This window comes from Chrysoperla carnea, chromosome 2 (assembly GCF_905475395.1).
Source record: "Chrysoperla carnea chromosome 2, inChrCarn1.1, whole genome shotgun sequence".
Taxonomy (NCBI): domain Eukaryota; kingdom Metazoa; phylum Arthropoda; class Insecta; order Neuroptera; family Chrysopidae; genus Chrysoperla; species Chrysoperla carnea.
The window spans coordinates 78,042,373-78,524,931 of NC_058338.1; the positions used below are offsets into that span (position 1 = coordinate 78,042,373).

Sequence of the window (482,559 nt, forward strand, 5' to 3'; positions counted from 1 at the left end):
CCCTATAATAAAAGTCTATCGATGAAGACCTTTGAGTTCTTTAGTATCAAGTTTTTTTTCTTAAAATCTGTAAAATCGCCTTAGTTGTTGTTCGGAGAAATTCTCCGACTGGAGCTTTCGTTGTAAAATAAAAAGGTAGACAGATATTTTCACCAGAATACATCGTTCCCAACATGCTCTTTTTTGAACTTGTTCTAATGTTCAAATTGAACAAATTGATTTTAAAAACAAAAATTAACTAAGTCTGTCTATAATTACTAGATATGCCGTCACTCTGAAAGTTTTCCGACAAGATAAGGAATAAGATAATATCTAGAGAGCAGATTGACCAATTGTGAGCTCTTTCCCTTTCGTATTCTCTTTGTATCCTTTTCATAATCTTTGACTATTGAGAGTTCCAAGGCTAGCTGTTCATTTTTATACCATGTATATTTATTAAATACTAGGTTGATATCCGCCCGCTTCATTGGGCTTAAAAGTAAAAACCACCGCTTTAAAGCCTCCACTTCTCTTGATTTCACTTATCCCCCTTCCATAACACTTGAAGGGATTATTTTACGCGGCTAGGAGATATGCACATTTTTCAATTTTTAAAATTGTAAAATAGTCATAATTCATTGAGTATATCAGAAAGGTGGTCATGAATTGTGACATTTACTGCTTTAAATTTTTACAGAAATCTTTAAATCGTTCAAAATGATTATCCTTCTGCTCCATCTGTAATCGTCATTTTGAACCATAAATTAAAGGTTTCTGTAAAAATTTAAAATGGTAAATGTCAGATTAAATTTAATTAAAATTTTTGTCAATATTTTTATAATTTATAGCTCATGTGTTATTCAAATGTATGGGCTATATTGCTGTACAGTTTCATTAAAAACCATTCGCTAGTTTTTGCGTGAAAGCATAACAAACAAACAAACATCCTTACTTTCACATTTATAATATAATATATAGGGATAGGGATAAGGATATCAAGGTTGTCTGTTTGTCCATCTGTCTGTCCGTCTGTTAACACGATAACTCAATAGAAAAGGAGATATCCAGCTGAAATTTTTATAGCGTGCTCAGGACGTAAAAATTAAGGACGGCAAATTAAAAACTTGCCCGATAGGTTGAGGTACAAACAAATTCTCTATGAAATGCTAAAATGACACGACTACTTAGACAATTAATTTTATGTTTGTTTCAAAACTTCTACGCGGTACCCCTTTGTAACCTCACTCATGGATAATCTGCTTCTGCATAGCCTAATAAATTACAAAAATTTTTGTTGTTCATTTTGAATATTGTTTTCTGTAATACATCGATATTTTAGTTAATCCTAATTTTCCTATTTTAATCATAATATGTTATTATATTTAGAGAATTAAAAATTTCACTCAAGTTTAATGTGAAAGTTAAACAATAATTACACATATAAATTGTTTTCTTTCCATAAAAATACAAATTTGTCTTTATTCCATAAAGATATAAATATTTTCTTTAACAATCATTGATAAATTATCGGTAATTGTTATTGTAAATTGTAAACAGTTTTATTTTGTATGGCATTTGTTTGTTTTTTTTTGTCATTACAAAACAAGAATAAAGTGTCCTACATTTTTTAAATTTATCTCATTAATACATTCATTAATAAAATTTCAAGATTTCACTGCATCTGTTAATTACTACTCAAATTTAATTGACAGTTGAGTTGAAAATAAAAATCGTCAACTCAAATTAAAAATTTTATCCATGAGTCGTAAGATTTTATCATAAAAATGCCACAAAAATAGATTTCAATTCAAATTAGTTCATTGTTCTGGGTTCTAATGCATTTATTATGCAAAATTTTATACTGTTCATGCAAATTCCTCTTTGTAATTAATTAAATTGAAATAAATAAACAATGCAGTGAAGTTAATAATCGTATATCAAAGTTGTGTTGTCAAAACACATTTTAGAAAAATTTATCTAATATTTATTAAATTTTCATTTATTACCGGTTGTGTTTTCCAATCATAAAAAAATCTTTCGTGAACATTTAAAACTTAACTTTTCTTTTTATACCATGTATATGAAATATATCAAGGTATACTAAGTTTAGTCCCAAGTTTGTAACGCTTAAAAATATTGATACTAAGAACAAAATTTTGGTATAGGTGTTCATAAAATCATCTAATTAGTCCATTTCCGGTTGTCTGTCTGTCTGTCGTCTGTCATCACGATAACTCAAAAACGAAAAAAAATATCAAGTTGGAATTTTTAAAGTGAGTTCACAAATGAGCAACATAAGTCAATTGGGTCTTGGGTTCGTAGGACCCATCTTGAAAACCATTAGAGATAGAACAAAAGTTTAAAAGTAAAAAATGTTCCTTATAAAAAATAAACAACTTTTGTTTGAAACATTTTTGTTAACATCAATTAGATACAAATTTTATAGTATGTATATTTTATAGTATATGGGAATAACAGTTATGAATATGTGGCTACTAAAAATGGATATCTTTCTCACCTTAAAAACGATTGCGTCATCAACACTGTCTATCCATGATATTTAAATAATTAACTCATTCACTTGTTTGTTTTCACTTGTTAATAGCATAAGTAATGTTATATTATATTGGCTGTCCACGGGAGACACACTGAAACCATAGGGCCCATTGTGATGCCATATTTGCGTTTGATCACCTTTTCCGCTAATAATTTCATTTATCAGCTCCTCAATTATTTTAAGAGGCTGATTACACCTTCTTCATGCATATACCATGCACTACACCAGCCCATTACAAACATTAATTAAATTAATTCTTTTATTGTGACGGCGGGAATCGAACCCGCTATCCTAGGCATTTTGGTTGTTTTATTTGTACATCACAGTTGCTCGTCATATTTAAAGAACTTATATAATTAGCTAAGGGGTAGCCCTTACAGACTCAACTACTTTCTTTACAACAACACAATTTTTTCATCGTTTTTTCTAAACCCTAAAAATTACTTAAGCATTATGAAGCTGATATCTCAAGAGAGTCAATATTTGAGCTTAATCAATGCACAATTTTTTAAGTTTTTGAAGCACATCCCTTTCGTCCCTATTTCAACTCCTTACTCTGCTATATGCATGTTACATTACACATAAAAATCTTCCTCTTGAATCACTCTATCTATTAAAAAATCGCATCGAAATCTGTTGCGTATTTTTAAAGATCTAAGCATACATAGGGATTAGGAACAAACAGACGGAAGCGACTTTGTTTTATGCTATGTATTGATTATCAGTTATCTATGCTATGAATTATCTATTTTATGATATGTATTAGGGTATGAATTTCGATATCTACAATCCTGTCATAAATGATATCTACACCCTCTCGAAATTTCAAACTTCCATCATTAGTGATTTAGGTTGGACGATGATATATGAATCCGGACATTACTTTTTTCCCCTTCTGAAAGGGTTCTGATTTAAAATAATATTAGGAAAGAAAACGTCACAATCGGTGCTGTTCTTGAAGGCTTACACGCAAAAAAAATTGATTGATGCGATTATTAGTTCAGAACTACGAAAAATATGCAATATATCCAGCTAATGATGCATAACACATACTGTGTTATAAAATCTTTTATAATATATAAAATAATTATTTATAATGTATATAAAATGCAACCTCACGACTTAACTGTTCAGTCATGTGCATAAATTATAAAATTTTTCAAAATAAGTATACGAGTATTATAGGTATATCAAATTTTAAATACTAAATATGAAACATAAGAGTTATCTGCTTCATACCAGCTAAAATATATATCATTTTTATGTTAAATAATTTAATATAAAAATAGGAAGTGTCTAGTCACACGCTACAGTTAACGATCATTATTTTTCATGCATATTATACGCGAATCAATTGGCTATCAGAGTTATTTGATCACGTTTTACAACACAAATCTTCTAGATTGAATTTTGAATGGAGGATTGAAACTTCAATTCGGTTTTGCATGAACGTATTCCCCTTCGTGTTCCATACATGTAATTGTTATTTCACAAAATTGTTTCAAGTACACTTATAAATATCTCGGGAGTGAATTCTTGAACCGTTTCCCTTTTTATCTATTCAAAATGGTTTACATTTCTAAACGACCATTAATATGCCTGTCGTACTTTCTCAATTTGTGGGCATCCTGTACATTCAATGTCAAAAGTGCATAGCTGAATGTTGAGATTTTTTTAAAGCAGAGATTTTTATCAGGAATAATTTTTTTTTCGAAAAGCTTATAATAAAAATGTTTTCCATATGTAGCCAACTAAAGTAACACTCTGTATAAAGGATGTACCATTTTATTCTATTATGGCTAATAGCTCGTTTTGTATTTAACCAATCTAAAAATAACTTGCAGAGTTATTTAAAATAAAAAAATAAGAGTCTAAATGTCCGAGCGGTCTAAGGCGTTAGACTGTTTGTCTATTTAGGCTTAGGTTGCGGGTTCAAATCCAGACAGCGGCAGTGTGAACAATTATAATTAATGGAGGTGCAGAATTAATTTCTCACTTTGTCGTCGCTTGGATAAGAACGAAGTAACCGAATCCACCCACATCAAAATGTAATTGTAAATATGTATGAAGTTAAATAAATAAAGATTACCAAATATTGATGTGGGTGGCCTCTGTTATAGGCGTATATGTCAGAGAAACAGAGGTTAAACCCCATTATTATAAATTATTATAATAAAAAAATACTAACAAAAGTTGCAAAGTTTTGATGTTCTAACATCAGATTGGACCTATTTCTCCGGGTTGCTTTAATAGTCAATTTAAGAAGAAAAATATGCTAGCTTTAGAAAAATGTTTTAGACAAAAGTTATCAATGACAATGAAGGTCATTCGTCTGTAATAATAACTGTCTGTATTCAAGGTAATTTGAAGATCAAATTTAAAGTGTTACTCTATTAAAGCAACCCGAAGAACTATAGGTCCAATCTGACGTCAGAACATGATAGTCCCTCATTAAACTCTGAATCTTATGTTTAAGTTATTTTTTTATTTTGGGTCACTATACAAAACGACCAATTAGCCGTAAGAAATTAAAACGGTTCACTCTGTATATACATGAACATACTTTTTCAGTTAAACAGAGCAACATCATAATACTATTTTGAATCTAACTTGATATTGGACCTTATTAACTCATATATCGCTTATAGCGGCCAATTGTCATTGGAATTACTAATACGGTAGTTGCCTAATGTCGAATTTGCCATATTACGCATAAAACTGTAAAACTAAACTTGACATCATGACAAAATTTAAAAGTGAAATTGAAATTGATTAAAAATCGAAAGAAGTTATAAACATTCAAAAATTGATTGCCCATCTCCTTTTAGCAAAACAAAGTTTTATATGTATTTATATGGTGTTATCGGACAATAACGTCATTAACCTATATCTTCCTCTTTGCTTAATTAGGAATTTTGAACGTTCATATTTTGCGTACTTCTAAAGATTTTCAAAAACCAACTTCACTTTTATGCCCGTGCAGTGAGAATTCTTCACCTGAAGTCATAAAAAAATTTAATTGGAGAGCCTAAACCAACATGTGTACCATATGCACATACTTTCACTTTAATGTAAAAACGTACATACGTGTTATAATGAGTACCAAAATTTTTGATCCCTTCAATATCTTTTTAAGTGATTTTGACTGTATTATATATAAAAACAATTGTTATATTTATTCTTGTTGAAAAGTTTTCATTTCAAACGTACTTGTATAATAAGTTCATGTACAAAATATAATTATCGACATTTCTGCTTGAATTGCTTAGGTCAATACAATTTTTTTTTATGATGATAGCACCAACAATTTATAATTTAAAAGTTTTAACGTTAAACAGTGTTACATATGTTTACAGAGACAATCAACATCTTTATAAATGTGCTTTTTTTCAATTATTGACTAGAAATAACTCATGAAATGTTCATTTTTGTTGAGAATCTCTGAAAAATACAATCGTTCAATAACTTGCAACTTTAAACTACATAATATGGTCGTAACGCAGCTCGTAGCTGGAATAAATGTTTCGAAAAAAATTTTGGGATTGTCTCAATTTTTTCTGTTTGGCGATTGAGCGCACAATTTCTAAGATATTAATTAACATTGTAACAAAGTTGGGTGAACAAAAATCATGGAACTCGCGTTATCGTCACCGCCACTGTCATTGTGTGTGTTTGTAATTTAACTCCTCCTGAACGGATGGGCCGATTTTTATGAAATTTTCGTGTGTGTTCAAGTAAATGGATGCGAAAATGGTTTAGTTAATTCGGTCCACTACAAAGTGTTTTTGAGGGATTTGCACCAAAACCCATGAGATAAATGGTGAAAACGCATAAAAATTATATATTATATTACATCTTACAATTCAAATATATTTATTTGCGCTCCCATCATATTATCTAGAATTGTGAACAGCTATTTGAATAGTATTGAGGTATTTTTTATTATTATTCAGTTAGTGTGAATAGGTATTTATTAGCTATTTGACGAAGGCCAGTCATAGGTCGAAGCCAAGCCGAGGGCCAGTCAAAGGCCAGATATTTTTTTAAGTTTTCACTTCCGTCGACATCCATGACTATTTTTTTTTCTGTTTGGCGATTGAACGCTCAATTTCTAAAATAATGACTAAAATTGTAACGAGGCTTGATATCTGTTCTTCAGTCGATATTCATGTCCTCTTATTAATTAAGGTATTTGAGATTCAAAAAAACATAATTGTTCACCATAATTGACACTCAGATGAGTATTTTTCGAACTATTTCGAGCTATTTAAAGTATCTTAAGCGATATGTGAAACACTATGCACCCGATCGTTAAATTAGCCCGATTTTTAAACTTTTTGGGTCAAAATTACCCCATATACCAAATTTTATCAAATTTCGAAACAAATATTTTTCCATTTTCCCAAACTCTCCTAAAAATTACAAACAATCAAGGATTTTTTTTGTCTTCGATTTGAATAAAAATCATTTTGGGTGTTATTTTGATCCAATAATTACAATATAAAGGGTCTTTTTGGTAATTGGGCGAATTTTTTTTAAATACCGACTAAAATAGCATACGAATTGAATTAGGACGTTCCCAAAAATCATATTATAATTATATATGTATTCTCATTAAAGCCTTTTATAAGCAGATAAATTTTTTATGATCCTTCACGGTGTTAAAATAATTTAGAGCTGTTTTCTTTTTAAACATATAAATCCTATATTGAAGTGTTTTTAAAGGTATGTAATCAGGTTAATTTTCTTAATAATTTGGAAAACTAATATTCATTAGTTAAAAGCATGGCAAATACTTTCCTATAAACAAAATTATGATAACCAGCACTCATTTTTCCATAAAACACATTCAAAGTTATGAAATGAATGCCATTTGTGTTAAGAAAATTAGTATTTCTTCTATAAGTGATTTTCGCTAAATCTTTAGGCATCAATATTTAAAAAAATCAAGGTATATATCGAAAAATTTTACTCTTTATTTTCGTTTAATTTTCCCAAGTTCTAATTAAATTCACCCTCATTTTCATATACTAATTTTTTTTTTGGGGGAACGTCCTTAATGTCTCCCTATAAATACCTTGCAAATAATATACAAATAAAATAAAAATCCGTGAAACCAACCATCTGATTGGATTGGAGGTTTGCGTGTATAATCATTGTTGAATGTGATAAAGATGCCGATTATAAAAATACCATACATTGTTTTAAAACACAATAATTTTTTTATTTTCAAGTTGACTATTGTAATTAAAATTTATAGGATATAGAATTTGTCAAATGGGTTTGCATTATAGAAATTTTTTACTCATTTTGTGCAAATCTCAATACTATTCATTTATTAAACAAAATTTTTATACCGAGAGATTAAAATGGTCGATCATTTCTAATTAGGATCAACATGACATTTAGAAACTTTAAATAACAAATTTTTCTTGTTTAACTGTCATTTGCAATTATTGTTATGTCAATATTTTGTAGATCCTATTTATTTATTTTTTGAGCCCATATTTTTATATCCTGTATATATATGAAATATAAATCAAGGTATACTAATTTTAGTACCAAGTTTTTAATGCTTAGTTATATAGATAGTCTCATTTCTGTTTGTCCGTCCGACTGTCATCATAATAGCTCAAAAATGAAAGAGATAGAGTTGGTTTATTTTAAGTTGAACTTTACAGACAAAGAGAATAAATAATAATACATTTATACATGAGTTATATTATTTATTCTCTTTATTTGTAAGGTCCAACATAAAATAAACCAACTATATCAAGCTTAAGGTAGTACCAGCATGAAATCACTTTTCGACAGATTTGGCCGAATTTTTTGTCTCGGGTTTATAATAGCTTTATTTATGAATTCCTAAAATTTCATAATTTTTGACCGTTTAGATCGCGAGATAATTAAAGACAAAGTTCGCGATTTTGAGGGTCATGTCCCTCTTAAATCATGTAAAATGTCCGGTCTCTCCAACTATTTTTTATGATATTATTATATATTGAAGAAAAAGTAGAAAAAAATGTTTATACAATACAATTCTAAAAAAAAAATTTAGAAATTAATTTTCACTTTCGAGATATTAATTTTGACGTAAATTGATCGAAATTGGGACGTTGGCATAATTATTTCCCATTTTAAACGGTCAAAATTTCTGAAACTTTGGGAATTAATAGTAAGCATTATTAAATTCTTAAATTTAATTTTTCGTTAAATTCTGTCGAAAAAAAAATTGTACCATTGCTTTAACATAGAAACTGCAAATACCATGCTGGAACATCGTTAAACTAAAAGTGGATACTAATAGCTGATTTAGAACGTAAAAAGTGAGGTTGAATTCGTAAATGAGCAATATAGGTCAATTGGGTCCTATAGATCCATCTTGTAAATCTATAGAGATAGAACAAAAGTTTAAAAGAAAAAATGCTTCTTATAAAATAAACAACTTTTGTTTGAAACATTTTTTTCATAAACATAATTGTTTACCCGTGAGGGCGCAAATTAGGACAAAATTTGATGCCTATTTTCTCCAAAACTGTAAAAGATAGGGAGTTGAAAATTTGCAGGTAGCTTCAGCTATTAATCTTGTGAAAAATTCTCAAAAAAGAAAATAAATTCTAGAAAATACTTTCGAAAAGTTTTCACTGACATTCAACACTATTTTATATTTTATAAATGGTATTTCAATGGTATTACGAAAATTTGAATTGTAAAATAATATTAAAATTTTGTCTTCGTCTTCAAAGAAAGTACCCCTACACGTTTCGTATGGATTTTTGCTTGCCGATTAATTTTTCGGAAACTTGGAGAAAATCCTTATCAAAAGTGTTCATTACATCACAAAACTAATAGGGTGACGTTTCAGTATAAAATTATTCAGAAACGATTATTTATCGGTCTTTCTGCCCGTTGACACCAACCCTGGATTTATACTAGGGGCACTCGGAGCTTTCATACAAACTGTTGCGCAGAACGTTTCTCTTCAGTTTGGAAAGAGTTAAAAATTATAGTTTAACGACTGAGAAAAGACTAATAAACCTATTTAAAATAAATTTTCTGCTATGAATGAGCCGTTTTATTTATTTAAAAATAATTGAGACTTTTGATTAAAGAGTTTAGAACAATATTTTCCCAAAGTTTCTAATAACACTTTTCACTACTTTTTATCTCTATATATTATAAATAAGAAAGTAAGGATGTTTGTTTGTTTGTTACGCTTTCATGCTAAAACTAGCGAATGATTTTTAATGAAACTGTACAGCAATATAGCTCTTACTTCAGAATAACACATGAGCTATAATTTATTAAGATATATTTTTAAAAAAAATAAAATTTAATCTGACATTTACTATTTTAAATTTTTACAGAAATCTGTAATATATAGTTAAAAATGATGATTATATATGGAGTGGATCTATAATCATCATTTTGAACCATAAATTAAAGTATTCTGTAAAAAATTTAAAATAGTAAATGTCAAACCATTTTTGACCCACTTTTCTGACATACTCAATGAATTATGATCATTTTAAATTTAACAAAATTGAAAACTGTGCACATCAAAAGAGGTGGAGGCTTTAAAGCGGTGTTTTTTACTTTTAAGCCCAGTGAAACGGGCGGGTATCAAGCTAGTAATTTTCATACTTTTAAATTTCTTAACAACCTATTGTCTCTGAATCACCCTATACATTGTACAAAAATTAAAATTTTTATGAAAACGAATATTTACCTTTTAAATTAAAAAAAAGAATAAGAAAAAAGCTGTTACTCCGTTTTCACATTTCTCCCTTAAATTACATACAAAAAAAAAACCTTTTCGGTAAATATGAAAGAATATTTTTATATATACCTTTATACAATTTTTTCTGTTTTGATTAGTCAAGTACATTGCATACTTTTATATATATAAAAATAAAAACATACTCAAAATGATTTGAAAGTCTAGTCATTATAATTTTTTAACCAGAATTTATTATATGCTTTAAAACAAACAAGCAGCGCACAGCAGACACATATTTTTTAAATAAAGGCCACCATGTAAGAAAAACACCAAAACTAAAATACTTGAATATTTGCGATATTTTTATTCAAAGGTATCTAATTATAATTATGGTCCACATTTTTATCACGTATAAAAAAAATTAATATTTAATAATTTACACAATAGATTTAGTTCTAACGATAATTAAATACATACTTTTGTCAATAGTTATTATTAAAAATATTCTATGGTTTTATGGTTCTCAATACCGAATTGTTTATCAATGGGATAACTTTTAAAGAATCTAGTTTATACATTCATTAAATAAAAAACTAAGGAATTGCACTACCACGCTATGTGCATTCTCCGACCACAAATAAAGAAAGATTATTAGGTATTAATTATACAGGATGTCTTGCATGTGACTGGCTGCGCAAATTTTAAAAGCGTTAAAGTATACACAACGTAGGAATAGAACTCTTCTTGAGATTAACAGTCATGACTTTGAAAACCATAAATATTAAAAGGGCTGAGTGCAAGAAATGCTAGAACGTAAGATAGTGGGTATTTCATTTTCACGCTTTTGACTGCAAAAAAGAAAAATTTTCCCAAGGTTCGAAAAATGCGAAACCTTTTTTCCATGTACAATGTCTAATCTAATCTGGCCATTCGTATAACTTCTTCACTCCTCGTAGTTCTTGTATACTCCACGAAATCCACTTCCATACCTTCGATTAGTAGAACCCTTCTAAAACGCAGAAGATTGTGAGATTTTCAGAAAATAAAATTGTTATTTCGGTTTTTCGTTTTCCAGTGATAGATTATATCATGAAATTAATTCAATAATCCTGTGAGAACCGACAAAATTGTTATTGTTTCAATTTTTTTTTTGTTCACATTCTAGGCTAGATGTTTCGTCTTAGAAATCTAGAAATCTAAGTATTTTTTTTAAGTATTTCTACAATTGAAAATGATTTTTCTCTAAACTATAAATTCAAACGTCAACACATCAATGACGTCAACACATCGTTTGAGACCGTCAACACATCGTTTTAGCAACACCACCGCACGGAGAAATGATAAACTAACATACAGAATGATAAATAATTTGTCTCCCAACTGCTTTCACTATATTATAACGTAATTTTCCATAGAACAAACTGAAAAATGTAAATTTAGCGTGATTCCGATTGGCTCACAGCCTCAACGGGTGTAAATACGTCACTACCGTTTTTTTAATTCAATAATATAACTCTAACACTATAATTTGTGGTAAACAAAAATTAATGCAACTTCTCTATTCCCCAAGCTTGTAGCAATAAAAACATCTCGTTAAATCGAAAACTCGTTAACTCGAAGTCCTTCCCTTCCCTTCGAAATTCGATACATATTATAGTGTAGTATATAATCGTCGATAATACATTCCAATCTCGCCAGCTAGATACTACCTTCAATCTCTTAGGAAACCCAATCTTAATAAACTTTCCATTCAACAATTTTGTGCGTTAATTTTCTCTGAAACATAAATTTCCATCGCTTTTTGATTTCTAAATGCTAATAATTAATATTTCTTTTCTTTTACAGTACACCAACATATGATTACGCTCCGAATCCAGATAAACAATGGATCTTACAAGTAACACAAAAAATGCAACCGATACATAAAAAGTTTACGGATTTACTAATGACCAAACGTTTACAAACATTACAATCTGTAGATCATGCTGTTCAGCGTGTTTACAACGAACTAAAAATACTTGGTGAATTAGATAATACATACATTATTTATACATCCGATCATGGTTATCATTTAGGACAATTTGGATTAATTAAGGGTAAATCATTCCCATTCGAGTTTGATGTACGAGTACCATTTTTAGTACGTGGTCCTGGTATCGAATCTGGTACTGTGTAAGTAATTTATATTATATTTAAATTTTATTTCATGAAATAAATTTTACTTTTGTACATTTTTTTCCAGAATTGACGATATAGTTCTAAACATTGATCTAGCGCCAACATTTTTGGATATTGCTGGTGTTGATACACCGAATCATATGGATGGCAAATCAATCATGAAATTATTGGATGATCCAAAAGATATACCAAAACATCGAAGAGTACGTGGAAAGTGGCCAGATACATTTTTAATTGAAAGGTAAATTTTACAAAACCCAATCAACTTGTAATAGACCGAGTTTAGGAGGGAAATAGGGGAAAGTGCTATAAAGTGATCCAGCAGGATAAAATAATCCCTGTTTTATGTTGTTTTATGTGAACCATAACCAAATTAATCGTTGAACAAGAATTTAAAGCTATGTATAATCTATTTGGAGTTTCGTACCAAAAATATTAATTTTACTGCTTTTTGTTTGTGTTAGTTTTGGCCGGCTAGTTTTTTTACTCTTAGCTTCTGTTCACTTTGAATAATATTATAACACATTTTGATAAGCGTTATGAATTTTTAGATCAATTTTTATGATGATATTCAAAAGTGTCATTACGGATAAAATGATCCCCTTTATATAGGTTTAAATGATCCCTACTTTTTGTGTAAAATTATAACAGATAAAATTTTGTGTGTAAAAAGAAAAGAAAAATCTTTCGACGTTATGCATATCTCGAATTGTTTGGCTATAAGTTACCAATACCTCATAAGCAACTCAATTTTGGCAAAAATTTCTCTGAGAACTTTTTAACTTCTTACATGAGTAACAAAGATTATGTATAAAAATCAGTGGGGATAAATGCGGCAATTTTCAACCTGGTAAGATGGATTATTTGGTTCCTGTCGATCTCAAGTACCAGGCAACAGGTCGTAAATGATCAATTTGTTTTCAAATGAAGTTTTTATTGATTTTTAGTTCTGGGCGACGTGAAACACCAGAACAAATCGCTGAAGCAAAAGCACGTGCTAGAAATCGATATTCAATGGCTTTAAATTCGAATACTACAACAACTACGTCCACGACAGAAACAACATCCGAAGCAATACTTACATCAACTGCTTCATCAATAACTACTAGTCATGATATTGATCCAGACGATTTGGATTCAGCAGAAAGTGATACTGAAAATGATGATGAAGATGATGAGTTGGGTGATGATGATGAATTTATTGAAAAGGATGAAAAAGAGGAAGATATTGAGAAGGATGAAGAACAGAATGTACTCGAAGAAGAGGAACCAAAAAGTAACGATCAAAATATTTTACGTAAGTACAAATTAACGCATTTATTTTTAACCAGCTGATTCCTGCGGCTTCATGAAACAAAAAGTTTTTTTTTTGTGTATACGAGTCGATGGATACCTAAAATTGAAAATCAAAAACCAACTACGAAATATTAACTTTCGAGTTTGATCATTCCTCAATATTGATTATATGTTTTTATCAGGGCCAGAAATTCAATTGGATAATCGAGTATTACCTGTTGTACCACCAAATCGAATGCAACACACATCGAAATTTGAACGAATTGCAATGGAGTGTCAACAACCTGAAATGTTAGCACCCTGCCAAGTTGGACAAAAATGGCGATGTGTACAAGAATCAGGTCGTTGGCGCAAACACAAATGTAAATATCAATTACCGCCAAAGAGTCATCGAACATCAACGCAACCATTAAAGAAGTGTGCCTGCTTTACACCAGCCGGCGTTGTCTACACACGTTTAGAAGAGGATCCACACTTATTAAATGGGCAACTTATGAATAGGTGAGTTTTCTTCTAACTTTTCTTCTAAATTATCTTGTTTTTTGATGCAAAACTTATTTTTCAGACGAAGTTTACCATTTGACACCTGGATTCAACGGAATAAACGATCAAATCATGGTGGTCTTGAAAATATTTTGCAAATGTATCCCAGTGTTGCGCACATAACTTCCAAAATGGATCATCATTCATTAATACGAGCAAAACGTGATACTGAATCGCGTGTTGCATCAATTATGCAAGATTTACAACAATATGGCTTCCCACCATCTACAAATTTAAATATAACATTCTCAGATGTTTTTAAACCCAGTTTATATACAAATACAATCCCTGAAGGGAACCCTAGTTGTATGGTCTTGCCAAATGGAAATGTTAATTGTTCAAATGTCATTTATCATGATCCAAAAACATGGCGACGATCCCGAAATTCAATCGATGCACAAATACATAAACTACGAATGCAATTAGATGATTTAAAAGAAATACGGCGGCATTTAAAAGAGAAACGCCCGTTAATTCAAGAAGAACATTTAGTTAAAAATACTACTCATAGAAAAATAACGCCTGTTCGCTTCCACAAACCAGAAAATTTGGAAACAACTACAGTATTTGAACGAATAACGAGCACAATGTCCCCGTCAACTCAACGAACTGTGATTACATCGACCGCGAAAATATTGAATCGGCCTATAATTGAATTTAAAAATGATACGATTACAGATAATGCTAAAAATCAAACTTCAAAAACTAACCGACATCATCGCCATCAACATAATTCAAATAAACATCCACGACCTGCTACTATTCCATCTACGAGTACATCGAAAGAAATAGATACGACGTCAACTGAACGAACAACTTCTCCAAAATCATCGTTGCATGGTGATTTCAATAAGGTAATAGGGTATTCTACTATGTTTGAAACTTCAAATGTTTATTTTCCTAATAAAAAGCCACAAAAAAATATATTTCGGCAAAATAAACACACTTTCTTTCCATAAAATTAAATTAAATTTTAAACCTTTTTTATTCTCGCAAAAACGCTGTCAGTGATTTTGGTGACGTAATATTGGTAAAACAACAGTCGTGTATGTAATTATTACATGTATAAAGTTGATGGTAACATAACCAACAATTACTATGAAAGTCATTACAAATTAGCAATTAATGCATATTATTTTTGCCTATAGGATGTCACATCATGATATACAGATTCAAAATTACGACTTTTAATTTTAATATAATATAACAATAATGTGCTTTTATGACTCAAAATCAGAATATTTAACTATATTTCTACATAAATTTTAAGTTTTATCAAATTTCATAATTTGTTTTTCATTTTACCGTAACTACCCTATCGAATAATAACTTTGTCTACGAATTAATAAATATTATGATTAATTGTTTGATTTCTTTAGAAACCGTTTAACAATTTGGGACCAGCAAGAATTGATGTACCAATGTTTGGTCCAGCCGAAGTACCAAATATTCCACAACGACATAGTCAATCATACAACGAAAGTCGACGTTTACCACCGTTACTGATATCCGAAAACGAAGATCAACATACATGTTACTGTGAACCAGACATTCCTTCAAAGATAGATGAAAAGAAAGCTGCGAAAGAAGCAAAACGAAAATTAAAAGAAGAAAGAATACGCAAAAAAGAACGCAAAGCTAGACGAAAATTAAAATTAGAAAAAGAATGTCTATCAGAGCGTATGAATTGTTTTAGTCATGATAAAGAACATTGGAAAACAGCGCCATTATGGACTGACGGTCCGTTTTGTTTCTGCATGAATGCAAATAATAATACGTATTCGTGTGTGCGCACAATCAATGCTACACATAACTTTTTATATTGTGAATTTGTAACCGGCCTAGCAACCTTTTATAATTTAAGATTAGGTATGGAAAACAAAAATTTTGTCTCGTGAATTAAAATTAATCTAAAATTTTGTTTTATTTAGACCCGTTTCAACAATGGAATCGATTAGATACTTTATCACCATCAGAAAAATCCTTTTTACATGATCAATTAGAAGCGTTAAAACGATGTCAAGGTAAATCGTGTATTATCGGACCAGTAGATGTACGAAATAGTATATCGTCGTCAATTGTATTACAACAATCTCTACGAAATAAAAATCGACGGAAATTCGCTCATCAATGTAAGTTTACCTCATTTGTTTTAAAACGCGCGGCTATAGTTTCCAATTTTTTTTTATATACAGTACACCCGCAGTAATCCGGCCCCTGTCTAATCCGGCACACCTTGTAGTCCGACATAACTATAACGGTAATTACAATGCAGATTTCTTATAAATACATGAATTCTTCATGGCTGAAATTAGAAAATCTTAATCACTTTGATATGTAATTTGTCGGATTACAAGGCATTCTTTTTCAAAAAGTTCCGGATTACAAGGAGATTTGTGGCAGTACTCTATAGTCCGACAAATTCGATAATTCGACATTACCTTGCAAAACGTTTGTCGGATTATCGCGGGTCCACTGTATTAATATAAAAAATTTACAGTACTAAAAGAAAATTTTGATTAAAAATTCAATTTTCTTGACTATCCTAACGAATGAACGAACAATGTTAAAGAATTGGTTGATTTTTCAACCTCAAATTTAATCCTCTTCAAATAAATAGATCTGATAAATAAGAAATTTAGATCTTTTTAAATTAATTATATTCGCCAGTCCTTGAAACATTTAACATTATTTGAACAAACAAACTACACGAACGTGTTTGCATGGATTTTTAGAAACAACTTTAGGTCATATTAACAATCTTTGGTCATCAAAACATAATCCACTAAATTTGCATGAAATATAAAACATAATATTCATAATGGCTGTTTCATTTGAATTAATTAAAAATACGTTATTTTCATCCTACCTTTTGTAAAGTTTAGATCAAGAACTAATATATTAAGGATGTAAAACTAGCGTGGAGAGGGTAGCAGGTCACTTGGCGAGTCGTTCGTTGCGTACTTTGTACTGCACATCAGGCTGTCTTTTGTTTTAAATGAATTGGATAATTTCAATTATTTTAATCACTTAGACAGCCTAATAAGCAGTACAAAGTACCCAACCGTCGATGAGTATACCCCACCCAGATAGCTGCCTTAAATTTTTGCCACGGGCGCCTAAAGCTTGGCATAGGAGGTTTCATTTTTTTAATATATATGTTCTTGGTTTAAGGTCTTTTACTACAGACTGAGTTATCATTTGAATATTATTATCACTGTTAATAACATTATTTAAGGAATAAACAAATTTATCATTTTATTTACTAACTAAAATCATTATTTCAAATCATGTATAGCTGATGCTACACTGGCACTACCATTGGTTGCTCAACATAAAGCTTATTTGGCCAATCAAGATTATACTCCAAAGCATAAAAAAAGGAGAATAATATCAAAGTAAGTATCCATTTTTTTCCTCATTTTTAACATTAAATTAATCAAAATTCATTAAATTAAGGTAGCATAGCAGTATTTTCAATATCAATAATATAAAATATCAAATAAGAAGGAACTGGACGACATATATTCATTTTGTTTAATATACAAAGCTGTTTTCGAGAATTTTAATTCATTGCGCTTAATTAGTCCGCCATTGTTGCCTAAATTTATTTTCCCCTAAATATATCTCCCTAAATTTGAATATGGACGGGAAAACAACCGTCAAATTAAAAAAATCAAGATGTTTTTACTATAGGTGAACTGTGCCAATTTTGCATAAACAATTACCATTTCCAATAAAATGAAACAAATACAATCTTTAGAGTCCGTGTATTTTTGTACAATTATACTAGTTATATCTCTTATACGGTACGGTAAAAAAAATCTAACTTTTTTCTTTTAATCAAGGGAACTGTGATCTTTTGAATAAATTTAAAAAAAAAGTAAACTGTAACCCTCGATACTGCTGTACTATCTTAATCCATTTACTTTCAATTACTTTTAGCTGCAGGCTTAAATTTTAATATGTGCTCTATAAATTATCTTAATCCTGCGTTCGCTAATTCTACAAATTAAGAGAATAGTATATTACAAATCTAGGGAGCAAAAGTAAAGAATGTCTCAGATTAAATGCCCGAGACTAAATCGAGAGTGGCAAACAAGAGATGAGACATTCTTTAATTGATCCTTTGGTGTGTGAACTATTTTTCTGCTCGGCTAAGGCGGAAAGCGGCAAGTTCATTTAACACAGCGTTACGAAAGTTGGCATTTTCCACCCGGAAGCGAAAAAAAAAAATGAAATTGTAATGTTAAACTAATATGAGTTCGGCTCTTAAATATTATGTTATGTAAATTCTTCTTCATTTTTCTAAATAAGAACAAAAGAAAATAATTATTATGTTTAAATAATTTTCAGGCCGTGGCGGCGGCGCAAATTCATGTGGAGACAACAAGAACGAAGGCGTGATAAACAGACAATCGTACGCACAGAACAACAACAACAACAGCAAGAGAAATCGGGAACAAATAATCCATCAAATTAGAAAACAGACTGAACGCCGTAAAATTAATAATATAAATAATTATGAATAAATAATATTTAGAATGAAAATAGAAATTTTTGATTGATATTATATATTAACTATGTATAACATTTAAAAAACAAAAAATCAATCAACTTAGATCAGTAAATATAATTTGTGCTTTAAAGCTCGTGCTATAATATATATTATAAATAAGTAATTAACTTCGTTTAATTTTTTTTGTTTTGAAAACAGAAGAAATGTTTTTTTTTACACACAGTGATAAATTATATGATTATTATTTTTTAAGTATAGTTTTAAGTTTAATCGAAAATTAAAGAATTGCGCGAATTTCTGTAACGTTTTATCGTTGTCCCACATCGCACACAAAGGTATTTGAGAGATCGGTATGAAGACGACTTAAGTATTTTAACGGATTTCATAATTTATTTTTATGAATATCTGTTGTGATATTAAATAAGACAGAATACGAATATTTGGATATGTGTCAATATTTGGATTCATACTTATACATTTAAAAAGTTATCTTTTTACCATTAATTTATATTTAATATAAATGTAAAAAATATTTAAAACGAATATCGGAGTAATATTGGAAATAAAGAGCAGTCGGGTCAATGCCAAATCGGTTGAATACGTTTGGCACGTGCCTGCTTTGCCTTATGGATAATCCACCTCTGAATCGATTGTATTATTGTGTTTTTAGTTTTAAATTTGCTATAAATAAATTGTTTGTCTTTGTGAATTGTTGACGTATAAATTTTACGATGATTTATGGGCATAAGTTCTTATCAACGATTTCTCTGGAATGCTTTGAAGAAATCGTAAACTAATGTTTTTGATAAAAGTAAATCGCTATAAGCTTTTTTTTAAGCAATCAAGTTTTGAGGTGTAGTGATTTAACTAATTGCTCTAAAACAAAATGGTTGACAATAACAGCGCTAGCAAGACATATTTTGTACAAAACATTTTGTGGAATTCTCTGTCGATATTTGAAAGTATTTGAGAATTGAGTGTCGGAAACTTTCATTATCTCTGTGTGCAAACGGGGCATATTCTTTTTTTTGTAATTTTATTTATTTATACGAAAAAGGATATTTTATCTAATTGTAAAACAAGAACATAAATTAGAGAGTTAATTAATTTATGAATTGTTTTATTAATATTTTAATTATTTTTTTAAAAATTATATGTAAATAATATAATGGTCCATATTAGTTAATGGATGCAAGTATAATAAAGTCTTGTACAATATGACGCGACCTCCAATCGAATAATATATATATATTATAGATATATAGATTAGAATATTGCTGCTAATTTTTTATCCCATTTTATATTCATTATTTTTGTTTTTTTTACAGCTAAATTATTTATTTAAATGCTAAATTTTAATAAGAATCTATCATCACTAAATTTCCCTTAACTTAAGTGAGTATGCTCCGACATAAATTACATCATAAATGTCGCACTGATAAAAAAACAAATTGATCTCGTGTAATTTGATTTGCTTTTACGAAATTCAGTTAGTTCAAATAGTAACATAGAAAATTGGAATCTCTTTAGAGACCAAGACTAACCCGTGTACTCAAATCATGCAGGGGGAATGTTTCCAACTTTCATTTTAGGTCGACATAAAGTCAATAAAAACAACAAACTTGACGCCCAAACCCACGCACCCTAGATGCGCATAGGTCTGGACCTAGAAAATCAGTAGAAAGATATTCCATATGATACAAAATCAATCACTTTTTAATAACTTCTGAAGCTCCCTCACTTTCCAATAAAATGTTTTTTACAAAATTTGTTATAATTTATAATGAAAATGTCTATGGGCAAAATAACGATAAGGAGTATTAAGAAGTTAAGAATCTGATCTCTATAAAGACAGCCTCGTGATGGTATCGTCTGATACCTAGATATTTTTATTCTATTGATAACCTCACCAAGATAAGCAAAAGGTGTATATTAAAAAAAATGAAGAATCTCGTCTTAGTTAATCAACTCCGAGGTAAGTATCATAAGCTGTTCCTAATAAAAGAACTCCTATAGATTTGCCATGAAAATGAATCGGAAATCACTCAGAATTGATTGAAAATTAAATTTAATCCGATTTAATCTTATTCAAATCCATTCAAAATTCAGAGTAGGAAAAATATTTGCTTATCAACTAGAATTGATTTCTTGAACCGCATTCTGAGCAGGAATCTGATTTTTACTTACTTCTATTTTACTTGCAAATAAAAACCACTTTTTCTAACCTTTTTCTGAATTCGTGTTATGATACATATATTATATAGTGATGATAGAATCTTTATACCTCCTAAAGTAGGTAATTAATGGAATAAATACTACGACAATCTGGTTGTTTTCGCAACTTTTTGTAGAAAGAATAAAATTATAGGATCGAAAAACAATAGATTTTTTAATGTGCATTTAATATGGACTGAAATTAAACGAAGAGTATTGTTTATTAAAATTTTTAAATGGGCATACTATTTCTTATCTCTGCATTTTCTTTTACAGAAACTGAAAAGTTCATACATTTTTGTTCGAATTGAATGATCAATTTGTAATAACTATACTATCAACGAACAATGGCCAAAATTTAATTTGTGTGACTAAAAATGGTGTGTAATTATCAAAACTTTTTAATAACAATTATGTCATCTAAATAAAAAAATTTTTGTTTATTTGTAAAATGCTACTTAATTAAAATCTTTTTGTTCTTTAAATTAATAAATAAATTGGCTTACACAGTACAACTTTTTATAATAATTTCTTATTTCGCTAGTCATATATTTTATAAAACAAAATGTATGTAAATTCTAAATAAATAAATAGAAATCTTAATAATGTATTAAAATGCCCTCTGTGATTTTTTTATCCATAGCTTATTCCTTTTGTTGTATCTGGTTTTTTGTGGACAAAATCATCCTTCGCGGTTTAAGTAGGAGTGTTTCTCAGGCCTTAGGAGCTAAGCGAATATCCATAGCCCAACGAAGCGGACTCATAACGACTAGTTACTAATAAAAGAATAGGCTTTTGTCCTAAATTTGAAAAATTGGTTTATACGTTACATTAATCTCTGATTTACACCAAAAAGGTATTAGAAATTAAAAAAAAAAACACTATTTGCATTATGTATTTTACATTTTCAAAAACCAATTCAGAATTTACTTCGAAAACAATGTAGAGTCATGGCGTCTTGAATGACATCACAACTCGCCAAGCAATCATTTTTGTTTATGAAAGTTGTAACCATTTTTGAGTATGACAATAAATCAAGCAACTTGCTTTGTTCTATTAAAATATAAACAGCATAGGTCTTTTCATCATGTCATGAGCGCAAGTTCAGAGTTTTCAGACTGGCAGCAATAAGTCGGACTAAGAAAAAGATAAAATGAAAAGGTCTATTAATAATGCTGTCACGCGATTGAATGTCTAATTTTACTGGATTTATTTTCTAAAAATAATAACCTTTACTTTTTATTTAAAATAATTTTGTTTTTATTATCTACATATCATGATTAATCATTAGAAACTCTTATCCATCCGATTTATTCTTAGTGGACAAAAGCCTATTGGCTGGGAGCCACCAAACTTTAGACACACCTGGTTGAAAATTGAACGAAAGTTGTCGAATTAGAATAGAAGTGTTGTTTAACGAAATCACAATAAGTTGATATGCGAAGCGAATATGTACTAATAACACTATTCTGGCCAAATGTCATGTCAGTTTAATATGGAACCGAAAATATGGGAAATAAGAAATAAATTTTAATTCAGGAATTTTTTATGAAACTCAAAATATACTTTTCATTATAGACTAAATTAAAAATCGGTATCCAGAATCGAATCCAAACTATCGTTATCTTGAAAAGATTCAAAAACCGTTTTTCTGACTAATACATCAGTAGTTTTATGATCAGATTTAATTTGTTCATAATAAGATGTCCTGCTCGAATTTGACGGTTTTAAATATTGTAATGAATCTGCTGATTCAATTCCAGGTTTATTTTCTGTAACGATATTTTGAGTGAGAGTACTATCGGTTTTCTTGAACGATTCAAAAATAGTTTTTCTATATGATTGATCGATAGGATTGTGTAGAGATGTAATTTGTTTATTATAAGAAGTAATTTTCGTAGTTGACGGTTTAAAATTTTTTATCGAATGCTTCGATTGTATTGGAACCATATCTGTTTTATAGGCTTTTCGATTTCTAGTTTTATCTGAGTTAAAATACGAACTTATAGTTCTTTGATTTCGAATTCTATGGTCTGTTTCCTCGTGAGTTCGATTCCTAAACTCTGAACATGTCTCATTACAATCATTTGTATCCGAAAGTTTAAGTCTTTTAGACGAAGAGTAAATATTTTCATCTATGTTGTTATCATCGTTAGTTTCAGTCTCCTCATCTAAAAATTCAGCCCATTTACTTTGTTTAGGCTCATCGCTTGAGGGTAAAATTGTATCATTAACTTCTGTGATACTTGAACTTCCATCAAACTCTTCGTCAGTTACGATTATTTCGTCAATATTATCTGGGATTTCGTCTGCTCGCAATGCATTTAATTTTTGAACGTGTAGACGACAATCTTTTCCTGTCCCTTTACCATAAACCTGTGCAAAAGATACGTTTACCATTTTTAATTCGTTTTGTGAATACTTCGAACAGTTCTCTGAGCGGCGAAAAATTTAGAAGAGAGGTTCGATATAAGATGCATAGCGAATGTTTGCGTGTCTATTTTTTAACCGCAGTAATGATATTAAAAGATCATGATTTTAATAAGTCAGTCTTAAACTAAGCACATATAATATGATTCAACTTTTAGTCTTTAAAAAATGTTTACCTGTCGTACAGACTGCTTTTCTCCACAAATCTTACATTCCCATTTCGGAACTTTTTTCACAATATGTACCTAAATAATAATTTTAAATGTTTACCTAATCACAATATCATAATATTAAGAAATATAAATAAATAAAAACCTGAAAAGCTTCACATTTAAAACATCGAACAACGTGAAATTCTTGTGGCATTATGTAAAAAACATTAAAAAATATAATAGTACAATAAAGATTTATTTTAATTTGTTTTTACTTTTACGAAACAACTTTTGTTGAAAGTAAGGTTATTATCAAATAAAAATAAGTATTGAGTTGAGTAAACCTTAATTAAATTATTTAATAAATAAGTAAATGGCAATCTACATTAAAAAAAAAGACATCCTAAGTAATTAATTTATTAGTTTTAAAACTTGTTTTAAATATTTCTCAGCGCTTCGTTAAATAAAAATTTCAATGAAAAGGAAAGATTTACCAACCATATGTCAAATTATGAAAATATTTATTCAATCACTTCGCGCCAAAACATAACAAACCATAGCAAAAACCATAGACAAACATTAATGGGATTTACCGTAAGGGTTTTTCTTTGGGCAAAACTATGTTTCAGTGGCTTCAGCACAACTACAAGCCAATAATAAAAGTCTTATTGGAGTGCGGATTCCACAAAGATCAAATAGGACATTTCTCTTCTTGGAAGGAAAATATTTTTTATACAGGTAGTATAAACTGACTACTATAAATCAAGTGGATACGTTTCATGAATATCCTCTTCATGAAATTTACGTATTTTAAATATCAGCAATGTAATAAGTAAAAGATCTTCAGGCTTAGAACTGCAATGTAGCAAAAGTAGAACAAAATCCGCAATAGAATAGAAAAAACTAAAAACAAGAAAAGAAGTACCTACGCCAATGAGTAACTTTTTAATATAATTAAAAGCTTTTAATAGCGACCCGTCCGGGAATTAAATACCGATTAAGTATGAAATGTGTTAGTCCCCAAATAAAGCCAAAATACCTGCTTGAAAACAGAATACCTACACCTTGATAAACAATCACATTAATCGTAGAAATAGAATAATTATAAATAAATTTTACTTTATAGTTTTATAAATCATGACCATTCTTAAATATAAAAATGAATAGAATACTATAGAAGTTTTTATAAATAAAACTTGAATCAAAAGTAAAAAAATCAGGCGAAGGATACATTATTTGAATTCATACAAAAATAAATAAAATTATATATGATAAAAATCTATTGTTTTATTATAATAATTAATACAATTAAATGGTTTACATCGTGAGATTTTTTTGTATTTAAGTTATAATGTCAGTGACTTCTCCTTTATGTATGGGAGACTGCTTTACCTTCGGCAACAATTTATATTTATGTGTTTTTCGACTTTGGTCCAAACTAAAAGATTATAATTTACCATGGGACACACCACTCGTCAGCCTTTTCAAGTAGTACATTACATATCTAGGGATCAAAAGTAAAAAATGTCTCGGATCTCATGTTCGTTGTGACCCGGGGCGAAGCCGAGTGTGACAAACATGAGATCTGAGACATTCTTTATTTGCTACCATGGAGTGTATGCGGAAAGCGGAGAGCGGCAACTTTTAGTACAGCGGGACGAAAATTGACAATTTCCGCCCGAAATACGTACTTACTACTTCTGTCAGACTTTCGGCCTCCCAACAGAAAATAGTATACATCACACGGGCAGAAAGTTTGAGATTCCTGGACTTCGGCTCGGGCATCATGGGGCGCCGAATCTCAAATTTTCTGCCTTGACCAATGCACGTTAATCTTTGTGTAACATTAAGTACCTAGTTATATTCGTTGATCAGTAGTACAATATGTTGTTTTTAACCGACTTCAAACAAAAAAGGAGGTTCTCAATTCGACTGTATTTTTTTAAATGTTTGTTACCTCAGAACTTTCGACTGGGTAAACCGATTTTGATGATTCTTTATCTATTTGAAAGCTGGTGCTTTTCGTGTGGTCCCATTTCATTTTGGTCCAATTCCGAAAACGGCATCTATGAGAAAACCATAAAAGTCTTAAATTTGCATTAAGCATGCTCGACAAGAGGACGAATAACTCAATATCACGCCAAACGATTCTGATGATTCTTTTTTTAGTGACAAATTAGTTAGTGTACTTCAGATTCACTAAAAATCACAAACTAAAAAAACTTTTAACAAAAAATCCTCCAAAAATAACAATAATTTTAATTACATTATATTATCGTTATTTTTTTACTTTTTAGTGCATATTAATTTGTTTTGGAAAAGTTTTTCTTTTGAAGTCGGTTTTCTTTTTGTTAAAAGTTTTTTTTTTGTTCTAAGGTATATAACCGTGATTCAAGGTATATTATTTTCACTAAGACACAACGCTTTACCTAATTAATATCTTCGTTCAAACAAAATTATACAAAATATTTATAACCAAAAGAGTATATTATTTACAGATTCAAGTACGAGAAATAAAAATTACATTATTTTATTATGATAATAGGTACCCATATATTTATTTTTGGTATCCACACTTTCTTCATTCTTTTATATTATAATTATTACTATTGTTTTTACAGTTTTACAGTTCATCTTGCATAATATTTTTCATTTTTTTTTACGTAACTTGTTATTTACTTATACTGTCTATAAAGAGGATAGATTTAATGAAACATTGTTTGCACGTGTGAATTTGAATTTGGATTATGGAGAGTGCGCAATTTGTTGCAATTTTGTATTGCTGAGCTGCAGCTTCTGTCTTAGACAAGACACACTTAGGCCACGAGTTTCATTGTGATGACAAAAATTTGGCCTCTGACTTATCCCTATCCACAAAATTATGAACCATTTAAAGCTGTTTAAGAACAGCGCTTGGATGCCGAGCGTACATAAAAAACTAACACACTAAAGAATGGCTTACGTGGGTCAACCTTATAATAGTGAGAGAGCTAGTAAACATTTTAGTACATTCTTGATGGACTAAGGAAAATTTTGTAATTGTCCTTGAAGGACCTCTAAATAAGATAGTCGAAGTTTTATTTTTTAGGCATTTTGAAATTTTTATATCAATCGGGTCTAAATGTTAGCCAGACTGTTATAAATTCCCAAAGTGAAGGTGATTCAACGACGCATTTACTGACATATACAAATTCTAAGGCACTTCTAAACATGCTAGAAAGATGCGAGAAATTGCTTGGAACCTCCGAGACAATACGAAAAGCTAATTTTCTGGGGAGTTGCGATTTGGGTAATACAATTTTTAGAACTATTCTGTTAATTTGACTTTATTCCGAGTTGATTGGTGAAAATCCCACCCTTCTAGCATGTATACAACAGAATGGATTATCAAAATCCGGTAAATTTACCCCACTAATAAGTAAAAAAATACTATCTACTAAATGCAAAATTTAATATTAAAAGCGTGGGGTGTTATTGTATACACTTATGATCAGCCTACCAAACAGATATTGAGCACCCTACACTTTTACTCATTAAATTTTAAATGACACTTAAACTTACTTAAATTTTACTTATCTATATATTTTTTATTTACTTATCTACTGATTTTCATTAACTAATTAAAAAACAGATAAATAAGTAATTATGAATTACAGTTATAGGTATGTATTTTTTTATTAATCAATCATTAATTAATACATTATAACTGTCTTTGATCATAATACTATAAAAATTATTCTTAATAATAATACTTAATTTATGGAAATAATTTTTTATGAAATAATAATAATTGTTTTTAATACTTGATGATATTTATTTAACTACATATGAATAGAATCGAGGCTATATTTCATTTATTAATAAATAATTTTTTATAAAAAAAAATTATTTAATGGTTTTTTTTTACTACAGGTTTTTCTACACAATAACTTTGTACTAAAGAAATTTTCCATTAAATTACAATAAATTAAGCATTTATTATATGTTATCACAATCTAATTTCAGGAATTGTAAGCACTCCTCTAAGCATCAAACGGCTTTATTTTTTTTGAAATTTATAAATATTCATTAGTTTCTTTTATTATCTACGAGTAGTACTAATATTTTAATTATGTGGTCTAATACTTGGAGGGATATGTTTCCAATTTCATAAATAAGAACTTCTTTGACAATGTGTCGGCTCCAATCAAAACGTGAAAAAGTAAAATCACTAAGGTTTTCTTTTTAATGATTTGATGGCTACCTATGTGGAAGCGTCGGGGTAATATAAGATATGCATTTATATTGATTCTTTTACAATAAATTATTTATTTGCGGTTTGATAACTAAACAGATAATAAATGTCCTTATGTTTGCTTAGATCTATAAAACTACGCAACGGATTTTTCTAATAGATAGAGTGATTCAAGAGGAAGGTTTTTATGTATAATACATGCATATAGTAGAGTAAGGAGTTGAAATAGGGGTTGAAAGGGATGTGCTTCAAAAACTTAAAAAGTTGTGTTTCGATTAAGCTCAAATAACGACAAGATATACAATCAGCTTTAAGGATTGTTTTTATCTATTTTTAATCTTCGGGGGGTGGAAAGGTGGAGCGAGAAAGTGGGTATGAATAATCGAATATTTTAAAATATACCCAAGTGGGATATCAAATAAAAGAGCATGACGTGTACATTACAAAACTGTAATCCCTTCGCAAGGAAAGAAAGTGGGGATGTAGCCAAGCAAAACGGGTAGTTCACAGCTAGTACCTATATGTACAATTTTTAATAGATATAATGAATTTGAACGATTGTTGTTTTACGTCAAGTGTTTTCTCGATGTAGAAGAAAAGAATACACGAGTCCATATTTCCCATTTACATCCAGATATCTAAATTCAAAAGTATAAAAAATAAAACTCCAAAAATATTTAAAAATTATTCAAATAAATATCTAGTTTTTTTTTTCAAATATGATTAATAAAATTCTCTTCTTGATGCCATTCAAATAAACAAAATGTCGTGTTTTTGATAAATTAGTATTAATCATAAAACATACGGTGAGGTGAGATTTATAAGGCTGACATTTAAAGATCTAAAATAAACAAACGAGAAAGTGCAAATCAATGTACCATGACATTGCATGCTGTCCTTTTAATATTAATTATATTGGCAACAAACATACAAACTGTTCTAAGTTTTAACTTTTTAAGATAAATAGAAACTGGGATGATAATATCAATATTTTTTCTAAGCTAAGTCAAATAAGGCTCTCTAAGAGTCCGAGATCTGGGTGTTATCCTATGAATAAATTATATTTTTAAGATCTCAGCACCACGATAGTAAAAAAAAATGAACTTTTCATTAGGTCAACCAACTGATCATTTTCATTGAATAAAAAGATTATAGAACGATTATAGAATGCGTTGATATATTTATTTTATAGAAATTTTGTATTATTGTTTTTAAAGCGTTAGAACCTGTAAAATCGTGTTTGTTGTTTGGTGCAGTTCTCCGGCTCGAGCTACTCTTGTTAAATAAGAACGTAGATCAATACATTAATCACAAAAGCACTTTTTTTAAATCATAAGAATATATCGTTGCTAAATTGATCAAATAACTTAAAACGAAAATTTTCTGTTAATGTATCTCTGTGTCCCAAAAAAGTGCACGGATTACATACAGTATCATATGTAATCCGTGCATTTTTTGCGAAGTTCAAACACAAGTCTGTCTATTTTTACTAGATATACTGTCACTCTGCATGTTTCCCGGCCAGATAAGGAAAAAGTACCCAATATCTCCGGCAGATTCATCTACTGTGAGCTTTTTCTTCCGTATCCCGTTTGTGCCCTTCTATATTCTTTGCCTATTGAGAGTTCCAAGGTTTGCTGTTCATTTTTATTAATTTTTTTTTTTTAAGAAATTATATGAATTAGACTGTCATAAATTTGAATAACTGTACTGGCGTCTGTACTTTGCCTTAGCGATAATTCGCCTTTGACTGAACCCGAATAAAAGTATTTTTATTTGTGCAAGTTTGTAGCCGGGTACTAATTGAGATCTTTAATACTACAGACACTATAGTTATATACATAATCAACTAAAAACAGGAAAGTACACAATTAGTATGATAATTAGTCACTATCTGAATAAATTTTCATAAAAATAGAATCGTTAAAAACACACAATTGTTATCTGATATCTATCAGTGTGGTTTAACATAAGTAATTGATAATAATTTTTACTGTAGATAATTTTTGAGCAGATATTTTAAGCAGAAGGGGAGAGTGTGGCATCAGAGATCATTTATAATTTTGTGGTTTTTTAAGTATTATAATGGAAATAATTTTTGTTTATAGCACTGTTATACCTCTCAAGACTATGCATTTTTTATTTCAGGATTTAAATATTAAAAACTTATTGATAAAAATATCTATTCCATGTACAAGACTATATATAGTGTACAGTCGAGGGAAAAGCATCGTACAATGTATGTGATTGAAACATTGAACACATCTTACCCTTATTATTAATATTAAAATTTTTAGTATAGGAATATATTTTATGGCTTCTTTTGTTTCGTTTCATTTGCAGCAAAAATTGAAATAATATTCTTAAGAAAGTACGGAATAACTCCTGGAGGTACAGAGTAATCTGTTACAGAAACATTTTATTAAAATTACCTGACACGCATTGTATTCGCAATTTAATCGTTACATAAAATCTTGTACGTATTTTTATTATGTATCATTCATTTACCTCTATATACAAACTACAACATAGGTTTTCATGTTTAGAGTCTCGTCGAATTTTCAGTGCCGGATTTGAGTTACGCCATAGTAGGCACTTGAAAAATTGCCGATTTCCCCATTGTATGTATGGCTGGTTTTTATAACAAATTTCAAATAAGTATCGTTAACGTTGTTTATTATAATTTTTTTAGCCTATGTTCCCAGTGGTCCATTGTGGCCTTTGTCCATGATGGTTTTTTGTTTTTTAATAATGATAGACGTCCCAAACAAAAACTTGTTTGTTTTTTTTTAGTCATAGAAAACTTTATATGTTTTCCAGAATATAATGATAAAAATTGAAAATAAATCCATGTTTCTAGTTTAGTTTTGGAAAAAACGGTAGGCATCCCTTATTGGTGGATGTCCTCCACTGGTAGAAGTTCTGGAGGCTAAATCTGATGTTTTCCTCGGAATCCGATCTCTTCCTCCACATTCGACTGTGCATATACAGTTTGTAGTCTACACATGGAGGATATATGGTGTCTATTAAAAATCGTACAGTGACGAAAATGATAGATGATAAAATAGTATTTATTACTGTTGAATGTACGTATACACTATACAGTATATCAGTTACATATACAATGTAACTAACTAACTACATAGGGTTTTCCATTAATAAGTGTCATTTTTAAAGTTCACATCATTTTTATAATATAAAATGTAATATTATCGTTAGTTATATTTAATTAATCGATTATTAAGTATATTCATTCCATTTAATACAAAAAACGATGTAAGCCAAATGATACTCTAAGGTACTCCAACGTTACCTCTTTGTTGATGTAGACACGACTGTTTAGAAAACACCTACAAAAAGAAACCCAAAAGTGTGTTCTTGGTTGAAAGCACGCTACGATGAAAAATACTCCTTATAATCTTCCCGTAAAAGTCTATGCACTGTTCTTACATAATTGTTATACTTGTCTGTAGAACAAGTGAACAACTTGAGCTTTCAGCGTTGTTGAATGTTAGTTAACGGTTCTTATCGTAAATGGAATGTTTTAAACTAACATTTGACGTTTTAAACAATCAAAGGTATTCACAGCATTTTAATTTACAGAGTTGCAAACATAAGAAACAGCTTTAAAAAGAAATTATAAAATTAAAATAACATCTCTTAATGGAAAACCATATACTTACACGTATAAGTACATAACAACCATATCATTCCATCATGGGTAATATACTTTCTCATAGAGGTACTGTATGTATGTAGTACTTGCATATATGTATGAATCCAATATTAAATTCATAAAAACTTTCACTTTCGCAAATTAGTTTGTTAAGTTTTATATCTCTGTACACAAAAATAATTAAATTACATTATTGTTTTATTTGTAGGAAAAATGTTATAAATATTATTATTATTTGAATACCTGATGAATATTATGCTGTGTGTTGTTTGCTACTCAACTCGTACGATATAATAAATAATCATTTGTAATTGTTTTATGTTTGTAATTTTTAGTTTATAAATAGTAAAACCTATTAACACTCACTGTATAAATTACGATTTGTCGCCACCAAGTTAGCAACGATTAACATACACAATAATTATTATTAGCTAATTCATACTCATGAAGACTACTTGGTAGTCGAAATACGTGTTAAAACAATACAAAAGTTGATCAAGGAAATTGGGGGAAAAATCGAAATATCCAAGAGATTTCATTTATTATCTTTGATAATATTTATATACTAACTGTATACCTTTACGTATTTCCAGCATGGTATTTGCAGTTTCTATACTAAAACTATGGTAAAACCAACTTTTCGGCAGAATTTGATGCATCTTTTTTCACATCCGAAAAATAGGGCTTACTATTAAATTCCAAAGTTTCGGAAATTTTGACCGTTTAAAACATGACGGTAATTAATGCCTTAGTTCCCAATTTTGACAATTTACATCAAAATTAATATTTCGATAGCAAAACGATCTGTTAATTATCCTACATTTTTTTTCAATTTTATCGAGATAATTTTTTAATATAGTGAAAAATAGATGGGAGGACAGTGAGTTTGACATGATTTGATCCTCGAAGCTGATTATCTCGCGATCTAAACGACCAAAAATTTTGCAACTTCATGATCTCACAGCTAACATTATTCTGAGCCTGTGAAAAAAATAGGCTAAATCTGTCGACAAGTACTTTAATGCTGGAAATACCTTTTTTAATCATTAGTATTATATAATTGTTGATAACAGCTTGATAGCAGATCGTCATAAAAATGTTAAAACTGTGGATCACTTTTTTTAAATTGCCAAAATAATTTAAGAACTAGTAATGACTCTAATAAATATGTTCTTTTATTCGTTATAGCCCAAACTATATTTACCATTTCCTAGATTCCTTATAACGAAATACATCGTTAATGAAGTAAAAAGATAAAACATTACTTTTTCAATTCATTTTCTCTTCATTAACACAAATTTCCTTTTTTGACATCGAAAATTGATAGGCCAACTTTAACTACACAAATGTTTCGACCAGCTGATAATAATCGAGATTTGTCTCATTGTCTCACACCATAATCGAAACATTATGGAATTGAAACAACCTTCCTTGAACATTTTGATAGTTTATAGTCAATTTTCACTATATTTTATTTTATAATATAACCAAATAATGGCGTCACTGGTGTTGACAGACATTAATTATGGAATCGCATAATTATTGCATCTGTAAATAAATTCCATAGTACTTACCTACCTACACAATCACACAAAATTTAAATAAAGTGAAAAGTTTGTCTGATATGTTTACAGAAATAAATTTTTTATAGAGTTATACATTTATTTTATATATATATATATATATCAATAGATTTATGATTTTGACTTGAAGCCAGCTCCTCTACTTTCCTGGTAGTTAACGCATGTTTTAAGCGTTAAAACAAAATAATCCATTGAGAAAATTATTTGAAATCAGTCAAATTAAATACTTAGGTACTTATGGATATCAGTTCAAATCCATTAACATAGTTTAATGTTTAGCGTCTACTCCACCGTTGAAGTCTCCATATAAATACTATATATAATGAAAAAAAATGTGGTACGCAATTGTTATAAAATGTTTAAAATGATACCTTTTTTAATCTAGCTTTTTAAAACTTGTTAAAATGATTTATCTTGAATAAAGTTGAAATAAATAAAACAAATAAAAAATAGAACGGGAAGAGTTGTTCAAAAATAACTGGAACAGAGAATTTGCATTAATTTTTGCTCAAATACTTAAAGTCATTTAAAAAATTTATAGAATCAAAACGGTTGCACCTATTTAAGTGATTGAGGTATCAATCGATTCTAATTGACATCTCTAATCAAAAGAAAAACATACGATTTAAAAAAATCAAGATGGCGGCCGAATATTAAGATAAATGTGTAATTTTTCCATAAATTTTTTTCATTCTAGTGAAAATAACAACTAAATATCCTATGATATGGTCACATTTTTTTTTATTTAAATAAAACCTGATAATATTATCTTCAAAATAAAAAAATTGCTTGACAATCCGTCAAGTAGTTTTTGAACTATACGCATTAGAAAAGAAGCGCCTTGTCCCTTATCATTAAATGCAATTTCGTACCATTCAAATTTCATTCTAAGCCATGGACTACTTTTATTTTAATTCGCAGACACCCTTGAAAATAGCGTGTTGATCATAATAAAGCTATTTTTTAATGCAAATCAAGTCATACATTAATAATCTGCCCATATGGGGTTTTACCACTGGGCAGTGCATCGGCCAATATCGGTGGCCGAGCTTCCGAGCCTCGGCAAAATTCCGGCTGAGCACATTACCAGCTTATGGCCGATGTTCGGTTGTCCATTTACCGTATGATTACCAATCTACTGAATTAACCTAAATTGCCAGTTGTATTATTTTTGAAGCATTAAATACACTAGATAAAGATACCAAAGATATGCTATTTTAAAATAGCAAAATAAAAAACATAAATTTTGTTAAACAACTTAATTTTTTTACTCTTATCTAGGTCCTAGGAACTCCAGAAATATGTCATTCTTATTAGTCATTAGAAAAATATACAAATTTTGACGTTAGTGCACTTATTCCCTTTAACCTCACTTTTATGGTCCTTTTTTTAAACATATCTTCATATTTTCTTTTTGACATTTGAAAACTGACATTTGATGACATTTAAAAAAAAAAAAAACAATAAAGTAAGGTTAGGCATACGAACGGCAGCCGTGACTCGAGTATACTCTCTATAGAGAAAATTGTCTCTGGCGCCACGGTATTAGCCGAACTTCGGCAAATCAACGGTAACCGAGGATCGCCCAAGGTTCGGTCTTCGGCAAAATGCTCGGTCACCCCATATGGGTGATATGATATTTTGTGTTCATATTAAAATATCAGACATGGATATTGAAAATACTAAATTTCTTTCAATTTAAAAAACATAATATGATTATTTGAAATAGAAACTATCTCAGGATTATTGACAAAACATTTTTCTTATCAGTAAAGAGTGTTTTATTTATCTTAAAATGCAAAATATTTATTTGTATCTCACCAGGGGAAATTTTTTATAAACTTTGACGGCGGACGTATTTAAAATTAGTTTAACAAAAAATTAATAATTGTTTTTCAAATAAAATACTAATTATTTTAATCCAGGAAATCATTTTATTACCTACAAAGGAAATTTGTATTAATTTTTTTTAATGTCTTGCAAAATAGAAATTGTAATCCGTTCTTATAACTATGATTTGAAACATTTTTAAAATTCAGGAGCGTTGGTGGAAATTTAGACGACTATTTATTACCTACAAATTAACTTAATTAAATTAAAATTTTCTTAATTAAATTAAGATTCTTTTAAATGAAATGAAATATCATCTAAATTTTTGTGTGCTATTCTTCAGAAAATACTCTTTTGTTTTAATAAAAAGAAGACCTTGCCCCGAAAATTAAAATTTACCTTGATTGATGCACGAAAAAGTTGAAAAGTTAATGAGATTATTGTATTGACAAATAATAATCATTAACTTAATTTTATTCTTAAAATTCCGTACCAAAAATTTATTAAACTTGCTAGATGACAATAATAATAAGTGGCTCTTTTTTTAAACGTATTTTTGTTAGTGTTCCCGAAACATGTCTATTTAATTTAATGAAATAGAAAGCGACAGAAAATTACACAAATTTAGATATATTGTCTAGAACGTAACCAACTCCGTCATTCCAATTCTATGTGAGTAGCACAAATTGTATGTAACCTCTTCGTGTATTTATTCTATTTGTAGGTTTGTGTATATACAGAACACACAAAGTTTTGCCCTACTATATAATTCATACAAATTACAGATATTTTTATTAAGAAACTTACATATATTTACATTAGTTTTCATTTTGTGTGTACTTTATGTAAGTCAAAGACCTAGGCCAGATATCTAGAACAGTCGGATTCGAGTTCCGCCTTCTATGTAATTTTTTCGTTTCCTTTTATTTGTTCAAATCAAATTACGTAATTTCCGTATTCCATTGAAGTGTATAGTCTCACCTTTATATGTAAAGTGGTATAATGTGTTGAGATAGAAATAGCTATAAAAATTTTCTTTTATGAGGGACTTTGATTTCCCTCGTTGTCATAATTAATGTACAACTTTAGTTTCAGAATAAAAATAAATGTCTTTTTAACATTTTTTGACAATAAAAAAGACTTTCCGAAACCAATTATTTGCTTTTTGGGATACAAACATATTCCAAAATGAAAATCCTGAAGTCAAAGCAAAGAGCAAAAAATGCGAAGAAAATTTAGAACATTAAATCTTTTTTTTTTGAATGTGCGACTTCACCTTTCATCTCGAAAAGTGACGCTTGAACTAAAGATATTTTCGACTCTTGGTCTAATCAATGAATTACCCGCAGGCTATTCCAATAAATTTTACAAAAATAGCTTAAATTAACTTAGAATTTACTTAAGAAATCAAAGATCTGCTTGTCTTCAAAGTCAATAGGGAATATGGAATGAATGCAATACAATCATGAACAATAGAACACTTGATAAATTGACTGCTTTCATACCACATAGTCAGATTATCTGAATTAATCTCGCGTGTCTTTTGAAGTCAATGATACCCCAGTCAATGTTCCCAAATTTAGATATGTCCTCTGTCATTGAAAACTTTGCCCGTAGCAACAATATTACTTCCTCATTTACTCGTGGAATCAGAGTAATCAGTCGCTAAAAACGGTGGTGTTTCGGTTTACAATTGTCTTAAACTTGAGAATCTTATATCTGTATCAATGTCCTTAAAACATGTCTCAAGTTTTATATTTTTCTGATTTTCCAACTTTAGACTTCATTTACAGCTTTAATTAATTATCTAAATTTCGTTCCCAAGTTTTATACATATTCTCGTTTTCTACGCCTCGTCATATATTGCTTGTGATTATTTGATATCCAAGGTGATTACAATCCCTCAAATAATTAAAATTATCATCAAACCTATTTCAAGTCCATTTTTTATGTTAATTCCAGAAATATTTAATATATTCTTACTTATCTCTAGGTGTTTTGAAGCATATATAGCCATGGAAAGATAGAATTTGTACCTATACAGCTACATATAACCTAAAACTGAAGATACCCAAAATATCTTGACAATATATGTAAACCATTTTTATTTTCCTTCAGAAAAGATATCTACAAGTTACTCATCAATAAACCACGTTATTGTACAAAATAAATTAATTGGTATTTGGACGACTAAACACACAGTAATCGTGATAATATCAGAAGACGACCCAGGAGGGTCTATTTCAGTGCATCTTTTTTAATTGGGAGGTTGATTTAATTTAGTCAGTTTTAATTCTTCATGTAAGAGAGCTCAAAGCAATGCATTGAACATATTTAATTGTACAAAAGGTGACTATTTCCAACGCTTCCATCATAATTTTATATTTTATTTTATTTGAATTTCTAAAGAAGGGAATACAAATTTGATTATTCGGAAAAATATAAAATGGCTGACCAAAGAAGTCGTAAATGTTCTTATTTACAACGGGTTTCAATTAATTTGATAAAAATCAAAAAATACTTTTATTTTTTAATATGAATACAACGTCTTTTTGCTAAATATATGTACGTGAATAGATTTTGATTACTTAGCAGTTGATTCTTACCCTATAGTAAAAATACATACATACATGCATACATATATAAAAAAGTATCATACATTCGTATTTACAAAAAACCCTTTCTCTTAGGAGAACATGGAAATATACTTAAATAATACCTTCAATTAAGTAACTAAATAGGCGTGTAAAAAGCCGGCGTACATATCACTGTAATTTCAGTATGTATGTTTAATTTCATTGTGTTTACATCTTCTAATATATATTATTGAGGAATACTTATTTGTTTTTCTTTTTTAGGATTATTTAGACATCTATTTTTGGAAGCGTATTATATAAGGTTTTTCAGTTTAAAAATAAATTTTTGAGTGTTAATAAATTTCCTTTTTTTGAGTGCAATAGTTAAAAGTTTTTTGAATTTAATTGATTTTTTTTCAACGAAAGTAAAATGAAAAGTGTTCTTTGTTTAGTGCTATTCACCGTAGCGATTGGTAAGTTTAAGTGAAAATTTTTTGGTTTATATAAAAATAATTTTTCCCGTATATAAAATGCTTCATCCATCACTTGAATTCTCCAAAATTCTCCTTTTTCAAAGAAAAAAAAAAAAAATTTTTGTTTATTCTTTCAAGAAAAAAATTATTAATTTTTCGTTAGTCGATATTGAAAGGTCCAAAATACAGACCTATAGCTATACTGGAATAAAATTTTTATAGATTTTCATAGATTTATATAAAAAAAATTTAAATCAAAAAGATAGTTGCATATTTCATTTTAGTAATAAAAAAAATCTAGACTGTATTTCGAATTAAAGCAAACTGTTCGAATTATCAGTTTTCTTTAAATATATTTATTGTACAACCTTAAAATTTAAATAATGCACTTTGATCTCTCTATGACGATAGTTATCGTACAACCTTATGTGAAATTTCTTGCGTATTTTCCTTTTGCTTTGCCTACAATGGGTTTTATAACTTAAGCCTTGATGCTTTAAATTAAGTAATTTAAAATCCGTGGTTTCTTTAATAGTCCGTGGGACAGTAAGCGTGCATTTTAAAATGATACATACATTCTTGAAATTTCGTGAGTCGCTTCTTTTTGGCGAATCTACCAAACTTCTCTTTACGACTTTTTTCGCTTCGTTGTCAAATGAGCACGATGACGTCATATTTAAACTATCGATCTGAAAAAACGCAGTAATTAATTTGTCGGATATCATGCCCATTTGATAACTTTAATAACTATTAAGCAATAAAATATTTTGTTCGACAAAAATACTGCTACGCTGAGCTTCGTACGACCTCGAACATTCCTTAATGAAGTATTTTTGCCTTTCAATATATACGTAGTTCATTTTAGCTGAATTATTAAATAATTATTAATGTTATCGAGTGATCATAGTGTCCGACATATTCCCCGGTGCAATATTTCAGATCGAAAGCTTAAATATGACGACATCGTACTCATTTGAGAAAGCAGCGCTTTCGAAAAAAAGCCTTAAAGAGAAGTTTGATAGAATCGTCAAAAGGAAGCAACTCACAAAATTATGTATGTATCACGTATGTATATATCATTTTAAAAATCACCCTTACTGTCCCACGGACTATAAGACCAGTGTTTCTCAAAGTGGACTATATCGACCCCTTGTTGGCGCTAGAGACCTACTAGGGGTCGGTAAAGATAAATTTGTTAAATATGAATTAAGTTTGAGAATCTCTGATTAAGACGGTTTTTTTATGAGTTATAATAAATTAGCGATCTTTTTAAGATCAATATCTTATACAAAATTAATACGAGATAAATCGGTCCAGATTTTTAATCTGGGATAACAATTCTATTCGATCATACTATCTAGGTTTACGATCATGGCTTGGAATTTACTAGGTTACTGATGGAAAAAAATGTATTTTTGTATGTCGGAATTTAAATAAAAACCGTTAATTGTAACTACAAATTAAACAATTTATGATAAATTAGATTAAATGTTAGAATAAAAATTATAAAAATAAATTGTTATTTATTATATAATTAATATTTTATAATTTATTCATTTAGATCAGTTTTTATAGGAGGATCATAATATTACTTGAGAAAATTTAATATTTTAAAAATAACTTTCATTTTTGTTGTATAATAATAATACTTATACGTGCTTATTAATGGGCAGTGACCCAACCCTAAAGGCCATATTGTGGGATCAATATATACAAATATTTTTGTTTTAAACCAATGTTGTTAAAAGTCAAATTTATTTCAAAATTCTTATCACTTTTTACAAGCGTAAAATGAAAATAAAATTTATTTTTCATATTTATCTGTAATAATTGGAAAGAGGCAATTGCGTGAATTTTTAGATACTTATTGAAGTGGAAGACAAATACATATAGAAATTACATAAATTAAAGATATTCGATACCTGTAATAAAATTATTAATTATTAATAATAATAGCAATTTAACTAAAAATAATAATCAAATTAGAAAAATTAATAATTTATTTCCGTAATTCTTATTTATTTATAAATAGGTATATATAGATTAAAAATTTGCTTACTTTCGAATCTTTTTCTACATGAGGAGAAAGTTTGATTTATCAATGAACCTAGATTAGTTTAAAATAGGATTATTTTTATTATTTAACTTTTTTTCCCTTGATTATTGGACATATGTTGTACTAGTTCTTTTTATTACTAAGTCATTTAAATAGGACAATTAAAAAAGTATTTGCAAAAAGCGATATTCTGATGAAAAGTTATTGTTTTAATCCTGAAAATCGGTAGTTATAGTAATCTGTGCTTAGATCATTTGCAAATCTGTCTGCCAAATTTTTGGCGTACGATCATTGACAAAAATTCGAGTTTGGAGAGAAGGAAAACTAAAAGTTTTACAAAATCAATGTATCTACATACTACAGTGAAACTTGCTTATTTAGGACCCGGATGAGTGAGAAACCTCCATAACTTTAACTCAAACTAAGGTCCCAACACTTTCGCACTTTCGTTTTTTTGACTTTATTATCATAGTTAACTCTATAACTGTGACAGCGAGTGAATTTTATATGCATTAACATCTGTAACTGAGAACTGAGATAACATCATTTGGTTTGTTTACTTACTTATTCTTATTCTACCCGCAAATTACGATCTTAACTAATTTTGAGCCTCAATGACCTTCAGTTTTTGTTTTGCTTTACTATCATACGGATGTTTATTTTAAAAATGCCGAAACGGAGGTTCATATCGTTATCAGTTCGTGAACAACTGAATTTAATATCCGCTTATGAAAGTGAGAAGACACGCAATGAAGTCTGTGACGAATTTAATGTGCCAAAATCTCTTCGTTGAGTAATTCAGAATAAAGATAAAATTCAATCACAAATTTCCGAAGGACTAGGAAATCTAAAACGTGTACGCTTATCAAAATATCCTGAACTTCAACAGCGTTTGCTAACATGGGTCAATCAACTTCGTAACAAAAACGTTTCGGTAAGTGGACCGACAACTAAAAAAAAGCCACAAGATTGATAATACGTTATTTTATTTAATAATCGCACCTCTATAACTGAAATAACCTGTATTCTGATCTCTATTAATGGAAGGAACCCTTTGTAAATGAGACAGATATTTATTTATACCTGGATATCTGAGACATTGGGTAAGTGGAATACCTCTATAAGTGAGACATTTTTGTAGGACCCTTGATGCCTCACTTAACCAGGTTCGACTGAATATGAGCCCATAATAAATTATTCCCATATGATTCTTTTTACCGAACTATGTGAGTAGATAAGGTCAAAAATAAAGTAAAAAAAAACTGATTAATGCTGCTTTCTTCGAAATATTTCTTGCAGCTTTAATTGGTGAAAATATATTTAATTGCGCTTTTTTTTTGAAAGTTTAGGCATGTCAGTCATACAATGGATATTTTTCTTGCATTTTGTTGCTTCAGTTAATTTTGTATATTTATAAAAAGTGAAATTCTTTACATAAAATGGAAGGTCTTTGTGTCAAAACAGGAAATCTTCTTCAAGCATTATTCATGTGTTATTATTTATAGATATATCTATAACCATGATGGAAGTAACTAGAAAGGGTATGTCTCATAAATTATGTTGGGAATAAGTAATATTAATTAAAAAAAAAAACGTAACACACATATATACCCACGCTAAGATCCAATTGGTCACGATTTCCGTGATTTACTTATTTACCACAGTTTGTAAATTCGTAACACGGTACCGTTTTGTTTATGTATCGAGTAAATAATTTATAAACAAATAAAGGTTTTGTTTAACCAACAGATCATAGTTGTTGGTCAATTAAATTTATAGATGATAATTTACCGTTTTAGAAAATTAATATTAATTAATCAATAAATTACTTTCAAGGTTGAATTCATAAAACAGAATGTGTATTTATACCTCCTATGAAGTGCAAGTACAAATCTTGTTTTAGTTTTTTTACAATGATCTACACGCCTTTCAAATGATAGGATGTAGTCTAACTTTTAAATGGAAATTTTAAAACTTGACGAAGACATTAGATGATGAAGACAAATGAAATTTACTTAATTAAAAAAGATATTTTAGGAGTATGTTTTATTTGATTTTTCAACTATATTAAATTTTTTGAAGAAGATATCCATTATATAAAGCCTAAGCATTACCAAGCGAAATCGTATTGAACACAAAGAAAGATTATAAAATGGAAATAATTTAATAAATAATGCAGATGCACTATATTGTTAATGACGTAATCAAAATCCAAAAAATTAATTTTGCACCATTACATCCAAATTATATCCAATTTTGATAAATCAAGAATGAAATTCTACAAAATTTGGTTCATACTTTTCTAGCTTTTACAAGTTTTAAGAATGTGGGGTCCTGATCGTCATATTTATAATAAATATTAATGGTAGCATAAATCTAACATCATAGATAAAAAAATTGATCCAAAATTAGTGGGTTTAAAAAAAATTCCTCCCTTCCCTTTTTACTAAATAACGTCATCAAAATCCAAAAAAATTAATTTTACTCTATCATATCCAAATTTAATCCTATTTTGACAAATCAAGTGTGTAATTGAATTTAGTTTGGGTCGTAATTTTCAAATTTGTGATAAAATTTAACCTTATTTTTAAAGGTTTCTAGAATGTGGAGATCTGGTCCCGATATTTATAATAAAGGTTAATGGAACCGTAAATTTAACATCATAGATGAAAAAATTAACACAAAATTAGTGGGTTTCAAAAAAAATTCCATTCAAATTGTATAAAATTTGACTGTGTTTTGAAAAAAATCGATTTTTTTAACTTAATGACGTCATCAAAATCCAAAAAAATTAATTCTGATCTATCACATCCAAATTATATCCGATTTTGATAAATCAAATATGTAATCCTACTAAGTATGGGTCATACTTTTCAAAATCAAATTGAACCTAGCTTTACAGGTTTAAAGAATGTTTGGACCTGATTCTGGTATTTATAATAAGAGTTAATGGTGGGGTTTCCTAAATCAGTAAATAATGGAAATATTTCATAAAACGAAACAATCCTCTCAAAGTAACAGTTCTGTACCTAAAAGATACAATTAATTAAAACATGTATTTCCTCTAATAGTTGTATATAATACATTAATTAGTCTTCAAAGAGAAGGTAAATTCACTTTGATGAGTAATGACTGAATTTAGATAACTGATGAGAATTTTATTCATTCAAGGATATTTTACTGAAGTCCGGTTGTACGATTAGAATAAATAAATAAATAAATAAATAATGAAATTAATCTCAATAAAAAACATTCTCTTAATCTAACTGTATTTCGAAATTGTCTGTAAGTACAATTTACGTGGGAAAGCACGAACCTTGTAATCAATTGTCATTTTCGATTATATAAAATGAAAGTAATGTAATAAAATAAATCTTTGCTCTAGAAGCTGCAAAAATGTAAATTATGTTGATTATTTCATTTTACGCTTAATGTGCATTTTCTAATTATTAGAAAAGTAATTGTACGTCTTCGCTCGTGTGATTTACATTATTAATTTTTTTTAGATTTCTTTTAAATGAATTTTAATTTTATAAATCGGTTTATAACTCAAAAGATTGGTTGTGATTCCGATTGAAGCATCTGAAAATTATTAATCTAATATGTGCAATTCAAATAAATGCTCGCCGTTCCTTTATATATCAAGGTTATAACATACTCTAGCCATAAGGTTTGAGTATTTTTCTTGCGTGTTTTAAACCACCACTGATCTGTGAGAAAGACCACTCATATTAATGTCAAAGTTGATTTCATACTAAATCGATTTATATATATCATGGCTCTTAAAGACACACCTAAAACATTTATATATATTGTAATTAAACTGTTTTTGGAATAAATAATAATGTAAAGGGTTTTATGCATATCTAAACACTGAAAAAAAATTAAAATAATGATTGAAATAAAGTAAAAATACTTTCAAACAATTTCCTAATGATTGGAACAAGTACAGCCAAATATTTGTATTTACAATCAAATAGGATTGAATTTAAAATATGAATTAATTGATACAAAATCACCGAAGTTAAATAAACAAAATCATTACTTCTATGAAAGAGATTGATTTTAGTTTAAAATCATACATTAATTGTACTTAGTTGGAATATATAATCGTGTAAATAAAGCGAATCGATGAATTAAAAGAAAATTTCTTTGCATGTGCTTTAAATAGAAGATTTGGATATTACGATCAAATATCTATCATGTCTAGTCTATATGTGCTTGTGTCAACTACATGAAGATTGTTGTTACTAACATACACAAAGTTTGAAATAAACTTATTGATCATTTTTATAATATATACCGACTCTAAGAAATCTAATTTTTTTAATTTAAACTATTTTTTTTAAATTAATTAATTAATTTAAGACTATTTTTTTTAATTAAAAGGTTTATAACTGCTCTTGTAGTTCTTGTACAATCACATCAGTATTTTGTTATAATATTTATAATTAAAACTATGTTGCATATCAAAACAACAATATTTGAAATTTTCTAGACAGTTATTGCTTTCATATAAACAGCTCATGCGTTTGTATCAACTTCACCACTCAACCTCGTACGGTAGTTTTATCACATTCACCATATCTGATCTCGCGATCAGGTTGAGACTACCTCATATCGATTGGTATTAAGATTTTTTTTTCAGTGTAGTATTAGCTCTGCCCAATAGTTTTTTAAAGTATTATAATAATTATTTCAACATGATAATAATAAAACTAAATAATAATAGTAATGAAAGTGAATATTGAAATTCACTATGTAGAGTCTTTCAATAAGAGTCGTACTTAAAATTTGAATATAATACTTTAACGTATCAAAGTAAATATTATTCAAATAAGATATAAAGATAAGGTAGATCTTTTTTGCTTGTCTAAATTTGAATATCGAAGATTTGGACACGTAGTTTCAAGCCAAAAACTCTGTTAGGCGTCTAAGGAAAGTATACTCCTTACATAATACTTTTCGTTTTACTAAAGATTATTTAAGCAACAATTTTGAAATGTTAGAAAAATATCTATTAAAACTTTAGTTTAGCGTCTAGTCTCCTATTGGAGTCTCTATGTTAATAATGTATAGCAGATGTAATCATTTACTTTATGTTGAATGCTGTTTATGTTTTATGAACAAATGTAAATCTATTTTGTTTTGATTAGATCAGCAAGATGTATTATAACAGATTTACTAAGACATTTGTAAAGCATCTCGTTTGCCATTATAATATACGAAGTAAGAAGAGTTTTTATGAACGTTCTTATGTATTAGACAAAGAAACGCTTTTCAGACAATTTATTGTATGTGATGCCTTAATTTGGTTATCGTCTCTTATACAAATTAATATATAAAATATCGTTTATATGTCTATAAGCTCTCTAGAGGTCGCAATTTAAGTCCGATTTGAAAAAAATTTGGTATCAAGAAAGGTTTTGGTATTTGAAAGTTCAAGTTTATTTAAACAAAAAAGTACTTTCATGATTTGAAATGCAAAATTCGATTTTAAGAATGTGTTTTTTTATTAATCTCTAAAGAAGTTCGCTTAGCTAACGAAACTCCTGCGCTACGAATTTTTTTTTTTTATGAAAAGAAAATTTAATGTTTCCTGTTTTTTAATTATTTTTTAATATTTAAAACTGCGTTCGTTTAGTGCATAACAAATATGTACTATATTACATATTTTATGAAGACAACTTGTTTAAAATAAACAAATTGTTAATATTATTATTATTTACAAATAAATTATTTGAAACAGTAGCGTACTTATAAGAACACTAAAAACGGTTTAAATCTACTAAATCTTTTATTTTCTTGAGAGATCAGAAGAGGTTAATGGAAAATTGCGAAGAGATACATCTTGAGTCTATCGTATTTACGTTTTTACAAATGCCTGAAAAAAATTATTTTATCATCAATTTAGCATTACAATCTTTAAATAGAATTTAATATACATTTCATTTAATGACTTAGATACTAGGAAAGAAAATATTAAAGCACCCATGAAAGTAATAAATGATCCTAGAATAATATTGACCTTTCTGTGAAAGTCTCATCGAAATCGAATTAACCGTTTCCGAGATTAATGAAAATATATAGTGAAACAAGATTTTTATTTAAACCATCTTGTGGTTGAAATTATTTGTACCTTATTTTCAACTTTGATTATGAATTTTATTAAAACTTCATGAATGTAGACGAAAAATAAGAATACAATTTTTCGATATCTGCCTTATTTTTCGAAATATCGAAAGTTAAATAATTAACCAAATATTGTATTTTTATTTTTCACCTTATATTATTAAGTTATAACATAATTCACCATCAAAATTGAAAAAATATATTTTTTTAATTTGTGTACCCATTACCGTGCTCATACATCCTTAATTAGTCATAATAATTTAATATGGCTTTAGCTTTAATTTAAATAGTTTTTTATTTAATTTTCACTTACTAGTTTTGGAGAAATCTATGAAAACATATCATCCATCTACCGTTTCTCATAAGACCATGATAAATATTCCTACTTTTGAAGTGATTAATTTATTTGAATAATCAGGCAACTCCCCATAAAATTTTCAGAATGGATTTAGAATTAGTTCAACTTCATATAAAAAAAATCAAGCCTTTTATCCAAAATTGCCCTGGCGCTCGAACATCCTTAAAATGGATATTATGTAAGAATTACAAGATGCAAGACAGTTGGATAATAAATTATACATCAGCTCAATATTACGTATTTAAAAAAAAAAAAAACATAATATGTGTAACAAATTATTTAAAAGAAAAAAAAAAATGCAAATATAAAACCAAACCACAAAGAAATTATGAATGATGGTTTATTTTTAATTGTGAAGTAATTTTTTATTTTATTACCTACATTTTATTAAAACATATTTATCATAATCTGAACTCATAATAATAATAATAATTAAAACATTATTTTAATTATTCTACATTCATAAAAAAGGTGTTTTTAGGTGTGTGCAAAAAATAATTATTATTAATTCAAAAATTGCAGTTATTTTCTTGATGCAAGGGGCGATGAAGTTATTTTGATTGAATAGGGATTCAGGCAAAATTTTTTAAATCACTTCAGATGATGAATTTTCTTTTCACGAATAGAAAAGTGAAGTTGGTTTTTAAAAATCTTTACTAGTATGCAAGATATGAACGTTTAAAATTCATAATTAAAAAAAGAGGAAGATACCCACCAGTGACGTCATACGTGGGTATCGCCATTGAGACTACATATAAAACTTTGTTTTGTTAAAAGGAGATGGGAAATCTTTGAATGCAATCTTTGACTGCTTATAACTTCTTCGTTTTTTAATCAATTTTAATTTCACTTTCAAATTTTGTCATGGTATTAAGTCTAGTTTTACATTTTTATGGGTAATATAACCAATTCGACATCACTTGGTTATGTGGCAAATATAACCAATTCGATTATCCTCTATTGTTTATTATATATTTAATGGTGGATAAAATTTGATAGCAGTACTTAAAGAGTAGAAAATTATGGAAGTACTGGGTTCTATTTAACAATTATTAGCTATTAAAAATTATTATTGCGCTTTAAGTGATGCATGTTCGATTAGCGCCATTGATAAAACTGCAGGTTTATATTAAAGGTAGGGAGTCACAATCTTTGTTGTCAGAACACTCCTTACTAAAATGCAGAAAATTACCTTATCAAGTCTTTATTTCAACACTTTTTCCACTTCAAACTCTTGTGATTGTCGTTAAAACATGGCATAGCCGACAAAGTCTTTTTTTTTACTTTCGAAAAATAGATAACAGTCTTTTTCATATATGTTAGCCACACAGAAACATTGATACAGCCACACAAAAATCTCTGTGATTCGGAAATTCTTTTAATTTTAGTCAAAATTTATTTACTTTTCAGTCTCTCCTAGGGCAGAAATAGATTATTTTGGTTTGTCATTATTTTACAATCTAATTATTACTGAACATCTAAAAAAATCTCTACCAAAGTATTAAAGCAAAATTTTTTAACACAAAATTTAAAACATGTGTATCTCCGCGTAAAAACATCGATTTTGAAACCGGAGATACATCTTTTTGCAGAGATACATCTATTTGAAATTTGGGTAAAATAATGTGTTAAAAAATTTTCATTTAATACATTGGTTGAGTATATATATCACAAACTATTTTTAAAAAAATGTTTATTTCAAAACCACAAAAAAATTATGAAAATATAAAAGATGAATTATTTTTAATTGTGAAGTAATTTTTTTGTATTGTTTAATTATTTTATTAAAAGATTTGTAATTTGTATAAATTTGTAATCTTAATAAACATGTTAATTATTTTACATTAAAAAAATAATTTTTTTTTTAGGTATATGTAAAAATTATTTAATCAACAGTAGAGAAATTATACCATACGTAATATGATGTGTAATCAATTTTAAATTTTTCTTAAAGGGGATTGACATATATATTTCCATACAAATTATAGTAATTTATCTAAAAAAAAAAAACATCTTAAGGCTACAATTACTTCAATTTTAAATCATTTTAAGAAATTCTCATGACCTTCATGTTGAAAAGTTACTTTTAAGCTAAAATCAATACATTTGTTTTTATGATATTATTCCTAAAATTAAATTGTGAATATAATACGGAAAAAAATTAAAATTTTGTATTTTTTATGTAATTGTAGATATCTAATTCTGAAATAACCAGATTGCTCCAGTATTGCGAAAACTAAAAAAACTCCAAAGAAATTTTTAAAGTTAACCATTATTGTATTGTCGCTTATATAAATTTTTTTTTACCAATATAATATTGGGTTTAAATTATCATTGCGCATGACAAACGCAGCTAGGTACGATTTAACGTTTCAAGTTTCATGATAACAGTCAGTATCTATCATTTCAAATAATTGGTTCGAAATCAGATTAACTTAACTCCGACCCTAATCAGGATATATCTGAGTGTAATAACTAACAATCCGGCTCAAACAGAATACTAACTTTCACATCACAGCTGATTTAATAAATCGAATACATTATTCGATATTTATGAAATAGAATTTTCGACTACCTGACAATATTTTAAACCAACCTAAAATCCCTTCACCCAAGTTTTCGATTATATATTGTATATGTCACTAGCGGTGAACTTACCGCTTCTCTGGGCAACTTCAATTTTAAATACAAAGATTATTGTGTTATAACCTTCACTTCATATGCTGTCACTTATCCTCCTTTTGTTCACAATTTCGTTTAACCTCTAAAATTATCAGTGTTTCTCTACTATATGATGCATGTATTACACATAAAACCTTCCTCTTGAATCACTTTATCTAATAGGAAAAACCGCATATAAATCCGTTGGCCAATTTTAAAGACCTAAGAATAGGGGCCCTGAAACTATAATCTCAGCCCCCTCCCCTCTATCGAATTTTGTGCTGTACTCTCTAGTTTTTATCGGGAAGCAATTTATTGAGCACTAACCGTATGCTTTATTCGTTTTTATACCAAGTACATTCACATTCTTTCAAATCCTTTGAATCCTTTTGGGCAAATTCTCCTTTGCTTACCTGTTAAATCCACCACTGTGGAAAATATACATACATGCAGGTATTTTCAAATCACAATAACAAAACATAAATAAAATTATACAGAATTAGAAAAAGATTGCCATGATCTAGTTAAAATTTTTTAAATACATGTAGCTATCAATGTTTTAAAAGTTATGCGTAAATTAATTATATTATTGCATTTGCACAAGAATTTTTAGCAAAAAACAAATTGTTTACTACTAAAATGTCCAATTAGACTGTCTTTTAATTTGTAAGTGTTCAAATTTTTTATATATAAATATATATAGACGGTTGTTACCATTGATGGTACGACCCTGAGGGCTTCGTGAACTTTCTCTTAAAATATACTCAACACTCAATTCCGTATTTTTTTTTATTCAATTTATCAAGAGAGTAAGTCATATATATATGGGAGCATATATATTTTTACAATTGCGTTCACAGAGAAATTTTAAATGCGTGTGCCAAAACGACAAAGTAAAGGGTCAGGTTTGAACGTCTAGCTCGTGTGCTTTCTCTAAACCGCCTATCATTTCAGGCAGCACAAGATGATAAATCGTCTTTTCCTTTTCATTTTAAATCTTGCAATAATTGCCATTTGCGATTTTTCTGCAGTTACTTCAGCGACATTGCATACAATAACTTTCCTTTGTTTATGGTTAAATTTCTCATGCGTTAATAGCAGCAACTTTGTAGATTTTTAAACTATCTTTGGCCACAATAACAAAGCTACGTAGGAATATTCAGAACTCTGTCATATCTTGAAAATACAGAAAACCGTTCGGTTGTCTTTCATAAAGCACTTAATTAGCAATTTATTTTGTTTGGTTATGTGATTGCTTACGAGCATTTTAAGACTTTATTGCATATTGTTTAATTTTCTCTCAAATCAGGTATCCCGAATTTTTTTACCCGCTTATTTATTATCGCTTTCATCTTAATTTCTTGCAAGCACTTAATTCGCACTTAATTATCACTCTTGGTTTATACCTGCTCAAGCATTCGTCCTAGTTTTAGAAAGACCTGATTTTTAAATCCTTCCTTTTGAGAAATTCGAATTTCTTGTTTATTAATTAGTCAATTTCATGATCCTGACCGTTTACCATTTACTAAGACCTAATTTGGTTCATTAACATTAATTATTTCATTATTATTTTCATTGCGTTGCTAGCCTCACATAATGCTGGCGTAACAGACCTTATCCACATAATTTCTCACGCTTAGTATATGTTTGTTCCTGCTCCAAATTTGCACCTGTTCGCAAAGTTTCCGAATTATTGAAGACTTTATTATTACTTAATCTACGCTTGGACCTTCTTCTGCTTGAATTATACTCTTTTGAGTGCAGACAAGTTTACCTTTTTATAAGCAGATGCTTTTTGTGCAATATTTTGAATCTCCTTTTAAAGTAAAAGTTCGCATATTCTGGCTTTGTTATTTTTTTGAATTCTTTAAGATTATGGGTCCTTGTTATTTATATTCGAACCTTTATATGCATTGCTATTTAAAACCATCAACGTATCCCATAGTCCATATAACTACACTTTCTATTTCATGTAATATATTGAATAGTTGATTTTCAAATACGAGATCTAAACTTGGAGTTAATTCAATTTGTGCTGACATAATATTTATAATATTAATTTAGCATATAATAATATATAAAAAAATCTATTTCTTTAATTTAATGTTGTTTCTAAGCTCCAATTCCGGATTTAGCAAATGAAAACTAACAATTGACTGAGTTAATTGTGGAAATACCATGTATAGACAGTGTTAATTACCCAATATTTTGTTTTTTACGTCATGTAAGTAATTAAAGATAGTCACCCTTACACACAAAGTTATAAGAGTATCTATCCTCTCAATTGAATGAAGCAAGTGTATTAACAAATTACTCTACATGTCCTGTAACTCATTTTCTTTTTCGATTTATCTAATCGAATGTCATGTAATAGTTTCCTAAATCCTGTAATAAAATCCTGTATTGATGCTAGCCTTACACAGCAACTGTTAATCTAAGAATATCAATATAAAGGAACTCATATCAACCTAAAAGAAGAAATTTTACAAAAAAAAAACCTAATCGTTAGCTCCAACTTTTATTATTACTACTAGAATGCAACTCTCCCCTATCCCATCCTTGTTCAATGAACTTTTCTAAAATTCAACCAATTCAATGTTTGCAGAGAATTAACGACAAGTTTGCTAATAATCTAAATTTATTTTTACAGTGAATGGCCAAAAATTAAAAGGCGATCAAGAAGATCCTTGTAAAACCAAAGCACGTGTAGTACCAGATGCACAATATTGTGACAAATATTGGGAATGTGTTAATGGCCAACCAGAATTATTTGACTGTCCCAATGGTCTTGTGTTTGCTGGTAAACATCGTGGCGTAACTGAAGGCTGTGATTACCCATGGCGATCAAATTATTGTGAAAATAAACAACAAATAAGTAAGTTTTATTAAACATAAATGATAAACTACAGAAATATAACATCAGAATCGAGAGTTCAATAAATTTAGAATGAAGAATAAACTTCCTAATAATAATCGACAATTTTAATCTTGCTTTGGGAGATTCTTCGTGCAAATTTTCCATAGACAAAATCGAGCGTCTTGAGTCACAAACTCTGCATTAAGCAGGATTTATACTCGAAAACAAAATAGCTTTGCTAAACTGTAATATATATTTTTTTACTAGATCCACCACTTGGAACCGAACATTGTGATTGGTTATATGGAATATTCGGACATGAAACATCATGTACAAGATATTGGACATGTTGGAATGGTACTGCAACAGAACAATTATGTATTGGAGGTTTACTCTATAACGAAAAAGCCCATTCCTGTGATTGGCCCGAAAATGTTGATGGATGCCAAAAACATCGTAAGTGTCATCGTTATTTTGTATTTGTATTCTACAATTGAAACAAACAACTGACAAAATGTCATCATCATCAAACGGCTTCTTCTCGAATATTTTCTTCCTGATTTTCATTGATTATAGATGATTTATTAAAATATACGTTCACCCTCTCTGATTTTCGGTCAAATGTTATGCAACTATGTTTATCAATAATCTGAAACTATGTTTTTTAACAGATGAATATAATAGGCAAAAATTACCAAAAATTTGGATTATTTAGATATAAGCGGTCAAAATTTAAATACACTGCTTCAGGAGGGTTAATAATATGTCTAGCATATTATTAACCCCAGGAAAAATTCTAAAAAAAAAACTTTTATTAGATTTTTAAAAATGTGTACAAGTTGTCGTATGCTTGAAACTCGAAAAAAGTTTTATCAATGAAAATGCTTCAAGCAAAAAATGTTGGGTGTGTAGACGCACATCTTACGCAATCATTAAACGTGATCTAGGTTTTTAAGCTCATTGAAAAGCACATTCTACTCCATAACTGATTCAAATTAGAAAGTTATTATTGATTAAAAAAGTAACATTTTTTATTCGAAACATTTTTCCGCAAACCGTACAGTTTAAGCAAAAACGAAGTTTTACTCAAAATTGTTATTTCGTATAATTGTTTCTGCGAAATCCAAACACTCTTCGAAAAAAAATTCCCAATAAATCCATTAAAAGTGGTTTGTTTTTTTATAAAGACCATTTTTGTTCCAATTTTTGTTATCAATTACTATCTAAACTATTTGGCTTACAAAATAAATGTTTTTGTATTTATAAAGAACAACTTTGTAATTTAAAGCGTTCATATAATATTTATCAGTTATGAATCAGAGTGAGGTGTTAATTGAACCTAAAAACTTCCAATTCTTCCAAATTTTGATTCGATTGTCTTTGTTTAAATTTTAAACATTCATATCTCAGCTTTGGGGATTTATGCCTGTATTAACTTTTTATGGATCAGCTATGGATCTTGAAACAACTGATATTCTCAACCTAGTACCCTTTATTTTCAAATTATGCCAAATAATTGTTTCCAAGAGTTTTATGCTTAATTATTTTTTAATCTTTTACAGCCCTCTGTAATGAAGATGCTAATGGCAATGTTGCACTTGGTAAATCATGCAATCGATATTGGCAATGCCAAGGTGGTTATCCACGATTACAAAGATGTCCAGCCATGTTAGTATTCGATCGACGATCATTACGTTGTGTTGTTCCTCCAACTGAAGACTGTGATATTCCAACAACACCACTCCCATTAGATGATGGTGGTAGAGAAGATGGCGAAAATAATGTGCCACAACAACGAGGTGGTAACAATATCAATAGCCGACCACAACCAGAATTTAATAATTTACCAGCTGGTGCAATACCAATACCTGCTAAATTTAATGTTAGGTCTAGAAATTAAAAACACAAAATAATTATAAATGTTATATAATTTATTTTTATTATTTTTTTAATTTAAAAGAAAATAGGGTATTTGTCACTCACCATAACAATAAATAATAACATTAAGAGACTAGTTACTCTGTCAAAATTTTAAAACCTGGGTATGATTCGAGACAGTAACTTAAGGTAGTTCGAGCACCAAGGCAATCCAGATTTATGGTTGAAATTATTTGTACCTTATTTTTAACTTTGATGATGAATTTCGTTATAACTTCATGAATGTAGACGAAAAATAAGAATACATTTTTTCGCTATGTGCCTTGGTTTTTGAAATATCGAAAGCTAAATAATTAAACAAAATTTTCTGTAGATATGTTGAAAATTACTCCAGATATGGAAAAATTGTATTCTTACTTTTTTTCTTCTATTCGTCTTACATTTTCAAGTTATTGCATAATTCACATTCAAAATTCAGATTAAGGAACATTAAATAAACCATTCAATTTTTGCTAAAAGCTGACGCAATGTGTTAAATATCATTCGAAATGAATATCTTAGGTGTCAAATATCATTCGAAAATAATGAGTAACTTTCACGTAAATGTTTCTATTTGTTAATTAACAATAAACTATTAAATAAATGAAACAACAAATGTAAAAATTAATAAATAGGCAACTTGTATTATACAGATGTAACAGTTTTTCGATTATTAGACACACACTCACATATACGTAAATACAAGTTGCCTAATTACTAATTTTTTTAGTCAAATTTTACATGGACCGTTTCATTTAATTAACAATTTATTATTTATTAACAAATAGAAACATTTGGGCAACTAAAATATATCTTATGAATGGTATTTGACACATAAGAAACATATTTTACCAGATTTTAGTAAAAAATGAGCTATTTGTTTCATTTTTCTTAATTAGCCGAACTTATGTGTACTATGTCTTCAATGTCTACTAAAAATATTGCGCTTCTTATTCTAACAAACTACTGGGATTGGATACCAGAACGGAAAAGTTATTTTCTCAACAAAAAAAAAAAAAACCATTTTACTACCTTTATATAGAAAATAAAATGATAAACTTCATACAAAAAAAATTAAAAAAATTATTGCCAAAGTTCAAAATCACTTTCCTGTGATAGCGCTTCGTCTCTATAACCCCTTTATGATTTGTATGATCTTTTTTCGAATATTTAAGCTATGACCTAAATAAAATGTCTCCTTCAGAAATAAAAATATTAAAGAGGCAGATACCCTATTGTTAAAACAATATTGATATTATCGCAATTTCTTAAGAGATCGTAGTTTATATTGTTGCCTAGACAGTGGGCGAGAAAATAGTCGTATCTCACTTTCGAACTGTTGCCATGTCATGTTTAAATTTTGTTAAATATTACACGTCATGATCATTAGTATTGCACTGAGAACCGCAGTTTATTTTATCAAGGAATTTAGACGTCGCTAATAGACAAGTAAGACGTCACTAATAGTCAGGTTTATCGGATATTGCAATAATGTAATGGAATATTATATTATTTGTAAACAGTATAAATTACAATTTAATTATCAAATTTAAATAATATTAATATTGTTTTTAAATTTTAACCATATTAATTATCAATTAATAATTAATGTAATAATTATTTACAATCTAGTTTTAATCACATAAATTTTCCTGTTATATTTGGAAAGAAAAAAAATGCAAAAATCAAATAATGTAAATACATTACTGTTACCTTTTTAATGTTTTACCAGAAAAACTGTGAATGTATAGAATTTGACGAAATGTTTAACGTTGATATCATTAATGATTTTATATACAAAAAAATTATGTTTAAATTTTAAAATAAAAAATCTTTATGTTATATTTTGTTGTTAATTTTTTCTTCCTCGCTAGGTTTTATATCCAAAACGACACAGGACTGTATCTCCCTTTGTTTGTTTGCTTTTATTTTAGCAGGAATTAAAATATTACTCCAAAAAACGGAAATATCACTATTTTAATCTTTGTAATTCGATTTAGGCTCGTGCACTCAATTTTTTAAGTTTCGTCTAGTTTCTACCAAGACTACTGTAACGATTTTGATCAAAACGAATTGATCAAATAAACAATTTTCTGATGTGTTTCATAGCTCTAAAAAAGCTGAAACTCAGTATCCCTAAAATGCACAGCTTTTGAATAAAGTGTAGTAAACTGCAGAAAAACGCTGAAAACATTATTTAAATCTCGATTTTTCCAAAAATATGGAAGATTGGGAACAATCAAAATATACATATTGGTAGGAAATTTTATGCTTAACAACTTTTAATGGAATTATGTTTTCCATAAAATGCACAGTTTTAAAGAAAATTAAAAAAAAAAAAATTAAAAAACATTGGAAATTGTACATTGATGTAGATTTTTCAGAAAATTTGAAAGAAAAGGAAAAGGAAGGAATGTGCAACTCAATCTGTAATTTTAACTTTGACACGATAACTTTAGACTCAACTATTTTTACTCCTAAATGAATAGATTTTGAGTAAATTACAAAAGAATTCTGGATAAAAATGGAAAATCGTCTATTTTTCCGAAATCATCTTTGTTTTCTGCACTTATGATAATTTTTATTCTACAGGTAAAAAGATAAAATTTGGCGTAGGTGGGTGGCACTGCTGCCGCCAAAACTCCAGTAAATCTTATGAAATTTAGTCTTATTTGATGGGAGATATTTTTTTCTTTCAATAATGGTGTAAAAAATTATCTGGAAGCACTGGTATTTGTTGCGAAAGCTAATACCTTCCTCTCAAAAGCTTTATTTGTTCAGAAACGACAGAGATAAAAATTGTAAAATTGTAGTAATGAATAGTTTACGTTTAAAATGACATATTTTCTTTTGTGATTATGGCCTATGCAACTGTATTGGTTTCCTTCTAGTCTACTCATACTTTAAACAGAATAATGATGGCTTTCGATAATGCCAATGCAGACTTTTAAAACAAAAACAGGTTGTACTAGCTTAAGCATAAAAAATTTTATGAATTCTTATAAAAACGGTTTTAGATCGAAAAATAGTTTTCAAATATATAATAAACGTTGGAAACGTTTTAATTTTTATTATAATAAAGTTCAAAGTCAATACAATTCATAAAGGATTTCTTCTTGGAGGTATTTCATTTGAAGATTCTAGAGTTGAATAAAAAACAGAAATCAATTTATTTACAGTGTTTATTTTTTGAAAAATGTTTTCTTTATTTACAAAAAAATTAAGAATTAATTAAAAACTGATCATAATTTTGAAATTATCCCTAAAAAGTAATGTATTGGAAAATTATTGGAAAGGATTTGAAAAATTGAATATTTTTATCTATCTACATTCATTTACAAATAGACTAAAGCTCGAATTTCTTCGAAAAACGTTGGCGTTTCTATCTGTCGTGTTATAACGGTGACTATTTGAATATAAACAATATTTTGTTAGTGTGATATCGCTATTTACGCCCATATTTAATTAATAGCATCGCCGCTCTCCGAGAAATCAAAAGCTTTAATGATTAAGTATACATAGCCTTAATTTGATGAAAACGATAATACTTCAATGATAAATAACATTTCCAAAACTTAATTTCCTATATTTTTTGAAAAAGTGGATTTAAAAAATGTGAAATGGGAAATTACGTTTGTGAAATTTGATTTTCATGTAATATACTTAATATAAACAGCTAATTTAATTATAAATCCTTTCGTATTTCTTTCTTGGTAATAACAAACCTCCCTAACTAAAATGAAATTTTGAATATGATCATCGGAAAAAACAATAATTTAAATTTGAATAGTTTTTTTTGTTCTTTTCATTTAAAGATGGTTAAATGAGCCGGCACATTGTGGTGCATTTTCTGGATCTTCGCATGACAAAGTATGTGCGTCGAATTGTTTGCCTTCGCCGCATGTAATTAAACGTGGATATCCATTGACACAAGTAATTAAACGGCTGCAATCACCAGGTACTGGGAAACGTGGGTATGGCCAGAATTTTGCAGCTGGACTGTTAGCTGGTACTTTAGTTGGGCATTTGAAACCAACGACAGCTAAAAAAATAATTAAATTATGCATTTTCAGTATCGGTTAAAATTTTAATGTCCAACAGAAAAATTATTTCTTAACACTCCTTTCAAGGGTGGCCAATTTTTAAAGTGGACAATTAGGCCTATAAAGTTTTGTTCACATTGAGTTAGATTTTGAAGAAAATAAGTAAGTTTCAAGTTGGTTTGGGTATGCTACAAAAACTCAAAAAGTACCATATCGAATGAGCTTAAATTTTGGATATGGAGAGTTAAGGTAGGGATGAGCAATCAAATATTTTCAAATATACCCAAGAAGGGTATCAAATAAAAGGGAATGACGTATAACATTACAAAACTGTAACCCTTGACGTAAGGGGATATAGGAGTGAAAGTTTGGATGAACAACAGACCATTTTCAATCAAATGAAAGAGCATGACGAACACATTAAAAACTTTTATCGGGGGTTTAACAAATTTTTCAAAATTACTAGCTGTTGAATCGCGTAGCCTGGCAGGGTATAGCTAGTTGTTAATTAAGAAAAAAGCTTTCTTACCCTCAGGATTACATTGTTCCAATAATAAATCAGGCCAGTTACATCCATGGATTTTGTGATCATAAACTAAGCCTGGTTCACAAGCGTTGGGGATTGGTTCACCATATTGGCATTTAATGTAATTGGTTGAACATTGGGCACCGTCTGGATAAATACCGAATTGATATTCACAACCTGGAGTGCTGATTGGAGTATCTAGAAAAAAAAATTATTTTAATCTCTACATAGGTATACAAGAGGGAGTATCCGCAATATGAATCTAAAATTTTCAGCGTTTATGTTTTCAAAAATTAGTTACATCAAGAAGATTAGATTTGCTATTCAGATATTTGTAATTATCTTCCATCGCTCAAAATACAATCATTGGATAAACGGGGGGTTTCTGAGATATCGAGAAAATGACTCCGAAAAAAAAAGTGCTCGTTCCAGATTTTAGGGTATTTCTCAAAAAATCCCAATCGTTAATTAGACCCGAATACTTTTAACGTCGCCATTTCTAATAAACCAAGTTTCAAATTTCAAAAGATAATTTTTTTGTAATTTTCTTGATTTTTCTAAGGGTAACCCCTTAAAAAATTGGAAAAATAAGTTTTTTTCCGATATGAATAAAAATCATTGTCTAGGATAATTAAGATCCAAGGGCAAAAGACAGGTCCCTTAGACAATTGAACGAGTAGTTTCTGAGGTTTTGACTTAATTCGTATACAAAGGGTGGTATTCCGCAGTCATTTCGTCAAAACAAATAAAAACGTAAAAATTATAGTTTATTTGACAGTTAGATGAATATTTTTCCAGATATCTCTAGAATTTCTTCGAAATAAAAGTTTTTGTATAGATTTTTTGCGATATTTAAACAATGACTCACCTTATGGTTAATTAAGCCAATTTTTTATATTTTTTTGTCTCTAGGGAATGATCGAGGTAAAAATACAACAAATGGTTTTATAAAGAAAAATGCAAACATTATACTTACAGTCAGCTTTACGATTACCACAATCTACAGCCCAATTATAGTTGCAATGGTTGTGTACACCACCTTTACCATCAAATAATAAACCATTTTCACATTGTTCAACAGTTAATGTACCATTGGTACATAAAAAGAATGTATCACAAAGTTCTGGATGAGCATAAGCTTGTACACCGTATTGTTCTGGACATTGTGGTTGTGTTGGTAAACCATTTACTATGAACAAATACAAATCAAAAATAAATAACAAATTACAAATGTTGGTCGGTTTACTTACAGCTAGATTACAAACCGTTAAAGGAAGACTTGCAAGCTATTTTACGCAAACAAAGATTGATTAATTTCAATAGACAACTATTTAAAATAACAACTTTAGGGACTATGCCATACTTCTCCAACTCTTGATACATTTTTAGATACTAGTGTTCAAATTAATCATTTTTTGGTTGCGTAAGCTTGCCCAAAAAGAATTCCTTAGTTCTATCTTTTGTTGTTATAAAATTACAAGTGAAATTTACAAAATTTCCAATTACCTAATTTTAAACAGACCATTAGTTTGGATTTCGTGGAAAAAAGGTAGTATGCCTCAAAAAGAAAGAAAAGAAATTTTCCATTGGAACAAAAAATTAATAATTTAGGTGTTTTCCAGTTCTTTTCATTCGATATTTATTACAATTGTTATACTTTTTAATCGAAATGTTTAGAGTAGATACTAAAAAATGTGAAAAAAAAATGTTCGTTGTTATTACAACGCTTAAAAAAACATTACCACAATTGTATCACAATTTTACTAGCTTCATTATAAGATAAGAGTAGATTAGATACATATTTTTTAATAATCTAAAAAGTCTACGTAAGGTTATCTACTACCAATAAATAGCCCCTAAACTCTGACGTCAGAGAAACACACCTTTCACTAATTTTTTATTAAACATTTTTTTGTTTTTTTATATTTCCGTTATAAATAAAAAACAAAAAATATAAACATGAATAAATTTTATTAAATTCTAGAAATTTATAGAAATAACATAGGAACAAAAATAGCAAAAACAATTTCTATAAAAATTTTCACAAACTGTGGCAGAGACCTACCTACAAAATTCTACCTGCAACAGGACTTGGCATTCAAAAGAAATTGGGTTTTGATGTTACCTTTTTCTAGAAAAAGTATGTTATTTTGAAAGTTTAACACATCCTATGTACTCAGTACAATACAAATTATAAACAAAATAGGAAACTTTGAGTAACCAATTATATTACGATGTACGAATCAGGCCCCTTTTTTCCACTGGGCATTCTGGGTAAGTGCCCTGGGTACGATCATCGGTGGAGCCCCCGACCTACCCTCACTAAAGTTATTCTTTGCGGTTGTCGTTCCATCCTACGCATTAAGTACACAGTTCAATGACAAAATAATTGATTTCCAATGATATTCGAAGTTGCTAGCCCCAAAATTATGAAGTATTAGTATTATGTTTCTGTAAATTGAATTTAAAAGTTCAATGCTTCAAGAAAGATTGACCAGTTTGTCGCTAATATCCATAGAATGTGATGTGCTCAAAAATATAGACTTTGAACAACTGATTGACGATTTTATTTATCTGAAAACTAGAAGAGTACCGTTACAATAATCATAGAATTCAGCACTAACCTGTGAATGCTAAGAGTAACTTTTCCGAATAATATTATAATTATCAGTTCATTTATTGTGATTAAAAAATATAAAAAATTTTTGAAGACTTTTTAAATTTTGCTTATCTAATCAACACAGGGCCCTAATGTGCCCAAGGCCTCCAACAGATTTCACAGGTCCCTATGTACGATCGACTATTCTACTAAAAGTATATCTATAATTAAAATTAATCTATAAAGTAGATAAAATAATAATAATGGAACCTAAATTTCAAACAGCTGTATTCTCAGCGAAAATTATCGAATTTGAAACCTGTAATTTCTAGATTTTTATCACCTCTTGCCGCTTTTCACGGAGGGTTGAACGAATAAAAAATATTATCCCCAAATTTTTAATAAAGTTTAGAAGCGTACCAAAATTTTACAAATTATTTAAAATAAAATTGTTGAGACCACTCGAAAGTTTTTAAGCAATAGATTCAAAAAAATTTAGGTAGGTTATATTTTGTATTAAAATTTTGTTCCTTTAATATTTTAGTTGTGTATATAAATAAAACAATAAGTATATAAAAATAAATTGCAAATTGCAGAAAAATATAAAGAAATTTACTAACAAACAAAAAAATTATTTATACCTAAAGTAAAAAATTGCTCTATTAAAAAGTGAACGTATATTAATAATATTTAGTCAAGGATATAAAATATACCAATACAGTTGATAATAATAATTTTAAAACAGTATTCAAAAAATATTTATATTTTAAAGTAAAACTAAATAATATTTAAAAAAAATCAATTATTTTAGATAGTTGTTTCATAACATTTATATTAATATTTATAAATGTAATTAATTTAGGTTTAACAAAAAAAAAAAAAATTCTTTAAACATGTGTTAATTTTTATAATTTAACTATTTTTATTATTAATAAATATGCATGCAAAAAAAAACATGTTAATTAGAAATGTTAATTAAGTTTTTTTACCCCCAAAAATATATGTTGCCAAATTATTTCATAATAATTAATTAGAAGTTTAACCTTGTGACCTTGCATTATTCACCAAATAATTAAAAGTACATTTTTTAAATTGACTCGAAATTTAAAAATATGTTATCATAATTTCAATAATAATACAACTGGTGTGTTTGACCGAATTAAGGTTGTAAAGGACTCACGTTATCATGTGAAAGTTATCCGTGAAAAAAGTCTAATAACATTTAATAAGTCTTCTAGGAATTCCTATGATACCAGCTCCGGAATTAGTGAATTTGGAATGATAAGCGATTTTAAACTCTATTAAAGTACGCATGTTTTAATAATTTTAGTACCAATTGACATAAATCTTGTCTTTCTCTTTTTTTTTTTTGGAATGTTGCGAAAAACAAAATATTATGTCTTCGCATATTTTTTAGCATGTTTTGTCTAAATCAGAAATTGTAAACGAAGCCATTTATCTATTGTATAATTAATTTTTTCCGGATAAGTTTGTTAAATATAACTATTTTATGGATACTAAACTAAGCAACAGAGGCAAATGCTTGACTTATTGGATAGTCAATACTTTATAAAACTAAAATACCCAAAGCGAATCAGATTTTGCGCTTAGTCGGATCTTGTAAACATGTCAACTGAGTGTGCAATCAAGGGTTGCTTTTGCATCATATGAGATGAATTATTGCGTTCTTTATATGATTTTTAAATGGCATTGATATATTTTTTACATATTTCTGAACAGATTTACGGCTTAGAACTTCTACAATCAAATCCATCTTTTTACCATCAAATACGTTGATGAAAATTTGAAGGATTTGTAATTCCTCATAGAACCATCAACAAAATCGAGCGACTATTCTTATTGCACACTTCAATCCTAATATATTTTTCATGGCTCATAAAAATATAATCACAAAAATCTTCCCAGCAATTACCACTTTAAATTAGTTAGAGCTATAATTAATTAAAAAATGTTTTCAACAGGTTATTCCCCGCCAAAAAAGACGTTAAGTAAGAGTCGGTTGTTTACAAGTATCTGGTATATTATGCTTCTGGTAGATATGTCGTTTTGATAAGGTTTTCTATTTAAAAACTGCTTTATCCTAAAGGCTATTGCCTTTTTTCTAGATATTGTAAGATCTTCATATTGGCGGGAGCGCAGATAAATGTATTAGACATAATGTCTTTGTAACAAAATTGAGCTCTCTCGACAGAGTTTAGTTATATTATTTACATTTAAGCCATATCCTTTAATGGTATTGCCCCTAAAAAGTTTGTCTGATTGAGTTTGCCGATTTATGCATTAGATGAGTATGATTCTTACAAATACAGACTTTTACGTTTACGGAGGTGACTAACGTTACTTACTTTGACATTAAATCACATGACAATAAACATAAACAATTAAAATATAAATATTATGAATGGTACACCTGAGCGGGAATCGAACCCATGATACCTGGTTTTCCAGACCAACGCTGTAACCAACTGACCAACGCTCTAACTAATATTTTTAAATAATATTATGTTCAATTCTTCATCAACTTTACGTTGTTATTTTGGGAATTTTGTAAATTACACTTGTTTTTAAAAAGGCTAGTTTAAAATATCGATAAAAAATATTCACAACAATAAATATATACCAGAACAACTAATCCTTCAATGATCCTCTCCCCGCAGGGTTAACACTCCTTTGTATAAAAATAATCACAATTTGTTTTCACTGTTTGATATGAGATAAATATTTTAAAATTATACATACAAATAAAAACTTAAAATATAAAAACATTTTAGATTTTAACTTTCATTTTTTAAAGATAAAAAATATTTATTTAAAAGAACTAATGATGATATAAAAAACATACCAACAACAAGTACAACAACAATACTTGCTACAAAGCTTAACATATTGATAGTAACCATAATTATTTTATTATTTTCACTTTTTAATATATTTTCGTGGTGTGTTGTCGCTTGCCTTGACAACAACAAACAACTGAATAAGCCAACAAATGATCAATGATGTCTGTCACACAACGACTTACTACAGTCTTTACCAATATACAAGAAATACTAAAAATTTAATAATAATCTCTCCATACTATGTAGGATATATTTTTACCAATATATTTTATAAATAATTACTAATCATGTTTTAAAATTCAAGTAGCGGGAAGGGAGTAAGAATTATGGTTTTTTTAAAAACATACTTCAAACTTTTACCTCTTACTTTATAATATTTTGTCTATGGTTTTTTATACCCTGTTTATATGAAATATATATCAAGGTATATTAATTTTAGTCCCAAGTTTGTAACGCTTAGAAACATAGATGATACGAGCAAAATTTTTGTATAAGTGTTCAATAAATCACTCAGTTAGTCCTTTGATAAAATATTCCGGTTCATTCACTTTTATCTGTTTGTCCGTCCGTGAGCCTTTTCTGCTGAAATTTTTACACCGTACTCAGCACGTAAAAAGAGAAGTGGGCTTTGGTTCCGTGGGAACAATCTTGTAAACAAAAGACGATAGAAAAAGAATAAATTGTAACAGTTGATCGTTTTAAAAAAATAAACAATGAAAATTTTTTTCGTAAATATCATTGATTTTCCATGAAAGCGCAAATTAGTCAACAATTTTGGTGTCCATTTTCTCCAAAACTACAAAAGATTGGATGTTGAAGATTTGGAGGTAGCTTCAACTAGTAGTCTTGTAAAATATTATTTTTTTTAAAAATTCTAGAAAATAGTTTCGAAAACTTTTCTAAAACAATTGTGTTGATATTTTAAACTTGTCTATTTTAAAAATAATGCAAGCACGGACTTTCAACACTTTCTATACGAAGATTTGGAGGTAGCTTCAACTAGTAGTCTTGTAAAATATTATTTTTTTTTAAAATTCTAGAAAATAGTTTCGAAAACTTTTCTAAAACAATTGTGTTGATATTTTAAACTTGTCTATTTTAAAAATAATGCAAGCACGGACTTTCAACACTTTCTATACAGAGTATATCAACAATTAACTCAGTCAATTGATTAATTTCAAAGTCAAAATTTATTGTTCCTGTTATCAATATTATAAAAAACTGTTGTTTAAAAGTCTAAAGTTCTGTAGATGATAACTACGTCATTATTCTACCATAACTACGTATGGTAGAATCGATTGGGTGCAGAATTTTGTCGACTATTTATATCCTATTTTCTCAATCTATACGATTTCTTTTTCGATTTTATTTTAACAATTTATCAATGGAAGTGTTAAAATTTTCAATATCCCTGACATTTGAACGAACTTTTCAACTGTGTATTATCTCTTTATTGTTGGAGCGCATGCCTTACAATAATTCCGGTGACTAAATAATTATCAGAATCGTTCAAAAAAAGGAGAAAAAACTGTAAATGTTCGAAAGGCTGATCCAATTTTATCAAACGTAGATTATAATCATCTCTCACGAACTTTCACATTAAAAAAAACATATTTTTAGTTTTTAGTCCTGAAATGGGATAATAATTCTTTTCTTCTGGCGTAGTTAAATGGGGGGATGAAATTTGGTTTGTAGATTTTCAAATGTATGATTTTTGTCCTTAAATATTGTTTAAAGTGAGTATTCTCCTTGTTAGCAAAAGTATTCAGAAAAACCATTCTTTGCCAACAAAAAATTCTTTGTTTCTAACGCTTTCTATATTTTCTAACCAGTAGAAGATTAAAGATAGGATGTACTTTGTATTCCTGTCACTTAAGCTCTGGCATGGACAAAAACAGGTAATTTTTGTCTTTGTTGTGACGACATATTTTAAAATTATACATATAATACTTAATAACATTAACACTTGAAATTTATTATTAAATAATAACTAATAATAATTATTAATAACACGCATTACAAAGGAAATATTGGAATTTTTTAAATTCTACGCCATTTCTGTTACAATTTTTTCTTTTCATAATCGTCAACACATCAATGACTGCACCAACTTCTTTAAAATGATTATAAGTTCTGCAAAATTATTTGCGCACATTCTTGCCGCTTTAATATCATAAAAACCAAAGAGTTTTCAAAGAGTCCATTGAAAATATGATTTTCCAATTATGCAATAAACAAACTTTTGAGAGATTAATGTAGTTTTTTTGTAAAATAATTTTTAAAATTTATGTTCTCTTCTAAACTTTTTATAAAATTTAGGGATGTTTACATGTCACACCATTATTGTGGTTCCTAATTCGGTGATTTTTTTGGAAAGATGTGTTTAAAATTTTGGTAAAACTTAAAACACAATTTTTAAAATTTCCTTTTAATACTTTTGATGAGTATATTATACCTAAATAGTCAATTTATATTGAAAATGACGAAGATATTTAAATTATTGAACTTACAGTTCCTAATTATTACATGGACAAAGAAGTTTAAATTATCTACACTTTATTGTTTAAATATCTGATGAGAAAAACAATTTTATAAAGAATATATCATTAAATTTAGTTCTTGCAAGGCCACCATATTTTATTTTCCAGTCATCTAATCAATAAAAAAATTCTTATTTTAGAACCTGAAAAGATTCAAACTTCAAAATAATAAAATGTGCTAGCATTCATAAGTGTCACTTTCCAGATGTATTTACTACTAAAGTTTATTTTTCCAACAATTTCTTGAACGATTGAGCTATCAAAAAATGGTAAGAATTATTTTCGACTTCCCAAAGAACGATCCCAAAAAAAAATTAGTATATGAAAATATTTGACACTTACGTTTCAAATTTTGATATTGAATTCTGTTAGAGCTTGAGAAAATTAGACGAAAATTAAGAGTAGAATATTTCGATGTATACCATAGTTTTTTAAAATTGATGCCTAAAGATTTAGAGAAAATCATTTCTAGAAGAAATAATACACAAATGCCAACCATTTGATCACTTCAAATGTATTTTATGGAAAAACAAGTGTCTCTTATAGGAAAATATTTGTCATGCTTACAATTTCCAAACTAATCGTAAGAAAATTAGCCTTTTTACATAATAAAGCATACCTTTAAAAACACTTCAATATAGGATTTACATATTTAAAACAAAAACTTTACCTTTAACTCAAAACTTTAACTCAAATCTTTAATTTTAACCCCGTAAGCGGTATTAAAAAAATTACATGCTTTAAAGGGCTATAAATGAGAATGTATAAACCCAATTTAAAGATGACCCTAAGAAAACGTGACTTTTTGGGGCCGAACTTAAAATTATTTATGCTCTTAAAGTAAACGAATCCAGCCATGGGCTACTCTATAAAAAGGTAGAAAAACACAGCAAATTAAATAATTTAAATTTAACAAAAATCTAAGTTTGTCATTCAAATACATCTATTATCTACTTATATTTTTGTTACACAATAATCCTGTCTGTCATGTAAGAATTATGTTTTGAAAATCAATTAACTTTTTACTACAGAATATAAGTAGTAAGTTTATCAATTATTTCCTTATAAAATTTATTTCAATATTGCTATTTTTTGAATAGGCGCGTAGACATTTAGAAAAGTAAATTACCTTGAGTTGATAATTTTACTTCCATTTAAAATTTTGTTGATCAAAGCAGGTTCTAAGAAATCCGTTATAAATTAAAGGAAATGGAACGAAGTTGAATTTTAAAAGTACCCTTTACATGTTTCATAAAATTCATTTTTTTTTTTGGTTGATCAGTTCATCTGTCTAGATTTTCGATAATCGTTTGTTGGCTCGTAAAATTTTGTTTCGAAGCAAAATTCACAAACACTTGTGAATTATCATTCAATCTTTACCAACAAATTGCCTTATTTGTTGTAGTCATAACTCTGTCGAGTTTTTTTTTAATTAAATGGTAAACCGAATTTAATTACTGTTACTTAAACACTTACCGATATTTCATAGACAGTGAGTTATGGAAGTTTCATGATGTGACTCAAATAATTTTTTTTTTTATAAAACTATAAATTTCGTAGTTTTAAATTGTAGACTGAAACCATGCAATATAAAAATATTTTGTCTCATTCAAGGTGACAAACGAAACAATTAGACATAAAATTATTTCATACACTACAGGCTTGTGCTATTTTTAAAAGGCTCAAAGCGTTGAAACGATAAAATATAGTCTTATAATAAATTTCCCGTTACAATTGCTCAGTTATATAAATATTATTAAATTCCGAAGTAGTATTCATTTGCGTTTGTTTAAGAATTTCTGAAATAAATTTAAATATCGGGCGCGATATCTTCATAGATAGACAAATTTTGAATTCTCTGAAAAGTGACTATACAGTGTGTTCATTTCAAAAGTATCCACCCTTAATTACTCTTAACCTGATTTGATTATTTTTGTAAGTGAAAATGCGTCGACTTAGATATCGAGAGGGAAGTTCAAAAATGGTACCTAGACGGCTTAAGGTTTCATCCCTTAACCCCTAGCTACCATAACTTTGAAATTTCAAATGGCATCCCCGACCTTATGATACCTTATTTGAAAATGCATAAAATTCACTATTCAACCATAATAAAAAATTTAATCGATCGATTGGTTCTCAAGATAGACTACACAGAAGATGAAAACACATCGATTATGATATTAAGTCAAGGTCAGGGTTTCTTTTATAGCCATGTTTGATCCTAAGCGATAAGAGAAAGAATAACACCTTAATTAGAAAGTTGATGCTTATACAAAAAACTAACAATTTTTGCGGAAAACGTTAGCTTTCGAAGAAAATCCGTCTTAAAAACATGTCATTATTTGATTAAATTAAAATAAAATATGCTTAAAGTTTATCGATAATAATTGTAGATCAAAGTAATGGCACAGGCAAATGTTCTCTATTTCCCATTGCCAATTTTGGCTAAACCATTTTTTTGTACTTAGCGTGTTTTCTTTCGATTAAATGCTATAATGATTTTTAAGTTGCATTTCCTCCGAAAGAAAACGTATAAAAATGTATTGAACAAAAATTATTAGATTTCTTATGAGGATGAACATTCTATTTTAAAGTGTTATTCTATCTCTTACTTATGATCTAAATTTTCTATTAAAGAAACTCGAAGAACTAACTTTGTTTAAGTTATTTTTTGATTGGTTAGCTAAAAAACGAGATATTTAGGTTTGTAGATTAAAATGACCCACTCTGTATAGCATATATACATTGTATAAAACAAAATTCATATTTGTAATATACACAAAACAATCTATGTATTATTATAATTATTATGTATTTTTATAGGAAAGTAAATAATATAACAATGTATACAATACCGAATCAATCAATGTACCTATGTAAATGCATTTTTAGGGTAGGGCAGAGAAATATGTGATTTTGAAAACGCTGGAAAATTAAATCCTATTAATAATTAATATAAAAGTATTTACGTTGAAATTAAATTTTAAACCGTTTTTTAACTAAATTAATATAATTGTTATAAGTCGGATTTAATAACTTGTGACATTTTTGTGTGAGTCTTCTTAAAAATAATAATATCCAGAGAGAGAAAATGTATCAAGAAAACCGATCAACATTTTAAGTATGGAAAGAACGGAACTGAAAATATGTGATTCAAGTTCTGCGGAATGTAGTTAATAACATGATTTTTTGTGCGTACTAGAGTAATATTTTGAGCTCAGTTACTTCAAGTTATTTTACTAAAATGTATTTTTGTGTAATTTTTACAATTTAAGGATGTACGAATACCAAAGAAATTTTAAATAAAAAGCTTGATTTTTTTTAAATATAAATTTAGGCTACGTCTAAATCAATTCTGAAAATTTTAAGGAGGACTGCCCGATAATTTAATAAAATAAATGACTTCAATAGTAGAGACATTTAACATTGGTTTAATAGTAAAACTTAAAACTAGAAAATGATAAAAGATTTCTCCAAAATTAGTCGATGGAAAAAAAAAACTATTTAAATTAAAGCTTAAACCTTAATCAATTATTGAAAACAAAAATTTCCCATTGTGCCCGACAAATTAATGTATGAGCACGGTAGTGGAGACACAAATTTAAAAAATATAATTTTCCATTTTGATGGTGAATTATGTTAAAACTTATAATACGAAAAGTAAGAATACAATTTTTCGATACCTGGAGTATATTTCAAAATATCGAAAATTGAAAATTTTGTTTAATTATGTAGCTTTTAATATTTCGAACATTAAGGAAGATATCGAAAATTTTTATTGTTATTTTTCCTCTATATTCATGAAGTTATAACAAAATGCATCATCAAAGTTGAAATTATGGTACATAATAATTTCAACCACAAGTCTAAATTTGACGGGGCGCTCGTACTACCTTGAGTTACATATGGCGTTTTCAAAATCGCACACTTGTAAACTCCATCTTATATATAATGCAAGTACCTACAGTTGAGATATGACTATATATTGTAAAAATATTACATAAAATTATATATCAGTTTGTTGTGTTGTTGTTGCTTATGTGTTAACCTACTTTTACATGCTATATTATTGCAATTACTTTACTTATTACTTATATATTATTATTATTTATTTATTTTTATTCATACTTAATACTTACTGGAGCATTGAACTTTCTTTTTGAACATTTTAATATAATAGTATATACCTCTATCACCTAATCATTACGTTATTGATTGAACTTACAATTTTATTTTTATTTGGGTTCGTTGCATTACAGATATTATTTATTGAAAATCGTGATCGGGCAACGTTTTCCGAATTACAGAACTATTACTACAATATTCGAAATAAAACGGCATTATGGACAAACCTTTATGTAAAATTTACCAGCAAAGGACATTAATGGATTATATCTGGACTTGAAGCATGATCTTTCATTTAACTAGTACAAATTCTATATCTGTGGATCGCCAAATTCTATATCTGAAGATTGCTTATGATTCCTGATTAACATTATGCTTCATTTTTGCTATAGTATTTTTAATGACATACAGGGAGAAGCATTTTAATCAATTATGACTAATAGCTTTATGTTCTAAATAAGGTCATATTAGATGGTTCTTAATGTTTTGATTGCCCTTAATGATTTTTATTCGAATTATATTGACTTTGTAATCTTTCGCCACAGCTGGAAGAATTATGAATTAAATTATTTAAAACACTTATATATATAGGTACGGTACTAATTAAAACACTTATATGTATACTGTCTTAAACACTTATATGTACATATACTAATAAAGCCGACCGCTTTGCTGTAGTTTTGTCTGATTCATCTCTTACCATGACAACGATTACCATGACGAAAGTTAAATCATATTGGATTAAAAAACGACGATTTTTCTTTCCTCCCATTTTTCAGTTATTTTAAATTATTTCCCGTTTCAGCGAAAACTTTGGAATACAACTCAGCCCGTAATCTTGTTTTCGAGTTTTGCGGCCAGAAACATACGAAATCTAAATTTTAATATATGACAGGGGTCAATCAGCGGCTCGCGAGCCACATGCTGCTCTTAGCAAGATTATTTGTGGCTCTCGATAAATGTACCCTTTTCATTTTTGTGCTATTACATTAAAAAAAATTATTATCGTTCCGTATGTGTTTCAAAATGTTTTTTAAATTTCTAGTTGTTATTGTTTAAATAACACAGAACACGGCATAGAACGAAAATAAAAAAAATTAAATACGAGCAAGAAAATAGAAATAAATTTCGATTTTTATCCCAATTTCTTAGATCAATTTTTTGTATTTTATTCGTATTTCAACTACCAAGTAGTCATCATCAGTATGAATTAGCTAATCGTAATGACTCTTATCTGCAGTCCGTCATTAAATAAGCAACGAGTAGCATACACAAAAAGAGTCATTACGAGTAGCTAATTCATACTGTTGATGACTACTTGGTAGTCGAAATGCGTAATTATAAAATACAAAAGATTGATCTAGCAAATTAGAGCAAAAATCAAAATTTATTGGTTTTTCGAAATTGGTATCCTAGAGTTCTTTCAGTTTCAAAAAAGAGTAGGAGGATAATTTTTTTTTTGTCGACGGCGATTACTGAATTTTGAAAATTTGTACCAGAATCGAAGTATCCTGAATTGAAAAAAGTTGCTTGTCGAATAATTTCAATATTCGGATCATCGCACTTATGTGAATCATTTTATTCCAATTTAAAATTCGTGAAATCTAAACAAGAAATCAGTCTTAACTAGCCAGTATCTGAAAGAATTGCTAAGAAATACTGTCACTTATTATTCACCAAATTTTAAAGAATTATCAAGCGAAGTAAAATAAATGTGTTTAATTTTTTATATTTAAATTCAATATTCAACATATAGACGAATCATTTTAGATCAAAAAAGGCTTAAATGAAGAATTTTTATGTACCTCAACCTATCGGGCCAGTTTTTTTTTTTTTTTAAATGTTCAGGAAGATCCATATACAAAATCTAGATCTAACTTCTTGCCGCTAGAAAGTTTGGCCATTACTATGGGCCAAAAAGCCCATTATCATAATAGCTATTTTGAAAATTTCAAAACCTTGAAAATATGCAATAAAATGAACCAGAAACGTACATTGAGGGTTTTCGAGATCGCTGATCAATATTCTGAAGTCCAAATTGAATATTTACAGAAAATTGCAGTGTTAGGTCAACGAAGGGCGAAAACCCCATGAACGGGGCTAGTATATCCCCATTCTAACTTCGGAATGTGACCCCAAAAGTCCCCGAGTATACTTTTTTGGCCCGTTTTGTCGAATATTTACAGAATCCTGCTGTTTTTGACCAGCGTGGGCTGATAGCCCCAGAAGAGGAGAGTACATCTTCATTCTAACTTCGGAATCGTGATCAGTGACCCCAAAAATCCTTGAGTATACTTTTTTGATCCATTTTGTTGAATATTTACAGAATATTCAATTTTGGACCATCGAGGTAAATGACCCCATGAGGGGTAGATTATATCCAAATTCTGATTTCGGAATAGTGATCAGAGGCCCCCAAGCCCCCCGAGTACACGTTTCTGACCCATATTTTGAAGGTTTTAAAATTTTCAAAAATCACCTCATCAATGGATTCTAATGATTGGCCTATTTGGCCCATAGCAAAAACCAAAACTTTCTAGCGGCAAAAAGTAAGATGTAGATTCCGATATGTGGACTTTCCTGATCATTTTTCAAAAAAACTGGCTCGATAGGTTGAGGTACAAAAAAATTCTCTTTGAAATGCTAAAATGACACGACTAATATATTGTACTTTTATTTATATGTTTTCACTAAAAATAATTTCTGTAAACCAAATTTTTTTAATACCTTTTTTGCTTACCTTTATTACGTATTTAATTGTAGCTTGGGAAAAATTTCAAAATTTGAAAAATGGCCTTGGAAGGACTTTGGCCACCCTGGTATATGATATATAACGAAATTTTTGAGTATTTAACGACATTATACATACTACACGAAATTATCATTAGAATTATGATTCAATGCATATGGTGTCACCCGTTCGAGATATACAAACACTTTTTTTTATAAATGCAAGGACTTCAAATCAAGCCAAATATAAAATCAATCCATCGGCTTCATTTAAAATTTGCGGCCACAAACATACAGATGCTCAATTTTATATATAAAATTATAAAGATTTAAATTATAATATGTATTTTAATAGAATATCTTAGAACATCTTCAATGAAGTAGGACAAGTTAGATTTCTCTGCACTGTTAATATTTATCTTTAATTATGTTATTTATTATGACCTGTGTTACTTGTGCAAATATGAGGAAGTTCCTCTTCATTTGCTTTTTTATGTTTTTGTTTGTAAATCACCGTTATTATACACCTAAGTAACTATCGATAATAATTTTAATAATTATATTTAATCGTGAAAGTGTATATTTATGTAAAATTAGAATTATTAGTAAACTAACTATAATAATCATATGATACAGATTGGACAATAAAAGTTTTAGTCTTTTATTGACAGTATCACACTTCTAAAGAAAACTTTGACAGTAAAATTCTCAATGAGACCTTTCGGAAGTTTGATAAAGATAAGTTTGATAATATATAAAAGTTTTAACCGTGTCCAATGTCTCGAATTTATGCGATTAGTATGTCTTTTGCTTTTCGTGCATTTCGACGATTTGTGATTTGCTAAAAGAAAATCGTTGGCAAAACACAGTTGATGGAGTTTACTTGTTAATAAAAAAAACTTTTCAATTTTTTCGACTTATTTAAACTGCTTTTTCTCTTTCATTGCCCTAATCTGTATCTCTGTATTTGCCTTTATCTATTGCTGCCTTAGTTTCTTGTAGTAATTTTCTTTTAGTCTCATGAAACTCTTATACTTATTATTATTATTAATAATTACAAAAAAAGTTTTTTTTCTTTTCGTAAATAAGATAGATAAATAATAATACAATATTCAAAAACATGGAAAATATAAAATTAAAATAAGACACATAAATATTTAAGGTAGTACTATCGGTAATAGACTTTGAATGCAAAGTCTATTACCGATGGTACTATCTTAAGAAATAAAAAAAAAAAAAAAAAAAAACCAAACACAATTAGTCGACTAGGGCAGAGTATTGGCACTGGTGCAACATTTAAAAGGGTTTCAGCATAGTTTTCCTCATTAAAACTATCTGGACCCATCAGATACTTCTGCAGATAACTTTTATGAATGAAATCGTACACTGGGCATTCAATCAGTATGTAAAAATACTTAGTTTCTCTTAACTGTTTTAGTTTCTCGTAACAAGTTTCTCTGAGTCTCATGAAACTTCATATTCTTGATCATAGGTATTAACACTAAAATAATTAAAATACTTTTGATTTCAACGCCTTTTGACCTGATTTTCGAGATATTTTTTGTAAACCACCTTATATTGACGGTAAGCAAATACGTATGACTTTTTAATATTTAAATAGACCATAACACTGAAATAATTTATTGAATAATAGTTATATATTACAATTATTTGTGGAAAATATATTACCAAAGCTATAATTAAAAAGTTGAATGAAACAATGCACAAAGAACGACAAAATTTTTAGTATCATCTAATTTTTGCCTGAAATTCGAGCCAATAGTTACAGTACCTACATTCTATTATTTACATGATAAGGTTAGCTCAGTAAAATCACTCACACTTTTAAATTTTTGTGCAAACATCAAAGTTGTTCAATGATACGGTTTTTAAATTAATTACACCTTAAAGCCCAGAGATTGCACTTCGAATTTCCGACAAAAAAGTATTAATTTGTAGAAAAATATGAAAAATGAACAACTCTTTACTTATGGCATTTTGAATCACATTCATCAAACGCTTGAAATAAGCAATTCTGTTTGAAAATTACTACCTAAAAATTTGCATAGTATAAAAAATCAACTTTGAGTCGTTATTTTTTTTTAAATTGCTACTTGGTATTGTTAAAAGCTCATTCTCAACAAAAGCCTAACAAATTTTTTTTTAATTTTAATATTATATATGTATTATAGGTACATATGACAGATTCTACTTTCATGAAATTCTATCTTTATGAAGTCGACGCTCAGTTAACTCTTTGGTTGATAATAAAAATTAATTTGGATTGTTAGTAAAAATGACTAAATATTTCTATTTTAAACAATTATTTTCATATTGAAATATGAAACCAATTTTTTGTTTTAATTATTTAGAATTTCCAAGTAGTAGCCAATTTTTTTTTTTTATTTTTTTTTGTTCTACTATGAAATTATTCGTTACTACTACATTCTCAACAAATGCCTATAAAAATTATTTTTTATTATTTATAAAAGTCAATCCTACCACACATAAAGTACATGACAAATTTTATTTTATTTTATTTTATGAAATTCTATTTTTATGAAATCGACGCTCAGTTTGGTTAACTCCTTGGCTAATAATAAAATTTAAATTGGATTGTTAGTAAAAATGACTAAATATTTTTATTTTAAACATTTGGTTTCATATTTAGACCCATTATATTGCTATATTATGTAAAATGATTCGAAAAACACTTAAATTATGAGACCAATTTTTTGTTTTAATTATATTTAGCATTTTCAAATAATAGCCAATTTTTGTTGTTTGTTCTAATATGAAATTATTCAGCACTACTATCTAATTAAAAAATAAAAACATTTAAATTAATTAATAAAAATAATTTTTGTTTATTTTTATTATAAATACTACAATTACATATAGTTACAGATTTTTATGGCAAGTATATAATTCTTATGTTCAAAATGAAAATGATATGAATGATCTTACATATAATTCGCTTTAAAATTATTGAAAATTAATAAAGATAATTAAAAACTAACAGTAAGTAATTATTCTTTAAATATAGAAAGAACTTTTCATACATTTGAAACATAATAATTTTATGCAACAAAAGTCATATTAACAAGAGTTCTTTCAAAAAAATTTTAAAAGTAATTATACTTCTTGTTTAAAATTCAGATTCTATTGTTAAATGGAAATTTTAAAAACTATGAGGAACATTAACAAAAATAATTTTTTGAAAAAGGCATAATCTAAATAATTTGATTTAATAATTTTGAATTTTTCTCTTTCTTCTTCAAGCGCTGACTTTTCTTATTAATTCTTGCCAGTTTTATAGTAGTCTTCACTAAAATGAGAAAAAAAATATTTCAAAAATTTTAAAAATTTACAACTATTAATGTTAAATAAAGCTGTAAAAGCTTTCTTACATAAATTTACAAGCCTATTTGATGTCATTTAGATTATGGAGAAATTTTTAAAAGTCAAAATATTATTATAAATAGGCATTAAAAAAGCTCCATACACTTCAAACATTTCATCAAACAGGTTTGATTTTGGTAAACAATTTTATTTTTGATTGCTTAAATAAAAGCTGATAAAAAAAAGTAGAAAGGTTTACTGGTTTAATGGTAGTTTTTTGCAGTTTCCACATAAGTTATAAAACTCAAAAAGAAGTTTCATAAAAGAGTCAATCAAGTCCCTCAAAAAAGGCAACTGATTACGAAAAAGAAATTGTAGTATCTTACCATCCAGGAACATTTTCAGGATCATCACATTTGAAGGTCTCATCATTGTATACCGATCCTGGAGAGCATGATCCTTTTTGTGGCATTATTCCATTTCGGCAAATATAAAACTTTTGGCAATCTTCAGGATGTGGGTATGTTGGGTGTGGAATTTTAGCTCCATTTTGTCCTAATTGTTCATTTTCTGGACATTGGAAACCATCTTCTAATGAATCTGAAATATTGAAATTTTAATTTTATTGTGCTTAAATCATATATTTCTTGACTGATTTACATTTGGAGTCATAAAATCGATCTCAAATGCATTTTTATTCATGAAAAAATGATTTTTATGCTATTTTATGAAAACGCCGAAAAATTATGCTTAGTCTGGAGGAGAACATAATAAGATATAAAATTTATAGCATTAACATGAATTTTTTACTAAGGAATACATATTGATGTGTTTGAATTTTTTCATCAACCAAAAACTGTCATTAATAAAATTTTCGAAGTAAGATGAATCGAGATACGGTTTTTTGCATTGGGTTTTAGAAAGTATTTAAAAACTTTGTGACCATCACAGATTATCGGGAGATAATTTACTTCGTTTGTGAATTAAAAAAAGAATAAATATATAAGTCCCATTTTTATAAGATGCACATGTAACATAGTAAAGATAGATTAGAAAATGAATTTTTTTAAATTTTTTCAATATCTTTACGTTTCATTACTATTACAAGCCTTTTGTAAAATTAAAAAAAAAAAATTTCATAATACATATTATTGACGGGATAATAATTTTTTTTTCAATTGCCTAAAAAATGCATTAAAAATCCATTTTTTAATACACAAACGAGGGAAATTATCTCCCAATATTCACAAAGTTTATAAATACCTTCTAGAACCTAATGCAAAAAACCGCATCTCAATCAATCTTACTTCGGAAATTTTAGAGGTAAAATGCTTAATTTCCTCGTCTATAAATTAAAAGTACTCAAAACTTACCTCGTTTACTGTTTGTACACTGTCTTTTAGATTCTTGTGGCCATGCACATGTGCTAGCGGAATCATCGTAAATTAATCCAGGTGGACATGGTAATTCATGTGGAACTCCATCAACGCAATTGAAAAATTTATCACATACTTCTGGATTTGAATGTCTGTAATATCCATTTGCACGTGGACATCCTTTACTTGGTTTTGGTTCCTCTAAACAACAAAAATAATTCATATTATTCATTTCTTCTTAATACTATCCTTTAAGTATTTCTATTAAGAAGCCAAATTTTTACACTTGTTTCAAATTTTAATTTTTTTAGTTTACTTTGATTAAGTCAAAACCCCTCATGTATGATACTTTTAATAACTTTTGGAATCTTAACGCATTATAACACTTAGCATATGAGAGAGAGATTGTACAATTCAATAGATTAACGCGCATTAATCTATTTTCCTATAAAAAATAGAAAGATATGAAAAAATTACTGTAATGCCGATTAGATCGTATATCAGAGGACCGGGGCTTGAATCCCAGTTTCCGTGTAGTTTTTCCATATCTTTTTATTTTTTTAAATGACACTATCATTGTTCGTGTCTTTACATTATTCAGACAAATTCGAACCCAAAGAATGAAGAACAAGATCATTTAACGATTGGACGAGTATTTTTCTATATATCTTGAAATAAACTTTAAATGAATCAGATTTTTATATTTTTTGGATCAAAATTTACCCTATGAACCAAGTTTCATCACATTCAGATGAAAAAACAATCATAAAATCTATTTTTAACCCCCGATCCAAAAAAGGGGTGTTATAAGTTTGAAAGCTATGTGTATGTGTGTGTCTGTCTCTTTATCTGTGGCATTGTAGCATCTAAACGGATGAATCGATTTTGATTTTTTGTTTTGTTGGATTTGAAAGGTAATTTATTGGAGAGTATTCTTAGTCACATTTCTGCGCAGGTTTAAATTTCCTTTGTATACTTTTAAGTATAATTCTCTTTAGATATTAGACGAGTAGTTTCTGACTAGAATGGTATATGAATCTTGACTAGTATCGTACATAAAGGGCTATATTCCGGGATAATTTTTTTAATCAATACTCCTTAAACATGTTTAATTGTAAACACTACCAGATTTTCTTGGATTATTTAGGATAATTATTTAGGCCAAAATAAATAAACATCCAAGAAAAAAAGTTTTTGGTACAGAATTTTAACCACTCCAAAACTACTCACCCAAACGGTAAATAGACTAACTTTTATATTTTTTGGGTCCAAATTACCCAATGCTCTTCAAATTTGGAATTCTGAAATTTTTTGTGACTTTCCGGATTTTTTCAAAGGTAAATAATTTTTGTGGATAATGTTTGAAGAAAATTATAGAAAATCGAAAAACATTTTTTGGTTCTCATATAAATAAAAAAATATCAATTATTTAAATAAAATATAATATTGGTAGACAGTTGACTTATGACTAATCGACGGCGACGGGTGGATTTTGGAATGTTAAAAACATAAAAATTAGATTAGTAGGTCTCATCCTTGAATATATGTAAAATTAATTGATCAACTTATTATATTTTTGGATAAGATTATTATCTACCTTGAACACAATTGAAACCCGAGGGCTATACTAAATTATTGAACATATTAACACATAAATAATAGCCTTTAAAAATGATTTTTGGTGACACGAAACATAAATGGTAGTTTTCTGCTATGATTATAAAATGGAACCTGTTTCAATGCAATAACGATCAACATAAAATCTATAAATAAGTTTCTTTTTTTTTTTAAATAAAACATAAAATTTACATAAAATGCAGTGGAAATTTTTTGTCGGCGTAGTAAAATAATATACGATGCAATAAAAGATGACGCTTTAAAGGTCATAGCTTTAAACGATTCACATATTAATAGGTAAATTATATGTAACGGTACGAGATCTGGCTACGTTTCGAGAATTTATTTTAAGACGGCCAAATTTCAGATTTTTTTTTCCTTATTGAACTTAAGTTGGGATATAAAGCAAACGAATTTGTCTCTGGCAAACATTCTTTAATTATAAAACTAAACTAGCTCGACCCGTGAGGATTTCCGCAGTGACTAAAACAGGCTAGAGTAATAATATTTAAATGGGGGATTTACTTTTTTTACTTTATTTATAGGCAATTTTATTACAGATATGATAAACAAATTATATAATGAACAAAATTAAATCTTAATATTATTTGTTTAGCCTGTTTTTACGTCAGCGGTACAGTTTTAGATCGTGAGTCTATTTTTCGTCTTTAACCAGCACGATAAGCTTTAAAATGAAGGGTTAATCAACGAAATTGATAAAGGAATAAGGAAGTTATCGCGTGGATAGAAAACAGGCTAGAGTGATAATATATAAAGTCATATTAAAATTACGGGCCCACGTAAAAAGAATATGAAAAATGATTTTAAAATTAGTAATTTTTACATTTTTTTCGGGAATGCGTAGGTACCAGACTTACTTTATTTGTATCTAATTTTTATCCCTACCTACCTAATACCAAGGTAAGGTAAGATTTAGTTCAGCATTTTTATATTGACGCTCACCTCGTCTCATCCTCGGCCGAGGTAGAATGTTCATTACTCTCACCTCGCCTCGACCTCGGCCGAGGTAGAATGTTGACAAACTTCGCCTCGGCCGGGGTAAAATTTTTATCATCTTTGACTTAATTTTCATGAGAGTACATAATATGGCATAATATGGTAAAAAAACTTGTTAGAAAATAAATGTCTTTAAAACACGAAATATAAGTGGCTTATTCTCTAAATTTTTTTTTTGACTCCTGGAAAACAGTAAATTCAAAAAAAATATTTGGTAACAAAATAAAAGTACCAAGTACAGTCGTGAATACAACTGTGGTGTATAGATCAAACTCTCTCGCACCGAGGGAAGACGAGGCTGCCTCACGAGGCTACGAGGCATCATAGCCTCGGTGAAAGGTTTACTAAAGTAAAGTTTACTAAAGTAAACACAACGATTGAATCACAATTTACAATTATTTTAATTAAAAATGTAAACAATGAATTTTACAAAATTTAGACCAAAACTTACGTAATTCCGTCCGATCCCCACAATCTACATTAGCTGGTATATCGCAACGTTCATGGTTTGGATCTTTGTCAACAAATACTAAACCATCAGGACATAATTTCTCTTCTGCAACTCCTTTTGAACATTTATAATATAAATCACATTGTATTGAATCGGGGAAAAATCCTGGACCATCTGGGCATCTAAAATCTTGTCCCAGTGAACTGGAAACTGAAAAATTTAAATTCATGTTACTAAATTAATAACTTAATTTGTTTAACCTGGAAATACTTAAGGCACTCCCAAAATACAGATTATTACCAAAAAGAAAAATTAGAATCCTTATAATTTCACAATTTTAGTGAAAGTTCACAAATTTTTTTTAACAGAGATTAAAAATTTTTATTTGTGAATTAATTATTTAAATTTTGATAGCATCAATAATTTGATTTATGTAACTATTTAATTACTAAAAATAAAAAATAATCGTCTTTTGACTCATTTTAGCGGAAAAAAATTTTCGTGAACTTTTTATCTTTTTTATATTTACAAAACTCTCTCAGTTAAACCTTTTTTTTATACTTAATTCAAGATTTAATTTATAAAAGTAGAACTTTTTTATTTTTTAATCCATAGTAAAGTGGAGCAACAATATCGAAAATGTACGCTTTAATTTAACATTTTCTCTTCACGGCATGTTAAAATTCAAAGTTTTAGTTATTAAATACATAGAGTTTTTCGTTCATCATATTTATTTAAAAAAATTAATTTATACGTATAGGTTAGCAATTAATTAATAACACATTAAAAATTCAAATTTCTATCGAAAAATGCCTTTGTAATGTCCGATCGACCTTAAGAATAAAATATCGTACAAAAAAATTCTTAATTAATTTTTGAATCACCGAAACATTTCTCTTTATTTTTATGCAATTTAATTAACTTTTGCTCAAAATAATTTTTAAGTGTCTTTATAAATGCTTACATGGCTAACAAATTACTCAATTTTAGCCGCAGGTAGCGAAACGAATAGCAAAATATCTAATAATTAATATAAATTGTTATCCTATCTTGGAAAATTCAACTGTTGATCTTATGAAACAAAATTTATTTTTACGCAAACACTAGATAATTAGCTCTTTGTAATCCCTGTTTAATGATTTAAAAAAAAAAAAAAATTTTAAAACTAAAAATTTAGTTCGGTGAATGTTATATGTGTTGCAAATTAAAGAACGAAAAATCGTGGATAATTCCAAATATTTTACGACCTGTATTCGAAAACTTTCTTTGAATTGAATTTGAAATAATTTTTTTTGAAAATCTAATATTATAAACAATAAATATTTTCTATAATTATTTTATTAAATATTTCAATTATACATCCGCAGAAATTATGTCACTACAAAAGACATTAAGAAAGTGTATAATATGCAACAATCATATTTGTAGTATATTGGATATAAGAAAGTATGTGTGGGATGGTTAATGTATGCCATACCCTTATTTTATTTACAATAAAATTTTCAATTATGAGATTATTTAATTTCCCTTTTAAAATAAATTGATTTTAAAAATTACTTTTACTTTCAAAATAAATAAATAAAAATTCAACAACCATATGCTGCTTTAACGAAAACTGTTTTTAAAAATAAATTAATATATTTTTTAAATTAAATATAATGCTATTTTGAATGAAAACTTACCCAAAAATATGGAAAAACACAAACAAATTTTATAAATCATAATAAAAATATTTTTCGACACAAAATAAATTTTAATTTAAGGTAAAAGACTAAGTGAAATAACTTTTACCAAAGACGAGATAAATATGTAACAAAGTAAGAACTATGTCTCTTATGTTTACTTTATTATTATTAAAACTTTCGCATATAAATTTGTTTTTAAAACCACATTAACAACGCGACAAAAGTTCTCTCTGGTTTGACCAACACAGCAAATATATAAACACTCTATACACAAATATGCACTATTTTTAAAACCGGTCAAAGAATTATTACAAAAGAAACCATATTTTATTTTTATTTAACACACACACACCAAAAAAAAAAGTGAATTTTGTTTTTAGTCCAAAAAATTTTTTTTAATCATTTGAATGTCTGTGTTAAACGAACGCATCTACAAGTTGATAAAACAAAATGAAAATTTAACTGAACAGTTTTATTTATAATTTTTGTAATTAATTTCAATTTAAATATAATTATTATAATCTAAAACCCACCAAAAAAAATATTTATTTAGTCATAATTTCACGTTTTAAAACGTTTTTGAATTTTTGTTTTTTTTTTTTCGTTTTTAAAGTTTCTCTTTTTAATAATACTTTTTAACAATAAATAATTAATATACCTTGTATTTATAGACTAAAAAGTTAAATATTAATATTTATAGCGAGTGTCTTATATAAAAACACTTAAAAATTACTATTGCCTTAAAATACTGTCCAAAATTTCGACAAAAAAATTCTTAATTCTTATGAAACGAATAATAAGTAAAAAAGAAGTGAAATCAAACAAATGACTGAGTTAATTGTTGAAATGCCTTGTATAGAAGATGTTGAATATCAGTGCATGCATTATTTTAAATAAATAAGAAGACTTTAAAAAGCCCACACAATTGTGGTTTTCGAAATTTTCGAAAGTACTATCTAGAATTTTTTTCAAGAATATTTTACAAGACCAATAGTTAAAGCTACCTGCAAATTTTCAACTCCCTACCGTTTAAAGTTTTGGACAAAATGGACTCCAAAGTTTTGTTCTAATTTGTGCCCTCATAGATAAACAGTGATGTTTAAGAAAAAATGTTTCGAACAAAAATTGCTTATTTTTTTTATAAGAGACTTCTTTTACATTTATATTTCTAACGATTTACAATGTGAATCATACGGGCCCAATACCCAATTGATTTATGTGACTCTTTTACGAACTCAAACTCGCATTTTACGTCCTAAGCACACTATAGTTTATGCAAATGTCAAGTTAAATAAAATAAATAATTAAATAAATCAAAAATTCGACTGCGTTAAATAAAATCTGAAAAGAAAGAATAAAGTCCAGTAGTTTACAAAGCGACTCTAACATGGTCGGGTACCATTATTGGGAAGATTTGAGTCGGTCTAGATTTTAATGGACCCTGACTGTTAGAGTCGCTTTGTATACTGCTTTGTAAACTGCGATTAAACTACTGGACTTGTATATTTCTATTTTTTCTTTTCGGTAGTTTCTTAAATTACTGGACTTGTTTCTTAACTAACGCAGTCGGGTTTTTTATTTATTTAATTCTTAATTTTATTTTAGATTTTTTATTATTCCAGTACTAAAAAAACTCTCTTATTATATTAAAACTTTTAAACCAATTTAATATCCCTAATTTAATTTATGCATATACCTTATTTTTGTAATTTCCTTTATTTTGATATCGTAATCGATAGGTTTTGTTAATTTTTTTATTAACGTTTTACTATTTCGCTCCAAAAATCCGCCATTTTCTTGTGTTTTTTCGAAAACCTATTTAAGAACACTTGGGTCTTTGAGACAAATGTAATGATATCTTAAGTGTTGAAATCTATTGAGCCATTTCGACGATACGAGGTAATAAAGAAATTTAAAAGTAAATATACATACATACATACATACATACATGATACGCGCGAAAAACATAACCACTCATTGACAGTTAAATAAAAAGAAAAAGAACCGATATATAAATCTAAAAAATTACAAAACTGTAACATCACTCTACACAGGGTATGCACAAAACTATTATTAATTGTAAACCAATAAATGGGTATAATATTAACATGGAGACATCAATAGACGCATAGACGCAAAACCTAATTTAACATACACTATTATTAAATGCAAATAATACCATAACGATCGTATCACTTACCATTTTTATTTAGAATAAATAATAATTATAATATTACAAAAAATTATTTATTTATGATATTATAATTGTTTAATTTATTTAATAATTTGCAAAATAATTTAATTTTAAGTATTAAATAATTTACCTTTCAACAATGTTCAACATTTAAATTAAACAAATTTGAATAATTTAAAGGGACGAAAGAAATAGATAGTTCTAAATTCTAATCATACAAAAAATTGTTTATAGTACTGGGTGGTGCAAAATGAACGGTGAAGTTTAAATTTTTTTTTATTTCATGGTTTATGGAAGTCTTGGTTAGCAGTTTCAAAAAAAAAAACAGTACATTATTGTACAACGAATAAAAACTATTTTTATTTTATTTTGAAAATTAACAATATGTTTTAATTCATTTGAGACTTCGGTTATATGTACGTCGATATTCCAAAGTGTAGCATTGACCCTTCAGAGGAAACGTAATCTATCTGGTATAATCTGGGTCTCCTGAGAAAAAAATCTAATATTATCAAAAGGCAAACAAAGATTCTTTTTAAAAGTCCCATAGCTTTTATAATATACAGCTTTTTAAAACAGTTAAATTTATTAGCTGAACTTCTCTACTTGTCTACTCTTAGCTTTCTTCTCCAAATAAACATTAAACACACTGTGCATTTAAAGAGATAAATGTCTTTAACCGCCGCTGCTTGAATGTTGTATCAAGAGATTATATTGAAATTTAATGAAGTAATTATATTTTAAGGATTCCGCATCAACAAAATTTTAGTTAATCGACTTAAATCTATGATAGTCTTTTGAATTTTTTAAATTCTAACATGTTTCCAATCCATTATATACGTAAAGATAAAACGAAAGTTTGAAATTATTAGGAGTGTTTTCCTGATGTTTAAAACAAATTTTTGTCTTAATTACACAATTTTTTTCTTAAACAAGAGTCTTAGCCAAAATATAAGTTTCCTTTGCTAAGATCTAAGTCTAAAGATTCATACTTACATCCAGGTTGGCAAATACTTGGTTTCAAGCAACAGCAAAAACACACTCGCGATTGCAGGCATTTAAATCTTCTGGTCTCAATCAAACACTAAGTCAAATCTTAAATTTCGTTCGTTTCGAGAAGTCAAAAATAAGAGGTATGTAAGGCCCACTTTACTGATATAACCTTATACAGAAAGTTCTAGGTATGATGAGAACTTGATAGGCTCTTTATTTAAAGAATCAAAAATAACAATGCAGAAAAACTTTGAACGAAAAATTCGAACTGGATAAAATCTAAAAATTGAACCGTTTTATGTAATAAAACTTTTAGATCTCAATTGTTCGGGTTAAACATATACTCCACCATATTTTATAAACATTTAATTTACTAATATATACCTAGTCTGCTTTGTAAAACGACCTAATTTGTAAATAATAAGCGCGTATTACTTAATAAAAATTATTGTTTCAAGATAAAATTAATTAATTTTTAGCTACTTTGCTTTTGATAAGTAAATTTGTCTTTTATTTTTATGTTTGTAAATTTGAAATATGTATTTTATGCATTGTAATCTTACCTTTCTTGTTCATTCAAATGAAGTCGATTCTTTTTTTATTTGACTGCAAAAAAGTAATTTTTATTTTTGTCATATATCTGGAATTCTTGCTCATTTTCCTACCACTCAATTGGTGTAAATTGTTAAAACTACGTAAAATTAATTACGAATGATCTCATAAGTAATATATTAGTCCCGAAAACCGACGTAGACTTTTCTGTTTAAAAATGTCATTTCTTGTTTTTATTATTTAAATTAGACTATGGAATTACGGAACACCCCATATTTTTAAGTTAAGACAATAAAAATGAGTTCAATTTATAAACTATGGTTGTAGGTGTTACAACCATTTTGACAGCTTTCATGCCAATTCTCACCCATATAAATTCATTTAGTCTATTCAGCGCGGCATGACGCATAAAAATTGCCAAATCCCTTTGTATTATTTGAAATATTCTGTACTGGAGTAGAACTCATGTAGTCAATTTTATTTATAGAAATCAATGACTTTTTATAAGAACATAATAAATTGGTTAGTTTATTTATAAATAGTTGCACTACATCGCTTTTACGAATAGTCGCACTACAAGCATCCTAAAATGTAGTGTAAAGCTTGGCGTCTCTAAAAAACGATGATTTGAATCTAACGATTGTGTTTTTTTCGATACAAAACTGAACAGATGAATAATCAAACTATCAACTATCTTTTAAGTTTTAATTAAGGAGGTCGTTTTGCTGGTTAGAAGTAAATTTTGTATTTAAAAAAAAAATTAACATTGACGACAAAAGGACCTCATAAATTCAATAAAATAAGTATTTGACTTCTTAAAAAATTTTTTCCCAGTTTATTATTTATTTCTCAATAAATTTCACGGTAACATATATATTTTTGTGCAAAAGCAAAAACTTGAATATTTCGAAAAACTAAATTTCTGGTAGTATAATTCAAGAAAAGTTGATAGGGTGTTACTTTTTCGTACGACTGTTAACAAATGTTAACATTTTTGAATAATTTTTTCACAAAAATTTTATACGCTAAAGTATGACCGAAACTTCCCTATACGATAGATGAAGGCTTAAGCTATTAAAAAAAATTATTCTTCCTTGTAATCTAATATTTTTTAACTGACATGGGCGGCGAAACGACCTTTTTAAAACAGAGACATTAGAAAACTATCGTAATGTCATGGATCGGTTAGTATTAACAGTAATCAAACAAAATAAATTAGTATTAAAATTAGGAATTATCCTATTAATTACTCTATCCCAAGAGTCGCTGATCTATTACGACATCTAGTTCCACAGATTTCTTAAACGACTGTGATTTATTTTTTTTAATGATTAAAAGTTGATAGCCTCCAATCATTTTTAATTAGCATCAAAGCTCAGGTAAATTATTGTTTTGTTTTTAACTCTGAGTAAATATCAATTATACCTTTCGATTAACAAAATGACTAAAGTTTGGACAACTAGTTATAGTTTCGATAGGTTGACTCTAAGGAAAACACTTTAAAGATCACTGGTCTATTTTCCAAATCAGAGTTCTGAGATTCTTCTGGCTTATATATTGTATCTAGGAAAGGAATGATCTACAAAAACAAAAACCCTTTTTTTGGAAATAAAACAAACAAATTTAATGTATTATACGATTTTTATTTATCACAAATAAATGTGGATTTTTTATTTTTACAAAAAAAAAATTTTACTAACAAAAATATATTTCAAAAAAAATAATAAAGCACACTTTCAACAGTTCACTGACAAAAATCCCGATACGGGATTTTTTTTAAATATTCATTTAAAAAAATTTAATTCAATATTTAACTATTAAAATTAATTTTTTTTAATTCTCTCAATTTCAACACAAAATCCAATGACACAATTCAATGTTACATCATAAAAAATTGTCATTAGATATACCTAAATGGAGAAAGTCATACTTTTTTGAAAAGAAAGTAATAGTTTTATAATGAGTATATAATCATAATAGTTAAATATTGTTAAATGTTTTTGCCAAAAAAAAAATATATAAAAAAATAATAATAATTAATAATTGAAAAAAAAAACATATAATTTTGAATATAATTTAAAAACTGTTTAGTTTTTAGATGGAATTCTGTGCAAATTCAGTTGAGTAAAATTTTTTACACACTTATTTTCTTACACTACGTTTGGATTTTTTTCCTTTTGGTGCTGGTTCTTCTTCATCTTTGTACCAATCCTCACTGAAAAAATTAAAATTCTTTATTAGTAATAAAATTAATATATTTCAAACATAAAAACAATATCATAATTTATTGAATTTTCTGTTCAATTCTGGAAATTTTAGAGGGGGTTTCCCGATTATTTAAATAAATAAATGACCTCAAAAAAAGGCATGTTTAACATTGTTCTTATGGGAAAACGGTAGATGGATGATATGTTTTCATAAATTTCTCCAAAAATTTTAGGTAGAAATTAAGAGAAAAACTATTTAAATTAAAGTTAAAACCTTAATAAATTATTAAAAGAAAAAAAAAAAAAAACCTTTGTGTCTTGGAGGCACGAATTAAAAAAATTATTTTCAATTTTGGTGGTGAATTATGTTATAAACATGACAATATAAGACGAAAAGTATGAATAAAATTTTTCAATATCTAGAGTAATTTTCAAAATATCGAAAATTTGGTTTAATTATTTAGTTTTCGATATTTCCAAATGCAACAACAAGGCAGATATCGAAAAATTGTATTCTTATTTTTCGTCGACATTCATGAAGTTAAAATAAAATTCATGATCAAAGTTCAAAATAAGGATCAAATAATTTCAAGAATAAATCTAAAATGCCTTGGTGCTCGTACTACCTTAAAAACAATTTCGCTTTTGAAAGGCTGTTTTTATTAGTAGAATTCTTGAAAAATTAATTATAATTATAATATAACCTTATTTTATAACTAAAATCAAATACTACAAACTTAATGCCATCAGGTTTGTTTGAAACTAAAGGCCAATTTACAAGAAACGCCCTCTTTACTCATGGTAGTTTGATACAAAGGACTAATCAAATTTTAAATGCATCAACCTTGTTTTTTTTTTCTTTTTTTTAAATATATTTACATAATTTGGTTTCAACGATAAAATTATTTAAAAAAATTCCATAAACTTTGGGTACATGATTTGAATTTAAAATACGTTCACACCTCAAAATCATACTGAGCGAAGATTTATCGAAAAAAATATTAAAAACCTTAGGAATATTAATTAGGCAATTGTTTATTTAATTATACATTCAAAGTTTATTTTTATTATTAAAAATTCAAAACAATCTCTTAGAATTTAATCAAAGAAAGACAGGTCACGTGCTAGGGAAGAAAATCCATCAAAGGATGAAAAAGTGAAGATTAATACGAAAATTTAAATTAAGCCATTAAGAATTAACAAAATTAACGATTAAAGAGTTTATGGTGTATCGAGCCGACGATTTATTGTTAAAAATTTCCCAAATATTTAGTTACTTCTATAGAATATATAAAATGGGGGATAATCCTGATGTCGAATTAGCCATATTACCATAATAATGTAAAACTAGACTTGATACCATGACAAAATTTGAAAGAGAAACTAAAATTGATTAAAACTCGTAGAAGTTGTAAACAATCAAAGGTTTCCCATCTCCTTTTAGCAAAATAAAATTTTATATGTAATCTCTATGGCGATACCCACGTATGACGTCACTAGTGGGTATCTTCTTCGTTTAATTAAGAATTTTAAACGTTTATATCTTGCATACTAATAAAGATTTTTAAAAACCAACTTCATTTTTCTATTCGTGAAGCGAGAATTTTTCATCTAAAGTGATAAAAAAAAATTTATCCGATTGGCTTAAATTTAAAATAGCATCGAAATTCTCTTCTATTCGAGAATTACAGTAAAACATCTTAGTCTCTATTTGAACTTTCTTCAAATAAAACTCTAGAATATGTTCAGATGACCGGGCAATATTTCAGAGCGTGAATTTGATGTCTTAACGAAAAAATACATCGAAAAATAAAAATAAAAATATAAAATATATTTACCATCCAGGAACATTTTCGGGAGCATCACATTTTTGTTGTTCTTCATTGTATACTTCACCAGCTTGGCAACCAAGATCACGTGGTTCAACTCCATTCAAACATACATAAAATCTTTGACAATCTGTGGGGTGAGCGTATTTTGGATGGGCAACAACTTGTCCATTTGAAACTTGGTTATTTTTGGGGCATTCGAAACCATCTTTCAAGATATCTAAAATATTAAAAAGTTTGTTAATTGAGATAATATTGAACCGGAAATTGAAATTTAACTGGATCCACATAAAAATGAGAGTAGCCATGTTATGGTTAAGCTGCCAATGGCACTTGGTATTCCAGCGATCAAGCGATCGCAAGTCCGAAACACAATCGAGATTGCTAGCCCAGATCAGAAAAAGGACGACAATTTCCCACTGTTTGAAAATATTAATAAAAAATTTTTTAAATTGGAGTAATATCGAACTGGAAATTAAAATTTAGCTGACTGATCAGAAAACTGTTATTATAAGTCCGAATTTTTCGAAACAATCGGGACTTACTGGCCTAAACCATCTTCCTTGTAACTGTTAGACTTGCACTGTGTGATTATGGTCTGTTTCTAAGAGCTACTTACGATGATTATTCATTTTTTGTTTTGAAAAACACTAATAATAGGCTTTTGTCCACTAAGAATAAATCGGTTTCTAATGATTAATCATGATATGTAGAAAACAAAACACAAAATTAATTTTTATAAAATACAACGATTATTATTATTTTTAAAAGATAAATTCTTTAAAATTAAACATCTGGTCACGTAACAGCAAAAACCAATCAGAAGAACTTTTGATTACGTCACGCCATATGAAAGGCTATGTAAGCTTACAAATACAAAATCATGTAAACTTGCAAATACTTGTAAATTGCATACACAAAAATGATTGTATGTCACCGTTTGATGTCATTCAAGACGCCAAGATACACTACACTGTTTTAGAGTCCATTTGAATTGGTTTTTTAAAATGCAAAACACATAATGTGAATAGTATTTTTTTCTAATTTAGGACAAAAGCCAACTATTGCAAAATTTGGAACATTCTGGCACGTAAAAGTCTATGATTACTAAATTACTGTGATTATTAAATTACTGAGATTAGAATTTAGAATATGAATATATTTACTTGTTTGTCCACTGGTTCCACATCCTTGACGGGCAGCTGTATCTGGCCATACACAGGTACCACTGTATTCATCGAAATGTAAACCAGCTGTACATACAACTTCTGTTGCTTCACCTTCAATACAATTGTAGAAAATGTTACAAACTGATTCATCTGGATGGGCAAAGAAACCATTTCGTCGTGGACATAATGCATTTCCTTTTGGCGGTTCTGTAAAATAAAAACACAATTTTTGTAAAATTTAAAAAACAATAAAATTGGGTGCGTAATCATGATAGGACCACCGCTTCCAGCGGATAATTTGGCGTTAAAAAGTACTGATGTGAGTGCCAATATAAACCATATACGCAATTCATAGAATTATATGTCCATCCATATAACTATATTAATAAAATAGTATATCGTTACCATGGAAATGTCTATAATAAAACTCATGCACGGTGCGAATAAATTTTTGAAAGGTATTGTGACATGTTTTTGGTCTGAGCTACATCAGACTAGATTTTAACTATCCCTAAACATCAAACAAGCTGATTGAGTTTTGACATACTGAGCGAATTTTTTTAAAGATGGCCTTAAAGTTTTTCCAAAAATATAATACTTACGTAATTCAATACGATCTCCACAGTCTACATTGAAGGGTTGATCACATTTGTTGATTTTACGAATTAATTGATCAAATACTAAACCATCTGGGCAAATTTTTTCGGTTGCTCTTCCATCTACACATTCGTAATATTTATCACATTGTTTTGGATGTTCGTATTGTCCATCTTTTGCTGGACAATTGAATTGTTGTGCATCTGAAAAAGATAAAATAGATACTTAGTTTCAAAATTTTATGAAGCTATATAAAAAATTATTAAAAAAAAAAAAAAAAAACAGTCAATAAAGATTTTGATAGAAAGTTATGGTATTGTATTTCCCAAAAATAAGAAGTTATTCACGTTTTTTCTACTACAAAGTTCAAAATGGGGCAAAGTTCAAATTTCGACAATTCTATGAGAATGTAAATTTCAAAAAATTAATTATATCATATTTCATATGGACCAAAAAGTACTAGTTGCAAAAAAAAATGTTCTTAAATTTTAGCAAGTAAATAATTTTTTGGTCCAAGAAAATTTTTAAGCACTCAAATACTTATTTTTTTGAATTAAGTATTCAGATCGTTGACTTAAGAAATATTTTCTAACTACCAGTTACTCGGCCGCTTCGTTTAGCAATTTCTACTTTGAAAACAAAGACTGCGTTATAGCCTTTATGCTCTCGCTTATTCCTCCTTTTGTTCTCAGTTTCACCGGCTTTATCTTTTGGAGCAGGGTCCTAATTTTTAGCTCATATTATTATTTACTATAATGTAAATTTATATTGGTTAAATAATTTTAAAAATCAGCCCAGTAGTTTTTGATTTTATTCATACAAAAAAACAAAAAAAACAAAACACAAACAAAAAATCGAATATTTCCTCTTCCTTCTTTATAATAAATTAGTGTAAACAAGAACTCCAGGAATTTTTTTCCTGTGTATATATATATATCAATGAATTAACAACAGCAATCTAATTGCGTCAGTTTCCTGATATATTTTAGACAAAGTATTGCACGCTGCAAGTGTTGTTTGACCCAAATTCATCTATTTTGAGTACATATCAATAATTCTTGAATGACAAAAAATACTAACGGGTTTTTCCCCAAAACAAATACAAATAACTAACTGGAAGTGTCACCAAATTAAGGTGTAGACATTATGAAATGTAGACATAACAATAATAAAATTTGGAAATACATGGAAGTAATTTAAATAAGTATTAATTAATCAATTTAAAAAGTTCACACGTTTAATGTACTGTTAAGTATAACAAAACTGAATATGCAAATAAAATAATTAATTTTATTATATAACTTGATACGGTGCAATGTTTCAAAACAACAAAATGTAAAAAAAGACAATGCGTAAAATTTACTATGATTAAGTAATATCTATATGCCCTATTTTTAGTCTTTGGTTTTTGAGCACATAATGTAGCATATATAACGAATACCGGACAATGTAACGTAATTTTTTCAAGTACCTCCAGCCTATCAAAATATACCGTAATATGAGTTACAGGAAGTATTTATATAGTTTAATATTATAATTAATTCATATTATTAATTCATTTGACATTCATTCTTAGACATTTGACCTAAAAAATTAATATAATTCTGTTTTTTTCATACGCAACATTAAAATTTTGGAGGCTTTGAAATTAGCCTTATTTTATTCATAAGATAATAACCCTTTCATACAAAAAACATGGGAAGGGAGACGTTGCTCCATAGCATGGATATAGTAATTATAGTAATCGTTTAAAATTAATAAAATCTGCTAAGGAATTTTTTGCTGTCTCTTACTTTATTTTATTGATAGAAATTTGGTAAGGGAAACATTAAACGTCGATCTAGTATTTTTATATTAAATAAGAATAAAAAATTCATAGAATAATTCAATTTACTACTAAGGTGAGTGACATTTTCTTAAGGTCTGCAATTATCGCATCTAATAAAACTAATTATATTCATAATTTCCTGTTTTCAACTTCTACAAATATATACTATCTTATAACCAACCAGAACTAGATTTTACAAATTAGAGTCCATATGGGGTAATTTTACAGAAATGACGCAAAGAATATTTTATTACCACTTAGAGAAGCTATTTTCATCTATATTCTATCTATAGCCTATCATTTTGCTCTAAAAATCAGAAATCCTAGTTCGAAAACGCATTGTCGAATACATACATAATTTTTTGAATTCGAGAACTGTTAAATAGATTCAATAAAATCAAAAAAGCATAAAAAAAAAACAAATTATGCTTATCCATGTGTTCTGAAAGACACAGATAAAAAATATCAAAATTTCGGTATGAGTGCTTAGTAAAAATATTCCAATAAACAAATTTTACCACGAAAAACGAAAATTTCAAAGAAAAATGGTATAGAAACAACGAGATTCTCAAGTTAACGAGTGTCGTCATGTTGGATTTCGAATAAAGTCGAGACGTAATGAGAAAAACGATATTTTTATAATTTTTTTTTCAATTCTCTTTATTTAAGATTACTATACAAGATATTTGTCAATATTTAGTTCAGTATGTATCATATTAAAAATCATCAATTATAATCGAGAGACCATGATGTAAATAAATATCGTGTACATGATTAAAAAGTAAACAAAAACAAAAAGTAATAATAATAAATAAGTGAATAAACACATAAAAATAAAAATTCAATGAGTTTAAACTATTTAGTTTACGCTGCATGTATCACAACAGAAATGTAATTTTTAATGATGGTGCTAAAACACTCTTAACCAGATTTTCTTAATTCGCGGTAAGAATCGAAAACCTTAGATACACGATAAAATTTACGGAATTAAAAAAATTAAAAACTAGGATTCGTTTAAAAAAAAATAAAATCAATTACATATAAATATTATAAAATAATTCACCAGAATATTGGAATAGAATTAATTTAAAGTATCTATACCTAAAATAATTTATTTTTATAATGAGGAAATACTCGCTACTCTTTTCAATAAACAACAACTTAAATTTTACCTTTTTTAAATAAAAGTGAAAGGTATATCACCTTTATTTTATTAAAGAATTTAGTTTTTTTATAATATAATACTAAGAAATAATATTATGAGATGGTATTTAAAATTGTGTATAAAATCCACGCAGACAACAGATGAAATGAATATTATAATATCCTCTTCACAATTGGAGGTCAACAGGTCTTTCGTTTACCTAATTATTATTATGTAATAGCGAACTAAACTTTAATATTAAATAATACTACTTTTTAATTCTAATGCCGTTGCAAATACCGTGGGTATGAAAAAATTATAAATCTGTCTAGCTAACAATTTTGGATAAAAGGCTTGATTTTTTTAAATGAAGTTGGATTAAGTCTAATCAATTCTGAACATTTAAGGGGGTGTTGTCCGATTATATAAATAAATAAATGACTCCAAAAAAACGGTAGATGGATGATATGTTTTCATAGATTTATCCAGTAAGGATGTATGAGCACGATAATGGGGACACAAAATTACAAAAATATTTATTTTCAATTTTGATGGTGGATTATGTTATAACTTGACAATATAAGAACAAACAAAGTAAAAATTTTCGATATTTAGAGTAATTTTCAAAATATCGCAAATTGAAAATTTTGTTAAATTGTTTAGCTTTCGATATTTCGAAAATCAAGGCAGAAATCGACAATTTTATTCTCATTTTTCGTCTACATTCATAATTCAAGTTATAACAAAATCCTTCATCGAAATTGCAAATAAGGTACAAATAATTTCAACCACAAGTCTAAATTTGCCTTTGCGCTCATACTGCCTTAAAATGTATCAATTTTGTCGAATTCTGTTGTTCGACACCGCGATTAAATATTTTTAACCGTTTCTAAATCAAAAAAGCTTGGTAAGAGGCAGCAGATGAGTTATGCTTTTTTATTTTTCATCAGCGAAGTACAAAAAATTAATAGAAGTATAAAAACTATTAAATTTGCATTCAAATTTTTTAATTATTCACTATGAAAGAGGTTGTCAACAGTCCACGTGAGTGCATTTTTTAGACATGGGCAAGGGCGAATCTAGAGGAAGCAAGATCAAGATAGCTGCCCATTTCCAAATCTCAATTTACGGTTGATTTAACTGATTAAGTAAGTGTTAATGCCATAATATGTATATGGAATTTTTAGGCCAACAATTTCTAATTTATTCTCCTCTAGACCGAAAGAAAGTTTTGTCCGACGGACATGGGCTATATTCATTTAGGAGTTTGGGACACTTCTTGAAGAACTAATTTGATTAAAATCACCGTCACCAATAAGGTATTTATTTGAGGGCCTCAAACTCACACACAAAATTTCTGAGTCTACCTCTAATCTAAAACGCTCGACTTTAAACAATAAATATAATAGTTGTAAACATTATTTCTTTAAAAATTTATAAGTATGTTATAAATATTAAAAATTATAGAAAATTTTAAGGATGATAAATAATCTAGCAAGCTTAAAAGAAAGTGATGAAAGTGGTTTCATCACATACAGAAAAAAAATCCACTAAATTTTAATTGCTCGAATAAATAAATATGCACGCTTCAATTAATAAATACCTTACGATTTTTTCTCTCTTATTCAAAGTTTCACTTTTTTTAAAGTATATGAGAAAAAAAACTTGGTGAAATATCTGGTATATATGAAATTAAAATTAAGAGAAAAAAAACAGGTCTACACATACATTCATTACCCTGATTATTCTACATTGCCTTAAGGTCTTAAGTTCTTACTTTCTAAAAATCTTATTGAAAAAATAACAAAATCATATTGATTTCAAGTAATTAAAATTAATAATTAATTAAAGCAAGATATGTCGACGTGGAATTAGAATCTCTGGTTTTGTTAAGATATTCGATATAGTAAAAGAGTTTAAAGATTCATTGATGGTTTCTTTGAGATTGATACTTTCTTCATAGTATACAAAAAAAGAAGTTATTCTCCCATTTAGTTCAAGAAATATCGTTGGCAATACGATCATTACAAAAATAGACCGAATTTTCTCATATAATCGAATAAATATATAATTCCTATCAAAGATCGGACGGGGTAATAAACTATTTCGAGAAATTTTGAAAAAATCTAATATTAAAATAAATAAATTTTAACTACTTAACGTTAAAATTCGAAAATTAAAAGTTAAGCAGTAATGTAACAAAAATAAATAACTCATATCCAAAATTTTTCGAATTATATAAATAATGATTTTTATTTAACCTTCTGAATTAGTTAGTTTTAAAGAAAATTAATTAGTTTTGATTAAAAATTATTGTAATTATTGCATTTAGAAGAATATTTTAAGGCAATCATATAACCAGAGCTAAGTCAAGGCCTAACAGAAACTCCAACAAAAGGAAAAACTGTTTCGATATCTTCGTAGTTTCGACAACTGAATATCTTGACCGAATTTGAAACTAATAATAAATTGAGAACACAAGAAGTGTTGGAAAAAATCAGCGAACTTCTTTAGGGCGAATATAGCATTTGCCCTTTCGGTATATTCTAATTCGAAAATTTCATCGCAAAGTGAAATTTTGTAAGGTATGGCTCTAAATTAGTTTTGCTTAAGTAGATATCCTTTTTAATAAATAAGATATTGTCCTGATGGCAACTACTTTCACTTAAATTTTTAACTCCAACAGAAGGAAAAACTGTTTCGATATCTTCGTAGTTTTCGACAACTGGATATTTTAATCGAGTTTAAAACTAATGATATTTTGAAAACACAAGAAGGGTTGAAAAAAATCGGAGAACTTCCTAAGGGCGGATATAGCATTTGCCCTTTCGGTATATGCTAATTCAAAAATTTCAGCGCATGATGAAATTTTGGCAAGTATGGCCTTAATTAGTTTTTTTACTTAAGTATCCTTTATAATAATTAAGCTATTGTCCTAATAGCTACCACTTTCACTTAAATTATTTGAAAAATTAACTAAATATTAATATAATTACTTAATATAGATTAATATATTTTAAGATTTTCAGAATTAAAATAAAAGTTAACAAAATTTTTACTTACTTGCACAAACCAATCCAACAATTGTTAACACAAAAAGACTAGTATTCATTTTTAATTGTTTTACACCGTGTGTCGATGGTGTCAAGATGAAATAAAAATTAAATATGACGGTATTTAAAATAAAAACTATGTAGTTGTCGATGACTTCGACAACAAAAGGTGTGTATAGGTATATGAAGTGATGTTACCACCACTTTGAATTATTGTGAAATAGATATATTTTATATTTGACTTTATATATTTATAAGAGAAATAAGACTTGTTCTTATGTGTGTGTGTATGGGTTTATGTGTGGTTCACCATTCATACAAAAATGTTTCCCTTATTTATATGGTTCCGTAGGTAAACAAATAATACGCAATGCGTCTCATGAAATGAATTATCATATCTATGAATTGATTCCGAAGATCCCGACTTTTCCTTCCTTAGTCACTTGTTTTTAATTAAGCTAGACAATAAATTTTAGATTGAAAGAAAAATCGATTAATTACGACTGGAGACTAATACAGAAAAAATAAAATGAAAAATAAAATGAGTCTGTTTATTTGAATACTCAAAATAGAAATTGATCCTAATAGGGATATAAAATTTTATATGGCCGTAGGTGTTACATAATATAGAGAATTAAAAATTAGCTCATGTTTTTAGCTGAGTTTCTTATTGTAAGAACAAACATTTTTTGTTGGAAACATTTTTCCTAAAACTGAATAAACTCGATAGAAATTCAATCCTGAAACAACTGGACTGATGGACCATTTATGTCTAGAGAGATTTGTAATATATTGCTGGGGTAATTTAACAGGGAAGTTGCATGTTTTTTGATTCTAAGACCTTAGGTAACGCCACTGCACGGACAAATGATAAAATAACATGCTTAATGATAAGTGGATAATCTCCCAACTATATTATTACGTAATTTTTCATAGAAACAAGCCAAAAATCGTGAATTTATCCTCATTCTTATTGGCTTACAACCTCAACGGGTGTAAATACGCCATAGCCAATAACAAGTGGTTTTTTTTATTAAAAAATATAACTATTTCTTGTTAATAATTAATTAAATATATTTTAGATGAATTATTCTTTCATTAATATATGAATTTGTGGCAAAAAAAATAATGCAACCTCTCTGTTTGTACAGTTTTAAAAATTTTAAAATAAATGATTTACAGAATTTTTATGGTCCTTTATAGAGTGATAAATTTGGATTGGAAGTTGAATTGTAACACACATTTGCAAATATCATTTTTGTAATATTTTTGAGTGTGAAATTTTATCTTCTTGGCAATAGTGTAAGGATGATCAGTTCATGGAGAACTTGTTTCATAAAGAGCTGATTTTTAGCGATACCATTCCCTTACTTGAAGTCGCTGTTTCAATATCTCTGTCCATGAGGAAATGATATTTAATTCTGATTTCAAATACAATCTCGAAATCAAGAGACCTTTTTTTCTTTCAGAAACGAAATATAAGCAAATACCAAAATGCTACGTATAGATTAAAATACATAGAATTTTTGGGATGGCAAAACCCACACCAAAATTAAATCGTAATTACATTTTTGTTCGAAAAAAATTGGATCAGTATGTTTTGCAGAAAAGATTTTTGTGTTCTGGCAGGGCGGAAATTGTTTACCGTAATAAGTAACAACATGGAATGGAATAAATATGGAATAACGCTACTGGCAAAATATCAGTTCGTTTAATATATAAAAAACTTAACACCAAAATAACGCTGAAATATCTTTGATGCTTGGATCAATTTGAGAAGAAATTTTTTTTTTTTTTTGTTTGACGATACGAATCTTTGATTGTACAGTTTAAGCAAACCACTTAACATATTTTTTAAATAATTATAATGCTAAATATTCTGATTTATACCGTGTGTTAATTTATTCATGTGGAACACGTAAAAATATGCATCACATCGTATTGTATAATTAAAATAGTTTCCAAAAATTCATAAGTTTATTAAAAGTTAGTCAAGTATACGACTGATTAGTCACGACACTTATTAAAACCCAAATTTTAAATATATTTTATTCTAACCATAAAATGTTTGTATGTAGCCAAAATTTGGGTTAAAGTACATATAGAATTGATCAGTGGTACGAAATGTCGAGAAGAAATTATATCTTATATGAAACACTCCGGATAAAAAAAGGTATTTAGCGTCATCCAAAAAGTTATTAGATTAGGTATTAAATGAAGAAATTGTGTTCCTGGTTACGAATCCCAGTTAAGCAAACTAATAACTTTTTTTTTAATTTTTAGTTATTTTTTATAGTTTGTAAGACCTTTGCACCAAATTGTATAGTACTCATAGAGCTTCAATGTTAATTTTAATAAAAAAAATAGTTTAAAAAACACGCTTTTGTAACTAGCTGAACTGAAAAATAGAAATTAATTGCTATAAGTTCAAAAAAAAATTGAGTGATTGAGAAAAAAATCATTTTATTGTTAAAATGCGTGGTGTGCCAGATTTCAGTTATTGTAAATATTTTATTGCAATTATTGGTAAAAGTAAAGTCATTATAAAATATCTTAGCACCCCGCGCTTTTTTACGATAAAATGACTGTTTTCTTAATCACTCTATTTTTTATTTCTTACAGAAATTATTTTCTACCTTCTAGTTCAGCTAGCTAGAAAAGGTGTCTTTTAATTTTTTCTTATTATTATGGAATGTTTTCTGCGCTTCCACCATAGACAAATTTTACCTAAACAATCGTTAATTCTGAAGATCCTGATCAGGATAATCGGACAAACTTTAAATTAAATTATTGTATTGCCATCGATCGCTTTGTTAATTGTGCAAAGTTTCAATTTAATTCGACGTTTTGAAGGAGATGAAAATCACGTTCAAAGATTCCGTTACATAGATACATAGAAACATAAATACATACTAAGCTAATAAAAGCGTGTTAAACAATCATTAACATACTTAAATATTTTAAAGACAACTTAAATTAGTTTGCTAATTTTAAAGGTAGCTTTCTTCAGGGAAGAAACAATATTTTTTATTCAGGCAAGATCATGTGCGAGTCTTATCTTTATCATATTTTAAGTCCTCCTATAAGAATAAAAATTATGCCAAAATTAGAAAAGTAAAAAAGAAAAGCATATTTAAAGTGTCATATTTGAAAGTGAATCTAATATTGCATTTTTAAACAGATATATGTGAGAAATTTTTATAATTTTCTACTATACAAGAGAGTCAGATTTTATAAATTTTTCATATCTAACATGAGATTTTGCATGATAATAATAAGAAAAATTTGAAGCGATAAATACACTTTTTAAAATAACATCTTTACAATTTACCGACAGGCTCACGCATTTATTTATATAAGACATTGCATCACGCACAAGTAAAAGTTTTATTCGGTTTAATACTTCCCCAGAATTTACATTTTTTAAATTTGTTATACTTTTCAACAACAACAATAAATTTAATCAAAAATAATATAATCCGTTTCCTTAAAATTAAAGATTTCATAGCAATTGAATGCGTAAACTAAAAAATTCGGTTCACAATCGGAAATTCAGTTTGAAAGTTTTTAAGTCAATAAGTGATGGACTCCAAAGAACCAAGTTTCTATCAGACTTGTTTCCAATTTTGTCGTTAAAAGCCATTTTTGTAGTTGTTTAAATTTTTTGAAATTGTATATATACATCCATCAAGCTTAATGTTTTTAACCAAACCAGTCATATTGTGTGAAATAAAATTGTTTAAGATTTTTCGAACCTTGATCCCACAATAAAATTAAATTAAATATCATCAGTAGTAAAGAAAGAAGTCTTGCATTTTTGAAATTTTCTCGTGGAAAAAAAAATGTACACTATCACTTCAGCTAGAACTTTTACTTGAATTTTTTTTTTTTTGAAACTATGCTTTTTATCGTATTAATAATCGATTCAGATTGCCATGAATTTTAAGAAAATGCAAAAATATTTTTATAACTGTCAATTTGTATTTTTTGTTAAAATTTTATGTGTTCATCCTTTAAAAAAATTGAGTTGTGAAAGTTATCAGAAGTAAAAGAAAACAGAGATTTTTTGAAGTAAGTACAATGCAATTTTTATGTTATGTCAAAATAAGTATCCTAATCAAACCAATCGTAATGTACGCCAATATTGGGTCGGCTACTAAATCAGATGTACCTATGTCTTTTTTAAACTAACACTACAGTTATTTCATACAGTCAAAACTAAAAGTAGCTATAAAATTAAATTTTTTAAAGAATCAGACAAGTATTTTACTTCTAAAAATACCTTAAATTTTCATAAAAATATCTTGTAAATGAAAAAATGAGCGCTACATTTATAATGTAGCAAGGTACGGAAGGGATATAGTTCCTACCGGGTATCCTACGACAGCTCTCGATCTTTTTTATTTGATGCATAGTTTTTTTGTAATTTGCAAAAAAGTGATTAAAACTTCCACTTACCCCCCAAAAAAGGGGGTAAGCCCCTCCCCCTGAGAAAACGGTTTTTTGGTACGAAGTTTTTATGATCTTATAAACAACTGTGGAAAATTTCAAAGATTCAACACTTTTTTCTTTTGAGATATTTAGTTTCATTGTACTAACAGGGTACATTGTACTAAATGAGTCTAAATCTGAAATTAAAATGTGAAAATTACATTATGACGGTTTCTCAAGCATAGATTAAGAACATACCTACATAGATTCTATTTCTAAGTTTCCAAAATTGAAATCAGAAATCTTGACCAATTTTTGGAGGAAGAAATACTGTATTTTGCGAAATTATCTATAATATAAAAATTAATCGCTGAATGTGTTGCTAAGCGCAAATCTCGAGAGCAGCTGAACCGATTTCGCTAATTCTTTTTTTATAATATTCCTTGAAGTACGAGAATGGTTCTTACGGAGTGAAAAATTGAAAAAATTGCCTGAATAAGTCATAAAACAACACTTTTCTATATTGCAATACAGAAGATTCGTAATAATAATTAAAAGTCAATTTAATAAATTAAATTTGAACTTTAAAACCATACCATTAAGCTTAAGTGTTAGTAGAGGGGTTCCGAGAAAGCTGACCCAGTGTTCCGAATAGCAGAATAAGTATTAAAAAAAAAAAAAAAATATTTGACTGTTAGGCGGTACGAAGTTTGCCGGGTCAGCTAGTTTAAATATATAATTTCCACATTTTCGTTGGTAGATTTGTATTTTTCTATTTTTTAGAATAGTTTTACTAAATTTTCCATTAATTATCCAGTCATTTTGAATTTTTTTATTTTACTCTGCATTTTTGAATTTTGGGATCTTGTAAGCCTCTTAGTATTTTTTTTTTTGAAATTTTCCTTTCTTAGAAAGATGATTCCCACGACAAAGGAGTAAATTTATTCTGAACAAAATGAGTTACTTCGAAATTATTTTCTATTTCATTGAAAAAGCTTTCGAAGTATATATTTATTTCAATTGGTAAAGATATTACCGAATTATATATTAGAAAAATGTTACTTTATTTTGCCTTAATTCATATTTAATTTTTTTTTAAATATTACTCGATGATTAACCATAAATAGAAGACTATATGAATAAGCTCAAATAATCTTTTAAATATTTGGCCAATCTTGAGTTTTGTAAATAATCTTATTACAGTAACTTTATATACATTACAGTCTGTATCAAATCCGGTAGTTCTGACGCACTTTTTCGCAGACTTGTTTATGATGTTATTCCAATGAATAATTCAAGCTTGTGACCTAGAACATCGAACGTAACCTTATAAAACTCGAAAATTCCGTGAAAATTTTGAAATATGGCGATTATAACCCTAAAATACTAGTTACTTGATAAAACCGTTTCAGAACGTTTTAAAAGTAGACGAACGCATTTTTAATTTGCTGCAATATGCGACGAGAACGGACTCTGTAGACCCAATACTTTCCGAGATAAAGCCTTTCAAAATTTATCGACGTAACTAAATATATCAGAGCTAACGTCAAATCCGGTAGTTCTGATTTTTAGCAGACTTGTTTATGATGTTGTCCCAATGAATAATCCAAGTTTGTGACCTCGAGCGACGAACGCAGCTTTGTCAAAAATCAAAAAATTCGTGAAGATTTCAGTTTTTTTTACAGATTTTGGCGATTATAGCTCAGGAGGGGTAGTTTTTAAAGTACTTTTTCGAGAAGTTTTTAAAGTAGACTAAAGCTACAATATGAGACTAGAATCGTCACTAAAGACCCAATTGTTTCTGAGAAAAGCTGTTAAAAATTCATCATTTTTTCTAACTTCGCAATTTTGTGCAATATTTCAGACGTCACTCGAACTACTCCAGCCTGAGGCAGTCTTCCACTAACTTCCGACGTAATCTGCTAATGTTTTTCAGGGTCAAAATTCATTCAAAACGACATAATATTGCAAAAAATGGCGAAATAAGGGTTCAAAAATTACTGATTTATAAAGTTACGTCGATACATTTTGAAAAGCTTTATCTCGGAAAGTATTGAGTCTACAGAGTCCATTCTATTATCATATTGTTGCAAATTTAGTCTTCTTTAAAAAGATTTATCAAAAAACTACTCTTTAAGGGTTATATTTGCCAAAATCCAAAACTTTCACGGATTTTTTTATTTTAGATAAGGCTGCGTTCAGCGCTCGAGTTTACAAACTTGAGTTATTCAATGGACCAACATCATAAACAAGTCTGAAATACAATTACTGAATTTTCTGTTTCAGCATCTGAATTAGAAATTTAAAAAATTGTATTCCGGTTTTTATTTTTTACATCTTTTGAAGAATGGTTTGTATTAAATCTATCGAAAAAGAACTTTATGCCCTCAGAGTCTGCTTTTACGGTTTAATTGAAACTGTAAAATAAACTAAAAAAATAAAATGAAGGGCAGTAGCGGTTTAGATATAGAAATGTGATGGGTCTCGTCATGACTGTAGAAAATTATTTATATTTTAATATTCTTCAAATATTTCTATATGCTTGAAATAAATAGTTTATAGTTACGTTTAATTGTGACCTAAATTTTGTTCATATAATGGGTATATAATACAATTTATGTATAATATAATTTCATGCATAAATTTTATATTTATTTATAATAAACATGAATGAAATTAATTATTAATAATAATTCTTTAAAATTTTAAAGAAAAGAAAAATAAATCGTATAATACCCATTTATCTAAATAATTAATATTATATATAATGTACGTATTACCGCATGTAATAATATGCTGATATAATTAAAATCTGATAATCAAACGAAAGAATTTATTAAAGTTAAATTTCATTATAATCGAATTTATAATCAATTATATTATACAATGTTTGTTTCTGTTAGAACAGGACAGGAAAACCAATCATCTTTGAGTTTCACTTTGGTTTCTCTGACCTATTCCTTAACAGAGGCCATCCACCGCATTATTTGTTAATCTTTATTTATTTAACTACACATGTACAATTACATTTTATGTTGAGGGTGGAATCGGTTACTTCGTCCTTATCCAAGCGAAGACAATATGATCAATTCTGTACCCACATTCATTATAATTTGTTCACACTGCCGCTGCCTGGATTAGATCCCGCAACCTCTCAGTCAGTAGCCAAACGGTTAAAGACTAACGCCTTAGACCGCTCGATCACTGAGCCGGCTGGTATCTATGTAACCGATCGGTCGGATTGAATTGAAACAAGCAAGGAAAAAGTACACTAATTAGGCATCGGTGGTAATACAATAATTTAAATTTGTCGAATAATCAAGTCCCTACTCAAGATCATCACGATTAAAGATTAACTAAAAAATCTCTGATAGTGGAAGCGCAGATAACATTCAATAATATTAATAAATAATAGTTTAGTAAAAACAAAACGAAAACCGACTTCAAAAGAAAAACTGTTCCAAAACAAATTAAATTGCACCAAAAAGAAAAAAAATTACGATAATATAATATAGTTAAAATTATTGTTATTTTTGGTGTCGGTGTCAACCAAGGAAAGAACTCTGACAAAACAGTTTGCTACATTAGCTTGGCTGACACCGACTCCAAAAATAACAATAATTTTAACAATATTATCGTTATTTTTTTACTTTTTGTTCGGTTTTCTTTTTGTTAAAAGTTTTTTTTTATTTATTTTGTGATTTTTAGTGAATCTGAAGTACAATTAACTTATTTGCCACTAAAATAAATCATCGAAATCGGTTGGCGTGATATTGAGTTATTCGTCCTTTTGTCGTGCATACTTAATGCAAATTTAAGACTTTCATCGTTTTCTCATGAATTCCGTTGTCAGAACTGGACTAAAATGAAATGAAACCACACGGAAAGCAGTAAGCACCAGCTTTCAAATAGATTAATCATCAAAATCGGTTCACCCAGTCGAAAGTTCTGAGGAAACAAACATTAAAAAAAATTCAGTCGAATTGATAACCTCCTCCTTTTTTGTTTGAAGTCGATTAAAAAAACTATAACAACAAGCTTTTGTAACTAGCTTAACTAAAAAGTAAAAAATAATTTCAAGTTCAAAAAATTATAGTAAGTAATTTTAAAAAAATAATTTTATCGTAAAAAAACGAGTGCTTTTTAAGATATTTTATAATGACTTTACTTTTAACAATATCTTTCAATGAAATATTTACATCTATTGAAATCTAGCGCCTCAGGCTTTTTTACGACAAAGTAATGTTTTTCTTAATATCTCCATTTTTTTGTTTTTTAAACTGGAAATTAATAAGGTTGACATTTAATTATTTTAGTCGACAGTTTTTCTTCATTAAGGAAATGAGAAATGAAAAGCTCAACAAATTCCTTATATTTGAACTAAACCTTTGAAAATTAGTTAATATTATCTATTTATCATGTAAATGCTACTTATGCAATTCCACCTTATATTCAAAAGTTTGTACTGTTTTGAATTAGTAAGCCAAAAAAAATTTTTTCCAGCTGTACATAGTACGATATCTCAAAAAACGGTTCTCAATTTAGATTGAAGGTCTCAATTTAAAAACCAGTATTTATATCTTATAACTTTAGCAAAAAGATTGAGTATAATATTTAAGTAATATATAAGTAGATCGGACGAAAGATCTTGTTGCAACCATCGAAAAATTAATTAAGGAATCTCAAGGATAAACATAACAAAATTCTGGTATGAGTGGATCTCACTCTAAGATTAATCAATCAGTCAACAGATCTCACCCCTTATATTTTCATATTAAACTCCTTCTTTCAGAACCCAATCTATAAGAGTTCCTAATTACCATCTCTACTCGATTGTTACACTTAATACAGGTAACAAAAGGTAGTTAAAGGTAGTAGCCGTGTTATAGGCATAGTGTGAAAAAATTTTAAATTTTTGTATACTTATTAAAAATATTAATATTATGAATATTAGAATTTCATTTTCATGGAGAGCATTGAAAACGTTCTGTTTTTAACATGTTTTTTAACTTAAAAAGGTTAACTATTCTAGTTCTAACTCTGCAAAAAAAGGTTAACTGTTCATTGATAAATTTGTACTGAGTTAAAAGAAGAAAAAAAAAGTATTCACTTTTTCATTGTTTAGATAAAAAACGCAAAATTAAACTAATTTAAAAAAATGTACAAGCCGGCAGGTTGAGGTGAAACAATTGTAATATATGAGTATTGTGTGTGTGAATCCTCTGTGGGTACACTATTACACAAAAATTATGGCTCATTTGACTACAAGCTCATCTACTCTTACCACGCATATAATGTAAAACAAAAACAATATTTTAGCAAGACAACTACCTTAATATATAACACACCCAATCTGGAATGTATCTTACATATAATTTTACCTATATTTACTTTTAATAAATTTTTAAAGTGAACACTACTACTCTACTCTCATTGAATAATCATCATATAATAATGTAAAAGTTTTTGTTTTTTAATCATAAGGAGAAAGTAGTACTTTATTTATACTTACTTGGTATTTTTTTAAATATATTGTTTAGACTATAGATGTGTTATAGATCTAGAGCCAGGCATGGTATTCGTGGTCATCATCAAAAAGGCTAGAAATGACCACGCACAAACAACCACTCACAATTCAGCTGGGAATTACTCTTGGCAAAATCCATCACCCAAGAAAGTAGGGTCACTCTGAAAATTACAATTTTTAAGGTGCCGATCAACGGATATCTCACTTCGTTGTTTCGAATGTCGTACAAAATGATTTTTGACTATTTTTATTCTATTACCTTCTCAATAAATACAAATGAAAACTAACAATTGACTGAGTTAATGGTTGAAATCGAGTACCCCAATTGACTTATGTTGGTCATTTACGAACTCCAACTCACTTTTCACGTCCTGAACACACTATAAAAATTTCAACTTGATATTTCTTTTCTTTCTTGAGTTCGTGTTGACATACAGACGGACAGACAGACGGGCGGACAATCGGAAATGTACTAATTAGGTGATTCTATAAACACCTATACCAAAATTTTGTTCGAATCAATATTTTTAAGCATTACAAACTTGGAACTAAAATTAGTATACCTTGATTTATATTTCATATACACAGAGTATAAAAAGTTATCAAGGAATATTCATCAATTTTAAGCATGTCACGCAATTAACAATTTTCCAAGCTTTATAAAAAATAAATCCTCAATTATACAAATTTTTGTGGAGTAAAAATCAACCTCAAAAACAGCTTTTCTCAAAAGATTATCAAATACTACACCTGATACTAGACCTATATAAATATGTATAATATTGTAATAATTCATAACTACTTATATACATGTTTTAAACTTTACTGATTATGTATTTTATAATTTTACATATGTAACAACAAAATTATCTATGGTTCGATAACAATACAATTTTATTAATTATTACCTATATTATTTAATTTAATAAATTCCAAAAATATTTGTTAAGCAATGGACCCAAAATAATTTACTATTCATGTATAATTAAAAATTTACAAAATACGCTTAGGCAATGAATAAAATTATTAACGTAATTTAAATGGGCTTAGAGTCCGTAGAATCCTTGTTGTAAAATGTTAGAGATAGAACAGAAGTTTAAATGTACAGAATGTTCTTTAAATGTTCTTAAAAACATAGAACCCACGCTTTGAATTTTACATTAGAATAATAACTATTATCCTCTTTTAAGTGAAATAAGTCTATAAATAAGTGTGTTTCAGTTTTTATTTATCGTTGATACAATATTGAGGCTAGTAGAGTAATTCCTTTTCGTGTATTTCGACTTTAGTTGATTTTGCTAGTGCAATCCTTTTCATTTCGACCTAGGATTTGTATTCCTATCGTAAATTGGTCCTTGAAAAATGCATACTTTGCTATATTTCATCCAGAAGTTCTGTTTCAGAGCAATAAATTCAGGTATTTATCAATGAAGGAGAATTACAGGTAAACTGCAATAGCCTTGTGATTGAAATAGTCAGGCTCCTATGGATTGGCCATGCTTCTGATTGCGTTATCCTTGTTGTATTGATTTACCTTCATACTTGCTAACTACGAGCTGGCCATCGTTCTACAGGGCCTGGTGATTTTTTATGTCGACTAATTTTTCTAAAGATACTTTACCCAAAAATAAAACAATTATGGAATAAATTTTCCAGGACAAGTATCAATTTTATATGAATAAAATTTCGAGAATGAAATGACCCTGGTAAAATGTCCAAGAATTAAATTTATGGGGATGAATGAACATTTAACAACAACAACAACAATAAACCATACATTTTGCAAATTTAAAAGAAATCGTCTAATATTCAAATCAAAACGCAAATCTTAACAAGTGAAAAAAACAATTGACTGAGTTAATTGTTGAAATACCATGTTTAGAGTGTGTTAATTACTCTGTCATATTATACATACATACATATCACACATATATAACTAATATACCCATATAATACATACTATACAATTTGCGCATAATTTACGCTCTCACGGGTAAACAGTGATGTTTACAAAAAAATATTTCAAACAAAAGTTGTATATTTTTTTATAAGGAACATTTTTGATTCTTAAACTTTTGTTGTATCTCTAACGGTTTACAAAATGGGTTCTACGGATCTAAGATCCAATTGACCTATGTTGCTCATTTATGAACTCGACTTTTTACTCCAGCTATCCCGCTAAGCCCGCTATAAAAATTTCAGCTTAATATCGCTTTTCGTTTTTGAGTAATCGTGATGACAGACGGACAGACAACAAACGAAAGCAGGCAGGCAACTAGAAATAGACTAATTAAGTGATTTTATGAACACCCATACCAAAATTTAGTTGCATCAATATTTTTAAGCGTTACAAACTTGGGACTAAACTTAGTATACCTTGGTATATTTCATTAACATGGTATAACAACATGAACTTAACAACGGTTACACAATAATATAAAGAACATAAGAAAAATTGAACGCCATTAACCTTAAGAATGACAATATGAATATTACATGCAATATTCATAATGTTTTATTATTTTTACAAAACAAAGAAGATAATTATCATTTACTGCCTACAATAAATTAGCATTCGTATACAAATAGATACATATTTTATTACGCCCACTAGTATAGGTACTCCTCACTGTAACATTTTGATTTCATGGCATTATACTTTATATTAAAATTTTGACTTTAAAAAATTGTATGAATTTCTAAAAATTAATTTCATCTTTGGAAGATAAATTGTACCAATCAATAAAATATTATGTATAGGGATATCACTTCTAACCTACTTATAAAACAAGTGAAAACAAACCATTGACTGAGTTAATTGTTGAAATACCATGCTGTTGATTACTCTATCACATTACACATACATACATGTCACACATACGTAACTGATATCCCCATACTATACAATTTACGCATAATTTGCGCCCACACGGGTAAACAGTGATGTTTACGAAAATATGTTTCAAACAAAAGTTGTTTATTTTTTGATAAGGGAGATTTTTTACATTTAAACTTTTGTCCTATCTCTAACGGTTTACAAGATGGGTCCTACGGACCCATAAATCGAGACCCAACTATGTTGCTCATTTACGAACTCGACCTCACTTTTTACGTCCTGAGTACGCTTGATATCTTTTTTCGTTTTTGAGTTATCGTGTTTGCAGACAGACGGATAGACGGACAGACAACCGAAAATGGACTATTAGGTGTTTCATAAACATCTATACCAAAATTTTGTTCATAGCATTAATATTTTTAGGCGTTACAAACTTGGTACTAAACTTAGTATACCTTGCATTTTACATATATGCATGGTATAAAAAAGTAATTACAGCTCTCAACTAATCAGAAATATAAAAATTAAAATTTTAAAGCAAGTTTAATAGTTGAATTGTAAAACTGGATTTTTTCGAGTGAATTTTTTGTTTTGCAATGTTTCGGATCATAATCAGGTTTTGAAAAAAAATCGATTGCACTATCCGAAAGTACATAAAAACTCTTTAATTAAAAAAAAAAAGTTACAGTCCGATGTTTTGCCTGAACTGTGCTAGCTGTTGTAGATTTTCAGAAAAATTGAAGTTGTACCTAAAATTTATAAATCTTTTTTATGACCATAAGTTACATCTTTTTCCAGAATTTCAACTCAATTCCTTCATTTTTCGAAAAGTTATCACAGAAAGTTAAAAATATGAGGTCACAGCGATTTTGAGGGCATTTTACTATGTTCGGGGTTTGATAGCAGGCAAAGTCGATGCAGAAATTCTTAATAAACAATTCTTTTTTTTATTCGTCTCAATCGCATCAATAGAAGCAGAAATATTCAAGAAAACGCCACCAAAGAAAACAAGGTTGAGATAACCGCGTGCAGATGTTCGCGCGGATTGGTCCGGAACCGGAAAACTCCTTTTATATATTTTTAACAACAAAAGAAACCTATTAAAAAAAACAATTAACCATTTGCAAAAATTTATCGAATTCTTTATCCGGTAGATTTCTTCAACTATAACAAGCATTGATCGAAGTATGCTTACAGTTTTTGAATTAAGGAAATGTTGTAATTATGGGTTGTAGAATCAATGTCAGATAAGAGTAAACATTTTAACTCGAACAACTCCTAATGAAGGGCGTAAACTTGCCCAATATTCAGGGTTAACTAAAACAACCAGTTTTTAAAAACGTTTCTACCTCACCTTTTGCAAGGCAAACTCCATTTTTATCTCTAGATACAAAATTAAGTTATTTTAACACCATTCTTAATAAGTTATTGAAATTTCTTTTATGTTAGCTGCAACTATGCTTATAATAATCTTGAATGATCGATGTCCATCAGATATTAAACTGACGTGTGTAGATACACACAAAAAATCTAATCTTATCTCTACATGATAAAGTTCGCGGGAAAGTATTCATCTTCATGAATAAAGTCGTAAAACTACAAATTAAAAAAGTTAAAAAGGTCCATATATTCCAAAATAAATTGAGACTAAACTAATACAGACATTTTATTCTTGAAAGTTTTCGACTGAGCAGAAAAAGGACCATTATCGAAACATTACATAAACGTACGGGAAGTTTTTTTCCTAGCCACTCGGTGTAGAAACCTTTCCAAATCCACCCAATCAATTATTATTGTTATAAAATCATAAAATTATACGATATGTAAAAAATACGATTATTCTTATCTAATAATTTAAAGTAATTCATCAAAATCACATGAGAGTTAATATAAAATAAATAAGGTATAGTCATTTTAAACGTTTCAAAAAAAATCGGTTTACAGTTAAATCATAAACATTTCAAAAGGAATTCGTACCGCTGATAAATCAACGGGTTTTCTTCTTTACTTTCATTTATATGATATGAAATTGATGGTAATTCTTTATATAATTGTTTACTATATGTAATAATTTTATTTTGTAATTAATTTTTACCGTAATTACTTCCATATTACAGTACCTACTATTATGTGTGCATAATTACATGTGATAAAATCAAATTAAATAATCAAATAATAACATACTTAATATTCAAAGAAATTGTCACCAAAATTTTCAAATAATAATACATTTATATGATTATTTACCTAAATCCAAAGAAATAATTTTGGTCTATCACATCCGAATTATATCTAATTTTGATATAGCAAGTACCAAATTTAGGTCATACTTTACAAATTTGTCGTCCAACAATCCTACCTTTAGTACATTTCAAAAAGGTGGGGATCTGAGAGTGATAGAGAAAAAATATCAAAAAATATGAAAAGTTTGACTTAAAATTAGTTGAAATCAAAAAAATTCCATTCAAATTGGATTTGAGTTTGTTATCAAAAAAGTAGATTTTTTTTAACTTAATGACATCAGCAAAATTCAAAAAATTTAATTTTGTGGCCCTATTTAGCCCAACTAAATATGGGTCATACTTTTCAAATTTGACATATACCTTTAATAGGTTTCAAGAATATGGGGTCCAGATATCCGAACACGATATTTTGATCTGATTTTTTACAAGGAGACAGTTTAATATAACAAAAAAAACTCACAAACTCAAATAATAACAAATATGGGTTTTTAGCAAATTTCCGTAGGAAATGGAGCAAAGTACTAAATTTTGAAGTTTATGAAAAATATTTTTGTATTTTTTGATCAGTTTTAAGCAAAAAAGTACTTTTGTGATTTTTTCTCTAAACGCTTAGTTTTCGAAATAAAAATGCTTGAAAAGCTAAACATGCAATATTCAATTTTTAGCAAAATGTGTTATTTTTTCAATCCCTGAGATAATTCGCTTAGCTGCCGCAGGTCCTTCGCTACGAAATTATTTAAAACTATTACTTTGGGCTTGTTTCAGTTTAGTTTTGTTTTTCAGGTTCCATAAAATAAAAATCGGCTCAACCACCTAGTCGTGGAAGGCCAACAGATTGACAAGCACATTGACAGAGTTACTTACTTTCCCATTTATAATATAAGTATAACTAGACGTTATCTATTCGACTTACCTACCCACTTTGCTGAACAAATCCCTTTTATTTTCCTTGATTAAATTTTACAGTAATTTGCATATACGTATTCAAAAATACTCTTTGCGTACATGTAATTTTGATACGGTATCCTTAAAATTAGATAAATATGCATAATGAAATTAGAAAAATAATTTATCCTTGAATGTAACAGTAAAAGTTATAACAAATTATTAATAAAACACATTTGTTAATTTATTATAAAAATAATATTGTACAAAAAATTCTCTAAAATTATATATACACAACGATTTAACGGTATTTAATCGGATTGTGTTTTCTTCCTTAACCTTGGCTAAATATATTTAATATTTATTGATTTATAATTATAGTCCAATGATAACCGGCTTGGATGAATTAAAAATTTTTTTTTCATAAATGTTAAATTTTATATATTAAGAACATCTTTTTAATACTGAAAATCGTTTTTCCGGCCGGTTAACTGCCGAGTTATTGTTTTCTTTTTTTTAAATACACATTTGTTTCTACCTGTCATGTTTAAGTTTGTACGAGCGCCAGGGCTATTTTGGATAAAAGGCATAATTTTTTTTATATGAAGTTGGACTAAGTCTAAATCAATTCTGAAAATTTTAGAGGCGGTGGTCGGATTATTTAAATAAATAAAACTAGTGGGTGAAAATTAAAAAAATATTATTTAAATTAAAGTCAAAACCCTAATAAATTATTGAAAATTTAATCGTTGGGTCCGACTAATTAAGGTTGTATGAGCACGGTTAAAAAAAAAATATTTTCAATTTAATAACATGACAATATATAAGGTTAAAAGTAAGAATAAAATTTTTAGATATCTGGAATACTTTTCAAAATATCGAAAATTTTGCTTAATTATTTAGCTTTCGATATTTCGAAAACCAAGGCAGATGTCGAAAAATTCTATTCTTATTTTTCGTCTACATTCATGAAGTTATAACAAAATTCATCATGAAAGTTGAAAATAAGGTACAAATAATTTCAACCCTAAGTCTTAAATAGCCTTGGTGGACGTATTCCCTTAATCATTAGTTTTCAAATCATATAATTCTTGAATGGAATACGAGAAGGGAATACGATCGACATAAAATTCCTTTTTGTAACTATCAGTTTATTATGTCTACACTTCGTAATATAGTTGCGAAAAGAAAGGTTTGATTTTATGTTGAAAATTTCTACAGTCGCTTAAGGATCAGAAAACATTCATTTAAAAACCTGAGACAACAGTGACTCAGGTGGAGCCTCATGGAGACCTCATTGTCTGAACTCCACAAGGCAAACATTAAGCTGGTTTATACTGCACTACATCATTAATTCATTATTGTACAAAATATTCCTTAATAATATAAAATAAAGGTTAAATTTAAAAATAAATAATTCAAAATACCGGAATATTTTTCACTACTAATTAATTTTTTTTACTTGTTATATGACATTATTTTAAAGTGGGCATATATTACAAAAATTACAATCATGAGTATATAATTAATATATGGGTACTATGCCCATACATGTAAATATATAGGAATTCATTTAAATTCCATATTTTGAAAGATTATTATCTAAATACTTTTATCATAATCATAATTTTTATTAATAATGCCACCAACAAACTTACATGAGAAAGTTTTATTAATAAATAGAATAGGTAAAGTACTTACACTTTTAAATTGATTCCCCAAAACCATAGGTGTTGCAGTAAGATATTTTTAGAGATTAAATCCAAAAAAAACATCCCCGCAGGAACAATAAGCTCTGAAAGGAACCATTATTATTCAATAAAGTGTATTTGGCCGCTGTCCTGGTAAACAATTTCAATCCTTTTCCTATTTAAGGTTTTTCGATACCCAGTATACGTGTAAAAATGAAGTTGATAACAAAAACTTAAAGTTTTATTTATCGACTAGACTGACTAGAGTGATACCCACCCGCTTCGATGGGTTTAAAAGTAAAGATTGATAAATATTGCTCTCGCTTATCCCCTTTCTATAACACTCGAAATAATGGTAAGGATTGTTTTACACAGGTAAAATATATGTATGGTTTTCTATTTTTTTAAATGTATAATAATCGTAATTATTCATTGAGTATATCAGAAAAGGTGGCCGTGAAATATTTTATATTGACTATTTTTCAGAAATCTGTAATTTATGTTAATGTCAAATAAAATAAATTTTTAAATTTTTTTATTTTTTATTATTATATCTTTATAAATTATATCTCATGTGTTATTCTGAAGTATGAGCTATAATGCTGTACAGTTTCATTAAAAACCATTCGCTAGTTTTAGCGTGAAAGCGTAACAAACAAATAAACATGCTTACTTTCGCATTTATAATATATAGAGATAGAGATTAATTGACCTTTTATACGTCTTTTGTGAAAAATTAATATCGATTCTTTGTATGGTTTATGAGAAATTCACTATCAATCAATGTTTTTACCAAAAAAGAGCACTTATATCAAAAAGACGATAGTTAATTTCTCATAAACTATACAGAGAATAGATATGAAATTTTCACAAAAAAACGTATTAAAAGGTGATGAATTGATAAATAAAATTTTAAAATTTTGTTATTATTTCATTTCACCCTTTATGAAAAAAAATGCACGAACGTTACATGTGAATCACATATAAAATTATCAAAGGAAATTCAAAATTATGATTATATCTTGAGAACCATATCCCCTTCAAAGTATCCAAAGCTAAAAACAGAATTTTTAGTCAATGTTCATATGCTTGAACTCCAGCTTAAATTTAAAATTTTGATGCTGCAAATGGTATTAAAGCTTTTCCTTTGTAAAGAACAAAATATTTATATTCAAGCTTTAATTTAACTATAGTTTAAAAATTTAACAAAAAAAGATTAACAAAATTTACAAGTACATTTTTTGCATCATATAGAAATGACGCCTATGGAAAAAAAAACGCAATTTTGCAATGTAAGTATCTATGTGTAATTACTTTTTAAAACCCCAAAAATATATAAAACAATATATATATATATATAATATAATCTATTATGTGCAATAAATTTTTGTTTCCTGTTGCAAATTATAAATGCTCAAAAAGTTTTATTGTAAAATAACAAATATTGGCATATCCACAAGCAATTTAACAATTTTATTGAATATAACTTTAGTAAAGTAAACCTCCTCACCTCGATACGAAACTTGTTGACCTTCAAATGATAAGAGGGTGACGTGAGGGTCAACTTATTTGCATTAATTTATAATTACTGTTAATGATTTATCAGGATTCAAATTTTAGTATCTATCATATAAGTAAGTATATTGAATATTCTAAGAAATTGTGTTATATTGCTTTCTTATGATTTATGGAAATTTGTGGTAACAATAATTATTTTCTGGGAATTGTTAATAATTAACCTTGTAACAATTTTCTTTCACTATTAATCAAAACGGAAAATCGCCAGAGGAAATCGAATTCTTCTAATTCAAAAAAAGGTCCAAGCTTCTATTTCATACAAAATAAATTATAAAGTTGATACTTCACAAATTAAAAACAAAGCTTTATACTTTTTTTGAAAAAGTTAATGTAATATTTTTTTCTAAAAGAAATATTATTCTCTAATCTCTAATACAATCGGTTTTTACGTTTTACTAATTTATGAGAATATCAGTAATATGAACCAGGAAATTTTTTTTTAGTTTTCAACAAATTGAAATGAATAATATTTTCTGTGTAAGTTGATGAATTAAGATCTGGCACTAGTTGCGGATTTCTATAAGGCAAATTAGCCACGTGCTTACAGGCGCGAGGTTATAAAGAGGCACGCGCGGGGAAATTTTTAAACAAACATAAAACTAATTTTGTAAGTATGCAATGAATTATAGTCCCTTGATTTTGATTTGTACAGTAATTAAAGACATCTGGTAATTAAAGACAGACTTGTGGTTGAACTTCAAACGAAGTGAGAATCTTACAGTCATTTTATCAGCAAATTTTTGTTTCTAAGCAATTTGATCAATTTTAGGACTGAAGAAGTTCAAAATAGAGCCGGGATGTTGGTAACAACGTATTCTAGTGAATTTGAAAAGTGCTTCCTTGATAAATGTTTTCATTTAAGTTCTTATTTAGCAACGATAGTTCAAGCCTGGAAACTGCTCCGAGCAACCAACGCCATTTTACAGGTTCTAAGAAGTAACTTGAAACTGAAGAACTAAAAAAAGTCTTTATTGGGTAGATTTTAACTACGGGGTAAGCTAATTTTTAAAATTTCCTACGAGCTCAAAACTTCTTAATCCGCTTCTGACCACTGGTAGAAAAATAAAAAATACCGGTTCACTTTTTTCGCTGTTCAAAGTTCACTCCATTTTAAAAAGGATGAGTAATCATCCAGAAAATCTCGAATGAAAAGCGCTTGTTCAGATTATTGTATGTAGAAGCCTCAATTTTAGTCGTTTGGTAGTAAAATTTACACTGTAGATAAATAACACTATAGGAATCTAAAATATTCCATCGGAGCAAAAAGAGCGTAACCATATGGTTGCTGTTTTCCCACCCGGCTCCTCAATTATTATGTGACTTCTAAAATTGCATTTTATACTTCGTTGCAAAATGAATATAACGACCATTATAACGACCATTTTGCTTAGCGCGCTAATTTTAATAGGGTGCCTGAAAAATCTTAAAACTTTTAATTAAATTATTAATGGAATTTTTATCATTTTTTATTATTTTATTATAAAATGTAAAATAAATTACAAGTCTTTTTTTTAAAAAAACACAAAAATAAAATACATAATCATTTGTTATTTGATATAAATCAATGTTTGGCACTGACTGATAGGTTTTTCTTTTCTATGTTTAGGGTACAATATAAAAATATTACAAAATATAAAATTATATTTTTCTCCACATTTACGCCTCTTCTTCAGCATGTCGTTGAGATGGCCGGTGTGGCTTCTTTCTACGTGATGGTGCATTTCCACTTGGTCTGGCTGTGGTTGGTGGATTTTCCAATCGATCCAATTCTTCATCGGTCAATTGACCTTTGTACCAATCAGCACTATAAAATAATTACATTTTTTAAATTTAAATCCAGTATTCATAAGCAGATGGGATTAATGTTCTTAAATTTTTTGCTAAAATTTATTTGTTATAGACTTGGCTAGAGAAAACCCCTTTAAAAGCTTTTATTTTTCTTCACAAAATTTGACTTACTTCCCGGTTTCCGATTGAGATTTTGAAAGCATATGTAAATCGGATGACAATGCATATTTATAGTAAGCAGGACAATTTTTTCACCGCTTCCGCCGTATTTGATTTGTTTGTTTTTAATTAAAAATTTAAAAAAAAATACTTATTAAGGAATAAGTTTTTATTGTACTAAAAAGTAAAAAATAATTCTTCCTATAAATTATCATACTTGAGTATTTGTAAAAGCTAAATTCACGTACAATAAAAGCTTGTTTCTTTACAAGTATTTTTTAACTCTCGAACCAAAAAAGGGATGATACAAGTTTGGCCGTTATATGTGTCTGTCTGTCTGTGTGTCTATCGGTGGCATCATAGCGCCTTAACGGATGAACCGATTTGAATTTTTTTGTTTTGTTTGAAGTTAATTTAATGGAGACTGCTCTTAGCTATGTTTCAAGTGCGAGTTTAGGGTACCCGGAACGACTCAAAAATAGGCGATGATGATCAAAATCGGTTCAATTTGGAGAAGGTTCTAAGGAAAAAGGCAATTTAATAGAGAGTGGTCTTATACATGTTTCAAATGCGAGTTTAGGGTTCCGTACCCACTCGAAAAATTTTGAACTTTTGTAAATTTCTCTTGTTCTTTGTGAGATCTACCTAACTGGGATTTTATCTCTATGAAATTTCAATTTTAATATCTAGTAGGCATCTTAAATTTTTGGCGTTAATTCGATGGCTTTCTAACTTCAGCCCTAAAAAATATGGTTCGCTGAAAATATTAGCCCCGGAAAATGTAGTAGTGGTTTTTTTTGGAAAAATGGGAAAACTCACACGTAATCTGCTTAATATAACGGTTTGTAGGTAACAAAACTCTAGAAAATTCGAAATGAGTATATGAGTGGTATTCAATTTAAGTATACAATAATAATTTACTAACCATTCAGGTACTTTTCTGGCCCATTCACATCTTGATTGTCTTTCATCAAAAACTTGTCCAAGTTTACAACCATTGCGTCGTGGTGTATCACCATTAATACACACATAGAAGAATTGACAATCCTCTGGATCAGCATATCGTGGATGTGTTAATCCAAATGTTTCATTTACTTTTGGACATTGGAATTGGAATACATCACCAGATGAACAGCCCTTACGTTTTGCTTCATCGGGCCATGAACAGATACCAGCATTTTCATTGTAAACTAATCCATCAGGGCATGTAATCATATTGAATTTACCATCAACGCAGTAGTAGAATTTATCACAGACATTTGGTTCTTCATGTGAGAAGTAACCATTCTTTCTACGACAATGTAAACTTGGATCTGGTTTTTCTGGAATTTAAAAGATTCATTAAAATATTGAAAAAAAAATACGAACAAAGTGAATATTTTAGAGCCTAATCTGGAAACCTAACCGCCATATTATAACACTGCTGGGAAAACTGTCATAAATAGGAATAAATTATTTTGCATGATAAAGGTAGTACAAGCACCAAGGCAACTTTACTTTTAAGATATTTGTATCTTATTTTCAACTTTGATGACGAATTTTGTAACTTCATGTATGTAGAGAAAGCTAAATAAGTAAACAAAATTTTCGATATTTCGAAAATTACTCCAGATATCGAAAAATTTTATTCTTACTTTTTGTCTTTTATTGTCAACTTATAACATAATTCATCATCAAAATTGAAAATATTTGTTTTTTTAAATTTGTGTTCCAACTACCGTGCTCATAATTTTTTTTGTTTTGGATAGTTTATTAAGGTTTGAACTTACTTAGTTTTTTTTTATTTTCACCAACTAGTTTTAGAGAAATCTATGAAAACATATCATCCATCTATCTAGCTTGATTTTTTTAAATATGAATTTAAAATAAGTCTAAATCAATTCTGAAAATTTTAGGGGGGAGTTGCCCGATTATTTAAATAAATAAATGACTTCAGAAGTAGGAAAACATTATGAGAAAAGTACAATTCTAGCGATAGCCTGAGACGTATACTATCTACACAATTAAACGATAACTAAAAGATTTTTTATGCTAATGGAGGTTTAATCAAAATGCTCACTTATGCATGAACGAAAACTTTCTCTCTAACTGTCGGGTTGCGGGACGATATAATCTCAGTAATCGAACGTTTTTTATTTGAAAAATTTATCTGATCACCGTTCATATCGATTATTGATTATCGTTCAAATTAATAATAGCTCTTATATTATGTTCCAAAAATACACGTCTCATTCGTTTAAATGATTCTATCGAGTAAATTTGGTGGAAGCGCAAATAAATCTATAATATATACTAATAACTAATATATTGCATAATTTAATTGCGTTTCCACCATTTAATTGTACATGCATCAAAGATAAGAAATTTAATTATCTACAATAAAGTTTTTTAACTATTTTTGGTCTTAAGTCCACGGTTAGGGAGATATAGCCTAAAACGTTTTTCCTCAAAATGGAAACACTTCCGCCCTCCTTTTTTTGTAAGGATTTTGTGCATTTACATTCAGTATACGTGATACTGAACCAATTTAGTGCATTATGGACAAGAGTAACTAAGAGTATGTACAGTGTTGGATTTACCGGGAAGCAAAGGAAGCAATTTCTTGCAAAAAAAAAAAAAAAAAATAACATATGAAAAAAAGAAAAAATCCATGTCAACAATATATATATTGTACCAAATCATTTTCAAGGATGAACTGTTTTCAGCGTTTCCAAATGTTGAATGCCTCATCAGGCTATTCCTTACAATACCGATAGCTAATAGTACAGGGGCGAGATCGTTCAGCGCATTTAAACGCGTCAAAAATTATTTACGCTCATCGATGTGTCAATAAAAAGTTAGTGATTTAGGCTTACTGTTTATCGAAAAAGACAAGCTTGAAAAACTTGACTTTGATGATGTCATTCATCAATTTGGGACTGAGAAAAGTAGAAAAAAGTTGTAATTTAGATAGTAAATTACAACTGACGTTGCTTGGGGCCCCGTCAGAGGTAAATCCGGCACTGAGTATGTAATGATTTCATGATTTAAAAAAATGACACACATCAGGGAACAGAATAATTAAGTAATTTAAAATAATAAAACACACATTTTTGTTTACCTCATCGATATTCGACAGAAATGAACAACATATTAATAATAAGAAATTATTTATCTTAAAATATGGAGACTTGTAAATCGTCGGGAACGAAAAGTGAAGAATTGCAAACATTTTTCGATAGAAAACTTAGTATTTTTACATAATAAGTGCACGCAGAACAAATTAAGTAAGCCCTGCATCTTAGGAACATTTTTCGTTGTATTATTGGTTAAAAAAATCCGTATTTCTGTCCAAAAAAAATCAATTGATAAATTTTTTTTTGACTCGAGGTTTTTATTATAAGCCGAAGAAATGTTACTCGTCCAGCCAGAGACTATTTTATGAATATAAATCAAGAAAATACTTACGAAGTTTAGGTCTAGTAGAGCAATCTATATTGAATGGTAAATCACATTTTTCATATTCGGAACTAAAATCATTGAAAACCATACCATCTGGACAAAGTTTTTCTGTAATAACACCATCTCGGCAGTCATAATATCTACGGAAATAAACATTTTTGTTAAAATTTTATCAAAGCAAATTTTCTCTTTTCCTTCAAAGATCACATTTCTGCTAGCATTTTTGGTATAAAGTAAAATTATAGCAATATTTGTTTTTTAGGATTTTGTTAATGACTACAGCCAATAGGAGCATTCGTTTTCTAAGAATTGCTAGTTCAAGTGAAATTGTATTAACACCGAATTTAAAAAAATTTTACTAAATAATTCAATTATGTGTTAAAAACTGAATTTAGAAACATCTTGGAGATACAGACGACGAAGAACGAAGATAAATTCAAAATTGTCAGTTTCTGTAATTTTTGTTAGATCTTTTTCCACCTAAATTCAAAAGAATTTTATGAAGAAAAAGGAAGGTATAGGACCAGAAATATACTTGTAGCTTTTTGGATGCATTATATAAATTAAACTTTCTTAATTAAACCACTTTCTTTACTCACTTATCACATTGTTCAGCATCGGCAAAATATCCATTTGGTTCAGGGCATTGATCTGTTAATTCTTCATCACTATCTTCAACAATTTGAGATGGTTGCGATGCTTTTCGGCGTGCATTTTCTTTTGATTGATTCTTTCGATTTGATCCTTGTGGTACACTTAATGCTACACCTGTAAAATAAAAATTAGTTTATTAGTTATATTAAAAGTTATCAATATTACAACTTCGACTAGTTTTTATTCTTCCTCATCTCTGAAAGTTTATAAACAGCTTTGACTGTGATGTCACAATGTTGAATATTGGAAAAGTCATTTTCCCATGAGATAGTTGGTAATTTAGAGTCAAACTACGAGAACGGGCTCAAGTTAGGTTTTAGCAACCCTTGAATAAATAGAAGTATATTCTATGCACTATAGTAATGTATGCACGAACTCTCTAATAAAAAATATCCCACCAAATACAAATTTATATCATTTAGGTAGCCACATTATGAAATACAAAAAATACTCTGCGCAATAGAATTTCGATACTACCGCCGTAAAGAATATATATAAATTCCTTAGCTTAGTTGGAGACAATGATAGCAATTTTAGTGTATCATCGTCGTTTCAAATAGTGGATAAAAGAGTTTATGATAGATAACAGAAGTAGGTAACATAAAAGCTTGTGAACAAGCTAAGAAAGGTAAAAAGATATCGTTGATTTTTTCAAAAAAAAAATTTAATTTCCGAAATAAAAATCCTTAATGTTTATACTTAACATTAAGAGAGAAATAGAGTAATCTTTAAAACTAATGAAGAAATTGTTTTAGGACAAAAATTTTTACAAAACATGTCTGAAAATGTTCATTTTTATTTACCAAAATAAATACAAGCGCTTCTATACACATTTTTCAATGGCGTGAAATCATTATTTGATTGGCATGAAACTTTATAATTTTTTAAGACTTCTCTTAATCATTCCTTGGTGGAAAAAAATTTTTATAAAGAAAAGCGGTTTTCCAGATAAGAATGGTTAAAGGTTATAGGTACTCATATTCTATCTGCCCTGGTTACTTTTATTTTTCGAAAATCTTGTTAATTTTCACAATTTTTATTGTTCACACTTAGATCCTTTTTCGTATTCCACTATATCTGAATGTAAATAATGAAAATTGTGAAAATTAACAGGATTTTCGAAAAATAAAAGTACACACGGCAAATAGAATATGAGTAGGTACATATAACATATCCAAATGTCAAATCGATAGAGTAAACGGTATAATCGCAGTGCTTGAAATTGTAACTTTACCCATTCTTTTCTGGAAAACCGCTTTTCTTTATAAACATTTTTGTCCACCAACGAATGTTTAAGAGGAACCTTTAAAAAATTATAAAGTTGCACGCCAATCAAATAATGATTTCACGCCATTGAAAAAAGTGTAGAGAACCGTCTTAAGTTAATTTTATACGATTATTTTGCTTCTAACTTTCATTAAAAAGTTGAACTTTCAATCAGTGTTTTCTTTCAACATAATATCATTCCATAAATAGCCATTTTCTGATTATAAGATTACTAATTAATTTTTTTCTGTTAAACAATTTCCTATATGTTTATTAGTATTGAAATACAATTATATTTTTGTCACCTCAATAATAATTTCCTAATGAAACAACTTATTATTTATTAACCATATTTAATAATGTATATCACTGAAATCAATGTTACTTAGGCACAGTGGAGTATTTTAATAAAAAAAAGTATTTCAAGCATCAACAGTTGAAACATGAAACAAATCGAAAATTTAATACGTAATACTCTCATGGAGGCAGCGAAATAGATAACATACAATAGAGGAAGATGAGTAAATAAAAATTATCAGTTCAAGAAATTTCAGCAAATTTAGCATTAGCTACAAAAAAATATTAAATTTTAATATTGAATGAAATATAAAGCAGTATAAACTAAATCCAAAGCACATCTCGAATGGAAAGGTTTCAATTGGAGAAAGGAAAATTAAAAATATTAAAAAGCACGACTGCCATGGCAAAAATCAAAGTAAAAAGTATAAAACAAGTTTTATCCATTTATTTCTATATACAAAGCGAAAGGTCGCTCATTTACTCGACCATTTTCGAGTCGACATAACTGTAATACAACTTTTTTATTACATTTTAGTTCAGTTACACTCCCTTTTTTGTTTGGTAAGTCGTGTAAAAAGGAAAATGTTTTTAACTAATTTTTGTTCTTCTCCTACGCCATCAACAAGACCTGTTAAAAATCTACTTTCTTTAGACAATTTCAAAGCTATAATTCTATACTTATCAAAAGAAAACCGCCACTGATTAACAACAGTAATGATTATTGCTTATATTGAAATATCTTAAGTTAAAATTCTTTGTATAATTATTTTATATGACATTGAAACGAGTAACCACACCTAGTAATAGCCAATTACTATTTACAGTTATTAAGAGGTCTTTTAGGTGCATTTTCAAGGTCTAACGTCTTAAAATGCAGAGAGTACATTTCCCTCAAACATAATTACAAGAGTTTTGAATAAAACAATTATTAATCGTATATTCCTTCTGAATTATCCACTACTCAGATTCGAGCTCTGTTACTAAAATTAGGTGCTCTATAGCTTACACCGCAGCTCAACTGTTGCTTACATTGTATGTGATACTAGCAACGCAATGAAAATAATAATGAAATAATGAATGTTAAGGAAACACAATTAAGTACTTATTAAGTACTAAACATCAGGATCGATGAATTGCCTAGTTAATAAACGAAAGCATCGAATTTTGCAAAACAACGGGTTTAAAAATCAGGCCTATCTAAAACTAGAACGAATGCTTAATCAAGTATAAACTAAGCGTGCTAATTAAGTGCTAATTATGTGCTTGCAAGAAATTAAGATGAAAGCGATTATAAATAAGCAGTAATAATTCGGGAAACCTGATTTGAGAGGAAAAAATATATAATATACAATAAAGTCTTAAAATGCTCGTAAACTTTCACATAAACAATCAAAATAAAGTGCTATAATTAAGTGCTTTATGAAATACAGCCGAACAGTTTTCTATATTTTCTGTATTGCAAGTATTATGTACGAGTTGGTTAGGTTGAGTTTGTCGACTATTAGTGGAGTCAATGAATACATAAAACAGGCTTTCTTAGGAAGTCCTCAGGAACAGCTCCGATTTTGATGATTTTTTTTTCAGAACGATTCTTTTTGTATATTATTTAAAATCAGAAACATTTCAGATGGGAACGTAGTGAACTCAAAAATGTTGGTTTCAGTATTTAATTGATTTTAACTTTTGCTACGGAACCTTAATTTTTTTGAAAATAAAATACAGCCCATTTTACTTGCTGATAATGTAGCATTATATAGGTGAAAGAATTTTTAAAATCGGTTAAGAAATGAACTCAATATTTTATATATTTTCATACAAACTTTCATCCCCTATTTCACCCTTTTAGGGGATGAATTTCGAAAAATCCTTTTTTATGTGACATTTACAGTATAAAATCAATAACTTCTCGAAATTTCAAACTTCTATCATTAGCGATTTAGGCTGGGAGTCGATATATCAGTCACGACATTGGCTATTCCCCCTCCAGATTATTTCCCCCATCTGAAATGTTTCTGATTTTAAATAATATACAAAAAGAATCGTTCTGAAAAAAAAATCATCAAAATCGGAGCTGTTCCTGAGGACTTCCAAGTAAAAACACTCATTGACTCCACTATATAGAGAAGTTGGTTGGGTTCTGAAGGTTTTAGCCCTTGCGTTCAAAAATGGTTCCTTTTTGAACTATTTTTAACTTCTCCTCCCCCCCTCAATGTAGAATCGATTAAAATCTGTTTACATATTTAATGATTATTCAAGGAGTGTCTTCATATGGACGAAGCATTAATTACCTGACGAAACATGAATTCACTCTCTTCATGCATGTGAATGTCTTCAGTAGTGACAATTGTCGATACGTAACGAGTTTTTTTCTTCGCAACAAGTTTGTTTTGAGTCAAAGATTTTAATATTGTAGGTTTCAAGTATTTAACTTTCCCAACAATCAACTTATTACATCAATAAACCGCCAAAAACTGTCCAGGATGTAATATAAATGGATATATTATAATTATTATAAATCGATGATTTGTTATTAACACATTTCCGATAGTTTTGATATATAAATGTAAAATATCCAATAGGTATAATAAATCGCATTTGTTTACCATGTCTTGCTTGATTTATTAAGGCCCTCGCTCTCCCCAATAAAATCATTCACCTACTTCACAAAGCCTAGCTCTCTTGGTCTAATTACATGCGTTTTTTTTTTATATTGTCTGAACTGATCAATTTCGTTGAGAATTAATTAGAGCGAACCACAAAGTATAGTAAATAGAATAATGTAGGTATATGGTTTATAAACATCAAGAAATCATTATAAATGTATTTCTTTATTTGTTTTTGTTTTTGTTTTGTTTTTTTTTTTTCTGAGTAATTTATTGAAATATTAAATTACAATTAGAAATTATAAGATATTTTATTAAAAAGAAAGTAAGTAATTGATGAAAGTTATTGTATTATTTCGGACAATAAAGTACTTATATTGTTTTTAATGTAGCTTTAAGGATGTATGAGCACGATAGTGAAGGCACAAATTTTAAAAAATTGATATTTTCAATTTTGATTGTTAATTATGTTATAACTTGACGATATAAGACGAAAAGTAAGAATAAAATTTTTCGATATCTGGCATAATTTTCAAAATATCGAAAATGGAAAATTTTGTTTAATTATTTAGCTTTCGATATTTCGAAAACTAAGGTACATATCGAAAAATTTTATTCTTATTTTTCGTCGACATTTATGAAGTTAAAACAAAATTTATTATCAAAGTTGAAAATAAGATAAAAATAATTTAAACCCTAAATCTACCCTGCTCCTGTACATCCCTTGTATGGATGGACACTTGGTTTTTTCTTTTCTATGTTATTGCTAATACGTTTACTTTCTACTAAAAAGTTTTTTTTTTAATTTTTTTTCATTCGTTTCAAGTGAAAATTATCAAAAACTTTCAAAATATGTCGTTTATAAATCAATTATTGTTGCCATGCTCATATATCTTTAACGTTGTTAGATTATCGATTGTGTAATTTGGACCAACTCTCCAAATTTGATTGGAAGATTCTTGAAACCTTATTGTTTTCTCCTGACTTCCAAAACCAACATAAATCCTCCAGAGTTAATATTTTTCATATTCAGGTAAAGTCGCAGTAATCTACCTCTATGCACGCTGTAGAGGAACATGGGATAATGGGAGCGACCTCAAAATGGATTTCTCTAATACTCGTAATTGTGTACATGACGTTCGAGTATCTTCGTATATCAACAACACATAGTATAAAACAAAGTCGCTCCTTGCTCTCTGTCCCTATGTCCCTATGTATGCTTAAATCTTTAAAACTAGCTGATTGATTTCGATACGATTTTTTCTAAGAGATAGAGTCATTCAAGAGAAAGGTTTTTATGTATAATACATGCATAATATAGTAGAGGAACACTGATAATTTTAGAGGTTAATGTAATATCGATGAAATTGTGAACAAAAGGAGGGTAAGTGACTGCATATGAAGTGAAGGTTGTAACACAATAATCTTTGTATTTTGTCCAGCGAAACGGGTAGCTCACAGCTAGTGTTTGATAAAGCTGGCCTAGCGTGTATAGTCTTTTAGATTTCCCATTGGCTCCCATTTCCCGAAATGGTAGTTTTAATATTTTTTGAGATTTTCTGGTAACCAAATAAGTAGAGCTTACGTTCTTAATGAATAAAAAACTTAAATTATAGAAATTATGACTTTTATTAATAATATTCTTTAGTAAGCTCCCATTCCCCCCCCCCCCCCGTTCCCCTACATATGCTTTTGAAGACTCTCTCAAGTAAAAGCAATAAAAATGCTGTTTTTAACATATTTTAAAAACAAAAATGTTTTACAAAGTAAAATGTAAGGGTTTAAAAGAAGATGGGTATTTTCAGCCTTTTTTAACAGGCAAAAGCTTTCAGTTCGTGACATTTTTTTTAAATTTAGAATTAAATATATTAAATGTGAAAATTTGTTAGTAATTTAGGCTTAACAATGTTGTACAAACCAAAAAAAACCAGTCAATCTGCCTTTACGGACTACACTTAAAACAAATATAATATTTTATACGTAAGTAGTCGACCTTTACAAGCAACCATTCTTCTATCATCCAAAAAATCTAAAAATATGACTTTCACACTTTCAATTTTCATTATTTATAATGACAGAAAAAAATCAATAAAAAGTGTACATGTAATATTCATTTATTATGTAATACGTTAAAATTGTATTAAGAAATATTTTAAACATATTTTTAAAATGTCCAATTTCTTCACTTCCAGATAACTTTACTAAAATGGTAGTCATTTCAAGTCTTTTATATACTCCGAGTACAAAACCAATGTTAAAAAATTCTGATTATTGGTCTGATAGTGTTTTATTAGACGGTCTATATAATTCTAACTTGTCTTGGGCCCAATAATAAATGCCATGTTTTCCAATTTTATTCAACTTTCAAGTTGCACTATTTCACTACAATAAAATGGTTCCTTTACAAAAATATTACATAAATGTGATGCTTATTGCCTACATTCAACAATATTTCAAAAAAACATGGATAAATCAAAACACCCATTTTTTTTAAATATCGTGTAATATAGGCAATATTGCATGCATATTTGTAAGATTTTTGTGGGAAAATATATATGATGTCAAAATAGAGCATTTCTTTATTTGTTTAATTGGCAGATGTTAATAAATATCCCTGTCGTCTAATTTCATGGATTTCTAACAGACTTCATCTTATTTTTTGAGTTAAGAACCTCTTTTTAATCGACTCCATGTTCATTTTATTCAGTGGGAAAACAAAGACGTGGGCTCAAATATGTTGTATCTTAATTTTTTGAAAATTTTTTGGAAGTCTCACATAACTTAATGTTTAAAAGATTTAAATCCAGTTCCAGTGGATTATTTTTTTACGTTGAAAATAATAACTTCTTTTTTAAACAAATACATGTGGGGATATGGTGGTATGAAGCTATTCCCCGATCGCGCGATTGTCTCCGTTACGATTATAAAGAAAAAATATCTATTTGCCAAAATAAAATAATTCTTGACCTTTATTATTTGAAAATGTATTATCCTAATACGATTTCCTGCTGTATGGCATAAAAACATCTTCTAAGTGTTTAAACGTGACCACACAACATGCTTAACCTGTTCCACAACATTCTCCAACAAAATGTTAATTTACAACCAGATATCTAATGCCAGAATATTCAAACTATATGAATGTATTGTATAACAGGTGAAATTTACAAAATTTTAAAAATCCCTGACAAATATTTGGGGAATGGAACCCTAAATTCGCACCTGAGGCATATCTAAGAACACTCTCGATAAAATTTCCTTTCAAACGAAAAAAAAAAAAATAAAAATCGGTTTATCCGTGTAAGCGCTACGATGCCAAAACATTCAAGAAACGAAAACTTTCGTAAAAAATAATATTATTTTAGAAATGCAAAGGCAGAAGCCAGTGGAGTCTTAAATTATAAAGTAAAAGTTTACTTGAATTTACTTCTTATATATGAAAGTTAAACACAAAATGAAAGTGGCGAAGAAACTTGAAAAAACTTTAAAAAGTATAAGAATAGAAGATTCTCTAGAAAAATACTTAAACTAAAAGAAAAATTCAAATTAGAATATTAAATGCTCTTCCGAAGCTAGCAAACCAAACTACTGTTTGTATTGCTTCCACCTTTCCACTCTTGATCACTTTGTTTACATCGTCAGTAACAACCGATATTAATAAAAGCGCGATTTCATCAATAATAATAGTCCGTGGGACAGCACTCTTTTTGTTAAATGATCAATAAATACTTCAAACTTCGTGAGTGGTTTTTATAGCGAGTTTACCAAACTTTCTCTCTACAACTTTTTTTCGAAAGTGCAGCGTTTTCAAATAAGCACTGTAACGTCATATTTCAGCTATTGGCCTTGAAAAACGCCGCAGAGAATTTGTTGGAAACAATGACCAATTGCTAACATTAATAATTATTAAACAATTCAGCAAAAGTGATCTTTGTATGTATCGAAAAGCAAAAATACTTAAGTACGGCATGTTCGAGGTGATAGTTGGGTCCGACAACTTCCCCGATACCTTTTTTCTAATCACTTTCGAAAAAACTCGTAGAGAGAAAGTTTGGTAATCTCACCAAAAGGTAAGCCACTCACAAAGTTTAAAGCATGTATTAATAATTTAACAAAAACGACACTTTCCCGCGGACTATAATGTAACGGAAGTTTTAAACAATATTTTGTATAAAATAACAACAGATCTTCATTAATTTATTATAGAACCTCGCACTAATCTTCTAGCTATTAGGTCTCAGTCAAATTTATTCAGATTACGATATTTTATAGATTTTGGCTTTCCTGAACAAAAGACTCGATGATCCAAATTGATGGTACAGTCCATAACAAGGAAAATTATTTTTGAAAACACATATACCTTCAACGCAGTGAATATTGAAATTCCAATGTCCCCATAATCAAAAACTTTTGCATTGGATTCATTGCGACTTTTGGTCAGGATGCTAAGAGACCTACAAAATTTCGCATTATGAGCAAATTTGATCGAGACCCAATTCCCAAAAAATCAGTGTGAAGTCTTTTACTTAACCAAAATATAATCACGAAACCAATCTACTAAATCATTTTAAAAGATGCTTTGTTCACCTCAATAAGGTACTAAAATAATTAGGTACATTTACCTGTTTGTCGACGTGTAATAAAAGTTATGACAAAAGATCTTAATAAAATCATTAATTTTATTATTATAATTATATAAACAGTTAATTAATTGTTTCTATAATAAATTAATGACATTTGTAATTATAATTACTTACCAATAATTGCACATAATATTAACAATTTAAACGATACCATTGTTGTTAATATAAATACACTTAACAACAAATACACATTCAATACTAGAAATATTAATTGTATTTTTAAAATTAAATACTTGTAGAAGGTAAAATTATAAAAAAGGTGGTGGTACTCATTAAGTCCCCACACATTTTAAATGGTAAATCGATGGTAAATCTATACAGTCAGTCATTCATGAAAGAAGTTATTATACTTGTTCTTAAGGAGATGGCAATATTCAATTTTAGATATAGCACAACAAAATAAAATTAACAAGTGAAAACAAACAATTGATTGAGTTAATTGTTGAAATACCCTGTTGTTGTAGAAAATGTTGAACATCAGTACCTTCATGGTTTCTTTGTAAATTAGAAGGCCGCCAATTATTTTGTTTTCGAAAATTTTCAAAAGTAGTTACTAGAATTTTTTTTGTTCGTCGTTAATGTTTTATAAAATCACTATAGTTAAAGCTACCTGTAAAGTTTCAACTCTCTATCCTTTATAGGTTTGGAGAAAATGGATAGCAAAATTTTGTTCTAATTTGCGCCCTCACAGATAAACATTAGCGTATACAAAAAAATGTTTCAAACAAAAGTTGTTTTTTTTTTATAAGGAACACTATATTTTTTTTTCTCTAACGGTTTACCTTTGACCTTTGTTGCTCATTTACCAACTTAGCCTCATTTTTTACGTCCTGAACACGCTAAAATTTTAGCTGGATATCTCATTTCTTTTTTGACTTATCGTGTCCACAGACAGACGGACAGAAGGGCAGACGAACGGACAACCGGAAATGGACCAATTCGGTGATTTTATGAACACCTATATCAAAAATTTGTCCGTGGCATCAATATTTTTAAGCATTACAAACTTGGGACTAAACTTAATATATCTTGATATACTACATATATCATATATATACCTTGTATATTACATATATACAAGGTATCAAAATCATAGTACCTAATAAAGAAAAAAAAATTTTGCATCACTGTTTTTTACAAACTACAAAAAACTATGTATCGAATAAAAAAAAATCAAGACCTCTAGTTGAAGTTACCTGAAAATTTTCAACTCTCTATCTTTTATAGTTTTGAAGAAAATGGACACCAAATTTTTTCCTAAGCTGCACCCTCACTGCAATAAACATGTGACTTTTACGAACGAATGATTTTAACAAAAGTTGTTAATTTTTTATAAGGAATAGCTTTTACATTTAAACTTTTGTTTTATCTCTAACAGTTACAAGATGGATCCATTTTCATTTGATTGAATGAACAAAAAATACAACAATTTAAATTAGGCATATCTCGGTCAATTTTGAAGCTAGAAAGTCGAACAAAAAATGTGCACAATTTAACCAGCTAGAACTCTTATTTGAACTTTTTTTTTTTTTGATGCAAACTTTTTTGTTTATTTTTAAAAATAGTACAATATTAATTTATTTTATAAGATTTTTTAAGATCCAACGCTGGATTTATACTATGGGCAAGCGCCCAGAAAGGCGAAATTCGGAGGGTGAGAAAAAAATTTTCTCCGTGTTATCGAAAATGCTTTGAAAAGTGTAATCGTGTCGGAAACTTTTTCAAATTTCAAATTTCAATTATAAAATTTAATTTTCTTATTTTCCAAAAATTGAATAATTTTAAAAATTTAATTAATGAACTTTTTCAAAGCAATTAGTTATTAATTTTTTTTAATTAGAAAATGAAATATTTTTAAAACAAATAACTTGTATCTCTGTATCATGCTGCCACCTGCAATAGGATTTGCAAATTAGTTTACATTTTTGAATAGCGAAAAAGATGTTTAGAATGTGAAAAGATTCAAGAATAATTTTTGGTTATCACTGAATTTGTCAATTTGGATAATAAAGACATTCGTAGACGATCCGAACGTTTAAGAAATGTTTATTTGTCAGACCTTGAGATTGGATAACGAATTTGTTCATTTCACACGTATAGATCTTTTCATTTTAAGGATGTTCCAGCATGGTATTTGCAGTTTCTATGTTAAAGCAATGGTACAATTTTTTTTCGACAGAATTTAACTAAAAATTAAATTTAAGAATTTAATAATGCTTACTATTAATTCCCAAAGTTTCAGAAATTTTGACCGTTTAAAATGGGAAATAATTATGCCAACGTCCCAATTTCGATCAATTTACGTCAAAATTAATATCTCGAAAGTGAAAATTAATTTCTAAATTTTTTTTTTAGAATTGTATTGTATAAACATTTTTTTCTACTTTTTCTTCAATATATAATAATATTATAAAAAATAGTTGGAGAGACCGGACATTTTACATGCTTTAAATGGGACATGACCCTCAAAATCGCGAACTTTGTCTTTAAATATCTCGCGATCTAAACGGTCAAAAATTATGAAATTTTAGGAATTCATAAATAAAGCTATTATAAACCCGAGAAAAAAAATTCGGCCAAATCTGTCGAAAAGTGATTTCATGCTGGTACTACCTTAAGAAGTGATTACCTTTTGTTTCGGACAGTTTGTTAAAAAACTAATGTGATAAAATGAATAGTAAATATCTTGTATCTTTGTTCAGCTTATTACAGTCTGTCCGAAAAAATAACAGAACAGCAGAATTCACTTTCCGATCTATTGAAACTTCTTCATACGAAACGAACGAGCTTTACATTGAGTTTCCGAACGTGGAAATTGCATATCGAATATTGATCACATTAGATGAACATTCGGAACTGTAGCGCAGAAAATTCATTTTCATTCATTTCAAAGTCGAGTTAATAATTACTTACGTTCTTGAGAATAGATTTAGCCTAATTACAGCAAATTTTCTTCTATGAATGATTAATTATTTAAAAATTGTATATCGAAGCTTCAATAATGGGCGGTATTATTAACTTTGCCCAGGGACAACGGGACTCTGTTAAGATCTCAAATTGATAATTACTAACGATATATTTTAATTGAACGTATCCAAAATTGTAACAAAGAGTGCGATAAATTTATCGATTCAGTAAAAAAAATTTATCTGTTGGAAAAGTGGAGGGTTAAAAAATACATTTTCGGATATTTTTAGATAACATCTTTTAAACGAATGAATCCTTTTTTCAAAATGGCGGACGGGAGACAACGGCGCCAACCCCACAAACTTGGGGTTAAGGTTGTATTGACCCCCAGTACATGTCCCACAAATAAAATCGCGTCCTCTAGGAAATGTTCAGTTTGGCCCTAAAATTGTAACATTTCAATGGACTAGTATTTAGTAATTTTTGGCGTTTGTAACTGATTTCTACTTCCCAAGTTTTGATGGCATTTGAGTAGAGTTAAAACATACTAATACTAAGTTCTAATCGTGTCTTGTCAGAAAAAGTTCGTAACTTAATTAAGAGTAAGTTTAAGTAAGATTCAGAATCAGAAGATGATCTAGCTTTATCTTCCTTGCAGTCAAACCAAGCACAATTATGAAACGACATTTTTATATTTTTTATTTGATAATTAACAGTTTATTACGAATGACTGATGACTGATTTGATAATTAAAAGACTGATTATACTCTAGAGCTATTATTTGTAATGTTTATTGTTTTGTTACCTAAGTGTAGGTATGACCATTGACAGATAAGAATTTATAAAATTGTTTTTTGTTTTAGAGTTGATTTTTATTTATATAAATTTTATGATTTTTAATTGATTGATGAGAAGAATATTTTATGTTTTGGTTTCATTTGTCTGATTTGAAGTGCATAAGTAAATAAAACATTTAAAACATTTTAGTTTTTTTTAAATATCAAAATTTTGATATATATCGGATCTATATCAAAAATATCCGATATTTTGATATTTATAATAAATATCGGATATTTTCGAAACCTTTGAAAAATCAAAAAAAACGAATCAGCGCATTTTTATGTGAAATGATATTACTGTATTTAGTTTAGTCTATATACGGGAGTATCTTCATAGTCAAACAGGCTTCAACTTTATTTATAAATAGAGCTATTTTTTAGAGCAAATTTTTATCCCTGCCTCAAAAATCAGCTTTTGTTTGAAATAAATGTTTCCTAGATCCCAATTTTTGGGACCTTTGATTGGGAGTTAGATCAAAAAGTTGACACCAACAAAATTTCAAGTTATTGTCAAACAAAAATTGTTTTTAAACTTTACTTTTTATCGAAAAGAAGTTAGCTTTTCTCCTTAAAATTTATTTTCCATTCTATGCTATCAAGTTTGTTTTCTTTCCGTAAAATCAGGTGCCCTTGAAGTCCAAGAAAAAAATTTTCAAACAAAACTTTTTTATGCTGTTAAGAAACTCAAAAGATCATAAAGCTACCAAAAATAAGTAACTCCATTTAAAAAAGGACCACTACTCGAATATGAAAACGTCCCCATATAAACAATATAAAACTAATATTTTCGAGTTTTTTGATTTACCATTTCATTTTCGAAATATGAGAAAAACTCGTAGATAAAACATAATAAACCAAAATATTTGTATAGTTTATTGTCGGTAATGTTAAAGCTTTATCTTTTATAAGGTCTAAAGCTTATTAGCAGGTAATAATTCTTTAAGAGGTCACAAAATTTACGAAGACAAATACATCATTTCCATAATCAAGAATTTATTTTAAACTTTATCATACAAAATTTTGTTAAATTATCAAAAATTGGTACTCTGAAACCAGATTTTGAGAACGCTTCCAAAAAGATGTAAGTTACATAATTTTCACAGAATTTGTTAATTGTTTTCACCAGCTCTTCCAATTTCAAGTTTTTTAATTTATGTAAACTGACACTTCAAATTTCTATTGTTTCTTGGCTGCTCAAGCTTTCTCTAATTCAAAATTTTAATTTTATGTACTGCCAACAGAATGATTTCCCTCATGTCTAGTTTACAAATATCTTAAGAACATAGTGGATTCTGAAAAAAAAAAAACAAATTCCATTAAATCATTTTCGCAGCCGACTTTCGGCGACATATAAATTTTTTAGTTTCGGGGCCGTTTTGTGGAAAGTTTACGATTTTTATAGACAGATACACTTTGTTATTGTATTTGTTAAATTAGATTAGTTTCAGTAGCTCTCAACTTTATGATTTATCTCTCGACTTCTCGGAACATTGAAGTGGCAACTAATATAGGAAATTGGGAGGCAACAATTCGAAATTTAATTAACTATTGAACGTCAATAAATCCTTGACTATTTTATCAACCAAAGAAACGTCTAATTTTGAAGTCTTTTATAATTAATGTTGATTGTACAACTTACAACTCTGGCTCCTCAGCTACAACTCCATCATCCTAAGCATATTTCTACCATTCATATCCAATTCTTGTCATTTTCTTGCGTCGAGGACTCACGCTATTGGTTCGCAGAGCGAAGATACTTATTATTACAACCATAAATGTTTAATTACCAACAACTTGAATCACAGTATTAGAAATATATACAACAAATCCTAAATTCAGTTCCAACTGAAAGTCAAAAAACTTTTTACGATCATACTCCTTTCCACACCACCCAGTTGGGGTAGAGCACATTGGCGCGTTTTTTTTAAAAACGTGGTATCCCCTATAGGCCTAATCCACGCGTTTAAAATAACTCACGAAAAGAGTTTTATTTCAATAATAGATTTCATTGTAACGAGAAACTTTGCAATTGAAACGAAAAAGGGGCACGTTTTCAAAGCGACACGTGATCACGATCCCGCTTCAAATGGTGAATCTCGTCGTAATAAATTCTAAAATTAAAAACTACTGTTCGTCGTTATTCAAAACTAAAATGGATAAGTTCCCTGTCTATCCTAACGCAGTTCTGTGATAGGACAGATGGACTACTTTTCCACTCGAAATCAAAGAACTCGGTTACACTTGTGGTGTACACGAGTTCCTCGTTAGTTAACTCCAACTTTCACCACTGGTCGATTTCGCGGCCAGCAGTTCTGATGAAGCATTAGATGATTATATATTAATTAATAAAAATAAATAACTTAAATAATCCAAGTGGCTCCCGACAAAAAAAAAAATGTTTAAACGAATAATTTCGACTTACAAACAAATTAAAAATCATTACAAATTGAACATCATTGTACTTAAATTACAAATTTTTAAATGAAATTATTTTGTACATACTTAACTTTACATATAACGTTATTACTTAAAGAAACTTTATTCGAAATTTAGAATTATTCCTCAAATTTATGGAAATTTTTATTACACACACAAGCAACCAAAGGAAAGAAATTAATGAAGGATCCATAATTTCAACACCCATGTCGATAGTGTGTAATTTGTTTCACTTATTCGAGAATATTTTCAAATTTTACGATATAAGTTTTTAAAAAATATATACGTTTCAATATGTATATTTATTGTATGTAAATTTCGATTTATTAAAATAACGAATTCAAATACAACTAATTCAAAAAGCAATGACTTTAATTTATCTTAAATCAAAATATTGTTAAATCATTCTTTAAATTTCAAACTTAGAAATAGAAAATTCAATTTAAAAGTAAGTAATTAAAATTCTACTTACAAAAATTAAAACTGATTCTAAATAATTGGGAGCCACTTTTCAATTTACGTTAAGATGATGATGTTGATGTAGGCCTTTAGTTTTTGGTCCATTGGGAAAACCATCTGAAACAAATAGAAAATATAAGGATTTTATTAAAATATGTAAATAATTTTAAAACATTTTAACTTACGTTTCAAAAGTTGAAACAAATTTGCATATACAAAATAAAACAAATTATATACATCGGTTTTACATAATTTGCCTTAATTCACATATGCAAATTTAATTGTAATCTCATGGCATCCATTCATAATGGAGTCCGAAGAGATTATGATCGTTATGATCATATCAGCTGCGAAGCCGGCTTGTAAACAGGATATGCCATATTAATTTAAAATGTTTGCGCAGAAGCGGAAGCAGGTTCTAAACACAATTTCAAAATATCTTACAAATTTATATTCAACATTTTAAAAAATAAATATTTATAGTAACAAAAAAGCAAAAAAAATTAATAATTCTTATTTTTTTTAAACAGCTGTTATAAATTAAAATAATGTTTGTTTTCAATTAAAATTTATGAAAACTGATAATTCAAACAAATCAAATTTACAATGAAATAAATACTGATAAAACTGAAAACATCTGATTTTACTAGATTTGAATTTGTACCGCCAAATGGGCCTTTTTTTTATTTTGGTGGGTAAAATTTTTCATTGGCTATCAATAGTCATTCGAACTACCCTACCTACCTTTTATTGTTTTGGAGAAAATGGACACCAAAATTTTGTTCTGGTTTGCGCCCTGACGAATAAACAGTAACGTTTACGAAAAAATGTTTCAGCAAAAGTTATTTTTTTTTTAAGGAAGATTTTTTACATTTAATTTTTTGTCATATCTCTAACGGTTAAAAAGATGGATCCTACGGACCTAAGACTCAGATGACCTATGCTAGTCATTTGCGAACCTCACTTTTTACGTCCTGAGCACGTTTTAAAAATTCAGCTTTATTTCTCTTTTTGTTTTTGATTTATCGTAGCGACAGACATACAGACAGTCCACAGCACAGATTATAGTTTTTAATGTAAAATGAATTATAATCTGTGGTCCACAGGACACTTACAGGCGATTCAGTTGTCGGAAGCATTCATGGGCTATAAATTGGAATCTTGATGCGTCATGGAGTTGAAGAGCGAAGAGCGGCCTTCGTATTACAGTGCGTACAAGCAGGCGAATGTCCTCTATGCCTTTTGACAACTTTTGGCCAAAGCATTTTTCCGTAGTTAGCGCATTTTCTTTCGATTAAATGCAATAATGACAACATTTTTAAGTGGAATTTCATCCGAAAGCTAACGTTTTTCGAAAAAATTTTTAAACAAAAATTGTTAGTTTTTTTTATGATGATCAACTTTCTAATTTAAAGTGTTATTAGAATATCTTAGCGTTAAGGATCTAAATTGGCTATTAAAGAAACCCGAAAAACCAGATCCAATCTGATGTCAGAACATGATGCTCCTTATCAAACTCTGCAACGTTTGTTTAAGTTATTTTTTGATTGCTTACTTACAAAACAATATATGTACGTGAATAGATTAAAATAGTCCACAGAGTATAATAGCTCAATGAACATTTCTAAGCTTGAATATTATACGCGTACTGTATTTAGCCTCATAAAACCTACAGACTTAGAATTGATCACCGAAATCCCCGCACATAGCCAGTAACAAATATCAATGGACTCAAAATAATAAAACAAATAAATAATTCGCATAATGTGTATATTTCGTATTTTAATATAAAATAATTATCCTGATGCCTTTTTTAAAAAAATTTACAATTTTTATCAAAAATCAATAACGCACATAATTATTAAATGATATAAAAACTTTTTTTCTTTACATATTTTTAAACTCTCCAGAATTATTTAACATAAGTATATTTGGATTTTCTTTCTCAAAATTGGTTGGAGCACGTTCACGTTCCTCTTCACCCCATTCACCTAATGTTGTCATCACATCCGGTTGTTGTCGCCGTTCCTCTTCCTCTTTCTACGCAACAAATTAACAAACCAATTTGTGTTCACATCATAATTTTTAAAGTTTTGTCTTTTTTTTTTCGAAATAAAAATTTGATTAATTTGGATACAATTTGGGTACACATCAGTAACGTAATCTTATTTCAAATCGTTATAAATAGCTTCAAGTCGGTTTTTAATGTAAATTGTGTTTAAGAAACAATTTTAAGGTGGTTTGGCCATTAAGAATGTACGAGCACCAAGGCAATTTTAAATAAAAAGCTTGTTTTTTTTTTGTATGAATTTGGACTAAGTCTAAATCAATTCTGAAAATTTTAAGGTATGGGGGGGATCGGGGTTGCCCGATTATTTTAATTAATAAATGCTTTAAACAATAGGCATATTTAACATTGATGTTATGGGAAAACGCTAGGCGGATGATATATTTTCATAGATTCCTCCAAAACTAGTTGGTGGAAATTAAAAAAAACTACTTAAATTAAAGTTAATACCTTAACAAATTATTGAAAACAAAAAAAACTCATTGTGCTCGACTAATTAAAGAATAAAGGATGTATGAGCACGGTAGTGGGAACACAAATTTAAAAAAAATATATTTTTTCAATTTTGATGGTGAATTATGTTTATAACTTGACAATATAACACAAAAAGTAATAATAAAATTTTCATATCTAAAATATCGAAAATTGAAAATTTTGTTTAAATATTTCGTAAACCAAGGCAGATATCGGAAAAATTTTATTCTTATTTTTCGTCTACATTCATAAAGTTAAAACAAAATTCTTCATCTTGAAAACAAGGTACAAATAATTTCAACCCTAAATCTATAATTACCGTGGTGCTCGTACTACCTTACGTAATTTTTGGTTAAATAACAGTTGGCACAATTTATTCTTTTACTGCTAACAGTGTTTAAAAAAAAGACTTCAGACATCATTATTTGAAAGCTTAATTTTTATGGTACTTTTGCGTCGATAGTGTCAAAAAACTACCTTTCTAGCGTGTGATATAGAAGAGGGTATTTTCGAGGCAATTTTTCATAATCCAAGAGGCCCGGGTTCGTGTCCTAGTGCAAGTGTTTTTTTCAATTATTTTTAATTATAACTTAGCTATAAAAATACAACCGAACCACCTTAAAGAGAAATTGCTTTGAATCTAAAAGCTAAATAAAAAACTTTAATGGCATCGAAATATGTGATATTAATTTTACGAACCCAATTACTATCAGTAAAAGACATGTGAAATTCTACAATTTTTTCATCAACCATTCACTACATTACATTGATTACGTACGTACAGTGATTCAATTTGATTTTAGCTTTTGGTTTGGGTAAAAAATTAATATGAATTTTACAATAATTATATGCTGTGTATCAATTTTTAATATTCAAAAAAATATTATATTTTTATTTAAACCTCTGAATCTCTTTTAGCAAATTTTTCAAACATATTTGCGTATATTTTCTTTTCCTTTGATTTCTGTTCCAATATTTTCTTTTTTGAGATGTGTACTTGTGTAACGGCCGCTTTATTTGTTGGATCTAGGCTAAGTACTTCTTCAAAATCTTTTAATGCTAATTCAGCTTCACCAATCTCTAAATATGCTTGACCACGTCGAAAGTATGCTTTTACATTATTCGCATCTAATGCTAGAGCTGATTTACATGCATCACGTGCTTCAATATATTGTGCAAGTTTTAAATAACATAATGCTAAATTTAAATGCGCTGATAGTCTTAAGTCACGTGTTTCATTTGGTGGTATGTCATTGTCATCGGCTGGTTCATCCTCATTTGATGAATCTATAAAATGAAAATAACTGTTTAAATTTCTCAGTTACAACAAAATTGTAATAGGGGATCGGACTTAATTTTTTTTATCACTTCAGGTGATGAATTCTCATTGTACGTACAGAAAAGTGAAGTTATTTTAGGTTAAGTTAGAGTGGCTGTCCTGGGGTGGGACACACTTAGACCATATGATCCGTTGTGACACCGAAAAAGGGTTGGCCCATCCCCATCCACTACTTAATGAAGCATTTGGAGCTGTTTAAGAAGAGCAGTAGCGCTTTGATTTCGACGGACCTTTGTTTTGAAGTGAAGTTGGTTTTTAAAAATCTTTACTTGTACATGCAAGATATGAACGTTTAAAATTCCTAATTAAACAAAGAGGAATATACCCACTAGTAACGTCATATATGAGTATCGCCATAAAGATTACATATAAAACTGTGTTTTGTCAAAAGGAGATGGGCAACCTTGGAATGCAATTATAACTTCTGCGTTTTTTAATCAATTTTAATTTCACTTTCAAATTTTGCCATGATATCAAGTTTATTTTTACATTTTTATGGGTAATATGGCCAATTCGACATCAGGATTATCCGCTATTGTATTGGTATCATGAAATGGCCCGATAATTCCAAGATTAATTCAATTACCAAAATTATAGAAATTATCTATTTGTTACATATTTTGATACCATTTACTAAAGTAAATCGAACCCAATGCAGAATGTATAGATTCCAAGAGATTTAGGAAAAAATAGACCCGAAAAAAATTTCTGTAACAGTGTCCTATTTTTGAATGCAAGAGCTAACCAGCGAATGCAGATCCTAACCAACTCCTCTATAGTCGATAAACTCAACCCAGCCAACTCGTAATAAAAAAACCGATTTCAAGACATTGATAAATTAATTTCTATAGCAACATGGTGCATAATACTTCGAACTAAGTATAGGTTTCGATAATTCCACCTTGGATTGAGAGATACACGTATGGAAAATTATGAAACCTCTAATCCTGATATTTACACCTGTAGAAACCTTCAGGGGGTTGTAGTCTAAGGAAGTATAAGATCAATGACTCAGACTTTCCAATTAGTATAATACACAAAAACAATACCTTATTTATTTAAGTATGTATATAAATTACCTGGTCCTGGTTTTTCAATTGCATCGATAAAAGTAAGAATTTTCTTATACATTTTATTAGCCAATAAATATTTGCCCGCTTTAAAATATTGTGTACCCTTTTCTTTAAATAATTTTGCTTGTTCTAACCGTTCTTGTGAATCCATTGACCAGCATTCTTTGGACTAAAAACAAACAATGATTTAAAATATAAAATACAAATTTTTAGTCGTGGACTTGTGATATATTTTCAATACCTTCTCGAAATGATTAAGTGTGACTATATATTCTACGGTTGAATTTGGTGGAATATTGTATTCATCGTTATGAACGTTTTTAAATGCATATTTCGGTTTAATAATTAATTTTGATTGTTCACCTAACGTAAATTTTTCAAGTGCAATTTCAACTCCTTCAATTACTTTTGATTCACACCCTTCTCCCAAATTAAATTTCACATCACGATCTTCAAAAATTCTACCATCTAATGATCCAGTTAAGTGAACTGAAAATTAAAGAAATTTAAATATTTTCTAGATTTTATATCCAATATTTTAGCTATATTTGGGTTAGGTGATCAGACAAAAAGTGTTTTTCTTCCTTCCGGGCGGAAAGTGTCAACTTTCGTCCCACTGTGCTTAACGAAGTTACTGCTTTCCGTCTCCGTCGAGCAGAAAAAAACCTATATACACCACGGGAACAAGTAAATAGTGTTTTAGATTTCATGTTTATTGTCCACACTACGGGAGCAAGTAAAGAATGTATTACATTTCATGTTCATTGTCCCCCAAGGCGAAGTCTATACTATTTCAGAACTCCGAAAAATCAGACACGAACGAGAAAACTGGAAAAATCTATAAAATTTTGTTGGTAATTTGAAAGAAAATCTTGTTCTCAGGAAATTTAAAATACAAAAAAACCTAAAAAAGGCATTTCATTATTGAATAATTTCCAAAATTGTTTGATACTTTTCAGATTGCCCTAATTTCCATAACAATTTCCGATCAATTTTATTCCCGGAAAGTTCCTCATTTGTCCGCACTCCTAATAAATATAATCAAAATGTTTTTCAATGTATCCTTTTACAAGTTTAGAATGTGTCCGAAACCTTGGATCCATCAATCCTGAAGACAATCCTGTCTTTGACAGACAGAATCCTTTAGATTCATCTGCTTCAAATTGCACCCGGAAGCGTCTCGCCTTCGAGTGAAAGGTTGTTCTCAAGGAGGGCACAGAGCAATCGCTTGATCTATGAATCCACCAGCATGTATTTTAATGTATAAATGATAAAAAATTATCTAAAATTCATAATCTAAAATTATTTTTTATTATTAACGCAAGATAAGTGCCATCTTACCACAAACAGTAGTGATACATTTCCGGTAAAACCGCAATCGATAGTCAATTTTTTTTTTATTTGCTAAAAGAGCGTTTTTATCACGGATTTTTAACAACCATTACCCCAAATCGAATATGAAATGTTAACTAATGTTAATTATAATAAGTTAAATAACATGTTAATTATAATATTAACAAGTGAAAATAAACAATTAACTTAGTTAATTGTTGAAATACCTTATATAGACAGAGTTGAATATTAGTGCTTATATTATTTTTTTAAATTAGTTTAAAAAAACAAAGTCATGTAGGATAAAATAGCGGCTATTTTTCAACTGAAAATTTAAAAAAATTTCAATGAAAACTGCCCCGTTTACACCCTTACATTACCGGATGAGTTTATTATGAAATTAAAATCATTAAACTACTAACCACAAAATTTCAACTCAAAAAAGAAACTTAAGTTTTGCCCTAATTTGCACCGTCAGGTAAAATAAAGATATTTACGGGAAAATGTTTCAAGCAAAAATTGTTATTTAGTAAGAAACATTTTTTACATTTAAACTTTGGTTCTATCTCTAACAGTTTACGAGATGGGTCTTTGGACCCAAGGCCCAATTTAACTATGTTGCACATTTACGAACTCAAACTGACTTTTTATTTCCGGAGCACGACATAAAAATTTCAGCTTGATATCTCTTTTCGTTTTTGAATTGTGATGAAGGACGGACGGACAAACGGAATTGATAGTATAATTAATATACCTTGATATATATTTCATATTTACAGGGTATAAAAACATTGGAGTGTGTAAAATGGTTTCGATTCACGACTCACTTTTGTAAGTAAGCAAAATCTTGGTCTTAGAAAGAACCAATTATTTAAAAAAAATTTGATGAACATCGTGTGTCATAAACATCCCCGCGTCTTGAGAGCATTGTTTCAATTATCGTTATTTAATTTGTATCTCAAAATCTTCGCCAAACTTTCTATTTTAAGTATTTGAAACTCATTAACGATCAAAACAGGATCGAAAAAAAAATCGTGTATAAGTGAAAGGTAATTTCTTCTGTAAATGAAATCAATATATAACGATTCCCCCATTATAACAATTATTGTTGCTATGGAAGTTAGTTCTAATGTATAAAATGTTGTTTTCCAACAAACATAATGCAATAAATAAACTGATCTATACCATTAAATTGGAAAACTTACCATCAACTAGAGCTCCGTCATTTGGATGAGCGTATCCTTTGCCAGGCGTAAGAACTAATCTCTCAATACTAAAATCTTTTTCTGGACTTAAATCTTCGCCAATCCAACTAAATACTTCAACCTGTAAGAATAAATAATGTTAATTAGAAATAAGACTAAATTAATTTTAATATTCAATTCAATATTTGATTATACCTCAAATTCTAATGTGGCATTAGGAGGTATTTTTGGTGGACTGCCAGAAGCTCCATAAGCGTACTGCGGTGCACAAGTTAACAATGCAACTTCCCCTTTTTTCATGGAAGCAACACCAATATCCCATGCTTTTATCACGGTTCCTAAACGAAATGAATCAGTTAAAAAATTAGTTTTAAAAGCATATTTTAACTAATTACCTTTTCCCAAATCAAATTGGAAAGGTTCACCGCGTTCACGACTTGAATCAAATACAGTTCCATCAAGTAATTTTCCCACATAATGAACAGTAACTTTTGAGCCGGTTGGGGGATATTCATCACCGGTTCCTTCATGTAAAATCTTTTTCAAAACACCACCATCTTTCTTTGGTGTAATATCGATAACTTCAATATCGTTTTTTTCGTTAGTTCCCGTCATATTTTCAAGTTTTAGTTTGAATAATAATTAATTGAATTTATTATATTTATATCAAAATCTGAACCACTATTTTAATATTTATAAAACTATGTAAAACTTTGTATAAATGTGATTGATTATTTAAAGTTATTTGACTTAAATCTATTATGTGTACAATTTTCTAAAACAATTCTAGAAATTTCTTGTTACTATGACAAACAACATGTGTTATTGTTTCTTATTGAGCGTTTTCCGTATTAAACACGAACGCGATAAAAACACGATATTTATGAATTTATGACAATAAAAATCATAGACATACAAAGTTCTAGAGACGATATAGAAAATAGACCTGAAGAGACGATATAAGTTTGACCTTTACTCATCTGATTACCAGATGAGACATATTTTTTATGAAATATATTTTATTGATTATTCAACGCGCCTATGATAGCTTCCCTATCAAAGTGTTCATGGCAAGTCCATGCCATTATTTTCGTAATTTAATTATATTTCTTCTGATACCAATTTCGATTGGTTAACAGTCAATATAGGTAACTACAACGATCTGTTAACCAATCGAAGTTGGTATCAGGAGAAAGACAATTTAATTACGAATAAAGTCGTATTGGCTTACCTGCAAAAACCGTTTTTGCTCCGTTATGGAAAAAATTTTTGCCTGAATATTTAAATCGGTTGACAATTGTATTTTTATGGTGAGTATGACCTGATTTCCTCCTCGTTTCCACTATTCTTGATACGTTTTTAGTTTAAATTATAAATTTAAATAAAAAATACTTTAAATAATAGTTTTAATAAATCAAAAATTCAACTAAATTTGTAAGAATCAGTTGTCAAATCGCTGCGCCACGGATATCGCGTGTAATGGTCCAATTTTTTCTACTTTTAAGTACAATCAAAGCTTGTCTCTGGAATATATTTTTTATAGGTCTATGGACGAAATGGAATTTACTAGAATCGCCAACTTGTATATATTTATCTTAGATCATCTATTACTAGATAGGCCTATCGTGTACCAAGTATATGTACATTTTTGCTTCACAGAGAAGATTAACAAAGACGACAACACAATATTCAAACAGCTGACAGAGAAACACAATAACAGAGCATAATATTCAATAAGCATGATCGTATTGATTGAAGTCAGCTGCTTCAATAGTTACTGTTTGTTTAATAATTTTTGTATACAAGTTCTAAAAAACGGTTAGTTATTGTTTTATTTGCAAGGAATATTTTAAAGTAAACATGTATCACAGGTTTGTAAAGTTTAATTATTTAATAATGTTTATTAAATGGCAATTATTATGTTGTAAATACGCACCAGGATATTATCCCTATCCTTATCCCTATCCCTATATATTATAAATGTGAAGGTAAGCATGTTTGTCTGCTTGTTTGTTTGTTACGCTTTCACGCTAAAACTAGCGAATGGATTTTAATGAAACTGTACAGCAATATAGCTGATATATCAGAATAACACATGAGCTATAATTCATAAAGATACATATAAAAAAGATAAAAAAATTTAATTTAATTTGACATTTACCATTTTTAAATTTTTACAGAAATCTTTAATTTATGGTTCAAAATGATGATTATAGATGAAATAGATCTATGATTGTCATTTTGAAGCATAAATTAACGAATTATGTAAAAATTTAAAATACTAAATGGTAAACAAATCATGGCCAACTTTTCTGATATACTCAATGAATTATGACTATTTTACATTTAACAAAATGGAAAACTGTGTATATCAATAGAAGGTGGAGGCTATAAAGCGGTGGTTTGTACTTTTAAGCCCAGTGAAGCGGGCGGCTATCAATCTAGTATTGTATATAAAGATACGCGCTTTAATAATCATTTTCGTTATTTATTATCCTTCTCAAATATCTTTGTGAGGTGGTTCTCGCTGTGCCAAAGCCAGTTAGTATATTTTCAAAGATATTTATTAATATCAGCGATGTCAGCATTCAAGTAAGGATGGTTTGACTTACAATTAGTTTGACGTTTGATACATCTAGTTTGCTTATTGAGTTGTCTAATAGATGGCAAAATAGTCGGAGTTGATTTTCAATTGTTCAAATCCCTCTTGTTTGAAGATGGGTTAAGATGTCAATTTACATTAAAGAATTAAATAAACAAGAGCGAAAATTACAAAATGAAAGAAATATTTTGGTAGAACAACTTAAACTTATGAATGAACAACTTAATAATTTACAAGTAAGTTTTATTTACCAGAAAAAATTCCAATGACAACATCCTTGCCAGAATATTTACCCAACAAAGAATCAAGAATTAAGTAGAATAAAATTTACCCCAATTTATCCATCACATACCTACGCTATTATTAAAATTTAAATAAAATTTATTAACAAATTTTTATAATTATTTCAGGTAGAAAGAATGCAATTATTACAAAACTCAAATAAGAATAAAAAAGTTCCACAAAAGTCGAAGGTGGCCCTCATTAAATCTGATAATGATATCAATATGGATAATGAATCTGAAATAAATAACATACCAGTTTCTTTGAATGCTTCTGCTGTTTTAAATGACATGCTACATGGCCAATTTACTGACTACAAGAATGAAGATATGGAAAGAGAAGACGACTAAAGTCCTAATATATTTTATTAATTATTTTTTAAAACATAAATCGATTTACTAAACGTGACGCACTCTACTGTTCCTATGCCAAAAAAAAAATGAATTCGAGATGAAATTCAACTAATCAATAACTAAATACATCTTATTAATTATATGTTCTTAAAATCAAAGATATAGATTAAATAAAATGTTCAGAATAGTTAATGTTATCAACTTTTATTATATATTTTTTATACAATAAATTTTTGTAAAAAATAATAAATTCTTAATTTTTCAAAATCATTTCAATTAAAAACTGAAATTTTTTAAAAGCTGAATTTCTTTCAGTTTTATTCAAATAATGCCGATTTTACTTTACATGACAAGTTTGTAATGCTCAAAAATAGAGTTGAAAACGGTCACTTTAAATTGAATCGTTTTCTGGACTGTTGCCCGACACACAAAAAGGGCCCTGCAATTGAGGAATAGGAACAATAAGAATTTTATACATTTTCACTTTTTAATTCGTACAACGTAAATGTTATTCTTTCCCAATTTAACAATATAACTGGTTTTTCATTTTATACAATTGACTTTATTTAATTGGATAGTATCCGAGGAGTGTTGTATTTTGAGGTCGCTTTTATGGTTAGATTCGAATTTAGCGACCCCAAAAGCCCTTAGACTGGTTTTTTTTATTATAAATTATCTTTTATAATATTTTTCGGGAACTCTATGGCATAAAAGTCGAATTCCCGAAAAAGGGAGTAGGAAAGGGTCACAAACTAATTCAATGAGCTTTTTTTTAATGCCATTGCGAACAAAATGAGTCGTGTTAGATCAAAATCGGTTCATTATCCAAAAAGTTAGTTTTAATAAATACTAATTGAATTAATTAATTAATTGTATTATTTTTCATTAACTTTGAAAACAATAATAAAAGTAAAGCGAAGATAATTTGATGAAAAAAATTTTTACGAAAAACACATTAATTTTGGTTCAATATTTTCAATGAACTGTTTAAATTATTCATAGTAGAGAGCTTTAATTTGTGGTATTCAATTTTATATTAAATATATTATGTGATTAAATAAGTGTATTTTTAAATTTATTTAATCACATAATATATTTAATATAACTGTTTCAAATATTTAAGAAGCAGATAATTAATTATTGATTAATTTCAATCTATTATAATTTTATAAAATTTAAAAATTTATGTGACCTTTGTTTCCTGACTCTATTGTTTCTATTAAAATTTTTTCTTTAAACACTAATACAAATTTAAATAAATTTACATTTTCTTTCAAAATACTTTTATTATATAAATTAAATTAATATACAAAAATATATAAAATATACAATTGCAATTCACTTTGGAAACTTCGAGAAAGAAGATAAAAAAAGAGATTTGCAGTAATAATATACGGTAAGGCTATTCGGACACTATTTAACGTCAACGCTGTTTTCAGCGACTTTTCTTACAAAAGCATCTAGAATATCAGGTAAAAACACAATTAAATCAATTTTTATTTAGATTAAGAATCTGTTGTCGGAGCTGGCGAAAAAGTAATAGTTTTTCCATGTTATTACGTTCATTCACTAATCCACGGGTGGCCATGCCTTTAATGGATAAAAACTTATAATAGATAATATATATTCTGTTGATGTGAATCATCTACTCCAAATTATTATTCAAAAGAGAGTTTAACATAAATATTTATTATCATAATCTGGTAAATAATTTATTTTAATTTTGAAGGGTAATATTTTATTTGTTTCAGGGTGTTGCGGTCTTTTTCAGATTTTTATAATTTATTTATTTTTTAATTTTAAGAGGTTTAATGCTACTGAAGACGATTGCCAAAGCAATCGAAACTGGTCTAACTAATTAATAATAATTTTAATCTAGTTAAATATTTTTATTGTGGGTCCTGAAGGAGATATATTTTGACAAATTATTTTAACGTGAGACTCACGTTAAACACCCGATAGTGTCCGAATAATCTCAACCTATAATAATATAATTAATTAAACTTTAAATTATAATTCATCTACCGACTTAGTTGTTTTTTGTTTATTATGTAAACCGTCATATTTTTTTTGTTCGATTGTTACGTCTAAACATCTTTCTTGATTTATCAAATACTCTTTGGCTTCCCATGATTGAGCACCATCCGCAAACATAAATATTGCTCGATTATCATCAATAAGATATCTGCAAATTAAACATTAAAATTATGGTTATCTAGAAAATCAATTTTTAAACAAAGTGTTTGGGAAAATAAACTGTATAATTAGAAATTTCACTATCTTTTATATTATATACCTTTCGGCTTGAATGTGTGCATTCCTTAAGCTATTTTGCCATAGCCGTGTAATTTGATCAGTCTCTTCTCGGGTAGGATTTCCATTTACGCTTACAAAACTCATTAAAGTACGTCCTTTTTTGGATGCTTTTAACATATCCTCCGGATTTGTCATTTTGCTAAAGTCCACTTGGGGTGGTGGTCGTAAATGTTCTGGCAATTCATCCGGTTCAAGTGGTTCTTCATCTTCCTATAAGAATTAAATTAATAAACTTTGAGATTATACTAATATTATGGTATTTCATTACCTCCCATTGATCTAAAAGTCTTTCCATATCAGCATCCGAAAAATCTCGGATATCTTTTTTGGCCCATTCTGGTTTTTCGTTTTCGTTAAATTTTTTAGATAATGAATAACTTATAAGTACAGTAAATGTTAAGAGTAATATGATTTTATGCATGTTGTGTAACGAGATTCTATGTGTTAATTACGCTAAAAAAAATATTCCGAACTTATAGAAAAATCCCAGTAAAGGATTACTCAGAAATTTTTATAAAAATGGTTAGTTTCTAGTTTATTATGAGTTTATTGCACCGGTGTAAACATCGCAAATTATGTAAAGGTAGCTCCACACTCTAACTAATTGTTAGAGATATGTGGACGCATTTTTGTATGATTAATATTTATTATTATACTACTGTACACAAATTCAGGTCAATATAAAAAAATACATGAAACTTTCATAAATAGAGATCTCAAGTCAGACCTTTTCATTTAAAAAAATGATTCTCTTTTGTTTCGGACAGATGACATATGTCTTTTGTTTTTGTGATAAAACCGCTGTTTGATAATGGTATAAGATATTTTCTTTACTTGAATAATTTTTTGGCAACTGTCCGAAACAATAGCAAGTAGATGAAAAAGTCCATTTCGTTACCCATATCCGTATCGTAAATTTCAACTTAGACCTTTTTTTTTTGACACTCTTACTTCAATGTGAATTATACTTTAGAATCATAGATAAGTTTCAATCGAACACGAATTGTGAGTTGTCACCATAGATAATACAACTTGTTATTTGTCAATGAAATTTTGACACGTGCGATTTTTTATAGATTAGAACGATTGAAGGAACTTTTCTACAACAACAAAATGGTTCTTTTGGAAAATGATTCGGTAAAATCACAATATTATTAATATTAAGTTATTTCCAATTAAGTTGATTTTTAATTGTTTCTCTTAATTATTTGTTGCAGTTTTTGACGGAATTGACAAAGTTATTTCAAAAGTCCAGACAGAGTGGAACAGTTCTATTAACACTTAAGCGATGTAAGACATTCATACTTGCAACTTGAACCTTTGATATCCTTTTGAATTGCTAATTATATATACATTTAAGTTGAATTTAAATTTAGACTAGGTTAACTAATACCCAGGTTTGTAACGCTTAGAAATATTGATGTTACGAACATAATATTGGTATAGGTGTTCATAAAATCACCTATTGTGGTCTTGTATTTGTTTTCACTTATTTTTCAATAATTTCAATTTGACATTTACTATACTATTTACATGTGAATAATTGGAAGTTAATCATAATTTAATTAAAACGCATGATTTATTGAAAATTTTATAACAGCGCTACGGTCGATTTAGCTGTCGCATCCACCTGCTATGCTCCCTGGGATGCATGTTTTCTATTTTTATACCATGTATATGAAATATACATAGTATATTAACTTTAGTCCCAAGTTTGTAACGCTTAAAAATATTGATGCTACGAAAAAAAATTTGGTTTGGATATTTATAGAATCACCTAATTAGTCCATTTCCGTATGTCTGTCTGTCCGTCTGCATCACGATTACTCAAAAACGAAGTCAAGCAATATCAAGCTGAAATTTTTATAGCGTGCTTTGTACGTAAAAAATGAGGTCGAGTTCGTAAATGAGCAACATAGGTCAATTGGATCTTGACCTATGGGTCCGTAGGACCCATCTTGTATACCGTTAGAGATAGAACAAATGTTTAAATGTTCCTTATAAAAAATAAACAACTTTTGTTTGAAACATTTTCTTGTAAACATCACTGTTTACCCACGAGGGCGCTAATTAGGTGAAAATTTTGTAGTATGTATTATATGGAAATATCAGTTATGTGTGTGTGGCTATTTAAGAGTGGAAATCTTTCTTTCTTTATTTTATTTTCGTCTATACATGGTATTTCAACAATTATCTCAGTCAATTGTTTGTTTTCACTTGTATAATATATTTAGATTTAGTATTGACATTAAATTTTTCTTTTATAGATGATGGTCAGACTAGACCAGAACCCAGAGAAGGTAAACCACGGCTACCAGAACCTTCAGAATATTTATGTTTGTTACGAGCATCTAGTAGGAGTAAAAAAATTAGTACAGTGGTTCATCAACGAGATGTGAATAAATTTCAATTAGCGTACACCAACTTATTGAAAAATAATTTAGATGGCTTAAAGAAATTAAAAAAAGTAAAAAAATCTAGTAAAATAGCTACACAATAAATAAAGTTAATTAATTTTTTGATAGTCCATTCAATAAATTGTGTTCAATTTCAATTTAAAAAAATTTAATCATTTTTTGTGAACTGAAAAATGACTCGAACATTTTCGTTTATTACGTGGAATCGTTCTAAGAGACATTTTATCACGTTAAAATTTACTTTATTATAATACATATAAAGTCTGCAAATTAAAGGATGAATTATACCATTTGTGTGTGCAAAGGCTTGGTTATGAGCTGTAAGATAGGTTTATGGCATGTCAATAATTTACTCAGACCTATGCCACGGATCTAGTAATTATAGTAGGGGTGTAGTATAAAGTCCTACTTATGACGAGGGGGTGTATCACTCAGGGGGGAAGCAATGTGCCTACTTTTGATTGGCTGCGGCTCTCATTTGCGGGAAATTCAAATAGAACGATAATACTTCGTTTGTTTTAGATTTTAATATTTCTATATCCATGGTTTTGATTGCCTTAAGCAATATGCCTGCTTTTGATTGGTTTCAGCTGTTCGCAATTTCAATGGCGAGAAAATTTAAATGTGTAGCGAATTATGCGTGTGTTGTAGATTAGTCCGAGCAAAAAATCTTTCTATTTAAAGTAAAATCTTTTACTTTACCGAGCAAAAAAATGTATTTTTTTAAAATACAATTTAGAAATTAATTACAAATATAATATTTTTAACTAATTACCCTTGGATGAAGGAATATACCTTTAATATTCCTATGACCGACTAATTACCTAAAGAATATATCATAAATAATTCGTAAAATAATAAAAATAAAACTTCACTTATTTAAATTAAGATTAGGTTCACGGGTACATAATTCAATACATAAATAAATAATAATTTCCCCAAATAAATTTTTACATTAATGTCATATTTTAAAATTTCTATAATACGTTGAAATTTAGTGTTAATTAATCGACGTATTTTCGAGACATTCTTAAGCCTTCTTTTGAATTTCATTAGTTAACTTATAGTAGTCATACCACTAGGATTGAAGAGTGAATATTCACTAAATTGAATAGAAAATTGTTGCGTTTAGGTTACTTATATCGTTGAAAAAATTGTTTTAAAACAAGCATAAATACTTCACGTATTTATTTTTCTTTACAAATTTTACTTTTTTTTGAATATAATATTATTTATTTATGCTGTCCACACACGTCAAACATGTTTCCATGCTTACAACGAATCAAAAACACTTAAAGAAGGCTTTGAGCATATTTTCAGCATGCGCCTAGTTAACAACCAATAGAAAGTAGGCACAATGATACCCTGCCTCTTCCCCCTGAGTGAGACTCAACACACTCGGTTATACTCCATCCCTTTTAAAATATTCCTATATCCATGACCTATGCACATGTATGTACTCGCAACTTGTTCTGTTGGCAATTCTTTAGAAAAAAGCGGCATTCGATTGTCTCACCCATAATCGTTTTACATTGTATAATTTCAATTACAAGGGCCAAGTATTTAGTTCCTTCTCTCAGTTTTTTTGAGCAATACCTACCAAAAGTGTTCACTTTTTACTCTACTATAATAGACGTATTAAAAAAATATAGACCGATAATACAATAAATACACAGTTTAATAAAGCAACACATTTATGAGTTGATAAAATAATGCCGTAGCCTTTGGAAATAGAGTTAGTACATTGGTAACTTAACAAAGTATATTCGTATATGCTCGTGTATATAATAAAAGTCTCTTTGATTAATTAATCGTCAATACTAAGGGTTGGTGATAGACCACAAGCCCATGCTGAAATTTTTCGGGTGAAATGACCCACCAGGAATCATGTGAAAAAGATGCTACTATATGTAAAATTAAGTTTAAGGATCATGGCGTCAGTTTTGCGCGGTACAGGCGAGTACAGGTGAGAATATCAATGTCACACTTCTTGGTATCTCACCCCTACACCACAAAATATGTACGTCGTTGCTGGATGCTAACTCTGCCTAGGTATTCGAAGCGAATTGCATATAAATGCCGCACCCAACAAATACTACAAATGCTATGAAATCATAAATATCAATTTGCTCCTATTGTTAGCGCAGCCAAGAGACCAAGACCAAGCTGATTTTGTTGCAATTCCTACTGTAAAAATAGTCTATTATATTTTAGTTTTATAATAATTAAATAATTGTTTCGGAGTATTCATAAACAATGTTTCCTACAAATTTAATTTTGCATTTTGGTAGACTGGATACTTTAATATTATTAAAATTGGAGAATATCGGCCTTACTGTAATAAATTAACTGATATTTTATCTCCGAAAAATTAATCAATTAATCGATTTTTAAGCCATGTATTCTGATTTTTCTTTGAATATTCATATATTCAAAAAATATATTTAAAATTGTTGCGTATCATTAGAAAGTAGGATCGTCGTCATTTGAAAAAATTTCCAATGAAATAAAATTTTGCAATTTCGATTTTTGTACAATTTACAGAAATTTTAAATGAAAGTGGGTTTGATTTTTTAAAGAAATAAGTGCGAAAGCTTCTTATTTTAAAATTTCATACGTATACCTAGATTTTGCATTGACTTTTGTAAATTATATAAATAAGCTGATTTGTTATTTTTGTTCAATTCTAAAAGAATTTAAATTTATTTTGTATTAAAAAATTAGAGGTATGCGAGGTCAGTTTAGTAAGCTGGAGTAGTTATTGACTTGCACCAAGGGTAGAGTTCTTTAAAAACAATTTTGAGGGCAGCTTTGTTTATATGGAGCTGGTTTTATCTGTCTGATTTTAGTACTGGTTTTAAAAAATGACCTTGTTTATCGCGAATATTTGATGAAAACCTAACAGACTTGATCATTATCATTGTATTAGTTTTTATTTATAACATTTTTGTTTATAGTTTTCTATATTCTGTAATTTCGAAATAAGGATTAATAAATTTTACTTTTGAATAAAATATTGTTTTTGCTGCAATTAATTAACGTTTAAAGCTATAAACTTTGTACATAAGAGGTAATCTCAAAATTTGCTCAAGATATCGAGATGCGAAGTTTTTTGTATCATGATTTAATGATTGACGTAGGCTGTATTTGATGGCAGTAGGGTTGTAGAAAATCCTTAAAAATAAATTTGACCTTTCTACTTATTCATTACCAATTTGTGTAATATACAGTATCTGCTGTTAGATTTTATACATTCAATCGTCGGTTCTGATATTTGTTTACAAATGATCAATTTTGAGACCGATTTTAATTAAGTTGATTACAATAATTTGTTTTGCGTGTTCTTTATATTAAAAAATAAACAATTTTAATGATTTTTTTCAAGGACATTCATTTTTTATCCAAAAATTTCTCAATTAAACGTAGTTATATGTTGTATTATTATTATTATTATTATTTATTTTCACCATAAGATACAAACGTACATAGGTATAGTCAACATGAAAATTAAATAAATTAAATTAAACTATAAATAAATTAAATTAAACTGTATGGACACGACGTTACAATATGCTTCTTCAGCTCACGTTTAAATTTTGGCATGCTCTCTATGTTTTTTAACTCTCCGGGAAGATTATTGTACAATTCACTTCCAATAATTTCCGGAGAGTTTTTGAACTTTTGCAATCTGTAGTTTGCAATATGCAAATCATTATTATGACGAGTGTTATAATCATGTATTTCATTTCTAAGTGGTAGGTTTTGATAATTTTTTCTGATAAATATTAATAGCTCGTAGTAATAAATGCCATAAAATGTTAGCAAATTATTCCGCTTAAAATGATTAACACATGATTCTCGATAATCAAGATTAAACATGAGCCGAATAATTCTTTTTTGTAGTATAAATATTCGTGTACAATCTGAACATTGTCCCCATAATATTACACAATACTGCATGGCAGCATATACAAACGCATAATACACAGCCAATAAAGCTTCAGTGTTATGAGTTTGTTTTAATTTTTTGATATAAAAATAAGCCGTGCCTAACTTTTTACACACTGTATCCACATGTCGATTCCATTTCATACCTTCATCCAGAATTATACCTAAAAATTTCATTTCGCTTACTTGCGTAATCGGATATTTTATTGATGACGTAATAATTGATGCATCAATAACTTTATTTTTAAAAACTAAAAATGTTGTTTTAGTCATGTTTATAATTAAATGATTATTTTTGCACCAATCAGCAAATTGTTGTATTACAATATTCATTTCATTCATTAAACTATGTATATTATCTGAAGATAATATCACAGAGGTATCATCTGCATACATTAATAATTTACCATACTGTATAAAGGACGGAAGGTCATTTATGTAGGTCAAGAACAATAATGGTCCAAGATTTGAGCCCTGTGGAACTCCAATGTTGACACAGAGTGGGCTTGATTTTATACCTTCAACATCCATTATTATTTTTCTATTATCTAAATAGGACATAAACCAGGAAAGTGGAAGTCCTCTTATCCCAAGACTTTCTAATTTATTTAACAAAAACCTGTGATTTACCAAATGTATTGTATTGTACCAAATTGTATATAAAATACTACCAAAAAAAAAAATGAAAAAGAGGGTAGTTCTCGTTTGTTCGTAATTTGCTTGCTCGTTTGTCCAAAAAAAAAAGTTATGATTTCCAAAGTAGGTTTAAAGTTAGTTTATTAAAAAAATATGGTATTTTTAATGGTGTCTGCTAAGAAATGATATGATGGATCAATATCATTGGACGTCTTAAGCCTAGTATCATGTCACATATTTATTTAATGCTTAGTAATGATCTAACTGTAACAGCCGCCTAGTCTAGCTATTCGTTCAGGTAACACAACTATTGGCCTAAATGATATTCAGCCGTAATAATACAAGATTTAGTGAACTGGTTGGCTGATGCTTAGAACATTCGTCCGATAGGGTGACCATTTTGAGATGAAATATCTGACATTAGAAATTGTTTAATTTCGTAATTTAAAATTTCACATATATTGTTATTTGGTAATCATGTGATCAAATAGTTTAAGTCAATAAAAAAGTACACATGTAAGTACTTAAAATATTATTTGTTAACGCAATTTAAACTTTCATGACATTTTGATTCGCAAAAAATTTTGTTTTTAAAACAAGCACGTCTATTATTGCGGCAATGATTCACAGCAGGATTACAACTACATTTTCTGAACACTTGACTTGTCATAGTGTCTCTCAAAAAAATTGAACTCTTGTCATGAAATCCAGTTTTCAGTACCACACTAATTTCCAACTACACTCTTTTTATCACTACACTCTTTCATCGTACTAATTTTTGGATAAACGCAATCAAACTATGACAATCACCAACAATATTGTTGCTTGCCGTCGCCATTCGCCATATTGACAGTGTATAAGTTCTAGTGCCAGTTGGCAGAAAGTGTAACTGGTTGATTGAATGAGTGTGTTTCTTCCAGGCTGCTAATTGAACGGCGCTATTTAGTAAAAAAAGCTAGACTGTTAATTATACGGCTAATTAAGCTAGTTGGCTGCGGCATAACTATGACATCGATTATGTGTCATTCATATTAGAGGTACTTTCACAAGTTTAGCTTCTTTAAAGTTTAGCCCATTGCTATATTTTTACATCCGCATCACATAGAAATCAGATTTCTTTTAATGTGATATTGAAGTGGCATCGAGTATGTCCTTATCCCGATATATTTCGTTTATTATGATATTATAGTATCGTTTGTATCGAGTAAATGCTTATCTCTGTACTCGGTATGGTATTTATATTAGTACAAGATCCGAATTAGGGTCGACCTTCACCCATCTGTTTACCGAATGAAAGTTATTTTTTATGAAATGTAAAATATTAACAAATATTCCTGTAACGGGTTGCCTTAAAAAATATGGTCCAGACCATTTTTAATATAAATATCAAAACTTGGAAAGCTTGTAAACATTATTTTTGACCAATATTTTGTGGTCAATCATATGCCACCGTAATTGTAACAAAATTATCTTTATTTAGATATGCGAGTCAATGAATTAACAGATGCACGTAATTACTATTTTCAACTTGTATAAATGCGATAATAGTGAACGAAAAAAGGCAGAAAACATAGCTGCCGCGTATTCTTTATGGCTTTTACTTTCGAGTAGATCAAAATTCGTAAGATATGCAAGTCAGTGAAAAATTTCTCAAAATTTTACTCTTGATATTTTCACTAAAAGTAGTCTGGACCACATTTTTTTAGGCAACCCATTGCAGGGATATTTGTTAACATTTTATATTTCATAAAAAATAACTTTCATCCGGTAAACAGATGGGTGAAGGTCGATCCTAATTGGGATCTTAGACTATATGTATACCTCATAAATTAAGAATAAAACACTCATCGGTGTGCAGCTCTGAATGTAGCCATTGAAATTTAAAAAAAATAGAATTTTAATTTTTTTTTAAATATCTAATGTTAAGTGCCCAAACATACTCTACTTGCATACTGTAATCTAATTTGATTTTGTGATATCCACAACCGTTTTTTTATACAAACAAATTATGAAATAGACGAAATTTAATTAACGGAATTTTACAGAACTATATCTTGAGAACGTAGTGAATGCACCCTTTTGAAATCCATGTGGTGACAGCTTAAAGGCATAGATAAAGACATTTTAAAGAATCTATAGTTAATGACATTCATGTTAATAAAATAATGGAAATATAAAATATATGTCAAAATTGGTCAAAATCCATAGGTCGATGCCCATATTCTAAGTAAAATAAGTATTAAATATTTTTTAGTACAAAAAAAAAAACATAACCAAATAGCTAATGTGTTTCATTAGATCATGATTATACCTATTAATAAATTTTGAATATAATTATAATACCTAATCACTGAACTGCCTTTTGATAATATATTCTAATTTAAAAATTTTGTGTTGTGAGAAAACTAAACCGGGACAATGGAGAATTCAGTACCAACCAGTACAAAAAAACGTTCAAATAAGAAAAATAAAAAAGCCGATGAAGTGGCACGTAACAATACTGAAACTGCATCGTCACCTACTACCTCAGGAGAAGTGATTGAAGATATAGATAATAAATCGGATCTATCAGGTGCGTGTAATAATATTTCATTAAAAGACATTCGATTAGTCATGGATGTTCTAAATTATCAACGTAAGCCAGCTAAAACACCTGAAGAAGCAAAACATAAAGAATATCAATTTTGGTCAACACAACCGGTACCAAAAATGGATGAGAATATATCAACGGAATTTGGACCAATCTTACCACCGGTAACAGACATGTCTACAATACGAACTGAAGCATACACTCTACCACCTGGATTCCAATGGGATACTTTACAATTAGATGATCCATTACAATTGAACGAATTGTATACGTTGTTAAATGAAAATTATGTGGAAGATGATGATTCAATGTTTCGTTTTGATTATCCGCCAACATTTTTAAAATGGGCCTTACAACCACCTGGTTGGTTGAAAGATTGGCATTGTGGCGTTCGTGTTGAAAAATCAAAACGTCTTGTTGGATTTATTTCGGCTATACCTGCTACGTTACGTGTTTACGATCATGTACAAAAGATGGTTGAAATTAATTTTTTATGTGTCCATAAAAAATTACGATCGAAACGTGTTGCTCCCGTATTGATTCGAGAAATTACACGACGTGTTAATTTAAAAGGTATTTTCCAAGCCGTTTACACTGCTGGTGTGGTTTTACCAAAACCAATTGGTACATGTCGTTATTGGCATCGTTCGCTCAATCCAAAAAAACTAATTGATGTGAAATTTTCACACTTAAGTCGTAATATGACGCTACAACGTACAATGAAATTATATAAACTGCCAGAGAATGTATGTACAAAAGGATTTCGTAAATTAACTGTAAAAGATATCCCACAAGCGCATAAATTGTTAGAAGAATATCTGAAAAAATTTGATTTAGCTCCGGTTTTCTCGGAAGAAGAGTTTCGACACTGGTTTACACCACAGGATGGTATTGTTGATTCGTTTGTTGTCGTACATGATACGAATAGTAAGGATGCAAAACCAACGAAATCAAAAAAACTTGTTAATGGCGACCATCAAAATGAAATTGTCACGGATTTCGTATCATATTATACGTTACCAAGTACAATTATGCATCATCCCGTGCATAAAACTTTAAAAGCGGCTTATTCTTTTTATAATGTGAGCACACAAACACAATGGGTTGATTTAATGAATGATGCCTTAATATCAGCGAAAAATTTAAATTTTGATGTATTTAATGCACTTGATTTGATGGATAATCGTGAATTCTTGGAACCACTTAAATTTGGCATTGGCGATGGTAATTTACAATATTATTTATATAATTGGCGATGTCCACCGATGAACACACAAAAAATTGGACTTGTATTACATTAAAAAAAAAACAATATTGGAATCGTAAATATAGATTTTTTTATTGCCATATCCGGTGTATTTTTTTTTAAATTTCAAAATACGTATAGAAATTATAATATTTGAGAAAAATTATTGAATAATATTATAGGCTGACACTTATCGTTGCACGAGGATGAAAAATTTTCCAACAAAATTTTTCCTTCAGGTTTTTAAAGGAGATCATTGAGGGGGGTGTCCGTTAAAATTAATTTGAATTATTATAACTTATACCTATCTATCTATCTCTTACCGTTTAGAACCTAAATTGTCTATTGAAGCTATTCGAAGAACTAGGTCCAATCTGATGTCAGAACATGATTTGTCCCACCAAACTCTGCAACTATTGTTTAAGTGATTTTTTGTTTGGTTAACTACAAAACGTGCTATTAGCCGTTATAGATTAAGATGACCTACTCTGTATAATGGGATGATTTTTAAAAAAAATTTCCACCTTTGAATTTCGGTAACGAAATGGATAATTAAAAAAAAAAATGTTAAAGAGGACAAAAATATAAAAATGTGTTTATACGGGAAAGCCAGAGGGTCATACAGAGGGTTAACTTTGTTTTTTAAATATAATTTTTTTGTAGCAGATTCTTATTACAATAGTTTTGCAATAATTTCATGATACCACTCTATTTAATTTTGTCAAAATTTTTCTGTCTCATGCGACGATACGTGCTGCACTATTACATGTCTTGTGCTTAATTTTACTTCACAATTCAGATTATGCAAAAATTTATCTAGAAAGTATGTTTTAGATATCGGGTTTGTTCTTTTATTTAATAAGGTATTTGTCATTTTGAATATTCGGTACGCCAAAATTAAAATACTTGTAAGGATCTCAAAATTATCATTTTAAGTAACTTCATCATGGCGTAGAAAAATTCTGCTCAAAGTCAAAGTTAGAACAAATGTTTTGTAATTAGTGTCTCGTATGTTGGAACATTTATATTTTATCTTTCTCTATGCTTCTATCCTCTTTCTCCAACACTGAAATGGCTCTATGAGTAATTTCACTCGCTTAATTCTGTTGTTTTATTTGCCCTACACCTCATCCCTTCCAGGTAATGAGTACTTCCCAAAGAGAGTGCACATAAGAAGGAAGGGAGAGCACTGAAGCTTTAAGTGCAAGAATCCAATTAAAACTTTATAGTTATTATGAGGAAAACATACGGATATTAAAGGTTGAAGGCGCGGCAAAAGTTTAAGCCGGTAGCTTACATACCCAATTATTTTGGGTTAATTGTAACCTCCAAACAAAATCCAAGCTTTTATTTCCATGTCAGGCTGCAGTTAAATTTAAACATGGAAATATACTATAGATGCCAAATTCAAAGTACAACATCGATTATTTAGGCTACAAGCTCGATATCTATATTTTTTAACAATTATCCAAAATTAAACTAAATTTTTTATTTATTCTGAAGTGAATATTTTGTAAATAATATAATCTATGAAGTAATAAATTGTAATTTATTGATTTTAAAAATCATCTTCGCTCAAACTATCGATCAAACTAAAAACAAAGCTTAAACATTGCCCGAGTAGGATAATTGAAATTTTTATAAATCGAAAACGAAGTCCTGTTTCGAACGAAGCATCAAATGTTTCTTTATATGTAGGCATATATGCGTAATTTATTTTAGCAGAAGTTTGTGTTTTTTTATATAAAAGTATGATCCCGAGTACACGCATAATATTACATTAAATTATTTTGAAGAAAATTTCTTAAGTTTCAATATCCGCAATTATCTTTTGAGTATTTAAAAGTTATTTTAATCTATTTTTTATTTTATTTTGGCAATATATGAATTCATTTATTTTAATTGGCAAATACCTTATTTGATTAAAGCGTTTAAATAAAAAATAAGTTAATTTTCATATTTTATGAAAAAAAAATGGACTTGTTTAGCAGAAAAGCACGTAAAAATTAAGCAAAATGTGACATGATTAAATCCAATGAATTATGATGTCATATTTCATTGTGTGATTATGATGGCTAAACAGACCCATTGCAAAGATTATCACATTAATTCAGTTTTCAATTTTAAATAAAAATCTTTTTTTGAAAATAATTTCTAGAAAAATATTTTTACATACTTATAAGTATGAGCTATAATGTTTGAAATCTTTAAACATAGTTCCATTAGTTATGATGTTTTCGAGAAAGCAAAACACAATTCGCGAATCGTGTATTACAAATTTGAACATCGGTATAAATCGAAAATATTCGTCAGCACAACGCGTGTTCTGTTTTGCTCACTGAAAATAATTAATACTATTCTGCAACTTGCCTGTTGATGCATTCCTTTTTATTATCTAGTTTAACTGTAATTTCTGGTTTATAAATTGTATGAAAAACAAATATCTTTTACCGATATGAAAGGAATAAGGCAACAAAAAAAACTAGCCTTAATCAATCAGAAGCTACCATTTTTTACCTTGTTAGAAAATACTAGCCGTTAACGCCAGTATTTGTTTTATATCGCTTAACACGTATGGAACTGAGTCTTTATATTGTGAAGGATTGAAGAAATTTTCCCATATTTGACGTTAAAATAGGGAAACTTAGGTCTTGAAATAACAATAAACGATAAGAACGATATTGTAAGCTGGACAACAATGGAATAAACTTGCTTTTAATTGCCATTATTACTGCTTTGAACAAAGTGGCTCGTTTTAAAAATCCAATCTGAAGTATTATGCGTAAAATTTATGAGGAAAAAAAAATTACTTCCTCGAATTTTATTTTCAGTTGTAAATAGTAAAATGATGCTATGACGCTAGTCACAGCTTAGTTTATTATTTCCTGTACAAAATTTATCACTTTAATATTAATATATTTTATTCGAAAAAAAACTGGCTCTAAAAGTTATTAACTTATTTAGTATTTTACAGTCGTCACAAAAACCAACGTTTTTCACCATTCTGGAAATTATTTTTAAATTTAAATGTTCGCTAACAAATGTTTATAGTTTATTCTTTTTTTCTTTAACATATAATCGAATTGTTTTTTAATTTTATTATTTTGTTTTGTTTGTTAACAAGTTTATATGTAAAATGATTCAAAGGGTTCAAGAAATGGGAATCGTTTTTTGTAGATGAAAATGAGCAATCACAAAAAATACTAAATTTTGAATTCAAAATTTAAATATTTGTTTTTGTTTAAGTTATTGTTTGCAACCTAAAGGTCGTATTAGAATCAATTAAAATTCAATTTTATTTTAGATAAATCCATAGAGCTGTACAGACACAGACAAAGAGAGAGAGGCAAGGACAGAGCTAAATGCGCATATCTCTACAGATATATGGGCCTAATTTATCCGTAGGCTTTGCAGCTCAGCTCTATGGTATTATATCTAAATATAAATCACAAACAAGTGTTTAGATAATTGAAACAGCGAATTACGCTGCTAAATTTATTATTGTAATTTTTTTAAGTCAGAATAATTGTGTATTCATTATTATTAATAAATCTTATTTGCTAAATATTGTCAATATAAATTTAAATAAAACAATAATTTTAAACAATTTATTTGAAGAAACTTTTAACTGACCTTTAATTTTATTCTACATTTATGTAAAATTACAGGCTATGAATCTTGGATTATTTTTTAAATGGCTGTGTAAAATTTAGCATCCGCTATATATTTTTTTCATATATGTAATACTTCTATATGATCAGTTGGCATGGGGCAGAATGTCTCAATATTACTGTACCGACAATATATTAATATCTCTATCGTCCACGACACTTTGATCACGATGCGCATGCTTGTCAACTTAACAATTCTCTAAAATAACAGTAGCAGATGCGCTATGCACAGAATAGGCTTAGTCACTTGAACGATATTGAGTACGAGAACTATTTGCCACACTCTGATTTGTTGCTAACCGCCCGCTTTGCTAGATCAGGTGATAAAGTGTCTGCTGGACAATAAAATTAAATCAATCTGTTTTTCATGTACTAAAAACTAAATTTTGAAATAGTGCTTGCAAGAATTTTAATATAGTCAGTAACAATAACCATAGCTAATATTAAATTATCAAAGATAATAATTAATAAGAACGCTAGGTATTAGAAAAATAATTTAAGTCACCCCAAATACCTAGATCAACTTTTTATATTATGAATAAGTATTTCGACTCTTATGTCGTCATCAGTATGAATTACTTAATGGTAATTATTATATATTGTTGTTTTCTTCCTTACATCAGCGTAATGTATTTATTTTCCGAGCAATATCATTCGCGATTTTAATTACTAATTATAAATTATTGAGAGAAAATTACGATAAATTTATTGTTTGTAAAAAAATTTGGTAATAAACAAAAAATTGATAACGACGTAACCTTGAATTACGATTTCCAAAAATATGTGAATGCCTAATTATATTATAAATACCTACAACTTATAAAAATATCAATTCAACACAAATTTAATTTTTTTTTTTTAAATATCACAAATTTAAAAAAAAATTTAGCAATTTGTAGCGCAGAAGCTGCGTTATCTAAGCGAATTTCCTCAGAGATTGGAAAAATAACACATTTTTCTTAAAATCGAATATTGCATTTCTATTTTGTCAAGAATATTTATTTCAAAACTAAGCGCCTAGGAAAAACTCACAAAAGTACTTCTTTGCTTAAAACTGATCAAAAAATACAAAAATATTTTTTATTTTGAAAAAAAAATTTTGTACTTTGCTTTTATACCAAAATTTTAATTTAAGGTATATTGCGAACTATCCGAACTAGTCTGGCCATGGTTGCCAGAAAGTTTTCATTCAAGTCGCCCTATCTGTGATCGAAAGTCGCAAAATATTCTGAACAGTCGCCCAATAAAAGTTTGAAAATACCTTAGACATAACAGACTTGAATTTACCAGGTAATTTGAAATTGATTTTTTGCTAAATAAAAATGCTGAGAAGAACTAAAATAAATTTTTGTATACTCTTTTATAATATAATAATTTCAGAGTCAGTGGAAAACTGAAGAATATGAATTTGATATATATCTTTATTTAAATAGGTGAAATTTATTACTTTTCACACTAAAAAATACAGAGTACAGCAGATTTTCATGCAGAATTTTTATGTATTAAATAAGGAATGAAAAGCGCCTAATTTGCGACTTGTCGCCCAAATTCAAAAAAAGGAACGTATCCATGAAAAAAATCACCCAATTCGCGATAAATCGCCCCATCTGGCAGCCCTGGTCTGGCCATCTGTGAGTGATTATAATTGATTGTCTATGGTATATATAGGCACATTTATATGGATGTGTGGGTAAAAATAAATAAGTATATGTTATTAATATTATTTTGTGCGTTTAAAAAAAATATTTTAACCTTCAACACAAATATAAAATTCTCAAAAAAGCTAAAAACAATTTTGACTATCAAAATTATTCTATAGGACTATGTATTTGCGGTCAATAAAAATGCAACACTACCCTATATATCAAATATATTTCATGGTTGAAAACTACACAGTTTTTAATATACTTAGTGGCACCAAATATATCTGATGATATAAGATTTTATTGACCGCAAATACATAGAGATATTATATATAGATTGCGTGAGAGCACAATGAGAGTCCGTTCGCGTTCAGTCAGAGTTTAATTTCTTGATATCGTTTTTATGCATTGATACTGATGTGCTCCCAACAATAAGATAACAATAAAATAGAAAAAAATCATATACAAATTGTTTGTATTTTTGAATAAAATCTAAGGTTGTAAACATTTAAAAAAACATTTTTGACATTAAGGTTAGATATGATGGAAAGTAAATTCGAGTGGAGTCGAACCCATAACCTCTGGCTTGTCTAACTAACGCTGTACTAACTGTTACACATACTTTTTATGTATAAACTAATGTTTATGCATCTATGTTCAATGAGCGTTTTTATAATGAATATTAAATGATATTATACCCTTATTTGCACTGCTCAGTACTACTGTGATTACTGCGATCACAATTTCCAAAAAAAAAAATAGAATATGCCATCGGGTTATATTTAATATAAGTCTGTGGTCCTATTTATATATAGACATATTATAATACCTCTATAAAAATTGATCAATCTTTTTCCAAGAGAATAATATCGGCTGTCATTGACTGTATTACTTAATACTGTCGCTTTTATTCATGCCAATAGCGGTAACGGATTTTTCAAGTTTTGTTTAAAACTATTTCTAACAGTCGAACACAGAATTATTATACAAGCTTTTACAAACAATTTAAAAAAAATATATATTTGTGTTATTTTTACAAACGTGTGTTTTGAATTTTATTTCGGTTATTACATGTTTTAATTTTAAACATGAATTTTACCAACAGCGAACTTGATAAACTTGGTCATCATAATTTAATATTTCTCAATCAAGTTAAAGACGAGCACAAAGATGATGTTAATAAAACAGTTAAAACCATGTTAAATCATCCAGCTTATGGGAATGACGAGTAATTATATTATAATTTTAATTTATTAAAAATCTTTAAATTGAATATTACAATTGTGATGACATGTTTTCTCTTGTAGATATAAATGGACATTAAATGATTTTGATATAGGCAGTGCTTTGGGTAAAGGTAAATTTGGGCGTGTTTATTTAGCTCGTGAAAAAAATACTAAATATATTGTTGCTTTAAAAACTCTATTTAAATCAGAACTTTCAAAAAATAATGTTGAAAAGCAAGTGCTTAGAGAAATTGAAATACAGAGTTATTTAAAGTAAGTTACATGCTTTTTTTTTGTAAAATGTTTTTATATATTAAATATTTTGGTAATATTTTGCAGACACCCAAATATTTTACGATTTCATACCTGGTTTCATGATGATCGACGAATATATTTAGTGTTGGAATTTGCAGCCAAAGGTGAATTGTATGGACATTTAAAGAAGGCACCAGATGGACATTTTGATGAACATTTGTACGTTGTATTTGACTTTTTTTTATGTAAAAATTAATAAACCTACTGGTTAACAAGTTTATGTTTAAAAAAAAAAAAAAAAAAAAACTAGCCTTGAAATAAGCAAGTTTTTAGAAATTGAAGTTTCTGATTTACTATTGGTTTTAGATCTGCAAAATATACGTATCAAGTTGCGGATGCTTTAAATTATTGCCATATTAATAAAGTAATACATCGCGATATAAAGCCAGAAAATTTATTGTTATCTGGTGATGGTAATGTAAAGTTGGCTGATTTCGGCTGGTCCGTGCATGCACCAAATTCGAGGTAAGCTTCATTGTATTAATTACAGGCCTGACTGCAAGGGCGTCGCCAGCCAATGGCAAAGAGGGGGTCAAGTTGCTTTATGGAGAACGAGAAAAGTATGAATTGAAGCTACATTCAAGTAAAAACATAGGATATAAAATGCGAAGATTTATTTTAATTTTAAAATTAGACTTATTTTATCATTTAATTTTGGGGGGTCACAGACACTGGAGCGGTGACAACTGTGGGCTTTTTTTTTTCGTGTTGTGTCCAAGTTTGTAACTGCCTCTACTTAGCCCCCCCCCCTTCCCGTCGACACCTATGAACTTGATAATGTATTTGTAAAAGGTATTGCCCGATTACTCTCAAAATAATTTTTATAATTTTATTAGTTTCTTTTGCGAAATGGAAGAGAATTTCGGCTAAGAAATTTTTTCATAACTAATCGTTTATCAGCATTAAAAGATTTTCTTTTCCTTTAAAGGCGAAAAACCATGTGTGGAACTCTTGATTACTTACCTCCAGAAATTGTCAATCATAATTCATACAATTTTTTGGTGGATAATTGGTGTTTGGGAATTTTATGCTATGAATTTTTATGTGGTTATCCGCCATTTGAAACGCAATCACAAGAAGAGACATACAAACGTATTACTACCATAACTTATAAATTTCCTCATCATATTACAAGCGGTGCTAGAGATCTCATTTGTTCGGTAAGTTACAGTGCTCATACATTCTTAATTAGTCGAGCACAACGGTTTTTTTTATTTTCAATAATTTATTAAGATTTTAATTATAAATAATTGTTTACATTTTAGTTGTTACGAAGTAATCCACAGAATAGATTAACATTACCACAAGTAATGCGTCATCCATGGATTGTTAAAAATAAGCAAAAACCACAGTAGATTTTTTATTACAAAAGAGAAGTTGCATATTTTTTTAATTATTAAAAAATATTTTTAATTGATTTTTCATTTTTAAACTATAAACTTAAACGACAGTGACGTCAAAACATCTCTTTAGTAACGCCACCCATGGAAAAATGATAAAATAACATGCATTTATCATCTATAAATGGTTTATTTCTCAACTTGCTCTCACCATATTATAATGTAATAGAAACAAGCCGAAAAATGTGATTCCAGCCTTAATGGGTGTAAATACGCCACAAACAATAACAACAAGTCTTTTTTTTTTTAAATTACATAAATATTACTTTATACATGAATATTATACAAAAAAAAAAATTACTGCAACTTTTCTACTATATTATTATTTTTTTGTATTTTATAAATTGGGTATTTTCATGTAAAGATTTTGCACATAAAATTATTTTAATAAAATTCTTTGATATATTATACTCCGAGTCACAAAAAACGCACGGATTTACATAGAGTATATATACTAAAATGTGCTTTTTTCGTGTTTTTTTTGTGACACAGAGCTATATAAAATATCCAAATAAGTTTAAAATTTAATTTTAACAAATGATTTTTAAATAGGTAAATAAATAAATAAAAATGCTCAAATATGTTATAAAAATCACGCGACGCGAAACATGATATGCTTAATCTACCGTCATTGTGCATATTATTATTACTTATACATTATACAGGGTGTCCTATAAGTGTCGCACGTTTTTGTTGTATCAAGTAGAAAATAAAATTCTAAGACGAAAAGTCCCCTTCCATTTTTTGATCCGATGCACGGATAGTTAGCTATTAATTAAAATAGGCAGCTAATCAGAGGTATTGTAACTAAAAATAAAACCATTCGACTATGACTTAGACTGACTAATTAATGATTTTTGATAGATTAAAAATAAATTATTAAATAGTTATTATTGTTATTAAAAAAAAAAAATTATCTAGTATTCAGTTTGAGCAGAGAGTCGAGAGCTTTTAATTTATTGCTATCGAAATTAATTATTCAATTAGTAGAGTGAAATTACGCCTTGTGTATGGATTAAAAGTTCGAGCAGTGAAACTTTGGGGTTTTTCTTTTCACATCAAAATAAGTATTTTTTGAAATTTTTTACTTTCCCGGAGTGGTGCAACATGTTTAAAAAACAAAATGGCGTCAAAAATGAAATTTTTTTCAGAAATTTTATCATTTTTATTTTATATTCGCAAAAGGAGGCATCGGTGCATATCCAAATTTGGTAAGTTTGTAGTCCATGTTAAGAACTACTCCTCATAATTTTTTGGTGGGGTTTCGTCCCTTCCCCTCCCAGTTATATATATATGTATACATACATATGGTAAAACAGTTCATTTGACTGTAACTTGAAAAATATTTGATTGATTTTAATGAAACTAATATCAATAGTAGGTTTTATTACTTACAACTTTCGGTTAAAATTTTAGCGAAATCCGTTAAATAGTTCGGCCAAAATTTCCAATTTAGGGAATTGTTTAAAATGGCTGCCATTTTATGCCATTTTGTCCTACGAGGTTAAATTTTTTTTTAAATTGTAGCATTTTTTATTATCTTTCGATTTTATAATAAGTGGCTTACCCGTAAAATGACTCTTTGATCCATATTTTTGCGAAAAACGGACAATTTAACACTTTCTGGAAATAATTGTTTGGGGGGGTGTATGGACTGGCTTTGGGGGGTGTTTTTTGCTTTGGCATGAGAAAACTATTTTAAAAGAGGTCTATATGGTTTAAAGCAAAATTTTTAAGTTTTAACCCCCGCGCTGTAAGGGGGAAGGGGTGTATGAAATAAATGTATCTTAAAAGATTTTAAAAAGAGGTCAAAATAGTTTAAAATGCTAAAGTAACCCAAAATTTTAGATGCTTTTATTAATATAGCACTTTTTACAACATCCACCCCTTCCCCTCCCTCTTTCATATTTTTTGCAAATTCAAAATTTTTATGACGTATAAAGGGGTTTTTGGGGTCGCTGATCTCGAATTTTGCAATAGATTATCAAAAACAATTGTAATATTTTTAGGGGGTGCACTTATTTGGGCCAAAAGTTCGAGATCAGCGACCCCCAAAACCCCTTTATACGCCATAAAAATTTTGAATTTGCAAAAAATATGAAAGCGGGAGGAGAAGGGGTGGATGTTGTAAAAAGTGCTATATTAATAAAATAATCTAAAATTTTGGGTTACCTTAGCATTTTAAACTATTTTGACCTCTTTTTAAAATCTTTTAAGATACATTTATTTCATACACCCCTTCCCCCTTACAGCGCGGGGGTTAAAACTTAAAAATTTTGCTTTAAACCATATAGACCTCTTTTAAAAATAGTTTTCTCATGCCAAAGCAAAAAACACCCCCCAAAGCCAGTCCATACACCCCCCCAAACAATTATTTCCAGAAAGTGTTAAATTGTCCGTTTTTCGCAAAAATATGGATCAAAGAGTCATTTTACGGGTAAGCCACTTATTATAAAATCGAAAGATAATAAAAAATGCTACAATTTAAAAAAAAAATTTAACCTCGTAGGACAAAATGGCAGCCATTTTAAACAATTCCCTAAATTGGAAATTTTGGCCGAACTATTTAACGGATTTCGCTAAAATTTTAACCGAAAGTTGTAAGTAATAAAACCTACTATTGATATTAGTTTCATTAAAATCAATTGAATATTTTTCAAGTTATAGTCAAATGAACTGTTTTACCATATGTATGTATACATATATATATAACTGGGAGGGGAAGGGACGAAACCCCACCAAAAAATTATGAGGAGTAGTTCTTAACATGGACTACAAACTTACCAAATTTGGATATGCACCGATGCCTCCTTTTGCGAATATAAAATAAAAATGATAAAATTTCTGAAAAAAATTTCATTTTTGACGCCATTTTGTTTTTTAAACATGTTGCACCACTCCGGGAAAGTAAAAAATTTCAAAAAATACTTATTTTGATGTGAAAAGAAAAACCCCAAAGTTTCGCTGCTCGAACTTTTAATCCATATAACAGCCTTTTTTTGCTTAGATTTACTCCAGTAAATATAGAGTTGAGTGGTTTTAATTTTTAGTTAAAATGCTTCTGATTGGCTACCTATTTTAATTAGTAGCTAACTATCCGTACATCAGATAAAAAAATGGAAGAGAACTTTTCGTCTTAGAATTTTATTTTCTATCTGATGCAACAAAAGCGTGTGGTACTTACGGGACATCCTGTATATAACTATGGTTATTTTATTAGCAATAATTTTGAATGGAATGAACACAATCCTGGCACATTCGTAAGGTGGAGCAGCCTATTCGTTTAATTTTTATCAATCTTTTTATTAAATATCTTTGAATAAAAAAGAACAATTTTTTTAAATAATAAAATATAACTATGTATTTAAAGGATTGCAAAATCGTAAAAATGCCCAATTTTATTTATTTTTTTCTATGAATCAAATATCTTTTATAATTATTTTATTGTGTATTTTAATAAAAATCAACTTTATTTTTAAAATTTTCAGTATTTTTTTCGAACAAAATATTTGGGATTTTTTATTTCGGGTATCGATTCTAATAAGAGTTGATGACTGTTGATGGAGGTACACAGTTTATATAGCTTCACTAAGTCAAAACCTTTCAGAATGCTCTTATAAGTTCTTATGGTGGACTCTTATTTCCTCTATATTTCTAAATGATTATTAGTTTTACTACTTAATTATGTTTAGTTTTATTAGGTTTCATTATCCTCCATACATTTTCTGCAAACATACTCGGATGTCCTAACTGTGGTTATATCACTTTCGGCCTGTTGGCATACGATTTGGCCGGATATATGTCCTGCACAAAGTGCTTATAATCAAGATGAGCTTCTTTCTGGTCGAACGCTGCTTCATTACCTTTAACGACGATTTCTGATTGAAAACCCGTGGCATATTGACCAAGAATCGATTATTTTATTTTAGTTCCATCAACCCCCCTACCAGATAGATCTTCGGTTCTTGACCCATCCGTATAAAGATATGACCTGGGAGGAGGTGAAAAGTTAGGTACATCTCGACCTCCTCACGAGAAGTAACTGTTACCATGTTAAATAAAATACAAACACTTGTAATTAAAAATGAAATTTTTATTATGAAAAATCACGATAACAATAAAAAGTCATTTAATATTATAAGTATTTTAAGAAAAATTCTCTAACTATACAAAAACAACACTTATGAATAAAACAAATAATCATCTAATGTAGACACTGCACCAAATAAAACAGCACTTGTTGGAACAGCTCGAAATAGAACCGGGCCCAATCCGGTGTAAAATCCACGAATTCCGGTTGTTTTTAAAATTTCGAAAACTATTGGCCAAAAATCAAAATTTGTTTTCATACGTGCATGGACAATTCCAATAGGATGCACTGAACAATGATAAGCTGCACCGCCCATACCACCCGATAGCATTACTTGTATGAATCCAATTTCTTCTGGTTGAAATACGATATCGATTAAATCACGACATCCATAAAATCCACCAAAATAGAAGAAAACACCATACATTTCACGTAACATAATTGGGCATAGTCGATTATACAAATTATAAAATCCTTTTTCACGAATTATTGAAAGTATTAATACATGTCTTCCTATCGGGCGCTTTAAAAATGGATACTTTTCGATTAAATAATACTAAACTCTGCAAAAAATAAAAACACGAAACTTTGTTTCGTTAAAAACTCAATATTTTCGGGCATATAAAGTTATCCTTGATCGTTTTGGACTATACATGGGGTCCATTTTAAGGGTTAAAAGTGAAATTATCAAGTGAAAACAAACAATTGACTATGTTAATTATTGAAATATTCTGTATATAAAGTGTTGAATGTCAGTGTTTGCTTTATTTTTAATAAATTAGAAAAGTTTAAAAATTAACACAATTATAGCGACTCCCTATTTTTTATAGTATTGGAGAAAATGGACACCAAAATTTAGTGCTAATTTGCTCCTTAACGTGTAAAAAATTAGGATTTTTTCATGATTTTCCAACCCATTGAATAGCAATTAATTTGCCGCTCAAATTCATCATATTTGTGCTTCACGAATTGCTTTTGGTTACTGATAAACTCACAATTAATTATAATAATCATTAGCCACTATGGATATAGGTGTTCATTTATCATTATCATGTGTCTGAATAAAAAGTACCTGGATGACCGAGCTTTTCTCGGTATGTTTTTAGTTAAAAAGGCACAAATTTTATCACTAGTATAAAAAATATTTAAACTGTCTCTACACAAATACCAATTTGAATGTCCCGGTAATAATGTACTTCATTTCGCCGTCAATAGATGGCAGGAACAGTCATATTTTGCCGTCAATGTTTCAGTTTTTCCTGCAAACACGGATAAAACGACATTTGCTAAAAATGAAACCTAGCTAGATCGATCGAATAAACATTGAACTTTTTTTTGACAAACTGATCTTGAATTTTCGAGTGCCTTGGTAAAACTTTGAATCTTATGGTATAATTGTAAATTCACTTTCTTACCCTTAAAATGATCCTTGGTAGAACCCAAAAGGACCAAGGATAACAAAGTTATAAGTCTAAAAATATTGAGTATATTTAAGGAAACAAAAAGTGTTGCGTTTTTATTTATTATCAGAAAATTTGTACCTGATGAAACATTGTAAAGAGCTTTTAAGGAGACGCTCTGTAGAAATTTGGCAAATTCACGTGTAATAAAAAAATTTATACTGTTATAATAAAACATACCTTAATAGCTTTATAATGTTTTTGATGATGAGCATGCTCGTAGTAACGTATTTCCTGCATAGTATTACTTAAAACTGTTGCAGGACAATGGAGAAAAGATGTGAAAAATGCTGCTAATGAACCAGATAAAGATTTTTCTAATAATGAAAACTCCTGGTAAGATTGTTTCATACTTAAAATTCGAACTCCTTTGGCACAATATGGTAACATTGCAAATAATGTTGCATTTTCAATCATGTGAATATATAGATTTAATATAGCCCCCGAATATAATCCACGAAATATTCCCTCACGTTTTATAGTTTTTTTAAAACAATCATAACGATTTTTATAATCTTGTGAAAAATGTTCCATTTTGAAATTAATTTCATCCAGTGGTTGTGCGATGATTACGTACATTGCACCTGCTAAATAATTTATTTTAATTTTATTAAACTTTGTAAAAAATAATTGTTTGTAAAATAATTTAATAATAGACTGTGAGTTCAAATGTTTTCTGTTTTTTGGAGAATTGAAAAAATTTGTAGCAGAATCGGATCGATATATTTCCTTTATTGGAATTAATCGGCGATCATTCCCAGTGAAAAATAGACCCACTCCGAAATTCCGTATGGGTCGATTAGTTTTATCAATTATTAGAATGCTTAATAATTACCAAATGCTCCCGGCATAAATCCAAAAATAAATTCAGAAAGATGCCCCATTTGTACACTAAGGAGAAGTTTTTTTCTTCATGTTTTCATTTTCTTCCATTTTATCTTATTTTTATTTCGGAATAAATTTTTCTAAATAGCTCATATTTTTAATATTTGTAATGTTTGTTTAATATTTCAGTTATTTTGTGCTTTTTAAATTTTTCTTTTAGATAAAATAATTATTAAAATTATTTATGCGTAAATTTTGTTAAAAGTATAAACAACGTTTTTAATTATTGCCGCATATAAAGTAATTGTAGATTTTACTGTCTATATATTTCCATGGCAATATTTTTACAACATATAATAGCATTAAAAAGGGTTACGGGTTACTTCCAGGGTTAAACTTATGGAGAAAAAAATTTCACTGCTGCATCGGGTCGATTCCTCACATGTTTGCAAGTGCTAAGGAGTGGGGGAAAGTGATGAAATAATTTTGCACAAAGTTTATTTTTTTGAATTATCAAAAAGGGCGGTATTAAAAAAAAAACACTCTCTTGCGTGGAATTATCATGGATACCTATAGAAAAATGAAGAGGGATTAATTACTACATCTGTGGGAATTATCTAATTTAAATAGTTACATATTTTTAAAATCAGCAATAATATAGATACGCGCCAAACAAATTTTTTTTTTTGCAAATGAGCTATATTAGCGGAAAGATTTAAATCTTAATCTGTGAACACGCGAATTAGAAAACATATTTTTATTAAAATATGACGATAATTTATACGTGTATTATACACTGTATTTACAAAAATATAAACAATAACAATATTTATTTAAATTATCTTAATTTATTTATATGACACAAGATAATACAAATTAGTTGATCTGTACATATACAAAATGTTCCAGTTAAAGACATATGTTTAACACATTGTTCCAAGTTGCTTCATTTAGAGGGTAGGTGATTCTAAGATTAAATTTTTGCAATCTTTTTTTTTTAACTGAATGGAAAATGCTATGTTGCTAAAATTGAGCGCGTTGAGATTGTTTTACAGGTCAAAACTGCCTACATAAAAATTAAGATTATCATCAGACCATTGGCGTAGCGCGTGGTGTTTTTAGATTTCAAAACTCCCCCGAATTTCTACGCCCATGGACAAAAAAGATTAAAGCTATTCAATTCAGATACTGTAAATTGTGTACGACAAAAAAGATACTCTTGGTAAAAATTTCGATAAATTGTTTCGGATATTCTTTACATCCAAAAATATCGTCAAAAGAGTCAAAACAGACTCAACGCTCTAATGTTGGCAAATGGTAAGTACCGTGGCAGTCTAAATTGGAACTACTGAAAATGGGTCCACTTCCTGTTTTAATTAGTACGAATTATTATCGCCAGTTGGCGGAGTTTATCTGATTTGAATTTGAATATTTTTATAGGCCTTTAAAAATGGTTAGTTCAAATATTATCATCTTGTAGTTTAAATTGGAACTACTAAAGAGGGGTCACTTCCTGTTAAATAAAGTATGAATTATTATGGCCAATTAACGGGGTTGCAACTCCCAGTTATCAATACAGACTGATTCAGGGGAGTCAGATTATGCTTCGTATCGCAGAATTATAGACTACTTTCACTATGCAAGTGCTTTGCAAAATTTTTTTTATGCTGCGTACTGAATAAATAATGTTACACACTGTACATGAAATTTTCAAAATAAGTTAGTATAGAAACAGAGCATTATTTTTATATAATTATTAATCTCAGTTTATTATTGAATTTTATAAAATCAAATACCATGTATTACCAAAATTTTGAAATCAAATCTTTGGATGTCCAAGATATTCGTTTTCCAACATCTTTAGGGAAACATGGATCTGACGCAATGGTATGTAAAAACAGATTGTTATAATTTTCAAAATACATAAAAATTTTATCGATATGAATCTAAGTTTGCGTAAGCATAGACAAATCGTGCAAATAGTTGCTCTGTAAATATTGCTTACAGGGTGTTCAGAACTTCTTGTGGCACCATTAAGAAAAAAGAAAAAATACATACAACATTCTGGACAGTGTGTTATGATGAAGGCTATATAGACATTGATTTATTAGTTAGAAATGCTACAAAATTTTTTTAATTTTCTATTAAACAAAATGTTGAAAAGTAAATTAATAATTTACTTTCATTTTAAAGCATACTGATCCAGATTATTCTTGTGCTTATGTGACAATAAGTTTAAAAAACACTTGTACCGTTGGAAATGGATTAACATTCACATTAGGTCGTGGTACTGAAATTGTTGTAGCAGCTATTCATTCACTTTCTTCATTGGTAGTTGGTGAAAAACTGGGTGATATTTATAATAATTTTAGAGATTTTTGGCGAAAATTGACAAGTGAATCTCAAATACGTTGGGTAAATAATTTTTTCATATAATAAAACTATAATTGGAAAACAAATCATACCGTTAATTTTTCGTGTACTTTTTATAGATTGGTCCAGAAAAAGGTGTAATCCATTTGGCTGTTGCAGCTATTATCAATGCATTATGGGATCTGTGGGCCCGTTTAGAAGAAAAACCTTTATGGCGATTGTTAGTTGATATGTCACCCGAACAACTTGTATCTGTAATTGACTTTCGTTATATAACTGATGCAATTACAGAAGATGAGGCAATACAATTTTTGAAAGAAGGGAAAGAAAATATTGGTATAAGAGTAAATGAAATTATTTCTATTGGTTATCCGGCATATACTACTCAAATAGGTATTGATTAGTCTGATTCGGAAATTATTATTTTTGAAACGTCAATATAATTGAAACCCGTAACAAAGTATACGAATGAAATTTTAATTTAAAGAATATAAGTACATAAATAAAACGTAAGACGTGAGCCAATTAACCAATCAAAGTCTAGTGTTTCCTCTTTCAAACTGTCAAAAAGTAACACATTTGATTGGTTCAATTTGCTTACGTTTTATATTTACGTTTAACGTTTTTTTATATCTCATGACAATCAGCCACCTAATATGTTTTTAAACTATACTGGCTGCATTCAGAGTAATACAGCGATGAGTAAACACTTTCATAAAGCTATTACAATGATGAATATAATTTTAACGTAAGTTATACTGATGAATATGACCTTAGAAACTTTTTTATTTCAAAAATTTAAAAACATACGTACATCGTTTCTACAATATTTATTTTTATAGGTTGGTTAGGTTACACCGATACATATATGAAAGAGATGGGTAAAAAATTTTTAGATTTAGGATTTAAAGACTTTAAATTAAAAGTTGGGACAAATTTAGAAGAAGATATACATCGTTGTAAATTGGCACGTGAAATAATTGGATGGAATAATAATTTGGTAAATATTGAATATAGCAAATTTTCTACTTACTGTGATAAAATCTTTTACGCAGTCTTGTGATAAAAATTAACTAACAAAAATGATAAAGTGACTTTATGTACATCCAAAAAAAATTGTTAATTTTACTACTGCCTTAAACCAATGCTTACTCTATATCATCCTTATGCCATGTGACTCACTACTTTATTATCGTATCAAATTAAATATTAAAATTTATAGATGGTTGACGCAAACCAAGTGTGGGATACAAATGAAGCAATTGAATGGATGAAACAATTGAAGGAATTTAAAATAAAATGGATCGAAGAACCTACATCACCTGATGATATTGTTGGGCATGCAAAAGTATCAAAAGCATTAGAACCATATGGAATTGGTGTTGCCACTGGTGAAATGTGTTGTAATCGTGTTATGTTCAAACAATTATTACAAATGAATGCAATACAATATTGTCAAATTGATTCAGCACGAATTGGTGGTGTTAATGAAATATTATCTGTATATTTAATGGCAAAAAAATTTGGTGGTAGGTGGCGCCTTCTACTTTCTACACTTTTTATCGTAGAGTAGATATGTTAACTCTTAGATAGATGCAACCCATTTATAAGATATTTAAATTCCAAGTCTTCGTTTTTGGGTAACCAATTTATTTATAGTATACTGAATACAAGTTTAACTTTTATGTTATATTACATAATAATATTAAGTGGTTAAATTTTGAACTATTATTAATAATTAAAAGGAATTAAACATTGCGTGTAAGTCGTAAAGGGAAGGGGAATGCGGTACTGAAATCTACTGCAGGCCTTTTGATATAATCAAATTGAGTTTTAATATTATTATTTGCATGAAAAGATTTTTATCTTCCTAAAAAGGTTATTTTTTACATTTTTTTTTTCAATTTACAGTACCCGTTTGTCCTCATGCAGGCGGTGTAGGTTTATGTGAAATGGTACAACATCTTCAAATGTGGGATTATTGTGCGTTAACTAAGACAAAAGATAATCGTATTATTGAATATGTTGATCAACAACACGAGCATTTCGAAGATCCAACATTAATAAAAAACGCAAAATATCAAGCACCAATGGTATAATTTATATTGTCTATTTTCTCAGTGAAAGCAGTAAACTCTAGCCAAAACAAAAATTATTATAATTTAGAATAAAAAAATGTGTTGCCTGGATTTCTGTTCAATTATAACTTTCACTGAGTAACCTAACCATAATATTTTCAGTTGAATTATATTAATTGAAAAAATTGTTGTTTTTTTTTTTATAGAAACCTGGTTACAGTACGCGTTTGAAAAAGGAAGCAATTGATACATATAAATATCCTTGTGGATCCTATTGGAAGAGTATAAATAATTGATTTTTCATTAGAAAAGAAATAATTAGGCCTCTAAGAGCACAATAGCCCATGGTTAATGGAGTATGAAATCAAGTAAAAATTGATCACCATAAATCAATATGTATAATTTTATCGTATAATTCAATTAATCAATAAAGAAAGTACATTGTTTAATATTTTTTTAACCTCCTCTTTATTTTATTTATTTTACGATTTGTTGAGTGGATTCTAGTCTCAAATCGATGCAAAAATGACATTATACAAAAAGCTTTGACAAAAAATACTTGGATGAAATAATACTAATTGCTAGTTAAAAATAAGCTAACAATTCACATTTTAATTCGCAAATAAAAAGAAATATCAAACAAAAATATTTATCATTGTACGCATATTTAAAGATGAATTAATTATTTTAAGTAATATGTGGACAAATTAAAAAAATATTTTTAAAATTATTAGAAATGGAATATACTGCCATGTAGAACTATACAAGTTGTATTAATCACTCGCAATGAAAAATACACTGAATGCAGCCAAATTGGATATCTTTAGCATATTATTATTTGCATTAATTAATATCCAAATATTCTTATCAAAATAATAATTCAACTAAGAGAAATGGGGAGCCATACAAATAAATACAAATTAAAATAAAATAAAAATAAATTTTTTTAAATATTCACCCTTTTCCATAACTCCTTAAGAAAACACTTGAAAAAAAATTTTTTGGTCTTGTTATAAGTGAATAGTTATACTAAATCAAATCACATTGAACAATTTTTTAAAAATATTTTATGGAAAAGTAATTGTATATAAAAAAAAATAATTAAGTAAAGATTTTTTAAATAATATTATCGATTAACAATTTTTAGGTTAAACCATAAATAACAATATGCAAACGGATAACGAAGAAGTATGGGGCGATTTAGCAAATATTCCAGCTGATCCACCTAAAATGAGAAATAAATGTGAAAATTGCAAGTAATTATTTTAAATTTTTACAAAAAAAGAGCAATAATTAATCGTATTTAATATGTTTAGACGCCCAATGAGTGTATGTTGGTGTTCTGCACTACCCGAAGAACCTTTAACACCGAACAGTCGAATAATATTGTTACAACATCCTGCTGAAGAAAAACGATGTTTACGTACAGCACCCATGCTATCGTTAGCATTATCCGAAGGAAAATGTTTAATTTACAAGGGAAAAAAATTCCCACAACAATCGAAAAGTTTAGAAGAAATTTTAACTGCATCGAACACAGTATTATTTTATCCATCAAAATCGGCCGTTGATTTAAATTCATTTATAGAAAATAATACTGATTCAAAGCATAAATTTTATAATATTATTTTAATAGATGGTACATGGCCTCAAGCAAAAGCGATTTATGCTAGTAGTCCATTGTTGCATCAAATTAAACAAGTGAAACTACTTACATCGAACGTAAGTAGCTATGTAATTCGTACACAACCGACAGATGGTTGTTTAAGTACGTTAGAAACAGCTGCCGAAGCTTTGACAATATTTGAAAATACTGATGAATATCGTGATATTTTATTAAAACCTTTACATATGCTATGTCAATTTCAATTACAAAATGGTGCTGTATGCCATCAAAGTAAAGAATTTCGAATTAAAAATAATACATATCCAAAATTAATTGGGAAACGTTTATGTAAATTATTAGAAACAACTAAACACGATTCTACTGTAACAAATAATCAAGCGAATATATTTAATACTGACAGATAATTTTTGTTTTTAATTGTAATATTTTTAGGTAATGGTCTTAATTAAAATAACCGTTAAAACAGTGGCGGATTTAGGCTCGATGTCGCCTTAGGCACGATTTGTTGATATACCGCACATTTTTAATTTGTGAGGGAGTGATTATTATTACTTTTTTTTTTTTTTTTACAACAACAATAGTCGCTACAGCCCGACGTGGACTTGTCCTCCTCCACAATGCGCCTCCAGACGTTAATGTCCTGGGTCTTGGTTCCCCATCCAGTGACTCGCATTGTCCTCAAATCATCCAGCACCTGGTCCATCCATCTGAGCCTTGGTCTTCCTCTCTTTCTGGTAGCAACGGAGTCTTTGGGATTTAATAAACTTAACAATATCTTCATCGTCCAGGATTTCTAATATCTCGCTGTTGTTCCGGATACGCCATTCTATCTCATTGATTTGTACCGCTCCATAGATTCCTCTGATTATTTTCCGTTCGAACCTTCTTATCTTCTACCGTGAGTATCAAGTTTTCGCTCCCATAGGTTATTACTGGTCGAACCAAAGTCTTGTATATTTTCAACTTTGTCCTTTTTGTAATCAGCTTGTTTTTCAAGAGCTTCACATTTACAAAGTATATACTCGATTGCCTCTCTGGAGTCTTACGTTTATCGCTGTGCTAGTTTTTCCTTCGTTATTTACCTGCTCCCCGAGATAGGTAAATGAAGAGACTCCTTTTTTTTGGTATCCTAATCTTAATATTCTACTGTCGGTTCCTAAAGAAATGATTATTGAAATTAAAAATCTAATTTTCAAATATTATTTAATTTGTATGGCTAAAATTTTATTAAATTAAATATAATTTCAAGTATAAATTATAAAACCTGAATATAATTTTTCAAAAGTAAATAAGTAACATTTTATTTGAATAATCACTTATAGATTCACTTTCTTCTTCCTGGCTTTGGTTTGCGTAAATTAACGTCGATTATATATATATCATTATAATCAATTTCTTGCAGCTTCAGAAAATAATGCAAGAGCATTAAGTCTGTCTTGGCCCACGCTTGCACGTAAGTAATATCTGGGTTTAATTCAGTATGATGAAAAGAAATTTAATAGTTGTAAAAATTAGAATATAAAAAAATCTCGAATTCGATTTTTCGGGCGGGCCAGTCTTACGAAATCCGACCTTTCGTACGGAAATTAAAAATCAGACAATAAATGACTGGTTAAATTTTTTCAATTATTTAGGTGGAAGAAAAAGATTCTCCTAAAAAGAAGAAAAATTTAATATAATTCTATTTAAACTACTATCCGTTTCCCACACTGGAAATTAGGCGCAGGGGCTTCGACCTTCCGCCTGTAGCTGATAAGAGATTGAAAAATTTGACTTGAACATGATTCTTTATAAAATAATAAGTTTACTGGAATAACTCTGACTTTCCATACTTCAGCTTATTACATTGGGAACATAGACACAAAAATAGAGCAATCCAAAACAGTCGATTGAATTAAAGTCTATGGGTATAATGGTTCTATCGCATTTTTATAGTTAAAAATGCGTAATGCGTTTGAGTTACAGGCTCTCTACTCGACCTATATTTTCATAAAAATTATCAAAAAGCATTTCTGTTTTTCATGAAAAAGATCTATTATCCATATAATCAAGCTTGACATTTCTAGAAACTAAATACAGATGGCACCAACACGATATGTTCGTGGTTCAAAACAAAAATACCATGTGTTTTTAGAAAAATGATGTAACAAATATCAACAACTTGAAATCTTAGTATGAAATGCATTTAGTAATATAATAAAAAAAAAGGCATAACAAAATGTTTGTTATTATTCTAAATATTTAATAAAATAAATAAAATTAAATTTTGTAATACGTAAATGTATGAACAAAATTACAGGTTATTGTTTGAAATATTTGTTTTTGTGCATTTTTATCATCAAAATTTATTATCTTATAACTATGCATTTATCAAAAAATCCAATAAATTGATTGCTTAAATTTTAACTATGATAAAATAGTTTTGGATCTCACGTGGAATTTAGTTGTCTTTAAGTACTCCTGTATTGATATTGTAAACGTTATATAAAATAATTTATAATTTTTATGAATTATGACTCTGGAAACTAGTGAATTAACTAATATTCCAAAAATTACCTCAAATACTAATTTTAAAGATGGGATTATCGACTTTATTGGAGGTTCTCTTGGTAAGTATATACAACTTATTTGAGAAGATTAGAAGAAATCATATATATGACATCGTAATATTGTAATTTCCGTGAAATTCGTGTTAACTTGACCCAGACCAACTAAACAAAACGGAATGAGTTGATTTTCGTTAGAAGAGTTAGTGCTAGTTGGAGTTGTTTTTGGTAAATCGTTTACAATCTGACGGAAATTACAATATTACGTTGACATATATAACACGTAGGGTTAGTCAGATGGTTCACTTGCTCCCCTACTAAAAGATAAAAATCTTAAAGTTTAAGAGTTTAAATTCCATAGTTCAAAATTATAACAAGTAAATTCGATAACGGTTTCCGTGATAACAAAGATTATAGAATTCGATATAAGATAAAAATTATAAATACAAGTTTTCGAAATTTTGAAGTTAACGCGATGTGTTTATACCGGGTGTTTTTTTTTTTTTAAATTTGACTATACGTAAAACTCAAAAAATAAGTTTAATCGATGCAAAATGTTTCAAACGAAAAATGTTAGTTTCAAGGGCACATATCTTATACGGGTATTAAATTTGATCAAAGTTTTCAGGTTCAATTAAAACCTCACTCTGATTCATAACTGGCAAACATTAGACGAACATTTTAAATTAGAAAGTTTTAAAAACGCAAAAATTTTTTGTCTTTAAGAATATTTTATAAACCGAACAGTTTAGATTCAAATTTAAAAAAAAAAACCTAATGCGTTAAATAAAATCTGAAAAGAAAGAAACAAGTCCAGTAGTTTACATAGCGACTTTAACAGTCAGGGCCCATTAAAATCAAGACTCAATAACCTTCCCGATAAAGGAAAGATTAAAGCCGCTATTTAAACTACCGGGCTTGTTTCTAGCTTTTCAGATTTTATTTAATGCTGTCGGGTTTTTTTATTTTGTTTATTATTTATTTTATTTATTAAACAAAATAATTTTTATTACCCATGTATATTATGTAAACAAATACCATTTTAAGCTTGGCTATGATTTATATTTTTAATAATTTAAAATACAAAATTTGATTGTTTGTCGAAAAATTTCGTGCGGGGTACATGATTTTTGTTAATTACAAACGAAAATTAACGAAGTCCTTATTAAAGAAGTTTTCTTCTTAGAATTTTATCCTTCGTATCCTTGTACTCATCTAATCCCTATCCCTATATATTATAAATGTGAAAGTAAGATTGTTTGTTTGTTTGTACGCTTTCACGCAAAAACTACTGAATGTATTTGAATGAAACTATTCAATAATATGGTTTATATCTCATATTAACCATGAGCTATAATTTATAAAGATATGTTTTTAAAAAAAATTAAATTTAGTCTGACATTTCACTACGCCACCTATGAGTATCATTTTGAACCAAAAATTAAAGATTTCTGTAAAAATGGTGAACGAGATACAATTCATAGCCACTTGTTCTGATACACTCAATGAATCAAGACTATATAACATTTAAAAAAATTGAAATCTGTACATATATTTTACCTGTGTAAAACCATCCCTACCTTATGAAAAGGGGATTAGTGAGAGCAAGAGAGGTGGAAGCTATAACACGGAGGTCCTTACTTTTAAGCCAAGCGAAGTGGGTGGGTATCAAAACATTTCGCAAAAGTGATATAATTTTACTCTACCACAGAGTAAATGGCAATGACACCGGCAAAAGTTATATCACTTACGTATTATGTACTGCATATGTTATTAAAAGAAACTAAACAAAACTGGAATAACGTAGGTACACTTTACTACAGAATTAAATATAATAAATTTTGGTACTAAAGTAATGGCTTGGCCTTAAATAATTTCAGCTCATGCAAGTACACATTTGCCTTCAGTCTTAGTGGGCACATTATTTCCTGCATTAATATTTTATATGTATTTCTATGAATTATTGAATTTCTTTTAGGGGGTGCTATGGTTGTCTATGTTGGACAACCATTGGATACCGTCAAAGTAAAAATGCAAACATTCCCACAATTATATGGAAATATGTATGACTGCTTCGTAAAAACATTAAAATCAGAAGGTGTTGTTCGTGGCTTATACGCTGGTACAATACCTGCATTGGCTGCTAATATTGGTGAAAATTCTGTATTATTTGCTGGATATGGTGCATGCCAAAAACTTATGCAACGTGTAACACATACAGATAAAATGGAAAATTTATCTGTTGTAAGCAATGCCACTGCTGGTAGTTTGGCTGCATTTTTTTCATCATTTACATTGTGTCCAACGGAATTAATTAAATGTAAATTACAAGCAATGCGTGAATGTACTTTACAATCAGATAAACCTGCCAAATTTATTGTGAGTATTGTTTCCATAATCATGTAATTCAACAATGATAAAGATCATAGGAACATTTCACCCTTCTTAAAAGTAATTCACACCCCTCTGTAACTTCGATTATGACTTCTTTAGGAAGTATTTGTCAAATTTTTAATTTAGGAAAAAAGCCGTTTTTTTCAATGTCGGAAATCCTCTTTGGGGTCGATAATCGAGCGATAATTCACGAAGTCATATCTCCGTTATTGGTATATCGAACCCTTAACATTTTATCCAAACTATATCACCCTGTTCTTCTTATGGGACAATTTTCAACACTCTGTTTAAAAAATAACGGGCGGGTATTTTAAACAAATTTTTTCATAATTTCATGTAAAGAAAATCATCTTTTAATAAAAATGTATGTTTACAGGGTCCATATGAATTAACACGTCAAATTGTACAATTAGAAGGTGTTCGTGGTTTATTCCGTGGTTTGGGTTCAACAATTGCTCGTGAAATGCCCGGATATTTCTTTTTCTTTGGTGGTTATGAAGGCACAAGAGCGCTATTAGCCAAAGAAGGTCAATCTAAAGATGATATTGGTGCAATGAATACAATGATTGCGGGTGCAGCCGGTGGATTAATCTTTTGGACAGTAATCTTCCCAGCGGACGTTGTTAAATCACGTATACAAGTACAAAATAGTTGTAATAATTTATTTACCGAAACTGTACAAATATTTAAACAGGAGGGTATTGGATCATTATATAATGGTTTAAAACCAACATTATTACGTACGGTACCATCAACTGCTGCACTTTTTGTTACGTATGAGTATACTAAGAAATTCTTGAATTATGTTTTATCTTGATGTCAGAAAAGTTAGTCATAATATGTTTAATTATTATAAAATATTTAATAGTCATATGTTTAATTATTATAAAATATTTAATATATATTTTGAATACCGTTTTTAAATAAAAAAAAGTTTTATTGATTGTTTTTATCACGGCTATTTTGATTTTGTTTAAATATCAGATTTTTTTTCAAATAAATACTATGGTAATACACCAGGGCCGAATAATTTGAAAATGGTAAAAAGTGAAAAAAAAAATTATAGTAGGATGAAACCCATTGGAAAAGGAAGAAAATATCACAAAAATGAAAGGAAAAATAATTTACGGGCGATCTGAGATCGGGAAGTGGAAGGGGGTGAGTTTAAGGGTACAAAACAGTTTATCTTGATTTTCGGCAAAACTACAAGTCCTATAGAAAAAGTAAAATTGCAAAGTTGTAGGTAATGAAAAGATCTACAACTTTTGTTCATACACTTTTTTCACATATCCTCAAAATTTATGTGATAAGAATATCAATCAAAGAGGCCATCCATAAATTACGTCACACCAATTTTACGATTTTTAAAAACTATTTAAATTAAAGTTAAAACCTTAATAAATTAATGAAAAAAACCCCGTTTTGCACGAATAATTAAGGATGTATGAGCACGGTAATGGGGACACAAATCTAAAAAATATATATTTTCAATTTTGATGGTGAATTATAACTTTTCGATATCTGGAGTAATTTTCAAAATATCGCAGACTGAAAATTTTGTTTAATTACTTAGCTTTCGATATTTTAAAAAGCAAGGCAGATATTTTTTTCTGCCTTCGAAAAATTGTATTCTTCTTTTTCGTCTACATTCATGAAACAATATTCATCATTAAAGTTTATACTAAACTTGCCTTGGCGCTCGTACTACCTTAAAACAAATGAAAACACAGGAAAATAAGTAAAAATTTTTTTATTTATTCTTAATTTCTAGTCGAAAATTATTTGTACATTTATGTCGAATTAAATTTTTTAAATATTTGTGTTTTAATTCTGGTGACATTAGAGCGCGCCATTCGGAATAATCCACCTAAAATAAGAATAAAAAAATTTATTGCCATTTTTTCCGATTTCTATCTAGAGAGAAGATGAATTTTAAAGTTACTTACCAATATAGAATGATACCCAATTTTTTCCAGTTGCCGAATTTTCATTCCAATCGGACCAGTTGGTTGATTACTACCACGGATAAAATGATTCCAACCACCGATAACCATTGCATACCAATCCACTTCCTTTTCCATTTTCAGTGGGTTTTTAATATCACTTAATTTATAAATTGAAAATGCATTTCTAACATCGATTGGCTTTTGAGTTTGTCGATCTAATCCAAATATTATGTCTGAAAAATACATGAATGTTAAAAAAACTCAATTTCGAAAACATGCGTATAGGAATTTTAATATAGTTGGTGAGTTGCAATAAACAAGTGTAAACAAACAATTGACTGAATTAATTGTTTAAATACCCTGTATATAAAAAGTGTTGAATGACAGTGCTTGCAGTATTCTTTTATAAATTATCGGCCTTTCGGCAGCCATTCATTTGTTTTTCGAAAATTTTCTAGACTTTTTTTTCGAGAATCCTTCACAATACCACTAGTTAAAGCTACCTGCAAATATTCAACTTCCTATTTTTATAGTTTTTAGAGAAAATAGCTTCCAAAGTTTTGTCATAATTATCGCCCTTACGAGTAAACAGTAATGTTTACGAAAAAATGTTTCAAACAAAAGTTGTTTATTTTTTTATAAGGAACATTTTTTAAATTTAAACTTTTGTACTATCTCTAACGGCTCCTCAAAACCCAATTGACCTATGTTGCTCATTTGCGAACTCAAACTGAATTTTTACGCTTTGAGCACGATATAAAAATTTTTGCGTTGACGCACGGACAGCCATAGATAGATGGATCAATTAGGTGATTTTATGAACATCTATATCAAGATTTTGTTCGTATCATCAATATTTCTAAGCGTTACAAACTTGTGACCAAAATAGCAAAATATTTAATAGTTCGTTTTGTAGTAAACCAACCAAAAAATAACTTAAACAAAAGTTGCAGAGTTTCTGACATCAGATTAGACCTAGCTCTTCGGGTTTCTTTAATAGCCAATTTAGATCCAAAACGGTAAGAGATAGAATAACACTTTTAATTACAAAGTTGAACCTAATAAAAAAAACTAGCATTTTTTATTTAAGCCATCTTTTTGAAGTTGTCAGCTTTCGGCGGAAATGCAACTTAAAGAAATCATTTGAAGGAATTTCGACAATTTTATACCTAGTACGTGAATTATTGTAGTCAATAGATCTTTTTAAAGCTAGGTACCGGTCTTTGTTGCACTTTTTTTTTTACAGTAAAGTATTATTACTTACCAGCTCGTTCAAAATGCGGTAGAACATGATTAATTTCCAAATATTGATTACCATTGAATAAATCAGTTAAACTATCTATTACTTCTAACATAACTTTATCTGTTAAGGGCATTGAACGACCCTTAACTGGTGGCCACTTTGTATATCGTTTGGATAAAGACAATCGTTTTTCATCGCTTAAACAATCACCCTCATAATCAGGGATATCAATTTTTAGACACGTATCTAAGTTGAATACTTCTCGTCCAATTACAGCTTTCCCTAAAAGAAAAATTTAATTTATTTGATCTTTAAGGTAGTACGAGCGCCAAGACAGATTTAGGGTTGAAATTATTTGTATCTTATATTCAACTTTGATAATGAATTTTGTTATAACTTCATGTATGTAGACGAAAATTAAGAATACAATTTTTCGATATCTGCCTTGCTTTTCGAAATATCGAAAGTTAAATAACTAAACAAAATTTTCGATATTTTGAAAATTATTCTAGATATCGAAAAATTGTATTCTTATTTTTCGTCTTATATTGTCAAATTATAACATAATTCACCATCAAAATTGAAAATATATATTTTTAAAATTTGTATCACCACTACCGTGGCCATTCATCCTTAATTAGTCAGGCACCACAGTTTTTTTTTTTATTTGCAATAATTTTTTAAGATTTTAACTTTAAATAGTTTTTTTTTTTTTTTTTAATTTCCATCAACTAATTTTGGAGAAATTTATGAAAACATATCATCCATCTCCCATTTTCCCATAAGATCAATTTTAAATATGCCTACTTTTGAAATCATTTATTTATTTAAATAATCGAACAACCCCCACTCCCCCTGAAATATTCAGAATTGATTTAAACTTAATCCAACTTTTATAAAAAAATCAAGCTTTTTATTTAAAATTGCCTTGGTGCTCGTACATCCTTAATTTATAAATATTTACCATAAGTATGGCTTAAAAATTCAGGTTTGAGTACACGTCGTATCAAATCTTCAGGATATAATTGCATTATACTTAAATAATGTACGGATGATATTAAACATCTTGGATATTTTTCAATTTCTGGATCACGTTTACGTAACTCTTGAATAATGGTGCCATAAAAATTTTCTATATAGTTTGGTCGATAATTGTATAAAGTCATTATAAAAATTATTCGTTCAATATCCTTTAATCGTGCATTTTGTATATTTTTAAAAAATTTATCAGCAATTTTTGTAATAATTTCTTCATGATATAAATGTGATATTGTTCCAATTAATCCAATATGAATACAACTTAATAATGATACTCGATCAATTTGTTTGACTAAATCGGTTAACATACAATTTATTTGATCAACAATATTTAAATGTCGTGAATAACGAATTGTCTGAAATTTAAAATGCCATGTTATTTGTATGTTTGGCCTAAATTATTATACGCTAGTAAAGTAAAACGCCATTTCGTGTATTATTTTTCTTTTTTGGTTTTATTATCTCTCTAATTCATAAGAATATCCAGGAAAACGGTAAAATTGCAATTCTGGATTATTACTGGTTTTGTCAATTAACAACACAACACAACACTTTCGATTCGATCCTTTTTTTACTCATTTTATTGAATATTAAATCATTATTTAATTTCACATTCTGAAAATTCGTCAGATACCTCTCTTATAATATCCTAATACAAAAATGCAGGCTGGCTGGAGGATAGCGGTATTTTTAGAACTTCTATATTATCAAACATACAATTTTGGTTGCCAAAAATATCTTTGAGGCAACTTGTATTTTTTTAAATTAAACTTAAATATTGAAAAATACAGAAAATAAACAAGCCAGGTCATTTGCAAGGCCAGAAAACTACTTTTCTAGAAAATCCTACCAAAATGGCCTGCCTATTTAAGAATATTTATTTTTAATACTAAACAATTAATACATAGTACCTATAAAACAAAGTCGCTTACCGCAGCCTGTCCCTATGTATGCTTAGATTTTTAAAACTACGCAACGGATTTTGACGCGATTTTTTTCTAATAGATAGGAAGAGAAAGGAAGGTTTTTATATATAATACATGCATAATATAGTAGAGAAACACTGATAATTTTAGAGGTTAAACGAAATTGTGAACAAAAGGGGGCGAGTACCGGCATATAAAGTGAAGGTTATAACACAATAATCTTTGAATTTAAAATTAAAGTTGCCCAGCGAAGCGGATAGTTCACAGCTAGTACTCTATACAATTGCCTCAAACATATTTTTTGTATTTATATGCAAAATACTTTTGCAAGCATCTTGCAGGGTTAAAATCCCTCGCAATGGGCCTGGCTTGTTTATTTTCTTTATTTTTTAATATTTAAGTTTAGTTTAAATAAAATTACAAGTTGCCTCAAAACTATTTTTGACAACCAAAAATTGTATATCTTTGAAAATATAGAAAGCGGTTCTAAAGATACCGCTATCCTCCAGCCAGCTTTGCATTTATGTATTAGGATATTATGGGAGAGGTGTCTGGCGAATTTTTAAAATGCCTCAAACACTTTCCCAAAAATGTCTACCAGCTTTCCTGCTATTTCTGCTAAACCACCGTTTTAGAAAAAATAAAACACGAGATGGCACAAAGCCATCCATCAAAAATACTTTACTAGTGTATAAGAACCAAAAAGGTTCATACGAACGTGGTCTAAAATTTTAATTTTTGAAATACAAGGATGTAAATTTTTATACTATGTATATGAAATATACATAGTATATTAAGTTTAGTCCCAAGTTTGTAACGCTTAAAAATATTGATGCTACGAAAAAAATTTTGGTTTAGGTGTTCATCTAATTAGTCCACTTCCGTATGTCTATCTGTCTGTCGTCTGTCCGTCTGTCATCACGATTACTCAAAAACGAAAAGAGATATCAAGCTGAAATTTGTACAGTGTACTTAAGACGTAAAAAGTGAGGTCGAGTTCGTAAATGAGCAGTATAGGTCAATCAATAGGTCAATCTGTCTTGCGTCTGTAGGACCCATCTTGTAAACCGTTAGAGATAGAAATAAAGTTTAAATGTAAAAAATGTTCTTTATACAAAAATAAACAACTTTTGTTTGAAACATTTTCTTTTAAACATCACTGTTTACCCACGAGGGCGCTAATTAGGCGAAAATTTGGTAATATGTATTGATTTAATATGGGAATATCAGTTATGTGTGTGTGGCTATATAAGAGTGGAAATCTTTCTTAATTTACGCGACGTCAAAAAACAAAACGGTCTATACATGGTATTTCAACAATTAACTCAGTCAATTGTTTGTTTTCACTTGTTATAACAAAAATATTATAATAGTAACTAAATTATATTTTTGAGTTTTTCATTTAAACGATTTATCACGCTGTATCTCGAAAATGAAAAATTTTAAAACATTTTTACTTCTTTTCATGCAAAGAACGAATGCATAAGAAATCATGCCCGAAATTTATCCGAGAATATTTGAGTTATTTTGTAGTTGTCTCAAAGGCGAACACATTTTTAAATGGATACATTTAATTTTTCTGTATTTCAACCTTCTGAACATGAATTTTCTAAGTGGAAGTTCTTTCGAATTTCCTTTGTAAAAACATAAAAAAGATAGCCAGTCAAGGAGACTATCGAAGGAAGTGAAAACTTAAAAATCATTTTTTTCAAATTTTATATCAAACGGCATTCATGGACAGTAATCAGATGTTACCTAAGATCAGAATCACTCAATTAATAATCACTAATCGGTAGGGCGCTTGACATGAATCCAGGAAGTCCGGGTTCGAGTCCTGGTTCCAGTGTATTTTTTTCAATTATCTTTAATTATGATTACTAGACAAGATATTTGTCAATATTTAGTTTGTAAAATATTACATCAAAAATAATCGAATAGACCATGATGTAAATATCGTATGCATAATTATAAGTAAACAACAACAATAAGTAAGTAAAATTGTACAGCTTTAATTATTATTACATAGGTGTCGTTTTTCGATTAAAAGTTTTAGTTTCCTAGGTTCAATCCACTTGTTCTGTTAAAATCGTCCGATTTTTATTGTACAAAATATAAAATTACCTTCATAATAGCACACAAACTAATTTCATGGATAGTATCAGCATTATTCCGAACTTTCTGTATAATTTCTGCTAAAATTCTTGAATCTTTGATTGAAGTTTGTGTTTTAAAAAAAGCCATACAAATTACTGCCACTTCATCTACACTTAATTCATCCATAATTTGCATAATTTTATATTCAAAATCGATCATATTCGATAATGGTCGTCGAAGTACATTTACATAAAACATTAATTCAACTAATTGCTTCGATGTCAATTTATTTGGTTTTCGTGCAATTCGATCTATACATTCGCCCATATATTCTGATACTTTGCTTAAATTTAACTTATACCAGAGCTCAGCATATTTAAATAATTTATCAGTTTCCCAATTTTTGTATCGTTCTAAACACATATCATCTAATGCACTCCATAAATCACCAAAATTATTACTCTTTATTGATTCGGTTTCCGGCCATTTTCGTAAAGATTTTAATAATTCATATACATTTTCGTCAGATAATTGACGACATTCTCTTATAATTTCATCAATTAATGAATCAAAAATTTTATTTGATATACAAACGTTATTAATTGCGGCATGATCGGCAATTTCAACAAATTTTTGCGTTAGATCTGTGGGCGATAATGATTTCCAATTTGTATTGAGTAAAATTGAATTAAGATCATCATTTAATTCAACTTTCGATTCAGTTTTGTAATTTTCTAATAAAATATTTGAGCTTTTAATAATTTCATAAGCGTGTAAATTTTCTTTATCAATAAAAGTTTTAAAGTTGCGCTGGCAGTTGAGGTGAATTTGATTTCTTGGTTTAAGTAAATGAAATTTTTGTTGGAAACAAACTTTAGGTAATTGTCTTACTGTAAATAATGGAAACAAGATCCTTTTAGCTAGTTTTTGCATTTTTTTAATTGTCGATTAATTATTTAGGTTATTGTATCAAATTACATGTGTCAAGTCAAAACATAAACACTTCTTACCACTGATCTTTATATAACTGGATAGATTATTGAAATGGTTTGAATTTCTGAATTTGAGATACATACTAGCGCTACCAAATGAGTGACTAGAACTAAAAAAAATAAAAGCGTTTAATGGTTTCATATAGTTCCCAACCACCCATTCTGAAGCGCTGGGGATATATAGATTCTCCATCCAGGTATATAGTGATCAGTGTTTCTTACAAAAACATGATCTCAAATAAATATAGACTGACATATTTCAAGCTCTGTAAATTAGCGCCGACAACGGACAAATCTATTTTTCAAGATTTTCAGTAAAAGTAGTTGAATTATTTGATCAAAATTTTCGATTGTTCGGAATTTTCTATTGTTCCAACGACATAAACACTTCTTACACAGTGAAAATAAACAATTGACTGAGTTAATTGTTGAAATACCATGTATAGACAGTGTTGATTACTCTGTCATATTACACATACATACATGTCACACATGTATAACTGATATTATCATATAATACGTACATATATATATATTGCGCATAAATTGCGATCTCACGGGTAAACAGTGATGTTTAAGAAAAAATGTTTCCAACAAAAATTGTTTATTTTTTTATAAGGAACATTTTTTACATTTAAACTTTTACTATATCAAAATTTTGTTTATAGTATCAATACTTTTAAGCGTTACAAACTTAGGACTAAACTTAGTATACCTTGGTATATTTCTTATACCTGGTATAATAACAATTAATTAACATAACGACTTATTTAAATTTGTTACAAAATAGTATTAAATTTTCAATGTAAGAACTAAAACTCATGCACGGTGCCAATAGTGTAATTGAGTAATGGTTAATATTAATTTTTTACCGTTTAAGACACTTTAGAGACACTCTATTTAACACTCTGTGATTCTAATAAACGTGCGGTGAAGAAAAACGTGTTAAAATGGATTGAGCTTGTTTGACCTAAGTATTAATGTGATCCCGTTTCTGCTTCATTTTTCTTTAATGAATTTTGGTTTGATGGAAGCAGCAAGCAGTGCTAAAATAAATGAATTGACAAAAATTTCCAATATAAATGTTTTAGTAGAATAAAATTACGCAAGGTGTATGGATTAAAAGTTCGGGCAGCGAAACTTTGGGGTTTTTCTTTTCACATCAAAATACGTATTTTTTGAAATTTTTTACTTTTCCGGAGTGGTGCAACATGGCTAACCAACAAAATGGCGCCATATTTTTGCAAAAAACGGAATATTTAACACTTTCTGGAAATAATTGTTTGGCGGGAGGGTGGGTGTAAGGACTGGCTTTGTGGGGTTTTTTTTGCTTTGGCTTCAGAAAACTATTTTTAAAAGAGGTCTCGCGCTATTAGGGGGAAGGGGTGTATTAAATGTTCTATTACCAATTGAATTATCACATGGATTTTCATCAGGGTGAGTCTTTTTTTGATCCACTGTGTCCAGTCCAGTCACAAGTCAACATTTTTAAGGTCCGTGATAAGATCACTGTTCCTACACGTCAACCATGAAGGTTATAAAGAAGGAGAAAGATCGCTATGTACTAAAGCATTAGCGCACCTGTCCCTGAAAATTTGTAGAATTTATAGTTAATTTTTAAGCCACCAGCCGCGCTGTCATCAAGAAGTAGTATCTGCGAAGTGGATGAAGTTAGTTGCATAATGTACAAATTGATATAGCATTTCAAATAGCGCACAAAAGCCCGCCTTTATTGCTACTTCTTAGCGGTCGCAGCGCCTCACTTATTTTATCCATATTTCGGGGACAATATTTTCTATAGCGATCGTTCTCCTTCTTATAACCTTCATGACGTCAACTGTCACATGAAATAAAAAAGAGGTTACAAACTTATTATTATTTTTATATAAAAAAAAACATGATTAACCCTTTAGCTACTAGTGGTACTTATCAGTCCTGATTTTTACTACCTCTGAAACCCCAGCATGTGAAATAATGGAAATTTTTTGGTGCTGCTTGATGTTTTGATATCTCGAATAGTTTACGAATACGGATTTCTTTAAAAAATTCAAAAATTATTTACCAAACCGGAGATAAAATTTGGGTACTTCAAGGTACCACTAAGGGATTCATACAACAATAAAACTCAAATTATTTAAATTTCAAAAATAATTTAATATTTTCTTATTATAATCTTTAACAATCGAAATAATTACCAATAAATAAATTAATCCTGGTGGTAATGAAGGAAACAATTTTTTTCCTTGTTACAGCATAAAAAAATTCCACAAGCTGAGCACTTTGAAAAAGGTCTTGATTGTATTCCATAACAGCGGCACTGTTCACACCTTCCTCTTTGATTCCCAAATCGTGCCCAATGAGCACCTCTATTACTTAGTCGTAAGTCTTGAGATACCGAATAATTATATTTTCTCTTTTGCGGACGATTACCATAGCTGATGCGTGAATTTGACAATCTTGATGTAGAAGGTAAAGTAGCACCTTTTACTGCTAGTCCATTTGTGACAGCTCTACGAAACTCCAACACGCTCATTTTAGTTCGAGCTTGGCAATAAATTATATATGCATTTATCAAAGAAATTTCTATCATTCCAAAAAGTAAACGGTGCCACCATTTCTTAGATCTTCTGTCTAAATTATATAAACTGCGTAGATGATCGGCTCGATCGACACCACCCATAAATTTTCCATAATCGCATATTACTTCGGGACACTTTATTGGATGTTTTTCCCCTTTTTTATCTCTTCTTTCTACTGTAGTTTCTTTACTACCATTATAATTTGAGGCCAAGAGAACTGGTCGATTATCCATCCATTTACAGAATGTAATGCCTGTGTTACTTGTCTTGTGATCGAAATCGCCTCTTTTCATGTGCTTATCATTAATGGTAGGAGGAATACCTTTTCTATTTTGTCGTATAGTGCCGCAGGCGAAAGTTCCTTCAACTTTCAATTTTTCCAACAATCGTAACGATGTGAAGAAATTATCGAAATAAATAATTTTTTGTTTCCCCCAATGCTCTTCAGTCATTTCTAACACAACGCGTTCACCTAAATTGTAATTTTCAAATTTTTTGTCAACTTGACCGGTTTTCCCTTGATATACATCGAATTTCTTTACGAATCCACATTTATCCGCCAAGATCCATAACTTATAACCTCTTTTCACAGGTTTCATTGGATTATATTGTTTAATCGTGGATCTTCCTTTGAAAAGGATCATGGCTTCATCTACAGCCAGCTCTCTTGAACCATAGTAATAATGCTTAAATTGTTCGTTCAAAATGTCTATCAAAGGCCTTACTTTGTATAGTTTATCATTACTATTTGTTATAAATGTATTGTCGTTGATATGAATATTGGAAAGTATCGTTTCAAATCGCGTCCGTGTCATAATATTCCTTACAAACGGAACGTCATAATCTTTATCGGTTGACCAATAATTTTTAATGGAAGGTAATTGGTGATACCCCATAAAAAAATTCAATGCAAAGAACGATAAAAGTTCATCTTCGGTAAGTTTTAAGTTTTTATTTTTTTGGGTGGCATATAAATTCGATTGGAAAGTTATGTGTTTTATTGCAGGACCCATTACCTTTATAAAAAAATCAGTGGGTGTCTCACAATCGGAAATTTCGTCTAAATTTACACCTGCAAGAGAACAGAATTTCAATACATACTAAAATATTATGATGGTTACCGTATACCTTCTGGCAAATAATAAGGACCAATATTCTTATCTTCTTCAATTTTTTTCCAAGTCCTGCATTCATGTAAAATATTTGTAATATCTTGTAATGTAGATGGTACCGCAGGTCCCATTTCAATATCTAATTCTTCGTCTTCATTAAACATGTTATCTAAATTTCTTTCAAAAACATCCGTAAAGTGATCAGTATTATTATCCTCCTCCTGTTCAAAATCATCCTCTTCATCGGTTTGTTCAGATAAATCGAATGGAATATCTTCTTCAAGTATTCTTATTAACTCATCATCAGTCATAGCTCTATTTCTCGAACACATTTTCAATTACTGTACTAAAATCGATTTATTTCAAATACTATTTTATTGTTTCAAAATAATATCATAACAATGCTTACAAAAGCATTGTACTTACTTAATGGTACTTACGAGTCCAGTTTATATTTTTTGATATTTAAAGATGAACAATTTAATAAAATAAAACTATTTTATACAGGCACATTCAAAACACATTAATTATTAATAAAAATCCACATATTTAATTAAAAATTCAAAATTATACCTGAATTTTGTTCGATAATTTACACTAAAATACGCAATTATAACCTTTGACAAGAACTGAGTCTCAATTAGTGTAAACATGCTGTTATTGCAAGTTTTTTCAAGTTTTTGAATCATAATCCGTATAAGAATACATTAAACTTTAAAGTACCACCAAAATATCTAGAAATAAATATTGTTAATAAGTTTTACAGAGAATTCAAATAGTCGGTACACTGAAGTACCACTAGTAGCTTCCTAGAGAAACAGTGTCGGTAGTTAAGGGGTTAAAGTATTTTAAAATTAATTTTTAATACCAAAAAATTAATAATGGTAATGGAAAACTACATATAATCAATATTTAATTATTATATCACAACAACAAGAATGTCAAATTACAATCAAGCAGAATTAAATGAATCTGAAACATCATTTTCATATATCAAAACAGAAAATGATTCCGATTTCGAAGTTGACCAATTCTTACAAACAGAATTAATTGTTAAAGATGAAATATTAGAAAATAACGATACAACAAGTCAAACAAATCGTTACAATTGTTATGGGAATAAAAAAAATTTAAAAGAATTAAAATCTGCAACATTATTAGAAAAGAAAGCTGAATTTCTGCGACAAGAAATTTTACGTAATAGTATACGAACATTTCAATGTGAAACATGTGATCGTACATTTACAGATCGTAGTGATTTAACAAAACATGAATTATATCATACAAGTATACGACCATTTAAATGTAAGGTATGTGAAAAAACATTTAGTACGAAACGAAGTTTAATACGGCATGAACAAATTCATGACGTGAATAGAGATCGTCCTTTTGTATGTAGTGTTTGTGATAAAGCTTTTACTAAACAATGCCATTTGAATAGTCACGAGAAAATCCATACTGGTGAAAAACCGTATCAATGTGATGTATGTGAAAAACGTTTTACGGAGAAAAGTGATTTAATTAAACATATGCGTAATCATACTGGAGAGCGTGCTTATTTATGTAAAATTTGTGGTAAAACATTTACTTTAGCGCATACATTATCAAAACATCTACGTTTTCATAATGGAGAAAAATCATATAAATGTAGTTATTGTCAGAAAACTTTTATACAAAAAAGTGATTTAACACGACATACAAGAACGCACACGGGTGAAGGTTCCGTACTATGTAAGATTTGTGGTAAAACATTTACACAACGAAGTCATTTAACTGAGCATACGCGTATACATACGGGGGAACGTCCATATAAATGTTTAACATGTGATAAAGCTTTTATTGATAAGGGAAATTTAACACGACACCGTCGAATTCATACAGGAGAAAGTCCGTATTTGTGTAGTGTTTGTGGTAAAACTTTTAAACAACGTAGTAGTTTTACAATACATGAGCGTATTCATACGCACAGTGTTTCGTCTAATGCAAGCTAGCGGGACAAAATTATTTTTTGACTAATTTTTATTGTATATGTATTTTCCAGGTATATTGTGCTATTTTAAGAAAGAAAAAACATAATTTGTACACATTCATGTATGTAGACCGTATATCGGTATTGATATCACAATTTCGCACGTTTCATCACCATTCCCGGGGTGAAATGTAAGTAAAGACGTTGTAATTAGCAGTATATACCTACATACGTACCTTACTTACTACCTACTTTAGGTAGAATTTATCATTTATGCTTCCTTCAGGTAGATTTTAACAATAAAATAAAAAAGAAAACATATGAATTGTCAATAACCATATTTGATTCGGTTTCAATATTTTTACTAATTTTTATGTATTAAATTAACTAAAATATGGTAAGAATAAAAAATTTTTGTACAAAACGATAAATCGTTGTTTAATCTACATAAAAAGTTTACACATATTTAATTTTTTTTTTCAAATTTGAATAAATTGAGTAATGCCACAAATAAAACAGGGTTCCATTGTTGAATTTATGACTTTGTATAATTTTAAATTAATTAAAATAAAATATTTTTCTTATTCCGAAAAAAATGTTTTTTAAAAGTTAAGAGATGAAATAAATTATTGATACTAGCTTTGAATTTAAGTTATTTGTTCCACTAATTAACATTTCACGAACCTAATTATCTAAAAAACCGACTTATAAAGTATCACACTAAAACATTATTTTAACATCACACAAAAATCAGCTTGATAAATAACAAGTAAAAAATCAATTGTTTACCCACGAGAGCGCTAATTAGGTGAAAATTTTGTAGTATGCATTAATATGGGAATATCAGTTATGTGTGTGTGGCTATTTAAGAGTGGAAATTTTTCTTAATTTACGCGACGTCAAAAAACAAAACTGTCTTTACACGGTATTTCAACAATTAACTCAGTCAATTGTTTGTTTTTACTTGTTAAAACAAAAATATTGTAATAGTAACTAAATTATATTTTTGAGTTTTCCATTTAAAAGATTTATCACCCTGTATCTCGAAAATTAAAAATTTAAAACCATTTTTACTTCTTTTCATGCAAAGAACGAATGCCTAAGAAATCATGCCCGAAATTTATCAGAGAATTTTTGAGTTATTTTGTAGTTTTCTCGAAGGCGAACACATTTTTGTCTGTATTTCAACCTTTTGAACATAAATTTTCTGAAGTTCTTTCGAATTTCCTTTGTAAAAACATAAAAAAGATAGCCAGTCAAGGGATCTGTCGAAGGAAGTGATAACTTAAAATTCATTTTATTTCAAACGGCATTTATGGACAGTAATCAGATGTTACCTAAGTTCAGAATCACTCAATTAATAGTAAATTGTACAGCTTTAATTATTATTACATAGGTGTCGTTTTTCGATTAAAAGTTTTAGTTTCCTAGGTTCAATCCACTTGTTCTGTTAAAATCGTCCGATTTTTATTGTACAAAATATAAAATTACCTCCATAATAGCACACAAACTAATTTCATGGATAGTATCAGCATTATTCCGAACTTTCTGTATAATTTCTGCTAAAATTCTTGAATCTTTGATTGAAGTTTGTGTTTTAAAAAATGCCATACAAATTACTGCCACTTCATCTACACTTAATTCATCCATAATTTGCATAATTTTATATTCAAAATCGATCATATTCGATAATGGTCGTCGAAGTACATTTACATAAAACATTAATTCAACTAATTGCTTCGATGTCAATTTATTTGGTTTTCGTGCAATTCGATCTATACATTCGCCCATATATTCTGATACTTTGCTTAAATTTAACTTATACCAGAGCTCAGCATATTTAAATAATTTATCAGTTTCCCAATTTTTGTATCGTTCTAAACACATATCATCTAATGCACTCCATAAATCACCAAAATTATTACTCTTTATTGATTCGGTTTCCGGGCATTTTCGTAAAGATTTTAATAATTCATATACATTTTCGTCAGATAATTGACGACATTTTCTTATAATTTCATCAATTAATGAATCTAAAATTTTATTTGATATACAAACGTTATTAATTGCGGCATGATCGGCAATTTCAACAAATTTTTGCGTTAGATCCGTGGGCGATAATGATTTCCAATTTGTATTGAGTAAAATTGAATTAAGATCATCATTTAATTCAACTTTCGATTCAGTTTTGTAATTTTCTAATATAGTGTAGGAGGAATCGGCGCATGAGTACCGAAAACTATTCCACCTCAATTTTTTTATGCGATCCTCTTCAAATTGCCCTCCTTATGATATAAATGTATGTTGCCAGAGCGCAACCCGGTGCCATATTGTTTAAACCGAAATTGTTTAAACAATTGCAAGGAATTGTTATTTTTCAACCGGACAAATTTTTTTTATATTCTTTATTGAAATACCAATAAAAAAGGTCCTTTGACTTTTCACGATAAAGTTAATATTTTTAAAGATATGAATTTTTAAAGTTTCGAAAAATCTCAAATTTGGGTACTTTCGACCCATGAAAAATATATTTAAAAAAAAATATAATGTCTAAGTAATATTTTTTTAAATTCTTTATACAATTGTTAATAATATTGTTAAAAGAGATTTTAAAAAATTTCATTGTTTATATCTTTTTTTTAATTGTTAATTCCGCGCGCTCACAGGTATACGTTGCGTCGGCTTCTATGTGTCTTGAATCATTATTTATCAATTATCTTAAAAACTATCAACTTTATCAAGATTGTTAAAGAGAGCAATGTTATTAATAATTAAATTGTCTACAATTTGTTTTAAATAAATTTTTTTCTGAAATCAATTTTTCAAAAGTTATTTAAGCATAAATCGAAACATGTAATTAAAATTACTTTTTTATCAGTTTATATTACTTTTTTGTTATTATCATAGTAATTTTTGCATTTATATCAACAATAATAAGATATAATGGTATTTGACTATTTTTTGAAATCACAATTATTTATAAAAACAATCACATTGAGGCTGATACTCGAATTTTTTGTCACGCTGCTTATAATATTATTATAATTTCAGTTGAATTCTGAAATAATAATTCACAGTGTAGACACTGATGGTTTTGTACTATGTATTTATTATTGGTCCCGGTTGAAAAAAAGTGGTTGTTCCGGACTATGGATGGAAATTAATAATAAAAAATCACGCTTCCTTTCGTGTCACACAGCAGCTGGTTCTCTAACATACCCGGTTTGTGAAGTTTTACCTGCTTTACACGCATTTACGGGTTGTGATACGACTAGTAAAATTGGCACCAAAAAAAAAGCTTTAGAAATAATAAAAATTAAAGAAAATCGTGATGCTTTAGTCCCTCTTGGCAATGGCTTAGAATTAAGTAGTAAGGAGTTAAAAGGTTTAGAAACCTTGTATTTAAATATTTTGGGTAAAAAAGGTAGCACTGCGGATGAAGCTAGACAAATAATTTTTTCTCGTTGCTTTGGCACTAATATTAATTTTTCTAAAATTCCGTGCACATCAGATGCCTTGCAATTGCATGCACTTAGAGCTTCTGCCCAGACATACCTTTGGAAAAATGCTTTGTATCCCCAATATGAAATATTAGATTTTACGAATTTCGGCTATAAATTAGAGAATGGTACTTTGTTACCTTTATTTATGAACAAAAGCCCATTCCCAACTAATCTTAAAAAACCGTGTAATTGTAAGAAAGCCTGTAAAACCAAAGCTTGTTATTGTAAAAAAAATAATATTAGTTGCATACTTCTATGTGGTTGTGATTCAGAAGACTGTAAGAATATAATATATAAAAATGATGTTGATAATGAATAAATACTTATTTTTAAATCTTGTTTTATTATTTCATACTTGTCTATCAATAACTTTCGTTTGAAGAAGTTATTCAATGTAATTAAGGTAAAAGACCCAGTTATTGACACTTACAATTTTATTTTAGTTAAAAAAAAAAAAAAAAAAACAAATCAATTCTAATAAATTAATAGATATAATTTTTGAATTATAAATTTTAAGATAATCGGTTTTTTGAGAAAATTGCATTCGTTTAATTAGAATAAAATTGCAAGTGTCAAACAACTAAGCCAGTGTCAATAACTGGGTCTTTTACTTTACTTTCCGTTTTAATAACAAAAAAGTAATATAAACTGATAAAAAAGTAATTTTAATTACATGTTTCGATTTATGCTTAAATAACTTTTGAAAAATTGATTTCAGAAAAAAATTTATGTAAAACAAATTGTAGACAATTTAATTTTTAATAACATTGCTCTCTTTAACAATCTTGATAAAGTTGATAGTTTTTAAGATAATTGATAAATAATGATTCAAGACACATAGAAGCCGACGCAACGCATACCTGTGAGGGCGCGGAATTAACAATTAAAAAAAAGATATAAACAATGAAATTTTTTAAAATCTCTTTTAACAATATTATTAACAATTGTATAAAGAATTAAAAAAAAATATTACTTAGACATTATGTTTTTTTTTAAATATATTTTTCATGGGTCGAAAGTACCCAAATTTGAGATTTTTCGAAACTTTAAAAATTCATATCTTTAAAAATATTAACTTTATCGTGAAAAGTCAAAGGACCTTTTTTATTGGTATTTCAATAAAGAATGTAAAAAAAATTTGTCCGGTTGAAAAATAACAATTCCTTGCAATTGTTTAAACAATTTCGGTTTAAACAATATGGCACCGGGTTGCGCCCTGGCAACATGCATTTATATCATAAGGAGGGCAATTTGAAGAGGATCGCATAAAAAAATTGAGGTGGAATAGTTTTCGGTACTCATGCGCCGATTCCTCCTACACTAATAGAATATTTGAGCTTTTAATAATTTCATAAGCGTGTAAATTTTCTTTATCAATAAAAGTTTTAAAGTTGCGCTGGCAGTTGAGGTGAATTTGATTTCTTGGTTTAAGTAATTGAAATTTTTGTTGGAAACAAGTTTTAGGTAATTTTCTTACTGTAAATAATGGAATCAAGATCGTTTTAGCTAGTTTTTGCATTTTTTTAATTGTCGTTTAACTATTAAGGTTATTGTATCAAATTACATGTGTCAAGTCAAAACATAAACACTTCTTACCACTGATCTCTATATAACTGGATAGATTATTGAAATGGTTTGAATTTCTCAATTTAAGATATATACTAGCGCTATCAAATGAGTGACTAGAACTAAAAAAATAAAAGCGTTTAATGGTTTCATTTAGTTCCCAACCACCCATTCTGAAGCGCTGGGGATATATAGATCCTCTATCCAGGTATATACTGATAAGTGTTTTTTTACTCAAACATGATCTCAAATAAATATAGACTGACATATTTCAAGCTCTGTAAGTTAGCGACGACAACGGACAAATCTATTTTTCAAGATTTTCAGTGAGTAGTGGAATTATTTGTTCAAAATTATCTATTGTTCGGGAGTCCAACGACATAAACACTTCTTACACAGTGAAAAGAAACAATTTACTGAGTTAATTGTTGAAATACCATGTATAGACAGTGTTGATTAGTCTGTCATATTACACATACATACATGTCACACATGTATAACTGATATTATCATATAATACATACTATACATTTTGCGCATAAATTGCGCTCTCCCGGGTAAACAGTGATGTTTAAGAAAAAATGTTTCAAACAAAAATTGTTTATTTTTTATAAGGAACATTTTTTACATTTAAATTTTTACTATATCAAAATTTTGTTTATAGTATCAATATTTTTAAGCGTTACAAACTTAGTATATCTATTAACAAACTTCATATACATGGTATAATAACAATTAATTAACATAACGACTTATTTAAATTTGTTACAAAATAGTATTAAAATTTCAATGTAAGCCATATATACAAACCATAAACTTATATGTCCATTGTCCATCTTTACAATTATATCAATAAAGTAGTTTCTGGTTACAGTCTGAACTAAAACTCATGCACGGTGCCAATAGTGTAATTGAGTAATGGTTAATATTAATTTTTTTGCCGTTTAAGACACTTTAGAGACACTCTATTTAACACTCTGTGATTCTAATAAACGTGCGGTAAAAAAAAACGTGTTAAAATGGATTGAGCTTGTTTGACCTAAGTATTAATGTGATCCCGTTTTTGCTTCATTTTTCTTTAATGAATTTTGGTTTGATGGAAGCAGCAAGCAGTGCTAAAACAAATGAATTAACAAAAATTTCCAATATAAATGTTTTAGTAGAATAAAATTACGCAAGGTGTATGGATTAAAAGTTCGGGCAGCGAAACTTTGGGGTTTTTCTTTTCACATCAAAATAAGTATTTTTTGAAATTTTTTACTTTTCCGGAGTGGTGCAACATGGCTAACCAACAAAATGGCGCCATATTTTTGCAAAAAACGGAAAATTTAACACTTTCTGGAAATAATTGTTTGGTGGGAGGGGGGTGTAAGGGGTTCTTGGGGTCGCTGATCTCAAATTGAATTAAATAAAACAACATGAATCTTTAATATTTAATTTTCTATTAAATGTTCTATTACCAATTGAATTATCACATGGATTTTCTTCAGGGTGAGACTTTTTATGATCCACTGTGTCCAGTCCAGTTACAAGTTAACATTTTTAAGGTCCGTGATAAGATCACTGTTCCTACACGTCAACTGTCACATGAAATAAAAAAGAGGTTACAAACTTATTATTATTTTTATATAAAAAAAACATGATTAAAGTATTTTAAAATTAACTTTTAATACAAAAAAATTAATAATGGTAATGGAAAACTACATATAATCAACATTTAATTATTATATCACAACAACAAGAATGTCAAATTACAATCAAGCAGAATTGAATGAATCTGAAACATCATTTTCATATATCAAAACAGAAAATGATTCCGATTTCGAAGTTGACCAATTCTTACAAACAGAATTAATTGTTAAAGATGAAATATTAGAAAATAACGATACAACAAGTCAAACAAATCGTTACAATTGTTATGGGAATAAAAAAAATATAAAAGAATTAAAATCTACAACATTATTAGAAAAAAAAGCTGAATTTCTACGGCAAGAAATTTTACGTAATAGTATACGACCATTTCAATGTGAAACATGTGATCGTACATTTACAGATCGTAGTGATTTAACAAAACATGAATTATATCATACAAGTATACGACCATTTAAATGTAAGGTATGTGAAAAAACATTTAGTACGAAACGAAGTTTAATACGGCATGAACAAATTCATGACGTGAATAGAGATCGTCCTTTTGTATGTAGTGTTTGTGATAAAGCTTTTACTCAACAATGTCATTTAAATAGTCACGAGAAAATCCATACTGGTGAAAAACCGTATCAATGTGATGTATGTGAAAAACGTTTTACGGAGAAAAGTGATTTAAATAAACATATGCGTAATCATACTGGAGAGCGTGCTTATTTATGTAAAATTTGTGGTAAAACATTTATTTTAGCACATACATTATCAAAACATCTACGTTTTCATAATGGAGAAAAACCATATAAATGTAGTTATTGTGAGAAAACTTTTATACAAAAAAGTGATTTAACACGACATACAAGAACGCACACGGGTGAAGGTTCCGTACTATGTAAAATTTGTGGTAAAACTTTTACTCGACAAAGTCATTTAACTGAGCATACGCGTATACATACGGGGGAACGTCCATATAAATGTTTAACATGTGATAAAGCTTTTATTGATAAGGGAAATTTAACACGACACCGTCGAATTCATACAGGAGAAAGTCCGTATTTGTGTAGTGTTTGTGGTAAAACTTTTAAACAACATAGTAGTTTAACAATACATGAGCGTATTCATACGGGGGAAAAACCTTATACATGTACGTTATGTAATAAATCGTTTGCTTTGTCGAGGGATATTAATAAACATCGATTGATGCATGAAACGGGCGGTCTTTGTAGAAGTAAAAAATTATCAAAATTTATCTAGTAAGTTCAAATTGATGGCAGGCTGGAACCTGGTCAAGAATTACGTATCTACTAATTGGTGGAATGATTTTCACTAATTAATATTTATGTTGCTATATTCAAAAAGAAAATAAACCAAAATTATCTGTTCGATTTGCGAACAAGATCCTAAGGTAAAAAACTAGTCACGAACAAACAGTCATAAAAAGGTAGCATTGAATTAAAACATTGCTGATACAAACCAAGTAAGGCGCAAAACTTCTAGAAATACACATAAAATTTTGATGCATTTGTATCAAAGAATACAGGTTGTGTATCTTTGCATTAGTGATAAACATCACAAGAACGATTTTCCAAAATATGCGCGCATTTAAACAAAATATTAAAGAAATATACTCAAAAAATACATTATTATATTTACCTATTTTCTTATATAGTGTAGGTGCTGAGTGGGTAGTGGGTTTCGTATGCATTTACAAGCCCCACCGAATAAGAAGTGTATTTCGACGTATTTTGACTCGCTGAATCCAAATTTTCAACTTGATGGAAAATTTGTTATAAGAAACAAATTAATTGTTTATACGGCCATAGGTCCTAGATAATTGAAAATTTTAGTAAACAATTTTGCACCATTTTACTCTACATGAAAAACAAATATTTATTTTTTTTGTTCGTCTTGATACGAGCATTAGAACCAGGGTTGGCCAGACTTTTAATGGAATTGGGTAAGCACGGGATTGCTGGCTTTTCACCTCTGCGTTCACCTTGTGATCCATGGACTGTTCATGCTTTTAATGGGTTTTAATTAGCACGGTTCTCCGGGTTTTTTGACCCTTGCGTTTATCCTATGATAGCGTACACCCCATGTAATATATGCTGTTAAATTATTAAATTTAATCATCAATTTGGAAAATACACAATTTCATGGATATGAATTTCGCAACCTGCGTAATAAGCAATTTGTCATGTAAATGAATTACGCAATCAGTGTAATATCCAATCTCATGTAAATGAATTACGCATTCAGTGTAATACACAATCTAATGGATATGAATTATCCTCCAAGCAGAATAGACAATATCAAGGATATGTACGACGTGTAACTTTATTTATTAATTGTAAAACACTATTAGTAAAGGCGCTGAGTGGGTTTCGTATGCATTTATAGGTCTTACCGCACAAGGAGTGTATTCTTTCGGTGAATATAACAAATCAATGCATATCTAGTCCTTAAATATGTAAATATGTAACGCCTAAACCCTCTGGAAAAGTAGTTCAAACTACCAATATGGTGAGTTCGGAAACGTATATACAAATGATGTTCTATTAGGTATTCTTTATTCTTTGGTATTACCCAAATTGATGCTTTAATTTAATAATTTAATTACATATATTATCAAAAATAAATTGTCAAAAAACCCGCAGACCAGTGCTAATTCGACCCCATTAAAAGCATGACCGACCCATGAATCACAAGGTGCACGCAATCACAAGGTGGGCGCAGGGGTGAAAACTCCGCAAACCCGTGCTTACTCAACTCCATTAAAGGTCTGGCCTACCCGTAGATCACAAAGTGAACGCAAGGGGCAAAAAACTCGCAAGTTGGCGTTCATCCTGTGATCCACGGGTTGGCCATGCCTTAAATAGGGTCGATTCAGTACGGTTCAGAGCATGTATTCTTGGATATAAATGTATCACAATATTATGTGTGTGCGATGCACGTGCAATTATCCGCAGCCGATTAGTCGCTCTCTCTAGAAGTAAATCAAATTAGGTAATGAGTACATCACTTAAATTAATTGTTAAATGATTTACAATTATGTTTTTGGATGAAAACGTCTACAATAAATAATACGCTTGACTAATAAATTTACGAATAGCGTTCATATTGAATGGAACTGGAACTGAATTTTGTCGTTTTGTCATGCGTGTTATTGTAGACAAAGCTCGATTGTTTATATTACATTTTTGTACAAAACGATAAATCGTTGTTTAATCTACATAAAAAGTTTACACATATTTAATTTTTTTTTCAAATTTGAATAAATTGAGTAATGCCACAAATAAAACAGGGTTCCATTGTTGAATTTATGACTTTGTATATTTTAAATTAATTAAAATAAAATATTTTTCTTATTCCGAAAAAAATGTTTTTTAAAATTTAAGAGATGAAATAAATTATTGATACTAGCTTTGAATTTAAGTTATTTGTTCCACTAATTAACATTTCACGTACCTAATTATCTAAAAAACCGACTTATAATGTATCACACTAAAACATTATTTTAACATCACACAAAAATCGGCTTGATAAATAACAAGTAAAAAAATTTGGTTGAACCGTAGTTAGAAATGTTAATTCTAAAATCAAACGACAATTGGAAGCAAAAAATATAATTAGTATAAACAATTATTTTTATATAAAAATATGTACAAAAGTTTGGATAATGATTGAAAATTTTATTTAATTTAAAAAAATATTTAAAATAAGTATATATATATATATATATATTGTAAAGTTCCTTCGGAATTGTGTTATTATTATATAAATTATAAGGGTATTTATTTTATATAGATATTTTCATACACATCCAGTGTACATTTTTGTAAAAATTTCTGTTATGTATTATTTAAAAAAAAAAGATATGTTTATGATAAAGTACCAAAATAAAGGATGCAAATTTTACGAAACTGTTAAAAAAATTATTTGTTTTTATCTTATAACCTGCAATGCCCAGTGTTGCCCAGAAGTCAAAAACTTTCTAGAATAATCCGTCAGGTTGTTACTTTTTTACCACCTACTGGTATATTTCGCTTTACAATTATTAATTCACTTAGCCAGTTTTCTCAATGTGTTAAGAAGATATTTTCAACATTTGCTCCCATTCAAGTACAAATGCTCCGTTCGAAAGAAATCAAACGTGGTGCATTACTAAAAATGTAAATTCAATGAGTGAATATACTGAGTGTTCCATTGTCCATTAAATTTGAAAACGTTCGAATATCTCAAGAAAATTCTGTAGTTGTTAAAAAACGAAAAAATTCGTGTTGAATATTTTTAAGGAACCTTTAAAGAGGATACTTAAAAAAAGGCCCAGCTTAGATGGGGGGGAGTAACGTACTTGTACTACAAGACAAATATGGCCTGAGTATAATAATCGTAGGCGTTCCGACTATCTTACATCACTTCAAAGTGTCTCTATTAGCAAAATTATTGGGCGACTACTACTACTAGGCGACTTGCACGCTGAATACCAGAGCCTGGCTGTGTATCACGACTATTACAGGAGTTGTCACAGTGGGAAAGAGGAAGAAAAGATGTCTCATCTTCTCTGTCATTGTCCAGCTCTTGAGTCCGTTGACGTTAAAGCACTCCTTCTATTCTTAAACAGCTCCAAATGGTTTAAGAAGTAGTGGTCGAGGATAGGCCAACCCATTTTCCGGTATCATAACGGACCCTTTGATCTAAATGTATTCAATAGCTCCGTATACTTAGCAGATAAAATTGTTATTTTTCACTCAAACTATTTCTATTCATTTGGGAATCGTTTGGGAGGATTTGGGAATATAATTTAAGGATTTGGGAATTATTAGTTTTCCTGTAATTAATGATTCTTTTTTCAGCGTATATTTAGCAGGTAGGAAATTAAATCCACTTAATTTTTATGTTATTCGAAAGGAAATCATTTGGGAATTACGATAAACACGGTTTCAGAGTTTGGGAATGTATAATTAATTAATTACACCTATTTTTTAGTTGATTGATAGGTTATGTTAATTAACCGTACACCTGAACCATTAATTGTTATATAGCAGTATGGCGCCAATATTCAAATATTACTGAATAATTTATTTTATAATTTATGTAAATGTTAAGTTTTATTTTGCCTTAAAACTGTTCTTATTCAATTGGAAATCGTTTGGGAAGATTTAGGAATATATTTTTATTATTTAGGACTGATTAGTTTTCATTTAATTAATTAGTTCTTCAAATCGTATACTTAGAAGGTAAAAAATTAAATTTTCACCATTTTTACGTTATTTGATAATAATTTACATGGAGACTAATCTAATTAATTTGGGAATCACATTAAACACGGTTTCATCATTTGGGACACTAAAATTATTTAATTAATTACATTTATTTTTTAGTTGATTTTTTGTGGTTATATTAATGGCGGCAATATTTAAATGGTACTTCATTTACAATAATTTTGTTTTTTTAATTTATGTAAATGTTAAGTTTTATTTTTCATTAAAACTATTCTTATTCAACTGGGAATCGTTTGGGAAGATTTAGGAATATATTTTTATTATTTAGGACTGATTAGTTTTCATGTAATTAATTAGTTTTTCAAAGCGTATACTTAGAAGGTAAAAAATTAAATTTTCGCCATTTTTACTTTATTTGATAATAGTTTACATGGAGACTAATCTAATTAATTTGGGAATCACATTAAACTCGGTTTCATCATTTGGGACACTTAAATTATTTAATTAATTACATTTATTTTTTACTTGATTTTTTGTGGTTATATTAATGGCGGCAATATTCAAATGTTACTTCATTTGAAAATACGATATATTATCACTATATTGGCATAGATAATATATGTTGTTTAATGCATTCCCGTTTTTAATTGATATAATTTCGCAAACTCAAGTACGCCTGATCCCTGCTTCATATAAAGAGTTTATATCATATACTTGAAGCTCGATAAATAACTTTTATCGATAAAAAAAGCTTCAAACAAAACATTTTGGGTGAATATGCGCACATCTTACGATATTTATAAACTTGACCTAAGATTTCAAGTTCAATGAAAAGCTCAATCTACTCCGTAATTGGTAACAGATAGAGAAACACTTTAAATTAGAAAGTTTTTATGGTTAAAAATGTAACATTTTTGTTCGAAACATTTGCCGAAAACAGTATAGTTAACGAAAAATCGGACTGAAAAGTTTTACCCAAAATAATTATAACTTATAATTGTTTCTACGTCATCAAGACACTCTTCGAAAAATATTTTCCAATAAATCCAATGAAAGTGGTTTATTTTTCCATAAAAATCATTTTTTGTTCAAATTGGAATGAAGAAACACGCAAAAAAATTAAAACTATGTCTCATCTATTCGGTTATTTACAAAAAAAAAAAAAATGCTCGGCTATTGTTTGTAAGTTATGGATCAGACTGAATTTTTTATTGAACCCGAAAACTTGATCGAATTGAATACCCGTATAAGATGTGTACCTTTGAATATATCATTTTTCGTTTGAAGCATTTTCCTCGATTCAACTTATTTTTCGAGTTTTGCGTATATATCAAGCTAAAAACTCTGTAAAATGCTCAAACCAACTTAACCAAATATGTGAAATTATATAGTACAAAAAGAAAACCAAATTAAATACATTTCAAATACCTCCTACGCTAGCTTGTACCTGTACCTACTATAAGAGAATAAATATTTTATTTACAATTTTATCAATACAAATGCAGTTTTTATTTCATGATCAAATTATTTATCTTTATTAGAATAAACAGTTAGACTATTAATAATTTTCCTTCCTATCCACATCCTATCCACACTTCACACTTCCTAATTAACAATTCTTTTATTTCACGAATTATTAATTTTTAATAAAAATAAGAAAAATTTGAAAGTAGTTTCGCATAAAGCATTAATCTGCACCTACATAAAAAATGATACAAATGATCATATAGAAAATATCCATTGAATATTTTGACATTAATCACTCCCAAAACACTTCAAACAAACCTTTACAAACGATTCCTGATCTTTAATAAACCACTTTCATTGGATTTATTGGAAAATATTTTTCGAAGAGTGTCTTGATGACGTAGAAACAATTATAAGTTATAATTATTTTGGGTAAAACTTTTCAGTCCGTTTTTTCGTTAACTATACTGTTTTCGGCAAATGTTTCGAACAAAAATGTTACATTTTTAACCATAAAAACTTTCTAATTTAAAGTGTTTCTCTATCTGTTACCAATTACGGAGTAGATTGAGCTTTTCATTGAACTTGAAATCTTAGGTCAAGTTTATAAATATCGTAAGATGTGCGCATATTCACCCAAAATGTTTTGTTTGAAGCTTTTTTTATCGATAAAAGTTATTTATCGAGCTTCAAGTATATGATATAAACTCTTTATATGAAGCAGGGATCAGGCGTACTTGAGTTTGCGAAATTATATCAATTAAAAACGGGAATGCATTAAACAACATATATTATCTATGCCAATATAGTGATAATATATCGTATTTTCAAATGAAGTAACATTTGAATATTGCCGCCATTAATATAACCACAAAAAATCAAGTAAAAAATAAATGTAATTAATTAAATAATTTAAGTGTCCCAAATGATGAAACCGAGTTTAATGTGATTCCCAAATTAATTAGATTAGTCTCCATGTAAACTATTATCAAATAAAGTAAAAATGGCGAAAATTTAATTTTTTACCTTCTAAGTATACGCTTTGAAAAACTAATTAATTACATGAAAACTAATCAGTCCTAAATAATAAAAATATATTCCTAAATCTTCCCAAACGATTCCCAGTTGAATAAGAATAGTTTTAATGAAAAATAAAACTTAACATTTACATAAATTAAAAAAACAAAATTATTGTAAATGAAGTACCATTTAAATATTGCCGCCATTAATATAACCACAAAAAATCAACTAAAAAATAAATGTAATTAATTAAATAATTTTAGTGTCCCAAATGATGAAACCGTGTTTAATGTGATTCCCAAATTAATTAGATTAGTCTCCATGTAAATTATTATCAAATAACGTAAAAATGGTGAAAATTTAATTTTTTACCTTCTAAGTATACGATTTGAAGAACTAATTAATTAAATGAAAACTAATCAGTCCTAAATAATAAAAATATATTCCTAAATCTTCCCAAACGATTTCCAATTGAATAAGAACAGTTTTAAGGCAAAATAAAACTTAACATTTACATAAATTATAAAATAAATTATTCAGTAATATTTGAATATTGGCGCCATACTGCTATATAACAATTAATGGTTCAGTAGGGCGATTCACAAACATTCATATCTACCGTTTTCGTGGTAATTATCACAAAAAGCGGTACTTATCGTCAAATGCGATTCACAAACATTTTTTACCGACGGTGGCGGTGTGATACTTATCGTCTCTAGGCGTTAACTTAACAACAAATTTTATTCTCGTGGTAAGTATGTAACGTCTCTGTCGCTTGGGCAATGACAAGATTTTAATTAAACAAATGTCAAATTTGATTACAAAATAAATGTCATAATCATACTAATTGATTTTATTTATTTATTTATTTATTTTTTTCTATTAAAATTGCAAAGTGCATAATAAAATTTCTCAAATTTAAATATTTAATTTAATTAATATTAAAAAGATACTTTAATTAATTAGTTTAGCATAAGGTCTTTATTTATTTCTGTGCTGTGTAGTGTTCTTATTTGATAGTTAGATTTTAGGTAAGTAATTTTCTTTCGTTATATTCTATTCGTATTCTTAAAATGATATTGTTATTTCAGTAACAATGTATATTGTTATCTCAGAATTAACAAAAAAATTTCTTAAAGTTAACTTCAAGCATTGTTTATAAAAAATGTTACTGATATTTGCAAGATGGTTTTTGCAGATGATATTTGCAGACTAATTGTTTTATTTAAAAAAGTTTTGATATTTAAAGTTTCTTTGATGTAAATTTTTTGATCTTTATAGCAATGGCTTACACAGAAGCTGCAGCGGACCTCCTCGATTTCCATAATAAGAGTCAGGGTACATTTTAATTGATAATGACGAAGATGATGGTATAATATAACAACCCTCATGATGTGGCAGTGTCAGTTCAAAATCGTTTGATTATGGGAGAGATGTAGGATGCATCATATTTATAATATTTTTTAATTCATATAATAAATATTCATATTTTTCCAACTATTGTTTTTTTTTTAATCAACCCACAACCAATTAGATTACCTTTGTTTTGATGATTATAGAATACTTACAGATACATCGAGCTAAAAACTCAAATTGCCCTTAATGTTAAAAGTTTTCGGATGTTTAAGTTTAACTCGTGGTTAATAAATTATATTTCATTTTCAAAATATCACAGACGATTATGTCTTAATCTAATTGATAGATATAAATAATCGATTCGTAAAATGAGGTTTTTGAAATGACGATGATAATACCGGTATTTAGGTTACAACTAAATTAAAAAAATTCATTTTATTTCAAAACTTTATTAATAAAAATATTTACATTTCAATATATATTAATTCAACATTCTTTTTTATCTAATTCTTTTCTAAATTATTTTTTCCTCGATGAGTTGGTGAAAATTATGTTCTTTTTTCTAATTAATTTCAAAACTTAACTAAAACGAATAAAACAAAACACACATACGCACAAAAACACGAAATTAAATGATTATTAAAAATAAAAATAGTATATTTTAAAAATTATCATTATTATTATTTTTATATTAGGTATGTTTTGACATAATAGTTTATTTACATGTGAATTTAGTTTTAGTAATTTTTGTTGGTTTGTAACAAAAAGTAACTAACTTTTATTTAATAATTTTTTAATACATATAGAAGTCTGTGAATAAAGTCGATAAGAAATTTAACGTTTTTTTCACTAACATAGAGTGTTTGTGAATCACTAAGGCGTTAGTGCAAACGTCAAAAAATGATAAGTATCATTTTTGTGGTAATTATCACGAATGTTTGTGAATCGCGCTACAGGTGTACGGTTAATTAACATAACCTATCAATCAACTAAAAAATAGGTGTAATTAATTAATTATACATTCCCAAACTCTGAAACCGTGTTTATCGTAATTCCCAAATGATTTCCTTTCGAATAACATAAAAATTAAGTGGATTTAATTTCCTACCTGCTAACTATACGCTGAAAAAAGAATCATTAATTACAGGAAAACTAATAATTCCCAAATCCTTAAATTATATTCCCAAATCCTCCCAAACGATTCCCAAATGAATGGAAATAGTTTGAGTGAAAAATAACAATTTTATCTGCTAACTATACGGAGCTAGTCTTTCAGCTGTCATTATACTCTTATAGGTTATGTTAACTGGAGTTGTGAATTAATGCTTGAACCTTTTGATAAATAAGTTTTCGTGATAATAATATTAAATATTAAACAAAATGGCAAATAATTCATTTGTTGATACAAATAATTATTTATTTATTAATAAAGATAATATTAAAGTTGAAAAAGAATTACATACAGAACTAATTATTAAAGATGAAATATTAGATGAAACTATTTTAATGGAAGGTGGACACATTAAAATAAAAGAAGAAGGCAGCAATGATAGTGATAGTGTTGTGAGTGTAAAACATAAACATGTTAGTGATGAAAATAATAAACAATTGTACACAATTAATTATGAAAATATTAAACTTGAAAAAGAATTACATACAGAACTAATTATTAAAGATGAAATATTAGATGAAACTGTTTTAGAAGAAAAACCATTTGTATGTGATATTTGTAATAAAACATTTAATGAGAAAAGTAATTTAGTTAAACATAAACGTATTCACACCGGAGAGAAACCATTTTCATGTGATGTTTGTAATAAAACATTTACTTGGCAAAATAATTTAGTTGTACATAGACGTATTCACAGCGGAGAAAAGCCATTCTCATGTGATGTTTGTAATAAAACATTTACTGATAAAAGTGATTTAGTTAGACATAAACGAATTCACACCGGAGAGAAACCATTTTCATGTGAAAGTTGTAATAAAACATTTACTCGACAACATCATTTAGTTTTACATAAAAAGATTCATAGTGGAGAGAAACCATTTTCATGTGATGTTTGTAATAAAACATTTACTCAGAAAAGTGATTTAGTTAAACATAAACGTATTCACAGCGGAGAAAAGCCATTTTCATGTGATGTTTGTAATAAAACATTTAATGTGAAAAGTAATTTAGTTTCACATAAACGTATTCACACCGGAGAGAAACCATTTTCATGTGATGTTTGTAATAAAACATTCGCTCAACAACATCATTTAGTTTCACATAAACGAATTCACACCGGAGAGAAACCATTTTCATGTGATATTTGTAATAAAACATTTATTCAGAAAAGTACTTTAATTAAACATAAACATATTCACAATCGATAAAAAGTAGAAACAAATTTGTAAAAAAATAACATCGCCGTTATTTAATTAATGCTCTTATTGCAAAATGTTATAAAATTATTCATGAATTTTTTTTTAAATATTTATATTTGGAGAACATGTTCAACAAACCCTGGTGGAAAAAATATTTGACGAAAGAATAAGAAATTATGAAAAAGTCTTAGGAACTTTGAATTTCTCAACGTTTTCGTACAAGTCTAATTCAGGGTTCTTAATATTTTTTTAAAGTTTCTAAGACTTTTTCAGAGTTTCCTAAGACTTATCTTTTTTTCAAATATTTTTTTCCACCAAGGAAATTCAAAATAAAATTTAATAAAGAACTGTTCAAAAAAATTCAGGATAAAATTATTGAAAATTTAGAAAAAATGAAAGCGTTATCCCGAAAAATAATTTTATACTGTTTAAAATAACCATTATTATTCATTCATATTTATTTTGGGTGAAATATCCCTTGTGCAATATAAATCTGTTCTGGAAGTCAGAATATTTCTTCCGAAAGAGTTTCAATCAATTACCATTTACTGTCATTAAATGATTGATTAATAATTTATTTGATATTTTCAGAGATAGTTTTACTTTACATATTCTTTTTCTGAATTTCAAATTAAATATTCTGACTTCCAGAACAGATTTATTTCTACAAGGAATGTACAAACAAATATATATAATAAAATATTGTTTTTATCAATTTTTCTGGTTTAATTATTATTATTCAATATTATACCTACGTTTATCTTTTATCCTTTACATCGATTTCAGGAATATCAAACAGAACCTACATTTTTAACAAAATATTACTATAATTATTCATTTATAGGTAAGTTTATTGAAAAAAAGGTAAGTAAAAAGAAATTCATAATGGGTAAGTTTAATATGAGTTAAATGAAAAAAGGTCAGTAAAAGGAAATAAATACCAAGTTTAAGAAAATAAGTTTATAGTAAAAAGTTGAGTAAAAGTTATATATAGTACATTATTGATCAACTTAATAAGTCCGAAGTGGAGTAGTGGCTAGCTAAGTCGTCTCCGGTTACAAAGCACGTCGGTTCGTATCTTGCTTTGCCCCGAATTTTTTTTTATTAATTAAGTAAGAGAATATATTTTATGTTATTTTAATTCACACCCCTTGACATAAGATTGATTTATGACATAAGTAGGAAGGTGGGACTAACATAATTACTTTTTTTCTTATTTTATGAAATAACAATTAATTATTCACAGGTAAGTAAGTTTAAGAAAATAAGTTTATTAGAAAAAGGTGAGTAAAAGCTTTATATATAAGTGGTTAGCATAGTCGGCTTTGGTTATAGAGAACCTCGGTTCGTATTTGGTATTATCTCGAATAAATTTTTAATTAAATAAGTTATTATCCCGAGAAATTGCCACTTTTTTAGATAATTATTATGGAGAACCATAAGCGACAAATAAGTAAGATTTATATTATTTTAATTTCCACCCCTGACAGAAGAGTGATTTATGATATAATTAAGAAAGTGGGAACAAAATAATTCCTTTTTTTTGTGAAATATCATGTTCTCCTATTACAAAATCTTCTAAAATTTCAATTAAAAAGAATAAATTTTAACAAACAACAAAAAGCAAGCAAAATAAGTATTTTTTTAATATTTTGTAATTGGAGAGAATGTGATGGAGGTAAGCTATATGACATGTTCTCTTATTAAAAATTTTCAAATTTTAGCGTAACCAAGCTATTTTTTAATTTTAGAACATCAAAATTTAATATTTTGTAATAGGAGAATATGAGTGAGATAAACCTTAGTACATGTTTTCCTATTCAAAAATGATTTATGATTTTAAAGAATATTTTTGATTATTTAAGTTCCCACCCCTTGAAAGAATAGTGATTTATGACATATGTATAATTGGCATGATTTATGACAAGAGGGCGGGTTTAACTATAAAAAGAGTGAAAAATTTAAACAACTGTAAAAATTCAATTATTTAGAAGTAAAAATATTATCTACACCAGGATACGATCCAGGTTACTCTGACTTCAGACGCAAGTGCTATATCCACACAGCTAACTGGATTATGTATAATCATATAATTATCCATACTTAGCTTTACTAAATTATTTATAAATTGATAATTTTGTTCTGAAATAAAAAATAGAATAGAAAATTTAAAAAATAAAAACAAAATTTAAAATTTATAACGATTTTTATTTATTTATATTAATTTAGAAAAAATGAAATTGATTTTATACTGTATAAAAATGCCATTTTTATTCATTCATATTTATTTTTGATGAAATATGTACAAATATATATAATAATAAAATAACGTTTTTATCAATATTTCTGGTTTAATTATTATTATTCAATATTATACCTACGTTTATCTTTTATCCTTTACATCGATTTCAGGAATATCAAACAGAACCTACATTTTTAACAAAATATTACTACAATTATTCATTTACAGGTAAGTTTATTGGAAAAAGATAAGTAAAAAGAAATACAGAATGGATAAGTTTAATAAAAAAGGTTAGTAAAAGAAAATAAAAACTAAGTTTAAGAAAACAAGTTATATATTACATTATTGATAATTAAGACATGTGAAAGTAGGAATAGTGGGTAGAACACTCGCCTTGGGTTATATGGGTATCCGGCATTGTCCCGATTAATTTTTAATTTAGCAATTATTATGCCAAAGAAATCAATTTTACTAACATAATTAATTTTTTTGTTTTTATGAAATAACATGTTCTCCTATTACAAAATCTTATGAAATTTCATTTAACAAGAATAAATTTTAGCATGCACAACAAAAGCAAGCAAAATACGTATTTTTTTTAAATTTTGTAATAGGAGAATATGAGTGAGATAAACTATAGGACATGTTCTCCTATTAAAAAGTTTCAAATTTTAACGCAACTAAGCATTTTTTTTATTTTAGAACTTCAAAATTTAATATTTTGTAATAGGAGAATATGAGTGAGATCAACTATAGGTATTGAGGTTTTTTTATGAAAAGTTTCGTGACTTTTGAAATGACCTTAAATTGTTCACTGGCTCTCCGTATACATGCAAACGAATTTTGAAAGACGTATTGTTTATTTATTTAAAAATGCATAAAATATTGTTTCCCCAACAACCATTGAAATGGATAAATTATTATCAAAACTAGTAGATGGCCCTACACGAATATAACGTGTAGAGCCACCTGGAGAAAGGCACCTTCAGAGAACGAAAATAGTAAAAATTTTACAGGGAGTTGCAGATCTGTTTTAAATTAAAAACTATAATCTGTGACATTTATGGTTTTTTTTACATTATGAATTCTTTTATGTCCAACTAAATTACTATGCTGATTAAATGTTTTATTACAAATATCTCATGAAAATGGTTTTTCTCCACTATGTATGCGTTTATGCGAAACTAAATGATGTTGACGAGTAAATCGTTTATTACAAATATCACATGAAAATGGCTTTTCTCCGCTGTGAATACGTTTATGTTTAACTAAATCACTTTTATCAGTAAATGTTTTATTACAAACATCACATGAAAATGGCTTTTCTCCGCTGTGAATACGTTTATGTCTAACTAAATCACCTTTCTGAGTAAATGTTTTATTACAAATATCACATGAAAATGGTTTTTTCTCCGCTATGAATCCGTTTATGTCTAACTAAGGAAGTTGGTTGAGTAAATCGTTTATTACAAATATCACATGCAAATGGTTTTTCTTTACTATGAATAAGTTTATGTTTAACTATAGTTATTAATGCTACAAGTGGGATAACTAGCAAATAATCTGACAGTCGTGGTGTTGCGGCATGAGCGTAAGGTTATGAGACATTCTTATGAAGACGAGTGTGGTAGATGTCGCTACGAGCCGTAGGCGAGTTGCGACAACCACACGAGTCTTCATAAGAATGTCTCATAACCTTAGAGCGAATGCCGTAATCACGACTGTCATATTTGCTAGTTATTCCGCAAGTAGCATTCAATACTTTTTACAACAATCGCTCGGGAAGTTGACTTTGAGAGAAATTTATCAATTTGAGAAATGATTTATTTACTTATTTTAAATTTAAATTTTATTGCATACAAATTTTTATTGCTCGTTCATTTTAATTTCAATTTTTAATTTTGTTTTTTTGTATGTAACACTCGCGTTTGACACAATCAGTGTGGTAACTTTAATAAATGAGGGTTAAGATTGATTACTTATTTTTTTTTAGTACAGATGGCGTGTCAGTAGTACATACAATTATGTAGTCTATAACCGAACATGTGCGTTTATGAAACACCTATAACCGAACATGTGCGTTTATGAAACACATATAGTTAAGTATGCGATTATTGTGTATTTTGAAGGTGACATACAGCGCTCGAAAAGTCTACTTCCCGAGTGAGCGTTGTAAAAAATGACTTTTCTCATTAAATGTTTTATTACAAACATCACATGAAAATGGCTTTTCTCCACCATGAATGCGTTTATGTTTAACTAAATTACTTTTCTCATTAAATGTTTTATTACAAATATCGCATACAAATGGTTTTTCTTCTAAAACAGTTTCATCTAATATTTCATCTTTAATAATTAGTTCTGTATGTAATTCTTTTTCAAGTTTAATATTTTCATAATTAATTGTGTGCAATTGTTTATCATTTTCATCACTCACAGGTTCATGTTTTACACTCACAACACTATCACTATCATTGCTGCCTTCTTCTTCATTTGTAATGTGTCCACCTTCCATTAAAATAGTTCCATCTAATATTTCATCTTTAATAATTAGTTCTGTATGTAATTCTTTTTCAACTTTAATATTTTCTTAATTAACTGTGCACAATATTTTATCATTTTTACGTTCATATTTTAAACTTATAACACTATCATTGCAGCATTCTTCTGGGTTTTCATTTTTAATTCGTCCAACTTCTATTACAACATTGTCATCTAACGTTTCATCTTTAATATTTAATTCTGTATGTAACTCTTCTTCAAGTTTAATGTGTTCTTTACTGATTAATAAAGAATTCTTTATGTTATCAAATGAATTATTTGCCATTTTGATAACCTTTCTGTTTCACAAACACTAACTGTTTTTTAATAGGCTATATTCAATCCCAGAACAGCCACTCTAACCTAACCTAACAATCGTATTTGATATTTTAATCGACCCCCCAACAACTTTGTTATTATTTGATAGCTAAAGAATTTTAAAGTCAATGGATTTCAATCGAAAAGCTCGTCATAGAATGGCTGATCCAAATGAGGCAATCTTTTGATGGCAAGGATTTGAGAATGACGAAAAAGGTAAGGTCTCTTCCACATCCTCATCTCTCCGTAAGGCTCAGTAAGGCTATATTATTCTATCTTCTATGGCTTTGCAGCAGTACAGCTGTTTATAAAACATACTTGTTGCACTGTTGATTTGTATCTTATTGACATTAAAATATCGTCCATGCGCACTAAAAAACGTCAGCAATCCAAGATTCGTTATTCAACATTAATGATACAAATCGAAAATGTCAGAATTTTATGAATTAAAATTTAATTAAAATAAAATTTTTAAAGTTATATAGTCATGATTAAAGCAAAAAGTAAACTTTTTAACAATTTATAAACTTTTTATTAATTTTTGTTTCTTATTATTTATCGATTTGAATTTATTTATATAAAAACATAATGAAAGCTGAAGATGAAAGTGAAGATTGTTCTAGCGATGAAGAAAATCCACGAAGAGAAAATTCAAATGAAGTAAAAACAAAAAATGTACGTAGTAATTTTTGAATTACGATCTCAGTTTAAGATTAACCTCAAACAATTTTTGTAAAAAATACTTGCTAAAATTTCCCTTATTTTTCTACATTAATTGCTATCAAATTTGTCCAAAATTTTAAAATTTTATTTTCAGCTTTCACCGGGTGCACAAAAATTGTATTACTGGTTAAATAAAACGTTTCGTGTGGAAATGTCAGATGGTCGAGTTTTATTAGGTGTATTTTTATGTACAGATCGTGATCGTAATATTATTCTTGGATCATGTTCAGAATATTTACCACCAAAAAATGATGCAAAAACCGATGAACCTCCTGAAGAACCACGTGTTTTAGGTTTAGTTATGATCCCAGGTAAACACATTGTTTCAATACATGTCGATCAACTTGGTACGAATACATTAACACTACCTCTACCCGATGAAGATATTTAATACTAAATTAATGTAATATTTTTATTTATTGTATATAATATAATATGATGTACCAAATAAAATTACATTATGTAATTAAAAATTTGTTGTATTACTAAGCGTGTTAGAAACATATTTCAATTCTAAAGGTATAACTACACTTATCATCGTTTCAAATAAAACGGGCAAATCTACAAAAGTCTCGATTTTGATGTGTGCGTATCGAAATCAAGTTTATTCATGATATTCTCAACAAGCTTTTAGTTAAAAGAATAAATTGGTATTAAAATGTAAAAGACCTTTCAATCAAATTGTCTAAAAACTTGGTTGGGGGCCCTTCTAAAATCTCGTACAAAAATGTCAATGGCCCAGTGTTTTTACATAAAAAGTTTTGGTGATATTTGGATTGAAACATAGGGAACAAGACACGACTACGGGATTGTATATATGGAGTTAAATTCGCCTTAGGATAAAAATCAATGCATTATTGTAATTCTATTTTTAAGTGAGTTAAGTTAGATGGATTTGTCTCTTTTTATAATTCATTGTTTTTATGTATGAGAAGCATTCAGTAATCATAGTTTACTGTTTATAACAGCCACCTTATTCGCCAAAATTATCCACTGGAAGCGCTGGCGTCGATTTGATTATCCCTACCATGACTACTCAGCAACCAACGGATAAAAATTGTTGATTGTCAGTACTTGCATTATTTTTAATAAATTAGAAAAGTTTAAAAAACCCAACACAAATTTTTTTCGTTTCGAAAATTTTAAACCAAATCATGACGTCTCCTTTTGCATAGAATAATATAACGTACCTTGTTAGTCGTTTTTTATGCAGGACGTTAGAACGTGCGAATTCGTATCTCACTCGCACTCCTCACCAAAGTTTTGTCCTTATTTGCGGCGTCACGGGTAAACAAAAAAAAAATACCTAGAAAAAAATTTAATTTGCCCACCCTGTATGTTGATACTATTTTCTTTATTCTTGATTTATGGAATCCACATTTATGGATTTATGGGGGAGAATAAATAAAATATTTTTTATGTAAAAATATCATTTATTAAATTTGTTAACAATTGGAAAAAAAATTAAATAAAATTAACTTTTTGTTTTGTTTTATTTTAAATTAAAAAATACTGCATGTGATATAAATCAATGAAATTCAATTAATTTGGTTTTAATTTTTTATGTAAAATAATATTTATAAATTACAAAGAGTGCTAAAAAATTTTACTTACAATAATAATATTTATAATAAAAAAAATGAAAATTAATATATATTTAATATTTTATAATAAATTGTTGACACTAATAAACAACATTTTCTCAAAAGCAAAAAGGATTGAGCATAAATTTTAAACAAAATTGGCTCTAGTTCCGAAGCCTTAGTGTAAGGCAATTTTTCAAAGCCTATTACGCGCATTTCTTACAGACAGAATATTAATTTTGTATTGCGTATCTTCAGGGAGAGAAGAATCAAAAACTACGTTGAAGAATTTACAAAAAAAAATAACACAATATTATACGAAATAATTTTCTGTTTATGATCATAATAATGTCAAAAGTAATTGATTTTACGTTCCTTCTCGGAACACAGATTTTTATTTCTATTACTTTTGATATCAAGTGAATTTGTTTCCACAGAAAAGCATAGCGTTTAACAATTTTTTCTATGGTTGTTCTGATCTTCTCTTCGAAAGATTATCCGCTGTAAATTGGTTTCAAAATCAAAAATCTCATTGTTTCCCGTAAAAAAGCGAGCGAAGACTTCGTGAAATTCCTTTAGGTATACATTCGACGCCAAAATGAATGTTACACAATTTTTTATTAAAATTTCACTCGTTTCAACGTTAAACAATCGTAACTTTGTGAAAATTTATCCTACTTCAAAATTTTTGTTTTAATTTCAAAGCCAAAAACTTGTAAGACGATTTATGAGATTATGGACTTCTTTAATTTTTAATCTATATATCTCGTGACCTAAAACACGAGCCACGAAGTGAAATCATATAGGCAAAAATAATATGCATTAATTACTAATTTGTTGATGGCTTTCATAGTAATTGTAGATTATGTTACCATCAACTTTATTTATACATGTAATAATTACATACACGACTGTTGTTTTTACCAATATTACGTTACCAAAATGGCTGACAGCGTTTTGGTGAGGGAAAAGTTGATATTTTAAGATAATTTTGATTAAGTTTGCAAATTTAAAGTTTAAAAATTCATTGCACTCCATGAAGTAAGAAAATTCTAAAAAAAATTGCAGACATAACACGTCCTTAACTTAAAAGAGATGGTGAAAATGGAAAAGACGAGGTTCAAATTCTGGCGAATTCTTTATAAAGTAAAACCTTCAAGTTTTACAATGAATATAAAATATTTTGGTACGATAATTCTTCGCGAAGTAACTATTATTTAAAGTTGAGTGAAATTTGTTGAGTTAATTTTGGCATCGAGTGTAATTATAATTACTCAAAAATTACTGGTTTATGTTAACATTACATAAAATTCAAAATATAATTAATTATACTACAAAAAATAATGCGCAGGCACATAACGTTTAATAGTTTGAGCAGTAGCAACGAACATCGAAGATGCGTTGGTTCAGCGTGATTTCTTTATTTTTTTTTTCAATCTATGCCATAAAATTTAAACAATTTTTGTTTTATAAAAATATTTGTATGTATTTATCACTTATGGCACTTTATAATAAAATATATATATTTTTTTTGTTTATTTTGGCAAAAAGCCTGCACAATATTTAACATTTAGTTTTTTTCCCATTTTGATTTCATTTGTATAAAAATAAAATAGTTATTTTATTATTTCATTCATTTATGCATAATATTTTAATCGAAAATTTAAAAACGGAAAACGTTCATTCGTAGCACGATCGTATTCTTCGTAACTACGATCGTGACTCGTAGTATTTATTATGCAATAAATATGGGTGGCAAGAATTATACCCTATGTTAGATATCTAAGTATGTACAAAAAAATATATACATGGTGTACCAAAAATACCACATTAGAACGGCAGAGCGATATACGGGATGAAAGTCCAGAGGATTGAAGTTTTTGAATCCGATGTATTATTAACGTTCAAACCAAAGTGGCACCGAGCAAGAGAGAGAGTGTATGATGTATATTTATGTACACTCGTATCTACACTCTCTTCTTGTTCAGTGTCAGTTTGGTTTGAACGAATAATTTATCCCCTTATCAATTTTTAATTAAATTTTAAACGATAATTAACGAGGCTCGAAATTCGGATTCAAAAACGGATTAAAAATTAGAAATTTCATTATGTATATCGTTCTTTCTCTCTAATCCGGTAGATTTGGAATGCCACATATATTCATTAAAACGAAGGAACTGGAATTAAGTTAGTAAAAAACTAATAGAGTAGTTTACTGTTGTTAAATTTTAAAATTAAGGTTAATTTGTAGCATAGATATTACTGTGCTACTACTGTGGAAATTAAACATTTAAGGTTGCAATTCTATGGAATAATGTTATTTTTTATGGGATCCGGCCCAAAATGTTTGTATAAGTGTGTGGAACAAAGTCTTATTAAATAGAAAGTGTGCTTTTACCATGTTCCATGCGCGTAAATGTTTGCCCAAGCTAATTCTGCTGAAAAGTCATTCAATTTCAGAAAACAGCCATTGTATCGTATATTAGCCCTTTCTTTATACGTCATTAAAGGTCTTAATTTTCAAAAAAATTGATAAGTGAATTTTGATCATAAAATCAAGATTAGCAACTTTAAAAAACCCCTTACATGTCTTTAAAGTTAAAAAGGCTTAAATTTTCAAAAAAATGGTATTAATTATTTAGGGGTCTACTAATGTGAACTAAAAGGAGGAGGGGGTAACAAATTAAATATTTTGACTGATAATTGGAGATCGGCGACCTCAAAAAAACCCTCTTATACGACATTAAAAGTCTTAGTTTGCAAAAAAATGGTCTTTTTCATTTCCGGCCCCCGAAATGAGAGGGGCCGTGCATAAGGGAGTTTATTAATAAAAATATTTTTAATTTTATAATCTTTTAAAAATTATTTTATTCTATCTGATTTACTTTATGATTTAAACCCCCCTTCACCCCAATGGCGAGGGGGTTAAAAGTAAAAAGTTCCGCTTTAAACCATATAGACTTATTTTAGGATAATTTTCTGAAACCAATGCATAAAACTGCAAGTCAATACAGCAAAGTAGCAAAAAATATTTTCTTAAGAAAAAGGTTTGTTTATTGTTCTAAAATCGAATTATAAAAATTGGACTTATTATTTGAATATTTTAAGTACAAGAAGGTAAGGAAAAGGAATATGTCAGTATAAATTAAAATTAAACTTGAAATTCGATTAGCTATTGTCATTTTAAATTAACAAATAAGTAAACACTCTATTAAAAAAAAAAAAAAAAATTAACAAATTTTATAACTCATGTATAAAAAAAAATGGATGATTTTTTAATTAGGATATCAGAAATTCATTTTCATGTAACACTACAAATTAAATTTGATGGTTACCAAAGCAATTTGTCATGTTCAAAGCTATAGTTTTCATTTTTATTTATTTAAAGGAGAAGGTGGTAGATTTTATTAACTTTTCTCTCCCAAACATTCAAGAATGCTGAAAGGTATGATATGAAATATATCAAGGTAAACTAAGTTTAGTCCCAAGTTTGTATGCTACGAACAAAATTTTGGCAAAGGTGTTCATAAAATCACCTAATTAGTCCATTTTCGGTTGTCAGCCCCTCCGTCTGTCTGTCTGCCGAAACGATAACTCAAAAACGAAAAGAGATAACAAGCTGAAATTTGTATAGCGTTGTTAAGACGTAAAAAGTGAGGTCGGTTCGTAAATGAGCAACATAGGTTAATTGGTTCCGTAGGAGAAAAAGACAAATTTGTGCAAGAGGACGCCAAGTTGATTGGTGAAGACAAAAGAAAAAGACAAATTTTTATGATATTTAAAATACGGCGCCATCTGATTTTCCAGATTTACCATGACTATCAGGTTCACCATTGCAATGGTAACCACTTTTGTAATACATGAAAAATAAAATTTATCTGCTTTTATACTAAGTTAAATTAAACAGAAGGCATATTTTTTGTAATTAAAAGATTTTGTAATCAACCGTTGAGACCTTTTAAAAATTACCGTTTCAACATTAATGTGTAATCAACATGATATAAATTTTACAAAAAAATTGATTAAAATTAAAAATTTTTTGATATCTATCTAATTTAAAAAAAATACAAACAAATATACAAAGGTTAAGCAGAATATTTATAATCATAAAATATTTATTTTCAAAATCTACAAGGATGTTTCTCAACAAAGTGGGAAATTTGTTGTCCCAGATCTCATTTCGAGCATATCGATACATAATAGTTCAGTTAACTTCGAAATGTAACTCTGTAATTTAGAACAGAAGATACAATATTTCATTGAACAAAAACAACTTTCTTTTAAGGTCCACAAAACAGTTCCATGGAGTGTTATCAGATCAAAATTATTGCCATTTAATGAATTAATTATAGCATTAGAAGATAATTAGAAAGTCCTCAATTTTTTTTAATATACAAGGTTCATCATTTTAAACGATACATCCTAAAATTAACGAAAACACTCGAGATATAAACATCTAGTTCAGACGAAATTATTGAGTTTGAAAGACATCTTATTCTCGGATCTAATTTGACTGAGGTCTTCGGGGTTATTTACTAATAAACTCAAGTTCTTAATCTATAAGAGGTAGAAGAACACTGTAAATTAGAAAATTTAACCTGATTTATTTCTACTTTATGGGCAGTAAAAAAAATTTTAAAAAATAATCAGATTCATTTAAAAAAAATGTAAGCATCATTTTTTTGGAGTTCTGATCAACCTCATCATGAATAACTTGTTTAAATTTTTCCCCAAATAAGTTCAATATAAATGAAAAAAAGTTGCTGAGACAATTTTCTTATCACAGTTTCCCCAGTTCGTAGAGAAACGCTAAAAAAAACCAACCATGATATTTTCAATAGAAATCGTTGTTTCAACATACTGATTTTTCACTAAGAAAACAAAAACCTTGTATGTTTTTATTGTACCCGTAATTATTTCCACTAAAATGAAACAAAGTTTATTTAATTCACTACAAGACATAAAAATAATTTGGAAAATATCACGGTTGTTTTAAAAAAACATAATAAGCTAAGAGCTGGTCACAAATTTATAGCACGGATTTCACCCATCTAGTTATATAGCTTAAAAGTATCGCCTAGCTAGTTTATTCTACCATCGAAACGATCTGATTTTTTGGTATTATTATTGAAAATTATGCTCATCACGTTATTGAAATTACAACATGGGTCAAAAATATTTTTTTCACTTTAAACAATATCATTTGGCTTGGCCTGGTTCGATGTCCTCCCACTCAAATAATCTGCGCACAGTGGAGTATTTATATCAAATTTCTGGCCAAAATATAAGAAGGGATTTGTATGCTCAAAATTGACTAAAAAGTTTATTTCGATGCAAAAGTACGTTTTATTTGGCAATAATAAAAAAATTATATAAACATAAATTGAATGACACAGTAAATCGAGAGGGGTAACAATAATAATATTTCTCCGCAAGAGCAAGTAGATTTCGGCTTACAAAAACAGGCAGGGCGAAGTTGAGGTAACTCAAGTGGACTGTTTGTGATGAAGTGGTTATCTAACTACACCAAAAAACAATTTTCAACCAAGGCAAGAAATTTGATATAAATACTCCACTGTGCTGCGTTTTTCATGCTGAGTCAATAAGATTTTTAACCCTTATATTTTATCTTACTTTTACCTTGCGCGGTACCTGCTCTCTCTATGAATGCTAGCGAGACTAATAAATCTCTATACAACTATCATAGACGATTCTTTTAAGCTATACAATTAGCTGGATAAAATCCGTGTTCTGAATGTGTCCCCAGCTCTTGGACTGTAAGTTTATTTTTTAAAAGTGAATCGCATAAGTAGCAACATAAAAAGTGGAGCTAAAATAGCGTTCACATACCAATATTTAACTACTAAAAATATTTTATTCTATACTCAAGAAAAACAAGTGGAAATTTGTGTGATAATAATTCAATTATTCTCTCGCTTCTATATTTTTTGATTCTCAAAAAAAGAATGGCACATTTAAAAATACAATCCAAAAACAACAGCATGCAAATAAAACCCAACCCAAAGAATATTTCCCCTATATGTGTGTATGTAAGTGTGTGTTGAGAGGTACATTGGTAACGCTTTATACAATAAAAAAAATTGTGACTTGAGAATCTTCTTCGATGAATTTGTTGATTTTTTAAGTAAATTGTTTTAAAAATATATTTCACACTAAAAGTTTGTATTTTTATTGTCGTGTATGACGCAACTTGTATGCTTCACTTGTTTTAAAGCACAACAAAATAAGTATTTCACTAAGGTCCTCTCAATTTCTTCTCTCGTTGTTTTTTTTAATTTTATTTTTTTAATATATTTGGTCCCATTTAATCTATTCATGTGTTCATACGCATCTTCATCACAGCCAATAATAAAATGCAATTTTCTATCTACTTTATTTATATAAATAAATTATTATTAATTATTTTTTAATTTATTTAACTACACAACTTGATTGATTGTAGGTATATTTTTTTATTTAAGGCCACAATACTTTTTATTTTAATTTTAAAAAAGACATTAAAACATTCCTTTTTTACATTATATTCTTATTCCTGGTACAGTTGGTCCTACAAAAAAAAAAAGGAAAAAAAAAATTAAATTTTGAAATTTTACATAAAAAAGAAAAACAAATGGGCTTGTTCTTATAATTTAAAATTATTTGTGAGACGAGGATTGTTAAAAAAAGAACATGCAAGTAAAGTAGAAAAAAAATTATTTTATGGTTTTTAGCTTATTGACCTAAAAGCTTTTTTTTTTAATTATTTTTTATTTCATTACTACGAAGGCTAAAAACAAATTTTTTTAAATTACTTTGAAGGCTAGATAACAAGTAAATAATATCATAATAATATTTGGGATAAGATGCTTTAAAAAATTCGATGTATTCTTCTTGTAAGAACTATTCGACATTGTGTTTCAAAATATACATAAATTCATACTTAAGTACAGCTGATAAAAGCTTCTAAAATGGAGGAAAGCAAAGCCATATAAGCTTTATAGCAAGAGTAACAAATTTTTGTACGCACTCATCGCGTAATAAACACGGGGCCGCATTTAAAAATTCTTTTTTTTTTCTTAATTGTGAAATAATTATTAACGTCAAAAGCTCACAATAAAATGTAATACATATTTTAAATATTCTAGTCTAGTTAAATGACACAATAAGTTAAAAGGCAAGGTTCTGCCTATTACGCGATCAAAGTCTGATAGTTGATTTTGAGTACAGCGTTATCAGATACTAAAGCTAACTGTAGGCCCATCTATGTTTTATTATTTGAACTGTATCTAATCATGGTTTATAAATTATTCTACGGTTTATATTTGTTATAAACTGTGATAATAAATCTACTTTGAGGTCACGTTATCAAGGTAATAAGTTGTTTTATTTATGATTAATACATTATTTTAACGGAATTATCTTTGAATAATAGGGAATATTCATGTATTTTTTTTATATTTTTAATTCATTGTTTACACTGTTATAACAAATTAAAAAATATAAATACTGCTTAAAAATGTTGTATTTAAGTGTAAACAAATATTTAAAATACATTATAATTTTGAGATATTTAAACGCAGTTTTTGGCGCTCTCTGTTGATGACGTATAAGTACGTGACCTGTCAATTGATGACAGTTCAATGTATAATTTACACTTTAAGAAAATGAATTTACAACACAGAATTTACACTCGTTATTATATAATTTTTGTAATAAAAAGTCAATGATGTCACATTCGTATAAAAATTTGAATTTCCGTTTTAGAAATTTTTAAATGCCCTCACTGTATTTTTATTAATTAATATTTTAAGTAATTAAAAAGATATTAATTACTAAAATAATGGTTTAATTGAAATGTACAGTCATTAAAGTTACGGAAGAAAATAATTTGAACCAAATTTAAATTTCATGAAATTTTTGACAATTTTCACAAGGGATTTAATTTAATTTTAGATAAAATAATTCATTTAATCATAAAAAAACCTCGACATTTATATCAGATGTAATTTAATTTTATTACATTAGTTTTTTAACAATACTAAAATAAATAACAATTAATTAAATATCAAGTCAATAAAAATTTGACTTCTGATTTTATTTTTAAATCAGCGAGATTATAAACCGTGACAACGATGTAAAAAACACATTAACAGTGCGACACATTGCTGCGAAGCGACTGACTCTGTGGGGAAAATGCACGTGATGGGCAAAGGGTTAAATTAGTGCAGCAAATGTTCTTAACACAAAATATGCTTTTTACGTATTTATACTTGATGATTACGTTTAAACAATGCGGACTACATTTTCAGATATTAACACAAATAAACTATCATTATCATCAAATAAGCAAAATCGACAAATGTACCTCCGTGTCACAAAAAAGCACGTTTTTTTTGACACGGAGATACAATAAGTATGGAAATTTCAGCAGATATATGGCGTCCTAAGTAATAGAGTCGTTACTAATATACTATCTACTTTTTGACAGTTGAACAGCAGAAATATAAGTTTTAAAATTTCTATCTATATAAGTTGTGGCGAAATTTGAAGAAAAATTATGTTTTAAGCGAGATAGCCTATTTTCTAAAAGTTAAAAAAAAAATTTTTTTTAGAAAAACTATCCGTAAAATGTTACTCAAAAACTAAATTGTATGTTACATTTTGCCTTAATTATTTAGTTTGCATTTGACAATTTGACAAGCCCATTTGATTTTAATTAGTAAATAGCATACATTTTGTGTGAAAATTAATCCGTAGAAAAAGTAAATTAATTATCTACGCTAATTGATATTAGTAAAAGCTTACATGCGATCTTACCTTATTTAATAAAAATTATACTCAATTTTTTTTTTTAACTAAAAAATTACTATTTTATAAAAATGTACCAAGAATTTATAATTTACAAAGATTGCCGTAATGATAAGCTTTACAAGCGCAATATGCCAATGATTTTATGGACATTATTTTTCACAATGAATGAAATCATTGAACATAATTTTTGCTTCGATTTTTGGGATTTGATCAATCATGAACTCATTCCAAAAATGCAGATGGGCATTAAAGAATACTATTTGGTTGCACTGAAGTGTTGAATAAGTGGTCGTACTGAACAATTCGTGAAATTTGCATAACGATAATGCAATATCGCAAACAGCAACAATATTGAATTACTACAAACTATGAACAATGCGACAAATATAATCAAGTGAGAACCGTTTTCATCAGAATTGGATCCATCAAACTTGCTTATCTTCTCAAAACTAAATTTGCCTCTCAATGGTATCTATTTTGTATTGATCGAGTTCATGAAAGTGCCTTTAAAAGTATATCAAAGACTGAAAAATTCGTTGCGTAAAATGGCCTGGTTTGGCAGCAACAAACTAAATAGTGATGATTGAAGGAAAAAATATTTTGTTTTCTTGGTCCTTCTTTGACAGAGCACATTTTACAAAATATAATTATTATCTTTAAATAACTTTATCAATTAATGTAATTAAACTTATCATTGAATCGTTTATAAATTTTAAAAAAAAATTGAGAATATTTTGATTTATTTTAAAGATGCCCAACGATTCTTTAGAGATCCAAAGTAAAATGATGTAGGTAGAAATAGGTACACATAAAAAGAAGTATCCAGCGATTATTCCACAAATAAAAATAAAAAAAGATAAAAAACTCAACAATAATTTTGATATTAATAACAAAAAATGTTATCTACTAAAAGAACTACTTAAAAAAAATTAGTTAGTTTGAAATTTATTTTGAATTGAACTTGGAGGGAATAGAAAAATAAGAAATAAAGTCAAGTAAATACTATAGTAATTTGACTTAGTTCATTTTACCACGCGGGATGTGTATGCTGGCTTGTTTTACCTGCATATAGACGACGAGGAAGAAGAACGTGACCACGACACAAGGAAACCCTCACCTCTACTTAATGATTTCCGTCGATCTAACAAAGATCTAGTGATGTCTGTTGGACAATACGTTGTTTGTAGTGTTCTTATTAAAAATCTGAAATTGAGAAACATACAAGAAAGATTTCATTAGTTAAAAAATAAATACTTTATTGATATAAATGATTCCTTCCCTAATTCCCTTTTATTATCCCTATTTAAAATAAATAAAAAACATTTTTACCTTGGTAATAGAGCAGTGACACATGTTAATAAAATAACAAGCCAGTATATTCCAGTGCTCATATTTTCTTGTATCACCCAGTACATCGTTGGTAAACCAAATACTCCTTCTTGAATTGAATTATAAATCAATGAATATAAATAAAATAATAAAATCGATGCTACAATCGAACCAACATGGATTATTGTCTAGAAAATACAAAAATATAGTTAATAATTACTAGTACAGTGATATCGATGAAAAAAAAAATGGTAAGTATGCGATAAATCGAAGTCTGAAGAAATTTTATTGGTAGGTAAGGGATGCATACAGAACCTTACACTTAAGTTTCCTACGTCGAAGGTCACAATGGTCACGTAACATTGATATATACAGCGTGTTTATTGTTTTTTATTGTTTATTGATAAATTGCCTTTTTTACAGTTTTACGAACATATTAGCTATTCTATTTAGTTCCGCTGCGTATATACCCGGCCATAATAAATGTTTAATTATCATAAATAATGTATATAACTACCTATTTCCCTAATATAGAAAACTGATATTGACATAAGATTGATTCAGTATGTTCGTTCTGTTTGGTCACCACAGTGAGGGTTAAAATAAGATACCTACCCATGAATGTATTTCAATTGCTGCATGTAAAACCATAACGTACATACAACATGTACTAATCGTTGTACCAAATGACCATATGCCAACATCTGTGTCAGCATAAGCCGCTTGTGATATAAAAAATATAACAATACTCTGATACAATGCATCAGCCATTGTTATCCAAAATGAGTGTGGCTTATAAACCAATCCAAGCCGTCCTTCTCTATATAAATATGGTTCCATCATTAATAAATATTCAGGTGCACTACGATCATGAACGCCTATAAAAAAAATCCAAATTAAATAATTTTACATTTATTTTAAAATTTAACAAATAAAATTATAAATCTTACCAATAGCTAAGGGGGGTAATGAAGTAAATAACAGATTATATAACATTAAATACATTTGATCTATCATAACAGTACCAGAAAATCCACAATAAAGTTGATACCAAAAAATTAAAAACACAAATGCCTAAGAAAATAAAATACAAATCGTTAAAACAGTTGAACAAAATAGACCTAAATTATATACGTGAAGTTCTTGATTAAATTTTTACAAGTATGCGTAAATCGCAAAATATTTGTTAAAAGGTTACCAACAAACATCATTCTATCCAAGACGAGCCAGCTTCTCAGTTTATAATAATATTGAGTATTCGAGTTTTAACGTGGTTACCTGATTAAACTAATTAATGAGGTGACCACACTAGGCCACGGTCAAGCTATCAAGAACGATGTTTCGATCGAGTTTTTGTTGATGTTTCACGACCATGAAGCTATCATTTTAGATCTGAGAGGAAGATAATAGGTCAAATAATAATAAGGTTAGTTACCTCCGTTACATCTTTTTTGTTAAATGCTCAATACATACTTGAAATTTCGTGAGTGTGTAACTTCTATAAGACTTTTTTCAAAAGAGCTGCGTTTTCAAATAAGCGTGATAACGTCATATTTAAATTATCGGTTTGAAAAAATTTTGAAAACGTAGCACTTTCGAAAAAAAATCGTAGATAAAAAGTTAGTTAAACTCGCCAATAGGAGACCACTCACGAAATTTCAAGTACTTATGTGTTAATCATTTAACAAAAAGCGTCCATTTCCGCGGACTATTGTTATACTGTTTGAGTCAAGAAAAAAAAAAAAAAAATACCGCAATTAATGAAAAGGAGTTGTTTTCGAAATCAATACATTAATGTTCGAATTGCTTCTTTATACAACTTATTCGGTAGATTTAGATCTTAAAAATTATTTTCTCTTTTCAAATTTGAAAAAATGACTTGATGATGAAGAAGTGGAATTTATGGTTAATATTTTGAGCTCAAATAGGGGATCGTACTTCTAGATTTATCCTCGGACTAAACACAAATATTTATAAAAATTGTAAACATATAAATAAAGAAAATTTAATCAAGAAATTCTAAAAATAATTTCAATAGACAATATATGTAATACTTACCGCATTCTTATAAAAAAAATATAAAATCATTCTTGCTAAACGATCATAAGACCAATGTCCATGTACAAGTAAAAAGCGTTTTAAGTACACAAAACGTGACATAGAAAAATCAGCAGCCATTACTGCTTGCATACCCTCTTGTCCAGAAATACCAATACCAACGTCCGCATTCTGTATCATTGATACATCATTGGCTCCATCTCCAATGGCTAACGTTCGCATTTTTAATTCCTCTTTAACAACTTTAACAATATACGCTTTCTGTAATGGCGTTGAACGACAACACAAAACCGAATTACAATACGTGGATAATTTTAAAAATGGTTTGGTTAAATTCGAACGTTTATCTAATATGTACGTTAATGTTTTACCATCAACCACTAAAGCTCGTTGTGCTTTCTTAGGAGTAACAGTTGCTGTTGCCACTGATATTCGATGATGATTCTGCGGTATCTGTGTGTCAGACGTACCATCTAACAGCTTTTCAATTTCACTTAAATAAAATAGTATTGAATTTTCAGCCGCATCTTTTGATCGTGTCATTAACTTTAAAATATCCATGTTTGGTGTAAATAATTTCGCTGAGTATGCAATGTTAATAGCGGTTTCAGGTTTATCACCTGTTAAAACCCATGTAACAATACCTGCAACAAATATTATGGTAAGTAAGATAAGTCAATAGCTGAAGGTTCTAAGACTGGTCCACTATAATTGGAACTTTAAGAGAGTGGGAGGTTTGAATAAACCTAAGGAATATTTAAGTGTGAAGAAAAACACAGCGCTGGCTGCTCTAAAGGCAATCCTAAAGCCATAAACGCTGTAGCAGTACGTTGAAAGATTATTGGCAAGAGTGTTCTAAGATTTAGGAAGTTTTGGAGATATTTTTGGAAATCAGCTGATTAAATAACTGACTGACAGAGGAAGTTAGGAAAGAATATCTAGATTGAATATCCTGGATTGATAACGGACTATATAAACGTAAAAAATATTTTTTGGGGAATGCGTCAAAAATAATAAAACACAATAGAGGTACCGAAAATGGATCTCTAGCACCTAGACCAAAGAGTCAGATGAAGCTATAGTTACAGGATTCTGTCGATGTCGTACATCACGCAGATAGACCACAGCTTTTCTGCGGAGATTTCTCCCAGGATTGATAGATCCAAGATTTCGGAACCAAACATTCTAAGTCTAACGGATTGAATGTTTTTGCAGGTTCAAATAACATGCATGAAGGTTTCACCGCCCTCCTTACAAGTCCTACAAGTGGGATCATCATAGATCTCTATGTTATGAAGGAGGTAGTTCAACTGACAGTGTCCAGTGAAGAGTCCCACCACCCTTCTCAACTGTGCTCTAGTGAGTTTCAGGCGAGGCTCATTCGAGCACAGGCGAATGATCTAGTTGTGTTATACACAATTTAGTCTGTCGCATGTCCTGGGCAAAGTCCCAGTAATCAAATTGGGCATGTTGTAGAAATTCCTTGATTAGGTAAATTACGGAACATCTTGTTATGGGAATGACAGGCAAAGGTAAAAGTTGCATTTGAGACGACCTCCCGCTGGCCAACAAAATCGCAGCTTCATTTTCTTATCACCAGAGTGGCCCGATATCCAGATCAGAGCTTGTCATTCATAGACTATCCTCAATTCGAATCTAGGTCTGGCTATCTGAGAACTGTAACACTTATTGTTACAGATCTAGGTACTTCTGAACATGACGAAGATTTCTGATTTAAAAACCGATATTTACTCTTAAAAGACCTGAGGAATGAAACTGAAGAATAAGAAACTTCAATTTATAGTGTTGCATATAGAACTTTGACGTGTTCTGGCCAAGAGATCTACCGACAGATGTACAGTTTTCAAAAGTCAGCTAGACTGCTGAATGATTGCAGTAGTCTATATGTAGAAATTCGCGCAATAATCGAGACAATAATTATTTATGACTATTATTTAAACATACCTGCAGCTGTTAAAGATGATAAAACATCTGATACACCTTCTTGTAAACGATCTTCAATACCGGTTGCCCCAAGTAATATTAAATTATTTTCAATTTTACTATAACTCTCTTGTATTTTACGTTCTTTGTTAATATCATCCAATAATTCGTATTCACTATGTTGTGAATTCCATTTAATGTACTCATGTTCGCTGATACTACGTTTTGCCATCAATAATACACGTAAACCTTGTTTCGCATACGTATTAATGCGTTGTTGTGTTTTAACTAAAATTTCTTCATCATCTGGAGAATTTTGAACTGTTGATAATTTCGAGAATATCGCCGTATCCGCACCTTTTGTATACAGCGTAATTACACCATTTACCGGATGTCGAAAAATAACTGACATCATTTTACGTGTGGAATCGAATGGTAAAATTTTAAGTATGTCAAAATTTAACATACCACTTGAGGGTGTTGCTAAAGTGACTAATTGTGGGGTACGTTTTATTAGCTTGTAATCATATAAGTATGCGGAATCAACTAATGCTAATTCATCAGGACTTTCAGCTTCAAAAATTGGTTTGCTCTCGGTTTGAGTGGGTGTTGGTGTTTGTGAACCACTAAGTTCTTTACGATCATCTCGACGGAAGTTTGATAATAACATTGATGGTATTGCTAAAAATTTTGTTTTTTTATTATTTCCACCATTTGGAGATGATGTTGATACATCTTGTATCGTATCAGGCACAACTGGTGACGAAGTGATAACTTCATTATTACATAATGGAGGTGACGGAGTTATTGAACGACTTTCGGTTAATCTTGCATAACGATCTTTCGATGAGGTAGTTGTTGCTGTCGGATTTGTTGTCTTATTATTTACGATAACTGACACCTTAAAGAAAGAAAATTTATCAAATATAAGTAAGTAGTTTTAGCTTAAGTTTCTATTTCATGCAATCAAACAAAGGCTCATTTAGGCTTAGATCCGTAAAGCCTGGGCCTAGGGCTACAAAATTTAAAAAAATTTAGATTAAATTGTTGATTTCTCTGAAAATTTCAATGAAAAGAACGCCACACATAAAGGCCAAAATAAAAAAAAATCGGCGGCGCTTGATTTTCAGACCCCGCCGCATAATAGAGTTAAGGCACTGTATTTCGTTACAAAAAACGTACCATGTCATGCTTTAGGCCTAGGCCACCATCATCAAATCCACCACTGCAATCAAATGAGGATTTAACCTCTTACTGAGAGGTAATAAGCTGAAAATTGGACATTCAAACACAGTGGAATTATTGAATTTGTCGGACTATTGAGTATTGCCATAGAACCCCTGGAGTCCGAAATTTTTTTAAAAAAGTACCTTGTAATGCGATAAACCGATAAATTACATATCAAAGTTTTCAACCATTTTCTAAATTCAGGAATGAAGCATTTATTATCTGTATATATATAAAAGAAGAAACTGACTGACTGATCGACCAACGTACAGCTAAAATCGCTGGGTCTAAAAATACCATGAAATTTTGCATAAATATTCCTTAAATGACGTAAGTGTGTACAAAGAAGGTATTTTTAGAAATTCCCTAAGGGGTTCAAATGAAGGTTGAAAGTTTGTGTGAAACTTGTTCAATTTTGAAGTTTTGAAATGTAAGAAATGATATATGAGTTCAAAATGGTTCAAAACAAAAGTTTACTGTATGCCTATTTTCGAAAAATTCATTCTCCAAGAGGATCAAACGGGGGGTGGAAGTTTGTATGAAACATTATCCTTTTTTAAGTACTTGAATGTATTTAAAATCGAACTTATCTAGCAAATGCGGATGTGTAACTGCTAGTGTATTTATAATAAATCTGCATTGTAATAACTGTTACAGATATATCGAATTACAAAGAGCATTGGATTAACAGGGGCCGGAGAACCTCACTTACACTGTATTTAGATTGAATTTGATGAAAATTTAGTATAATATTTTCTTGTTGAATTACCTGAGGCGTCGGTGCAGCCGCTGTGGATGTTTCTTCATAAAATACATTATGTATTGGTTCAATAACACCAGAAGCATTCATTAAATCGTAATGAGGATGTTTGGAGACAACAACCGTGTTACAAATTGCTAATAATATTAAAAATTCATTAATACGCTCGTAATGATATTGATTTGTACTTAAATCTGGTTGTAATTGATTTTGTAAGTTTGTATTTGGTAATATTGGTGGAATACCATTACGCGTTTGAACATTTTCAACAATTTTATGATGATAATCGATACCATTTATACAACAATTTTTAAAAATCATTTTATTTTCCGTTAATGTACCAGTTTTATCGGAGAAAATGTATTGAACTTGGCCTAATTCTTCGGTAATGTTTAATGCACGACATTCCACTTTTTTGTTGTTGATGTAATCAATCATTTCATTATCGTTATGGATGTGATATACTTGCCACATTTTTGCAAATTCTAATGTTACATATAGTGATAGCGGAATCATAATCTGAAACATAAATATTAAGTTTTATCAATTGTGTAATATAAGAAGTTTAGGCTAAATATACGGGGTGCTACTTAAGTTGGCTACATATGGAAAACTTTTTTTATTATAAGGCTTACAAAAAATACTTTTGTCATCGAATGTACAGGGTGCCACAAATTGAGAAAGTTCGATAGGTTAACGGTTTTTAGAAATATAGAGAGAAACGGAACAAGAAGTCACTCCCGAGATATGTAGAAGTGTAATTAAACAATTTTGTAAAATAATAATTACATGAATGGAACACGAATTTGGATACGTTGGGGCAAAAACGAATAGTAGATAACTGTTTATGAATGGGTTATTAACGATGGGAATGTTTTGACCATTTAAATTTTAAATTAAATTTTGAAAATCCTGCTTATAAAACACGTTGTCTGTTACCAAAAAAACCAATCATCGTAATTAAAATGTTTATTTGCTAATTTGAAACATTTATAACAAAATAATTAACATAGAACATTTATTTTTCATACAGTACGTTATAATTATTATTGTTGCCGTTAGTAAAAACTGTTATTTTCAGTTTGGTTTTTGCCTCAATGTATCCCTTCGCGTTCCATACATGTAATTGTTCTTTTACAAAATTCTTTAAACACACTACTACATATCTCGAGAGTGGTTTTTTGAACCATTTCCCTTACTATCTGTTCTAAATGGTCTACATTTCTAAACGACCATTAACATTCCTATCGAGCTTTTTCAATTTGTGGCACCTTGTACTTTCGATGTCAAGAGTGAATAGCTGTATGTTAATATTTTCGAAAGCAGAGATTTTTATAAAGAATAACTTTTTTTTTTTTAACTATATCAGAGAAATTAAATAGCGTAAAATTTTTTGTTTTGGAATCTGATAACAATTAGTTTATTGGTTAGTTTTGATCCAAAAAATACAAAAATCGGCTTCATTTCAGCAATTGGGTGAGTATTTTTGGAGATATCGTCTAAAATTTTTACGAAAAGGCTTTATTTTGAGTTATTTTGAAGTTATCTCGAAAAATATGTATCTAATATTGTCAAATGAAATTTGCCCAACTAGCAAAGGGACGAAATTAAATGGCTAAATGCCACCCACTCTCCAGAAAATGAGACCTGTCCAACCCGCAAAGGGACGAAGTTACTCTATAAAACGAAATGATCCAAATCGGATTTGAGGATTTGGGAGCCTGGCTAAAATCCCACCCACTCCCCAGATTTCTCCCCGCCTCTAATTCATAACCATTAATAAATAAAAATACAACATATACTTACTTGTAATATAATAATAAAAGTCCAAAATGTAAAAATGCCTTCCCATAAAGGATCTCCCATATTCGGTAAAAATGGTACAGGTGGTTTAAACGGTGTTAACCACAATTTACAACCAATTGCACCAATAAGACATAATACAATTAAAATAAGTACACACCATATAACATCTAAATTCATTTGCCGTTCTAATTTTGAACGTTTGTAGCGTGGTCCACCATTATTTAACATTGCCTTTGTTTCATGACCAGCATACACAATGATACCTTCTATGAAATCGGTATTTTTTAAGACACATTCACGTAACAATAAATTTTCAGTACCAACAGCAATACGTTTTCCTGTTGGATGTACGATTGCACCATGAAATCGATATATTTTTGTTGATGGTGATTCAACTTCGATTATACTACGAAAACGACTTGGTTCAAATAAATCTTGCTGTAAAAAAAAAAATTCAAATTTAGAATTAAATTTTAAATTAAATTTCATCAATTTTTCACCAATTTTCTATTAGTCCAATTAATAAGCTTCGAAAAAGTGTTGAAAGTGGAAAATTAGGGAAACAGCAACGATTTTAATGAAACTTTTTTCAACGTGTTTATAGGACCTCATGGAACATTCAGCCGCCAACTTAACCAAGTCAGAAAAGGGCATAGGTTCCAGCGTGGGGCATATGTAGTTCAAATACATTTGAAATGCTTATTTTGGCTTATAATTACCAACTAGTAGATATTTTTGGTCGCTGAGTACGAATCCGATGTCAGGTTACACGAATTCTTGTGCCCTTTATAACGCAAAATTCCATTTTTGGCACAAAAACGGAAAACTAAATATTTTTCGTCAAAAATGTTAACTAGGAGGAAGTTTTTGTCGCTAATTACGAATCCGATATCCGATTACACGGATTATAAATTAAATTTCGCACATTATGTTAAAATTTAAAAAAAATAGTTTGACAAAAAATTTTGTAAATATTTTAATTAAAAAAATGAAGAAAATTTTTGTCCGCCAAGACATTGGTACTGTCCGATCGACCTTAATATACAATTTTATTTCAAGTATTGTGGTATTTATTTCAATAACTAATGATAACTAATAATTTGTATACCTTTTCAACGAATCCACGTGGTACTTGTCGTAACTTAAGATTTGCTTCTCCATCAAGATGACTAGTATCTAAATAACAAATACCATTTGGATCGCTGGACCTTAATAGTAGTATATCGGCTGGTATTATTTCATTATTTGATAAGTGTATTAAATCGCCTACACGGACATCTTTCCATAATACTTTTCTATATCGTTCTTCCTCACTGAAAATAAAACAAAAATAAAATTAATTAACATAACAAATTATTAAAAAAAAATATTTCCGCACGCTTTTCCGATCTGCATATAGTTGAGTGCCAATTGCTTGGAAAGTCATACACAAAGAAAGTGTTTTCTAAATTTTCAATAATACTATTCGCAAAAAACGGGATTGTTCAGTAAGATATTACCACTTATACGTATTTGTTTATATATTTGTTTAGCACACCGATGTTATAAATGATAACATCTTCTGCTAAATTTCAAAATAAAATATAATAAAATATTCTGCAAAATAAAATATCCACAATGGAGGGTGTAATTGAAAGTTAAGGTTGTTGTCTCGAATTGGGCATAGAGCCAGAAAATTCTAATTTTTTAAATACTTATTAAGTATATTATAATACCATTACCATTAAAATTTGAAGTCAATTGACCGTCTCTAACTCGAGACAAACTTAATTTAAGTTCGGATAATTAACATGGAGAAATTAGAAGAGGTTGTGATTTTTAACAAGCTTTTTACTTCTAGAAAAAATTTGAGTGCTAGAAATGCTAAAAATTAAACATTGATGTATTTGAGCTTAAAAAAAAATTTTTTTTGGACGTTTCATTATTTAGATATTGGTGGTTGAAGAGAGATATCTATATTATCAAAATTATAAACAGCACTTGCATACAATATTTTGTATGCTTTTGTAGTTGCGTGATATTGTCAAGCTAAAAATGACATATTATTTGATTACAAGCATGTATTTGGTTTATATCAGGCATGAACGAGTTATTTTAAGTCGAAGTCACCATTGTTATAACTTTATTGTGTGTCGTAAACTTTATTGTGTGTCTCTTAACCCAAGTCCGCATAGCTCATAGAGGAGGAAGCGAGACGGGTATACGACTCTTCTATCTATCTCAGTTTCTCTTATAGTAAGAGATAGCACAGTGTTTCGTTTAAATGGAGCTAGCGGGACAAAAGTCATAACGCAATTTCAAAAAAATGATAAGAACATTATGTTAATAACCCTTTGTAGGTACCAAATTCGAAGATACCATTGGGCTAAACATCCCACCCAAGTAGGTGTTTGTGTTCAAAGTACAGTGATAACAAAGGTAGTGTAGCATTTGCAAATCGGTTGAATTTTTTTCACACTTTCGATAGCATATCTTAAAATTTGTGGTATAGTGGAAAGTGATTTTCGTGATGGATCATTTAGTTGAAGGTATGTACTCTATTTTTATGTTTTTTTTATAATTAAATCACTCACATTTTTTGTGTACCATGGCTTAGACTAATATCATAGAAATACTTAATATTTTTTGTGAAATTTAAACTTTAAAGGCTTGCAACTTTTTGTATCCACATGTATCCAGCTAGATTTTTCTGTATATTATACTTCAAACATTTAAGAAAAGATTCATATATATTTTAAGGCCCGAAAACCCCCGCAAGGAAAAATATTGTCCTTTTTTCAGAGCGAGTCGTAACTATGACGAAATCGGATTTTTTCGAAGAATGGCTAAAATATGACAAAAGTGAAAGAATTCATCGCATTTTTGATGTTTTATGTAATAAACATAGCCTGAATAAAATGTCTGAAGAATCTACAAGAAAACTCAAGACGAAAATCTCAAGTTTTTCCGCGAAATTTAGTGAAAAGTGGGCATCATCAAAATGCAATAGGTAAATATTTTTAATGAAACATAAGAACTGGTTGGATGGGTGCGGGATGGAATTAACTGTATGTGTAAACCAGCCGTGCCCTTCAACATCTTCAACGACCTCAGGAGGTCAGAATATAGGCCGACCAAAAAAGTCATTTGATGACTTATCAATGAAAACAAAGAGACCAAGAGTAGTAGACCTGTTGGAAACTCGATCTGCAAATGAACTAAGTTGCAGCTCAGTCGGAAGTTATCAGAAGTGTGCTACCTCGTTCATCCTACATTTTGATAAGTGAATGGGGCTGTGATGGTAGTTCGGGGCACATTCTATATAAGCAGCGATTCGAGAACAGCAACGCTACAGACGAAGTCTTATAGACAGTACAGAAGTCATTAATCTTGTCTTCTTCCAATTGGGCAGCTATCCAAGGAAGCTCAGGAAGTAAGAAATAAAGATTGCCGTAGATTCAGTGAGCAAAACACCAGAAAGAGGTCACGTGTTGCCTCCAATACAGATCTATTGAGAATGCTTCTGATTACTTCCGATCCTGTAATAAACGCATTTAGAGAGTTACCACGGAATAATTATACTTCTTTGCCAGCGGAGACTCTGCCGTTAATTGCCCCACCTTCAATTTCATCAAAATCCACGTCATTAGTACGCGAAATTAATGAGGAGGATTATCTGTTGCCAGACTCTACAGAATGGGATAGTAATGACGAAGAATTATGTATTTTTTTTAATATAGTATATGTTACTCGTTTTAAGATTTATATTTCTAGCAACTAACCTACATAGTTTTAAGTTTTTTTATATTTCTAAATAATTTCGTAGTACTTTAGCTTATTTATTTTATTTTTACCATATTTTAGTTAATTTATTATATAAAAATTTGAAAAAATATTGAAACCGAATCAAATATAGTTTTTGACAATTCATATGTTTTCTTTTTTTTTTTTAATGTTAAAATCTACCTGAAGGAAGTATAAATGATAAATTCTACCCAAATTAGTAAGTAAGGAAGGTACGTATGTAGGTATATACCCCTAATTACAGCGTGTTTACCTACATTTCACCCCGGGAATGGTAATGACACGTGCGAAATTGTGATATCAATACCGATCTACGGTCTACATACATTAATGTGTACAAATTATGTTTTTTCTTTCTTAAAATAGCATAATATACCTAGAAAATACATAAACAATAAAAATAAGTCAAAAAATAATTTTGTCCCGCTAGCTTGCATTAGACGAAACACTGTGGATAGGTAGAAAAAAAAAATGTTGTCTCTCTGTCTTACTCGTATTTTTAGTTGTCATTGTTTTACTCGTATTTTAGTTAAATGAGTCTGAGGGACTTCTCTAAGCCACGTTTGCCCATGCCTGGTTTATATACATGAACCGTGCATACAAATAAAATTTTTTTTACAATACTGTAGGGAGACAAACATTTTAATCTCTTAAAGTTACACTCAACTAGAATAAAGAGTGTATGACACGAAGATAGGCAATCCACTTGATGAATTAATTGAAGAGGAAACAATCTAAGAAAGATGTGCACTTATTCGTAGCGCCATGTTCGAGGAGAATGAAGTATATTTTCAACTACTATGTGTTACATAAATTCCAATAATAATTATTCATAATAAAATAATTGTAGGCTAAAATTCAATTAAAAAAAAAAAAATATGCAAGAGATAGATATCAAAATGTTTTGTAAAATTAAATTTAATAATATTCACGGAAATTAGATTTAAACAAAATAAAATGATATTATCATGTTCAAATAAAGTCATTAAAAAATATGTTGATTAAAAACTCACAACACTTGCATGTGCAAATAAAAAACAAAGTTTTGTAACTTGACAGATTCTTGAAGCAATTCTTTTAAATCAGAGCACAGCAATTTTCAATGGTGTTCCCTAATGTTTTGCTTATTTAAGAAATCAAAAAGTATCTCAAACATATCTTATGGGAAGTCGTCCAAATTATTCTATACGGAAGAGTAAAATAAAAATGTCAGTAGCCATAATGCTTAACAACAAATATCGAATACTGTTGCTTTATATAAACCGTCATTTAACGAAATTTTTGGGATGCATCTGGTCTCTGGGAAGAAATTTGAAAAATGTCCTAGAAGAGTAGAATTAAAGCCTCAATGATCACATCGCTCAAAAAGTTCTTACTTTTCGAGATATTTTATATAGGAACTGAGAAAATGTATGTGGTTGCTTATATAAAATGTTTGAAACAAAGCGAAATAATAAGGTTCAAAATTCTTGAGCCTATTTATTATATTGAGTTAAAATTTAATTTCCAATTCTATGGTATTAGTATATCAAGATATACTAAATATTAGTATATCAAGATATACTAAATTTAGTCCCAAGTTTGCAACGCTTAAAAATATTAATGCTACGAACAAAATTTTGCTATAGATGTTCATAAAATCATCTAATTAGTCCATTTCCGGTTGTCTGTCTGTTTGTTTGTCGACACAATAACTCAAAAACGAAAAGAGATACCAAGCTGAAATTTGTATAACGTCCTTAAGACGTAAAAAGTGAGGTTGAGTTCGTAAATGAGCAATATAGGTCAAGCAATATAGGGTCTTGGGTCCGTAGGACCCATCTGTGAGGGCGCAAATTAAATATGCTAAATTTATACGCTACATATATTATGTATGTGTTTGTTTGTTAACTACTGAATTAGTGAGAAGAAAGATACTTTGACTACTTTGTGGATAAGAGTGGTTATATTTATTTACTTACAAGACCACTAAAAAACAAATGATTGCGTATTCAACACTGTCTACATGGTATTTCAATAATTAACTCAGTCAATTGTTTGTTACACTTGTTATTCATATTTCTAATATGAATATATGCAAGTTGAAATATTATATTTGAAAATTTTTTTATATAAAAATAATATAATTATATAAAAAATAATGATTCGATTATAATCAAAAAGGGATACTCTAAATTTCTCATCATTTACCACAAAATTTGTTTTATATTATTACTAAACAAAAATCATTAATTTTCATGACATAATATAATTGAAAATAATCATATCAATGCTATATATATTAGTGTTTGTAAATCATTCTGTTCAATTGCAGAAAAATTAGAGAAAAAAAAATTAATATTCCACTCAAATAAAAAAAAATGTATTACTATTGTTTTATGTTACTTTGCTTATTAATTATTTTATTTAATTTTGGTAATGCGGAAGTTGATATTGAAGAAATAAAGAAAGTAAGTAACTGAATATTTCTATATCGAAAATTCTTTAAGAGATTAGCAGAACTCTTTTAAACAAAGTGTGTTAGAAATAGTGCAAAAAAAAAAAAATGAAAATCCCTTGAAAAAAAAATTTATGAAAATAGTCAATACATAATTTTTTCAAATTTAATTTGAGATTTCTTTCATAAAATAAGAAAAGTTCTGCTAAACATAATGTCAGATAATTCATTTTTGAGATGCACTATTTTAAAGTTTTGGAACAAAAGTATTAGAAGTTTATTGGCGTATATCTCGAAAATGAAAAGTCTCTACGCACATTTGCGTAGATACTCAAAATTATTGCAAGATTATTGAAATATTTGAATACTATTAAATTATCATTTTGTCTAGTTTTTACATTCCATAGCACACACACTATTTATAAAATTAAAAAATAAACATTTAAAAATAGTGTGCTATGGAATGTAAAAACTGGACAAATTGATAATTTGATAGTGTTATGTATTCAAATATTTAAATAAACTTGCAATGATTTTGAGTAAAAACTAAATAATGAAAAAATTGAAAATGGGAAATTAGTAATGAAAATCGATATATGGGTATAAAAAAATATTCTAAACAACTCTTTCTTAAAGTTTTTTTTTTGATATCTCTAACCATCTCTGACGCTAGACTAAATTTTAAGAATCGACTCTATTTGTCAATTTTTTAGTAGGCTGAACAGGGAATATTCATGAAATTTAAATTTGGTTCAAATATTTTTCTGCCTTAACTTTAATGACTGGACATTTCAACTAAACCATTATTTCAGTAATTAATATCTTTTTAATTACTTAAAATTATTTTATAAAAGTACAAATTCAGTGAGAGCATTTAAAAATTTCTAAAACGGAAATTCAAATTTTTATCTGGACGTGACATCATAGCACGGGCTTGTCTTTGTTGACATACTGTATGATATTAATTACTTACATTTGGTATGATATTTCATTAATTTCTATTATTCTACGGCTTTTTATTAGAAAACTTAGTAATAACGAGTGTAAACTCTGTGTTGTAAATTCATTTTTTTAAAGTGTAAATTATACATTGAACTGCCACCAATTGATAGATCATGTACTTATACGTCATCAACAGAGAGCGCCAAAAAAATGCGTTTAAATATCTTAAAATTATAATCTATTTTAAATATTTTTTTACACTTAAATACAGCATTTTTAAAAATTAATTAAATTAAAAATATAAAAAAAAATACATGAATATTCCCTATTTTATAGTTTAGATTTCGGATAAAATTATTAAAAAATGTGACCCATCACCCTGTATGAATTTGCAAAATTTCAATTCGATATTCCTATAAATAATGAAAATATGAAGGTGTCTTTATCTTAAATGCGACACACTGTAGATTTTAAATGGATGAAAGAAATACATACGAAAATTACAGGAATCGTAAGAAAACGAAAAATTTTCTTTAACAAGAGTATAGAGGGATTCTTTTTTTAACATAAAAAAAAGAAGCGATTTCGACAACACATTAAAAACTGTCCATATTGTTACAGAATAAACCACCATTTATCTTTAAAAAATTTGAAAACTGTGCTGGTGGTTCGAATTATCCATTACAATTCAATGATTTTAATATGGATCAATCCGATAAAAACAGTTTCGTAATGAATGGTGTTATCGAAAATCGTGAAGATTTAGGACCAGAACTTATAGTAAGTTTACGAAATTAAAGTGTATGTATCATCCTTAAAATAATTAAATGATACCGATTAAATAATTTTTAAGGGGACTGTAACTGCAAATCATTGTAAAGATGTGAATAATCCAGATTCATGTGAATATTTGATGCAAGACTATGAATTTGGTGATGTGTGTGAAATGATATCGGATGAATCTGGTGAATGGAATTATATGTTGGATCATTTAAAACTACCACACAAATGCCCTATACCAGCTGTAAGTATTTTCTGACTAAAATTTAAGCTTAGAAATACGTAGAAATGGTTTTAGATCATAACAAACGATTTTCTATTTTTAAAGGTTTGTTTGTTTTTTTAGGGTACTTACAAAATTAAAAATATGAAATCGATAAATGTATTTGATAAGAAATTACCAGTACCAGAAGGCTTATGGAAAGTTGAATTGAAATGTTCTGTAAACGATGTTATAAAAGGTTGTGCTTACTTGGAAGTTTTATTATAATTCATTAATAATGTTCATATTTTGAAATAAAATAATTGTTAGCGATTTTGATTATTTACAATAGGCTGATTATTTAGAATTGGTTTATACGTTACATTAGTATCTGATTTACACCAAGAAAGTATTTATAAAAAAAAATATTTACCTTATGTATATTGCATTTTAAAAAACCAATTCAAGAGGCTAAGTAGTCGAGCGTTTTCTAGACGAACTTAGAAAATTCCATTAGATTTTATCTTAATCGAAACGATCTTTTTCTATTTGAACATATTTGTTCCAAATTATTATGGTTTCTATTTTAACCCTTCGGTTGTCGCAAGGCAAAATAATTTTCCCAATCAATAATCAGTTTACACTAAGAACAATGGCTAATAACGAATCAATAACTTGTTAATTTTCGTTATGTTTGGTCAATATAATTCAAAATGTAATTAAGATATTCTGTATTATCTATGTAAACAATCATCTTGAATATTTTCTGAACGATGTTCTCTGTTCAAATATATCTATCAAGTTACCGGTTCCAGTAGAAGAGATTCATTTAAGTTGAATACAAATTCCTCGTTCCTATTTCGTGTCGATTTTTAAAAATTATCTCGAGAACAGCGCAATGATTTTTTTTTTGCAATCTTGATCATATCACAAGTAGGATTTGGAGAGTTTTGTCTCGAAACTTTTAAAATAAAATAAGAATAGCTACATAAAGAAAAGGAGTGAGTAAAACTTTGAAACCTTTCCGTATCTGTAAATGTGCCTTTGGCAACGTTGTTCCGTTCTTAAGCGAATGGATTGATTTTAATGTGATTTTCATTTATTTGAAACGTTTTTAATTTAACTGTTTACTTAATAATCGGAATGGTTCTTAGCTATGTTTGATTAATCAGATTCGAATAATATTCAAAAAAGCAAAGACCATAAAATCGCCAGATAATAATAAATAATCGAGTAAGTAATCTACAAGTAATCGATAGATGACGGAGGTTTAAATCTGACTTGTGTAATATAGCGTTTATGATGACAATTATTAACATGATATCATTCAAAACCTTGTCAATTAGATCCTAAAAGGTAAGAAATAATTCTTTAAATTAAAAAGTTGATCATGATAGAAAAACTAACATTTTTATTTAAATAAAATATTTTTTCGAAAATCGTTAGCTTTCAGAAAAATACAACATTATTGCATTTGATCGAAAGAAAACACACTAACTACAGGAATATATTTTAGTCAAAAGTTGTCGAGGGTAATAAAAGACATTGTCCCGTATCCATGACTTTGAGTTGATCAGTTTCAAGATCATTTCTACTTGATCTTCAAATAATCTTGAACATTTACCAGGTCTTAAAAGTTATTAACACAGACGAATCACCTTAATTGTCCTTGAAAACTTTTATCTAAAAAAAATTTTCTAAAGCTAGCGTATTTTCTTTCGGTTAAATGCAATAATGACATATTTTTAAGTCAAGTTTCCGCCAAAAGATATCGATTTTTCGAAAAAATGTTAGTCTTTTTAGAAGGATCTTTCTAATTTAAAGTGTTAATCTATCTCCTATCTTTATGGATCTAATTTGACTTTATTAAAGCAATCCGGCGAACTAGGCAATCTGATGTCAGAACATGATGTCCCTCCAACTTTTGTTTAAGTTATTTTTTGATTGGATAACTAGCCATAATAGATTAAAATGGTCCATCTTGAATATTGGAAAATTATAAATAAATTCACAAATCAGGATTTGTATTTTTACTAAACGGTTGTGTGTTAAAGGTTCAAATACTACGTAGATACTTTGTACGGACCAAAATCGAGTAACAAAGACATCGTTGGTTATTTAATGGGTTTTGCGTTTTGTTATATTATTACATAAATAGATCCTTATTATATAACAATATACTAGTTTATTATAAATAATTAATTGTATAATATGATGTAAATAACTATACTGTATAGGTACACATTGATTGATTGCATGATAAAATTAAATATGTTTATTAATAATCATTGATTCGTTTAGCTATAAATAATAAATATTCAGTTTATTAACTAACTAACATTTCGTTACAGTTTTTAATACACCTTCATAATTAACATATTCATTATTAATTATTATATCGGATATTTTAAACCAACGAAAAAGAAGGGGTTCTTCTTTTAATTCAATCCGTATATACAGGGTAGTACTTAAGTTGGCGTCATATGGAAAACTTTTTCATTATAAGGTTTAAGATAAAAACTTATTCTCTATAAAAATCTCTGCTCTCGAAAACATTCAGTTATTCACTTTTGACATCGAATATATAGGATGTGCACAAATTGAAAAAGTTCGAATGTTAATGGTCGTTTAGAAATGTAGACCATTTAGAACAGATAATAAGGGAAATGATTCAAAAAATCACTCACAAAATTTGTAGGAGTGTGTTTAAACAATTTTGTAAAAAGACAATTACATGTATGGAACGCTATGGAGCATACGTTGAGGTAAAAACGAACTGAATATAACCTTCAACTTTTCTTCTTCAAAAAAGACTTAGACAATTTTGATTAAAAATTTTGATACACCGTAATTTTACGAAAAAAAATCGTAGGTCAGGCCTCAATTTTTGATCTATACCGGAACAAATTCATATTTCTCGCTAGTTTTGGTGAAAATTACTGTGAAGAGTGTTAAATTATGTAAAATTTGGGAATTAAAATACGTCCTTAGTTTTAAAGACACCGAAAAGGAAAAAGAAAAGTTCTAATGCTTGATCTTTCTGTTTAAAGCAGAAACTTCATGCTTTGAAATGAATATACAAATTTTAAGTATGATAATTTTTTGATTACTTGAAGTGGAATGAAATTCAGATAAATTGATTTTTATTGCGTAATTTTAGGCATTAATTGTGATAAACTAAAATTTATGGATATGGATTTTTTATAAAAATGTCCTAATCTTGGCTTGATTATTAAACACAAATAGTGATATTGACACATAATAAATAATATAAAAGCCTCTTGTTTTAATTATAAATAAATTATAATAATATTTGTAATTCCACGTATTTTACTAATACTTCAAATTAATTATTAGATAAAAGAAGTTAATTTACAATGATTATTAATAAACTTATTAACACTCAAATATTATTTTCTTGAAAATAATTATAAATTTAATTCGAATTTCTGTTAGATTAGGTCAAGAATTAACAAGTCTTGATATAAGTAATAATCACGTTGAATTCAACGTGTATAGAACACATGAAGCGGTACCCATCCGGTCTAAAACTCTTGATTTTGATATAATTAGTTAAAAGTTATTAGCTTAATATTTATTTTTTGCACAGCTGTGTATAAATATTTTTATTATTAAAAATTATTTTGACTAATCTATGTTCATGGGATTGCATTGTATAAGTTCAGGCAATGTCTGTAAAATAAATGTATTGAACATCGTACATTTTGGAGTAGATGCTAATATAGTTTATGCACTTCAAGATGGTATGCGGGATTTTTCCGGCAGTTTTTGAGCGCGCATACCAAGCTATTTTTAAAAATTACATAAAAATGAATAAAATAAAAAAAAAAAAAAGTTTCCCTCATGATGGAGAAATTTTAGCCCTCATCACACACTTCAAATAGGTATGCCAGACTCTTCCGGCAAGAAAAAGTGGTTTGCGGGATTTTTTTCTAAAAGCTAATAAAATTTACTGTCGAATGCATAAAAAAAAAAATTAATATCCGCGATGACGGTAAAACATTTTTCCATTTTTTAAATAATTTTTTTTTTCACATCGTTTCGGCAATAGGAATCCACGCATACCGAGCTTAATTAATTCCTATACTTACGTTCTATTTATTTAAATAAACATTTTTTGATTCCGTATGACGGGACTTTCAGTGTTACCGGCTCCTGGACTACTAGTTTTAGTGTGAAAGCGCATTTATAATATATATAGAGATAGAGATATAGAGATATAGAGATTTGTGTGTACTTTATATAAGTCAAAGTCGCTCATATATGATACTTTTAATAGCTTTTCTATCTAAACACATTATATATATAATACACATCTATATTTTCGGAGAAAATATGACTAAAAAATGTTTAATCCATTTTCCTTTCATATTTCAGTCTTTAGAGTTGGTTTACGTAAAAAGTGTAAATAGAAATGGAAAATTTAATAAATTTGGCTCAGTTTCAACAAGTAACTACAATCACGGATAGGTATGTTTTGGGCAGTTAGAACAGATTTCTATAATATTTTTTATAAAATGAGATTATTTTTAGAACAATCGGGAACTTTGGCCCATTTTCCCATTATTACAGATTTTATTGAGATTATCTATTTGTATGGTTCATATCAAATAAAAAATTGTTTGCTTTTAAACATTAATAACAATCTGTTTAATTATTGTTATTAATAAAAGTTTATATCAGAAGCCCAGGGCCGGATTAAGCATTTCGAAGTTCCTTGGCAATGAAATTCCTAGAATTTGTAGATTATCAGCTTTTTTCAAGTTAATGAAGGGATGTCCAATATATCATTTTCAAACGCCATTATCGGCAATGTATTTAAACGATTCTGACACATTGATGAACGAGGACAGTTATTTATTAGCTTTTATTTTGAAAAGTTATGTTCACCCGTTGCGTGTGATACCATCTTCATCAGACTTCTATATAATCAGTCCAGTATTCACTCGATCGCCAGGTGCGTCCCGAATGAATGCTTATACTTTACAAAAATGTAAATTATCTTATAACGAAATTCATCAGTTATGAAACAAAGTACAGTAAAAAATGTTTTAATTAAATTTATTGACGGTCGCAAAAATCACAAATAATAAATTACAGATCAAGCATTTTATAGCTTTGGTTAATTATACGGTTCACCATGTAAGTTACGTAGCGTAAAATATTTCATAAAGAAAATAAGTGAAAGGAAACAATTGACTGAGTTAATTGTTGAAATACCATGTATAGACAGTGTTGATTACTCTGACACATTACACATACATACATGTTACACATATATAACTGATATTCCCATATACAATTTGCGCATAATTTGCGCTCTCACGGGTAAACAGTGATGTTTACGAAAAATTGTTTCAAACAAAAGTTGTTTATTTTTTTATAAGAACATTTTTAACAAAATTTGCTTAAATATTATTTTTCTATCTCTAACGGTTTACAAGCTAGGTCCTACGGACCCATAGGTCGAGACTCAATTGATCTATGTTGCTCATTTACGAACTCGATCTCACTTTTTACGTCCTAAGCACGCTATAAATTTCAGCTTGATACCTCTTTTCGTTTTTGAGTTATCGTGATGACAGGCGGACAGACGACAGACAGACAGGCAACCGGAAATGGACTAATTAGGTGATACGAATACCTATACCAAAATTTTGTTCATAGTATTAATATTTTTAAGCGTTACAAACTTGGGACAAACTTAGTATACCTTGGTATATTTCATATACATGGTACAAAAACGTAAAGTAACGTATCCATATTATTAGTTTTACTACTCGACACTAAGTGGTACTGTTCTGAAAATAGGAAGTATCCAAAAAAAGCAACAATGTTTATTGTCATTTAGATCCAAATCTAATTAAATTTTCTGTCTATGAAATATTTTAAATTTCTTTTGTGCGCAGGCAGGCTGGCCCTACTCTGCCTAATAGTTAATCCGGTCCTGCAGAAATCCTCAATATATATAGGCTCTGTTAATATGTTTGAATATTTTAATAATATTAAAGTTATTTGAAATGTTTTAAATTTTTCTCAATGAAATTCTTTGGATATCTCTTTGATATGTTTTCAAGTATGATAATCATGTGATAAATATGTAGAAATATTCAAACGTAATTTACATATTTAATATTTTGAAGTATTCTATATTTTTTATACAGGATGGCCAGTTGTTAACTCTTCACCCACTGTTTTTTTTTTTTACTTTATTATAAATATAATAAAGTATTGCGATCGAAAAAAAAAATCGATATCGGGGTTTCAACGGAAATACACGTTTTGAGGGTCCCTGATTTCAAAAAAATGGTTTTTAAAAAATGTTCCATCCGTCGGTATAGCGGTATGTCTGTAACCAAGCTGGAGGCTTCAATTTTCAACCTATTTTTCTCAAACTCGATACATAGGTTCAGTTTGGTCATAATTCCAGACGATTTTTTCATTTTTTCCCTAGGCCTTTTTTCAAGGATACTTCCCTTTAGGCCAAAACAGGATTTTTGGGGTTTTCTCAAAAACTGCTCTAACGATTTCGATTAAACTTGGCACAAAGCTAGACCTTAAGGTGTTCCTAGGAATGGTATGAGCCATATATCCGGGAAAATTCGAGAAGGCCCTCACTCTAGGGAAAATCTTTCCAAATGCAGGAAAATGGGATTTTCTAGAGAGAGGCTGAGGAGACAGCAGTGAAACGTCGTATCAGGGATTATATCAACGAGGTCCTAGGTTTGATATAACTCCCTTCTGGGACCCCTCTTGCTAGAGCCGTGGAGCTGGAAGGGATAAAATCGACAAAAGTGATCAAATCAACCCTACTCAAAATTGATCAAATATTATTTAAAATGTCTTTTTAAGTAACTTTTGTAACTTGGTAATCTTTGCTTAACCTCACACTTACCAAACTACATCTTTCTAAATATTAAATTAAATCCAATGAATACCTAAGCATTTTCCTCATTACCGTATGATTCCAAATATACCGCTATGCTTGTATCTATGGTTGATATAAAATAAAATTTAAAATATCATCTTTCTATAAATTCATTACTGATAGTTTCTGCAACGACACAAAATAAATTTAAAAAAGAAAATGAAGAGATTCAGGGTGGTTAAGGATGATATCCAACCCAGAAAATTTTTAAATATTAAAAATGGTTGAGAAATAAACTTAATAATTAATCAAAGCTTGGAAAAACTGCAAAAAATCCCTTGTCGATATGAGCTGTTTATTAGGACTTCGAGTTTTTCAATTTTTATTACCCAGAACATTTGATCAGCATTGTAAATGACAATAATATAATCTTAGGATCTGAATGGCTTTTGGGAGAAACTGTCTTTTTGAAAATAATCTGTAATATTGGAAGTTATTTGATGTATGTAATCCAGTGTTTTTATGACATTGTAATATCCACCATCCACAATAAAATATAAAAAAACTGCAATAAAATGAAAATGAAGCATTTACCTAGCCATCAGCAAAAATAATATTCGTTTCAAAAAGTTATAAAATGGTATATGTACTATAAAATCCAAAGAAAAATAACAGTATTAGTAAACAAATTTATTGATTTTCATGTTGGATATCCATCAGAAATTATTTAAAAACAAATCTTTTCAAAAGGCATTTCCAAACATAACATAACAATCCTATTGTATATTTCATATAAAATGAAATAATAAATTCTGTGCAATTTATAGCAAAAATTTTTATACCATGTACATATGAAATATACATAGTATATATAGTAGTTTAAAAAACCTCCGACAAATTTTGCGGGTACGAAAGTCCAAGCTCGTACTTGAAAGATTTCTAACACTCTCCTTTAAATTTCCTTTTTCCTTAAAGATTTTTCCAATTTTGAATTGATGATCGATGATGATTTTGAAGATCATCGCCAATTTTTTGGATTTTCCTGGTACGGTACGAAACCCTACACTCGTACATGAAACATAGCTAGGAACATTCTCCATTAAATAACCTTCAAAACAAACAAAATTAAAAACGGTTCATCCGTTTTGGCGCTACGATGCCACAGACAGACAGACAGACACACACACACATAGCAATCAAACTTATAACACCCCCTTTTTTGGTTCGGGGGTTAATAAAAATAATTTCAAATTTATAAAAAACAAGTGAAAACAAACAATTGACAAAGTTAATTGTTGAAATACCATGTAAAGACAGTGTTGATGACGCAATCGTTTGTTTTTTGACGTCACGTAAATAAAAAAAGATATACAGTTTTAATAGCCACACACACAACTGATATTTCCATATTTACATACTATAAAATTTGCACCTAATAAGCGCCCTCGTGGCTAAACAGTGATGTTTACAAAAAAATGTTTGAAACAAAAGTTGTTTATTTTTTTATAAGAAACATTTTTTACATTTAAACTTTTGTTCTATCTCTAACGGTTTACAAGATGGGTCATACGGACCCAAGACCCAATTGACCTATATTGCTCATTTACGAACTCGATCTCACTTTTTATGTCCTGAGTACGCTATAAAAATTTCATCTTGATATCTCATTTCGTTTTTGAGTTATCGTGTTGACAGACAGACGGACAGACAACCGAAAATGAACTAATAAGGTGATTCTATTTACGCCTATAAAAAAAATTTTGCTCGTAGGATAAATATTTTTAAGCGTTACAAACTTGGGACTAAACATTAGTATACCTTGAGATATTTCATATACACATGGTATAAAAACAATTTCTTGGCTCAAGAGAGTTTTAGTTGTACCTAGAAATTTTTGAACTAAAAATTTAACAGAAAAAAATATTCTTGTCTCAGTCTATTTTTGTTTTTTCTTTTTTCTGCACGTAACTTACATCTTTCAAAAAAATTTTGAATTTAATTAGTTTTTGGAAAATTTGATCTTTGAATTTTAAGTTTACGTGTTTTAATAGCAAAGAAAATAGCAGTTAGTTCCGTATGAAATATTTCTTTTATGAAATTCTTGTCTACATGAAAAATAAAATACAAGTAATACTCATCTATTATACTACACTTGAAAACTTTAATATATTGTTAGTATTAGTATATCAACTTCAAGAACATATGGATATTTGTAACATTCGTTCGTTCTTGGTTTGTGCAGTAGTCAGCAATGAGAACCATATATATATTCTTCCATATACTTATATAGAAGAAAGTAATTCATCGTCTTTTTTATATTTAATTTGTACGTTTGTAAAATTTATTTTATTAGTATCGTGTGTTTTTAGAAAAGTTCGTACCACTTGGTCTTAAAATTGTTTAAAAACAAAAAAAAACTAGGTTACATTTTACATAATAGTCTGCTTACTCCAAGCAAATCAGCAATTGATTATTTATATTTAGTTCAGTCCCTCTATCAGACAAAAAAGGAGATTAGCTTTTATTAAGTACACACTTTGTGACCATTGGGGATGAGTTAATAATGTTATCAATAACAAAAATTCAAAGTAGTTGCACAGAAATTTGCCTCGAAACGACTTTTTGGAAAATTTTGAAAAAGGCGTTTTGTTGGGAAAACTATTGATTTCCATTGATAACATTAAATGTGAAAGTTGAACATAGTTCAAAAATACTTATTTTGAGCCAAGACTCGATCCAAATGCTCAATTGTTAATTTTGCAGTTACTGCCAGAAAATTATTTTGCAATTAATTTTGGTTGCTAACCTATTCAATTGTCAGCGGCGGTCCATCAATTTTCAAAAACAAACAGGTATAGGCTCGTTTTTATTATTTGTACAAATTCGAAAAAATATATATCATAAATAGTATATAAAAAGTGCTACTTTTTCATACTATTATTATCCCACCACCCCCGCCGTGCCCGAGAAAAAAATTTGTAAATTTCAAAACTTCCATTGCGTATAACTAGAAAACGGTAAAGATACAATATCGAATCTTGGCTCAAAATACGTATTTTTACGAATTATCTTCAATTTTCCCATTTAATTTTATTATCGAAAATGAATAGTTTTCCCAAAAAACCGCCGTCCGGGGAAAAGTTTTTTAAATTTTTGTTTTGGATAACATTACTACCCCATGTCCCATGGTTACGAAGTGTATACCTCACGAAGTTTATTGCTATCAATTACTATAATATTTTTATTTGCCATCAATGTCATACTATTTGATTTACAAAAAAAATGTTTGCGTATTTATAAAGAACAACTTTCTAATTTATGAATCAGAGTGAGGTTTTAATTGAACCTCAAAACTTAGATCGTATTCGATGCCGGTATAAGATGTGTGCCTATGTGTGTGAATATAAGATGTGTGCTTAAATTTAATTATCGAGTTTAAAACATATGTCAACTTAAAAAAGAAAGATTCAAATCTAAATATATATAATTTGACAGGTGTTGTGAGAGCACGGGTCCCGAAAATTTAAAAAAAATTTAAAAAACTACAACTTTACTTTGAAAAACTTCTCGTTTCAGAATTTATGTAACCAAATGTCTAATTTGCCTGGACTAGTTGAAGTTTAGGTGTATATACAAAATATATGTACAAAACATTTTGATAAAATATGAATGTAGGTAATATGTTACTATTTTATTTTATAAATTGAAAATAAATCTCTAAACATGAGTTTAACTTCCGATATTATGCAATTCAATTGTTTTTAAATATTAATTTTTATCTGCTACAATTTTCGTTCAGTCAGAATTGAAAATTGGTGAATTTAGTGAATGAGCATAATAGGTTAGGAAAACAGGGGTTTAAGAGGTAAGGACAAACAAAATTTGGTATTTCTCGATTAACACCAACCATAAGTACCTAAAATCACGACGAGGTTTTTTCGATTTATATTCAAAAATGTATTTCCTTAGGTCTAATATTTTCCGAGAACCAATGTAAAAATATAATTTTTGAATTTTTTACAAGTTACAAGCTTTTATTTAACTTGCAATGAATGTATGTATGTATGTATATATATGTGTGTTTGTCGGGTGAAATCTTGCAACTCAATTTTGAAGCGTTATCGCCAACAGATTGAGCTGAAATTTTGCATGCACGCTTAATTTGGATGACAATGCATGGTAATGTAAGTGGCGTCCTGAGTTTTCCATCGCGTCTACCATATATGGAATCTTGCAAATCAATTGTGAAGCAGTTATCGTTAACCGATTAAGCTGAAATTTTGTATACACGTTTAGTTTGTATATATTTTATTCCACTATATAAATATACCATTTTTAGTCTTAAATAAATTTAAAAAAAAATATTTTATAAAGGACAAGCTTTTATTGTACTAAAAAGTAGAAAATAATTTCACTCATACATGAATATTTGTAAAAACTTGAGGCGCTCAATAAAAAAATTGAACAGCAAGATTCCATCAGAATAAACAGGGTTACTTACATACATTGAGGTGTTCCGAATCAAAGTTGATTTTTGATATTAAGCGCCTCAAGCTTTTATAGATAGTTTACGTATCATATTTTTGAAATCAGGGAATCTTAAAATGTAACGATTTATTGAGAACTCATGATCGATTTTGTGTGTGAAAAACAATACCTTTATATTATTACGTCATAGAGGTAAAAAATAAATTCAATACAATTTTATACGCTACGGTATGAACATTGACGTATCTTATTTATCTGCATAGAATTAAAATGTGTGGGCGATTAGAAATTCTCAACCAATAGAGAGTTGTAAAGCTATTACGCACTCAAAACTGAAGGATTATTAATTTTAACATAAGTTTTCTAATAAAAGTAAAAAAAAGTTTTCACATTGTGTAAGGTAAGATGTCGTACCTAAGATATAATGTATTTTGAATCATTATGTTGTTCCCTAGCAGATATTGCTGTGTGCGTAAAGCTATTACGCACACAAAACTGAAAAAAATTTCAAAATTTCATTAAATGTGGTCAAGCCGCTCCGAAGGAGTTTAAACACAATAACCGTGACACGAGATTTTTATACATTCGATTATTTAATCAAAAGTGAAATTTTAAGTGGGTTTGTTTGTCTTTTCTTCATGTAAAAACAAATTAAAAGGTCGACTAAATTTTTGCGTACAAGTAGAGACTCTACTAGAGAGGTACCAAAAGAAAACTAATCTATGAAAAAATTACAAAAATTAAAGGATATTGCATCTTCAATATTTTAGGAATCCTCTGTCAGCTGAATTTGGGATGAAATTTACGACGTTATAACATGATAGTTGGCAATTATTTGTTAGTATTAATAAAATTATTATTGATAAGAAAAATTTTCAAAAGAATAATAATATCTAATATTCATGAGAAATTTATTGAAATATGGTCGTAAAATTAGTTTACTAAAAATTTTCTATAGTTTTTCCATTAATCTTATTCATAGTTTTACTGTTATGGACATGCTAAAAATTATAATTTTTATTTTTGTTTACAAAAATTTTAGATTAAATTATAAATGCCAGTGAATACTATTTTTAACCCCCCAAACCAAAAATAGGGGTGTTATAGGATTGACCCCTATGTGTGTCTGTCTGTGGCATCGTAGCGCCTAAATGGATGAACCGATTTGAATTTTTCTTCGTTCGTTTGAAAGGTAATGTAATGGGGAATGTTTTTAGCTATGTTTCCAGTGCGAGTTTAGGGTCCGTACCCGGAACTGCTAAAAAATAGGCCATGAACCTCGAAATCGGTTCAGTTTGAAGAAGGATCTAAAAAAAGCTAATTTAATGGAGAGTGTTCTTAGATACGTTTCAAGTGCGAGTTTAGGATGTCTGTACCCGAAAAATTTCTTTTTCGGGGGTTTTTTAAATTTTCTAAATTTCACTTGTATTGCTACCTGCTAATGCAGCAAATGAGTTTTAACTTTAAAATAATTCTCTCGCCCGGTTTTTCAATGGAATATTTGAGATAAAAATTGTAGCTTTTGAGAAAATCTTTGGAAAAAATCGGAGTGTAAGAGCTTTGATAAAAAAAAAATAGAAGGTTCTAGAGCTAAAAATATGAAAAAAGCTAAAGTCAGATGCGTTTTAAATTTTTCAAGAAAACACAGTTTTATCGCGAAAATATAGTGTTTTTCGCCTTTTATTTTTTCGGCTTGCATGACTCAAGAAATCCGTTCTTATCTCAAATTTTTGCTTTTATTGATATCTTTATGCAAACAATTTATCGTTGCAAAACCATATAAAATTTCCGCACAATTTGCGAAAATGCAAAAATAGCAAGAATGCATTTTTTCGATGAAAAGTTTCCCTTAAACTTCTGCATAATTATTCTGCATATTAAATCGCAAAAACACAAAGAAAAATGGTTATTAACGATATAGAGTACAATGAAATAAAAATATTATGAAGAATTAAGATCATGTTGTTTATTTTGTACCACCCTCTATATATTAAATTTTAACCTAAATATAAACATGAACAACAAACAGCTTGAATGCATCTCGTGTTTCTCGTGTTTCCTAAAATAATAATTTAATTTTAAAGGCATCATATAAAGTTTTTTGACAGCATATCGCACAACATTCACCTTGAATTTGTGGCACACAAAATAATGTTTAAAATGTTGGTTGCATTCACTGTCGTTGGTCCTATACTTTGCATGTAAATTTAACAAGTTAAAGTATTATTCACCTTGACATTTGATAATCCAAGCCTACGCTTCCTAATAATAAACGATTAAATATACAGGATGATTCAATAATACATCGAAAAAGTTCTGGCGGGGATATTCTTTAAATCAAAAGAATAAAAATAAATTATAGTTAAAAAAGCCAAGAAAAAAAGCTTTATTGCATTAAAAAATAGATAATAATTTTAATTGTCCTAAATTAAAAAAAGTGAAAACAAAAAATTGACTGTTGAAATACCCTGTATAGGAAGTGTTGATTATCAATGCTTGCTTGCACTATCTTCTTTTATAAATTAGCAGAGTTTTGAAAAACCAACATCATTTGGTTTTCGAAAATTTCAAAAAAGTACTGTCCATAATTTTTTGTTTTCGAGATTGTTTTACAAGAGCATTTGACCGACCTATGTTGCTAATTTACGAACTCAATGTCACTTTTTAGTTTTTACGTCCTGAGTACGCTATAAAAGTTTCAGTTTGATATCTTTTTTCGTTTTTTAGATATCGTGTCCACAGGCGGGCAGACAAACAACCGTAAATTAGAAGTAGGATAAATATGACTTTTAAGATTTTATTACATTGTTAGTTTCAAGTGAAGTTAAATCAAGCGTGTTAAAAAAATTTATATGAATATATGATTTAAAACTTTTAATGAATCACCCTGTAGTCATGTTCACGAATTAAAATGATTATTGGACACGGATATTATACGCATTTTTAAAAAGCTGTCCTATTAACCTAAATAATTTTCGCCCTGCGAGTAGAATCATTCAAAAATACTACATATGAAATTTGCAAAATTCGAAAGAGTTTCGATGGAAAACAAAGCCAAGAAGCAGTCAACTAGAATATAAGGAGGGGGTAGTTTTAGAAAAAACGCCTAAGCCTTTATTCCTTTAAATTTAGTCATTAGTTTTGAACTCAAGTACGTAAACTTTAGTAACACCCTATTATTAGTTTTCTAGCGGATTTTCTACCGCTAATACAATAATTAATTGAATGCGGAATTCATTTGATACAATTTGAAATTTTTCGTTAGAATAACGTTGAGTAATTAATTAATTCATTTTTAATTTGTTTACATAATTATATCACGGTTCAGTAACATTTATTTGTTTAAGCAAAAATAAACAAAAATTACTTTTTAAACTTTAATCTATGACACAAAATATTATTGACTTACGATACATTAAACTGTCAAAGTAAGGAGTTTGGAGATGGAGCAGACCAAGAAAACAAATAAATACGTAATTTAACTTCATACCTGAAATTAAATCATATCTTAGCTAAAAAATAATTTTACCATCAGATAATGTTGAGCAATTAAGAATTTAGGTTACTTTCGGTGGAGAAGCATCCGGCTATGATAATTTTCGTAGGGCATAATAGAATAATTCATAACAGGCCCTCGAATTTTTGTTTTTACCTATTCGCACCGTGTGTGAGTTTGTTTTGGAGGCGTTTCTATGGTAACGATACACTACTTGAATTATTGAATTGTATGGATGCTTATATAATTGTATGGATTGCATTTATGACTTACATTGAAAATTTAATATTAATGTCTCACAAATTCAAATAAAAAATTATGATAATTTACATTTAAAAAACAATATTTGTGCAATTTGATTTCTTATTTTCACAATTTTTAATGCATTAAGTTTAATTAATTCGTGTTTTACAATAATTTTAATTTGACATTTACTATAACATTAACATGTAAAGAATTGCAAATTAGTCATAACAGCCTCCTTTAACGCCAAAATTTTTCACTGGAAGCGCTGACATAGATTTTATTGTCCCTACCATGACTAAGCACACGACGAATAAAGATAAGCCAGAATAAAATACATTTGGTATAAAAAGAGATACTTATTACAACAATTTGTTAACTGGTGTCAGCTTCGCGCATTAGAAACAGTTGAAAATTTTTTCAGTTTGTGTTTATTTTATGATTTTTTATTGGGAAAACATTTTGTCATGCGACAATCTGTACCGCCTTTAATTAGATCTATGATACACAGTAGGCCAAAAGTAGCTGCCAAAATTGGTTAATCTTGTTTGTTAAATAGCACGATGAGTAATAATTTTTGGTCCACCTCGTATGATCGTTGATAGGACGGGCCATCATAAAACTATAATCAATCAAAACAGTATGTCAGCACAAGATGACATGTTATGCATTAATGTGATATGATATATTGGAACATCAAATGTATTATCAATCTGTGGACAAGTCATTTGAACATTTATTAAAACGACCTCTTAATATTCATGTCATTTTTGATAAATTTTGCTTTAAGGTAGTTTAGTCCAAGTCATAAAAACAAGCTCTTATATTCGTTCACTATTGTGACAGTGTACAATACTAAGACATTGTATCTATACATACATTCAATACACACACACACACAACTGCCAATTTATAAGTTTTAACAAATTGGGCAACAAAAATGAATGTTTCAATACGTCGTGATTAAAACAGTTTTCGAGATATAATTAATTAGATATAATTAATGTTATTTATGTATATTTTGATTGTTAATATCTCATTCTACAGACAGTGAAATTTTTTTGTTTGTTTTTTATTAAATGAAGAATACTATTATTAATCCAAGAAAAGCCATTTCGTGAGTGAATTTCCTTAAAATATATGTAAAAGTTTAGAAACTATAAAAAAATTTCCCAAAAAAAATCGAATTGACGAGAAAATGATTTAGAATTTGATATATCACTGCAGTATAAAGCACTTTTATTGTTTTAAGACTAACTTTAAATTAAATTTTCTTAAATACATACCTAAACTCCTTAATAATAAGAGAATTATTAATTAATTTCATCAACTAATTTGTCAATATTTATTTAAATTAAAAAACTATTTATTTACTTTTAATTATGAAACAGAGAAATAATCATTAATTGAAAAATTGTTTTAAAAACCATCCAATGTTCATTTTATATCATTTTGTCTCGCTTAGATAAATAAATACGTTTATGATATTTATACATTGATAGATATTGATAGATTATTTGGTCGAAATCTTTTCAAATTTTACATTTACGCCAGATCATAGCATATTTTAATTTGTGAAATTTTATATAGAAAAATCTACTCTTTAAAACAACTCCCCAGATTATCGACATTCTATAAAATATTATTAGTCCCTATATATTATAAATGTGAAAGTAAAGACGTTTGTTTGTTTGTTTGTTGGTTACGCTTTCACGCTAAAACTAGCGAATGGTTTTTAATGAAACTGTACAGTAATATAGCTCATACATCAGAGTAGCACATAAGCTATAAATTATAAAGATATAGATAATAAAAAAAAATTAAAAAAAATCAAATTTAATCTGAAATGTACTATTTTAAATTTTTACAGAAATCTTTAATTTGTGATTCAAAATGATGATCACAGATGGAGCAGAATGATCATCATTTTGAACGATAAATTAAAGATTTCTGTAAAAATTTAAAGCAGTAAAGCATGAAGTCACAATTCATGGCCACCTTTCTGATATACTCAATGAATTATGATTATTTTACAATTTAAAAAATTGAAAACTGAAGGCTATAAAACGGTGGTTTATAATTTTAAGCCCAGTGAAGCGGGCGGGTATCAAGCTAGTAGTTAATAAAATTCAATAGGTATCTATTTTACTTGTATATATTATAATATTACTTTTCATTAGATATAAATCCGAAATCATAGAAAGTTTTTCGTAATAAAAAATAATAATTAAATTTTTAAGACGTGAAATGAAAAGGAAAATATAATTAAAGTTCTAGAATATTAGATGTCTCTATCACAACTAAATTATAAAAATATATTTGTACAAAATGTTTCAGGCTTCAGAACATTTTGAGCTAAGAGTAATGAATATAAATAAATATCTATCTCACGAAACAAGTAAATAAGTGTTTGACTGCTTAAAAGTATATCAAATAAATATTTTCTTGAACTAAGAAAATATTTAGTTGCTACAAAAAAACTCTTTTTAGTCAATCAAATCATAGATATTTTTGCAACCCCAGTTCTGAGAATAATATTGACACTTTTCAAGTAAGCAACTTGAGTTTAACTATTTTTCATTGGCTTCTTGTCAGAAAATTTTTTTTGCCTTTTTTGTAAACCGTTGTGTTCTATGTTGCATTTAATAAATTTTCACAATTTCTCCTACCATATTACTAGAACATTCTGTATTCAATTATTATTGAAATAGAATATAAAAAGGGATGTTTATTTTCCCATATATTAAATTACAACGTAATTTTTTTATACTACAGAGAAATTGGAAACCATAAATGGGAAATTTTGTCTATTTTTAAAAGCTTTTATTAAAACTTGCTTTATTATTAGTTTACCCATTTGTTTACTACTATGCACAGTTCATAGAAAAATATCAAAAGCAAAACACTATTTTATAATGAAAAATGATAGGTTTTTTTGAGTAAAATACTTTTTAAGTTAATATAATACTGAACTAAAGGATTAAGGATTAAAGAAAATTTCTTTAATAAAAAATTTTTCCAAAATTTCCCTACCTTTTCTAGCACCCCCCCTCCTACAAAGCGGCAAGGGGTGATAAAAATTTTTGACCTATAGATTCCAAACTAAAAAGTACGTTTTCTAATAAGCATTATAAGATTTTACAAAAAAAAATACAAGGGCTTACAAGAAGGCTGTTTCAGTTCTCGAATGATATCAGAAAAATTTTAATGCGATGATTATTTCAGTTGATATCATCGGCACGGCAGTCCCCCCGCCAAGTCGAGCGCGAAGCAAACACTGCCGTACCATCCTTTATTGGAACCATTTCGCCGCATTTTCAGGCCCCTATTTGAGAATCTCTGAATGAGACCAGAACGCAGAAATTTTCGTCATCCATTATGCTATAATCACATACTTAAAATCCAAAATTTCAAGTCTGTAGGTCATTTAGTTCCGAAGTTGAACGAAAGCAAATTTTCGCATTTATGACACTCACTCACTCACTCATGATCATCAGAATAGAACTAGTACTTCCCATAAACTCAGAGAGCTGAAATTTGGTACAGAGTTAGGGTTTAATGGCCACATAAAAGGAAAACTATAAAAGCTATGATAATCGAAGATCTGGAGTACCTGGTGACCCTGAAAAAAAAAATCAATATGCCCACGTTTCTACAAAAAGAAGTTCTACCAAAAACATTCTGTAAAAAACTAGCCAAGTCTCGATGAAGCTGCTTGTTTATCTCCAAAAAGTAATGAAATCTAGACAAAGTCGTGCCAAGTCTAAGGTTCCTTACCGCGATTTCTTTATAATTATAGTTAATGTTGTGTAACTTGGCCGTTGAAGGATACACAAGGGTACAAAACCAGGTGCTCTATGACACCATTGCACGAATCTGAGACCACGTCAACGTCCACGTCCAAGTCACACAATATTAACTATAATAATAAAGAAATCGCAGTAAGGAACCTTAGACTTGGCACGACTTTGTCTAGATTTCATTCTTTTATAGAGATAAACAAGCAGCTCCATCGAGACTTGGCTAGTTTTTTACAGAATGTTTTTGGTGGGTTAGGATTTTACACCCAAAACTGTCAATTTTGCTTGGAAAGCGAATATTTTCGTTCAAAAAGCTTGTACGGAAAGTTTTCTTTAGTTCATTTTCAAAAAAAAAACAAGCTTTCGAGTGGTCTTAAAAAATTTGTTGTAAAATAATTGTTAAAGTTTGTACGCTTTCTATTTCTTTTTCTATTTCTCTTCTTTCCACCATCCGTGCAAAGCGACATGGCATGGTAAAAATTTTTGAGAAATAGATTCTAAAACTAGAAAATACAAGTTTTTAAACAAGCTGTATTTGTTCCAATGATTTTTCGCAGAGATAAAGCTGTTTTTAAAAAAAAAATTTCCTTTAATACTTTGCTATTATTTCGCTATATATTGACAAAGACCAATACTTTATTGGGTTTCCAAAAAAGATGCTTTATTAACACAGTTTTTTTTTTAAATATTGAGTTAGGTAGGTACTCTCTGAGTACCCGTTATGTGTACTCAATTTATATTATTTATAAGACTGACAAAAGACACAATTAAATTGTTATATTTAAAATTGATATCACAGAGTGTGTAAAAAATAGTGTTGTTACTTATTCTCAAACAATCAAAGTATTTAAAATTAAATATCTGCAAAAACCGCAATGAAACATTTCCAAAGTCCTTGGAATAAAGGAAAATTCAAGAGTATTCGAAATATTTTATTAATTATGCACAAAATTTTCCAGACAATAATTATTAGAAAAATTTTTATAAAATGAAATAAATATCTTTTTATCTTAATTATTCTTACACTTGGTTGAAATGATTGATAAATCGTCATGCAGAAACACTTTTTTAAACAAAATTGTTCAAAACAATTCTTTTGCAGAGACATTTTTTGAACTCACCTGAAACAAAAGATAAAAATTTATTAATATCAACATTAAATGGATAGAGATATTTACGGGAAGTGGACTACGGTGAAATAATGCAACTCTAGGAAATTATTGTGAGCGACGTTTCCAACTGTATTTATTCTTTATCAAGCTCTGAAATTAGAAACGATTCGAATCAATTATTAATATACTAGCCTGATACCCGCCCGTTTAACTGTGCTTAAAAGTTAAAAACACCGCTATATAGCCTCCACCTGTCTTGATGTGCACAGTTTTAAATTTCGTTAAATGTAAAATAGTCATAATTCTTTGAGTATATCAGAAAAGTTGGCCATGAATGGTTTGACATTTACTATTTTAAATTTTTACATAATAATTAAATTTATAGTTCAAAATGATGATTATAGATCTGCTGCATCTATAATCATCATTTGGAACCATAAATTACAGATTTCTGTAAAAATTTAAAATAGTAAATGTCAGATTAAATTTTATTTTTTTATATATCTTTATAAATTATAGCTCATGTGCTATTCTGAAGTATGAGCTATATTGCTGTAGAGTTTCATTAAAAACCATTCGCTAGTTTTAGCGTGAAAGCATAACAAACAAACATCCTTACTTTCGCATTTATAATATATAGAGATAGAGAATGATTCACTGAATTCAAAGTGAATAAGATAAACAAACTGAACTGAAGTTTGACTGACCTCAATGTTTTAGAGTTTTCAATATTAAAATTATATGTATCGAAATTAAATTGTGACCTATTGTCTGATGTTTATTTTTTAAGATTCGTCGGTTTTTTGAGATACCTTGTATAGAAGTAATTTTGATGACACATACATAACTGAACAATTAAATATACTGTTCGATAAACATCAATTTCAATATTATTTAAAATAGAAAATTATTTACTACAATAAATATTAATTATTAAAAATATTATTAATTAATAATTAAAATCATAGCCATATAATATTCAAAAATCTACAGTATTCAAGTTAACAAATTTTAATATCAATATCAGCTAAAGTGTCAGGTCGATATTATTTCGAACTCCCAAACAAAGAAATGAATGTTAGTTTTTCTTTGGAGCTTTCTACGTATCTGTAAAATTCCTTTTTGTCATTTTGATTAGATAATTGGGATTTCCAAATGTTTAAAAAGAAAAAATGATATTTTGTCGCAATGACAGTTTCACCTTCAACTGTGCACTTTCACAGATATTGTACCATTTTTAAATTGGAATTTTTGTTTTTTTTTCTTTATTTTTAAAATAATCATATTTTGTAAATTTTTATTGTATGTAAATAAATTTGAAGATAAACATTGTTTATTCTATTAAATGAAAAAAAAATCTGTTATTATTATTCAGAAATTTTGAAGAAATATTTTCATTGTTGCAATCATGGGCGCCGTCAGGTTTACATTCAGGGAGGTACGTCTACGTCTACACTAAGGTGGGTCAAATTAGAGACTATTTTTTCTTACTTACGATACCGAAAAAGTTATTAATAGGAAGCCCTTTTCATCAAAGTTATCCATTTGTAGAAAATTAATTAATCTACAAAAATGATCTATTTTGTTTTATAGATTACTGCATTAGGAACTATAAGAAGTTTTTAATAACAATCTTAGAAAATATGATTTTAATTCATTTTTGGAATTATTTCTACAAATTTGAGTTTTGTAAAGCTTTTCAAACTATTTCTAGACAAAATTTGGACAAATATGAGCTTTTATTGTAGTAAAAAATCTTATCGACAACTTAATAGATTCGAATAATTTTTGCGACATTCAAAATAATTCATTAAAAACTGGATCTGATGGGATTTTGAATCTCAGTGGTTACGCACTTTCGGCCTCATCAAATGGTATGAGGCATTGAAGACAAATGAAGCAAGTGATGAATTCATTGTTGAATACGTAGATTTGATTGCTAGTGGAAGGTGTCCTACAATGATCCCCCTAAGAAAAATGTAATTTATGGCCAAAATATTCTATATTTGGATAACATAAATATTTTTGGTTTCTTTATTCAAGCTGTAATATTAGAGCATGTCAATTTCTTTTCATTTGTTCAAATATTTAGAACTATTCAGTTCTAGTTAGTCAATATTTATCAAAAGGGATCGTTTTCCCACCTTGTAAGAATAGTGAGTAAAATGATCCCACGTTTTTTATCAAACAGTTCACATAAAATATTAATTGTTCTTTTATATTGCATCAACGATTGGTAATCACTGGTAAAATCATTTAAATCAACATATTTAAAACCCGACACCTGATGGAAATCACTTTACCTATTATAATTTTACACACAAAATAGGGATCATTTTATCCGTAAGGCATGAGCTAAGCGGCTTATGTCTGCTCAGTATTCACAGGAAAATAGTAAAGGAGGATACTATATTTATCAACAAAGTGATAAGCTTTAGGCAGCAATTGAGACGACTAAAGATTTTATTCAAACGATGAAAAAAATCCTTAATATTTGTCTGTGACTTTCCTTTATCGGCAGGGAAGTGTAAGTGCACCTGCTTGCAACCTCCTGGCGCCCAAGGTTGCCATTGTAAATATCCTGTTTTTAAAATTTTATCAAAATAAAAGACCGTTGTGTGACCAGAAAGAATTTTTCCACTTTGTTGTCCCATAGGTTCAGGAACTTTTAACTTGTGGTAAACGAAAATCGTTTTTGAAATTATACCCAACAGCGCTCGTATTTTAACTACGATTAGAGTTAGAAATACGTTACAAGAGAGTGGAGGTATTAAGTTTATCTAGCACTGCAATCTTCTACCTCTGGAATGCGTAATAGACAGTCCGCAAGAATTCCACAAGATTGCGGTATTAATTATTTTTTCTGTACGATTTACCGTGGAAAGGCAAATAGTTAATTGCCCATTCAATGCAACAAATTTATAAGTCGCACGAAATGGGAAATTAGTTATTTGGCATTAGCAAAGAAAAATTATAAAGTTTTAGCTCCCCGTAAAAGATTACAACCCATCGGAATTCAAGTTCACTGCAATCTTATTAATGTGATAAATTTAAAATAAATATCATAAATTTCATAAATCATATTTACATGCAAATTTGCCAATATTTGAAATAATGTCATTAAAAAAAGTATGTTTTTTTTATTAAGAGGAAGGGAGGAAATAAAATTACTAAGTAATAAAATAAAATGGAATGAATATAAATGATATTATAAATTGTTGATAACTCTATTATATATACATACTGGAGTAAATCTAAGCAAAAAAAGGCTGTTATATGGATTAAAAGTTCGAGCAGCGAAACTTTGGGGTTTTTCTTTTCACATCAAAATAAGTATTTTTTGAAATTTTTTACTTTCCCGGAGTGGTGCAACATGTTTAAAAAACAAAATGGCGTCAAAAATGAAATTTTTTTCAGAAATTTTATCATTTTTATTTTATATTCGCAAAAGGAGGCATCGGTGCATATCCAAATTTGGTAGGTTTGTAGTCCATGTTAAGAACTACTCCTCATAATTTTTTGGTGGGGTTTCGTCCCTTCCCCTCCCAGTTATATATATATGTATACATACATATGGTAAAACAGTTCATTTGACTATAACTTGAAAAATATTCGATTGATTTTAATGAAACTAATATCAATAGTAGGTTTTATTACTTACAACTTTCGGTTAAAATTTTAGCGAAATCCGTTAAATAGTTCGGCCAAAATTTCCAATTTAGGGAATTATTTAAAATGGCTGCCATTTTATGCCATTTTGTCCTACGAGGTTAAATTTTTTTTTAAATTGTAGCATTTTTTATTATCTTTCGATTTTATAATCAGTGGCTTACCCGTAAAATGACTCCTTGATCCATATTTTTGCGAAAAACGGAAAATTTAACACTTTCTGGAAATAATTGTTTGGGGGGTGTATGGACTGGCTGTGGGGGGTGTTTTTTGCTTTGGCATGAGAAAACTATTTTTAAAAGAGGTCTTTATGGTTTACAGCAAAATTTTTAAGTTTTAACCTCCGCGCTGTAAGGGGGAAGGGGTGTATGAAATAAATGTATCTTAAAAGATTTTAAAAAGAGGTCAAAATAGTTTAAAATGCTAAAGTAACCCAAAATTTTAGATGCTTTTATTAATATAGCACTTTTTACAACATCCACCCCTTCCCCTCCCGCTTTCATATTTTTTGCAAATTCAAAATTTTTATGACGTATAAAGGGGTTTTTGGGGTCGCTGATCTCGAATTTTGCAAAAGATTATCAAAAACAATTGTAATATTTTTAGGGGGTGTACTTGTTTGGGCCAAAAGTTCGAGATCAGCGACCCCAAAAACCCCTTTATACGTCATAAAAATTTTGAATTTGCAAAAAATATGAAAGCGGGAGGGGAAGGGGTGGATGTTGTAAAAAGTGCTATATTAATAAAAGCATCTAAAATTTTGGGTTACTTTAGCATTTTAAACTATTTTGACCTCTTTTTAAAATCTTTTAAGATACATTTATTTCATACACCCCTTCCCCCTTACAGCGCGGAGGTTAAAACTTAAAAATTTTGCTGTAAACCATAAAGACCTCTTTTAAAAATAGTTTTCTCATGCCAAAGCAAAAAACACCCCCCACAGCCAGTCCATACACCCCCCAAACAATTATTTCCAGAAAGTGTTAAATTTTCCGTTTTTCGCAAAAATATGGATCAAGGAGTCATTTTACGGGTAAGCCACTGATTATAAAATCGAAAGATAATAAAAAATGCTACAATTTAAAAAAAAATTTAACCTCGTAGGACAAAATGGCATAAAATGGCAGCCATTTTAAATAATTCCCTAAATTGGAAATTTTGGCCGAACTATTTAACGGATTTCGCTAAAATTTTAACCGAAAGTTGTAAGTAATAAAACCTACTATTGATATTAGTTTCATTAAAATCAATCGAATATTTTTCAAGTTATAGTCAAATGAACTGTTTTACCATATGTATGTATACATATATATATAACTGGGAGGGGAAGGGACGAAACCCCACCAAAAAATTATGAGGAGTAGTTCTTAACATGGACTACAAACCTACCAAATTTGGATATGCACCGATGCCTCCTTTTGCGAATATAAAATAAAAATGATAAAATTTCTGAAAAAAATTTCATTTTTGACGCCATTTTGTTTTTTAAACATGTTGCACCACTCCGGGAAAGTAAAAAATTTCAAAAAATACTTATTTTGATGTGAAAAGAAAAACCCCAAAGTTTCACTGCTCGAACTTTTAATCCATACACAAGGCGTAATTTCACTCTACTAACAGTATGCTAATAGGTGATATATATTATTTCATAATAACATGAAAATAATTTACATATCTGAATAAATATAAATTATATTACAAATATTACTAATGTCATATTTGGGGACGGTAGCACCATAGTGATTCAACTGATTCAAGTAACATTTCTGTATATGTGAAAAAATAAACAAGATATGCTTTTAAGTTTTTAGGATATTTATCATTTTTACTGATTCATATTTATATTATTTTGATTTCAATACGAACTCAGCTATAAGCCATTGTTGCGATACTGAAAAAACAATAGATCTTTTCATTTTAAAATCACGATTCACTTTTGTTTCGGACTAAATGATTTATAACCAATGTGATAAACTGAATAACAAATAAATTCTATCTTAGTCCAACTAATTGCTGTCAGTCCGAAAAAATAAACTTGCGCTTTTGGCATGATGAAAAGGCCTATTGTCTATTATGTCACTTTTGTTTAAAAAAATGAGTTTTTACACATTAAAAGATCTATCTATATATATAAAATGCTTTATCCTTTATCCGGACGGATTATTGCACAGCCTAAACCGCTTATCGTAGAGACCTGAAACTTGGAGGGGGTGTTCTTTGTATTAACGTAGGCATCCGAAAAGAACATTTTCGGAAACTCTACCCCTAAGAGGGTGAAAAAGGGATGTGAATTTTGTACATGGAAATCCCATGTTAATAATTTTATAGACAAATATAGATCAACGTTTGCGTGTTTGTCATGTTACTATAGTTTTTTTTTTTAAATTCATGTTGTTTATAATATTTACAGAGAATTTTAGTTATTCTTCTCACAAGTGGTATGTAGAGTAGTAACTGCTTCTGTATAATTTGAAAGTATGTAACTATATTTTGTCGTTGTATGAAATATTTGAAACAATGGTTATACAGCTATATATTAAGTTCTAACCGACAGAAAAAGTCAAGAACATAACCATTAGAGATAGAAATTTGAATTATTTTTAAAGGAAAAACAGTATAATAAGTTTTCTTACAAAATCAAATATCTTGGAAAGAATGTTTAGTACAGAACTACTAATAGAGTTATGTTTCTATAAAATATCTACTGAATTTTTCGTTTCTGTCATGAACATTATCTAATTTTTCTGTTCACAAAAATAACTATTATATATACACTAATCAAAAAAAACAAATTTTGGAACTGTCTGACGGTGTAATATAACTGTCTAAGAGGCGGTATAAATTTTATTGATTTTTGAATACTCCCATTATATTTTTTCTATCGAAAAGTGTCCATTAATTAAATTTTAACCAATTATTTTTCAGTGAAAGGATTTTTTTTGCAGGCAAGACTATACCATTATTCTGGTAATTAAATTATGTGTTTTCTGAAACCAATTGGATTGGTTAACAGATCGATGTAGTAACCTATATTGATTTACAGCGTGGTCGGTATCAATAGATCTACACCAATCTGTTAACTAATCAAATAAATCAGAAGAAAGATAATTTAATTATGAAAATATTAGTATTGGCTTGCATGAAAAAAACTGTTCATTGAAAAAATTGATTAAAATTAATTTGATTAAAAATATCCATGAACACTTTTCGATAGAAAAATTATGATAGGAGTGTTTAAATTTAAAAGACCTTTTACAGTCTCTTGTACTAAAGGTATTTTTTTTAAATGCATCCCGTAAGAGGTTCAAAATAGGGTTGAATGTTTGCATGAAACTTTATGAATTTTGAAGTTAGAAATGCAAAAAATGATATATGAGCTCGTGGTTCAAAACAAAAGTTTACTGTATTACATACTATTTTCTTAAAATTCATTCTTCAAGGGGCTAAAATAGGGGGTGAAATTTTATATGAAACTTTGTCATTTTTTAAGTTTGAAATGTACAAATTGATATATGTGTTCATGGTTTGAGACAGAAGTATACAGTATCACTCTTTTATTTCGAAGGATACAGCAAACTCCATCGCGGAATGCCGCCTTATTTTCCAACGAAATGTAAGTAAAGTTTATCCTTATGGGGACTAAGCGAAGACAAACGGGTTGAAGGCTAGCATTTGAGTCTTCAAAGTTGACTTTTAGTTAGCACATAATAGCAAAAATGAAAATGAAGATAAATCGCATTTGAATGAATGTGGCATGGAAAAATTATGAAAAATTGCCTGTATTTTAAGAAAAATGATACTTGGACCACTTTGATTCTACCATCGTCATTTGTATAATGATTTATGATAAAATATATCAAACTAGATATATATATTTTTTCCCATAATAATCTACGTAAGTATTTAATTATATAATTGCATACATAATTCTTTCTGAATCCGTTTTAAGGATCTGTATTCGATCACTACATCGAATGTCCTAATAGAGTTTAGTTCCACTTTCTTTAAATTTTTGAACCTCACCGCCATGACTTAAGATCAATTTTCGTAAGTTTCACCTCAACCGGACATATACTTTTTAAGAGAAGTGTTATTGGCGGACATTTGAAAATATTTATCAATTCAAATTCTCTACATAAATAGAATGTTCGTTTTTGAAAAAATGCATCATTATTTCAAAACAATAAATATATTATTCGACATCAGAAATAACTTCATCCGAAATAAACCTGCAATTTCGTCTTGAATTGTTTTGACTAACTGAGAAAATTTGATAAATATGCAATGTGTATTTAAGATGAAAACACCATCATATTTTATTTATTTATAGGAATAGCGATTTAAAATTTTGAGATACATGAGGGCAAGAGAAGTAAAGGCTATATCACGGTAGTCTTTGTATTTAAAGTTGAAATTGTACACCTAGGCAGGCGGGTTACTGCTAGTGATTTAATAATATTTAAAAAAAATTAATATAATTGAATGAATAATTATTTGGCACGTGGGAATGTAATAAAATAATTAATTAATTTTAAAAAAATGTGTCCCTGCATCTTATCACGCACACACACACACACACATAAATATTTGGAAAAATGCCTGCCTGCACACATGATGATAATAATAAATGTAATAAAAATAAATTTTCAATCTATTTTAATTAATAAACAGGTGAATATTTTAAATTTGTATAAACTAGTTATAACCTATTTATATAAATTGGAAAGAATTTATAACGATGATACTATTATTGATAAGGGAGATAAGCTAATAAATCTAACCACTAATAAAAAAAAAAAAAATGATTGTCCTGATACTCCACAATCACCTCGGAATCTAATGGAATAAGCTGAATTTTTGTACATACCTTTATTTTGATAGGACAAATGTTGTCTTCAAGTCACATATGATCACGCGTGCGGGTCCTTAGATATTCAAGGTTAAAGGTTTCGAAAATCAGTTTTTTGTGAATATCTCGTTTCTTCTGTCTTCAATCGTAGTAACATCCATTATAAAGGTTAAATTTTTTTACAAATTTTGTTTGAAACGTTTTGTACGTTGAAGCGTTTTTAAAATAGAGGGCGCATAAGATGGTGCACTCAGCTTAACGTACTTCAATGCTGGGTCACTAATTATAAATATAAGGTATTAAGTAATATTTAATGAATAATTAAGGAAAAAACCGCATAATAAACTAGGATTCACTATTGACCCTGTCTATTATATGGATTTTCACTGAATTATCGATTAAATACTTAAATAATTATTTAATACTTTATATTTATAAATATTGATCCTGCACTAAGGAACGTATAGCTCAGCACTCCATCTTCTGCGCCCTCTATTTAAAAAACGGTCCAACTACTATTATTTTATCTATGGGTCGAACGTATAAAAAAAGCTTTCAGGCAACTGTATCTCAGCGATACGTACCTTAACGCAGGGTCAATATTTATAAATATAAGGTATTAAATAATTATTTAAATAGTATTTAATCGATAATTAAGTGAAAAAACCGCATAGTAGACAGTGTTAAGTGTGAATCCCAGTCTATTATGCGGTTTTTTTTCCATAATTATTCATTAAATACTACTTAAATAGTTATTTAATAACATATATTTATAAATATTGACCAAGCACTGAAGTACGCTAAGCTGAGCGCAACAACTTCTATTTCAAAAACGGTTCAATATACAAAAAAAGTTTCAGGCAAAATTTGTAGAAAATTTTATCCTCTACAACTTTTATAATAAATGTTACTTAATACAATAGATCGTAAAAAAACGAAATATTCAGAAAAATCTGATTTTCGAGACCTTTGACCTTGAATATCTAACGACGCGCACGCGTGACTTTTGTGACATTTGTACTATCAAAATAAAGGTTTGTACAAAAATTCAGCTTATTCCGTTAGATTTCGAGGTTGATCACTTATTTTGATTAAGATGATCGAGTTATGACTAAATTAAAAAGTAAAAAAGAAGATTAATTAGTTAATCTGTATATACAAATCGAAAGATCACTAAATTGCATGCTGACTAATCAGGTAAACATAATTGTAATTTCAGAAGGGGGGCCGTTCTGTGGAACACTTTTTGCGAACGCTCATTCGTTACTTTTAACACCCCGATTTTTGTATTTTTCGGGTCAAAATACCATTTATTGTTCATTAAGTTTCATCAAATATCGGGGGAAATTTTTTTAGGTGATTTTCCCACTAAAAAATAAAATAAAAAAATTCAACAAAAAATCCAAAAAGTATTCAAAAATCGGGTGTCTTTAACGATTGGGCGAGTAATTTTTGAGCTAACGACTATATTTTTGGGTCATGAGACCCAAGTGGTTTTATCTCGGAGCATTTTCTTCAATCAATATCTCAAAAACTTATCGTTCATTTGTAAAACCAATCTGATTTTGACGTTGGAGTTTATTTAGGCTAATTAGAATTTAAAAGAAAATGGACCTCATTTGACGATTAAAATACTCTTTACTACAGGAAGCTTTTAGTACAGGATTCAAGGTAAGGCGATATCTCGAAGATTACTACTCACCCAATCGTTTAAAGATTTTTGTACCATTGGTTCCAAATTACTCTATAAATTAAATTTTATCAAATTCCGAAAGGAAAAAAGGGAGTCATACGATGCCAAAGCGATTCTTCTCTATTATAATTGGTTGGCATTAAAAACGATTTGTAATTTATATACATTTGGCAATTCAAATGAAATGAAACAAAAAAAAATCCAATTGAAAATAAACAATTGGATGAGTTAATTGTTGAAATACCCTGTGTAGATAGAGTTAAATATCAGTGTTTGCTTTATTTTTAATAAATTAGGAAAGTTTAAAATACTAACGCAACTGTGGCGGTTTTCTGGCCACCTTTTGTTTTAGCTTTCGAAAATTTATCGAAATATTTTCTAAAATTATTATTTTTTAATTTTTATGAAAATATTTTACAAGACTCGCTAGTTTAAACTACCTACCAATTATAAACTCTTTGATTTTACAGTTTTGAAGAAAATGGACATTCAAGTTTGGTTCTAATTTGCACCCTCACAGAAAAAAATTATATTTACAAAAAAATGTTCCAAAAACAAAAGTTGTTTATTTTTTTATTATTTATAATTTTTTAAATATTTGTCCATCTTTTATGGATTAGGAAGATGGATCCAACTCAAATTCATTTTTTACTTCCTGAACACGCTATAAAAATTTCGGCTCGGTATTTCTTTTCGTTTGTTAATTATCGCTGACAGACGGACGGAAAAACGAAAATGGACTAATTAGGTGATTTTATGACCACCTATACCAAAATTTTATTAATATAATCAATATTTCTTTGCGTTACAAACTTGGTACTAAAATTAGTATACCTTGATATATATGTCATATATACAGGGTATAAAATAAATAAAATTTTTCGATGATTCTGTGACGTCTCTCTAAACTTGAAAGTTTTATATTACACAAATAATTTTGTAATTCAAATTCATCATCCATGACTAAATAAGGAAATTTACTCAATGTTATTAACACAGTTGTCGTCCTAGTAGCTCATTTGGTTAAGGCGGTTGTTAAGATCAATTTCGTTCGCGGGATGTCAAGGATAGCGGGTTCGATTCCCGCCGTCACCACAAAAATAAATTTAATTAATGATTGTGATGAGCTGGTGTAATGCATGGTACATGCATGAAGGAGGTGCAGTCAGCCTCTGAAAATAATTGAGGAGCTGATAAATGAAATTATCAGTGGAAAAGGTGGCAATACACATATATGGTATCACAATGGGATCTATAGCCCAAGTGAGTCCTTCGCGGACAGCCAATATAACTTAAAATAACCTATTAACACAGTTCAAATGTGTTCAAGCACAAGAAGGGGACCAAACCTTTTGATCAAATTTTAACAAAATAAAGTTCTAAAATACAGTATGATCTTTTCAAAAGTATTCATCCTTCATAACTTTTGACCAGATGTGATTATTGTGAGTGAAACCACGTCGATTTAGATATCGAGGGGGAAGTTAAAAAATAGTATACCTAGAGAATTTTAAGTTTCACTCCTTCGCCCCTTGTCACCTCAACTTTTTACATACAAATTTTTAAACACCATGATAAAAAAATGAAATCAATCGATTGGTTCTAAGATAGACTACACAGAAGATGGAAGGTATCCACCCTTAATAACTCTTGACCTGATGTCCTTATTGTTTTGTGTGAAAAAACGTCGATTTAGGTATCGCCGGGAAAGTTCAAAAATGATACCTAAAAAATTTTATGTTTCACCCCTTGATGGGTGGGAGCACCCCAACTTTGAAATTTCAAATTACATCCCTTACCTTGTGATACTTCATTTGAAAGGACAATTTTCTGTAGCTAGTGTTTTTTCTTTTGATTAAATTCAATAATGATATATTTTTAAGTTGCATTCCTTCCGAAAGCTGTTTATTATTCTATCTATTACCTTTTAGGATCTTAATTGACTATCAAAGCAACCCGGAAAACTGAGTTCAAACTGATTTCAGAACATAATATCCCTATTCAATCTTTTGTTTAAGGTTTTTGTATAAGAAGTGCCCTCTACAGTATTGTAAAAAAGTTTTGGTTTATTGCACGGTACATGCATATAAACCAAATACATGTTTTGTAGTCAAATAATGTGTTATTTTTAGCTTTACAATACCACGCAACTACACAAAAATATAATATATTGTGTGCAAGTGCTGCTTATAAATTTGATAATATAGATATCGCTCTTCAATCATCAATTCTCTAACTATAGTCGTCTCTGTTCATCAAATGATGGATCTTCAATGAACTCATTATTAAATTATTTTGCTTTTATATAATCGACAGACAACTTTATATTTTTATGGTATTATTATAAACTATAAGATTGTCTAAATATTTTAGATAGTTTTTTATCACACTCTCTTAATTTTTTGAATCCAATTGAAAAGAATAACCTTGATTAGGCTAGGTTATATTGGCTGTCCACGAAGGACACACTTAGGCTCTAAAGCCCATTATGATACCATCTATGTGTTCTACCACATTTCCTCTGATAATTTCATTTATCAGCTCCTCATTTTCCAGAGACTGGGTGCACCTGCTTCATGCATATACCATGCACTATACCAGCCCATCACAACTATTAGTTCAATTAATTTTGTTTCGACGGCGGGAATCGAACCCGCTACCCTAAGCATACCGCGGACGGAATTGGTTATGCCTTAACCAACTGAGCTAATAGCGGGACAAGAATAACCTATATGATTCATCATTTTTTCAGCCAACCTTGAACGATAAAATAATAATAAAAAGCCCGATGACCTACGAATTTTTTGTGGCTTTTGGAAATCAAAAAATGTATTTATAAAGTTTTATTGAAATTCCAAGTACCATTCAATGCTTGGATATCTCCTTAAGTTATTTTTTGATTGGTTAACTACAAGACGAGCTATTTTCCATAATAGATTAAAATAATCCACCCAGTATATCAGAATGTTTGAATGAATTTGGCTATAGCGGACATTGTACCTTAAGTCAATAAAATATAACTTTGATTGATCCAACTACGATTTATTAACGTTATTATTTATTATAAGAAGTTTTTCAATATAAATTGTGGTTATAGAAAGTAAATTAGGCAATTTCACCGTTGGTTTAATTTCAAATACTGTAAACTAACCCCAGTTTATCTTTCATTCTTACTAGTTTATTTTCTTCCTAGTACATAAAAGATAAAACAAATAAAATGACATAATTACAAAATTGTTTGTTTTTACACATAGTCGACTGTTTATTTTTCACAAAATAAATACAATAATTATGTTGAAATTATGTCAAGAAAAACACAGAAATGTAAAAATTAAAATGTACATTTAATTATCTGAATCAAAATATTCCGCGATAAAATAATAAAATAAGTATAAAAACAACTAACAGAGTTAATTGTTTTTAATTACGTACAAACCGGATGGACCAGTAACTGTTACTACCTTAAATATTCGAATCATGTCATCATTCGATGCATCTACAACTGAATAGAAACTATTCTCGCTATAAAAAAGACTAGTTCTGTGAAATTTTAGGTACACCAGGTTTTTAGGATTATCGGAAATATGGTATCTTTGGGAATCAAATTGATGGTTTCTGTTTAAGATTAATTGATAAAAATTTTTAATTGTGAATTCTTTTTAAAAATTATTATTCAAAGTTCAGTTAGTTACACAGTTTCCCTAGACTATTTATAATGCGATGAGTAAAATTGCAGTTGTCGGAGTTGATATATGCAGTCAGCATATATGCGTTTTTGTATTCCTATACACATCCTTTACTTAAGATTCAAAAGGCAAATTTCTTGCAATAAGTTTTCATAAGATAAGTGGGCGGGATCTCTAACGCCTGCTCTAAAACTCTTATTCCAAGCAAATAAGGCATTTGGTTACCTAAATTCTGTAATGTAATATATATTGATTTTCGCAGATTTTTGTAGAATTTTGGTGTTCATATATGAACAAATTAGATGCATTACTTTTCGACTTAAGCGTGCAGGGGTGGTGCATGAATTTTGATGCCGATTTTTTCCTCAAAACAACATCAGAAAAGGAGATGATCCTGAAAATTTGAGCCCGATTCATTCAAGGCCGCTAGAGAATTTTTCATCCATTTTCAAAAGTTTATATCTTATTTGTTCAGATATACTCTGAAAAAGTTCCACTTTTTACTTGCTTGCTTCTAGGTTTGTTAAGGTATGTCTATCTAAAACCGATCGATTTTTGAAATATTTTCATTTTTAGATAAACAGAATTTTTTTCTTTCAAGCCGAAATCTTTTTCAGGGAGTGTACTTTATTATATCCTCAAGTGGTTTCCGAGCTATAAATCTTAGACTATTTACACGGAAGTAATGAATTTAAAAATAGTGTCTAATTTACTTGCAACCAACGGTGAATTTATTTATTTGACCCAATTACAAAATCAATACCTACGTTTAAACCTATATTAGATATATGTCATATATTACCCTCGTATTGCTTTCAATATTATATTATTACCTTTTATTAAGTTGATAACAAGGTTGTTATCTATATTCTATACTACATGAATTATTATTGTCTTTCATAGTAGACATAAAGTTTGCTCTAAATGTATATTTATGCACCTGTAATTAATTATATTGAGTAGAATAGAACCTTTTACCTCCGATATACCTACAAACGATTTATCTATCTATAACTATATCTAATAATATAAATATCATTCAAGTTTGTAAAGGAAGGAAGTCTTTAAATTGTTACAACATTATTTTGTAATCGGATAAACTAACAATAAATGTGTAATATGTTTTGTTTTATTTGTTTGTACATGCGTAACGTTTTAAGTTTTAAGATAATAATGTCAGTAAACCTACTTTTTTACAGAATGAAACAAAATTTTGAGTTGATGTCTAAGAGATGGTATAAGGTTTGATAACCAGATGAGACATATTTTTTATGAAATTTTATTGATTTATAAACACGTCTATCATAGTTTTTCTATCAATTCATTCGTTATCGCAAAGTTCATTGTTATTTTCAACCCCCGAACTAAAAAAGGGGTGTTATAAGTTCAACCGCTATGTACGTGTGTGTATCTGTCTGTCTGTCTGTAGCAACATTGCGCCTAAACGGATGAACCGATTTTGATTTTGTTGGTTTTGATTGAAAAGTAATTTAATAGAGACTGTTCTTAGCTATGTTTTAAGTGCGAATCTAGGATCTTTTAGTTTTTTCCTACCCGAAAAAACTAAAAATTGACGATTGACTTCCAAATCAGCTCAGTTTGCAAAAGGCTTTAAGGAAAGATGCAATTTAATGGAGAGTGTTCTTAGATATGTTTCAAGTGCGAGTTTAGGGTTCCGTAGCCGAAAAATTTGTTCGACCTTATACGATCTCCTAAACAATTTTTAACAATTGAAAATTGAGGCATTAGTATCAAACAATCTGTATTTACTCTTTAGAACTGTATAAAAACTGTTCAAAGATGATTTCAAGATTTTGAAAAGCTCAAAAATTTAATTTATTTGCATTAATTTCAGTTATGAAAATAACCTTTCTGGAATTTTTCCAAACAATAAACTGTTAATAACTCAAAAACGGCGAACTTTTGAAAACCACAAGGAACTTTTTTGACGTAAAATTACTAAAAAAAACATCGAGTAGTTTTATTTGTTTCAAAAAATTGACATTTAACTGTTTTTGGGGAGGGATATACAAAAGTTGGATCAATAGAGTTTTTGGCAACATCTGGAATACTAATCTATAAGCTTTTCTGAATCAGAATCAGTTGACAAAATGCGGTCCGCAGATTTTGCCCACTCAACTAGCTCTATCTAGCGCCTGCTCTGAGTGTTCTTACCATATTTTTATACACATTGTGTGAATAACTTTTTTGCTAAAACCAATGAAGATTTTTAATCAAAACTCAAAGTTTCCAGCAATTTTAATCGTTTTAGATATGTGATCTTATTCCCCATGGTCTAAATAATTCCTCCCAATTTTACATAATTGTGATTAAATCATATTTGAAGTATGAATTATATTGATAGTAAATTAATATTACATATAGAATAATAAATAATTTGCAGCTGACGAATTCACTTGAATTATTTTCAATTGAAACAGGAAGACAGCCCTGAACTTGACTAACCACTCACCACTTATAATTTCACTTTATTATTAAACATTTAATTCTACATAATTACTATACATGTGTTTCATTTTTAAAATTTCTTAATTATTTATTCTTTTTATACTCTGTATTGTTTTGTAGAATAAGTTCGAATCCTATGTTCGTCCTACCCAAAGATTTTTTTATCCATACACTAATAGGCAAAGCTATGGTTATTTTAGAAAAAGGTCCTAACATACAACTTTTAGTAAATACAAAAAAAAAAAAGGTTTGTGAATTTACATTTTACCTAATTTTCTGCGGCGTAGTAAATAAGCTCCGGGATGTGGAGCATTTTCTCTCATAGGACACATATATGACAGAACGGCCATTTTCGAGATAAAGGGGGGTGTAGAAATCTGGGAGGAAAATGGACTATAACCGTCTGGAAGCAACGGGAAGACAAATCATCCATTTTTTTTTCAACCGAAAATAAAAGTGGCAGGCAAAACTTTTTGGCAGATTCGATCTCATATTCCTAATGATGATATGGCCATCTAGTTATTAATTGGCTGTACCTCTCTCAGGAAAAAGACCTCTGGGGATTTCCATGACGAAATACTGATATTAAAAAATTAAAATAAAACAAATCGTATATCCAAAAATTTTAACAAAAATGCTATTCATTAAAATTTTTACAAATATAATCGTTCATAAAAAATTATATTTATTTTTTCTTTTGGACAATATGTATCTGTGATCTTCGAAGGTCATCAATGCAAAATATGAAATTAAAACTCGAACAATTCAAAATAACCTTCGTGTTTTAAAAATATTTTTTTATAAAACGTGAAATAAATATACCATAACTAAAACCACCAAATGAAATATAGTCATAACTGATTATAACGACATTGAATGTACAAGTATGGTCGTTATATCCGATAGCCATTATTACAGGGATTAAGTGCATTTTACAAGGAATAAGTGTATTTGGAAAAATTATCTTGTAGGTAAAAATGTCTTTAGTATATCTTACTTAGAGGAGAAATGAGCATAGTTCGTCCCAATCAGGCAGACACTCCGACACTATAGCTCTAGGATGAGAAACCTCCATAAGTGGACCTCACGCTAAGGTCCCAACACTTTGACATAGAATTACCTCTGTTAGTGTGACGGAGCAAACCTCTATATCTTGGATTCGTTCTTTTGATTTTATTGTCATAGTTACCTCCATAACTGAGGCAGAGAGTGAATTTTAAATGCATTAGCCTCTGTAACTGAGAACTGAGATAATATCGTTTTGTTTGTTTATTAACTTATTTTTAATCTACCCGCAATTTCCAATTAACTAATTTTGAGTCTCAATAACCTTCAATTTTAGTTTTGCTTTTCTATCATACGGATGTCTATTTGAAAGATGCCGAAACGAATTCTCAAGTCGTTATCAGTACATGAAAAACTGAAGTTAATATCCGTTTATGAAAGTGGGATGACACGCGATGAACTCTATGTCGAATTTAATGTGCCAAAATCTATTCTTCGTTGAATAATTCAGAATATAGATAAAATTTATTCACAATGTTCTGAAGGACAAAGAAAATTAAACGTGTACGTTTAGCCGAATATCTTGAACTTGGACAGTGTTTGCTAATATGGGTCAAGCAATTTCTTAACAAAAACGTACCGGTAAGTGGACCGATAATTAAAGAAAAAGCACAAGATTTTTGATCCGATAATACGTTATTTTATTTAATAATCGCACTGATGGGACAGATATTTATTTACACTTGGATATCTGAGACACTGGATAAGTGGAATGATGTCTCCCTTAACCAGATTTCACTGTATATAGATTCAGTTTGGGCTTTACCAATTCGTTGTTTTATGTCGCTATAAACAATTTTAACTGTATTTATCAATGAGCAATGAACTAACTAGTGTAGTATATTTAATATCACAATTTATTTCAAATAAAACACGTACAAGTATAAATGTTATTGTTTTTTGGCTACGTTGACACGTTTTCATAATGATGTGGTTTGAAAATTTATAATAATAATAACTGTATTGAACTATATAAATTAATTAATGTTATATTGTTATGCATTAGTTGATTAAAACTTTTGTATCCATATAATAAGTTTGTATTTCCAAACAGAGCAAGAATCCCACACAGAATTTGTATACCATCCCGACTAGAAATTGTCCCAGTACTTATATTGGGGCCCGCTTGGGATTTGTTGGGGCATGGCCCAATAGGTGTATCCCAATTGGGATCCGATTGGGAACCTTTTGGGATAGCCCAATGTAAAAATAGGCGATTTTATAATAGTTTTTCCCAACTGGGGCCTATTTGGTAACTTATTGGGAAAGCCCAAATTAAATTAAAATAGGTCTATCCCAATTGGGATCTAATTGGGAACCTTTTGGGATAGCCCAATGTAAAAATAGGCGATTTTAAATAGTTTTTCCCAACTGGGGCCTATTTGGTAACTTATTGGGAAAGCCCAAATTAAATTAAATGACAAACACAACGGTTTTGTTTGAGTGGGACCTGGTTGGGAACACGTTGGGATAGCCCGGTGTAAAAATTAAATAATCTTTACTCTATTTTTACCTGATTTTGAAAAATTTGATTGCTTTGAATAAAGCAAATATATATGTTCTTAATCTTAGTACAGTTAATTGATTTAAAAAAATTTCCTACTTTATTAAAAACAATCATAATTTTTCAATTAATTTTTTTTGTTTAAGTTATTTTTTTATAGTAAGTAAATAGTTATAAATTTAGAAAAAAATAATTTCCCAAAAAAGTTTTAATTCAAAACGCTTTACTTCACTTTTAACTCTGTACTTTGAGTATTTATAAACTTTTTGTTTTTTACATAATCTATTTTTTTCTCTTAATATTATTCTGTTATTCCTATTTCCCTTATATTTGCATCAAAAGTATCAGTTGTTCATTTTTGAATTTCCCGCGTTTTATTTATTTAAAACATTTCACCAGATGGCGCTACGAGAAGTTTTTTATTTGTCATAATAAAAACACATTATGTACGGTCGAGTATGAATCGAAAATAAGTGATTTTTAATAGTTTTTTTTGGTATTTTAATTTATAAAAATTCAGCATCATACTCTATCATAAAATTTTTTAAGTGCATTTACGTTTAATTGAATTTTATTATTTTGACACATACATTTTGAGAGTAATTGAAAATGTCAATTGGAGATTGAGGTTATGTTAAATCTGAACTTGGACGTCTACGGAAGATTTCGTGAAACAACTCCGCACTAGTTTTTATTCAAGTATACAAGGTAAAAATTTCGATCACAAGTTATATTGTGATTATTAAAAAAAATAGTTCTTTCATTAATAATTTTTTTTTTTTAATTATTATAGATGTCTTTATTAAAAAACTAGCTTCCAGTCCCGAAAACCCACTAGACGATAAAGAAATTTTGAAGGCAATGACAACAGTGATACAAGATGCTCGAGATTGGGATGGCCATCGTCTTCTTCGTTTAAAAAAATGATCATTCTATTGACTGGATCTATTGTATTTTTATAAATTTATAAATAAAAAAATTTGCTTGGTAATTTTCAGTTTTTTTTTAATTTGAAGCTATAGGCTACATCATGATTGTATTGATTAACAAGGGGCAAATGATTTACAATAAGGTAAATTAAGCGGGAACAGACCGAGATTATTCGATTGGGAACCCATAGGGCTTGCACATTCGGGAACCTATAGGGACTGCCCAATCGGGAACCAATAGGGATTGCCCCACCGGGCCCCAAATAAGTTTCTGCGTTACAGCCCAATTTGGGGTCCCAATTGGGCAACCAAGCTGGGTCCCAAGTGGGAGCACGTGAAAATTTCTAGTCGGGATGTATATATGAAATATATATAGTATTAAGTTTAGCCCCAAGTTTGTAACGCTTAAAAATATTGATGCTACGAAAAAAATTTTGGCATAGATGTTCATGGAATCATCTAATTAGTCTATTTTCGGTTGTCCGTCCGTCCGCCTGTCAACAAAATAACTCAAAAACAAAAAAAGATATCAAGCTGAAATTTTTACAGCGCACTAAGGACGTAAAAAGTGAGGTCGAGTTCGTTAATGAGCCACATAGATCAATTGGGTCTTGGGTCCGTAGGACCCATCTTGTAAACCATTAGAGATAAAACAAAAGTTCCTTATCAAAAAATAAACAACTTTTGTTTGAAACATTTTTTTGTAAACATCACTGTTTAATCACGAGGGAGCAAATTCATAGATGCTAATTTTATAGTATGTATTAATATGGGATTATCAATTACGTATGTGTGACATGTATAGGTATATGTGTAATGTGATCAATACTGTCTATACATGATATTTCAACAATTAACTCAGTCAATTGTTTGTTTTCACTTGTTAGTTCTATTTTCTACAGAAATATAGACTTATGAGTTGCATGGAAGGTCAGCAGGGAGGGATGGAGGTGTGTTATAAATCCGTGATAGTTCCCCGTAGAGCACTATAAAGTTTAAAGTATTGGGAATGAATTATATATAAAACAGCTTTATCCCCGGAAAGAGGTAATTATACTTGTAAATTTTCTTATTTTGCACTTTAAGAAAAAAGTCTGACTTTATAAAAAATTTTGCTTATTTTGAAAAGAATGTAGGCATATTTAAAACTTCTAAATAATGCACAGGGTAGCCAAAAATTTGGTATCACTATTTTTTATTTGGTAAACTACCCATCCTTTTCATAAGTTGACAAAATGTTATTAAGAAAAGTTGCTCGAAATTAACAATTATGACGGTTCAAAATCATGACTGAATTTCAAGTTGATCTTTCCAACTTTGACAATTCCATTCTTAGTCAATGTTTATCCGAGAAAATAAATTTCCTTTTTAATTTTCTAGCCTAATCCACAAGAAAAATACACTCCCGAATAGCACATGTTAATTGATTTATTATTCTTTTCTTTGTTACGTTTTTTTGTAATTACAACTTTTGTTCAAATAAAAAATGATGCTATAATGAAAGTACACGGATCTTCTTGATATTTTGTATAGAGTTATAATTGTTAATTGCGAGCAACTTTTCTGAATAACATTTTGTCAACTTAGAAAAAGAAAGGGTAGTTTACCAAAACGAAAAATAGTGATTTCAATTTTTGGCTACCCTGTACATTATTTAGAAGTTTTAAACATGCCTACATACTTTAATATATCTATTATTCCCCCCCCCCCCCGCTAATTTTGGAGACTACCATCTACCTGGAAATTTTTAACTTCCTACATTTTATATTTTTGGAGAAAATAGGCACCAAAGTTTTTCTTAATTTGCGTCTCACGGGTAAACAATTATGTTAACGAAAAAATGTTTCAGACAAATATTGTTTATTTTTTTTAACTCCGGAATCAAACTAGTGAAATTTACATAATTTAAAAAACCCCCGACAAATTTTTCGGGTACGGAATCCTAAACTATCAATTGAAACATATCTATGCAGATTATCCATTAAATTATACTTTTCCTTAAAGGTTTTTCCAAACTGAACCAATATTGAAGATCATCACCAATTCCTTGGTTTTTACAGGTACGGAACCCTAAACACGCACTTGAAACCTAGAACACTTGCCATTAAATTACCTTTCAAACGAAACTAAAAAAAATCAAAATCGGTTCATCCGTTTAAACGCTACCACATAACGGATGAACCGATTTTGATTTTTTAGTTTCGTTTGAAAGGTAATTTAATGGCAAGTGTTCTAGGTTTCAAGTGCGTGTTTAGGGTTCCGTGATACTAAATTACCTTTCAAACGAAACTAAAAAAAATCAAAATCGGTTCATCCGTTTAAACGCTACCACATAACGGATGAACCGATTTTGATTTTTTAGTTTCGTTTGAAAGGTAATTTAATGGAAAATGTTCTAGGTTTCAAGTGCGTGTTTAGGGTTTCCGTACCTGTTAAAACCAAGGAATTGGTGATGATCTTGAATATTGGTTCAATTTGGAGTGTTCTTACCTATGTTTCAACTGCGAGTTTAGGGTTCCGTATCTGAGACAGTTGAAAAATAGGCGATGATCGTCAAAATCAATTCAGTTTGGATAACGCTTTATGGAAGAAGATACTTTAATAGATAGTGTTCTTAGATGTTTCGAGTGCGAGCTTAGGGTTCCGTTCCCGGTAAATTAGTCGGGGATTTTTTAAATTTCACTTGTATAAATATATCTCTATCAAGGCAAAATTGACATATGTGGCTTAATTACGAACTTAAACTCACGTTTCGTTTCTGAGTTATCGTGTTTCCGGGTGAATAGACGGACGAACAAAAGACGATAATTTATTTTTTTTAGTAATTAAATAATTACATATATCCGATCCGACTTGTGTTGTTAGATGCTATCTAAATTTAAATAATTAAAATTTTTAATTTCAGTATTTAAAAAAAGGGTGTACTGTAAAATTGTAATGTACTGTCCGAATAACCTCAATAAAAACAAAAAAAATTTACTTGATTGGAGAAAATATATCTGCCCGATAAGTTAAGTTACCCTCCATATTTCATATATACCACTGGAATCAATTTTCAATGAATAATGATATGGGCTGATACACATAGTCTACTGTTAATATAAGATACTTATTATTACAACTTATCCCAATTGTTTTTAATAATATTGAAAGCAAATTGAAGGTCAATAAAATGTCTGATCAATTTCGTACCTCCACACATAAACTTATATATAGTCTGATCAAATAACCACGAACCCAAATGCGTCGTTCTCATTGAGCATGTATACTAGGTTCACCATCCCGTAAAACATGTGATTGTAGATTACTCCGAAAAGTAAGAAAAATTTAAAAAAAAAATGTAGACAATCATTTCGAACTTTTTGTCGACCGAAAAGTTTTCATACTGGAGTAGAGTGACACCATTGAAAAATTGAATCTCACTAAAGTTTTTGCTATAATTTCCTGTTCACTGGTTTTGTAAGACCATCGATATTTTCAAAACGAACAATCGTACGATCGTAAACTATATATAAAAGAAATTTCAATTTTATAAGAGGTAAAACTTTTACTTTAAATGATAAAAAAGAAAATCTCAAAAAGTATCGATAACTTAAGCTTTTGATATATAATCAGTGTTGGCCCTTTCCATGTAGAACTTTTATCACCGGAATAAGACATTTTTATCAACATTTAATATGCTTATTATTCGCACCGTGCGCGAGTTTCGTTTCCATGACAACGATACACTACTTTAATTATAGAATTGTATGGATGCATATATAGTTGTATGGATTGCAGTTATGACTTACATTGAAAATTTAATATTATTGTCTAACAAATTTAAATAAATAATTTTGATAATTTATATTTGAAAAATAATATTTGTGCAATTTGATTTCTTATTTTCACAATTTTTAATGCATTAAGTTTAATTAATTCGTGTTTTTCAATAATTTTAATTTGACATTTTCTACAACATTAACATGTAAAGAACTGCAAATTAGTTATAACAGCGTCCTTTATCGCCAAAATTTTTCACTGGAAGCGCTGGCATCGATTTTATTGTCCCTACCATGACTACGCACACAACGAATAGAATAATCACAAATGGAGCATATTTGTGGTTTTTTCATGGTTTTTCCCATAAACTATTAAACAAATGTTGTATCATTTTTTGTTTCAAACTTACTTATCTTTGAAGCTGGATATGTATGTACCGCACACTTAAAATTTTATTATTGATATTGTTATTGACATTTCTTTATCGAAAGTTATTGGCACCGAGTTTAATTTCAGGCTGTTTAATTGCATGGATGGATGGACATATAATTTTATGAATTTGTGTATATATGGGTTACATTGAAAATTTAATTCTATTTTTTAACGAATTTAAATAAGTAATTATGTTAATTTATATTTAAAAAATATTATTTATGTAATTTCTTGTTTAATTTTCAAAATTTCTAATGCAAGTTTATGTATTTCAATTTGACATTTACTATATCATTTATACATGTAAGCAATTGAAAGTTGGTTATATTTAAAAAAATTATAACAAAATTTATTAGATAACAGCACTACACGGTCGATTTAGCTGTCCCCTCATCTACTATGCTCCCTGCCAATATGACTCTCTTCTAAAAATTCATAATACCATTCTTGGACTTTATTATACGACAGCCCGATTTTATATGATTAGACATGATCTTATACCGTTTAAAATGGTGTATTTGCTTAGGTAAACATATACTTTTTACCCCGACTATACAATGGCGAGGGTTATGTGTTTGACCCATATGTATGTATGTTCATCTGTCCGGACCTAGCTTCTAAACAACGTATCATAATTTGACAAATGAAATATCGTTAGAAGCGTCTTGATCGCCCGCTGGTTATAGGCTAAGTGGTGTCACATTAAATTGAAAATGGCGCAATCTAGAGGACATAAAGTTATGATCAAAAATTTCGATTTAATTATAACATGTTTGGTGTCAAAATAAAGGGCGTAATTAGCCTTTTTTAAAAATATATATATTGTTATACTTAATTTATAACCGCAAAATAGTGTAAAGTGTATGTATTTTCGTCTGTTCCCACCTAGCGTCTAAACTACTGATCATAAATTGACGGATGAGGTATCGTTAAAAGCGTCTTAATCGTCCGGTGGCTATAGGCTAAGTGACGTCTATTTAAATTGAATATGGGTCCCTTTTGATTACATAAAGTTTATTGAACATATATACGGAGGTTTTATGGCTATATTTCGAGTATATACAACACTTCTAGTAACATCGTTTATAATGACAACTATACAACAGCACTTATTTATAAATTTTCAATAATATTCTACAAATAATATAGAGTAATATACCTAGTTGAAGGACTTATTTTTATTACAATTATTATAAAATGAAGAACACTTAATATTATTGTTATCAAGTCACGTGATTTTATTTTGATAACGATAGTTTTAATTATCAAATATGATATACCATATGTATTCTAGTAAATAATATGACATAATCATTTATGTGAAAATCCTTGAAAAGTCTTCAAAGTTCATCTCTCTATTAAATGGGCGTGAATCTAGGATTTATTATTATGTTGCGTAATACTAAATGGGCCAGGCTCATTTTTTCCACGGGGCTCTCGGAGCAAGTGCCCCGCAATCGCCGGGGAATCCGGTTATCCTCAAAAATTCACTTTTTCAAGTTGCCGTTCCATTCTACGTATTAAGTAAACGATTCAATGACAAAATAGTTTATTTGCAATGTTCATTATACTAGTAAGAATTTTAGAAAATCGAAATTCTAGAAGCATTTCATATTACTTTTGGACAAAAGGTCTTTTCCCCCTATTTCCACCCTGCTGAATCCGAATATGCCATGGCGTTATATACGCTTTTATGTTAATCGTTACCTGCCTGTCGTGCACTGGCTCCAACTATACAGCTTCTTTGTATACAAAAAGATGAAAGCAAAGCCTCTTCAATAATTGAAAAATTTGTACACGACGAAACAGCCATGGGAACGATTCAAGAACACACTCGTAAAATATATACGGAGTAAATAATTGTAAAAGTGTGAACTTGGCTCGAATAATATTGATCCAATATTGTTTTATTTCTTAGTTTTTGCCAGTCGAAAGTATGGAAGTAAGATTAAAAGGCTGAAAAATAGAAAACGAGTTTTTCAATATTTTATCCACGCAATTCTCTCGAAAATTTGCTCCCATTTTAATCAAGAATGAAATAATTTTCACTCGCCTAAGATCAAACTTCATTATTAGCCATTCCAAAAAGGAAAACTTGTGCAGATCAGTGTATTCAAAATATGTAACGAGTTTCGATAGGCCTATCGTTGTGTTGCCAATTGTTTTGAACAATTTCAGGCGCCTCTTGAGAGAATAAATAAACTTAAAACAATCAACATTTTAAATAAATAAAATTCGTCATATGAGAAAGTAAAAATGGAAATTATATTATCTAATAAAAACAATAATTACCTAATAATGAAAAAAAATACCACGATTAATAAAACTGATTGTGAATTTTTTTTGGTTTATTCAAAAGTATAAGAATACACAATAGTTGCAACGATTTTTTCTTCTTATTTATGTAAAATATAATAGATTTGCAGCTAACAACACTTAAAATTGTCTTATACGAACGCCTCCCATTGATACAGGCATTTATCAAGACCTTCTTTAAACTATTGGGTGCACTGGATACTTCTGATTCATGAAGCTACTACTATGCTAGAGAACAATCGCGATTATCTATTTTCTTTGCAATCATTCTTCAAACTTCAGTGAATTTTTTTGGTGAACCCAATATTAAAGCCGTAGTGATACTTGTCCTTAGTGCCCAATGAGAAAGAGTAGTGTGGTCTTTAGTTAAAATATGATAAATGGCATTCATTTCCGAGCCCCATCACTTGTATTAAGCGTAGGTAGGTTCATAACTGTCTGTTGTTTTCTAAAATGTTGTTAGCTGTAGGTCTGTAAATTTAACGTTAGATAGGTAAGTACTTACACAAATTCAGTGAATAGTAAAAAAGAACTATTATAATTATTATTATAATTTTTTTTTTTTACTTTCACTTATTTCATATGGGTACTTTATATATATTTGATAAAAAATGTAAACTCCTACTCCTCTCTCCTGTCCTCGCTACCTTTAAATTTTATTGATTATTATGTTAATACAGAGTGGCCAAGATAAATAATATTATATTAAAAATTTAAAGAAACCCCCGGCATAAAATCCGGAAATAACACCTATAACACCTTTTTTTTATACACACTGCTTAATGTAAATGTTCGTACTATCTCGTACTCGAACAACCAGTATAATATCATATCGGGCCTCTTTTTTCATGGCCACTCTGTATAAGTACTGTAGTAAATAATAAACTTGGCACTTTTTAATTATAATTACAATAAAAAAGTTTTTCAATCGATTTTAAAATACATGTATAAACTCCATTAAATAATTTTTTAACTTCGTGCTAGAAATTTATAGTCTCCAACCCGAAAAACGAAGAAAAAATTGTATTCCTTTATGTTTTGGTGTACACAGTCCAGGCATGGGAAGTCCCTCAGACTTCTGTATCTTAAATTCGAATAAGACAGGCGTGACAGCCAAAAATACGAGTAAGACAGAGTGACAACATTTTTTTTTCTACCTATCTGATTACTATTAAAAGAACTTAGGTAGGTATAAGAGTCGTATACCCGTCTCGCTTCCTCCTCTATGAGCAATGCGGACTTGGATAAAGAGACACACAATAAAGTTTATGGCACACAATAAAGTTATAACAATAGTGACTTCGACTTAAAATAACTCGCCCATGCTTGGTATACACAATGACAATAAACATTGTCGACATTGTGTTATATATAGTATTAAACGTGATAGGGTTTCTGCTCGAGAATTATCGCTTAACACTTCGAGAAATCAAGAAAGCAATTCTGCGCTAGATAACTTTAAAAAACACACATATAACACATAAAGATATTAGATTATATCCAAACTCAAATGCTAATTCAACCAAAGTTTCGACATCGCTAACCAAGATAATGAAGAGGACCTCAAACTCGATAATGAATCATTTGAACTTCAACTAAAAAAGCCATTCAGACAGTCACACTCACATAACTAGACAAAGCTAGAAATTAGAAATTTAATAAAAAAAAGATTGCTTTTTTGCAAAGATTGATTGATTTTTTGCTATCATATTAATTGGGAATATTCATGTATTTTTTAATTCATTGTTTACACTGTTATAACAGAGTAAAAAATATAAATACTGTTTAAAAATGCATTAATTAAGTGTAAAAAAATATTTAAAATTCAGAATAATTTTGAGATGTTTAAACGCAGTCTTTTGGCGCTCTCTGTTGATGACGCATTAATTGATGACAGTTCAATGTATATTTTACACTTTAAAAAATGAATTTAAAACAGAGAATTTATACTCGTTATTATTAAGTTTTCTAATAAAAAGTCGTAGAATAATATATAATATCAATTTAATACCATACAAAATGTAAGTAATTACTACCATAAAGTATGTCACCGAATTTGTCAAGTCAATACTGTGACGTTAAATCCGTTTTAAAATTTGAATTTCCGTTTTAGAAATTTTGAATTTCTCTCACTGAATTTGCACTTTTATTAATTAATTTTAAGTAATTAAAAAGATATTAATTACTAAAATAATGGTTTAGTTGAAATGTCTAGACAATAAAGTTACGGAAAAAGAAATTTGAACCAAATTTAAATTTCATGAATATTCCCTTTCCTATTGTTGAAACATATTCTTTTACCTTTAGTTGTGTTTATTTTCAACTGACCTGAAACAAACAAAAAAATTATTAATTTTTAATCAACATTGAGTACAATTTAGTACCCCCCCCCCTCATATGATATAATACATTTCGGTAGCAAAATTTGTATATTTCCATTTCGGTCATCGTCAGCATTATATCAAATTTTTTATTTATATTATCGGTACAACGACACCAACATAAAATAATTCACCAGGGTCAGTTTTGCTGATAAATTAAATAAGACAAATGAAAACAAACAATTGACTAGATACAAGATAATTGTTGAAATACCATGTATAGACAGTGTTGATTACTCTGTCACATTACTCATACATACATGTCACATATATACATAACTGATATTCCCATATAATACATACTATACAATTTGAGCATATTTTGCGCTCTCACGGGTACAGTAGTGTTTACGATAAAATGTTTCAAACAAAAGTTGTTTATTTTCCTTTTTAGGAACATTGTTTACATTAGACTTTTGTTCTATCTCTAACGGTTTACAAGATGGGTCCTACGGACCCAAAACCCAATTGACCTATGTTGCTCATTTACGAACCTGATCTCACTTTTTACATCCTAAGCACGCTATAAAAATTTCAGCTTGATATATATATCTTTTCGTTTTTAAGTAATCGTGATGACAGACGGACAGACAGACAGACAACCGGAAATGGATCAATTAGGTGATTTTATGAACACCTATACCAAAATTTTGTTCATAGTATCAATATTTTTAAGCGTTACAAACTTGGGACTAAACTTAGTATACCTTAGTATATTTCATATACATGGTATAAAAAACATATCATACAACTTGACATTCCAAGGTAACATTTCAACTTAATCTTTAATACTAAATTCAAACATGTCAAAATGGGAATACAACTTTTTGAACATAACTTATTTAACATGTGCGAAATAAAATACAATTCATGAAAAGATCTTGCTGCTCCATTCAGGAAGAATTCTAATTGTATCTTCCTGATAGAAAGTTGTTGTTTCATTTCGAAAAATGAAATCGATCTTTGTATGTTTGTTTTGAGGATTTATTACTTTATACATTCCTTGTTTCACATATCCCATAATTTAAATTTATTTTAATGAACTATTGGCGTAAGCATTTTTGGACTCCTAGCGAAGTAGCTTATAGTAAAAGAATAATCAAATAGTGTGAGAGTCTTGTATGTAATTTGATGTAGTTTAAATAAATAAAGGTTAAAATAATGATGAAGGTGGTCTCTGTTATAGACGTAAATGTCTGAGAAACAGAGGTTAAATCCCATTATTATTATTAGTATTAAAATAGAATGTAAAGCAGATTTGGAGATTTCAACAAATATTTATTTTGTATTAAAACAAGTGAAAAAAAACAATTGACTGAGTTAATTGTTGAAATATCATGCATAGACAGTGTTGATTACTCTGTCACATTACACATACAAACATGTCACACATATATAACTGATATTCCCATATAATACATACTATACAATTTGCACTCTCATGGGTTTACAGTGATGTTTACGAAAAAATGTTTCAAGCAAAATAAAGAAAGATATCCACTCTTAAATAGCACACACATAACTGATATTTCCATATTAATACATACTATAAAATTTGCACCTAATTAACGCCCTCGTGGGTAAACAGTGATGTTCAAAAAAAAATGATTAAAAAAAGGAGTTGTTTATTTTTATATAAGGAACATTTTTTTACATTTAAACTTTTCTTCTATCTCTTACGGTTTACAAGATGGGTCCTATGAACTCAAGACCCAATTGACCTATGTTACTCATTTACGAACTCGACCTCACATTTTACGTCCTAAGTCCGCTATAAAAATTTGAGCTTGATATCTCTTCTCGTTTTTGAGTAATCGCGATGATAGACGGACATACGACAGACAGATAACAGGAAATGGACTAATTAAGTGATTTGATGAACATCTATACCAAAATTCATAAATTTTTTTTTATAGTATCAATATTTTTTAGCTTTACAAACTTAGGACTAAACTTAGTATACCTTGGTTTATTTCATATACATTGTATAATAATTCTAATGAATTTAATAATGCCTTAATTTGATTAAAATCGTATACTGGAAAAAACCTGTTATATTTAAAATTGATTTGCCGAATTAAATTATATTACAATTTACAATCAAGATAAATATTTCAACCAGCATTTTAAGCAAATATTACTTAAGATATAATGAAGAAAGATATTTAAATAATTTCTAAATATCTCTAGTATATTCTAGTCATAAATATTCTAATGGAATATTTAAAAAAATAGTAGAATAAAATATTCTTTTATAATATTATAACATAACATAACCGCCAATCTTCATAGACGTTTTATGCAAAGTTATAATTAGACAAGTTTTACTATATAATTAACTACCATATTAAATTCATTATAAATTAACTCATTTAAAATTATAAAAAGAAACTTCCATAATGTGATTTTGGTAAAACAAGGAACTCAAATAAGAAAAGTCAAGCTAGACGATATAACAGGCTTTGGGCCAGCTTTGGACAATTCAACGAAATCTAACAAAACAAGCCTCAATTTGTCGTACCCCAAATCGATTTGTCGAGCCCTTATCTAAGTCGTGCCCAAATCTAAACTGAGCTTTGGTTTGCCAATGTTTGACTAAGCTTTGGTTAAAAAAAATAAATCTTAAATTTTCCAGCACTTGCCCGAGCTTCAAACAATCTAATACTAACTTGATCGAGTCTAATAAATCTTAATAAGTCTTGTATTGCCAGCTCTTAAGTCTCGCAAAACTTCGCCTTTTAAGATCGATCTCTCTCACTGCGCCACGCTGCGTCATATTTTCGTATGTTTTAGCATGAGATCTTATATTTTTCACTTATACCCATGCATGAATATAAGAACACTAGATACTCAATATTGAGGCAAGATTTGACACCTAAGCTAGTACAAAAGCCTAACATTAATGCATGATACGACATTATCATTCGGTGTTAGTTAAATCAAGACCGGAGCAAATTTGGTTTGAAAGTTCGTATATACAGTACTTGGCCATTGGAATATATATGAAAAATCATTCTTTAAATTTAATTCCTCGATGCAATCGATGAAATTCGAAGAATTTTTGAGTGGCTATTGAATTGACCCAGAAGTAACATGATGTTACGAATAGTACATAGTACATATTCAGATACTTTTTCAATTTAACATAAAATTTTTTTGTAAAAAATAGAACTTACTCCAAAAAAGATTGACAGAAAAGATCACGAGGTAAAGGTGCGAGCAAAAAAATATTAACTTCGGTAATTTTCGAGCCTGTTCGTGAACTTTCGATAGTTTAATATAAGTCGTATTCAGTAAATTAAAAAGATTATTTCTCTCCTGCTATAATATTTTCACTCTCAAACACCATTCAATCAAACTGTTTTTAATTAGCTAGTGCGTTTAAAAATATATTTATATAAAATTATGTAGACGTTATGATTTACAAAGTTAAAGAATATTTAACGCGCGATATATTTGACGCATGTGCAGAACGCGTGAGTAAATTTCTCATCACGCGACTAAAGATTACCGAACGATTGATGCGAGTGCTGAAAGGTTAAATTACCGAATCCAAGTTTAAATTCTTTGGGAGGAGGGATATCGAATTCAAAGAGTAATTGCTTACAAAGAAATATTGACTGGCGTCGATATTACTTTCGGACCACAAATGGCGAAGAAATCGGGTAACTTACAGTAAAAAGAAAATAAATAAATAAAAAATACATACACAGTCGAACATAAAAACTCCTCCTTTTTTTGAAGTCAGTTAATAATGTGTGTTAAAACAAAACGTACATATATTAAAATAAAAAAATAATAATTACTCTTCTTAGCATGATTACAAAATGACTTCTTCTGCTTTATAAAAATTATGTCAAGTTTATACAATTTAATCATTAACTGTATTAGGAAGTTGTTAAACTTACTTTTTTTATTTTACATTTACAACAAAATTCTTTTTGATATAAAATTACATTCTTAATAATTTTAATTATGTACAAAATTAATTATAAAATATTTTATGTAATAAATTCATTCATTGTTTTATGAATGCATTTTAAACTGCCGAATAAGTTTAACTGAATACGGAATGACAACGAAACCTTTTGACGAATTTTCAAAAGTGATCACGGTAGCCAATATTCGCCATCTCTGTAAGGTTTATGAGAAATGTGCTCTTTAGTAAACACTGACTGTGATAGTTAATTTTTTTCATAAACTATACAGAGAATCGATATGAATTTTTCACAAAAGACTTGTATATAAGAACGATTATTAATTGATAAATAAAATTTCAAATTTTTGCTATCATTTTCATTTTTACGGTATCGAAATACTTTCGAATAAATAAAAAAAATTTGGAATCAAGTTTAATAGATTTGCCTACCAAACTACTTGAATTAATAACATGCATCCAATTATTAGTGATGTTAGATGCTATCTTAATTTTTTGAATAATGATAATTTTTAATTTAAAAAAAAAAAAGATCATTGTATTATGATTTAAGGCAGGGCTTCTTAAACTTTTGTAATTCACGACCCCATTTATGACTGCGAGTTTCTTGACGACCCCATACAAATATAAAAGAAAAATAAATTAATATTTTTTGATGATTTATTTATTAGGTAACAATATACATATACATATGAAAATATATAAGTTTAGAATTCGTTTTGAAACATACAAAAATCTAAAATTAAAAATTGCACAAAAAATTATAAAATTGAATTTATTATAGTTTCAAAAATAAAAGTGGATTCTGACCGTCTTAATTCTCTCGAATATATTCAAGTAGTTGCGTGGTAAGTATTAAATTAAGTTAAAAATTTAATGAGATGGATGTGCCTGTTTTTTATTGCATAACAAATCAAATCTTGGTGGAATGTTTGAAACTGCTGGACGTAAGACCTCTTCAACATTTTTTATCGCTGAACGATATTGGGATTTAATATGTGTTAAAGCTGTTTCTTCAGCAATAATACCTAGAAATTTTGTTGATAATTATTTCTCGGGATTATTTCGGCTTTTAGAGATTGATAAAAATAAATTTATATTTTTTATTAATTCCAATAACATTTCATAGTAAATGTTATTCAAGATATTATAATACTCTTAATAGAAATGCAGGTACAAACAATCTTTCCGAACTAGAAGATTTTATGATATATTTATCTACGATGTTTGTTATTTTATCTTTATAACAATAATTTTACAAGTTAAAAAACATTTTCTGTTAAATTGTATTTTTACCTCTCGCGACCCCAGAATTTTGCTACGTGACCCCAAATGGGGTCGCGACCCATAGTTTAAGAAGCCCTGATTTAAGGAGTACTGTCTGATCAACCTTAAGCCTGTTTATACAATCCGTTTTTGTACCATCTAGGGATACCAATATCACTAGTATGACATAATACATGCGTTAAGCAATACATCTAAGTGAGAGGTATTATATACATGTGAATATCAATTAATAATATTTGTATGCAACAAAACTGCCACTCTCTGCCTGCACACAATAGAAGATCTGTCGAATCGTATCAGTAGTCTTACAACTACATGCTCAACACATGTATATAATACCTCTCACTTAGATGCATTGCTTAACGCATGTAGTCTGTCATACTAGTGATATTGGTATCCCTAGATGGTACAAAAACGCCCTGTATAATACATTATTGTCTATCATTTGAAAATGATGACCCAAAATAACTTTGAATACCATCTTGAATTCACTTCAATAAATTTATGCCCTCTCTTACATTTTATTCATTTTATTTTTATAAAATAAATATTTTTAAGAACTGAGAATATTTCCATGCATATTTATATATAGGCTGTGAAATAAATTGTGTATTTAATATTTTTTATGTTCTTGATTCTTTGAAAAATAATCAATCGTCAAAATAAATTCAATTTTTGTATTTTTTTTTTTTTGTAATTACTGAAAATATCGAATTTTACCAAATTAAAAAACATAGAATTTTTTGTGATTTTTTCCGAATTATTATTACTATTCTTAATAATTCTTACAAAATTTCTTCTTAAAAACATGCAAAAAAATGATTTTTCTCCAATTTGGATAAAACTCTTTGGAGTATATTCAGTAATTTTGAAAAAAAATAAAAAATATTTGCATTTGATGATAATTTTTGAGATATCGAAAACTAAAATTAAAAAAACAGTAATTTCTCGAATCAATTTCAGGCAATGCAAAAAAGTTTATAAACAGCTTTTTATCTTAAGATATTTTACTCAATGTATAAGTTATAAAAACTAATTTAAAAGAAAGAATATGAAAAAAAATTCACTCAATAAATTCAAATATAAATTAAATATTCTTGACTTTAGTTAGACAGGCAAAGAAGTCAAGGACATAAAAATATAATTATACTACGATCTAATAATTTCATCAATTACTTACTGTCTTATTTTGTACGAGTATATTAAAAAATCTATTTCTGGGTGTTATAAAAATAAAATTAAATACATTATGCACTTCTTATTTGAAATTTTCTAAAAATCAATAATAATTCATTGAAAATTTTTAAGTAAAAGAAAAATAATTTATAACATTTTAATTATCAAATTAATTAAAAAAATAGACTTTTATGATTGCCATAGATATTGCACGCTTTCTTTGTTTGTATTGGACTTAACCCGTCAGAGCTCCCGTTATGACCATTTTGCTCAAGATCAATTTAAAACATAAATAACTTTTATTTTTCAAATGGTAAATGTAGTTGAAACTTTTTCTATCTTCATATAATTTTATCTATTTTCGAAGTATGAATTTTTCAGAAATAATTTTTATTGAAAGCACTCTTAAATGTACTTAATCTATAAATAAATTTATTTTCTATGTAATATGCAAAGGAAAAATGCAAGAAATATTTACCATCCATCGTCCGGCAAACCAAGAATTGCAATTTTGCAAGTGTCGGTTCAGTACTTTTTTTAAAGTATTAAACCACATCCCTTCTCTATTATTTAATTATATTCTTATTAAAATTAGAAAAAAACAGTAATTATTGAATTTTAAGATTGTGACGCTCTCTCATAGTCCAGATTTTTCTCAAAGTGGAAAATGTTTTAGATTTACCATAACGAAGTACATCCAAGTGACCCATATTAGTAATCACTTATGAAAAAAAAACCTGCCACTTTTGATTACTATATTACTAATATGTATTTTTATACCCTATATATGAAATATATCAGAGTATGTATCTTAAGCTTAATCACAAGTTTGTAACGCTTAGAAATATTGCTGATTCAAGCAAAATTTTGGTATAGGATATTTGTTCATAAAATCACCTAATTATTCCATTTCCGCCGGTCCGCCCGTCAACTCAAAAACGAAAAGAGATATCGAGCAGACATTTTTTTATCGTGCTAAGGACTCAAAAAGTGAATTTAAAGTTTGAGTAAAGGAGCAACATAGGCTCATTGGGTTGTGAGATCCTAATCTTGTTGATAGAGCTTAAGTTTCTTGTGAGGGCCCAAATTTATAAAATACAAGCACTAATATTTAAGATATTGTTTGAATAGAATACCAATGAACTCATCCAATTGTTTATTTTCTCTTATTTGTATATTTTTTTTTTGTCCTGGAGTAAATAAAAAAAAGCTATGCATGAGAAAAAAAAATCCAAGATCACCTTCAAACACCCATTGTAATCAATTTCCCTGCGCTTAAACCAGCAACTAATTAATATGAAAACTAATAAAACACAATAATTATATTATAAATAGTAACTAACCTATATAATAAATTTATAAAAAATTACAATTAATTCTCCCCATATTGGATTACAAATATAGCAACAAGCATCTCACTAGAATAATTGAATAAGACACTTTATTAAGTATACTACTTGTACAATTATACTATTAATAGCTTTGAATATAATTAACATAACTAATAATTATCAAATTAAAAATAACGTATGTAAAAGTTCAGTTCCTTTGCATAAGTGTATAATATACTTAAACAAAAACTATTTTTATTATTATATTATAGCCTGCCTCGTGGAACAAAACTATATCAGTAAAAAATTAATGTGCATACAGGGTAAGTCATACAAAAAGTTGACACATCAAATACAAGCCGTAGTAGATAGACTCTTATAAGACAAAGTTAAAATGATAAATTGAGACTTATGTTAATTCAAATGTTAGGGATATTTGAAAAATAGCCAGGATGCTCGTAGAATACTTCTCTTTTTAGTATCTTAATTTACAAATAATCCCTATTTAATTTTTCCCTAATAGAAAATTCAAAACAAACAAGAATTTATAGTTCTTAGTAGTTTTGAAAACGTACAATATACCGCAAGCTGAACGTTGGCTTGCCAGCTTTTAGCGGGTTTAGCAAACGATTTTCCGATTTTCAAATATTCTAAATAAAAAAAATTCGTGGAACTTGAACGCAGTGTCACCTACTAGGTCCAATTATTAATTTAGGAGGAGTTTAGTCATACTTTTAAAATAGGGTTTTCAGAAGCACTCAATTAGCACATATATTTACGCCTAGAAAAAAAAAAGATTATTAAATCCTGACTAAATAATTATTTTTTGTTAATTATTGGGAAATTTTTTGTGCACCTTATTTATCGTTTACACACCTTAATTTGCACTTAAAAAGCTCTTAAGGATGTATGAGCATGACAACAATGTTTGATTTAAAGGCTCAAAATTTGTTTGTAGGTAGTCTTTTACTCAAAGAATATGTGGTTAAAATTTCAGCTTAGGTATCCGTGCAAATTTTTAAGAAAAAAGTCATTAAAAATCGATATAAAATACATATTTTGGAAGTTTTTGATAATTTTCAATTGGAATGAATGAAAACAAATTAAAAAAAAAACTTTTTAATAGAAAGTAAACATATTAGCAATGAATTAGAAAAGAAAAAAACTAAGTGTCACCGTCCATATAAGGGATGTAAGAGCAGGGTAGATTAAGGGTTGAAATTATTTTTATCTTATTTTCAACTTTGATGATGAATTTTGTTATAACTTCATGAATGTAGACGAAAAATAAGAATAAAATTTTTCGATATGTGTCTTGGTTTTCGAAATATCGAAAGCTAAATAATCAAACAAAATTTTCAATTTTCGATATTTTGAAAATTATGCCAGATATCGAAAAATTTTATTCTTACTTTTCGTCGTATATCGTCAAGTAATAATATAAATTTATCATCAAAATTGAAAATATCTATTTTTAAATTTGTGCCCCCACTACCATGCTCATACATCCTTAATCTGCATCTTATCCAATTCAATATTTTTAAGTTGGACTAGCCAATATTATGGACCTCATTACTTGCATTAGTTTTCCCTCGTAGATAAAATGTATGTAATTGATGATTTGGAAAATTGTTAGATAGATATATAACCAAGTTTAGACATAACGACCCAACAAAATTAAAATTTCGAGCGAATTATTCAAATTTATTAAAATTTGTTTTGAAGTCAAATCTTCATAAATGCAATCAGATAACATTAAAGATAAATAAATACAAATCAGATAACTAGAGAATAATACCAAGGGGTGTTACACACTGACGCAGTGAACACGTTGTTAGACAAAACTATTTTGTCTAAAAGTGTTTCTAACTGTAATTATATAAGTCAACTATTTTAAGTAGTAATTAGTCATAACTTGCAGCACTTAGATTTTTTTAATGGTATCCCTCAAAAAATTGAAAAAATCTGGGAAATTTGCTTATGCTTCCAATTTGAATAAAAATCATTTTACAGGGTAGTTTTGTATCAAAAAAATACAAAAATTGGGTCAATCAATCCTCAGTTAGGGGTTTTTTTTCATAGAGATCCTGCCATAGAGGTGTATAGACATCAACCGTTCGGGAGTGATCTGCAGCTCTATGATATTATCTCTATAGTATTTTTTTGTGTAAACCAAATGTAGTGTCAGTACCATAGTTTGGAGACGATTAAAAAAATGAGCATGGAAAGTATAAAATTATTAATTAAAGAAAATTGAAAAAAAATACACTCGAACCAGCACTCGATCCTGGACTTCTTGGATTCATCTCAAGCGCCCTACCAATTAGGCTATTCGAGTTCTAGACACAGAGTGCAATTTTTTAAACTCATTGAATTTTTATTTTGTTTATTCACTTATTTATTTACATCATGGTCTCTCGATTTATAAAAATTGCACTCTGTCTAGATCACGAATAGCTAATTGGTAGGGCGCTTGACATGAATCCAAGGAGTCCGGGTTTGAGTGTATTTTTTCAATTCTCTTTAATTAAGATTACTAGACAAGATATTTGTCAATATTTAGTTTCGCTGTATGTATCATATTAAAAATCATCAATTATAATCGAGAGACCATCATGTAAATAAATATTGTATACATGATTAAAAGTAAACAAAAAGTAATAAAATTATTAATTAAATTATCATGAGTAAATGAATATTGCCCTCCCCCCAATTTATGGATCCATGATTGATTTAATGCTCATTAAACAGGTGTTGACCAACAAAGCAAAACGTTGCATACTAAATGTTTTCTAGAAAGGCGTTTTGTATTGGCTGGAAACTTATCAACCATAAATTATTTTTTGAACAGCAGTTTTGTAGTTAACTGAAAAGTTTTTCGTCCACTTGATATTTTAATTATAAAATTTATTTTATTACTACCATAATAATCAAATATCTTTTTATGGCACGGATGGATAATATAGTATGGATATAATTTTTATGGGTAGAATGCTTTCTATAAATAGATTTACAAAGGACATTAATAATTTCATTACTCACTCATAAATTGATGTTGTATGTTGAATAATTCATCTTAACAATTCAATTAATTAGATAACGAATATTAATTAGATAACGGATTATATGCAGTTTCTAGGTATATAACTTTGACATTGAAACGAATAAATTACAATCGACTGCACGATACCTAATGTAAGGACATTGCTAACACATTGCATTTTTCTCGGAAATATTTAGACCAAGAACTCCATCCATTTCACACCAGAAATTTGTTCTTTAATAAGCCAAACATTTTAGGTTTTAGTTTTGAAGTTTGGACTAATCCTCCATTTATGACAGAAAACTATACTCGTTAATCTTTTTCTTTATAGTGGGTCTACACGATCCAGACTATTGTTTGCACAGACTGAAAGTCTGAGTAAACGTGTTCATGTAAGACTTTACGTTCATACCGACTTTTGTTTGCACTGATTTGTTACGCAGACAAAATTCTATAGAAGTCTGTTAGAAGTTGGTATCGTGCGGTTCTACCATTAGAAAACAATGCAAGGACACGATTTGGCACAGGCCAGGGCCCCCTAGTGTTCTGGGGGCCCCAACAATCAAAAAATGAAGAAAAAATCAATCAGCAAATGACTGATGGAATAAGCGAGCATGCGATCTTCGAAACGAGTGTGGATCTCCAAAACTAAACAACTTAGGGTATTTATACTAAATAAAAAGTAAAATTTACTGTAAAAATCAAATAATAAAAGAAATTTCTGCCCTCACATGGGATCCCTAGATTTTTTTCGGCCCATGGCCCCTCGAATGTTTAATCCGGCCCTGTTAGAAGGTAATTTGTGAATTACTCATTCCTCGAATCACATTTAAGCTTTGCGACTTATTCCATTCGTTTACGCGCAATAACACATCAGAAAATACTTTAATAATAACAAATTTCCAAAAGATATCAAAATGGGACCCAAAAAATCCTTAAATTTGATATAATTAATACAAAACCTGGAAATTAATTCTATTTTTTTTTCTACGTCCCAAAACATGGGCGCACATATAATTGTTACTGGATTAGAAATTAGAATTCTGAAACCAAAACGCAGAGTTCAATGCCCAGTAAATGAATTGGCGTTATTGGAAATGAAATCCTTAATTAAATCTAAATCCGAAATTCTGACTTAACCTTGTAGTCTGACATGTTTGTAAAAGTAACAATGAATAAAAATAATTCACGGTTATGTTATGACGTATATGCTATCAGCATTTTAAAATCAATCAATATTGAAATATAATATGAATTTATTATTTGATAAATAATAATTTTAAGATAATATGAAACCCTATAAAGCATGTTGTGACCAGACATAAACGTATACTAAATTAAGAAACTAAAATTAAAGTATTTTCTTTTTTAAGTTAAACCGGATTTTAAAAGTATTAATAAAATTAGACAAACAAAGAATATATACCTCCTGTTCAATAAAATCGTACTAATCTACAATAAACCTCGCCGAAAGTTTGTACAGAAATTTTAATAAACTTTATTAAAAAAGTTCTTACAAACACAATTGAAATAACGTTTTTTTTTTTTTTTTTGATAAATTTTTGTAGCTAGGTTCGTTTTGTATGCACGGAAGAGTATACATATACATTGAACATATCAAAAATCTATAGATAGCAACCGATGCGATGCGATGTGCGAACGCACGACATTCACATATAAAGTTTGACGCACTTAAATATTGAAATATTGAGATGATGCACGTGAATACAAATCACATAATACGTATTCATTCTAACTAAGATGAGTATGAGACACCGCTGTTGTATTGAAACTATTCGAGTGGTTTTAACTTTCATTAGAAGTTTGAAAATCTGAAAATGATTTCCAGAGGTTTTCAGTATCGGGGTGAACGCCATTCTGTATCGGTGTGAAGTATCATACATGGTGTCTCAAAGTATAGAATCTACTGTAGATCTCGCTGAGGCAGCGTGAAAAAAATGAAAAATACCATATCCGACGTATTTTTTGTCGGGAAATCAAATGGTGACCTTGAATTTGACCTTGAACATAACGTTAAAGCTCCCAATTTATTGCGGATTTGGAAAGAACAGAATATTTTACGGCTAAATATGACTTTTCCCATGACCTTCAAGGTCATTCCAAGGTCAAAGATCTCATTTCAAAGGATATTCTAAGGCAAGATTAACAATTGCCGCCAATAAAGGCAAAGAGTTGTCACAGATAAATTAACTGAAGGTTCATACTTTTGGGCACTCTGTATAAGTATGGCACTGTATACTGTATTGAGTGAATAGTAACATAAGCAACAATTATGGAGGTCGAGTTAATGCAATATAGGCGTCAGGGCGTCTATCCATGCACAATACTTCTGGCGGATTGCCCTATTCAATACTGTAATATTACTTATGCTAGAGTTCGTACAAAACGAAGTGGCACCGAGCAAGAGAGAGTGTATGATGTATATGTATGTGCACTCGTATCTACACTCTCTCTTGCTCGGTGCCACTTCGTTTTGTACGAACTCTAACATAGATACTTATAAAATCTGTCTCTATACTATACCAGCATTGTAGTAAACGCAGGGTTCGAAAATATCCGATATATATCAAAATTTTGATATTTAAAAAAAACAAAAATGTTTTAAAGGTTTTATTTACTTAGGCACTTCAAAACAGACAAATGAAACCAAAACATAAAACATTCTTTTAGATCAGGCAAAATCAATTAAAAATAATAAAATTTTTATAAATAAAAATCAATTTTAAAACAAAAAACAATTTTATAAATTGTTATCTGTCAATGGTCATTACCTACACTCAGGCAACAAAACAATAAACATTACAAATAATAACTCTAGAGTATAACCAGTCTTTTAATTATCAAATCAGTCATCAGTCATTCGTAATAAACTGTTAATTATCAAATAAAAAAAATAAAAAATGCCGTTTCATAATTGTGCTTGGTTTGACTGTGAGTAAGATAAAGCTAGATCATCTTCCGATTCTGAATCTTACTTAAACTTACTCTTTAGTAACGAACTTTTTCTGACACGACACGATTTGAGTTTAGTATTAGTATGTTTTAACTCTATTCCAATGCCATCAAAATTTGGGAAGTAGAAATACGGTAACAAACGCCAAAAATGACTAAATAATATTAAATTTTTTAAAATCATTTTTGTATTGATATATATCATAAAAATTCACGTGATATATATCGGATATATATCATGATATATATCCATTGATATATATCGTCGAACCCTGAGTAAACGTCATGCTTTTCTTACCATGTAGCTTATATGTAAGAAGCACAAATGGTTGTTTTATTGCCCATATTTTTATTCCGCCTAAATTTGATGAATCACACTTTTTATAATGCATTATTCATATCCTTAAAAAGAAAATTTTTCTTTCGACTTAAGCCATACCAAAAAATGTTTGCTCTCTGCACAAAATCTTACAAAATAATTATTTCGATGAATTCGAATTATGAACTCAACGGGTTCGCCTTCGGAAAAAACATATACAGAGAGATTTTTTGTAAGTGTAAAAGTAAATTAGATATGGTATCGGAGACATTCCAGATAATCTAATGCAAACGTAAACTTAATGTTCTACGAGTCCCAACGTCGCACATACATTCCAATGAATCGAGTCGACTAACTCGTCAAAAGTGACTCAAAATATCGGACCAAAATTATTTAATGACCCATATTTGATCTTCAAAATCGTTTCAAAGGCGAAGATTTATAATTTCGAATACAACAGTACCGTCTTTGACTAGACTAAATCTAGAGTATCGTGTGGTATTTATTTATTTATTTATATTAATGAATTTTCGTTTATTATTTTGTTAGGCATGACTATGTGCGATCAGGTCTGTTTTTACTTAAATAATATATATAACCACATTCCGTTATACACGGTTTTAATAAAAATATTAAAATTTAATTAGGTAATGTAATTAATTTATCTAACTGAATTAATGAAGTATAAGATCTTAAGCACGAAACTTTATAGACATGAGATACTCCTCATGAGTCTTTAATTTATAGAAAACAAAAAAATGTTGATAATTTTTACACACACATATTACAAAAGCTGTTATAAACGATAAGAGTATTGAAAGTTTGAAAGCAGATTCAAAAAGTTAATTCATTTTATTGATTCTAGTTTAGATATTCAGCTGTGATTTAATGTTAGTGCTTTGACTGTGGGCCTGAGAACTATTTTGATTTACTTCAAAACAGGTTCTACAAGAAATTCTGAGAGAAAATTTTCTTTCGTATACTGTGAGAATGATTCTAGGAATTTACATATTTTGAAACGAATTTTTATATACAAAATTTTTTTTGAGAATTATATACAGTGGAACTTGGTTAAGTGGCACCTGGATAAGTGAGAAACCTCCATAACTCATGCTGAAGTCCTAGCATTTTAGCATTGAATTACCTCTGTTAATGAGACGAGACAAATCTCTATATCTGGGATTCTTTCTTTCGATTTTATCGTCAGTTTTACCTCTATAACTCTGTAACTGAGAATTGAGATAACATCGTTTTGTTTGTTTACTGCCTTATTCTTATTCTACCAGCAAATTCTTCACTTTACTAATTTTAAGCCTTAATGACCTTCAATTTTAGTTTTGCTTTTCTATCATACGGGTGTCTATTTGAAAAATGCCGAAACGAAGGCTCAAATCGTTATCAGTACATGAAAAATTGAAATTAATATCTGTTTATGAAAGTGGGAAGACACGTGATGAAGTTTGTGTCGAATTTAATGTGACAAAATCTACTCTTTATAGAATAAAGATAATTCAATCACAACGTTCTGAAGGACAAGGAAAACTAAAACGTGTACGTTTATTAGAACATCCTGAACTTGAAGTCTTTGCTAACATGGATCAAACAACTTCGTAACGTTTCGATATGTGGACCGATGATTAAAGAAAAGATTTCGCGCGAAAGCTGGGTATTTATAATTTTTGTAGCAGCAATAATATTGATAATGCGTTATTTTATTTAATAATGGCACGTCTATAATTTAAATTACCTGTATTCTGACCTCATTTAATGGAACCCTCTGTAAATGAGACAGATATTTATTTATGCCTGGATATCTAGAACACTGGGTAAGTGAAATACCTCTATAAGTGAGACAAATTTGCAGGTCCCTTGATATCTCACTTAACCAGATTCCACTGTACTACCTAAAAAATTTGCAACACCCAAATCAAATGATGACGTGGACGCTACACTAATCACGAATTTACTTATCTAATTATAATTTCAATGTAAATCATATTTTTTTTACATAACCATCAATGATTTTTTGACATAAAAATTAATCACACACACATCATTTAAATTTAATACATATTTATTTAAATCAACGACAAAAAAATTTAAACTTAATGGGCACTTTTTTTTGGCAAATTTAAACAGACCTAACACAATATGTAGGCGTAATATGCTGCTACGATTGATTGGAAAGAATAAGAGTATAACACGTCGTATTGCCATTACCATATGAACAAATCGCGATTGTGTTACTGTAATAGGTACGTATGGTGGTATTTGGGTGATTATTTCATATTATATCGAGGTTTTATTTTAAATTCAAGGTCATTGTAGGTGAAACATAATGAAAATTAATTTGATTTATTTTAGTATAATTTGTCTCTTTGTCTAAATTAAATACAAAAAAATGCATCTTATTCGCACTGGGCATGAGTTTTATTTCCGGTAGTTTCCATGGTAATGACACACTATTTTATAAACATAACTATCATTTAGCCGCGACTTCGCCTGCATTTGTGTCCTTGAATAATTGTCAAAAAGAAAATAAAGTGAAATGAAAGATATACAATTTATGGACATTTGTTCAACCAAGGTTGTCAGACATACTTCTTACAAAAAAATTTATTTCTTTGGAAACATATTAGCTATTGCTTAAAAATTGGAAATGAATGAAGAGAAAATAGTAAAAAAAAACTAATCGTAAAACAAATAATTTTTTTTTTTGTATTATGTAAATGATCATTTCTTTTAAACTACTACTGTTTAATGAATATGCATTAATCAAAAGTACACTTCTTCGATTGTTTTACAAAGATAAAAGCATATGTATCAAGTAATCAGTTTTCAATTTTTTAAATTAAGAAGTATGCCTGAAACCTTGATTGAAAAGATGTCCATAAATTGTATCTCCTTGTCTTATGATGATCCTTGATTTATGTCTTATAAATGTCAAAATGATGAATATCATTTGTTTCCTTTTTTTTAGTACATTTTACATATTTAAACTAAATTTCAAATTTAGTATGCAGGAGATTTTTTGGGGCGAAAAATCGATCGAGCTAGGTTTCATGTTCAGAAAACGTCATTTTATCTGTGTTTTCAGTAAAAACTGAAACCTAAACTACAAAATATGACTCTTCCTGTCATCTATTGGCGATTATGTGTATATACATTGTACGTGATTCGTATCGTATGTATTGTATAGTGTGCGGTCCGTGAAGCTATGTCAGTTTTGGTTGATAGATAGCTGCTTTGATATATGTAGTTAACGAAATAAAGTACAGCACCGAGACATTCAAATTGGTATTTCTGTGTAGGCATTATAAACGGTTCTTATATTAGTGATAAAATTTATGTCGTTTTAACTCAAAAAATACTGAGCAATGTTCGGTCATCTAGGTATTCTTTATAAATTATAGCTCATGTGTTATCCTAATACGTGAAAGCGTATATTCAATCCAATAATTTTTTTTTCTTATTTCATGATTTTTCAGCACGATTATTATGAACTTGTAAGGGCGCTGAAGCGCGTAATTTTACAGACCACACTTTCTGACCAAACATACTTTTTTCTACATCCTCATAAAAACAGCTTGCTTCGATTATAAAATTTTAAAGAGATTTTATTTTAATGTTTTCCTTTATTCTCCTTATTGATGATTAATTAGTTTGAAACGTAAACCAAATTTCAAAAATCTAATACACCATTAAAAATTAAAAGCAATAAACTTAATAAAAAATAATAATCTTTGACCAAATAATAAAGCTTTAACAATAACTGTTTTGACGGACATATAAACCACGAACAATATAAAATCAAACAAATATTAAATAATTAAGATATTCATATTTTCTTTACACATTGAATGAAAAATGTAAATTTTCTCTCATAAATTATAAAACATCCATTAATGGTGAATAATACAAAACATCTATAACGTGTGTGTGTGTGTGTATGTAAGTTTAAAATCGGCTCATGTCAAACTGCATTTAAAATAAAAATTGATTATGCATACAAATAAATAATTCTATGAACCATCAAGAATAATGATTTAGAAAAAAAAAATCAATTATACCTAAAAGTAAATAAAATATAAAAACAAGTTCGATTTGAACTTGTTCAAATGAAAATACAATTTATTAAATAAATTAATTAAATATAAATAACATTGTAAGTTATTTTTTAGGTCAATAACAGGGTCTGTCTTTCTCGTTTGATCTATTCCTAAATTGTTTTATTATTAATGCATATTCGACGTATAAGTCAACTGATAAGGTATTTTGCAAAACTTATTTTACAAAACCTTTCATTCGGAGATTGATTTAAATTATAAAATTTATCGAAAAAGGAATCCCCCATGCCAAAAACGGATCTGACTAAATTTTTTTTATCAGTTCAGGAGAAGAATTTTCACTGGACGTGCAGAAAAGTGAAGTTGTTTTTTAAAAATCTTTAGTAATATGCAAGATATGAACGTTTAAAATTTCTAATTAAACAAAGAGGAAGATACCCACTAGTGACGTCATACATGAGTATCGCCATAGAGATTACATTTGTTAAAATGAGATGGGAAACCTTTGAATGTAATCTTTGATTTCTTATAATTTCTTCGTTTTTTAATCAATTTTAATTTCACTTTCAATTTTTGTCATGGTATCAAGTCTAGTTTTACATTTTTATGGGTATTATGGCCAATTCGACACCAGAATTAACCCTTATTTACCATTTTTTATTTTAAGAGTCAAAAAATTCGAAAAAAATACTATTATAGTCCATACAATCTCAAGGCTTTTGTCTCGCTATAGACATTGTGACAGAAAATTCTAAATTTTGTATACTTATTATGGATATTATAATACAATTACCATGAAAATTTGAAGTCGATTGACCGTCTCTAGCTCGAGATAAATTAAATTAAAGTTTGGATACTTTACATGGAGAGCATCTCTTGGGTTTTAATGCAAAATCCTAATATAAGCATACTATACAGTCGAACCTGGTTAAGATGGCCCTGGATACGTGAGAAGTGTCTACTACTGATAATTAAAATGAGTTCCTGACACTTTAACATTAAAATACATTTGCTACTGGAAATAATTTAACCTCTATAACGTTTGTCGATGTTTATCTGTATACTTGGAAAATTATACAGGTAAAAATCGTATACAAATATTAATAATTTACCATTTTTAATATTAGTCTGGCTGGACAGCTTTGTCTAGAAACATTCGATTTTATTTCGCACCACCAACCTGGTTATTTGAGAAACAGAAAAGCCTCTTTAAGTAATAAAAACCTGGATTTCTTGAGATTCCAGTTATCCAAGTTCCACGGTATATAAAATCTTTCAAAAAAAAAAAAAATTTTTTTAAAAGATGCAAATTTTGCGATATCATTCAATTTGAATAAGCTTTTGCCTTAAATGATTTATATAAACCGGTATAAAAAATTATAATAATGAAACAACATCAATAACTTTAGTTCAGAAACTGGATATTTATCCATTGTAATAAGGCCAGAAACATTTTTTTATTTACACTGTTTCACACTTTCTTACATATTTATTGTTTTTACCTTTAGTTGCGATTAGAAATTCTCAGCAAACTCACCTGTAACAAAAATGAAAATCCATTAATTAAATGTCCGAAGAAATACACAAAATCCCTCCTATTTAAACTAAAAGAATCAGGAAAATATTCGATATATATTTACCATATTTGAAAAGTTCATCAAGAGCACATTCGAACTCAAGTGCGAGTTGGGCTTGCACAAGAAGGGTTCCCTATAAAATACTTTTGTAAGAGAGGAAAACATACGGAACCCTAAGCTCGAACTTGATCAGTTATTATATAACAGTGCTTTTCTAAAATTTATGTAGGCCATTTTTGAATAATAAATGAAAGTTCTATAAAAAATCGTCTATTAAAAAAAATATCATTGTAAAGCCATCTATGATCATAGACAAAAACTATCATTTTCGAAGACATCTATTATTATAAATAAAAATAGTAATATGCATTCTGTCAAAAGTTTCAGTCGTCTATTGCGAAATACAGCCAGCAGGCAGACAGGCAGATATTGGAGTCTTACTTATAATACAATGTATTAGCCGGTCTTAACTAGCAACTAGTCTTTTCTTATTATATGAATAATTGACAGTCAATTTTTGAAAAGTTTGTCATTAAATAGAATTTGCTTCATAACCTTAATATCATGTTAACAATCTATATATATTTATGTAGGTGTTGCGTTTTCAAACAACGAAAAATATTTATAACCAATTTTGATTTTAATTAATATTTAATAAATTTTCACTGTAATCATAAAATATAGGTATGTTTTTTCGAATAATTAAATCCTTTATTATTCATTGTTTTAGTTTTTTTTCTTTAATTAGATTTTATCGGCAGGTAAAAACCATTATGAAAATTATTGATTCAATTCACAAAATTATTCATAATAAAACCCTTTTTAAAAAACACATAGACTTGAAAACACTGACACAAAATTTTATTATTTCTTAGAAGTATGGCGACGCTTAATTGATCGAATTTTCTAATTATTAAAATTACCGTCACACAGTTGTTCAGTTGAGGCTTAATCGAAGGACGAACCAAACTTGTTAGAGGCTAATTTTTTCTAAACTAATCATTTTCGAACAGTCATTCTCGAAAATGATTATGCCATACTTTTTCGACGTTCAAAATAGCTCTGTAACCGCGAGGCGATATATATAAGCTATAACACAACGGCTATTTCGAAACAATGAAAATGTATAGCATGATTACTTTAGTAAAAGATTATTCGAAAATGATAAGTTAAAAAAATTTTCCAACAGAAACAATAAAGTCTGTTATAACTTTATAAGTTACATCGTTCTGCGACTAATAATTACAATTAGCTTGTAATGAATCACCATACTAGACTAAGATGAAAAACGCATGGTACGAACCATAAAATTTAAAAGTTTAAATTTATAAAATTTAAAAAACCCCCGACAAATTTTTCGGGTACGGAATCATAAACTCGCACTTGAAATATATCTAAGAGCACTCTTCATTAAATTACCTTACAAACTAAACAAAATTTTTTAAATCGTTCATTCGTTTAAGCATTACGATGCCACAGACTGGCAGACGCACAGACATAGCGGTCAAATCCATAACACGCTCTTTTTTTGGTTCGGGGGTTAAAAATATATTTCTTTGATTAGTCTGTTATGTCTTTTTTATTCAGTAAAATATTGCAAAAATACAGGAAAATAAATGCTTTTTAGAAATTATACAATATCAAATGTTAGATTCTTTAAGGTAAAATTGTAAAAATTGCATGTTTTATACTCAATCTTAAATTTTAGATTTTTTCCCTTGAATTATTAAAAATTGCAGAATTGTATGTGTTCTTAATATAATTTTTTTTAAATATAAGTATATAATTTTTAATTAGTTTATTTAATAAAATAAATATTACTATTGCAAAACAAGTTAACCTTGCAACATGGAAAGATTTACCTTTGAAGTCCACATATATGGATTATTGAAGCAAAGAAATTTTTAAATGCTTAAAAGAATTAATTAAACAATATATTTTAAAAAAAAATCGTGAGCAGCAGAATCCCAGCACTAAGGTCATATTTTCGTCTATAGTTTCTACAGATTTATAGAAAAGAGACAGGTTTTGGTCACTCAGTCGCATTATCTCTTTCTACAGAGCGGTCAATTTTGTGTGGGTATTGCTCAGTCCATCCTCTATGTCTTTGATGGCACTTACATGAACACTATTTAAAAAATACTCACATGAACACTTTATTTTAAAAATATTCTTATATAAGTCAATTTCTCGTGGTAAAATGAACAAAAACCATCCATGTATGTTTTAATAGTAAAAGACCATAGGTACAATTATTTAAGGTAGTACGAGCACCAAGGCAATATTTTAAAAAGGCTATTTTAGATTTAGGATTGAAAGTACCATATTTTCAACTGTTATGATGAATATTTTATTATAACTTCATGAATGTAGACAGAAAATTAGAATAAAATTTTTCGATGTCTGCGTTACTGTTCGAAATATCGAAAGCTTACTGTTTAAAGAAAATTTTCAATTTTCGCTATTTTGAAAATTACTCCAGAAAAATTGTATTCTTACTTTTCGTCTTATAATGTCAAGTTATAACATAATTAATTCAACATCAAAATTTGTGTTCCCACTACCGTGCTCATACATCCTTAATTTGTTGGACACAACGGGTTTTTTTCGTTTTAAATTATTTACTAAGGTTTTAACTTTAATTTGAATAGTTTTTTTGAAATTTCTACTAATTTTGGAGAAATCTACTAAAACATATCATCCATCTACCGTTTAGCCAAAAGGCCAATGTTAAATATGCCTACTTTTGAAGTCATTTATTTATTGAAATAATTGGGCAACCCCCCTAAAATTTTCAGGATTGATTTAGACTTAGTCCAACTACATATAAGAAAAAACAAGCTTTTTATTCAACGTTGTCCAGGCGCTTGTACATCCTTAATAGTAAAATACCATAAGTACGATTACTGAAAAAGATATAATACTCACAAGTAAGTAGTAAATGAGTCAAGACAATTTATGATTGCGTGCATATTTCACCGACTTTTTTTGTTAAGTTTAGTATGTGTAGTAAAGTTATATAGTAAACTACTGGGTACGTTTAACGCTTATGTTTATAATAATTGCTGGGCGGTTAGTTACTACATATATTGCTGCATTGCTGTTCTAATATTATAATTTACAGTTGTGACACGTTGAAAATTTAATGAAACAATAAAAAAAACTAGTGAGCAGTAGAGGTCTATCACCAAGGTCATATATTCCCTCTTCATTAGACGCCTCTTTTTATTTGATTTTTTCTATTGAAATAATGCTGTTTTTGTCTAAAAGATACTTTCTTAAAATTAACTAAATTTTCGGATAAATTTTCAATCCTTTATCTTAATTTAGCGGATCTTTTGACTTGAATAAAATCTTCAAAACCGTCAAAATTCGGTGTTTTTCGACCTAAAAATGGAAAAAGAGGCTGTTGTTGACACTCCCAAAAACATACAAATTTTCAACTCTCTAGCTAAATTTGAAGGCTGGAGAAGCGTGAAAGCCACAAAAATTCATGATATTCCGTTCCAAAGATAAAAAAGGAGGTTTGAGAAGTAAACACCAACAAAAGGCATTGAACAAAAAGATAAGCTTATATAATCGAAATGACATTTTCCTATAATGAATACAGTTCGTTACATCTATAAATATGAAATGCTTTTGTCCTGAATGCCTGATTAATTGACTGACGGATCAACTCACAGCTTAAATCACTGATCGCAGAGACCAGAAACTTGGATGATGTGTTCTTTATATTATGTAGGCATCAGATAAGAAAAAATTTTCCGAAATTCTACCCTTAAAGGAATTAAATAGAGGATGAAAGTTTGTATGAAAATCCGTCATTTTTGAGTCCACTACTTAAGCGATTTAAAAAATTATTTCACCGATAGAATGCTACATTGTCAGCAAGTAACATGGGCTGTAATTTTATTTAACGAAAAATTAGAGTTCCGCACCAAAAAATTAAAACCCATTAAATGGTGAACAAAAGGGTAAAGGAAGATAAAGCTACAGCAGTCTTGTCTTTAAAGTTGAAATTGCTTTTATAAGTAAGTACATATGCTTTTCTTAGATAAACATTTGTTAGACTAAGCATAATTAAGCCATAAATCAAGTTCTGCAGTGTATTTATTAATAACAATGTATGGCAGACACTAGGTATCGTACAGAGGACTAAGGATACATTTCTATTAGCACATATATTATGTATAGATAATTTACAATGTACAGTTAAATGTTTAACATGAATCATACTAATCATTATTATTATTATTTGGGAATTTTAAATATTCATAACAATAATTTTTTTTACTTATGCATGACATAACTTTATTTATCATCAATGTTATTGATTGAAGTAGCAAAAAAAGCAATTTAAGTGACTGAATTCAACTTGAAACTAGTGGCACAATTTTACGTAGATGACACAGTCGGAAAATTCTCACAATTTGTTGTATCATTTGTTGTCATTCTCTACCGTCAAAATATGAATTATTTACAGATCCAAACTTGAAATTACCCTTGAATTTTGCTAAATCGTTAGCCTATCTACTACCAATCAAAAACTGAATCAAACTCAATTTAAAGATTGACTCAAAATAAACAATTTTTTCATTAAGGTCCTTTCTTGAAAACAAAATTTGCGTTTTTGCTATTCTTTTGAGCTATAAACATTAAGCATTTAGATATTTCAACAGTTTGTTTTTATCAAAATGTATGTTTTAGACAAAAAAATTAAGAGAGAATTTTATGTTTCAAATTTGGAAATATATATTGTTAAAAAAATAAGTATTAAAATACCTTCAGATTATTTTGTTTTTGCAAGATTTTCGTTTATACACAGTTTGAACGGAAATTCGAACGACCTTATTACGCAGAAAAAAAAATGTTCAGTAAGTCAAGTCATTAAAAAAACGTGCGACAGACCCATGAAACTAGTCTTGGTCATTTAAACGTATACTAAATCTGTCATTCTTGACATATATATTTATTATTTAGTCAATAAATAAATTGAATTACCTATATTTTTGTAATTATAGTTAAAAAACTTTAATTTTAATATTATATACATTATACCACAAACCCTCTCCTTTTTCTCTCAAAACAAAATTCACCTGTGGTAATGTGTACTAAAATATCACATTATAATATCACCTATTTATTTATTCCAGAATTTAATATACTTAATAATAAATATAATTTTTTTAATACCTACCCTAATCGAAATTAGTGTGTGACTGTGTTATAATAAAGCCTGCTTTACACATTAAATAAACATAAACTTACTTTTGGCTTTAAAAATAATGAATAATCACTAACTGACTAGATGTTCCTGATCAAATTTTTCTATTTTAAATGTTGCAAATAATTGTCCTGGAAAACATAAACTGCGAGTTTAACAAAAAAACTTGTTTTGAGGTCTTTCAGATCCATTTTTTTATATAAATACATTGAAGGAGACGAAGAAAGAGTCTTATTGTTTATGGGGAAAATCAGGAGTGAAATTTGAAAACTTTTAACGGTGATAGGTTAGGTTATGTTATAACTGGCTGTCCACGAGGGATACATGTGGGCCATATTGCCCCTTGTATCGAATTTCATTTCCAGCCTATGTATAAAAAACCTATGTGTAAGTGCTAAACATAGTTATTAACTTTCTGCTAGATAAATTGGTTGTAATATATTACTTGGATACATTACTTTAACAAACGCGGATTGACTAATACAAAATTGATTTTGGATGCTAAGAATATTGAAAATCTTAAAGAAGTATATAAATATTTTCGATTCATCTTGGACAAGCGCTCACAATATCTTTGAATTTCAGTAGCCCGTTATACTTGTGACCAGATTTCATTTTAGTCAATTTTTTCTGATATGCGATTGAGTTTAAAATTTCTATTATTTATATGTTTCATGTTTTTTTGTGTGCTGTGTTATCTTTTAGTTTCATTTATATTTTTTTGTGTATAAGTTATATAATGTTAACAATGTATTACTTTGATTAGCCAATTAGCATATCAATAAAGTTTATTATTTATTTACTTGGAAATCAAGATTGACAATTAATGTACCTCTGTATTAAACAGCAAATTATAGCAAAGTTTTCAAAAAATTTACCTAATTGTGTTTTATTGTATAGAGCCAACAGGGGGTATAACGTTACAATATGGTCAGTAGAGGTAGAGTGTAAATCAGGCTTTAGATATATTTATTATATGGCACAAACAAAATAATGAATAAAATAATGAACGGTGTAAACACACAGACACACGCTCGCATATAAACACTTGTTGTGTACTTGTGTACATAATAAAAACCCTTATAATATGTAGGTCACCAAACACCAATCATTAGTTATGTCAAAATGGGAAACAATCTGTATAAAATATATAAAATGTATCGACTAGCGAGTGCGTCTGTGAAAATCATTACATTTTTTATTCATTTTCAAACTTTAACTTTTCACAGTGTTGTGAGTAAATAAAGTCTCCACGGACACAATTAGCTCGGGAAAATAAAGGGTTTTCTGCTTATAACATCCAAATTAAGATTTTCCACAGTGATTATCTTTATTCGGATGCAAGAAATGATCTATTAAAAGGCCATTGCAAAATCATGTGCCCAAAAAAAATTTTCAAGGTCAAAGGTCGCGAAAATAGTTTTTTTTTTAAATATCTTGTAAATTTTTTAAGTTTATGGTCGTTTTAATTATTATAAATTTGGTTTGTGAGTTAATTTTATAAAAAAAAGGTTATATGCTCGTAGAAACAATAGTTTTTGTAATATTTAATTAAGAAAAGTTAGAGTAAGTCACTTACTCCACTACACGAAAAATACGATATTGTATATTATGAATATTATACACTAATGGAGTATTTTATGAAATAAACTAGCAGTTACCCGCGACTTCATCCACCGTTATAAATGTAAAAAATTGATATATAAGCACTTCAAAATGGACCAAGTTTCATACAAACGTTCAACTTTCATTTTAACCCCTTACATTTAAACCTAACTTTTTACGTTCTGGGTATAAAAACTTCAAGCCGATTTCTATTTTCGTTTTTGAGTTATCGTGTTTAAAAACAGACCGACAGACAGACAAACAGAAATGGACTAATTAGATGATTTTATGAACTCCTATATCAAAATTTTTTTTGAAGCGTCAATATTTTTAAGTGTTACAAACTTGAACTAAATGTATATTGTTTAAAAAAACCATTTTAAAAGACTCACTCGATACATTATAGTGTTTTTTATTCAAGTGTATAATATATATATTTCCTGGTGAGGAAACTGTTGAATTCAACAACCTTTCCCAATCAATTTGTTCAAAACTGATGTATATTAATGAAGCAAACCATTTTTATCTACCAAGGCAAATTTTATCCATATTGTAAAACGAGAATAGATTACTGAGTTTTAGTTTGACTTGGTTGTATTCTGCTTCTTTGAAAAAAGGTTGTATCATATGAGCCACGTAGGGGAGAGCGGGTCGTATTAATAGCCTGGTATTACTCTGAGTGGTTGCATATAATTTCCTGATTACATTGCTTGTACAGTGTTTTAATTCGTTTTTGCCTACCACCATCCGTTTATCTTTATAATTGTTTTACCAAAAATGTGGTAGGGTATAAAAGTAACATAGCTCTGTGGGTACACAGATACACAAGTAAAATATTACTTAAAGGTGTAACCTCATGCTGACGCTTGACGCTAGCTTTGAGCGTCAAATCACGTCACGTGATCAATTTAGGCTGTGCTGCTACCTAGAAAAAATCTCGTAACGTCAATCGTAAAAAGCTAAACACAAATTAGCTTTTTGTTTTAAAGATCAACCGTTAATTCAGAATGTATAGAATCGAACTCGATAGTAATCGATATTGAAAAAATTAAAAACAGTTTATGTATATTTCAGCTTCACGAATTATTTTTTGGCACCGATAAATCCACAATTGATAATCATATTCGCCTGCCATCGAAATTTCAATTAGTCAGTTCTGTTTGATATAATATTTTAATAATTTTTTATAATGTTTAATATTTATTGGAGTTATAAGTTTTTTATTTACAAGTGTCACATGCTTTTGTAAAAATTAAGTTAGAGGTAAGTATATATCGAGATATCGACTTGCGATTTATTCTCTGTTAATTTTTTTATATTGACGCTGACGTTTGACGCTTCACATAATTGTACTTATCTCAGCAAGGTGGAGTCATAATTTGACGCTCGACGCTAGCGTCAAGCGTCATCATGAGGTTACAACTTAAGACTGATATTGAATAATCTGATTAAAATATATGATTATCATATAATAATAGATGTCATTACTTAAAGTAAGAAAATTTCTTTCGAGGAGTTAACAATATTGATTTGTTTTCATAAAATATATAATTTTTGAATGCAAATGTTTATTTTTCTTCTTCATATAAACTTATCTAATAATTCATTTGTGGATTTATTATATCAAAGTATATTTATTTCAAACCCCTTTGTCCTGTTTCTTTCGTGTTACTTTCGACCCGCCAAAGTGTTACTTTCGACCACGTTAGCTCGGCGTTAACTTACGAAGTCTATGTGATTCATACAAGATATACAATTATAAGGAAAATGAAGATACTAATGTATAGAGCATGCATGGAATTAATATATGGATATAATAATTTCATTAAAATACTAACTAAGTACAAAGTGTTACTTTCGTACCCGGTCGCCCTAATATTGTAATGTCAAAAAAGACCACTAGTTAAAGTCAGTTGCAAACTTTAACTCCCTATCTTTTATAGTTTTGGAGAAAATGAACACCAAAGTTTTGTACTAATTTGCGCCCTCAGCGGTAAACAGGAATGTTCACGAAAAAATATTTCAAACAAGACCTGTTTATTTTTTATATTAGGAGTAACTTTTATTTTCAAACTTTTGTTCCATCTCCAACGGTTTGCAAGATAAATCTTAATCCATTTGATTAAATGAGCAAAAACTGCACCATTTTAAAATTGGCATATCTCAGTCAATTTCAAAGCTAGAAAGTCGAGAAAAAAACAAAAATGCGTACAACTAAATCAGCTAGAACTTTTTCATTTGAATTTTTTTTATTTGATAGTTTATTTGTAATTTGTAACAAACTGATTTAAACCCCCAAACTACCTCCATAAAAAGTTAGAACGTTTTCAATTTAACTTTTTTTTTTATTTTATCCGTCTTTTTAGTAATTTGTACACAACTGATATACCACCCCTCCAACAACCCCATCAAAAAGGGGATTAGGCCTGAGAGGTCCTCATTTTGGTACAAAGTATTTACAACCTAATACAAGTGTAGAAAATTTTAAAGACGCAGCATTTTTCTTTTTAAATATTTAGTTTCGTTGTACAATACAATCAAACACTCTTATTTTATGTAGCATTGCAACGCATGTCGGTAGACGTAGAGCCAGTAAACAATAAAAGTTTAATTGTAGGTAATATAAATGACCTATATATTTATGTTATGTTATGACTACGTAGGTATGATATGTGTACATAATTGATTGATTAAAACAGATACATCCTTAAATATTATGATATCAGACATATAAATATTTATTATATTTTGTTACATTTATTATTAATAAAACAAATCAAAACTTTTAGTTGTCTTTCATAAAAATTATAATAATTATTCAGTTAGGTTTATGTCTATCTATCTATTATTATTTTATATTGAAATACAAAAAAAGCAATAATTTAAATGGACATACATACATTATACATAGATAGATTGATGTATTGATATGATAATAATGTGTTTGAAATAATTGTAAGACTGTGTATTTCATAAATTATTCATTAATTTACGAACTTTTATTATTTATTAGTACAAGCGTATTGGGCTTTCTAACTTTTTTTATACAAGGTACACTTTTGGAGACTTTGGTACAGTAAAAGATGTTACAACAATCGACAAATCTGCTCGGATTTTGCTAAAGCCTCATGGAATGTGTTTCGAAAGTGTCAAGTATCATTAGTAACGCATGAGTTAGTGGCGCAAATGTTTCTCTATTTGTTAATAAACAATAAATTGTTAGTTCAACTCAATGGTTCAACGGTTAAAGTTAAAGTTGACTTGCAAAATTAATAAATAGACAACTTGAATTACGTATACGTAATACATGTATAATAGTTTTCTATTATTTGACAAGCACTTAACATTTACGTCATACAAGTTGCCTATTTACTATTTTTTTAAGTGAACTTTAACATTGATCGTTTTATTAAACTAAAAGATTATTGTTTATTAACAAATAGAAACATTTGCGCCACTAACTCATGCGTTACTAATGATATTTGATATCTAAGAAACACATTCCATGAGATTTTATCAAAATGCGAGCGGTTTCTTTCATTTTCCTTTCTTTGTAACATCTTTGACTGCACTACTTGTGGAGTTTGATGAGAATTCAATATATAAAAAAATTTTCGTCGAATTTTCCCAAATTCTAACAGAATCCACTCTGGCGTCTCAAATAATTTTATCTCTATAAATTATAAATAAAGGTAAGATGTTTTTTTATTTGTGTGTTTGTTACGCTTCCACGCAAAAACTATCAAATTGATTTGAATGAAACTCTACAACAATATCATATATCAGAATAACACAAATTAAAAAAATTATATTGAATCTGACATTTTACTGCGTCATCTATGAGCATTTTGAAGCATAAATTAAATATTTCTGTAAAAATAGTAAATAAAACAAATCATGGCCATCTTTTCTGATAAATGTACATAGATACTCAATGAATTATGACTATTTTACATTACAAAAATGAAAACTGTACATATATTTTACCTGTGTAAAACAATCCCTACAGTTACTTCGAGTGTTATGGAAAGAAGATAAGTGAAAGCAAGGGAGGTGAAGGCTAAACGCAGTGATCTTTACCAATCTTTACTTCTAAACCCAGCGAAACGGGCGTTTATCAAGCTAGTACTTAATAATTTCTTCACTTAGTGAGGGACGTCCTTAACTATTAAAAAATATATATTACACTGATAAAGTAATTATTGAAACAATTTTGTGTGAAGAGGACCAACTTTTTAATCACTGGGTATAGAATATAAGTCATTTTTTGTTGTGAGTGCGTTCGTACATACTTATTATGGGAACGCACATTTAATATTACCCATGATAATTATAAGTATACAATTTCAATAAATATTATAAAATATAATACTCATCAAAAGTATTAAAAGAAAATTTTAAAAACATAAAATTTTATCAAAATTTCAAACATCTGTAGCTCATTTTCAAGGAAAATAAACAAACTTTTCAAATTTTAGCAGATTTGTTATGAAATAATTTTAAAATTTTCGCACGCTTCTAAACATGCGACAGAGGATAGTAAAAATTTTTGAACAATAAAATCTATAACAAGAAAGTAACAGTTTTCAAATGCTCATAATAAATTCAAATGAGCATAAACTTACAAATAAAATGCCTAAAATAGAGAAAAAGCTGTTTTTTGACATGCTTTAAAAATGAAAAGGGGAAAATGATAAGACTTTTTTACAAAAAAATATGCATGGAAAGAATGAAGTTTTAGTTTACGAACGATTTTAGGAAAATTTCAGTGCGATTAATGACTTGAAAAGCGAATACCATGATCCAAAAAGCTCGAACAGTAACTTTTGATAGCTCATTTTCAAGAAAAATAAACAAACTACAACAAAAATATTTTAGCAGATTTGTTTTAAAATTATGGTACGCTTCTAAATTTTATAGAAAACTAGCTGGGAACTACCCGCTTTGCTGGGCAACATCCCCACTTGCACCCCTCCCTCCACATTTCCTTGCGTTGGATAACAGTTTTGTAATGTACACGTTTTGCTCTTTTATTTGATACCCCACTTAGGTATATTTGTAAATATTCGATATTTCCTTCCCACTTTCTCGCTACACCTTTCTACCCTCCGAAGGTTAAAAAAATTTCTAAATGTAATTTAAAACATTCTGACCAAGTTTTGAACTATTAAAAGCCATAATTGAAAAATATGAATTTTTTATTCATGAACACCCCCGCAACCCCCCTTGTGGGTGGAATTTCGTAAAATCCGTTCTTAGCTGACCTCTACTTGGCAAAAGGAATATTCCTGCCAAATTTCAAGTCTCTAGGTCTTATAGTTCCAGAGATATCGTGATGAGTGACTATCTATATCTATAGAAAGTCTCCTATATATTTATAGATTATAGGGATGACATTTCTCATAGATCCTGAAACTAGAAAATACAAGTTCTCAAATGAGCTATTGCAGTTCCAAATTTGATTTTTAGAGAGATACAACTATTTGAAATTTCGGCAAGATTTTTCTTTAATACTTTTAATGAGTATATAATAAACGGGATATTATTCAAGTGTAAATATTTATTCAGAAGGTACCTTCTAACTTAATAAGAAACGAACCTTGACCCTTTAATTGAGTTAAAAGTCACTTCCGATTTTTAAGGAGTAGGGGGCCATTTCAACGTAGGAAGTTTTTCTTCACTTATTATTAAACTATTTCACAATTTTTAAAACTGTGTCTTAAAATAGAACTACGATAACTGGCTTAAGCTAGTTTTCATCATGGACTTTCGAAGTTTTTGAAGCTTTATAGTCGCCTCCATAAGCTTTCCATATTAAACCACAGTGTTGAAAACCTGTATGCACATTGTGTTAGTGTCTACCAATTTTTTGGATGAAAAATCATGAATGCACGCTGTTTTTATGGCGAACCTCCAAAGTTCTACCAATTTGAATTAGGATTGATATGAAAATGTTAAGAAATTGACTTTTGGTAGAATCGATTACACAGATTCTATCACTTGTGCGTGTCATTTTTGGGCAAGAATTTAACTTTTTTTGGAAGAAAAACGGCACAAATAACTACACGCCCGCAATATTTTTTTCGGCACAAAAAAACATTAAATATTGACGTTGGAAATACAAAATTTTTCATTTCACAATTTTATCAAGATTTTACTATTTTGGTTACTGGGAAAAATGGCACGATTTTCGGAAGACTTAACAGAATTCGTGTAATCTGAAATCGGATTCGCAATTAGCGATCAAAAATACCCCCAAGCGCACAATTTTAGCAATAAATACTTAGTTTGCTATTTTTGTGCACAAAATGTGGAATTTCCGATCAAAAATGACACAATTTTCGGAATACGTGACAGAATTCGTGTAATTTGATATCGGATTCGTATTCACCAACCAAAAACACCTGCCAGATGACAATTTTAATCCAAAATAAGCATAAAATTTTGGACTGCATATGCCCCCACTCGTGCCCTATGTTCTCTATGACTAGGTTAAGTTGGCCGAATGTTTCTTAGGACCCTAAACACGTTACAAAAATTTTCATTAAAATTGGTGCTAGTCCATAACTTTTCCATGAATCCCGGCTTATTATCTGTACTTTAAATACATGTTTGTAAAAAAATTGTTGTTAAAATAACTTGTTGGAAAATTTTTCATAGAAATTGTTAGTAAATTGTAAGAATAAACTCAACTTGTAATGAATATATTCAATTCAATCGCTAATACCTACACCATTTCTTAAGTGTGTGTGGTATATAATATATCTAATACACTTAATTGACGGTGACCGTCTTATCGGCGCCATGTATATATAAAATTTAACAATTTTGTATGTAAAACTATGACTAGATGTTATGAACATTTATATAAACTTTCTGCGACATTGGTGATACAGATGGTGATGTCAAACATTTATCAGTAACACATTAGCTCTAACCTAATTTAATGCTCCGGGAAAATGACAAGTTTACGTTAAATTATCCTTTCGTAGTGATGAGCGATTTGTCTTGCATCAACCACGCTTTAAACTTTTACATTAGAGTCTTATTATTTCAGAATTTTGTCTTACTATTAATAATCATTACACAATTAATGAATTGTCTAGATATACAGTGTGTCCACGAATAGAGGTAACTATACTTGTAAATTTTCTTATTTTGCATTTTATGAAAAAAAGTCTTGGGAAACTTTTCTTAGTAACATTTTGTCAACTTATAAAAAAAAAAGAGTAGTTTACCAAAAAGACATATAGTGATTCCAAATTTTTGGCTACCCTGGCTACCATCCTATAAAAGTTTTAAATATGTCTACATACTTTTCAGAATAAGTACAAGTATATTTACCTCTATCCGTGGACACACTGTATTTTACCGAAAGTTATTAGAAAAAATTTACTCAGATATAATAAAAAAAGCACATTGAAAAATTCATTTTAGGAGGTTCATTAATTATTTTCAACAATAAGTTTGGTAAAAGTTTTTTATGAATCTTGGTCTTTCGCAAATAAGTCTTAATCTTGTAGACTTCGGTCTTGATCTTCATTTTAATTCATATAGATAGGGTCTTGGTATTGGTCTTATCAAAGTGGTACTATATTGGGTCTTGATCTTGAATTCGAAGAAAATCGATATCTCGGATTGATTTTTAGCGTTATCTCAAAAACTATCCATCCAAATGTTAAATGAACCTGATTTTTGAATTATTTGGGTCAAAATGGCCTTGTAATATTTGACATTGTAACATTGAGTTTTGTCCAAATCGGAAAGCTTTTCTCGATTTTTTGCAATTTTTTAAGGGTACTCCTTCGAAAAAATCGACAAATTACCAAGACCAAGATTGCAAGACCGAGACTTATTTTGCTCATCATTAACCCAACCTACCCTTAAAACTTCCACTGAAACAAGGCATCTGCACTAATGCAACTACTATTTAGATAACTAATTTTTTCTCTTTCTAAGATATCGTGTTCTCTCTTCCTCCGATAGAAATACCTTTACTAATGATATCGAGAGCCTACATCTCGAGAGATTTTGTTCTGGCAAATAATCACAGAAAATATCGTTTCTATTTTAAAACCTTAATCCTAAGCAGCAGCTGCTTAAAATGTAACTCTTCTTCGCCAGTGGATATTTCACAAAATATAAACTTTCAAAATGCCATAATTAAAGGTGTTTATTTCAATTTAATAGATACCATAAAAACATGTCATCGCTATTTAAAATTATTACAGTTATAATTATACCAAAAATCAATGTCAGACAGTGTTTGGATTTTTAAATACTTTTTCTGCAAATTAATATTCATATCATCAAACGTATGTTGTGTTATTACGGAAAAAAAATATAGATTAGATTATGTACATTACCAAATGACTACGTAATCTCTTGGAATTGGAATATGTATTATCGTATATATTATTTATCTAGCCTGTTTTTTCCTGTCCACGCGATATCTTCCTTATTCCTTTAATAAATTTCATGATTTATCCCTCATTTCCAAGTTTATCGTGGTGAGTAATGACGAATAGACTCAAGGGTTCTAAAAAAGTACTGACAAGCAAAACAGTCTAGAGAAATAATATTAAGATATAATTTTGTTCATTATGTAATTTGTGTATCATATCTGTAATAAAATTGCCTATAAAAAATAAAAAGAAAGTAAATTAATCACCTTATAAATTATTTCTTTAGACTGTATTATTCACGGATCGCACAGCGGAATTCCACACGAGTCGAGCTAGTGTATAAATATTTTGTAATAATTTTATAGGAGAGCGTGAAATCAAAATAATCGATTTACGCCAAAAAATTGAAACGCAATTTTAACTGTTTTACACCATTTAAACGACCTTTTGCTGAGCAGACAAACATTTGAAAGAAATTCTTTATTTTTTACCATTAATTTGTTTATAACAATAAAAAGACTAAAGATAAAAAGTCGGCGCTAGTCTTAAACGAAGTATTTTGTTGAAATCTTTTGTTTTCTGATTTTTTTCCCGGCATATTGTTATACCATTTATATGAAATATACATAGTATATTAAGTTTAATACCAAGTTTGTAACGCTTAAAAATATTGATACTATCAACAAATATAGAATCACCTATTCATAGAATCACCTAATTAGTCCATTTCCGATCTGTCTGTCCGTAAGCATGATAACTTAAATCTAAAAGAGATATCAAGCTGAATGTTGATTTTTATAGCGTGCTTAGGACGTAAAAAGTGAGGTCGTGTTCGTAAATGAGCAACATAGGTCCATTGAGTAAACCGTTAGAGATAGATCAAAAGATTAAATGTAAAAAATGTTTCTTATAAAATAATAAACAACTTTTATTTGAAACATTTTTTTGTAAACATCACTGTTTACCCACGAAGGCGCTAATTAAGTGCAAATTTTATAGTATGCATTAATATGGGAATATCAGTTATATTTATGTGGCTATTTATGAGTGGATATCTTTCTTTATTATGTGACGTCAAAAAACAAAATATTGCCTATACACGGTATTTCAACAATTAACTCGTAAATCAATTGTTTGTTTTCTTTAAAAGTCAAAAACATTAAAAAATGAAAATTGATGCTAAAAAACATTACTTTTAACAATAGAATCGTGGTTTTATAATTTTTTTTTCGATATATTGTTTTTTTTTTTTTTTTCAATTTTTCCTAGAAATAGTCAATAAAATTGAATCATCAATTTTCTGACATAAATCGACTCGTCGACTATATCCATTTTACAACATTGGAGTCAATTGCCCAGTTTGATTATTTCCCGGTCTTCGAATACTTCGAATATTGAATAAGTATATCTTGCTGGTATAGTCCAGGTTTTGTGAATTGACTAAGATGCTTGGCATTAATCCAAGAGTTCCGGGTTCGAGTCCTGGTGAGAGTATATTTTTTTTTTTAAATTCTCTTTAATTGAATATAGATTATTTGAGATTTTTAAAGTGATTAATCAAATAATTAGGAGCTTAAGTCTCAGAATCTCAATGAAACCAAATTGAAAATATTTTACCTTTAACAGTGGCATTGTTAAAAGACCCACCTGAAAAAAAATAAGCAGTATTAGTTATTATTGAATTTTACTTAAATAAGAGAAGTTTTAACTCACCATATTTCTGTTTCTAGTACCAACTAAAAAAAAAGTTTATTTTTCCTGTAGTGGATACTTCTCTTTCCATGATGTGAATAATAAATAATAATTTTTATGAATGGTAAAAGTTTTTTTTTAAGATTATTACGAAATTTAATCAGCTGAGAGAATATTTATTTTATTATATAACCTTGGATGATTTCTGTTTGTATATTACATAGCGTCTGTTACTTATGTATTACAAGAAAATCTAGACTTATGCACAGTATCGAAGGTCAACACTGAAGGATGGTAGTGTGTTATAAATCTGTTATTTGCTCCAGAGCGCAATGCCTGTTATATTTTCATTTTAGCAATTTGGGGAGAGGGGTGTTTTTAAGGTTTTAAAATGCAAGAAGAATTCTACATAAATTTAGCTAGAGAGTTCAAAATTGGTATATATAGGTTGGATTAGTGTAAAGGATGTGTTTTTTAAGGGGTTTTTCCCGATTTTTATAGTTTAAACATCTGTATAGCCTCCCCAAATATGGCAAAGATGTGCCTTTTGGAGATGTCAACTTTCCGGTCTCCAAACAGCTTCTTACGTTCATATTGAAAAAAAAGCAAAGATGTAGGCGTAGGGTAGCAAATTTCAGTAAAAACAACAAATTAAAAAATGTATATTTTCAATTTTGGGGATAAATTATGTTGTACTTTGATGATATAAGAAGAAAAGTAAGAATAAAATTTTTCAATACTTGGCGTAATTTTTAAAATATGAATTCAGATATCGAAAATTTTTATTCCATGTATATGAAATATACCAAGGTATATTAAGTTTTGTCCCAAGTTTGTAACGCTTAAAAATATTGATACTATGAACAAAATTTTGGTATAGGTGTTCATAAAATCACCTATTTAGTCCATTTCCGGTTGTCTGTCTGTCGTCTGTCGTCTGTCTGTCCGTCTGTCATCACGATTACTCAAAAACGAAAAAAGATATCAAGTTGAAAATTTTATAGCGTGTTGAGGACGTAAAAAGTGAGGTTGAGTTATCCCATCTTGTAAACTGTTAGAGATAGAACAAAAGTTTAAATGTAAAAAAAGTTCCTTATAAAAAATTTAACAACTTTTGTTTGAAACATTTTTTCGTAAACATCACTGTTTACCCATATTATGCGCAAATTGTATTATTATATGTGTATATCAGTTATATGTGTGTGACAAATATGTATGTGTAATGTGACAGAGTAATCAACACAGCTACACATGGCATTTCAACAAATAACTCAGTCAATTGTTTGTTTTCACTTGTTTTTCTTATTTTATTCTAGATTCATGAAACAAAATTAATCTTCAAAGTTACTTAAAAATAATTTCAAGCCAAAATCAAACCTTATATGGAACGGTGACACTGATTTTTTTTCTGTCATTGCTGATATGTTTTTTTTTTATTCGTCTTTTTTATACCGCGTGAAAATTATCAAAAACTGTCGTTTTTTTTTTTTAATTTTCCCATAAGAGTGCATCAAAACTCGAAATTTAACAATGAATAATTAATTAAAGACCCCGGTGACGCCTACCCTCTGGAACTTTGATAATTGATTTGTATGTAAATATGTCTTTAGTGATGGGTCTCTGCTGCTCATAAGTTTGTAATTATTACTTTCTTGCAGTTAAGTAATAAAATAATAGAATTTCAGTAAAGTAGTAGCTCTAGCTACTTAAAAACAATGTACCAATTCTTATAAAAATTCATTAACATAACGTCCAATCCAAATGCATTGAATTTTATGTGAATTAAAAGTAAATATAGTCATTATGTTATTATTTAAAAATTTTTATTACTTTTTGTAAATAATACCTAATTCACTTAAAAAGAGCGAATTTCTAGGTCACTTCATATAATTCAATTTTTAAATGAATATAATTATTTATTCGATTCACTTTTTTAATTTTCACCGTCCTATGACCTTCTGTAAACCAAGAAATACTTTTAAAATTACTAATAAAAATTTGGGCATTATAAAATCTTCATAGGTATTATTAATTTTTAAAATTGTTTGGAAAACCATAACAAAGCCAAAAATTTCAGGTTTTCACAAACTTCCGTCTATTTGGTTTTTTTTTTCTTTATCGGACGTTATTACTTCGGTGATAAACGTTCGTTCGCTTTTCAAATATTTACAGTCTGATTGCTGACTCTAATCTGGTAAACGCAGAATGATATGAAAGTCAGTTCAGGGGCGGATCGTGAATTTGTGAGGCCCTGTGCTAATACTACTTAAGGACCTGCTTAATTACTCAACTAATTGCCATTTTACCAAAATCTCTATGGTACGATTTCAATACAGGAAAAAAATAGGACAGTTAAATATTTCGTTTATACATTATGACTTAGTGTTTGTATATACAAACAGCAACTGTGCGACATTATTACAAAATAAATTTACAGGTTATGTGTAGTTATGTTATATAAATTATCGAACAACCTTTCTGCATTTTTATGGTCCAAATTTCTTTATTGGCTCATCACACAGTAACTCCTCTTTTAAATTTGAATTTATGGAAAAAAACTGATAAATGATTTAGCCGATATAGTTCGAAATCACTGTCCTATATTTGATTTCTATATCTGTCTATAGTTTGCAGTGGAGGCTAGGGGTCTTTTGTACCCACGGGATCCAGGACTCCAGCTCAAAAAGCCCTTAAATATGCCTCTGAATTAGTTAATAAATCTTTGCTCCATAAACCTATAAATTTATGCAAAATAGAAGTACCTTTTGATATCAGAAAAATCGAGGTCGAGGAATTCTACCCTTGGATTTGTCTGCCTACCCTTGGCGAGTTTAAAAGATGTACTTCTTAGGCTTTTGACCAAATACTTTAAAAGTAAATGTTGAATCGAGAGTACAAATTTGATGAGCATAAAAAATCTTTGTAAATTTGATATTAATTTGTCAAAATTAAGAAAAATTTTCCGACTTATACTATTTCGAAAATCAGTAAACAATGTGTTAAGGTAGTTTTCAGATTTTGTAATATGGAATTGGTTAAGGTTGATCGAATATTAAGGCAATGAATAGATAAAAATCTAAAGTTTCGATATGTTATTAATTGCTAACTCATATAAAATATTTATTTAATCATATTTAAAAATTGGAATTTTAGCATGAACGGGTAAATTGCGATAATGTTGCTCCACCTAATTCTATAGATAAAAAAATAATAAAAACTTCTGCTTTTATAAATTAAATCTCGTACATTACGTTAAAAATTAAAAACAAATAGTATGACGAAGAATTTTGTAAATATTTTAATTAAAAGATAAAACATTCAATAAAATTTTCATCCGCCAAGACAGACGGATAGATAGTCAAAAGGCGTTTATTTATTATTAGTAATTAAATAATTACATAAATCCGATTACTAGTGATGTTAGATGCTATCTAAATTTAAGTAATTAATTTACAGATTAAAATTTATAATTTTTTTATAAGTTTTTGTTTTTTTTAATGAATTTATTTAAAGTGTAAAATTTCAGTGTATTCACTTAAATAATATAAGGCAGATCTAATTTTTAACGATATTTGGAAAAGTTAAAATTTTTTTGGAAGTAGCGTTTTGAACAAAATTTAAGAAAAAAAACAATTTTACTGGGAGGGGCTGAAAAAACATTTTTCAGAAGTAGATATATTTTTATTATACTACAAACATACTGGTTTTATCGTGTTAGAATAACCGTTCACTTACCAATAAGCTTTTGAAACGAAAAACTAATATTTATTTAAGATGTTATAAAAAAAAGTTTATAATGTAAAGTAAACATACTAACATATTTTCCAGATTCGTATTCACTCGGAAAATCGGTAAAATATAATTGATTTTATTGATTTTCTTATTATTCTAACATTAGACAATTACAGTCAAACCTATAGGTAAGTAAGAATTGGATAACTACAAGCGATAAAACTGGACTCTATAAGAGGATGTCGTATTTTCCTCACATAACTCAAAAACGAAGAGATATCAAGCTGAATTTTTTTAGCGTGCCTAGGACATAAAAAGTGAGTTTGATTTCGTAAATGAGCAAGCATGAGTCAATTGGATATTGGGTCCGTAGGACTCATCTTGTAAACCATTAGAGATAGAATAACAGTTTTTTTATATAAAAAATGTTCCTCTCAAGAAAAAAAACAACTTTTGTTTGGTGTAGGTACATCATAAAATTAAGGTATCCATTTTCTCCAAAACTATAAAAACTAGAAAGAGGAAAATTTGTAGGTAGCTTCAAATAGTGAGCCTTATCAAAAAATTGATAACGAAAATAAGAAGTTTTCTAGAAAATATCTAGAAAATTTTCAAAAACTAGAACAAATGGCACCTAGAAGACTATAAATTCGTTGATTTTTTCGAAATTTCTAATTTATTAACAAGTGAAATTCAAAAAACCCCCGACTAATTTTTCGGGTAGGAATCCTAAACTCACACTTGAAACATATCTAAGAACACGCTCCATTAAATTATCGGTCAAACGAAACAAAAAAATCAAAATCGGTTCATTCGTTTAGGCGCTACGATGCCACAGACAGACAGACAGACACACACACACACACACACACACACACACACACACATAGCGATGAAACTTATAACACCCCCTTTTTTTTAGTTCAGTGGTTAAAAATAATGCGATCACTGATATTCAACTTAGTCTATACTATAGGATATTTCAACAAGTAGCTCGGTCAATTGTTTATTTTCATTTTTTTTAAATGTTTTCACATTCAGATTTGTAAGGATTTGATATTTACGAAGGAACAATACATTTTTATGTTGACTTGTGTTTTATATTTTATGAATTTGTTTTCAAGATTTTTGGACACATCATTGACAAGGATACATCATTGACATTCCATTTATATTCTTCAAGATTCTATCAACATGTTTGATTACTCTCAGTACTTACGAAACGCTTCTTTTCATCGCAATTTTCTCAAATTCAATTTTACTATTAAAAAATATTTAATTGGTGTATTTTACGTAAAATATGAGTTAGTAAAAATAGTGTATATTTATAACTGTTGATAATAACGGAATATTATCACAGTTGGATAAATGGCTTAAAAAAAAACTATGCATTATAAATTAAAATAATATGGTATGTTTTTCAAAAAATTATATACATAAACCAACTAACTGTTCATATCACACCATGCTGATGCAAGTGCTACTATTTTTACCTCCATATAAAGACTATACTTACTAGAGAAAGTCTGTTGAAAGAGAACTCAAAGAAAAAGGAAAAGTATGAAATGAAGAGAAACTCGCAGTCTCCACAGAAAAATTATACATTTAGTGAAATATCAGCTCACAATTTTTTATATTACGAAGTTTTTCTTTACTTCGTTATGTATAATCATCGTGACTTATTTTGCAGTAGGTACCAATAATAATTAAGAATTATCGTATTTGCTCGGATTATAAGCCACCTGAAATGCTTTACTGATAAATAACATAAAGTTGTACACGTAACCATGATAACCGCCATGATCTATGATGAAAGAGTGATTTTTTCAAAAATTTGAAAAAAAACACCCTTCCCTTTGTATTACAGGGAAATGTAAAAAATTACATTCCCCTTTTACAAGTTTAAAATGTATTTAAAAAAAATTATCTTTTTTTTTTTTTTTTAATACATCTTAAAATTTAAAACAAAGAGTGTATTGTTTGTTTAAAATTTTAAATAATTGTGGGGTAAATCTCGTTTTATTTTTATTAAAACGAATCCCCAAGCCAAGGGCTGAGTCTCAACAGATCGCAGCGTGGAAACTGCTCTACTGAGTACAACACCCTGCCAGGTACGTAAGTCGTCTACAAACGATTCCTGACGTCGAATATATAATAAAAATTAACCCATAATCGACCGCTAATGATTGAATGAACATAGCAACATGCTATCTGGCGGTCATTCTATAATCATATACGGCAAATAAAGGGCTCGTGCGATAATAAATTTATAAATAAATTTATTACCTAATAAAATCACATTGATATGAGCCTTTCGACTGATACTGGACTCCTAGGTATATCGTTGCCAACTTTGCCTAGACAGGATACGGCCTTAGAGGCGTTCAGGCATAATCCCACGGATGGTAGCTTCGCACCATTGGCCGCTCGACCAAGTGCGTCAACCAAATGTCCGAACCTGCAGTTCCTCTCGTACTGAGCAGGATTACTATCGCAACGACGAGTCATCAGTAGGGTAAAACTAACATGTCTCACGACGGTTTACTTTCAAAATAAACGGCTCATATAGTGGCAAAAATCACTTAAGGATATACGAGCGCCAGGTCAATTTTGGATAAAAGGCTTGATTTTTTTTATGCAAACTTGGACTAACACTTAATCAATTCTGAAAATGTTAGGGGGGGGGGTACGATTATTTAAATAAATAAATGATTTCTAAAGTAAGCATATTTAACATTGGTCTAATGGGAAAACGATAGATGGATTATATATTTTCATAGATTCCTCCAAAACTGGTCGGTGGAAGTTTAAGAAATCTATTTAAATTAAATTTAAAACATTAATAAATTATTGAAAAAAAAATGCCCAACTAATTAAGGATGTATGAGCACGATAGTGGAAACACAAATTTAAAAAAATATATATTTTCAATTTTGATGATGAATTCTGTTATAACTTGACAATATAAGACTAAAGGTAAGAATTTTGATTGATTATTTAGCTTTCGATATTTCGAAAACCAAAGCAGATATCAAAAAATTTTATTCTTATTTTTCGTCTAAATGCATGAAGTTATAACAAAATTCATCATCAAAGTTGAAAATAAGGTACAAATAATTTTAACCACAAGTCTAAACTTGCACATCGAACACAGCTAAGGCAAAATATTTTTAAATTATAAGCTTGTCTTCCTACAGAGTATTTTGAATTAAAATTTTTTTGGAATAAACAGGGTGGGCCATTTTAATATATTTTGGCTTAAAGCTCGTTTTTTACCAAAAAATAACCTGGTTTTCCTGGTTGCTTTGATAGTTTAGTCCCAAGTTTTTAACGCTTAAAAATATTGATATTATGAACAAAACTTTGGTATAGATGTTCATAAAATCACCTAATTAGTTCATTTCTGGTTGTCTGTCGTTTGTCCGTCTGCCATCACGATTACTCAAACACGAAAAGAGATATTAAGCTTAGGATGTAAAAAGTGAGGTCGAGTTCGCAAATGAGCAACATAGGTCAATTGGGTCTTGGGTCCTACGGACCCATCTTGTAAACCGTTAGAGATAAAAGTTTAAATGTAAAAAATGTTATAAAATGTTTAAATAAAAAAATAAACAACTTTTGTTTGAAACATTTTCTCGTAAACATCACGGTTTACCCGTGAGAGCGCAAATTATGCGCAAATTGTATACTATGTATTTTATGGGAATATCAGTTATTATGTGTGACATGTATAATGTGACAGGTACATGTGTAATGTGACAGAGTAATCAACACTGTCTATAGATGGTATTTCAACAATTAACTCAGTCAATTGTTTGTTGTCACTTGTTTTTGTAATACTTTTTATACTCCAGATTCAGATTACGCAAATAAAGTTTCTAATCTGAAAAATCGATCATAATAGAAAGTAATAATACAGAAGAACTTTTGTATGTGCTTAAAAATTTGTAACGGTTTGTATACTAAATAAACTCGTAAATATTATAGGTATTTTTTACCACCTTGTAACTCCATATAAATCCGATATAAAATTAAATGATTAACAATCATAAAAATAATTTATGAGTATATGACTGCGATAATAATAACTATTAAATGATAACAAAAATTTTGCTGAAATACACAAAATAAAAATTAACTTGTTTCAAAATTATAAAAATACTTAAAAAAGAAATCAAAACATTTGAGTATGGCGTCATTATCAAATTAAAAAATGATCTCAATTTGAACAATTCTGATGATAAAGGCAATCTATGTGATAAAAGTGCATAAAGTACTACAGTGTCGGTTGGTGGATAAGTCCCACGGATAAGTCCTTTACAAGATTTTCAGTACGCCACATTTTATTTCATACATTTAAAAAACGATAACATTTATGTGTAATAAAATGGCGGGCTTTTTAATGGTAAACTTTACAATAAATATGTTAAAACAAAAATCAATTTGTCCCAAACATCTGCCATTTCTACTGCAAAATGGCTTAATTTAAAAAGCAGGCTTAATTTAAAAAAATACAGAAAAGGTTTATTTAGTGATAAAATTATTAAAAAAGCTGGCTATTTTTTATTACACAGTTCATTCATCCATTTGAATAGTATTGTTTTAAATTACTATGGTTTAATCTATTCATTCAACGCCTGCTGAAAGACTGTTATCGTATAGTTCTTTCTATTTTAAACCACCGGTTGTCGCAGGGCAAAATGATTTTGCTAATACAAATTGAAAAATACGAAGGAAATATTTAATCATGAATACAATTATCTTTAGAATTAAATAAAGCACTAATTAAAAATACAATTATGTATTTTTATCAAAAAAATATATAAAATTTTATGCGACATGGCCAAAATAATTACACAAACACGCATATTTTTATATACACTTTAAAGAATTTAATTACCCACATTCAATTACAGTAAATGATTTAATTAATTAAGAGTTATTAATTAGTATATGATTTCATAACAAGTCTCATTAAAAATGTGTTATAAATAAATTTATCAAAAACTAATAATATTTACACTAATAATATTGTACAATGTTGGTTATAACGATTGCGAAATGTTGTCAAACGCTAATCAAAGAAAGATTTAAAAAATTTGAGTTGCGACTTTTACCCTTTCAATACTACCTAGGTAATGGCAACCCGCACAAGTAAATTATACTTTTCAAAATTCAACTTTACGAATGCAAAGTTGGTTGTCCTTTGGTACAACGCCAATAATAATTTTTAACTACCCGTTGAGGTCAACATTTGCTAAATTTCGGAAATTTCAAGAAATTATTTCAAAGACACTAAATATTTACCATGGCATCAGCCCCTACGGTCTTATCTTTTTTAAATGTACATCGCTCAATATTTACGTAGTTAATGATCTTGATTCTTGACTGATCACGAATGAAAATGGGACTATCGAATTAATCTGCGAAACGGGTAACAAAATTGCTATCAGAAAACAAAAAATACGTTGTTATAGTAGAAACCAAGCCAAGAAACATGGCGTTTTTTGTTTACGGCTAATCAATCAATCAATTAACAAAAAACAAAAAAAACGGTGTGTTAATCAAAAAAATTTATTTATAGAGTTTTATTAAAATCCCTAGTATTATTCAATCCTTGCATATCTCCTTAATTGGATTATATCTCCAATATTCGCGAATGTGAACATTCGTTACACCACTACTTGATTATTACCCATTTTGTACATCATTTTGTGACATTTTTCTCCACGCGATTATTATAAATAATACCTGTCTGTTATATAAATTTTTAAAATACAGTAAATAATATAAGAATAAAAAACCGTATTATTAATATTATTATTATAAATGATTAATGAAAATAGTTTAATTATTATAATTAAGAGAAGTAAACAATTAAAAATTAAAAAGGAAAATAAATATATTCAGTTAATTAATTGTTCAAATATAATAATTACTTATATAAAATAATAATTGTTAGTTTTAGTTAAAGTTTACTTTCCAACGAGCATTCTTAAAAGAAATTTTTATAAGAATTTTGCAGACATATATATTTTAATAAATTTATGAAGCGTTTAGACTTAATCATTGAGTCATAGACCCATTATTATTACCAATTATTATGATTTATTAATTCATGTTATTTGCATAGGCGTAAGTAAATAAGGTTGATTTACTTCTACCATTGCTTTTACAATTTGAATTTTTTTAAGCTATTTTCTATTCTACACTTTCCTGGCAAAATGAACTTGATTATCATAGCATATTCGACGATTTTTCAGTTAATAATTAATTATTGATTTTATATATTGATTTTTACCAAGAATGAAATGCGGACAATTAAATTGTAACACAATTTATATATCAGATATATTTGAGATGAAGACACCCTCAAAATTTCATCATTTATAGGGATATCGATTTGAAAATTTTAGCAGTCATACAGGGGGTTGAATCACATTTTTAAGATATTTAACCGATACTTGAACCTTAAACTCAGCCTACCACAAAACAAATTGGCCAAATTCTTAAAATCTTGTCTAGCGAAAGAGGTGGCTAGAGATATCGAAAAAAATTATTAGAAAAAGTTGCTTAGAATATTTTTTTATGCCCATATACCGATTTTCATAACAAAATTTGCATTTATAATTTTTTTTTTATTTTGGTCTAAGCTCAAAATTATTACAAGTTTATCGAAATATGTGAATACATAAAACTATAAAATTATCAATTTGTCTAGTTTTTACATTCCATAGTTATAAAATTAAAAAATAAATTTATAACAATTTTGAGTAAAGACCAAAAAATGAAAAATTAAAAATGCGAATTTTGTTGTGAAAATCGATATATGGGCATAAAAAAATATTCTAAGCAACTTTTTTGAATAATTTTTTTCGATATCTATAACCATCTCTGGCGCTAAGCAAAATTTTAAGAATTTGCCCTATTTGGAATTTGTAGTAGGTTGAGTTAAAGGTTCAGGTTTCTGAACTGCGCAAATTTTCGAATCGATATTCCTATAAATAACGAAAATATGAGGGCGTCTTCATCTTAATTGCGACACACTTTATAATGTGTGTTTTAATATATGATGCACAGGAAAGTGTTTATTGTCCGCGAGATACGCGGTTCTTTTAATCGATTAAACGAATTCGACTTTTTATAATTTTTAAGATTTTTACTTTAAAAAAATGTGCCTTAGTTATTGGATTTTTTGGGAGTGATTGCGATTCAAAAGTCGATAAAATATGGTCCGTTTGATTATTAAGATAGTACGAGCGCCAACTCAAGTTTAGACTCGTAGTTGAAACTATTTGTATCCTATTTTCAACATGATATATTTTTTATTATAACTTCATGAATGTAGACGAAAAATAAAAATAAAATTTTTCGATACCTGCCTTGGTTTTGAAATATCGAAAGTAAGTAATTAAACAAAAATTTCTATTTTCGATATTTTGAAAATTACTCCAGATATCGAAAAATTTTATTCTCACTTTTCGTCTTATATTGTCAAGTATACTTTTGATTTCCATCTCAATAAAGAAGAATAATAATAAAATTAAAAAAATCAAACTTTTTATTTAAAATTGCCTTGGTGCTCGTACACCCTTAAGAAAATTTTAAAAAAAATTTTCCGAATGGTTTCATATTTAATAAATAAATATGAATAAAAAAATTTTAGCAATGTTATAAAGCAAAATTTTTCTTTTGTTTCAATAAAAAAATATTTTTGAAAATTGTTTATAGTTTAAAAATTAATTATTATGTTTTTATTACAACCTTGTACATGTATTATATATTTTTGTTCAAAAATTCCCTACAGAGGTCATTCATTTATAAAATATTCATAACATTTTTCCACTGCATATTTTTAGGGTTCAGTTGATTTCATAGAGCAATACCCTCCCTATAAGAGCATTCAGAAAATAATTATTTTTCATTTAAGTTAATAATTGTAGAGTACGAATCTATTAACAATTCTATGAATGGAAAATTAATCGCAAGGACGCAGAATTTTTCTTTCGACAATTAAAACATATTATAATTACATATTATTAAAAAAATATTATTAAAAAAATATGTATTCGCCCATGAGTTTTATTTCAGGACTTTCCATGGTCAAGGCGCACACTACTTTATTAATATAATTTTATGAATGAACATTTAAGTCTATGGTTAGTATATTATGGTGTACATTGAAAATTTAATACTATTTTCTAAGAAATTTAAATCACTGGTCAACACAAATTTTGCCACAGAAGCATGATTTTACTTTTTGAAAAGTATTTGAATATGAGCGCAAAATTGCTTCAGCATGTCACGTTGTCGAGAAATTCGTCCCTTAACATGGAAAATATTAGTTTTTCTTAATTCGAGGTCATATTTCATCAGTGAATATGATGCCATCAGAAAATACCATTTATTCCCCCTCAAAAGCCATTTTCAATTTTTCTTAAATCTTTTTCCAAGAAATAAAATAGGTAATATATAAATATAGTAGTAATACAATGTATAGGTATTTTAACTATAATAAACCTCATATGATTTTTCGAAGAGCAAACAGGATATCGGAATGATTCAAAAAGTATTTTAAAGGAAGAGGGAAGGAAAAGGAAATCTTCCAATTTTTCATATGAAAAAAGAATTTCACGATGGTGTTACGGAATTTTGAATATAACCAAAAAACGGATTTGTCCCTATTTTAGCTAAAATATTTATGTATTAGAGAAATTCTGAATTCGAATCCAAATTCAGCATCCTGAAAAACTGTAAGAAATGTCTATCGCATCAATGTGGCCAAAAAAAAATCAAATTTTGATGACCAGTATAATTTATTACATTACTAAACATTATTTGGCATTTACTATATCGTAAACAATTGAAAAATAGTCATAACTTAAATAAAACGTATGATTTATTGCAAATTTCTACAAAACTACTAGCCTTATCAGAAAAATCTTTAACTACACTTGTTTCGGTTTTGGATTCGTTCGTGTACCAGATTGTATCTTGACTATCAAAGGAGATAACGTTCTTCGAATACTTTCCTTGACAATTTGTCGCATATTATTCCATTTGGTTATGTTTTAGATTTTGAATTTTCAGGGTAAAAGACTGCTCTGTTAAAATTGTTCTCCGTCATCTTTATCGATTAATGGAATATTTTTCATTTTTATGGTAATTATATACACAAAAAGTTCGTAGCGCAGGAACTGCGTTAACTAAGCGAATTTCGTCAAAGATTGACAAAGAACACATTTTTCTTAAAATCGAATATTGCATTTTTAAGTTTTCAAGAATTTTTAATTAGTAAACTAAGCGTATAGAGAAAAAATCACAAGAGTACTTTTTTGCTTAAAACTGTTTATTTATTTCAAAAATATTCAAAATTTTGTGCTTTGTGCACCTCCCTTCCCACCAAATACTAAATCTTCTTGACACCAAATTTTAATGAAATCGGACGTAAATTGCAACCGCTAGAGAGGGTACAGATACATAAATGTATATGTAATTAATATTTGATATATATAATTTTTAACGATGGTCATTTTTGACATTTATTAGGAAGGATCGATGAACATTTGATGAAATTTTTTCAAATTTCCATCATCAGTACAAAAACAATAGCTCCATTTCCTTCGGCAATTCGTTAAAAAACGTTCACACTTTATTGTCTGGGCTAATGTTTTTGTAATATGTCTAAAAGTAATATTTATGTATGTTGATTGAAATAATGTATGGAGAATACACAACGTGACAGACAGACAAACTATCAATATGTCTCAATTTTATTGATCTATTTATTAAAATTTATATTTAAAATTTTAGATGAAACCCATTGAAACAATATTGACATTATAATGGATTCCACTGATCTAAATTTATATTTTTTATAATTTTTTATTTTATTTCATTTTATATTTATTCCATAATATGACGCGTCAAAAAATCCATAAAACCGAATTTTCTGCCGCGTAGTACATAAGTTCATGAGTCGATGTGGAGCATTTTCTCTCATAGGGCATAGATATTACAGAACGGAAATTTTCGAAAAAGAGGAGAGTGTAGAAATCTGGGGAGGGAGTGGACCCTAACCGCCTGGAGGCCACGGTAATTCCAAGCATCCATATTTTATAAATTGGAAAAACAGTGGCAGACAAATCTTTATGGCAGTTGGGGAGAGGATTGGGGGTAAGTAAATCGGAAAAAAAATGGAATCTAATCGGATAAACTCAAGTGCGATTTTCTTGTTACAACATGTACTTTTATGCTAGAATACACAATTTCAAAATATTTTTTCAGTTCGTTTTTACAGGGAATAAAAGGCAGATCATCGAATATTTAAGAAAATTTTATGAATTATAATTATTTTTATCAGCAATATATTGATGACAAAATATTTATTATTTTTCATAAATTTCTAGATTGAATTGCTGCTTTAAACTGGTTGTAATTTTTTGCGTGTGATTTTTTATGAAGTTTGACTAAATAAAATATTTCCTCAGTTGGGAAAAGAAAAGTGCTTTTGGGAACTAAAATTAATTGATCATGCAAAATAAGAGTGCATATGTTATTTCAGACCTATCAATCGTCAATAATGGGAAATATTCATGTATTTTTTTTAAATATTTTTAATTCATTGTTTACACCGTTATAACATACACAAAATATAAATAATGTTTAAAAATGCTGTAATTAAGTGTAAAAAAATATTTTAAATAGATTATAATTTTGAGATATTTAAAGGCAGACTTTTGGTGCTTTCTGTTGATGACGTATTAATATGTGACCTGTCAATCGATGACAGTTCAATGTATAATTTTCTCTTTAAGAAAATGAATTTACAACATAGAATATTAAGTTTTCTCATAAAAATTCGCAGAATAATATAACACAATGTAATGCCATACATGATATAAGTCATTAATACCATACAGCATGTCAACAAATCTGACAAGCAACATACTATGACGTCACGTCGTTTTAAAATTTGAATTTCCGTTTTAGAAATTTCTCTCACTGGATTTGTACAATTAATTAATTTTAAGTAATTAAAAAGATATTAATTACTAAAATAATGGTTTAGTTGAAATGTTTCCTATTGTAGAGTTCTGCTTTATCGCATAAAGTTAAAATTATCTATAATTTATTAAATTTGACAATTCTCCGCAATAATAAATCGAAAAATAACTAACCAAGTTTGCTTAAAATTAGTATTCTAACTTCACTTAAAATTAAAAAATTATTACAAAATGCAAGCATGGGTAGAATATGTTACCTAAAAACTTTTACATTTAAACAAACAAAAAATCGGTTCCTGAGGTGTTTCCGAAGGGAAATCCCGTCGGATACTCGACTAGTAATGTGTATGGCAGAGTTTATTTGTGTTATAAATTTTAGGTGTATATAATACTTCTTAAATAATTGAATAATAAATATTTGTAATCAATTAAATATTTAAAACAGTTTCCACAAGGGAATCATTATAAAATAGTTTTTTTTTTTTTTGTATCGGTGTAATACACTGACTGTAAGTACATGGAGTAACAGAGAAGTGTGCGATTTTGAAAACGCTGTAAAACAAAAACACAAACTTTTCTAAATTAGTTTTTTACCATTTTAAAATACATTTAAGGTGACTTATCACCTTGGTGAGTAGAAAACAATGAAAACTTTGAGTTTAAATTTAAAAAAATATATAATAGTTATAAATTTACAGTATTCTTTATTATAATATCTACAGGATATTTTTTATAGGTTGGCATATGCTCGAAACTCGAAAAATAAGTTTTATCGATAAAATTACTTCAAGCAAAAAATGTTGGGTCTATAGGCACACATCTTACGCAGACATTTAACTTGGCCCAGGTTTTTAGGCTCAATGAAAAGCTCACTCTATTCCATACCTGGTAATTCGCCCAGTGCGTGAGTTTTATTGGAAGCGTTTTCATGGTAACGATACACTACATTAATTATAGAATTGTATGGATAATGCATATATAGTTGTTTGGATTGCAGTTATGACTTACATTGAAAATTTAATATTATTGTCTCACAAATTTAAATAAATAATTATGATAATTTACATTTGAAAAATAATATTTGTGCAATTTGATTTCTTATTTTCACAATGTATAATGCATTAAGTTTAATTAAGTAAGTAGTGTTTTTCAATAATTTTAATTTGACATTTTCTATAACATTAACATGTAAAGAATTGCAAATTAGTCATAACAGCCTCCTATATCCCCAAAATTTTTCACTGGAAGCGCTGGCATCGATTTTATTGTCCCTACCATGACTTCGCACACAACGAATAGATAGATGAACACTTTAAATTAGAAAGTTGTTATTGATTAAAAGGGTAACATTTTTTATTTGAAACATTTTTCCGAAAACCGTAATTTCGGCAAAAACGGACAGTTTTGCCCAAAAATTGTTTTCTATTATGTCTTCTGCGAGATCTAGGCACTCTTAGAATCAAATTTCCCATTAAAAGTGGCTTGCTTTTCTATAAAGAACTTTTTTGTTCGAAATAAAATAATATTATTATGGTTCCTGAAGGGGATATATTCTAACAAAATGTTATGATTAATGGGACTCTGTTCGATCAAACATAAAAATACAAATTCATATGCCTTAATATTATAAATGTGAAAGTAAGTATGTTTGTTTGTTTGTTTGTTTGTTATGCTTTCACGCTAAAACTAGCGACTGGTTTTTAATGAAACTGTACAGCAATAGAGCTGATATATCAGAATAACATATGAACTAAAATTTATAACGATAAATTAAAAAAATTATATTTATTCTGACATTTACCATTTTTTAAATTTTACAGAAATCTTTAATTTATGGTTAACAAGTGAAAACAAACAATTGACTGAGTTAATTGTTGAAATACCATGTATAGGCAGTGTTGATAACTCTGTCACATTTCACATACATATATATCTGACATATTTAACTGATATTCTCATATAATGCGCAAGTGTTGATGCGCAATCGTTTGTTTTTTTTTGACGTCACGTAAATAACAAAAGATATTCACTTTGATATTCCTATATTAATACATACTATAAAATTTGCACCTAATTAACGCCCTCGTGGGTAAACAGTGATGTTTACAAAAAAATGTTTCAAACAAAAGTTTTTTATTTTTTTATAAGCAACATTTTTTACATTTAAACTTTTGTTCTATCTCTAACGGTTTACAAGATGGGTCCTACGGACCCAAGACCCAATTGACCTATGATGCTCATTTACGAACTTGACCTCACTTTTTACGTCCTGAGTACGCTGTAAAAATTTCAGATCGATATCTTTTTTCGTTTTTGAGTTATCGTGTCCACAGACGGACGGACGGACGGACGGACAGCCGGAAATGGATTAAGTAGGTGATTCTATGAACACCTATACCAAAATTTTGTTCGTAGCATCAATATTTTTAAGCGTTACAAACTTGGGACGAAACTTAATATACTATGTATATTTCATATATACATGGTATAAAAATGATGATTATAAATGGATTAGATCTATGATCATCATTTTGAATCATAAATTAAAGAATTCAATCATGCCCAACTTCTCTGACATACTCAATGAATTAAGACTATTTTACATTCAGCAAAATAGAAAACTAGGCATGTCAAGAGAGGATGGAAATGATAAATAAAGCTGTGGTTTTTACTTTTAAGCTCAGTGAAGCGGGCGGGTATTAAACTAATTTCATTTATATAAATACAAATGTAATTTTTCTTAATTTGGAATACCTGATAGATTTTTGTTTTATAGCGTTTTCAAAATCGCATACTTTTCTGTCCCACCTTGAATAAAAAGATAGTGCTATTACAGTGTTATAAGTCTTTTTCTACTTACTGACTGGGGACTGAGAAAAAGAGCATACGTTATGTATTTCACAACACTAGTGGTAAACTAGAGCGACTTTACTATAGCACTGTGAACTATGAAATACTATGAACTAGACTCAACTGACTATATGTGCATATTATATTAAAAAGATTGTATCGGATCAAAAGTTGAATAAACTTTGAAAAATTTTTAAAAAAATATTTAACAATTAATAACAAAACATATTTTATTATTAATTTACTGAAAATAAAACTAAAATGCAATTTTTCATTATGACAATTTATGGGTCTAGAACCAAGTGGGATATCTGTTGTTAATATTACGTCTAATAACTTTTCCTGCACGATAAATATTCTTTGAAGATGATATTCAAAAATTATAAATTAAAAATTTAAAGAAATCCCCGACACAAAATCTTTTGAGGGCGGAACCCTAAACTAGCATTTAAAACATAGCTAAGAACAAGCTTGATCAAATTACCTTTCAAACAAACAAGCAAATCAAAATCGGTTCGCCCACTTAGGAGCTTCTATGCCACAGATAGACAAACAAGCACGTTAAACTTATAACATCCCTCTTTATTAATCGGGGTTAATAAGAAGACAGTTGAATCAAAAATGCTAAAAATACCTCGACTTGCTGAATATCGGATAAAATATTACTTTCCCATTTTCTATTTAATTATTTTTTTATTTGAATAAGAATCCCCATCCTCTTCAATGAAGATCATCAATTAAAAGCTTGCCGTACAGTTACAAAATTTTCGGATCTCTGAAACGGAATCTTCAGCTATGAAAATCTTCGTAGAGAAAAAAATGGTTAAATACGAAATTCAAAAACTTCTCAAATTTCCAAGAGCTCTGAAATGACGTAACTGATACGTTTGATACGTAACAAAATTAGGATGGTTCCGTTTCAAAATAATTACTACATTTTTTTTTTTTTAAATTAAATTATTAAATAATTAGTTCAAACCGTCATTTATTGAGTTGAATTTTTTTAGAACTATCTTATTAGTCTCAAAAAATCAAATGTACTCTATATTTCGATAATTTAAAAAAAATTTAATTATTAATTTTTTAACCCACTTAACCGATCTAAACAATAGGGTATTATCGTTAGTCAAAAATAAATTATAAAAGTTAAAATTTATGTAAAAATATACTTAAATATTCTGATTTCGAGTCATAAAAGCACATTTTTCTTTTAAAATATTAAAAGTAAAAATCGTAATTTTTAAACTGTATATCACGTGACCTAAAACGCGGGCAACCCCTGCTGTGATGTCATATCGGTATGAACCATAGACCATCAGTTAGTTCAGTGTAGACAGCTGGGTAGAATATATCCATAGATAATAAGTATTTATATTTATTATAATCAGATATGAATATATCTGTCAAACTTATTTGTGTTATTTCGTATAATGATACCAATAATACGTCATCAAATTGGATGCCCGCATTTTTGACAGTTTAAGAAAGGTTTAAAATTTAATTTAAGTTTTTGGCAAGAAAGCTTGTGTATATTGCCGAAATAAATTTTTGGTGGCTTTTTATTAGCAAAATCAACATTTTGAAGTACTTTTTAAAATATAGTACAATACCCTATTTTGCAACTTGTACATTGATTGCAATAAACGGCATCGGAATTCTCATGAAAATCTCAAATTTTGGGGGATACGTTGTTGAATTCACGATTTTAGTAATTATGGATAAATTTGCGAATATTTTTGCTTGAAAATTTTACCGTAAATACTTACTTCATTACATTGCCAAGCAAAGTCTTAAGTTTCATACCTGTAATATTATTAAATAATAGTTTCACGGAATAATTACTTTCAAATTAGTGTAACTATCGTGGCAATATTTTTATCCTATATAAAAAAAATGCTCTCTAATTACGGAGCACTCTGTATAAATACAAGAATCAAAATGCATTCCCTCTTTACAAATAATAAAATGAATATATGTATATTTAAGAAGCCCCCCTTACTTATCACTTAAGTTTCATTTCTATTAAAGCTAAAATCGTGATAAATTGTCATGTAGTGAAGTGTGGACAGAACACAGAACAATCAGTTTAGACAACATAATAGTTATTTGTTTCGTGACCATTAATTTATTATACTGATAAATGCATTTCATATTATTTAATTTTAATTCCATATAAACACAACTATTGTTATAAATTGAAATAGCATATCGCACAGAATTACAATTAATAGATATATAGAAGCGTGTAAAAAAAAATATTGCTAATTTCTATAAAATGTCTGGAAAATGAGTGAAAATAAACAATAGGGAATATTTTTTTGCATTTCTTAACAAAATATGAAAATATCGTAAAAGAGATGACAAAAAGTGTAATTAAAATTAAAATACACCAAGAAATACGCATTTAAAACTACTGATCCCTATATATTATAAATGTAAAAGTAACCATGTTTGTTTGTTTGTTACGCTTTAACGCTAAAACTAGCGAATGGATTTCAACTAAATTGTACAGCAATATCGCTGATATATCAGAATAACACATAAACTACAATTTATAAGGATATATTTTTAAAAAATAAAAAAATTTAATTTAATTTGACATCTACCATTTTTTTAAATGTTTACAGAAATTAAAGAATTCTGTAAGAATTTAAAATAGTTAATGTCAAAAACAAATCATGGCCAACATGAATTATGACTATTTTACATTTAACAAAATTGAAAACTGTGTATATAGATTCATACCCGCCCAGTGAAGATGGGCGGGTATGAATCTAGTTATACATATATTAGAGACATAGGCTAAATCGATTTTATTAGTTTTTATAAAGAATAACGTTTACATTTAAACTTTTGTTCTATTTCTAACGGTTTACAAGATGGGTCCTTTTTCATTTGATTGAATGAGCAAAAATGTTACCATTTAAAAATTGGCATATCTTAGTCAATTTTGAAGCTAGAAAATCGAAAAAAAAATAAAATCAGCTAGAACTTTTATTTGAACTTTTTTTTGATGCATAGTTAAAACATTTGTAATTTTTTACAAACTGATTAAAACCCACAACTATTCCTCAAAAAAGGGAGTTAGCCCCCCCCCCTTCCCTTGAAGGTCGATTTTTTGATAAGTATTTACAATATAATAAACAACTGTGGAAAATTTCAAAGGTGCAACACTTTTTTCCTTTTAAATATTTAGTTTCATTGTACTATTAAGTAATTGTGATGATTTAAAAAGTCAATATTGATGTATACATGAAAGTTAAATGTACCTTTGTTAAACATTAAAATATATCAAAGTTTTCAAATAATTTACCCAAAGGAGTTTTTATTGTATCGAACTTGAGGAAAATCATTATAATATAAAAATGTTTCAGGCTTGGTAACTATTTTGACTACATAAACATACACTGAAAAAAAAATTAAAATAATGACAACCTCATCCCGAAGTTGGCCGTTTCATATTGAAATAAAGTAAAATACTTACAAACAATTTTATAATGATTGGAACATGTACAGCTTAATATTTGTATTTACAATAGAATAGGATTGAATTTAAAATATGAATTCATTGATACAAAATCACTGAAGTTAAATAAACAAAATCATTACTTCTATGAAAAAGATTGATTTTAGTTTAAAGTCATGCATTTTAATTATGGAAAATGAAATTGTACTTAGTTGGAATATATAATCGAGTAAATAAAGCTAACCGATGAATTTTTAAAAAATTTATTTGCGTTTACATTAAATATAGGATTTGGTTATCACGAACACATACCAGTCATGTCTAGTCTATTTGTGATTGTATCAACTACATGAAGATTGTTGTTACTAACTTACACAGTTTGAAATAAATTTATTGATCATTTTTAAATATATAGCATATTTTGTTTGTAAATATTTACAAACCATCGCTAGCGCAGTTGGTACAGCGGTCGACTTAAGACACTAAAATCAATAGTAAACCTTATGTCGCTGATTCAAATTTGGTTCGAGGAAATCTAATTTTTTTTTAAATAAACCTAATAAACCAGTTCATGTAGTTGTGACAATCACATGAGTATTTTATTATAATATTTATAAGATTGTTTAAAACTATGTTGCATTTCAAAACAACAATATGTGTTTGTTAGACAGTATCTTACTTTCATACAAACAACTCATGCGTTTGTGTCAACCCACTCAACCCTGTACAGTATCTGTATCACATTCGTGGCCCCATTCGCCATATTTGATCTCACGATGTTGTTGAGACAATCTCATATCGGTTGATATTAAGAATTGTTTTTTCAATGAAGCATTTCTCTGCTTAAAATATTGATTTATTTATGGAAAACAAAAATGACGAGATTCAAATTGCAAAAAATTTTCCATGCAATTCGGAATAAATTATTTATATAGATAAAAAATAATAAAAAATAAAAAATAACTACACCAACCTTTTATAAATTCGACACGTTGAATTATTAATCCTTTTATCACTAGCATGTCGGCGACGATCCTCAAACAAATCTTTAACAGCTGTAACACCCAAAACAAGCATCACTGGTATCATAGCAATTTCTTTACCGAAAGCGTTTATTGCTGGGAACCAATTTAACAACACAATAAATATAAAATATAAATTAGCAACACGATGAAATTGTTCTAACAAATTACGTGGCAAAAATGATAACAGCGTATATTTAGTTGTTCGTATACGATTATTAACGCGTGCACCATTTGGATGCTCTTTACGCGGTGTTTTTGGCGGTACTATATGATTTGGTACAACAGTCCGATAACCACGATCATCACAATCGGCACTTGGTGATTTCCGTAATAAAAAACAAAAAAATCGATGCCATATTGTAGGCACTTCGGAACGACGTAACGTGTATATAGATTCCGATCGCGATGCTTGCCGCGAATGTCCTTTACTTAACGATATTCGTGCGGTACTATTTGTTGAATCTTCTACATCTCGATGGCCTGGTGGCAATTCAAAATTTGTTCGGGAACCACCACGGCTATGTCCGGATTTTATACCACTCTCAACAATTTGTACTTGGACGACTTGTCCATGTGATAGGGCACGTTGGTGACCCCGTCCACCTTTAAGAACTGAGGGTCGCCCACTAACACTACCACCACTTCCGACATTTGTCTGGCCACTGACGTTGCTGCTATTGGTGCTTGTGATTGTTGGAACACCACCGCCATGGCTCATGCTACGAATATGTCTTCGTGGTATTTGTCCATCTACAACGGATGTAGACGGTTGGCCTGATGCTAATGGGAACATATATAAGTAGTGTTGAACGTCTGCACTTGGATTTTGTGTACTGTTTTCCGTTATCGCTGTTTGCTGCTGATTTTCCGCAGTACTTATCATGCTGGCTCATCTGTAAATCAAATTGAAAATCATATTACTTCATATGAACAAAATGTCATTTTTTATTATCATAATATTTAAGGTGTCCCTAAAAGGTCTGTACGACGCACAGTGGAGTATTTATATCATATTTCTGGCCAAAAGTCAGAAAACTCAACTTTTTTGTTTTGCATTGAAAATTGTTTTTTTAATGCAACTTCGCCCCCCCCCTCCGCCTGTTTTGTAAGCCGAAATCTACTTGCTCTTAAGAATGCATGTATTTTTTTTGCCGCTCTCGATTTACCATGTCATTCAATTTATGTTTACTGTTTGTTTTAAAGCATTAAGTAAAGATTTATATTGGATATTAAAGAGGAAGGTTTGTGTATTATTTACTAGAAATATTTACTTAAATAATTATGATTCATATTTGCTGGTTTTTTTTTTTATTAAAATCATTCTCAAAGCTTTTTGTTTATGTGTCAGGTTTTGTTGGGCCTTTTTTGTAACAAAACAAAGTTCAAGTATTCTATAATATGCTTATGAACAAAATAACGGTACGTAGAATTAAGATACGTTAAGGTAAAAGAGAAAAAAAGGAGCAAGTAGTTTCCCAGTTACGTGCAAACAAAAGCAAGCATAGATAAGATAAAAAGAGTAGCTCAAAAACAGAAGAAATTAAAAAAATTGAAGAAGAAAATGAATTAATTGGGTTTGAAAACGAATATAACTAAAAATATTATTTTTTAATTATTGTCAAATAAAACGTACTTTTGCTAAAAATGCCTTGCTAAAGGTGCTACATAGTCTTTTTAATCAATTTTGAGCATAAAATTTTTTTCACTATATTTTAATCAGTTTCCATAGGTTAGTTTAGGTTAGGTTAGAGTGGCTGTCTTGGGGTGAGACCAAAGAGGTTTTATAAAAGAGGAGATGCAGTAACATTGACTAAAACGTTATTTAGTACGCCATATTGGTACTACACACTTTCCAAGCAGTTACAAAAAAAAAAATTAATAATTTTATTTCAATACTTCGTTCATAATCATACAACTAATACTAAAAATTACTAGTATTTCATTGAAAATTTATGATCAGTTCATTTTGCTTCATTAGTATTTAGTCCGGCCATGTCGAAACCGCCATATTGGTACTACGCATTTTTTTAAGCAGTAGATACCGTAAAAAATAAAAAGTATAAATTTTCGTTTTATGTGAAATTTGTTGATTGCAACAACGTTTCCCTTCGATAATAACATGGGTGAGGGACACTTAGGCCACGAAAGAAAAATCCTTGACTATGAAAAGTTTCGTAGAAAAAAATTATTAGACACGACTTGGACAACAATACTATCAAATATATTACTCCTGGCCCTGGCCCTATATTTTCAAATAAAAATGTTTATTGATAAACATTGATTAATCAGCATTAATAGTATGATATAAAAGTTATCTAAAAATGCCAGTTATTTAATCCAGTATAGGTCGGCGTGGTTTTCGTAGGATCGAATATAATTATCCAAACTAAATAAATTATCGAATATACAACAACTAACCTAACTAATTGTTTAAGCACCCTTTCAGTAATAATAAATAATCAAAAAATTATCGCTTTAAGGTTGACACGACATTAAGGCAATGTATAAAGTATTGTATAGTGTGCGGTCTGTGTGTCTATGTCAGTTTTTATTGATTCATAGCTGGTGTGATATACGTATATCTTAGTTAACGAAATGAAAAAAATACATTAAAACACTTTATTCGCGGACATTCAAATTGGTATTTTTGTGGTATGTAAAATTACAGTGTACTGTCGAATCAAACTTAAGAATTTGAGCAAAAATTGAATATTAACTTTTGATTTTCGTTAACGTTAGCCATCTCATACTGGACTAAAAGCACTTTGATTGCAAGTGTATATAAGTGACCGCATGAATATACAATTAATATGTTTACATAATATGAATCATAATTATCGCTGACATTTCTAAAACCAATGAAAATACATCACAAAATCAGTCACTATGTTCTTAAAATTGATTCTACGTACATTTCATAGAGCTGGGGCCACACGTGGTATTCGATAGTCATTTCAAAAATGGGTGAAAATTTGAAACTTTTCAATGAAAATATTCAGAACCGCCAAAAAATACAGATATATACATAAAAGCTCACATACATAGTTTTTTTTTGTCCTCAAAACTTTGTTAATCAGTCCGCTCTGTCAAATCATAGGCCTGCACTAAATTATATATTTATTTTTAGAATATTTCTACAAAGCTTTTGGAAATTTTTGAAAAATTATTTTTTTTTAAAACAAACTATCTTTTTATGACAAGTTGTGTTACAAAATGCACCAACTCTCTAAATGCGCCAACCCCCTTAATATATTCTTATGTTGATTATAAATCCGTTAAAATTAGTTATTAAAAAATAGCAAAACAGTTATAATAATTTGAACAAGTTTTTGTTTGCACACAGGAAATTGAATAATTACAAGGGAAATCCAAAGAAAATTAATAGTAATTATTATGTCATTTAATCTATACAATTAAAATGTTTTGTCCTGAATGACTGATTGATTGACGGATCAACGCACAGCCTAAGCCGCTACGCGTAGAGACCTGAAACTTAGAGGGTGTGTTCTTTATATGACACAGGCATTCGATAAACAAGGATTTTCTGAAATTCAACCCCTAAGGGGTTGAAAAACGGGGATAATTTTTTTTATGGGACAACGTGATTCCTTGGTCCAATCTACTTCAAATTTTTTCATAAACATTCATTGATGGAAGACGCGTTTCGTATTTTATTGAAACTCATCGCTTAGCCGGATTAAAAAGAGATAAAAAGTTATTTTGGGGATGATTTGCATCGAAGTTGATATTCGCCCTTTTTTTATTAAATACTTAATCAATTTTAAAAATTATTTCATTGATAGAAAATTAAAATCCATAAAATTGTGAACAAAAAGGAGGATAAGTGAGGGCTATATATATACACGGTAGTCTTTGTTTTTAAAGTTGAAATTGAACAACAAAGCGGGCGGGTATCTGCTAGTTATCTATAAAAGTAAGTTACCCAATGACAGGTAACAAAAGAATTGATTATGAATTCTTATAGAACTGGGAGTAGTCGAATTAATAAGCCGGAACATGTTGAAAACTTTTGGCAGCGCCGATTAAAGAAATGCATTATTTACTCGACTGCGGGTGGAAAGTGTAACCTCTTTCCACCATCGTCGAACAGAAAAATAGTACCACCACGAGAGCAAGTAAAGATTGTCTCAGATCTCATGTTCATTGTCGCTCGAGGCGAAGACGATCCGAAGCTGAGACATTCTTCACTTTTGATCCGTAGATGTTTAATATACTTTTTTGTGTTTCTTCGATCTTTTGGAACATTCACCACCAACAACTTACGCTTTGATTTGAAATTGAAAGAGTTTCTAAAACTTACCCCCAGCCCCGAATTCTAACAGAATTAGTCTAGCAAATTGCAATCGCTATCCCAAGTTCCTTAACGAACAAAATTCCATAAGTTTTAGAAAGCTAATACAAGCCGTAGCTGTTATTAAACCATAATTAGAAATATAAGAAAATTTCGGATACAAAAAATAATAAACTAGATGTTTAAATCTTTTTTCAGTAACCTGAATAGGTGTACGTATTTAAACAATTATTTATGTTAGTTGTGATACCACTTGCCAATTTAGTTAAAAGGAAACATGCATTCAAAAAATTAACTAATATAACCTTAATGTAAGCGAAACCGATTTACAAAATAATATTATTTTTACATTTCATTGAAATTTAAAAATTAATAATCACTTCTTCTTTTTTAACTATCACTATTTCTTTAAGAAATCAGGAAATTAAAAACCGTCATGCAATTTGCATGGAAAAATTCGGTAATAATGAAAAAAAGAAATAATTTAAAAGGGAAATATTTCAGTACGAGTACGTTTAGCAAATTTTATTGCAAATATTACCTACTCATAACTTATTACAATCTGAAAAAACATAATGTACCGTTAATCCATGAAATATTGATTGTTTAAAGATCAAACTTTTGACCACGCTTTGTTTTAAAATTTGAAAAATAAGAATACTGAAATGAAAATTATATGGAAAATTTTTATACGACTTTTTCTCCACACAAGTAAACATCCACCATGTGAAAGTAAAAATAATTACTCACATGGTTGAAGTTACAGGTTATTTTCATTTTAAGATAAACAACATTGATTCATGTCAAACGTGTCAAAGAGATTAACAAAAAAAAAAAAAGTTCAAAAAAAAACCAAGCCGTATGGAATAAATTGGAAAAATTAAATGATAAGAGATGAATGAACTATGTATGAACACAATGTGATGATAATGCTCCTTACGTCTCAACCGATTGGATCATAAAAATTGATAATAACAAAATTACAACAAAAATATGTTTACCTTTTAATGGATATAATTGAAATAAATTTACATGTTCACAAAACACATTTTTGTTATTATTTTGGACACTTTAAAAAATTTTTTTTTTAAAATTACACAATCAAACAAATAATTATTAATTATTGTATCAATTAGAAATCAGAACTTGACACAGATTTATTTTATAGTTTTAACAAAAACAATACGATTTGACATAACCCGTCTCTTACTTACACACTTACTAACTCATAATATGCAACTAAACACGTCTCAAAACTCACTGTATTCAACTGTTCAATGTTCGAATCACTACTCATGATGTTTAACTACTTTTTTTACAGTGTTGGCAATAATAATTGTACAATTTTATGTACAGGTTGTTTCAGTTTCAAAGTCTATAATATAATTATCATGAAACTATCCGAGAATATTTTTAAGATCTTAGCGCCGCGGTAGTAAAGAAATGAACCTTTTATCAGGTCACCCAGCTGATCATTTTCATTGAATAAAAAGATTAAAGAACGATTATAGAATGCGTTGATATATTTATTTATAAATTTTGTATCATTGTGTTGAAACCGTGCTTTTGACAGCCGATACCTTTCGATATATTAAAAAGATTGCTCTCTTAAGTTGTTGATATTTGTAATTTTTTATGTTTTTTTTTTTTTTTTTTTAATTTTGTACTTTTTTTTTCTTGTTAAATGGATTGCATCCAAATTTAGTGTCTTCGGTTTATTTATTTCTCAATCCTTTTTACCTTTTGTTCTGTCTTAAGAAATTCATGTAAAATTACATTGACTGAATTATATTCAGCTACACCATTATTTATTCGAAGGCATTTTTATGGCGAAACATTACATCTGTATAGCATTCTATGTCTTTAAAGTGGCCTATAAAAAGGTTTCAATTAGAATCGGTATGTATAGTGTCTTCCTTAGCAGGATTGTCGAATTCGTGACTACAAAATACTGACCTGTACTTTACTGGTTTAGTTAGGAACTTGTAAAAAGTATGTAAACATATCTTAGAACAATTAAAGTAAATAGATAAAGCGAAAGTGATTTCTCTACCTTCTAGTTAATACCTACGAATTAGAGGAATGTATGGTTGCGCCCAGCCAAAATGAGCCATACTGAGGAGAAAGATGGTAGTGGCACCTCATGCATCTTAAAGAAAAAAATGGATTAGCATATATTGGGTGCCGGTACTAACGCTGTTTTAGCGAGCGCTCAGTAAAATAATAAAGCGATCACCTCATCTAAATGCAGCCAATTATACAAAATAATTTATTCTAAGGATTTTGATTTGCTTGTATCTCTGAAGCCTGGCTGAGGTTAGTGTCGAAATTAAAGCAACACTATCTATTTGAAACTGTCAAACGTAATTGTGAAATTTCCAATAGACAAATAAAACAAAAATACAGTACATCCGTCATTAGGATTTATTCAGATCAGAACGATAAGCAGACGCTCAGGTTGGTCGCATATTCCCAAAGTTTCAAGAAAAATTTCGTAAATATACAAAACATTTTGAAAGAAGCTGAATGGAGTAGTAGAATTTAATCAGCCACGTGAACCCCTCTATTGTCAAATCAAGTAAATATAAATGCCCGTCAGTGTCTAGCACCACAATAATTATTCGAAATCTCGGTTTTCAGTATTATAAAAGACCGTTATCTAAACGTTAAATTCAGCCGCACTTTGTAAGAAATTCTAGTCCAATTTAGTGTTTATATATATTCTATATTTCTAAGAAATTGCTAGAAATCAATTTTGAAAAATCGTTTTTCGTTTGGGATTTTGAACGACATCTTAGAAACTATATATGTGCACACAATCATTAAATGAAAACGTTTTTTGAATTTGTTTTTTTTTTTTTTTTTTTTGGCGATTTGTATAAAAATGATTGTATAAACTCTTAAACGAATAAAAACATAAAAACCAAAACACATAAAATTCTATTTTATTTTTTCAGGGTTTTAGTGTTTTTAACGAAGAAAACTTTTGGCTAATTTTATACCCACTCTATATTTATTGAATTTTACACGCCATCTATTGCATTTATATGGAATAATGGAATATGCCCGTTATCATTTAACATTTTAACAAACAAAAGATCCAATAATAAACAGTTCAATAAGTTCTTCAAAGCTTTAATATATTTACTTTGATCAATAAATCATATAAATGAAAATATTTAATGAATTTCTAGGAATACAAAATTATTAATAAAGTTTATGATGCGTAAATTACTTATTTGACATCATAATTGAGTTTTAATAAGCGCGAAAGTTTGTTAAGATTTAGAATTTCAAGAAAATGACCTTTTACATAATATATAAATGAACAAATGCAGAGCTTTTTTTCTTCATTATTGAAAAAATATCTAAAATATATTGACAATTGAAATAATGTCCTAAAAACCATTTTTGGTTGAATTGAGTTTAAATAAATGAATCAATTACTTGAGTTATTTATTTAGCCAAGCTCTAATTCACATTTTATAAGTTATACATTTGAAAACTATGTAATAGTTATACATTTTTTAGCCAACCAGCAATCAGTTCACAAATTTACACAACGGAAACGTCACAGAGACAGGTGCGCTGTACTGACAATTCGCTTACAGTGTTGGCAACGTAATATACTTGATCTCAACATAATTTTTAGTTTTATTATACATTTGTATCAAAATTCTTGTGATTTTTCTCTAATAAAAGTTAAATATTTCTAAAAAACAATTAATTGTTAGTAGTAAATTTATATAAAGTAATTTAAAAAAATACAAAAATAAAATTTATATAATTATTGTGTTGGTAGTTAGTATCATTCTGCAATATTGTCTGCAGACTTTCCGGCTGGTATAGAGAAACGTCTTGTGTATTTGACGTGTAATTTTAATTCATTCTAATCGAAAATGGATGAAGAATACGATGCAATTGTGTTAGGCACCGGGCTTAAAGAATGTATTTTAAGTGGAATGTTATCAGTGTCAGGAAAAAAAGTCTTACACATCGATCGAAACAAATATTACGGTGGGGAGTCGGCCTCCATCACGCCTCTTGAAGAATTGTTTTCACGTTTTGGTGCCCCAGTTCCCGATGAATCTTATGGCCGTGGACGTGACTGGAATGTTGATTTAATCCCGAAATTTTTAATGGCAAATGGCCTTTTAGTTAAATTGTTAATACATACGGGCGTGACTCGTTATTTGGAATTTAAATCTGTTGAAGGTAGTTATGTGTACAAAGGTGGTAAAATTTCAAAGGTGGGTGATTGACCTTTTTTACTTACATTATTATATAGAACTTTCAGTCTTTCACCAAAACTTATTTAACCCTTTTTCTGACAACTAAATTACATGTAAATAAATCTCGAACATGGTTTTTTTTCTTGTTAATCAAGTCAGATTTTAATAAATCCAAAATGGAATATGATCCCATATAACATTTGTTCATTTTTTTCCTCATTTTAAGATTTTGACCTATTTTTATTAAAAATTAGTTATCTTTTTTTATTAAAAATGTAATCCAATTTTTTGTGTTAAGAGAACGAGATTAATATTATTTCTAGTTAGAAAATCATTATAACTTCTTACCGTTCATCATAAAACCGATAACCTTCAAATTCTATTTATTCAAACACTCTCAGGTCAAGGCTATGTGTTGTAGGATGTGAGAGAGACTCAAATTTTTACAAAAAATGGTTTTAAGGGCTTTAGAATCAATTCCTTTGAATGACGTGGCTTTTTAATTTCAAATTTTACGCATAATTATGGATATCTTAATTGTTACATTTGATTTCACGCTCCAATTGAACCATGAAATTGCACCAAAATATTTTTTTGTGATTATAGGTGCCTGTTGATCAAAAAGAAGCATTGGCATCAGACTTGATGGGCATGTTTGAAAAACGACGTTTTCGAAATTTCTTAATATATGTGCAAGATTTAAAAGAAGATGATCCAAAAACATGGAAAGATTTTGATCCAACAACATCGAATATGGTTGCTCTCTATGATAAATTTGGTTTAGATAAGAATACACAAGATTTTACTGGACATGCTTTGGCATTATATCGTGATGATGATTATTTGGTACAGCCAGCAATTCAAACAATTCAACGAATTAAATTGTATTCAGATTCATTGGCACGTTATGGTAAATCACCGTATCTTTATCCAATGTATGGTCTTGGAGAATTACCTCAAGGTAAATATTTGAAACACATAGATAAAAAAGTTCTTTTAAAGGAAATTCAAAAAACTTATTCTCGTAGTATCTGATTATCTGATGAAGAAAGGAAAATCTAAAATCTTTAGTGATTATTTTGCTTATTGTCTTATAAGCAGTAAAAATTTTGTGCCCCTTTATGGTTTTTCTAGTTACGTTGTTCAAATCTTAAAAAATTCGTGGATCACAGAGTGAACGTAATGGTCAAAAACCTGTAGAGCCGTACTAACTCGATCCCATTATGACCAATCCGAGGATCAGTGAATGAACGCAATCAAAGAGTTAAAGATTGTTAAAAATTCCAAAAACTTGCAGACCAGTTCTAATTCGACCACACTAAAGGCATGGCCAACCTGTGGATCAGTGAAAAACAATCACAGGGCTAACCAAGTCATAAAACCCACAGACCCATGCTAACTCAAACTCATTAAAGACATGACCAACCCGTGGATCAGTGAATGAACGCAATCATAGGGTTAACCAAAAGCCTATAAACTCGCAGTTCCCGTACTCACTCGCTGGATGAATCCAATCACAGGGTGACGAATATACAACCATGTAAATTTGTAAAATAATACTATTTATTTTTTTTGTTTTAAAAATGATTTTTTTTTAAATCACTTATTAATAATATTTATAGCAGCCATATTGATTTTCTGTTACGTGGCCTAACAATAACATCGTCAGCCTCTTATAACATTAGTAGCAATGTGTATGGTACAATTTTTTCAAAATTAATTATAAATATTTCTATTTTCAGGTTTTGCACGTTTGTCTGCTATATATGGTGGAACATATATGTTAGATAAACCAATCGATGAAATTGTTATCGGGGAAGGTGGTCGTGTAACAGGTGTTCGTTCTGGAAATGAAATAGCCAAGTGTAAACAAGTATATTGTGATCCTAGTTATGTTCCCGAAAAAATTCGTAAAAAGGGACAAGTAATCCGTTGTATTTGTCTGATGGATCATCCAGTACCAAATACAAAGGATGCATTATCTACACAAATTATCATTCCTCAAAAACAGGTAATTTAAACTTACTTGTGTATTTACCATCATTTTTAGTTTAAAAAAAATGTCGGGATTATAATTTTGTGCAATTGGCCTACCACCTGTCTTTGTGTCCATTTGTAACTTGGGTCTTCGCGATGTGTTCAATTTACCGATGTTAATACCATATTCGGCGTTGTGTTACGTATTCCTCTCGAAAAGTTATAATGAAAAAACATTGGGAATTGCTAATATGGATTATCTATCGATAATCCATAATAATATGAATAAATTAAAAAGTGGGTTTTGAACGTTGATTACCTTTGACGGTAACCATTTGTAACAGCTTATAGTCCGCAGGACAGCACCCTCATACATACACGCAATAGAAAGTGGAAAAGTGCGCAGATCGGGAAAATTGAACGCTTGACGACGAAGTATGCATTTTCGAGTCAGTTTTATTTTTAGAGAATTAGGCGTAAGGAATATATTGTTAGTTCATATTTATGTGGAGAAATTCTCAATGGGAGGTGAAGGTGGTTAGTAGTTCTCAAAACAGCACCTTTTTGTTATATGATCAATACGTGAAACTTTATGAGTGACTTCATTCAACAAAAAGGGTACTGCCCCGAGGATTATTAACCTCCTCCCCCCTCCGTCATTGAAAATCTCTCCACATTAATATGAACTAACAATATATTCCTTACTCCTAGTTCTCTTAAAGTGAAACTAACTCGAAAATGCATACTTCGTCGTTAAGCGTTCAATTTTCTCGATCTAATGCACTTTTCTTTTGAATTTTCGTGCCTTTTCTACCATGTATTGCGTGTCATTGTGTGCGTTCTCTAGTAAATCCAAGTTAGTTCTGCTCGGAGTACTCGCGTGATATGAAAATGAGAGTATAAGGATGCTGTTAAAGTAAATATGATAAGAGTATCAATTATAGTAAGAAACGAACTGCCAGGCAGAATTTTCTTGAAACACTAGATATTTGTAATGAAGATGCGTTTCCAAATATCTACCAAATACTTCGCTTTCTGGTAATTCTGTCGGTGACGAATAAACTGTCTTTTCCAACTTTGAGTCACCTCAAAACCTACCTTAGATCGACATGTCTGAAAATCGGCTAAACAGTATAACCTCGCTCAATATACATCGCGGTGTAATGGTCGATGCCCACCGAGTTTTGGTAAAGTTTATTGCTGTACCTCACAGAATTAACTCATTGAAAAATGCTGGGCGACTGAATATCATATTTTGACATAAAAATAAAAGAATATCATATTCTTGACTTTTACTCGAAAAAAGAATTTCTTGACTTTTTATTGACTTAAAATGAATGATGAACGAACGTTTGAACCCGTCCTCCCCTCCTTGGATAATTCCCGCGCATGGGCATGCATTTTTTTTTATTTATTAATTTTAACATTTTTAAACTATTTTAAAAAACTTTGAAAAAGGGTTATAAAGACTGTAATTATGGTTAAATAGTCCAAAAAATTTGACAATTATCTTCAATGTGTTATTTTAAATTTTACTTACCTAATTGAAATTTTTTAAATTTATCTTATCTACGAACATTCAAAAAGGGTTATCACTAAATAAATTATTAAGTAAATAACAGATTTGTAGAACTGAAATCCTATTTGTTTTAATTTATCTATTTTTAGCAGTTTTCGAATTTTTTTCATATTTTAATGATTGATGTACACAAGTTAAAATGTTTTATTTCAAAATAAATATTTTACCAAAAGGTTGTAAATTTAAATACCGTTTAGTGTAATATTTCGGTAATGACAAAAAATTGTAACTGTTTATAGAACTTTCGAAATAGAATCAACAATGCTATGTGAATAACAATATTTATAAAATTACAATATATTGAATGCAGTACTCACAGAGGCGGATTAAGACCTTTGTTACCAGGCCTTTTAACTGCTCGTAAGCAGTTTCAAAAATTAGATGCTCCCATATCACAATCTACCAATAAAGTCTTTCTTTTTAGCCCTTTAGTTTCAAGTTCTTTATTTCTTAGAACCTATAAAATCGCGATTAATTTTCGGGACAGTTTTCCGGGTCGAGTTATCGTTTTTAAACAAGAACGTAGATGAAAACATTCATCAAAACAGCACTTTTCTAAATCACCAGAATATATCGTTTCTAATATATTTGCCCTGTTTTGAACTTCAGTGATCAAATTGCTTAGAAACGAAAATTTTCTGTCAAAATTGTGAGCTTTCTCTTCCGCATCCTCCTTGTGCCCTTCTCATATTCTTTGATCATTGAGAGTGCTAAGGCTTGCTGTTTAATTTGATTAAAATTTTCCCTTTCTGTAAAAATTATATGAATTAGACTGTCATACATTCGAATAACTGTACAAATGTCAATATCAACGGACTGTAATTTTTTGCATACTTACACAATTAATTTTATTTTAACTTGAAGAATTAATTTTATGTAACCTCGCGCCTGTAGGCACGCTCTTACTTAGCCTTATGAATAATCCTTCTTTGGGTACGCAATGTGATTTCTTCGTAAACTGTTAACGGTTGATAATACAACAGAAAATAACTGATCTCAGAATGCGACCGAACTATCGACTGTTACTGAATTTACTTACCATTGTAGTATAAATACCTACGCTTCATTTTGTTTAATAGCCTACAAATAAGTTGACATTTTCTTGTAGCAAATCATCAGTCTATATCAGTCCAATTTAAATTATTTAATTGTAGATAATCACTATAATTAGCATATAATTAATATCATAATAATGGCGAAGCCGTACATCTGTATAATAATTTATGTCTATAAAGTGACCTAAAAAAGGTTCCAAATAAAATCGGTAGATAGAGCCTTCCTTAGTAGAATTGTCCCATATTTTAAAAATTTTTATTCTACCATTATAGCGGATCAGCGAATAATTGAAATATCATTTGTAAAACTGTTTTGTTTAAGAAAAAAAGTTGCTTCTTTAACGAAATGCTAATTACTGTTAAAAATTTAATAAAATTCATTTATTCTTCTCTAGGTGAATCGTCGTTCTGACATTTATGTATCATTAATCAGTTACACTCATCAAGTAGCTGCCAAAGGATGGTTTATTGCTATGGTATCAACTACCGTTGAAACTGATAATCCTGAAAATGAAATCAAACCGGGTTTAGAATTACTTGGGCCAATACGTCAGAAATTCGTATCTGTATCAGATTACTTTGAACCAACTGACAATGGTGAAGAAACACAAATATTTATATCTGAATCATATGATGCAACAACACACTTTGAAACCACTTGCCTTGATGTGCTTGATATCTTCAAGAGAGGAACCGGCGAAGAATTTGATTTCTCAAAAATTAAACTTGAATTAGGTGACGAAGAACAGTAGACTTATTTTAATTTATAAATAATAATTATGATATAATTGATTGATGTACCTATTTAATTTTGTGCATAAAAAAAAAACACAATACTTGAATGTACTTTTTACGCGAATTTTCCTATTAAAAAAAAAGAGGTTTACAATCCCTTCTTTTTTTTTCTCAAAAAAAAAAAAAATCCCCTTGAATATCTCAAAACTATAATGTATGAGCATAATATAAAAAATTTTAAAATAGCTTTTCCTTTTTAATAAAAGCCGATTATATTCATTAAAAAAAAAACATTCATGCAATCGTAGAGCTCAGAATTTTGATTTTTTTTTTGTTTTTAAAATGCAGGGTTTCCCATTAAGAGTGACCTAACTTTGAGGTATCATGAAACTTTTATTTTAATTTGAAAAATAATTTCACTCTATTTTGTGTGATAAATGATATCGGTCAGATGGCAACGGTAGCTTTGTTGTCCAGTGCGAAATTGGGAAAAGCGTCATGCAACATGTCATGCCCTCTTGAGCAACGTATACAAATTATGGAACTTTTTTATCAGTTCGTGCTACTTATCATGTATTACGTGATGTTCATTGACTTGTATCGATCCTCCGAGTTTTGACTGTCTATTGTTTAAATTGACTGGTTCGGTAAGTAATCAGACAAAACAAGGATATCATCGAAAATTTTGGTTCTGATCCAGGGCTCTTCAAAGTAAGGTCACTTTTAATGAAAAACCTTTGATAATAATTAAGTGATGATACGATGATCTTTTTGTACGAATTAATTAATTGTTATATAACAGTGCTTTCATTAGGAAAAAACTTTATTGATTTAATTATTTTATGCGCTGAAAATTTTTTTTAATTAAATGAATGTTTGGTGTAGGTTTCTCTGCCAAAACAATGCTTCATTATATAAAAAAAACCATGCTAAATAATATTAAATGTGTAGAATATATTATTTTTTCTGTTGTTATTAATTATTTTATATTAATTAATATGAATAAATATACTATAGGCCCAAATAAATTGAATTTGATTCTTTAAAAAAATAATCTAAATGACTGAAATCATATATTTTTTATATATTTCTCTTCCAAATAGAAAAAAAAAATTATTTCGATCTGTTGTAACAAATAAGCTTTGAAAAAAAATTGATTTCTACTAGGTGCTATGTAGTACTTACTAGAATATTCTAGAATAACGAGATTTAACCTTCAGTAGTCATCCTATCGTGGCTTAAAACATTCATAATTTCGACTATAAAATTGATTGATTGGATATAAAAACAAAATATGGGAATTAGGTCATTTTTTGATATATTATTTTCATTAATAGCAGTCTTTATATACGCCCCAAACTTGAGGCGAGCTGAAGGCGCTTGTGGGAGCAGGAACGGATAGAAAACTCTCCTGGATGCTCTATGGCCCCACAGCAGATAAAGGATAAAGAAGAGAATTGTAGTCAAATTATAATACTTCATGACCAACCAAATTGGAAACTGCTAAAAGTAAAGAATTAATGTAGATTACGTTTGTTGAGGAAATGGAAAAATGAAAATAAACAACAGAACTATAGCTCACTAATATTTAGATGCTTGTACAATATATTTAAGACTCACTTGAACTAGGCCTCCATCGATTCAATCGTTGAATACAGAATGGTTACGAAATAGGAATTATCAGAATATGATTTTTCCCCACAAATTATCACCTTTTCTATCACATGTTGTCACCTTTTCTAAAACTGATGAAACTCTAGGAAATCTGCTTACTGAAAATTGAACTTTTTAACACGTAGATTTTTTTGATCTAGAAGTTGTAACGCCAAACATATCTTAGTTAATAAATGAAATTAACTTAATTTTTTGTAAATCATATAAAAATTAAGAAATTAATTTTATTTTAAATCCTTCAAAGCTTTTTGAATCAAATTCAACAGTACTAATAATATCCTTAGTATATTTATCTATATAGATTTTATAAATATTTTTAAAATTATTGAAAAACCCAATTAGTTAGGGAAAGCTCCACCAAAAACAAAACAAAAAAAAACTATATAGTTAAGAAAAAGTATGTATGTATATTTGCTCTAATTATTAATTAATTATATTAAATAGTAAACTATATTAATTAAAAAAAAAAAATGTTAAATGCATGTTAAAAAAAATCAAATTTTATTGGTGAATGCACACTTAATATATTGTACTATACGTGGTGTAATAAAACAAGGACAAAAATATATTATTTCAATTAGTAAACGAAAAAAAATAAAGCTTTCTTTTTTTTATTTTTCAAAAAAAATTATAAAAATGGAAAAAAAAATCATAATATGTGAAGCTTTTGAAAAACGCTGCTGCGCCATGCACTTTCTGTGACGATTTATACACTCACCATCTCACTGTCTTTTTTATGTCAGCCGCTTCATCTTACATCAATAGGGAGGTAATTAAAATACCACGTCAGTAGGATTATTAAAGCATTCCAAAAAAAAAGTCTGTAGATCATTGAATTATAGTTTGACTTAAAAAATATTAATGGCATTATTTATAAAACCAAAACAATAAGAAAATTGATTAGCACTGAATTTGATATGATGAATGGACGATGTTCTAAGTCCAGCGTCAAGCGTAGTTTTTGATAAATATTTCAGAACGGTTGGAACTATGGCAGGCTATTGATAAAAACGATTATTAAATAATATTTTCCCGGCTATGAAAAATTTCGCATAGGAAAAAGTTTTTAAGCACGACCTTTAAAACAGAACTCTTAAATTTACACCCGTTTTGAAATGTCTGTTAAATATTATGCCTGGTCCTAGATCTATTCAAAAAGATGACGATTAACCTAGATCAATTTTTTTAAAGTGATATTTTTTCTTTATATTATAATTTATATATATTATATATTTTCAAAAATTATTTTACAATTCAGGGCTTTTTTCATTAAAATAAAAAAAAACAAACAAAAAAACTATATCCAGATATATTATATAAGCATATTGAAATATCAATTAGAATAATAATATTATTCAAAAGATATAGCATTTTTTTTTTTTGGGGACGCTAAAATAGTGTATACTTGGATTTTATAATTACTTTTTAAAATGCGAATTTAGTGAAAAAAGAAAAACTACAATAAATGCAACGATTAGAATTGAAAGACCCTGTAAAATTATTATATTCTAATAAAAATATTGAATGGTAAGAAATGAATGTTTTGTTTTTTATTTTACTTACATTTTTTTTGTATCATTTTATTTTTCTGCACAAACACAAGCAATTTAGACTAATTGAAACTGGTTTATGATTGAAAAAAAATTCTCAATACATTTAGGGTGTGATTAAAATGTGTTCCTGTGTAGTAAAAAATTTTCAAAACCACAGTGGCCACAACCGGAAATTTAAGAAGTATAAAAAAATGTTTACCCGAAGGTGCAAGGGTATAAGGCAGCCGGGTGCAGTGTCTTGAATTTAATTTGTGCCTCATACAGCCCAATAAAATCGCTTTACGAGTTTCGACGTATGTACAAGCCAACTGAGTCTTATTACCACAAACATTTTTATATACCAACAAACACACGCGGAAAAGTCAAAGAGAGCTTGTGGCTGCAAGTCAGTGCGTGAACACCACTGTCTAGACTACCAACAAACACAAGGACGTATCGTATTTAATAGTGAAAAATTAATTCATGAAAAAAAATCGGACTTCAACGGGGAAAATCTACGTAATAAATTAGAACTGCTGCTCTATTTTTTATACCGTGTATATGAAATATACCAAGGTATACTAAGTTTAGTCCCAAGTTTGTAACGCTTAAAATCACCTAATTAGTCCATTTCCGGTTGTCTATCTGTCTGTCTTCTGTCCGTCTGTCATCACGATTACTCAAAAACTAAAAGAGATATCAAGCTGAAATTTTTATAGCGTGCTGAGGACATTAAATGTGAGTTCAAGAAGTAAATGAGAAACATTGGTCAATTGGGTCTTGTCTTGCCGATTGTCTGTCTGTCGTCTGTAGTCTGTCCGTCTGTCATCACGATTACTCAAAAACGAAAAGAGATATCAAGCTGGAATTTATTATAGCGTGCTGAGAACGTAAAAAGTGAGGTCAACCCATCTTGTAAACCGTTAGATATAGAACAAAAGTTTAAACATAAAAAAAATTCTCTATAAAAAAATAAACAACTTTTGTTTGAAACATCACTGTTTACCCGTGAGAGCGTAAATTGTATAGTATGTATTATATGGGTATATCAGTTATATGTGTGTGACATGTATGTATGTGTAATATGACAGAGTAATCAACACTGTCTATATATGTTATTTCAACAATTAACTCAGTCAATTGTTTGTTTTCACTTGTTTTAAATAAAAATTAAAACGCAATTCAAACTCCACTCGAGGTACTAACTCCACTTGATTCTAATAATTTAATATCCGTATTCCTAATGTTTCAATATCTTTACGTATCTATTCAACATTTCCTGTGACTGTAGCAGAAGGTGATGGTCTTTCGTACGTCGGCGCCCAATATGTTTAAGACGGTCCTAAATTTTAATTATCTTAGGCAATGATTTTTCAAATCATAATCCTTTTATAATTTATCGATTTTTGGGGTTTTACCAATACGCTTATAAAAATAAATTGAGAGATACAAAAACATGTTATCTGAAATAAGTTAAAAAAAATATTATAGACAAAAAATTATCTATTTTTTATTTCAAAACAATATACAAAATCATCCCGACAACCGAATAAAATATTATTCTGAAATACAACAGGCGTCGAAAATATTTCTCCATCCAAGTGTATTTTGCTGATCAAAGTATGATTTATAGAGTCAACTACATAAATACTACCTTTCATAGTAGCCACAACAATAAATTTTTGAAAAAAACAAGGCGATGCAAAAATTGATGAATCGAATTTATATTTAACTTTAAGTGTACATGCATTATTATTTTCCATAACATTTAATCCATATAAACAACTGTCATGGCATCCAAAATAAATACTTTGTTTATTTATTATCACAGAGGAGTAAACTGCATCATTCGCTTGATATTCCCACATCTATAAGAAGAAGAAAAATCGACTCTTAAATTTTATGAAATGGATTCAGATGACACACTGCCTTTCCATTCCAAAGACTTTGTGTACAAAAAGAAACTTTGGAAAAGCCAAAAAATAGGTTTTCATGTTTTATACATAAATAGCCGTTGCAAAAAATGTAAATTAAAAAATCACAAGTAAGGTAAGGTGGTAGTGGGAAAACATTTAGCTATTTACCACTTGAAACAACCTCTGCTGCTAGTACATACAGAGTGGGCCATTTTAATCTACACGCCTAAATACCTCGTTTTGTAGTTAACTTATCAAAAAATAATTTAAACAAAAGTTGCAAAGTTTCATGGGTCACATCATATTCTGACATCAGATTGGACCTAGTTCTTCGGATTTCTTTAATAGCCAATTTAGATCCTAAACAGTAAGAGATAGAAAAACACTTAAAATTAGAAATTTGATACTCATAAAAAACTATCAATTTTTAAATAAAACATTTTTTCGAAAAACGTTAGCTTTCGGAGGAAATGTGACTTAATATTGGATTGGAAATATGTCATTATTGGATTTAATCGGAAGGAAATGGGTATATTACCAATACAATTTAGTGCGTACTATTATAAAATCGTAGTATTACCTTATTTCCACTTTCATATGAAAAACAATGAATTAATCCCTTAACATCGGGGTAAATAACACCATTACATGAAGAATTTTCAAATAATACTGGAGCTGCAAAAATTGGTGTACCAATATTTTGAAACCATATAACATTGCCATCTTTTTCATTGAAACAGTAGCAATTTCCTTGGATGGTTGCGACAAATACATAATTTTCATGAATTAGCACATGTGATGATACACTTCCTAGTACAGAAACACACCATGTCGTCGATCCTGTCTGTAAAATGGGCACTGAAAATCATTTTAAGGAAAGCATAGGTCGAGAAGCGACAGCCCGATGATCATAATCAGGTTAGTAGGTTTAGTGATTTTTTAAGAGAAGTGCATAACAAAGAAAGTAAAGTATATGTTTCTAAAATTTTGCTTTTATAACAGACAACGGTCATACCACGTTGAAAGTACCAATTTTCATCCGATCACCGAACTCAAGTAATATTGAGCACAGTCAGTAGGTGGTACTTGGATGGGTGACCACTTGGGAACACTGTGTGCTGTTGTCTTCTTTTTTCGTTTTTAAACATGCATGTATGTAATATGCAAGGTATACTAAGTTTAGTCCCAAGTTTGTAACGCTTAAAAATATTGATGCTACGAAAAAAAATTTGGTATGGGTGTCCGATAACTCAAAAATGAAAAGAGATATCAAGCTGAAATTTTTACAGCGTCGTCAGGACGTAAAAAGTGAGGTCGAGTTCGTAAATGAGCAACATAGGTCAATTGGGTCTTGGGTCCGTAGGCCCTATCTTGTAAACATCTTGTTAGAGATAGAACAAAAGTTTAAATGTAAAAAATGTTCCTTATAAAAAACAAAACAACTTTTGTTTGATACATTTTTTCATAAACATTACTGTTTACCCGTGAGGGCGCAAATTAGGCGTAAATTGTATAGTATGTATTATATAGGAATATCAGTTTTATTAGTTATGTATGTGTGACATGTATGTATGTGTAATGTGAAAAAATAATCAACATTGTCTATGCATGGTATTTCAACAATTACCTCAGTCAATTGTTTGTTTTCACTTGTTTTCTTTTAATGAAAGTGTTTACCTTACCCAGAAAATTAAGTACATGTTTCTAAAATTTTGTTTTTAAAACAGGCAATTTGGCCATACCACGTTGAACATATCGGTTCTCGGCCGACCACAAAAGTCATAGATGGCAGATGACAGAAGTAATAAAATAGATGACTTACAAACGAATAATTAACTTTAAATTTACCTTCGTATCTATACAATGCAATTTATTATCATATGATCCAACAATAATAGCTGTATCATTTTTACAAATAATTGGTTTCGTTTTCACACGTGAATTAGTTTTATACTTCCATTTAACTTTCTTCAAATCCAAATCAATACAATAAACATGACCACTATAACATCCAACAAACACAAAATTTTCGAAACAATTTGCTGTACCCTCAATTCGATTATCCAAATATTGCTCAAAAATAACATCACCTGTTCTAAAATTTACTATTGATAATTTATGTGAATGTGATCCAATTATTACCAAAATATGATCCCTAGAAATATTAGCACATTCACCATCAAATTTGAAAATAAAGTACAAATAATTTCAACCCTAAATCTAAAATTTCCTTAGTTCTCGTACTACGTTGAAAGGCAAAAACTTTTTAACTAGTGTTATATTTGATATTTGAATGATTTTTTACCGATATTCGTAAACACAAGGCGATGCATCAACACAAGCTTCCATATTATATTTCCATTGAATTTTCATGGACAATATACTCCTATCATTTTGATCATTTAAAAATTTTATTCCATCTTGATTGTCGCCAATTAATTTTCTTCTTTTACATCGACTTTCAATTTGATTTAAATTATCAAAATTTATAAAAATATTATTCAAAGAAATTTTATCATTTAATAACTGTTCAAATATTTCTGGTGGAAATTGTTTATTAGTAAAACTTTCAATTTGATTAACAATTTCCATTGCAATAATTGATGTACCGCCAAGAGTAGAAAAACTTTTATCCAAATCAACTTTTGTCAAATAATTAGAAATAATGTTTTTAAATAAATCTAATGTATTCAAAAAATTGATATTTTTTTCTGAATAACGTAACAACTCATTCCGATCGATTTTTCCATGATTAGTGATTGGTAAATGATCAATTAAATGAATTTCATCAATAAGCGCTGCTTTTGAAACTTTTTGTAAAATGTATTCACGTATTTGTTTCTTTAAATTTGCATTTAATTGTGATGATTTTATAAATACTGAAATTTTTTTAGTTGAAGTGTTCCAGAGACAAGCACATGGCATAGCAGTGAAATTCGATATAAGTATTTCAATTTGATCAAGTGATATACGATGTCCAAATTTTTTGATCACCCTATTCTTGCGACCAACGTAATATATGGATTTTGTGGTTGGGTCCATATGAACAATATCGCCTGTGGGTCGATATGATCGGTTATTTATTATAATTGGATTTTCTGATGGAATGTGACATATTCGATTTGTACAATCTAGAAAAAAAATTAAAAGTCAATTGATATTAATAGTTTTTCGAGTTCAGTATAATTTGAATGAAAAACAAAGTCACTTTGTAATAAATTATGGGAAATTTGAGGGCCAAATAAGCACAAATCTTCCGCAGACATTAATATAACGAATTATCGATAGATGAACACTTTAAAATTGTTTGTTCATATTAAAATTGTTATTTCGTGTAATTGTTTCTGCGAAATCTAGAAACTCTTCCAAAAAAATTGTACAATAAATCCACTAAAAGTGGATTATTTTTCTATAAAGACCTTTTTATCTTAAATTGAATGAACAAACATCCAAAATGCTAGATTTTTGCTATCAATTACTGTCTAAACTATTCTATAAGTTTAAAAAATTTATTTATTCATAGCGCAACCAAATTTTAGCGGAATTTGATGGAATATTTTTTGAAACCAACTAAATTTTGCTTAATTTCAGATACAGGGTCACACTTTCTTGAAACCTGTTAAACATAGGTTTAATTTAACCACAAATTTGAAAAATATGAACAAAATTTAGTAGGATTCGATACTTGGTTTATCAAAATTGGATAAATTTTGTGATAGAGTAAAATTAAATTTTTTGGATTTTGATGATGTTATGAAGTTTAAAAATTTAATATTATTGATAGCACAGCCAAATTTTACCGTATCTGGATGGAATTTTTTTGAAACCCATTAAGTGTGGGAAAAAATTTTCATCTATGTTCTTAGTTTTTTGATACTGTTCACCTTTGTGCTGAATATCGGATACAGATTCATACCTTCTTGAAATGCATTAAGGATATGTTTAATTTGACCACAAATTTGAAAAGTTTGGCCCAAATTTAGTAGCATTCCAAACTTTATTCATCAAAATTGGATATATTTTGGATGTGATAGAGCAAAATTAAATTTTTTTTATTTTGATGTCATAAAGCTTAAAATTTTAATATTATTGATAGCATAGCCAAATTTTACCGGATCTAGATGGAAATTTTTATGAAACCCACTAAGTTTGGGAAAAACTTTTCATATGTGTAGTTAATTTTTTGCTACAGTTCATATTTGTGTTCAATTTCGGATCAAGGGCCATACCCTCTTGGAACCTGTTAAAGATAGGTTTAATTTGACCACAAATTTGAAAAATATGACAAAAATTTAGTAGAATCCCATACTTGGTTTATCAAAATTGGATTCATTTTAGTTGTAATTAGAGTTTTGCAAAAATTAAAACCTGTTAAAGGTAGGTTTAATTTGACCACAAATTTGAAAAGTATGGCCCAAATTTAGTAGAGCATCGTATAATAAAGAAACATTTAGTGTGGGGGAAATATGACCTTGTTGATGGAGCTCTACTGTTCATGACTTTTTTTTGGAATGTGTTTATAAGTTTGAAAATACGTATTTTATTTTTACGAAATTAGCTTATTTAATGAAATCCAGATTCCCTTCTTTTTACGTCTCGACTATAATTGAATAATAAATATTAATGTGTAATATTCTATAAATAGAATTACTTAAGTTAAAAATAGAGTTCACATAAATATTCAAAAAAATAAAAAATTTATTAATGAATAATCGTGAGACATTATTATTACGCCAATCTGTTCTAAATTTATTTATTATAAGTTTTATTTATGTATTATGTTGTGTTGTGAAAATTAAAGAGTGTGCCATTGAGCAGGTCGCTATTTTAATTTTAAGATAAATATACCAAATTATTATTAAATTGAGCATTTTTTTATTGATTTATAAAGCAAACGTATTGAGATTGATGATTTGTCGAGAAACGTTTTCTACACATACTCATGCAACAGTCAAGTCTTGTTAATTTGGTTTTCTAGCTATAGTGTTATGAAGAAAGCCCATCAGACCTTGCAATAGAGTTGGCTTTTCGAGAATCGACTCTCTCAAAAAACTGTGAATCGATTTTAAAAATCATAAAAATTAAAAAAAAAGAAATGTATGAAATGAAAGGTTTTTTTTACAAGTATATTTTGTAATATTCTTTACAATGTTATTGGATTTTAATACTAAAAAAGACTCTCTCTATTCTAGATTTTCTATCCAGCGGTAGAAAATAGAACTATACGCACATACCATTCACATATACAAGTGAAATTTACAAAATTTAAAAAATCGCCGACAAATTTTTCGGGTACGGAACCCTTAACTCGCACTTGAAACATATCTAAGAACACTCTCCATTAAATTACCCTTCGAACGAAACAAAAAAAATCGGTTCATCCATTTAGGCACTACGATGCCACAGACAGGCAGGTAGACAGACACACACAATGTAACAATTTTTACAACACAAAGTTAAAGAATTATAATTAAGAGGAGAGATTACAATTTTTCGGCTTAACTCGATTATGCAATAGCTCTCTCTACCTCTTTATCTCGATTAACATTTTTTTCAAAAATGATAATATACAACTAAAATTGTAGAGATCACTCCATAAATTTGAAATTTATTTATTGGTTGACTAAAGACACACCTAGTTATATGAATAAGGAATAATTATAGGTAATTAGCGAAATTAATGGCTGATTAATTAATATATTTTGTTACCAAATATGTATTGTACATAAATGTACAAAATTGCATTATAAAACCATCAAAATAAACTAGTTTTAAAAATAAATAAAATTACTTGATAAGTGGGAAATGTATTTGAAATGTCTAAGGTTCTAAGACCATGAACTATTTTAAAGAACTTATGGAAAATTGATGTTGAAGTTTCAATTATTTATATTCCGTCTTGATCAAATTCACACATAAGTATCGAATGTCGACTAAGAAATTTTCAGACCACATACTGCCTAAAAATCGTCAACACAAAAACAACAAGTGAAAATAAACAATTGACTGAATTAGCTGTTGAAATACTCTGTATAGACAGTATTAAATGTCAGTGCTTGTATTATTTTTAATAAATTAGAGTGGTTTAAAAAACAAGCACATTTATGGCGGCATTCCAGCCTCCATTTCTTCTTTCACAAGACTCACTATAGTAGAAGCTGGATTTGGGAAAACGTAGACCGGAAAATAATAAACCGAAAGAGTAGTGTCCGGAATCGAATAAACCGAATAAATCGAAAAAATAAATACTCTGGGTTAATAAAATTTTCGGTCTATTTTTTCCGATATTGCCGTTGACGCTACCTACAAATTTTCAAATCTCTATCTTTTATAATTTTCTACCCTATAACGGAAAAATAATATGATATTTTCGAAAAGAAGTTTTAATTATAAATTTAATTTAAAAATTTTTTTTTATAAAGAACATTTTTTATATTTAAACTTTTGTTCTATTTCTAACGTTTTACAAGGTGGGTCCTACGGACCCAATTAAAGACCCAGTTAAACAATATTGCTCGTTTAAGAACTCAAACTCACTTTTTTACGTCTTAAATATAAAAATTTCAGCATGAAATCTCTTTTCGTTTTTTAGTTATCGTGGTAACGGACGGACAAACGAACGGTCGGAAATGAACCACTTAGATGATTTTATGAACTTATCTATACCAAAAATTTGGAAAATTTATTCCAAATTTAGTACAATTACATACTTGATATATTTAAATCTGCCTGTGATGTTAAAATAAATTTTTTCGGATTTTGATAACGTTACTAAGTAAAAAAAAAAGCTAAATTTTAGCCAAATTTGATTAGATATGTAAAAAATAACCAAACAATTGGAAAATATATCCCAAAATTTAGTAGAAATTCACACACGATTTTTTTAAAATTTGATAAATTTTACATATATGTAATTGTATAAAACCAAATCAGTTCTTTTTATGCTGAATATAATAATCAACTTTTAAATTGTTGCCAAATTTTACAAAATATATTCAATAAAAATTTCTTTGTTAAGAAACGGAATCCTAGATATAAATTTTAAATGGAATAACATTATTATAAGTAAAGCAACAGTTTTTATAAGTGCAGTATAATTTACTGGATAAAAACAATCTAGAATGTTATAGAAAATTCTAAACTATGTAAAAAGAAAACGAAATATTATATTAGATATACGTGAAACAAAGATAGAGTATACATTAAATATCTAGAACAAATACGCTGTGAATGTACAATTTATGGATATTACATGGGTGTATTGAACTATGTGAAGATGCATCGCGAAGGATCGAGAACCACCGAGTACTTACTAGGACATACTAGAAGAAGTGGGGATATCATATATAAGCGGGACATAACGCGCATTTACACAGAATAAAATACGACAAACGTATTGTTGAAATATATAAAGCAATATAACTATACTAACAAAGTTTATTGTTACTAAGTGATTCAAAACTTATTGTTGAACATTTTTGATTGTTACAAAAAAAATATGGCACCAGCAATTGGTATCGATTTAGGCACCACATATTCATGTGTTGGTGTTTGGCAACAAGGCAAAGTCGAAATTATCGCAAATGATCAAGGAAATCGGACAACACCAAGTTATGTGGCATTTAGTGATACAGAACGATTAATTGGTGATGCGGCCAAAAATCAAGTTGCAATGAATCCACAAAATACAGTATTCGATGCAAAACGTCTAATTGGTCGAAAATTTGATGATCAAAAAATACAAGCGGATATGAAGCATTGGCCATTTAAAGTAATCAATGATGCCGGTAAACCAAAAATTCAAGTTGAATTTAAGGGTGAAGTGAAAAAATTTTCACCCGAAGAAATTAGTTCAATGGTTTTAAGCAAAATGAAACAAACAGCTGAAGCATATTTGGGCCAAGAAGTGAAAGATGCGGTTATCACTGTGCCAGCATACTTCAATGATTCACAACGTCAAGCAACCAAAGACGCAGGAGCAATTGCTGGAATTAATGTATTACGAATCATAAACGAACCAACGGCTGCTGCTCTGGCTTACGGTTTGGATAAGAGTTTGAAAGGCGAACGAAACGTTCTTATCTTCGACTTAGGTGGTGGTACATTCGATGTATCAATACTAACAATTGACGAAGGATCTTTATTCGAAGTAAAATCAACAGCTGGAGATACACATTTAGGTGGTGAAGATTTCGATAATCGTCTGGTTAATCATTTCTCTGAAGAATTTAAACGAAAATACAAAAAGGATCTTCGAAGTAATCCACGAGCATTGCGAAGATTAAGAACAGCCGCTGAAAGAGCTAAACGTACATTGTCATCTAGTACAGAAGCAACTATTGAAATCGATGCTCTTTTCGAGGGTATTGATTTCTATACAAAAATATCAAGAGCCCGTTTTGAGGAATTATGCTCCGATTTATTCCGTGGAACACTTGAACCGGTTGAGAAAGCTTTAACTGATGCCAAATTGGACAAAGGGGCAATTCATGATGTTGTTTTAGTTGGAGGTTCTACAAGAATTCCAAAAATACAATCTCTGCTACAAAATTATTTCTGCGGTAAATCATTGAATTTATCCATCAATCCTGATGAGGCTGTGGCATATGGAGCAGCTGTTCAAGCAGCGATTTTAACTGGTGCATCCGATAGTAAGATCCAAGATGTTTTGTTGGTAGATGTTACACCATTATCTTTGGGAATCGAAACTGCTGGTGGTGTGATGACTAAGATAATTGAACGAAATGCTCGAATACCATGCAAGCAAATGAAAACATTTACAACATACGCTGATAATCAACCAGCGGTAACGATTCAAGTATTTGAAGGAGAACGAGCAATGACCAAGGATAATAATCTTCTGGGTACATTTGACTTAACTGGAATACCACCGGCTCCACGTGGCGTTCCAAAGATAGACGTTACATTCGACTTAGATGCGAATGGCATATTAAATGTGTCTGCCAAAGATAACAGCAGTGGAAATTCAAAGAACATCACAATTCGCAATGATAAAGGTCGTCTATCACAAAAAGATATTGATCGTATGCTTGCAGAAGCTGAGAAATATAAGGAAGAAGATGAACGGCAGAGGGAAACAATTGCTACCAGAAATCAATTAGAAGGTTATATATTTAGTGTGAAACAAGCAGTTACAGATGCTGAAAGTAAATTGGATGCTAGTGATGTGGAAAAAGTAAAAACAGAATGTGAAAACGCTCTGCAATGGTTAGACAGTAATCGATTAGCAGAAAAATCAGAATTGGAGTATCGTTTGAAAGAATTAACTAAAGTGTGTAGTCCAATTATGACAAAATTACATGGTGGCGGTCAAGCAGGTCCTCAAATGCCCGGTGGTGCTAATGGTCAGCCAGGAAGTGGTGGCCCAACAATTGAGGAAGTTGATTAAATAATTTAAGCTTTTTAAGACTGAATTTTATTTGTTATTTTTTTTTATTAAAATGTTTTGTGATCTCTCTAGTCTTTTTATTATGAAAAGAATTAAATAGCTTTAAGTTCGCTTAAAAAAAGTTTATTTTCATTATGAAATATAAATAAAACGCTAATTTAAAAAAATAAAAACGACTATTTTATTTGAATCCTAAATTCCACAGGTAAAAAAAATACAAAAAGCGACATAATCTCTAAACCCAAAACTAATTTTAGAATATTTCAAACAATTTGGTACATTTTTTTACAAAATTATGGCAGATAACGACCACTAGAAGAGTGATTCACTTTTTACGTTATTACATTGGAAAATTCTGATATTTTCTTGAAAAGAGACGTTTTGGAAAATGGTTGTGTAACTTTCTTAAAAATTATAGCCATGTCCACAATCAATTAGAACATGGAACAGTGTAGAGACTATTAATATTATGGAATCTCGAAGTGTAAGAATAATGGTCAATGGAAAGACATTCCAAGCACGTTTTTTCATAACCTCATGATTTAACTTTTGTCCTATATATGGGACAAAATATTTTACAACCGTTGATACCAATTGACAGACGGAATAATTTTTATTATACCATGTATATATGAAATATACATAGTATATTAAGTTTAGTCCCAAGGTTGTAACGCTTAAAAATATTGATGCTGCGAAAAAAAATTTGGTATAGGTGTTCATAGAATCACCTAATTAGTCCATTTCCGGTTGTCTGTCCGTCTGTCTGTCAACACGATAACTCAAAAACGAAAAGAGATATCAAGCTGAAATTTTTATAGCGTACTCAGGACGTAAAAAGTGAGGTCGAGTTCGTAAATGAGCAATATAGGTCAATTGGGTCTTGGGTCCGTAGGACTCATCTTGTAAACCGTTAGAGATAGAACAAAAGTTTAAATGTAAAAAATGTTCCTTATAAAAAAATAAAGAACCTTTGGTTGAAATATTTTTTTGTAAACATCACTGTTTACCCACGAGGGCGTCAATTAGGTGCGTCAATGATATCTTTTGTTATTTACGTGACGTCAAAAAACAAACGATTGCGTCATCAACACTGTCTATGCATAGTATTTCAACAATTAAGTCAGTCAATTGTTTGTTTTCACTTTTTTTTCTTAAATTTTTAGTTGAATATTAAAACTACCCGAAAATTTAAATGTTTAAAAATAAAATTAATTTAATAATTTTTCAAAATTTCCCGTACGTGGCACATAAAATATCAAAGTTTGTGATTTTTCTTCATCTAAAATAAAAAATGAATGTCCCATATTTGGGACAGAAGTTATCAAGTGATGTAAAAATGTACTAAGTGGCTAGTAATCATGAGGTTTAAAAAATAGAATATTTCAGTAGTCAGTAAAGGAGGGATGTTTAAGGATATCGAGGAATTAAAAAAAAAAAAAAAAAAAAAAAAAAAATTTTACTGAAGGTGTAAGGAGTAAAGTTACCGTTTTAGAGATATTTAAGAATATTATGGATGGAACCTTTTAAAAAGTTCTTATAAACTCAACAAAAAAAATTTGAACATTTAATTTAAAAACCATTTTCAGACTTTCTATAAGCCTGGAAATTTCGATTTACTGAATTTTGTTTTTCTTTTTTTTGGTAAACTATGCAAATACCCTGTTAATGAGAATAAATATAATTTTTTTGAATGAACGTTCAACAGTTGAGAAAAATACTTTATGGAAGGTCTAGTATTAAGATACCGCCGAAGAGATGTTTCAAGATGTAGTGAAATTTTCTAGAAAATTCTTAATTCATCCAAAATGTCTTAATGAAAAGTGTGGAGGTGACACTATAACCACCTCCAACATACTATCAAATCGAATATACAAAATATACGCAACTAACTGTATTAAAAGAGTAAATTATCTTGAAATATTAAAAATAAATACGGATATTTTAAACAAAGTGTGGACAGATTTGAAAAAAGACTATAATAAAAAAATATCAAGTATTTTAAAAACAAAATCTGAAAAACATTATTGTGTTTATTTAAAATGTTATTAAGTTTTGTTCTTATGCCAAAAAAATTTTAATATCCAATATTTACATTAAATGGAACATTTATTTTAAGATTAATATCTATATGATTGCTAAATTTGATACATTAAGTGATTAAATAAAAAAACCAATTTTGATGAACATTTGATATTATGAACCCATTTTTAACCGACTTCAAACAAAAAAGGAGGAGGTTATCAATTTGACTGTATTTTTTTTTATGTTTGTTACCTCAGAACTTTCGACTGGGTGAACCGATTTTGATAATTCTTTGTCTATTTGAAAGCTAGTGCTTCCCGTGTAGTCCCATTTCATTTTGGTCGGGTTCTGATAACGGTATCCATGTGAAAATCATAAAAGTCTTAAATTTGCATTAAGTATGCACGACAAGAGGCCGAATAACTCAATATCACGCCAACCGATTTCGATGATTCTTTTTTTAGTGATAAATTAGTTAGTGCACTTCAGGTTCACTAAAAATCACAAAATAAAAAAACTTTTAACAAAAAGAAAATCGACTTCAAAAGAAAAACTTTTCCAAAACAAATTAAAATGCACTAAAAAGTAAAAAAATCACGATAATATAATGTAGTTAAAATTATTGTTATTTTTGGAGTCGGTGTCGGTGTTTTTCTTTTGAAGTCGGTTTTCTTTTTGTCAAAGTTTTTTTTAAGCTAAAATTTTGTTATCAACTTATGACTTTGATGAAATATTTGATTATTATCGACTTAAGACTGTGATGAAATATTTGGTTTCAAAACGATTGAATTTTTTATTTTGAGCTATTCACTTTGCACTTTGCCATTTTTCGTCTTAGATCACTATATACCTTTTTTCGAGATTTAAACGCTTATAATGCTTTTTTAACGCTAATTTCGAGAAAAAGTGAGGTAAATTGAAAAATAACAAGACACAAAATGGGCTTAGAGTAGTCGAAAATATAAATTTCAATTGTTTAAAAAAAAAAAAACAGTTGATCAAAATCATACATTATCGTCAATTTGACAAAATTTTAACTTAAAAATTCGATTTTTTTTATAACACTGATATCTCTAAAACGCAGGAATGGGATGAAAAATTCGAGAAACAAAAATTATTTAAAATCATCCAAAACATGAGATACAATTAGCTCAAATCAAATATATGATAGAAACCACACAATAATCGTTAATTTTCACAATATCAAATTTTCATAAAAATTACGTTTTATTTTGTTTTCAATCACTTGCATATCAAAAAAGGTGAGTTTTAAAAAAATAATGCCACGAGATAAAAAATGCTTAGAATAGCCCAAAATGTAATATCCAAAGCTGTTTTTGAAATTTCATAATTTCTCAGCAGAATAAGTTTGGGCAAAATTGTAAAAGCACACTTTCTAATAATTTGATATTGTTCTACACACTCATACGAACATTTTGAGTCGAAACCGATACAAAATCAAATTTGGTCTTAATTCGGCTTTTCATATTTCGGCAACCTTTTGGTCATTATTCGGCTTCATTTCTTAGATTAAAATATTGAATTCTGATAGGGTATTTGAACAGTTAACTTCATCTAAATTCCATACTTAAAATCCTTTACCTCCATAGGCGTAAAAATTGGGGGAGGGGGTTAGCTACCAAAAATTTCACATTTTACGCCCATGAATTGATATTACTTATAAGGTTGATATGAGTTATTTTGTGTGAAAAGCAGTGTCACCACATCAAAAACGATTTCAAAATTGCAACTTCAAGAGCGTATAGCGTCAAAATGGAGAAACATTAGGGCATGTTTAGCTAAATCAACTTATTTTGAGTTAACCTATACATGGTGGAGCGTTGTAAAAACTTTTTAGGAATACCCCGTATAACTATTAAACTATCTGATAAAAAATTTAACTCACCTATAAATAATTCACCATCGCCACGACCTTCGAAAGAATTTTCTTGATTATTTATCAAAAAATCAGTCCCATTCAATGAATCACCAAGCGGCACACCATATTGAAAAATCAAATCATTTTCATCATAATTCTTATGTACTTCATAAACAGATGCCCAACATGATACCTCAGTTATACCATACAAATTAAATATTTGTAAATTTGTGTTATTTTTCATTAAATTTAATAAAAATTTAATATTTGTAAAATGTTCGCCACCTAATGCTAATACACGTAACGTTGAACTCTTATCACATATTATATCTTCTATGTTAGTAAAACCCAAATTTAGAAATATTGATGGGGCCATTTGTAATATTGTTATGCCAATTGAATTTCGATTAAATAATTGTTGCAGGAAATTTTTAGGATGATTTATTAACTGAGGTGGATCTGTTATCACTAATGTTGCGTTACAGACTAAGCTTAGATACAATTCAATAATATATGGATCGAATGTAGTTGGTGTATTGAGTAATAATACATCATCGGAGGAGACATTCAGCATAGATCTGTAAAAGAAAATTTTAATCGAAGGTAAAACCAAAAATAATTTGAAATGTTTTGAGAATTGTGGATTTTTTTTAATAAGAAAGAATGAAAATAATGCTTGTTCCAGGATAGATTACCAGATTTTTGTATTTTTTGGGGTCAAAATTACTCTAGAACATAATATTTTTCACTAATAGGAAACAAAGAAAGTTTTCCCATTTTTGCAATTTTTTAAAGAGTTTTGGAATTTGATGAAATATGATATCTAGGATAATTTAAACGCCAAAATATACAAAAATAGAGTTAATATAACGATTGAGTGAGCTGGTTTTAAGATATCATCTAAAATCGCGTAAGAAAAGCTTTTGTTTCGAAGTGATTCTGAAATATCGCGAAAAATATTCATTAAAACGTCAAATAAAGTTGATTTTTATGTTTTTTGAGTTCTTATATCATAATTAATCCATAAGCATGAAAAATTTGGTTGATTTTACGTTTGAACGAGAAGTTTCTAAGGTATCAACTGCAATATAAATATTATCGATGATAATAAATGAAAACTCCAGGATATTTCGAATTCGGCGGCCGATCAGACCGTCACCAAAATAACAATGAGTAACTAAAAATAATTGCGATTAGTAACGGATTTGACTTTAACTAGTCTCTTTTTTTTTCTTTTTTTTTTTAGTTATACAACCCTCATTGTCTGTTTTTTATGATGGAAATCCTTTTTCAATTGTTTTTACATTAAACCTGTTTTTCGCACATTTTTTTTTAACAACTTCCTACCCTCCGATTTTTTCCCAAGTATTTTTTCTTAATAACAACTGTTTTTATCCTTATTATCCCGTATTTTAAAATCTGATGTATTTTCTTACGTATTTACTGCACTGCCATACATGATAGTCGAAAAATGTGTTTATATAATACAAAAATTGATCTAGGATTTTCTAAAAAATCGAAATTTAATTAATAATTATTATCAATTGTTAAAATTTCTCCAGGATGACACCTCAGAAACTAATCGTCAAATTGTCAAAGAGATCTTATTTATGTATTTTTTGGTTCGAAATCGACGAGAAAATTTTTTAGCTAATTTTCTTAAACAATTCATAGATATTCCATTTTACCTACGAGCATTTCGACTGTATTAAAATAAAGTAAATTTCTAAATATATTTAGCATATTTAGAAATAGGGATGTATTAGATTTCTCTTTTCTTACCTAAAACTCTCAATGTTATGCATAATACATTCATTTGTTACTTTTACTAATTTTGGTTTTCCAGTTGTACCCGAGGTAGAAATAACATATGAAATATCATCTTCATGATTAGTATATACTGTAGATAGTTTTAATAATTTAATAGGAACATTGAATATTGTTAATTCTTCAATAACTTCATTTTGGTTTACATTTTCACAAGAAAATAATAAATTAATGCCTAATTGTTGAATTAAATATTCATTTCGTGGTTGATTTTCTAGGTCCAAACAAATGAAACCATTTTTACATTTGCTAATTCTAAAAATAATAATATTACATTATGTTCTATACTTAGATATATTGTAATCTATTGAGTGTATGAAAAAAAGAATTAAACAAAAGTTGTAATTGTTATTCAAATTAAGATAAGCATTTCTGTCAGCTATATTATGCATTTTGTTAAAATATACCCTCTTCAGGACCTACAACAAACAAAATAGTTAGCTAGATTTATTGAGGGTTCTGAAAGGGATATATTTTAACAAAATGCAAAAGTTGTTGGTTTTTTTTTAAAATAGCTTTTTTTTTATTTTTTACGTTTATTCTAATGCTATTCGTACATAATCGGATGTCAAGCGTGAGTCTTATTTATTCATTAAAAAACCCGAAATTCAAATAAGATTAATCAACCCAGCTGACCAATAACAAAATCGGTCCGAGGGATACACGATTGTGTACAAATATCCTTGTCGTTTGGGTCAAAATTATGAACCGAATGTAGATTGATAGAAATGAATCTAATTTCTTCTTCTCAAAACTCACCCCAGCACAATAGGCGGTAGCGCAATTTTATTTTTCAATAAAATACCTATTACTTGATTCGTAGAATTTACATTTTCTTTCAAATTATTATAAATTTTTTCTGTTTCTTGCTTTAGTTGTAACCTAGTAAATTTTGTAACATTATTATCGTTTTTGTAATGAATTAATGAAGTTTTTGTGTTGTTTTTTTCGGTTGATTTCGCAAATAATTCAAATAAATTTTCCATTTAAAATTAAAACCATACAAATTTATTTATAAATGATACAAGTCTGTGACTAAGAAACATATGACTTTGACAGTTTGAGCTAGGATTTTTGACATCTGTCACTGGCTTTTGTATAAGTCTATGAATTATGTCTGAAATAAAATTAAATGACGAACTCTTAAATACAGAGGTCATGCTTATCCGAACTTTTTATCATTTCAAAATAGAATTTGCGTTTGAATAATTACAAATAAATTTTTTTGAGAAATTCAATATTTATAACTCTTTCGTAATTAGAAACTTTAAATAAATTATACGTTTTATGGGCGATAAAACCATAAATACCATAAGTTTTGTCTATTAGTTAAAATGGTTCAAGCTTTGACATTAAGTAACCTTCAAAAGTAAATTTTTTAATATATTTTTGTATGTAAATAAATAAACTGCAAAATGCGAAGTCGAAGTAATTCAGGTGTACGTTTGGATTATTTTCAACGTGTTGTTACAAAAATTATATTAAATCATCAAAATCCTGTTACGGGATTGTTTCCTGCAAGTCCTGAAAATTCTCATGCATGGATTCGCGATAATGTTTATTCTATTTTGGCTGTTTGGGGCCTTGCCATGGCATACAAAAAGATGGCTGATCAAGATGAGGATAGAGCCAAAACATATGAACTAGAACAGAGTTGCGTAAAATTAATGAGAGGTTTGTTTGAGACTGGATGTTGAATATAATACAACAACGTCTGTTGAAAATGTAACCCATTTTTTAGGTTTATTAATGGCAATGATGCAGCAAAAAGATAAAGTTGAAAAATTTAAAATAACACAACATCCATTGGATTCTTTACATGCAAAATATTCATCATTAACTGGTCAAACGGTTGTTGGTGATGGTGAATGGGGCCATTTACAAATTGATGCTGTATCCTTATACCTTTTAATCTTAGCACAAATGACCGCATCTGGATTACAAATTGTTTTTAGCTTAGATGAAGTTGCATTCATTCAAAATTTAGTATTTTATATTGAATCTGCATATTGTATTCCTGTAAGTATGATGACACTAAAAATAACGCTCCTTTTTTTTTAAATAAATATTTTATCTATCCTATATATTTTATTTAAGCTCATGACTGAACGACTCTATTCAAATTAAAATAATTTGACTCGTACATCGATGCTTTCATTTTCGGAAATATTAAAAAATGTAAACATGATTTAAAAGTGAAAAAATAATTTTGCTTGCTGACTGCAATTCTGTTCTGAATTGTTTGACTGCTTTCGTCTTTTTTATACTTAGCTTCAACTATCCGTATTTTTCTTACTCATCCTCCTTATTTTATTAATTACTAAATTTGGGTTTTAGTCACGGATCTAGTAATTATAGTAGGGATGTAGTATAAAGTCCTACTTTAGACGAGGGGGGTGTATCACTCAGGGAGGAAGCAATGTGTCTACTTTTGATTGGCTGCGGTTCTCATTTGCGGGAAATTCAAATAGAACGATAATATTTCGTGTGTTTTAGATTTTAATATTTCTATATCCATAGTTTTAGTTTGCATCAAGCAATATACAATATGTCTGCTTTTGATTGGCTGCGGCTGTTCGCACTCTCAATTGCGGGAAAATTTAAATGGGTAACGAATTCTGCGTGTGTTGTAGATTGGTCCGAGCAAAAAATCTTTCTATTTAAAGTAAAATCTATTACCCTAAAGAAAAAAATGTATTTTTTTTTTTTTAAATAAAATTTAGAAATTAAATACAAATATAATATTTTTAACTAATTACTCTTGGATGAAGGAATATACCTTTAATATTCCTATGATCGACTAATTACCTAAAGAATATATCGTAAATAATTCGTAAAATAATAAAAATAAAACTTCACTTATTTAAATTAAGATTAGATTCACGGGTGCATAATTCAATACATAAATAAGCAATAATTTCCCCAAATAAATTTTTACATTAATTTCATATTTTAAAAATTCTGTAATACGTTGAAATTTAGTATTGAAAATTAATCGACGTATTTTCGAGACATTCTTACGCCTTCTTTTAAATTTCATTAGTTAACTTAAAATAGTCGTAACACTAGGATTGAAGATTGACATACTTTCAGCATGCGCCTAGTTAACAACCAATAGAAAGTAGGCACAATGAAACTCTGCCTCTTCCCCCTGAGTGAGACTCGCGCCACTCGGTTATACTCATCCCTTTTAAAATATTCCTATATCCATGGCTTTAGTACTAAGAAAGACTCTATCTAGCGATAGAAAAATGAACCATAGTCTGCAACGCTTATAGATGCATAATATTTAATGGAAATGTGTGTTTAGAATCTTGTAAACCATACCACAGACATAGAGAATGGTTTAAGCAATATCCTCAGGAAATTGTCCACTCTTGCGGCAAATACCTGTCTCTTTTATGCAAGCGTCTGTAACATAGACATAGATTTGTCTCTCTTATAAATTTCTGCTTCTTGGTTGGCCGTTATCAGTTATCCTTAATAAAATCTGTATTGTTTTCTCCCAGGTCTTAACATGATCGTAAATGTAAGCAACTATTCGGTAGTTAATAATTTTAATTTATAAAATTATAATATAAAAAAATTATTTAATTATTTGGATTTGTATAATAGGATTATGGTATTTGGGAACGTGGCGATAAAACTAATCATGGTCTACCAGAATTAAATGCTAGTTCAATTGGTATGGCCAAAGCAGCTTTAGAAGCGATTAATGAATTAGATTTATTTGGAGCACGCGGTGGACCATCGAGTATTATTCATGTATTAGCCGATGAAGCTCAAAAATGTCAAGCTGTTTTACAGGTAAATTACACAGCATGTAATTAATATTAGCTAAAGGGGTATTTTAAAAAGAAAAATACTTTGAAGTTTTAAGATATAAAGTACGTTTAACGAGATAGGGCTTCGTTAATTATCGATTATATTTTTGAGAATTAATAATAGAAAAAATTTTTTTAAATCTAAGTTGTAGAAACAAAATTGACTATAATTTATATTATTCTCTTAGCAACATTTTACGACGATATTAACGTTCAAATTTTACATTCTAGAACATTGAACGTAGGTACGAAATTCAGAGAAAAACGGTAACCAGATAAATTGTAGTAAATTTTATATTTTACGACTATGCTTCTTGTAAAAATTTCAAGTTGACTGATTTTATTCGATAAATATAAATCGTAATTAACGAAATAATCGAGGAAATAAAACCGCAAAAGGCAGTCTAAGCCAGGAAAAAACTCCGCGCTAGTAAATTTTTATGGGAGACGTTGAAAAATAATTGTCTGAGTAAACTCGACAAAATCGTATCCATTCAAACTTATGCTTTTTCATTTTACGTCCATAAAGTGGGATAGAAGTACCCTACCTAAGGACACCATATTCTCTTTATTAAACATTTAAAAAAACTTTTGGATTTTATATTTTTGGTTTTTATATATCGAAAACGGTGAGGGTAAGTAAAAAATATCTAAAAGCCAAAAAGTGTTTAGAAGGGTTCCAAATATAATATCATACGGTTTTCAAATCAAATAAATAATCTTATATTAAAAAAAAAAAGTAAAATTTGTAAAGAAAAATAAGTACGTGAAGTATTTATGCTTGTTTTAAAACAATTTTTTCAACGATATAAGTAACCTAAACGCAACAATATTCTATTCAATTTAGTGAATATAAAATCTAATATTTTTTTTTTTTTAAATTACTAAGAACTACCCGGACATTGGTGTCCGAAATTAGGTTACTTCTATCCCCCTTTATGAGCGTAAATTGAAGATGCACTAGCTCGTATGAATATGATATTGTTGAGTGCACTAAAAAATTTACTGGTGCGGAGCTTTTTCCTGGATCAAATGCCTTATTTCCTCTACTAAAAATCATTCTGGCTGATGGTATGTACATTGAATTCAAAAACTGAAAAATAACTCAAAGACATTTCATATTTTTCTATTTTAGTCAATGTTACCACGTGAATCCAACAGTAAAGAACTTGATAGTGGTCTATTATCAGTGATTAGTTTTCCTGCATTTGCGGTAGATGATCCTGCGCTCATTCAATTAACACGAGAGGCAATTATTAATAAACTTCAAGGACGATATGGATGTAAACGTTTTCTACGAGATGGTCATCGGACTCCTAAAGAGGTAATTATATTCATTTTATTAAATATTTATTAATTTCTAACTGAAATCTCGATATCTTAATAGGATCCGAACAGATTATACTACGAACCATGGGAATTAAGAATGTTTGAAAATCTTGAATGTGAATGGCCCTTATTCTTTTGTTATTTAGTACTAGATTTTTTATTTCGCAAAGATAAAGAACGTTGTCGTGAATATATGGAACGACTAGAAGAGGTACTGATAAACTATTACTTTTTTTTTCAAACATTTATTTATTTATTTATTTTTGCACGTAGGTAATGCTTCGAAATGACGAAGGTATGAAATTAGTACCTGAATTATATGCTGTACCAGCAGAAGTGGTTAATGCTGAGTATAAAGATCCTGGAAGTCAAACTCGTATACCGAGAGGTCAATGTCCATTTATGTGGGCACAATCATTATACATTTTAGCTAAACTTCTACAAGAGGTTAGTACCTGGTGATTATTAAACATGGTGTCTCTTAAAGATCGGTACAATACTCAACCAGCAAAGGTGGACTGGCCATACCGGAATTTGTGAGAATTTCTGTTAGACCGGTGTCCTCAGAAATGAAAAACGGTGGCCAAAAATTGAAAATAATATTTTCTATATTAACATTTATCCCTATATTTATTTGATTAGAATCAATCTTAATCCAACTAATCATCAAAGTATTGCAAAAGAGCTCGACCTTCCGGATTTTGGCGGAATAAAAGCCGTTTCCCTTTTTTCTGTCACATTGCCACATCTCTCTGCCTGGGCACCATAAGCGGATTATGCGATTTTGTTGAAAATGGAGGAATTTAGTAATTATATTTTTTCCAGGGTTTTCTTGCTATTGGTGAATTAGATCCCTTAAATAGACGATTATGTTCTGAGAAGAAACCAGACGTCGTTGTTCAAGTGGTTATTTTAGCCGATGATAATGATATTCGTGATAAATTAGCTGAGCATGACATTGTGGTGCAAACAATTGCTGAAGTAGCACCGATTGAAGTACAACCTGCTAGAGTTTTATCTCACTTATATACATATTTAGGTAAACAACAAGTTTGATTCAGAGAAAAATTTCTTAACTTTGTAATTGTTTTATAGGTAGAAACGAGAAACTTGGTTTATCTGGACGTAAATCACGTGATGTTGGTATTTTAAGTACAAGTAAACTGTATACATTGCATGATCGTATTTTCGCTTTTACACCTCAGGTAAGCGTTATTGTCATTGTATAAGAATTTTTTTGCAGGATTTTGTTAAACTCATGGAAAGCCATAATTATATTTAAAATATTTTTTGATACAATTACTTCCATACCGATATTAATGAATTAAAATTAAATTAAATTTTTCCCTCGCAAAAACGCTATCAGCTATTCCCCCACCAAAACGCTATCAGCCATTTTGGTAACGTAATATTGGTAAAAACAACAATCGTGTATGTAATTATTACATGTATAAAGTTGATGGTAACATAACCGAAATTTAGTATGAAAGCCATCAACAAATTAGTAATTAATACATATTATTTTTGTCTATATGATACATATCATGGCGCCTCGTGTTTTAGGTCACGAGATATACAAATTAAAAATTACGACTTTTAATTTTAATATAATAAAACAATAATGTGCTTTAATGACTCAATATCAGAATATTTAAGTTTATTTCTACATAAATTTTAATTTTTATCAAATTTCATAATTTATTTTTCACTACCGAGAAAGTACCCTATTTATAAAAACATAATTTGATTATTAGTTTACGGATATGTCTCGTAATCACATTGCATCCGACTATGAATTAATGATTGATATTTGCAAGAGTGAAATTAATTTTCTCAAATCCAGTTGGCAGAATATGTTGGGACGACCTTTAGTTGTACTTGGTTGTCGACAAATAGATTTAGGTATTTTTCAATAATTTAAAAAAAGAACATGTTTTTGAGTGTGAATTTTTTTTTTTTTAGAATTTAGTACATGTACACTAATTTAATTCCTGTGATTGTGGCAATCGTCTCTGTTACAATGAGTTTGTTTAGTAAATACGAAACGCTTCTACAAGCGTTCAAAATGAAAATTTAATTTAATGTCTCTAGATGAGCTATGATACCACATTTTTTTATCGATTAATCATCGACGTCTGTTAAAACGCTTCTGCTAAAAAACCCTTTGTAACAGAAGCGATTGTACGTAAAAATAAGAAAATGGCTAATATTTTATGAGAAAACAAAAATTTAGGGTTGATGTTATTAAAAAGTAGATTTGAGTTTAAAAATAAACATTTGTTTTTGTCTAAAAATGATGATTTATCCTAAAGGGTCATTTTTCTTGTGTAAGACACATTACAAATTAAAGATGAAACAGGAAAAATTTTTTTTGTTTTGTTGTAGTCGGGTAATAATTACTAAAACCATTGAGACATTCTCATTGTTGAGAATGTTAATTATTTTTTTAAGAGTGATATTTTTTAGAAGCATTTGTTTGAAGTTTTTATTTACACACTTTTTACTAACGTAAACGAGCTTTCGGGTGTTTAAATAAAACCAATAAGAATTGCCCATAAATTTATAACCCGATCATCTTAGTAAAAAAGTGGTCAACCTCGGAATCTAACGGAATAAGCTAAAATTTTTTTGCAAATCTTTATTTTGATAATATAAATGTTATGTTAAAAGTCACCATATGGTCACGTGTGTGCGTCCCTAAATATTCAAGGTCAAAGGTAGCAAAAAACTATTTTCTGATAGTATCTCGTTTCCTTGTCTTTCAATCGTATTTATATTTATTATAAAAGTTGTAGAGGATAAAATTCTCTACAAATTTTGCCTGAAGCTTTTTTTGTACGTTGGACTGTTTTTGAAATAGTGGACGCAGAAGATGGAACGCTCAGCTATACGTACCTTAGTGCAGGGTCGATATTTATAAATATAAGGTATTAAATAATTATTTTAGTAGAATTTAATGAATAATTAAGTAAAAAAACTTCATAATAGACTGGGATTCACGATTACACTGACTATTATACGGTTTTTTACTTAATTATTCATTAAATACTACTTAAATAATTATTTAATACCTTATATTTATGAGTATTGATCCTGCGTTAAAGTACGTTTAGCTGAGCATGATTGAGCGCTCTGCGCCCTCTTTCAAAAACGGTACAAAAAAAGTTTCAGACAAACTTTTATAATAAATGTAAATACGATTATCAAAAAACTAAGTTTTGCGACCTTTGACCTTGAATACCTAAGGACGCGCACACGTGACCATATGTAACTTTCGAGACAACATTTGTACTATCAAAATATAGGTTTGTACAAAAATTCAGCTCATTCTGTTAGATTCCGAGGTGAAACCCTAAAATGATTGGAATAATTTCTTATGGTTTGCTTTTGACGCGATTTGAAGTGCCACATAACTGAAAAATAATACCCGATAAGCCGTTTTCTGTAAGTGTTGAAAAATAACTAATTATTCGGAAAATTGTATAAAAAAAGATAAATAAATCCACATTCGTAAAAAAAGTATAGTCTGCATCTCGTACGGGTTGTCTATTACGCACTTGAGTGGTAAAAGCAATGATTTCGTTTGTGCTTTTAACTTCACTCTCGTTTGAAATTGACAATTTTCGCACTTTTTGCACAATATACTTTTATGTGTTGTTTTTTTTATCATGTGTGTATTGTGTGAAGCTTAATCTAGGTTTAAGATGCTAAATTATTGGAATTTGGAATATTATGTTGCATGAACACACATTAATTCACGCCTGTATTATTGCTGATTTTGGATAAAGAACTTTGATTTTGATGAATATTACACTAGTTATGATAATTCATTGTCCGTAAGCAATTTTACAATGAACTTAGGCTTTTTGGCAATGAATTGGAAAAATATGGTTGGGCGCCCAACAATTACATTAATGGCTACACACAATTATTTAGGTAATGTTTATTTTATCAATTAAATAATATACATTTCTACTAATATCAAAGATAATATTGCCTGTTTGTGTTTTAATGCATATTATCCGACATTTTCTTAACTTACTGCTAACCAAAGGCGAATCCAACTCAATTTAAAGATCGATTCAGATTAAAAAAATTAGAGAAATGCTGTACATTCGTACAAAATCATAAAGATTCTAGGAATGTTTCTAATTTCTTTAGTTTTTTTTTAAATATTTTCTATGCTTGTAAAGCTAGCTAGCAACAATTGAGCAAAAAATGAAGAAAACCTAGCCTAGATTTTTAAACAAGTATGCAATGATTTTAGAGAATGGTAAAATACCTTTAGCGATGATTACAACAATGAAAAAGTTAAGATCTGGTTATATTAATGGTACACGAGTGACCCTCGGAAATTTAGGTGATTTTCTTAGCACAAGTTGTATAACTAATTTAAGTTTTCTTGGAAGTCAAGAAGACGGATTGCCTGATCGTAAGTAGTTATAAATGTAGTATTGCAATAAATTCATCAAAAATAATTTTTGTCATTTAAATAACAGGTCTAAATCCACAAGTGGAACAATATTTGGTTCAACATATTCGAAAATCATTTACAAATAAATCAACATTACTTGAAAAAACAGTGGTATGCAAAGGTGAACGAAATTTACGAAGACGTATGTCCGTGAAGGGTGCCATTAAAAAGACACGATCTATTAATGTAGATTGTAAGTATCTCTTAAAGTTTCAAATTTAAAAAGTTATATCCAGTTACGAGAACAACAAAAAAACGAGTTTTATGAGTTTTTTTTGGGAAGACCATTTATTTTACATAAATATAAAAAACGTATACATATAGGACATTTCTTTAATTTTAAGATCCCGTTATACTATTTTAAAAATTTGGTATGGTACTGCTCTTGTGGGCGATCTCCTGGAGGTCCTCCAAAAAAAGTTATCCGGCGGTGAGCACCATATCTCTGGTTTATATAAAATGAAGAAATCCAGAAAATTTTTTTAGTCGATAGATAAATACAGGTATTAATCGAAGGAATAGTCAAAATTTTAATTTTTGACAAAAGGGCGATTTTCAAAAGAAAAATCAAAATTCTTCAAAAAATTTCCAACTTTAAAGTGGTCTAAAATTATGAAATAATTTTCAGAAATATTATTCCTTCGATTAATATGTGGGGAAAATATCTAAGAAGATTGTATAAAAATTTGAAATCGATCAAGTCGTTTCAAAAAACGTTTACACTCAGTTAAATTTTTTTTTTATTCGTTTATCTTCGTGAATAGTTTTCGGATCAACTTAAAATTTTCAGAGAATATACTTAAATATATGTATACTCACTGTCAAAAAAAATGCCACAGTTAAAACATTCTAAGCGTATCATATGTTATGCTATAATAGTAAACCTTAGAATGTTTTAAAACGAGCATTTTTTGTGACATTGAGTGTACATTCCGGAAATACAAAAAAAAATATTCTTTGGCAATTCTAATTGGATATAATAATAACCCCCTTAATAAAATGCATTATTTAACTTAATGTTTAAGATCCCAACACAGAAGTATGATAATATAATGAATAAATTTATTTGATTTTAGCCGAAACGTTAGGTATGGAAGTCGTAGCTGAAGCTAATCGTCGTCAAAGTACAGTAAGTGTTCAATCTTTCCTTGACGTTGATCATTCAACAATATCAGGCCGTAGTGCTTCACCAGAGGATGCAAATAGGCAATTAAATATACCAAATCGTGAAAAATCACCATCGATTGGTAAATTCGATGTACCAACCATAAATTTACCATCGAGTCGATACCGTTTACAATCAGAAAATCAACAATATGCTGATACCGAAGTAGAAGAATTATTTGCAATGTTACGTGAATCCGAATCACTAGAAGAACAAGGTGATATTCTACAATATTTGGTTGATACCCAAGGTTTAGATTTCAATACTGGCATGTTGGAAAATGGTCGGGTTGTCACTGTTCGAGATTTATTAAAAGGTAATCTAAGATAGTACACATTTAACATTTAAATAGTAAAAATTTAGGTAAAGGTTTGAGCAAATACCTCGAAAATGTTAATCATTTCAACAATAAATTTTCAGTAATAAGTTGTCGGGGAGGTAATCGAGACCATCGTCAAGTCATGAATGCCAAATTTTACTTATTGGCAAAAGTTAATCGTTTTCGAAATCTCCGAACTTCAGCCTCGCATATCATTCGATTCGACGGGGAACTTTCACAGAACATTTTCAACTGTATTACAGGATGGTTGATAAATCAGGGATTGACTTCCCCAATCAATTAAATTTAATATTTTTGCATCAAAATCTTAAATTCTTTACCAAGTGTTCCAGGATTTGTGAAGTTTTATTTTCACTGCACTTTTTTAAAGAATACACGATTTTTATTTTTAAATTTCTCGTCCCAAGGTCTTTATGAGAAAGCATGTCAACAAAAACTATGGGGCTTAGTTCGACATACCGCTGGCATGTTGGGTAAACGTGTTGAAGACTTAGCAAAAGCTATCACTGATTTACTTGTACGTCAAAAACAAACTACAGTTGGAATGCCACCAAACAATGAGCACACCATTTCAGCACCACTACCAGAAAGTGAATTACGACATCTGATACATATGGCTTATGGAGATGATGAGAGTACAGCTATGTTAACCCAAGAATTAATTGTATATTTGGCAATGTTCATCCGAACTGAACCACAGTTATTCCATGAGATGTTACGTTTACGTGTTGGACTTATCATTCAAGTAATGGCTACTGAATTGTCACGTACATTGATTTGTGATGGTGAGGAAGCTTCAGAACATCTATTAAATTTATCACCATTTGAAATGAAAAATTTATTGCATCATATTATCAGTGGAAAGGAATTTGCTATAAGCAGTGGTATGTATTATTACTTTATTACTCGGCTTCTTCAGAGGGGTTTCAAATTAGAAAAATCGAGAAATATTAAAAAATCTTGGAAACTACCCAAAAATGAAACAGATTTTATTTTTTTTAGTTTTAATTACGTTAAATAATTATAGTCCAAATCACAAAAAAATTGCATGGTTCCTAAGACATTGGCAAAAATTTCTATACGAAGGCAAATTTCATGGATTGAATATTTGCATATACAACATGAATTTACAGGTCCCATAGCGTCTCCCCAGAATCATATCAAGTTTCAACATTTCAGTTTATAAAATTATTCTTGTGTTTTAGTGGGTCGTGGAAATTTCTCAGTTGTTAGCTGTAAATCAAGTCGTGTTAGTAAACGAAGCCATATTGGTGGATTTTTGGGAATTGATTCAGAGGTTGATGAAAATTCTGAATCAGATCGTCAAGGGCAATGGTTACGTAGACGTCGGTTAGATGGGGCTTTAAATAGGGTGCCACGTGATTTCTATCCTCGTGTATGGGGAGTCTTAGAACGAGTAAGTTAGTTATACTTCACGACTTAATTTTCTGAATAAATCCTGAATTTTTTACTTCATAAAAATGTATATTTTTTATAAAAATTTTAGTGTCAAGGGCTTGCAATTGAAGGACGAGTATTACCACAAAGTCTTACTCAAGAAATGACTTCAGGAGAATTAAAATTTGCCTTAGCTGTGGAAACTGTTTTAAATTCAATACCACAACCAGAATATCGTCAGTTGATTGTGGAAGCATTAATGGTGTTAACACTTGTATCAGAACATAATGTAGCCCATAGTCTGGGTGGTATTATTGCTGTAGAACATTTGGTACATAAAGCTAATGAAATATTTTTGGAAGATCAAGTAAGTTAATTATTTATTGATTAGAAACATTTGTGGAAAACTATAATAACTTTTATTCGATAAAATTGCTTACACTTTTCTTAAACTAAAATCGCATATAAAATTAATATGCGATGGTTTTTCAATTAGAAATCTTCGCCATGTTGAGAGGTCCCAAAATCTGGTTGCTTGCAGTGAGCAAATATCAGCATCTTCTCAGATTGTCAGGTCCTTCAGGCGTCAAGATTCTAATCGAGGATAGTCCATGAATGCTTCTAGGAACTGAATCGCCTGGCACTGAATATCACTGTTAGACTGATCTAGATACCGAACCACTCTGGCGTTAAGGGGAATGAAGTAGCGAACTCATTGACACGAAAGAGGTCGTCTTAAACGACTCTTTTACCTGAGCCTGCCATTCCCATAGCAAAATGCTCCGTAATTTACCGAATTAGGGAATTGCTACAAACCCACCATGTTTACTGGGACTTTGCAACAGGTCAAACTGTGTATATCCGCAGCTGAGCTATTCGATTGTGCTCGCTTGAAACTGCTTAGAGTACAATTGAGAAGGGCGGTGGGACTCGACAGGATTGAACTACCACCTTCATAACATGAAGTTTTCTGATAATCCCACTTGTTGGGTCTGTATGGAGGACAATGAAACATCCATACATGTTGTATGCATCTGCAGGGCATCAAATTTAGATTGTAAGGGTCTAAATCTTGGATCCATCAATCCTGAGAAAGTAACCGCGAAAAAGCTGTGGAATTTCTGCGTGCCGTCTGGTCTCTACAGGAGGTGTCTCGCCTTCTGGTGACAGGCTATTCTCAAGGAGGGCACAGAGGAACTCTATTTCCATGTTCTAGGGACTCATTTGCAGTATCCCTCTTATGTTATTATTATTATTACACCAAAGTCACGTACGCGACAAATTTTCTAATTAGTGAATCATAATAATGTATATCAAGAAATTATTTTTTAATTCATTTCGAGCATTAAATATAGATTCGAAAAGTAACATTTTTTTTTTATTTTAAAAATTAGGTCAAATGCAATGGAGATGCAACATTGTGCTGTGCAAAACCACGCGAAGAATGGGAAATAACACAAACATGTGGTCCCTTGTGCGGTGGAGCTGCATATATTTGTCAACATTTTTATGATAGTGCACCAAGTGGCAGTTATGGCACTATGACCTATATTACACGAGCTGTAGCATGCTTATTGGATTGTTTGCCCAAACAAGGCGATCTCGATTGTACTATCTGTTAATAAAGACATGATTTTTCTTTTTGTTTTGCTTTGATGTGTTTTTGTTAGTCACTTTTTAGAATAATAGAAATGTTTTTATGTGATTTGTGAGGATATCAAACGATGTAATTAAGTTTCAATTAATTATGAAATCTTTAAATTTTATTAAAATTCTCACTCAAAATTTTTATGATCTGAAAATATATTAAGCTATCGAGAATTCGTATAATCAATTTTTTATTTTATCCTTTTTATGTTGGTTCCAATTTTTTAGTTCCATTTATATTTGATTTGCATCATGCGCATTGAGAGTTCACTAATTGTGTAAGTTTAAAATATACAGGCCTTACAAAGTATAGAAAGGATACAGGGTGGGTCATTTTAATCTATGCATCTGAATATCTCGCTAGAGACGATCAACTTTATAATTAAAGTGTTATTCTATCTCTTATCGTTTAGAATCTAAATTAGGTATTAAAGAAATCCGAAGAACTAGGTCAAATTTGATGTTCCCTATCAAATTCTACAATTTTTGTTCATTTCATTTTTAATCTGGCGAGATATTCAGATGCATAGACTAAAATGGCCCACCATATTCGAAGCATCGTTAGAGGTTGTTCGTGCTGATTTTTGGATTTTACCCATTACAGTTTTTAATATTTTTCAAATAAATGTATACTTATATCAATTTTTAAAGAGGTTTATTGTTAACTTTATTACAATTTTTTTAGACAATTGTTCTACAATTTATAACAGCGCACAATACAAATAAAAAACTATGTTTCCTTCTTTGAGAATGGATTCATTTTATTTAGCCACGATGAAGACCTAAAAAATTTTTTAATATAATTAGTTAAATGTTAATTATACAAAAAATGCAAATTTTGAACTGTTAGGCAATCATTCTGAAGAGATAAATTTAAAATTTGTTTTTTTCGACACTAAAAATATTACTAACATTTTACTCTTTTGGTTATCTAAATCCTCAAATTCTTGTATACCAGCTTCTTTTAACTTTTGTATTAATTTAAATCTATATTTATGTTTTAACGGTTCATTTGCTTGCGATAAACTTTGTAGAGTACGCAATTTTGTACATGCTTGGGAAAATGATAGCCCATACCAATCGATTTCCTCTGAAGAATACTAAAAAAAATAGATCTACATATTAGTTTAACCACAATAGTTTAAAATTGGTTTCGTTAAAATTTAACGATACTATCTGTCTATAAGATTATTTAAAATAAAAATTCATTCATGTTATTTTTAGCTGTAGAAGCCCGCAGGAGGTTGATTATAGAAAGAATTCGTTACTTTTGAATCATATATTCTGGGAACATTCTCGGCCTGTAAGTAAATGTTCTGTATTTTATTAGGTCTGGAAAAGAATTTGAAGTTTATTCTACTTACAACAGCACATTTCACTGAGAGATATGTTTACTTCTAGGTAATGAAATGGTTTTAAGGGGCGCATAGGAAACTTACAGGTTTATATGCTAGGGACTCGATTGCGGCACCTCTGTTATTGTTGGTAGGCAATTTATGAATGCCACAAAAGATTTCCGTGCCTTTAATTTCCGACGAGGATGACCTATAGACCTGGGTAGAAATAATTTTCTGCCCGTGGATTTAGATAAGTCACGGATAGACAATTTTTTCTTGCGTGAAAATTTCTTTTCTTGTAGTGTTTTTCCATTAACAAATAAATTCGTACCAAAATTCTTTGATTTAATTTCATATATTACATGGGGTGGGCATTATCAGGATGCATATCATCAAAGGGTGAACACAAGGGTTAAAAAACCCACGGACTCCTGCTAGCTCCATTAAAGGTATGGCCAACTCGTGAATCACAGGATGAACGTCACCACAGGGTAAATGCAAATGCCAAAAAACAGGGGTTTGTAAAAATTTAAAATTTGTTAACCAATTTGAATGCATTTATGTCCGTGTTTTTATAGTCAAAGATATCAGTAACTTTTAGTCATTGATGGAGACATCTAACGAGAGTAAATTCTCAATCCGTGGCTCTAACTGTATCCACAAAGAGAAATTGGTTTTGCCCGGGTATATAAGCCATCTGTGTCTGAAATTATAAGCAATATATATCATCCGTGGCGAGTGGGCGGAAGCACTCCGAATTTTATAAGCTCAATCACGACTCAATTCCAACGTAAGTTTGATAATATATTTTTAACACGGATCTAGTAATTATAGTAGGGATGTAGTATAAAGTCCTAATTTAGACGAGGATGGTGTATCACTCAGGGGGGAAGCAATGTGCCTACTTTTGATTGGCTGCGGCTCTCATTTGCGGGATATTCAAATAGAACGATAATATTTCGTGTGTTTTAGATTTTAATATTTCTATATCCATGGCTTTAGATTGACTCAAGCACTCTTAATTGCGGGAAAATTTAAATGGGTAACGAATTCTGCGTGTGTTGTAGATTGGTCCGAGCAAAATCGTTCTATTTAAAGTAAAATCTTTTACTCTAAAGAAAAAAAATATATTTTTTTTATAAATTAATTACAAATATAATAATTTTAACTAATTACCCTTGGATGAAGGAATATACCTTTAATATTCCTATGACCGACTAATTACCTAAAGAATATATCGTAAATAATTCGTAAAATAATAAAAATAAAACTTCACTTATTTAAATTAAGATTAGGTTCACGGGTACATAATTCAATACATAAATAAGTAATAATTTCCCTAAATAAATTTTTACATTAATGTCATATTTTAAAATTTCTATTAGTACAAGATCCGAATTAAGGTCGACCTTCACCCATCTGTTTACCGAATGAAAGTTATTTTTTATGAAATGTAAAATATTTACAAATATCCCTGTTGTGGGTTGCCCTAAAAAATATGGTCCAGACAACTTTTAATAAAAACATCAAAACTTGGAAAGCTTGTAAACTTTATTTTTTGACTGATATTTTGTGGACAATCATATCACCGTATTTGCAATAAAATTATATTTATTTATATATGTGAGCCAATGAATTAACAGATGAACGTAATTACTATTCACAACTTGTATAAATGCGAAAATAGTGAACGAAAAGAGGCAGACAGCATAGCTGCTGCATATTCTTTATGGCTTTTACTTTCGAGTAGATCAATATTCGTTAGATATGTAAGTCAGTGAAAAATTTCAAAAAATTTTACTCTTGATATTTTCACTAAAAGTAGTCTGGACCACATTTTTTTAGGCAACCCATTGCAGGGATATTTGTTAACATTTTATATTTCATAAAAAATAACTTTCATTCGGTAAAGAGATGGGTGAAGGTCGATCCTAATTGGGATCTTAGACTATATAATATGTTGAAATTTAGTGTTGAAAATTAATCGGCGTATTTTCGAGACATTCTTAAGCCTTCTTTTGAATTTCATTAGTTAACTTATAATAGTTGTAACACTAGGATTGAAGATTGAATATTCACTAAATGGAATAGAATATTGTTGCGTTTAGGTTACTTATATCGTTGAAAAAAATTGTTTTGAAACAAGCATAAATACTTCACGTACTTATTTTTCTTTACAAATTTTACTTTTTTTTTGAATATAAGATTATTTATTTATGCTGTCCACACACGTCAACCATATGTCAAACATGTTTCCATGCTTACAAACGAATCAAAAACACTTAAAGAAGGCTTTGAGCATACTTTCAGCATGTGCCTATTTAACAGCCAATAGAAAGTAGGCACAATGATACCCTGCCTCTTCCCCCTTAGTGAGACTCAACCCACTAGGTTATACTCCATCCCTTTTAAAATATTCCTATATCCATGATTTTTAATAATTGAAATTACTTACAGCACTCAAATAGTTTTTATAACGATTGTATACTTCTGCTTGCAGTTCAGGAGTTCCAGCATAAGCAGGACAATTTTTTTCTAACGCCTTAAGCATTCTACGTTTAATTTGCAACGCCAATTCAGATTTTAAATCACATGCCAAAGTCTAAAATAAAAAATTGATTGTACCGTAAACGAATTGAAACTGAAAGTGTACTGAAAATGAGAAATACTAACTTTAAGTAGATAATGGTCCAAGCCATAATTTTCATGAATTAAATTCAAAGTTCTATTTGTAACAACGACAGCCATATACTTATCTAAAATTTCACTGTAAACAACTGTTCTTCTTAATACTGGTACCCAAAAATGAGGAACACGTCTTTTGTATTGATCACGTTTTTGAAAGCCTTTTACGACACCTTCGCCACCCCATATTCCTTCATGATGCTCTGCTGGATATATAATTGGTATAGGAATATTTTGTACTGGTTTTCTAGAATAAAAATTCATATTAAACGTTTACAGGAAAAATTAAACATTAGCCTGAGCACTTTGTAAAAGCACTTTAGTATTCGACATTCGACAAATTTTTAGTTAATAGACTAAGCAGTAATTAATAAAATAGGTAATTATTTACACTTCTCCGGTCAGTTCATTTCGTTCCCATTTTTCATCCCTATGAATATAATGTACAGCTGTGGGTTTTGTTTCTTTCCACTCTTTCCAGAATTTTTTATACGCCTGTGGCAACTCAAGTCCTATACCTTTATCGAATATTTTTGCTGCTTTCCATCCATTGAGTAATTTTGCACCCTTAAAATATATTTGATAGGTTAAGTCATATACAATTATTTTTGAGAAATAATTCCTTTTGATAATTACCTGAGGTGTACAGCTGGCCATTATTAAATTATTCGTTAAAACCCCCTAACGTGAATAATGATATTACAATTAAAATTTATACGAAAAATATTATTTATAATATTATAAATTCACCAGACATTTTGATAGTTTTGAAATTTGATATAAAACCAAAAAGCATGATTTGTGTCTATTGTCTTTGTCTGATGTAATATTTTATAATATTTCGTTTCACTCTCATTAATACTTAAAATTGTGATCAGTTTACATGAGTGAAAAATTATTAGACGTAAAAAAAAAATTACGTTTTAACGCATTATTTTACGTGTTATTATATAACCATAAAATTACATGATTAGTAGAGTACAGGAGAGGAAAAATACTTTTTCCTCAATAAATCATTTTCGTATTTCTCCATGTTCAAAATAGTCCTAAAAAGAAAGCTATTTCAGAAAGGAATAAAATGTAGATTGTGTATTTTGTGCATTTGACCTTCTACCGCGTCTGGGGGAGTGTTAGCCCCTTCGGATTGGTCTGTCTTTTTCAATATTGACTTAAAATGGTCATTTGAACACTCTGTGTAAATTTCAGCTTTTATACTTTAACCTGAGAGAGCTCGGGTACTGCGCTCCTGATTACCTGACACTACCGTAGAAACATGCCAAATTTACAACGATTTAACAATAAAAAATGGCAACATATGTAATTTCAAATGTAGACTTAAAGATTCGATTATACGAAAACTAAACCAAAAGTCAAAATTAGTACTATTCATTTTCGATTTTTTTTACAATGTTTAACAATACTCCAGGATCAAATCGTAGGGCTGCGGATATTGCAATCTTTCCTAATTGGTTATTATTAAATCCGGTAGTTTAATCAACAGTATTGCTGCAATTATTTAAAAAATCGCGACTTGCTTTTTTTACACCAAAATTATTTATTGTTGCAGTTGTTGGTGATAATAATGTATCTGTACTTGTTGTTGATGAAGTCATAGTAATTATTGGAGTCGTAGTCAAAGTTGTGGACTTTGGCGACAGTTTTAAGTGACATAATGATCAATAATGTGAACTGGCCTTAAGAATTAGTAATTTTCACAGAAATAGGTTGGTCTTTAGTATTTTTAGTACAAAAGTTGACCAAATAAATGATATGAGATTTGTGTACGTGGTGACATATGTGAAATGTTTTGATTACATGTATTTTTAATAAACTTTTTTTAATAATAATTAAATTTAAATGTAACATTTATTCAATACACATTCACCATATTAATTTTTATTTGGTATAAAAAAATTATCAGTTGACTTTTACTTTCAAATGAATCAATTTTGTAACCATGAAAAACATTTTACAATAACTATTTAGATTTTAATTATGTGGTGGGGTACAGAGCCGGACCCAGGTGGGTCTCAGGCCCCGGGATCATCAACATCAACTGAGCAGCAAGAATTAAATGAATTAAAAGATCAATCCGAACAACAACAAAAATTAATAGCACAATTAAAAGAAATGTTACGAAAAACTGATCAAATGGCTACAACAGCAGCATCCTTGGAAAAGGCAGAAAAGTTAACATCAACATTATCGAAAATGCAGAGTAGAGCCAAGAAAAATAAACAAAGAAAGTTGTTATTAGATGAGGATAAATCATCACAAGAAGGAAAAACACAATCTCAAATTGATACACCTGGCAAGGAGAAAATGAATTTGTTACGTAAACAATTGGAAGAAAATAGGTAAAAATATAAATGAACATTTGAACTCATTTAATTACGCCTTCAGGCTACGTCCTAGAAACTTATTGACAAATGATTGAAGAAAGCATTATCGATTTTGCCTAAATCCTAAAATAGCATTATTTCAAACTTCAAACCCAATGTTTTTCGACCTATTTGCTCGATTTTTTCATTTTACTTCCTTGTACGAAGTAAAAAAAATAAAATATTGCGCTTTTCAAATATTAAAGCAAACATTATTATGATCATCAGCAATTTCAATGATTTCGAAAAGGAGCGCATAAGTATACTTCATTTCTAAATAAAAAATTTATTTATTTTATTTAAATCCTTTGCATAAAAACCTCGATGCGATTTTTTTCTAAAGAAATGTTTATTGAGGCCATAGACGTGCCGATAAATAATTTTGACTTCATGATTATTGAGATTCGCAATTAATTCTTTCTTAATGAAATTTCTTGCGCAATATCGAGCAAAAACTGCTAAACGTGTAGATTTAGTGATGTCAGTGCTTTCGTCAAGACATAGCGATATAAAAGAAGCCGAGTTAATGTCAATTTTTTTGTTGATCTGTTACATTTCCGGCCAGTTTTATTCGGCCGCCGACTGTTTAGTTCTGCCTTTCATTCCACTTGTAATTAATTCCTTTTGCTCTGGTTTGATTTTTTGACTAACGCATTTGTGATTTGTTTAAAATGACAATTGTTGACCACGATGTAACTGCAATAATAAACGAGTGCGTGTTTGTAAGATCACTCGCGTTCGTTCGTAATATTATATTTCATAGAATCTAAGTGGCCGAGCGAGTTAAGACCCAATCGACTTTAACCGTTTGACTACTTGGTCTTAGGTTGCGGGTTCGAATCCAAGCAGCGGCATTCTGATCAATTATAATTATTGGAAATAAAGATTAAAAATAATGCTGTGAGTGGCCATTGTTATAGACGTATATGTTTGAGGAACGGAGGTGCTTTTGGTTCACCATCCCCCTTCTATTCACAAACGCCACTTGTATGGAGTATTTTTGGAGAGGTCTTTAAAAACTTTGAGCCTTATATATAAAAACACCTGTTTTTAGGACCTTTCTTATTACATAAAGCACGAAACCTGTAACTTCAATTTCCTTTGAACATATCGAGACTTCACTATAATAACAAAAATTTATCATTAAAAAATTTCCAGGGCCAAATTAGCCGAACGTGGTAAACATCAAAAAAGCGTTGAAGATAAAGTAACACAATTAAAAGCTCAACTCGACGATTCACAAGCATTGGTAAATCAATCTTTGTCAAATATTTCAATAACCAAAGAACCGAAATCAACGCCATCCAAAATAACAGTCTACTCAATTGATTCAACGAACGAGGAATTATTTGCATTAATCACTGAAAAAGATCAGCATATTAACGAGCTAAACTTACGAATTGAGCAACTTGAAGCTAATGTTTTAGATCTACAAGAAAATGTAAAAGAGAAGGATTCAGTTATTGAGGCTCGAACCAAGGCTATTACGTTAATGTCCGAAGATTTGAGTCGTCGTGGTAAATCAACCTTAGATATGTTAGACGAAACCAAAGAACAGATGCGATTAATGCAAAATAATTTTGTAAAGTTAGAGGACGAAATGAAAATTGAAAAACAAAAAATTCTCGACGAACTCGAAGATAAAAAGAAACACAGTTTAGAACTCGAAGAAACTAATCAATTACTAACCAAAAGAATTCAAGAAATTGAAGTTGAATTAAAAACATTAAAAGATGAAAATGATCAATTAACAAGTAATAATCGTCTATATTCTGAGCAACTTACAGAAAAAGATCAGATTATACAAGAATTACAACAAAAAGTTAATTCGAACGAAAATGAGCCAACGAAAAATAAAAAAGCCTTAAAAAAAGAATTAGAAGCGTTACGAAACGAAAATGTTCAACTAAAGGAGCAAATATTTAATTTGGAAAAACAATCCAGTGAAACGAGTGGAGGTAATACGGAGGATGTAGAAAAATTAAAAAAACAATTAGATGAAATGAATAAGAGCATGATTAAATTAAAAGCACAAAATAAATCTAAAATAAAAGAGTTACAAAAACAAATTGATATATTTAAAAAAACTGATGATATTCATGCTGAATTCTTGAAAATTAATGCTGATAACAATAAATTAAAACAACAAATTGCTGAATTGGAAGAGGAAAAAGGCAATTTACAGTTAAATTTAGTTGATTATGACGCTAAATCAGGTGAATATTTTTTAAATAATTACTTTTCTATCCACTCGAATGTTTTTCAATTTTTTCATATCTTGACAAAATTTTGTTCTATTTGAATGCAAATTTTTTTGGTATTTACTACCTTTGAGTCGTATTATCTATTTTCGTGTTATTAAATCGCTTATACCACCCCTTGGGCCAAATATGAAAACCATTATAGTTAAATTTTGAAAAATATTACAGCAATGTTAAATTTGATCAGAAATTTGAAAAGTATGGCCGAAAATTAGTGGGATTACATACTTGGTTTATTAAAATAAGATAAAATTTTGGTGTGATCGAGCAAAATTAATTTTTTTGGATTCTAATGACGTCATGGAGTATAAAAAATCAATTTTTTTGCATATCGTGGCCAAATTTTTTTCGATTTGAATGAAAATTTTTTGATACATAGTTAAATTTTGAAAAATATTGTAGTAATGTTAAATTTGACCAGAAATTTAAAAAGTATGTCCCAAAATTAGTGGAATTACGTACTTGGTTTATTAAATTAGGATAAAATTTGGATGTGATAGAACAAAATCAATTTTATTGGATTTATAGGACGTTAAAATACATCTGTGGCTCCTGTAGTAAATATGACTCATGATTTTAGATTTCCTTTTCGTTAACATAAAATTTATTTAAAATAATAACTAAATGATTATTTTCATTTTTGTACATTGGTTACAAAAATTCAACAATAATAAAAATAATATCTCGCCTCGGCTCATTTTTTTACACACTGTATGTACAGATCATATTAAATCCTTTTATTTAATTATATGTCGATCGATTAAATTTGAATTTTGAAGTCTAATAAATTTTTGGAATAATGAATAAAAATTATGTAATATAATAATAATTCTAAATAATTTTTTTTTAATTTTACAGATAATACAAATATGCAAGGTATTGTAACAGAATTAAAACAAAAACTTGAACAATTACAAATTGAGCTTGAAGAAAAAGAAAAAGTTGTAAATACAATACAGAAAGAAAAGGATGAATTGAGTACAGGTATTTATTATTTATACTTAATATATTTATTTAAAATATAAGCTTGTTTAGCTAATTTTGTATGCAATATTATTTGTATTTATTAGCGTACTTGAATTAAAATGTGATTATTTTCAAAGGTTAGTGCTATTTATACTTGTTAATAGCTTTTAATCAATTATTTTAAAGAAATAAAGCTTGTATGATTTAATTTGAGTTTACAAAAAAAAAGCTTTTTAGGTTAATGTTTAGCCGATCACTTTGAAATTTCCGAGGTCATTTTTTACTTCGTACATTCGTGCTCTTTTCAAAATACAGTGAAACTTGGTTAAGTGGGATCTGATTAAGTGAAAAACTTCCATAACTGGAACTCATGCTGAGGTCCCAACATTTTGGCAGTGAATTACCTCTGTTAGTGGGACGAAGCAAACCTATATCTGGGATTTTATCGTTACCTCTATAACTGAGACAGCGAGTGAATTTTATATGCATTAACCTCTGTAACTGGGAACTGAGATAACATCGTTTTGTTTGTTTACTGACTTATTCTTATTCTATCCGCAAGTTCCGCACTTAACTAATTTTGAACCTCAACGACCTTCAGTTTTAGTTTTGCTTTACTATCATACGGATGTTTATTTGAAAAATGCCGAAACGAAGACTCAAATCGTTATCAGTACGTGAAAAACTGAAGTTAATATCCGTTTATGACAGTGGGAAGACACGCGATGACTTGAACAGTGTTTGTTAACATAGGTCAAGCAAATTCGTAACAAAAACGTTTCGGTAAGTGAATCGATGATTATAGAAAAGGTACAAGATTTCGCGCAAAGGTTCCTTATTCATAACTTTTAATTTGACAATACGTTATCTTATTTAATAATCGCACCTCCATGACTGAAATAACCTGAACTGAAATAACGTATTCTGACCTCTATTAATAGAACCCTCTGTAAATTAGACAGTTATTTATTTATACCGGATTATCTGAGATATTGGGTAAGTGGAATAATACCTCTATAAGTGAGACAAATTTGCAGGTCCTAACCAAGTTTCACTGTATTTTTCATAAGTTATGATTTAGTTTTCTTTTCCCATGATTTTTTCAAATTCCTTAAGAATTTAAGATATTTAGACCTAAAAAATTCAGAAAATATCATTCATTTAATAATTGAATTATTTCGAATCGATTTCGAATAAATTTCTTAGAAAAATTGTATCAATTAAAAATTGATTCTTATAGCCATCCTGAAATATGGAAAAGGCGGACACGTCTAAATACATTTTTGAGTCAGAATAGAAGTTACTAAAGTGGATCGATTTTCCTAGTCGAGGACAACTGGTCACATTGTAACATAATTTTTCTAAAACATCGAAATAAGACAGGAATTCAAACCATAGCGTTGGTTTTCCATAACTTTATTTTTTTATTTCTATACCCTTAAATGAGAAATAAAACTGATTTAGATAAAAAAAAATTTTTGAATCAAGAGGCCTTAAAGTATTGCTTAAGTAGGTTACAAATGACATTCGAATAATGAAATATCTTGAGACTAAATATTTTCTTTTCGCTATTTGATCAATATCTCTAACATCATTTGTTTTTTTTTTTTTTATTTAAAGAAATGGAAAATCGACAAATTGAATTTAATTCAATACAAAAACGTATTACAGAATTATCACAAATGGAAGCTGAACATGTTAAAACACAAATGACATCAGCTCATTTAGAAGAACAAATGGATGAGTTAAAAGTGAAAAATGACGATTTAACACAACAAGTATCCGTAATATCAAAAGAAAATATTGCATTACATGAACGTATCGAAACAATAATCACCGAAAAACAAGAATTAAATACAAAATTAGAAAATTTAATACATGAAAATATTGATTTAGTTGATCGATTAGAGAAATTAAGTGCTGAAAAAGTATCATCAGCTGAAAGTATTGAAATTGTTGAATCATTAACGCAACAAGAGAAATTAGAAATTGAAGAATTCCATCAAAAATATAATGAACCAGACACGGAAGAGAATATCCATGAATTAGAACAGAATCCTGAATTAAATGATAGTGTAGCTAAATTAACGGAAGAAAGTGTTGAATTAATTGAAAAAATTGAATTGTTTACAATTGAACGGAAGGAAGTTATGGAGAAAATGGAAAATTTAACATTAGAAAATAATCAATTAAATGAAAAATTAAAAATATTAGAACAAGAAAAATTACAATTAGAGGAAACGTATGAAACACTTTTTGATAGTAAAACAAAACTTGAACACGAATTTGAACAATTGAAACAAAGTGCTGGCAAGCCAGAAAGTGGAGATGGAAAGAGTGAAGAACAAATTGTGTATTATAAAAATTTGGTGAATGATCAAGAAATCGAGATAACGAATTTAAAAGAAGAATTATCTAGAAATCAAAAATTACTTGAAGATTTGGGTGTTGAAAAAGCAACAGTGGAATCAACATTACAAGAGATTATTAAGGAGAAAGATGAAATTACAGAATCGTTAACAGAAAGTATTAATAAAATTAAATATTATGATGAAAAAATTACAGAAAATGACACATTAATTGAGAGTTTAAATAATGATTTAAATATTTATAACAATCGTATACAACAAGCTGAAAAATTATTGCAGGTAAGATAAAATTTACTTAGCAGCAAAACAGTTTTAGGCTCTTGCATTTTAAACTCATAAACTATTTTAATTGCGAGGAAGTGGATTCGTTTTCAGTAGTTCCAATAAAGACTACCAGAGAGCAATACTTGTGCTTACCATTTTTAAAAGCCGCCAACTGGTGATAAAAATTGGTACTAATTAAAAAAGGAAGTGGACCCATTTTTAGTAGTTCCAATGTAGACTACCAGATCATTTACCTTTTATCAATAGGATATTGACAAAAAAATTCAAATAAAAAAATTTCCCGCGAAAGATATGAAAATAGGTCATTTAAAGACTTAATGTATAGTTCTCGCCGAAAATGTCGGCTTTTATATAAGATTTCGTGCAATACCACAAAATGTACTCGACCAACTATCTTTTTTAAAGGGAGGGTCTTTCTATGGGACCCCTTAAGAAAATTGCAAAAAATCGATAGTCTTTTTTTTCCCTTCAATTTTGATCAAGTCCAGTAATGAAATTTTGAAGCAAAAAATACAAAAATCGAGTTCATTTGATAATTTCATGTTTAGTTTCTTAGATAGCAGAAAAATTTCGTTTGTGTCAAAAGTTAACGTGGATAACCGTTACATTTACCCGATCTATTTCCCTTTTAAAACAGATAAAGTTTGGTAAATTATAAAGTTGAAAGTTGAGTCTTATGTATTATTCTTGAAACAGTTTTCTATAAAAGGAATAATCGTTTCTAGGAAAATACAATGGAGAGGAACATATATTTATTGGTAGACAATTTTTAATTTCTTTTTTTTTTTTTACACAGGAAAAAGATATGTATATTGCTGAAATTGAGCAAGATAAAAGTAACAAAGATATTGAAAATAATAAATTAAAAACTGAAATTCAAACTATTATACAAAACTTCCAATCGAAATATCATGAATTAGAAACAAAAATTGATTCACCAATATTAAAAACAGAAATCGAAAATTTACAACAACAATGTATCACTTTGGATAACACAAACAAAGAACAATTACAAAGAATGAAAAAGATTGCAGCACATTTAAAAAAGAAAACATCCGCCTGCGAGGAATTAGAAAAAGAAGTTGAAAATCAAAAAACAATTATTGAAACATTAACCGCTCAAATAAAAGAACAAACTGAACAAATTGAAGAATTATTAAGATCAAAACAAGAAGTTGATGAATTAGTAAAATCAAAGCAACAACTTGAAAAGGAATTGTTAAAATTAAAAGATGATTTTGGTCTTAAAGAACAACAATTACAACAAAATGAAATGATTATTGAAAATATTGAACATGAGAAAAATCATTATTTTGATAAAAATTCTGAATTATCTGAACAATTATCATTGTTGCAAAATGAAAAACAAAATTTAGAAGCAAATCTTAATAATTTAAATGAACAATTACAATTGAAAACAGACAATTTTAATGAATTAATGCAATCATATCGTCAACTTGATGATGAATTCGCAAATAATAATGTAAATGTTAAACAATTACAACAAAAAATTGAAGAATTAACAACGGAAAATAATGAATTATTAGAACAGAATCAAATTAATAATAATAATATTCATTCTTTACAACAACAATTAAATATAATGGATGAAAAATATCGTACACAGCAATTAGAACAAATGGAAAATTATGAGGAAATTAATAATAAATTACAAACGCAGGTGACACATCTGGAAAATGAATTGTTTAAGGTGAATATTTATATCAATTTTTATGTTTTTTCAATAATACGTAATCGAAAAGGTGTATGTGCAATCAGATGCTCACCTTGATCCTTGATTTTTAGTTTCTTTGAACCTTCTTTGAAAGCTATACGATTCTATTGATGTTAGTAGCCTTTGAACTTATCTAACTTCCTCTATATAGGTTAGGCGCATGCAGATACAAAATGCTCTCTGTCGGAACGAAAAATTTCTCTACCGAAACTTAAAAAAATATGTATCTCTGACTTTTTGTAAGGTTCTAAAAATGTAAATAACATGGTTAGATGTTTAGTTATCCTCCATATATGTCCTACATTTTGCAATGATTGTTTGAAAGGGATTCAGATTATGTAGAATTGTCGCCTCTAAAATCTTGACCGAAAATAGTTAAATGGCTTAATTGTGGTTATCAAAATCACTCTGATTCGAGACATTAAGGAAAACCTTCATCCGTGAAAAACAGACTCACGTGAGAAGGGCACTTGCTACGTCCTGCTACGTACAACAGCACCGTTTCCTTTAGATTGACTCAAATTTGTTTAACAATGACTCATTTAATTCATGCACATTCTTCTTAGTCTATTAATACTTCAAATAGCTGAATCGTCTGGCACTGAATAACACAGTCTCACAGATTCCTATAGTTTCATCTGATTAAAATAGTATCTCTTATCCGAAGACGTCTCATTTTCGGGTGACAGGTTGTTTTCTAGGAGAGCATCTAGGAGAGAGGTCCCCTTGATCTAGCTTCTAAGGACTCATTTGCGGTTCCCCTCTTATGTTGTATTATTATTATTGCACTTACTTCTTCTTCCAAATAGATTTCTACCCCTTGACACATCCCTTCTCGTGAGACGAATAGATAAGTCTAAATTTTTGGTAGACGCTGTTAATCAGAGAAAAGAAATGCTGAACCGTTTACACAAATAGTCACAATTTTCAGCTGTTTCATGATGCTTACAGTATTGCTGTATGTCCTGTTATGATACTGTCCAAGATTCCCAAACCGATAGGCCACTACCATTACCTTCACTTCAACCATTAAATTTTAATTTTATCTTTTTTAATTTGTTTTTAAGGTAAATAATGATTTAAAAATTGAAAAAGAACAATTTGAAAAATATGAGTATGAAACAACAATTCAATACGATGAATATAATAACGAACGTAAAAAATTAATTGAAACAAACGAACGTTTAAATAATGAATTCAACGCGATTCAATTACGTATTCAAGAACTTGAAAATGAAAATAAAGAGCAAATTAAAGAAATCGACAATAAAAATGATATTATTGAAAATTATCAAAAGCAAATTAATGATCTACAATATATGTTTAGTGAAAATGAACAAAAAATTGAAGAAAAATATAAAAAAATTATTTCTGAACTACAAGAAACACAAAAACAAGTCGAAGAAATACAAGCGGTACCAACTGAAAGTTATTCACCTAATCAAAATATTCAAATTGAAGAAGAAATCCAAAAGAGCGTTCACGTACCTGCACAAAGTGCTCAAGTATCTTCACAAAACATTGAACATGATTTAAATGAAAAAATCAAAACTTTACAATTTATGTTACATGATTCCGAAAAAAGTAAAGAAGATGTTTTAGAAATGTGTCAAGAGTTATTAAATGAAATTGCATGGCGTGAATATGAACAAAATCAGAAAAAAACTGAAATCAAAGAAAAATCTGAAATATCACCAGATGTTTTATCTGCTATTGAAAGTGAAATAATTACAGGAGAAGAAAAACCAATTGAATCATTAGTGTCGCAACCAGTTTTATCTGAGAAGGATCCACATCGAGAAGAAGAAGAAATTACATGTAAAAAGGCATATAAATGTTATACACAGGCTGATGAAGCAATAATTTTAGATAACGAAGAAAATTTATGGGGTTCGGATGAAGCAAAATTAGAAGATGTTCACATACAAAACACTACAGTTTTAGAATCAAAAATCAAAGATTTAGAAAATGAACGTGATCAATTACAGGAAGAAATTAAACAATTACAAATCCGTTCAAATAAAATACTAAAAAAATTAAAAGAATTTAAAGAGAAAAATGATCGATTAACAAATCAATTAAAACAAAATAGTAACACTGACGATGATTTAAATAAAGCAATCGAAAATGAATTAAAATCACAAATAACTTCATTGGAAAAACAATTAAAAGAAATCAAATCTGAAAAGGAACAAGAGAGCTCGGAACGTAAGAGTTTACTCCAACAAATTGAACAATTAAAATCCGATAATCAACGTTTGAAAGAGAGTTATAACGTAGAATTAATTGACAAAAATAATTTACAATTGTTAAATAAACAACTAAATGATAAAATCAATGAATTGAAATGGGATTCACAATCATGGGATGAATCATCCACATCTAAATCGATTGATCAACACGATTCTCATGAATCAAATCATAAACTTAAAGATTTACAACAAGAAATTGTACAATTAAATCAAAAAATTAATGATTTATCAATTGATAACGAAGAAATGCAAGCTCTATTAGAAGAACAAGTTGAACTTCGTAAACAATTAGAAAAGAAATTAGCTGATCATAAAAATACGGATACAAAACAATTATGGGATGATTATAATCAACTTGTTAAAGAAAAAAATGATTTAACGTTAGAATTAACAAATTTAAAAGGGAATACATCCGATGAGTTACAAAAAGAACGTGATGATCTCTTACAAAAATATCATCAATTATTGGAAGAAATTAAAACAATGATACCACGGAATGATTTTAAAAATTTACAAGATGAATTTAATAATTTACAATTAAAATATCAAAATGATTTTGAATTGATTACAAATGAAAAATTGGAATTAACTAAACAATTACAAAGTATTCAAATTGAATATAATAATTTAGTTAAAAATTTAGATGAAAAAATTCAATTATGTAATGAATTATCTGTATGGAAAAATGAAACAGAGGGACAAGTTAATGAATTAAAACTTCAAATTGAAAAAAGTACGGAAATAATTAAAAATTATGATGAGCAATTAAAAATAAAAGAAGTGGAAATTGAAGAATTAACGAAACAAAATGAGAATTTAAAAGTTGATGTATTAGATTCAATTAAACAGGAATTAAAGATTAAAGATAATGAAATTGAAGAATCAAAAAGATATATTGAATTGATTAAGCAAGAATTAACTATTAAAGATAATGAAATTGAAGTATTAAAAAAACAGATTGAAAATGAAAAAGCTGATGTATTCGATTCAAATATCAAAGAAAATGAAATTGAAACACTCAAACAAGAATTAATACTTAAAGAAAATGAATTAGAAGTTTTAAAAAAACAGATTGAAAATATGAAAGCTGATGTATTTGATTCGAATATCAAAGAAAATGAGATTGATATGCTTAAACAAGAATTATCTTTTAAAGAAAATGAAATAATAGAATTGAAAAAGCATGCTGAATTATTAGAAAAAATTAAACAAGAATTAAATATTAAGGAAAATGAAATAAGTGAATTAAAAAATCAACATATTCTTGAATTAGATAATCTAAAATCAACATTAGCCACTGCATGGGTGGCTGAAGTTGATAAACGTGGCGCAGAAGTGGCAGAAAGTTGGAAAACACATTTAGATCAACGTGAATATGAATTCTCTCAACTGGAAAATTCTTTACGTAATGAAATACAAATAATGCAAGATAAATATACTACACTATTAGAAAATAAAACTGAAACTGAAATACAAAAATCTGAATCGATTCATGAAGAACGACAAAAATTAACACAAACAATTATGCAATTAGAAACAAAATTAAATGAAAGTGAAAATAAATTTACTGAATTGAATGATCAAAATAATTATTATAAAAATGAAATCGATAATTTTAATTCAATAATTGAAGTGAAAGATGCTCAAATACAACAATTAACGCATGAATTACAACAAATAAAAGAAAAATTAACAATACGATTAAATGAAATTGAACAATTATCGGATGAAAAATTCAAATTAACAGAACATATTGAAAATGTTGAACGACATTTAAAAGAAAATGAAATACAAATACAAAATTTAAATATTGCTCTTAATATGAAAAATGATGATATTTTAAAATTAAAAGAAAATGAAAAACTTATTGAAAATGAACAAATTTCTTTATTAAATAATGAAATTAATGAATTAAATCGTTTACTGGCAATAAGTGATGAAAAGTGTTCACAATTAGTAATTGAAAAGAATAATGAAAATGAAAATTATGTTGAAACATTAAAATTGAAAGATCATGAATTAGAATTGAAAAATGTTGAAATGGAAGCCATTAAAGAAGAATTAAATACTAAAATTCAAGAATATCTGGAATTAATAAAATTAAAAGATCAAAGTTTAGAAATGAAAAATATTGAAATGAACGCTGAATTAAATAATAAAATTCATGAATATGTTGAATTATTAAAATTAAAAGATATTGAAATCAATAATATTCGAACTGAATTAGAAACGAAATACATTGAATTTAATGATGTTCAAAATAAGTTAGAATTGAAAGAAAATGAAATTAAAAATATTCAAAATGAACTAGAATTGAAAGATATTGAAATTAAAGATATTAAGAATGAATTAAATCTTCAAAATCAAGAATATAATAAATTACATTCTCAACTTGACAATAATGTGCCATTGAATAATGAAATATCACGATTAAATGATGTAATTACGTCACGTGAAAATGATTTAATTAATTTACAAACACAATTAGATAGCAAATCACAACAATGTATGGAATTAGAGAATAAAATCGCCGAATTAGATTATCTAATTAATGAGGATACGAAACAAATGTCCGATTTAAAGGATATCATCGAATCACAAGTATTAAAAATAGAAAAATTAAAATCTTCCTCACAAGAAAATTTGGAACAAATTGATGAAGAAAAATCTTTAGAAAAACATGTACATTTCCCAGAATCAGAACAATTAGTAACACAACATTATTATGAGCGAAGTGGTGATCAATTAGAGTCTCAAGAATTGGATAGTGGATCCGAGTTAGTTAGTAAAGCTGAATTAGAATTAGCACTTTATATGTTACATCAACGTGATGTACGATGCGAAGAGTTAACCGTTGAGCTAATGCAATTGTTAGAGGAACGAGATACGTTACAATTACGTTTATCCAATTCAATAAGAATGAATGAAGAATTACGACGTAAATTAAGTCCTAGAAAATTAAAAGATTCAAATTCATCAACGTCACTTGATGAAAGTTTGTTATCATCTGATCCAAATCTATCAACGTCAGTACGGAAAAGTAAATCTTCGGATATATTAATCGGTGCAACTGGCGCTGAAATTGCCAAAGAAGCTACAGAGGAACATGAAGATAGGACTAGTCATACTGAAGAAATGGCGTACTTAGAGAATAAGTAAGTCTTTAGTGACCTTTTTTTAACCATTCGTTTAAAAATTCATGTTTATAATTATTGTTATTAAATAAATTTTTTTCGTATTTTAGACTTTCTGAATTACAATCGATTGATCACCGCCGGGATGTAACATTGAAAGATGAAAAAGAGGCTAGACATATACAATTGTCATTGTTACAACAGCATCGTGATTTGTCAATGTTGCCTGCTGAAGCTGCAGCCCGATTAGTTGATGCCAATTATACCTTATGTAAGTATAAAGAATGAAATTGATAGGATGATGATCGGTTTATATCTAGAAAAATCATTTTTATATCTCAAGCGAAGTTTCATAGTTCAATAATAGGCAATAAAACACGCCTTGGGATGACTTACATCTTTGAAAGCCAGAAGAGCTTTTATTCTGTTTTTAAAAGATTATTCAATGATATATCACAAGGCAGGAGCGTAATTATCCTCAGTTTATATACAAAATAGTAGTTGGTGTATTCAGTGGTAAAAGCGAAGCAGTCGAGGCGCCAGGTAAAAACCGTAGAAGTAAATTCAGTACTGGAAAGTAAATTTTCCTCGACTGACGCTTGGACCAGTAAAAATAGCGACTTTAAAGTAGCGTTTTGACGCCAGAAAACCTGTCTGATGTTTTAAAGTTACCGGCAATGAAGCAAATAAAAAATAAGTAAATTTTCCCGTATTGAGTCTACTTTTCCATTCTGTTATTTGTGTATTGCCCGGTAACTATTTAAAATACCAGAAAAAAAGGTTTTTTGGAGGCAAAACGCTACTTGAAAGTCGCTATTGTTTAACAATTTCAGAAAAAGAGGTACTAAAATTAGATTCAAGTTTTTTTTATCTCAGGTCTCCCAATGATAGAAAATCAGAAGGCGTGTATTATCTCTAAATTGTGGTCCAAACTTGAACTAGGTTGTCCTTTAATCGCCATCCGAATATTAGCCACCTTTTTATAAGCTATCGATTTGCCGGGACATTAACAAAGACAATTTAGGCTACTGAAATGACCGAAAATTTCAGACTTTTATTGACAGAATACAATTTTCGAGGAAAAACTTTTTTGTAAACATTTACAAAGTCAATTTTTATTAAGCGAAAATCTTTGTAGATCTTTTCAATATTTAAAAACTAGATTATAATTTAAGAAACAACTTTTATTTTTCAGCACGAGAATCAGAGAGTGCCTCAACAGTTTTATTAAATTGGTTATGGGGAAAAAGTACACCAAAAATCAATCATCTATGAGATAAAATTCTTGTGTGTGCTGTGAATATTATCCCAAATATTTTGTAATTTAAGTTGTACATTTGTATTAATAGGTAAACTTATTAAACCTTTTTTGTAAAATAGAAAATTCTTGAAAATATAAAAAGAGTAAGTTTGAAAATTTTATAAAAATAGCAACAAAAAAAAAAAAAAAATCAAAAATCTTATAAATATGAAAATTGTTTTCCTTTAAACTTATATTTATAAATAAATCTAAAGAAATGATGGGAATAGTGTTCAGTTCCTTTTTATATTTTTTATTCAATTTCTTCTTCATGGAAAGAACTAAATCGGTTGGTAAGGTGTCTCTCTCCACGCTAGGACGTCAGGATTGGACGTGGGACATTCCTGCCGTGATTGCAATATCGCAAGCTTCAATTTTTAACAAAAGTTGGCGTATTGGGTTATTGCTAAATTATTTTTTCAGAGTTATAGGGAAAATTGTTTGATGATAAAATCATTTCTTTCTTAAAGGCTCTCAAAAAAATCTCTTTTTTACTCCGACATGATTCATCGCCTACGCGTAGGGTTCTGTGCATTTTTTGTACGTATAAAATTAACGTCAAATCATTAATCTATAAAATAATTAGAAAATGGGTGGTATGAATAAAAAATAATTGTAGAAGGAGCCGCTTTACCTCTTAATTAAACCGATGTATCTTTTTGGTTAAGCTTTCTAACGACGAAGAAATCGGATATTCAAGTATACTTTACCTATAAAAAAAAAGGTAGCTGGTCCATAATTTGTTACTAAATTTATAAAGTTATTATTGTGCATTAATTTTTGAGCTTTAAGAATTTAAAAAAAAAAAAAAAAAAAGAAAATTATTTTTTAAATTAAAAAAAAAAAGAAAAAAGGGAAAATTTTCTTGCATTAAAATTTTTGCATTCCTTCGAAAATTACGTTTGAATATATAAATTTCTTTTCATATTTATTTTGAAGGTAAATAAGAAATGAATTTAAAAAATTTTTTATAGTAGCTCACTTGTATTATTTTTTCTTAATATCTGTTACATTTATTTAACTGTTCTAATAAAATGATTTTATTCAGAATTTATTTTATTGTTATGGACAATTTTTCACATAATCTTCTGTAACCCAATCCCCTTACACAGGAAGTGGAAAACAGGCAATAACGGCGATATAGCATATTTAACGCAAATGACTCGTACAAAATTTTGATAAATGGATTTGAATGGTAAGTAATGACTCCTTGAATCAGTCTCTTAGCGTTTGACTTCGCCATACCAAACACGTCACTGCTTACTATTTTGGAAATAAAACTTGCAAAACAAACTGAAACGGGATTAATATGTAATTTGTTTTATTAATTTATTGGTCTAAATTCTTGCAATAGATTAAAAAACTTCTAAAGACTGTGAATTCCTGGTGAAATTGGTAGATTTCGCCAATGATGATAAAATTTATTTTCAAGGACGTAAAAAACGACATTGATTAAAACTGATTGAGTTAGCACAAGTTGGCCTACAATTGTTTTAGTATTTGGAATTAGAAGAGTGGTACTCACGTTTATCTCACTGCGAGCAAAAAATTGAGAGACAAGAATTCTTAAACTCGCACTTGAAACATAGCTAAGAACACTTTCCATTAAATTATCTTTCAAACGATACAAAAAAAAAAATCAAAATCGGTTCATCAGTTTAGGCGCTACGATGCCACAGACAGGCTGACGCACACACATAGCGGTCGAATTTATAACACCCATTTTTTTGATTCGGGGGTTAAAAATATGATTGAACTAAGATTATAATTGGATCAGTTCATAGGTCTCTAAAGGTCGGTGGATCAGTCTCATTGCGCTTTATTGATCTGTATGGGTATTAAAGTATTTGGGCAGTTATTTTTAACTTCCAAGATCCACGACGTCTTTTCAAACTTTAAAGCTTTAACTTCAAGAACGTATCCGTAAAAGAATATTTCATGAAAAGACGAAAAAGTATTGTTTTTTACTTTAAAAAGTGAATGCACTTGCACTTTTGGAAAAAAATTTAACTTTCAGCATAGTTTCTGCGCAAGTATTAAAAAAAAATATTAAAAATAAAAATAAAAGAAAGGTTATATTTTGACGTATATGTTTGACGACATTTTTACCTCCAAATACTCTTTTAATTATAAATTATTTAAATACTAACATTTTTTAATAACAAATTTTTAAACATACATGAAAATTTTTAAATATTACTACATAAATGTACTTATCTTAAGGTGAATAATTTATTTTTTAATTATCAGTTAATTAAAGTTATTACAGGTGATAATTTTGACAATACACACATATATACTTTGACAGTTCATTAAAATTTTTTACCTTTACCATAAAAAATGTTTTTGGGTATATTTAACTAATTAATTAGATTTTAGATTTTAATTTTTTACGTAATTATATATTCAATATGGGATGATTTAATTTTAATGCATTTTTTTACCATTTTAACGTCTAATCAGTGTTTTTTTAATATTTTGAAAAGGAACGTCTTAGATTTATGTTTTTAAATAATTCTTAAGAATTTCTACTCCAAAAGTTTTGTGTAAAGTAGTCGTAGTATTTAATTTTGTATTTTAGTAAAATTTTATTCGAGAGTTAATTTATCGATTTGTTTCTGGTAGTTTAAATGGTAGGTCTCCTAAGCTTCGAATGCATATTTCAAAAAAACATTATTTTACCTTGTCCGCGTTCCAAAAAATCCCCTCAGGTGTCACGATCGGGTGTCATATTTTCTAAGATAATTATTAATAACTTCGAAAATTCAAATATGTATTGCTCATTTTATGTGCCCATATTTGGTTATTTGCTAGAGGTGCATAGCAACCAATTTTTCGGTATCGGAAGTAAAAAAATGGTCCATTGTTTTGACACATTCTGAAGGTGTACCTCCCTGAATGTAATCCTGGCGGCACCCGTGGTACTGCAGAAAGTGCTATTTCAATAACATATTCGCATCTAATAAACAGTTCTTTATTTTTCAGATATACAAATTCGTAAAGAAATAGAAAAATGTATTTGAATATTTTAAAAAGTTCCACATAACAATGGTTGAATTGTTTACAATTTTAAGCACTACTCTTTTATTGTACATAACTTAAAGATTTTAAATTTTGAATATTTTATATAATATGTAAATCAGTGCTGAAATGCTACAGAACCGTCCACGATCAACATCCGTTACATTCATACGGTCGAGAACGTCTAGTCGTCCCGATGATATACCAGAATTTCGATCGGACGATGAAGATATACAGGTAATTATAATAATATTTATCTACGCTCGTGAGCTAAGAACTACTTTTCTTACTCATTTTGAGTGCGTAAAATGAGCATGCGAAATATATCATAAAAAATCTTTTTCTATGCCTCTAAAATGTGAAAAATTTACCAATTTTACAAAACCTTTTTTGGGGGTACAAAATTTATGGTTCATATATCAATTTTTATGTTTTAGATCGCACTTGCTGCGCCCTACATTCAAACGTACTTAGCTTACAATTCACGCGGTGTAACATGTTGCGGTATTTCCTTGCCAATATTATTTGAACGTGCTTCGAGTACTTCATGGTGGAATCCACGTTTCGATTCAGATATATTAGAGGGACAATATAAACTCAGTGCCTTTAATCATTTACGTTTACGATTTAGGTAAGTGTTATTTTATACTTGTATAAAAAAATAAAATTATTGAAGTAATTTTATTCCAAAAACAAGTGAAAACAAACAATTGACTGAGTTAATTGTTGAAATACCATGTCAGTTATGTCACACATACATAACTGATAATCCCATATTAATACATATTATAAAATTTGCATCTAATGTGTGCCCTCGTGAGTAAACAGTGATGTTTACAAAAAAATGTTTTAAACAAAAGTTGTTTATTTTTTGATAAGGAACATTTTCTACATTTAAACTTTTGTTCTATCTCTAATGGTTTACAAGATGGGTCCTACGGACCCAAGACCCAATTGACGTATATTGCTCATTTACGAACTCGACCTCACTTTTTACGTCCTGAGTGCGTTGTAAAAATTTCAGCTTGATATCTTTTTTCGTTTTTGAGATATCGTGTTGATAGACGGACGGATAACCTAAAATAGACTAATTAGAGGATTCTATGAACACCTATACCAAAATTTTGTTGAGTATGAGTATGAAACTAAATATACTATATATATTTTATATATACATGGTATAATGATGAAAATCGGATTTATTTGAGCGTATTGTTTGTCTATTTAGAGATACGACGTTATCAGTTTATTGGATATAATAATAATAATTTATTTAAAAATAAAGTACCATTACAGATGCTTGACTTTCCATCGATTTGCCCTTTACAGAATCCGTGTTGATTATTCGTTACTAATTTCATTTCTTTTGTAAAAAATTCACCCATCTATTAAGATGTGCGTATTCAAACAATTTAATGATGACACTTGTGACGGAGTTACTCCCTAGACCGGATATATAAAAGACCCGGGTTCGAGTACCGGCTTCTGTGTTATTTTTTCGCTTCCTTCTATGGATTCAAATTAAAATACGTAATGTGCGTTATCCATTAACATGTACAATCTCACCCTCATATATTAAGTGATATCATTTGTTGAGATAGAAAAAGCAATTGAATGTATCATGACTTTGTCTTATACAGGATGGGTCATTTTAATCTATAATGGCTAATAGCTCGTTTTGTAGTTAACCAATCAAAAAATAATTTAAACAAAAGTTGCAGACATCAGATTGGACTTAGTTCTTCAAGTTTCTTTAAAAGCCAATTTAGATCCTAAACGGTAACACTTTAAATTAGAAAGTTGATCCTTATAAAAATACTAACATTTTTCATCTAAATCATTAAATTGTTAGTTTTTTTATGAGGATCAACTTAATTTAAAGTGTTGTTCTATCTCTTACCTTTTAGAATATATTAATAAAATATTCTAAAAAGCAACCCGAAGAAACAGGTTCAATTTGATGTCAAAACATGATGATGACCCCTATCAAAATCTGCAATTTTGGTCGGTATCTGCCACTATTTTTCCATGAAATTACATGTTGTAACAAGAAAATTGCACTTTAGTATAAAGTTAGAAATCGCCAAAAAGTTTTGTCTACCACTATTTTTCCAGATTTATAAAAAATGGATGCTTTGACTAACCGTTACTTCCAGACGGTCCAAAATGGCCGTTTTGACATATATATGTCCTATGAGATAAAATGCTTCACATCGACCCAGAAGCTTATTTACTACGCGGCAGAAAGTTAGGGTTCATGGATTTTTTACGTGCCATATTCTAGAATATATTCTAATGAAAATTGTTCGTTTTTTTTGTTACAGATATGCATTATTTTACATTTTATTTGTTTGTATAACATGGTTTATATATTTTTTATATAATGGACTCACCTACAATGATACTACGAACAATAACCACCGATGGACCATACAATGTAGCATCATTGGTATATTATCAACAATAATCTTAAGTATATTATACTTAACGCATATGGAATTTTATCGTTTACATATAACATTAACTTCATTCTTTGTCGCTATAATATTATGTACAATAAGTATACTCTCTATATATTTTACACCGATAACAACATACGATAGTCATAATGATCGTATGGGTTTTATAATTACGGATATGAGTCCTGTTGCACATTTTACAATATGTATTGGAATATTATTATTAATTTATACAGTTATACCGTTACCATTATATTTATGTGTCACGATTACGCTTATTTACTCGATTTTATTTGAAACGTTAACATTTATGTTAATGTTAAACTCATATTTACCGACAAATCGAATACAAATTGGTTTATTGGTACGATGTATACTACAATTTTCGGTACATTTAATTGGATTTCATATTTTTATTATGACAAATGTTCGTATGCGTGGTACATTTATGAAAGTTGGACAAAGTTTATTGGTACGACGTCAATTGGAAATGGAAAAACAGTTGAAAGAGAAAATGATACATTCTGTGATGCCACCAAAAGTTGCTGATTGGTTAATGTCGGAAACTGGTGATTTTGAATCGAATGAAATGGCTACAAATAATAATGCATTACCACGCAATTCTAATCCAGGTAGGTTAAACATAAAACAAAATCAAACCATTTTTTTAATCGATTTTAAATATTATATTCACGCTTGAAATGTTGTTAAAAAATATTAGTAACAATATAGTCCAGTAACTTTATTCATAACAGTCTGCGTCAAATTCAATACTTCTGATTTTTCGCAGATTTATTTATGATGTTGGACCAATGAATAATCCAAGTTTGTGATCTCTTGCACCCAACGCATTTTTGTTAAAAATAGGAAAAACCGTGAAAATTTCAACTTTTTTCGGATTATTGGAAAAAATTGCAAAATTTGAAAAAATAATTAACTTTGAATGGCTTTATCTCGGAAAATATTGGATATTTCAGAGAAAATTCTAGTCTCATATTGTAGCAAATTTAGTCTACTTTAAAACACGTTAAAAAGGTATTTCAAAGGTTATCCATTTAGGGTTATAATCGCCAAAATCTGAAAAAAGCTGAAATTTTCACGATTTTTTCCATCATTGACAAAGTTGCGTTCGGCGCTCGAGGTCACGAACTTGGATTATTCATTAGACCAGCATCATTAACCAGTCTGCAAAATCAGAACTACCCACAACCCTTTTAGATTCCATTAGAAAATTAAATAGCCAAATTTTTTTAAAAAACTCTTTCATCAAAATCCTATAAATTACAAATATGTGTATTTTTTACAGGTGCATCTGATTTGAAATCACTGTTTCGTCCATTTAACATGAATCGTATGGAGAATGTCAGCATATTATTTGCCGATATTGTGGGCTTTACGAAAATGTCAAGTAATAAATCTGCCGAAGAACTAGTGGGCATTTTAAATGATTTATTTGAACGATTCGATGATTTATGTTCGTTAAATAATTGTGAAAAAATATCGACATTGGGTGATTGTTACTATTGTGTGTCAGGATGTCCAGAACCACGACCGGATCATGCACGATGTTGTGTGGAAATGGGATTGGGTATGATCGAGGCAATTAAACAATTTGATATGGAACGTAATGAAGGTGTTAATATGCGTGTGGGTATACACACTGGGACAGTGTTGTGTGGTATTGTTGGTACACGACGCTTTAAATTCGATGTGTGGAGTAACGATGTAACATTAGCAAATCGTATGGAGTCAACTGGTAAACCTGGACGTGTACATATTTCAGAGAAAACTTGTGAATATTTACAAAATTTATATATATTGGAAAGTGGTGAACCGCTTGAAGGTAAATTAAAGCAAATCTTTATTTATTTTTTGAAATATTTTAAAATATAGCAACAGCTATATCATGGATTTCTAGATCTTCCAAGTCCTTTGCATTACTGTTAAGAAATAGAATACTTAAAATTAGAAAGTTGTTCCTCATATAAAAGCGAACATTTTGTTACAACAATTTCCCTATTACCGAATATTGCGGCCCAAACGTCAAGCCTTTTAAGATTTTAAATATACATGGCGGACCATTTTAATCTATACATTTGAATATCTCGAAATCAAAAAATAACTTAAACATAAGATGCAGAGTTTGATGGGGGACATTTCTGACATCAGATTGAACTTGGTTCTTCGGATTTCTTTAATAGCCAATTAGATCGCAAACGCTAAGAGATAGAATTACACTTTAAATTAGAAAGTTACCTTTTAAAGTAGACTTACAATTTAAATTAAAATATTTTTTCGAAAAACTTTGGGCTTTCAGAGGAAATGCTACTTAAAAATATGTCATTATTGCATTTAATCGAAAGAAAATACGCTTAAAGTTTATCGTTTATTGTAGTTCAAAGTCATGGACACATGCAAATGTCCTCTATTGTCCTTGAAAACTTTTGACTAAAGCATTTTTCCGTAGTTAGCGTGTTTTTTTTTCGATTAAATACAATAATGACTTATTTTTAAGTCGCATTTACTCCAAAAGCTGACGATATTCGAAAAAATGTTATTGTTTTTATGAGGATAAACTTTTTAATTTAAGGTGTTATTCTATCTCTTACCGTTTAGAATTTCATTTGGCTATTAAAGAAGCCCGAAGAACTAGGTCCAATTTGATGTCAGAACATGATGTCCCCTATCAAACTCTGAACGAGATATTCAGATGCATAGATTAAAATGGCACACCCTACGTGTCTGACTGAAAGATTTTAGCTAGAATAAAACTATCTATGTCGTGGGCTAATTTATGAATGTATTTTTTTAGGCTTAAAAACATTTTTCATAGTTGGTAGAATCGGTGGTAGTGATGACAAAAACGAATTACTTGGACCAATTGTCGAACCAAGCGTACAATTAATAATATCATCACCAACATCTCCTCAATCAATGTCACCTCAAACACGTCCACGTTTCTTATCGGGGAGTAATCAACTAAGAACTGGAAAACAAAATCCAAATCAACTATCACCAAATTTTTTCCGTATCAAGGCAAACTCTTTACCAAGCATTTTAGATTCTGACAGCGAAGGTGATGTTGAGAATAAAGATCAAACGACAGATTTAGATACATCATCGAAAAGTCCGACATCAACAGGCAGCTATGGTAAATACTCGAATCGAATAAAAACATGGCGTATCCCAAAATTTTTATTTCGCACATCGGATCCAATTGAAAAAGATAAAATTGATACAGATATCATACCTCAAATCGTAGCTGACAATAAAACTGATTCAAAATTAGTCTCAAATGGATATCAACAAGTTCCTACAATTATTGAAACCTTACCAATACCCACCTCGACCAGCACGTATCATACTAATCCAAAGGACCCAGCATCTTGTTCATCGCCACGACCTAGCATATGTAATGGAAATAACGATCGATCGAAATTAAATGGCGATAAATCTAATGATATATTGGATATTAAATCATATATTAGTCAATCTCGTAGTGATATTGGACATTTTGATAAATCACCAACATCGTTTATGCGAACAAGTAGTTTTAAATCAAATTATACACCGTCACCAAAAGAATCAGTTAGTGCAATTACTAGTGGATTTGATCGTAGTAGTAGTTATCGGTCACATCATGGGCGATCTTCATCAAAGTGTGACATGTTACCGGTTGAACGAGGTCGTAGTGCTACGGTTGCTTGTCGCATGGATACTGAATGCTTGGAAGTACCTAGTGTGATAAGTGCACCAGATGATCAATTAAGTTTATGTTTATCGGTGAATAGTCGAAAAGATTCGGGTATTAAAAGTAATAGTCGACGTAGTAGCATCCAACAGCAGGTAAGTTTCGATCCTTTATATTCAGAATATTATCTTTAATATTACTAACTAGCACTCAGAGACATTAAAATCATACTATACGCGGAAAGCAAAATTTAAGTCATTCTTCGTTTTGGGTTCAACTTCAAGCATTTTTAGCCCTCGAACTAAAAAAAGGGGTGTTATAAGTTTGACCGCTATGTGTGTGTGTGTGTGTGTCTGTCTGTCTGCCTGTCTGTGGCATCGTTGCGCCTAAACGGATGAACCGATTTTGGTTTTTTTTGTTTCGTTTGAAAGGTAATTTATTGGAGAGTGTTCTTAGCTATGTTTCAAGTGCGAGTTTAGGGTTCCGTACTCGAAAAAACTAAGAAAGTATTTCACGTCATACACTAAGTTTGCCATAAGAATATATGATAAATTCTGATTTTCTAGAAAGATGCACGACTGCAGTTTATTCCTTTAGTGTTGTATAGTATGTGGTGTCTGTCAGTTTTAAACAATAGTTGCTTTGAAAAAAAACTAAAGATGTACGATGTACATTGGCTGAGTCAGACTATTTTCGTTTTCAAACAATAGCAACAGCACACAAGTATACAAGTTCTATACATGCATTACTAAAAAGTTAAAACATAACCCATAAAAAACAATTTTTACTTTATATTACTCTTTTTATACTCCCTTTCTATTAAAATATGTATCCTTTGTATTAACTCTCTAAACTCCCTTTCTATTAACTCTTTAACGAAACTCCCTTTCTATTAACTTATTAACTCTTTGTTAGATCATTTTTATCGTCGAAAAGAGACTGTCTGCAAAGTTTCAGCTCGATTGGATCACGGGAAAGGGTTAAAAATCGATCCAAAATTTTTTCGACAGATAAACAGACACTAGGATTTAAAAGAAAGGGAGTAATAAAAATCATGAATATTCCCTATTAATGTGAATTATGAATTACAGACTTCGGTTATAGGATAAGAAGTGCTTGAGACATCTCCTCCCGTACCCGTAAAATTTTTAATTCATTTTACACTCGAATTCATTACTACGAATATTTTTCAGATATTTGCATTAAATCAAGCAGCCGTATCACACGCAGATATATTACAACATCGTGTATCCGGCTATTACACATCAAGTCAATCAACAATATGTTCATCTGTTCCGCCACATTACACAGGTAATAAATTACCACCCATCTTCTCTGACCATTTAGGTGCTTGTGTACAAAAATTACGTAAACAATCCGATTTACAATTAATACGATGTGTACAAGATAATACAAGTTCGAAACGTTCATATTTCATTAAACCGCCATTATCACGTTTCACATTATTCTTTATGTCGAAAGAAATGGAAATGGATTATCGACGTAACGTATATACGGTTTCAGAGAAATTAGGTGAAGGTTTACCAACATTAGCTACCGCACGTTATAATACATACTTTGATGTATTAGTTTCATTAATAATTTTTTTAATTATATCAATATCAATATTTTTATTATATAAACCATTTTCATCAATTGAATGGCTTGCATCATTTATTATATTCTTTTTTATACAAATTTGTGCAATAATTTTATGTTTTCGACAAATGCTACATTTTTCAGAGAAAATATTTCGAATATTTTCAATGTGGTATATATGGCATTTAAATGGTGCAATATTAATAAGTATGCCAATTATATTAATATTAATAATATATTTAATCGATATTTATTATAATATATTAATATTAATTGGTATATTACATTTTTGTAATTTTACACAATTAAATTGTTGGATGAAAAATATTCTAGCATTTATTTACGCTAGTATATTTTTATTACTATTAAATATAACCACTAGTCATAATAGTTGTCCGCCATATTGTATTACAACAACTTCATCATTTTCAAATTTTAATACAACACAAGAATTTTTATTAAATAAAATCATTAATTATAATAATTCAGAAATTTATATCAATATATTATTAATATTATTTTTAGTATGGTTTTTAAATCGTGAATTTGAAATTAGTTATCGTTTATCATTTCATAGTAATATTATTGCAAATCGTGATAAAGCTCGCGTACAAAGTATGAAAAATCAAGCTGATTGGTTATTACATAATATAATACCAAAACATGTTGCTGATCAATTAAAACAATGTGCAAAATATTCAGAAAATCATAAAAATGTTGGAATAATATTTGCAAGTATTGTAAATTTTAATGAAATGTATGATGAAAGTTATATGGGCGGTAAAGAATTTTTACGTGTTTTAAATGAATTAATTGGTGATTTTGATGAATTATTATTACGTCCAGAATTTAAATGTGTTGATAAAATTAAAACAATTGGTAGTACATTTATGGCGGCAAGTGGTTTAAATTCACAAATACGACGGGATGCATCCAATCAATATGATCATTTATATGCGTTAATTGATTTTGCTGTGGAAATGCAAAAAGTTATTGATGAATTTAATCGTGATTTACTTGAATTTAATTTAATATTACGTGTGGGATATAATTTTGGTGATGTTACTGCTGGCGTTATTGGTACCACTAAATTATATTATGATATATGGGGGGATGCTGTTAATATTGCTAGTCGTATGGACACAACAGGTGTTAATGGTCGTATACAAATTGGTGAAGCATGTTTAAGTGTTTTAGAACAACGTTATGAATTTGAACCGCGTGGTTCGGTTTATGTTAAAGGGAAAGATCATATGAATGTTTATTTACTTGTACGTAGAAAAAATGAATATTTAGAAGTGAATTGATAAAAATTCGATGTTAATTCCTTGATTTTTATTTGAAAACTCTTAAGACTTGTTCAAATCAGGTGAAACTGCTTGCATTATGTGCAGTAAAATATTTAGAGGGTCTTAGGAGCATATTTATTAATCCGATTCAAACAACGAAATTATTTGAATTGACTATGTATATACAAATTTTATTTTAAACCAAAGATCTTTAAGTTTTTTTTTTTATTTGAGATTCGTAATTCGAATGATGGTTAGGCTTAAAGAAAGGTGAATTGATTTTGTGTTCAATATTACTATTGAATTTTATGTGAGGACTGGTTTCAGAAATTTTTAATATTGATTATTTTTAAAGAAGCATTTTAAAGTAATTCTAAGGTTATTAATATCTCAGACAAAAGAATATGTAGATTGATAGTTCGTAGATTAGGTTGGTAGAAGTGTTAATATTCAGTCAAAGAAAAACTATCGAAATCAAAAAATTTTAGATCGATAAATTGTTACAAACAATTTATTAAATTATAATAAGTACAATTATTATATTGTTACATATATGTAAGAAAATTTGCCGATAAGAAAATAAATATAAATAAATATTTAAAATTAAAGGTATTGAATTTTAAGTATTAAATAAATCTACACTTTATCTGAAGATATTATGAATATAACTGCGCCGAATCTGTAGACTAATACCCATTTAAAAACGTAAATACTATTGGATTTTAATGCTAAAAACACTCTATCTAGCGATAGAAAAAAGAACTATATGTGTTAGCTTGCATAGATATATAATATTTACCAAAAATGTTGTTTACAATATTGTATATTGCATAAAAATTTTGTTAATGAATCATATAAAACATTAAAATAAATGTTTTTATTTTAATTTGGGACATTATGTCGTTTAAGTATTGTTGTAGTGTGCGTGCCAATGGTAATTCTCTAAAAAAAGTAAATTGCAACTTAAGGATATACAATTATATGCACAAAATTTATATACACATTTACAAAGTTTATATAAAAAAAAAAAAACTAGGAAAACTATCGCAATTATAAACGACTGTGGGAGCAAGCTCAGCGCATTAAAATGTTAAATGAAGTAGATATTTTTTGTTTTTGAATTCAATGAAAAAATCAGCTGACTGTAACAGGCGTGGTTTATATTTTTTTATTCGTAGCGCTGACATCTTAGTGTTAAAATCCCATTCTATATCAATTTGGTAAAGACTTTAGTAATATAAGAAATAATTTCGTTCGCTCTTAAGTAATCGTCCACTTATTAATACATTAAGTGACTTTCTCGTTGCGATTTATTCACAGTATCTACCTTTATCTTATAATCATTTTTTCGGTTGGTTGTTTTCTTAATTTTTGTACTTCCTCCTCCCCTGAAAGTAATTGAAATGTAATAGGCTAGCATTAAGAATTAAGCCATGACTCATGTTTACATAGATAATGCCAGGGATATGCTAGCCTGTAAGTGGATGCGATATGATGAGTGTGAGAGAAGACTGCCAGTTAGTTCCTATGTGTCCTTATCATAGTCATATGTCATAATCATATGATGCATAGATATTTTGTGTAATGTAAACAATATCTAGCCAATGACATATAGATTAGATAAGGACACATAGGAACTAAATGACAGTCTTCTTTCTCATCCATCATATCGCAAATTTTGGGCCATGGCGTTCTCTATGTATAATATTCTATGCATATTTAGAAAAATTGAATATGAAAATTCACCTGATAAGCATGGTAACAATGATAAAATCGTAGCGATTATGTTACTGGATCGAACAATAGACTATAAGCTGAAAAAAATCAATTAAAAGGTGGATAAGAAAGCGTGTTGTTTTTACCGTTTATGATATAATTTGGAAGTGTGTTCTTTTTTAACAAAGAAGGTGTAATTAGTACATGTATTTTACATTGAGTCTTGAAGAAGTATAAATAGTATAGTTATGTGATATATGGGCATTTAACCACGCAGAGTCTAATATTTCCTAGCATTAGTTTTATCGCAAACAGATAACCATTTATTGATGATTGATATATTATTTTCGTAAAAGCGTAAATAATTTCACTCTGTCTAATTTTTACTGGCGTTTCATTCTAAACTATCATATACTTCTGAAGGAGTGTAAACTCACATTTTACTAAATCGAAAAGTTTGTAGATAAAAAGTTTACACTGTATTTGAAAGTCCTCATAGTTGAGATAATACAGACAACATGGAAGTTGTATATAATAAAATGTGCGAGATAATTAATATACGACAAACCTCATTCGATCTCACTAGATGAGAATTTTGCTTTTCAGTTAATCGAAAAATTATAGTTCGAACAATTTAATTGTTTATATTATTAAAAACAAATTATGAAGAAAATAAATGTATACAATTTATAAAAGATATTGGTTTCAACAATTTTATTCGAACATATTAAAAAATATGTACACACTTAATAATATGCATAATAAACAACTTAGTACGGAACACTGATTGTACTCCAAGTTCTATGATGATTCGAAATATGTAGTTTAAAAACATAAAGTTCAGTAGTTAATATATTGATACAAAAAGTAATTCATGTTAAAATTTTTGTAACTTCAAGTGCACTCACCGACAAGCTTTTGGATTGTTACTATTGAAATTAATTTGAAGGTTAATGGGACCCACAAAAAAAATTGACCAAGCACAATTAGATTTTAAATGACATAAATTGCAAAACAAAATATAAAACAGGTCTTATATAAATAATAGCTAAATAAGTATTTGTATATTTATTGAAAATAATATCGTATTTAAGTGTTCATAAAATATTTTAAAATGGTTTTTACACACATTCAACTACCACCAAGATATTATTTCGAAGATAAAATTATTATTATCACGTTACTACGATTTATTACTCAGTACGTTAAATAAATAATACAAAGTTTTATAAACTCAAATTTATCTACACTAAAAATTGTAGTTTTATAGTTAATAGGCTTTTGTCCACCAAGAATAAATCGGATGGATAAGAGTTTCTAATGATTAATCATGTAACAAAACACAAAATTATTTTTTATAAAAAATAAGGATTATTATTATTTTTAGAAAATAAATTCAGTAAAATTAGACATTCAGTCACGCGACAGCAAACACCAATCAGAAAGTGTTACGTCATGCCATGCCAAACGCTATTTATGTTGCTTACATTTTAATAGAACGAAGCAGATTATTTGATTTATTATCATACACAAAAACATTGTTTACTTACAACTGCTTACAACTTGCATACACAAAAATTATTGTTTGACAAGTTGTGATGTCATTCAAGACACCAAGACACTCTACACTGTTTTGAAGTAAATTTGAATGGATTTTTTAAAATGCAAATTACATAATTCAAATAGTGTTTTTTTTTTTTTTTAAATAATACTTTTTTGATGTAAATCAGATATTAATGTAACTCATAAATCAATTTTTCAAAAGGACAAAAGCCTATTGTTTTATTAGAAATTTTGTGTTTATTTTGATATTTAATAGACAATATCAAAATTTACGCATTTTTCTGGATTCGTGTGAGAAGAGTTTTATTTTTAATGTTCAAGTAAATTATTGTTCCTGTTTGAAATCTACTAATTTAGGAAAAATTCTCAATTTTTTTTATTACCGAGAAAATACCTAAAATAGACGATTGTTTTTCGAAAGTTTATAAAGTTATTATTTGACTCACAAACTTTCTAAATAAAATTTTCTTTTTCTGAATTTATTAAAATCAAAACTCGAATTAAAAACTCATTAAAAAATATAGATTTAAACTGTATACTAATGATAAACTGAAATTTAGCTACAAATGTTTGAATTATTTTAAAATTTTGCTTTTTAATTTATGCTTCTCAGACATTAATGTTTATAAAATAAAAATTATAAGTTAAATTTTTTAAAACATTCTTCATATGGGGGCCTAATTTTTAATATTTGAGTTAATTTATGATAATATAATTTATTAGAAAGTGTATTTGTTAAATTTTATGAAGGCTATAAGAGATTCGATCTCAAAAACGAGACTAAAAATATGTTGGCTTTACAAATTTAAAATGATAAAGTTTACGTTATTATACGAAATACTAGATGTCTAGGAAATTTATGTGATAACAATTTCTAATATACATTTATCAGCCTGATTCAGTGATTACAGAAATATGGAGAGGATAAATTTGTATTAACTCTCCTGGAAGTGAAAATGAAATGTGGAGCTTAATTTTTATGGAATCGTATTTCGATTGATATTATACAATGTATCAAGATAAAAAAAAACTCAGGGGTAGAGATAAAATATCATTAAATGAGCCGTAAATCTAGAACGGTATATAAAAAATTATCTGACAAAATAGGAGGAATGATTAATGATCTATAAGCAATATTTTTTATAGTTTTTGATATAAATACGCGGTTACTGACATGTAGACAAAAAACAATAACATTGACAAAGATACCGTTGACATTTTTTCAAGGTGACTCAATATGTTATACAAAATTTGGAGATTGGCCAGATCCTGTAATTTTGATTCGGAATCAAAAAGGCTAGAGTGAAATTTTGCAGGGTGATTGGGGTTCGATACAGAATAGTTTAAATACAAGTTCTAGATTATTTTCTCAAAAAGGCAATCTTGAATTTAGATGTGAATTTGTTTTTGCCATTTGCAACTTAACTAATAAAAGTTTTTAAAATCAATTTGGCTGTGTGTGTAGTATGTTTATATAAACGTCACTGATTGCGAGCGTGGAACTTTAGGGCACTGTTGTGCCAAAGCAATAATTCGTACATAAAAGTTGTGAATATGAAAATTGTAGAGCTTTTCAAAGTTTAATTTTTTTTTGCCGCCCCATACCTTTTGATAAAAGAAAAGCTGAAATAATAGTAAAACTAAATTTTAATATCCATTATATTAATTCAGACGCCAGTAACTATTTAAAAAATAGAGATATACGTCAAGGATAATGCAATTTCTTGATCGAGACATAAATAGCAAAAAACAAACTCATCATGGAATTCAAGAAGGTGGTTAAACATCTCTAATTCTAATTATCTGAGAGTTTTAACCCCTTTTCTCCGATTCTGAACGTAAAAGCTGTGAAGTTTCTACAGATATCTTGAATTAAATTTAATACTATTTTAAAAAGTAGCTTATGAAAAACAAAATTGTATTATGTTTTATAATTTACATGTCAGCGGTATTCTAAACAATTTTATTATTATTTATTCTTTCGAGATGATTAAATGTCAGTAATAATACATTTTTGTACAATTTACTAGCTATAGTTTTTAATCAATAAGAGTATTTGGAAAAATTTTGAATAGTAACAAATGTACATATACATATTATGATGAATGTAAGAGGGCAAAAAATATTTTTTTTAAAGGAAACGGAATAAATTTGATTTAAACAAATAATGTGCCCAAGTTAAATAAATTTTTTTCATCATCAGAGTCCATATTACCGAAACATTACAGGGTACTGTTGTTAACGAAACAAGTGATTGTATTATGATTTATAAAATAAAAATATATTTATAAAAATTCTGACTACAAAGAAAAATACATGGTCTTGTTTGTTTGCCTAAAAATTGTGCGTCAACTGTGGAATTAGTATCTGGTATGCATATTATACGCATTTTTCTTACACTTAAAACTATCGAATGGGTTATTGGAAAGTTATGTGGATACATTACAAGCATTGAACGTGCCATCGTCATTTACTTAATGGTTTGTCTTCATTTCATTTGTTGGAATATTAAAGATCTTATCAAGACAGAAACCAATCTGCTTGCACTAGTGAAAAATTTCAGCACGATACTTAAACAAAATAGTGTGATTTGCATTCGCTACGCAAGTGCAATGTTATTTTTGTCAAGCCCAAGTAAAATTTACAAAATCCCCGACAAATGCGACTATAATAACATTTTCGATTGAATTACTTTAAAAAAAAATCCAAATCGGTTCATCCGTTTAGGAGCTACCATGCCACACACATAGCAGTCAAACTTAATAACATACTTTTTTGGGTCAGGGGTTAAAAATAAAAATATGGTTGCCCAAAAAAATCTTAATCTGCCCTTTGCTATTTAAACTTATCTGTTTGTAATATATTATCTTCTTTTTAACTAAGATGATGCAGCACTAGAGTGAAGATCTTGTGCGAGCAGATAGTTTTTTATGTGACCCGGGTCTTTAATTTCTCCATTTGTTTTTTTGTTTATTTTTTAACACTGGAAAATTATTTAATTTTTTAAAGGCATGTTGCAATTGTAATGCAAAAAAATAAATGTGAGGCATACAAATTACCTCAAAATGTTAAATTTTTTTAATCTAGAATTTCGGAGTTTTTTAAGTTATTATTTTCTAAGCTTTTGTGATGTAACAAAACAAATTGAATTTAGTTACTTAGAAATTTTAAATTAAGGGAAAGCAGACGCGTTTGAATCAACTTTTTCTAAAAATAATTTAATTTGAGGAATTTAATTTTATAATAATATTAATTTTAAGAATAAATTAATTTTGTTATAGGTTGGTCTCTTGTAAGCATTCATAACGTAGAGCTTCATCATATGCAAAACATTTTAACGTTTCATGAAATTAGTTTCGAATCAAGAATTATATATATTAAATAAATACATATATTGAACAATGATTAGAGCTTTTTTTGTACTAAATGTATTATTGCTGACATTTAAATTAAATTTTAAAAATATCAAGTAGTGCATTCAGTTTACTTAATTAATCTTAGAATGTTTTTAAAGTATATTTTAAAAGTAATTACTGAAGAGATACAATGCCACTAAATCAAAAATGAGGGAAACCAGAATAACTCAACTCAATTTGATTAGTATGACTTCATTTCGGTTAGTCATACGGGATATTATAATTTATTCTCTGGAGAATGAGTTCAAATCAAATAAGTCAAAAGGGGCATTTTTCGACAACCCTCATTAAAACTATTTTCTGAAACTAATTGAGAAATATAAGTTTTCAGATTTTTATTTTAAAAAAAAACTTGACATTATTAAAATGTGAACTTTATCAAAAAATTTGTATATAATAATGATAATTGATTTTATCTTTATGGTGTTAAACGAACAAAGTAAAAAAAAAATTGTGCATTTAATTGAAATTTTAAACATTTTTTGATATCTATGTTATACGAACAAAGTAAAACAAAATATGCATTTATTTGAAATTCCAAACATATTTTGATAATTATACTTGTAACTTACATAATTCTTTAATTGAAAAATTTTTGATATTAAAATTTTTACAGAACTATTTTTTTAATATACTTTTTAAGTTGGAAAGTGTGTTGGGCTGTAGGTTAGTGAAAGCAAATCTCTAGTCGATATATACGAAAGAGAAAAGGTTTTAATTTGATTTTTTTTACAAAACTGAAAATGGTAGAAATATTTCAAAACAGAAAGATTGTTGAATAAATTAGATTTTTAATTGGCGAACATTTTATTCAAATAAAATCATTAGTTCAATTTTTATGAGATCTTCACTGAATTCATAAAACTAGGCGTTTTTCAATATGGCGACTTAAAGCAAAGCCACTCCAGGAAAAATGAATTTTAATAATAAACTTGATTAAAATTACGTAATTTAATTATTATTACGAAAACCTGGCAAACGCCTAACTTGATTTTCTATGTCTTGAGTTTCTTAAAATACCAGAGACTTGCCAAAGTTTGTTGCTTTTATTCTTAATTTCGATTTTGATGTAAACACTTTTGTATAAATTTTTATATTCCTTTATCGAATCTTTACGTTCTAAAGTATTTTTTATTCCGAAATTCTTTTAGAATGTGAAGTAAGAAGTCTTCCTTTTCAATAATTGTCTTTCTATATCTATACAATTTTCACTAAAATTCGAAATAGGAATGATTTGAGTTTCTTTATGGTCAAGGTTATAAACTGTGTTCGAAAATAACTTGGATGATGATTTATAAATTTACCATTTCGCATATAATTCTAAAATTGAATTTCTACTCTAATTTTAGAACTTAAAAATTCTGACTACAAAGAAAATGGGATATTTTATTTCACTAATGTGAGAACAAATTCGGGAATTATTAAGTAGCAGAAAATCGTGGAACTAGTGATAATTTTTTTTCTTTATTTTAATTAGGTAACTTTTACTATGATCAGTTTGAGATTTTATGCAAAATAAACAATTTTTTTAGAAGAGCTAGCTAGCTTTGTGACTTTACATTCACAAAAAATTCGCAATTAACATAAACTTTCTTCGAACTAAAAAAGGTTTTGTTAATATATATTTAACTATTTTAGAAATTATTTAAATTGCAAATGACTGATTAGTAACAATTTAACATTTCCCATTTTCTTTAGCAGTCCCTTTTAAATCATCGAAAATCAATTACCTGAATAATGATGTTGGATGTATACTCTTACTAATTAAATTAATAATAAGTTATATATAATATTTTGCCCAAACTTATTATTATATTAATTTATGCTTAGTTAATTAATTGAAAATTACCTATTTGTAATGTGCTATCTATATATTTGTAAGAATTTTAATATATTTGTACATATTGTGGCTACTCGTTTTTTTATTTTTAGTTTTTTTAAATAATTTTTGCTTCTAAAAATTGTGATATGCATTATTTATTAACTTTTTAAATTATTAATTAATAATAAATTCAAATTAAATAATTTATTTGTAAAGAAAAATTTTAAAATAAATTTATGATCATTAATGGTTTTATTATTATTGATTGTATAAGCCATATAAGGCTTTAACTCCTTCTCCCATCACGTAAGCACATGAATAGATTTTAACCACCCCCCTCTCCAAATGCTTACGTAATTAATGAATGGTGCCTCTAAGTGCCTGGCTATAAATGACCAGATTTTTAATAATATTCCGAAGAAAATCACCCCTTTTTAATTTATGAATCTACACCAATTTAGTCATAGATAGAGGTATGAAGATAGCGAACGCTAGCCTGTAAGTGGATGCGATATGCGAAGCGAGAGAAAAGGCTGCCAGTAAGTTCCCCTGTGTCCTTGTCTAATACATATTCTTATACTTACTAATACATATAATAAGTAAATATGTACATACGATTATGACAAGAACACAGGGGAACTCACTGACAGTGTTCTCTCTCATTCATCATATCGCATCCACTTACCGTTTACTTTCCAAAGCTACGATAACCCAAACTTCATGATGGTCAATGTTCCTACCTGCGTTAGGATCATGCGCTGACAAACTTTCAGCTTTTATAAAATAACGAAGGTTTGGGGTTCACGGGCTATTAGACTATACATTTTTATTTGAAACTCAGAAGGATTACATAAATTTTCAAGAATGATTCTTATTATGTTCCATGGGAATGATTACGTTGAACGTAGTTTTTCATACAACAAAGGATTTTTGGAAGAAAATCTAAATGAAGTAACTTTTACGATGCTGTACGTGCAACTGGGAGTGTTAGAATGATCGAAAAACTATCCATTTTTAATTAAAACAAGTGAAAACAAACAATTAACTAAGTTAATTGTTGAAATACCATAAACATATCACACATACATAACTGATAATCCCATATTAATACATACTATAAAATTTGCATCGAATGTGTGCCCTCGTGAGTAAACTGATGTTTACAAAAAAATGTTTCAAATAAAAGTTGTTTATTTTTTGACAAGGAACATTTTTTAAATTTAAACTTTCGTTCTATCTCTAACGGTTTACAAGATGGGCCCTACGGACCCAAGACCCAATGGACCTATGTTGCTAATTTACGAACTCACTTTTTACGTCCTGAGTGCGCTGTAAAAATTTCAGCTTGATATCTTTTTTCGTTCTTGAGTTATCGTGTTGACAGACGGGCGGAAGGACGAACGGACAACCGAAAATGGACTTATTAGATGATTCCCTGAACACCTATACCAAAATTTTTTTCGTAGCATCAATATTTTTAAGCGTTACAAACTTGGGACTAAACTTAAAGTACTATGTATATTTCATATATACATGGTATAAAAATGTCCTTAAAAAACAATATTTTAAGTCCTGGAAATTCTTGAAATGTCATTAAATTTTACTTTCCAAATGCGCTAGACATCCTGAAAGCTGCGTGACTGTTTAACATAAAACTATAATCAAAGTATTTCTAGGTCAAGATTAACAATTAGGGGCGTATAAAACAAGAAAATTTATAAATTCAAAATCATTTATTCGATGATACGATTAATTTAAAAAAAATAATATTTAAAAAAATGAATCATAGCAGAAAATTATTTTGAAAAGAGATACCCTTTTCAAAACATTTCTGTCTTTTAAACTATCTCATCTTGAACTAGTTAACAATAATTATTAAAATTACAAATTTAAGGACAATTTTATAGGTTCTATTGGTTTTGGTGGACCTGTGGTAATTACACGAACCGGTGGTAATGGTCGAATTTTACGACCATGTTTACCAGTTTTTCTTTGCCATAAACCAGAACGTGGACGATTACCTAATTCTCGATTACGTTGTGCTGAACCTATTGGTGTTTTACCATGTTCAATATTAGAAATACGTCCAACAGTTGCCATACATGTACCATCTAATGATAATTCTTGTTTTGATGGTAATTGAATAATAACACGATCACCAACACGTCGTGTAATTGTTGCAAAAGTTCCAGCTGCATGCACTAAAAATCCACCTAAACCTGGATACTTTTCGACACAATGTACTATTGTTCCAACAGGTAGAGCACATAATGGATGTGCATCGCCTTCATTAGCTCGAACTAAAGAAAAAACAATTTTGATTCAAAAATTATTTCAATTTCCTGACAATATTCAGAAGTGAGCAAAAAGCTGATAAATAATTGATATTAGTTGGATAAATCTACCGGCTTTTGATAAAAAATTCGGTAAATTTTGAGAAATGGCTAATTTTTTTTAAAAAGGAAGAAACCTTCGTTGTAAAAAAAAATAGAAAAGATATTTTTCGTTCCAAAACGATCCGCACGACCTTCTCACGCGGTTTTAATTTCCGAATTGCTTTTTTTGATGACGTTTTCTTGAATATCTCTGCTTTCATTGATCAGATTGAGACGAATAAAAAAAAAGAATGGTGTGTTAAGAATTTCTCTCGACCCTACTTACTATCGAACCCTGTACATAGCAAAATAACCTCAAAATCTCAATAAAACCGCAATAACCTCATATTTTCAACTTTCTCTGATAAATTTTCGAAATATAAAGGAGTAAGTTAAAATCCGATGATTTGTCTAGACTGTACGATATGTTTAAATTTTTTTTTTTCTCAAAATTGAGGTTATGTACATCTTTTTCCAGAAGAGCAATTCAATTCCTTCATTTTTCAGAGAAAGTTGAAAATATGATATCATTGCGGTTTTCTTGAGATTTTGAGGTTATTTTGCTATATTCAGGGTTCGATAGCAAGCAAGGTCGTCCAGAAATTCTACACAAACAATTCCTTTTTTATTCGTCTCAATCCGATCAATAAAACCAGAGATATTCAAGAAAATGTCATCAAAGAAAGCAATGTAGAGGTAAAAACCGCATGTAGAAGGTCGTGCGTATCGTTTTGGACCGGAAAACTCGTTGGAAAACTTCTTTTCTGTTTTTTTTTTTTTTTACAACGAAAGAAACTTATTATAACAAATTAGCTACTTCCCAAAATTTACCGAATTTATTATCAAAATCCGGTAGGTTTATCTAACTATATTCTCTACGCTCAGAAGAAATTAATTTTTAGAATTTTTTTAGAGTGCCCACAGACTTCGGTATATACTATTTCTTACAAGTTGTTTGTAGCTTAAAAATGTTATTTTATTCAATTTGAGCCTTCAAATATTGATATTTGAAGTAGCAAAGTCTAATTAGAGTGTACCCACCTGGTATTCTGGGAATTGCACATGATGTTTTAATAATATCACCAGCTTTCATATTTTCTGTAGCTAAAATATATTTTAATTGATCACCAACTCCGACTAATGCAATGTGAGCTGTCCGGCATCTATAAAAATATTACGTTTACTGATAATGGGCATCGATTCGTTGGCGTAGCTCCGAGATTGAACAATGTAAACATGTTTTTAATTAAATCTTCTTACCCATCTTTTAAAATTTGAAGAACCTTTTCTTCTTGTGGTGGGCCTTCTTTAGGTCCTTCTCGTTTCCATTGTATCCAATGATATTTATGTTTAATACCACCACCAATACCTTTTGCCACTACTCTTCCTATAAGATTTGTAAAACGTGTATAAGTATTAAAAACAAAAAATTTAGATTAATATTTTTACCTGTTACAGGATCACGTCCAGCTAAATTAGTTACATTTAATGGTTTAACTGTATATTCATCTTCGAAATGAACAATTCGTCGATAGCTTTTACCTTTTATACCTGGTTTAGGTTTTTCTACATGTTTGTAAATATTTCTATTCAATATTGATAAATCATTTTGTGTAGTTTTTAATAATTTTGTTGTTATTTTTAATTTCGATAGTAAGTTAGCTAGCGACATTATTTTTTAACACATTTATTAACTTCTGTTGGTTAAAATTTTTTTTTTGGTTATGTAGATATTTTATTTTGACATTTGTAAGTTTTGCCGATAAAAACGTGTGCAATCTCACAGATCTGTATTAAATATATAGGTTTATATTATTCGAATTATATGCGTCTGTGGTTTTATGGTTTGTTTTGTGTTTCTGCTTTTGTAGAAGTCTTGAGCAAAATGCTTTTTATTTTAGATTACCATTATAGTAGACCTTTATGAAACAAATTGAGGCACAGTCGCATTACTAAAGTGTGGCTTTATTGTCTTTAAATACTTGGACTATACGTTTTATGATCAGGTAATATTAGATTAACACTACTTAATTTAGATTGATTTGTGTAAGCTTGGTCGGTATTGTTACACTGCAAGTTCTTACGTATACAGAGTGTTATGTTATTGATAGCAGAAAATTGTACCATTAAATTAAGCTTGTCAAGACAAATGGAAAAGCTCTATACCAAATTTCCATTTGAGGCCTGATGCGGAAGATGTGACAATGGGAAAATAGAAAGATTTATGAATTCACAGACCTATCAAATTCATTAAATTAGTAGGTGTCAAATTAGAATATAGAGGGGACTATCATAAAACAATAATTGATTGTAAATTGATTACATTGGGTAGAGAATACTAAAGAAAATATTTTGTTCTTATTATTTATAAAGAAAACAAATATGATTCACCAATACAATTAGATGTGGGAGGTATCAAATTATATATTATAACAGGTCCGGGATAGGGGGAATAAATTGTGTAATGCCGAACACAAAATCTTAAACATTGTCTCACTTTGCAACGTCAACACACAACATACATACTTTGGTTTGCCTCGAAGTATATGTATCAGAGCATAAATTTAGCAAAACGGACTGGTCCGTTTTTCTAAATTAATGCTTACGGTATGTGATATCGCACGATACGTACAACACTTAATTTACAAAGAAAAGCAGTGTAGGTTTTAATGGGTTAGTTTTTATAATAACATAAGTAGCCAAATAGAGTTTTTTTGTAATAATTTTGCATTTAGAGACGCCTTCCACTATGATAAAACACATCCTCTATTTAAGTAGTGTTTTATTGGTTTCATTCAAAATTTTATTGAACTGTGATTCGATAAAGATATATTAATTTATTTTGTTAATTATCTCGCAAAGTAGGCTTCAGATCTAAAAGTGGAAAATAACTTTTTCCTTCGTCGTTATGAGCTTATTCTGCAGGATAACGATCTACAGTCAATAACAGAACGCCCTGTATAAGGACCCATGTGTTGTAGATCATAATAAAAGGACCTACACTTTTGTTTCGGACTAAATGATTTATAACCAATACGATAAAATGAATAAAAAGTATCTTTCATCTTATTGCAACTTATTGCTGTCAGTCCGAAAAATAAATTCTGCATTTGCACTCGTGACATGATGAAAAGACCTATTGTTGAATAGTGACGTCATATGAATATGCAATATTAACTCGAATAAACATAGAAATATTAAATTTATAGTATAACATCTGGAAAACTCTTTTAAGCTATTCGAAAGCCTAACTCTTAGGGGTAGATAAAAATATTGCTAATAAGATTTATTTCAGAGGCGGATTACAATTCTCTGGTAACCACGGGTGCGAGCTCACTAAAATCAATCAAGCAAACCAAACCGTAAGGAGATGAGTTACATTGGGTTGACCTTTTTTGAATTTTGATATAGACAAATTTAGGAAACGTACGTAGCTCTTCTACCCTTCATTTAATTTTAAAAATATTGAACTTTCGATACCTCAAAAACCGAGCGATACATGAATTTGGTTTCAAGAGAAAAGTTGAAAGAAACCTTTTTAAAAATTCTTTTTCCATTCAGAAATTTATCAGTCGTTTAATTAAATAGACATTAGACAGTTCGATTACGTCAATGCAATAAAAATTAATTCTATTTAATTTTTTTAATTACGTTAGCAGATATTTTTGATTTACCCATGTTCTCTACAGGTAAACAAACACCATACGTTAGCAAATTTATTATTAATAATTTGACAAGTGTGTTTACGTGTGATTAGGAAGGTGAAGTGAACACACAAAAAAAATGTCCACGTAATAAATAACATAAGGAAACATAGGTTAGAAAAATATAATTTTACCGACGTCTAGAATTTTTTAAGTTTTTCCTACAATATTGTTATATATTTTATTTTTTATATTTATCAATTTTTATTCGTAGTATAAGGTAATTTATTTTTTTAAATTGATGATTATAAAATGTATTTATAATCATTCTTTTCTCATTTTTTTGGAAAACATTTCTAGGTACGATTCCAGAATGATAGTAAAGTGGTTTTTAGCGTTATTTTTGTTAATGTTATTTAATTATGGTATACAAGCACAAGTAGCACCAGGAGTTCCTCCACAGAGATATGTAAGTATAAGTATTTAAAATATTTTCTGGTTCTGATTTAAAATAAGATAACATTTAATTTGTTTGAGAACTTTTTATCAGTTAAGAAAAACAACATATTGAAGAAAATTTGATTAATATTGCGTACAAATTATATAGAAAATAGAGCAAATAGAATACAAAAAATTGCTTAGTTTAAAACCCCCCCCCTCCTTTTTTTCTGCCCGCTTTCGTAGTACTGAATTTTACATAATTATTTAAAATAATATTCTTAATTTTAAATAACCTGAAGCATCCGAGTGCCGTTTAATAGCGGACATTAGTTCTTAATGAATTATTCAAAAAACATTTGATTTCTTTTGTTTGATTAGCAACAAGGGGCTCCACCTCAACAACAACAATACCAGCAACATGTACCTCAACAACAAGTACCAGTACAGACTCCGCAACAGTTCCAACAACAACCGCCTCAACAACAGTTCCAACAACAACCACCTCAACAACAATTCCAACAACCGCCTCCACAACATGGTGTGCCTCAACCAGGTGGTCACGGACATGGACATGCACATGGAGCACCACAGCAGATATTACACTCAGGAAATATTCAACATGAAAAAGAGTAAGTAATTTGATTTTTCTTTTGATTTGGCGTGTATAAAATCATTAGGCAGTACGAGAATCCATATTGTACCATTAAATGAAAATTATCTGGAATTGAAAATTTTAGAATGTTGATTTGGCACTTTTAATGCAAAAACTCGTTATATCTATCTCTTCCTTGTACGAAGTAAAGGGTTTTCCATTAAAAATGTATGAGATATTGTAAACATTTTTTGTTTTTTTAAACATTGTTTGGTTTTTCCCTTGGTGCTCTCTTGAAACTGAACCGATTTTTACCTTAAAAAAAATTAAAGTCGTATCATCCGTTTATGAGCTACTATGCGACAGACAGAAAGACATACACACACACACACACACATAGCGGTCAAACTTATAAACACCCCTCTTTTTGGTTCGGGGGTAAATAATTGGGAAAATCATCAAGCAATGTTTAACAACGTGTGCAAATAAACTAAATAAAAACAATCGTTTTGATAAAAAATAAAAAAATTTAAATAGAATAAGCGTTTTCTTGCAGCCGCTTTTCTATTCGAATATTCACCAGATATTAGCCCCCTGAAGGGGATTTATTATCCCATATTTGAACTTTGACTCTCCCATATTTTAAAAGTGAGAACTTTCAGTAGTTAGTGTGTGAAAACCTATAGTCTTCTCAACAAGGATTAATAGAATCCATAGTTTGTTTGGAAGGCATTTCTCGCAAGGAAAGAGTAAGATTTATTGTATATAGAAAGGACCACGAACAACTGTACACGAAAAATGGCCTTCGATTAAATGCCGCCGGAATTTAGGAAAATAATCTTCTTAATGGACACAAATCTCGACAACGTGTCGTTTTTGAGATACCAAAGACGTGCTGTAACATATGCAATCGCAAAATTTAAGCCTGAAACGATGAATGGATTAAAACGGTTTCTACTAAAGTATCAGATGAATTTATCTAATATTCTCAGAGTATCTCTGAATTTTTTCCGATGTTTTTTGAGCTTCCGATTTTAAGTGATGGCAGCCGGAAGTACCCAGAAATGCAAATTTTCGCAATAATTCTTCTGCTGTGTGTAAGTGTGTCAGAATTTTGATGATGATTTAAATGAGCCAGTATTTTGAAAGTCCGACTTTAGTCGCGATTCAGACAAACAACCCATCATCAACTTTACATATCTTACATTGAAAATTCAGAAAGTAAAGATTTATCAATTAGTATAAAATGGATTCTTGTACCGTTAAAAGTAATTTGAATACTAACAATTTGAATTGAATATAGACATATAGCTGAACATATGGAAGTACCAATCGATACAAGTAAAATGTCTGAACAAGAATTACAATTTCATTATTTTAAAATGCATGATGCTGATAATAATAACAAGTTAGATGGTTGTGAATTAATTAAATCTTTAATACATTGGCATGGTATGTTATTTTATTCTTTTTTTTAAAATTTATTTATAAAAATTTTATTTAAAAAATTTTTTAAAATTCTCCGATAATTTTGTTTTTTCCAATTTTGTTTTTTCTTACTATGTATTTTAATTATTTATATTTCATTTTAGAACAAGGAAACAAAGATCCAAATAATCCAAATAAAATTGAAGAGAAAGTATTTAAAAATGAAGAATTAACGGAATTAATTGATCCCATATTAAAAATGGATGACATCAATAATGATGGATATATTGATTATCCAGAATTTATTCGTGCACAACAGAAAGCTGTTCAACAAAATCAACCCCGAGGCCAACAATAAAAATCTTTATTAAACAAATAAAAACATGACATACGTGGAATATTCTCTCGAAAAAAAAAAACAAAAGATATTTTTGAATAATAATAATTTTAAGAGTTAATCGAAAATATCTTTTGTTTTAGAAACAAGTACTTTACGTCCGAGTAACAAAGATTTCCGGTTTTTTGTTCGAACTAAAAGTACTTAATATCGATATAATTTATTTATAAAAGTTGAATGTCAATGTCAACAAATATTTAAGAAAGGTACGTTTTTATTTTCCAGTTTACATTAGGTATGTTTAGCGAAAAATATGTGCTGGATTTTTCTGTCCCATAAGATATTCGGCTTCCTTATTCTACTAAGAAAAGGTAACCAAATAAACATAAAACCTAAAAATCAGGCGATAATAAAGGGTGTTCTAATAAGAACGCCAGCGTTTTTTACAATTTTCTTTTTTAAGGTTTCAATCGTTATGAGTTTATTCACATAAACTTGTGACTTTAAAAAAGTCCTAAAGAAAAAATTCAAAGGTATTAAATCGCATGATTTGGGCAGACAATGCCGATTTCCAAAATGAGAAATAACACGACCAGGAAATGACTCATGCAGTAATTCAACAGTTTCTCTGATTGTATGTCATGTTTCACTGTCCTGTTGAAACTACATGCTGGCCTTTCAATCTTTTGTTAAGATTCGATGCATAGTGGTTGTGTAAACATTAATTTCCTGAGCTCTATGCCGAATTGATGTGGTTGGACTTTCCTTAAAATTGCTAGCACTACTGCCATATTTTCAATCAAGTGACCAAGATGGGCGCGTGTTTCTGTTTACTTGTCATTTACAGACCCAGTTTGTTCAAATTTTTTTCATTAATCTGCTCACAGTGGCTTTATTTGGAGAATTTCGATGGCCCATAATTGTACACATTTTGCGAACTGTGGCTGCCAAACTTTCGCCATTTTGATAATAATCATTGTTTATAATGAGAATTCGTTGTTGTGTATAACAGCACTCCATTTTATTAGCCTCCACCTGGCTACTAATGAACGAATAATTCTCTTTTAATATCAAATGGTGAGATTGTTAATGGTGTACAATTCAAAACTAGCGTTCTTATTGGACCACCCTTTATAATTGATTTAATTGAAGGTGTAGAGGGTAGAGGTAAAGAGAACCATCTTAGTGTATCACAAAGTCTCCGTCGAAAATCAGTAAATAAGGATATTGTAGCAAAAGTGTAAATTTCAAAAGAAGTGCTCAAAGTAATAAGTTCACTCTTTTAAACAAGCGTCATTCTGGTCAATTATATAGAACTGTTATTTATGTTTTCAAGTGGACATTTTTTTACGACTCCTATTTAAGACGGTACTCCTTACTTCCATAATTGTAGGAAAGGCCTTATTAGAACATACCTAATGTAAAAAAAAAAATGTATAAATAATTCGATATCGTGCACGAAACAAAATTTATTAATATTTAATAAATGCCAAATAGATTTTATTGTTAAAAATATTTTGTCATACACACACAAAAAACAATGTCGTGTTTCTTTGCTCAAATGGATGATGGATAAATTTATTGATTAACAATCTTTTTTTTTTTGTTGTTGTTATTTTTTTCTGTTTTAAATTTCGTACTTGTGCAATGGTATATTTTATGTAAAAACAAATTTATATTTGTACAAAAAATAAAAGACTTTGATATAGGTTTTCTTTTTCCAAATTGTTTAATTGTACAATAAATTTTAGAAACCTGTTTATAAAAATGTACTTGTCTCAAAGAGCTCATGGGCAGAAGAAAAAGAATGAATAGGAGATGGAATTTTAAGACGAAAAATTACAAATTTCGTATTTTAGATCATTAAACGTAAAAATTTTTATATGATAATTTAAACCGATAGTTTGAGAGGCCCCCCTCTCGTCATTTCGAAAAACGCAAGAGGATATTTCATCTCAGAATTTTATTCTCTATTCGACAATTTTTTTGAGCATCTTGATTGTCAGCTGCAAATATTATACATAGACTGTCAGAGTATACACTGAGTGTGCTCGATAAATATAGACAAAAGAACACTAACAATTCTATCTTAGATTTCCATCTAAAAAATTTCTTTTTAGTTTTTGGATCTGATGTATTGTTAATTATCGTTTGTGACTGACAATTTCTCGTTTACTTTTAATCAAATTGAAATTTTTGTAATGAAAGCTGTGGAAAATAAAATTTACTGCATATTATCCTCGTTACACAACTTTATAACTTATAAAAAGAAACTTTAATTTGGCTAATATTAGAAATTTTCAAAATTACAAGCGATAATTAACGAAACTCTATCTTGTAAATGGTACATCGGAACTAAAAACTGTATACGAACTTTTTGGGTGGAAATTCGACGTAGAAACAGTGGTATTATCGTAGCTGTAGTTATGTGGGACATTCTATATAGCTACAATATTGATGTATGATAAGGTAAGTAATATTATTTTTAATTTCTAATTTTTTTTATGAGTAAAAGGGGGCATTAGCATTAAACGCATGATGAGGGAATTAAACGTGACTGACATGATAAATCTTTTCTTTTCGATTTTATAGAGTGTTGACATTTTTCCGAGAATTTATATACAATTTTTATAAACTCAATTTTTGGTCATTCCTTAAGTGAAAACTAGTTCATTTATGAAGTGAAAATACCTATGTATTTATACATATATTTAGTTTAAAACGAAATTTGTGGGAGGTTTTGATTTTATTACACCAGATGTCACTCAAAATTATACAATTATTGGTATTATCTCTAAGACAATGGTTGACACTTCGCCGCCTTTCTGTGTGATGGCGTTATTGATACGATCTAATGACGTCATATTCCATAGTAAATGAATTATTAAAAAGAAAATATTTTATTTTATTGAATAAATTTTTGTTAAAAAAATACATTATAGATAAAATATACTTTTTTATTTACAATTCGTTATATTTGGTTTATGGGATACTAAACGGACTATCGAGAACTAAACAAAGATAGAAACATTGATTGAACTTTTAAAGGGTATTGCGTTTGAAATATAAAGAAAGTAGAAAAGATAAACACAGGTGAATAGTACCCATATCAACGTTTTACGTTTTTAAATAGAATATGATAGCTCTGAGAATTATAATGATTTTTAACATGAAAAACTATTCCTATTGAAAAGTGTTTGTACCCGTTATATATACCTATGAATAGTTGTTGAGTTAGAGTATCATGTTTTTGTGGTAAATGAAAGCATAAATGCATTGAATATCATATTATTCGGGATGAATAGATTTACCGACCACCTTGCAAACATAACAATTTTTATTATATTATTGGGGAGTGACGTCTGCGCATTATGTAAATAAAATAAACACTCAACAGATTCATATCAATACCATTATTATTTAGATAGAATGAGAGCTTCATACATGGTATTTATATTATAGCTCAATTTGTATTCAACATTCATATCATAAGTATATACAATTTGAATACGTCCGTCAATTGTCTAATTGTTTGTAATAATCGTTTTCAATTGGTCACGACAAAACCTTGTTCATAAATTTGCATATTTTTGATAAACAGTATTGTTTAATTGTTTTAAACAATTTATTTAATTTTAATTAAGTTATATAAAAGTGTTGTGTTTGTCGATAAATATTGTTAAAAATATATAGTGTTTGATTATTATATGTTATTTTAATTGAATAAACTTGATTTTTGCTATTAATTATATAAAAGTAAGTATAAATAAATATTTATAATTTTATTTGAAAATTATTTAAAATTTCAAGTAATGCGGTTTAATTAAGTAACCTGTTTGAATGATACACACTATGTGTGTTCCTTTAATGTGATGATTATTGCCTATATGTTCACAATTTTTATGAGATGTTAAAGGCAGTGTTGTATTTGCTAGATCTAGATTATCCAAATTAAATTCGATCGAGGTATGTTTGATCGATTTATGTTGATTTGAATTATGATGAGTTACAAATGGATACGATTTTTGTATCTTTTGGTGTCAAATTTACGGTAGACAAGTGAAATTTGCAAAATTTAAAAAACCCCCGACAAATGTTTCGGGTTCGGAATCCTAAACTCGTACTTGAAACATATCTAGGGACACTCTCCATTAAATTACACGGACAGGTATATAGACAGACAGAATTTTCTTTCCCCTTTTGAAAAATTCAAGAACAGAAAACAAAAATTTTGTTTCGAAATTTAATGAAACTTCAAGCTTGATATATTGGGTATTTTTTGATCGCCCAAAATTCGGTAGAGATGCTTTTGCTTTGAAGCGATTTTGGAGATATCTCAAAAAGTATTTATCTAATTGTCAAATGTGTTGGATTTTTAGGATTTTTAATTATTTTAAATAAGTAACATGCTCTGGGATAAATCAAGAAAATATCAAATTTTTTTGCAGATTTCCATTCTAACTATGAGCTCGTCAACTGTATTATGGGCATCTAGGCATATTGGGTCCCAGTTTTGAATGCTTTTTGAACCTATTCATTTTTAAACATTTTTAAAATTTTATTTTATTTTTTTTTTTTTATTTTTTTTCACCCAAGCTGCATTTGGTAAATATTTATACCCAACTTTTATATGTTGTCTTTATATTATAATTTAGCTGACCCGGCGAGGTTCGTACCGGCTAACAGGCAATGAATGTCGTGTTCTTCGGCGGGAAATTTCAACTTTTCCCCTGCTTCACCTACCTTGACTTGTCTCCCCTTTTGTTCACAATTTTATAGGTTTTATTTTTTTGGTTGCAGAACCCAATTTTTTTAGAAAATAAAACATAGCTTATGTTATTAATTGCTGACAATGTAGCATTCTATGAGCGAAATAATTTAAAAAAACGGTTAGGTAGTGTATTCAAAAATCACGGATTATCATACTTTCAGCTCCCCCCCCCCGTGTCCATTTAGTCGGGGGAAGAAGAAATGTCTTTTTAATAATTATTGGTACTATTCAGGGCGGTGACGAACCTAACAAATCAGAGATCATTAAAATCGGTTCAGTCGTTCTTGAGTTAAATGGTCTAATTAACCGACTTTGTTTTATATACCATTTTTCACACATTTTCTTCATTTATGCAATAATATTGCCTATATTAATTTCAGCATCCAACGAATACGTTATACATATATAGAGGCTATGTGGAGTTGTAACCAGATTTTCATAGAAAGTCCTCCTATATGTAGCCAAAATTTCATTAATATAATAAACCGTCAACTACCCGAGTATAAGTGGAACCTTTTTTCATATTATTATCTTTCGCACTTTTATATTACACAACTAACATACCGTCCGTTTTAAGGTATTCCTTCTATTTCTTTATTTTCGTTACAGGAAGTTGTTGTTATAGATAAACTCTACTATTCATATAAACTAGACCGACATTATTAGTGAATGCTATCGAATTCCGGTATGATTCAGTATACAGGCTGCATTTTTCACAATTGTTTATATGCTTTAAAAAATAGTGTGAAGACCAAAGGTGAAGCTGGTCCTCAGGAAAGCTGGAAAGTAAGGGTTCGAGGGGACAAAGGAATTTCTAGCGCTTTTATATAAAGAAAAAAATAACTAGCAAAAATTAATTATATAAGTAAGTATGCAACTACTTACATTATATAAAAAATTATTTAGGGGACCATGGGGTAATGAGAGCCTGCGGGTAATGGGAGCGAGTTCAAAATGGACTTGCCTAATGCCCGTAATTATGTAAATGAAGTTGCACTCATTCAGTTTTACGAGACGATTCTTTGTTTTTTGCTGCACTGTTATAAAAAATACAAAAAAATAACGTCCCAGGTCAGCATTATAATACATACGTTTAATATTGTATTTATATTATATATAGCTCTAAATCTATCTAATTTAAGGTATGACTATTGAAATTTTGATAGTTTACGAGATGTAATTTAAAATTTTATTTGTTCGATTGAAGGCTAAGCGGATTTTTTTTATTCCTCGTACCAATAATAATTTGAAGTTTCGTGGAAAATAGGAAAAAATATGACGATAATATGTGCCATGAGTGCTCCAGGAATGTTCATCCCACTTCCTATTATTTTTCCACGCCAACGCCACTAGCCTTAGCTTGAAAAAGATGGACCACCGGGAGCTATCTACACCTGCTCCCATAATGGCTGGACAAACGAGACCATTTTGTTACTAAATGTTTCTTTTGTTATTTAATTCTCTATTATATAATATTAGATTGATTTGAGACTGAAATCAAAGATGAGACTGCTCTAGACTGATTAAAATTTTAATGGTTCCCATTCGACTAATAGGAGATTTATTGTCACCTATTTCCCGAACGTTCGAATAATTGGAGCGAAAGACACAATCCAGAATTTTTTTAGTTTTCGACATATTTTACTTAGGCTTAAGATTTTTCTATGATTTTCTGGTAACCAGATAAGTACAACTTACGTTCATGCTAAATAAAAATTTAAATTATAGAAACTATGAGTTTTATTAACAATATTCCTTAGATGGTGCCAATTACCCCACGCTCCTATAATTCTATTCGCTCCGTGCGTGAGTGTCGTTTCCATGGTAACGATACACTACTTTAATTATAGAATTGTATGGATGCATATATAATTGTATGGATTGCATTTAAGACTTACATTTAAAATTTAATATTCTTGTCTCACAAATTTAAATAAATAATTATGATAATTTACATTTGAAAAATAATATTTGTTCAATTTGATTTCTTATTTTCACAATTTTTAATGCATTAAGTTTAATTAATTAGTGTTTTTCAATAATTTTAATTTGACATTTCTATTACATTAACATGTAAAGAATTGCAAATTAGTCATAACAGCCCCCTTTAACTCCAAAATTTTTCACTTAAAGCGCTGGCTTCGATTTTATTGTCCCTATCCAATATTTTATTTTCGGATTCCTATATCGCCTGATTTTATGCAGGTGTATATAAGTACTATTTTAAATTTATAATATGCAGCCGTTAGAGAGGGGACAATGAGCCGTTTGCCTAGGCCACTCTCGGCATTTAATCCGACTCTGTGGAAGGCATACACTTAAACATAATGTTAAAAAATTACTTTAAAGCCTGAAAGAAAACAAGTAGGTATATGGGCGATAGAAGCCTAGAACAACGACAAAAAAGGACTAATTTTCTCAAAAACGGTTTCAACGATATCTGATTGGTCGTTCTGAGAGCGGCTTTCTGGGATATTAAAATTTTCATCACATTTGCCACAATAAACCTATCTTTATAGCTTTAAATGCAGGCACACAAGGAAAAAATCTGGTGTGAAGCAGCCAGACAGCCTTTTATGGGTGTACCAAAGGGAGGGAAAGTCAGGGTAACTGTCTTCTTCCATTTGTTGCCATATTGAGTATGTGTTTATGACAAAATACTGTTGATTGGTTCACTTTCTTTCAAGCCAAAAATTCCTGCTTTGCCTCCGCTTGCATGCAGCCTTTATTCATACATTTTTCCGTACATGGAGGTTTTTTTAAAACTAAATTTTAGAGTGTATATAGAGTTTGTATAGCGTCCACTCTGAGTTTATATCTAACAGAAACAGTTGTAATTTAATAAATTATTAAAATATTCTCCATATTTTAAGAGTAGTTTACTTATTAAATATTTAACACAAAATTGCATGTTACTATTTTATACTCAGTATCAGAATTTACGGTTGCTTGCAATCAGTTCTTCTGGCTTACATCACAGATAAATTTTTAGTTTATGTTCAAATCAAAGACCGGTCAAAGCCTGGCCATATAGCTGAGAGGTGTGGAACATGAACATTAAGCCTTATATACCATTGACTAGCTTGGAAATTAATTTTTTTTGACCCCTCTTGTCTTGTAAAAAATCCATTTTTGGGTCAAAGTTCTAAAGAGACAATTTCTTCATTGGGTTTGTATCCCTCACTTACCAAAAGCTAGACGTTTTATGTTTATATTTATAAGCAGGAGAGTTCTTAGACCTACCCCCACCCCTTACTGGTATTTCTTTTTAATTTTAAACACGAAATCTTAAAAAAAGCGGAGTGTAGCAATAGACCTGAACTTGGGTACAAAAATCACTCAAGCCTAAGTGTTGTTTATTAGACTTTGCATGACTGCCAATGATTAAAATTTGTTGGCCCGGTGTCTGATGTATACGTTAGTTGGATGGTAATAATTTTCGGATCAGAACATTTGGATTCTGGAAGTCATATTTTCCATACAGAAATATACTGGTCAGAAAATTTTCTGATAGAATATGCAAACTAAAATATCTGGAAGGCATATTTTCCATACATTTTTAATATGGGATCTATTTCCTATGAGTCAGATTTCTTTCGGTTCCAGAAATATAAGTTTTAGATAGCAAGTACCGCGTACTGACATGATTTCAAAACTGGTCAGAAAATTGTTTGATGGAATATGCAAACTCAAATACAATAAAACTTACCATTTTCTAGTTTTAGCAACATTTGCTAGTTTTGCGACAAATGTTTATTTTTTTACTGACATTCGGACTTACACAGTAATAATGTATGTCTAGTAATGAAAACGGAATATATAAACCACAATTTATTTCTCTCCTTATTAATAAATAAACCACTTTGTGGTGAAAATTAAGGTTATTCGCTTACAAATGAAAATTAAAAATGAGTTAAAGTTAAACAAATTACATAGAAAAAAAATAAAAAGGTATAAATAAATGTGTTAAAGAAAACTAAAAAGAAAAAAAACAAGTCCAGTAGTTTAAATAGCGATTTTAACAGTCGGGACTTATTAAAATTTAGACCGACTAAAATCTTCCCAATAACGGGACCTGACTGTTAAGGTAGTTATGTAAACTACTGGACTAGTTTTTTTTTCTTCAATTTTTATCACAACTAAAACGGGGCAATCGGGTTTCTTGGTTTTTAAAATTTTTTTTTTTTTTTTTTATGTACTTACTAATCGAATAATCTTAAGATTGTTTCATGAACGTTGAGATTGAGAAGTCCAGTATTGTACAAACACATACATACAATAATAAATAGTTATATGATAAACGGATATACTAATTAATTATTATTGTAAAAATCTAGCTAATTATGTCAAGTAGTCGCCACTTGCCACGGTAAATAAAAAGAGAGTGTTGTTTTTTTATACTATTTTCTACAAGTTTATTATTTTATCATATACATTATTACTTTAGCAAGTTTTATTCTGTCCTACCCTTAACTTCCTTATTCCTTTATCAAATTCCATGATTCACCCCTTATTTTCAAACTTATTATGTCTAGGTTTGACGAAAAATATACTCACGGTCTAAAAATGTACCGCTTAGGAAAAATCACGCTAGACAAATAATAAACAATTTGAACGAAAAAATATATAAAAAAATTTTAATAATAAGTTTACTAGGCAAACATGTTAGTTTTTATAGATGTTCTGCTAATACAGAGAACATGATTAAGCCTAAACCACAGATTGACAACTATTAAGCTATTTTTATATAAAATATTTTTTAAACCTCTTCTTCTAATGCTATTTAAGGTAGTATCAGACAAAAAAAATTACAAAAAAAATAAATAGTATTTGACGATTCATTTGATTAGTTATTGTAGTTATAATTCCTATATTATCGACATATTATTATACTCTAGAAATCTTCTGTATCATAATGAAAATAATAGATTTGGCAACGTTACAAAGATTTAAAGCGCCGAGTTATGGAATTTACGGAGTCGATTGTCTATTTTATATTTTAAACAATTTTTTGTGACATATTAATTAAAGAATAACGCATGGGGGTCAATGTAAAAACTACGATTTTTAATTTTCAATATTTTCATTAAAAAATTCTATAAGGCATCCTCAAACTCGAATAAAACATTATTTGGATGCTTATCTTTAATATAATCAAAGGCTAACTGTTCTAAGTTTATTTTTATATTTTATCCATACTACCTTAAACAATTAAGTTGTTGTTTTTAGCCACGGGTATAGGTAGCACGGGAGCGTAATTCCCCACGGGTCGAGCTTGTACTCGATATTATTATAAAATATATAATAACGTACACAGAACAAAAATAATTTTTTTTTTAAAAGTTAGTTTAATACTACTATATTGATGTGTTGATTTTTTTTAAATTGACATAGTTTTTTTTCCGTCGAAGTTTGTTCATAAATTGAAGATAACGAAGTTAAAACTTTGAAATAAAGTTTTGTTAATAATGTGTAGGTATGTAGTAATTTTTTTGCAAAGAGTTTTAATATATCTACCTACCATAGTCTAACATTTTTTGTATTATTCCAAACGGGAATCCAGAAAGGCCAAAATGAACTTTTCTTAAGTATTTATTTGTGTAATTAATAATTTCATAATTTTTAGTTTGTTTCATTGCCTACTGACACTAGACTTTTATTTATTCATTTTAAAATCTAGTATACGATTTTAGTCGATATCTCAGAAACTTTTCGCCCAATCGTCAAAGAAATCTGATTTTTGAATATTTTGGGTAAACTAAAAATTATTATAGAAAATGAATTTAATTATTACTGATTGTTATTCGGAATTTGGAGAAAGTTGGTATAGTTCATGGTACAGAAGATTTTGAGATGCATTCTATTAACCTGAATGAAGTGCGTTTATTTCGGAGGCTTTTTGGAGATATCACGGAAAATAATCATCTAATTTTCAAATGAGTTGGGTGTTATGTTTTTGATTCCTAATTATTCTAAATATTAATAATTCAATAACACGAAAATCTGGTTGATTTTGAGATTGGACAAGTTTCTGTTCAATCAAAACGTCTATTGTACACGATTTTGGTCAATATCACAGAAATAACTCGCCCATCGTCAAAGAGATCTGAATTTTGAATTTTTTGGGTCAAATTTACTTTAGAAAATGATTTTTATTCAAAATGGAGAAAAATAAGAGAAAAAATCGAATAAAATTTGATTTTGAACTCGACAAAACTCGGTGTACAAGGTAATTTTGACCCAAGAATGTAAAAATCGGGTTAATTTAACAATTGGAGAGAAGTTTTTGAAATATCGTGTAAAATCTTTGCAAAAATTTTTTATTTCGGATCGATTTGAAAGATATCTCGGAAAATATTCACCTAATTATCAAATCAGCTTGATATTCTGTTTATTGAGTCCTAATTATGTTAATGAGTTTTATATAAATCGGAGATGAAAAATTTTCATGGAATTTCTGTTTTTTGTAATTTTTGTGGAGTGGATTTATTTTAGTACAATCGTGTGAAATATTTGTTTTATAAAACAGAATTTTCCTTCTCGCGTAATAAATATGTATACTCTTGATGACAAGTTTTACTTCAAAATATAATATTTGTCTGAATATAAATAATATGTATTATAAGAAAAAGATTTGATAAAATAAAGTATACAAAAAATTGTATTGACATTAAGGTGGATTTAATAAGGACATGATATTAAAAGCAAGCTGTGATGATTATGGCCTTGAGGGGCAAGCCTATTAACTTTCTGATTCAGTATACCGATTATTGTAACTCATTGATCAATTATTATAATTACAAGTGAAATTTATAAAATTTAAAAAATCCCTGACAAATATTTCCGGTATGGAACCCTAAACTCGCACTTGAAACATATCTAAGAACACTCTCCATTAAATTATCTTTCAAACTAAACAATAAAAAAATCAAAATCGGTTCACCCGTTTAGGCGCTACGATGCTACAGGCAGGCAATCAGACAGACACACATTTACGAATGTTTACGAATGTTCGTAAACGACTACTGTGATGTTAAATCGTATGCAACAATGCCCAATTAGCGCGCTCTCTCTCTAACTCACAGGTTTCCATATGCGTTGCTTGCAATCGCACAGACACGTTTTTCGCTCTGGCAGGTTGTTGGTGATGGAATTTCGTTCTGGTATTAGATATTATGAATTATTAATTTATTTTATTTATTCTGTTAAAATTTCAACACTGATGAAATGTAAAAATTGAATTTTTTAAAATAAATATTTATAGCGTTCTGGCAACAATTAGGAGTGACGTAAATGTTCTGGCAAAAATTGTATGGAGTAAAAATATTGTGGAAAGTAATTTCCTAAAATTTTATGACTTATAGTTTAACAAAAATAACCCTTATTTCTTACCCTATTTAAAAATTTAGGGTAGTCCACCTCGGCAACACTTGGCTGCCAGAAGTGGCTTTTCAGTATCTGTAGGCATTAAGGTTTTTTTATGAAAAGTTTCGTGACTTTTGAAATGACCACCTAAAATTGGTCACTGGCTCTCCCTCTAATAGAGGTCCAATTTATAGCATCCCTTTTTTTGGCTCGCGGATTAAAAAAGACATACTTATACTTCTGATTAAGTAGATTTAGTAAATTGCCTTTTTTAAAATTTTTCAATTTTATTAATATAAACTGAGAAATTCCTTCTTATTTTGTCTTGATAACCATACTAAGTTTAGTCCCAAGCTTGTAACGCTTATAAAAATTTATGATACGAACAAAATTAGAGTATAGATTAGTTTATTTCCGTTTGTCTGTCCCTCCGTCCGTCCGTACGTCTTTAAAAAAATTTTAAAAATTTAAATATTTCGATTTTACTTATAACAACAGAAAATTTTAAATTTTGATTTTTTCTCCTAAAATCCAAGGATTCTAAAAATATCGTCTTAGAAATTAGAGTAGAGTCTTGATATTCGGAACACTTTTCGTTCGCCCATTTCACAATTCTCTCTACCAATCACTCAAAAATGATTTTGTTTGATTGTATATACATCTCATATGATTCATTGTTATGATTCTAAAAACACAATAGCATCACAAAAATACGTGTTTAGTATTGTGTGTACAGGCTCTCTTAAATACATACATTCCAATGCCGTTTTTGCAATGCTTTATTTTATTTACTAGCTGTGAACTACCCGCTTTGCTGGGCAACATCCCCACTTGCACCCCTCCCTCCACATTTCCTTGCGTGGGATAACAGTTTTGTAATGTACACGTCATGCTCTTTTATTTGATACCCCACTTAGGTATATTTGTAAATATTCGATAATTCCTTCCCACTTTCTCGCTACACCTTTCTACCCTCCGAAGGTTAAAAGTAGATAAAAACAATAGATCTTTGAAGCTGGTTGTATATCGTGTCAATATTTTAGCTTAATCGATGCACAACTTTTTTAGTTTTTGAAGCATATTCCTTTCAACCCCTATTCCAACCCCTTACTCTACTATAATATGGATGTATTATACATAAAAACCTTCCTCTTGAATCACTCTATCTATTAAAAAAAAAACCGCATCAAAATCCGTTGCGTAGTTTCAAAGATTTAAGCGTACAAAGGGACATAGGGACATAGGGACATAGGGACATAGGGACAGAAAAAGCCACTTTGTTTTATAATATGTAGTGATAATGAATTTTTCCATACAATCCTATTAATTGTAACACCCTTGGTGTTTATTGAGCACCGATTATTGAGATTCTACTGCATTTACAACTCCTAACTCCTCTTATGGAATCGATTTTTTAATGGTATCGTAGCATTATAGACTCTTAGTTAAACTATAGATATCATAAAATTTTGTATTTCTATTTTTTAAGTAAAAACAACAGTTTTCTATCATAAAGTTAAAAAAGTTTTAAATCGAAAAGAATGCTTTTTATCTCTACCTATATACACATGTATCTCTATATATACATGAAAATACTGGTATGAAATATAAAGGTTGTGTTTTCGGTCTAAAAAATCGAAGTTTTAAAGTTCACATAGGTAATTATTTATGACAATTCGTTTTCTTACCGCTTTCGAAATAAGATTTAGGAGTGAAATTTAGGAAAGAGGGAAGCTTTTTTTATTTTAACTCAACAAAAAGTGGATGTTAACATTTGGATGTTAACCATTTGATCGGCAATTTTGAAGGATTAGCAACTATTAAGTATATTGTATGAATTTAAAATCGTAGATCTAGCTGAAGAGTCGTGACCCCCTAAGTAAATTTTTAATTTGTGTAAATTATTTGATAAAAATTTTTTCTAAGGTATTTTAAAATTTTAATAGCCCCAATCCTAATATTTGATGAAATCGAAATTAATAATGCCAGATTTTATAAATATTGAAAAATATATTAGAAGTTCGTTGGGATTTTCACAATAAAATATTTATGTCCAGAAAAAATGCAGGGAGCAAAGGGCAAACTATTTTGGTGAGAATAATTCTCAGCCAATTTGAAACTTCAAGGGTTGACTAGGCCTCACGACTTTTTATACTGCAGGTATTCAAATATTAAAGAACAAGTGTTACACAAATTTACACTGTGCCTTATATACCTAACTTCCTTAAAGTGCTTACCTTACCAAAATTATACCAAAATTCGGCATATTTAATAGAAAAAATAAAATTATTTTGTTATTTGGCTAGAAAGCTCTTTAAGGTCTTTATTACAACTGTTTCATGTTGTATTAGTTTTAAAACTATAAACACACATAATAACCCGATCATCTTAGTCAAAATAAGTGGTCAACCTCGGAATCTAACGGAATAAGCTGAATTTTTGTACAAACCTTTATTTTGATAAGAATGTTGTCTCAAAAGTCACATATGGTAACGCGTGCGCGTCCTTAGATATTCAAGGTCAAAAGTTTCGAAAACCAGTTTTTTGTGAATATCTCGTTTCTTTTGCCTTACAATCGTATTAACATTCCGTATAAAAGTAATAAAATTTTCTACAAATTTGTCTGAAAGTTTTGTTTGTATGCTGAACCGTTTTTGAAATAGAGGGCGCAGAAGATGGTGCGCTCAGTTTAACGTACTTCAGTGCTGGGTCAATATTTATAAATATAAGGTATTAAATAATTATTTAAGTAGTATTTAATGAATAATTATGGAAAAAAATCGCATAATAGACTGAGATTCACGATTGACCCTATTTATTATACGGTTTTCACTTAATTATCGATTAAATACTACTAAAATAATTTTTTAATACCATATATTTATAAATATTGACCCTGCACTAAGGTACTGTCAGAAAAAGTGCCACAGTTAAAACATTCTAAGCGTACGCATCATATGTTATGTTATAATAGTAACACTTAGAATGTTTTAAAACGAGCATTTTTTGTGACATTGAGTATACGTATCGCTGAGATACTGTTTGTCTGAAAGATTTTTTTATGCGTTGGACCGTTATGAAAAAGAAAGCGCAGAAGATGAAGCACTTAGCTACACGTATCTTAGCGCAGGGTCAATATTTATAAATATAAGATTTAAGTAGTATTTAATCGATAACTAAGTGAAAAAACCGTATTATAGACAAGGTCAATCGTGAATCCTCGTCCATTATGCGGTTTTTTCCATAATTTTTCATTAAATACTACTTAAATAATTATTTTATACATTATATTTATAAATAGTGACCTAGCACGGAAGTACGTTTAGCTGAGCGCAACCATCTTCTGTGCCCTCTATTTCAAAAACGGTTCAGCATACAAAAAAAAAGACATTCAGACAAAATTTTTAGAAAATTTTATTTTCTACAAATTTTATTGTGAATGTTAATACGATTGAAGGCAAAAGAAACAAGATATTCACAAAAAAGGAATTTTCGAGACCTTTGACCTTGAATATCTAGGGACGCAAACGCCTTACTATATGTGACTTTTGAGACAACATTTGTCCTATCAAAATAAAGGTATGTACAAAAATTCAGCTTATTCTGTTAGATTTCGAGGTGAAACCCTAAGATGATTGGAATATAAATATTAAAGGCTCAAGAAAATACTTTTTCATTAAACCAGCCATTTTAAACTTGCTCTAAATTTTAATTTGTCTAGTCTTTTATAAATTGCCAAAATTTTATTATGTCTATACTACATTTATTTTTATATTCGTCATATATGTCACGATTTCAAAATATTCCCAGTTTGTTCGTCAAATAGAGGATATTACATTATTATATCTTTTTTTTCGCATAAACTTTCTAATAAGTTTTATATGGTTGTCTGAATAAATATTTTTTTTCTATTTTAATTCACATTCACAGTGTCTTCAACGATTCTTTTATAAAAATCATCTTTGTTCGTATAATACATACATGAATTTTTTTGGATAGAAAAACAAGTTGCCTAACGAAAGAAATCTTTTTGTTATCAGTGTAATATAAGCAGAATTTTTTATTTTATTATTTAAGTAAAATCTCACTATTTGAAATTCGTAGCTTGATTGGGTATCAAAATTAGAACATTGAAACCAGAATTTTTTATTCTACGTTAAAATAGACAAATTGGTGATTTCCATTCTAAAACTATTTCGACTTTGAATCTTTAATAGATAGGTACTTGCAGATGAAATCATTTATACTATAATGAACAAATGTCAGACATCGTACATCTTCTCAGTATTAAATTTCTTCATTTATGTTAGTTTATAACACGACTAGCTGAACCGGCCACGTGTTGCTGTTGCTCAGTTATAGTACAATCAATTAATATTAAATCGAATTATTCAACACAAGTGAATATACATATAAAAAAGAGTAAAATATATTTATTAATATTTATAAATAAGAGCACAAATTAAAATGAAATTTTCCATTCTATATTTTATTATCTAATTTTTAAGTGTAATAAGTGGAAATACAGAGCCATTTATTGAATACTTACAAAAAATATAAATAAGATTTAGGGTAATTGTATAGCTCTCATCGCCACCTATTGAAAATTTATAGAACTTACAAGTGAATTCTGAAATTGAAACATAGCGCCATCCAAAAAATAAAAATTGTTTGTGGATAATTTTATAAGTCTGATCGCCATATATTGAAAATTTATAGAACTTAGAAGTAAACTCAACTCTGTCTCTATAAAAACCTGAAATTTGCAATTACAAAATTTTGACGTTTACTAATCGAAGTCAAAACTATCCTATCTTTTAAGATCGACCAAAAAATACGCATCTGCATAATTTCATTGAAATCGGTTTGAATGGTTTCGGAGTTTAGGGTAAACGAACATCGTGACATCATATTTTTATATATAAAGTTAAAATCGATCGATATTTATTGAGATATTCTTCGCTACATATATTTCTATAATGTGTATATACAAATTCAAATTGTATTTGAACAGAGACGATATACCACGTGTCTCATTTTAAATAATTCAGGTCAAAATTTCTTAGCGAAAGGATTTTTAAAAAAATTGGCCCAGATAAAATTTGTTATACTAGGAGTAGGACACCTTATAAAGGTCTTAAATTTGACTTGGATTTTCAAGATCGTTTAATCTCAAGTTCATACCTGTACGAGATAGAAGAAAATTGTAAATTAGAAAGTTATTGATTATAAAATAACAAACAACTTTTATTTGAAACAATGTTTCGTCAACCCTATAATTTCGGAGGAAATTGAATGTAATAATTTATGGGAACTAGTTTTTCAATTCAATGCCTGTGAAATTTAATCAAATTAAAAAAAAAAACACTTTCGAAAGGATGTAGTTGGGCTATTTTGTAATTTCTCCAACTTTTATTTAGGATATTTTATCCAAAAATTTTTAATTTACATTATTTTCAGTTGGTTTGATTAAAATTAGACACCTGGTATATCAATTCAAATTGTATTTGAACAGTTTCGATATAGATAAAATGAAAATTGTCAAATGAATTTAATTTTAAATTTTAATGTAGATTTTCTACAATCTACGTATATCTAATAACAAAAAGAGTGAATAATTTAAAGTTTGTCACACTCCATTAGAAAAATGGGGTATTTGTATTTTAAAAGTTTTCACAAAAAAAAAAAAAGCAAAAAGCAAAATTTATTGTCTGTAAGTGAATTGTAATCCTATGGGAACGTTTCCTGAATTTTAATCACTGTTTTTTTAATTTTGTCTATATTTTTAAAAATTTTATCAAAACTTTTCAATTTATTTTAATTATTTCAACCGGCTTTCAAAATCTGAACTTTCAAAATCTGAAAATGTATAAGAAAATACATTCGATAAATATTTCAATAACTTTCTCTTTTCAACCATTAGACAATCAATTTCGTAAAAAAGGATGTTATTTGCGACAAATAATGGAGGATATAATCAGGAATCCAGGAATCAACTCCTCGACAGTTGAATTTTATGGGAGCCGATAGAAAATGTAGGCCTGAGTGTATTCAGTTAAAAATCATACTCATGCGAACTTATACTTTTTCGATTAACGCCCATATACGGTGGGATAGAAGTACCCTACTTTCGAGCACCACGTTCTCTTTATTTAATATTTAAAAAAAAAATTGGATTTTATATTTTGAACAATTCTAAACATTTTTTTATCTTGGACATTTTTTATCTTCACCGTTGTCGAGATAGTAGAAGTATTTGAAAAACAAATGCGGAAATACTAAGACAAAGCTTCGAAAAGCGAAAAAAAGGTTGCTTAGTACGAATCGAGTCAACCTTGGCCATTTTACTACATAAATGTAATGAAATATAATCATTACCTATATACCATGCGTGTAATTTACATCTTGGCATATCCATCTCTCACGAGTATGACAGAGAACATGCGTGTAAGAAAGAGGTGTTATAGGTGTTATATGTTTCTTACAAGTGTTGTAGCTTCGGTTCCCTTTAAGCTGTACAATGGTTCAGCTGGTGATGTGTGCTGTGTATAACTCAACGCGTATCGAAGGTACATTCAACTCACAACAAGAAAACTTACCTATAACACCTCTTTCTTGTACGCATTGTTTAATGTATACATACGTACTCTCTCATACTCGTGGGAGATGTACTATGCTAAGATGTAAATTAAACAAACAGTATAGTTTAACACAACAAAGATAACCATATAGGGTACATTTACAAGTCCTGTGGGAACATGCTTTAATGTAGGGATATGTTATTTGACTTATCTAATATTTTAGACTTTAATAGATCTCTTAAGTACAATTGCATGAATGAATATAAACCGTTTAGGAATTTTATCATTCATTAAATTTATGTTTTTTAGGCGTTGTTGTGAACTTATATTTGAATACTTTGCAGACACTGTATAGACAAACTTCTCAGTACATTTTTAATGAATTTTTAATGAAAATTTAACAAGAGAAAAATATATATTTTTCATAAGCTTTCTCATATACTTAAACAAGATGAATTCATTTATAAAATTATATTTTAAAAAAGTAAGCTTGCTTGATATATTATTTTTTTTAGTAAAATTTAATTATGAAAATTTTTTTTAAATTTCTTTACATATGTTATGTATAAGGGTATTATAAGTTTATGTTATGTATAAGGGTTTACGGTTTGAATACGTTAAAAATATTGACAGTAGAAAAAAATTTTAGTTCTAAAACAACAGGCATGGGCGAGTTACTTTAAGTTGAAGTCACCATTGTTATAACTTTATTGTGTGCCATAAACTGTATTGTGCGTCTCTTTATCTAAGTTCGCATTGCTCATAGAGGTGGAAGCGAGACGGGTATACGACTTTTCTACCTATCTCAGTTTCTCTTATAGTAATGAGATAGGTAGAAAAAAAATGTTGTCTCTGTCTTACTCGTATTTTTGGTTGTCACTGGTTTGGTTGTCACTGTCTTTGTCTTCTTTAAGCCACGTTTGCCTATGCCTGTTCTAAAAGGTTGTCTTTTCTATATGCAAACTTAAATATATAGCAAGTAGTGATAATCGTCTCTTATAGGTTACTCGCTACTAATTTGATGGCGATTTGCACGTGGTTTTATTTAACTTGCAATGTTTGTATATATGTATATTTAATTTCATTTTCTTATAACTGAATTTTAAAGCATTCAAACGATTGAGCAATTTCAATTTTTTATTGATATAAATAACGACCTCGCACAAATTAGATGTAATCTACATTTCGGTCAAACTTAAATTTGGCAAATGACAGTTTAAGTCATCCTAAAGAAAAGTTCCCATGGTCACAAGTCATGAAAATTACAAGATTTCATGTTATAACTAAATTAAAGTTGAAAAATGTACCTATTTGTATAATATATGCCTATGTGTGTTTAGGCAAATACATATACAGATATGTATAACTACATGCATAGTTGTGTTTTTTAATGGAAGGGTGTTGTTTTTTAATTCTTGTTTTTTATAAGAATATGTTACGAAATTCAAAGAAGAAGCAGTGTTAAATGTTCAGTGAATCAATAATATGAAGTGTTAAGATCAATATTTTCAAATACATATATACGTACATGATTTTTGACAATTAAATTACAATAATTTTTGAAGTTATACTTCTTTTGGCGCGTTTGGATGAGAGTGAATTTGTGAGCTGCGCGCGCACGAACGACATGATGAAGTTAGCCACAGAATTGAAATAATAAAAAAATATATTTTCAACACTGAATATAGTTACAGTACTGAGTGTTCATACTATACACTACATAGTACTTATATCCCTGAGCCAGTTCAAGTCGATGGTTGTGAAATATAGTATTCATATGAATAATTAATTTTGAATGAAAGAAGTATAACTTCTAACGCGTGTACATAAGTACACACACTCTTTTTTTTTTATATAAAAGAGTGCATTTTCCACTTTTAATTTAGTGATAACTTAAAATCCTGTCATTTTCATGACTTGTGACCATGGGAACTTTTACTCAGAATGACTTAAACTATCATTTCCCAAAAAAGTTTAACAGAAATTCAGATTACATACAATATGTGCGAGGTCTTTTCACAAAAAAGAAAATCTAATTTAAATCTTTATACTTCGAAGTAAATAAAAAAATGAAAATTAACGAAATAAGTATGTTAAAAGTTTTTTGAAGAAATCCCAACAATTGATGTGATGTGAGTCTAGATCAGAGTCCATTCCATTCGATCCATTTTTCGGGCAAGTCTAATAAATATGGTGGGAGCGCAAATAAATTTATTGAACATAGTAAGAATCTATAAGCTGGTTACTTTAATTGCGTTTCCACCATAAAAAATTTTAATTTAAAATATATCTTAGAATTTTGCCTATTTATCAAAAACTTCCGTCTGTCTTTCTGTATTTTTGATATCGGTTATTTGGTATCGGTTATTTTACCATCGGCAATTTTGTCTAAGATTATTTATTTGCTATGAGATGATATAGTCGCCTTTTTGCAAGCTATTTTTGTTAAAATTAGTGGTTCCTCGTTCCAAGTTTCCTCCTCGTTACTTCCAAACTCCAAACTTTTATACATATACCTACATATAATAAAAACTGTCTATAGTGGCCGATAGAACCCCTTCGTAGAAAAATTTAATTAAATAATAAACTCAAAAATTACTTTAAAAATTGACTAAAACTCAAAACTTAAGGATGTACGAGCGCCAGGGCAATTTTGGATAAAAGATTTGATTTTTTTTTATATGAAGCTGGACTTAGTCTAAATCAATTCTGAAAATTGGGGGGGGGGGTTGGCTGATTATTTAAATAAATAAATGCCCTCAAAAGTACGAATATGGAACATTGGTTTTATGGTAAAAGGGTAGATGGATGATATGTTTCATATATTTTTCTAAAACTGTTCGGTGGAAATTAAAAAAAAACTATTTAAATTAAAGTTAAAACCTTAATAAATTATTGAAAATAAAAAAATCCGTTTTGCCCGAGTAATTATGGATGTATAAGCACGGTAGTGGGGACAAAAATTAAAAAAAAAAAATTTTGATGTTGAATTATATTATAACTTGACGATAGAAGACGAAAAATAGAAATACATTTTTCGATATCTGGAGTAATTATTTAGCATTCAACATTTCGAAAACCAAGGCAATATCGAAAATTTTTATTCTTTTTCATTAGTTATAACAAAATTCATCATCCAAGTTGAAAATAAGGTACAAATAAATTTCAACCTTAAGTCTAAAATTTCCTTGATGCTCGTACTACCTTAAGGAATAATGAGAAGTATTTAAACAAAATTTCATCAATATCCATCAAGAAATTTTAAATGTTGTTTTTTCAGGGTAGTTCTAGATTGTAAGCACTTGTGTATGATATCCACAGAAAAAATTCCTAGGCTGATTATATTTTACAGTATGAAATATTTTTAAAAAGTTTCTACTCAAAAATATGTTTATGTAAAAGTTTTCAGGGTAAACCATATTTCCAGTGACCTAATTTTATAATTAAACAGTTACCTTGATACTTTTTTAAAAGAGGATTCAGTCTTTTTTTATAAATACTCGTATACAATATAGAAAAAAGAGTGTATAATATAAAATAATGCCATCAAATCCGATTGGCAACGTACGTTCTCTCAGTCAATCGAGTATGAAAATTGTTCGTCTGTACCATCAGAATACAATACAAATTTAATAACTTACACTCCTATACAGTTCAGTTTTTACTCTATAGGGATTCGTATTTCATCAAAAACTTTTCTACAGGATTATTCTATAGGAACGCACTACAAAATCAGAGTAGAATTTA

The 482,559-nt window shown here is 28.9% G+C and overlaps 31 protein-coding genes and 1 long non-coding RNA gene across 42 annotated transcripts in view; 19 read left to right on the forward strand and 13 right to left on the reverse strand.

The window, feature by feature from the left end:
• LOC123293526 (extracellular sulfatase SULF-1 homolog) overlaps positions 1-18,808 on the forward strand; it is a 59,174-nt gene extending 40,366 nt beyond the window's left edge. Inside the window, exons 5-13 of one of the 2 annotated variants that reach the window (XM_044874378.1) lie at positions 12,102-12,428; positions 12,499-12,675; positions 13,382-13,731; positions 13,913-14,231; positions 14,296-15,127; positions 15,653-16,142; positions 16,205-16,405; positions 17,572-17,671; positions 18,630-18,808. In XM_044874378.1, the coding sequence (XP_044730313.1) occupies positions 12,102-12,428; positions 12,499-12,675; positions 13,382-13,731; positions 13,913-14,231; positions 14,296-15,127; positions 15,653-16,142; positions 16,205-16,405; positions 17,572-17,671; positions 18,630-18,756 (2,923 nt within the window). In that variant the 3' untranslated portion in view covers positions 18,757-18,808. The remainder of the gene's footprint in view (positions 1-12,101; positions 12,429-12,498; positions 12,676-13,381; positions 13,732-13,912; positions 14,232-14,295; positions 15,128-15,652; positions 16,143-16,204; positions 16,406-17,571; positions 17,672-18,629) is intronic. The other variant, XM_044874379.1, reaches the window with a different exon arrangement.
• Positions 18,809-22,590: 3,782 nt separating this feature from the next.
• LOC123292948 (MRN complex-interacting protein) lies at positions 22,591-23,919 on the reverse strand. Its single transcript, XM_044873662.1, has 3 exons — positions 23,752-23,919; positions 23,613-23,681; positions 22,591-23,382 (listed from the first exon to the last, which is right to left on the reverse strand). Exons 1-3 carry the CDS (start codon positions 23,800-23,802, stop codon positions 22,591-22,593), a joined length of 912 nt encoding a protein of 303 aa, XP_044729597.1. The 5' UTR covers positions 23,803-23,919.
• Positions 23,920-37,673: 13,754 nt separating this feature from the next.
• On the forward strand, positions 37,674-53,946 carry LOC123293542 (protein obstructor-E-like). Of its 2 annotated transcripts, XM_044874403.1 has the most exons (5): positions 37,674-37,690; positions 37,770-37,960; positions 51,818-52,042; positions 52,292-52,480; positions 53,587-53,946. In XM_044874403.1, the coding sequence occupies exons 2-5, from the start codon at positions 37,918-37,920 to the stop codon at positions 53,922-53,924; spliced, it is 795 nt and encodes a 264-aa protein (XP_044730338.1). In that variant the 5' UTR covers positions 37,674-37,690; positions 37,770-37,917; the 3' UTR covers positions 53,925-53,946. The 2 variants fall into 2 exon arrangements, with proteins under 2 accessions (XP_044730338.1, XP_044730337.1); XM_044874402.1 differs by lacking the exon at positions 37,674-37,690 and having other exon boundaries at positions 37,727-37,960.
• Positions 53,947-57,173: 3,227 nt separating this feature from the next.
• LOC123293547 (protein obstructor-E-like) lies at positions 57,174-64,189 on the reverse strand. Its single transcript, XM_044874407.1, has 4 exons — positions 63,973-64,189; positions 59,487-59,699; positions 58,514-58,708; positions 57,174-57,983 (listed from the first exon to the last, which is right to left on the reverse strand). Exons 1-4 carry the CDS (start codon positions 64,028-64,030, stop codon positions 57,751-57,753), a joined length of 699 nt encoding a protein of 232 aa, XP_044730342.1. The 5' UTR covers positions 64,031-64,189; the 3' UTR covers positions 57,174-57,750.
• A 12,452-nt stretch (positions 64,190-76,641) lies between these two features.
• Positions 76,642-85,197, reverse strand: LOC123292949 (protein obstructor-E-like). The gene is made up of 6 exons (XM_044873663.1): positions 85,178-85,197; positions 82,851-82,879; positions 81,169-81,378; positions 78,081-78,284; positions 77,094-77,307; positions 76,642-76,693 (listed from the first exon to the last, which is right to left on the reverse strand). Exons 1-6 carry the CDS (start codon positions 85,195-85,197, stop codon positions 76,663-76,665), a joined length of 708 nt encoding a protein of 235 aa, XP_044729598.1. The 3' UTR covers positions 76,642-76,662.
• A 3,460-nt stretch (positions 85,198-88,657) lies between these two features.
• LOC123293544 (protein obstructor-E-like) lies at positions 88,658-98,632 on the reverse strand. The gene is made up of 5 exons (XM_044874405.1): positions 98,430-98,632; positions 92,400-92,597; positions 91,795-92,004; positions 90,638-90,848; positions 88,658-88,807 (listed from the first exon to the last, which is right to left on the reverse strand). The coding sequence occupies exons 1-5, from the start codon at positions 98,476-98,478 to the stop codon at positions 88,735-88,737; spliced, it is 741 nt and encodes a 246-aa protein (XP_044730340.1). The 5' UTR covers positions 98,479-98,632; the 3' UTR covers positions 88,658-88,734.
• Positions 98,633-119,122: 20,490 nt separating this feature from the next.
• On the reverse strand, positions 119,123-132,693 carry LOC123293539 (protein obstructor-E-like). The gene is made up of 5 exons (XM_044874398.1): positions 132,579-132,693; positions 123,598-123,766; positions 123,005-123,138; positions 120,483-120,879; positions 119,123-119,414 (listed from the first exon to the last, which is right to left on the reverse strand). Exons 1-5 carry the CDS (start codon positions 132,616-132,618, stop codon positions 119,267-119,269), a joined length of 888 nt encoding a protein of 295 aa, XP_044730333.1. The 5' UTR covers positions 132,619-132,693; the 3' UTR covers positions 119,123-119,266.
• Positions 132,694-140,935: 8,242 nt separating this feature from the next.
• On the reverse strand, positions 140,936-147,418 carry LOC123293531 (FK506-binding protein 59). Its single transcript, XM_044874391.1, has 7 exons — positions 146,992-147,418; positions 146,792-146,934; positions 146,597-146,717; positions 144,301-144,548; positions 144,066-144,228; positions 142,549-142,934; positions 140,936-141,145 (listed from the first exon to the last, which is right to left on the reverse strand). The coding sequence occupies exons 1-7, from the start codon at positions 147,209-147,211 to the stop codon at positions 140,993-140,995; spliced, it is 1,434 nt and encodes a 477-aa protein (XP_044730326.1). The 5' UTR covers positions 147,212-147,418; the 3' UTR covers positions 140,936-140,992.
• A 1,835-nt stretch (positions 147,419-149,253) lies between these two features.
• On the forward strand, positions 149,254-149,951 carry LOC123293550. The gene is made up of 2 exons (XM_044874411.1): positions 149,254-149,434; positions 149,609-149,951. Exons 1-2 carry the CDS (start codon positions 149,324-149,326, stop codon positions 149,828-149,830), a joined length of 333 nt encoding a protein of 110 aa, XP_044730346.1. The 5' UTR covers positions 149,254-149,323; the 3' UTR covers positions 149,831-149,951.
• A 1,707-nt stretch (positions 149,952-151,658) lies between these two features.
• Positions 151,659-152,690, reverse strand: LOC123293548 (LDLR chaperone boca). The gene is made up of 3 exons (XM_044874408.1): positions 152,418-152,690; positions 152,130-152,359; positions 151,659-152,018 (listed from the first exon to the last, which is right to left on the reverse strand). Exons 1-3 carry the CDS (start codon positions 152,568-152,570, stop codon positions 151,844-151,846), a joined length of 558 nt encoding a protein of 185 aa, XP_044730343.1. The 5' UTR covers positions 152,571-152,690; the 3' UTR covers positions 151,659-151,843.
• A 458-nt stretch (positions 152,691-153,148) lies between these two features.
• LOC123293551 (signal recognition particle 14 kDa protein) lies at positions 153,149-154,664 on the forward strand. The gene is made up of 3 exons (XM_044874412.1): positions 153,149-153,286; positions 153,367-153,439; positions 154,417-154,664. Exons 1-3 carry the CDS (start codon positions 153,263-153,265, stop codon positions 154,647-154,649), a joined length of 330 nt encoding a protein of 109 aa, XP_044730347.1. The 5' UTR covers positions 153,149-153,262; the 3' UTR covers positions 154,650-154,664.
• Positions 154,665-161,239: 6,575 nt separating this feature from the next.
• On the forward strand, positions 161,240-163,679 carry LOC123292950 (glycylpeptide N-tetradecanoyltransferase). Its single transcript, XM_044873665.1, has 2 exons — positions 161,240-163,029; positions 163,653-163,679. The coding sequence occupies exons 1-2, from the start codon at positions 161,569-161,571 to the stop codon at positions 163,677-163,679; spliced, it is 1,488 nt and encodes a 495-aa protein (XP_044729600.1). The 5' UTR covers positions 161,240-161,568.
• A 5,599-nt stretch (positions 163,680-169,278) lies between these two features.
• Positions 169,279-172,199, forward strand: LOC123293534 (aurora kinase C-like). Its single transcript, XM_044874395.1, has 6 exons — positions 169,279-169,528; positions 169,608-169,799; positions 169,866-170,000; positions 170,148-170,306; positions 170,770-171,001; positions 171,107-172,199. The coding sequence occupies exons 1-6, from the start codon at positions 169,389-169,391 to the stop codon at positions 171,194-171,196; spliced, it is 948 nt and encodes a 315-aa protein (XP_044730330.1). The 5' UTR covers positions 169,279-169,388; the 3' UTR covers positions 171,197-172,199.
• Positions 172,200-175,360: 3,161 nt separating this feature from the next.
• LOC123293540 (mitochondrial ornithine transporter 1-like) lies at positions 175,361-177,754 on the reverse strand. The gene is made up of 3 exons (XM_044874400.1): positions 177,627-177,754; positions 176,972-177,378; positions 175,361-175,854 (listed from the first exon to the last, which is right to left on the reverse strand). Exons 1-3 carry the CDS (start codon positions 177,673-177,675, stop codon positions 175,423-175,425), a joined length of 888 nt encoding a protein of 295 aa, XP_044730335.1. The 5' UTR covers positions 177,676-177,754; the 3' UTR covers positions 175,361-175,422.
• Positions 177,755-179,384: 1,630 nt separating this feature from the next.
• Positions 179,385-182,493, forward strand: LOC123293533 (mitochondrial enolase superfamily member 1-like). The gene is made up of 7 exons (XM_044874394.1): positions 179,385-179,503; positions 179,810-180,031; positions 180,109-180,382; positions 180,832-180,989; positions 181,212-181,518; positions 181,901-182,082; positions 182,274-182,493. Exons 1-7 carry the CDS (start codon positions 179,414-179,416, stop codon positions 182,361-182,363), a joined length of 1,323 nt encoding a protein of 440 aa, XP_044730329.1. The 5' UTR covers positions 179,385-179,413; the 3' UTR covers positions 182,364-182,493.
• A 482-nt stretch (positions 182,494-182,975) lies between these two features.
• LOC123292951 (tRNA-uridine aminocarboxypropyltransferase 2) lies at positions 182,976-184,098 on the forward strand. Its single transcript, XM_044873666.1, has 3 exons — positions 182,976-183,144; positions 183,215-183,323; positions 183,384-184,098. Exons 2-3 carry the CDS (start codon positions 183,235-183,237, stop codon positions 184,096-184,098), a joined length of 804 nt encoding a protein of 267 aa, XP_044729601.1. The 5' UTR covers positions 182,976-183,144; positions 183,215-183,234.
• Positions 184,099-186,072: 1,974 nt separating this feature from the next.
• Positions 186,073-189,500, forward strand: LOC123293537 (mitochondrial ornithine transporter 1-like). The gene is made up of 3 exons (XM_044874396.1): positions 186,073-186,303; positions 188,219-188,619; positions 189,011-189,500. Exons 1-3 carry the CDS (start codon positions 186,207-186,209, stop codon positions 189,449-189,451), a joined length of 939 nt encoding a protein of 312 aa, XP_044730331.1. The 5' UTR covers positions 186,073-186,206; the 3' UTR covers positions 189,452-189,500.
• Positions 189,501-189,890: 390 nt separating this feature from the next.
• LOC123292952 lies at positions 189,891-200,919 on the reverse strand. Its single transcript, XM_044873667.1, has 10 exons — positions 200,581-200,919; positions 200,284-200,524; positions 199,201-200,118; positions 196,892-196,983; positions 195,909-196,771; positions 192,788-193,217; positions 191,845-192,105; positions 190,581-190,813; positions 190,414-190,501; positions 189,891-189,910 (listed from the first exon to the last, which is right to left on the reverse strand). Exons 1-10 carry the CDS (start codon positions 200,894-200,896, stop codon positions 189,891-189,893), a joined length of 3,462 nt encoding a protein of 1,153 aa, XP_044729602.1. The 5' UTR covers positions 200,897-200,919.
• Positions 200,920-201,502: 583 nt separating this feature from the next.
• On the forward strand, positions 201,503-212,559 carry LOC123292954 (zinc finger protein 271-like). Its single transcript, XM_044873668.1, has 3 exons — positions 201,503-202,550; positions 205,733-205,931; positions 209,345-212,559. Exons 1-3 carry the CDS (start codon positions 201,503-201,505, stop codon positions 210,498-210,500), a joined length of 2,403 nt encoding a protein of 800 aa, XP_044729603.1. The 3' UTR covers positions 210,501-212,559.
• A 4,994-nt stretch (positions 212,560-217,553) lies between these two features.
• On the forward strand, positions 217,554-218,455 carry LOC123293554. Its single transcript, XR_006535019.1, has 2 exons — positions 217,554-217,709; positions 218,240-218,455. It is a non-coding gene; the product is annotated as an uncharacterized LOC123293554 (long non-coding RNA).
• Positions 218,456-220,043: 1,588 nt separating this feature from the next.
• On the forward strand, positions 220,044-220,767 carry LOC123293553 (early growth response protein 1-like). The gene is made up of 2 exons (XM_044874414.1): positions 220,044-220,243; positions 220,489-220,767. Exons 1-2 carry the CDS (start codon positions 220,206-220,208, stop codon positions 220,691-220,693), a joined length of 243 nt encoding a protein of 80 aa, XP_044730349.1. The 5' UTR covers positions 220,044-220,205; the 3' UTR covers positions 220,694-220,767.
• A 5,530-nt stretch (positions 220,768-226,297) lies between these two features.
• LOC123293549 (N-alpha-acetyltransferase 38-A, NatC auxiliary subunit) lies at positions 226,298-226,947 on the forward strand. Its single transcript, XM_044874409.1, has 2 exons — positions 226,298-226,460; positions 226,603-226,947. Exons 1-2 carry the CDS (start codon positions 226,374-226,376, stop codon positions 226,897-226,899), a joined length of 384 nt encoding a protein of 127 aa, XP_044730344.1. The 5' UTR covers positions 226,298-226,373; the 3' UTR covers positions 226,900-226,947.
• A 6,415-nt stretch (positions 226,948-233,362) lies between these two features.
• LOC123293525 (phospholipid-transporting ATPase VB) lies at positions 233,363-367,220 on the reverse strand. Of its 2 annotated transcripts, none has more exons than XM_044874377.1 (12): positions 366,982-367,220; positions 361,617-362,561; positions 247,135-247,339; positions 246,027-246,464; positions 244,230-244,739; positions 242,255-243,134; positions 240,290-240,933; positions 239,182-239,305; positions 238,847-239,109; positions 238,232-238,419; positions 238,020-238,105; positions 233,363-234,659 (listed from the first exon to the last, which is right to left on the reverse strand). In XM_044874377.1, the coding sequence occupies exons 2-12, from the start codon at positions 362,549-362,551 to the stop codon at positions 234,631-234,633; spliced, it is 4,302 nt and encodes a 1,433-aa protein (XP_044730312.1). In that variant the 5' UTR covers positions 362,552-362,561; positions 366,982-367,220; the 3' UTR covers positions 233,363-234,630. The 2 variants fall into 2 exon arrangements, with proteins under 2 accessions (XP_044730312.1, XP_044730311.1); XM_044874376.1 differs by having other exon boundaries at positions 234,551-234,659; positions 237,965-238,105.
• A 2,379-nt stretch (positions 367,221-369,599) lies between these two features.
• Positions 369,600-376,508, forward strand: LOC123293532 (rab GDP dissociation inhibitor alpha). 3 transcript variants are annotated; one of them, XM_044874393.1, is made up of 5 exons: positions 369,600-369,709; positions 369,783-370,230; positions 370,819-371,173; positions 371,955-372,223; positions 375,219-376,508. In XM_044874393.1, exons 2-5 carry the CDS (start codon positions 369,880-369,882, stop codon positions 375,573-375,575), a joined length of 1,332 nt encoding a protein of 443 aa, XP_044730328.1. In that variant the 5' UTR covers positions 369,600-369,709; positions 369,783-369,879; the 3' UTR covers positions 375,576-376,508. The 3 variants fall into 3 exon arrangements, 2 of the variants coding, with proteins under 2 accessions (XP_044730328.1, XP_044730327.1); XR_006535018.1 differs by lacking the exon at positions 369,600-369,709 and having other exon boundaries at positions 369,766-370,230; positions 375,219-376,179; positions 376,228-376,508; XM_044874392.1 differs by lacking the exon at positions 369,600-369,709 and having other exon boundaries at positions 369,766-370,230.
• Positions 376,509-380,278: 3,770 nt separating this feature from the next.
• LOC123292955 (beta-alanine-activating enzyme) lies at positions 380,279-396,806 on the reverse strand (the record flags this gene model as incomplete). The annotated part of the gene is made up of 9 exons (XM_044873669.1): positions 396,580-396,806; positions 395,776-396,075; positions 394,021-394,571; positions 383,401-383,811; positions 383,208-383,322; positions 382,986-383,138; positions 382,529-382,835; positions 381,261-381,524; positions 380,279-380,632 (listed from the first exon to the last, which is right to left on the reverse strand). Coding segments are annotated over exons 1-9 (2,682 nt in total), but the record flags the coding sequence as incomplete, so codon positions are not given.
• LOC123293529 (heat shock protein 68-like) lies at positions 388,072-390,133 on the forward strand. Of its 3 annotated transcripts, none has more exons than XM_044874385.1 (2): positions 388,072-390,018; positions 390,055-390,089. In XM_044874385.1, the coding sequence occupies exons 1-2, from the start codon at positions 388,179-388,181 to the stop codon at positions 390,087-390,089; spliced, it is 1,875 nt and encodes a 624-aa protein (XP_044730320.1). In that variant the 5' UTR covers positions 388,072-388,178. The 3 variants fall into 3 exon arrangements, with proteins under 3 accessions (XP_044730320.1, XP_044730321.1, XP_044730319.1); XM_044874386.1 differs by having other exon boundaries at positions 388,072-390,009; XM_044874384.1 differs by having other exon boundaries at positions 388,072-390,133.
• A 325-nt stretch (positions 396,807-397,131) lies between the features above and the next one.
• LOC123293527 (probable phosphorylase b kinase regulatory subunit alpha) lies at positions 397,132-409,993 on the forward strand. Of its 4 annotated transcripts, none has more exons than XM_044874382.1 (16): positions 397,132-397,494; positions 397,562-397,839; positions 399,436-399,627; positions 400,780-400,968; positions 401,032-401,184; positions 401,247-401,420; positions 401,799-402,012; positions 402,069-402,178; positions 402,728-402,875; positions 405,241-405,405; positions 405,473-405,640; positions 406,536-406,928; positions 407,360-407,836; positions 408,158-408,369; positions 408,460-408,717; positions 409,745-409,993. In XM_044874382.1, the coding sequence occupies exons 1-16, from the start codon at positions 397,236-397,238 to the stop codon at positions 409,970-409,972; spliced, it is 3,618 nt and encodes a 1,205-aa protein (XP_044730317.1). In that variant the 5' UTR covers positions 397,132-397,235; the 3' UTR covers positions 409,973-409,993. The 4 variants fall into 4 exon arrangements, with proteins under 4 accessions (XP_044730317.1, XP_044730318.1, XP_044730316.1 ...); XM_044874383.1 differs by lacking the exon at positions 402,728-402,875 and adding an exon at positions 404,762-404,909 and having other exon boundaries at positions 406,551-406,928; XM_044874381.1 differs by having other exon boundaries at positions 397,133-397,494; positions 406,524-406,928.
• A 642-nt stretch (positions 409,994-410,635) lies between these two features.
• Positions 410,636-414,816, reverse strand: LOC123293541 (39S ribosomal protein L28, mitochondrial). Its single transcript, XM_044874401.1, has 6 exons — positions 414,656-414,816; positions 414,411-414,586; positions 414,008-414,266; positions 413,790-413,936; positions 410,910-411,097; positions 410,636-410,779 (listed from the first exon to the last, which is right to left on the reverse strand). Exons 1-6 carry the CDS (start codon positions 414,674-414,676, stop codon positions 410,728-410,730), a joined length of 843 nt encoding a protein of 280 aa, XP_044730336.1. The 5' UTR covers positions 414,677-414,816; the 3' UTR covers positions 410,636-410,727.
• Positions 414,817-415,802: 986 nt separating this feature from the next.
• On the forward strand, positions 415,803-430,809 carry LOC123292956 (putative leucine-rich repeat-containing protein DDB_G0290503). Its single transcript, XM_044873670.1, has 9 exons — positions 415,803-416,376; positions 417,559-418,616; positions 419,520-419,645; positions 421,248-422,275; positions 423,078-423,992; positions 425,084-427,987; positions 428,429-429,423; positions 429,513-429,673; positions 430,598-430,809. Exons 1-9 carry the CDS (start codon positions 416,015-416,017, stop codon positions 430,675-430,677), a joined length of 7,629 nt encoding a protein of 2,542 aa, XP_044729605.1. The 5' UTR covers positions 415,803-416,014; the 3' UTR covers positions 430,678-430,809.
• Positions 430,810-433,735: 2,926 nt separating this feature from the next.
• Positions 433,736-442,779, forward strand: LOC123292957 (adenylate cyclase type 9). The gene is made up of 6 exons (XM_044873672.1): positions 433,736-433,960; positions 434,161-434,354; positions 436,048-436,814; positions 437,489-438,025; positions 438,995-440,028; positions 441,067-442,779. Exons 1-6 carry the CDS (start codon positions 433,853-433,855, stop codon positions 442,777-442,779), a joined length of 4,353 nt encoding a protein of 1,450 aa, XP_044729607.1. The 5' UTR covers positions 433,736-433,852.
• A 10,284-nt stretch (positions 442,780-453,063) lies between these two features.
• Positions 453,064-455,348, reverse strand: LOC123293538 (39S ribosomal protein L2, mitochondrial). The gene is made up of 4 exons (XM_044874397.1): positions 455,103-455,348; positions 454,914-455,040; positions 454,695-454,816; positions 453,064-453,578 (listed from the first exon to the last, which is right to left on the reverse strand). The coding sequence occupies exons 1-4, from the start codon at positions 455,323-455,325 to the stop codon at positions 453,160-453,162; spliced, it is 891 nt and encodes a 296-aa protein (XP_044730332.1). The 5' UTR covers positions 455,326-455,348; the 3' UTR covers positions 453,064-453,159.
• A 288-nt stretch (positions 455,349-455,636) lies between these two features.
• LOC123293545 (putative mediator of RNA polymerase II transcription subunit 26) lies at positions 455,637-460,162 on the forward strand. Its single transcript, XM_044874406.1, has 5 exons — positions 455,637-455,659; positions 457,658-457,766; positions 458,117-458,367; positions 459,634-459,782; positions 459,923-460,162. The coding sequence occupies exons 1-5, from the start codon at positions 455,652-455,654 to the stop codon at positions 460,114-460,116; spliced, it is 711 nt and encodes a 236-aa protein (XP_044730341.1). The 5' UTR covers positions 455,637-455,651; the 3' UTR covers positions 460,117-460,162.
• Positions 460,163-482,559: the final 22,397 nt, after the last annotated feature.

What these genes read in the sequence shown, in the direction of transcription:
- LOC123293549 (XM_044874409.1), top strand. Translation starts at nt 226,374, where the DNA reads ATGAAAGCTGAAGATGAAAGTGAAGATTGTTCTAGCGATGAAGAAAAT. An exon ending in ATGAAGTAAAAACAAAAAAT is followed by an intron (nt 226,461 to 226,602) that starts GTACGTAGTAAT and finishes TTTTATTTTCAG; the next exon opens with CTTTCACCGGGTGCACAAAA.
- LOC123293529 (XM_044874384.1), top strand. Translation starts at nt 388,179, where the DNA reads ATGGCACCAGCAATTGGTATCGATTTAGGCACCACATATTCATGTGTT.
- LOC123293553 (XM_044874414.1), top strand. Translation starts at nt 220,206, where the DNA reads ATGTTTGTAATAAAACATTTACTGATAAAAGTGATTTA. An exon ending in TTACTGATAAAAGTGATTTA is followed by an intron (nt 220,244 to 220,488) that starts GTTAGACATAAA and finishes TAATGTGAAAAG; the next exon opens with TAATTTAGTTTCACATAAAC.
- LOC123292952 (XM_044873667.1), bottom strand. Translation starts at nt 200,896, where the DNA reads ATGTGTTCGAGAAATAGAGCTATGACTGATGATGAGTTAATAAGAATA. An exon ending in TCCTTATTATTTGCCAGAAG is followed by an intron (nt 200,525 to 200,580) that starts GTATACGGTAAC and finishes GTTCTCTTGCAG; the next exon opens with GTGTAAATTTAGACGAAATT. An exon ending in ATTTTTAAGCCATACTTATG is followed by an intron (nt 192,106 to 192,787) that starts GTAAATATTTAT and finishes TTTTTCTTTTAG; the next exon opens with GGAAAGCTGTAATTGGACGA.
- LOC123293547 (XM_044874407.1), bottom strand. Translation starts at nt 64,030, where the DNA reads ATGGTTACTATCAATATGTTAAGCTTTGTAGCAAGTATTGTTGTTGTA. An exon ending in TGTTGTTGTACTTGTTGTTG is followed by an intron (nt 59,700 to 63,972) that starts GTATGTTTTTTA and finishes ATTTGTTCATAG; the next exon opens with TAAATGGTTTACCAACACAA. An exon ending in GGAACAATGTAATCCTGAGG is followed by an intron (nt 57,984 to 58,513) that starts GTAAGAAAGCTT and finishes TTATTTTTTTAG; the next exon opens with CTGTCGTTGGTTTCAAATGC.
- LOC123293532 (XM_044874393.1), top strand. Translation starts at nt 369,880, where the DNA reads ATGGATGAAGAATACGATGCAATTGTGTTAGGCACCGGGCTTAAAGAA. An exon ending in AAGGTGGTAAAATTTCAAAG is followed by an intron (nt 370,231 to 370,818) that starts GTGGGTGATTGA and finishes TTGTGATTATAG; the next exon opens with GTGCCTGTTGATCAAAAAGA. An exon ending in TTATCATTCCTCAAAAACAG is followed by an intron (nt 372,224 to 375,218) that starts GTAATTTAAACT and finishes ATTCTTCTCTAG; the next exon opens with GTGAATCGTCGTTCTGACAT.
- LOC123292948 (XM_044873662.1), bottom strand. Translation starts at nt 23,802, where the DNA reads ATGCCACAAGAATTTCACGTTGTTCGATGTTTTAAATGTGAAGCTTTT. An exon ending in TTAAATGTGAAGCTTTTCAG is followed by an intron (nt 23,682 to 23,751) that starts GTTTTTATTTAT and finishes ATTATTATTTAG; the next exon opens with GTACATATTGTGAAAAAAGT. An exon ending in AAAAGCAGTCTGTACGACAG is followed by an intron (nt 23,383 to 23,612) that starts GTAAACATTTTT and finishes TCTTTTGCACAG; the next exon opens with GTTTATGGTAAAGGGACAGG.
- LOC123293533 (XM_044874394.1), top strand. Translation starts at nt 179,414, where the DNA reads ATGTATTACCAAAATTTTGAAATCAAATCTTTGGATGTCCAAGATATT. An exon ending in TTGGATGGAATAATAATTTG is followed by an intron (nt 180,990 to 181,211) that starts GTAAATATTGAA and finishes TAAAATTTATAG; the next exon opens with ATGGTTGACGCAAACCAAGT. An exon ending in CAAAATATCAAGCACCAATG is followed by an intron (nt 182,083 to 182,273) that starts GTATAATTTATA and finishes TTTTTTTTATAG; the next exon opens with AAACCTGGTTACAGTACGCG.
- LOC123293538 (XM_044874397.1), bottom strand. Translation starts at nt 455,325, where the DNA reads ATGTCGCTAGCTAACTTACTATCGAAATTAAAAATAACAACAAAATTA. An exon ending in TGGACGTGATCCTGTAACAG is followed by an intron (nt 455,041 to 455,102) that starts GTAAAAATATTA and finishes CAAATCTTATAG; the next exon opens with GAAGAGTAGTGGCAAAAGGT. An exon ending in CTTCAAATTTTAAAAGATGG is followed by an intron (nt 454,817 to 454,913) that starts GTAAGAAGATTT and finishes ATATTTTTATAG; the next exon opens with ATGCCGGACAGCTCACATTG.
- LOC123293544 (XM_044874405.1), bottom strand. Translation starts at nt 98,478, where the DNA reads ATGAATACTAGTCTTTTTGTGTTAACAATTGTTGGATTGGTTTGTGCA. An exon ending in TGGAGATCGTATTGAATTAC is followed by an intron (nt 92,005 to 92,399) that starts GTAAGTATTATA and finishes TTTATTTTACAG; the next exon opens with AACCGCCAAAAGGAAATGCA. An exon ending in TGGAACCAGTGGACAAACAA is followed by an intron (nt 90,849 to 91,794) that starts GTAAATATATTC and finishes TTAATATTTTAG; the next exon opens with ATATCTTGAAAGATGGTTTC.
- LOC123292951 (XM_044873666.1), top strand. Translation starts at nt 183,235, where the DNA reads ATGCAAACGGATAACGAAGAAGTATGGGGCGATTTAGCAAATATTCCA. An exon ending in AATAAATGTGAAAATTGCAA is followed by an intron (nt 183,324 to 183,383) that starts GTAATTATTTTA and finishes TAATATGTTTAG; the next exon opens with ACGCCCAATGAGTGTATGTT.
- LOC123293534 (XM_044874395.1), top strand. Translation starts at nt 169,389, where the DNA reads ATGAATTTTACCAACAGCGAACTTGATAAACTTGGTCATCATAATTTA. An exon ending in CCAGCTTATGGGAATGACGA is followed by an intron (nt 169,529 to 169,607) that starts GTAATTATATTA and finishes TTTCTCTTGTAG; the next exon opens with ATATAAATGGACATTAAATG. An exon ending in GAAATACAGAGTTATTTAAA is followed by an intron (nt 169,800 to 169,865) that starts GTAAGTTACATG and finishes AATATTTTGCAG; the next exon opens with ACACCCAAATATTTTACGAT.
- LOC123293540 (XM_044874400.1), bottom strand. Translation starts at nt 177,675, where the DNA reads ATGGGGCATCTTTCTGAATTTATTTTTGGATTTATGCCGGGAGCATTT. An exon ending in ATTTATGCCGGGAGCATTTG is followed by an intron (nt 177,379 to 177,626) that starts GTAATTATTAAG and finishes TAAATTATTTAG; the next exon opens with CAGGTGCAATGTACGTAATC. An exon ending in AACATTATAAAGCTATTAAG is followed by an intron (nt 175,855 to 176,971) that starts GTATGTTTTATT and finishes CCATTTTTAAAG; the next exon opens with CGCCCGATAGGAAGACATGT.
- LOC123293542 (XM_044874403.1), top strand. Translation starts at nt 37,918, where the DNA reads ATGAAAAGTGTTCTTTGTTTAGTGCTATTCACCGTAGCGATTG. An exon ending in GCTATTCACCGTAGCGATTG is followed by an intron (nt 37,961 to 51,817) that starts GTAAGTTTAAGT and finishes TTATTTTTACAG; the next exon opens with TGAATGGCCAAAAATTAAAA. An exon ending in TGAAAATAAACAACAAATAA is followed by an intron (nt 52,043 to 52,291) that starts GTAAGTTTTATT and finishes TTTTTTTACTAG; the next exon opens with ATCCACCACTTGGAACCGAA.
- LOC123292950 (XM_044873665.1), top strand. Translation starts at nt 161,569, where the DNA reads ATGGAGAATTCAGTACCAACCAGTACAAAAAAACGTTCAAATAAGAAA. An exon ending in ACACACAAAAAATTGGACTT is followed by an intron (nt 163,030 to 163,652) that starts GTATTACATTAA and finishes TTTTTGTAGCAG; the next exon opens with ATTCTTATTACAATAGTTTT.
- LOC123292949 (XM_044873663.1), bottom strand. Translation starts at nt 85,197, where the DNA reads ATGTTGAACATTGTTGAAAG. An exon ending in ATGTTGAACATTGTTGAAAG is followed by an intron (nt 82,880 to 85,177) that starts GTAAATTATTTA and finishes TATGATTTATAA; the next exon opens with AATTTGTTTGTGTTTTTCCA. An exon ending in GTGTTTTTCCATATTTTTGG is followed by an intron (nt 81,379 to 82,850) that starts GTAAGTTTTCAT and finishes TAAATTTTTCAG; the next exon opens with TTTCCAGTTCACTGGGACAA.
- LOC123293527 (XM_044874381.1), top strand. Translation starts at nt 397,236, where the DNA reads ATGCGAAGTCGAAGTAATTCAGGTGTACGTTTGGATTATTTTCAACGT. An exon ending in ACGATCTATTAATGTAGATT is followed by an intron (nt 405,641 to 406,523) that starts GTAAGTATCTCT and finishes ATTTGATTTTAG; the next exon opens with CCGAAACGTTAGGTATGGAA. An exon ending in TATGGGGAGTCTTAGAACGA is followed by an intron (nt 408,370 to 408,459) that starts GTAAGTTAGTTA and finishes TAAAAATTTTAG; the next exon opens with TGTCAAGGGCTTGCAATTGA.
- LOC123293545 (XM_044874406.1), top strand. An exon ending in GAGTTCCTCCACAGAGATAT is followed by an intron (nt 457,767 to 458,116) that starts GTAAGTATAAGT and finishes TTGTTTGATTAG; the next exon opens with CAACAAGGGGCTCCACCTCA. An exon ending in AATATTCAACATGAAAAAGA is followed by an intron (nt 458,368 to 459,633) that starts GTAAGTAATTTG and finishes AATTGAATATAG; the next exon opens with ACATATAGCTGAACATATGG.
- LOC123293537 (XM_044874396.1), top strand. Translation starts at nt 186,207, where the DNA reads ATGACTCTGGAAACTAGTGAATTAACTAATATTCCAAAAATTACCTCA. An exon ending in CTTTATTGGAGGTTCTCTTG is followed by an intron (nt 186,304 to 188,218) that starts GTAAGTATATAC and finishes AATTTCTTTTAG; the next exon opens with GGGGTGCTATGGTTGTCTAT. An exon ending in ATAAACCTGCCAAATTTATT is followed by an intron (nt 188,620 to 189,010) that starts GTGAGTATTGTT and finishes GTATGTTTACAG; the next exon opens with GGTCCATATGAATTAACACG.
- LOC123293550 (XM_044874411.1), top strand. Translation starts at nt 149,324, where the DNA reads ATGTCAATTTACATTAAAGAATTAAATAAACAAGAGCGAAAATTACAA. An exon ending in AACAACTTAATAATTTACAA is followed by an intron (nt 149,435 to 149,608) that starts GTAAGTTTTATT and finishes TAATTATTTCAG; the next exon opens with GTAGAAAGAATGCAATTATT.
- LOC123292957 (XM_044873672.1), top strand. Translation starts at nt 433,853, where the DNA reads ATGCTACAGAACCGTCCACGATCAACATCCGTTACATTCATACGGTCG. An exon ending in CGGACGATGAAGATATACAG is followed by an intron (nt 433,961 to 434,160) that starts GTAATTATAATA and finishes TTTATGTTTTAG; the next exon opens with ATCGCACTTGCTGCGCCCTA. An exon ending in AAGTGGTGAACCGCTTGAAG is followed by an intron (nt 438,026 to 438,994) that starts GTAAATTAAAGC and finishes GTATTTTTTTAG; the next exon opens with GCTTAAAAACATTTTTCATA.
- LOC123293531 (XM_044874391.1), bottom strand. Translation starts at nt 147,211, where the DNA reads ATGACGGGAACTAACGAAAAAAACGATATTGAAGTTATCGATATTACA. An exon ending in TGACGGAGCTCTAGTTGATG is followed by an intron (nt 144,549 to 146,596) that starts GTAAGTTTTCCA and finishes TTTAATTTTCAG; the next exon opens with TTCACTTAACTGGATCATTA. An exon ending in TTGCTAAAAGAGATTCAGAG is followed by an intron (nt 141,146 to 142,548) that starts GTTTAAATAAAA and finishes TTTGTTGCGTAG; the next exon opens with AAAGAGGAAGAGGAACGGCG.
- LOC123293541 (XM_044874401.1), bottom strand. Translation starts at nt 414,676, where the DNA reads ATGGCCAGCTGTACACCTCAG. An exon ending in AATGAACTGACCGGAGAAGT is followed by an intron (nt 414,267 to 414,410) that starts GTAAATAATTAC and finishes TTTTTATTCTAG; the next exon opens with AAAACCAGTACAAAATATTC. An exon ending in ATAAAAACTATTTGAGTGCT is followed by an intron (nt 411,098 to 413,789) that starts GTAAGTAATTTC and finishes TATTTTTTTTAG; the next exon opens with TATTCTTCAGAGGAAATCGA.
- LOC123293539 (XM_044874398.1), bottom strand. Translation starts at nt 132,618, where the DNA reads ATGGTATCGTTTAAATTGTTAATATTATGTGCAATTATTG. An exon ending in AATATTATGTGCAATTATTG is followed by an intron (nt 123,767 to 132,578) that starts GTAAGTAATTAT and finishes TTTATTTTACAG; the next exon opens with GTGTAGCATTAAGTGTACCA. An exon ending in GCCAGAAAAGTACCTGAATG is followed by an intron (nt 119,415 to 120,482) that starts GTTAGTAAATTA and finishes ATTATTTTATAG; the next exon opens with TGCTGATTGGTACAAAGGTC.
- LOC123292954 (XM_044873668.1), top strand. Translation starts at nt 201,503, where the DNA reads ATGTCAAATTACAATCAAGCAGAATTAAATGAATCTGAAACATCATTT. An exon ending in CAGTGTTTCGTCTAATGCAA is followed by an intron (nt 202,551 to 205,732) that starts GCTAGCGGGACA and finishes CGTGTCACACAG; the next exon opens with CAGCTGGTTCTCTAACATAC. An exon ending in TTAAAAGGTTTAGAAACCTT is followed by an intron (nt 205,932 to 209,344) that starts GTATTTAAATAT and finishes CACAACAACAAG; the next exon opens with AATGTCAAATTACAATCAAG.
- LOC123293548 (XM_044874408.1), bottom strand. Translation starts at nt 152,570, where the DNA reads ATGCATAAAATCATATTACTCTTAACATTTACTGTACTTATAAGTTAT. An exon ending in GACTTTTAGATCAATGGGAG is followed by an intron (nt 152,360 to 152,417) that starts GTAATGAAATAC and finishes TAATTCTTATAG; the next exon opens with GAAGATGAAGAACCACTTGA. An exon ending in GCACACATTCAAGCCGAAAG is followed by an intron (nt 152,019 to 152,129) that starts GTATATAATATA and finishes TTTAATTTGCAG; the next exon opens with ATATCTTATTGATGATAATC.
- LOC123292956 (XM_044873670.1), top strand. Translation starts at nt 416,015, where the DNA reads ATGTGGTGGGGTACAGAGCCGGACCCAGGTGGGTCTCAGGCCCCGGGA. An exon ending in AAACAATTGGAAGAAAATAG is followed by an intron (nt 416,377 to 417,558) that starts GTAAAAATATAA and finishes AAAAATTTCCAG; the next exon opens with GGCCAAATTAGCCGAACGTG. An exon ending in AAAGGATGAATTGAGTACAG is followed by an intron (nt 419,646 to 421,247) that starts GTATTTATTATT and finishes TTTTATTTAAAG; the next exon opens with AAATGGAAAATCGACAAATT.
- LOC123293525 (XM_044874376.1), bottom strand. Translation starts at nt 362,551, where the DNA reads ATGATAAGTACTGCGGAAAATCAGCAGCAAACAGCGATAACGGAAAAC. An exon ending in CGGCTGCACCGACGCCTCAG is followed by an intron (nt 243,135 to 244,229) that starts GTAATTCAACAA and finishes TCTTTCTTTAAG; the next exon opens with GTGTCAGTTATCGTAAATAA. An exon ending in GTCACTGCTCTATTACCAAG is followed by an intron (nt 238,106 to 238,231) that starts GTAAAAATGTTT and finishes TCTCAATTTCAG; the next exon opens with ATTTTTAATAAGAACACTAC.
- LOC123293551 (XM_044874412.1), top strand. Translation starts at nt 153,263, where the DNA reads ATGGTTCTTTTGGAAAATGATTCG. An exon ending in TTCTTTTGGAAAATGATTCG is followed by an intron (nt 153,287 to 153,366) that starts GTAAAATCACAA and finishes TATTTGTTGCAG; the next exon opens with TTTTTGACGGAATTGACAAA. An exon ending in TCTATTAACACTTAAGCGAT is followed by an intron (nt 153,440 to 154,416) that starts GTAAGACATTCA and finishes TTTCTTTTATAG; the next exon opens with ATGATGGTCAGACTAGACCA.